Genomic DNA, 543,571 nt, shown 5'->3' with positions numbered 1-543,571 from the left:
CAAGTTGGGGCCAACCTCTTGGTTCCGACTCCCCCAGCGGTTTGGGCCCTTTTGTAGATAAGAAGGTGGGCACCGCCTCGGAGGCTCACTGAGACAGCAGGGAGGTGAGGTCTGTGTCTAGACACCAAAGGGAAGATTTTAATACAATCATTATGGACTAATCAGGAGAGCCAAGGCTTCACCTGTGACTGCCCTGACCCCGGCCACGTGTTTTCTGTTCACTCACTGAAGTTTATCTTCCTTCTGGACATGGTGGTGCATGCCTATCACCCCAGCGCTTGCAGAGCTGAGTGAGGCAGGAGGATTGTGATCACCAGAACTGGCTACCCAGAATGCACATGCTCTCTCTCTCTCTCTCTGTCTCTCTCTGTCTCTCTCTCTCTCTCTCTGTCTCTCTCTGTCTCTCTCTCTCTCTCTCTCTCTCTCTCACACACACACACACACACACACACACACACACACGGTGCTGGAGAGATGACTCAGCAGTTACCAGCACTGACTGCTCTTGCAGAAGACCCAGGTTGAAGTCCCAGCATCCACTTCTCACTTAGTGGCTCACAACTGTCTGCAACTCCAATTCCCGAAGTCCTAATGCCCTCCTGGAATAGTGCAGGCATTGCACACACTTGGTGCACAGACACACATGCAGGGAACACACCCATACACATAAAATAAAATAAATAAATCTGAAAAGGGCGCACGCCTTTGATCCCAGCACTCTGGAGGCAGAGGCAGGCGGATCTCCGTGAGTTCAAGGCCAGCCTGGTCCACAGAGCGAGTTTTAGGACAGTCAGAGCGACACAAAAAAGCCCTGCCATGAAAAACCAAAACTAACTGAGCAGAAAAGAATTGTTCTAAAATGTCGCTCTTGCCGGGCGGTGGTGGCGCACGCCTTTAATCCCAGCACTCGGGAGGCAGAGGCAGGCGGATCTCTGTGAGTTCGAGACCAACCTGGTCTACAAGAGCTAGTTCCAGGACAGGCTCCAAAGCCACAGAGAAACCCTGTCTCGAAAAACCAAAAAAATAAAATGTCGCTCTTCCTGAAATGGATGTAGCAAAAGCAGACTCTTATAAACACAGCTGAGTGATTCCACAGCCGCTGGACCTGGCTGAGGTTGGGTAGGGTGGAAGCCTCCCCCTCCCCCCTCCCCCCTCCCTGCTGGCAGGATGCTTTATGAAGTCTGGTTATCTCTGCCCTTTCAGCACAAACGCGAATCTGTGGCCCGGGTTCTGATAAAACTTTATTGGTAGCCAGGAGTATGCTCACCTGAGTGAGTCACTGTGTTCCATCCAGTGCGGAACTCAGCCCAAACAACACTGTGAATAGGGAGGTATGACGTGATATGTAGACCAGGCCGGCCTCGAGCTCACAGAGGTCCGCCTGTCTCTGCCTCCTGAGTTCGGGATTGAAGGTGTGCGCCACCTCTGCTGGGCCCCAGCTTGCTTTTTGGTCATGGCGTCTATCACAATAGGAACCCGAACTAGGACAGCAACACATTCTGCTTCATGCTGATGGTCAGCTTGGCTGGTGCGGAGTCACCTAGGAGACAAGCCAACCCCCAAGTGTAAGGACCGTGCCTGGGGGCGGGGTGTTGTGTAGATGAAGGTAAACTGAGGGTGAAGACCCCACAGACTGGGGGTGTCACTGGGTGGGATGTAGGCAGGCACCTCCGCTCCTGCCACCACCGAGGCTTTGCCCGGTGTCTGAAGAGTAACTAAGAATAACTAAGACGCTGGTCCACACTGAGTAGCTTCCGGCGGCATGAGCACCGTGTGGGCGCCGTAGACTCCGTATGGACGCTGCAGGCTCCATGTAGGCACAGTGGACTCCGTGTGGGCTTCACGTGGGCGCGTGTGGGCGCCACGAACTCCATGTGGGCACCGTGTGGGTACCATGGGAAAGCTGGATGCCGTGTGGGTGCCATAGGCGCTGTGGGCTCCGTGGGCCCTTACCTCTGAGCATGCTCGTTGTCCCCAGGACCTGGGGAGAGCGGGAAGAGCACCTTCATCAAGCAGATGCGCATCATCCATGGTGCTGGCTACTCAGAGGACGACCGCAGGGCCTTCCGGCCGCTCGTCTACCAGAACATCTTCGTCTCCATGCAGGCCATGATCGACGCCATGGACCGGCTACAGATCCCCTACAGCAGGCCTGACAGCAAGGTGAGCACAAAGACCCCGGGCTGTGGGACATTTTCAGAGGCAGATGAAAAGAATTTCCTGACCTGGCATCCCAGGAACGTCCAAAGAACAGTTTGGTCATGTCCACCTTGATGCCGAAATGAGTTTACTAAGGCAGTTGATTTATTTGTGTTTTTTTTTGTTTTGTTTTGATTTTTTTTTTTAGTATCTAGTTTTAATTATGTGTCTGTGCATATGAGTGTGGTTCTCGCAGAGGCCAGAAGAGGGCGCTGGCTTTCTGGGCTGGAGTTAGTTATGAACTGCTCAGAGAGGTGCTGGGAACCAACAACACGAAGCTGCAGTTCCACCCCTGAATCTGATCTATTTGTTGGCTGGTGTAGAATGGCTGGGCACTTTGTGGCTTCACAATGTGTCAGCGACACCCCCATTTTTATTGATTTTTTAAAAAATTTTTGTGCACCCGTGTGTGGGGTGGCCATATGTGTGTGCAGACATTGTGCAAGCCAGAGGGTGACCTCAGTGAGTCCTTCAGTTCCTCTCCACTTCTTTGATTTGGGAGGTAAGGGAGGAGGTGTTGAGACCGCTTCTCTTTGTACCCTTGGTAGCTCTGTAGACCAGGCTGGCCTTGAACTCACAGAGCTCCCCCTGCCTCTGCCTCCCGGGTGCTGGGATTAAAGGTGTGCGCCATTTCCCAGCTCGGTTCGGTTCCGTTGTTTTTAATGGGTATATGTACAGGCCCTGTTGGAGGTTGGAGGCACTGGGGTCACCAGCACACGCTGCCAGGCCTGGCTTCTTCCACAGATTCTGGGATGGATTTCAGGTCATGTTTGTGCTGGGTCAACTCTCCAGACTCTTAGGCCGTGATGACATCACTTTCAGGGCTCCCTCTCCATGGCATGCCGGGGCTCTGGGATCCCAGCTTCACCATGTAAATTCTGGGGGTACATGGTACACCTCACAGGCAGCTACAACCTTTCTGACAGGCCCTCGGGGAAAGAGCCATTTCTCACCATTCCTGCTCACCACCCAGGTTCGCCCACAAGCTCCCCAGCCCAATGACAGCCTCGTGACCATGACTTAAAATTTCCCCCACACACCGCCAGGTGGCAACGTGAACAACTCCCTCCCTGTCCTAAGGTGCCAAGGACAGGGGCACCCAGCGTGAGAGTTCACTTGGAAACAGTTTCCTGGGTCACCTTACAGAGCATACTGAGGAGTTAAAGGGATTGTGGGGGCCCTCCTTCAACAGGCCCAAGAAAGCCTTACCCAGCAGGGATAGGGCCCCTCTCCTAGGTCCTCAGCCCCTAGACTTCAGTCTCTTCTAAACTTGGTCACATCTAAGGCAGCGTTGCATACGCCAGGTGCCAGGGAGTGACTGGGGACTCAGGCGAGGGCTTGTGACCCTTTTCCCTCCACGGCGGGAGAAACAGTTCATAGGCCCAGCCCGGATGATCCCCTCACCCCCTCACCCCCATTCTCCCACCCTGGAAGGTGGGGACTTGGGCCCTGCAGAGGAGGCACATGGGACTTTCCTTCAGGGTCCCTCTACCCAACAGGAGAAAAAGGGCCTCGGGCCTTGTTCACACATCACAGACATGACATCGTGTCCACATGCACAGTGCAGGCAAATGCACGTATCTGCGTGTGAATCCGTGAGTGTGAACACAGGCTCAAGTGTGCAGTGTGCATTGTGAGGGTGTGAACAAGCCAGTGTCTGGGGGAGCGAACAGAGGCTTCTGGGGCTTGAGAAGGGACAGCAGGGCCCAGCGGAGGGGGCTGGTGGTGCCTGCCTGCCTATCCTGGGGACCCATGCTTTTCTCTGTGCCTCGGCACAATGGCGACAATTGCAGTGTCTCACTTCACAGGGGTCCTGCTGTCCTCTGACTCCCCTGGCCCATCTTGGGTCAGACTAATCCTTGGAGTAGCCCGGCGTGGGGCAGCAGAGCTCTGGGGTAGGCATTCCTGGAGGAGGGGCACTGGTGTAGGGACACGGAAGAACGGAAAGAACTTCAGTATTGCTGCCTCTCCTTGTGTGGGCCAGTGGACGAAGGGATGCGTCACCGGCACGAAGGTGGAAAAGTGGGAGAGGGGATATGTTTTATGGGTTTGGGGCCTACAGCTGTCACAGGCTGCCCGAACCTCTCACCTGTCCCTCCACAGCAGCACGCCAACCTGGTGATGACCCAGGACCCCTACAAAGTGACTACTTTTGGGAAGCCATACGCAGTGGCCATGCAGTACCTGTGGCGCGATGCGGGCATCCGCACCTGCTACGAGCGCAGGCGTGAATTCCACCTGCTGGACTCTGCAATGTAGTGAGTCTGGGGCCTGTGGGCGGAGGGGTTGTGGGGTCAGAGAACTGGGAGGGGCCGTAGAGGGTGTAGCTGCGCGGGAGGGGCCACGGGAGCGTGGCGTGGGGTGTGGTCGCGGAAGGGACAGGCCAGGGAGGGAAGGGATCGGCGAGGGGGTGCCCGGGCTTGGGGTAGAGTCTCAGGATGTGTAACCAGAGTGGGAAGGGGCCAGGGTGGGTGGGTCCACGGAGGGGAGAGATTAGAGAGGGGGTGAGTGGCAGCCGTCCGACTCCGCTCAGCACTCTGAACTTTCCAAGGAATGGCCAGCGCAGATGTCTGACCCCCAAGTAGGCTCCGTGTCCTCCCGGAGCCTTAGGGAGCATGTGACATCCAAGGTGTTAATGGAGGGAACCCCAGCTGAGGCTTTCAAGGGTCTCCTGCCCCAGCTGCGTCTTAGCGTCAGCTGCCTATGGCAAGGCTCCGTCTCACGGGTCTACCTCCACAGCTACCTGTCACGTCTGGAGCGCATCTCCGAGGACAGCTACATCCCGACCGCGCAGGACGTGCTGCGCAGTCGCATGCCCACCACAGGCATCAATGAATATTGCTTCTCTGTGCAGAAAACCAAGTTGCGGTGAGCACCCAGCAGAGGCCTGGCTTTGGGGGTGGGGCCTTGTGTGGGAGGAACAAAGAAGCTGGCGCCTTGAGGGATGAATGGATGGATAGATGGATGGGTGGATGGTGGATGGAGGGATGGGAGAATGGGTGAGTGGGTGGGTGGATGGGTGGATGGATGGGATGGTGGGTGGATGGATGGATGGATGGGATGGTGGATGGGATGGTGGCTGGCTGGCTGGCTGGCTGGATGGATGGATGGGAGGGTGGGTGGATGGATGGTGGGTGGATGGATGGTGGGTGGATGGATGGATGGGAGGGTGGGTGGATGGATGGGATGGTGGGTGGATGGGTGGATGGATGGATGGATGGATGGGAGGGTGGGTGGGTGGAGGGATGGATGGATGGATGGATGGATGGGAGGGTGGGTGGATGGAAGTTCTGTGATTGCTGAGGGATGATGCCCAGTTTAGCAAGACATGGGAACCAGAGCTAACTTGTGGTCTTTCTTTGAGGGATGATCCAGCTCTCTTAGTCTGGCATAAAAACTCACAAATGATCTGGTGGTTCCCAGTGACCTGGGGTGCAGTTTAGGGAACTGATATCAGAAGTTTGTTGCTATCTGTCTGTATGTCCCCAGTTGTGTGTCTGTCCGTGTCTCTGTGTGTGAGAATGCATATGTGCATGTGTATGAGTGTGTGTGTGTTTCTGTGAGAATGTGTGTACGTATGTGTCTGTGTGTGTTTAGAGACAGGTCCTCTCTGTATTTTCAGGCTAGTCTCAAGCTCAGACCTCCTTCTGTTCTGCCTCCTCAGTGCTGGGGTGTGCCACTTTTGAGGGACACTACTTATTCTGGAAAGGTGATTGTGGGTCTTTGAGACGTGTGACTGAAATTTCAGATTTGTAGATGAAGGAACCCTGTCAATTCTAAGTGCTGAGCCGCCTCCGTTTCCCCCTCTGTGCTCCCCTTTCTCTGAGGGCTCCTTTAGTGTCGTAGTATGTCTGCTATCTACACTCTGAGTAGTATCTACTGCTTGGGGAGGTGACAGTCAGATCCACATCAGTGACCCAGTTTCTGAGAAGCCACAGGAAGGGGTGACGGTCCCCGCTTCTGTTGTGGGTGTGCCCTCCTTGAGCTACCGAGGAGTCACCGCCATTCTGGAATCAGCAGAGGATATGGTGGCCCATTCTCCTGCTGCGAAAACCGAGTCTGAGGAGGTGTTACCAGAGCCACAGCCTTCGGCCGGCGCCTGTGCTACAAGCAGAGTCCAGGTTCACAGACAGACAGTGTCATTCCTTGAACCCACAACTCAAGATTCTTCTGTCTCACACATTGCTAGTACCGATAAATCACATTTTTAATTATGTGTGCATGTGGAGGCCAGCAGGAATTCTGCGCGTGAGTGCAGAATCGACAGAGGCCAAAAGGGGGTACCACAGACTCCAGTTGTGAGCTGCCACTGCCCTGCGGGTGATGGGAAACAAACCCAGGTCCTCTGCAGGGACAGCCAGTGTGCTAACCGCTGAGCCATCCCTCCTGCCGCCAAGTACCTGGTGTTGGTCCTTGTGTCATAGAGAACACGCAGGCCGATTCCAAGGAAGAACCTTCTGCAATTTCCGTGTGTGTGTGTGTGTGTGTGTGTGTGTGTGTGTGTGCACATGCGTGTGTGTGAGGCTAGAGGTCAGGGTCAGGTTTCTCCACTCATTCTCACCTTATCTTGGTAGACAGGGTCTCCCATAGAGCCTAAAGCTCAGCTTCTCATCCAGTCCCAGCATCCTCCTCTCTCAGCCTCCCTCCCCATTGGTGATTACAGATGCACGCTGGAAATCCAAAATCACACCCATTGCTTGCCTAACAAGTGCTTTAGCCATGGGGCTGACTCCCTAGGCCTGAGCTTTCTATTCTATCTATCTATATGGGGTGGACCTCATTCTGTAGTTCAGGCTGGCCTTAGACTCACTCTGTAGGCCACCCTCACACTTACAGCAATCCTCCTGCCTCAGCTTCATGAGCATAGTGTGACAGGCATACAGCAGGCCACACTGTCGTCTGTCCTGTGATCTGGTGAGCAGGGACTGGGACACACGACCTTTTGATAGTGGGGTCTCTTTGTTTCTCTTTAGCATCGTGGATGTTGGTGGCCAGAAGTCAGAACGTAAGAAATGGATCCACTGTTTTGAGAACGTCATAGCTCTCATCTACCTGGCCTCCTTGAGCGAGTATGACCAGTGCTTGGAGGAGAATGATCAGGAGGTGAGGGGAGCTGTCCTTACAGGCACGGTGTCTTTGGGGGTCAAGCCCCCCATTTGAGCGGGAAGCCCCACAGGAAGACTGAGCAGGAGTCCCTTAACCCCCCACCTTTTGTGCTGGTGCATTGTGGGTCCTGGTCCCCAAAGCTATCTCAGCACACACAGGTCTCTCAACCTCTGCTGACCCTGCCAGAAGTACCCACTGCCACACCTATGCAAGGATGGGCAGCTGTGGCCAGATGGCATTACACCCTAAGTCACATGAGGCGACATAACCTCTGTGGGTCACTGTAGACCCCAGTCCTGTTGCTGGATGTTCCCTGTGTGGCTTGACATGGAAACCATCTTCTGGGAGAATGGTTCAATGTCCCCCATTGTAAGGATGGCTTGATGTACCCCTCCCTCTGCCTTCCCCATCTCTCTCTCCTCTCTCTCTCTCTCTCTCTCTCTCTCTCTCTCTCTCGCTCGCATGCACATACACACACGCACGCACACACAGACTTTGCTCACACTCCTCCCAGTCCTCCCATCTCAGCCCCCTTAATGTTGAATTAATGGGCCTTGGCTTCTACAACAGCCACACAGGATACACCAAGGTCCTGTGGCCACTGTCATCAAGCAGAGCGGCTCAGGTGGCCTAAAATGCAGACATCCGGTTCTTATCTAGTTCTGGGAGAAGGGAGCATGAGATCATGGTGTGGAAAGGGCTGCCACCCTTCCAGACCCAGTTCCTCCCAGTGTCTGGTATCCTTGGCTCAGGAGCTCAGCTTCCTGTGTGCTTCCATTTTCAGACAGAGTTCCCTACGTGAGGACACCTGTCATTGAATTCAATGTCTCTCTGGTGACATGTGGCTTCTTCCCCTTGACCAGTCACACCCAAGAAGACCTTCTCGGGTGTTTTCACACGCTAGCGGCCCAATCAGATGTCACTTTGGGAAGGGTGCCCTCAACTCAGAATGTGAGGCAACAGGGTACTTAGGTCCAGCCCATTGCCCGGTGGGTGAGGGCGTCCTACTGGGGCCACTGCCTGCCTCTGTTCCCACAGAACCGCATGAAGGAGAGCCTGGCACTCTTCAGCACTATTCTAGAGCTGCCCTGGTTCAAGAGCACCTCGGTCATCCTCTTCCTCAATAAGACAGACATCCTGGAGGAGAAGATCCACACCTCGCACCTGGCCACATATTTTCCCAGCTTCCAGGGTGAGTTGTCCTAGAAGATGCTACACCCTTCACACACACCCCAAGCAGCTCTGCGGGGAGACCCAAGGCTGGGCCCTTATCCGGAGTCACAAGAAGTTTCAAAGAGAAAAGGGACACAGGTTCCCAGCTAAGCTGCTTCTGGTAGTTCTTGAGCTTCAGTTTCTCCCTCTGTGGAATGGAGAGTCAGGTGACCCTTAGCAGACGAATGACAGGGGCTCCTTTTGTTTGTTTGTTTTTGTTTTGTTTTTTGAAACAGGGTTTCTCTGTAGCTTTGGAGCCTGTACTGGAACTAGCTCTTGTAGACCAGGCTGGCCCCGTACTCACAGAGATCCGCCTGCCTCTGCCCCCCCCCCAGTGCTGGGATTAAAGGTGTGTACCACCACCACCTGGCAAATGAGAGGTTTTATAAAAATCTATTTCTAAGGTTGGCAGTGATGGCACATGCCCTTAATCCCAGCACTCAGGAGGCAGAGGCAGGCAGATCTTTGTGAGTTTGAGGCCAGCCTGGAAAACAAGAAAAAAAAAAAGAACTATTTGTTTTCATGCAGATGGGGACATGGTAGTCAGTGACTTCACCCCCTCACTGGGGATTAGGCGGGGCTCTGTCCTGACCACGCCCCAGTCCCTCACTGGGGATTCTAGGCGGGACTCCACCCTAACCACGCCCCAGTCCCTCACTGGGGATTCTAGGCGGGGCTCCACCCTGACCACACCCCTGTCCCTCACTGGGGATTCTAGGCAAGGGCTGTACTGCTGATCCCCACCTCTGTCCTGTGCTATGGTTTTCATGTGGTCCGTCAACCCTCTTTCAGTAATATCCAATATGTTTCTTATTTGTGTAATTTTTCTTTTTTCTTTTTCTTTTGTTTCCTGAGACAAGGTTTCTCTCTGTAACCCTGGCTCTCCTCGAATTCAGAGATCTCCCTGCCTCTGCCTCTGGAGTGCTGGGACTACAGGCGTGTGCCACCACCGTCTTCATTAGGATGCATATTAATCAGATATACATGACGCACGTAAACAGTATTGGAAACTCACCTTCTACCTAGCAAGGCATGCCCAAAGCTGCAGGGTGGGAACTAGTGCTGACTACCCTCCCTCGGACCGTCCTGGAGGGATGGGTGTTTGGAGAGTAGGGAACTTAGAGCTGGAAGGATCTGCTTTGTTGGGAGAAACTGCCCAAGCGTCTGCCTTACTCAAGATATTCGGGCCAGGAATTTGGCTTTCTTTCTCTCTTTCTCTTTGGAGACAGGGACTCACTGTGTAGCTCTGGCTGGCCTTCACCTCTATAGACCAGGCTGGTCTGTACCTCTGATGCCCACCTCTGCCTCCTGAGTGTTCACCACCCCACTCAGCCTAATGGTTAGAGATTTGGGAAGAGCTGAGCTAGGTAAATTTGTGTTCACTGCCTCATGGCTGGGATCAGAGAGCCCCCAAGGAGTCTTGGGCTGTGTGCACTGGGGAGTCAGCCTTCCCACCTCCACTCCCCTCCCCCTCACTGCCCACCTGATTCTGGGTGGCCAGATGTTTGCCCAGGGGGAGGCTGTCTTTCTTGATCAAGCCCCAGGGATATCTATGTCACGTCACAGTTGATTGGCCAAGCCTAGGTTCAAGAGAGGAAGCTGCTATACCTAACCCTAACTGTGGAGGACGGTAGGAGGCAGTTCCTGCTGTCTGGAGGCTCCCTAGCTTCCTGTTCCCAGGGCCCTATACCAACAGAAGTGAGTTCCCTGCCAGCTTAGGAGACACGGGAGCTGAAATTGGCAAGCATGGAACACCCACTCTGAATCGAGTGGGTCCAATGCCGAGCAGATAAGGTTCTGGGGACCCATTACCTCAACCCTCTCTCAGTCATGGTCCAGGGGGCATCCATGCTTGACACCAGGTCAAAGGTCACTCAAATCCAACCTCGGTGAACTGTTGGGCCAGGATTTGACCACTGGCTCTGTCACTCCCGCCATGCTGTCATATTCCTCAAGGTTGAGTGGCTGAGTGGGGGACAGACGTGAAATTCTGGTCACTCTCCAGCCCCTCCAGCCCCATCTTAACTGAGAAGTCCCAAGGCCGAGAGAGTCTGGAAGAACGCGGGTGATTTGAAGACTTTTCAGCATAGACCGTCTTAGTCACCTTTCTTTCTCCGTGAAGAGACACAATGACCATGGCAACTCTTATAAAGGAAGCTTTGTATCACTGGCTTGTTGACACTTCCGGAGCGTTTGTCCACGATCATGCCGGGAAACAGACAGGCATGATGCTGGAGCGGAAACCGAGAGCTTTACACCCCAATCTATAGGCAGCAGGTACAGAGTGAATGAGACTGAGGGGGCTTCTGAACTCTCAAAACCAGTGACACACCTTCTCCAACTTGGTCACGCCTCCTACAAATGGCCACGCCTCCTCCAATGAGGACACGCCTCCTCCAAGGACACACCTCCTCCAAGGAAGACACGCCTCCTACAACAAGGACACGCTTCCTCCAACAAAGGACAGTCTCATCCTCCTGGAACAGTTCACCAGCTGGGACCGGTCTCATTCACACACCACACACAGATTCCTGAAACCTATTCACCGCTGGCATTTCTCTGGGCTTTGCTTTCTGTGACAATTTTTTCAGTTATTTGCTTAGACTGAAATAGCCTGAGGATTTAGCTCGATGGCAGGGTGCTTGTCTAGCAAGTGGAAGACCCCAGCAGGGCAGTGGTGGTGCACACCTTTAAACCCGAGGCAGGAGGATCTCTGAGTTCAAGGCCAGCCTGGTCTGCAGAACGAGCTCCAGGATAACCAGGGCTACACAGAGAAACCCTGTTTGTCAGGGGGAAACAGAGCATGGAAAACTGAGCCTGGAGAGACAGTTTCCTGGCTCAGCAGGTTATGGGCGAGCGTGAGGGCCCGAGTTCAAATCCCCAGCAACATAAATAGCTAGGTGATGGGAGGACCCGGGGGCTCCCGGGGCAGAAGGCCAAGGTCAATAGGTGAGCGCCAAGTTCGGGGAGACCCTGTCTCAGAAAAGAGCTACCGTGGAGGCGGCCTTTTGCCTCCGTCCCCATGGCCACATACACAGAGCTCCACACACAGTCACACTCGGCATCTTACCTGGTTGCTGGGCTTCGACAGTCTTCCTCACAGAGCCATCTCCTCTGCCCTGCAAGCTGGATTCGAACCCACGCTGCTTTTACCCGGAGTCGTCCCCCACCCGCACCATGTGACCCCTGCATTTCCCAGAGACTGACTTTCAGGTCTCTGGACACTTGCCCAGCATGAGTGCAGGAGGCCCACCCCACCTTTGCCCTGCCTCAAGTCTCTTACAAATTACTCCTCATTCCCATTGGCTGGGATGGCAATGATGGCGCCTGTCCATCTTTGGCAGAGCTGGTCCGGCTTCCCCCACCCCCCAGAGGGGTCACAGGTTCATCCCCCCACCCCAGCAGCGTACAAACCCGGCCAGAGGCTGCTTGCCCATCATCCCAGCACTGGGAAGGTTCCAGCCAAGGCCACTGAGTGACCTAGAGGCCACCCTGAGGCCTCATTGAGGGTTGGGGCCAGCCTGGGCCATATAGGAGGTTCAGGACCAGCCTGGGCCACATGGGGGTTCCGGGCCAGCCTGGGCCACACACAGGAGATGAACAGACCCCACTCCTCTCCGCAGGTCCCCCGCGTGACGCAGAAGCCGCCAAGCGCTTCATCATGGACATGTACGCGCGCGTGTACGCGGGCTGCGCCGAGCCCCACGATGGTGGCAGAAAGGGGTCCCGTGCGCGCCGTCTCTTTGCACACTTCACCTGCGCCACGGACACGCAGAGCGTCCGCAGCGTGTTCAAGGACGTGCGGGACTCAGTGCTGGCCCGGTACCTGGACGAGATCAACCTACTGTGACCAGCCCTGGGCCTCAGTTTACCACCCGGGATGTCCCTCAGGGCGCGGTCGTGGTGGGGACAGGGCGCCCCCTGGCGGTCGCGCGGGAAACTGCGGGGCGAGGGCTCCCAGTGTCGCTGCTCCCCACTCGGGTACGGGCCCCAAACGTCTGCAGTTCCTTCCCTCGCCCTCCTTCTAGTTATTAAGGAAGGACAGGAGTCGGGCCGTTAACCCTAACACTCGGAAAGCGGAGGCAGGAGGATGTCTGCGAGTTCCAGGACCGCCAGGGCTACCTAGGAAAAATACCCTGTGTCAAAACCAAACAAGATTAGACAGAACCAGTCTGGGGGCCTGTGACTTCCCAGGGTCCCTGTCCACGTCCTCCCGTACGATCCTCGCCTTGGGGTAAGGGAGTGGGCGGGGGAAGAGCGGAAGTTCTGCTTGCTGTCTACCGACTTGTACTGAGGTAGGCACCAGCCAAAGACCGTTATCCACAGCTGTGAGAAGCCCTCCGTCCCCAAACCCCAGCTCACGACACTACTCAACGCCACCGCACTCCAGGACCTCTGACGAAAGGGGAAACTGGGGTCCGAGATGCCTCAGCTGGAGAAGACGCTTGCGGCCAAGTCTGACAACCGGAGTTAGGTCCCCGACCCCACTCGAAGGACACAGGGACGGAGGCGCAGAGCTGTCCCCCAGCCAAGCCGGCGTCCATGGTGGGGACACATCCACCCACACAAAGAAATAAATGTAATTAACAACAAAAGAGCGAGAAACGAGGAGTAGAGAAACACTGTCCCCAGCGGCCGCGGTCGGGAGGCTGAGGCAGGAGGACTGCAGCAGCTTTCTTATCCTTGGCATCCCCAAGGTCCCTTCCGTGAGCCAGGCAGGGGACATCGTACCCAGACAACTTCAAATCTGGGCCAGAGGCTGGGGGTGGGGGGCCAGGTAGATGGCTCTGTGGGTAAAGTGCTGAAGTGCGGAGACCACAGTTCAAATCCCCAGAATCCACCTAGGAGCCATGCACCGGGGAGCTGGGGACAGCGGGAGCTGGCAGCTCCGAATTCCGTGAGACACCCCGCCTCACGCAGGGTGGGGACGACCGAGGAAGGAGGAACCCAACCCCGGGTTACATCACCGCGATAGATGGGAATGTAGAACTGAGCCCCCTTCTCTGGCTCCCGACCACTGGGGTTACAGCTTGGCTGTTCTCGGGGGTCCTGGGATCCGGATGCGGGTCCCACGGAGACACATTACCGACTGAATTCTCTCTGCAGCTCCCCGGCGCACACCCGGTTACACAGCTGCATTGTACTCCACTCTGGGACACGGCGTGGCTTTACCTGGGCGCAGGGGTGGGGCCAGACACTGCTCTGCTTTGTGCACCTCGGAGAATTGCCTTCCACACAAGGGCCCAGAGCGCGGTCTCCAGGGCGAGTCCGGGACAAGAAGATGGCACCTACACAGCATGGACTCATCTTTGCGGGGCACCCCCAGAGCTGCCATGGGGAACACGGGTTTGCAAGCTTGGACTGCGTCGTAACATCAGAGGGATTGGTCAGCACTCTGCAGGGTGCTGTGCTCAGTCCTCCCGCGCACAGCACTTCAGGGCTGACTGACTTGAACTCACCGCCAAGAGGCCGGGTCAGAGGCGAGGCTGCCGCTTGGAACCGGGTCTCACCCAGGGCGAGCTTCAGCACGGTGGGGTGTGAGATTAGCCAGGTTCAAGGTCCGTCCTGGGATCAGGGCTGGGAGTTCGTGCGAAGAGGCCAGGCCATCGGGCAGGGTCTGGGCCTCACGTGGGTCACGGGTCAGAGGGAGAGCTGCACTCAGGTGGGATAGGGGCTCGGCGCAGGGAAGGGGCCCAGCCTGGGATCGGGCATAGGATCCTGGTCTGGCTCAGGGTTTGACCGAACCCCTATGATTGACACCCAGGCTAGGTCCCGCCCCTCCGCGGTCTTCCGCCCCGACCCTTTCCAAGGGGACCCTGGCTGCGGTGATCCTCCGGGACGCGGGGTGTTGAAAGTGGGGTCTCTGCCCCCTCACCGCCCTTCCCTTCCCGGGACCCCCAGGACACCGGAAAGCCCCCCCACTCCTTCTTCTCCCTCCCGCCCCGTCCCTCCCCGCCCGTTCCCGGACCCCCCCCCCCCCCCCCCGCTTCTCCCTCCAGCCTCAGGCCTGCGGGGCTGAGGGCTAATGACACCCACTGGCCGTGGTCGCGGATCACAGCCACCCCAGCCCCTGCGGGGACCCCGTTTCTCCATCCCTCCCCTGCACCCGATGCGGTCTCCCGATGATTTAAACAACCAGATACAGCACAGCCGCCGCCAGCGGCCTCAGTTTCCCCTCCTAGCTCGGCGCTGCGGGGAGTTACAGGTGTTCGCTAGCTAATTAGGCGCCTACTGTGTTTGGATGACATTTAATAAGCACTTGCTGTGTGTGGAAGGGTGACAAACGTTTTCTAAGTGTCCCTGCTACAGGCGACAAAATTTCATCAATTACCTAGTGGGTGTGGGTGACAATTTTTTCCCCCAATGGGTGACATATATGGGTGGCCCATATTCTTCATTATTATTACTGTTTATTTGTTTGGCTTTTTTTAAAGATTTATTTATTTATTTATACAGTATTCTGTTTGTAAGCCAGAAGCGGGCACCAGACCTCATTACAGATGGTTGTGAGCCACCATGTGGTTGCTGGGAATTGAACTCAGAACCTCTGGAAGAACAGCCTGTGCTCTTAACTGCTGAGCCATCTCTCCAGCCCTGGTTTTGTTTTTTCAAGACTGGTCTTGCTGTGTAGCCCTGGCTGTGCTGGAACTCACTCTGTAGACCAGGCTGGCCTGGAACTCACAGAGATCCCCTGCCTCTGCCTCCTGAGTGCTGGGATGCACATTTATTAAACACCTTCTGTGTATACACACCTGACACTGATTAGGCACCTGCTATGTAAGAGTTCACTAAACATTAAGTAAGCGCCAGAAAATCGTTCCGTGGACAAAGAGGCTTGTGGCCAAGCCGCAAGGACCAGAGTTCGGTTCTGGGACCCAGAGGGTGGAAGGAGAGAACCCTCTCCTGTAAACTGCCCTCTGACCTCAGCCACCTCTGCCTGTGATGTGGCACCTGCGCATCCTACATACCATAGAAAAAACCAAATAAATGTAAGAAAACTTTTTAGAAATTATGAAGCACCCTGTGGTGATAGCGCACGCCTTTAATCCCAGCACTCAGGAGGCAGAGGCAGACGGATCTCTGTGAGTTCAAGGCCAGCCTGGTCTACAGAGCGAGTTCCAGGACAGGCTCCAAAGCTACAGAGAAACCCTGTCTCGAAAAACCAAACTAAACAACGGTCTGAAGCCCCTGCTGGGCACGGTGACACTTAATGTGTTTTGGTGGCATTTCCCTGGCTGCACACAGTAACAAGGCTCAGGATGGGCCGTCTGTGTATGGCTGACATTTATTAAGCCCCTGCTGTATGCAAGCATGCTGGGAGCAGCCGGTTCTTGGGACTGGGAAGGTGCCAGGTGGTACCCATTGTCCCACAGTGACGATCTCTCCTGCACAGCCTCCCATCCTTGGGACAAGAGGGGACACTGGGCAGGGGTGGGGGTGCCAGAGGGCTCATCCCAGCCACCCTCAACCGTTGCTCAGGATGCCCCTCCCTGCCCTGGCCTCACCCCCACCCACCCGGGGGCACCTTAAGCATAACAGGAAATTTCAAACAACAGGAAACCCAGGCCAGGCTGCGACTCCACCCTGCCCGGGGCCTCTCTGTCAGTCTGTCCCCCGGGGAGGCCATGAACATCAGCACCTGGTCTTGTCACCGGCTGGCGGCCAGCGGTCACAGCCTCCTCATCGTCCTGCATTACAACCACAGTGGGCGGCTGGCCGGCCGCGGGGGACCCGAGGACGGTGGCGGGCTGGGGACGCTGCGGGGACCGTCGGTGGCGGCGGGCTGCCTGGTGGTGCTGGAGAACGCGGTGGTGCTGGCCGCCATCGCCACTCGCATGCGGTCTCGCTGCTGGGTGTACTACTGCCTGCTGAACATCACGCTGAGCGACCTGCTCACCGGCCTGGCCTACCTGGTCAACGTGCTGCTGTCGGGGACGCGCACCTTCCAGCTGTCCCCCGCGCACTGGTTCCTGCGGGAGGGCATCCTCTTCATGGCCCTGGCCGCGTCCACCTTCAGCTTGCTCTTCACGGCCGGCGAGCGCTTCGCCACCATGGTGCGGGTGGCCGAGAGCGGGGCCACCAAGACCAGCCGCGTGTACGGCTGCATCGGGCTGTGCTGGCTGCTGGCGGCCACGCTGGGCCTGCTGCCCCTCCTGGGCTGGAACTGCGTGTGTGCCTTCCCGCGCTGCTCCAGCCTGCTGCCCCTCTACTCCAAGGGCTACGTGCTCTTCTGCGTGGTGGTCTTCGCCCTCATCCTGGTGGCCATCCTGGGCCTCTACGGGGCCATCTTTAGGGTGGTCCGGGTCAACGGGAAGAAGTGCCCCCGGGCTCCGGCCCGCCGCAAGGCCCGCAGACTGCTCAACACGGTGCTGATGATCTTGGTGGCCTTCGTGGTGTGCTGGGGTCCCTTGTTCGGCTTGCTCCTGGCCGACATCTTCGGTTCCAACGTCTGGGCTCAGGAGTACCTGCGTGGCATGGATTGGATCCTCGCCCTGGCGGTGCTCAACTCCGCCATCAACCCCCTCATCTACTCCTTTCGCAGCCGCGAGGTGCAGCGCTCGGTGCTGGCCTTCCTCTGTTGTGGCTGTCTCTGGTTGGGCCTGCGGGGTCCTGGTGACTGCCTGACTCGGATCACCGAGGTCCAGTCCGGTGCGTCCACCACTGACAGTTCACTGAGGACCAGAGACAGTTTTCGGGCTTCCAGGTCACACAGCTTCAGGATGCGCGAGCCGCTGTCTAGCGTTTCCAGTGTCCGGAGCGTCTAGAGCATGGACGGGCCAGTTGCCAGGGCGAGCACAGCACAGGCCCTCCCGGGAGAGGTGAGAAGGGACTGGACACGATCCTGGCCTGATGATGACGGGGGAACATGCCAGCAGGTCCTGGGGTCTGTGCACGGAGCTGCCAGTGCTGAATGTTGGGCAGAGCAGAGTGGCTCGAGCCAGATCCAGTGGGTCTGGGCCTCAGTCTGGACTCACATTCACCAGGAGGTGAAGGGGACACACCATGTCCGAGTTCACCAACAGGACAGGTCACTGTGGCTCCTTCTTAGTCACACATGTGCGTGTTGGGGGAGGGTAGGGGTGGAAGGGGGAGGCTGCTGTAACGAGTCTCCTTGTCATTTCTAGTGGGCTTTGGGGGTGTGCTGAGATGGGGGGCCTGCCCCGTTTGGGGCCCCGGAGACCACCTGTCAATCATCTCTCTCCACAATGACTTCCCCATTGGGACAGGCTCCCGCCCCCATGGTCTCCCACCATCAGGTCAGTTTCTCTGTTGTTGTGGGAAGAACTGACCCGCCCACCCCGGGTCTGGGGCAATATCTTGACCTGGTCCAGTAACCCCGTGGCCTCACCCTTCCGTTTCTGAACTATGGTGATGTGTGTGACAGGGGACCGCGGACCCACTGTGCAAAAGCGCAGCCTCGAGCCACGCATGGCTGCCTGAGAGTTATTAAAATGAAGGAAACCTACACATTTGGTTTCTCAGCGTATTGTAACCGAGTCTCACCGGTGCTGACTCTAAGGACGACAGTGATTGTCACTCAGTTCGGGGCACACATCTGTTGACTTTTCCACACTTTTAACTCCAGTGGTTTGTGTCCTTGGTGCTTAGCATGGGGCTTGGTATACACTTGGCATCCATTTGTTGCAGAGCAATCACTCTCAGGGACAAGGCCAGCACATGTTCTTCTAAGGCCAGCGCTTACCAAGTGCCTACTGAAGACCTGACTCAAACTCAGCTCACGCCAGTTCCCACACTTAATTCTTCCCCGTGTCTGCTGGTGGGTGGGTAGCAGTGTTTGGTCATTTATTTCTTGTTTATTGTATTCCTAGAGGTGTGAGTGACAATTTTATTATTTTTTGACAAATAATTTTAATTCACACCTTAAATTACCCAAACCTTAAATTACCCTACCTTATGGGACTGGTCAAATCCCATAGCCTTATTTAGTACTCCAAAATTAAATTTGAATTTGCAATAGGAAAACCAAAACTTTTAGGTTCAATGTGTCCCAAATATGAATAGGAATAATAAAGACCTCCCCACCATCAGCTGGTTCCATTATTGTCATAGCTATCTTCCCAACGCCACTAAAGCCTGTGCCAATTTCCTGCCTTACCTAACCTTGCCACTTGCTACAAATTTTATTTATCTATTTATTTCTGTTTTGAGACAGGGTTTCTCTGTGTAGCTTTGGAGCCTGTCCTGGAACTTGCTTTGCAGACCAGGCTGGCCTCGAACTCACAGAGATCCATCTGTCCCTGCCTCCGGAGTGCTGGGATTAAAGGCGTGCGCCATCAATGCCCGGCACGAATATATAGAGAGACATCTTTTCATTCATTCACTTCAGAATGCAGACACCCACTGGATGTCTTGTGCTCTAGGAACTTACAAGACGAAGATCTGAGCACCCATTAAGTTTCACATCTGCTTTTTTTTTTGCTCATTTTAACTCCATCCCCTTTCACAGAGACTGAGCGACACCAGTTCCTATCATCCCACGTCCCAGGAGAACAAGGCACCAGCCGGGCACTTTCTCATGCCCCCCCCCCCTCCACTTCCTTCCGGGTCGCAAGGTCACGTCCTGCACTTTCGGTTGATCGTCCTTCTTGTTAACGACTCCAAACACACGGCTTAAGCAAGCTTTACTGAAAATGACTTTTAATAGCTTTTTAAACTCTCGGTGTTTTGCCACTTTGAGCTTATGAGTTCAGAAGTTATGTCCGCCATACCTTCGTCCGGGGCGCGCCACAGCGGGACTACAACTCCCAGAGTGCTCCGCGCTCAATGACTACTACTGCGCCCTAGAAGCCTTAGCACGAGTCTCAGTGTGCCTACAACTCCCAGGAATCCCCCGCGTGCGGGGGGTGGTGGTGGTGGTGGTGGTGGTGGTGGTGTCTATAGCTCACATGAAAGACTACATTTCCCGGCAGGCGGTGCGGCACTCAGAGCCGTCCACAGCGCTGCCCAAAGGACCCTTGGACAGCCGCGGGCTGTCTGTGGCTCTGCCCGAAGGACCTCAGCGGCCGCCCATGCCGAGTTGAGTCCGCGAATCCCTGGCCGCTTCCCGTCGCCATCAGCCACCGCCGCCGCTGCCTTTGCGGCCTGCCGCCTGCCGGAATGCTGGAGGAAGCGGGCGAGGTGCTGGAGAACGTGCTAAAGGCGTCGTGCCTGCCGCTCGGCTTCATCGTCTTTCTGCCCGCCGTGCTGCTGCTCGTGGCGCCGCCGCTGCCCGCCGCCGACGCCGCGCACGAGTTCACCGTGTACCGCATGCAGCAGTACGACCTGCAGGGCCAGCCGTACGGTGCGCGACCCCTGACCCCGTCCCCTGTCGTCGCCATCCCCCCCACTGCCTCACCGCTCCCCCGTCACCGCGATCTCCCCACTGTCATGCCGGGGATCCCCGACTGTTTCCCCGTCTCCCACTGTCATAGTGATCCCTTCCTGGCAACCCCACTCCTCCCTGTCCCTTCAGGCCCCTGCTGTCATACTGATTCCTGTCACCCGGATTCTCGCCTCTTCTTGATCTCCCGTCACCCTGATCCCTTCTCTGTCACTGGTTACCCCAGGCCTACTGTCCTGGGAGCCCCCGGGGCCTTGGTTCCTACAGCACCGCCCCTTGCCAGGGTTCCCCAGGTTCTCTGTCCTCACGCCTGTGTCTTGGGTCTCTCAAAGCCTCCCTTTTGCTGCCTGTGGTATCTGAACTTCTAGAACCCTCTGGTCTTTAGTTCGCCTTCCAGCCTTGATGCTTAGTGTGTCCCTGAGCGTCAAGGCCGGGTCCCCCTTGTGTGTGCCAGCCTGGGTCCATGCCTCTCTATGCGAACCCTATGGGCCCTTGTGCCAGGAATTACGTTATTTCTCTTTAAAGGAACGTTGCATTTTGGGAGGGGGTGTCATGTGGCTGCCCCTACTTGGGGATCCCGGAGTGGGTGGAGGCCAGTGCCTGTCCTGTGCCTTGCAAGGCTGAGAACAGTAGTGTTCTAAAACAATGACTTGCCTTCCAGGGCACCATAGGGTCAAGGTCAACAGGGCCAGAGTAGGTGGTTGGTCAGGTGTCCCAGGTGTTGAAGTTGCTTGTGACCTGACATTTTGTGAAGTGTCACCAGCAAAACTGTCTACAGTAGGGTACCTCTGAATGGCCACATGGAGCCAGTGGCTACCAAGCTGGGCAGCATAGCTCCTTGGCCTCTAGAGTCATTCCAGAGCATTCCAGGGTCCAGAGGGCAGTTCCTAGAGTACTTATGTCCATGCCCGGCTCACACACCCACAGCCTGCATCAGCCCCTTAGCTGAGCTGGAGTGTGAATGAACTTGTGTCCTCAGTGGACCGCACACCTAACGTGGCCGTCTTTCCTTGGCTGAATACGAACTGTGGGGCTCCTGCACCCTGTCTGCACCTCTGGGAGCCCACGATGAGACAACCAGCCAGAGCAGGTCTTGAGAAACCCTGCGTAAGTCCCTTGGGCTCCCCTCAGCTCCAAGCTGCTTTGCAGCCTCATTGACGCTCACCTTACCCAACTTCCCCTGGGTCTTTGTTGAGAAATAAATGACACTGGCATGAGGGAGGTTCATGGTAGGGCGTGACCAGACCACCATCCCTCCTTCTGTGGACTCTGGCCTCCTTGGGACCTGCCTTCTTGTCAGCGTGGGGTTGGGACAGGACTTCCGTGTCTTGTCTGCCTCCCTAGTGGCTCGGTGACCCTGAGTTACATCTCCACAAGCCTGGAGCCAACTAATGAAGCTTGGCCTCCCCTGCACTTGTGGATAAAGTTTTATTGACACTCGGTCACTGACACCACTGAGCTGACAAGCCAGCCATGGGGCATGACATGCCTGCCTTCCTGGCATCCCTGGGCCACCTAATGTCATTAGAGGGCTGAACTGCGGGGATGGGTCACGGGGGCCTGGCCGTCCTTCTGTGGGGAGCACGGCGGGTTTTGGGGTTCCTGGGGGCTGGTGCATGGGCAGCACTGCCCACTGGGGCTCCTTGTCACCAGTGCTGCCCGGCTGTAGCTCCTGGCCTTCTTGGGGACACTGTAGGGACCTCGAGGAAGAGCTGGCATCTGAACCACCCTCCGACCCGGAGCAGGTTAAAGAGGGAGAGGTGTTATTTCTCCCTGTAATAGGATCCCCATAGTTGTGCGAGATCCGGGGGGGAGCAGGGTGTCTGGGGTCCCTGGCCGGCTCTGCCTTCTCCCCGCCCCCATACTGTGCATTCCTGGACAGGGAGAGCAGGGCCCAGCTGGGCCAGAGCCTGTAGGTCCCACATGTCAACTTGTGAGCGCAAGTCCCCATCACCCCATGTTTCGGGTCAGTCACACGTGAACTGTCCTTGACCCGGCCAGTGCATCCCTTTGACACTTGGGCCTTGGTGTAATGTGGGTGTCGGTATCCAGGTGACCGCCCTAGATGCCCCACCAGGATCAAGTACCCTCTTCACTGAGCTGTGACCCATGACCTGTGTAGTCATTCACTGCCCCCTTCTGGCCATGTGCGTCCAGGGTGCCGCCTGCCGTCACCCTAGTGGGTAGCAGTTGAGCGTTTATGAAGCATCTGATTTGTATTACTCCACCCAATCGGGATGTAAGTGGGTCCCAGGACCTAGGGGGCTCTGGTTCCTGAGGGAGCTGCCCACTGACCTGAGGTCCATGGCCATTCGCCTCTGGCCTATGCAGTACAGACCCCTAAAGGCCCAGCTGGCCCTTCCCTGACTGGCAGGTGTCCCGTGTCTGTCTCCTAAGAGCCACACCCCACAGCCTGTGTGCTGGTTGTGGAGGCCCCACATGGTGTCCATGCACTGGGAGGCCTGCAGCTGTGACCCCGTGTCCCCCACAGGTACACGGAATGCAGTGCTCAACACGGAGGCACGCACAGTGGACGCAGACGTGCTGAGCCGCCGCTGTGTGCTTATGCGGCTTCTGGACTTTTCCTATGAGCACTACCAGAAGGCCTTGCGACAATCAGCGGGCGCTGTGGTCATCATCCTCCCCCGGGCCATGGCCGCTGTGCCCCAGGATGTTGTCCGGGTGAGCCTGTACCACTATCCCACGCTTGCTCCTCAGGTTGCATCTGGAGTGTGTCTTTGGGCCGCTTGCTTTGCCCTTCTGCATCTGAAGAAGGTTTCTTGTCCCTGAGGACACTCGGCTGTGTACTCTGCCATTAAGAACGGGCTGAGGTGGGGGAGCCACTCCAGGGATGGCCAGGTCTCCTGAGTGCATGTACTCCAGGGGTGGCCCTGTCTCCTGAGTGCATACACTCCAGGGGTGGCCCTGTCTCCTGAGTGCATACACTCCAGGGGTGGCCCTGTCTCCTGAGTGCATACACTCCAGGGGTGGCCCTGTCTCCTGAGTGCATGTACTCCAGGGGTGGCCCTGTCTCCTGAGTGCATACACTCCAGGGGTGGCCCTGTCTCCTGAGTGCATACACTCCAGGGGTGGCCCTGTCTCCTGAGTGCATACACTCCAGGGGTGGCCCTGTCTCCTGAGTGCATGTACTCCAGGGATGGTCCTGTCTCCTGAGTGCATGTACTCCAGGGATGGTCCTGTCTCCTGAGTGCATGTACTCCAGGGGTGGCCCTGTCTCCTGAGTGCATACACTCCAGGGGTGGCCCTGTCTCCTGAGTGCATGTACTCCAGGGGTGGCCCTGTCTCCTGAGTGCATACACTCCAGGGGTGGCCAGGTCTCCTGAGTGCATGTCCTCCAGGGGTGGCCCTGTCTCCTGAGTGCATGTACTCCAGGGGTGGCCAGGTCTCCTGAGTGCATACACTCCAGGGGTGGCCCTGTCTCCTGAGTGCATACACTCCAGGGGTGGTCCTGTCTCCTGAGTGCATGTCCTCCAGGGGTGGCCCTGTCTCCTGAGTGCATGTACTCCAGGGGTGGCCCTGTCTCCTGAGTGCATGTACTCCAGGGGTGGCCAGGTCTCCTGAGTGCATGTCCTCCCCACAGCAATTCATGGAGATTGAGCCCGAGATGCTGGCCATGGAGACCGTGGTCCCTGTGTATTTTGCCGTGGAGGATGAGGCCCTGCTGTCCATCTATGAGCAGACCCAGGCTGCCTCTGCCTCTCAGGGCTCTGCCTCCGCCGCTGAAGGTGAGCCAGGCTACCAGAGGGTGTGATGTGTCTCCGTGGCGGCTGGGGCTGTCTTGGGCCTCTGTGTTCGCAGTATCCACCCCAGCTGTGGGCCCAAGTGACTCGTCCCTTCTGTCCCCAGTGCTGCTGCACACGGCCACGGCCAACGGTTTCCAGATGGTGACCAGCGGAGCCCAGAGCCAGGCGGTGAGCGACTGGCTGATCACCAGCGTAGAGGTGAGTGCCCTGACTCTCAGGTCCAGGCATGCCTCTGCCTCTCCGGCACGCCAGGGGTGGTGGAGACCCAGGAACTCGCCCAGCACCACAGAAATCAGGCCTGGTAGCACCACCTGGGAGACTGAGGCATCCATGGCTGCATAGTGAGTTTGATGCTGGCCTGGTATACAGGAGACCCCTCTTTAATAAACGAACCCCCCTATTTAGAGTTCTGGGTTGGGGGCACAGAACTTGGGACGGTGGTGGGTCAGGCTGCAGGACAGACTGCGGGAGCATCTGCAGCGTCCCCACTGCTGCTGTCATGGGATGAGCAGGCTGTGAAGGCCTCAAGATTTGGGCAGGGACAGCCTCGCTGTACGCCCCCATCCTGGGCCAAATGGTTTGTGCTCTTGTCCATTAGTGAGTCAGCATGACCTGTGCCTGCCCTAAGGGAAAAGGCTCACAGCATACCAGGGTGACCCTTGGGAAGCACCCGGAACCATCGCTCCATCGTCTCTCCACAGGGACGGCTGACAGGGCTGGGAGGTGAGGACCTCCCCACCATTGTCATCGTGGCTCACTACGACGCCTTTGGCGTGGCCCCGGTAAGTACCTGGTGTGCAGTTCAAGAAGGGACAGAGACACCTCAGGCAAGCAAGGCAGGGGCTGCCAGCTGCTCCAGGCACCAACATGTTGGGTGATGCAGTGTGGGACTCCGAATGTCTGACCCATGGTGACCTCAGCAGCTGCATTTAATTGGGGCTCGCATACAGTTGTCCATCATGGCGGCCAGCAGGTGTGTCGCTGGAAGAGTAACTGAGCCTGGGCTGGGCTTTCGACACCTCACAGCCCACCCTCAGTGACACACTTCCTTCCCCAAGGACCACTCCTTGTTCCTCTCAAGTAGTGCCAAAGACATATGACCCTCTGGGGGCCGTTCTTATGCAAACCACCACACTGGGCTACAGTGCCACCAGGTCCCCAGCCTCCAAGGGCAGACTGGCCCCAGCGCCCCTGACTTCCCTTTGTTGGTCATGGGCTCTCTGAGAGCTCTGGCTGTCCTGAACTGAGAGATCCCCCTTCCCTAGCCTCCTGGGCTGCGGTTAAAGGGGTGGCCACCACATTCCTCCCCGTGGGTGTTCACGTCTCCCTTCTACCTGGTTGTGCTCCACATGAGGCTTGGCACCTCATGGACGGGCCTGGCCTGCAGGAGGCGTAACCAACAGGTCCTCTGCCCACAGTGGCTGTCGCTGGGCGCCGATTCGAACGGCAGTGGCGTCTCCGTGCTACTGGAGCTGGCTCGCCTCTTCTCACGCCTCTACACGCACAAGCGCACACATGCAGCGTGAGTGCCAGCTGTGGGGCGGTCCTCAGGTGACCCCATACATCCCACACCAGATGGGGTGGTCCTCAGGTGACCCCACTATCCACCCCACACCAGATGGGGCGGTCCTCAGGTGACCCCACTATCCATCCCACACCAGATGGGGCGGTCCTCAGGTGACCCCACTACATCCCACACCAGATGCTGCCGTTCCCAGAAGGGCTGGACCTGTCCAGGAATGACTGCAGCCAATCTCGGCTCTGTACCAGGATGTTCCTGGGTGGGGCTCTGTGGGAATCCATGCCCACACTGTGACAGCCACGTGTGTCCTGAGGTGCCACGCAGGGTTGGCTGCAGGGCTGGTCACGTGAGAGCCACTTTGACATTTGTGAGCTGGGCACACAGGGTGGCCCTGAGAGTGGCAGCCAGTGTGCCAGTTCTCAGTCTCCTCTGTCACAGGGCAGCTTCAGTCAATACATGGGGGTTGCCTTGTCCCTTCCTTACCGCCACGAGGCAGCTGTGTTTTTGCTCACCCCAGGCCCTCATGGCCTGCACCAGTCCTGACTGGTTTGACAGCCCTATGTGACAGTGGCCAGTCAGTAGTATGGGCCAGGAACAACCTGGGCTCAGTGACTGCCCTGTGTGTCATCACTGGGCAGCTTGGCTGTGGTTCCCAAGCAGGTGAGGGTGTGGGGCACCTGTGTGGCTCAGGGTCCTTCTAGTCAAGGTGGGCAGCTGGCCACTGGCATCTGGGAACGTGGGGGTCTGGGGATGGAGTGCTAGTCCAGGCTCCTTGACGTGAGTGTCCTCAGTGGCCTCCCTCTGTAACATTCGGGACACATATGACTCCTATTTGGGGATTCCCTGGGGTGGTGTAGGGTGTGTCACCTGGTGGTAGGTCTGGAGAGATCTGGGGTTTCCATGTGCCCAGTCAGGGACCTGTGGCCTGACCACGTCCCGTGACACCCGCACTCGCAGGTACAACCTCCTCTTCTTCGCATCAGGAGGAGGCAAGTTCAACTACCAGGGCACCAAGCGATGGCTGGAGGACAGCCTGGACCACACAGGTGAGTGGGGCCTGGGTGGGTGGGCCGCTGGGCAGGGCCCAGCGGGGCCGAGTCTGGGTTGGGGGGGCCTCACGCCCCTGACACATGCCTGTCCTGCAGACTCCAGCCTTCTGCAGGATAATGTAGCCTTCGTGCTCTGTCTGGACACTGTGGGCCGCGGCAGCCACCTGCGCCTGCATGTGTCTAAGCCACCTCGGGAGGGGACGCTACAGCATGCCTTCCTGCGTGAGCTGGAGACAGTGGCCACACACCAGTTCCCTGACGTCAGCTTCTCCATGGTGCATAAGAAGATCAACCTGGCGGACGACGTGCTGGCCTGGGAGCATGAGCGCTTTGCCATCCGCAGGCTGCCCGCCTTCACGCTGTCGCACCTGGAGAGCCACCGTGCGGGGCCACGCAGCAGCATCATGGATGTGCGGTGAGTGGGCGCCCGGGAGACAAGCCACTTTCCAGGTCTTTCCTGGTACCTTCCATGGGGCGCTCTTTGGTGGGACACCTAGAATCTTCCGTGGAAGGGAGGGATGGTGGCATCTTGTATAATGCCTTCTGTGGGGGCTAGATCCTAGGCTCTTCTCTGGGGCTTCCTTCTAGAACCTTCTGTAGGGGGCACCTTTTATCCCGTTCCAAGAAGAAAACTGGGTTGGGGCAAGAGTTGCTGCTCATGAGGGGGAAAAGAGCCATCTTCTGGAACTTTCCATGGGCTGGCCACAGCTGTGTGACCACGTGGAGCAGAGTGGGTGCTTGTCCAGGGCGAGGGTGGGGCTGGGAGTTAGGAGCGGTCTGGGAGGGCAGCAGCTGGTCACACACCTGGAGCCGCTCATGCTGGCTGATGGGTTGAAGGAAGGTCACTTGTCCACCCCCTCGCGAGCCTTGAGGTGACCATTCCCTGCAGGACGTCCTGGATCCTGCAGGTGCTGCACTGTCCCCACACCATGCCTCAGCTCTCCCACCACACTGGGCCGTGGCTGCCCTGTGGGGTGTCCATGGTCAGACACACTCCTTACATGGTCCCTGTGGCCAGCCACCCCAGAGCCCAGGCACCAGGGACAGCATGCCCTATCTGAAGAACCTATCCCTGTGTTCTCAAGGGCTCGGGTGGACTCCAAGACGCTAACGCGGAACACGCGGATCATTGCTGAGGCCCTGACACGGGTTATCTACAACCTAACGGAGAAGGTAGGCCGTCTGGTCCTGGCCCTGGCCTGGTGCACACAGCCCTTCTGGGCTGCCTCACCCTGTCCCTTCCCTCTGCAGGGGACTCCCCCGGACATGCCAGTGTTCACGGAGCAGATGGTAAAGTGTGGGCATGGGGTGGGACCCTGGGGACCACTGCTGTGACCCCTGCGTGACCCCAGCCTGCACCTGGCCCTCGCAGGTCCAGCAGGAGCAGCTGGACTCAGTGATGGACTGGCTCACCAACCAGCCGCGGGCCGCGCAGCTGCTGGACAAGGACGGGACGTTCCTGAGTACACTGGAGCACTTTCTGAGCCGCTACCTGAAGGACGTGCGGCAGCACCACGTGAAGGCTGACAAGCGGTGAGAGCAGACGCCGTCCCTGTGGCCTTACCTTGTCCTCAGCGAGGGGGACAGGCCAAGGGACAGCGTGGACACCAGGCCTGGGCTGCATCCTTCCCTAGAAAGACTTCCCAGGCAGGGAAGTTTCTAGTCCTTTTCTCAACTATTTAAAAAATATCTTTAAGCCAGGCGGTAGTGGCGCACACCTTTAACCCTAGCTTTCAGGAGGCAGAGGCAGGAGGATCTCTGTGAGTTTGAGGCCAGCCTGGGCTACAGAGTGAGTTCCAGGATAGCCAGGGCTACACAGTGAGACCCTGTCTCAAACAATAACAAAAAACACATGCAAAAATATTTTTTGCTTTCTGAATTGAGCTGTTGATATGTAGTCTGGGCAAGCCTCAAACCCGTCATACTCCTGCAGCAGCCTCCCATGGGGGCCTCTGAGATGGAGCCTCAGCCAGGGAGAAGCACTGAGTAGGGCTGTTTCTCGGCAGGGACCCCGAGTTTGTCTTCTACGATCAGCTTAAGCAGGTGATGAATGCCTACAGGTGAGTGGTGGGCTGGAGCAAAGGGACCGCAGTCTGTTGGGGTGACCATTCTGCATCCTTGACCCCACGGACTGTCCTTCAGGGTCAAACCAGCCATCTTTGACCTGCTGCTGGCTGTGTGCATCGGGGCATACCTTGGCATGGCATACACAGCTGTCCAGGTGAGCTGCTGTGCAGGGAACCTGGGGGGCAAGGTGGCTCTCTGGTGTCCCTGTCCCTAATGTGCTGTGTCCCCCACAGCACTTCCACGTGCTCTACAAGACTGTGCAGAGACTGCTGCTCAAAGCCAAGGCCCAGTGACGACAGCTGTGGACAGGCGGCCCAGGAGGGACCGGCCCATGCATGGGCACCCACGCAGCCAGACTGAACCGGAGTTCACTAGGATGCAGGGACTTCTCCCCGTCTCCTTGAACTTCCTTGGTGGAGAACCCCGCCCACCTGCAGATGAGCCCAATGGGACAGATGGCCCCCTGGGCCACATGCACTGAAGGGCCATACGCTTGGCTGGGTCCTAGCAGCCTGCTCCTCACCCCCTCCTGTGGCCCATCAGAGGTGCCCAGGACCAGGCCACCTCTCCTGGCGCTGACTAGCACCCGCCTATGGCTCCCTGTTGTTCCCAGCCTACCTTTCCCTCTGCCTGTTGCCACCTCAGCCACCCCTGGACCCACCTGGTTCTCCAGCTGGGCCTGAGCCACCCCGGTCCAGGTGCTGGGGACAGGACAGGAGACGGCCCCAGGTGGCAGCCTGCAGCCCTGAGGTCTCTCCACCTTCCCCCTTCCCCTTCAGTTTCCCTGCCTGTGATGAATTCTGGGGACCCAGCCCCTCTCACAGTGTGGGATGAAATAGCCAGGCCCAGCACACCCTAGGTGTCCCTGCCAACAGGAGGGAGAGAGGAGGAGTCAGCGCTGGCAGTCGACCTCAGGGACGCCATGGGCAGTCGATTCGATAGCAATATGACCCGGGAGATGTCAGGCCGGGAGGGGCAGCTGGGGCCAGCGCCTGGCATCCCTCCAGCACCTGTGGAGGCTTGGCCCACCCAGACCCTCTTCCTGGCAGCAGCAGTGGCCGCCACCCCGGTGGCATTCGTGTCATAGGGCAAGAGGGGCCAGCCTGCCACCCTGGCCCTCGGCACTCTCGCCCCGCCCCTCCCCCATGGACTGCTGGGGTCCAGCCCTCTTCACTCTCGTCCCAGTGGCTGGTTACGGGTCTGAGGCCGGTGCCACCCCTCACTGGCAAAGATACAAGGTGCATGTGCCACCTCCCTCTGCTCAGGCAGGGCTGGGCTGGCGGCCGGCCTGCAGTTGGTGGGTTAGAAAATAAAAGCCATATTGAAGGACCATGCCTGTGGGTGCCCCTGCCTTCAGGGACCTGAGTTCCCACTGGGCTCATGGGAGCATCAGCCCGCCCAGTGCCCTGCTGGCCACTGTAGCCCCTTCCTTCCCACCCTGACAACTGCTTCCTGGCACTGGGAAAGTTCTCAGAGGATGAGGACTGGGGACATGTCACATGGAGCAGGGGCTGTCACTGCAAATTCTGCCCATCACTCAAGTCCCTGTCTTGTAGTCAGTCAACAAACCCCAGCTCAGCTGCTGCTGTGAGGCTGGGGTCCTGTCCACTCAGCATGGAATGGACAGCTGCTCACATCTGGACGTTGAGGGAAACGGACCCAGGTTGGCTGCAGAGGCACAGACCAGCAGACTGCGGGGGTCTGGGTTCAGGCAGAGGGCATGGCTTGTGCCAAAGCCCTGGGGCTGGTGCGATGGGGCGGCTTAGCGCTGTGGTCCTGAGCCCAAGAGGGGAAGGGGACGCTATGACACCCTGACCACTGAATTGGGAGGCCCCTGGGGCTGAGCAGTTGTGAATCTGCACTGAGATCTGGCTTTCTGCCTCTGCAGGGTCATGGACTCCAGGGGCCTCCGCTTGCGAGTGTCCCTGGATGTGCATGTGTGCTTGCTGGGGGGTGACCGCCACAGGCCTCTTTCTCCTTCCCTGCGGGTCCTGGGGATGGAACTCAGGTTGTCGGGAATGGCAGCAAGCACCTTACCCACTGGGCCCTCTTGCCAGTCCTCCACCTTATCTTTTGTTTGCTTCCCTCCCCCCCGAGACAGGTCTCTCTGTGTCTTTGGAGCCTGTCCTGGAACTAGCTCTGTAGACTAGGTTGGGCTCAAACTCACACAGATCTGCCTGCCTCTGCCTCCCGAGTGCTGGGATTAAAGACGTGCGTCGCTGCCACCTGGCCCTCCACCTTATCTTTTGACTTGGCCTCTGACCCCTGAGCCAGGCCCTTGTTTTGGCCTCTACAACTCTGGGGTTCCATGTGCCTGCCATGTCAACTGTTTATGTGGGTGCTGGGGATCCAAACTCGGGTCATTGTGGCAGGCACCAGCTCCCCAACATCTGCTTCTGAGGAAGTGTGTCATTGCAGTCTCTGGCATCATGGCAATCCTCCTGCCTCAGCTTTCTAAGACAGGTCTGCACCACCACCTGTTTACTGCTGCTTTTAGATAGTGACAGTCTGGGCAAGGTGGGGGAAGTAGGATCAGTTCTGGGTCATCCTTGGCCACACAGTAAATTTGGGACCAGCCTGGGCTACATTAGACCTTGCTTCAAAAACTCAATAGCAAAGAGGTTGTCAGTCACTGCTGTTGTGGCATCCACAGATGCCTATACTGTGCCAGGCAGGTGGGTGCTGGTGATACCATCAGTTTCAACCAGGTTGGGACTGGTGACGTGGGTGCTGGTGTTTGTTCCTCCCCTGAGCCCTGGGAGGAGAAGCTCCTCCCATACCCTCAAGGCTCTGAGTCCATGTCCCTGCTGCTAGAGACTCTGTCCTCAGGGAACCCCTGCTGTCGTAATGGGTGAGGGGCTCCCAGGGCCAAGTGTATGTGGGTCATGTGCTCAGCACCCCAGAGAACGGGTCAGCCCTGGACCTAGGCAGCCGAGGCTGAGGTGAGTTCCAGAACAGCCCACACCTGAGCAGATACAAAGGCCAGGGCAAGGTGATGGGACCCCCCACACACACACCGTTTTTCTGATTGCCTGTCTCCCCTGGACCGGCAGCCACAGTCTCCCGCCACATAGCTATGGTGACATCACCTGTGGGGGATTGGGGTCCCCAAACACTTGCTATTTTAGGGCTGACATGGTGCTGGGCCGAGGGGAGCCGTGCCAGCTGGCCTGCCTCCTGCCGGCTCCTATCCATGTGTTTTGGGAACTGAGGTGGCTCAAGTTCGTTACTCCGGGGCTGATGCTGAGGCAGGTGGATGACAGCTGTGGGGCAGATGGTAGAACCCTCCCTCCTGCCCGGCAGCATCCCCAGCTCCCTGGAGGCCTGGTTCCCCAGCATCCCCAGCTCCCTGGAGGCCTGGTCCCCCCCCACACACACTTTGATACTATTTAACAGTTCTTGCAACTCAGAACTCCACAGTGACTCCTGGTATCCTTCTCTGGTCTCCATGGAAACAGCTCATCTGAGAACCAGCCTCCCCTACCTCTGAGAGGTGACCCATGACCCCAAGGCCTCGCCCCTCCAGCCCTGTCAAGTATGATGGTAGCGGTTCTCCATGACTGTGACGCCAAGTCCTCAAGGAGCCAGTCCCTTCTCCCGCTAGTGTCCATAGCAGATGAGGAAGTGGAGGCAAGACTGCCTGCACCGTGGGGATGACGAGTCGTGGGGGGCATCTGGGCTTCCAGAGCTACTGTGTGACCTTGCACAAGGGATCAACTGCTCTGAGCCTCCGTTCTGTTCTTTAAAACAAATTATAGGGGCTGGACAGACAGCTCAGTGGTTAGCGTGCCAGCTGCCCCTGCAGAGGACCCAGGTTCGGTTCCCAGCACCCACAACCACACACATGTGCACAGCCATGCAGGTGACTCTCCTGCACATAGGTAAATCCTTTAACAAAAACAAATTATAGCCAGGCGGTGGTGGCACACACCTTTAATCCCAGCACTGAGGAGGCGTATCTCTGTGAATTCGAGATCAGCCTGGGCTACAGAGTGAGTTCCAGGACAGCCAGGGCTACACAGAGAAACGCTGTCTTGTAGCACGAATAATAAAAACCTGGAGTCTGATATTGGGAAAACCAGAAAAGCAAAGCAGCCAAGCCATTAGAGAAGTCTTACGTCTACCAAGGCTGGGTGACCAGAAGCTAAGCAGACAGCCTCTCTCCTCCCATTTTGCCTTCCCTCTGGTGCTGGGATTAAAGGTGGGAGCCACCACCACCTGGATCTGTTTCTGCACTGATCTTCTGTAGCCCAGGGTGGCCTTGAACTCACAGAACTGTCTGCCTCTGTCTCCTAGATCCTGGGATTAAAGGTGTGTGTCACCATTGCCTGACCTCTAGTGGCTTTAGCTTTGCCTCTGGTCTTCAGGCAAGATTTATTTATCAAAATGCAAATAATATACCACTACACTGTCTCAAAATAAAAAAATTTAGAGGAATAAGACTTGTCTATTTAATTATTTTATTTATTTGAAACACTGTCTCACGTGGCCTAGGCTAGCCTTCAATTCTCTTTTTGGCCAAGGATAACCTTGAACCCCTAATCCTCTTGCCTCTATCTCCTCTGGAGAAAAACAAACCAAACTCATCAACACAGAGGATATTTTATTGCGATAGTTAAAATGAACACAAGGAAAATGTGCAATGGCTAAAATAGAACCCATTTGTTTTTGAGATAGGTCTCTAACATAGTCCAGCTGCCCTGGAACTCGCGCTGTAGCCTAGGCTGGCCTCGAACTCACAGAGATCCCCTTGCCTCTGCCTCCCGAGTGCTGGGATTAAAGGCAGGGCCACCACTGTTTGGCAACTATCATTTTAAGGATACACAGCATGGCACAGGCGTCTGTGGCGCTAGGAACGTCAATTTAAAATAAAAATATGAGCTGAACGGACATGGTGGTGCAGGCCTGTCATCCCAGGACTCAAGAACCGAGGCAAGGGAATTGCTTGCAAGGGCCAGCCTAAGCATCCACTTCTTTCCTGGAATGGCCTCTCTGCTTCTCTGCCCTCCTCCGCTGTCATCCCCTGTCCCTCTTCACTGGCTAGCTCTCATTATTCACCTGCTGTTTGCAGGGCCACCTTCCCCATCCGTGGCTGCTCGTCTTGTCTTGACAAGGCTCTTAACATGTAGCCCAGGCTAACCGGGAACGCCAGATCCTACTGCCTCAGTCTCGCCAGTATACCTGGCTGCGGGACTGATCTCATGGCTGTTGGTCACGGACACTTTAAGGATTTCAAGACCAGCGCGGGGAGACATGTCAGTCTTTCAAATGTGCAATTCCAGCCTGCAGCTCCCTCCCACCCTTCACCCTTCACTCCCTTTTACCCCCCCCCCTCCCCCCCCCCCCCCCGCACCTCCAAGACCTCTGGGCCTCAGTTTCCCTACAGCGGGCCCCGCCCGTCCCCTGCAGTTCTCGCGGCAGCCGCGGGGGGCGCTGTGGCGCAGCCGCGCGCAGGCGGGGCCGCTGACCGAGCGACGCCGCTGCACCGCAGCTCCTGCCCGAGCCTGGCCGGTGGGCGGCAGCGGGCCCGAGCGCCCCGGGGCGCGGCCCGACGGCATGAAGGACCTGGACGCCATCAAGCTCTTCGTGGGCCAGATCCCGCGCCACCTGCACGAACAGGACCTCAAGCCACTGTTCGAGCAGTTCGGCCGCATCTACGAGCTGACGGTGCTCAAGGATCCGCACACCGGCGTGCACAAAGGTGGGCACCCTCGCCCCGCACCTGCCCCTGCACCCCTGCACCCGTCCCTGTGCCCCTGCACTCTGCTTCCTGCATTTCTGAGGCCCTTTCTGTTTCCCTCTTTCTATACCTGCACCCCCCTCTTAGCCCCCTCACCCCTCCCAAGCACCTGAACCCTCTGGATCCCTCCCCCACACCTCTCCTTCTGTACCCCAGCATCCCATCACCCCTTTCTCTTCCCCTGCACTCTCCTCCGTCCTAGGGGTGCCGTTCGCGATCCAGCTGCCCCCTCCCGTCCTCCGCCCCCTCGCCCTCCCTCCTCCCCATTCCCTCCTCCTCCATCGCTCTCCGTCATCTCCCTCCATCTCCCTCCTCTCCCCGGGCATCTTCCTCTCTCTCCCCCTCTCCCTCCCATTTCCAGACACCCCCCCATCCAACCCTGTGCCAGAAGCTCCGTGGAACCCCCGCCTCCCGGTCCCCCACCCCTACCCAGTCGCTCTGGGTCTCTCTGGCCGGGACAGGAACTTCCCACTTCGGACCCGGATTCCTGCTCACAAAGCCGGGACAGCTCGGCAGCAGCCGGACACATGTCCAGAACCTCGGGCTGAGCGGTAACTAAAAAGACACGGGGGCGCGAGGAGGTTGAGGCTGCAGCCCAGGGGATGTAGGGACTCGGGCAGCTCTCCCTGGGTGGTGCCATCTTTCTGATCTGCGCCCACCCTGGGCTCAAGTGGAACCTGGTGGAATCAGAGCTAAGGCCGAGACAATGAACGTGAGGTCCGCTAGGCAGAGCCCAGATCCCGGGTGACGAGGACGCGCGTGGGTGGCGTCGCCGGCAGGTGGTTCAAGAACCTGGCTTCCACTCCCTTGGAGGCTTCTGGGAGGGGACAGGGTCGTCCCCACTCTGCTCTGTCCCAAGCCCCAGTGTCTGAAACTGGCGGCTTTGACCAGCTCTGAGGGCAGGTGTTGTGGGACCCAAGGTTAAGACCATGGTCTCCATCCTCAACTGGACGGGGCGGGGGGGGGGGGGGGGGGCGGGGAGGGGGAAGGAGCTTAGCTCCCGGATGGGCCTGTACCTACCTATGGAATGAATGACTGGACAAGTGGCTGCATGGACCAGCGACTGAGCGGAGAAGGAATAGTCCGGGGCTGCCAGCTGGGCCTGAGGCCGGTCTGCTTCCTGGGCAAGGAGGGAACCCCTCCACACCCCAGCGCTCTTCTCAACAACCTCATTGTGAGACTGGGGATTTAATTCCCATCAGTGACCCAGACCCCAGAGCTTAGGGTCTGATTTAAGTACTCATTTTTAGAAACTTCTGTTTGGAACCCAAAGGCTGCCTATGTGGCACCCCAATTAGGGCTTGGGGGACAGTGATGAAGTCTGGGTCTCGGGATAACACATGGGTGCTGGAGTAGGGGCCCCTCATCTTCGCTGGGAATTCCAGGCAGGAGACAGGGGGCAGCAAGGCCTGAGGACTGGAGTTATTTTCTTTCTGGGAGATGTGGGCATCTGGGAGTCTTGATATTTTGGGACATTGCTTGGGAGGTGGGAGTTTGGGTGGCAGAGGGTCCGAGGAGGGTTCAGTTGTCAGGGACTGGAGCACCGCTTACTAGGCCCCACCCAAGTGAGGAGGTGGGGATCCCACAGGTCAGGGTCTTCTATGTTTGAAGGCCAGGGACAGTGGCATACTCCTGTCAGCCAGAAACTTGGGATGCTCAGGCAGGAGGATCAGGAGTTCAAGATCATCCTCAGCTACATAGCAAGTTCAAGACAAGCCTGGATTACATGAGACCCTGACTCAAGAGAGGTGGATCTCTTTGCTCCTCTGCTGTATGACTGTCAGCCAGTGGCTGTCCCTTTCTGGGCTTCGGGATAATGGAGGCAGAATAAGTGGAACTGGGAATTCTTGCACACAGCCGAGAGCCTGGGACCTCCCCTAAATATTTCAATGGCTTTGTTTCTGGGTACACTTTCAAGATAGCCCACAACAGGAGGGGTGGGATTCCAGGGAGGACTAGGTCCCTAAATGCTGCAGAGAGTCCCAGAAGGAGCAGGAGGAGATGGAGAGGGGGAGATAGGGGCACATAGACCCCGTGACCCTCCCTGGAGGCATCCAGCATGGGAGGGCCTCCCTCAGCCAGGGTTCAAGGTAGAACCTGGGGTCCTTCTGCCCCCAACCTCCGAGAGAGGACAGGTCACCTTTGGGGTCTTTCTGGCCCTACTCGCCATATGCATTTTCATGTTAATGATGGCATTTGCCTTAGAGTGGAGCACTCTGGGGGATGCTGGGGGGAGGGGGCGGTTGGCCTGCTGTTACCATGGGAGCAGCAGTGGCTGTCGGTGGCAGGAGGAGGGGATGTGGATGTGACAAGCAGCCTTGGGGACACATGGTCTGGCACAGGTGTGGGAGGAGGCCTTGTCTCTAGGCCATAGCCAGGCGCTCTCTTGAGGCACTAGGACAGTTTCAAATGAGGCACCACCCAGCTGTGTGCCTCGGTTTCCCTTGCTGCCTAAGGTCTTGGAATCTCACATCTCAGAGGAAACCACTGGGAAAGGGTATAGGGTGGTGAGATTTTTAACAAACCCTGGGCGGAAGGCCTAGGCTCCTATGTTCAGGCTAGAGGTATTTGCCAATGGGGAAAAGTGTTCTTGAGGCAGAGGTCCAGAGGTGCAAGGCCCTGGGAAATCTCAGGAAGGAGATTACTGTGTGCTAGAGTGGTCAGGATTGCATCAGAGACAGGATGCAGGCTGGAGAGAAAGAACTGGCTTTGCTAGGGGAAAATGCATGACGGTGGATGGATGGGTGGGTGGGTGGATGGATGGATGGGAGGATGGATGGATGGATGGGAGGATGGATGGATGGGTGGGTGGATGGATATGTGGATGGATGGATGGATGGGAGGATGGATGGATGGGTGGGAGGATGGATGGATGGGAGGATGGATGGATGGATGGATGGATGGATGTGTGGATGGGAGGATGGATGGGTGGGTGGGTGGATAGATGTGTGGATGGATGGATGGGTGGGTGGATGGATGTGTGGATGGATGGATGGATGGATGGATGTGTAGATGGATGGATGGATGGGTGGATGGATGGATGGATGGATGGATGTGTAGATGGATGGATGGGAGGATGGATGGATGGGTGGATGGATGGATGTGTGGATGGATGGATGGGTGGATGGATGAATGTGTGGATGGATGGATGTGTAGATGAATGGATGGATGGATGGATGGATGGATGGATGGATGGGAGGATGGATGGTGTCTTCAGATCTCATGGAAATGTAATAATTATCACCCTACCTTCCCCTGGGGTCAAGTGAGATGCACTCTATATGAGGCTCATGCATATGCTGAAGAAGTGGCAGAGGTAGGATTCCGGAAGGTTCTGAGTGAAGGGTCCACTTGTTTGCTGAGGAATGATGTCCCAGGTTGACCACAGCCTCTGATCCGGTTCTGGCAAAGGAAGGAGCTTGTATTGGAGAGCAGAGGGAAGAGACAGGCAGGACTATGGCTGGAGGGTGGACTTGGGCCTTTACTCTGAGGAAGTTGGAGCAGTGGAGTACCTGTGCTTGCTGATTCGGGGGGGGGTGGTGATGAACTGGGGGCTGAGCTGGTGTTTCCGGACGTTGGTGGGGGCCACTCAGCTTCTCTTCTTGGTGACAGGGCAGGGCCAGGTGTCCTCACAGGACATTGTTCTTGCTGTGAAGGGAGTGTCAGCTGAGCACCTGAGATCCCAGTCCTCAGGAGACTGAGGCAGGAGGATCACCTTGAGGCTAGCCTTGGCTGCAGAGTTGACCAGGAGACTGTTTCCAAAGTAAGGTGGTTGGGAGAGATGGCTCCGCCACTCAGAGTGAACACCACTCACTTCAGGGACCTGAGTTCAGTTCCCAGCACCTTCAAGTTGCTCATAACCACTTTCATCAGTGCCTTGTGTGTATCCAGAGAGAAACCTCTGCCCGACACGGGTACACCACGGTCCCCATAGGTAAATAGATGATAAAAACATTTAATGTAGTCCTCTCCCACATCCTGGAATTTTCTGCACTCAGGAATCCTTCAGCTGTTCACCCCAATTCCCAGCTCAAAGGCAGACGTTTCTGCCTTGCTGCGTGGCTTGGGGAGGTTGCTGTGCCCTCTCTGAGTCTTGATTCACTTCATACAGCATACAGCAGTTTATGACTCAAGAGCGGTCGGGGCGGGGGGGGGGATTCTTTTGAGGCACTGACCACACCCAGATACAAGCACAGGGCAGCACCTCCATCCTTCATGGTATGGGGGGGGGGTATTTGTTAACCATCTAGAGAGAAGCCCTCCATGGCTCCCCAGGGCTCTGACTTCCGGGGCTTCTCTGCTTGTCCCCCAGACGCCCCCGGCTCCGGATGACTGTCTGTCCCTTCTACAGGGGCATTGTTCCTCACTCAGTCTCTGCCCAGTCGCTCAGGGTCTTGCCTCTTTCTAGTTAGCGGGGAAAGGACACCGACCTCTGTCCCCAAGGCGGACACGTGACCCAGCACTGAGTTCAGATGGGGGCTCAGTCTCGGAAATCAAGGAGACCACTCCTGAAGAACCACACTCACGACTGTCCTCCAGCCTCTGCGCATGCCCGTGGCCTTTAGCCGAGTGTGGCCCAAAGTGCCCAGGAACTTGCTAAAGACAGAGGGAAGACTTTTCTAAGTGGGGTGACAGCCCCGGTGTTGGGGTTCAGCCGGCAACATGCCAGGAACCCCACCCCCACTGGACCAGTGCGGCTCAAAGCTGGGGAAGGGATATGGGACCAGGCGGGGTGGGGGCATGGGGTCCCCGACGCACTTCAGCACCGCGGAGAGCGGCCCTCGGCTGCAGGGGCCATTCTTCCTCTGGCTGCTCCTCCCTCTCCCTCCCTCCCTCCCTCCCTCCCTCCCTCCCTCCCTCCTTCTCTTAGTCCTTTTGGGTTTCTGATGCAAGGCGAGTATGTGTGCACGCATGTGCAAGTCTCTCTATCTAGCCAAGGATAGCCCTGAACTCCCGGGTGCTGGGTCGATGGCAGCGAGTTCCAGGCTGCCGGGTGGACTTGTTACAGAGACCAGGCAGTGGTGGCGCATGCCTTTAGTCCCAGCACTTGGGAGGCAGAGGCAGGTGGATCTCTGTTAGAGGCCAGCCTGGTCTACAGAGCGAGTTCCAGGCTAGAGAGAGAAACTCTGTCTCAGAAAAAAAAAAAAAAACAAAGAAACAACAATAATAGTTGGTTAGACTAATACACACAGGTTCAGCCACTGTGATGTTCCCAGCTGGACTCCCTCCGTGAGTGCAGGGCCGGCCATGTGTCCCCATCTCCCACTGCCCTCCACCCAGCACCCCGTCTTTCTTCCTGTGTGTGAGTCTGTCAATGTCGGCGACCAAATAGATACCACAGTGCCCGCCACGCTCCTCGTGTGTCCCCCCCCTCTCTGGGGCAGGACACGCAGCTTCCCTTTTCATGGCTGTGTGTTATTTCTCCACGTGGATGAACATGCCCCATGTGTGAATCGTTCATCATCAATGGGGTGACATTTTCATGGTGGCTTTTGTCCAACCACATCTGATTTGTGTTTTCAACTTGTGGGGTGAGCTCTGTGTCCCGAACAAGATGGGCGGGTTAGAGGGGGCCACGTCATGGCTTCTGGCTTTGACCCAGAAAACTTGCCTGACCGCTGACCTCCAAAGCTCTGCCCACAACTCTCCTGAACCCAGAGAGCCGCAGGGGTCTTCCTGCCTCCACTTCTCCAGCTCTGAGGTTGCAAAAGCTCCCCAGTCTGAAGTTCTGATCCCCTAATACTTCAACTCCCCATCCTCTGCCCGGTCCTCAGCATCTGAGAATTCACTTCCTGTGTCTGATCTCTCCTGCTCTGAGCATCTCCTTTTGAGGAGTCCAGGCTGTCTGGTCTTTTGCTATTGGCTTGGTGGCACCAAGGCCACTGTGGGATGTTGAAGCCTCAGTACTGTTTATGCCTGAGTAATACTCCACGGTGTGGCTGGACCCTGATGGAAATTTCCACTACACTGGGTGTCCGGGCTGCCCCCACCCTGCCTTTGGGTCCATGGCGTTGGGTCTGTCTCCTCTCACACCCTATCTCTCCCGCCAGGTTGTGCCTTCCTCACCTACTGCGCCAGGGACTCCGCCATCAAAGCTCAGACTGCTTTGCACGAGCAGAAGACGCTGCCGGGGGTGAGTCTTCCATGGAGTGGAGGGGACACTCTCAGCCGTGGGGCCTAGCATCTATTGGGCACCTCTTGTATGCGGAGCTCTGTGTATCACAGGAGTGATGGTTGTGTGGGCACCACCAGGCCTGGTCAGAAGTGCACCTTACTGATGGGCACCCAGCACAAAGGCCCTGGGGGGGGGGTGGCTGCGCAGTAGGTGAAGATTCAGGAGACCCTTGTGACTGGAGCGAGCAGAGGGGTGGTGCAGAAAGAGGGAGGAAGGGAATGTGAGGGGAAGGGGTGGGCAGGGCTTTCTGGCCACAAAGGAGAGATGAGAGTCTCTCTTCCCCCACCAGAAACAGGAACGGTGGATTTGGTGTTTGCTGGGACTCTAATACCACACTTGGGGCTGGGGACTTTATGAAGCAGAGATCATTTAGCTCACAGTTCTGGGGTTCAAGGGCATGCACTGGCATTGGTGTGGCTCTGGAAAAGTGGTGGATGATGTTGCAATGGGCAGAGCATCTGCAACAGATGGAAGGTTAGGGCAAGGGCTGGTGCAGCCCCTCTTTCTGTGAGCACATGTGCATATTCATGCAGCTGCGAGTGTGTGTGCATGGGAGTGCATGTCTGCGAGTGTGTGTGCATGGGAGTGCATGTCTGCGAGTGCGTTGCATGGGAGTGCATGTCTGCGAGTGTGTGTGCATGGCAGTGTGTGTCTGTGAGTGCGTGTGCATAGGAGTGCATGTCTGCGAGTGCGTGTGCATGGCAGTGCATGTCTGCGAGTGCGTGTGCATGGGAGTGCATGTCTGCAAGTGCGTGTGCATGGGAGTGCATGTCTGCGAGTGTGTGTGCATGGCAGTGCATGTCTGCGAGTGTGTGTGCATGGCAGTGCATGTCTGCGAGTGTGTGTGCATGGCAGTGCATGTCTGCGAGTGTGTGTGCATGGGAGTGCATGTCTGCGAGTGCGGAGTGCGTGTGCATGGGAGTGCATGTCTGCGAGTGCGGAGTGCGTGTGCATGGGAGTGCATGTCTGCGAGTGCGTGTGCATGGCAGTGCATGTCTGCGAGTGCGTGTGCATGGGAGTGCATGTCTGCGAGTGAGTGTGCATGGGAGTGCATGTCTGCGAGTGCGGAGTGCGTGTGCATGGGAGTGCATGTCTGCGAGTGCGTGTGCATGGCAGTGCATGTCTGCGAGTGCGTGTGCATGGGAGTGCATGTCTGCGAGTGCGTGTGCATGGGAGTGCATGTCTGCGAGTGCGGAGTGCGTGTGCATGGGAGTGCATGTCTGCGAGTGCGTGTGCATGGGAGTGCATGTCTGCGAGTGCGTGTGCATGGCAGTGCATGTCTGTGAGTGCGTGTGTATGGCAGTGCATGTCTGCAAGGAAGTGTGCACATTTACCTAGAGCCACCCACCTGTTTTTAAGATACATCTAAGATACATCTTGGCAGTAAACAGGGATAGCCAGTGAGCCCCACGAGACCTCTTGTCTCTGCCTCCCTGGAGTTGGGACTCCCAGTGTGCACATCACACGTGGTTCTATACATGGGTGTGGAGGGAAGAATCAGTTCCTCCCGTGTGTACCTCAAAGGCTTTGAGACAGTCATAATGTTCTCAGGCCTAGACATCCCCTTTCACACAATTCCACCCATCCACCCACCCACCCATCCATCCACCCACCCATCCATCCACCCTCCCATCCATCCACCCATCCATCCACCCATCTATCCATCCACCCATCCATCCACCCTCCCATCCATCCACCCATCCATCCATCCACCCATCTATCCATCCACTCATCCATCCATCTTCCCATCCACCCACCCAGCCCTTTTCTTGGAGAGGAGACCATGGCTTCCTGGTGCCCAGCAGAGCTGAGCACACTGCCTCCCAGGCATGGGAATCCACCCCTGTTCAAAACTGACCATGTCTCATTTCTTCCTCGGCTCCTGTGGGGATTCAGTGGTCATCCCTGTCCCCACTCATCCCTGCAGGTGCTCCTGGCCTCTCTGCCTGGCTTTTCCTCTTCTTGTCAGTGTATCCATAGATCTTCCTGCCCCACACAGGGGACCAAGGCTGCCTTGAGTTTCTGAAACATGGTCACATTCACTGTGTGCTGTCAAGGTGTGGATGTGTTTCTGGTCCATGATGTCAGGTGGTGGCACTGTGCCTAGCTGGTGTGAGGGTCACAAGGCCGTGTGGCCATGAGGGGTTAAAGCGCTGTGAGCAGCAGACTGTTTAGGGGAGCAATGTCCTGGACAGATGCAGAGGGGCGCAGTGTCAAGATGGGGGGTGTCTGACTAAGAATGGAACCAGACGGGCTTCATTGATTGACCACTTAAGAGTGCACGTCACCCCAAGAGTGACTGTCCTCTCGGGGTGACTGCACACAACACATTTGGTGGTCACATTGGAGGACTCCTGGCATGTAAGGGGTGGAGCCCGGGGACTCAGCTCAGCACCTACAGATAACGACTCAGCTGTGCACTCACAGTACCCAGGGACAGACCCTGCTTAGAACAGGAAGAAAGAATGTTCTCGAAAAATGTTAACTTTTTAAAAATCTAGCCAGAGCCGGGCGGTGGTGGCGCACACCTTTAATCCCAGCACTCCGGAGGCAGAGGCAGGCGGATCTCTGTGAGTTCGAGGCCAGCCTGGTCTACAAGAGCTAGTTCCAGGACAGGAACCAAAAAGCTAAGGAGAAACCCTGTCTCGAAAATCCAAAAAAAAAAAAAAATCTAGCCAGGTGGTGGTTGTGCACACCTTTAATCCCAGCACTTGGGAGAAAGAGGCAGGTAGATCTCTGTGAGTTCACGCCCAACCTGGTCTACAGAGCTAGTTCCAGGACTGCCAGGGCTACACAAAGAAACCCTGTCTCGAAAAGCCAAAAAAGAAAACAAAAAACAAACAAAACAACCAAAGCTAATAAAGCTAGATATGTTTTATTGGAATTTTTTGAGGGAAACATTCAAAAATTAAAGGTAGAAATTCATTTTAATACTAGATTTTATTTTTACAAAACATTCCCCAAATCTGGCATGTTAGCATGAAGTAGATAGGGCACCAGGAGGGGTCCCACGTCTTTTCCTCCGACCTCACTCTTCACACACCGACTGTTGTGTTCTCATCAGTTTGTGCACAGTGATTGCTACATGTAGCCCAGGCTGGCCTGAGCTCGCAGACATCTGCCTGCCTCTGCCTTCCGAGTGCCTGGCTCCTGGTAGAAGTTCTCTCAGCTGCCCGTGGACCGTGCAGCCTGTGAATCGTGGCTGACACAGGGGAGTCATGTTCCGAATTGTTCTAAGCAGAGAGTTCCCATCTGTAGAATCTGATGTCAACGTAAGCTTCACATTTACGGGCCTTACAATGGAGGTAAAGTTTGCCATCCACAGTGCCCGTGGCTGTACTGCTTGGTTCTAGAACACGCCACGGCACGGTCTGGCACATCCTACTCCACAGACACAGCTGTGTGCCTATAAAACTACCAGAAATAGCACTCTGTGGCCAGATTGGGTGGCCCCGAGGATGGGGCTGGCAGCACCCTCAGGACCCTCACCTTCTGTGGGCCTCGCAAGGGGTGGCCTTCTGCCGCTGAAACTTGGAAGTTCTGAGCTAATGACATTTAATCTGAGAAATTGATGTGTGTGTCATGGCCACAGTGTGTGGGACAGTGAAGATGTGGAATATTCTAGTCTCGGAGCCAGCTGCCCTTACACTGCAGATCTGGAACATTCTGGAACTTGAGACCAGATGAGATGACATGCTTGGAAATTAAGGACCTAGAATGTTCTGGACTAGAAGCCAGCCACCTGTGAGATGCTGAGGACCTAGAACATTCTGGACAGGAGGCCAGCTGCCCATGGAATGCTGAGGACCTAGAATGTTCTGGACAGAAGGCCAGCTGCTCGTGGGATGTAAAGGACCTAAAACGTTCTAGACAGGAGGCCAGTCGCTGGTGGTACACTAGGAACATGGAATGTCCTGGACCAGATGGCAGCCACCTGTGGGACCCTGGGGACCTGGAACATTCTGAACCGGTCAGCTGCCCGTGAGATGCTGAGGACCTAGAACGTTCTAGATCTGAGTTCAGACGTCCCAGGGGGTGTTCTAGAGTGTTGTGGGACTGTAGATGTGTTCCCACTACTGCAAACCCACCCCCAAAGATGCGTGGAGGGACAGGCATGACCCTGAGCTGTCAGAGGGGGAGGATCCTGCCACACTGCATCAGAATACACCAAGCCTTGACATTCCAGGTCTGTCTTCATTGAGATCTGGAGTTGGTATCCAGCCACACACCTCCAGGCCTCAGTTTCCCCACATGCCACGTAGGCCCAGCAGACAGAAAGACCTGAGGATGCTCTGTAAAGGCCTCGCTTGGCAATCAGGGTTCTGGATGCTCTGCCTCCCACCCCCGCCAACGGTGTAGACAGGATTCTCCGAGAGTAGTCTCTTACCGGGGACCTGGGTCCTGGCCTAGAACCTTCATAAAAAGTCCCAGGATCAGGGAAAGACTTCTGCTTTGAAGAACCAGGCCAAGAATGAAGCAGGACACCGAGGGGGACCTGCTATGTTCACGCACGTGCGCGTGCACATTCGTGAATGACCCACCCACTAGGCGGGCGGCTCCCAGAACCCCCTTGCCTCCTTCTCCCCACTAAAGGCGTCTTCTCGCGCTTTTTCGCTTTTTCTCGTCGGTGTAGTATTCTACAGTGTGATTCATCCATCCAGTCTGGGGCTCAGGGTGCATGCTGTGGGCATCAATCTGACTGGCAAAGGGTGGCACGTTGGGGGACGAACCAGCATCCTCCGTGAGCCCTGGGGAAGGTGGCGGTTTTGAAGAAGGGCAGGAGAGGGAGAGGTCCCCTCTGGTGGAGGCCTTGAATGCCGCAGTGAGAGTCTGTAACTGCAGCCCGGATGCAAGGGCGCCATGACGGGGTTCAGGGTAGCTGAGGGCCTCGCTCCTGGTTCTGGAATCTTCCAGCTGCCGGAGAAACCTGCAGGGCCCCGGCTAGACAGGTTGAGATTGTCCGAAGGCTTCGGTTTCCCTTTCTTTAACACACATAGCTCAGAGATGAAATGGGTCCCGACAGAGAACCATGTCTCAACCACAGAACTCCTATGCTGCTTCAAAACCCACCAAAGATTTTCTTCCGCCGTGGTCGTGGGCAACTACTGGTGTTGTCTCACTCTGCGACACTAGTGAAGGTCCTCCCTGGGTTGCCCCAAATCGTACCCACAGGAGATGGTGTTGGGTAAATGTAAAGAGGAAGAGGGGCCGGGGAAGGGGCGGAGGTGGGAGCTGCAGAAGGTGCAGGGGGAGGGCGGCACCTGGGCGGGACAGATGGGGAAGGCAGGAGTGCTGGGAGACCCAGCTCCGACGCGCAGCGAAGGCACGTGGTGCGGGCAGGGACGGTGCTCCGTGGTCCTTTCTCCGTCACTGTGGGGTGGAGGGGGGACCCCGGGAGCGCTGGAGACTAAGGTCGGTGATGGGGTGGGGGCGACAGAGCCGGGCACACCCCCTTCCCTCCCCTCCCGTCCTCTCCCCTCCCCCCCCTCTCGTCTCTAAAAGATTATATTTAAATCTCTTTTGTGCGCCACGAGATCCGAACTCGGAGCCCCCCCCCCAAGAGGCGGTTTCCATGGCAGCGACAACTGCCGGCTTCCGCGGGCTGAATCAGCGTTGCCATGGCAACCCCATCTTCATCTGCCCAAGGTGCTAGGGAGGATGGCAGAGGGGGAGGGCTGGCGGGGGCGTGTGGGAGGGGCTGTGGGGGGCGGAGAGGCTAGATCTGGGGGACCCCTCCCCTGCTTGGTCCCCCCCCACACCCCTCCTGTGCGCCCTGACCCCAGAAGCGGAACTATCCGGTTCAGATCGCCTCCCCCCCACCCTGGGGTGGGGTGTGGTACCCAGGTGCAAAGGGGATGGGGTTGGGGGAAATCTGGCTCTTTTGGGGGACAGGGAGCAGAGCAGGTAGTGCGGGTGCCTGTGAGGGCCTTAGGGGAGGAGATGGGCTCCCAAAGTGGGGGCGAGAGGAGAATTCTGGAAGGGGAAGGGACCGGAGGAAGTCAGAAGCACGGGAGGGGAAGGGGTGTGGAGAGGGGTGGCAGGGAGGGGAGGGGAAGGGGAGGAGAGGAGTGGGGGAGGGGGGAGGAACGAGGTGGGTGGAGAAGGGGAGAGGTGAGGGGTAAGGAGGGGGAGGGGAGGAGAGGGATGGGGGAGGGGAGCTGTGCACTAGGAGGGCTAGGGCCTCTCATCATGGGGGTCCAGCACTGGAGGGAAGAGTGGGTGCAGGTGAGGACGTTCAGGGGAGGAGGCCAAGGTGGGGGTGCGGGGATCGCTGGGCTGGTCCGGAACTGTCAATCAGGTGGGCGCAAAGCGTAAAGGGGTAGCCTGATCTGACTCGGGTGGGGACCCCACTCCCTGCTCTTGTGCCTTCTTGGGCCCCTCCTCCCTTACCCCTAGAGTGGGGTGATGCTGAGCTCCCTGTGTCTGGAGAGAGAGCAGAGGCAGGAGGCAGCGAGGAGCCCTGAGGAGGGGGGATCACCGCTGGGACTTTTGAGTTGAGTTTTGACAGCTGAGTGCGAATGTCCCAGTCAGCTCACTAGTGCGAATGTCCCAGTCAGGAGGATGACTCCGTCAGGGGCAGGGGACCCATCCCATCAAGTGCCATTTTCTGGGGTGGGACGCCCAAGAGCCCAGAGCAGTGGGTCCAGGTATCACTTGGCTACTGAGCAGTAACAAACACTCCCAATCATTGTACTTGCTCGTGGTTCTCTGGGCTAGCAGAGGCAACTGAAATTCTTCAGAATGTGTCCTCCTGCGAGCCATCAGCAGCTAACCCAGGCTGGCTCTCTAGGACTCTGTGCAGAGAGGAACAAGCTCTCTAGCACCGAAGGTGGCAGCTGTGGCTTCACTTCCAGTATGTTCTGTACTGGAGGAAGTCACTCAGCCAAGTCCAGACTGACTTCTTGAAGACAGAAATCGCAATGCGAAATCTACACCCAGGGCTGGGGGAAATACTGTCATTTCCAAAGACAGTCCTGGTGGGGGGATAATTATCATTGGGTTTTGAAGGCTAGCTAAGAGTTTACCGGCACTGGGCTTGGTTGCTTGAGTGTGTGCCAAGACAAAGGGGAGCACCCGGCGCCTGCGCCCCACTCGGTCCTCTGCCACCCTGACTCTGTTTTCCCTCTCCACAGATGGCGCGGCCGATCCAGGTGAAGCCGGCGGACAGTGAGAGCCGTGGAGGTAGTAGTAACCTCCCCGTGGCCGTGGCCTCTGCAGCCTCAGGGTTGGGGCTCCGGCCTGCTCCGTCCGCTCCCCCGGAGTTCAGACACCCCACACCTTTCCTGTTCCCTCACGGGTGCCCGAGGGCTGCAGACTTAGGGCGTGGGGAGAGGTGTGGGCAAAGCTATTGGGACGCCCTGTGTACGTGGGAGCTCGGTAAAGCCCAGCATTGCCAGTCCTTGTCACTCTATCTGTCTTGGCTGTCAATCGGGACAGGTAGTAGACCCCTTCTCTCGCGATTCTGACTGTACCCCAGTCTCCCGTCTCTTCCTCCCTGACGCCCCCTCCCCTCGTCTCTACTTCCTCGCTCTCTCATCCCCGAGCGACGGGGAGCGACGGGCAGCAGGGCAGCCTGAGCAAAGGTCCTGGGGCAGCACGGGTCAGGGCTGAGGGGTCGCGGGCCTAGCGCGGGCTCAGCGGGGCCGTGGGCCGGGGCTCCGCCCACAGGGGACCGGAAGCTGTTCGTGGGCATGCTCAATAAGCAGCAGTCGGAGGAAGATGTGCTCAGGCTCTTTCAACCCTTCGGCGTCATCGACGAGTGCACAGTGCTGCGCGGACCGGATGGCAGCAGCAAAGGTGACTGGCAGGCGATGGGGCGGAGCCTCGGTGAGGGGAGGGGCTTGGAGGGTCCTGGGCGGGGCGGGGCTTCGGTGAGGACTCTCCCTTGCGTGGTGGGTGGAAGGGACCGCCTGAGGTGGGCATGGCCTGTGGGAAGGGGTGGAGTGGGTGGGGTGGGTCTGGAGAGGGATGGCAGGGGCCTGTGGGGAGGGCTGAGTGTGCACCGCAGATGGTCATTCTTGAGGATTTTCATATCCTAGTCCTGAAGTGGAGGGAGGAGAGGGGAGCCCAGCACAAGGTTGTCTTTAGGACCCTGTGTAGGAGCTTGGTACCGCCCACCTGCTTCCTGGTACCTGTCACTTGGTATTTTTAACTGTGGCTTGCAAAGAGTGGGGCTGGAGGGGGAGGCGGGGTCGCCGGCCCCATCCAAGTGTCCATTCAGTTGGGGCTGTTGTGTCCCTGCAGCTTGGTCCTCGGGACTACGGCCCAGGCCTCTCAGCTTCTCTCCCTGAGTGTCTCAAGTTCTGTCTGTCTTCCTGTGTCTGTCTGTCCGTCTGTATGACTGGCAGACTGATACCACCCTGGATCCATGGTGTATGACCCTGGCTGAGGTACATCTGCCTCGGTGGCCACCACATGACTCTGTGTGTTCGTCTGTCTGACCGGCTGCCAGGATCCACAGGTTCCAGTACACCCTCTGCATCCTGGAGGTCAGGGCTGGTGACCCTTCAAACACTTGTCTCATTCGTTCTAATGGGATCTTCTGGGGCCCAGCCTGCATCTGAAAGTGTGTGTGTGACTGCCTGGGTCTCAACACAGAACCTGGCAGCTGAGCTGACTTCCTACTCTCTGATCACATGGATGGACAGATGGACGACGGATGGATGGACGGATGGGTGGATGGATGGGTGGGTGGGTGGATGGATGGACGGACGGACGGATGGATGATGGATGGATGGGTGGATGGATGGGTGGGTGGGTGGATGGATGTACGGACGGATAGATGGATAGACGGATGGGTTGGTAGATGGATGGATGAATGGATGGGTTGGTGGATGGACGGGTGGACGGACGGACGGACGGACGGATGGATGGATGGGTGGGTGGGTGGATGGATGGACAGCAGACAGACTGACCCAGGTGGTTGGGAGGGTGGGGAATGCTAGGTGAAATATGAGTTAATAAGTGGGGGCAGATGACTGACATCCTGTTAGTCTGAATCCACTGCTGACATCGACATCTCTGTCCCCGAAAGATGACTGCGTGTCTTGTCTGTTGGGGCCTCTCAGCCCTCCCTAGGTCCGTGTGGACGGACTCCTGTCTACTGTCTTTCATGAGCGGCAACCAAGGACTCTGTCTCCCCTTGTTCCCCACCTTCTCACCCTTCAGTCCCTCACCTCCACCTCCCTCCCTCCCAGGCTGTGCCTTCGTGAAGTTTTCTTCCCACACAGAGGCGCAGGCGGCCATCCACGCCTTGCATGGCAGCCAGACCATGCCGGTGAGTGAGAACCGCCCTCGCTACCATAGCGGGTGGAGGAGATTGGGTGACCAGAGTGATGGGTGGTGGTGGTGTTACCCCCTCTCAGACTACTTCAGACAGGAGGGCAGAGGCTGTGCTCAAAGCTGGGCGAGCAGTGTCCCAGTGCATTGTGGGACAGCTGGACGACGTGTAGAGACCAAGGGCCTCATTCTAGGGCAGTGGGGACCCACAGTGGGCACCAAGGGAGGGAGGTTGCTAGGCTATTTGCATGGATTCTCTTAGGTCAGGTCCCCACTGGGTGGCTGGGGGCTGCTCTGAAGGAACTGTGTGGAGACAATGGGGGGTGCTGGAGACTCATTAGGCCAAGGGGAAGTGGGGGCCAGGTGTTCAAGGTCCCAGGTGTAGAACTACTCAGGTATGCCCCCAGGTTTTCACTATAGGTAAGCTGAGTCCCTGGCCTTACAGGAGCGGCTGTGTCCCTAACATGGTTGGGCAGGTTCAGGTCACCTCCAGGCTGACTCCCTCACAACCAGAGCCAAGGAACGGGTTGTCTGTCCAAGGGGATGTCTACAAGCCTGGCTAGGAGCATCTGGGTCCAGTCACCAAGAAAGACCCGGCTGGATACTGGTCCTGGACTAAACTCTGGATCCTGGCCCCCAGTTCTTCATATACTGATCCCTGAGCCCCCACTGAGCCCCAGTTCCTGACTTAGTTTAGGAACATGTGTGATCCATGCACTGTCAGCCTTCATGGCCCCTGGCGATGGGGAACCTCAGCTGATCCCAAGTGTGGGCCGCCCCAAACTCCTCCACTTTCCCTCTCTGACCGGATATAGTTATAGCTAGAACCCCCAACACACTGTGGTCCCATACGTGAACCCTGGACCTGCATGCTCCACCTCACTGTGGCTGTGTGGCTACCTCGCAGACCCCATGGCCACGTCACTGCACTGCCAGGCCCAGGATGAGAGCCCGACGCACATCTCGTGTGGTCCTGGCTCTTCTAGTTGTGGATCAAGTCATGGCTGGCACCTCCACTCTCATCCATGGGGTGCCCCCGTTCTACCGCAACACCGCACACTCTCCTTACAGGGAGCCTCCTCCAGCCTGGTGGTCAAGTTCGCCGACACGGACAAAGAGCGGACCCTGAGGCGCATGCAGCAGATGGTTGGCCAGCTGGGCATCCTGACTCCATCCCTCACCCTGCCCTTCAGCCCCTACAGTGCCTACGCCCAGGCTGTGAGTGATCCCCGCATGTGAGCACAGAGTCTGGGGCTCAGCCACACCCTATCACTCATTCCAACTGACCCGGGATCTGGTCCTGGGCGGGGCTGAGCCTCACACCCAGCAGGGTGAACTGAGCTGCAGTCCCAGGCTGAAAGCCTAGGTCTTGACACAGCCACCACCCTGACTGACCCCTAATCCCTGATGTACCCCTACTGTGGGCAGAAGGCTAATGTAATGTCTCCACTCAATTGGACCCAAATGGCTGGAGCCTAGATCCCACCATCCCTAAATCTGCTTTTGGTCCAGCTCTGGCTAAATCCTCAAGGCTGATCCCAGGCTGAGCCTCAAGGTCTACTTGCCTTGTTCCTGGGCAGATCTGACCTTAATCTGTATCTAGATATTGGAGTTCTGTTTCTAAGCAGAGTTCTTAGTCAAGGCCGAGCCAGGATCCTGTGCTGACCCAGGTCTCATACCTTAGACCGATTGGGATTCCAGGCTAAACCCTGATCCATAACTGAGCCTCAGTTTCTAACTTAGCCAGGAACCGAGACTGAGCCTTGATCCCAACCTCAGTCCTAATGCCTGGCTGATCCCTGATCCCAGAATGAACTTCGACCCAAGTATTAGCTTCCATTTCTGAGCCCCGAATCTCGGCCTTTTCCCCAGGCCGACTGCTAATGCTTACTGAACCCTCTCGCTGTGACCGGCTTTCCCCAAGCCCAGCTTGAGCCGTGCACCCAGCGGGGTCCTTCCCTACTCCTGAGCCGCGGTGGGGCCGGTCCCATTCACACCATCTCTTCCCCAGCTCATGCAGCAGCAGACCACAGTGCTGTCCACCTCCGGCAGCTACCTGAGCCCCGGCGTAGCCTTTCCTCCCTGCCATATCCAGCAGATTGGGGCCGTCAGCCTTAACGGTCTGCCTGCCACGCCCATCGCCCCCGCCTCCGGTGAGAACAGCTTCCCAGAGGCCTCGGGACAGGCGGGCAGCACCCCCACCCCGTATCTGACCCTCTCCCGCTCCTCAGGACTGCACTCGCCCCCACTGCTAGGCACTGCCGCTGTTCCTGGCCTGGTGGGACCCATTCCCAATGGCTTCCCAGGCGTCCTGCCCTTCCCTGGGAGCCACCCTGCCCTGGAGACCGTCTATGCCAATGGCCTCGTCCCCTACCCAGGTAACTCGCAGTGCCTGGAGTGGGCACAGCAACTGGGGGACACACCGAGGTCCCCACAACATGACGTTCGGGGCATCTAGACAGGTGAGGGAACAGGAAGAGGCCGAGAAGGAGGCTACATGAGAACCATGCACCAAGCCAGCTCTGGGTTCAAATTCCATTTCAGCAATCTAGCCAGTTTCCCTAACTGGAAAACGGGATAGCTGAAGTCCAGAGCTGGCCGGGGGAGGGGGTGCAAGGAGCATTTGGCTAGTATTAGGCTCCTGTCTCTCCTTGTTTGCTGAGATGTAGTCCAGGCTGGCTTTCAATTTCCCCGTGAAACCCAGGCTGCGCCTAGACTCCCTCTGAAGCTCAGGCTGGTCTCAAAGTCACTCCTTAACCCTGGCTGGTCTTAAACTAAGGGCAGTCCTCTTGCCTCCACCTCCCAAGTGCTGAGGTGACAACCGGGGCCGCTGCACCTGACTTAATTCTTTCTTCTGTAGTCAGCTAAGATTCTGGACATTGTAGAAATGGGGCAAGTTGGGCCTGGGCTGCAATGCTAATGACCCAAACTAGGAACTGGGTGCACTATGGGACCTTAGGGGTCCCCACAGGTTGAGGTGGTCTGGGCAGGGGATAGGGTATGGGGGATGACTCTCATGAGGGATTTTCCTTGGTGCTGAGGGGTGATGGGCACACAGATTCATCTGGTTTCTGTCATTTGCTCTCCGGGGGCCCTGGGCAAGCTCATATACACCTGTTTCCCTGGCTTGCTAGCCGAGGGTTAACACAGAAGGGAAGCGCAGTGGTTGTGCGTGTTGGGACTCAGTTCCTCCTCTGCCCCACAGCTCAGAGCCCCACTGTGGCAGAGACCCTACATCCTGCCTTCTCCGGAGTCCAGCAGTACACAGGTAGAGGCAGCCCCGCCCTGACCCTGTAGCAGACAGTCCTGGTCAAGCCTGTGCCAACTGTGACCACTCACCTCAGGGTCTCACGCCCTGCCCGAGGCCCTTGTCCTTCGCTCAGTCTTAAGTCTGGGTCCCTTAAGCCTGGTGCTCTCTCTGAGTCAGGGCCTGACCACCTCCCCAAAGCCAGGGCTGCACCTGGCTGTTCTCTGGATATAGCCCTGTCCCACCCAACTTTGTGAATCTGACCCCACCTCTTGAGACATAAGCCCACCCAGTGCCTCGCCCGTGAGCACCACCAACTAGGTTCTTCAGAGGTTTCCATCCCAGCCCTCTACTAAGTCATGGCCCTGTTCTCCATCATGACCCCCACCCCGTCTGTCTTCAGCTCTAGTCTCTACGGCCAGGGACCAGGACATGGGGGCGGAGCTAGGGCCTGAGGAGTGGGCTCAGGGCACAAGGAGGTGGAGGTGCAGGGCCCCAGCTGATGAGGAGCCAGGATGAAGGGCAGAGGCATAGCGCAGGGCAGGGACATAGAGCAAGGGACAGGGCCTACTGCTCAGCCATGGACTAGTCCCTCTAACTATGGCCTCATTCCTTGTTTTTTTTTGCTACTATGGTTCTGCCTATAGTTCTACCTTTGTTCGGCCATACCCCGGCCCTGGACCTCATGCAGTCTCTGCTCTGGCCCTGCCCTGCTTGTCCCAGTAAACACACACACTGACACTCCCCCCCCCCCGCCCCAGTTCTGGCTGTGCACTGGCCGGGTTCTGGCCCCAACCAGCCTTTCCCACATTCCTGCCTTGCCCCCCTCACCTCTAGCCCCACCCCATCCACGTTCTCACCCTTCAAGTCCAAATGCCATCCCTCAGTCATGCCTCCACTCCCACTATACACCCTCCCAACCCACTCCTCAGCCCCGGGTCCTGCTTCTTCAACCCCGCAATGCCCTCTGCCCTGGCCCCACCACTCAATGCAACCTCCACTCTCTGCCTGGACCCACCCTTTACTTCAGCCTCGCTCTCAACCCTGGCTCCGCCCCCTCACTAAGCCCCGCCCCCTAACCTGGATCCCTCACTTCAGCCCCGCCAACTACCCTGGCTTTGCCCCTCACTCAACCCCACCCGCTGCACTGGACCCCTTCACTTCAGCCCTGCCCACTACCCTGGCTCTGCCCCTCACTCAGCCCTACCCTCTGCCCAGGACCCTTCATTTAGCCCTGCCCTCTACCCTGGACCCTTCACTTCAGCCCCGCCCTCTGCCCTGGACCCCTCACTCAGCCCCGCCCTCTGCCCTGGACCCTTCATTCAGTCCCGCCCTCTACCCTGGACCCTTCACTTCGGCCACGCCCTCTACACTGGCTCCGCCCCTCCGTCAGCCCAGCCCTCTACCCTGGACCCCTCACTCAGCCCCGCCCACTACCCTGGCTCTGCCCCTCACTCAGCCCCGCCCTCTACCCTGGACCCTTCACTTCAGCCCCGCCCTCTGCCCTGGACCCCTCACTCAGCCCCGCCCTCTGCCCTGGACCTTTCACTCAGCCCCACCTCCTGTCCCCGGACCTCCTCACTCAGCCCCGCCCTCTGCCCTGGACCCTTCACTCAGCCCCGAGCCCGACCATCCCGAACCCCCTCACTCAGCCCCACCCTCTGCCCTGGACCCTTCACTCAGCCCCGCCCGCTGCCCTGGACCCCTCACTCAGCCCCGCCCCCTGCCCTGGACCCTTCACTCAGCCCCGCCCCCTGCCCTGGACCCTTCACTCAGCCCCACCCTCTGCCCTGGACTCCTCACTCAGCCCCGCCCCCTTTCCCGGACCCCCTCACTCAGCCCTGCCTCCTGCCTCTGCTCTCTGCAGCCATGTACCCCACCGCGGCCATTGCGCCAGTGGCGCACGGCGTCCCGCAGCCTCCGCACCTCCTGCAGCAGCAGCGTGAAGGTGAGGCGACCCCTGCCAGCCCCGCCCTCATCTGCACCGCTGACCTCGCCCCTCCATGGAACGGCGGCCCTTGCGGTTCCCATCCCCTATGGACAAGCGAGGAAACCCCATTTTTGGTGCGCGTTTGTGTGAGGAGGCATCTTGGGTAAACTGAGGCCTTCCCAGTGAAGCCAAGCCTATGGAGGGCATGCGGGAGGAAGCAGGAGTCCGGAGTCCATGGAGGTATCTTGGGTAAACTGAGGCCTTCCCAGTGAAGCACGGCCTGTGGAGGGCATGCGGGAGGAAGCAACAGTCCGGAGTCCCGCAACCTAGAGGCACTCTCATCGTCGTCTGGCTGGGCACTGTGGCCAGTGCCTCAGTTTCCCTATCTGCTGCTCTGCTCAGGTGTCCTGTCCCCGCCGGTGTAGGCCAGGAGGCATTAAGAAGCTCCTGGTGTCCCCTCCTTTACCCACTGCCTGTGGAGCAGGAGGGGCTGGGGAGAGGTGAAGCCTCAGGCCGGCCCTGTGGTGCATGTGCCCGAGAGGAAGGACCTGTCCTCAGCTGTGATGGGGCCTCACTCCCGGCATGGAGGAGCTGGGCTCGGAGCCTAGTTCTGGCCTTTGAGGGACAACCGATGTCCCTGGACTGTTCCACTGTGGGCCACATCTTGTCTCCCAGACACTGTGCGGCTAAAGCCACCAGGAGGATATTTTTATCTGACTGTTGGGAACTTCCTCCTTCAACTCCAGGCCAGGATGGCTCAGCAGGAAAAAAACGCTAGCCATCAAGACACTGAGTAGTTTGGTCCCCAGAGCCCACATGGTGGCGCCTCATGCAGGTTGTCTTCTGACCTCCACACAGGCACTGTGGCACACGCGCTACAGCTAAAATTAGACAGACAGACAGACAGACAACCTCTATACCTCCCAGCTACAGCTCTGGCTCCATCGTCTAAATGAATTTTTTTTCTCTCTCCACGTGTGTGTGCACACATGTGTGTGTTTGTGGGTGTGTTTGAGACTAGGTCTCACTGTCTAGCTCACACTAGACTCATAAACACAGCAATCCACCTGCCTCAGCCTCCCAAGTCTTGGGATGACTGACATGCATGTGCCACCATGTTGGCCTCCAGGCTTTGAAATGTTGTCAGGGGTGTCTTCGACAGGACAAGGCCCACAGGGTCACTGCTGAAGCCCCCGCAGCCTCCCCCATCGCCCCACCACCTGCCTCTGCTGACCTGGCCTGGAGGCGGAGGCTGCTGGGCATGACATGGAGTTTGGGGAGTCAGTCTGGGAGGGGTCAGGGTGGGGAAGGAGAAGGTATCTGGGTTTGGTCTGTAGTGAGCTCTGGCTGGGTGAATGGCATAAGGGATCAAGGCTCTTCGGGCTCAACCTCTGCTCCCCACCATTCTATCGGGGGGTCTCAAGAAGCCCCCCACTGCATCCACAGCCAGAGACAAGGACTGGACCCCAACCCAGGGGGGGTCCACCTCCTCTCCTTGGGGGCTTTATGTCTTTCTCTCCCCCACCTACAGGTCCCGAAGGCTGTAACCTGTTTATCTACCACCTCCCCCAGGAGTTTGGAGACATGGAGCTGACACAGATGTTCCTCCCCTTCGGCAATATCATCTCCTCCAAGGTGTTTATGGATCGGGCTACCAACCAGAGCAAGTGTTTCGGTGAGTGGACACGCCTGGAATCCCCAGTGAGGAGCTGGGGGGCGTGGTCAGGGCAGAGCCCCGCCTAGAATCCCCTGTGGGGGGCTGGGGGCGTGGTCAGGGTGGAGTTTTGCCTAGAATTCCCAGTGAGGGGCTGGGGGCATGGTCAGGGTACCGTGCCTGCCTGGCATGTATAAGATTCTAGGAAATTCCTCAGTACCACATCAGTGTTATAGGAAGAAAACAAGACTGTGGCCCCATATCACATGGGAAGTTTACTGGGCTGGATGGGGTGCAAGTGAGGTCCCCATCCCTAGGGACATACCCGATGCTGGGACCACTGCCCCTTACCAACTCCAGTCACTTTGTTCCTTCAGGATTCGTGAGCTTTGACCACCCGGCCAGCGCGCAGGCGGCCATCCAGGCCATGAACGGCTTTCAGATCGGTATGAAGAGGCTGAAGGTGCAGCTGAAGAGACCCAAAGACCCAGGACCCCCGTACTGACCATGCCCACAGCCCCTCCGCGCTGTGGGCCTGGCTCCAGGTGAGCCGCCATGGCGGCCCTGTGCCCTGCCCAGCCCTGGTATCATCTAATCGTCCTCCTATCCCAAGCTCACTCTCCCAATCCTGGGGGCGGGAGTGATGCACCAAGAGGCCACCTGGGGATAAAACCCTCCCCCATCACCTTGCGGCTTGGGTGGCCCAGAGGGTGGAGTTCGCAAGAGGAGGTGGAGAGGAAGCTAGGCGCTCCCACCAAGGGGGCTTCCCAGGGAAAGTTCACCCCAGAGGTGGGTTTGTGGGTCTGGGGTGCAGGGTGTGGTGGGGCTTCTAGCCAGTCCTCTGAAGCTGTTCCCCAGCCGAGAAGCCCTAAAACAGAGAGGAGCCATTCAACACACACCCAGGTCTGGGTCCCTAGGGCTTGACTTTGGAATGTTTGGCCCAGAACTGAAGCAGAGGAGATGGGGACCCCGTCACAGCCTTCCAGTCCCCCACCTCTGTCCCCACCAGCTCCCACAGCCCTGTCTTCTAATTTCATGTCCAGTGCGTTAACAAATCCCAGAGCGTATGCCACTCACCAACTCGCAAAACAAACAAAAAAGCCAGATCTACCCCAAACAAACAAAAACCCAAATTCCAGTTCCCATCAAAGCCACATTCTCTGGGACTGAACAAGTACGAGGCAGCATCACCTGTACATGGTCTCACGGAGGTGACAGCTCGGCCACCAGCAGCCGCCACCTGCATACCGCCCAGGAATACGTTCACTTCTTTCTTCTTTTCCTTTTCTTTCTTTCTTTCTTTCTTTCTTCCTTCCTTCCTGTCTGTCTTTCTTTCTTTCTTTCTTTCTTTCTTTCTTTCTTTCTTTCTTTCTTTCTTTCTCTAACCACCTCGCCCAGGGTCTGGTAGAGCTGAGCAGTCTTTAGTCCTTCAGTGTTTTTTGTTTGTTATCTGGGTTTTGGGGTTTTATTTATTTTATTTTGGTTTCAATTAGGAAACCTGTCAATCAGGAACAAATCCCCAGGACACCTGCCAGGTCTTCACTTTTCACCCAGTGTCCTGGGCTAAATGTCCCCAAACCGATGGTGACTGTCAGAAACTGTGGTTTTGGCGACACTGGGGTTTTCTTGCCAGGACAAAAGTGAAGTGGGGCAGGGTGTTCTGTACCCACTCCCCTCCCTTCCACCGTTCCCTAATGCCTCCCCACATCTTCCCTGGGTTGAGTGGTTCTGCTTCCAACTACCCCAGGACTTTTATGTAAATTACAGCCAAGTTTGGACACCAGCCCTCCCAGTGACTCCCCCTTCCCCATCTGTCTCCCTACATAGCCCCCCCAATTCCAAAGCCACCAAGAGCCACATGGGGCACAAAATGTTCCACGGCATGTCATGGGGGGGACAGGAGTCTGAGCCCGGGTCTGAGGGGTCCATACACTGCCAATCTCCACCCACCCCTGGACTCGGGAACACACACACACCCCCGTCCGACTCGGTGGCTTTCCAGGCCAGCTAGTACCCCCTTATCCAGAACCCCACTCCCTGTTCCCTGTTTTCGCGTGTGAGAGCACGGAGCATAGACTATGTATTTTTGGAGTATGAACCACAGGGGCCAAACGGCTCTGAGCCGGCCACGCATGGGACCAAGGACAGAAGAGGCTGGCCGGCTGGAGGCCGCCCCCCCCCCCCCGGACGCCAAACCAGGACCCTGCCAACACCATATACCTCCAGTTCTTGGGGTCCCCACGGCTGCTACCACCTCCCGCGTCTAGGGCTCCCCTCCACACACACCCTTCCCGCTTTCACAGCCTTACTTGGGTGACCAGGTGTCCTTAGCTTCCCACTGGGGAAGCCTCCTGCCCCCAGATTGCCTGCCAAGTGTCCCCTCCCACCGCCCCCAGGTGCCCCCCACTGGCCCCTATGTCTCCCCACTTTCCTCCTTTCTTCCCACTGCCTCCAGCTGTTCCTCCCATGTCCCCACTGCCCCCTGTGCCCCCGACCGCCCTTCAGGTGCCCCCCTCCCCCATCCTCCAATCACCAGCCTTGAACTGAAGGTCTCTACCGAGGTCGCCCCAAGTCGGTCGGTCGTCGCCACACAGCCCGCCAGACCTGGTTGCTGGCGCCGTGGACTCTACACTCTGATTTATTTTCTCTCATTTTTGCTGTGGTCCTTTTCAAGACCACAAGAAAGGGCGGGGGGGGGGGGGGGGGTGGAGACTCACTAATAATCCGCTTCTGTTTCCTAGCTGGGGGATTGGGAAGACTTTGGTGGGGAGCCCCCCTGTATATTACCCCCTGCCCACGCACGCACCCACTGCTAAGCACAGAATCCTTAGTTTGGACATCCCACCAGGGGGAGGGGAGTCCGGATCCCTTCCGACGTGTCCAAAGCAAAACAGAAGAGATTTTAAAAAAATGAGGTTAAAAAAATGCAAAAACAGATTTTTTTCAAAAGAAAAAAACCTTTTTGTTTCTACCAACATGTTTGTTGACTTAGCCAAAACAAAGGGGAAAAAAGTAAAAAAAAAAAAAAAAAAAATCCCTCCCCGATTCTGCCCACCTTGTTTCGCGTCCCCGGTTCTGAACATTCCCACAGTGAGACTGTGTTCCGTCCACGTGCGCGTGTGGCCCCAGGGTCACCCGCAGAGTGCGTGTGGCGTGCGCTGGCGTGCGCACCGTCATTCATGTTTACGAGCTGTAAATACATTTTTATACTCCACTCGAGAGACCCTATGTGATTTGTACGACGGCCTTTATTTCTGCTACAACGAATTTCGTGAAATCTCAACTTCAGACTGAATTTTGGAGACAGCAGAGAGAGGATGGGGGCGGTGGAAGGTGGAGAGGAAATGCGGGCTCTAGTCCCCCTGCCTTCTGTTTGTGTGCGAAGGAGCTAGGTCTCAACGTCAAATCACCTCTCTTCGGTCTGGAAAAGAAAAAAAAAAAAAGCTAAAAGTTTATTTAATAAAAGTTTTACTTGTTAGCAGCGATTCTCTCTCCCCGTGTTTTCCTGTGTGTGGCACATGGCAGAGCCATGTTCCTTGTCTGGTCCTGAGTAATAGCCCAGTGTATGAATAAAACACTCTTATGAGCTGCTTCATGCTGGCGCACACCCTTAACCCCAGCAGTCGGGAGGCAGAGGCAGTAGGATCTGTGAGTTTGAGGCCAGCCTGGTCTACAGAGTGAGTTCCTGGACAGCCAGGGCTACAGAAAAAACAAAAACAAAACAAAAAAAACCCTGTCTGGAACACACTCCCCCCCACCCCCAAAAAAAATAAAAAGTTTCTTCCCATTTATCTTCATCTGGGCATTTCTTCTGTCATTTGGAAATGTGGCTCAAACGTCTGTGAACATTCACCAGCAAGTTTCTTTGTGGAATTGTTTCAGGTGACCTGAGTGACCGAGAAGTAAAACTGGCCCTGCCCAGAATCCCCCAATGAGGGGCTGGGGGCGTGGTCAGGGTGAAGCCCCGCCTAGAATCCCCAGTGAGGGGCTGGGGGCGTGGCTTTGCTGGTCACTTCAGACAAGAGGGCTTTTGATGAACGTGCCCTGCGCTCACTCCACCTTCTCCTGAACACCCGGAGTTTGAATCCAGATAAGAACCCTTCTTGGCTGCGGAGCTTATGAGACTCAGTTTACCCCCTCTGAAGAAAGCAGATTGATGTGTCAACACTTCGAGCCTGCAGCAGAGGCAGCAGACAGCATATCTGAGCGATGGAGGGAGGATTTGCTGAGTGCCTGTTGTGTGCAGCACACTGGTCTGGGGCAATTTGTGGAGGTCGTGTGACAGCAAAGAATAACCATGCCCAAAGCTTTAGCGGGTTCCCTAACTTTTGCACAATCAACGCCACCTCCACCCCCTTCTCCAGCCCTTTTCTCCCAGGCGCCTTCTTCCCACCCGGAGGAGCAGCGACTGTGTCCAGGGTGGGCCTGTGCAGGCGGCACTCACCCTTCGCCCTTAGAAATAATGTCATCGGGCCAAAATAAACGTCCCTTGGGAGAGACGGAGGCCGGAGGCCGGTGGGATGCAGACCAGCCTGGGCAGCACCATGAAATCCGGTCTGAAGACAGAATAACAAAGTGGAAAAGACGAGGCTGAGTAAAAGAAAATAAGTAAATTTTAAGATAAATTTCAAGGTGAAATTAAATTTTGAAACAAAGCAAATTCATTTCAAAAGATAATTAACTAGCTTTTCAGATAAACGACCTACAAAATGCAGGCGACAACCCACACATAGAGTTAGGTCACCTGTGGCCATGGCTCTGCCTTCGCAGCTACGAATCCGCTATGACATCATCAGGGTTGTGTGGAGGTCAGAGGTCAGAGATGAATGTCCAGGTCTTTCTCGGTCGCCCCACACTCTTTTTTGTTTGTGTTTTTGTTTTTTGTTTTGTTTTGTTTTACAAGACGGTTTCTCTGTGGCTTATGAGGCAGTCCTGGAACTAGCTCTTGTAGACCAGGCTAGCCTCAAACTCACAGAGATCCACCTGCCTTTGCCTCTGCCTCCCAAGTGCTGGGATTAAAGGTGTGTGCCACCACAGCCCAGCCACTCTTGTTTTTTTGAGACAGCGTCTTCCTGAGCCTGCAGCTCATCAATTAGCCCAGGATGGCCCGCAAGCCCAAGTTCTCTTGTCTCTGCCTCCCACAGCCACTGGGGATTCGAACTCTGATCCTCATGCTTCACCGGAGCCACGCCTAACAAGTTCCTCCTGGTCTCTGCAGGGTCCCCCAGTCCCCCTATTACTGCCTCTGACCCTCAGTCTGGTCAGCCAGAGGGAGGTCAGGTGTCCCCCGACTCCACCCCCTCCTTCTACAGCTGGGGAAACTGAGGCCCAGATGTGAGAGGGCTGGTAGGCCTGGACTATGACGTCTCTCTCTTCCCTCCCCATAGCTCTACATCTGGGGTGACTATGGGGGAAGCTGACCACAAGATGCCAAGGCAAATTACAGCTGGGGGGGCGGGTGTGCAGCTGGGGGTCTGGGTTTCGACTGTGGGTGTGGGAGGCTGCACAGGGATGTGGCTGCAGAGGGACATTGCGACTGCGGGGGGGGGGGAGTGAGGCTGGGGGGATTGCGGGTGCGGAGGCTGAGGCTGGGGGCATTGCAGCTGCGGGGGGGGCTGAGGCTGGGGGATTGCGGGTGCGGGGGCTGAGGCTGGGGGCATTGCAGCTGCGGGGGGCTGAGGCTGGGGGACATTGCAGCTGCGGGGGGGCTGAGGCTGGGGGGGCATTGAGACTGAGGGGGCCTTGCAGCTGCAGGTTGGATTGCGGCTGCGGGGGAGGGCATTGTGGCTGCAGGAGGGGGCATTGCGGCTGGGGGGTGAGGCTGCAGGGGGCGTTGCAGCTGCAGGAGGGGGGCATTGTGGTTCAGGGGTGAGGCTTCAGGGGGTCATTGCGTCTGCAGGGGGTAAGGCTGCGTGGGGGAGATTGCGGCTGGGAGGGTCAGTGAGGCTCCAGGCGATGGTTTGGACTGGGTGTATGGGTTTTGGGGTGTGGTTGCAGGCGGGGTTGGGGTGATTCAGAGGGGTGAAGCGGCTGTGGGGGGTTGGGGGACTCCCGGCTCCTTCCTTAAGGTTGCCAGACCATGTGATATGGAGAAGCCTCTATGGTTACCAGCGGATTGTCCACTGTTAGCAAAGGCCTGCTCCATGACTCAGTCCAGAGGGCAGACGCTCATTCTGTGGCTGGTGCCATACGGGTGCCCGAAGATGTGGCACTTACCCCCTCTGAGACTCAGTTTCCTTTTCTGCAAAGTGGGGACAAAGAGGGGAAACGCGAAAAAAGAGCAGCTGCCGGACCGGAGCACAGCAGCTGTACACCCCGAGCTCCAGACTGAACTCTGGGCCTCCCCATCCTGTTAGGACCAGATGCCTCACGCGGAGAAGACCAGGCCTGGGGCGCTGAAGGATGCACCGGGGCCCTCGGGTGCTGAACAGAAGAAAGGAGAACCCGGACGAAGGACGAGCCCTGTGCCCAGCATGTCCCTGTTCCTCATCTACCCCTCACGGAAGAACAGAGACTAACTCGCCAGGGCCACTTCTCCCCTGCTGCCTTCCTGCCGCGCGCAGAGCCAAGCCATGCAGTCCTTTGAGCCACGGCAGAGCCCTTGTTCTCTGCCGTCGGGGACATCGTTGATGTTCCATACACACTGTGAGAATAAGCAACGAGACTGAGTCCACCGCCTCCGCAGCCATCTCTGCCGTGACTCTGGGAGGATGAAGAAAAATACAGAACACCAGAACATCGACGGCGCTTTTGGGGAGGAGGGCATTTTTATTTTTGAGACAAGCTTTTGATAGGTAGCCCAGGTTAGCCTCAAACTTACAGCAATTCTTCTGCCTCAGCCTCCTACATGCTGACGTGACAGGCCTATGCCACTACACACTGGGCTAGTTCCTACTCTCACCATTTAAACACAGGCATCCAGAGAGGCCAAGTCACCCACCCAAAGTCACACAGCCTGGGCACACCCCCCACCCCATTGCCTTCCCTCACCGATATCCCTGGACGTGGAGGAGCCCTTGGTGTTCTTGGTCCAAGTCCCCAGCCTGTTGAAGGCGGGAAGGCCCTGGGGCGCCCTGGCCCAGCTCAGCAAGGGCAGGCGGGGGCAGCGGTGGTGCTTCCGGGCGGGGGGGGGGGGGGGGGGGGGGGGCTAGGGAAGAGGGGGGGCTCATTCACAAATCCCAGGCTGCCGTGATGGCAGCCGCCTGCCTCTCGGGCTGTGGGTGGCCTCTGTCCCCGCCCTCCAGCTCGCCCTCCCTGGCCGTGTCCCCCCTCCCCTGTCTGTCTCCGACTCACTGGGCTCCTTGGGAGCCGAGCACCGGGACCTCCGGGGACATTGTGGCCCAGCATGGAGGTGCCGGGGCCCCCCGTGTCCGGGAAGCCGGGGGAGACGTCGGTGAAATGGCAGCTGTGCTACGACATGACGGCGAAGATGTGGTGGATGGTAAGTGCTGGGGGCCCGGACCCCTCTGCGCGCTCACAGTGGGGACACAGATAGGGGAAGGTGGCCGAAGCTGCTAGGCCTCACCTTGGGGCCCCGCGGGATCCCCAGGTTCCAAGGGGCTTGTGACCCGCCTGAGCCCCTTGGTCCAGGCGGGAAATGTACCCACTCAGGGCAACGATGTGGCGGGATTGTCTTTCTGTCGGGTGGATGTCGCCCTACACTAGGAAAACTTCTGGAAGCTTCTGGGAGGATCCAGGGATGGATTCAGCCATAAGAGAGGGCAGCCGCATGGCCTGGTTCGTCCAGCTGCCCAAGATCCACTAGGTTGACTGTCCCCTCGGTGGGCCTCGGCCATGTGGTTCACACACTGCTGTGACCTTGTGGTGTGTCCCACCCCATCTAGGCCACAGCTTTCTCAGCCAGGATGTGGTCTGTGGCCAGGACTTCTGGTGCACCTAGAATTCTGCGGGTCCTGGGGACAACTGGGCCTTAAGGTGGGAAGAAGGGCCTCATGGCCGGTACTGACCCCCCTCGTAGCTACTTTCGGGAGACAATGTACACAGTAGGCGCTCCTGATCCCACCGTGCTCGGTCAGCATTTATTGAGTGCCTACTGTGTCCTAGTCTTCTGGAGGCCTCAGCTCTCCAGTCCAGAACTCCAGCAGGGTCCGAGAATTAAATAAGGACGGGGAACAGATGGAAATACTTAGGGTAGAGGGAGGCAGGGGACTGGGGTGGCCCCACAGAGGGAAGTGGGGTGTTCTCAGGCCACAAACTAGGGGAAGCCCAGGCACTGAGCTGTCAAAGCCACACAGAGAGAGGGTTGGGGTCGGAGGGGGCAGCGTGCACAATGCAGTTGCGAGATCCGGAGATGGTAGAAGAAACCCAGTCCCAGCGTCCGAAAGAGACAAGGGGATCTCTGTGAAGGACAGCCTGGTCTATGCTGCAGCAAGTTCAGGATAGCCTAAGCTACACAGTGAGATCCTATGTCAAAATAAAAGAAAATAGGGGCTGAACAGTGGTGGCACATGCCTTTAATTCCAGCACTCAGGAAGCAGAGGCAGGTGGATCTCTGCGAGTTTGAGACCAGCCTGGTCTCCAGAGTGAGTTCCAGGGCAACCAGGGCTACATAGAAAACCCTGTCTCCAAAAAAAAATTTTTTTAAAAAGGTAAATAAAATAAAAATAAATAAAACCAGAAGCGGCTGGAGTGTGCGTGAGTGGCAAAGCATCTCCCCGTCATGTGTAAAGGCCCTGGAGCCACTGAAAAATAGAAAATAGAACCCAGCCAGAGGGGGAGGGGACTCAGGGCTGAGCCGGTCAGCATGCTGTGTGCGAGTCCTCTTGCAAGGAAGGATTGACCCGTGGGTCGCCGTCTACCACCCATACCTTACCTGTAAGGTGGAGCCTGTCTGTCCTGAAACTCTGTGATTGGCCCTCGGGTCCGCCTGTACCCGCCTGCCCGGCTGGGGTGGCTGTTGCACCTTTAACTGGAGCTCCTGGACTTAAACCTGGGTCTGCGAGCTGCAAGACAGTCACCTGACCGACCTAGAGTCTCTCCGCTTCACACATTGGCGACAGGAGACCTTGGCGGAGGCAGCCTGTCCAGTCCACCCTCTAACAGGGACCCTGCCTCAGTTTCCTTAGCCACTTGCGTAGGGGATGGGTGAGGGACTCGGTTTCCATGAAGGGCTCTCCACAGGGTGGGTCAGGAATTGTGTAACAGTCACGGAACCAAGCAGGAGGGTTTGTGGTTAGATTCCAGAAGGACTTCCCCTGGCCACCTTGATTGGCCACCGATTATGTGTTCTAAAGAGAGGCGCCCGGTCTGCCTGGCCTGGCTTGTTGGGGAGATCAGAGATCCAAAGTAACCAATGTTTTTGTCAACCTCAGATCCAGAGCGCTCTGAGAAAGGTGAGGATAGGAGCGCGCGTGATTAGGAAGAAGCGGACAGCGACGAAACAGAAGCCCAAGGGCGGGGGGACCCAGCGTGCAAAGGCCCTGGGGCAGGATAGAGCCAGGCATTGGGAATGAGCTGGGAGGAGGCCCCTGTGACTTCAGCCCTTGCTTGCATCCAGGGACCCAGACCGAGGAGGGGGTGGGGGGCAGAGGTCGAGGCCGGCTGCATTGCAGCCCACAGAGCAGAGGAGGACTGCACACAGGTGGCTGTCTGCTGCCTTCCGCTGCTGGTCTGCGCCACCCACCACCTCCTGCGCCACTATGCAGCGCAGGGTCCCTGGTCGCTGTCTCCCCAGCCTGCGCCCGCCAGGCCGCCGCCCACTCTGCCCACATCTGAGGCTCCGCGGAGCCGGACAGTCTGCTACAAACCACGGAATGTTCCCCAGAGCGCCCAACGGGATGTTGGGGGACAGAGGGAGGCGGGAGACCCAGTTGAGAGACAGAGCAGGGCCAAGTCAGGGCCACGGGGCAGCATCGGATCTGTTGACACCCACAGCCCCAGACACAGGAAACGGGGATGCTGTGAAACACTGAGAAAAACTCGGAAATGGAGCCGTGAGGGACTGTTCTCTGTCCACAAGGATGGAACAGGAGGCAGGGATTTGAACCCAAGCCTCTGAGGAAGGAAGGAGCTGAGAAACCACGGGGTAAAAACTAGTCAGACACAGTAGAGAAGATTTCTTGAGTGGGGTGGGTGGATGGGTGGGTGGGTGGATGGATGGATGGATGGATGGATGGATGGGTGGGTGGGTGGATGGATGGGTGGGTGGGTGGGTGGGTGGGTGGATGGATGGATGGATGGATGGGTGGATGGATGGATGGATGGGTGGATGGATGGGTGGGTGGATGGATGGGTGGGTGGATGGATGGATGGATGGATGGGAGGATGGATGGATGGATGGGAGGATGGATGGATGGATGGGTGGATGGATGGATGGGTGGATGGATGGGTGGATGGGTGGATGGATGGGTGGATGGATGGGTGGGTGGATGGATGGGTGGGTGGGTGGATGGGTGGGTGGGTGGGTGGATGGGTGGATGGGAGGATGGATGGATGGGTGGGTGGATGGATGGATGGATGGATGGGAGGATGGATGGATGGGTGGGTGGATGGGAGGATGGATGGGTGGGTGGGTGGATGGATGGATGGATGGGAGGATGGATGAGTGGACGGGTGGATCAGTGGACAGATGAATATGTGAGTGGTGGATCAATTTGTTGTTATTTCTTGTTGACTGATCTTTGTGCTCAGCTTCCCAGCTAAAGCATTTTTTCTATTTGCTGGTGTTTAGAATCCTATCACTCAGCCCCGCTGTGGAGGAGCATGCCTCTAATCCCAGGTCTCTCAGCAGGCAGATGCAGGTTGATCTGTATGAGGGAGAGGTATAGCCTGCTCTACAAAGAGAGTTCCAGGGGAGTCTGGGCTGCACAGAGAAACCTTGGGGGAAATTTTTTGTTTTGTTTTGTTTTTCAAGACAAGGTTTCTGTGTGACTTTGGAGCCTATCCTGAAACTAGCTCTTGTAGACCAGACTGGCCTTAAACACACAGAGATCTGCCACCGCCTGGCTTTTGGTGGTGGTGATTTTAAAAAAGGAATCAAAGAATAAGCTTGCACTGTCCTTGTCAATACACCTTCTGTCCCTGAAATTCAGTCCCAGACTCCACATGTGGAAGGGCAGAAGGGTGCCCAGGACAGCGACTGCTCACTCTCTGGTTCTTGCTCTGTGGATCATGTGGTTGGCTGCACTGAAGGCTCCACCTGCTGCCATGTCTGCTCCCCTCAGCTGCTCCTCCTCTCTCTATCGGCTATGGGCGCTCTCTGAGGTGATGCCCCCCACATTGGGCTCAGGACCCACCACAGCGAAATCAGTGGAAAATTAAATGCTGCCTGTGTGCTTGGGACTGGCTTCTAATGACCTGTTCCTGGGGATTGTTCCCAGCTGGTGCGGCCGGGGTTGGGGCTCCCCCCCCTGCCACCCAATTTGAGGGGCACTGGCAATCTTGCAGCTGCAGTAGAGGCTGCATGTGATATAGCCCCTGGCCTTGGCGGAGTTGGAGGCAGGGGGATGCTTCACAGGTTCTGGGGACGGACCCCCTTGGACCTCACCACCCCAGTTCTCGTGCTCTCCCTGTCTGTCACCTCCAAACCATGACATCTGCCCCCTGTCTGCAGGGTCTACACTAACTTACACATGTTCCTTTGCCCAGCCCGCGGCTGTGTGTCTCTGGGTAAATTGTGGTCCTATTCTGTGCCTGTATCCATGCATGGAGTCAGGTGCATGAACTGGGTTGTTGGGCGTCCGCTGCTTATGGGCCCTTTTCGTTCTGACCTTCCAAAAGAAACCTGCGGATTATTGAGGAACCCATATGTGTGTACTCGTGGACCTCAGTGGTCAAAGCGCCTGCTCGGTACCACATGATCATGGCAACACAGGCCAGCCTTGGCTATATAGTGAGTTCCAGGCCAGCCTGGGCTACGTGACACTGCCCGATTTGGGAGCCCCAACCCATCTCAAGCCGAGTACACTAAATGCCGCCAGAGATGCTCCATGGATGTTGTGTATATAAAAAAACCAGAAATCAAAGGTGTGGAGCCAGGCACAACTGAACCCAGCATCGGTGTGCACTTCCCAAAACTGAGAGATAACATCTCCTGCAGACTGATTTTTTTTTTTTTTTTTTTTTTGGTTTTTCGAGACAGGGTTTCTCTGTGGCTTTGGAGCCTGTCCTGGAACTAGCTCTGTAGACCAGGCTGGTCTCGAACTCACAGAGATCCGCCTGCCTCTGCCTCCCGAGTGCTGGGATTAAAGGCGTGCGCCACCATCGCCCGGCCCTGCAGACTGATTTTATGTTCGACTGGGGCATCCTGCACTGGACCCCAGCAGCTACATAAGAATTGGTGTGTCCTATCCGGGGTTGTGTAGAGCGCTGCCCACTCAAACCTGCGGCCATGGTGCAATGCCGGATGAGGACGCTAGAGGGCAGCGCAGGACCGGGAGCCGCCGTCCGCTACTGAGGACGCTCGGTGTTGGGGGGGGGGGGGGACCCGCAGGTGTCTGTAGGTGACGCAGGTGTCTACAAGTAACTGTACTTCACTGTAGGGGACGTCAGGTGGCTGTTTAACTCACGGGCATTTGAAAAGTGTTTGAGTGACTGTCCGGTTTGGAGCCAGTTGTCCTACATTGTTTTTTTAATGCATGGTTAACTTTTTGAAAAAATTTTATTATTATTATTATTTTATGTTCACTGGTGTGAGGGTCGAATACCCTGGAACTGGGGTTACAGACAGTTGTGAGCTGCCATGTGGGTGCTGGGAATTGAACTCAGGACCTCTGGAAGAGCAGCCAGTGCTCTTAACCGCTGAACCATCTCTCCAGCCCCTGGTTGACTTTTTTCTTCAGTTTTAAGCATGAATCCAGGGTCTCACTCAAGTTAGGCAGGTTCCGCCACTGACCACACTCCCAGCCCCTCACTGGGAGATTCTGGGCGGGGCTCTTCCCTGACCACGCCCCCAGCCCCTCTGCTGGGGGTGGAATTCTTTGTGGGGCTCTACCCTGAGTTATGCCTCCTGTCCTGAATCCTGGCTTTCTTTGCCCAGGCTGGTCTAGGATTCATTATCATCCTACCTTAACCTCCAAAATATCTGAAAGGATCGTCTCTTCTGTCCCCTGATACTCGTTTCTACGCTGGCTGTCACAAAGGCTTTTCTCGAAGGAGAACCTTAGCGCTGGGAGCTGGCTCTGCCGCTGACCCCACAGGAGGCTCGCCACCGTCTGTCAACCCAGTTCCAGGGGATGTGACATCTTACCATGTCGGGGAAACACGCACATCAGGAAGGATAACTGACCAAATCGTGCCCATGACAACCACACATTGGCTCTGGCAGAGCAGAGGACAAAATACTGAACGAGTGGGTGTGGCCATTTACCAATAAAACTTTATTAATAAGCTGGGTGTCCGTGATCTAGGGGTGGAATTCCATCTCCTCGGCGAACTCAGTGTATGGCTAGAAGCTCTCGTCGATGAGACTAGCCCCACCACGCCCACCCCCATGCTGTCACCACTCTTTGCCAATGGACACAGAGTCCATCTTGGCAGCAACAGGTAGACCCCTGCGGCTGAAGTTTGACACATGATTCTGCACAGATGAAGAATTCCTCATCCAAGCTGCTTAGTACAGTTTACTGGGTGGGGTGGTACTTACATGTCGTGTTTCCAACCCCAATACAAGCTTCTGGGTTGTTTGCTATTATTTAGTGCCAAGTGTATACACACATACAGTCATTTAGCTCCTACCTTACTCCTGGCTCTGAACTCATTACCCACACACCCAGGCTTTGCAAATCCATTTCCCAGGGACCAGGTCTTGGGTTGATTCAAGGTCCCAACAGGCCTCATGGCCGGCCCTGCTCGCTGCTGAGCCAGGTGAGACGGTTCCCAGGGCGTCGAGCCCCTGTGCCCAGCCTTCCGACCTGGAACCTGGCCAGCTGGACTCAGCCTTCTGTACAGATATCCCCCGCAGAGGATGGGGGAGGGCGGGGAGGAGGAGGGCAGCCCCCCTCCCAAACCCGTTGCAGAAACCCATCCCTAGCCGGGCGGTGGTGGCACACGCCTTTAATCCCAGCACTCGGGAGGCAGAGGCAGGCGGATCTCTGTGAGTTCGAGGCCAGCCTGGTCTAGAAGAGCTAGTTCCAGGACAGGAACCAAAAAGCTACAGAGAAACCCTGTCTCGAAAAGTCAAAAAAACAAAACAAAACAAAAACAAAAACAAAAACAAAATCCCTGCTGCTGTTTGTTCCGCTCTCAGGTAGTGGGGTCCGGACACTCTGGCCAGGCCTCCAGAGGACACAGAGCCCCGGACCACACCTCAGTGCCCTGGCCACTCCTTCTATGTCCCCTACAGTGACCCCCTCAGACCAGTCACATCTGAGCCTCAGTTTCCCCCCAGAGGAAGCATATTTAATAGCCTTGAGTCCAGTCTCTGCAGAGTGTTATTTAGTGCCAACTGCACTCCTGATGATCACCTATGTGCCTGGCACGCAGGTATTTAGGTGACTGGCATACCAGGATTGCCCAAACAAGGGTGCTGAAAACGCCGTACAGTAAGAATTCACTTAACCCCAGGACGTGTCAACCCCTGTCCCCACCCCTTGGTAGGACACCTGGGTGGAAGTGAGCCTCCGGCCTGCCATAACGCATGGCAACCCAGGTGCAGGTTCAACATGCTTGTCATTCGCCAACCAGAAGTAACAGCTGCCCCACAGTAGGACGGGCCGTGGTGGGGGGGCATGGGGACAGAAGTGAAGCCCTGGGACTGTTACACAGGAATCCAGGCGTTTCTGTACCCTGAGAACCCTGTGTGAGGCCTCAAGAGCCCCATCTCCCTCGTTCCAGGGCTTAAGAACCTGGAGAATGATGGTCACTGCTTCTGACACCTGTGCTTGGTCCCCCTTGACCCACGGGAAGCCAAGGCAGGGAGATCAGGAGTTCAAGGCCAGCCTGGGCCAATTAAAGGCACAAACCTTAAAAATAAAAGTGGACTGGGGGCGTGGTCAGGGTGGAGCCCCGCCTAGAATCCCCACTGAGGGCTGGGGGCGTGGTCAAGTCAGACTGGGTTTCTCAGAGGTGAGGGGTTACTTTTCCTGAGAGCAGAGCTGCATCTTGAGCCCGCCGTGGGGTGCCATCTGCCCCTCACCCCTCAGCCTGGTGCCCGGTGGTCCCCAGAGGTGGAGCATTAACGTCACCGTGTCTGTCCTTAGTTCCCTTAGGATCTTCAGCTTTTCCCTCTCTGGGAGCTGCCTCAGCCACAGCGCTGCTGCGAGTCTGAGTGCCAGCTTCCGCCCCTGGGGCAGCCCTCCAACTTCCTGCCGTGGCTGCTTACCTCAGTGCCAGCCCCTGCCCCGCCTGCGTCCTCCAGGACTATCGGATGTCAGGACAGTCCACACATGGGGATACTGAGGCACAGAGCGTGGCTTTCAGGTGGCAGAGCCACAGGGGCTGGGGCCAGGGGAGTGAAGGCCCCATGGCATCTGGCCGTCATGTCAGCACCTCCTGCCTCAGTTTCCCTATGCGGGGTGAGACGCCAGGCGGACGTGCCTGGAGCTGGCGAGGGGGGAACCCCGGAAGAGCGCTGGGCGAACCCCGGCGTGTGCGGGCAGCTCTGGGGCTGCAGGCGGCTCTGGTGCCTACGCCCAGGCGTGTGTGCCAGGCCCGCCGGGCAGCAAGGCCAGGAAGATGTGCTTGGCTCAGCTCAGCTGCCTCCTTCGCTGCAGAGAAACGTGAAGAGAAGAGGGTGCAATTCCTCTCCTGCTCCAGACACCCCCAAAGCTGGAAGTTCTACTAGCTGTCTAACTCGAGTCGTCGTCCCCCCACTTTCCAGGTGGTTTAGAAAATTCCAGAGGGAGGAGAGGTCTCACAAAGGAGGTCAGAGAGTCCTCGCCTCCTGGCCCACTCAGTTTCCCCGTGTGAGCCAGGGTGATTTGCTTGCTTCAAGCAGCCAGAGCGCTGGAGAACACCCGGCCTCAGTTTCCCTATCTGGAAAAGGGAAGCAGTGGTGCTGGCGAAGCCGGGCGCACTAGCTGACACCCCTCCTCAACCACAGGGCAGATTCGGCCCAGCTTCCGCTCAGGGAGGCTCAGAAGCAGTGATCCCCAGAGTCCACACCGTTAATCCTTGCGCAAGTGAGGGCAGCACCAGAAACAAAGATGAAGTCGGCGACGTCGGGGGCAGCTGCCAGCGCGACCAATCAGAGGCCGCGGAGCTGCACTCTGGCCAATTAGAAGCTAGGTCAGAAGGACCCCAGCCATTAGCCTCCCCCGAGGATCCGGGTCCCGCCCCCAGGTGACAGGCATGGGGAGGAGCTCGTTCGCAGAGCTAGCCTGAGGCCGGTTCCCTGCCAGACGCCCAGTTCGGATTCATTCACACTGAACTCTGCTTTTGAGTCGAAAAGGCTCACGTAGCCCAGACTCCAACTGTGTAGCCCGAGGATGACCCTCCAGCTGGGGTGATGGGGACCCCTCTACCCAGACCTGCGGGTCATCTGAGGCTGAGGGAGGCTGAGGACTGTGCTGGGGGACTGTAGCCGGTGATAGCTCATGCGCCCACCATTCACTCCTGAAACACGTGTGCCCACGCCTGCCTCCCCAGCCGCGAGGCTCACATACAAAGATCTGGAATTGAAGGTCAGCCTGGGCTACACAGTGCATAGGGCAGCCTGGGCTACACAGTGCATAAGGCAGCCTGGACTAAGTGATCAGAACTTGTCCCCCAAACCGAAAGTCAATAGAGAAGGTTCCGGGAATGCGGCTGCGGGGTGCTTGCAGTGCGTGCGCAGTTAGAAAAGTCCTTCAACCACTGAAGAGTTTGACCTCCCACCCTGTTGGTCTTCTCTTTTTGTAGTAAAGAGTTTGAAGGTCACAGGGTCTAGCCAAATTCGAACCCCTGGCCCAGCAGTTCTTTGCTGTGAGACTTTGGTGCCATTTGTCACCCTCTCTGTAAAGACAGAATCAACCTGAAACTTGGTCTTCAGCCCAGGCTGGCTTTGAACTTAAGCTAATCCTGCTGCCTCAGGCTTCCCAGTGCTGGGATGACAAGTGTGTGTCACGACCGGGGCATAGTTGAGGGACCCAGGAATCTCCTGCCTCAGACGTGAAAATATTTACTCTCTGGTTTTTGCACAACAACGACAGAAAGTTGACTGACCTCAGAACTAATGCGCCATCATGGAGAAGGCATCTCGGTGCCCAAATGAGTTGGTATTTGAAAGGCTCAGGCCTGTCATCCCAGTGCTCAGGAGGTGAAGACAGGAGGATTGGGAATTCAGGGTCATCCTTAGCTACCCATGGAGTTAAATGTGTGGTCTCATGGCTATCCTAGGCTACATGAGACCCTACCTTTAATAAATACATAAAGCCTGGTGGCGGTGGTGGCACACTCCTTTAATCCCAGCATTCAGGAGCAGAGACAAGCAGATCTCTGTGCATTCAAGGCCAGCCTGGTCTACAGAGCGAGTTCCAGGACAGCCAGGCTACACAGAGAGAGACCCTGTCTCACAAAAACAAATACACAAATAAAAATGAAATATCTAGAAAGGGCTTAACAGCAAAGAAGCGAATGCGCTCTGCGGACACAGTTACCCCACCGGCCCCGTATACAGAGGTGCAGACTGAGGCCCACGCCATCACCGGGGACAGCAGAGCACATTGCCCTCCACAGTGGGCGGCGCCGCCCCACGGTTGTACCCCGACTTGTTTGCACCCCGCTGCCCTCCGCTCCAGGCACCCCACCCTGTCTGTGCCTGCTGGGATTAAAGCTCTGTAGAATCTACTTTGGCCTAGGACTCACTCTGTAGCCAAGGCTGACCTTGAACTCCTGACCCTCTGGCTTTACTTGGCGTTGGGGGGGGGTGGATTGAGCCAGTGTTCTGCCCTCTCTGGGTGATTCTAGGCTGGGGGTGTGCCCCACCTGACCACGCCCCTTCTTACCCCCTCACTGGAGGGATTCTGGGCGGGGCTCCATCATGACCCCGCCCATGACCATGCCCTAGACCCTCACTGGGGGATTTTAGGCAGTGGCTTCTTCCTGACCACGCCCCCAACTTTGTTTTGATTCAAGCCTCTTCACCCTTCCGACCACGCACCCCGCTGCTGGTCTTGAGCTTGCCATCCTCCTGCCTCCAGCCTCATCCCTGCCTGGCTGCTCCTCCATGCCCGCTTCTCTGCTCTGGCTTCTGTCCAGAGATTGGGGATCAGACTGGGATTAGTCAAGAAGGATTAGAGGTGAAAAGAGAAGGGGGCGGCTCCTAGCCATCAGGTGGAGAAGTGCCCCGCCCTCCGTCCTCCCCACCAGACACCACCACCGAGCCCTAGAGATGGCAGTGCCGGTGGTGCGCTGCTGGCTTCTTTATGCTGTTCCACCTCAGGGAGGTGAACCACCCTCTCTGAGCCCCAGGGACTCCGCTGCACGGGAGAGCGGGCTTGGAGTGGGAAGTAGGTCGGGAGTAGCGGGAACCTCCCTGGGGAAGGGATGAGGGAAGGTAACGCGTGTCAAAAGCCCTGAGCAAGTGCAACTTCTAGGTCAGGCTTCTGCCCGCAACCCGGGGCCCGGGTGAGCGGCGGCGGCGGACGGCGGATGCTCGGGGAGGCGCTGCGGCGGGGCAAGGTACGCGGCACTCGGATCCCCGGGAGCGGGGGCCGCCTGGCCGGAGCTGAGCCTGCAGCCCTGGCACCTGTCACCACTCCCCTCCACAGCCCGGAGGCTCTGGTCGGTGTCGCCTGCACGCGTGTCCGCGACCGCGAGTGTGCACGAGCGCGCGCGCGCGCCCGCCCGCGGGAGGCGGACTGGCGGCTGGGGATGCAGGCGCAGACGCCGGAGCAGTGGCAGCCTCGGTCTGCAGCCGAGGACCGACCGGAGCCCCGGCTGTGGGGGGGAAAGGCGGCGGGGGGCGGGCCGGGGGAGGGTCCGCGGGCGGGGCGGGCGGCTCCCCACGCGCCTCCCCACGCACCTCCCCACGCGCCTCCCCGCCGGCCGTCGCCTCGCCGCACCGCGCCATGGTACGTCTCCGCCCCCGCTCCCACTCCGCGCGGGGGCTTTCCTGGGGCGCCGCGCGTGGGGTCGGGCGTGGGGGTGCTGCGGTTTCTGGGAAGAGGGAGAAGGACGGTCCGCGTCTTCCTCCCGCCCTCCCTCCCTCGGGGGCGGAGCCGGGGCCGGGCGCCCAGGGGCCCCCGAGCGCGGCGAGGGTCCCCGGTGCGGACGGCGGGGGTGCGCGAGCGGCTGTGCCGCGCGCCCCTCGCCCTCCCGTCCTCCCCCTGCCCGTCCCCACCCGCGTCCGGGGCTCTCGGCGGCGGCGCGCGCAGCTTAGCGGAAAATGGCCGCTGCCCCGGTCGCCCCGCCCACCGCCGCCGCCGCAACCCCGGCTCCGCGCTCGAGAGGCCGCCGCTCGGCGGGCGGCACGGGTGCGCGTGCGCGCGGGAGGAGGCTCCGGGGCGGTCAGGGCGCCGCAGCCGCGTCCTTGGCTGCTCGAGAGGGGAATCCCCGGGCGATTTTAGCGGCTCCTAGCATCTTCTAAATATAGATCCGCGCGGCCGAGGGCCGAGCCGGCAGTCGCCGCCCCCGGGGCTCGCACCGCGGTAGCAGACGGGCGGGCGCGCACACACGGAAAAGGCTCTCCTGGGGACCCCCAGCCCTGTCACCGCCCTGTCTGTCGTGGGAGCCTGGCACAGGCCTGGCTGGATGGCCCCTGAGCCGCTGCAGAGTGGTGTCCCCGGTAGTGACACCTCGGAGGGTGGGCAAAGAGAGAAGCACTCTGGGAACTTTAGTTCATTCTCGAAACTTTGTTTTGGGGAAAGCTCGGGGCGTGGTCACAATGGAGCCCCAAGACAGAATCCCCCAGCGAGGGGCGTGATCAGTGATGGAGCCCCGCCTAGAATCCCAATGAGGGGCGTGGTCAGGGTGGAGCCCCGCCTAGAATCCCCAGTGAGGGTCTGGGGGCGTGGCCACTGCAGAAGGCCAGAGGTTGGCCCTGGAAGAACCGGAATGCTACAGAAACATCCACAGGCATAGTCTGCTGCCCCTGGAGGGTCCCCACTCACCTCTCTCATCTGCTCAGAGCCCAGTTGTAGCCATTGTGCAAGTCACACAGTCGGTCCTTTATAAAGGATCCGGGCAGACATGTATTCTTTTAAAGTTGCCTGCCTTCCTGGCGGCTCTCAGGCGTCGGCAGCAGATCAGGAGGAGCTCAAGTGACCCTGTCTGAGAAAACCCAACACAGAAAGAAAGTGAAACTCCTCTTTGGTGTTCAGTTCTAAGGCCGATCTGCAGCTGTGGGTCTCAAACAGGGGGGCTGCCCTGGGACTTGTCACTGCCGCTTGGAGCGCTTGGAAGTCAGGGAGTCTGAAACACCCTGTCCCAAACGCCACAGGGCTGAGTTGGCGGCCTACCTGGGTGGCCCTTGGAGGCGTCTCCATAGAACAACCACCTTCCCCAGCTATTCCAGGTTGTCACCTGAGTAGGCTATGGAATGTTTGCCCCTGTTCAGTTGTTGGTGTTAAGGTTCTTTCATTTATTGCTTTTTTTTTCTTTTAATTTTTTGTATTTTCAGACAAGATCTCATTCTGTAGCTCTGGCTGAGCTGGAAATTCACTATGTAAACCAGTCTGGCCTTGAACTCACAGAGAACTGTCTGCTTCTGTCTCCTGAGTGAGGGGAATTAAAGGTGTGCGCCCCCACACCCACCCAGCTTGCTGTTAAGGTTCACATTGGTGGTCACCCCCTCTCAGTGCCTCTGTGTTAGGAACAACAACAAATGTATTTTTTTCTAAGATAACATCAGAATGTGTAGACCAGGCTAGCCTAGAACCCAAAGAGATCTGCCTGCCTCTACCACCTGAGTGTTGGGATTGAAGGTGTGTGCCACCACCGCCTGGCTTAATTTTTATATTTAGTTTTTATTTCTATTCATGTGTCTCTGTGTGCCACTTGGGCAGTAGAGACCAGAAGGGATGCAGGGTGTTCTAGAACCGGACTGACTTCCACGTGGGCCCTAGGAGAGCAGTGGTGCTCTTACTTCTAGGCTGTCTCTCTGGTCACCTCACGTTTTGTTTTTAACAAATGAGTCATGCACTACGATGACTACGGAGGTACAGTCTAGCGTCCACCTGAGCCGCTCGCCACGCCCTCGGCATACTGCCCCCTCACTGCAGGTGTCTCCACAGCCCAGGGCATTAGCCATCCTTGGGGCGGAGCCACACCCCCACACTGCATGTGTGTCGAACCTACTGTGTGCAGTCCTCCGTATGGGGAGATGCCCAGGATGAGCTCACTCAAGCCCAGGCTTTTACATCCATCCACTCTCTGTGGTGGGTTGACTGGTGTTTCTGGGTGCCCCTCATGTGTTGGCTGTTGTTGGGGTCACAGTGACCAGGTGACCCGCTCTGTCCCCGACATTCCTGGGAACTGCCACCCCAGCCAGTGGCTTCCTTCTTTGTGTCTCAGTTTCCTTGGTGTGACATTGATAAGGGCTCAAAGCCTCTTCTTAGGGTCCCCGCCGGTCTCCAGCCATGCTGAGCCTGCGCCTGCTGCATCCCTAGTCCTTGGGTCCTGGAAGAGAAATGGCTGAGAATGTCCCGGTCTTGTAAAAGCACTGTGGACACAGGGGCCTGGCTTGGCCAAATGTCTCCTTCAGAAAGGTGGCCTCTGGCTGGGCATCCCAGGAGGGTCAGCTACAGAGTGAGTTCAAGGCTAGCCTGGGCTACATGAGACTCTGTCTTGGAAGTAGTAATACTGGAGGAAAAATGTGAAATTGGAGTGGGACTTCCTTGTGCCTCAGTTTCCCCATATATGAAATGGGCAGCCTTAGCCAGGCGGTGGTGGTGCACACCTTTAATCCCAGTACTCAGGAGGCAGAGGCAGTCGGATCTCTGTGAGTTTGAGACCAGTCTGATCTACAAGAGCTAGTTCCAGGACAGGATCCAAAGAAATGCTGTTTACAGAGAAACCCTGTCTTGAAAAAGAAAAAAGAAATGGGCAACATAGACACCAAGCTAAGCTTGGGACCTGGCTGCTGGGAGCTCAGGTGGCCTAGGTTATGACACTTGCCCTTTAGCAAGCAATAGTTTCAGCGTCTAGCCTGGGGTCCTGCAGGGCATCTTCCCTGGGGACCCCCAACTACCTCCAGGCCACTTGCTAGCCGTTTAAGGGGAGACCCCCACCCTGCTCCCCTCTTCCCAACTGTCACTGGCTGGCTTGGGGATACAAGTGCAGTATGGGGCAGGGGGGCATAGGGGACATCTGGGGCACAGGTGGGGGTGTAGGGGGCATCTGGGGCACAGGTGGGGGTGTAGAGGGCAGCTGGGACACAGGTGGAGGTGTAGGGGGCATCTGGGGCACAGGTGGGGTATAGGGGGCAGCTGGGACACAGGTGGGGGGGTGTGTAGGGGGCATCTGGGGCACAGGTGGGGTGTGGGAGGCATCTGGGGCACAAGTGGGGTGTGGGAGGCATCTGGGGCACAGGTGGGGTTTGGGGGCAGCTGGGGCACAGGTGGGGTATGGGAGGCATCTGGGGCACAGGTGGGGGTGTAGGGGGCAGCTGGGGCACAGGTGGGGTATGGGAGGCATCTGGGGCACAGGTGGGGGTGTAGGGGGCAGCTGGGGCACAGGTGGGATGTGGGAGGCATCTGGGGCACAGGTGGGGTGTGGGAGGCATCTGGGGCACAGGTGGGGTGTAGGGGCAGCTGGGGCACAGGTGGGGTGTAGGGGCAGCTGGGGCACAGGTGGGGTGTAGGGGGCATCTGGGGCACAGGTGGGATGTAGGTGGCAGCTGGGGCACAGGTGGGGTGTAGGGGCAGCTGGGGCACAGGTGGGGTGTAGGGGCAGCTGGGGCACAGGTGGGATGTAGGGGGCAACTGGGGCACAGGTGGGGCGTGGGGGCATCTGGGGCATGGGTGGGGCATAGGGGGCATCTGGGGCACGAATGGGGCGTGGGGGGCATCTGGGGCACAGGTGGGGTGTAGGGGGCATGTGGGACACAGGTGGGGTGTAGGGGGCAGCTGGGGCACAGGTCAGGTGTGAGAGGCAGATGGAGTGCAGGGGGCATACGGGGGCACAGGTTGGTGGGGAGCCGGGATTCAACCCCATCTTGCCCTGAACCCGGTTGCTGTGTCCTTACAACCCGAGCGCAGATGCACAGATTTGGGGGGACCGGACTAGGGGGTCCGCAGGCTACAGTTTGTTTGTTTGCTGTCGGCGATTTCTTTGAAAGTTGGATGCGGGCGACTGAGAGGGAGCGGGGGCGGGCGGGAGGCGGCGCGGGGCGGAGAGGACGGCGGAGGGAGGAGCGGGAGGGGCGGCTGCAAAAATGACTCAGTAAGTTCGGCGGCCGCTCGGCCTCTGCGCCTCCGGTGCCAGCGCCCCGGGATGTATTCCTCCCCGCTCTGCCTGACCCAGGTACGCACCCCGCGCCCGCTCGGCCCCTGCCCGCACCCCGGCTCCTCCTGGAACCGCAATTTTGCAGACTGGAACCTCCCCTCCGCAGCGGGGGTGGGAAAAAAAAAGGCGCGCGCGTCTTCCTTACCCACCCCCTTCCAGGCCAGGATGTTCCTGGCATGGACCTGGGGTGCGGGCAGCTCTTGAGATAGGGGATCCCCTCCCCATTAAGCTTGGATGTGCACTTGAAACCTCGTATTCTGGACCCCCACTTTGATTTGAATTGCCTAACTGTTCTTGGGACTCTCCCATTCTTCCCCTCCTGGCTGGATGTGTGGGGGAGCTGGCGTCCTCCCCACAGCCCTCACCCTTTTGCCCCCAGGAAGCCTGGGGTCTTCTCCAGATGGAGAAACTAAGTGGGTATCTGCAGAAAGCCCCCTCCCACCCGTGGGACAGATCTTGGGGTTCCATGCTGTACCCATGGGTTCAGTGACTGTGCGGGAACGGGACCCCCGGCTGTTGTTCGCGGGTCCCCAGTTTCCCAGGTGGCCCCCCCAACTGGCCGTGGCCCCCTCCATTTCAGGCCCACGTGTGCGCGGGGGGGGGAGGGGCACACGAAGTTGGCGCGCAGGGGGGAGGGGCGGCCTTGCCAGTGTCCGTCGCGGGTCCCCCCTTCCCTGGCTCAGCCCCCCCAGGTCCGCATTGATTCTTGAATTATTGAGCCGAGCAGTCGCTACCAGGCGGCTGGCGGGAGGAGCAGAGGCCGGGGCTGGAGGAGGAGGAGGAGGTGGAGGCAGGGGACTGGCCCACACTGTGGGCTGCGGACTAGGTGACCAGGCCAGCACCTGCCCCACTGCTCCCCTCTGTCTGGGTTCCAGCATCTGAGGGGATGGGAGGAGGGGGCATATCCATCCTGCCAAAGACCCCTCCAAGGAGCCTCCTAACTGTCTCTGTCCCCTCTGGGATCCCAGGCCTTCTTCCTTTTCCAACTCTACAGCTCTCTTCTGATGTTTTTTTTTTTTTTTTTTCTGTATGACTCCAGCCTCGGTTTCCCCCGAGAGAGAGAGACAGACAGACAGACAGACATAGTGGTCTCCAAACTGTTAAGTATGATGCTGGAGGATTGTGATTGTCCAGTGTCCTGAGAAGTTTGTAGGGGACTCAGTTGTTTTTGCCAGGGAAGGCCCAGGTGGATGGTTTCAAGAACAAGTTCTCTGGGGTCCCCTGTTCCTGCCAGGTTCTACTTGGCAGGTAATAGAGTTCTTCAGTCCCCAGGGGAAGCCCCTGGACTGAGGGAACCCCAGCCTGCCCTATGTAGGGTTCCCTGGTGACCTTGGTTAAATGCCTGCCCCTCCGCAGACCTCAGCTTCTATTTCAAGCCAGATTTGGGGAGGGGGCACCCCTACAGCCTAGGGCAGGCATCACTTGGTTGCTGGCCAGACCGACAGTTGGGATGGGATTGCTGTGTGTCCCTGGGCAAACTCTGAGGTCTCTGTGTTGACCGTTGGGCTTGGTGGCTGAGAAGCCTGAGGTAGACGTGGCCGGCTGGAAGGCCGCCTGGGCACGTGGAATTCCCCATCCTGGCCTTCTGGAGTCCGGCCTGCGTCCAGGTTGCTGCTGGGAGCTGGGGGTGGGGGCAACCCCGGTGCTGGCTCCTGCCCAGGGAACTTGCTGTGTGGCCTTGGCCTCAGTTTCCCTTGTAGGAGGGTGTGGGTTGGACAGGGGTGGAGGGGCAGCCTAGGGTAGCAGGCGAGAGAGGAGAGGACAGAGGCAGAACAAGATGGAGGGCATCCCAGGCTGCTTTGGGTTTGGGGTCCCCCAGCCCTATGATCTTACTACTCTCCTGCCCTGGGGGAATACTGAGACTTCCTAGAGTCCCCTGAGCCCCAACTGTGGTCTCTCCCTCTCCACTCAAGCCCAGTCTGGGCAGGAGTCTCAGAAGAACCCCAGAAGCAATGCTGCAGTCCCCCGACACCCCCCCCCTCCCGGTCTCCGTGTCTGCCTTGACCTGTCTCTGCCTCTCTGTCTCTGTCTCTCCTCACCCAGCCCTCTGAATCGGCTAATTTTAAGCCAGGGTTCAGCCTGAAATAACTCCTTTCTGATCTAACCGGATCCTACCGGGATCCTGACCCGGGGCGGGGTTGGCCCTGATGTCAGCCCTGGTGCCAGGGCTACCAGGTGCCCGGGAGGATTCTGGGAGCCCCCGTGGGTCCCCTGTCCCGTCTGTCACTCTGGGCAGTGACTCAGGCCCCTTTTCACTTTTACTCTCTGGAGGAATCAGCCGTTACTTCCATGAATCCCAAGCTGAAGCGGCCTCCCCCTCCCAATCCCTCCCTCCTTCCCGCCCTCCCTCCCCACGTTAGTTATTCCGGGTTTGGGGCCAAATCCCTGTTGGCTGAGGTTGAGGATTCCCTGGGCCTGGGCTGAGGCCACCTCCCTCCTTCATTCATTCCCTCCTCATGGCTTCGCTCTCTCTGCTACCATCCTGGCAGTGGGGAAACTGAGGCAGCACACGGCACCTGACAATCAGGGTTCTGTTCCTGAGGGGGTTGGGGGCGTCAGAGAGGGTGAAAACCGGCCCGGTACAGCACGGTATGGGCTTGGTTCCAGTGTGTCCCCGAGTGGACTCCGGCGATAGCGCTGTCTCCGTCCCCGACGCCCCCTCCTCGCTGCAGAGAAGGTGCCTCTGCCTGGGCCGAGGCCTGTAAATCAGGGTGCTGGATTCTGGCGAGTCAGCGTTCTGGCCTCTCCCGCTGCAGCCGCTGCTCCCTCTCCGGCTCTTCCTGCCGCCCTGCACCAGACAGGGGAGCCTCCCGCTCCTTCCTGTCCCCTCCCGCAGAACTCCGTGCAGCCCCCCTCCTCCCGGGTACACAGGGACCCGCCGCCACCGGTCAGCTGATTTACCCCCACCCCCGTGTCCCCAGAAATGCGGGAATGGGAGCCCCTCACATCAGCCCAGAATCCCGGTGACATATGGCCTCAGTTTTTTTTTTTTGGAGGGGGTATTTCTTATGTACTACTAGGGCATGACACACAGTAGGAGCTCAATAAGTGCTATCAGACATAGGTGAAGGCATACAGTAGGCATTCTATAAATGTTCATTGCTTAGTAAATGGCTGTTAATGTGTCATCTCACACAGAACAGGGGAGACAGGATAGTGTCCCCCGCAGACAACCACACCCATTGTCCAGAGCTAGGTAAACAGTAAGCACCTAATAAATGCTGCTGCCCAGGCCTGTGGCTTGGCCGGTAGGCATTTCATAGCTTCCCTTCACCCTGTCAGTTAAGTGACACAGACTTGAGGTGGGTGAAGGCACACAGTGGTGACCCCCAAATTTTAGGGCACATGTGGAGGTCAGAGGTCACCCATAGGCAGAATTTGAACTCTGGTCCCGGTGCTTCCACACTGGCAACCCACACACACACACACACACATACACTTACAACTCAGTCTTAAGTCTGACCAGCCCCTGGCAGCTGCAGGGTTTGATAAGTTAGGGTGCCTGTGTGGGGTGAATTGGAAGAAGGCAGGTAATATAAGATTCACCAGGTATGGTGGCACGCACCTGTGACTTTGGTATTCAGGAGTCGGAGGCAGGGGGATTATCATGAGTTTGTGACCTCGGACCGAGTAGAGGATCCACAGGGAGCTGGGTGAGCGTGGGGACGGGGCATAGCCCTCCCTGTCTTCCCCAACTCCTCTGCCACCCACTGCTCCACGCAGGACCTCTGCACTGGCTGGCGGAGAGTAAGTGCAGGATGGGTCCCCTGGGGACCTGGTGAGAGCTTGCCACAGGCCCCACGCTCTGAGTGCGGACCAGGAATCTGGAGTGTGGGGGTAGACATGGCGGGATCTCAGCTGCGTGGTCACTTGTGTGAGGAGGACTGTGGGTTCAGATGGCCCTGGACCCCCCAATTCAGAGGGGAGGGTGGGAGTCACAGGACTGGCTCAGCAAGCAGCAGTGCAGGGGCCCGGTTGTGGGAGCGGTCTTGTCTGATACCCTCCTTGGCTGGGAACGAGGGTGGCCACATAGAAGCTTGAGAGAAAAGCTGCATGAAGGAGGGGGCCCTGGGGACAGGGCGTCTGGGCTGTGGAGGGCTCACTGGGCTCTTGTGCAGGTGTCCTGGCTTTGGCTGGTCTTGTGGGACAGAGAGCCTGGGCCTGCCGGGCCAGCAAGGACAGGGAACATGACCAGCAGGTCTGTGACCCAGTCACTGCTGTTTACCCTCCTACCTTGCTGACCAGCCGGGGCCACCAGTGACGGTGCTGTGGGTGCAGAAACAAATGGGACTCGGTGACAGGGGTGCTCAGGGTGGATTGGATCTGGGTCGCAAAGCCCCCACTGGCCCCCACAGTGCCGCCCAAGCCCCTCCACCCCCCTGAGGTCTGTGTGACCTGGTTCCTTCCTGTCTCTGATTTCACAGGTCAGTTACCATCCTGACCCACGAAGAGGCTCCATGAGCCTAGCCCAGTCCCCCATCTTCTCCCCAGACTCGCAGCCAGCATGGGGGAGGGCAGGAGCCCCCGAGGTCCAGGCCACAGCTGTTCAGTGACTCACACCTCAGAGGACATTGGCCTGGGGGACGGGGTGGCCCGGCCTGGCCTCCTCTGTCTCACCCGCTATTTTCAGAGGTTTGGTAATAGGTGGCACCTGGCATCCTGGCTCTGGGGTGCGGGGCAGATGCAGTCTTGGGGGGTGAGCCTGCTCAGTGAACTGGGGGGTCCAGAGGAGACCCCCTGATTCAGAACTATCATCAGAAGAAACAGACCAGCCCCCTGTGGCCTGTCTACTTGAGGCCGGTGGGGACCTCGGGCAGATCTTGGCAAGGTCTGAGCCTCAGTTTCTCCATCACACCACAGGTAGCGGAGCTCTGAGGGTGTACCCCTCCACGTGATTATGTGGCTCCTGTCCCAGATGTCGCCATCCCCCCAGCAGGGAGACAGAATTTTATTTTCCCTCACATCCCCTGTGACGCTGAGGGTCCTCTCAGTTTTTCCTGGTGGACACTGCGAGCCTCAGGATGACCCCTCCCATTCAGGGAAAGACACCCCGTGCTGCTCCCAGGATGGCAGAGGAAGTCTGAGGGCACCCCCCCCCACTGTCTCCATAGGGGACACACGTGGACCTGCGGCTCTCACATGGTTTGGGCACTAGTGTTGGCTTGGCCCTGCCCTGTGCAGCTGGGGACCCCTGTAGCTGGCATTTGGGGACGCTTTGTGTCAATAAAGCTTTATTGTAAGCCACCTGTGCTGTCGCATTTCCCTGGCACACATCAAGGCACTGGCCTCAATCTTAGACAGTCTTCCCAGAACCTCATCTTCCCATAGGGGACATGAATGTCCCCGGTGTCCCAGCTCCGTCGTTTACTGGGAGCTCTGGTTGCCTGTCTAGGGCTTCATCTCTAGACCCCCCCCCCTCCATCTGTGGTAGGACAGTCTGGGCCTGAGGTTCCCCACCTGGGCAGCGGGTCCATCCGGCCCTGGGCCTGTTTCCCCACCTGGGCAGTGGTTCCGAGTGTACCCGGCTTCAGTTATCCCGCCTTTCCGCAGGATGAGTTCCACCCGTTCATCGAGGCGCTGTTGCCGCACGTGCGCGCCTTCGCCTACACGTGGTTCAATCTGCAGGCGCGGAAGCGCAAGTACTTCAAGAAGCACGAGAAGCGCATGTCCAAGGACGAGGAGCGCGCGGTGAAGGACGAGCTCTTGGGCGAGAAGGCCGAGGTGAAGCAGAAGTGGGCATCCCGGCTGCTGGCCAAGCTGCGCAAGGACATCCGGCCCGAGTGCCGCGAAGACTTCGTGCTGGCTGTGACCGGCAAAAAGGCACCAGGTTGCGTGCTGTCCAACCCTGACCAGAAGGGCAAGATGCGGCGCATTGACTGCCTGCGCCAGGCTGACAAGGTGTGGCGCCTGGACCTGGTCATGGTCATCCTGTTCAAAGGCATCCCGCTGGAAAGCACGGACGGCGAGCGGCTGGTAAAGGCGGCCGCGTGCGCGCACCCGGTGCTGTGCGTGCAGCCACACCACATCGGCGTGGCCGTCAAGGAGCTGGACCTGTACCTGGCATACTTCGTGCGTGAGCGTGGTGAGTGTGGGGGGCACACGTGGGGCGTGGGGGCATGGGGGCGGGAGCCGGGTTTGGTCGTGAAGGGGACGTGGCCGTGACTGGGTGTAGCCTGGTCAAAGGCGTGGTCAGAGTCAGAGGAGCTGGACCACGGCCATGGTCAGGGGTGGGACCATGTTCAGGGTCATCATCAAGAGCTGGGCCGTGGTGAGGCCATGATCATTGTCAGGGACATCGTAATGTGGTGGTGATCGCAGTTAGGAGCTGAGCCATGGTGTGGCCAGTGTCATGGTCAGGTTCAGGATCATTGTCACAACAAGGTCATGTTTAGGGGCATGGTCAGGAGCTGGCCCGTGGTCACTGAGGGGTAGGTCCATGGGCTGGGGCAGGGTCTGTCAGGGCCGTCAAGGATCAGCAGCGTGGATGCCTGTCCTTCCTAGTGGAGCTCAACGAGCACAGCCCTGCTCAGACCTGGGGGAGGAGCAGCCAAGAGAGAGGGCTAGCCTCCACCCGATTGGGCCTTGGCACTTGTGGAATGTGGGGCTGTGACCATGGTGTCCACAGACCTGATTGGCCTGGATCTGAGCAATGCTGACCTGGAGGTGGGAAGGGGGCGGGGCCAGGCTATGGATCTGCTTTGAATAGGAGCTGGAAGTTAAGGACCCAGGCCAGGGGATGTGGCCCTACTTGTGGGCAAGCGCGTAGCCATGCCCCTTCTTACTTCAGACTGCTGCTGAATGGGAGGTGCCTTTCATGTGGGCGGGGCCGACAATGGCTCCACCCACTTCCGTCTTCTGCTGAATAGGAGTCCCAGGGAGCCAAGTCCGTGGGGTAGTCTGGCAGGACTCAGGCAGAGGCAGGGGGATGGCTGTGAGGTGGACAAAGGCCCGTGCTCCACCTGAGAGTCAGCCACGCGAGTCATCTGCGCACCAGGGTTCCAAGAACCCAGGCAGCACCCAGGCAGATTGCCCGGTGATAGCCCATCAGAGAGGACAGCCCTGGCCGGGTGGGTCACTGCTGGCTGGGTGGATCCACCTCTTCTCTGTACCTCAGTTTCCCCCACCAGTTGAGAAGTCCCCAATGTCACACAGAGTAGAGCCAGTCGGGCCTCTCCCAGCCCTGACCTTGAGTCTGGCTGCAGGTGACCTTAGCCTCTGGCCCAGTCCCTCCCCCACCTCCCGCCAGCCCCCAGCTGTGTGGACCAGTGGGTCAGAGGCTGTGGGTGACCACCGTGGGCAGGGGCAGGGTGTGGCCTGGAGGTCCTGGACTCAAGGGTATCCAAGTCCCCATTGTTACCCCTCACCCCCGCCCCGCCTCCTTGGAGCTGAGCTGATAAATTTTCAAAGGCACTTTCTGCTGTGTCAGCACCATTTTCCCTGCATCTCCCTCCCCCACCCGCCTCCTCTGCCCAGCGGCAGGCAAGGCCTCTAGGCCTCCCTGAGATGCCTTCCCACGGGTCACCCTGGTCAGCCACCTGCGTCCCTGGAGGCTGGGACAGCCAAGGTTGGCCAGTCCTATAGCTCCATTGCCAGTTGGCTGTGTGAATCCTGTCTGTACTTAATTTCTGTATCTATAAAAGAGGAAGCTCACACATAGACTCCAAGGGAGTTGCCAGGAATCCTTCAAAACAAAAAGCAAAACCTACCCAGATGAAGATGCAGCCATCCCAGACCAGGGAGGCCATCACTGCCTCAAGCCTCTGCCTTTGCCGGCTGTTCCCGTTTCCCAGAAAGCTTTTCCCTAGGCGAAAATCCTGAGTGAATTTAAAACCCTGACTCGAAAAAAAAAAAAAAAAAAAAAGCAACCCTGACTCGCAGCTCCACCTCCGTCCATCAGACATTTTCTGGAGGTCTTAGGTTGCTCTGTAGCTCAGCCAGGCCTCCTGCCCCGGTTCCCATCTCGGCCACGATGTCCGGCCAGGGAGGCAGAAGCCAGAGGGTCAAAAGAGAGACCAGCTCTATCCCAGACAGCCTAGCCTGAGCCACCAGCGCCCCTACCCCCAGCCCGGGCACCGAAAGTGGAGTCTCTGTGCCCATCTCTGAGGTCCCAGTGAGGTCCCTGAGAGACACCACCCTGAGCCCTGTCCCCCAGTTCCTCAGGTCGGTCCCAGCTCATCTGGCTTCTGAACCAGCAGTTGGGGAGTGAGGGATGGGGGAGGCTGCCCTTGTCCCCCTCCTGCCTCAGGGGTCCCCAGGATGGGGGTCTCTACCTGTGATGCTTAACATAGGGGTGGCAAGCTTGGATTGAGCTCTTGAGGGGCACAGGGTCAGTGTTAGGGGTTTGATGTGAGACCTCTGAACGGTGAGGGTGCAACAGTTTAAATTAGTGAGGGGCTGGCCCTGGGTTCTGTCCTCGGAACCCTGGAGGTCGGGTCTAGCCTCTGCTACGTACTAAGTTCAAGGCTGACCTTGTGTCGGAGGAAGAAGTGGGTTAGCAGTGGAGGAAGTGGAGAGAGCACACCAGGCTGGAGGGGTGCTCAGGGACTGCAAAGATTCTGGGGTCACAGGAGCCAGGGAGATAGAGGAGACTGGGGTGCCGGGGTGGAGGCCAGTGGCAGGCGAACGCAGCCCAGGCTCCCAGGCTTGGCCTGCTTTCGGGAAGGAGTCTGGGAAAGCTGGGCCGAAGGAGAGGCGGCTGCCAGCCCGCCGCCCTGCCCCCCCTGCAGCCCGCGAAACCCAAAGCGCGGGCGGGCACTGTGCCAGGGGGGGAGGGGTGCCAGGCCCGCCCAGGCCGGCAGCTGCCAACCCAGATGGTGCCCATGTGCTCGCCATGGCCGGACTCCCTTCCCGCCAACAGCCACAGGGACAGCGTGGTGGCCCCAACAGGACCCAGAGTGGGAGTGTGGTCTCCTTGGGTGCCAGGAGGTGGGGGCTGTGCTGCCAATGTTGGAATTAGGGCCTGGAAGGGCTCACCCCTTCCTCACTGGGGGATTCTAGGCTGGACTCCACCCTGACCACGGCCCCAGACCCTCACTGGGGATTCTGGGCGGGGCTCCACCCTGACCACGCCCCCAGCCCTTCTCTGGCCCAGTCTTTCCCATCTTTAGGGGAGGGGTCTTTGAAGCACAGATGGTGTCTTTCATGTCACTGGCTTTCTAAGAGACAGAGCTGCAACCCTAAAGAACACAAACTCCTGAGAAAAAATCAACGAACAGCCCATTCACATGTCCTGTGTTCCCCAGGGTAGAGACAGGTGGAGGTCTGAGGTCAGGGCCAGCCTGGGCTACAGAATGAGACATCTCTAAAATGCCCAGGCTGGGCTCACTCCATTCCGGATTCTTGAACCCCTATGTCCCCACTAGGAAGCAAGGTGGCCCAGGGGCTGTGAGGCCGCAGGTGTCTGGAGGGGAAGGGGAAGGGGGACGCCGCGGCCTAGTCATGGCCACTGATCCCAGCGGACTGCAGAGACAGATGGGCAGTCATGGTCGTCCATCCTCCCCTTGGTGGCGCTGCGCATCCCTGGGCAGGTGGCCGGACTGCATGCTGTGCAGCCCCGGGGAATCCTGAGGAGCATCTCTGGTCTCTGCCACTTCCTTGCTAAGAAAGGTGTCAAATACTATCGCGCCTGCGGCGCCGCCGCTCATACTGGCAGCGTCGGGCAGGCCACTCTGGGGCTCCGAGTCCTTGTCCCCTGCACCGTGCCCGCCGCAGTTGGCTGGGAGCGGATCAGGACACATCTCCGACCCCTACACAGCTGGCCGCAGCCATGCGTGGGGCTTTGAGGAGGATGGGCAGGACCCGTCTGTGGACATGGGGAGTCATGACAAGATGGGGAAACTGAGGCCCCGAAAACTCCATCTGGCCTCATTTGGGTTTTTGGGCAGGGTCGCATGTAGCCAGGCTGGACTCAAATGTGCCACTTGGCTGAGGATGGCTCAGATTCCTTGTCCCCTGCCTCAGCCATACAGAGGGAGGACCCCTAGACCAGCGCTGATGTCCCATCCTCTGGTGGGAGCCATACAGAACACTGCCCCCGCACGTTCTGGAACATCCCACACCGGGTTCTGGACCATCCCGAATGGGCTAAGCCGCAACTGCGGGTTTTGGCATGCGGAGGACCCACAGCCCCTCCAGCTTGGTGCTGATGGGCAGATCGGTGGCAGGACTTCCCACAAGGTCTACACCCTGAAGGCTGAGGCAGGAGTGTGGTCGTGAGCCCCTGTTGGAATTCGCTAAGCGCCGACTTGTCTACACTGCCACAGACAGGGCAGTTATCACACTTAATCCTCCTGAGGGCTGAGGCTGGGAACCGAGCCCAACAGGTAGGATTCGAACCCACAGCTCAGATTCCCAGGGAGTTCCCAGAAGCACCTCAGCCCCTCGGGCCTAAAAGCTGGTTCGGTGGTGGAAGTTTGGGATTGGGGGTCAGCAGTGAGGGTGCAGAGGCGGGGGTGCAGGGCTCAGCGTCTGACTCCAGGTGTCCATCTGTCCTCATGCCCAGTCTGCCCGCCAGGGCCCGCCCCCTGCTCTCCCTTCCCTTCCCTTCTCCTCCCCCCTCCTCCTCTCCCTCCCCCCCCCTTCCGAGCTGAATGGGCCCCTTGTTCCCGGCCACACCCTCCCCCGGGGTCACTCTGGGACAGACTCAAGCCGCAGACCGCCTTAAAGGGCCAGCGTCAAGATGGGCGCCCAGAGGCTCAGGGTGGCCAAGGCCCCACCCCAGACACGTGGGGGGTGGGGAGTGGGCGGAGCTCCAGATTCAGTGCAGTAATAGGACACCTGCTGCTTCCGGATGCTTTAGCTTGCGGGGTGCTTTAGGCCCCCTGTTTCACTTCCTCTGTGACTCAGTTTCCCCTCTAGAGAGCCAGAGGGCAGTCCGTCTATGGAATGTAGAAGAGGCCTAAAAGGTCACCACATGGCAAGGGTTGCATTTTTTGAGTACCTACTGTATACCAGGCCCTGCTGAGAGAGGTGCAGAGCACGGAGGGGGGGTCATGGTGCCCTGAGGAGGCGCCCAGGGGTGGCCGGTCAGGTCAGTGCTGTGCAGCCTCGGGCTACACGCATACCCTCTCTGGAAGTCAGTTTCAAGAGTAATGGGAACAGAAAGGGTCTCTTTCTGTGAACTAGTGGGGACTGGTCACTTCTGGGTGCTGCAGGGAGTGGGGGGTCCCCAGACTAGAGCCGATGGGAGGGGGTCCCCAGAAGAGAGCCGACGGGAGAGAGGGTTCGGCAGGTGGGAGCTGACAAGAGGGGGGTTCAGCAGGTGGGAGCCCTGGGAGAAATCAGGGACCTGAGATTGCAGCCCCTGCGGCAGCCGGGCTGCTGATGTGGCCCAGGTCTGCAGTGCAGACGCCCCGACTGGTCCCTGCCGGATGGAGCTGCCTGTTCCTTATGTAACTGGGTTATGCAAGGACAACGGCCCAATTACGTAAAGAGGCGGCCGTGGGGGAGGGGCTTAAAGGGGCCGTGTTCCGAGACTCCCGCCCCCAGCCCTCCTCCACATTGACGGCGGGCATTCCTCCCAGCCTCAGTTTCTCCATCTGTAAGTCGGCCAGGGCCTCGCCAGGCTGCCATTGGAGGGGCGGGGGACTCGGGCCAAGCCAGTCTGCCTCTGAAGCCCCTACTGTGTGCCGGGAACTGTCAGTCCATGAATGAGACGGGGTGGGGGTGAGGGTGCAGCTGAGTGGACAGGTCCCTGGGGCCGCAGCCTGGAGGAGCGCAGGACAAGGCGGACCCCAACTGAGGAGACACCTGTGGTGACCTCTGGTGTGAGCTCTGGCATTTGGGGGTCGCCACTGTCCCCCATAACCAACCTCATGTCTGTTGCACTCTAGGGACAGGATGAAGAAGGGAAACTTCACACCACGGCAGCATTTATCGCGCGGGTCCTGTATACGCAGAGCAGAGAGGAAGCCCCTGTGGAAGGAGCGGAGGGACCAAGGGGGTGCACAGCAGTTAAGGGCTCCAGGAAGGTGGCGAGAGGGCACAGGGGGAGGGACCCACCAATGGCTGCTGTTGGAGATGACTGGCTGGGGGTTCTCGGTGAGCCCCAGAGGACTCTGTCCTGCCTCCTTTTTCCTATCTGTCTGTACGTTAGCAGAGTGCATGTGAGCACCACAGGGGCCAGAATAGTTGATACCAACTTGGTGCTTAACAAGACAGGAAACAGAGGAAAAGGATTCACTCTCGAAGCCACGGTGCACCAGGCTGGATCATGGGGGCAGGATTTGAACCCCTTGTGTGGTCTCTGCAGAGAGTGGGCCACTGGCCTAGGGACCAGGAAGGTTCTGGCAAATGGGCGCCGGTGCTAAAGGGGTTACAGCAGCTCAGCATCTCTGACAGCTGGGGAAACTGAGGCCCAAGGAAAACCAGAGAGGATCTCCACAAAAGAGTCATTCAAAATTCCCCAGGTGTGGACCCCCCACCAGGCACCATAGCCCTTTGCCTGAGTTGTGGGACCCAGGACAAGCGAGCCTCCCATTCTGTGCATCTATGTTGCCCTGGACTGAAGAGCTGCCCCCACTCCCCCAGCCTCCCATAAGGGACTGGGGGCGTGGTCAGGGTGGAACCCCGCCCATAATTTCCAGTGATGGACTGGGGGCGTGGCTTAGCATCCATGCAGGTCCCAGCTATTATGTCCTGTCAGGGAAGGTGGGCTTGTCTGTCCCCACACCCATTTTCCTCCCCGTCACTGTAGGTTGCTGCCTCTGATGCCCCCAGCCTTCCTCAGGTTCCCTAGTCCTGGGAATGTTTATTCTGTGCCTGTTCTGTGTCCACTCACAAAGCAGCAGCCAGCACTGGCACTGCTGAGTGCCGACGGTGTGTGCTTCCTGTGCACTAGTGTGTTTAAACATGAGAGGTGACGTGTGTTTCTCCTCCATTGTGGGAAGCCATGACACAGACAGAAAGGGATCATCTCTCTCTTTTTTTTTTTCTGGTTTTTCGAGACAGGGTTTCTCTGTAGAAAAGGGATCATCTTGAGTCTATTTCTAGTTCAGAGACGCTGGAGCTGGCCTGGAGCCACACAGCACAGGATCTGTCTTCCCACCTCCTGGTCCAGGCTTCTGACCTGTGACCCTGTGGGGTGGTGGAGAGGGACCCTTGGAGTCCCCTGCGGTGGCTTTGGGTGTCCTCAGGGCTGTGGCCTGGCTCTGGCCCCTTGCAGCCACAGATGGATTCCTAGGACTGGCTAGGAAGGGGGGGGGGGGGGACCGGGAAAGCCAGGAATTCGCTGAGTGTAAACATGGGTTATTTTCAGCTCCTCCCGGCTGGCGGGTGACACTTTTGACTTTGGAGAGGACCAGGGTCTGTCTGGTATTTTTAACCTCAGATCTCACAGCCCAGGAGCCACCCGGGTGACAGGGCCACAGTGTGTCACTGCCAGACTGGGGGTGAGGCCCAGGCCATGACCACCTGGCCCCATTCCCACCACGACCACCTGCGCCTGACCCATCCCCACCAGGACCACCTGCACCTGCACCTGCCCCATCCCCACCACGACCACCTGCACCTGCCCCATCCCCACCATGACCACCTACACCTGACCCATCCCCACCACATCCACCTGACCCATCCCCCACCGCAACCACCTGCACCTGGTCCCACCCCCACCACGACCACCTGGCCCCACCACCATCCCCTACCCCATCCCCCACCATGGCCACCTGGTCCCATCCCCCACCATGGCCACTTGGCCCTGTGCCCCAACCTGGCACCTACAGTTTAACCCTGGAGGTTGCTGAGTCCACCATGCCCTGTACCAGGGTCCCTTTTCCTGGTCACCCTGACTTGGGGAGGGGTTGGCTCTGTGTCCCAGCCTCCACCAGATGGCCCTCCCCAGCCACAAAATGGCCGCCTAGGCCACAGAAGCATCTGGAAGCCCAGGGAAATGGCCGCCCAGTCGATGATGTCACCAGCATGTGCCTCCCGGGCCACATGCACCAGGTGACCGAGCCCGATGTCCCCTCGGGGTCCCTGGGCTCCATCACCAACCAGAGCAGCAGCCAGGGCAGCCCAGAGTGGCCCAGTGGGGTGGGGAGGACTCTCCGGAGGACTTGGCTGAGAGGACCTGTTGGCGCTGGCCCAGGCCGGCTGGAGCTGGAAAGAGTAGGCCAGCCTGGGAGGTCACCCCACCCGGTTGCTGCCTCCTCGTCCCCAGGGCTCCCCGCGTGTCTACAGTGGCCATCTGGTTGGTCCCCACTTTTATTTATGTAACGGTGGAGAGGCGGGAGTTTTAAGCACCATCCGCCCCTGTCCGCCCGCCTGTGGCAGGACCATGGAAGTCCACCTTCAGTCTAGCCTCTGGTCTTCCTGCTGTGACTCCTGCCGATTGGCCGGGAACCCGCTGGAACAAGGCTTGTGTTTATAGCAAGCGTCAGATGTGTGCAGAATGAACTGACACACATTCCTAGCCAGGCTCGCACAGAAACCAGCAGTGGGTGGGCCCCGAATCCCGGACAGAGCAAGTTGGAACAGAACCGGATATGTGTGGGAGGAGGAAGGGGATTTCCAGGCTTCCCGAGCCTGAACATGGCATGCTGGGAAAAGGGAGCACCAGAGAGAGGCTGCTGCCCTGTGAAGGTCCAGGGCAGGACGGAGCCTGTGCCACTCGGGGGGAGGAGCCCAGGGGCTGCAGGGAGGACTGACTCCTGCTCACGGCCGCCTAGTACTCCCTGCAGCTTGGCCTCGCTCCCAGACGGGAAAAACTCAGTGCAGGACTGAGTCCCTATTTTTACACCTCTAGGGACCTGTGCAGGAGCAGGGTGTGTGGTCATGTGACTATCCCTCCCCTGAGACCTTTAAAAAGGACAGTTGAGTTACAGCTGTGGGACATGACCTCCTGACATGCATGTTCGCAAAGGTCCATCTGTCCATCGCTGCCGACCATTCCCCTGTCCCTCTCCAGCGTTCCTGGAGACTGTAGGAGTTAGACCACAGGGAAACCATCCTGAGTCTCCTGTGTCCTTCCCACCCTGTCCCTGCTTCTGGGGCAGTGACTGCCCCATCACCCACAGTCTATGTACAAACTTGGGGGAGGTGACATCCAGGTCTGCAAAGGAGGACAGGTGGAACAGGAAGTGAAGTGAGGGGCCAGCAGGTGATGCTGCAAAACACACCTGCCAACCAGTGCAACTTTCCCTCTTGCACAGCATAACTATGGTTCTTTCTTACTGGGGTATGATTAGGGTGGAGCCCTACCTAGAATCCCCCAGTGAGGGGGCTGGGGGTGTGGTCAGGGTGGAGCCCCGCCTAGAATCCCCCAGTGAGAGGGTTGGGGGCGTGGTCAGGGTGGAGCCCCGCCTAGAATCCCCCAGTGAGGGGCTGTGGGCGTGGTCAGGGTGGAGCCCCGCCTAGAATCCCCAGTGAGGGGGTTGGGGGCGTGGTAGGGGTAGAGCACTTTCCCAGGATGCATCCCACTATGGTTCATCTCCAAAATTTTACAAGAGATGTTGCAGCTGGACCAGCCCATCTTGGGGATGACCCCTGACCTCCAGGCCCATACTGACTGAGATAACCTTGGGACTCAGAGCTTCCTTAGGAAGAATCCTCCCTCCCTCCCTTCCCATACCTGAGGCCACCTGAAAGCCTTGGAGCTGGGACCCTTCCCAAAAGCCTCCTGCCAGGCTGATCATGCTAATCCCTTCTGCCACAGGAAAAGGCCCAGCTCCTGACCTTCCACCCTCTTTACCCTCCCCCTCGGGCCTCAGTGGTCAGCTGAGCTCAGCACCTGGCAGGCCCCCAGTCTACCAGGGAGGGAATTATCTCTAGATAAAATGGAAAGAAAGTACAGGGGAGGAACTGGTAGCCAGGGCAACATGTGACACTGGAGGCCGCAAGACCACCTGTGTCCTCAGTTTCCCCATCTGTAACATGAGAGGCAGCCTGGAGCCCAGAGGCTGCACAGCACAGAGGTAGCAGAGCTAGGATCTGAACCCCCAGATCTCTCACACCTTGGCAGATGTCACTGCGATGTTGTATGGTCGGTACCGCTATGTGTGCTATGGTACTACGCCTGTAGATTGACACACAGAGGCAGAGACGCAGGTCATCCTTGAAACAAGAACACCCCCTTTAGTGTGTTCCAGGGTAGCCACTCCCCTGCCAAACCCACCAGAAACCACTCCCCTACCATCAGGAACTCCTGAGGGTCTCGTGCTCAGAGCAGCTGCAAGCGTAACAAGTCGTTTACAGAAAATTCAGGGTCTGGGTCCACAGCCCCCAACACAAGGTCACAAGCTGTCCTCTCTTCTCTTTGCAGATGCAGAACAGAGCAGCAGCCCCCGGACTGGAGTGGGCTCCGACCAGGAGGACAGCAAGCCCATCACCCTGGGTGAGTCCTTGGCAAGCTGAGGCAGGAGGATTATGGTTTCAAGGGTAGCCTGTGCTAAGTAATGAGTGTCTGTGCATAGTCAGCAGAGCTGGAGCCTAGAATTCCCCCAGTGAGGGGCTGGGGGCGTGGTCAGGGTAGAGCCCCGCCTAGAATCCCCAGGGAGGGGCTGGGGGCGGGGTCAGGGTAGAGCCCCTGCCTGGGTGAAAGGGGCAGTGCTGTCTCCCATGGGGCCTTTGCGGACCTCAACACCTCCTCGTGGACTGCCATCTTCCTCGTCTTTGGGCAGCACTTTGCCTACACCAGGGTCTTTGACTGCCATCACAGATTGTGCCTGGGAGTGGGGTGTGGAGGGGGAGCGCCGATGGTGGCAGCCTCCGTGAAGGGAGAGGAACAGGCCTGAGCTAGGCCTGCCACGGCTCGTGACCAGGTCCATGACCCGGAAGCTCCCCAGCCTCTTTCTGCCTCTTCCCTTCCAGCCAGAAGGAGGAGGAGGGTGGGGTCCCCGGAGGATCCCAGTCCTCGGGACTCCCCTGCCTCCGGACATGGACCCCGGTGGCCTCTGTACAAACAGGAAACTCCCGGGGGAGGAGCAGGAGGCTGCAGCCACCATGTGGGTCAGCAGGAAACGGTTGGGGGGGCCACTTCCCGGTGGACACCGCAGGGCCAGCCCTGAGCCACTGGTCACTGCTCAGTGAGCGTGACTGTGCTGCCCCCTGGGGGCCGGTCCCACTACTGCTCCACTCTGGGTTCTTCCTGCTGCAGGCATTGGCCGGGGATGTGGGTGTGTGTACTTGCTGTGGTTGATGTAGCCTTAGCCCGTACCTGCCCTCACCGCAGCGAAGCCCACCGTGTAGGTCCAGAACCTTCCGTCCGACCCAGCCTCAGTCCACAGGCTCCTCCCGCCCCCACCCTGTGTCGGTCAGGCAGTTCGTGACTGCACGCACGGTACTCTACCGTGGCTGCGTCAGAGTGTGCAAGCCAAGGTGGTGTAGACAGGGACCGGCAGGCAATATACTTGCCACCATCATGGGGATCCGAGTTCGAATCCCGAGTATCCATGTGACCGCCAAGCAGCTGTAACCCCAGCCCAGGAGTGGGGTGCGAGTAACTGGGTCACATGACCTTCAGGACTCAGACAGGGGCAGAAGCTTGTCACAGAGCGGCGTGGGCATCACCCTGGCTGCAGGTATGGAGGAAGGTGGCTGCTGACCTCTGACCCCTGTGTGTTCCAGACACCACGGACTTCCAGGAGAGCTTCGTCACATCTGGTGTGTTCAGCGTCACAGAGCTGATCCAGGTTTCCCGGAGTGAGTGTCTCCGTCCTGGGGCCGTCTCCACGGGAGGGGGGTCGCATGAGGAGCACGCCCCCCTGACCTCTCCTGTCCTCTCTAGCACCTGTAGTGACGGGAACCGGACCCAACTTCTCCCTGGGAGAGCTGCAGGGCCACCTGGCCTACGACCTGAACCCTGCTGGCGCTGGCATGAGGAGGACTCTCCCCAGCACATCCTCCAGTGGGTAGGTGCCAGGGTCGCTGCTGGCGCACCGGCGTCTCAGCCCCCTCCCCCCTGCAACAGGCCCACAGTTCTCAGCCCCCTTACCCTCTGCAGCAGAAGGCGCAAGGTTCTTACCCCCTACCCCCCTGCAGCAGGCTCAGGTTCTCAGCCCCTGCCCCCCCTGCAACAGCAGGCCCACGGTTCTCACCCCCCTGCAGCAGGCCCATAGTTCTCAGCCCCTGCCCCCCTGCAGCAGGCCCACAGTTCTAAGCCCCTGCCCCCCTGCAGCAGCAGGCGCACGGTTCTTACCCCCTTCCCCCTGCAGCAGCAGGCGCACGGTTCTCAGCCCTTACCCCCCTGCAGCAGGCGCACGGTTCTCAGCCCCTTCTCCCCCCTGCAGCAGCAGGCCCACGGTTCTCGGCCCCTGCCCCCCCCCCGCAGCAGCAGGCCCACGGTTCTCAGCCCCCTTTCCCCTGCAGCAGCAGGCCCACGGTTCTCAGCCCCCTTTCCCCTGCAGCAGCAGGCCCACGGTTCTCAGCCCCCTTTCCCTTGCAGCAGCAGGCCCACGGTTCTCACCCCCCTGCAGCAGGCCCACAGTTCTCAGCCCCTGCCCCCCCTGCAGCAGGCCCAGGTTCACTTGCAGTAACCGTTTGTACTATACACGTGGGCTCATCTTCAGAAGCCTAGTTCCAGTACCCTGTCACCCAGCCCTGGTAGGCCACAAAGGCTAGCCTGAAGCCTGACAAATTCTTCCAGAGATCTTGGGACATTGAGCTGATCACGTGGTGTGCCTCTGTTTTCTCCATCTGTAAACCGAGTCTTAGCCCTGGGTTTTAGTGCAAAGACTGGTGTCGCGTCCACCTCTGCCTCCCTCTGGGAGTCCCAACCAGTTGACTGGCTGTAGTTCCCTTGATGTTTCCTGATAACACCCCCTACAAACGGGAAGTTAGCCAGTCCCCATCTCCATGGTAACCAGCCTGCATCCTGCATCTCCTCCCCCCCCCCATCCTTGTTCGCTTAGGAGCAAGCGGCACAAGTCGGGCTCCATGGAGGAGGATGTGGACACGAGCCCCGGCGGCGACTACTACACCTCTCCCAGCTCGCCCACGAGTAGCAACCGCAACTGGACGGAGGACATGGAAGGAGGTGGGGCCTGGCTGTGTGGGTGCAGAAGCAGTTAGGACTACCAATCCCGGCGAGCTCTGCGCTCTCACCCGGGGCAGGAGCTAAGCTAAAAATGCAGGGCCTCTTGGGAGTTGTAGTACGACAGTATATTACTTTCACCTAGACTAGATTTCTAGCAGGAGCAATGCAAGTGCCCTGTATAAGAAAGAAAGCAGCCCGGGTTGTAGGGCCTTCTGGGAGGGAGTTGTGAGTTCCCGCCGCTCTTTGATTCCGGTGCCGGAATCACTGCCTCCCGGAAGTCCCTGCCGACTTCTTCCCCCTTGAAGGCTCTTGTAGAAGGATCGGAGTGAAACGACCCCGGTGTGCGCCGTGTGACCTCAGCCAGTCTCTGGTCTCTGATAGTGTCGGAGGTGCTGGCTTCCCAGAACTACCCCAGGCCAGGGTGTAGCTCGGGGAAACTGAGGCCGGTGGCGGGCGGGGGCTCTGGGGACCTGGCCTGGCGCTGGCAGGTCCTGCGGCTGGGGAAAGACATGCCATGCTAATCAGCTTAGTGGCCTTAATGAGCCGGTAATTGGGGACAGTCTAGACAGGAAGGGAGGTGAACCGATACCGTCCCGGGGGACCCTGGGTAAGATGTCTGACCTGGGCAGTTGGAGGGGACAGTGAGGGCGGGGCCCAAGCGAGCATGCTGCCCCTCCCGCGCTGGAAGATGCTGCGGGGCACTTTAGCCACGGTGCTAATTCTTGAGACTCTGACGTCATCCCCTCCAGCCTGCTTCTCCTGTGCTGCCTGTCCCCCACCACCACTCTGACAGGGTGGCAAGCCCAGGGTGGTGACAGCAGATGCAGACAGTAGCTGGTACCCCAGCACTTGGGAGGCAGGAGGATTGCTATGAATTGGAACAGGTTACAAGTACCTGACCTCTGTGGTCAGGACCAGGATCCCTAGGGAATAAGAAAAGCCTTCGAGGATAGAGGAGACCCTCCCCTAAAGATGCCTGTCAGGGCCTGTGTTCGTGGCTGTGTACTATCTCACGGTGCTCTCTCCTGAACCCCCACCCCCACCCACAGGCATCTCGTCACCGGTGAAGAAGACCGAGATGGACAAGTCTCCGTTCAATAGCCCGTCCCCCCAGGACTCCCCCCGGCTCTCCAGCTTCACGCAGCACCACAGGCCTGTCATTGCGGTGCACAGCGGTGAGTGTGGTACCTGGAAGCGCGACCGCCACTGGCAATGGCGACACAAGTTCTGCCGGCTTTCCAGCCTTTGGTCCTGTTACTGTAACCCTCCAGCCAGGAAGAAAAGATTAGTATGGTGTGGTGGAGATGGCCTGAACTGGGGAGGAGCAGGCTGTAGGGAGCACCTCTGTCACCTGTAGAACCACCCGGTAGGTCCTGGGTCAGCTGATGGTGGCCCTCCTGCTGCTCGGTCATATGTATAAAGTTTTATGGGCACCTGGTCCCAAGCAGCCTCTTCCTGTAACTCCAGCTGTTTGCCCACCACATTGATAAAGCCATCTGCGGGAAGACACACGCGTGACCATCCGCCTGGGGTCAGGATGGGGTGACCACCCTAGAGAGGGGACTCGTCCCTGTCACAGGAAAGGGGCCCTGACACCTCGCAGCATGAGGGGCCTGTGAGAGACCCAGACGCACAGTGTGGGCCCTGTGACAGGAAGTGTCTAGAACTCGGGGCTCCAGAGATAGGAAGTAGAATTATGGGGGTGTGGAAGGGGCAGGGCGGTTGTCATAGCATAATTCCAGGAAGAGAGTAAAGATTATCACTTGAGCACTTGGTTTTAAGGGTCTCACTGTGTAGCCCAGGCTGGCCTTGAACTCACAGCAGTCCTCTCTGCCTCAGTCTCCTGTGGTTCTGCGTGTGCCGCCCAGCACACTGCCTGCTGCACCCATGACCTGGTTTTCCTCTTTTTGCATCCTTTTTTACATTTTACTGCCTGGTTCTCTGTCGTAAACGATTTTAGGACATAGGCTCCACTCACCTGTCATGTGCTCTGCTGGGGACCACAGTGGTGCCCTTGAAAAGCTGAAGTTCAACCCAGACTGGGTCCCATTGACCCCATGACCACCCTACGCCTCTGTCCACAGGGATTGCACGGAGTCCCCACCCGTCCTCAGCCCTGCACTTTCCCGCGACATCCATCTTGCCACAGCCAGCCTCCACCTACTTCCCCCACACGGCCATCCGGTACCCACCACATCTCAACCCCCAGGACCCGCTCAAGGATCTGGTGTCCCTGGCCTGCGACCCGGCCACTCAGCAGCCTGGACCGGTGAGTGGCCGGTGTGGCCTCAGGGTTGGCATAAGCCCCCTCTACTGTAGTTGAAGGCACAGTGAAGCCTGGGGGAGGGGGGGCAGCAGCCATCACACCGTGCAGCCTGATGCATGCAGGCTACAGGGGAACCCCATTCCACGGGCTCGTAAAATCTAAGACCTAAGGGCATCAGCATTGGTTTGTGTGAAATACAAAACATGACAGAGATTCAGATCATTTGGGAGGCTGAGGCAGGAGGATTGCTTTAAGTCTGAGGCCCCTCTGGGCCATGCAGTGACAGAAAGAGCATGTGGGACTTGGGGTTCTCGGATTTGGGGAAAGATGGGTGCGAGGTGCTGCTGACTGAAAGGGTCTGTGGGTGCGGGTGTCCCAGGGGTACATCTGAGCAGGTGTACCCAGCATGTCCCAAATGCCAACTGACTTTAGGGCCTGCAGCCTCCCAGACCTGATGTTCCCAGCAGCCACAAGTCATCAGTCCCCACATTGGCTGTGGTGCAAAGGCACCTTTCCAAATAGCTCCCATTCTGCGTGACCTTGGGCAAATGTCTCTCCCTCTCTGTGCCTCAGTTTATATACCTCTAATAAGTCAATCTGTGGAAATCTCCCCAGTGAGGGGCTGGGGGCGTGGTCAGGGTGGAGCCCCGCCTAGAATCCCCAGTGAGGGGCTGGGGGCGTGGTCGGGGTAGGACCTCTGCTTGGTATACAGCAGGAACTTGGCAGTGGCGCTCTCCCCCCCCTCCCCCCCCCCCCCGGGACTTTATTGCCACTCTGCCTTTCCCACTTCCCCAGCTCCTCATCCTTTTCTGCCCCTGGTTGGTGTGATTCTTTCGTCCCTGGGCGCCGAGGTTTTGGCCCCAGATAAGATGTGGCGGAGACAGGTATGAGAAGCAGGGCATGGAGGCACAGGACTTTCATCCTGACCCAGAGGGCTGAGGCCAGAGGATGACTGTAGGTTCAAGTCTAGTCTGGGCTACAGAGAGATTCTGCCTCAGAAAAGAACACCACCAGCCAACTAGATGATAAATAGATCTGCACAGACACTCCACCCACCCTACACTCTCTACGAGGGGAATCAATAAATAAAGCGTCCTTAATAATTGATGGCGCCCTACGCGGGACACCGCCAGCCTGGCCGCGACTAGTCCTGAATTATGCACAACGGCCTTTGATTATTAATATTTCATTCGCTGCCCCAGCCCAAGGCTGATACCTCACCTTCCCAACCACATAGGAACCAGCCAGGATCCCCAGGACCCCAGGGTTACACCCTTGGGAGAACCATGAGGGCTCCGACTGGGTGCAAAGGGAAGGCTGTGTGACCCCCGGGCAGCAGACACCCTTTCTGGTCCCGGTGCCCTAGTGCTAACGGGCTCTGGTCTCTCTCCTCCCCACAGCCTGCTCTCCGCCCGGCACGTCCCCTGCAAACGGTCCCTTTGTGGGATTAGGACGGAGGGATCCTCTTGCGGGACAGGTAGGGGCCGAGAGGCCGGCTGGGGGGTGGGGGGCGGGGCAGAGGGGCCGGCCGGGGGGTCAGGGACAGTTGGCCTGCTGGCCATAGCCCCCAGGGACACCCAAGCCAGCCTCTCGCTCCTGACCCAGGCCTTGAGCCTACCCTGTGGGTGTGAGGTCTCCCTCCGCCCTGTCCACCTTCAGGGGCTTCGGGGCACATAGTTGGGGAACCCAAGGCTCAGAGAGGAGAGACAAACAGCCCAGGGTCACACAGCGCACTGCAGGTCGGGACATCCCCAGCTGCGCCCCTATCCCAGTTCTCCAAGCTAGAGAGTCCAGAGTGGGAGGCAGAGGCAGGAAGTTTAGGGTGCAAGAAGAGGCTCAGAGAGGGCAGGCAAGTTGTCTATGGTTGCACAGCGGTGTGAAGTCGTCTCCATCCACGTTGCTCTGCAGCTACCACGTTGCTCTGCAGCTGCCTTGGTACCCTCTCTAGCTGTGCAGCTCCCTACCGGTGGCCCAGGGAGCCCTGAATGTGACGGCAGGAGACTGGACAGCCCCAGCTGTGTCATTTGTTCCGAACCTGCCCCTTCCTCAGGCCTCAGCCATCTCCCTGCAGCTCCCAGAACTACCCCCACCATCTCTGGTAGCTCAATAGGTCTTCGGCCTGGCTACCTGGTCACAGGCCATGGCCTCTGTCTCACTCACTCCTCCATGGGTCCAGAATGCACTCTGACAGATTGATGGCTCCCTCTGCCTTCTCCTCTGGGTCAGGACAGGCAGGGCCAAGGTGGTTAGCCATTGCTGGCTGAAGACGGAGCACAGTGACCCAGGGACCAGGCCTGGCCCACAGAGGACGCGGCCACACTATGTGGGCTAGGCAAGGGCGAGCAGGCGTGGCAGAACGCAGGCCTCACCCCAGGCACACTAGCAAGCCACGGAAGGCTGTGAGGGGGCAGAACTTCCTGACAAGATTCGCACCCCCACCAGGGAAATCAGGAGGCTGCAGGGCTCTTCCCTCCCACCCACCCCTCGTCTAGGCCCCTGCCTCAGCTCTGGGCCTCAGCTCATTCGGCCCCGTCAGCACTTCCAGGCTGTCTACATTGTTATTCCTGGCTCAGCTTCCTTGGCAGCCTGGCTCCCTCCCTGCCCCCCCACCACATCTGCACACCAAGACCGTGGTCGGCCCCCCACCCCAGGCCCCTTCATATCTGAGCACACAAATAACTAAAGAGCTGAGGCTCTGGCTGCCTCCCACTGCCTCGGTCTCCCCCTCTGCCGGCTTGGCAGACTGGGGGTCCCTAGGGAGGTGGATGCGGAGGCCGTGGTCCAGCACCAGGCCAGGGTCACACCCCGGCCTGTCTGGTTGCCAACGGAAACCAGACATGAAGTAAGGGACACGAGCCTGAACTTGGCTCGGCCAGGCTGAGAGAGGCGCTGCCCCTCAGGCCGCCCCGCCCCCTGCAGGCAGCCCCTGGCCTGTGCTCTCAGGCCCCAGGCTGGGACACACACACACACACACACACACACACACACACACCTCACTGTAGTGACTGGGTGGACTTTGCCACAGGCTAGCCCTGATTTTTACGATAGTGCTCACTGATATCCCAGGGACCTTGGAGGGTACAGAAAGAAAAATCTGGAACCAGACCATTGCAAGATTGCTCTTGTCTACCCTCTGGGCCCACCCGGCAGCTTCATGGCTGCTGAGGCAGGGGCATGACTGCTGAAAAGCCAAGCCCAGTGTGGCACTAGGGAAACTGAGGCAGGAGGACCACCTCTCTACCCGAGACCACGGGGGTACACAGTGAGTTCTAGGCTAGCCTGGCCTAGTACTGCGTCACAGATGGAGCCACCCACACGTGCCCCTTTCGAAGGCTCCACAGTGGGGGTGTCGAATTAGCAAGGCAAACAGGAGTGTCTCGGCCACCCACGCACTTAATGCCATACGGAGTCTCTGACATCGCACGGTCCCTGCAGGAGACTTACTTATGTGAAGTCCCTGATAGCACGGGCATACTTACACCGAGTATCTGACGTCACTCCCTGACGATGTTGCTACCGTAGGATGTACTTATGCTGAGTCCTGTCGTCATGGGCAAACTTATACCGAGTCCCTGACCAACGGTTGTAGGGGCAGTCGGGTGGAGGTGGAGGCCATAGGCCAGCATCACACTTGGTATTATGGTCTGCATTCAGGGATGCGGAGTGCAGTGGGGGGTGGAAGGAGGCAGCCTGCTCCTGACACCCCGTTTCTCTCTCTCTCTCCCTCTCTCCGCGGACCACACAGTCCTGGTACCTGGGATAACGGAGTTGGCCCTCCCACGCCTCCACTGCCGGCGGAGTCCCGGAGGTGATGGCCCCCGCCTGCATTTTCAGTGGAAACTTAGAACGAGCGAGAAGCTCCCTGCCGACTCCCAGCGCGACAGAAAAGACAGACACACAGGAGGAGAAAAGGACTAAAGACAAACAGGAAAAAAAAGAAAGAATCTTCCCAACCAAGATGACAAAAGGTGGGAGCCGCGGGTCTCCGTGGTACCTGCTGCTGATGGACAGCCGCCGGCTGCCCTTCTGCACCCGAGGACCCTGCTATCACCCCCAGACCAGACGAGCCTGGCCTGGCACCCACGCCCAGCATCAACAGATGGACAGCGTGTCCAGGGTGGGCCGCCCAGCCAGGCCCCGTCTCCCCAGACCCCTGCCGCCAGCCACCAGCGCCAGCCTCGGGGACCTCCGCTGGTGGTCCCCACCGACGGTGTTTGCCAAAGACAGGGTGCTGGAGGCAGTGCTGGCAGAGGAGGTGGACGTGACCCCCGGCGCGGACAGCAGAGGCCTGGAGAGCACACGGAGCCGCCCAGCACTGGCCCTGCTGGGGACAGACGGTGCCACAGGTACTTTGGGACCCCCGGGAGGGTTCTGCGCCAGCCTCCGCCTCAGCCCTCTGGTCCCCTCTCCTTGCGGACCTCGTTTGGAAGGACACATCTCTATGCAATTTGTCCCCAGTCCCACCCCAGCATGAGAGGCCTCGCAGCTCCCCACCCCCTGGCCTCCTCCTCTCACACACGGGAAGTATCAGCACTTTGAGAAACAGAGGTGGGGGAGCAGGAACCCCCACGCCGAGGCCCCCGGAGGCGGGAGGTGCCACTAAGTGCCTAACCCCTCCGCCCACCCGCCGACCCCCTCATCCATCAGGGACACAGAATGGCCGGGGCACCCCCACCCTCGTCCCCGCCTACCCCAGCTCCTCATCGCCGCCTGTACCCTCCAAGCTAGAGAGATGGGACCCCAGGGGTAGAGCTGGGTGTCCCCAAACCCAGGCTGGGGCTGTGTGCTGTCCCTCTACACTTCTGCCAGTGCCTTACTTCCTGGAGACCCACCCTGGGGTGCCCCACTGCAGGGGATGCCCCCTTTGCACTTTGACCCCCTGATGACATGGGGCCCGGCACAGGGACCAAGAAGGCTGGTGGAAGTGCACTCGGACCCGCGTGGGAGGGCTGTGCGAGTGATGGGGAGACTGGGTGGCGGGTTCCCCATCTGCTATGCGGACTTCACTGACCTAACAAAAGAACACTAAAACGGGGCGCGAGGTCCGTGCCCCAGACCCCGCTCTGTAGCTCCCGTCCACACCCACCCGGGTCCCCATCTCTGGTGGACCGCCCTGGGAGGGGAGGTTGGGTTTTTTAGGGTCACTGAACCCACAAAGGCTCCTCTTCCCCAACCCCCCATCTTGGCCTCGTCATGCCTGTGTCCCTCCCCTCCCTACGGAGGCCGCAAGCCATCACCGCAGCGGAGCCCCAGGGCCAGGCCTCATCCACCCACTGCCCTCCCGGGCTCGGGGCGAGGCTACTTGAACGTACCAAGCCCCCCCAAGACATTTCCCCAACCTTTGAGGCCTCAAACCCCCACCCACCTGTCCGTCTGTCCTCAGGGACCCTCTAGCAGGGGGGACCATTGGGGACATCGCGGGGGTCACTGTCCAAATGTGGGGCTCGGGCCAGTGAGTGTGGGACAGGCTATACCTAGGGTGGACCTGGTCGGTCCCCTCTGACCCCCCCCCAAGCCAGCCAGCCGGGTCCCCCAGGGGTCAGGACAAAACCAACTATTTACGTAACTGCATGGTGCTTAAGGCCCCCCGCGAAACCCGAGAGTCCCCCGGGGCTGCTGCGTGCATGACAGCTCCACCCGGTCTGCCCCACCCGCCCGAGCCCCTCACCGCCTCTACTAAAAAAAGGAAAAAAAGGATACACAAAATATATATATATATATATATATATATATATATATATATATCCTTACCAAAAAAAAAAAAAAACATTATTTCCGAATTTGCACGAACTTTTTACCACAACATGTGCCTTGCTCTCCCGAGGACAAGTATTAACTTTTAAATAATATCCGCGCACACAGACGCATGCCCTGCACGCATAGTTACAAACAGACAAGCGATTACATGAAATAAAAAATAAAATCCAAAAGGGTGGTATTTCTATTTGTAAAAGAAATCAAAAGAAGAAAAACAATTTTATAAAAGAGGAAAAAAAAGGCTGGGCGTAGTGGCACACACCTGTGATCCCAGCTCTTGGAAAGCTGAGGCAGGAGGATAGCTGTGGGTGCCAGGTCCAGCCTGTGCCACAGAGTGAGATGCTGCCTCAAGAAAAAGAAAGGAAGGAGAAGGAACCAAAAAATACAAACAAACAAGAAAAACAATACTATTAAGGAAGTCACAATATTGGTCATGGTTTGCGACCCCGCCCCACCCCCCTCAGCCCTGCCCTTACCCTCACCCCGCGCATTGGGGGAAGGGACTCTCCCTGGTGCTCATTCCCTGCCACCCCACCCCTGAGGGGGCCCGGAGTCCCCTGCCCGGGGATGAGACTCTCAGGCCCTTCCCCACCAACCCTCCCACCCCAGGGATAATGGGGGGTGGAGTGGGGGTGGCGTCCCGTCTTCCAGCCAACCCACGAAGCTGAGTATATGCAATATCTGTCTGTCTGTCTTTGGGTCCAGCTCAGCTGTGGGACGTCCCAGCAGGGGCAGCGGGGACACAGCGGTCTCCGTCCTGCCACTGGGCAGGCCGTTGTCATGTCCGTGATTTCAGTTTTTCTTTCTCTTTTTCCTTTTTGGTTTTGTTGTTTGTGGTTACCTTTGGGTTTTTGATTGTTTTTCTGTCTTCTGTTTACTCTTAAACTTCACCAAAGCTGAGACAATAGCCAGGGGCTAGCAGGGCAAACAGGGGTCCCAGCTCTAAGCCATCCCCCTGCCTCCAACTCCCCACCAAGCAGCGGGAGACCCCAGCCCACCTCACCGCCCACCCTGGCCTGGGCAGGACCTGTCTGTCAGTTAACCCTGTGGCTGGCTTCTGGCTTTTAACTTTGTCCTTCCCCAGCCTGTGTCCTCCACCCCCAGAAAGTAGGAAATCCACGTGATGACCCCTAGGGAACCATCAACACGAGGGGCAGTGGGTGAGGCAGTGTGCCTGATAGCAGGTTGGGGGGTCTTCTCAGTACCCCCATTTCTCAGATCTCCAATTCCCACCCAGGTACCAGGCCCCTGCACCGGTCCTCAGATGGTGACTTTAGGTGGGAGAGAGTGTTAGGAATTTTGGCTTATTTTTCTGCATGTAAAACTAATACTTTCAAACCTGTCCCCTCCTCAGGCCACCAGCCCTTGTCATCCCCAAACCCAGCATCATGTACTGGTGAGGCCCCCACAGCGTACCACTTGGGGTCTAGCCTGTGACCCTAGAAGAGATCTGGGGTCCTGAGCCCTCAAGTCTTGAGCTTGATAATCAGGAATGTCCGTTGTGTTGGGAATGACACCAGGAGGGTGGGCTCCTCCCAGCTCCCCTCAAAGACAGTGCCAGGGTCACCTCACTCCCTTCCCCAGACAAGACACCCTAGGCCACCAGCAGATGTCCTGGCCAGTGGGGTCAGCCTTCCCCGCCGCCTGGCCTGGCTGCATACATAGACAAGCATTTAGTTAGGAGCTCCTCAGTCCCCTCCAGTGCTGAGCTGTTCCGATGGTTCCTTCTCCTCCTGGGCGCTGGCTGCCAGGTCCAGCCACTTATTCTCCCCACCAACTGTTTTGTTATCTTGAAACAGGAGGGTCTAGCCAGGTAGCCCAGGTTGGCCTCCAACTCATGGCAACCCTTCTGCCTCCATTTCCCAGTTGTTCTGACGACAGGTGTGCACCGCCATCCCTGATTCCCCGCCCCCGCCCAGGCCTCACATCCCACTGGTCAGTGACTGTCCTCTCCCTTCCGTCCATCTGTCCCTTCCTACAGGCACCTGTCCACCCATCACAGGGCTGAGGTGGGAGGACTCACAGCAAGTCCGGATCTTGTAGCCATGATACCAAACCGTCATCTCCCAATCAGTGCCTCATACGTCCAATGGTGCAGTGTTGGGGTCCTACCGTGCCTCCCCTCAGTCACCACTCCTGGAGAGGACTCAGCAGGTGTGCTGGGAGGGGAGGAAGGCACGTACCCCCAAGCCACCACCCCTCCCCAAGCACCCAGCCTTGCTACCCCAGCTTGGAGGACCCAATTGGATACCCCTAAAACCTCACAACCCATCCAACCTCAGATCCCAGCCATGTCTCCACAAAAAGAATTCCCTTTGAGTCTGAGGTCCCCAGTGTGAGCACCCCCGTGTCCCCCGCAGCGCCTGGACAAGCATTGGGTTTGAAGGATTAGACAGGGCGGAGTGCATGGCACGCACAGGTTGCGGCAGGGAGCATGGGGACGGTTTCTCTCTCTTCACTTTCTCTCTCCCCTGTCCCCTCACCTTGTTTTCTGGGTGGTAAGGCTGGCCATTTCATTCTCCTGCCGAGATCTTTTGGTTTTATTTTAAGATTTTTGTTTCCTTTCAACTGTTTTGTATTTTACTCCTGGGTTGTTGCATCTCCGACCTTCAGCTTTTCACAAATGCGCCTGCGCGGCCTGTGGCGCCCTCTCCGCCATCCTCCCCAAGCAAGTGGGGGTCTGGATGGGGAGCAGAGGGCACCCGGCCCAGCTTCCTCCATCACCCGTGCCCACAGCAGACTCCAGTCATAGCCTCATATATTACAAACTCATTTTGGTTTCTGGTTTTTTGTTTTGTTTTGTGGATGCGCCTAAGCACCATTGTCTGCCTGCTGTTCTGTTTCTCCCTATGCAAAAAAAGAAAAAAGAAAAAAAGAAAGAAAGAAAAAGAAAAAAGTGAAGGGGGTACATAAAAGATTCAATAAAAGCCAAAAAAATAAATAAAAGAAAGAAAAAATGTAAAAAAAAAAAATTAAACAAGCTTAAGCTTCAAGTGTTTCAAACTGTCTTGGGTCTTCCTTACTGTGTGTCCACAAGGGCTCTGGGCAGATCAGGAGGGGACGGGTTATCCCCTACACCCTATACACACGCTGTGCCTTCTGCCCACAGCACTGGACGGTGCTCACAAGGCCAGGCCCACTATGTAGCCTCTCCCCTCCCCCCTGCACCCCCCACTGCGGGACCTGCTCACCCAAACACTGGGAAGCAGGCTCCAGCTCTACCATAGCTCTGGACTCATCCACAAAAGCCTGAGGAACTGTGGTGGCTCAGGCCTGTCTAGAGGCAGGAGGATCAGGAATTCAAGGTCATATTTGACTTCATGGAGAATTATTATTATTATTATTATTATTATTATTATTTTGGTTTTTTGAGACAGGGTTTCTCTGTGGTTTTAGAGTCTGTCCTGGAACTAGCTCTTGTAGACCAGGCTGGTCTCGAACTCACAGAGATCCGCCTGCCTCTGCCTCCCAAGTGCTGGGATTAAAGGCATGCGCCACCACCGCCCAGCCTTCATGGAGAATTTGAGGCCAACCTGGGCTATATGAGGCCTCATCTCAAAGAACCCAATCTCTTTACCTAAAGCAAAGAGCTGGGGGTCCCCTGTGACCTCCTTGTTCCGTGGGAGGCTACAGGGAAAGTGTCCCAGGACTCTGTCTCCTGGTCACTGCTGAACAAGGGACTTCAGAGAGGTTGAGGCATCTTCCCAGGGCCACACAGCATAGCGGAGGAGTCCAGGTGAGTCTGAAAGCTTCACAAGAGCCTACGAGGTGCCTCCGCTGACAGACCACCTAGGCCCAGCTCCTTGGTGGCCCGGGACCCTGCACTGGGCTCTGGCCTCCTAAGCCTACACAAAGGGACCAGCAAGAACAGTAGGGTTTTTATTAAGTGAAGGGGCTGGAAGGAAGTATCCCCCCGAAAACACCTCCCCTGATGACATGAAGCAAAAGCCCCCTTGGAAAACTGTCCTCAGCAAGAACCAGATGACCATGGGAGAACAGTCCAGAGAAGAGAGACCCTGGCTGAGAAAGTGCGGGCCACAGGGCATCCCTCCCAAACACAAATTCCACTAGAGGGCTCAAGGCCTTCTGGGAGCTCTGCACAGGGGCTCAGGGGCTCAGGGCCATCGGAAAAGAGGAAGGGTACAGTGGGGCATAGCTGTGGCAGAGAATGGCTGAGGGCTGGAGAGCAGAGGTGAGGGAGAGGGCACAGGCTGACAGTGAGGGTGTGCACGGGGTTGGGTGACAGATGGACACCTGGCCGGCAGGGCTGGCTTCCTTGTTTGAAGACAGTTTTGAGATCCAGGCGATACTAGTCTGGATTCTCGTGGTGGCTGCGACTGTGGTTTGCAGGAGCTCCCGCAGGCTGCAGGAGACTTCACAAGACTGTTTTCTTGCTTCTCTCGTCATCTGAGGATTCCTTCTCCTCCAGCTCCAAGCCCTCGTTGCTGTGACCACCCTTCTTGTCCACCTGCTTTTTCTGCTTCTTCTTGTTTATTCTACTGTGGGGTTCAGGGACCACAATGAGAGCCTGTCACTGCTCATGGGATTAAAGGGTCAGACACAGTCTCTGGGGCTGCAGTGACCTCAGGGTTACTCACCAGGAAAGGAAACATGAACTCCGTGGAGAGAGATGGGTGATGGACAGATGGGTGAATGGATGGGTGGGTGGATGGATGGATGGATGGATGGGTAGGTGGATGGGTGGATGGATGTGTGGATGGATGAATGGATGGATGGGTGGATGGATGGGTGGATGGATGTGTGGATGGATGAATGAGTGGGTGGGTGGATGGGTGGATGGATGGATGAGTGGGTGGGTGGATGGATGGGTGGGTGGATGGATGGATGGATGGATGGATGGGTAGGTGGATGGGTGGGTGGATGGATGTGTGGATGGATGAATGGGTGGATGGATGGGTGGATGGGTGGATGGATGGATGGATAAGTGGGTGGGTGGATGGATGGGTGGATAGATGGATGGATGGATGAGTGGATGGATGGATGGATGAGTGGGTAGCTGGATGGGTGGGTGGATGGATGTGTGGATGGGTGGATGGATGGATGGATAAATGGGTGGATGGATGGATGATGAATGGGTGGATAGATGGGTGGATGGATGGATGGATGGATGGATGGATGATGGATGGGTGGATGGATGGGTGGATGGGTGGATGGATGGATGGGTGGATAGATGGATGGATGGATGAGTGGATGGATGGATGAGTGGGTAGCTGGATGGGTGGGTGGATGGATGTGTGGATGGATGAATGGGTGGATGGATGGGTGGATGGGTGGGTGGGTGGATGGATGGATGGGTGGATGGGTGGGTGGGTGGGTGGATGGATGTGTGGATGGATGAATGGGTGGATGGATGGGTGGATGGGTGGATGGATGGATGGATAAGTGGGTGGGTGGATGGATGGGTGGATAGATGGATGGATGGATGAGTGGATGGATGGATGGATGAGTGGGTAGCTGGATGGGTGGGTGGATGGATGTGTGGATGGGTGGATGGATGGATGGATAAATGGGTGGATGGATGGATGATGAATGGGTGGATAGATGGGTGGATGGATGGATGGATGGATGGATGGGTAGGTGGATGGGTGGGTGGATGGATGTGTGGATGGATGAATGGGTGGATGGATGGGTGGATGGGTGGATGGATGGATGGATAAGTGGGTGGGTGGATGGATGGGTGGATAGATGGATGGATGGATGAGTGGATGGATGGATGGATGAGTGGGTAGCTGGATGGGTGGGTGGATGGATGTGTGGATGGGTGGATGGATGGATGGATAAATGGGTGGATGGATGGATGATGAATGGGTGGATAGATGGGTGGATGGATGGATGGATGGATGATGGATGGGTGGATGGATGGGTGGATGGGTGGATGGATGGATGGGTGGATAGATGGATGGATGGATGAGTGGATGGATGGATGAGTGGGTAGCTGGATGGGTGGGTGGATGGATGTGTGGATGGATGAATGGGTGGATGGATGGGTGGATGGGTGGGTGGGTGGATGGATGGATGGGTGGATGGGTGGGTGGGTGGATGGATGGGTGGATGGATGGATGGATGAGTGGGTGGGTGGATGGATGTGTGGATGGGTGGATGGATGGATGGATGGATGGATGGGTGGATGGATGGGTGGATGGATGGATGGATGGATGATGAATGGGTGAATGGATGGGTGGATGGATGGGTGGATGGATGAATGGGTGGGTGGGTGGGTGGATGGATGGATGGATGGATGGGTGATTCAGTGCATGAGTTGATGTTTTGTTGGAAAGGTGTGTGTTTGGGTAGATGTTGGAGTGATGGACATTGTGTAGAAGAAATAGTGTTGTACAGTGGGCACGCAGCCATGTGCTTGGCACTGGTCTGGGCACAGGGCCCCTGTTAGCCTCTCACCCCTCCCTTCCCCCAGAAATCACTCAGTATTACAGAGCTCATCTGCCTGTTCCAGCTCTGTGCCCTACACCTCTTCCTCCCCTGCATCCAGAGCTTGCATAGGGATTCCTGTACAGGAGCCCGCTTGCTGGGCACTATTTCTGCCCCAGCTGACCTCCCAATACTGTCTGGCTAAGTGTGGTCACCCATAGGGTACCTTGGCTCCGTGTACTCATTCTCAGTGGACTCCATTCTGACTCTCACCTCTTCATCATCTGGCCTGCACACATAAAAAGACAGGTGTATGTGAAAGCTGTAGGCTGTTCCTTGCCTCCGCGTACCCTCCTGAAGTCATGAACTCCATAAACCAGGAGGGCTGAACAGAGCGTGGAAAGCAAGGCAACCTCCAGGCTGACCCGGGAGGGACCAAGAGGGTTCAGAGGCCACTGGAGGCGCTGGGTGGGTAGAGTTCAGTCCTCACCTGGGTTTAGAGCACCAGACACGGTTGACCAGCATGAGGACAAAGACTATGAACAGGAAGCCTACAACTGCGGTCAGGCCCACCAGCCAGGGTTTCAGGCGGCGCTCTGTGGCTGTGGAGAGGGGAAGGGGTCAACAAGAGAAAGGCGGGGTCTGTGAGAGTGGAGGGAGGGGCCTGTGGGAGAGGAGGGGCCTGTGGGAGAGGAGGGGTCTGTGGGAGAGGAGGGAGGAGTCTGTGGGAGTGGGATCAGTTAATGGAAGAATCAGTTCCCAGAGGACAGAGTTAAGAAAACTCAGGATGAGCCGGGCGATGGTGGCGCACGCCTTTAATCCCAGCACTCGGGAGGCAGAGGCAGGCGGATCTCTGTGAGTTCGAGACCAGCCTGGTCTACAGAGCTAGTTCCAGGACAGGCTCCAAAGCCTCAGAGAAACCCTGTCTCGAAAAACCAAAAAAAAAAAAAAAAAAAAAAAAAAAAAGAAAACTCAGGATGAGGTGGGACTCAGGAAGAATGGGCACCAACAGCTCTCAGGGGCCTTAGAGGCGGGGCTAGTGAGGAAGACAGGGCCCCGCAGGGAAAAGAGAGGGCTTCTGGAGGGTGGGGCTCTTAGAGAAACGACTGGGGCACCCTCATAGCTGCCCTGAGGGGCTCAGAGGCCCAGCTTGCAAAGTGCCATGGCCTCAGCTTGGGGCTCTCAGAGATGAGATACGAGTACTAGATAGAGCATGGGCCCTGGGGAACACCCTTCACACCTTCTCTTCTTCCTATGCCCTCTGTGTGCCTCAGTTTCTCCTAAGGGAGAACCCAGCCCCAACTCTAGTTCCCGATCACCTCCCAGGGTGTGCTCAGCTCCCCAATCCTACCCTGCTGGGCCTCGGCAGGTGCCAGGAGCAGTGCGGCCAGGAGGAGTAGCCTGCCCATGGTGTCCATGGCCAATGCTGAGAACAGGTCGGCGTCCAGCTGCGGGTGTGAACGACCAGAGGCCCGGGTGGGGTTAAGACAGGGCGGGTGAGGGCAGGGGAAGAAAGGGGCGGAGAACCTGCCACCTGTGGCCTGGCCTCCTGTGCCTGCCCAGCTGAGCCTCAGGCCCCCGAGGGCAGAGTCTGAGACTGGTTTAATATTAACCTGGACTGTCCCTTCTCTCCCCCCACCCCCGCCACCTCCCATCCTGCCCTGGAGACGGCAGCCCTGCGCCAGCCACGTGTGACAGGTCCCCAGCATCCCCTGACAGAGGTCAGGCCGCACCTACAAGCTCTCCCGCGCCCTCACAAGTGCATGAAGCTGGGTGTGGCAGTCAGGCTTGTGGCTGGAGCAGCCGGATCGCTAGCTCGGTCAGAACCAGGCGTCTAGGTCGATGTACCCGTGCTCCTCTCCTGCCCTCAACCTTGGGCCTCAAGCTGATCAGATAGTGAGCCCCACCTGGGCAAAGGGACACCCCACCCTGGAGCGGCACAGGGGCAGCCATAGCCTGGGCACGTGAAAAAAGATTCTAAAGAAACAGAGCTTGGGTGCCATATCTGTCACCCCATACACAGGAAGCCTGTGGCAGGAGGATGGCTAGCTCCAGGCCTAGCCTGGGCTCCAGAGCAGAAATTGTGCTGGGGCTGCATTCACTGGGCAAAGCATTCTCCCAGAATGCACTAGGCCTTGGGTTCCATTCCCAGTGCCCCAAAAGGCAGGAGAGGTGGAATAGGCATTCCAGCCCAGCACTCAGAGGTGGAGCCATGAGAATCAGAACTTTAAGGGTCACCCTCAGCTACATACCATCTGTGAGGGTCATCCTCAGCTACATACCATCTGTGAGGGTCACCCTCAGCTACATACCATCTGTGAGGGTCATCCTCAGCTCATACCATCTGTGAGGGTCATCCTCAGCTACATACCATCTGTGAGGGTCATCCTCAGCTACGTACCATCTGTGAGGGTCATCCTCAGCTACACACCATCATCTGTGAGGGTCATCCTCAGCTACGTACCATCTGTGAGGGTCATCCTCAGCTACACACCAAGTGTGAGGCCGACTTCACACCATCTGGAGAAAAAATGCTTTTTGTAACAGGGTTTCTCTGTGTAGCCCAGGCTGTCCTAGAACTTCCTCTGTAGACCAGGCTGGCCTCGAACTAATAAAGATCCACCTGCCTCTGCCTCTCGAGTCCTGGGATTAAGGATAGGTACCATGACCAGCTTGAAACATTTTTTAGGAAACTTCTAAACCAAAAGATTTAAAACTGTTGTGAGAGCATGTATACCCAGTGACAGACAGAATCAAGGATTGTTCAGATAAATACTGGGCACAGCCAGAAAAGACCTTCTTCACCCATCCAGGTGCTAAACTCCTCCTGTATGCCCGGCAGGCCTGGCAGGTGAGGTGGATATGCCTCCTTTTGCTCCGAAGGCCAGGCTGGCCTAGAACTCGCCATCCTCCCCCATTATCCTCCTGAGTGCTAAGGATGACAAGCCACTAACGCTGAACTCCTCTGTGCTGTGTGGCGAGCTCCTTGAGACGTCAGCCCGGACAGTTCTCAGTAACCTGCCTCAGTTTCCCGTCTGTGCCGGAGGGTGACATGGGAGTGTCTGGGACTGGACCGAGAGTGGGAGGTGGCGCTGCAGAGTTGGACACAATTTTATTTTTAAAGATTTATTTATTATGTATACAGTGTTCTGCCTTCAGACCAGAAAAGGGCACCAGATCTCATTACAGATGGTAGTGAGCCACCATGTGGTTGCTGGGAATTGAACTCAGGACCTCTGTAAGAAAAGCCAGTGCTCTTAACCACTGAGCCATCTCTCCAGCTCTTGGACACGCTTTTCTTCTTCTTCTTCTTCTTTTTTTTTAAAAAAAAAGATTTATGGGGGCTGGAGAGATGGCTCAGCGGTTAAGAGCATTGCCTGCTCTTCCAAAGGTCTTCCCAGCAACCACATGGTGGCTCACAACCATCTGTAATGGTGCCCTCTTCTGGCCTTCAGGCATACACACAGAAAGAATATTGCATAAATCAATAAATAAATAAATATTAAAAGAAAAGATTTATTTATCAACAGTCAGTGGTGGCACATGCCCTTAGTCCCAACACTTGGGAGGCAGAGGCGGATCTCTGTGAGTTCAAGTCCAACCTGGTCTACAGAGTGAGTTCCAGGATAGCCAGGACTACACAAAAAGAAACTCTGTTTGTTTTTTATACAAACAAAAAAGATTTTACTTATTATGTATACAGTGTTCTGCCTGCATGTATGCCTGTGGGCCAGAAGAGGGTGCTGGATCTCAATACAGATGGCTGTGAGCCATGATGTGGTTACTGGGAATTGAACTCAGGACCTCTGGGAGAAGCCAGTGCTCTTACCCTCTGAGCCATCTCTCCAGCCTTTGCCACACTTTTATTTTGTATCCAAATTCAGCCTCACTTTCTCCTCTTAGCAGACACTGCTGATGCAGAAGGAGTCTATGCCAGAATTATTCATAACAATTTAAAACTATCAGGGCGTGGGGCTGACCCAGCCTGTATGAAGAAGCCCTGGGCTCCATTTCCAGGAGCACAGAAACCAGGTGTGGTGACCTGTCATCTACCCCCCGCTCGGGAAGACCATGAGTTCAAGGTCATCCTCTGCTATATATCAAGTTCAAGGCTAGCTTGATCTACTGAAACCCTATCTCAAAGTCTTAATAAGGTGGGGTTTGTGTCTATAATCCCAGCACTCAAGCTGAGGCAGGGGGATTCTGAGCTTCAGGCCAGCCTGTGTCATACAACAGACACAGGTGGCCCAGCTGAGGTGGTGGGGGCTCAGGGAGCCTAAGAAAGGCCAGGCCGGCCAGCCTCGCAGGTGCTGTCCCTCCCGGTCAGTCCAGCCTCCAAAAGTCAGTTTGCACGGGCGGGTCCCGGAAAGCGATGGAGGGGCGGCGAGGAGCCCGGGTGGGGTCCTCCTCCCCGCGCCAGGTCAGGGCCAGCTGAAGGTCCAGCTCTTCCAGGTCTTCCGCGGCCAAGCTCGCCCGGAGCTCCCGTGGGCCTTCCTCCTGGTCTGGCTTAGGGCCAAAGGCCCAGTCTGCAGTGAGGAGACCAGCGAGGGCGTGGCTTGTCCCGCCCACCCTCCCGGGACGGCCCCGCCCCCCGGCCCAGTGCCGCCCACCCGGGCCCACCCAGACCCAGATCAGGCCCCGCCTCCTCTCTGGCCCGACCCACCCCCTGAACCAGCCCCGCCCCCTCCCTGGCCCCGCCCCATCCACTTCGGGCCCCCCCTATCAGTCCCGCCCACCCCAGGCTCAGCTCCGCCCCTCCCCCATGGCCCCGCCCCTTTCTGGCCCAGCTCCACCCCTCCCACTCTGGGCTCACCCCAGGCACAGCTCCGCTCCTCCCTGGCCCTGTCCCTCCCGGGCCCCGCCCCTTTCTGGCCCGGTCCTGCTCCCTCCCTGGCTTGACCCCGCCCCCTCCCACCCCGGCAGACCCACACCGGGCCTCGTTCCCACGCCATCTGCGACCCCGCCCAGGCTGGATTCGCGGAGGGTAGCCTGGCTCACCCGCCAAGTCATGAGCGAGGTCTTTGATGAGGTGGCCCACAATGGCGTAGGCCACGGCCACCACCAGGACGGCGGCCATCAGCAGGTACAGGGCGTAGCGAGGCAGGCGGATGGCGTCCAGCGGAGGCGGCCGGTACTCCTCGTACATGGCCGGGGCCGGGCTCCAGGCCCGTGCCTCACTCGCCGACCCCGCCATGGCTGGCGACACCCTCCACCGGAGCCCGACGCAGGCGATTAGGGGATGAGCTGTAAGGATTAGGACGGCTGCTATATCTGTGGGTCCCCTCCCTCGATGGCTGTCATGGCTGTGACGCCGATCCGCCCACGCGAGGACAGTGCAAAAGCCCGGGGCAGCCGTGGGGCAGAGGGACAGGGTCTCCCGGGGACCCTGGGTGGCAGCGGGCAGTGCACTCATGCGCGCCCTCTGGTGGCCACGGTGGGGAGGACAGATGTAGGGTAGGAGCCTAGGGGGTCAGCAAGTGACAGAGAGACCAGGGTTCAGATCCGAGTTCTGAAGAGTCGCTGCACATGCTGTGGCTGTCCCAGGCTCTGGTAACAGGCATTTCCCTGGGACGAGGGGTTGTTACCCCATGTGTCACCCTCCGGCTTCAAGGGGTGAGTCATCCCATAAAATCCCAGAAACTGGCTGTGAGGGACACAAGACGCTGGGTTTTGTGGTGTGTAGATGAGCTTCATGCCTCTCCACCCCCAGCGGAAGACTGGAGGAGAGGGACCTGTGAGGAGCACAGCCAGGGGTGTGCGGGGTGAGGAGGGGCCATGTGAGGGTGGTGCCCCCAGGAGGAGGGACATCTTGTAGACTTGGTCTCCAGGAGGCCGCCCGTGGGCAGGATGAATGGAGGCTTGAGGAGTCCAGGCTGAGTGACCAATGAGGTGGAGAACTAGCTGGCAGCCTCTGTGATGTGAGGACCGGAGTCAGGGCCACCATCTGTGATCCTGGCATCCAGGAGACTGGGGCAGGAGGAGGATTGCCATCAATTCCAGCTCACTGCCTCACTGCACTCCGACTCAAAACAAAAGTTGCACACGATAGCGTATGGCGGCCATCACAACACTGGGGGAAGCCGGGAGAATAGCGGCCACCCTGGACCACACGGGATGCAGATGGGAAAAGAACCCACAGAGTGGGCAGGGCTCAGCAGTTGCAGCACCAGCCGCTCTTGCAGAGCCACCATGTCTAAAGAACACACACAGGACGAGGGCTAGCCCAGGCTAAAGCGCTCATCCCACAATCGAGGACCACACTGCTGAGGCGGAAGTGTGACCGAGCATCGCTGACCCACACATCTGTCCGGAAGTGGCACAGCCTCAGTCTCCCTTGAACCCTGGCCACGCCCTCTTCCTGGGGAAGGGGACCCAAGGCAGGGGAGGGGAGGGGTCACCCCAGGGAACACGGAATTGTGGGGCCAGGATGGGAACCCATAGCACAGGCTCTTAGCTGTACCTCTGTCCCCAAAAGTCAGACATACAAACAAGGCCATGTGGCTCTCCCCACACCAAGAGCCACCATTTGTCAAAAATAACTTATTTTATTGTGCATCGTCCTGGAGTCGGCTTGTGCCCCTGATGGCCCAGACATGAGGCACCCATGCACTGCCCCTAACCCCGCGAAGTCAGAAGTATTCACCGACCTGAGACCCCACAACCTTCCCCGGCATCTCAAACCTGACCATTCCCTGGTATCCGGAAGCTCCCACACTGCAGTGCGCCCGTCTAGAGGAATAAAATTATAGCCAGACCGCTCCAGGAGGGAACACTGTGCACCAGCATCCAGAGAGGCAGCTGTGGAGGATGGGAATCAAGGCGGCACAGCTGACTGGCCCCCAAGTCTGGATAGTGGGCGCCGCTGGAAGAGTCCCACACGCAGGGCACGGCCCGCAGAACCCTGCACACTGCGGGATATCACACGACGGCAGAGTCCTGGGTAGTCCTAGGCGGTGCCGGGTGCTGTCAGGTTAGGGTGGCGGCCGCAGGCGCTCTAGCCCGTTGGCATACTGGAAGTCCAGGCCGCACTCATGCTCATACATGTCCAGCGCTACCTCGCAGCTTTCCCGCACCACACGCTCGGCATCGGTGATGTGCTCCCGCAGTGCGGCCAGGCAGGCGGGCCTGGCGATGGCACCCAGGGCCTCTGCGCATTCGTGTCGCACCATGGCGCTCTCGTTGGTCCGCGCCAGGGTGGCCGCCAGCTCGCCTACGGCTGCCTCGTGCTGTAGCTGGCCCAGCACGTAGCCCACCTCATGGCGGAAGAGAGCACTGCCGCAGCGCAGACCTGCATGTGAGCACAGGAAAACGGGTCAGAACAGCTGCCTGGGGTGCCAGGGCGGGGACCTGCATGACCAAATGGTCAGGACCACCCAGGGCAAGTGACCAGGTATTTTTCCAGGCTCCCGTCAGGGCTGCATCGTTACCAGGTCCAGCCTCACCTTCAGCCAGGGCCAAAGCCGCCTCCTCGCCACCCACATTGCGCAGGGCAAACATGGCGCGGTACCGCTCAAAGAGTGGCAGCGCCTCGTCCAGCAGGGCCTCCCGCAGCCGTCCGACATCCTGCTCGGCTGCAGGGGGTGCCGGGTCCACGGAGAGGTAGGGTCCTGCACTCCCGGCCTCCCCAGGGTGCTGCTGCAACCACTCCAAACGCCCGACAGCCAGCTGGCACGTCTCAGCCACCTGTGAGGGTGGCAGAGGTGGTGTGGGTCCCAAGGCTGGGTGCACTGGGCCCGACTGGCACATTCCCCTCTCCGAGACTCACACCAGGCAAATGGCTTCAGGCTGGAAGACCAAGGGGGCCAAGCAGGCCCAAGCTGTGTGCAGAGGCCCTGTAGAAGGCGGGGGACAGGCTCATGCACGGGAGCCCACAAGGAAGAACAAGGCCAGAGAGCAGAAGCGAGCCCGGCACCACAGGAGTAATGGGTAGACTGCGCTGCACAGCGCAGCCCTTGCACGCTGCAGTACACGAGGGAGGCTCTGGCATAAACACTGCATAGAGCCACCTTCAGGTCATGGTGGCCAGGGGCACAGACACAAAAAGACACACAGCGTGGGCTCCACGACAGCAACATACAGAGTGGGGATCCAGCGTAGAAAGCTGATTCGTGGGTGAAGGGAGGATGAGCATAAGTCAAATTCTCAAGGCTGGGGACCCAGAGCTGTGGGAGGGCTTAGGGCCGACCCTGCCCCCATCTCTACAGCATCCTTTCCCAGGAGGTTGCCCTGGCAACCAGGCATGGACTCCATAGCTGGCCTCACAGGCAGGGACCAATATCCTCACCTCAACCACTGGGTCCGTAGAATACTGCTTGAGGAGGTCTAGAACTTCCGGGTTACCGATCGCCCCCAGAGCTTCCCCTAAGGAGACAAGTCAGTCATGCAGGGTTTCCATGGTGTCCAGAGGCTGCACGTCAGCTTCCCAGTCGGCAAATCAGAATTCTTACCCCAGAGGTTGGCCCGCTCCGGCTACAGCAGCCCCAACCCAACAGAAGTCATTGGACTAGGAGCTACACAAGCCTTGGGCCAAGGGGACAGAGTGTGCTAAGATCCCGAGGCCAGGAACGGGGGCCTCCACCCTTCTGCTCACAGGCCACTGTAGCCCTCATCACCCTGGAGTCCTCACTGCAACCCTTCCTGCTAAGGCATGCCACGGGGTCGCGCCCTCACTCACTCACCCGCCTCGTGTCGCACCATGGGCTCCTGGCTCCTGTCGCTCAGCACGTCCACCAGCACTGGGATAGCGCGCGAGTCCTGCATCTGGCCCAGGCAGTAGGCCAGCTCGTGCTTCAGCAGGGCAGAGCTGTCCTCGAAGGCCCGGCTGATCCAGGCGATAGCGTGCGGGCCCCCGAGCCCCCGCAGCGTGAACAGGGCCCGGAAACGGGCCTGCAGAGGCTCCTTGGGGTCCACCAGGGTCTTCCCTATCGCCTCCACCTCCTGCTCCGTCACCATGGCGACGGCCTCCGGCAACCTGCCACAGAAAAGGGAGCGGGTGAAGCCCGTGCTGAGGTGCACACCTGCAGACCCAGTCCCGGGGATGCTGAGGCCGGGGATCTCCCCCAAACCTCCATATCCACCACTTCCCAAGGAAGAAGATAAGAGTCCTGGCGCTGTTCGGCCATCTCCGTCACAGGAGGTGGCCTCACGCAGAAGCCCGCTGGCTCGCACGGCTTCTCCCATGTCACAGGCTCCACACGATGCCCACAGGAGGAGGCACGGATGGAAGCCAGGCCCCGGGGACCTGGTCCCCCCATCTCCAGGGACTCAAACCCAGAACTGAGAACAGACCCCCTTCAGGACAGCTTGGATGGCAGATCTGGAAACTGGATCTCACGGCTGCCTGGCTGATCCTCCCACGACTTCACTTGAGACTCCTCCACAGTCGCCGAAGCCCGTGCGATACATTTCACACTTCACTCCTCCCCTCCGCGCCCCCTGCGCGGCCTGACAGGCGCAGAACCACACACCCGGCTCACAGACACTCTCTAAACATGGGTGAATTAACCCGGAAGCAGACATCTACAGCTATGAGAAGGGCGCTCTGCAAAGACCCTGGCGGATGCGTCCCAAACAGGACTGACAGGCTGTGTCCAGCTGGAAGGCCCTCCTGGGCTCTGATGTCATCCAGCTGCCCCCGGGTTTAATGAGGGAGGCATGGCTGCCCAGCAAGGACGCCCAGCACCTCACTGGAGACGCTGAAGCAGGGGGGATGGCCGGTCCCAGATCCTGCTTCCAAAAACGGGAGCTGCACGGGCCCGGCAGCACGAAGCCGCTGCTCACACCCCGCCACCCCGGACAGCCGGGCTGCCGCGGCGGGGAGGCCACCTTGGGTTACGGGAGGCCCCGTGTCGGGCGGCGAAGTGTCCCCCGGAGGCACTTCCGGCGCCCCTCACCGTGCTCTCGGCCACGGGGACTCGACGCTGACTCCGCACACGCAGGACGCATCGACGCAGATCGCGGTGACGGCGCCACGGACAAGGGGAGCGCTGGTCAGCAGCCGCGGCGAGCGCAGCCTAGCGTAGGCGCCGCCATCTCGGCGACCACGTGACCAGGCCAGGCGAAACCAGTGCTCAGAGCCGGAGGAGTGACTTCCGGTCTTCTTCCGACTCCTAGAGAAATCAAAATGGTTTGTTCTCAAAGCGCAACGGCGACCAATACCGACGGAGCATGCGCGAGGCTTCGGGGCGGGGCTCTACCGCCGGGGGCGTAGCCAGTGGTCTGGGGCCATAAGAAAAGGTGGGCGAAAGAGGGGTTAGCAAGCAGCTCGGCGGGTGAGGGCGCTTGCAGCCAAATCCGACGAGGAGAGTTCGATCTTGGGGGCCACAGGCTAGACTACGCGCCTCGTCATGTGACATGTGCATGAAATCGATGTTTAGAAATTTTGTTTTGTTTTGTTTTGTGAGACAGGGTTTCTCTGTAGCTTTGGAGCCTGTCCTGGAACTAGCTCTTGTAGACCAGGCTGGCCTCAGACTCACAGAGATCCACCTGCCTCTGCCTCCCAAGTGCTGCCGCCACCACCACCCTGCAATATTTAGAAATTTAAATACAGGGCTGGAGTGATGTCTCAGCAGTTAGAGACTGGCTGCTCTTGCAGAGGACGGAGGTTCCATTCCCAACACCACACAGTGGATCACAACTGTCTATAACTCTAGTTCCAGGGGATCTGACACCCTCACACCAGTGCATATAAAATAAATTTTTTTAAAAGATACATCATATGTGCGTGAAGATGCCATAAAGAAGTTCATTATTACATAGTTATGTAAATTTAATCTATGATAATGACGTCTTAAAAATAAGAGTAAAGTGAAGGCAAATTAAAATACACTATATATTGATCAAAATGCCCTCAGCTAGGCCGTTAATATATGGGCTTGTATGATATACTAAATAAATATGGAAAACGGAAGTGTGAGTACATATGATGAAGATACACAATGTATATTTATGGATGTGCCAAAAAAATTTAAAGTAAAATGAACACTGTACTGAGAATGAATCATTTCAAAACATTTCATAGCCAGACAATGGTGGTGCATGCTTTTGATTCCAGCACTCAGGAGGCAGAGGCAGGGGGATCTCTGTGAGTTCGAGGCCAGCCTGGTCTACAGGGTGAGTTCCAGGACAGCCAGAGCTACACAGAGAAATCCTGTCTCAAAACAAAGGAAAAATAAACAAAACAAAATAGAAAATAAGTGAAAGCCACCACCACTCTTCCACTGAGATTTTGAGTCATCTGTCAGTCCTCTGCGGGAAGGCAGGGCAGTGAGCCGCACTCCTGGCTCAGTCCAGCTGCACCATGTGATTTAATTTCCTCTCAAGACTATGTTTTTAGACCAGCCTTTGCTCTCAGCCTGGGGTTGGCCTGCTGAGCGCTGGGACCACTGAACATCAAAGTTGGCTCCCAGAGTGACATGGTGTGTGTAGAGACAGAGGCAGGAGAAGGGCCAGCCTGGTCTAATGGGTGAGCCCCAGGCTGAGTGAGAGACCCTGCGTTCAAACACGACAGAGAGCAATTGAGGACCACGCCTTAGGTTTCACGTGCACAGAGAAAAATAAACAACAAACATGGCTGCCGGTGATGACTGCGACACCCATGGACTGTTCGCCACGGGGCACAGCTCAACTCATGTTTACATGAAGCTTCTGGAAGGGCTGGGCTGAGCGGGGGGGGGGGGGGGGGGGGGGGGGGGGGGGGGGGGGGGGCTGCAGCAGGGCACAGGGTGGGGTGATGCCAGGTGTGATCTGGACCTCAGAACAGCAGAGGGGAAGCTGCGGGCGCAGGGGTGCAGGAAGCAGATATGGCTTCTGAAGGAGGCTGGTGCTCTGGTCACTGATTGGCATGCTGCCCAGGCTGCGCTGGGAGGAACTGATACCGGGAAAAGCTACACAGCGCCCAGCAGCCATGACTTCCCTTCTGCAGCTTCTCCACCCTGAGTCCAGCATCCCTGTGGCTGCAGGCCTGCCTTCCTCCCGAGGCGTTTTCTGCTTCACAGCTGTTGGTCAGCTAGCAGCCATTAGCTTGTGGCCTCAACACTCCTGTCTCTATAAAGAGTGGGTTTTTGCCAGGCGGTGGTGGCACAGTCTTTAACCCCAGCACTTATGAGGCAGAGGCAGGAAGATCTCTGAGTCTGAGGCCAGCATGGTCTACAGAGCTAGGGCCAGAATAGGTTCCAAACCAAAGCTGCACAGAGAAACCCTGTCTCAAAACATTAAAAAAAAAAAAAAAGTAAATTTTGTTTTTTGTTTTTTGTTTTGGATCCTCCTGCCTCAGTGTCCTGGCTGAGAGATCAGAAGCCTGTGTCACTGTCTGGTTTGGTGGGGGCACTGTTTTATTTATCTTGTTACATTTATGAGTGGAGCACAGATGTCCCTGTGGTCAGAGGACAACCTGAGGAGCTGGCCTCTTCTACCGTGCGTGCCAAGAATCAGGCTCCCCATGCACCTTTGTCTGCTGAGTCATCTCTGGGCCCTTGACAGGAATCTGAACTCCTGTCCTCATGCTGGCCTGGCAAACACGTTACCGCTGAGATATCTCCCACACCTCCTAATCTGAACTCCTGTCCTCATGCTGGCCGGGCAGACACATTACCGCTGAGATACTCCCACACCTCCTAATTTTGATTTTTTTCAACTTTATTTTTTGACAACAGAGCCAGGTGGAGACGGGGATGTGCCCCTCTGAACCCCAGGGAGGCTGTGAATTTACTGTCACCTGTCTTCCCACCCAGGCTCTAGGTGCCCAGACCCAGAGTGAGGTCCTATATGGTGCTCTGAGTGCCACTGTGTGGTGGCACCTTCTGTGCACCCCTAGGAGGTACTGGCTTCTGTTACCACATTTGGCTCTGTCTTGTCCAGACTCGGTGACCAGGCTTTTCTGATAGGGTCCTCGGTCCAGCGTACTGATTTAATCAATCTTAATTTAGGGAGCTGGAGTAATGAATGACCCAGTGGTTTAGAGCACTGACTGCTCTTCTAGAGGACCCGGGGTTCAATTCCCAGCACCCACAACTGTCTGTAAACTCCTAGATCTGACACTCACACACAGACACACATGCAGGCAAAACACCAATGCACATAAAACAAAAATAAATCATTTAATCTGGGTGGTGGTGGCGCACGCCTTTTATCCCAGCACTCGGGAGGCAGAGGCAGGCGGATCTCTGTGAGTTCAATGCCAGTCTGGTCTACAGAGTGAGTTCTAAGACAGCCAGGGCTACACAGAGAAACCCTGTCTGGAAAAACAAACAAGCAAAAATTATTTAATAACAATATTAATAATAAAATTTAGGGCTGGAGAGATAGCTCAGTGTTTAAGAGCACTGGTTGCTCTTCCAGAGAAACTGGGTTTGTTTCCCAGCATCCACGTGGAAGCTCGCAACTGTCTGTGATTTCAGGATCCAACACTTTCATACAGACACACGTACAGGCATAACACCAATGCACACAAAGATAAAAAATAAATTCAAAAAATAAGACAACAAAGGTATAGATTAGCAAACTTCAATACATCATAAAAATATTTTTCAACTATCTTGAAAAAACAAAATATGCTGGACAGTGGTGTCGCAGGCCTTTAATCCCAGCACTCGGGAGGCAAAGGCAGGCAGATTTCTGTGAGCTCGAGGCCAGCCTGGTCTACAGAGTGAGTTCCAGGACAGGCTACAAAGCTACAAAGAAACCCTTTCTTGAAAAAAAGAAAAAGAAATAGAAACCCCCCCCCCAAAAATGTATAGATTTTTTTTGTTTTGTTATTTTCTTTTAAAGAGTTCCTTATTTTGTGTGTATGTATGTGTCCACATGAGTTTATGTGCAACTCATGGCAGCAGAGACGGGACGGGGGCGTCAGGTCTCCAGAACTGGAATCATCACAGGCAGTTTGAAGCAAACCTGGTCCTCTGCAGGGGTAGCCAAGTGCGCTAAAACCACTGAGCCCCCCCTTTTTTTTGCAGCCCCCACCTTGAACTCCTGATCCTCCTGCCTCTTCTCCCCCAGCCCCGGGAGGACAGGCATGCTCCACCGTGCATTTTATTTTTTGGTGGGTTCTGTGCATAGGACCTCGTTCGTGTTGGCAAACACATCCACCGAGCTGTATTTCCGTTGTGGTTGTTATTTATTCCACATGTGAGATCTCTAAATGCTCCTGTGTGAGTTAGTGCCCTCCCGTGGGGTTCAGCTGATGAGGAGCCCATTCTCTTCTTCAGGCGCATCTGGGGACCAGTCTCAGCATCACAGGTGCGGCACCAGGCACCTTTACCGGCTCCTTCATCACTTGCTGACTTCCCACCTGATCTTCCAGCCCCTGGCACCACGAATCCACTTCCCAACTCTGGACATTTCCTGTCATGAAGCCCAAATTGTGTGGTCCTTTGTGTCTGGCCCTGCTGCTGGACAGTGTCCTTTGGGGTCCCTCTGTCTGAGAAGCTATCAGAGCTCTGTCGTTTTTCAGGGCCATGTGGTGTTCCACGGCATGAATGGGGCCTGAAGCTCCCCCCTCCGCGAGTGGACACTAGGTTGTGAATGAAAGGGGGCACCCATGTCTGCGGTAGGAGGCTGTGGGTGGGTGACTGCGCCTCTGCTGGCCTGGCCCTGTGGCTTGGCTGTTCGGTGTTCTGCTGCCAGCCCCTCTCCTATGTGGGCTGCGGATTTCACGACGTGCGCAGCAAGAATGACCCATCTTTTCCCAAAGCCTTGCAGCATGATTTGCCTTGTTTTGGAACAGGGGTGAGGCACCGGAATCTGAAACCGTGACCGCAGTGTGTGCCGAGCACCCCAAGCCTTTGCGCAAACCTTTCCCCCTTTGCCCACGGAACTCACCCCCCCCCCCAGCTCATCCTTTGCCATATATATATATATATATATATATATATATGTGTGTGTGTGTGTGTGTGTGTGTGTGTGTGTGTATATGTCTTTAGAAAATTTTCCTTTTTTTTTTTTGGTTTTTCGAGACAGGGTTTGTCTTGATCTCGCTGGCCCCTACCTATGTTTTTTTTTTTGAAGCGGGACCTTCTTTTTTTTTTTTTTTTGATTTTTCGAGACAGGGTTTCTCCGTAGCTTTTTGGTTCCTGTCCTGGAACTAGCTCTTGTAGACCAGGCTGGCCTCGAACTCACAGAGATCCGCCTGCTTCTGCCTCCCGAGTGCTGGGATTAAAGGCGTGCGCCACCATCACCACCACCACCACCACCACCGCCCGGCGTAGCGGGACCTTATTGAGCTTTGTTGCGAGCTGTCATCATTGTGGCTTCTGGGAGTACTCGTTTAAGGCGCATAATAAAATCCTTTAGAGGCCGGGGTGGGTGTTCTCACTTTCAGGTAATCCTAGCACTTCGGAAGCTGAGGCTGGTGGATTGTTTCCAGTTTGAGGCCAGCCTGGCCAGAGAGTGAAAACTCTCGAAAGATTAAAACAATACACAAATGCCTAGTGCGTGCACAGCAGCGTCCGCGCGCCGTCCGCGGAGAGAACCAAAGTTTCGGGGTGACGCGTCCCCACTTTTTCCTCAAACAGGAGCCACACCTTCCTCAGCGCCGAGTCATCCGCGTTGTTTTCCCCATTCCGCACCCGTCTCCAGTCTTCCTGGACCGCACTTCCGACCGCGGTTGCCCCGGGCAACGCGTGCCGCCCGGCTTCCTGTATTGATTTGAATCCTGAAGGACGTCCCAAACTCCCGAGCTGCCCCGCGCTGCAGCGCGCAGGCGTAGTTGTACGCGGTGGGCGCAGGCCCGGCACGGAGTGAGCGTGCCCAGGGGGCGTAGCTTCCAGACGCAGCGTGGTGGCGGTTCGGGGGGCGTGGCCCCGGAGGGGTGTTAGATGCTTGAAGGGGCGCGGTTTCAGCTGAGGGCGCAGGGCATTGGAGGGTGCGATGGGCGATGGGCGTGGCTATGGGCGTGGCTCCTCGGGAAAGCCCAGGTGGCTTTGGGAGAGGAGGCAGAGGGGGCGTGTCCCGGTGCGCCTGCGTGTGGGGGCGTGGCCTGGGCGCGGGGATGCGCTCGGCGGCGGGGCCGGTCGCGGGCGCGCGCGCGGCCTGCGGGACAGACGGAGGGAGGTAGCCGGGTTGCCGCTGAGTGCCGCCATATTAGCGACCGCGGAGGCCGGGGGATTCCCGTGAGCTGCGGCGGCGGGGCCTGGCGCAGCGGAGGGGCCTCGAGCGGGCGCGGCGTGTTCCTGGGCCCGGCAGGAACCGGCGGGAACCGACGGGAACCGGCCGGCGACGGGAGCGAGGCAGGTGAGGACACAGGTGACTGGGGGACCCGCCCCCCAGGCCGACCCCTTCCTTCTCCGGGGCTCCCCCACGTCGCAGCGACCTTCGCTTCTGGCCTCCACCCCGCCAGCTCGCCGCGTCTGTCAGAGCTCAGCATCCCCAGCCCCGCTCCGAGCCCTGCTCCCCCGGATGCAGGGCACCACCCGTGCTGCTTTCCCGCACCCCGGAATGCAAACGCACCCTGCTCCTAGGTCAGCCCCTGCGTCACCCCAGCCCCGAGTCGCCTGCACTCGGCGACCTCGCCTTGACCTCGCCCTGTCCATCATAGCCCTTCTTCCCCAGAGCCCGCCTCTGAGCCCGGCACTGTCCAAATCCAGAGCATTCCACATGTTGTTACTCTAGACCCTAGGTCAGTCCCGGTGTCACCCCAACCTCCACCTCCGTGCACTCGCAAACTCGGGTCACCCTCTTCCTGCTCCCAGATGAAGGCCTTCATCCCGGAGCCATCTGTCCTCGGTGACCTCGCCCTGCCCACTACAGCTCTCTTACCCTTTTGAGCTATATTACCCCAAATTTAGGGCATTGTCCTCCATGCTGCACACTCAGAACTCTACAGCTACAACCACTCCCCTGTACCCTGTTGACTCCCAAATCCAAATCCCCCTGCCCCAGACACTTCCTACACCCAAACTGAACTTCCAGATCTGAGTCAGTCTCGTAAATCCACAGTCAGAGCCCAGGAGTCTCAGGTACAGCCTTCTGCAGGTGAGGGGTCACCCAGTGGGAGACTTGACCCGAAGCGCGAGGCAGTCTGTGTGTCCCCAAGCCGACCACACGCCCTCTCAGGTCTGAACCTCCTCCCTGTGTCCCTCAGTCTTCTATCCCTGAATCAAAGCCACTGTCCCCTCAAATCACCTTTGCCCACCCATCTCCTGTCTAAGCCTGACGCCAGTCCCTGTAGAAGGTAATCTTTCCTTCCATGCTCCCCGTATTCACCCCCTAGTCCAGAGCAGGTGAGAAGCAGGTCTCCTACCCCGTTCATTCCCCTGGCTGCTGAACCCCAGTCCCAGCTCCTCCCAGCAGTCTGAATGAACATGGGTGCCCAGTGAGCAATCACCCAGGACAGACCACGCAGCTGGCTCTGAGCTCTGAGGTCAGGCATGGAGAGACGGGGGTTTGGTGGCTCCAGCTCTCGTGGGGCTGGAATGGCAGGTGTTAGAAATATTTTGTTTGTTTGGTTTGTTGGTTGGTTGCTTGAGACAGAATTTCTCTGTGTAGCCCTGGCTGTCCTGGAACTCACTCTGTAGACCAGGCTGGCCTCAGACTCAGAGACCTGTCTGCCTTTGTCTCCTGAGTGCTAGGATTAAAGGTGTGCGCCACCACACCCAGCAGGTGCTGTAAATATTAGTGGGGTTCCTCTAAGGATGTCTTCAGGGTGGGCTTGGTACTTGAGGAATTTAGCCCAATGTCTTGTGGATCATCAGGTCTTGTGGCTTGTATCAAGGGTGTATTCTCTTTGCCAATACTAGCGCTCTGCTTTCTCGTCCTAGAGGGTCGGGAGCTAGCTCTGCACTGCAGGAGTCCTGGCGTGTTTCATTTCCTGGCGCTGGACGTGGGCCCAGGGCCTTTGCACATGCTGTACAATAGCTCGCCTCAGCCACGCCCCAGCCCCTCACTCAGATTTTAGACAGAGGCTCCACCCTGACCACGGTGCCTACAGCCCCCAGCCTTTTTTTTTTAATTTTTGTTTATTTATTTATTATGTATACAATATTCTGTCTGTGTGTATGTCTGCAGGCCCGAAGAGGGCACCAGACCTCATTACAGATGGCTGTGAGCCACCATGTGGTTGCTGGGAATTGAACTCAGGACCTTTGGGAGAGCAGGAAATGCTCTTAACCACTGAGCCATCTCTCCAGCCCCCCAGCCTTTTTTTTAAAAAATGCGTGTATGGATTTTTTTTGTTTTTATTTTGATTTTATCTGTATGGATATTTTTCCTGTATGTATGTTTGGGTATATGTATATTTGTGCCTGACAGAGATCAGAAGAGGGTGTCAGATCCCCTGGAACTGGAGTTACAGACAATTGTGGGTGCTGGGAACTGAACCCAGGTGCTCTTAACCATCTCTCCAGCCCTAAACTGTGTTTAGTTTGTGTGTGTGTGTGTGTGTGTGTGCGTGCGTGCATGTGTATGTGTGCGTGTGTGCTTGTCTGTATGCATACCGTGTGCAGGCAGTGCTCATGGATGTCCAAGGGGGTGCCATATCCTAGTACTGGAGTTACGGGTACTCACGTGGGTGCTGGCAACTAAACCTGGACTCCTTGCATGTGGTCTTTACCATTGAGCCATCTCTGTAGCCCCATTTAAACATTTTTTTGGTGTGTACATGTGCATATGGTGTACATGTATGTTTGTGCAGGTACACACAAGCAGAAGAGGATGTCACGTGCCCCACCCTGTCACTGTCTCCCTTACAGCCTGGACAGCCAGTAAGCTTCAGCCATCCTCCTGCCTTGGTTGACATGCGTGTGTGGGCCTGGGGTCTGAGCTGGGTCCTCAGGCGTGCCACCCCCACAGCCATGCATTTTTGTTTTGAGACAGGATCTCAGTAGGTTGTCTCAGCTGGCCTGGTACTGGCTGGCCATCCTCCTGTCTCAGCTGCCACAATAGCTGGGACCAGGGGCTTGGAAGGACCTGGGCTGTCCTTAGAAGTCTGAAGAGCCCCGTGAGTGTGGGCGGGAGGACACAGGTCTTGGGAACCTGAGGCTGGAGGGTCGTGAGTTCGAGGTCTGTGTACAGTGGCCCTGAGGATGTAAGTTGGGGACACATGTCCAGCAGGAGGCCACACTAAAGCTGGGTGTCCAGAACCTCTGCTTCTTCCTTGTGGCGGGTTCCTTCCCCACAGCACAGACCCAGGACAGCATTCCCCTGCCTTGGCCTCCTACTTGGCACTTGCCCTTGCTTCCGTCCTGTTGGCTGTCAGGTGCAGCAGGTGGCCCCACCCCCAAGAGCTGTGAGCCATGTCTGCACCCCACATGTCTTCATGTGTCTGTGTATCTGTCTTTCTGTGTGTGCATCTCTGTGTATGTGTGTACTCATGTGTCTGTCTTTGTGTGTCTGTATCTCCGAATGTGTGCCTACATGTGTGTGTCTCTGTGTACTCGTGTGTCTATGTGTCTCTGTGTGTGTACTCGTGTGTCTGTGTGTGTGTACTCGTGTGTCTGTGTGTGTACTCATGTGTCTGTGTGTGTACTCGTGTGTCTGTGTATCTCTGTGTGTGTGTACTCGTGTGTCTGTGTATCTGTGTGTGTGTACTCGTGTGTCTGTGTGTCTGTGTGTGTACTCGTGTGTCTGTGTGTCTGTGTGTGTGTGTACTCGTGTGTCTGTGTGTGTGTACTCGTGTGTCTGTGTGTCTGTGTGTGTGTACTCATATGTCTGTGTATCTGTGTGTGTACTCGTGTGTCTGTGTGTCTGTGTGTGTACTCGTGTGTCTGTGTGTGTACTCGTGTGTCTGTGTATCTGTGTGTGTGTACTCGTGTGTCTGTGTATCTGTGTGTGTACTCGTGTGTCTGTGTATCTCTGTGTGTGTACTCGTGTGTCTGTGTGTCTGTGTGTGTACTCGTGTGTCTGTGTGTCTGTGTGTCTGTGTGTGTGTACTCGTGTGTCTGTGTGTGTATTCGTGTGTCTGTGTATCTGTGTGTGTACTCGTGTGTCTGTGTGTCTCTGTGTGTGTACTCGTGTGTCTGTGTATCTGTGTGTGTGTACTCGTGTGTCTGTGTGTCTGTGTGTCTGTGTGTGTACTCGTGTGTCTGTATCTCTGTGTGTGTGTACTCGTGTGTCTGTGTATCTCTGTGTGTGTGTACTCGTGTGTCTGTGCATCTGTGTGTGTGTACTCGTGTGTCTGTGTGTGTGTACTCGTGTGTCTGTGTATCTCTGTGTGTGTGTACTCATGTGTCTGTGTATCTCTGTGTGCCTACATGTGTGTGTCTGTGTGCATGTGTGTGTTAGGTGGATGTGCGTACGTGTGTGTGTCTGTAGGTCAGAGGGCACCATGCAGGGGTGAGTTCCTCTGTCCACCATGTGGTCCCATGCTGCAGCTTGGGTGTGCGGCTCTCCAGCCTTCTGCTGAGTGCTCTGGCCAGCCCCTTTCTGGAGTTTATTTTCACTGTAGTCTCTTGCTCAGGAGGCCTCACACATGCAGCAATCCTCCTGCCTCAGCCAGCCGAAGTACCAGGATGGCGGGTGTGCACCAGCATGTCTGACCCCAAAGAGGTTTGAGGATGAGCCAATGTCCCCGTCCCCATCGGGAATTCCCACTGTCTTCACCAGCCTTTGCTTTAAAAAAGTTTGTTGCTTTTGTTTTGTTTTTTAGGACAGGGTCTCTATGTAGTCCAGGCTGTCCTGGAACTCACTCTGTAGACCAGGCTGGCCTCGAGTGCTGGGGTTAAAGGCCACCACTGCCTGGCTTGAAAAGTTGGTTTTAATTATTTTTTTCCATTTTTTTTTAATCTGTTTATGCAGATAATAGCCTCACATTTTACATTTTATTAAAATAGATAGTTGTGGTGTGGCCATCGCCTGTATGTATTCTAGAGCTTTCCGTCACCCTAAAGTCCACCCCGTTCCCGAAAGGGATCACCCCAGCCTCTGACCCAAAGGTCTGTTCTGAAAGCTTCCTACCACAGCCTGTGTCATCTCTGCTGGGGATGGGGTGCACACGCTTTGACTGTCTGCTCCTCAGAACTGCCATTTTGTCCTCTCCTGTCCCTAGTGCAGCTGCGAGGAGGGCATGCACGGTGGCAGGGGGAGAGCTTGGTGCTGCGTTGCTTGTCCTGGGGAAGCAGCCCACCTTGCTAAGAGATCCTGTAACCCAGGGCCTCTGGAACTCTGTACTCCACCCCTAAGGTAGCCATGACAGGGAGAGCTGCAGGTGTGGGGTGGGTGGAGGCTGAAGTCAGCCTCAGCACTGCGGGCCTCCCTCCCATGAGGACCCTGGGCCCTTGGTCTGCAGAGCGTTCACACACAGGCAGCCACACCACACCGTCATATGGAGACCCACGCGTGGTACAGTGCAGGGGTCTCTCCCACAGGCTGGGTCAGCTCTGAAGGACAGTGATGGCACCCGGTCTGCCCAGCTGGCACAGGGAGGCTGAGAGTGACCCACTGCTGGATGAGCGAGTGGGCGGGGGTGAACGTGTACTGAAGGTCTTCTCACTCTGGGCCCATGCTGGGCGAGGCAGTTTGCTCAAACCCCAGGTGTCTAGGACAGCTGCAGTACCCCTGGGGTCCCAGACTGATGGGAGCTGTCACCTCCTGCTCTGCTTGTTTCTCCTGACTGGAAGGCCACTGTCTGGGCCCTGCCATGTGCCTGCTTCTGTCTGTCACACCGGCCACCGTTTACTGCTGACAGTTCTCAGACCCTTTGTGCCGTCCCAGGTCCGCAGGTGTTCCTCACACATGCACACAGGAAGAGCCCGTGCTCTCCCGTGCAGCCTTCTGAAAGGTTGCTGGGGGTAGGGTCTTCTGGAGGCTCGGCCAGAGCTGTGTCTCGGGGAATTTGTGGTAATACAGGGGATAGCAAAGTGGAGTGGGGACCCCATTCCTGGACAACAGGCCTGCTTGCTAGCCTGTGTCATTGGGAAGTCCCTGCCTCTGCCCTTAAAGGTATCTTGGGAGCACATGCTCGTCAGCATATGAGCTCTGTGGGACATCTGATCTGAGGGTCCCTGTGTCCAGTGCCCCTGGTGGGCACTGCTGCAGGAGCTGACCGCAGCTCTGCGCTCGGCCTGTCCCCATGTGTGTTTCCAGGGCAGGGGACAGTCCTGACCACATGGCTGCCACCAGTTGGGACAGAGGGAAGAGTGGGGCAAAGAGGCCTGGTGTTTTCCTGTGCCAGGGCCTTGGGTGCAGCTGGCTGCCAGCCTCCATCTCCGCCTGCTCTGTGCTGTGGTGCCTTGAGCAGCTCCTGTTGCCTTAACGGGGAGTGTGGAATGTTCCTGATTCCAGGAACATGCGTGTGTGTGTGTGTGTGTGTGTGTGTGTGTGTGTGTGTGTGTGTGTAATGGGGCTCAGCATCCTGCAGGGCCCAGCAAGCCCCCCTGGCCACAGTGCAGCATGGTGTGTCCCCACAACTTGACTGCAGGTGGGGGCTCTTCTTGGGATCCTTGACACACCAGCCATGAGGACCAGTTTTTCAGGATTTGTAGCCCCTAGAGGGTGTGACTTGCTGGCAATTAAGGGTCAGATGAGCTGCACTTCCGTCCTTGGGGGACCTTCCTGGTGACAGGAGCCCAAGGGCCTTCCTGTGCACAGTGCCAAGCAAGAGGACAAGTGTGCACCGAGGGTGGGCGACTGGTGACACCCTGGCTCTTGGTGGCATTGGCAGGGCCTGGCACAGGGCTCCATCACACCCGGCTCTGTTCACTTTTGTGTGCTCTTGGTCCCAGTAGTCACCAAACTGCAAGAAACCCCCCGCTCACAGCATCCTGGGATACAGCCAGGATCAGGCCCCTGGGGGAGACTGACTCTCAGCAGGAAGGCACAGGACCCAGAGCTCCCAAGAGTTAGCTGGGCCAGGCTGGGCTTGGGTGGAGTGGGCCAGGCTTGGAGCAGGACCCTGCCACCTGAGGGGAATTCATGAGCCTTAGGCCTAGGCCACGTGGCTGCTGGATCAAGTTTGTATGCAAGGACTGGGGCCACCTGGGCTTCTGAGGACCAGGGAGCAAGAGAAGGCCCAGCCTTTCTCTCAGAGAACCAGGCAAAGGGGTGGGTCTGCCCCACCAGGCCAGACAGCAGCCGAGCCAGCAGGCAGTCGGTGACAGTGCTTCATCTGCACTAGGCTCCCACTCCTGCACCCCTCAGCCCCATGCACCACCCCGTCCCACCCATGTCAGCCTCTCACCTACAGTGGTGAGGTGACACATTTGAAAGGCTTCCGAGCCTTTCCCTGCCCTCGCTTTGTGTCTTCCAGGCCTGGGTCACGTGAGTAGGCTGCCCTTCAGCATATATCTAACAATGGAGTTGAACTCCTGATCCTTCAAGCATCCTAGCCCCGGGAGCCAAGGCAAGAGGATTGTGTGCTCCAGACCAGCCTGTCTCCCATGCTGGGTGGCTAGAGCAGCGGGCGGCAGCCCGGTCTCGGGGTACCTCCTCAAAGTCGCTTTAGTGCCTTCCTGTTCATGACTGAGTAATGTTCCCGTGCGTGGATGGACCTGCAGCTGGGCAGGCTTCTGCCCATGGTTGTCTGTCTCAGGTCACACAGTCCCTTCAACTGTTTAAGGGACTAAGGCCTGAGAAAGTGCCAGGCTTCAGGACTGCTGGGAGTTGGTGCTGACTGAGGACCAAGCTTCGGTGTGGGAAATGGAAAGTTCTGGGGAAGGATGCAGAGCCAGTGTTTTGCTTCTGCCTTTTGTGTTTCTCTGTATTCCGTGTGTTTAACGTTGGGTGAAATGGGAGGCTCCGGGCTCAGGCCAGAGGGGCCCAGTGGTGGGGATGGTGTACGTGTACATGCATAAGTCATGCTATGGTGTCTAGGGCCTGGGGTAGGAGGTCATGGGAAAGTTGACAGCCCTGCAGCTCTGCACTGGGTACTGTTGACATGAACTTGTCCTCCAGGCTATAGGGACCTTTGCCTTTTTGTGTCTCCGCTATGAAGTATAAAATCCATATAGTGCATAGACCAAGGGCCTGGTCCTCTGTTAGCAAGCAATAGCCTCACAGCCTGAGGGCTCTGCCCTGGCTGACCACATCCCTCCCACCTCAGTTGTAAGCTGTCTGAGTGGACATCAAGGGTGATGGGTCATAGTTGCTCCAATTGCTGATGGAGGCTAGTGTCCCCAGTCCCCCCCACACTTGGCTTGACACTGGCCCCACCTCCCTATTAGCACTGGTCCCTCCAGGGACTGAGGCTCATCACACAGGCACACACTCAGGTACATCAGGGCCAGTCTGGGACTGCTGGAATGTCAGGACCAGGGTGGATCCTGCTTCCCAGGCTCGGGTGCAGTGTTCTTGACTCCTGGGATATACTCCTTAGGCATGGTGACACACATTTGAGGCAGGACATTAAGATTCAAGGTTATCCTTTGCTACGTAGAAGGTTGGGGGCAAGCCTGGGCTACATGAGATCTTGTGTCAAAAATAAGATTTACAGCAGTGTTGGTGCATACCTTTAACCCAGCATCGGGAGGCAGAGTTCGAGGCCAGCCTGGTCTACAAGAGCAAGTTTCCAAAGCTACAGAGAAACCCTGTCTCAAAAAACAACAAAAAACAAACCAAGGAAACAAACAGAGAAATCCAGTCTCATAATAATAATTGTAATAAAGAATTACGTAGCAGCCCAGTCTGTCTTCCCGCTTGTTGTGTTCCACGGGGCTCTTACCTTGTGTCTGCCCTGCAGGCTGCCCTCAGCTGCGGGCCCCGCCCCGCCCGCCTGCCCGCCCGCCATGGATCAGGACTATGAACGCAGGCTCCTGCGGCAGATCATCATCCAGAATGAGAACACAGTGCCATGTGTGAGTGATGGGCTGCACCCATCGAGCCCCCAGGGTGTCACCTGCAGACCCCGGCCAAGGGACCTTCTCTGGGGGTCGCCGCAGTTGAGCCCCCCACCTCTTTCCCAGGTCTCAGAGATGCGGAGAACCCTGACACCAGCCAACTCCCCAGTGTCCTCGCCCAGCAAGCATGGTGACCGCTTCATCCCCTCGCGCGCAGGGGCCAACTGGAGTGTGAACTTCCACAGGATCAATGTGAGGGCTAGACCTAGCAGAGAGCGGGCCAGTCACCCCGAGGTGGGCACAGCCCCCATTGCGGTGTTCCCTCACGGGCTGCTCTCCCATAGGAAAACGAGAAGTCCCCAAGCCAGAACCGGAAGGCCAAGGATGCCACCTCAGACAACGGCAAAGGTGACGGTCGGCCTCGCCCACTCGGCCATAGGCCCCGCCCACCCCTCCCGCCATAGGCCCCGCCCAGAGCACACCCAACAACCTTCCGCCCTGCCCCTGCAGACGGCCTGGCCTACTCCGCTCTGCTGAAGAACGAGCTGCTGGGCGCCGGCATTGAGAAGGTGCAGGACCCGCAGACGGAGGATCGGAGGCTGCAGCCATCCACGCCCGAGCACAAGGGCCTCTTCACGGTGAGCCAGCAGCAGCCAGGGCCCCGTGAGGGAGAGGGCTGGGGGGGGGGGGGGCTGCTCTGTCTGCCGCATCCAGCCCATTCTTTGTCGGCTTTGGGTGCTTGGGGGTTCCCAAGCCCCGAGGCCACAACAGCCACTCCGCACGGTGTCCCTGCCCCCAGTATTCCCTCAGCAGCAAGCGCTCGAGTCCTGACGATGGCAATGACGTGTCTCCATACTCCTTGTCCCCTGTTAGTAACAAGAGGTGAGCCAGGCCTGGGTCCCTGAGTGTCTGGGTGGTAAGAGGGACAAGGGTCTGGGACAGCAGCAAGCGGCCTCCTGCTGTCCCCGCAGTCAGAAGCTGCTGCGGTCGCCACGGAAGCCCACGCGCAAGATCTCCAAGATTCCTTTCAAGGTGCTGGATGCGCCCGAGCTTCAGGACGACTTCTACCTCAACCTGGTGGACTGGTCCTCCCTCAACGTGCTCAGTGTGGGGTTGGGCACCTGCGTGTACCTGTGGAGCGCGTGCACTAGCCAGGTGTGCACCAAGCACCCTCCATTTGGGTTTGACTGACCACAGGCGGTGCAGCCCACGGGAGGGGACAGAAGGGGGGAGTAGTGTGCACAGAGTGTGCCTATTCCTTCGATGCTCCCCCCTACACAAACACACACCCGCTTCTCCCTGAGGAGACGTGAGTGGTCCCCAGGGACCACTGTGGACGCTGGGACTCTGGTCTCCTTTGCTGGACTCTGGTGCCATCTCTGTGCATTCCACCCCATGGGCACTAGCTGGGGAACGCAGGTCTGAGGCCAGAGCATCTGTCCTCACTCTGACCTCCTGCCCACAGGTGACCCGGCTCTGTGACCTCTCTGTGGAAGGAGACTCAGTGACTTCTGTGGGCTGGTCTGAGCGGGTGAGTGAGGAAGGGGAGCCCCGCGGTCACCTGTTACCCCTAAAGGAGGAAGGGTGGAACCCACCTGACCCTTTGATCTTTGAGTAAGGCCACTGAGCTGGAGGCTTCTTCCCTGTGCACGAGCCTTGGCCATCTCTGAGACTGTGCTGCTGCTGCTCACTGCAGCCTGGGGTGCAGGGGTGGGCGGTGTCCCCCGCACAAGGCTGGCACAGTGGTGGCCGAACGGTGATGTTGCTAAGAAAGCCCCGCAGACAGTTTAAGCAAAGCAGTATGTCCAGGTAGCTGGGTGTGGTGGCTCCCAAGGCTGGAGGATTGCCCTGAGTGTGCGTTCTGCTAGTCTGGATCATAGAGTGAGCCTTGTTTTAAAACTCAGAACAAAAAATGGGCTACAGAGACCGTCCCGCCTCTCTGGGCACGAGATGGGTAAACTTCTTGTCCCCATATCCAGCTGATGGCCACCTGGCCACTCCTGTCCTCTAGGGAAACCTGGTTGCAGTGGGCACACACAAGGGCTTCGTGCAGATCTGGGATGCGGCCGCTGGCAAGAAGCTGTCGGTGCTGGAGGGCCACACTGCACGCGTTGGTGAGGACCTGGCCAGCCCAGCGGCACCCTTGGCCCCGGCCCTGCCCAGGCCCGGGCTGACCCGCTGTCACCCTGCAGGGGCGCTGGCCTGGAACGCAGACCAGCTGTCATCGGGTAGCCGTGACCGCATGATCCTGCAACGCGACATCCGCACACCACCCCTGCAGTCAGAGCGGCGGCTACAGGGCCACCGGCAGGAGGTGTGTGGCCTCAAGTGGTCCACAGATCACCAGCTGCTCGCCTCAGGGGGCAACGACAACAAGGTACGGCTGCTGTCACTCCTGCCCCGCCCCGGGAGGGCACGGCCCTGGGGTCATCTTAGAACATAGAGCTTATGACCCCAGACTTGGCCTGGGCAGGTGCCTGCCCTGGGTGTGTGTTTCTGGGTGGGCCCGTCACAGCCTCGGCCTGCCCGCAGCTGCTCGTGTGGAACCACTCAACCGTGAGCCCTGTGCAGCAGTACACAGAGCACCTGGCAGCCGTGAAGGCCATCGCTTGGTCCCCACACCAGCACGGACTGCTAGCATCTGGGGGTGGCACAGCTGACCGCTGCATCCGCTTCTGGAACACGCTGACAGGCCAGCCCCTGCAGTGCATTGACACTGGCTCACAAGTGTGCAACCTGGCCTGGTCCAAACATGCCAACGAGCTGGTGAGTGCCCACGTGGGCCCGTGGGAGGCAGGAAGCATGGGGGCTGAGACCCCGCCACCTGTGTGCAATGTAGACTGATGCTGGCCTTAGCCGGTCTAGACTCCATGCCCCCCTGAGGGAAGCCAAAGGCGCCCTCCAAGCCCTCTGCAGCCCTCACACCTGGTCTCTGTCCTAGGTGAGCACACATGGCTACTCACAGAACCAGATCCTCGTGTGGAAGTACCCGTCCCTTACACAGGTGGCTAAGCTCACTGGCCACTCTTATCGTGTCCTCTACTTGGTGAGTGTCGGCCATTGTTGCTGTCAGCCCCCTGGGGCCCCACGTGGTGGACTTGTCCCTGGCTGGCTGAGCACCGCCCCAGCCTTCCTGCTGTACGCTCCTAAACAGTGTCCCCCTACCCCGGGATGTGGGAAGTGGAGGATCCCCCCCCCCACCAGGCCTCGCACACCACGTGGCCTCTGTCCAACAAAAGTGCCAGTGTCCCGGCTGCCTGGTAGACCCAGCTTGGGAACCCAGGACTCAGACCCACCGCTGCAGAGACCTTTGTGTCCTGCACCCTCAACCCGGGGTGTGTCCCCTGGCACCTACCTGGCTTCTGCCTGGGTCTCAGAACCTGCCTGCTGCAGCTGAAAACAACCAGGTCCCTTTTGTCCCCTCTATAGGCCATGTCCCCTGACGGGGAGGCCATTGTCACTGGGGCCGGAGACGAGACACTGCGGTTCTGGAACGTTTTCAGCAAAACACGCTCTACAAAGGTAAGGAGGGTGCGTGGTGCCCTCACATGGTCACACCCCTTGGGTTCTCAGGGCACACGGTCACTCTTGTTCCCTGTTCTCAGGAATCCGTGTCTGTGCTCAACCTCTTCACCCGGATCCGATAGACCCGCAGGCGGGAAGTGCAGCCCCTTGGGGCAGAGATAGAGCAGCCAGCATGCATGGGCCCTGCTGTCCCTGCAGTCCCCAGGAGGCATCTGATGGGCGGGAGCTGGGCCGGAGACCCCAGAGTCTCATTAAATGCCTCGTTGTGAGCTGTGGAGCCAGTGTCTGGGACAGGGACACGGGGACCCTCATCCACCGGCTGCATCCCCTTCCTGCTGGCCGTCAGCGCTCTCAGATGGACACTTTTGACCTCCCTGTCACCATTGCCCGAGCCATATTGGACACAGCTGAGCAGGAGGCCCGAGACCCCATCAGAGCCCCAAACCCAGTGTCACCTGGACCTGTGGACCAGAGCTGATATGCCCCTCTGCAGCCACCCCAGCCAGAACGTCCTGGGAGGTGCCGGCGGGGCCTGCGCCTCTCGCCCTGACACCCTGATCGTGCTGCCACTCTGTCTGCGTGCGTCACCTCGCCCCTCCCCAGCCAGCTGCCTTGTCTGCCATGTCCACTTCCTCTTGGCCTTCTGGAAGCTTCTCAGGCCTCCCTGACCTCAGACCCCCATCTTTGCTGCTCCTCCCCAGTGTGGTGGCCGTGGTGTGTGCACGTGTATATATGTATTTGTGACGCCTTGGAGTCTGTTGTGTGTTTTGTTGCCTTGTTCTAACACTCAGGCCGGAGAAGCCACCTGGCATTAGGACACAGGTCACTGTGGGGTCTGCGCCTGAGGCTGGGAGTGAGGCAGACATTCTTAGCTGTGCTCCCCAGCAGGGGCTTCATCCCAAGGCAGCGGGGTGGCTCAGCCTGTAGGGAGTCACCAGAAACAATATAGCATGGGACCCTTGTTGCCGCCTGCCTGAACAGAACAGCCTTGTCCATCTGTCAGTCCCAGTACCACACTTGTCAGTGAGGCTGGGCTGGTCCCCAGTGGACAGACAGCTGTGAAGGGTGAGGTCCTATCTCTACCGAGAAGCTGCCACAAGCTGCCCCTGTGGTGGAGGAGGCTCAAAACTGCAAGCAAGCGGGTGTGGTCCAGGCCCCCATCCACACACTGGGGAAAAGCCTGCGAGGGTCCTGAGTGGCTAGGGGACTCCAACCCCAAGTGCCCAGAGGTGGCCTTCTGCAGCCTGGGCAGTGGCCAGTTTGCACAAAGTCCCTGGGGCAGGACAGGTCCAGCATGTTGCAGAGAGGGAGTTGATCTTTGTGCTGTGGGAATGACCCCAGATGGACCCTGGTGCCACCGGATACCGGTGCTACCCAAGGGCAGCAAGGTGGCCATCAAGTACTTTAAGTTGGTTGTGTTGTTTATTGCAGTAAAAACACAAAACATCCATTGTACTATCATAAAATGAGCTCTGTAACAATCACTGCTAATTCCGGGGCTGTCTCTGACCAAAGGTGCAAAGGCCCAACCACATCCATCACAAATTCACTTCCCTCTGTGGATCCCTGGGTCACAGACATTTACTGTCATGGAGCCCACACTTTGTCCCTCACTGAGTCCCGTGTCCTCGAGGTCCCTCCACACTGGCTGAGTGATGGTCTAGGCTGTGTCCCCACCACCCAGCCCTGAGCAGTGTCTTCCCTGTGGGGTCCAGGACAGAGACAGGTAAGGTGGGCAAGGGCAGACTGCCGAGCCCCTGGCACAGGGAGGACATGGTTGCTATTGTGGGGCAGGGAGAAAGTTAAGGAATGTTCAGGTATCCCCAGGTAGGGAGCTGGTGAGAGCCCAAAGCCACAAGTCTCACTTCAGTCCTGAAGGCTCCAGTCTCAGGAAGTAGGCTGAGGTCATGGGGACCATGGCTGCCCACTTCCCTGTTGCTGGGACACCTTTGTCCCTGTCAACAATGGCCCTAGGGCCTTATTGGTCTGCACCTCTGGGAACACAGGGGCAGACATGGAAAACCTGAGGCGGGAGGCTGCCCAGCCCTTTGTCCCCTCGGGCACCCTGGAACTCAACTTCCCTGCCCTTTTATACAGGTGGGTCCCTGCATTTGGTACCTCCCTTCACCCAAGCACCAGCTTGCGCCCCCCTCCCCTGTAACCTGCAGTCGAGTGGGCTGGGATACAGGTGTGCAGGGGATTGGGAGTTAGGCATGTGCACACCCACACTCCAAAGAAGGGAAGCCCCCCCCCCCCCGTTTCAGAGAAGTGGCAGCCCTAAGGGGCAGTATTGGCCTGTGCACGTGATGATAGGGAGATGGCCTCAGCTTTACCACGTGGCTGAAGATGACCTTGAACTTCTGACCCTCCTGCTGCCCTCCACAGGGCTGGAATATATCACCACACTATACATTTTTAAAGTTTGAGCCAGGATCTTTCTGTGTAACCCAAAGGCTTAGAAAGATCCCCCGCCTCACTCAGCATACTGAGCACAGGACGTGTCACCCAGCAAAAGTCCCATTTCACAGGCCTGTTTCACATCAACCTTTTGTGAGCTAAGTACAATCCCAGGGGGTCACCATGGAGCCACCCGAGTCCTGGTTTTGGTTTTGAAACTATAGAGGGTGTACCCTCTTCTCCGTTGCAAGTTCTAGGCCACCCGAGGCTTACCAGAGCACTCAACTCCGGGTACCATCTGAGAAATTTCCTGCCAAGCAGACCCCGGCTTGGTCCCCTTCTGCCCCCCGAAACTAGGCTCGTGCCTGTCATACAAGCACTTGAGAGGCTATGGCAGGAGCATTGCTGCATGGTCGGGAGATGTGCCTCAAACACAAGCAGGGCATCCTCGGCTATGAGACAATGACAGCTGGTGGGAAAGCGCACAGAGGAGACCCTGGACGGGTATGGGGTGACCCTCACCCCTTTGCAAAGGGGGCGGACACCCTTGCGACAGGGAGCAGCAAGGCAACTGCGCTCAGTGCCCATCCTCCCTCAGCAATGACTACCTGTCCCTGGAGGGCCCCCGTTGGGCACCGGCTGTCAAGCAAGCCGTGCGCTGGAAGTTCACGCCCATGGGACAGGACGCAGCCGGTCAGGTGTGGTTCACCGGCCTGACCAACTCGGACCCACGCGAGGCCTGGTACATGCTGCCTGCTGCGCTTGACAGACCGTACCGCGAGGCCCATGCGCACTGGCACGGCTGCTTTGAGAGTCGCCAGCGTGGCCTGCCGCCCGGTGAGTGTCGCGCCCCCAGCCGCGTAAGCCCGTGGGTCCCACGCTGACCCCGCCCTCGCCTTCCCGCAGCCTACACGCAGCGCCTGCGGGAGACGGCCTTCTGGGACCCTGTGCTGCCTGCGCAGTATCTCAGCCCAGGCACGCGCTGGGGGTGCATGCCGTGGAGGGACAGGCACATCCGCGGCAAGGAGTTTGGTGAGTGGCAGATGGGGACGGGAGGGAGGTGAGGCGGAGGTGCAAGCGGGTCACCCCAGCACTCCCGCGGCAGAGGCAGGAGGATCTCTGAGTTCTGGGGACAGCCTGGGCTACACGGTGTCAAGCTTTAAGAGACCCTGCATCAAAACTACAGGGAAAGAAAAAAAAGTGGCCGGGTGGTGGTGGTGCACGCCTTTAATCCCAGCACTGTGAGTTCGAGGGCAGCCTGGTCTACAAGAACTAGTCCCAGAACAGCTCCAAAGAAACCCTGTCTCGAGAAAAAAAAAAAAAAAAAAAAAACAGCGAAGACCCGGGCAGCAGGTGGGAGGGGGGCAGGGCGTGGCCAGCATGCAGAGGGTCCCCTGCCAGCCTCTGAGCCCAGTCCCGCTCCCCAGTGGTCAACAGGAACCAATTCGGGGTGGAGCCCTCGCGGTCCGACTATGTGCCCCACCTGTCGCCGCCACAGCGGCCGCGCTACACCTCGCAGGACTTCAGGCAACGGGACAGAGAGCGCCCCTGCCCGGCCACCGGCCAGCCGCCCCCGGCCTTCACGCCAGCGCTCTGATAAAGCCCTGCTGCCGACCAGTGCCTCGCGCGTCCGTGGGCCAGGCGACCGTCCCCACGCATGCACTCCGGGGTGTCAATCCTGCTTTATTCTCCTCGGGTCCCAGCGAGCCGAATGAGGGAGGCCCTGGCCTTCCCGTACCTGGTCCCTGTGCTGGTCCACGGTTGGGGCGGGACACCCACGGGTCCCCGGGGTTCAAGGAGCATGGCCGGGTATCCTTTCCCCACCCTTACACCGTGCCCTCTGACCCCCTGCAGGTGGGGGACCAGGGGGCCAGGGTGTCTGCCTGGTCCTTCGTCGTGTTGCCCTGGGGAGCCAGGTCAGGGCCGGTCTCCGAGGTCCCCTGAAAATGAGGAGCAGGGTGGCATTGGGGAGGGCGGGTTCCAGGTCGCACCTCCCCCAGCCCCGAGACCCCACCCAAGCCGCAGCAGCGATGGAGACTCACGGGTGCGGATGCGGATGGGCCAGATGAGGAGGCTGCAGAGAGCCAGAGCCGCGGCCACACCCACGCCGCCCGTCACAGTCACCATTACCCAGTGGTAGAAGCCAACGCAGGCCCAGCAGCAGAGCTCAGAGCTAGGGGGCAGACGTTGGGCTGAGGGCAGTGTCCCCTGCACCAGCCCTCCACGGAGCCCATCTCAAGTTCCAGAGGACCCTAGGCCTACACACACCCCACTAGACACAGAGTTCCCCTGCAGCCCACAGCCCTGCCTTGCCCCGCAGCTCCAGCGCGGGCTCGGTCCTGCCCCAGGGCCTTTGTGCCCTGTCTGACCCCACCTCCTGAGATGGCACCTTCCCACCCCCACGCTCAATCCCGTTTCCTACACGCCTGGCATTGTCCTGGGCCAGGACAGGTGGCTCTGTGTCCCCTGTAGCCTGGCCCTTAGCTGACAAGGAACTCAGAGAAACGGAAGCTGCTCCTGGGATCTGAGGACATGAACTCACGGGCAGGGGTGTAGGCTCTGCACAGCCATGACGGCCAGCCCGTTGGCTACCTTATCCGAAAAGCTCATAGCACCATACACGAAGGCTCCACTGTGCTGGGGGACACACAGATCGTTAGTCCCCAGGCCCAGGATCCAGACCACTGCCTCCCGAGGCTCCTCCCACCAGCCCTACCGTGTGTGGGCCGATGAGGTCAGCTGTCATGGCCAGCGAGGTGACCAGGATGGTGGCACAACCCGCACCCAGCAGCACAGCAGCCCCGTAAACGGCCACGCCCAGCTTATCTACCAGGGCCACCCAGGCTGCGAAGGCCAGGATCACCAGCAGCCCGGTGAAGTAGGTCATCTAGAGAGGAAGGAGGCGGGGCCTGTATCAGGCCCCCATGGCCGGGCATCCTGTGCCCGACACTCCCCCTCTGGGGTCCTCAGCCCAGTGAAACGCTCCACTCCCACGACAGGCATTGCTGGTCCACGCCAGGGCACCTATTACCAATCAACCTTCTGTTGTACAGCCAAGTCAGACACTATATCCAGGGTAGGCTGTCCAAGGGCTGCAGCCCACCAGGAAGGGCCAGAGAACCCCTGCCACCACCCCCCTCCAACCCCCCCTCTTCCCAGTCATCACTCACGTTCCTCCCTATGCGCCTGTTGACTGGCTTCATGAGGAAGGAGGAGAAGAAGCCACTCAAGTACATCACCAGAGGAATGGTGGCGATGAACTTCTGGGGAAGGAGAGGCGGCGCCGGTCCAGAGGGGTCTCCCGGGTGGGAGGGGCCTCCCCATCTCCTCCCCACGACCCCGCCTCACCTTGGGCAGGCTGAGAGAGTAGGTCAGGTACATAGCGATGTAGGTCTGGGAAAGGTTCACGATGAGCCGCGTGGTCATGTACAGCATGCCCACCTGTGGGCAGATGAGCAGGGGGACAAGCCCAGGGCTCAGTAGGAGACCCAGACAAGGATTTGGAGAGCAAGCTGACTCATTACAGCTGACTGCTCAGCAGGCAGGCCGGGAGAAACGACATCTGTGATTAGTAATGTCTGCCCTGGGTGGGGTACGGGAAATCGGGAACATATGCCCCGTATGTGGAATGGAAAACTGAATGATGTCTGCCCCAAGTATGAAACAGAACTCAGCTGGCCCCGAAAGATCAGTGAGGGAGTGATTAGTCTGTCCTGAGCACGGGACGGCAGCTGAATGGGCACCCCGGCTGTAGAAGATTGGTTCACAATGTCTACTCTAGATGAGACAGGTCGATTAGTAATGCCTGCCCTGGGTACAGACTGTGAGAGCCACTGGTATGTCAATCCTGGGTGGTGCCATGACACTGGGCACCCACAGTGTACCTGGTAGAAAGCTGGCTCCCGAAGCCAGTGTTTCCAGAGCAGGAGTGGCCGGGCCGTGGGGGCCACCAGGGGGCTGTGTTCATCAGGTTCTATCTCCCGAGGCCGGGGCCGGCGCCCCTCCTTGGTACCCAAGTGGAAGAGCAGCGAGAAGATGGCTCCCACGCCCACCACCAGCAGGGCCAGGTTCTAGAAAGAACAGCGGGACTCAGCTATGGCTTCCATAGGCTCGGGGACCCCAGGCCACCACACAGCCCCGACTTACCCGAAACACTGGCACATCCTGGACTCCCAGCTGGTCACCCACACTGATGTCCTGTTCACCATGGGCAGAGCCCTGCAGGTGCAGCAGCAGCCAGGCGGCACCGTAGACCATGATGTTGGCCACCACCGTGAAGGCATACCTGTGGGTGAGCGCCCGGCTCAGCATGAGCCCACAGAAACCACGTCTGTACACAGCAAGCGCTCAATAAATGCTTGCTGCCTATCAGAAATCCAGAATACTTACTTCCCGAGCTGGCAGAGCTCCCGATCCCACAGAGTCCCAGCCCTGCCGGTGTCCTTCCCTGAGGCACAGGCCACAGATCCACGGCAGAATAAAGGGCCAAAGGGTCCCGTGGAAACAATTAGTCCCTGGGCCAGTTGTGGTTCCTTTGAAGCAGTGTCCCTAGAGGGTCTGGTCTAATCAGGTGACCTTAGGACATCAGCCTTAGGCTACGACCTGGGGTCACAGACCACTCTGCCAGCATCAGAGAACCACCCAGCCAAAGCTTCTAATTCCACAGCCAGGCTAGAGCACACCCACCCTGCTAGCTACTCTGGAAACTGCAGTAGGCAGGAGGACCACAAAATTCAAGGTCAGCCAGGGCAATGGAATAAGAAACTGACTCAAATTTGTCTTTTTAAAAAATGGGCTGGCAGTGGTGAGGCACGCCTCAGGAGGCAGAGGCAGGTGGATCTCTGTGAGTTCGCGGCCAGCCTGGTCTCAGAAGAAAGAGTTAGGGCACCGTGTCCCTCTCTGCGGCTCACCACAGCTGGGGTTGACAGATAAAACTCCCCAGGGATACCTAGCTAGGTTACTGCCCCCAGCCCCGGGTACCTGAGGGCTGTGAGCTCCACCTTCTCGTGCTCACTGGTCACTAGCTCGGGGATGAGGCTCAGGTGGGCAATCTGCGTGGCAGCCCAGCCAAACTGGAAAATGACGATGAATGGTGCATAATAGAGCAGGGCAGCCCACTCGGGGGTGGCCTCCCCGCAGCCGAGGCACGGGCTGAAGATGAACGGGAAGGACAGCAGGACGCAGACGGTGCCTGTGATGGCAGAGGGGCAACATGGGGTGGTGAGGGGAGGCTACAGAGCAGGCCAACGTGGCAGGCCAGGAGTCTCCTTGAATGGCCTGTGGCTAAGGATGGGGAGAAAGGCCAAGAATGGGGTCACCCCCCACATCTACAACCTGCACTATGTTCTGCCCCCGAGGACCAGCTGGGCAGGGAGGAGTCTGGAGGTCGCTCCTGGGTACAGAGCAGAGCCTGCCCCTGTCCAGAACATACTGGGTGTTCCACCCTGCTCCATCTACTCAGAAAGATACTAATGAGTTTAAGATGCTCCTCATCCTACCACGTCCTCCCCACCCAACCCCTGCCCAAGCCCCCAGGATCCGTCCGTCCTGTCCCTGAGCCTTCCCACGGCTGCCCCATGTATCCCACCCTGCACTGTCTGCAGCCCCTGCCCCTGCCACACCCAGACCCAGGGACTCCTCTCCAACTAGATCACAGGCCCCCCGGGACTGGAGCAGGTACCCCCATGTCCCTTCTATGTCCTAGACATTCAGGTCAGCCTGAGGACTCTGAGCCCCAGGTGCATTCATAACAGAGGTTTCTCTTCAGTCCAAAGGGAGACATTATCACTCCACAGTCCAAGCTAGCCTTGAACTCCTGATCCTCCTGCCTCAGCTTCCAGAGTGCTGGGACCAGAGGCATGCGCCACCACCACCCCCTGGTTCCCTTCACACATTTTTAAGTGGATGAACTTGAATCAGAGGCCCTGTGAGACACACATCCCTCAGAAAGAACCCTGAGCCTCCTTCTTCTGCCTGGCAAACTGGGCTTCCAACTTCCCCTTTCTGCTCGGAGGTGACCTTAACAACACCCCCCCCCCCCCCCCGTGTCTTGGATTGAGAAATGAAACCAACCCTCAGGAGGGAACCAGGGCAGATTCCTAGGGGCTGCCCCAGGGGGCCGTGTGGCCTCTGGACTCTCTCCTGTGACCACACACACCCTGCACTATCTGGGGCCTGGTTAACCATTGCAGCCAGGGCTGGGCGGGTTGAATGCAGGTGGGCCTCAGTTAACCTAAGAGTTCTTGTTTGGTTCTGGGACCCAAAGTGGCGGGAGTTTCAGGTTTAATGAGCACATCTGCCAAGCATGGTGCTGCACCCTTCAATCCCAGCACTTGGGAGGCGGAGGCAGACCAATCTCTGAGCTCCAGGCCAGCCAGAGCTTCCTCAGCTATCCTGGCTTACAGAGTTCCAGGCCGGTCAGAGCTGCCTCAGCTATCCTGGCTTACAGAGTTCCAGGCTGTTCAGAGCTGCCTCCACTATCCTGGCTTACAGAGTTTCAGGCCGGTCAGAGCTGCCTCAGCTATCCTGGCCCAGGCGGCACAGAGAAGTTGTCAGTTTGCTCGGGTGCCCACCCGCCTCACCTGCTCGGGTGCTTCCCAGTCTGCCCTCCCCAAATCCAAGCCACCAGCCCATGCTCAGTCACAGGCTCAGGACCTTGGCACGGCTGGGCTGGCCTGGTGTCTCCAGGCAAATATGAGCCCTTCTGTGTGTTTCTTCTCTTTGTTGGAAACCGGGTCTCACTAAGTAGCTACACCCCTGCTTCAGAGGCCTACACCGGCTACTACCACCCTCCTCTGCTTATCCTGGAATCTTCTGAGGTCCAAAGCCTAGAACAATCCCGAGAAACTAGAAATTCCAGCCCTCAGGCTCAGAATCCAGTTTGGGGCCACTGCTCTGTCTTGCAAAAAATGTCACCAAGGGGCAGGGCTGGGTTCCACAACTACCACCCCAGGGGCAGGGCCAGGCCCTTCCAGAACAGCTGCCTGGAATTCCAAAAGGAGCAGCTACAATCCCAGGGCCATACTCCCCAATGTCCACACCAAACAACAACCAGAGGGGGACCCCAAGCTGGGCCACCCCAGACAGGATGTGAGGGATGAGAGGCAGGCAGTTGTAGGGTGGGGACATGAGGAGGAGGCTAGACCACTGGATGTCAGGGAAGGGAAGGACGTGTCCCAAGATGACAGACTGGGGGAAAGTGAGAAGCGAGACACGGGGTGGCAGGGTGTGGGGGGAGGGCAGACTGAGGATGACAGTTGGGTAGGGGGCGATGGTCCCAGGGTGACTGTCAGAGGGGGAAGGGCCATGCCACAGGATGGTAGTCAGTGGGGAGGATGGACACAAAGTGACAGAGTTGGGGGACAGTCCCGTGACAGAGGGTGGAGGACGGCCCGGGGTGACAGTCAGAGGGTGGAGGACGACCAGGGTGACAGTCAGAGGGTGGAGGACAGCCTGGGGAGACAGTCAGAGGGTGGAGGACAGCCTGGGGAGACAGTCAGAGGGTGGAGGACGGCCCGGGGAGACAGTCAGACATGGGGGACAGCCCGGGTTGACAGCAGTCAGACGTGGGGGACGGCTCGGGGTGACAGATGTGGGGGACAGCTCGGGGTGGCAGATGTGGGGGACAGCCCATGGAGACAGTGAGGGGGAGACAGCCCGGGAAGACAGTCAGAGGGTGGAAGACAGTCCCGGGGAGACAGCAGTCAGACGTGGGGGACAGCCCGGGGAGACAGTCAGAAGGTGGAGGACGGTACCTGGGCGGGAGTCTAGGCCGGGAGTTGGAGGACGGCTCACCTGCCAGGTGCCAGGCCTTGCGGGGTCCGCAGCGCGCGCAGGCGGCGCGGTCAGCCTCGTAGCCCACGAGCGGCGTGCAGAGCCCGTCGGCCGCCTGTCCGAGCAGCAGCAGCAGCCCGGCGCCCCGCGAGCTGTAGCCGCGCACGGAGTGCAGGAACAGCAGCAGGTAGGTGAACCACATGCCCGCGCACAGGTCGTTGAGGAAGTGGCCGACCGCGAAGCTCAGCCGCGCGGCGGGGGACAGCGTCCGCGGCGGCCCGGGGCCCGCGTCGCCCGGCGGAGGCGACATCGCGGTCGCAGGCCCCACCGCACAGCGGCCCCGGCTGCCGCGCCGCGCGCCTCTGCGGCCGCTCCCGGGAGCCGCCTCGACGGGGCGGAGCCTCGGAGCGACGGCCGCAATCTCCAATCAGAGCCGCGCGCCTCGGCCGGGCGACCAATCAGCAGGCAGGAGCGTGGCCTCGGGGCGGTGCACTCCCGCGGTCCTTAACGCCACCCGCTACGCGTCAGGCTTTCATCATCGCGGTTTGTTTCCTTTTTATTTTCTTCGTGTTTTCATTTATTTGACTAAAGGAATTCTTTTTTGTTTGTTTCTTTTTTTTTAAACGCAGGGTCTCCTGTAGCCCAGCCTGGCCTTGATATCCCTGTGTAGCAGAAGACATCTTTGAACATTCTCCAGAGTCACCAAATTTATCCTTTCAAACTGAAAACTCTGTTTTGAGAGGGTCTCATATAGCCCAGTTTAGCCTCAAACTCAGTGTGCAGCTGAGGATGGCCCTGAACTCCTGGTCCTCCGGCCTCCCGTCTTGGTCATGGGGGTTGCACCCACAAGTGGGCCTTTTTATTGTTTCTGCTTTGAGACGGGGCCACACTCGTCGCCCAGGCAGCTAGCCTGGAGTCCCTCAACAACCTAGGCTGGCCTCGCACTCTCAGTCCTCCAACCTCAGCCTCAGGAGCTGCTGGGATTTCAGGTCTGGCTCGGGGAGTAGAATCATGAGCCCTGTTGCCTGCCACCCAATCACGCCTTGGACCCCAGCCAGCTTGCTGCTGGAGGTTGGGGCTCCCTGCAAAAGGCTAGAATGAGACCACATCTGGGTGATCTCATAAACTTCCAGAGATACACAATGAGGCCCTTGGGAGACATATTAGTGCTAATTAATTATTAATTACAGAGAATAGTTGGGTAGAACAGCATAACACTGACTAGCCTTTAATGAGGCTGCAGGTGCCAGGCGCCCCACGTGGCAGATGCCCAGCTTTCACTCCTACTTACTGGGTGGTTCTGAGAAGCACTCTCAAAGAAAGGGGAAGCCAGGCCTCTGTGGTGAGTCAGAGGCACACACGCTTCCAGGCCCAGACCATGGGATGTAGTGGGACGAGCATTCTTGCACCTCCTCCACACGACATTTCATCCCCTTTTTTTATCCCCCCCTCCTCCCGCCCCCACTTTGGTACTGAGGCTGACCTTGACCTCTGAGTGCTGCCTGACCAGCAAGCTTCGTGCTGCTCAGAGGCTGGAACCTGGGCTTCGCCATAGCTCGGGCTGGCTGGAACCACAGCCCCGCTACCGTGACCATGTCTCAGTTACCACACAGAGCCTTCCTCCTGGGGCACTCAGAGACATACAGCCTGGTTGTGAATCCCTAAGTCCCAAATTGAACTGTCTCCCGTGAGCCCCTATGCTCCCAACAATAGATGTTAAAGTGATCAAGGTGTCGTGGCCACATCTTTAATCCCAGCACTTGGGAGGGAGAGGCAGGAGAATCTCTTGAGTTGATGCCAGTCTGGCCTAGGAGTGAGGTACAGAGAAATCCTGTCTCAAATAAATAAATATACAAAGACTTCATTCCAGAAGGCGGAGGATCTGGTACCGGGCCACACGACACCCAGGGGACGTCCCAGGCTCCTCTGGGGAGGTGACCTGGCCTGGGTTGGGCAGCAGATAACGGGCAGCTCCAAGCTCTTGGCCGGAGGGGACTAAAAGATAGGAGAGATAGGAGCCAGAGGGGTGGCTCAGGCCGGTCTCTCCCAGAGAACGTCAGCCTGGGGCTGACTGGTAATTCTCAGCACACTGGTGTGTCAGCTGTGGCTCCCAAACCTGGGCAGAGACACCTGGGATTGACCATACCAAGTGGCTGTTTTAAAGCTGGCTAATCACGCCTAGGGTTTATTTCTGTTCCTGTCCTTCTCAACAACCACCCCAGAGGCCTCTAGCTGCTGACTGGGTCTCCTGTGACCCAGGCTGGCCTTAAACTGCCCCCCACACCCCGTAGCCCAGGAACTGCTGGTCCTCCTGCCTCGACCCCTCCGAGTGCTGGGATAAAGGTGACGAGGGCCTTAGCCACTGCATCTCATAGCCACCACAGCTCATTTATCCAGTTGCTGGAGACAGAACGCAAGGCTTTCCTGCAAGCTGGGACAACGCTACCCACTGAGCTCCGACCCCAGTCTTGGGTTATTTTATTTTACGGACAGGGTCTCATGTAGCTCAGGCTGGCCTGTAATTCCCTCCATAGCCAACCTTAAACTCCTGCCCCGCTTGACCTTCCATCCACCATTGGTGTGAAAGGGCTGAATCAACGTGCTTAGCTTAGCTCCCAGAGGCTGCTGGCTGACTCTGCAGCAACATGGTGGACCTGGGCTTCTTACCCTTTTGAATTCAGCTCAGATTTTCCTCCCTGGTTGGAGAAGTCACCAGGAAAGTAGTCCAGGGGCAGGGTGAAGACTGAGTGTCAGTGATGGCACTGGGGAGCCGTGACAGGTTTGAGAGCAATGCCTTCTGGGTCAGACAGGATGAAAGCTGAACCCCCTAGGATGTGGGATCTTAGGATGTGGGATCTCTGGCCAGGAGAGACAATGGCAGATAAAGAACCCAACAGAGCACGGTGATCCTTCTGGAAGGGAAGGCATTTGTGCCCCAGGAGAGGCTTTGGAATTGGGCAAAGGTCAAAAAGACCAGTTAAGAGGAAGGAATCGTCATCGGGACCCTCAGGGTAGGACACGCCGGCTAGGAGTCCAAATAGGTCCTGACAGCCTTTGATGTCCCTTGAGCGTCTGGCAGCCCTGGACGCCAAGCCCACGCTCCCATCCGTCCATCCTCTGGGCATCGGATATCCTGGTGGCCAGAATCCAGCCTCGGGGTGCGGGGACAGCTTTGATGCAGCAGGGGCCAGACCTGCTGGGGGGGGGGGGATTTCCAAATCTCCATAATGTTCTGAGATCTGAGGGTGAAGGGGAAGGTCAGGTGTCAGGGCAAGCCAGGAGGCCTCAGTTTCCCTCACTGTTCAATAAGGAAGAGACGAACTCAGAGATCTGCCTACCCCTGTCTCCTGAGGGCTGGGATTGGTGACACTGTTCCAAGTTCTAAGAAGCCATTGTTTTGCTTGGTTTGATAACCTGGCAGGGATGGGACCCGGGCCCCGCAAGGCTAATGGGCTAATGCTCTACCACTGAGCTTTGTCCCCAGAAGGATGAGGCAGGGGGATTGCGAGTTCAATGGCAGACGGGGCTGATAGGTGTACTGTGTCACATAGGTGGTCCAAGAAAAAGGCTTGCTCCAGAATGTGATTTTAGGTTCCCTGGCAGCCGGGAGGAACGGAAGTTTTTGTACACAAAGGTAGTGTTTGGGGTACAATTTCCTCACACTCAAGCCCCTCCAATCTATTCTATATGTTTCCCTGAAGGAAATCATCACAACCACTCCACAACCTTGTGCCTGGATAGGCTTGTGTCCAGAGACAGATGGAAAACGTCAGCAAAAACAACTCATAGGAAACAGCCATAGTTCTCTACAATGGTTTCTTCAAAGTCTAGGAGTCTTCAAGGAACAGTAATTCATTCAACTGTTACCTCAGACAGTGAGAAACAATTGTAACATTTTTTTTAACATATTTATTATGTATACAGTATACAATATTCTGTCTGTATGTCTGCAGACCAGAAGAGGGCAGCAGACCTCATTACAGATGGTTGTGAGCCACCATGTGGTTGCCGGGAATTGAACTCAGGACCTTTGGAAGAGCAGGCAATGCTCTTAACCACTGAGCCATCTCTCCAGCCCCACAATTGTAACATTTTATGTTTACCAAAGATACAATGACTCTTCTAGATTCCCACTACACTGAGCCATTTAGTGAAACCCTTAATCAAGACGGTAAAAGAAGACCTGGGGCAGGGTCTAGTGGGGTACACCACAGAGGCAGGTGGGTCTGGATGAGATCCAGGAGAGCAAGGGCTGCACAGTGAGGCACTGTCTAAAACAGGGTTAAAAGCAACAACAACCAAAGTTGTCAGGGGCATGGCTCAGGGGTCAAAGAAAATCCCCTAGAATTCCCAGTGAGGGTCTAGGGGCGTGGCATAAGGGTAGAAAGCCTGACTAGTCTCAGCAAAGTACTGGGTTCCATTCCCACTAACAAAAATGAAAATTAAAAATGTAGAAGGGGGGGGCTGGAGAGATGGCTCAGTGGTTAAGAGCATTGCCTGCTCTTCCAAAGGTCCTGAGTTCAATTCCCGGCAACCACATGGTGGCTCACCACCATCTGTAATGAGATCTGGTGCCCTGTTCTGGCCTGCAGACATACACACAGACAGAATATTGTATACATAATAAATAAATTAAAAAAATGTAGAACGGGGTAGAGAGATGGCTCAGTGGTTAAGAGCACTGACTGCTCTTCCAGAGGACCCCGGTTAAATTCCCAGCACCCACATGGCAGCTCACAACTGTCTAAAGACCCAGTTGCAGGGGATCTGACCCTTCACACCAATGCACATAAAATAAAAAGTTAAATAAACCAAAAAATGTAGAAGAGCTATGCAGACACATCTGTTATTTGAGCATCAAGGAAGCAGGCTCACACACGCACTCCATCTGGGCAACTACTTCTGTCTGGAACTACACCCCCTTCACAAACAGCTTTCCCCACACCCACCGCTGATGTCCCCTTGCTTCACAGGGTGAGAAACACCATAACTCACACCTGAGTCTGCCTTATTTTTTATTTATTTTTAATTGTTATTTTTGAGAGGTTCTCACTATGTATGATTGGACTGGAACTCACAGATCCCCTGCCTCTGCCTCCAGAGTGCTGAGGTGGAAGGCTGCCACGCCCAGCTCTGAACGCTGAAAGCTCTGTGCAGGGCGATGGCCAGGCCAGCTCCTCCCTTGCTGATCCTGGCCCTGGTGTCCCCTGACCAGCAGAAGCCTTCCTCGGCTGGGCCCTGTGCTCTGTCCTCACTGCAGCCTGCCCTGTCTTCAAGCAATGCTTATTCCTGCTGTCACAGGAAGCCCAACCTTATCTACCCTGCTTCCCCCTGGGGAGGAGGGAGGCTCAGAATCCTCCAACTGGTGAGTTTGGGGGAATCACTTGCTCCTGCCATTAAGGCAGAAGTATAATCACATGCCTGCATATGTGCACATCTGTGTGGTCCCTTAGAAACATGCCGTAACCACCACGTGTCTAATGAGTCACTACATTGTGATTAGTCCAATGTTACACCATCACAGGGCTGTGCTTCAGTTTTCTTTTTTTTTTAAATATTTATTTATTTATTATGTATACAATATTCTGTCTGTGTGTATGCCTGCAGGCCAGAAGAGGGCACCAGACCTCATTACTGATGGTTGTGAGCCACCATGTGGTTGCTGGGAATTGAACTCAGGACTTTTGGAAGAACAGGCAATGCTCTTAACCTCTGAGCCATCTCTCCAGCCCCCTGTGCTTCAGTTTTCTGCAGGGTGGAAGGATGGAGCGCAAGAAGACCCCGTGCGTGGTGGAAACAGCTCCTCACTGGGGATTCTAGGCGGGGCTCCACCCTGACCACGCCCCCAGCCCCTCACAGGGGGGTTCTAGGCGGGGCTCCACCCTGACCACGCCCCAACCCATCACTGGAGGATCCTAGGCAGGGCTCCACCCTGACCATAACCCCAGCTCTCAGTGTGGATACCAGGTACCAAACTGGTAGAGCAGTGTGTACTTTATGCTTTTAAACCACTGAACAAGCAGGGCGGTTGTGGCACACGCCTTTAATCCCAGCACTCTGTGAGTCAGAGGCTAGCCTGGTCTACAGAGCGAGTTCCAGGACAGTCAGAGCTACACAGAGAAACCCTGTCTTGAGAGAGAGAGAGAAGAACATACTCTTTATACAGGAGGACTGGGGTGATGGTCTGTGTGTATTCCCTGACCTGAGGTCGCTGATTTTCTTTCCCATGGAGCCTGGATTTTACCCTCTGCACAAGAGGTACGTTGAACTACATCAGGGCGACCAGGCTGGGAGGCTCCTCACTGACTCCCTAGATCTGGGATAGAGGCTTGGTTGGGAGCATTTTCATAAAAACAGCATTTTGAAGGCTAGCCCTGGGCTGGTGAGACGACTCAGCTGGCAAAGGGTCTCGCGAAGAAAACTTGAATTTGATCTCCATTATTTGAATAGAAAAGACAGAAGACCACCATCACCACCTTCTTCTTCTTTGTTTTTCTTTCTTTCTTTTTTTTTTTTTTTTTTTTTTTGGTTTTTTCGAGACAGGGTTTCTCTGTAGCTTTGGAGCCTGTCCTGGAACTAGCTCTTATAGACCAGGCTGGCCTCGAACTCACAGAGATCCACCTGTCTCTGCCTCCGAGTGCTGGGATTAAAGGTGTACACCACCACTGCCCGGTGACAGAAGACATTCTACATCTCCTTTGCCAAGTGTGATTTTCACTCTGGTCTTCTGTAACTTCCACAGTTAAACAGAGACTGAAGAGATTTGGAGAGATGGCTCTGTGGTTGAGTTCCTGTTTCTCTTGCAGAGGACCTGGGTTCAATTCCCAGCACCCACTTGTCTACTAAACGACTATCTGTAAGTCCAGTCCCAGAGTCTGTTGATCGTCCTGGGTATGAGGCAAGCACATAAGACATAGACACGCATACAGTAAAATACTCATAAACATAAAATAATAAGTCACTCTTAAAACAAAACAGCAAAAGGGCCTGAAGTATGGCTCAGTGTTGTTTGTTTAATTTTTGTTTGATTTTTTTTGTTTTGTTTTTTGTTTTTTAAGACCAGTTTCCTCTGTGTAAAAGCCCTGGCTGTCCCTGAGATCACTCTGTAGACCAGACTGGCCTCGAACTCACAGAGATCCACCAGCCTCTGTCTCCTGAGTGCTGGGATTAAAAGCGTGTGCCAATACTGCCTGTGTTTTTTTTTAACTAATAATTTATTTAATTTTATTTTATATGCATTGACGCCTTGCCTGTGTGTATGTCTGTGTGAGGGTAGTTGTGAGTGGCCGTGAGTCCTGGGAAATGAACTCAGGACCTGTGCAAGAGAATTTAGTGCTCTTAACCACTGAGCCATTTCTCCAGCTTGCCTATCAGTTCGTTCATTCCTTCGTTCTCTCATTCACCGGTTCTCACGTTCCACCTTGTGAGTTCCGAACTCATTTCTTGCCCACTAGGTGGCAAGCTTCTCCAAGTGCTGTGGCATCTCATAAGCTCCCCCCTCTTTTTTTTATTTCAATGTGGTAAGAAAGAGTACCCTTTGTCCTACTGCAGGGGTTGCCTCTTTGGAACTTAACTCCTTCCTCATAAACCTAGTAAGAACGTCTCCTCTTAGTGAGGACTCCGATCCTCATTCGGGAACACCGGAGCTCCCGTGTCAGCATGGGGACTTCTGGCCCTTTAAGGAGCTCCGCCTCATAGCTAGCAGCCAATCGCCTCCGATTGGTCCCGAGCGCGTCCGAGCGCAGCCGAACTTGACGCACCCGCCCGCAACCTGCCCGACGCGCCTCCCACGCGGCTTCGTAGCTTTTCAGCCAATCACCGCAGGGCGCGCCGAGACTGATCTGCATGACCCCGCCTCTGTCAGCGTCCTTGGCCAATGGGCGCATTATGCTTGGCCTCATTAGCATATGGGCGGGGCGGCCGCGGACGCTTGGTTGGAGCGACGCCGCATCCCAGGTCCCGGGAAAGTTTTTTCGGAGGTGAAAAGAGCCGGGAAGTCGGGGCCTGTGCGGGGCGGGGGCTGGGGGACTCTGGGCGCGGCCTCCAGGACTCGATCTCTCAACAAAGGATCGCGGGCCGCCTGCCCGAGGACCTCCCGCCCCGGGATCCGCCTCCCCCCTCCCTCCCCCCCGGGCGCCCTGGGCACTGGCCTGGGGTTCTCATCAGGGTGGCGGGCAGGACCCCCTGACCTCTGCCCGCCTCCGTTCCAGGTCCCGCCCAGAGAGGCCATGTCCCACGGCCCCCGGCAGCCAGGCGGGGCCACCGCGTGAGTGCGCCTTCCCCAGCTTGTCCCCTCCCTGGGCACCCGGTCATGCCCTGTCCCATCCTTGGGTACCCCTAGGCATGGCGTGTTTTGACCCCAGGTACCCCCTAGACATGCCCTGTGTGCACCCCACGGGACCCCTGTCCACCCTCGGGTACTCCTGAACCTGGCATTCCCTGTCCCCACTCCATGTAACTCTAGAATTGTCCTATCCCCAACTCAGGGTACCCCAGACATGGCCTCTCTCAGCCCAAGTGCTGCTGGACATGCCCGGTCCCCACCCTCCTGAACCTGTCCCTGCCCCCTAGCTGCTTTTCTCCACTCCTGGGACCTCTGTCATGCCCTGTCAGTTTTCACAGATTTCCGACTCTAGGATCTCTGCTCCCCCAGAATTGCTAGGGTACCCTATGGTCTCCCTCACTACCTCATCTTGTTTCCAAGTTCCTGGACGGCCCCGAACCCACCCGTCCCCAGCTTGAAATCCTTGGGCTGTTCCCGAGGTCTGCTGTGACCCTCGGGTCCTCAAACGTTGGGTCCCCACTCCTCCCTTTTCCTGGGCTCACGTGGGCTCCCACACACTTCTGTGATCCCCAACCACAGGAGGTGGTATGAGGGGATACTTCCGGCATGGGGGATGACCCTGGTTTCCGTGTTCCCAAGGCCTGCGGGAGGCAAGACTCCGAGCCAGCACGGGGCCTTTGTAGTGGCTGTCAAACAGGAACGCAGCGAGGGTCCCCGTGCGGGAGAGAAGGGATCCCAGGAGGAGGAGGTGAGTCACAGGTTCACACCGTAGAGAAGCCTTCCACTGCCTAGCTAGAGGCCGCGCTCCAGCCTGCCTAGCTGGTCAGTGGCCTTGGCGCCACCCCTGGCAGGCTCAGTACCGGCCCAGGACCCCCTCTTTTGACTCTCTGGAGTTCTGACCCTTGACCTGAAGCCCAGTGCCTGAGCTAGACCCCGCCCACACGACCCAGGGCCACGCCCACATGCCCCAGGACCCCTCCCAAGTGCACAGCTCCCTTCTGCAGCCTGTGAAGAAGAGAGGCTGGCCCAAGGGCAAGAAGAGAAAGAAGATTCTTCCCAATGGGCCTAAGGCACCTGTCACGGGCTATGTTCGCTTTCTGAACGAGCGGCGGGAGCAGATTCGCACTCGCCACCCGGACCTGCCCTTTCCTGAGATCACCAAGATGCTGGGCGCCGAGTGGAGCAAGCTGCAGCCGGCAGAAAAGCAGGTGGGGAACGAAGGAGATGGGAGAGGCAGATAGGAGGGCCCCTGGGGTTCCCGGCCAGGAAGGCATGCCTCATGGGTGAGATCAGTGAGTGACCCTGCCTCAAAGAACAAGGTGGAGAGTGACCGACGGACTGAGGTCTGCACACGTGGGCACAGTACACATCCCACACAAATCACACTGCTATCACACCAGCCAGGGCCTGTAGGGCATGGGAGTTCAGGGGCAGAAAGGTGAACAGAAAATGCTGGGCATCAGTTAGACGTTGAGAATGTATATTCTCCAAGAGCTGGAGGGAAGGTGGGAGCTATTGGGGGGGCAGGGTCCTGGCCCTGGCTGCCTACCTTCCTCTCGGCTATTCCTAATCTGTGGTTGCTGCCCCCTCCCAGCGGTACCTGGATGAGGCGGAGAAGGAGAAACAGCAGTACTTGAAGGAGCTGTGGGCATACCAGCAGTCAGAGGCCTACAAGGTCTGCTCAGAGAAGATCCAAGAAAACAAAATAAAAAAAGGTGAGGGGCCCTGGGTCTGCGATGAGGTGCAGAGCGCAGATATTTAGTATCAAGACGGGGTCACCGGTGTCCTGAGGATGGGGACCCCCCACACCTCCACCCCCCCCCACCCGTAGCCCTGACTGACCACGCCCTCCCTCTCCACTAGAGGACTCTGGCTCTGGACTCATGAACACACTCCTGAATGGGCACAAGGTAAGGTGCTGGCCGAAAGTACGTGGGGGAGAAGGCGTGGATGTTTCAAGCTGGTCGGGGCCATGTTCAGAGGAGGAAGTGATCATGACCGTTTCTGGGTGTGCTCCAGTCAGAGGCAGGACTCCTGAGGGGCCACAGCAACCCTGGGATGGGGCATGACTCAGTGATGAAATCATGGTCCAGCATGCAGAGGACTCGTGGCTCACGCGCGCGCGCGCGCACACACATACTCACACACACACACGCATGACCATACACACACAGAGTCAATTGAAGTGTTTTCGTTTGAGAGAGGGCCTATGTATCCCAGGCTAGCCTGGAGCTCACTGTGAGGTGAAGGTGGCCTTGAATTCCGATCTTCCTGCCTCTTTCTCCAGTTTGGGGATGACAGGCATGGTGTGCATCCCAGAGCTCTGTGCTGGGCAAGTGCTCCGCCCACTCAGCTGCAGCCCTTCTCGCGCCTAACTGTTGCTGAGGTGGCCACGGCAGCGCACACCTAAGCTCCCGACACTTGGAGCTTGTGGTAGGAGGGGTGTGACAGGTTTGAACAGAGAAGGACCTTGTGTCAAAACACAAGCTCAGCCGTGGTGGCGCACGTCTTCAATCCCATCACTTGGGAGGCAGAGGCAGGAGGATCTCTGTGAGTGTGCAGCCAGCCTGGTCTACAAAGCGAGTTGCAAGACAGCCAGAGCTCAGAGAAAAACCCGGTCTCAAAAAACAAAACAAACAAAAAAGAACCACAAACATGAAGAGTAACGCCAATCACAGGAATAAATCTATGCACAGAGTGCTTGCTTGGCGTGTACGGAGCCCTGTTCAGCACGGTTGCCCCTGAGGAGGACTGGGGTTCAATTCCCAGCACCCACATGGACACTCACAGCCCCTGAAGTTCAGCTCTGCGGGAATCTGCTGTCCTCTTCTGGCCTCTGTGGGCATACACACAGACAAAACACACACACAAAACAGAAGTAGGCTGCACTGCCACCAAGAGTGGCCCAGGAGACCCCCCCTCCCGCCCCAGAGTCCCCATCAAACTCATTGCCATGTCCCAGGGTGTGGACTGCGATGGCTTTTCCACCTTCGACGTTCCCATCTTCACTGAAGAGTTTTTGGACCAAAACAAAGGTGAGGTTTGGCAAGTGCTGGTACCTTGGTTGGAGAGTAAGGGCTGGAGGGGGCTGGGGGTCAGAGGTGAGGCCAGGGATGGAGAGCGTGTCGCGCGCCCTCCGTGCTCTACCCAGCCCTGCCCTGGGCTCTGACTCCCTTCCCGCAGCACGTGAAGCGGAGTTGCGGCGCCTGCGGAAGATGAACGTGGCTTTCGAGGAGCAGAATGCGGTGCTGCAGCGCCACACGCAGAGCATGAGCAGCGCGCGCGAGCGTCTGGAGCAGGAGCTGGCGCTGGAGGAGCGGCGCACGCTGGCGCTGCAGCAGCAACTGCAGGCCGTGAGGCAGGCGCTCACCGCCAGCTTCGCCTCGCTGCCGGTGCCCGGTGCGCGGCCCCGCCCACAGTCCCGCCCACCGAGCCCGCCTTCCTACGCGCTCGACCCGCTCCGCCCTTTCCCAGCACAGGCCCCGCCCCTCGCTGACCCGCTGTCCCGCAGGCACCGGGGAGACGCCGACGCTCGGGACCCTGGACTTCTACATGGCGCGACTGCACGGAGCCATCGAGCGTGACCCCGCGCAGCACGAGAGGCTGATCGCGCGCGTCAAGGAGATCCTGGCGCGAGTGGCCAGGTGCGCGGGCGGGGCGGGGGCGGGGAGTGCACGGCTCTGCCTCTCGGTCTCCAACACCCCTTTCCGTCCTACAGCGAACACCTGTGACAGAGCCCTCCTGGACCGGGAGACGCCAGTCCCCACCCGCCGAGGAAGAAGCTGGGGGTCCCGATGGGGCCGCGCCCCGTGCTGCACCTTGGGGTCTCCAGAACCCCCTCAAATGAAGTGTTAATGCATCCCTTTAGCTTCGAATCCTAGACTCCCAGGTTGCAGAGCCCGGGCCCTCCCTGCCTTGCAGGGAGAGGAACGGAGGAGCCACAGCCGCTCGACTTGGACACACCCCGCCCCAGGTGCAGAGCTCGCCCCCAGGGCACTCACCGCAGGGCCGGGGGTCCCACTGCGCAGGCACTGGGCGACGTGTCACAACCAGGGGAGGCTGCAGTACAACCCCCACCCCAGTGTCTTCCATCACCCGATCCGGACTTTTAAATAAAAAGAAGTGGGATTTGCACTGAAGTTAATTTTTGCGGCTTGGGGGGAGTGGGCCTGGCCCTTCGCCTGATTCTCTCGCTACAGTGACCTCTGGTAGAGGGTCTCAGATCCTTTACTACCCTCTTATCAGGTGGGGAAACTGAGGCAGAGCTGGGCTGGGGTCTCCCATCGACCCGGCCCTCCTGAGGGTCCTTTAAGGGTTCGAGGGTAGAGTCGGGCTGGCCACTCAGTTCACCCCAGTTTCCAGACTAGGTCATCAGCAATTTTACTGTCTTAGGAAACAGCACACACACTTCCCCAGGTCCTCCAGCTGTCAGCTCTGTGTAGTTCCAGAAGTGCACCCATCACCCATGCCCCGTGCTTGGAGTCACGTGTCTGGCTCATTCACCGAGCACGATAGCACCGACCCGACGCTGCGGGCCATGCCCTCTTCACGGCTGAGTAATACACCAGTGTGCATGGTACAGTCCAGTGTGCTCCGGGACTGTCCAGTGTGCCCTGGGACTGTCCAGTGTGCCCGGGATGGTCCAGTGTGCCTCAGACGGTCCAGTGTGCCCCGGGACTATCCAGTGTGCACCGGACGGTCCAGTGTGCCCTGGGATGGTCCAGTGTGCCCCGAAACTGTCCAGTGTGCCCTGGGATGGTCCAGTGTGCCCTGGGTCAGTCCAGTGTGCTCAGGGACGGTCCAGCGTGCCCCAGAACTGTCCAGTGTGCCCCGGGACTGTCCAGTGTGCCCGGGATGGTCCAGTGTGCCCCGGGACAATCCAGTGTGCCCCGGGACGGTCCAGTGTGCCCGGAAATGTCCAGCGTGCCGCAGGCTGTCGTGCGTCACTCTGGCGAGGCCAGCCTGTGCCTGCGTCCTGTTTACACAGCAGTCGGGATGTCGCAGATAATTGTCTCGGATAACTCTGGCTCCTCCGTGAGAGAGTTCTGCCAGGGGGCTGCTCAATAATGAGAGAGTGAGACTATCTGTAAGAACGTGCACAATTCCACACGCCTGGTGCCGAGGAGCTGTCTCCCCTCCCCCACGTGTTCCAGCCCTCGCCCCAGAACCTCCAGGCATGACCGTATTAGGAATTAGGGTGATGGCGGGTGTAATTAACCCCAGGGAGGTCACGCTGGGGTAGAGCGGGCACTGTGCCAACAGAGTGTCTTTTCGAGAAAAGGAAAGTTGACACAGACCTAGGACTGTCAGCTGAGAAATGACAGAGGTAGAGACAGATCAATATGCCTGCAGCTGGGGCAGACGGAGTAGGGAACGCCTCTCAGAGCACGTGAGGAGGGGGAACACCCCCATTTAGAACTGAGGGAGGGAGCCGGGCATTGGTGGTGCATGCCTTTAATCCCAACACTCGGGAGGCAGAGGCAGGAGGATCTCTGTATTGGAAGCCAGCCTGGTACAGGATAGCCAGGGCTACACAGAGAAACCTTGTCCTAAAAAAGAAACAGACAAAAGCAAGTAAGTAGGCAAGCAAACAAAAAATCAACCTAACAAGCAAAAGAGCTGAGGGACAATTAATTAATTCTGAGTTTTGTGTTGTGTTAAGGCCTCATGTAGCCCAGGCTAGCCTGGAACTCACTGTGTAGCCAAGGGTGATGCGGAACTCCTCATCCTCCACCTCCACCTCCCCCGCTGGGCCGGTGTCTCTAGGCCTAGACACTTTCTCTGTCTCTCTCTGTGTGTCTCTCTGACTCTCTGAAACCAGCTCCTCTGTGGCACTCTGTAGAGGGAACTTAGGAGACCCGGGCATCTACTTCTGCCCCCTACTCCACTTCATCTGGCTCAGGTCTAGTCCACCACACACCTGCATCTCCATCCCAGCACTGGGGAGGCGAGGCAGGAGGATCAGGAGGAATTCCAGGCCAGCCTGCACTACCAGGAGACCCTATTTCAAAAGCAAAACTTTTTTTTAAAGGGGGGCGGGGAGATTCGGAGGTACGGGCAGCAGGTGGTCTTTGGCATAAACAGGTGAGCAAGAACTCATTGGAGGCTCTGGGGACTGAGCCCCAGAGGAGGTCGCTTGTGCAAGAGCCCTGGGGCAGGGAGAGGAGGGAGGCACGCGTGGCTTAGCAGAGAGGAGGGCGGTGGGCCTTGCGCGGAGCGGGGAGGGGGGCGAGGGGGGCGGGGCTCCCGGGACGCCTGGACTGCGCGTAGCGCCGGAGCCCGGGGCCTCCCCCTGTTGTTCGCGGGTCCCCAGGGAGCTGCGCGGCTGGTCCCGGCGCGGTTTCACCTTCCCGCGGGCGGCTCAAGTTCCCGGATCCGCTTACGCCCGGCTCGGCTGTCGCCGGCCCGGGGCGGGAGGCGCAGGACGCGGCGAACCCCGCGCGCCATGGACAGCGCTGCGCCCCGCGAGCCCGGGGCCACCGAGCCCCCCGCCCGCGCGCGCCCGCGCCTGGTGTTCCGCACGCAGCTGGCGCACGGCAGCCCCACGGGCAGGATCGAGGGCTTCACCAACGTCCGCGAGCTCTATGCCAAGATCGCCGAGGCCTTCGGCATTGCGCCCACCGAGGTGAGGTCGGACCCCAGGCCCCGCCCGGGACCCATCTGCACGCCTCGCGAAAAGCCGGACGAGACCGTGTGGGTGGGGTCCCCACATCCGCCGAGGACCCGACCCAGGCGTCAGGACGCCGGCGTGGCTGGTGGATGGGAAACAGCTCAGGGGGCAGAGTGCGCGAACGGCCAAATTCCGTCGCCCACACGGGATACAGGTGTAGTAGTGTAAGGGCTGTTACACAGTGCTGGGAAGGTGGAGGATTCGAGCTACGCAGTAAACTGGAAGGTCGGCCTGGGCTACACGAGACCCTTAAAACATCACTTTTAATTTCTTGAATTTAATTCTTCGTGTTACGTTTCTAGTTGTTGTTTCTTTTCTTCCTTTTTTCTTAATTTTTTTTTTCTGAGACCAGGGTCTCACCGTGTAAATCCGACTGTCCTGGAACTTGCTCTGTAGACCAGGCTGGCCTTGAACTCACAAAGGTCCTCCTGCCTCTGCTTCCCGATTACTGGGATTAGAGGCATGTGCCACCACTTAGTGTGTTTTTAGTTTATCGCATGTGGGGAACCAAAGCAGACAGCAGAGGTTGGGGAACAGCTTGTGGGGGCAGTTCACCCTTCCGCCATGTGGGCCTGACCAGCTGGCAGCTGTCTCGCCTGCCTGCTCCCGTCCCTTTGTTTGTTAAATTAGGATAAGATCTCACTTTGTAGCCCAGGCTGGCCTGGAACTTGCTCTGTAACCCAAGCTGGCTTCTAGCTTGCAGCAATCCCCTTGACTCAGCTCCCCAGCTTCTGTGGTTACATTGGTAAACCAGGATGCTTGAGGAAGTCTAAGACTCTCAGTCATCCTCCTGGCTCAGCCTCCTGAGTGCTGGGATGACAGACAGACACCATGCCCACAGTCAGGCCTGCCCCCTTGTTCACCGGTGAGCAGTGGGGGCCACAGCTGTGGCTCATGGGTGCTCTGGCCTCCAGGGGGCGCCCACAGAGCCCATCTACCCCAGAAGGGTGTGCACAGGGTGGTACCTCTGTGACTGATTGTGGTCCCTGTCCTGTCCGGACAGATCCTGTTCTGTACCCTCAATAGTCACAAAGTGGACATGCAGAAGTTGCTTGGGGGGCAGATCGGACTGGAAGACTTCATCTTTGCACACGTGCGTGGAGAGACCAAAGAGGTGGAGGTCACCAAAACAGAGGATGCTCTAGGACTGACCATCACGGACAATGGGGCCGGATACGCCTTCATCAAGGTGCCTGTGGGTGTGTGTGGTGACGTGGGTGGTCTGGGTCTAAGGAGACTCTGGGGACCCTGGGGAGGATGGCCCGGCGGCCCCAGGAGTGACCGATTCCCCACAGAGAATCAAGGAAGGCAGCATCATCAACAGGATCGAGGCAGTGTGCGTGGGAGACAGCATAGAGGCCATCAACGACCACTCCATTGTGGGCTGCCGGCACTACGAGGTGGCCAAAATGCTGCGGGAGCTGCCCAAGTCCCAGCCCTTCACCCTGCGCCTGGTGCAGCCCCGAAGAGCCTTTGGTGAGGACCACTGCGCCCCGGGGTTGCCCCAGGGCAGAGAGAGGCAGGAAACGGTTTTCTGAGACAACAGTCTCATAGCCCAGGCTACCCTCAACCCAGTATTTAGACAAGGATGTCCTAGAACTCCTCATCCCGGCCTGGTTTGCAATGGCTTCTTCGCGGTGTGCCAGGGATGCTCAGATGAGGAGAGGCGGTTGCTTCCAGAAGTTTTTCAAACTTGGCGATGCCAGCAGTGTTCTGGCTGTTTTCTCTGTAGTGTCCCAAGCCCTTCAGGGTGCTGAACTCACTCCTTGTCAGGAGCTCCGCAAGGTGGGAAGCCACAAACTTCCCCAAACACCACTCAGGGTCGCTTAGGGAAAGAGGGGATTGTGGGCGGGGCTCCATCCTGACCACGCCCCCAGCCCTTCAACAGACTTAAGGAGCCGGAGGCAGCCAGAGCAAGACCCTGTTTACAGAAAAGAACAAATATAAAACAGTCCGCACAAAACAGAACACTGTGTCTGCTTTGTCCCCGCAGACATGATTGGCCAGAGAAACAGGAGCAGCAAGTGTCCCGTGGAAGCCAAAGTGAGCAGCGGGAGGGAGACACTGCGCCTGCGCTCTGGGGGCGCTGCTACCGTGGAGGAAGCGGTGAGTTCAGGGTCCGCTAGGAGTCCCATAACTAATGGTGTAGTCACAATTAACACCCTCTCCGTGGAGCCCAGAGTGCGGATGGTAGCCCAGGGCTGTCGTCCCAGCACTCAGGAGGGTGAGGCAGGAGGATGATTCAGAGCGGGACCCAGGTCTCTTTCCCAGCTTGTGCAACGGGTACCGGGTACCGGTTGGAAGGCGGGGAAACAGGAATGAGTCCAGATCACAAGGTCCCAGGGGTGCCAACCGTCCCTGGCCAGAAATGCAGGAGGGACCGATTGACCTCCAACTTTTCCTTTTTTGCACTTGTGTGTAGAGGCCCAAGTTTAATATCTGTGCCTTCCTTTCTCCCCAACTTTTAATTATAAAATTGCATTCATTACTCTATTACAATCTGTCTGCATAGTGTGTGTGTGTGTGTGTGTGTGTGTGTGTGTGTACAAGCGTGCAGAGGTCAGTGGACACCTGGGGAGTCATTTCTCCCCTCCTCCTTTACGAGGATTTTAGGGGCTGAAGTCCAACTTTCTCTCGCACAGAGCGCCTAGACAATTATAATTCTGTGTATTAATTGTACTAGATAATGGGTGTCCTTGTGAGATGTTTCACGCGCGTGTCAAGCTTGTTTGAGGGCACCCATTATCCCCCTATCCCCTCATCGTGTCTCCCTCTCTCCCTCCCCCCAAGACCTCCTCCTCCACTCACCTCTTCTTTTTTTGGTTTTTTTGTTTTTGTTTTTTTCAAGACAAGGTTTCTCTGTATAGCCCGAGCTGAGCTGTCCTGGAACTAGCTGGGGCTCAAACTCACAGAGATCCTCTGCCTCTGTCTCCTAGAGTACTGGGGTTAAAGGCGTGCACCACCACGGCCCTGCCCACACACCTCTTTTTAATGTCACGTGATTTACTTCAGGGACTGAATAGCAACAGCTACACCACTGAAGAGTTGCTTACACAGTCTGCCTCCTTGGGGCGGGTCGCCCAGCCCCTCCCCTTTGCTGTCTATCCTCAATCCATCCGGAGGGCGTCACCCCTAGCCCACTCACCCATCAATCTTTAGGCGCGCGGGTCCGGCAGCCCTTTCCCCTAGCAACCACCGAAGGTTTATCAACCCTGGTCTTGCCCGTCTCTCACCCGGCCACTCACCTGTCCGCAGCCCAACGACTTGGAGGTGGCGGCGGCGCGCAGGGTGGATGACCTGCTGGAGAGCTATATGGGCATCCGGGACCCCGAGCTGGGTAAGCGGCGCGGGTAAGCGCGGGGTCCCCGGCGTGGGCTGGGGGCGGGAGTATGCGCCCGAGCTGACAGTAGGTTCCGTCGGTGCGTCTGTCTGTCCTGTCCCTCTGTCCATCCCATCCCTCTGTCCGTCCGTCCTTCCATCTGTCCGATCCCGCAGCAGCTGCAGTGGTGGAGACTGCCCGGAGCGCAGCGGGAGCCCAGGCCTTCGCACGAGGCCTGGACGCCGTTCTGGGCGAGTTCGCCTTCCCGGACGAGTTCGTAGTAGAGGTGTGGGCAGCCATCGGCGAGGCCCAGGACGCCTGTGGCTAGCATGTGCGGGGGTCCGAAGCCCTGGGCCCAGCCCCCTGCCGCAACGCCGCTCCAGGACCCAGGACAACCCTGATACCCAGGCTGGTTCTAGAACCCGGCCCAATTCTGGAACCCAGGCCCACCCCAAGACCCAACCTGGCTCTCGAACCAAACCCAGTTCTGTAACCCAGGTCAGGCCTGGGGCCCAGCCTAGTTCTAGCACCCAGGTCAGCTCTGAGGCCCAGCTGGAATTCCAGCCGATGTCTGGAGCCCAGTTCAGGCCTGAGGCCCAGTCCAGCTCTAGAACTAAAACTGAGGCCTGGTCCAGCTCTAGAATTGAGCACAGCTCTGTAACCCAGACCTACCCCGAGGTTCAGCCCACTTCTAGCAGCACCCAGGTCAGCTCTGAGACCCAGCCAGGCTGTAGAATCCAATCTAGTCCTGGGACACAGCCTGGTTCTAGAACCCACGGCAGTTCTGAGGCTCAGACCAGCTCCAGAACCAAGGGCAGCCCTGGGGCTGAGCCCTGTTCTAGAACCCACCCTGAATTTGAATTCAAGTCCAGCCCTAGAACCCAGGCTGACTCCGAGGCCAGACCTAGTTCCAGAGCCCAGGGCGGTTCTGAAGACCACACCAGCCCAGAGACCAAACCCAGACCTAGAACCCAGGGCAACTCCCAGGTCAAATTCTGTTCTGAAATCAAGGCTGCTTCTAGAATACAGACAGGCCCTGAGGGTGGGCCGGGTTCTAGAACTCAGGCCCACCCAGATAGGAATCCTGGCTCTAGAGCCCAGCTGGGCCTGGGGTCTAACCCTGATGCTGGAGCCCAGGTCCCCCGGCCAAGTCCTGCCCCACAGCCCCACTCCAGAACCCAGACAAGTGTTAAGACCCAGCTGGGCTCAGAGCTCCATCCCAACTCTGAATCCCAGCCCAGTTATGAAACAGTCGCCACCACCGCAGCCTGGCCCTTTCTTAACATTTGGAGTGACTCTGGAGGACCAGCTAGCTCGGGAGCCCAGGCAAGGTCCACCAAGCCGCTGGCTATTGGAACCCAAGCCAGCTCCACTAGCCAGCCATGTTCCCGACCGCTGCCCCAAGCAGGCAGCCAGAGCCGTGCTACAACAGAGTCCAGACTCAGACCCCAGCCCTGCTCCCCAGCCTTGCCCCCCAGCGCCTCCCCGCACCCTGCACCCCAGGCTGGCTCCAGTGGTGAGTCAGAGTCTGAGGATCAACCAGCAGGGGGAAGCCAGCCTGTTGTGACGGCCGGGCCCCACTCCCAAACGGCCTCCATCTCCCGTGGGAGGCCCGGCCCCAGGGTGCTGGGCACCCAGCCCTCCTCATCCAGAAGTCATGCCGGCTCCAGGGCATTGTCTAACTCAGGGACCCAGACAGACTTCCACGCCTGGCCCAGCTCTGGAGCCCACGTGGGTGTGGCCAGTCATGGAGGGTCTCAGCCTCAGCCACTGGCTGAGAAGGAGCCCAGCTCCAGAGCCCAGTCTAGTGCTGGGGGCAGATCCGGTGCAGGCTCCCAAAACCAGCATCTGAGGACAGCTGGGGCCAGCTGTGCCCCCCAGAGAGACGCAGGACAGAGGCTTGGCTCTGGAGCCCACTGGGTCTCTAGAACCCAATTCCCTCCTCAGGTTCCAGCGTGCGCTGGAGCCCAGGCAGGTGCCGCAGAGGCCTTGCGCCCCAGAACCCAGCCAGGCCCTAGCCCTGGCGGTTCTGGAAGCCGGCCCTGCTTCGGAGCCCATCTTCCCAGCTCTAAAGACAAACCCCGACCCCAGACCCCAGGCCTCGAGCCTAGAATACAGCCTGATCTCCCCGCCCAACCTCAGCCTCCAAGCCCACCACTCACAAGAGCCCCCACTCCTGCCCCAAGCAAGGTGGCTGGGCCTCAGCCTCAAGATGGAAGCCGGGTCACAGCCTGCCCTGGGTCACAAGCCCTCACCACTCCCCAGAAGCCAGCCCTTTCACCCAAGCCCCAGATGGGACCACAGAAGTCCTTGCGCCCCACCATATGCGTCCCTCCTAGCCCCTTCCCAGGGCCCCTCCCCCACCAGGGGTAGCCGGGCTGGAGTTGTCCCCTGGGCAAGATGGTGGAACCGAGGCTTGGGTTTCAGGAGCCTGGCTGCGAACCTTGAGTAAGAGGATCCTACCACAGAAGGGGGACGGGGAGGCTCCCTGGGGACCTTGGTAGTGAATAAAGCCTCGAATCCCCACAGCCCCATCTCAGTGAGTGGTTTGCATCGAGCTGCGGGGGAGTGGGGCGAGCAGGCAGCACGCTAAGCTGGGTGCCTGCTGCACGCCTCGGATGCGCACCACCGGGCCATTTAACCGTTTATTGAGCAAGTGCATTGGGTGGCCACGGGGGAGGGGGGGCTCCGGACCTGGCTGTGGGGACCCCAACGGATGCTTCCAACACCCAAGGTCGATGACCCTTGAGTCCAGACCAGAGGAACATGAAGCTTGGTGTCTAAGACCCAGGCTGTGGCAAGGTGGGGGGACGCCCCAACTCAGGCTCCGGGTCTCTCTCGTCCCCACATCCCCAGGTTGTCCTGGGAGGAGTCTGGGGATTCAGGGAGGACATCCCTAAGTTAGGGGCTCCCCTCTTTAGTCCACAGAGCACTCGGGCTCCTGGGATAGCCACGGGCCTGTGGTAGTCACCAAGGATCTGAAGTTTGGGTGATGCTGTCCTTCAGGGCCCACTGGGCGCGGCCTGGACTGGGGGAGGGTGCAAGGTCAGAGCCCGGATCCGTGAACTGAGCCGTGGGTGCAGGCGCCGAAGCACGGACCTACGAAACAGGATGTAGACCCAGGGGTCCAAGATCTGGTTCCACGTGGCCACGCGCAGGTAAATGAGTAGTTGGTGCTCCGTGGCCCGCAACAGCTGCCCAGAGGAGCTCATGACAGGCGGCGTCTGCAGCAAGGTCTGTACGATAAAGACCTGCAGGAGCAGAGAGGGCTGTGCTGTGTGACCTTGGGGGAGCGGGACAACCTCTCTGAGCTGCTGCTATAGGACCCAGGAAGGAGTACAGGCTTTTGGCTCATGTCCTAGCTGGACGGAGGCAGAGAAAGTAAACTTGGCTCAAAGCAGCAGGGCACCCAGCGCCAGGCTCCGACCTTTTATTCCCTCTCTGTGTAGTCCCGGAATTCACTCTGTAGACCAGGCTGGCCTCGAACTCACAGCCTGCCTCTGCCTCCCAAGTGCTGGAATTAAAGATGTGCACCACTATGTTTTAGTTTTAGACAGAGTCTGGTCAGTTGCTCAGGCTGGCCTGAGACTTAATCCTGAGTGCCTGGGCCACACGCCTGCTATTCAGGCCCAGAGGTGAATCTGCTTTGTGCTGGGGAAGCCTGTATACAGTCAGCACATCATAAATGTCTGCTGAAGGAATAACGCCAAAGAAATAAAATAAAACAAAAGGTCTTGTGCCCGTGTTATAGCGGGGCTCCTCCTACCAGCCGGACTCCATCGATACAGGAGTCCACGGGGCAGCCAGGAGACACACGTGATCCGGCCACGCTATCTAGAACGTGTTTTCCTCTTATTCACCCTTCAAAGTCCTACTCCGGAGTGCCCAAGCCCAGACACATCTTCCTGTGGCCGACCCTAGAGGCCTGGAGGGTGTGAACCCAGGCTGCTCTCTCCCCGCCCCGCCCGGCCCGGCCCGGGAACTCACCAGCAGGGGCATCCAGCACACGGTGGCCACTACCATGATGCCCACCAGCTGCACCATCATCTCCACCTCGCAGTCCCGCGGGCGCTGGCGCGCAGCCTCGCGGCCATGGTAGACGCGGCAGAGTGTGGCCACGCTCACGGTGTTGAGCAGGAAGGACAGCCCGACGGACAGGCCGCCGAGCAGCGCGAACAGCAGGCCGAAGGCCACGTCTTCGCGCCGCGCGCCCAGCGTCAGGAAGCACCAGGAGCCCGGCCACTGCACCGAGTAGCGGCCGAGCCCCAGCAGCGGCAGCAGCCCGAGCGCCAGCGCCGCCAGCCACACGAGCGCCACGGTGGCCCAGGCGCGACGCCCGGGGGCCGCAGGCCGCCAGAAGGGCCGCGTGATGCCCACGAAGCGTTCCGAGGCCATGGCGGCGCCCAGCAGCAGCGGGCACAGCCCGAAGAAGACCATGGCCACCCCCATGAAGTGGCAGAGGCGGCAGCCGGGGTCGGCCGCCTGCCAGGCGAAGAGCGCCGCGTGCTGCGCCACCACGATGGCGCCGGTGACCAGCAGCCCCAGGAAGTCGGTGAGGACCAGGCCGCACAGCAGCGTGAGGAAGGACGAGCGCGGCGCGGGCGCCCCGGCCAGCGCGCTCAGGGCCAGCAGGTTGGAGCCCAGGCCCAGCACGCAGAAGGACGCGGCGAACCAGGGCGACGCGATGAGGCGCCGCTCCTGCGCGGTGATGGTGGCGTTCATCGGCCTGAAGCACGGCCCGGGGAGGCTGCCGTTGGGCCACATGGCTCCCGAGCTGACCGGGGCGTCACCACCCCATCGGGCGACCTGGGGAGACGAGGTGGACGAGGTGGTGAGCGCCCCGGCCTCCTGCGTCCTAACGTCCTTCAGCAGCTCCGGGTTGGGGTGCAGAGCTGGACCTCAGTTTCCCCCTCCATCGCCCCGGCCCGGTTTGGTACCTGCCCCGAGGCCAGCTCACGGGAACGGCCCTAGCCATTCCTCCGCGTCCCTCACGTCACTTTTATAATAAGAAAGGAACCAGAAGCTTTCGTTCCATTTTGGGAACAAGAAAAAACCCAAGCTAACCGGAACACATCCCCGGGGACGATGGCAGGGCCACAGAACCGAGCCAGTCTGGACCTGGCGTCTGTTCCACAGCCTGGTCCCTCCCAGCGCAGGGAGCGTGCGAGGCAGGAGGATGGCTGTGAGTTTAATCTACACAGAGAGATAAAAACCAGACTGGAGACAGGTGGGCACTTGCCAATATCTAATAACAGCCTCAGGCCGACGAGCAGTCCGTGTGATCCTCCTGCCTCAGACTCCTGGTGTGAACCATATTTGGTCTTTTCCCTTAGTTCTGCTTTTTCGTGTTTAACATTGTTCATTCACATGTGGGGGTGTGCACGGGAGCCTGGAGGTCAGACGACAACTTGCGGTAAGCGACCGCCTCTCCTCACTGAGCCTTTGCCAGCCCTTGGTGCTCTCTTTTTCTTCTTCCCCTGAGGCCCCCTCCCTTCCCACTGAGTTCTTGGGTTTTGCTTTAATTTTTGAGACGGAGTTTCTCTGTAGCTCTGTCCTGTCTCTCTGGAGCCTAGTAGACCTGGCTGGCCTGGAACTCACAGAGATCCCCCTGCCTCTGCCTCCTGAGTGCTGGGATTAAAGGTGTGCCCCACTACCATCTAGCTGAGTTCTGGGGTTTTAACGGTTGGCCATTCAGGGTTCAGGAACCCCTGTTCTTTTTCTCGTGTCACTGCAGAGACTCAGTTTCCCCTCCTGTAAAGCCTGCTGATGCTGAGAACGATTATCTTTTATGTCCACTCCTGGTACACAGAAGGTGCTCAATTCATGCAGCCCAGAATGCTCCAGGCAGACAGGAGCAGTTCCCTGCCTCACTCCCATTTCATCCCCAGGCCACCGACTGAATGGGCCTTCCAGGGCCATCGAGGAGGGGAAACTGAGGCTGGTGCCGCCCTGGCTCTGAGACACTGTGCACCTGTTTGAGTTTCTGTGACCCCGGCACTCCACCCCCCACCCCTGCAAGGCAGGTCTACGTCAGTGGCTGCCGCCTCTTCTGTCCCTGTCTTTGGCCCAGCCTTAGCTCTGGGTCCCTCATGTTTGCTGTGGCCGGAGCAAGCCCCAGTGCTTCAGCCTGCTGAGTTCTGCACCGAGGATGGCGGTTTCCAGTCTCCCCTCTGCCTGGCGCTCCCTCCCCTGGGGTTCAGGTGATAATGGCAGGCTCAAGTTGCCCAGGCCAGACCTGATGCAGGGCCTGGCAGCCTCCCAGGCTGGCCAGCAGCTGGGGCTGTGTGTTCCCAGGGAGCTCTGCAGCCTTTCTGCGCCCTTCAGATTCCACAGAGGCAGGGAACTCCGGGCCTGGGAACTCACGGAGATCCTTGCCTCCAGCCCCACTGTGATGAGAAGCACAGGCCTCCCTCTGCCGCACCTGACCCCGTGTGCCGAGGATCCTCCTGTGGTTCTGAGTCCTGGGGTGTGGGGTGGGTGGCAGAGCCCAGTCAGGGCGGCTCTGTGTCTCCACTCGGGTCTGTGATGGAGCCTCGTCCTTGTCATGTGTGCACCCTGGGGCACTGCTCCCCGTTCCTTGAGGCCCAGGCATTGGTGGCTGGAACTCAGCCACCAGTGTGGAATGTGTTGTGTGGCTGGGTTCTAAGCGCCAGGCCCCTCCCCCTCCTCTCAGCCCATCCATCTCCCTCAAGCCTCTGCTCCGGCCTCAGAGCAGCCTGGGCCCTCCAAGTCTCCACCCCACGGCCACCGGGCACAGCCTCAGCGTCCCCCGTACAATGAATCCGTACCCCCTCTCCCCTCGTGACTTTCTGCTAACACCAGGATGGGCAGAGCTCCTGGGCCAAGCCTTGGTCCTTGCTGTGGCCAGAGGGGTCTCTGCCACCACCCCAGACACCTGGTGTGGTGCCCCCCACCCCCCACAGACCCTCAGGGCTCACCACGGGCTGTGTCTCTCCCTCCCACAGGGCTGCCTCCTGTTTGTGCCGAAGCCCAGGGTGCAGGTTTCATCTCTACTGAAGTGTGGTTCAGCGGAGGCTCGGCTTGGGCCTCAGTTTCCTGGTGTTCAGTGAACGGGTACCAGGAGATGAGGCCCAAGCTGAGCCCATGCGTGTCCACACGAGTGTGCACAGGCATACACACACGCTAAGTCACATGCCACAGTCCCCAGCTCCCACTGCCTGAGCATCTTGGACTGGCCTTGCCCAGACTCAGGGAACCAGGATGCCCATGGGTCGCCAAGGGAGCTACATCTGTGCACTGGACCACTGGAGCGAAGGCTGCACCCGGGATTCCCTCCAGGGAACTTGGAGACCCCAGGGGATGTGGTTCAGCAGAGAAGTCAATAGGTCTGGGCTCCTCACCTCGGCAGTCGGTGGTAGGTCTCATGGGGGGTGGACTCACCGCAGGGTCAGTACCAGGGTGTCGCGGTGGTGTCCCAGGAGCAGAGCAGGCAGTACCGCTGTGCTTTCCCAGGTCAGGCAGAGAGAGCAGGGAGCAAAGCCCCCTGGGGAAACCGAGTCACGGGCTGAAGACAGGTCCCGACAGGGGCCCTGGGGCTGTGGGCGGATGGTGTAGCTCTGGGGACCCCCAGGGGCACGAGGCTGGGGGGTTGTGACAGTAAGGCCGGCTCCCACCACGCCCTGTCTCCATCTGTCTTTCTGCCTGTCTGTCGCCAGCCCCGCCCCCTGCTCTGGCCTCGCCCCGCAGCCGGGTGCTTTGGCTAGGGTGGGAACTGGGCAGGGCACAAGGGTGCTGCGGACGGTCGGTTGTTGACAGGCCACTGACCCAGAGGCCCAGGCCCATGCGTGCGGGAAGAGCTGAGGGCAGGATGGGGCCGGTCCTGGCAAGACAGCAACCAGGCGTCTTCCAGGAGAGTAGGGAAGGGCCAAGGTCCGGCTGCTGGGGCCACAGGGCTGGAGAGGGGGTGGCGGGGGAGGGGTGCTGTGGGGGAGGCCAGATGTCAGGCTGCCGCCAGAGATGGAGCAGACTTAGGGACCCCTCCCCCCAGCCCATAAAGTTCTGCTGTGTAGTCTAGTGAGCCGGGCCCTGAAGGGACCGATTGCTGGGCCTGGGCCTGGGAGGCGACCTTGGGCCTCTTTGGCCTCAGTTTGGTGGGGACCAGGATGCCCGGCCTAGCCATGACCCCAACCCACCCAGTTCCACAGCCAGTCCAAGGTCAGCTGGGCTCTCAGCAGCCGGAAGCCCCTTCCCTGATGCCCTACCCCTCACCCTTCCGGTCTCACTCCTGGGGGCTCTCCCGGCCCATCCCATTATTCAGCCATGAACCCTAACTTGCCTCTTTCCTGGTCAGGGGCTGGCTCCAAGCCTCTTGTAGCTTCTTTCTGTCCTCTCCCAGCTGGACCTGTCTTTCTTATCCCAGATTTCTATGGTTAAGGGTTGCCAAGCCAAAGCCAATGTCCTTACCGTCCCCAAAGTTTGGCTAGGAATTAATGCTGTGGGAAAAGGGTTTAGGGACTATGTGAATATGTGTTCTTTTGGTCTGGGATACAAGGTGCTGGCAGGAATGTTTGGTGGGAGTGGAGCCTTATAGAGCTGTGGTGTGGGGCTATGCTCCCAATGGGGACAGGAATGGGGCAGGGGAGAGGGGTTATGGGACTGACGGGGAGGGCTGACGTCCTTTCTTCCTCTGGACACTCAGCTGTGTTTGTGTCACCTCCCCACAGTATGGAGGGCACAGCGCACAGCAGAGAGGAAGTGTGCGGAGGCCACACATGGCTCCTGGCACACAGGCACACTCAAGGCTCGCTGCAGCTGGGGGCTCAGGATGCACCCCCTGTGGCTGTGGCTTCCTCCGAGGCCGGGCCGGGCTGGGGGTGCCTATTCTTAGCTCTGGATGCAGTCAAAGGAAGGAAGAGGCTGGAGCAGGAGCTGGACACAGCTTCCGGGACACCAGGGCACCCGTGGGGTCAGTCTGATCCTTGCCAGGCCCGGTGCCCTCACGGATCCAGTGCCGTGGGCGGGACCTCCTGCCAAGTCTTCTACACGGCAGGGCACCCCAGGGTCCCCTTACCTCCCTGTCTCCAAAGGCCGGAACCCTGCTGGGGCTGTGCACACAAGAACCAGCAGACCAGAGATCATATGGTATAGGTAGCAGAAGGAACGGACCCCCTCTGGTCCACATAGAGAAACTGGACCCAGCATGCAGTGCACCATGCATGCATCCAAGTAACTCCTGAGCTCAGATGCCCTGGCCTGGCTCCCTGGAGGACCCGGAGCCCTGGCTGCCACAGGCTCCGTGGGGGCACTGAGTGTTATCATGAGGATGGCTGGTTTGGACAGGTCTGGGTCCTGCTACATTCTCAGGCCCCTGCCGGAGGCCCCTGGACCTGGGCTGGGCAATGCTTGGTAGCACATCTGGGATGCAGTAAGGCGTCCTTGGCCTCTACTGGATGCAAACCAGGACCTGGGGGCAGCACCAGCACCACGTTCCCAGAAGGGGTGGTCTTGGGCTCAGGTGGGCGGAACAGACTGAGAACTGACCCTCCCAGAGACACTTGGGTGTGGTGTCTACTCAATGGCCTCAGAGCTGTGATTCAGACACGAAGCCATTCTAGAATAAGCTTTTTATTAAACGTATCAAAACCACATGGGGTGCCACGAGTAGAACAAGTCCGTGGAAACAGAAACAAGACAGCCTTCCCACCTAAAGCAGTCCTGTCAGATAAACAGTCACAATCTGTTCCAGATGGGCTGGGATCTGGGGGGGCCAGGGCCGGCAGAATGGCAGGGACTGGCGCCAAGAAGATGCAGAGGAAGGCGTCCCTGTCACTGTCCCCTGGGAGGTGTCCGGGGCCGGCCCTGCCCCGCGGACGTCACCTGCGGTAGCGGTACCGCTTGAAGTGGAACCACAGCTGGAAGATGCCATTGGCGAACTGGCAGCGGAAGCCGTGGCGGTGCGAGTACTCCCACTCACGGCTGACAATCTTGAAGGCAATGTCTTCGTAGGGCGGCCCGGCGTGAAAGCGCAGGATGGCGAAGTCGCGGTTGTCCGCGCAGGCCTCCAGGAAGTACTCCGGAGTGGCACGCTTGCGGATGAGGTCGGGGTAGAAGATGTTAAACTTGTAGCCCTGCACAATCTTGGGCGGCGGGTTGTCGAAGTCGTAGTGCGTCTGGTTGTACTTGTTCCACTCGAAGCCCGTGTGCACGCGGTTGAAGAAGCGAGGCTTGCGCGGCCGGTACTTGTCCGCCCACAGGTAGGCGCGCCCACTCAGCGGCATCTCCACGCTGAACTGCGCCTCGTCCTGCCCCATGCCCTCCCGCGCACGCCTGAAGAAAATGTCCTCAGCGCTTTCACTCGCATCGCCTGTGGGGGGTGGAGGGGTTAGTCGCAGGGCTCTCGGCCCCCACCGGCCCCCTTCAGGCTGCCCCTCACCCGGCTGCCTCGCCCCACCTGTGGCCTGGAGCTGCTGGCGGGACAGCTGCAGGCGCTGCAGGTCCTCGTGCGGCTCCAGCACGTGCGCGTCCAGCGGCAGCTCGTGCGGTGTGAGCAGCCGTGGGCTGTAGCGGCCTGCGTCATAGTCTGCCAGACTCTGCTGGATCAGGTCCTCCTCCATCAGCACCGCCTCGCCATCCGCATCCACCTCCACCTCCGTGGCTGCTGGAGTTCCCTCGGCTTCTGCGGGGTCCGCTGAGGGTCCGGGGCTGGGAGCTGGCTCCTCAGCTTCAGGGCTGCATGGGGCAGTGGAGGAGGGGTGAGACCCAGATGTGATGTGGGGGGTAGGGCCCACACCCCGTCCCTGTCCCCCTCCTGCGGGCCCCTCCCTCACCTGTGGGTGGCCGTGGGCTCGGTCTTGAGGATGGGGAACAGCGGTTCGCTTTCCACCCCCTGCTCCTGCTTCAGCTTGAACAGCTTTTGCCGCAGAACATCCTGGTGGCGCTCACGGAGCCTGTGGGACAGGAGGGTGGTCACCGTCCCAGTCCCCAGGCAGGGCACATTCCCTGTGTGGCCCCAAGTCCAAGCCTCAGGACAACTGTTAGCCAAACTGTCAGGCAGGGGGCGCTGGGGAACCTGGCCTGCTCAGACTGGGGACATCTGGAATAAGCAAAGCAAGCCAGCAGCCACTGTGTTTAAACTATGGTGCCAGGCATGCCGGAACCATATACAGTTCTCAAGCCAGACAGGGGCAGACTGAGGGAGCAGGCGGGAGACAACGGACAGGACAGACGGCCCAGTTTCTCAAGACTCTCACGACTCTAGTGGAACTGGCCCTGGTCTGGTGGCTCTGAAGGGTGTTGAGGCCAGCAGGGACAGAGCCTCACCTGGCCCTGGCCATGTGTGCTCGCAGCTGCTGCAGCAGGCTCTCCCAGTAGCCCATGTCCAGGTTGGGGCCACCTGCGCGGATCTTGCCCTCGATGCCCTGGAAGATGACCTGCAGCTGGTTGTATGTCTTCCCCTTGAACACCGACTGCACATCGGAGCTGACTGAGGCATTGACCCCCTCCCGACGCTCACCTGCAGGACGGGGCTGTTCAGAGTGGGCCTGAGTTCCTCCTGCCCGACCTGCTGGGTGCTGCATTCCACCCCAGTCGGGGACTGGGATGATGGGCCTGCCACCCTCCTGAAGGTGGCCTGCCTGGGAGAGGGGCGGCTGGAAGCACAGCTTCCGGGAAGCAGTGTACCCTGTTTAGATCTCAGCCGCCCTGGGACAGCAGCAAGCACGGGCCCTAGCAGGGAGGTCTCGGAGCAGCTGGGAAGACGTCTCAGGCTGCTCACCTGGGCCCTTGCCCGAGGCCTCCAGCTTGCGGAGCTTGGCGATCTCATCTTCTGTGATGGTTGTCATGTCCCGCCAAAAGTCCACGTTCTTACCCTGCTCCAGCTCCATGTACACCTGTGGGGTGGGGCCGTGAGGGAGGAGCATCAGAGGAGGAGCAAGGCGCCATGAGGGTGGGGCAGCAGGGGTAGGCAGAGGCAGGCACAGCTGTAGAGGCAGGCAGGGGCAGCACCTGGATATCCTCCAGCAGGTCCTCCATGTCCGCCACCGTGAGGCCATTGAGGAAGGTGTAGGGCTCATGCATCTCCACAGCCAGGTCGTCGTCCTCTGCGCTGATGTATTTGGCCAGCAGGTCGATGGGCTTAGCTCGCCCATCTCGGATGCGGATCTTGGAACTGCAGGAGAGAATAGGGTAGCAGGGTCAGGGCCAGCAGCATGATGGAAGATGACCCTAGGGCATCCTCTTGGGACCTGGGAAGAGTTGATGCTGTGTTCCAGCCAAGCAGCCTCAGGCTAACAGGAGCACCAGGACGGTGGGACTGAGCTGGGTCCCCAACACAGTTAACCAGGTCTGTGCTCAGACTCCTCACGTGAGCCCTCGTGAGCCCCCTGGAGCCCACCCCCCACCACGGTCTTAACAGACTGCAGAGGGTCTGTCTCGGGAGTCCGCATGTCCCACCCCGCAGAGCCAGGGGAAAAGGGGCAGGGTCTGCAACAGAAGCCGGCGAGGGCGCACCGCAGCTTGGCCTGCCGCAGGTGGAAGCTGTCCTCCTGCTCCTCCCAGGTCTTGAAGTGCTCTGCCTCCTTCTCCCGCTGCAGCAGCTCCAGCTCCTGCTCCCGCATGGCTTTCTCGCGCTCGCGTTCCAGCCGCAGCTGCTTCACCTTCTGCAGCTCCAGCCGGTTGTCCTCCTGGATCCTCTTGTTGCGTTCCTTCAGCTCTTTCTCTTCCAGGTGGCTGATGCCCTTCTTCTCCAGAGCCTGTGGAAGCAGCCACACCCACTCAGTCCTCACGTCTACTGTGTTGGAGGGAGGACAGCAGAGTGCCCAGAGGTGGTCGTGGGTGCTCACAGGCTGGAATGGGCAGGGCCTCAGGACTGAGACCAAAGCTGCCCTGGATCCCCATGGTCCATGGTAGGAGGGCTCCTGGGGTCGGCCCTTCTCCCAGACACAGCCCCAGGAGCCCCACGTGTCACCTGAGAGTTGTGCCCTAACCTTGTGCTTGCCGACGCTTTCAAAGTGTATAAGGACGTCTGGTACCCTGCAGGGCATCCCCAGGGCTCAGAGACAGCAGCTGGCAGCACAGCTAAGCCTGCTTGGGTGCACGGCAGGCAACGACTTGGGAGCCAATGTACTGGGGGGCACGCTGTGGGGGCTAAGGCTCCAGGAGCCAGGCTGGAGGGAGAGCAGTGCAAAGGCCGTGGGCAGGAAGGGTCCCTCTCCGGACATCACAGCCCCTGGCTGCTGAGCCTGCAGCACCCACCTTGTTCCAGATGAAGGTGCCGAGCAGATTGTTGTCTCCAAAGGGGTTGTCGGTGTTGGTGTAGCCCATGTACTCCTCACCCCAGCCCATCTTCTCCCGCTTCTTGCGCTCCTTAGCTTCCTTCTTGGCTAATCTCCGTGCACGCTTCTCCTCTGGGGTCTCAAAGGCCTTGAGCAGCTCTTCCTGCTGCTTTCGTTCCTCACGCAGCCGCAGCCGTTCCTGCAGGCTCTGCTGCTGGCTCAGGGCCAGGGCAGCCGCCCCAGGGCTCCGAGAGCGCTTCCGAGATTCCAAGCTAGATGCCGATGACCCCGGGGACCGCGAGCCCCGTGCCCGCTCCTCACCCGAGTCAGATTGTGAGGACTGGTCCTGTGAGTGCCATCGGGGCGGACGAGGGCTCCGGCTTCGCCTCCTAGACCTCTGCCTCCGGTCTTCTTCCGAATCTGACCTACAGAGGACACAACAAGGTATACTCCACGCCAGCTGCAGCTGGGACACCACTGTTGGTGTTGAGGTCACAATGACACCTTGAGATACATGCCCTTGCAGTCTCCCAACCGGCAAATCACTCTGACCACACAAACCAGGCTGCCCTGCATGGTACAGCCGCACAAGTCTCACGGCACAGGCCACGGCACAGCCGCACAAGTCTCACGGCACAGCCGCACAAGTCTCACAGCACAGCCCACGGCACAGCCGCACAAGTCTCACGGCACAGCCGCACAAGTCTCACGGCACAGCCGCACAAGTCTCACGGCACAGCCGCACAAGTCTCACGGCACAGCCCACGGCACAGCCGCACAAGTCTCACGGCACAGCCCACGGCACAGCCGCACAAGTCTCACGGCACAGCCCACGGCACAGCCGCACAAGTCTCACGGCACAGCCGCACAAGTCTCACGGCACAGCCTACGGTACAGCCGCACAAGTCTCACGGCACAGCCCACGGCACAACCGCACAAGTCTCACGGCACAGCCGCACAAGTCTCACGGCATAGCCCACGGCACAGCCGCACAAGTCTCACGGCACAGCCCACGGCACAGCCGCACAAGTCTCACGGCACAGCCCACGGCACAGCCGCACAAGTCTCAGGCCTGGACAGAAAGCACTGCAGGAGAGCTGTAGGTTGATGGTGAAATAATGTATTCATTTTCTTTTTTAGGCTTTTCAGGTTTTTGTAGCTTTGGCTGACCTTGAACTCATGGAAGTAAAAGTTATGGAATTAAAAATGTGTGCCACTGGTTCTTAAGACAGCCAAGTATCAACCAGAGAGAATGGGGGGTTCAGAATGCTGGATCATGTGGGCAGAAGAAGCAGCATGAACAAAAGCTCTGGGGCATGGACAGCCATGGGAGCCAATGGGGTGGGGACAAGGGGGCTGACCACCTCCAAGGCTGGGCATTCAAGGTGTGTGTGGGATGGAGTACTTACGATGGTCCTATCAAATAAGAGAAAAGTGGAGGTTGTTTTATTTTAGGTACGTAATTTACATTGCTATGTCTAGGAGGGGCATCTCCCTCTACAGCACAAGCTGGCCGTCACCATCCAAAAACGCCCCAGTCTGTGCGGGGGGTTACTGGTGTGTACCATACCATCGAGTCCCACTGAGACGACAGGTCGAAGGAATGAGGCCCAGCGGATGGATTCTCTGACATCCCGGGAACCATGAAAGAGGAAAAAGCACCACCAGATAATATTTTGAGGACACGAGTTCGAATCCCCAGCACCCACAAGAGAAGTTGGATGTGGCTGTTTGTAACCCCAATGCTGTATGGGTAGTGTCCTGGTCAGTTTCTGTCAAATGTTATAAACTACAGCCATTTGAAGAAAAGTAACGCCAATTGAACAAAATAACTTAACTATGGAGAAACACAACACGGGGGGGGTGTGTGTGTCGAGACAGGGTTTTTCTGTAGCTTTGGTTCCTGTCCTGGAACTAGCACTGTAGACCAGGCTGGCCTCGAACTCACAGAGCCCCGCCTGCCTGCGTCTCCCGAGTGCCACCGCCGCCCCTCAGCCCCCGGGACGCTCACCTGCGCCCCCGGCTGCGCCGCCTGCGTGCGCGCCGCCTCTCGCGCTCCCGACGCCGCCGGCTGCTCCGTCCATGGCTCCCGCTGCGGCTCCGACTCCGGTGCCGACTCCGGCTCCGCCGCCTCCGACTCCTCCGCCCCGCGGACCGCGAGCGCGAGCGACTGTCGCGACCCATTTGGCGGTCCGCGTTGCGCACGCGCAGACGTAAACAACCAAGGGACTGCACGCCGGGGACTTTCCTTTGCCGCGGCGCGCTTGGAGCTGCCCAAAGTGCGCCCGTTCCCGGAGAGCGCCTTAATCCCTCTGCCCTGAATCTCAGAAACGCCACAACCCGGGTATCTCTTGACTTCTCAAGTTTGGCACGGATGAAGGACTCCGACAGGGTCGCTGTCAGGCCAAGCGGGGCGAATCTCCATTCAGGCGATGAGAGAGACTGACCCGAGGGGGTCCTCGCACCCTAGGGAGCCTGGGAAATCAGGGCTGGTGCACGGGGAAGCGGTTGCAGGGCGGAAGAGGAGTCCGAGTGGGCGGGGCCTGGGCGGAACGGCGAAGAGGTCATAGGAGAAAAGCGGACCGGGTGGGCGGGGCCTGGCGGGCTAGATTGACAGCCGTGGATCTGAGGGCGAGTGGGTACGGGCGGAAGTGGAGTCGCGTTAGGAGTCAGGAGCCTCGGTCGGCGGGGCCTAGGACGCGACACAGACGGACGTGGATCTCAGGGCGGGACCGCTGAATCCAGACTGCCCCGCCCCACCCGGAAGGAGAACGCGAAGGGCGGGCGTGGCTTACGTGGGCGGGACTTAGGGGGACTGGGTAGTCCTAAACCGTGACGTCCCGAAGCCCCGGAGCGCCACCGAAGCCTTCGATGTTCGAGCCCAGCCTGGGGACATGGTCAGGACGGGAGCCCCTGCCGACTCCTGGATGTTGCTCTGGGCCCTGCTCTGCTGGTCAGTGCATGCCGCGCGTGACCCCCCCTGACGTCAACAATCTCTTCCCATCCCAAAGACCCCGGCACACGCTGAAGTCATCGGAGGCGAGCTGTTTATACCCGATTTATTAGAGACCTCAACTTAAAAAGAGGGGCTATGGCAGGTGGGGCGGGAACCTGGGCTGCATACGGATGCTGGCTTCGGCCAGCAGCGGCTGCACTGGAGGGACAGGGCCCCGATTGGTGCCGGGGGACACCGTGCTTGGATTGTCACACACCAGACAGCAGGGGCTGAGGATCCGACACTCCCTCGCCCTGATGAATAAGACACACGAGGTTTGTAGTTTTCAGAATGGATTCAGCAATAAAAACAGGACCGGGGTGAGGGTGTGCGATGTGATTTTTAACCACCGGAGAAAGGAGGTGGGGGCGGGGGACGAAGGACTGCGGAGACAGTACCGTGCCAAGGGACCCCACGGGGAGGGCATATTGCACTGAGGTCCCTGTGGGGACAGGGACTTGCTGGGATGTCTGGGGGGGGGGGGCGGAGGGTACAGAGACGGACCGAGGACACCTCAGCCTTGGAGGTGCCGCTGGTCCTTACAGTACAGTTCACACGCCGTCCACGGTGGGGCGCTAGCGGCCGTTGGAGAGAACAGGATGGGGGTACAGGATGGGAGTCACAAATATTATTTACAGATTTTTTTTTTTTGAGAGGGTCTCATGTAGCCCACGCTGGCCTCCGACTGGATATATAGGCAAGGATGACCTTGAACTGCTCCTGTCTCCACCTCCCAGGGGCTGGAACCCAGAGCTCCTGCTGCTGCCTGAGCTCTGCCCACTCACCAGCAGCTCCACCTCTGATTTTTTTTTCTTTCTCTTTTGGTCTTTTCACTCTGTAGCCCAGCCTAGCTTGGAACTTGCCACAGTCCTCCTGCCTTAGCCTTCCAAGACTAGGAATGACAGACGTGACACAATGCTTTCCTGGAGTGGTCTGTGCAGGCTGGAAGTCAGTGGCTCACCACGTGGGTTTTCACTCGCCACTTGCGGGTCCCATCAGCAAGCAACGCAAGACCTGTGGAGGGGCTCTGAGACCTAACAAACACGGAACTGTGGCAGGCATCCCTGTCTGTCCCTCCTACTGTGGCCATCAACACTGCAGCAAGGGCCAAGTGGCTCCTCACCCCTCTACTAGCCTGCTGTGGTCCCTGGAAGCTAGCCAGGTCCTGACTCTACGTCCCTGCCGGTGCAACCCAGGGGCCCATGGGTCCGGGCTGTGTACTGGAGCTGCAGCCTGGCTGGCAGCTGGTCCCACTGGACTCCTACCAAACGTAGTGGGTGGAGCATCCATGAAGCAGGGGCAGGAGGTTCTGTACCCAGCATACTACTTCCCAGAAGTCCCATGTGGGTGGAGATGGGGGTGCAGTGGACATGGTTGGCTCTGGTTGTTGTCTTCAGCTAGGGTGAGCCCCACCTGCTCTTCCCAGGGCAGGGCTGCTCTGAAGGGGAATGCCCTGAGAGTCGAGGGGAACCACACCCCCAACTCAGGGCTTCATGGGGATGGGAGGCAGGCAGCGTGGCTGCCCCCAGTCAGCGCCAGGTGTGATTGTAACCGCAGGACATTCGTGCTTTGGGTCATCCTTCCTGTGGCAGTTTGAGAAGATGCAGAAAGTCCACAGGGCATGGCTCGTCCTGGTCTGCTCGGGTCCCAAACCTGAGGTGACGGAGGGGCTCTGCCAAGGCAGCAACAGTGGCCTCGTCCAGCTCAGGAGCACAGATCTGGGACAGCAGGCAGAGGCTCCCGGGCCTGTCCCTTCTGCAGGCCACCATGAGAGCCCTGGAGAGAGTGGTCGCTGGGGCAGGTCCCCAAAAGCAGGAGGCCATGTAGGGCCTGATCAGCCAAGGCCAGCGGCCTCTTCCTGGTTTCCTGTCTTCTGTCTCTCTCCTGGAAAATCGCTCCTGTGCTCCCTCTCCGTGCAAAAAAGGACCCAAAATAAATAGAAACTCGGGCACTCCGGATGTTGCCGCTCCAACAGGCACAGGTAGCGGCAGATGGTGGCCCAAGCTATCCTGGGATGGCATCTGTCGGTGGGGAGGGCAAGAACGAGGTTGGGCCAGGGCCTTCGGGGTGATGTCGCTGAACTCTGGGCCCCAGTTGGGGTCAAGCGCCTCCAAGAAGTGGCTGGGGTGGCAGAAGGACACTGGGCTCCAGACTGGGGACTGCATAGAAGTTACTGCAAAGACCAGAGGGGCAGGTGAGGGAGGGCGGGGCCAGCGGGAAACCCAGCCACCCACTAGGCGTCCAGGTGCAGCCTCAGGGCTGCAGGTGTGGGTGGCCCGGAGGTCGGGCCCGGTTTCCCTGGGCCACCTGGCTGGCACACACAGAGATGCCTGTGCCTAAAGCAGGTGGTGGGGGGAGAGGAGGAGTTGAAGCAAAAGGAGAAAGAACCGTGGCAAGTCAAAGGGAGGAGGGGCTGGGAGAGTCGGGGCCAGAGGAAGGGGGGGGGTCACCAGGAAGGGAGTAGCTGGTAGAGGGGCGGGAGTCGCCAGGGGAGGGGGAGGAGCTCCGGCCTTGTCCTCCCACCCTGCCTGGGGACTTACTGTGTCGCTCTCCCGGGAGGCGGGCCGCGTGCTATAGTGGAGCGGGGAGTACACCCAGCTCCTCTCGTCGGTGGGCTGTGCAGCGCGTGCAGGAGGGGTGCAGAAGAGCAGGGGGCGAGGAGCAGACAGGCAGAAGGAAGAGACAGAAAGTAAAAGAGGGGGATCCCAACCCTGGGGAGCAGCCGCAACCCCGGTTCCCTTTGTGAGGGGCACCTGCCCCCAACCCTTGGCCCTGGGGAAGCAGCGGTGGCAGCGGAAGCAGTTAGTGAAGCCGGGGTGCAGGAGGGACAGCGGGGTGCGGTGCAGGGGTCTCCTCCTCTCCATGTGTACCCCGATCTGTTCCATTGCCCTGGTCCCCTAGCCTGCTCTGGCCAGTCCCCTGGGCACTGAGACAGTACATGGCCCCTACAGCGGGCTCCCACAGGATCAGAACCCCAGAGAGCCAGCTTGAGCAGTCACCCCCGCAGCTGCAGGCTTCCCAGTGGCACAGACTAGGAGGAAGAGATCACAGGCCAGCGGCCCTGTCCAAAGCACAAAAGGGCCTCAGGGCAGCATGGCAGATGGATAAAAATCCTGGGGTGATCTCCCAGAGGCCAGGGCCAAGGCCAGCCCGGCAACCGCGGTCTACTTACTGTCTCTTCTGCAGACTGCAGCTTTGCACCCCACCTAGCCACCCCCGGCTGACTTCCCATCCCCACCTCTGATGCTGGAGTGACAGGCTGCGCCACATCCACGCTGTCCCTGCTAGGGCGGTGCTCACTGCTGATGTGGAGGTGACAGCCCTAGCTATGAGGTCCAGACGGCAGCCCAGTCACATGTACTGGGAGGTGACCTAGCAGTAAGTGTGGGGACTGTGGGGACATGGTCTCTCCTCCTGTGAAGTATGCTGCAGAGGGAATGGCAGCAGCGCCAGGATGGGAAGAGGTGTCCACACGCAGGACGCAGGTGGCTGGGGTCTTCCAGACCCTGCCTGCTGCTGCTGTGGGCTCTGATCACAGAGCACATCCGCTCAGGTCGGGACTCAGCTGACCTCCACTACGGCTGTGATTTCCCACAGTCATTTGAGGAGAGAAGGGGTGTGGGGTGCTGTGTTCTGGGAGCCCATCTCCGCGCGTGACGGTCTGTGGTCACTTACAGCGCCTGTGTGGCTCGGTGTCATGGCCCGCAGTTGGTGACGACGGGGAGAGAAAAGCCAGTATCTCCCGTGGGCGAACTGGCCACACAGTGGGCCGGGCGGGAGGAAGGAAGAGAGGAGAGGGCAGAGGATGAGGCGGGAACCAGGCAGGGGAGACAGGCGGGTGGCCGAGCAGGGCTGGTGGGCACAAGCAACTGAAGCAGACGTGTGGGCAGGCTGGAGGCTGGGGGACCCCATTAAGGCCGGAACCTAATTCAGGTCGCAGTCCTGGGTACTGCCAGGTCAAAACCAGCAATGCACGCACACCTTAGCCCAGCATGGGTGACCTCAGGCCTGACTGGGGCTCTCTAGGGCCTGGTGGGGGACGGGGGCCTCAATGGCGCAGCGTAGAGACAGTGGGTTAGTTGGGAAGCAGTGAGGGCCTCGGGTGGGTGTGAGGACAACCCCGGGCCCCAGGTGAGATGGCAGGACACTGTGATAGGCCAGCTCACCCAGGGGCTACTGAGGCTCTGACCTATTTACGGGCACAACCCTCTACCATTCTCCCCACGGTGGATGGGTCATGGAGGACCCCAGATCCCTGAGGCCTGGGCTGACCCAGCCTTGTCCATGAGGGGCCAAGTCCCAACTTGCACTGCAGCTACGGGGCCTGTCGCTCCCTGGGTCCCCAGGCCCTACTGCCACACAGAAACCACGGGGCCTGTCGCTCCCCAGGTCCCCAGGCCCTACCGTCACAAACAGAACTTGCCCCCAGAAGGACGTGGTATTCTTATGGGTCCCTGGCTTGCAGGAAACACAGGGCCTCAGTTTTTGCTCAGGTCTCCCCAGGGCCAAAAAGGGGCAATGCCCCTGTCACCCACAGCGCCGACACGAGACAGAAGCAGGTGTGACTGTCCACAGGGACCTTGGGGGCCCAAGGGGCTGGGAAGGCTTAGGGGAACTTACAAAATAGATGTCTGTGGAGGGTGCGTCCTCCTCATCCGAGGCCTGGCTGGCGGGCTCAGAGGCCTGGCTGGTGGCATCCACTTCCACAGTGGCTGCAGCCGACGCCCCAGACAGGGGAGCCTCCACTCTGGAGACACAGGGCAGAGGTGGGGTCCTGGGTGTCTCTGTGCACATCACACCCTCCCACCCTTAGCCGGATCGACTAACTCCCTCCCTCCCTCCAGATTAAGGGACCCTGGGTTGTGTGTGTATGTGTGTGGTCAGGAGAGCGGGTGCCGACCCGAAGCTCTCTGTGCTGTCCAGTTTCCACCAAGGCATAAGCAGTGTCATCCTTGAAGAGGGACCCAGGAATGAGAAAAATGCCCCCATCAGATTGTTCTGTATACAAGTCTGTGGGACATTTCCTTCATCTTTTAGTGATTTATATATTTGTTTTGAAACAGTCTCTCTTCAGAGCCCAGCTCTCCTGGAACTTGCTCTGTGGACCAGGCTGGCCTTGAACTCAGATCCTCCTGTGTCTAAAGGCATGCCTTACTATGCCCAGCCTATGGGGGTGTTTTCTTGATTGACTGATGTGGGAGGGTCCTGCCCACCGTGAGCCGGGTAACCCCAGCAAGGCTGCCTAAGAAAGCAGGCAGAGCCCTAGGAGGCGCCTCCATGAGCTCAGTCAGTCCCTGCCCCATTTCCCTCCCGGCAGAGTGTGGAGTGTGGCAGGAGATGAAACCTTCCTCCCCAAGCTGCTTGTGCTCACGGTGTTTATCCCAGCAGCAGAGCCTCGGCCTCCCCAATGTTGGGGTGACAGGTGCGCACACCCTTGGATCACTGGACCCGTGTCTAACAGCAGCAGGCCTGGGAAGGCGTCCTCCGTGGGGCAACAGTGACAGACACACACATCTTTAGATACCCCTGACCAGGGAAGGCACTCCCTCACCCTGCACCCTGCTCCTGGGGGACCACAATCCCCACGTCACACACTGGCTCCACCTGGACTGTTATCTTCTGTACGTCCTCCACGTGGGGCTCCTCCTGGGGCCTGCAGAGAAAAGCCCAGCCTCAGTTTCCTCCCCAACCCCAGAGCCGCCTGCAATTCCTGGTCCCTGGGGGTCCTAGTCTGGGGGCTATGGGGGAGCAGGAGCAGCTTGGATCCTGCTGTGGTCTGTGGGGGTGTCTGCAGCACAAGCAGGTGGCCAAGTGGCCAGCAGCCCACACGCTGGGGAGCTGGGTACTGCTGGGTGTCTGGACCTGAGATGCAGGAGGGTCGGAAGGTTCTGGAAGCCACCAGGCCTGCAGTATCTGGGGTGAAGCCTGGAGCTCAGTGCCAAGCTGATGCCTTTGAAGGTGGATGGGGACAGGGAGAGGGGGCTCACCGGCCATCCTGGCCCGAAGACTGTGTGCGCCGCCTGTGGGGAAGGAAGAGAGTGACTGGGACCCACGTCAGAGCTGCAGAGACCAGGCAGCCTCTCCTCAAGCTCCACCCACCTGTACCGGGGCTGCTCTGATGTCTCGGAAGGAGAGCGCTCTGGGATGGAGAGGGAAGTGGACGACAGGGTGGTGGCGATGGAGGCTGTGGTGGCTTCTTCAAAGGATGGTGGGGTGCAGGGCAGGAGGTCGGGCCGGCCTGGGGGGGAGCAAGTCCAAGCGATTGGGGTGCCGTCCCCCTCCCACTTGCTCAGCTTCAGGGGCTGGCCTTCTTCCTGCTCCTGCCTTTCGGATTCTCCATCCTAGCCCTGTCTGAAGCCCTTAGCCAAGACCACCTGATGCCTGCAAGTGCTCCGCACTGCTCCTCTGCCTCTCGCTACCCCCCAGGCCACCCCGGGCCTTTGCTCGTCTGTACTGCACTCCCGGGTTCCTTGATGCCCAGAGCATAGGCTGACAGATCACCTTCGTCTTCCAGTGTGGGGTAGCTGCGGGCCCCCCGCAGGTCATACTGCGCCTCTTCTCTCTCACTGGGGATCTGGCTAGCTGAGAAAGCCGCCGTGGGTCCCAGGGGTTTGACCGCCAGCAGGGCACCACGCCCTTTCTTGGATGGAGAGGACTTCAGGGCTGCAGGGCGAAAAGGGCAGGAGTTGGGTGCTGGGGTGGCCTTGGACCCCATGGCTTCCTGGAGGTGACTCTTCCCCTCACTGCTTGCCCCTCTGGATGGCCCCGCCTCATCAGGGCCCCTTAGACATCTTGTGCTGGGCTGTGATCTGGGGAAGTGCTGCCTCTCTGGGCCCAGTGGCCAGGAGCTCACTGGCTGACCCTGCACCGTCCCCAGCCCCAGCCAGGGACCCTCCCACAGGCCAGGCTCACATGAACTCTTCCGGAAGACTGTGCTGCTCATGAACTTGAAGAAGCGCTCGGCATAGAAGCTGGGCCGGTGGACGGAGACAGTGTCCTGGGGGGGGAAGGGGGGAGTCACTGGAGGACACAGCACCAGCCTTCTGCCTCAGCCCTTGAGTGTCACCATGACACTGCACCCCAACCTTAGCTCGCACTCTGGAAGCTTCCACTTGCCCCTATCTAGTGACCCCTCGCAGAGTTCCTCTCTCGGAGCCCGGATTCTAGGATTTAAGGGCAGCCTTGAACAAATGAGTAAGAATTCCTGAGGCAGGGCTGTGGCAATGAGGCCCCAGGAGCTTGTTACGTAAAGAAACCCTTCCCAGCACTCCTGTGGAGAGCAGGCCAGAGGCCAGCTCTGAGCTGTGGGGTCCTGTATGCCCCTGGGTGCAGTGACTGAGTGACCGGACAAATGTGGATGGCACTCACCCCATCGTGCACGAGGGCCTTCCAGGTGTGTTCTAACTTCTTGATGAACCTGGGGACAAACAGAAGGACTCAGGTCAGGCTGCTGCCTGAGGCAGGGCTGGGAGGGACCTGGCCAGGCTGAGCTGACAAGGGCTGGGTCCTGAGGAGGGCAGCCTGAAGGTTATAGGTTGAGCAGGCTGAGGTCAAGGGAGGGAGGATGAGGTGGGTGTGGCTACTCTTCCGGGCGTGGCCTTTACCTGTAGGACTGCAGGATGTCAATGATTCCAATGTGTAGTAACAGCCGTTCCCCACGCCCATTCACAGCCGGGATCCCGCCCATCCTGCAGAGAGGCTCAGGATCAGCCAAACATGGAAGACCGGGGTCCAGGCTGAGCAGACACAGCACACCTCCATGCGCGCAAGCACACTGCACCCAGGGCACAGCCGCTGCCTTGCACATCCTAAGCTGCTAATCACACCACAATGGCCACCACGCAGCCCCGTCCAGTTACTGATACCCCTTGATGCCACAGCAGCCCAAAGTCCCACAGCTGGAGATGAAGCCCCACCAGTCGGCTCACCTGGTCCCCGCGGAGCCCCACATAGACCCTACAAAAGCCGAGACGGTCTCAGGGTGGCGGCCTCGCAGGGCCTTTGCTCACCCTTCTCCCTCTACAGGTGACAGAGCCGCAGCCAACAGTCCTCATGCCAAGTCAGCATCACTGGGCCTCATCCCCAAGGCTGTGACTGGCAGCTCTCACCACACTAGAGACTTTGGACCCATAGTTGGGAACCTGAGGGGCGAGGCACCCTCCCTTTCAGGGCCCTGGGGTGGTAGATGAGAAGACAGGGACCTGAAGGTCTCCCGCTGGGTCACTACACAAAGGCCACTGTCCCTCTTTAGACAGTCTCACTATGCAGTCTTGGCTGGCCTGGATCTCTTAGATTCCCTGCCCAGCTCCACTGCCCCCTGGAGCCAGGGCCTGTAACTACACACACAGCCCGTCCGCTGTGGAGATTGCAGGCTGCATGGGTGTGCACAAGATACAGCCCCCACGAGAAAGGTGGACGGGGCCAGCTCTGGGCGCCCCAGGACCCACTTACGTGTCGTCTGTCTCGATGGCCTCCCCACGGGCTGCGCCACCCTGGATGGACTCCATGGCTGTGGAGTACAGGGCCTTCTGTGCCACCGGCCGCTTCTCATCTGCCGTGCTCCGGGCACCTTCGGCCTGGCGCTCCCGCTCCTGCTGGTCGATGTTGTGCACACCCAGCAGGAGGCTATAGTCCATGATCTTGAAGCTCTCTAGCACCTGGCGTCGGGGACATGGGTCAGGGGACTGGTGGCCCAGTTGCCAACCCAAACCCAGCGCAGACCCGCAGCACACTGGGCACAGGAGGGGCCGGGTCTGCCACTCTCGGACCTAGGGCTCAGTGCCCCTGGGGGGTGGGTCTCCCAGGACTGGAAGCCAGGCGCCTGGTCTGGTTCCTTCTGGGAGTCTGTAAGCTATGGGCAGTGAGAAGACACAGTGCTGACAGCCAGGGGGCCCTTCTAGTCTCTCAAGGACAGGAATTTAGAAACTCCATGCAGGCCTTGTTCAGCACGCGCCTTTAATCCCAGCAAACGTGAGACAGAGGCAGGGGGATCTCTGTGAGTTTTACATCCAGCTTTGTCTACAGAGAGAGTTTCAGAACAGCCTGGGCTACAGAGCGAGAGCCTGTCTCAAAAAAACCCCACGCTGGGCGGTGGTAGCGCAGGCCTTTAATCCCAGCACCCAGGAAGCAGAGGCAGGTCTACAGAGCGAGTTCTAGGACAGGCTCCAAAGCTACAGAGAAACCCTGTCTAGAAAAGATAAAACAAAATTGTTTTGCCTTATTTTTCAGAAAAGGGTTCATGTAGTCCATGCCGGACTCAAACTCGCTATGCAGCTCAGGCTGACCCATCTGGTTTCTGCGGCAGTGGGATAGACCAGGGCATCAGCATGCTGGGCAGAGGCCCTGCCCACTGAACCCTGCTAAGCTCTTGTCTCTTGGTGTGTGACGTTGGGGAAGGAGGCCCCAGTGCTAGCTAAGTGTCAACCACTGAGCTAATCTCAGCCCTGCCTTCATTTTTAAAAGAGGTTCTAGTTAACCTACCCAGGCATTTACTAATTCCCCAGCCTGAGTGATCGATCCTCCTGCCTCAGGCTGTTGTCCGTGCAGGGACACAGGAGTCACCAGAGAAAACTGGTTCCACTCTTGAGCCTAGCAGGGCAGCTCAGGGTGAGGAGGCCGTGTTTACCAGGCAGTCACGCTGCAGGGTCTTAACCAGGGCACCAAAGGTGTCAGCGTCCAGCAGCAGCCCCTCGGGCATGTCCTGCATGAAGTCCAGGTCCTTGTAAGTGGGCAGGCTCTTCTCCTTTTCCTTCTTGCTCGCCCTGCGCTTGTAAGTGGATCCCTTGAGGTCAAATTTGAGGTGCATCTTGACGACCCGGGGCAGCACATTGTTCATGACCACCACACGGATGTTCTTGCCACCTGACTGCACGCAGTACAGTCCGTAGAACTTGGGCAGCAACGTGCGCGGGTTCTGGTTGAGGTTCTGCAGGGCAAGGCGACAAGGAGCTAGCAAATGGCCGTGGACCCCCATGGTCAGATCTCAGAAGAGTGGGGCATGCCATGATTTCCCAACCATCCACCCCGATCACACCCCCACTCCTCTCTTCTAATGTTTCTGGTTTGTTTTTTGGTTTTTTTTGGGGGGGGGGTCAAGACAGGGTTTCATCAGGTGGTGCCCCACACGCCTTTCATCCCAGCACTCTGAAGGCAGAAGCAGGTGGATCTCTGTGAGTTCGAAACCAGCCTGGTCTACGGAGCGAGTTCTAGAACAGGCTCCAAAGCTACAGAGAAACCCTGTCTCGAAAAAGAAAAAAAAGGTAAAAGATAAAAGAAAAAGAAAAAATACAAGACAGGGTTTCTCTGTGTAGCCCAGGCTGACCCCAAACTCATAGCAATCCTCTTGCTTCTGCCTCCCGAGTGCTGGGATTAAAGATGTCCACCACCAACCGACCAGCTCTCATCTAGTTCTAATTTTTATATTTTTGTGCATGTGTATATATGCATGCTGTATATGTGCATGTGTAATACGCATGCTGTATATGTATGTGTGCTATATATATGTATATATATGCATGCTATATATGTGTGTATATGCATGCCGTATATGTGTATATATGCATGTTGTATATGTATATGTGCATTGTAATATGCATGCTGTATATGTATATTTGCATGCGTAATATGCATGGTGCATATGTATGTGTACATATATGTATATGCATGCGTATATATGCATGCTATATATGTATATGTGTAATATGCGTGCTGTATATGTATATGTGCATGTGTATATATGCATGCTGTATATGTATGTGTGCATGTGTATATATGCATGCTGTATATGTATACGTGCATGTGTATGTATATATGCATGCTGTATATGCATATGTGCATGTGTATGTATATATGCATGCTGTATATGCATATGTGCATGTGTATGTATATATGCATGCTGTGTATGTCTGGTGTCCACAGAGGCCAGAAGGGGGCATCAGATGCCTTGGACCTGGGGTACAGGCAGCTGTGAGAGCCAGCCATGTGTTTGAGAATTCAGACTGCTTCTCTGAAGAGCAGAGAAGTTAAGTGCTCTTAACCACTCCAGTACCCATTATCTTTGTTTGTTTATTTACTTTTGGTTTTTGTTTTTTTGAGACAAGGTTTCTCTGTAGCTTTGGAGCCTGTCCTAGAACATGCTCTGTAGACCAGGCTGGCCTCGAAGTCACAGATTCACCTGCCTCTGCCTCCTGAGTGCTGGGATTAAAGGTGTGGCCACCACCCAGCATTTGTTTATCTCTTTAAGAAAGGTCTCACTGTGTGGCCCTGGCCAGCCTGGACTCACTCGTACACTAGTCTGACATTCAGCTAAGAGATCCTGAGAGCTGGGACTGGAGGTGTGGGTGCCACATGCACACATTTTACTTTGAGACAGGTCCTCACCCGGCACTCTTCCTGCCTCAGCCCTGACTCCAGTTTGTGTACCCTCTCCTTGCCATTTCTGTCTGTGCACACGTGCATCTGACCGCATGCCACAGCACACACGTGGAGGTCAGAAACCACTTCTTTCCTTACACTGTGTTTTCCTGCATGCCGCTCAGTGTGGCAGGTGGGGACGGGGCCTCTCCCTTGAGCTGCCCTCAGCCCCTGCTCTGGTCTCTTTCAAGGTCAGAATTCCCAACCGTCCCATCACAGACACACAATGGCAGGCTCAAGCTCGGGACATCTGGGGTACCATCCAGTCTAAGAATGATGCTCCAGAACTGAGTTGCACTCCATGTTCGGCTACCCAAGGTGGTCATAGTCAGGCCCCTGACCTGGGCTGAGAATCTGGTGCACTCTGACTCAGTCCTGTCTGAGTTCCCGGGTGAGTGGAGCAGTGGGGAGCCAACCACTGCCAGTGGCCTTTTATGATGGGGTCTTCTCCTTCTCCCATGACTCATACCTCCCCGGGCTTGGGGCCTACAAGTCAGTTCTGGAAGGTGCCGCCCCGCCCACCCGCACGTACCATGTAGTAGCCGGGCAGCAGCTTCTGCAGGAACTCAGCCTCCTTGTGCATGACCGTCTTGATGATAAACTCGTCGTCGCTGGTAACGTAGAAGACGGAGCCGCTGGCACCGGGGTTGGAGAGTTCGATGAGTGGCTCATTGCACAGCGAGTACTGGGGGCAGAGGTGGGAGGCGTGAGCAGCTGAGGGCTGTCGCCTCAGTGGGCTACACGGTGTGTGATGGGTCTGGGCCTATTCCCGTTGGCACCTCACTCCCTCCTACCTATTCACCACCTGGAACCTCAGCGTGATAGCCACCTGTCTGTCCTTCCTCCACCCACTGCTGTGAGCCACCGATGTCCCCAGAGGCAGGGACACTCACACCTGGCTGTATTACTCTCCCACACTGTTGGCCCCTGAGTGTCACGGTGACTGAGTGGTCAGGACCCTGGGAACCCAGGTGCCCGTCCTATGTCTGTCCACTGTAAACCAGGCCAGGCTCACTTCCCACAGGGCCCCTCAACCAAGGCTTCTCAGGGCAATGAAGCCCAGCCGCTCTCTATAGATGACTCCGTAGCCTACTGGAGACTGTGCCCAACTCAACAGGAGCCAGCAAACAAGGATTGTGAAAGGGACCAGGGATGCACAGCCTTGAGGAGGCCCATGGGTGGCAGCGTCAAGGCAGACCCCATGGCTGAAGACTTGGTCCCCAGTATGCTCATGGGTGGTGGTAGAGCCTAGGAGGTATATCCTTAAAGGGGCCATGGGCACCCAGGGGAGCCATACACTCCAGGCCCTGGGAGGTGGCACGCAGCTGCTGTTCTCAGCACCAGCCCAGGACCAGTTTGTTACTTGGCGATGCTGACTGATACACTTACCAAATAATCGTCTGGCCGGATGCCAAAGAGTTCCCGGAAGTAACGAAAGGCAACAGGTGCATAGGTCTTGAAGCGGAAATCCTGGAAGTGGTGGGCAGGGGTGAGGTTGCTCCCTTCGCTGCGGAGGAGGACGCAGGGGGATGGCTGTGAGGGATGGTGGCTTTCTGCAGTGCCTCTCCCCATTAGTGCCACATGTGCACATGGAGGTCAGAGGTCAGCCCCCTTCACCTTATTTTCTGAGACACTGAGGTCACTGATTTGGCAGTGAAATCTCCGCCTCCCCTGAGCTAAATTATAGACATGTACCAGGACTGGCTGGAGTGGTTTTGCGGCACCAGAGGCCAGAGAGGCTTGCTTACATGGTGGCTGAGTGACCTGCAGCCCCTCCCTGTCTCACTGGAGCCCATGACAGTTCCCAGGGCAGAGATGGTCAGAGCAAGACAGCTAGCTATAGTCATGTGACTGATTCTGGCCAATGAGATGCAAGCAGAGCAGAGGTCACGTGCTCGTCCTTCTTGCCCGAGAGGGTGGCTGTGAGGCAGGAGCCAGGCAGCACGTCGGCAGCAGCGGGCATACCTGGGGAAGAAGATGCTCTCTACCACGTAGAAGTCCTGCATGAGCACGTCCCGCTCCGGCTTAGAGCTGAGGTTGCCCACTGTGTACCCGATCCCCAGCTGGATGGCACCCTTCAGGGTGGACGAGGTGGTCTGAGGGGAGAGTTGGTGGCATCAGAACCCTGAGGACTCTCTGTGCTCTGCAGCGAGATCCCGGCATCCATCCAGTCAACAGCCACCCTCTACGGCAAGGCCCCTACAGGCCATGCCACACAGAACAAAGGGCGCCATGACAGGAAGTGGATCCTTGGGATAGCTGCTTCTCATGGGCTTGGTGGGGTTTTCTTTGGGGTAAGGCAACACTCTAAACCTGGCAGCAGGGACGGCGCCGCATCTCTGGCAAACTCAAAGGAACTGACGTCTCACCGAACTGTGTGTAGCAACTGCTATGGTGGGGAGGCCACAGCGCCTGGTGACGTGCAGGGCCTGCCGGTCAGCCACAGTCCCTACCTCCCCGGCCACCCATGATGGCCCCCCAGCCACCTTCTTATATGTGGTCTCTCCAGATGCGTCCACGCCTCGATGACCCAGCTTCTTCCCATGCCCAGGGCCTGGCTGCCCCGTCACCGAGGGGGCCTGGGGAACAGGGAGAAAAAACAGGTTGGGAAGGTTGCCAGAAGGTCTAGGAAGCTCAGAAAAGGGCTTGGGAGGCAGAAGTCGCTGGTGCTGCGGGCTGAGGGGACAGAGGCTGCAGTTCTCCATATCTGACACCAGGGGGCGGACTGCTCCCAGACACTCAGATGGCCACACACCCCATCCACAGACACTGGAGCCTGGGGTCTACCCCCCATTGATTGATCTGTGGCTCTGGATGTCCCTGGGACCCTCCCTTATGAGAAGTTGGGGAAAAACGGTCCCCAGCTAGGGGACAAGGTCTTCCAATTCCTCACCATCAATTCAGGACTCAGGCCTGGAGGCAGGTGGTGCCCTAGACACCAGGCTCAGGCGGCCAAAGCCTCTCTCCCCACCAATCTATCCCTGATAGCACACTGGACAGTATCTGTGCCCAGTCTGAGGACACAGCAGATGCTCAGGCCTTTGCCTCCTTGGAGAGAAGGACAGGTGGACTCACCTCTGCAAGGACAGCCTTCTTCTGGGTCCCACCTGGAGAGGGAGAGCACAGTTAGAATTTGTCTTCCATGTTTACCTCAGCGTCCAAGCAAAGGCCAGGGTCCAGGCTGGCGTCAATTGCTTCTTCAATTGCTCTCCACCTTGGATTTTTGTTCTGAGACAGGGTTTCTCTGTGTAGCCCTGGCTGTCCTGGAACTCACTCTGTAGACCAGGCTGGTCTTGAACTCACAGAGATCGGCTTGCGTTTTGCCTCCTGAGAGCTGGGATTAAAGGCGCACCATGGCCGCACTGTGGCTCTTGAGACGGGGTCTATCACTGAGCCGCAGCCCCCACTGTCTTCATCTCCCAGTGCTGGTCGCAGGTGTGCTGCAGCACCCAGCTGCTCACCTGGGTGCCGGGGGTCACACCCACCAAGCTGGCCCTGGTTCACAAGGAATGTACATGTCCGTGCCCAAGGGTGACTTCCTCCCCACCCCAGGCTCACTGGGGTCCCTGGATCCAGACACAGACAAGGACCAGGTGACTGCCCACGTGGGTTTCACACCCAAGACTGTGTGGACTGCAGTGCTGGTGACACAGGGGCTGCAGACTCGGAGGCTGTGGGATCTCAGAGTGAGTGGAGGTCACAGGGTCATGGAACTCGCAGGAGGCCCTAGAAGCTGACCTGGTGCTTGCCCTGGCCTCTCTGCAGCAGAAAAGTCTGTGGTTTTGTGCCCCAGGAGCCTAGGGGAGTCAAGTGCTCACAGCAAGGAGCTGCTGGGTACAAGGAGGTGTGAATGGAGTCAATTGGTGATGACAGAGGTGGGGTGGGCAAGTGCCTCTGTGGGAGGTGGGCTTGGATGGGGGTGATTCCTAGAACCCAGCGTTACTGTGGGGTCCTGGGGAAGGAAGGAACTGTAAAAACAAGGGTACAGGTTCCATGTGCTCCAGGTGGACCTGGGACCCCTGATCCCAACCGTGACTGGGACTGGGGACTCTGGGCAGCTGCACATGGGTGACAATGGTAGCCATCCGACGGCTGAGCACCTGGAGCCAGCGAAGGTTCTAGAACAGCATTTGCCTTGATAGTGGAGCAATCTGTGGATGCATCTGGGGCCCAGAGAGGAGGGAGGAGAGGTGGGGCCGAAGGACTGGGGGGAGGACCAAGGCAGAATGTTCTAGGGCTTATAGGAGGTCCCTGGGGTTGAAAGCAAGAACTCAGCAGCTCCCAGGGCTGCAGGTGACATTCTGAGGCCCTGAGTCCCTCTCTGACCTCAATGGGCTCCTGCCTCGGTTTCCCTTCCTGCCTGAAACATGGTAGCCAAGCAGACCCTGTGACATGGTCTGGAGGGGTAGAGCATCACTCGCGGCCCTGACTCAGCGCAGACAACCTCTCCTCCCAGCCAATTATCTTCTGAGTAAGCAGCCCCGTTTTCCAGGAAATTATGTTTAAAAATAGTCAGGGAGGAGGGGAAGTGGGGTACCAGCTGGCTACGGGTGTGGTGCATGAGCCCTGACAGCCCACATCTGCCAGCAGCACCCAGGCAGGTGGAGCCACACAATGACCCCTCTCCCTTCAGGCCGGGGTCTGCTTTCCCAAGGTTGTGTGACCTCGGGTAAGTCTACAAACTCTCCGGGCAGGTTGGGAGCTGTCACCACCCGTCACAACCACTCACCCACGAAAGCACGCTGCCTGCCTGCCTGGGAATACCACCCGGCCACACCCGCTACTCTATCAGCCTCTATCCCTGCAGACACTCCACACCGGCCACCCTTTGCCTCACTAATGCTGCCCTGCTCTGAAGCCGCCATCTGCGTCCTCCTGCCTCAGCGCTCTTCCAGTCACCACTTGCTGACTGACAGCCAGACGGATGCCACACTGTGGGCCCTGAAACTGAGGCAGGGAACAGGTAAACCCCGACGACACCAACAGGGAAGAAACGCAGAGAGGCCTGCGGCACAGGAAGGAAGGGACTGCGCTAAACTGACAGGAAACAGAAACTGTGGCCAGGGAGATCCCAGATCCTCGCTGGCCTGGGACAGGAGAAGAGGAAGCACGGATTGGGGAGGGGTGTCCCAGCAAGTGCTTCCTGTCCACAAGTTTTCCTGTTCCGTCTTGCCCGGGCTTTTGCACGGCTGTGTCCCCTGAAGCTCCCTTTGCCAGATTCCTGCAAGGCCTGCCCCACGGGCACCCTGGACAACCCTCGTGTGCAACTGCTAAGGGCCTGGTGGCTGGGATGCCCACGCACACAGGCCTGCTCTAGCCCTGGGCAGAGCCGTATCAGAGAGAGGGTCTTGAAAAGCTGGCATGTGGTCCTGGAGGTCCTGGCAGCTCGGCTACCCAGGCACCACACACAAGAGTCGGCTTACGGCTTCTCCCGCTAACCGTGACCACAGGTGAGACCCACGGAAGAGCAGCAACCCTGGCTGAAGGCACAAGCAAGGTGCAGAGTCCCCGCATCCGGGCTGTGCTCTGCTGCCCAGCGTGACTCCCCCCACGGCAGTGTACCCTGTCGTCCTGCTCGTCTGCACACTGCAGGCCACACAGCCAAGCACAGGAACGAGCCCTGACACCGAGGACACAGGCTCAGAGAAACCCAGACACGAAAGTCACAGTGCGGTCTGTGTCTGTGGGCTGGGGGCTGCCTGCGGGACAGAGAGAGATGCTCTGGGAAATGTAGCTATACTGGCTGCACAACCAGTGACCCCGGACATCTCTCAGGTGGACACCGTTAAGTAAGTGATGCCTGCAGTCCACCAATGAGAGCTCAAGAAGCCCCAATCCGAGCACAGAAGAACCATGGCTGTGAGCACACCCCTCAGAGGACCTGCAGACTCCAGCTGCCAGAGCTCAGGCCTGGTCTCCGAGTGGCCGGGGTCACAGAGAGCCACCACTTTCCCTCAGCAGTTGCACACCTCGCCCCCACAACCCACCGCTGCAGTGTGTGAGGGGACAGGCCAGTGGCTCTCTGCAGGGCTGAGAGAGAAAGCTCGGTTCCTGAGAAACAGGTGCGGAACACATATGACCCCAGCCGTGCGCCTGGTCTGTACAAGGCTGAGCCACCCTGTGCGCACCTGATGCACTGGAGGGTTCAATGGTCTCTTTTCATGACAGCTGTTTTAAGGACTTCACAGATGTCAGAGCTACCCAGTCCCATACGAAGAACTGCCTGATCCAGCACCAATACCAGAAAAAGTCTACCGAGAGAGGGGCTAGGGACCATGCAGGTCAAAGAGACACCGCAGGGCACCCACGAGCCAGAACTGCAGAAATAGAAAATAAGGAAAGAGATGGAGGAGGAGGAGGAGGAGGAGGAGGAGGAGGAGGAGGAGGAGGTGAAGGAGATGGAGGAGATGGAGGAGGAGGAGATGGAGGAGATGGAGGAGGAGGAGGAGATGGAGAAGGTGAAGGAGATGGAGGAGATGGAGGAGGAGGAGATGGAGGAGATAGAGGAGGAGGAGATGGAGGAGATGGAGGAGGAGGAGATGGAGGAGGAGATGGAGGAGGAGGAGATGGAGGAGGAGGAGGAGATGGAGGAGGAGGAGATGGAGGAGATGGAGGAGGAGGAGATGGAGGAGGAGGAGATGGAGGAGGAGGAGATGGAGGAGGAGGAGGAGATGGAGGAGGAGGTGGAGGAGGAGATGGAGGAGGAGGAGATGGAGGAGGAGGAGATGGAGGAGGAGGAGATGGAGGAGGAGGAGATGGAGGAGGAGGAGGAGATGGAGGAGGAGATGGAGGAGGAGATGGAGGAGGAGGAGATGGAGGAGGAGGAGGAGATGGAGGAGGAGGTGGAGGAGGAGATGGAGGAGGAGGAGATGGAGGAGGAGGAGATGAGGAGGAGGAGATGGAGGAGGAGGAGGAGGAGATGGAGGAGGAGGAGATGGAGGAGGAGATGGAGGAGGAGGTGGAGGAGGAGATGGAGGAGGAGGAGATGGAGGAGATGGAGGAGGAGGTGGAGGAGGAGATGGAGGAGGAGGAGATGAGGAGGAGGAGATGGAGGAGGAGGAGGAGGAGATGGAGGAGGAGGAGATGGAGGAGGAGATGGAGGAGGAGGAGATGGAGGAGGAGGAGATGGAGGAGGAGGAGATGGAGGAGGAGGAGATGGAGGAGGAGGAGGAGATGGAGGAGGAGGTGGAGGAGGAGGAGGAGATGGAGGAGGAGGTGGAGGAGGAGATGGAGGAGGAGGAGGAGATGGAAGAGGAGGTGGAGGAGGAGATGGAGAAGGAGGAGGGATGGAAGAGGAGGAGGAAGAAGAAATGGAGATGGAGGAGGAGGAGGAGGAAAAATAGTCTTGGGCAAGGAAGTGACCAGAACTGGTGGTGATATCCATCTTTCAAGGACTCTGGAGGCTGAGGTGAGAGGACAGTGGTGAGCTGGATGTCACCGCACTGCTGAGCTGGTGTCCTAAGCTTGTCATCCCAGCACAGGGAGGTAGAGGCAGAAGGGCTATCCTTGGCTACATGGTGACCTTGTCTCAGGCAAGAAAAGCTGTGGTGTCTCCTGTGGACTACCACCTCTCCCTGGTGAGCCAGTCGCCACATTGCTTGTGCATCCTGCCACTTGCCGAGAAACTGGGTCATAGAAGCTGCTAAGGAACAGGGAGGGTCTAAGGTCACAAAGAAAGAGAATTTACCAAATCCTGGCGGAGCCACCACCCAGGCCCTAGTGCGATGGCGCTCCCACCCTCTACCGGTGAATCTTTACCCCACACTACAGGTGGCAGGACAACGCTGGACCACTGACAGCTCTGACAGGCATCCTGCCCCACACCCACCCAGGAGGCTGAGGCAGGGGGATGATGTGTCTCCTGTGGTATGTGGGCAAGGGGAGGGTCTTACTGTGTAGACCAGGCTGGTCTGGAACCCATAGACATGCCCCTGCCTCTGCCCCTTAGTGCTGGGGTGGGAGGCAGTGCAAGCCAGGCGAACACACTCTGCCTCACCTCAGATTTTACCTGAGGACTCAGGGAGGCTGGGAACCCTGGGTTAATGTTCTCAAGAAAGCAGGTCATGGTGGCAGTGGGAGCTGAGCTCTGGGGAGGCCTGGAGACCAGAATGCACCCTGGATCACGGGATGGGTGGAGGAGGGACAGGACAAGGGTCTGCTGCCTGGGAGGCCGCGGCTGCACAGTCCAAGTCTACTCATTCCCCAGGGGTTCTGAAGCTTTTGATAATCAGATCCCTCTCTGGGTGCCAGAGACTCCACACCAGGGCTTTCTGGTTCTGGCTTAGGAAGAACTCACATTTGAATGGGTCCTGTCCTGGGTGCCTGCCGTCTGCCATGTACTGTCCCCATCATTACCCCAAGCCTGGGTCTCTGCCACAGAATTTCTGCACGGCCAACTCCTCCATGTTGCCTGCCGCACTGCTCAGTTCTCAGGGACAACACGGCCAACAGACACCTTTCTTGGGCGGTCCCTTCTGTTTCAGTGACTTCAATCCTTTTCTCCTGTCACTGTCTGTCCTGCACATTCACCCTCTAAATGTCCCTGAAGGGTGAACCCCAGGCAGCAGGACTCTCAGGCACCTCCCAGCTGAGATTTTACTGGTTCATCTCAGGGACACTTGCAGGTGCTGGCACTTTTAAGGATTAAAACAAAACAAAACAACAAACAAACAAACCCTATGCAGAGGGGACTGGCCATGCCCAGAGGGGATACTACTCAGAGGCCAATGAGGGGCACAGCTCACCAGCATGCAAGACATCCTGAGCTCCCGGCTCCACAGAAGGCATGGTAGCCCCCACCTGCCATCCTGGCTCTCAGGAGGTTGAGACAGAGGATGGGGAGTTAAGGCCAGCCTGGGCTACACAATGAGACCCTGTCTAAAACACAGACTATGGGCTGGGAAGCAACGTGATCGTTAGGAGTACTAGCTGCTCTTCCAGAGAACCTGGGTTCAATTCCTAGCACCCACACGGCTAGCAACCACCTGTATCTTCAGTTCCAGGGGATCCGTGGCACCCTACACACAGGTGGCTACAAACCCACACAGACACGTGTGCACACACATAAACAAACAATGAAACAACCCACAATGAGATGCCTCCTCGTGCCCTCCAGTTTAGCTTCGTCAGGAAGCAGGCAATGAGGGCCAGCAAGAGGACACACTAGGTGAAGACGCTTGCCACCAAGCTGGACAGCCGCAGCTCAATCCCAGGACCACAGGGTAGAAAGAGAAAAAACGATTCCGGCAAGCTGACTTGTGGCCTCGACACCCGCAGGGCAGCACACATGATAGGTATACACACAATACTAAAAATTAAAACAACCACAAACATCAGTGAAGCTGGTCACAGGAAGCCACCTGCGGCGGGCAGGAGGGAGAAGCGGCCGTGAATGTAGGCAAGCCTGGCTTGTTCTCAGTTGGACAGTTTCTCAATGACTCAGCAGCCACCAGGGGAAGTAAAAAGCTTGGTCCACCCAGAACCCTGTGCACACACTCCCTACACGAGCACCCGAAACAGTCGGTGTCGGGGAAGCACCGGACAGTTGCCCACACAGGGAGCAGCACACCAGCAGGGCTGATCCCCAAATGGAATATTACTCAGCTGTGAACAGGAGCAAGGTTCTGACACCCCACAGGTGTGTGTTCCAGTATAGGCCAGTCTGAGACAGAGACTGGATTGTGGGTTTGGGGAGGTGAGGAGGAGGGGATGGGGTGATGGAAGGTTCTGGAAGGGTACAGAGATGGAGACTGCAAAATACTGCTATCAACACCACAAGGGCAGCAGGTAAAGACACACAATCCTGAGGACCTGCATTCACTCTCCTAAACCCACAGGGAAGAAGAGCGGCTCAGAGCCGACCTCGGACTGTAGCCACCTCGGGACGGCAGGACAGTGACAGTAGCTGCAGCCTGAGCTACTAATGGGGGAGTGCACCGACACCAGGAGGTGAGAGGCATGCTTGCAGGTGTTAGCCACACGGGGACACCCTGTGCAGCTGGGAGGCTGGGCGGGCCTGGGCTGCACTTCCTCTCAGCCCACCACCATCCTGGGAACAGAAAGAGGAAATCACGAGGCGGCTGCTGCAGGAGAGTTGGAGGCAGCCGCACACACCACAGGCCCTTAGGGGACCTGGGGACCATCAGGGCAGGGATGGGTGCAAGCCTGGGTGGGCACTGGGACCCCATGGCACCCATTCTCCAGGGTGACGGTCCCTACGGCCCTCCCACCACACTAGACAGCGGTGTGCCTCCCTGTGGGTCAGCTCTAGCAGTAAACAGGAAGCCAGGCCAGGCAGGGCGACAACCTACAGTAGTGGGAAGAGGCTCAGGCCCAGTGGTGGAGAGAGGAGAGAAGGCTATAGAGCCTGCCCTGAAGAATTAACTGTGTCAGGCAAGGCAACTACCATCAAAGTCCCAGGTGGGAGGCCGGGCTGTCCCACCAAGACACGTGGCCAGGTATCCCTACAGGCAGTGTCCTCCAAGGTAGCTGTGTCCCCCACGGTGTCCACCCACGCAGAAGCCCTGGCCATTTTTCTGCTCTGTGGCTGGGGCTCAGCGGGCAGAGCACTCTCCCAGCATGCACCAGGCCTAGGCTCCGTCCTCTGCATCATGTGAACCAGGTGTGGTGGCACACACCCGTTACCCCAGCACTGAGAGGGCAGAGGCAGCAGAATCAGAAGCTTAGATCATCCTCTGCTACATAGTGAGTTTGAGGCTAGCCTCGGTTATGTGAAACAAAAACAAAACACAAAGAGGGAACTGAGAATAGTGAGAGTTAAAACCTCAGGATGGGAAATTTCTGTCTGTGATGTCAAACTGGGAACAGACACACGGACACACTTGGCAACAGAAAAACTAAAATCTGCTGGAGGTCAGCGGCCACCAGAAGAGCAGTGGGATGCACACTGGCGTAGCAGATGTCAGAGAAGGATCCACAAGGTCCATCCCGAGAACTTCCTACACACCAACAAAAGATCACACGATTGGAAGCAGAAAAGATGCGGCTTCCAGAAAATCATAGGACCAAAGGCAGGCGCATCGGAGTGAGCAAGGAAAACCGGCCGTGAGGACAAGAGGGCCACCATGGCAGAAAACATCCAAACCAGCGGTCAGCACCATGAGGTGAACCACCCAGACTCCAGCACCCTCAGGAGGCCGGAGCCAAAGCTTGCTCAGTGCCCTGCTGCTGCAGGCTGGGGATTACGTGTGCCCCACATCCTCTCCCCCGCACCCTGACACAGATGGACACAGTGTTGGGAGTCAAGCCCCTGTCGGCCTGTCAGCCGTGAGGCCGCAGCTTTGTGGTGGCTCTGAGCTAATTCCAGGGCAGGTACAGGTGCCACTTGGCCCAGCAACAGAAGAGCAGGAACCCAACAACTGACTCCTGGTCCACTCAAGATCCGCCAGAGTCCTCGACCTCTCTCCATAGCCATGAGAACCCACCACACTCCTTCTCAAGGGACGCAGCCACTCAAGACCAATGCTGGTGTGGCCTCAATCGAGCCCAGGCTGCCAAATTCCAGGTCCCCAAACCTGCAGCAAATACATGTAACCACAGACAGTCGGGGCTCTGGGCCAGCTGGGTCACAAATCCTCTGAGACCCTGCCTCCCAGAGGGAGCAAGAGCTCCAAGTAAGCCCCAGCCATCGCAGGCCCTGGCGCTGCCCCTGGTCCTTACAGCCCCAGTGAACCGAACACAGTCAGAGCTCCTCAAGATAGGTCAGTACTGGGCCTGCAAGAGGAGCTTGCTGCCAAGCCTGAGGACCTGACGCCACCTCCAGGACCAACAAGAGCACTGACCGCTACAAGCACGTAGCCCAGGCTGACCCTCCCACCTCCAGCTCTCGAGTGTTGGGATGGTAGGTGTCTGACCGAGGAAGGGCCCCAGAGCCTCTCTCCATCGGACAGACTGAGGCAGCAGTCATCCGACTGCAGGATCTCAAGAGGACACTTAAGACAAGACCTGACTGAAGCTTCCGTCTCTAGGGTCAAGAGTTCTGATCCTCACATAGGCCACTGCCTCTTCCTGGTACGCATGGCCTGGCATGGGCTACCCCGGCACTCCTTGGCAGTCCCAGCGCACCTGTTGATGCCCCCTGTCCTGGTGCCATGCTGTGGGAGGGGCACTCAGGCTCCTGTGTGGCTGGAGCTGAGAGCGAGGGGCAGAGGGAGGGCCCTGAGCCAGCTCCTAACAGGCCTCCTTCTGGACCGGGAGAGCTGGGGGAAGCAAAATGCAGGACGGCGAAGCTGGACCAGGTGGAGGCAGAGGGTGGAGGAGACGTGGGCAGGCTCTCGGGTGATTTTAGAAGCAACGCTGACATAATTGGCTGCCCGTGTGGATGGAGGAGGAGGCAGTGGCAGGCTGGGAACGATGGGGTTTAGGAACAGGCTCACACTACAGCCCAGGCAGGTCACCAGCCTGGCCCAAGCCATGCCACACACCACAAACCGCATAGGGACCCCAGTAGTCACAGGAAGACATGACGCAGGCAGGTTTTGGGGCCAGGCCTCTGGAGCAGAGTCCTTAATGTAACTGGATTCTAACCAGCACGGAGATAGGTTAGCGTCCCATCAGATTGGTGGAAATTACCAGAGCAGATAGCAGGCCGGCTGGCCAGGCTTCCAGGAAGAACCAGCAGAGGCCTACTCCGCCCGCCCCCACCCCTCATGACTGACTGGACACCCCGCTATGTTCACACATTTAACAGACAGAAGGCCTCAGAACAGACCACAGTGGAGGGCTGGGGGGGGGGGGCAGGCATGCAGTTGGTGGTAAATAAATGCTAACACAACGTGCAACACTGACTCCTTTAAGATGGTCAGGGGTGCGGTGCTCCCCAATTTATAGCTGGGGGCACATGGAGGAGCTGGACTGGAGGATGGGACCCACACACGGCAGCTATGGGATTCTGTGTGGATGACTAACTTAACAGGACTCCAGTCAGGAAGGACTTCCAGGAGGAACAGCCCCTGGGGGTCTGGAGTCAGGCTTGTCCAGAGTTCAGTGGCAGATCCTCTGTCCCCAAGGCTCCATGACTGCCGTGGGACCTAGCACCTACAACTACCAGAGGCCAGATGTGGGCAGGGAGAAAGGGACCCTGGACAGCTCTTCCAGCGCAGCAAGGGACTGACTGCCAGGGCACCAGGAAACAGTGGAGAAAGAGGACAGGTGGCGAGAAACAGGCTCACTGCCACTGGGTTCCAGATGGCACAGAGGAAGGCGAAGGCGCTGAGAGCCTGGGGCTGGGGACCGCCGGCAGCCTGGCTCCGCCTCCCTCTCTGGTCTCTAACGAGGACAGTTCAGGAGACCTAACTGCACCAGTGAGCCATGGGATACTGCTGGAGGCATCGACGGTTCTGTGAGTCCAGAAAGTTCCTGTGCTCTCGATGGAGAAGGGAGAGCTATGTTCTCTCAGCTGTGCACATCCCTGCCTGCAGAGCGCACGCCCTGGGAGGCTGCTCACGACGCCGGCTACGCTAGCACGGCAGTCAGGGTCCAGGGAGAAGGGGTTGTCAGGACTTCGGCTCACGCAGCCAGGATGAAGAAATGACCTCAACATCATTCCAACGACAGGCGCCCCCGCCCCGTTCTAGAGAGAGGTAAACTGAGGCCCACAAATGGGTGACTGACTGGTGGTGTGTAGCAGGGAGGGACAAGAAGGTGACACCTGCATGACAGCCCAGCACGGTGGCCCCAGAAAGGGGTCGGGGTCGCATGGAGGACATTTTCGGTCTTCCAAGCCAGGCAGGGCCCACAGGTAGGGTCCTCTCCCTAGAACATCCCCCGCACTGTGGAGAAGCCACTCTCCACACACGCAAAGAGGCAGGTTTGGAGGGCTGTCTCCATCACCTGCAGCAAGACGATGTCCCCAAACGGGTCCTCTCTGCCTCCAAACCTGAGGACCCCTAGCCTCGCTACCGCAAGCATCTAAAATGGGCTCGCCCCCGCTACAGGCTGCCAGGATAAAGGGCCGCACCCACGCACTTCTACGAATCGACCGTGTCACCCAAGGACCCTAAAACCGGCCGTGCGCTGCGAACCCCGCATCCGCGGGTGGGGCGGTGCAGCCTCCCGGCCCAGCGATGCCTCCCCCCGCGCACTGAATGGGCGAGCGCGCTCCCCCCCGCGCCGCGTGTGCGACTGGAACAGCCCGGCGGGCCGTAGCGCAGCGCGGAGCCAGCGGGCGAGTCCACTGCGCCGCAGTGGGGGAGCGGGGCGAGCCCATCGCAGCGACGGGGGTTTGGATTTACCTGCCTCCGCCCCGCTCTCCGCAGACCAGGCCGCCTCCGCCGTCACGGCCCCTGCCTCGGCGCTCTCCGCCTCGTCCGGCACCTCCAGCTCCATGGCCGAGCGCTCCGGCGGCGGCGGCAGGCCCGAGGATGCACCCGAGCTCAGCCGCCGCCGCTGAACAACAAGCGCCGCCGGCACCACAGGGCGGAGGGAGGGGCGCCGCCGCGCGGGGGCGGGGTCTGGGCGGAGCCTGGCGGTGACGCAGACTGCTTAACCAATCACAAATCGGGACGAAGTTTAGGGCAGCGCCCACTCAAGGGAGTCGCGAGCGCCCTCAGGCGTCCGGAGCCGGAAGAACTCGTGTTCACGTGCAGTACGGGGGCGGAGGGAGGGACTTCGATAGGGGCGGGGCCTAACCAATCAGCGATCAGGGGCGGGGCTAAGGTGAATTACTACTCAGCAGCGCCTCCAAGCGTCCATAGAGGGAAGAACGGAGAAGCGAATATTAACAGGAGAACGCAGGGGAGGAAGCCTGCGAGGGGGCGGAGACAGGAGCGGGGCTTAGGGGTGGAACCTAGTGACAGGAGGCTCAGGAACGCCCCAGGCTGAAAGCAAATCTCTGAACCAGACACAAGGCCAGCCTGATTTACCGCAGCAGCAAGTTCTTGGTCAGCCAAGGCTACATAATGGTATCCTGAAATAATGTAATATTATTTATATTGATAATGTATGTTATAGTGTAAAGCGATAAAAAACAATAGCAGTAAAGAACACTTCCACTTATAAACAATAAATTTCTTTGAGGCAGAGACTCATATAACTCAGGCTGCTAGAATAATAACCCTGACTCTCCTGCCTCAGCTTCCCCGTGCTAAGGCAACAGGTGTGTCCACCCTTCCTGTCACTAAGACTGTTCCACCAGAAAGAGCGCAGGGATAGAACCGAGTTAGCCTGACTAATGCCAGTGCTTCCAAATGTCCTAGAGCCGCAGAATCGGCGTTTGCGGAGAGCTGGCTAGAAATCTGAATCTGAAGCCTTCCTGCCACAGAACTGCTCCCGGTAAAAGCTGAGAGTCTTGGGGAATCACAGGAAGGAATGAGGTCATGAGTACTCAAATCAAGTGGAAGCAAATTAAAAATAAACAAAACAACAACAACAAAATTTTCCACCTGCAATTGGAAAGTCACGAAGGGCCAAGAGACAGGATCTAGACATAGTTAAGTCAATACTGATATAAAGGATAATGATCTTGGGAGAGTTCAGGGGTGGAATCTCCCTAGAACCCTTCAGTGAGAGACTGGGGCGTGGTCAGAGTGGAGCCCGTCTAGAATCCCCCAGTGAGGGGCTGGGGGCGTGGTCGGGGTGGAGCCCCGCCTAGAATCCCCAGTGAGGGGCTGGGGGTGTGGTCAGGGTGGAGCCCCGCCTAGAATCCCCCCAGTGAGGGGCTGGAGGCGTGGTCGGGGTGGAGCCCTGCCTAGAATCCCCAGTGAGGGGCTGGGGGCGTGGTCAGGGTGGAGTCCCGCCTAGAATCCCCTAGTGAGGGACTGGGGGCGTGGTCAGGGTGGAGTCCCGCCTAGAATCCCCTAGTGAGGGGCTGGGGGCGTGGTCAGGGTGGAGTCCCGCCTAGAATCCCCAGTGAGGGGCTGGGGCGTGGTCAGGGTGGAGTCCCGCCTAGAATCCCCAGTGAGGGGCTGGGGCATGGTCGGGGTGGAGTCCCGCCTAGAATCCCCAGTGAGGGGCTGGGGCATGGTCGGGGTGGAGCCCCGCCTAGAGTCTCCAGGGTGTCAGCCTCTGCGATGAAAGGAAGTTTGGCAGCGGGTGGGTTGCACAAAGGGCACAGCCCCCACCCCCACCCCTTAGTGAGTGCGCGCAGTGTTTTCTGAGCGCCTACGCTGTGATCCCCGGGGTTGGTGCCGTGGGGTGCATTCCTAGGTAGGCCTCTGGGTGCTCAGGGGTTAAGGCCTGTCCTGCCACGTGAGAGTACCTTGCGACAGAGCCACACGCCCTCCCACCTGCGGGCGGCCTCCTGCACTCACCATTGCCCAGTGTCGCCGGCTCCACCCGACACTGGGATGCGCCCTCCCGCGCGTTCGCTGCGCTCTGCCAGGGCACCGCGGTGAGCAAACAGGTCATCCGGCCTGAGCAGCCAGCTTGGGTCTCCTCCCTGACACCCATGCCAGACGTGCATCCAGGACCCGGCTGCTACCACCCACCCTGCCCCCGCTCAGTCTTCCAGACGGGTAAGTCTCCAGCCAAGCTCACCCGGAGGGCCACATGCATGCAGGTGACCCTACCTCGGGCTCCCGGGACCCCCAAGTTGGCTCTGAGTGCTCCTCGGGGGAGCCGGAAGCCGCCATCCTGCGTGGGCATCTGACACAGCTTCCGAGGCTTTGCGCGGCTGCAGTTTCTGCCCTGGCACGGTGCCCGGGACGCTGCAGCCGAGCCTTCAAAGGGTCATTGTGAGCGCAGGTGCCGGGCAGGGAGGTGGGGACAGCGAGCTGGTCCCTGATCCCCTAGCCCGTGAGGGAAGTCTGGTGGACTAAGTCCGGGTTTTCCTGTAACTCTCCCAAGGGTCATCCCGAATTCCCAAGGCAGAGGGATGCCACCTGTCCCGGGTTACACAGTGTGGGGACCCGGACAGGACGGGGCTGGAATTGTTTGCTGAGGGGGATGGCAAATGCCTGACAGGGAACCAAGGGGGCGACAACAGGAATTGGTTGCTTCTGGGTCATTTGCCCCCAAACAAGGAAGGAATGAAGAATTCCTTCAGGAGGGTGTGTCCCGCCATCCGAGGTGACTTTATTCCGGACCAGGAAGGCTCAGGTGGCAGGGTGGGTCTGGCGCTGTAGTTTCAGCTGTCGACCACAGTGTTAGCCCAGCCTCAGTTTCTTATTCTGCACCACAGAGAAGCCAAGGCTACACTCACAGTTGCTGAGGCAGGCGGTCCCCATTCGCCACAAAGTGAACTGAGAGGCCCAGAGAGGGTCAGCCACTTCCCTGCAGATGCACAGTAGAGTAAGACTGTTCCCGAAGGAGACCTCGGAGCTGACCCCTCCATTCGGGCACTTCCGTGTGGCCCCGAGTCTGGGGAAAGTCCATGCAGGGAATTTGGGCTCCGTCCTTCCTCCTGGGCCTGGCCGGGTGCCAGGGAGGCAGTGTTTGCTCAGGGTAGAACCCAACACCCTTGGGCATGGCCAGGTCAGTGGGATACGCTGCTATGGAGACAGGCTGCCTAAGCAACGACGTGCGTTTATTGAGCGTTTACTGTATGCCGCCATGTATATCGGGAGCAAGGCTCAGAAATTCAGTTTTATCTTTTCAATTTTTTGGAGACAGGATCTCAGGTAGCCCAGGCTGGCGTCTGTCTCCTTAAGTAGCCAAGGGTAACCTTGAACTCCTGACCTCCCTCTGACACCCCTGGCTGCACACACGAGCCCCTGCCCAGAAGTTTATTACTGAAGTGGCTCTTGGAGCTACGAACCGATTGTGAGCTAGAGACACTGCCCGTCAGGCGCTCGCCCATGAGTCCCCCTTATTCCTCAGGGGCCTTGCGTCCAGCTGCACCCCTGAGCTGTTCCCACTATTCAGAATGAGATCTGAGCCGGGCGATGGTGGCGCACGCCTTTAATCCCAGCACTCGGGAGGCAGAGGCAGGCGGATCTCTGTGAGTTCGAGACCAGCCTGGTCTACAAGAGCTAGTTCCAGGACAGGCTCCAAAGCCACAGAGAAACCCTGTCTCGAAAAAAATAAGAATGAGATCTGGCAAACAGCAGGCACTCCATAAATGCACAAATGGCGCGGTGGTACAGACAGCTGCAGACTGAGGGACCCCCTCTCCCCCCAGTTCTACATGGTGAGCTCTGGGCCAGCCTGGTCTACGTGAGACTAGAAACAACAACACCCCTAATCGACAGGGAGCTGAGGAAGCCCGCAGACTGTTTGATGACTTGGGGGGGGGGGGCAGGGACCCCGTCTAGACCCGCGACGCCCAGTTCCACTCCTGGGCTCCGCGTGCCCCCTGCTGGCCGAAGCTGGAATTGCAGCCCCAAGTGCTAGGCTTTCTGAGAAGGGGAAACTGAGGCAAGGAATGAAGCGGCCGGGGTTCTTTCTGGAATCCCGCTTGCTCCAGGGTTGGTCTCCGGGTTCGCCCACCCCGGCGGCCCCCACGCCCCACCCCCCTATACAGCCAAACCCTGGCCAGAGACGCCAGAATCTGCCCTAAGTGACTCAGCTTCGTAAATGTTCCTCTAAACCTTGGAAACAGGTGCAACTATCATTCCCATTTCCAGAAGGGGAAACTGGGGCACAGACCCACAGTCCACCCTCCCACCCTGCCGTACAGGACGTGGTCTTTGGTTTTAGCTCGGAGACTTGTGGTCAGCTCCACCTTGACCGACACTGCGGTCGCGGCCTCGGTCCGGACGAGCCCTTTGACCTTGGGCTGGGCGGCTCCCCCGAACGCGGGGAAGCCGGGGAACCTGACAAGGGTCTCACTGTAGCCCAGGCTGGCCCGGGCTCACTCTGTCCTGAGGGGGCTGTGCAGTTCCCGGAGCCGCCCGTGGGCGAGGGAGATTCGAACTCAGGTCCTCGCGCTCTCACAGCATCCGCGCCGAGGGGGCGGGAGATCATCGCTGCCCCCGTCTCCGCAAACTCTTAACCGAGCTTCAGAGCCCCATCTGCCACGTCCCTGCCCGCCACACGCCGGCCTCGTCGCCCTCTGCATCCCGCCGACCCGGGTGCACCCCGAGCGCGATGTGTGACCGGCCCACGGGTGGGACACATCAGCCCGGGCCGGTCCGCTCAGCCCCGGCCGCCGGCTCAGCGGGGCTGTGTGGAAAGCCGGGACCGGATCGCGGGTGTAGGGACCGGAGTGGAGGGGCGGGTCCAGTGGGAGTGTCGGGGCGTGGCCCGGTGGGGGCGTACCGGAGGGGCGTGACCTGGTAGGGCTGAAGGGCGGTGCCCGGTGGGGCTGCGGGGCTGCTGGGGGCGGGGCGTGATCGGCGGAGGTGGGGCCTAATGGGGGCGTGCCGGGGTCTGGAGGGCTGCGGGGCGGGGCCGGGCGGGGCGGGACCTGGCGGGTCGACAGGGGAGGAAGACAGGTGCGGCGGGAGCGCGGCCCGGCTGGCCTGCGACCCTCCTGGCCCCCGGTCGGGGCGGACCTACGGTCTCCAGGCCCCTCCCTCTCCACAGAGGGGCGCTGGTTGTCGGGTTCCAGGCCCCCTGTTTGCACCATGGCGGTGAGATTCCAGGCGAGTAGTTCCGGAGCTCGGGGGAGGGAACGGGAGTGCGACCCAGGCTTTCCAAACCTTGTCTGCCTGCTTAACAGCTGGAGAAACTGAGGCCCAGAAGTGGGGCCTAGCCTGGGGCCGCGTAGGGCAATAAAGGTGTGACCCCGCCCTCGAGAGCCCCGAGTTCGAATCCCACCGCGACCGTGAGACCCGCTCGCACGTGATAGATAATCGGGCTTTGTTCTGTTCTTGGCCGCTGGCATTTATAGAGCACCGACTGTGTACAGACTTTCAGGAGCCTGGAGGGCGGGGTGATTGTAGCCGGCTCTGGGGACCCTGGGGGACTTTGCTCTTCAAGCACGGAGTCCTTCACTCCCCAGGAGGATAAACTGAGGCAGCAGCTGCTGGGTCACCTCACTGCTAGCTTTGTGTCCGCCTGGGAGGAATGACCCTCCACGGACCTGTTCCTAGCCCTGCCCCTCCTCCTGCCACCTGGCCCGCGGGGAGGGACAGCAGGGAGCCAGTGTCGTCGTCCTGGTCCCCCCACCCCCACCCCCCGCCGAGCGCGCCTGCAGGTGACAGGGGCGGGGCCGAGGGGCTGGGAGCAAGCGGTTTTAAACCGCCCTGCTCTGGTTTTCAAGCTCTGGTCCCTAGACCCCCAGCCCGGCCTGCCGCCCGCGCCCAGAGTCGGGGCATCCCCAGAGTAAACGGGATTAGATTGTGACACCCCAGACTCCAAAGGGAGGGTGTCAGATGTGCGTGTGGGAAGCAGAGGAAGAGACCGTGGCCACGGGGCTCTGAAGGCTGAAGAGGAGTTTGAGGAGGGCTGTAGCTGCTAGCAGGTCGCCTGGGCTTCCTGGTGGCTGGGTCCGGAACTCACACCTAAGCGAAAGGGCGAGAGCCTGCAGGGGACTGCGGAGAAATCCGTAGGAGTGCCAGGGACTGGCAGCCAGGCTCGGGCTAATCCTTGGGGAGCCCCTGAGGGTTTTCGACCCTCGGGGGACCGGTCCACACCAGCGGGGACAGGCTCGGCAGGTCTGGACAGGCCCGGCCACCTGCCTCCCCTCCCCCAGCAGCCCAGGCACCCTCAGGAGCCTTATCTTAAAGGAAAGCAAGAAATAAAAATTCCACAGCCGGGGACCTTTCCCAGCGCCTGAAGAAAGTCAGCCAGGGTTTGTGGTGCCTGTGGCACCCAGGAGCTGAGGCAGGAGGATGGCCATGAGTTTGGAGCTACCTAGGCAACGGAGCAAGAGTCCCACGCCCGCCCCGCCCCCCAAAAGCAAACTAAAGCCCAGGGATCAGAACTGGGGAGATGGGGGGGTTACACAGCTTCGCAGAGGGGGGTTACAGCTCAGCAGAGGGGGATCACAGCTCAGCAAGGGGGTCACACAGCTCCGCTGAGGGCGGGGTCACAGCTCAGCAGAGGGGGAGTCACACAGCTCAGCCCAGGGGGTCACACAGCTCAGTAAGGGGGGTCACACAGCTCAGTAGGGGGTCACACAGCTCAGCAGAGGGGGTCCACACAGCTCAGCGGGGGGTCACAGCTCAGCAGAGGGGGTCACACAACTCAGCAGAGGGTCACAGCTCCGCAGAGGGGGTGTGTAGGCAGGGCACGTTGGGTTCTGTGACAGTAAGATGCCGTCCTGAGGGTTTTAGCTGGGGGGGGGGGGGGGAGGAAGCGTACCCAGGGCCATCTCGCCCAGAAGCCCGGGAGCTGGATGGAGGCTGGTGTTTGGGGGCAGGCAGGACGCCCTTGTGGTTGCCGCCGAGGAAGGTGGTCTTCTCAGGCCCCATGAGCCTGTCCCTGTCTCCGTAGGTGGCAGACATGGAGAAACTGACCATCTGGGAACAGCACACGGCCACGCTGTACAAGGTGAGCTGCGGCCTGCCCCTGACGGAGGGGGAGCCCCTGGGCCCAGGAAGTAACGCCCTGTCGCCTGTGTCCCTCAGGACCCCCGCCGCGGCTTCGGCATCGCCATCTCTGGAGGCCACGACCCCGACAGCAGATCCGTGGTCGTGTCCGACGTTGTGCCCGGAGGCCCGGCCGTGGGCAGGCTCCAGTGAGAATCGGAACGCGATGGGGGCGGTGGGGGGCAGCATAAGGGCCAGAAACACCCCCCACCCCACCCCCGCACCTGCAGCTCCGTCCACAGGGCCTCCTGTCCCTAACACTTCCTGGTCCCAGAGGCAGGGCAGAGCCCCAGGGCAGGATGGCAGGGAACTGGAACAGAAAGATTGCAAACAGGGTTCCTGGAATCCCGTGGACAGAGCCATGGGTGATGGAGGGAGGGAGGAAAAGACACAGAATACACCGGAGGGCAGGACGGAAAAAGCAAAATATCTACTTAGAACCAGTCTGGGTACACCAAAGAATGGCCACGGGATGGGTGCAGCCCTGAGCTTCCTCACTTGGGCCACTCCCTCAGGACCGGGGACCACATCGTCATGGTGAATGGGGTCTCAGTGGAGAACGTCACCTCTGCCTTCGCCATCCAGATTCTGAAAACCTGCAACAAAACGGCCAACATTGTGAGTGGGCATAGGTTGGGGAAACTGAGTCCACACTCAATAAGCCAGGAGGTCCTGTGATACTGGCAGAAGCATATATAATTCCGTTAGCATGTTTTTCTGGGGGTGCTGGAAAGGAAATGGAACGCAGGATAGGGCATATTGAGTCTGTGCTCCGCCCTAACCACGCCCCCAGCCCCTCACTGGGGATTCTAGGCGGGGCTCCACCCTGACCACGCCCCCAGCCCCTCACTGGGGATTCTAGGCGGGGCTCCACCCTGACCATGCCCCCAGCCCCTCACTGGGGATTCTAGGCGGGGCTCCACCCTGACCACGCCCTCAGCCCCCTCACTGGAGGATTCTAGGCGGGGCTCCACCCTGACCACGCCCAAGCCCCTCACTGGAAGAATCTAGGCAGGCACAGCTCTTTTTTCTTTTTATTTTTCTCAGTCTCTTTTCCGAAATCTTTCCTTTTTTTTTTAGACTTATTTATTTTACATATGTGGATGTTTTGTCTGCCTGGACATCTCTCTGCCCACCAAAAGAGTACACACCATGAGACCACAGTTACAGACAGTTGTGAGCTGCCTTGTGGGTGCTGGGAACTGAACTCAGGTTCTATGAAAAAGCAGCCAGTGAGCTAACGGCTGAGCCCCCTCTCCAGTCCCTAATTTTTAAGTCTTGATCCCCCTGCCTTGGTCCCTTGTATAGTCGGAGTGGCCATCCTGGACTGATGGGAGAAGGACCTCCTCCTGTGTAGCTGGTGTGCTGGGGCAAGAGCCCACAGTTGTGCTCATATCGGGACCCCTCCCCCACAGAGTCACACGGGCCCAGTCAGATGACAGCTTTGGTGCTGAGCCCAGAGTGGGGCTGGATTCCCTAGGGTCCACTCTTCCTGCCTCTTCTGACGTCTCTCCTCCCTCCCACAGACAGTGAAGCGCCCTCGCAGGGTGCAGCTACCTGTCACCAAGGCCAGCACATCACCGAGCCACCAGCTCTCAGACCGGGAGGAAGTTGACCATGGCCAGGGCTATGAGGGCGACTCCTCCAGCGGTTCTGGCCGATCTTGGGGTGAGCGTTCTCGCCGAACCAAGGCAGGACGCCGTAGCCGCGTGGGTAGTCACCGGCACCAGAGCTCGGGTGGTAGATCCGAGCCCAACGGACTGGACCTGGTATCTGGCTACAAGCGCTTGCCGAAGCAGGATGTGCTCATGAGGCCACACAAGTCCGTGCTGGTGAAGAGAAGAAACAGCGAGGGTGAGGGGACTGGGTTGGACCCCAAAACAGAAAAAAAAATCCTCAGGCGCAGGGAACATGGTGGATGCTCCCCTACGCTCCCTCCACCTAGAATCCTCCAGTCAGGGGGTGTGGCCAGGGTGGACCCCGCCCACTTTAGAGGCTAAAGCAGGAAATTTTATTTTATTTTATTTTTGTTTTTTGAGACAGGGTTTCTCTGTAGCTTTGGAGCCTGTCCTGGAACCAGCTCTTGTAGACCAGGCTGGCCTCAAACTCAGAAAGATCCGCCTGCCTCTGCCTCCTGAGTGCCGGAATTAAAGGCATGCGCCACCACCGCCTGGCCAGGAAAATTTTTTTTAAGACTTATGTATTTATTATTATGTGTGCAGTGTTCTGCCTGCATGTGTTGCTGCAGCCAAAAGAGGGCATCAGATGGTTATGAGCTGCCATGTGGGTGCTGTGAATTGAACCCAGATCCTCTGGAAGAGCAGTGCTCTTAACCTCTGAGCCACCTCTCCAGCCCCTAAAACAGGAGGATTATATGTTTTTTTTTTTGTTTTTTTTTTTTTTAAACATTTTATTTATTTATTATGTATACAATATTCTGTCTGTGTGTATGTCTGCAGGCCAGAAGAGGGCACCAGACCTCATTACGGATGGTTGTGAGCCACCATGTGGTTGCTGGGAATTGAACTCAGAACCTTTGGAAGAGCAGGCAATGCTCTTAACCACTGAGCCATCTCTCCAGCCCCAGGAGGATTATATGTTACTTCAAAGTCAGGTTAAATGATCTTGGTCTCCTGGCTAAAGAGTTCCCTCTTCTCCCTTCCAGAGTTCGGAGTGAAGCTGGGTAGCCAGATCTTCATAAAACACATCACAGATTCTGGTCTCGCTGCCCGGAACCGCGGGCTGCAGGAAGGAGACCTTATCTTGCAGGTGAGGCCAGGATTATGCTTGAGGTGGGGAAACTGAGACCAAGGCGGGCAGTGCCGTGCTCCCAGCACCAGGAATTATTTCCAATCCTCCTGTTGTCTGTTTCGGGATCCCCTCACCAAGCCAAATGTTTCCAGTCCCCCCTCAATCCCATGCTGCTTCTCGACACTCGGGTTGTTTGTTTCTACCGACCCCTCTCAGATCAATGGGGTGTCCAGTGCGAATCTGTCCCTGAGCGACACACGGCAACTCATCGAGAAGTCAGAGGGGGAGCTGACGCTGCTGGTGCTAAGGGATAGCGGGCAGTTCCTAGTGAACATCCCTCCCGCAGTGAGTGACAGCGACAGCTCCCTTATGGAAGGTGAGGAGGGCAACTCCAAGCTTGGCTCCCGGAGACTCAGAGAGGGATGAGAACTGACCTCAAGCCTCGCAAGTCCACAGCGGCACAGCTGGCTCTTTAGGGCCTGCGTGGTTCCCAGTATGACATGAATGCCAAGATCAGGTGCGACCCTGGCTGACTCCCTGCCCCTCCTCTACAGACATCTCAGACCTGACCTCGGAACTGTCCCAGGCGCCCCCATCCCACATCCCTCCACCACCTCTGCAGAGTCAGCGGAGCCCCGAGGCCAGCCAGCCAAGCTCTTCGATGTGAGTGCAGGGTGGTGGCTGTGAGAGGCCAGACCCTTGCTCTGCCTAGTTGCAGGGGTGACCCTACGTCTAGGGGGGCCCATGCAGATGCACCCTGACTTACTGGGCTCTCGTTTCACCCAGGGAGAGCCCGCAGCCCCGGAGGCGGGAACGGTCAGTGGATTCAAGAGCCGTTGCTGAGCCAGGTGAGCACTCAAGGCTGCACTCTTCCTCACCTGCAGCAGTCATGCTAAAAGCCAGGCAGGGAGGGGAGACGAGGGACTGGGGACATGGTCAGGGGATCCCCCACCTAGAATCACCCCCCCCAGGAGCTGCGGGGCGGGGTCAGTGTTGTAGTTGGAGCGGCGGGGCTGTGTCCCCAGCACCCGGCCGCCCACATGGCTAGCTCTAGATTATGCCCTGAAATAATTACACGGAAACTGTATTCTTTTAAACACCGCTTGGCCCATTTCTATCTAGCCTCTTCTAGGCTAGCTCTCGCACCTGGACTAGCCCATTTCTAATAATCTGCTGTAGCCCACGAGCTGGCTTACCAGGAATGATCTTAACGTGGGTCTGCCTGGAGTGGGAGAGTCATGGCGACTCTCTGACTCAGCTTCTTTCTCCCAGCCTTCCATTCTGTTTACTCCACCCACCTAAGGGTGGGCCTATCAAATGGGCCTAGCAGTTTCTTTATTGCTTAACCAATGAAATCAACAGATTGATATATGACACTACCACATCAGTCAGGGTGGAACCCTGCCTAGAATCCCCAGTGATGGGCTGTGGGCGTGGTCAGGGTGGAGCCCCGCCTAGAATCCCCAGTGAGGGACTAGAGGCGTGGTCAGGGTGGAGCCCCACCTAGAATCTCCATTGAGAGGCTGGGGTCGTGGTCAGGGTGGAACCCCGCCTAGAATCCCCCAGTGATGGGCTGTGGGCGTGGTCAGGGTGGAGCCCCACCTAGAATTCCCAGTGAGGGGACTGGGGGCGTGGTCAGGGTGGAGCCCTGCCTAGAATCCTCCAATGAGGTGCTGGGGGTGGAGCCCATCTGGGTTGGGTCTTTGCTCTGTGCAGTATTTGCATTCTCTGAAAGAATGAAGGCTGCGGGTTTCTTGTAGAGTATCCTGGAGAAAGCCGCTATGACATTTACCGTGTCCCCAGCCAGCAGAGCCTGTCAGATCGTGGGTGAGTATATTAGATGAGCATGTGATTCCAGAGGTCCCACATCCTGCAGCTGTCCTCCCAGCCCATATAACCCTAACTCCCCGCTTGTGGAATGTCAGCACCCACTGCCACCATGGCCTGATCACCCTCCTCTCTGGTAGCTACAGCCCTGACACGCGTGTCGTGCACTTCCCCAAGGGTGCGAGCATCGGCCTGCGGCTGGCTGGTGGCAACGACGTGGGCATCTTTGTGTCCGGGGTGCAAGAAGGCAGCCCAGCCGATGGTCAAGGCATCCAGGAAGGGGACGAGATCTTACAGGTGACACGGGACAGCAGGCCCCGGGAATGTGGCCCTGGGTCCTCCTGGTAGCCCAGGCTGGCCTGCAACTTACTATCCCTGAATCGTTGGGATCACAGGCCTGCGCCCCATACCTGACTTTTTCCATGGGTGGCAGGGATTCGAATTCAAGTCTTCAAGCAATTCCCCGCTGAGCTCTCTCACTAACTCCAAGAGTTTTTACATGGTGGTGGGATGGGGCTGGACCCCTCGACACTGCCTGAGGCTTTCAGACTTGGCTGTGTGTACTAAGCCTGGCTCCTCCCTGGATCTGTATGACACTCAGCCATGGGTGAGATCCAGTCACAGAGACACTGGGGAGGCAGTGGCTCAGGTGCCAGCCCCACCACATCACCCGTATCCCTTTTCCGGCAGGTGAACGGCATGCCATTCCGGAACCTGACCCGGGAGGAAGCTGTGAACTTCCTGTTGGAGCTGCCGCCGGGGGAGGACATGGAGCTTGTGACGCAGAGCAAGCAGGACAGTGAGTGTCCCTGAGGTGTCCCCGCAGGCACCAGGACCCCACATGAAAATCCAGACACTAGCCAGGTGGTGGTGGCACACCACCCAACACTTGGGAGGCTTGAGCAGGCAGAACTCTTGAGTTGGAGTCCAGCCTGGTCTACAGTGTGAGTTCCAGGACAGCCAGGGCTACAGTGAAACCATGTCTCAAACAAACAAACAAAAAAAAGCCAGACTCTAAGCCCTGGACCAGCTATGGGGATGTGGAGACAGGAGTATCCCCGGGGTCACGGCCAGCCTGGCAGAGCTGGTGAGTCCAACATCAACCTCTGGCCGCCACCCACCACCATGATGGCACATACCTCTGATCCCAGCACTTGGGAAGCAGAGGCAGGCGAGTGGAGTCCAGCCTGGTCCACAGAGAGAGTTCCAGGACAGCCAGGGCTACACAGAGAAACCCAAGGGGGCTGGAGAGATGGCTCAGTGGTTAACAGCACCGGCTGCTTTTCTTAGAGGTCCTGAGTTCAGTTCCCGCCCAGAACCCACAGTGATCTGTAATGAGATCTGGGGTGCAGGCAGAACACTGCATACATAAGAAATACATGAATCTTAAGAGGAAAAAAAAGCCGGGTGGCGGTGGTGGCGCACGCCTTTAATCCCAGCACTTGGGAGGCAGAGGCAGGTGGATCTCTGTGAGTTCGAGGCCAGCCTGGTCTACAAGAGCTAGTTCCAGGACAGGTTCCAAAGCTACAGAGAAATCCTGTCTCAAAAAACCAAAAATAAACAAATAAATAAATAAAATAAAACAAAGACCCAAAGCTCCAGGCTCCGCAGGGACAGTGCACTGTGTCTGCCCAAGCGAGGTCCCCAGGGAGGGATGGGCCCTTGAGGAGTTCGAGAAGACACCCTCCCCCACCTCTGTCCTCAGTCTTCAAGAAGATGGTCCAGTCCCGCGTGGGTGACTCCTTCTACATCCGCACGCACTTCGAGCTGGAGCCGAGCCCACCTTACGGCCTGGGCTTCACTCGTGGTGACGTCTTCCACGTGGTGGACACTTTGTACCGTGGCTCAGGGTCTGGCTACGGTGGTCGTGGGGGCCTCTGGCTGGCTGCCCGCATGGGCAGAGATCTCCGAGAGCAAGAACGTGGAGTCATCCCCAATCAGAGCAGGTGGGAGGAGCTCCCCAGGCTGCCGCCTCAGTTTCCCCATTGCCTCGGGCTCCCTGGAGTGAGTCACAGTGGTGTGGGCGGGGGTGTGTGCTGCCGCCACTGTATACTGAGCACAGATATGGCCTTATTTATCCATTGATTTCTGAGTCAGAGTTCCTTCCCAGTATCCAACCCCTCCCGGGTACCAGCATCCAGAGGCCCCACATCCCTTGGCTTGTGGCCCCATCCTCTCTTCAGAATCAGCAGCGCAGCCTTTCCCGCCTTCCTCTAAGGACCCACCCCGGACGTCCCCAGTTCAGGGTCCTCAGCCTAACTCAGTCCTGCCTCTCTAGGCCGTGTTCTGTCCCTTATGTCCCCTGTGTTCCCCAGGGCAGAGCAGCTGGCCAGCTTGGAGGCTGCGCAACGGGCAGCGGGCGTTGGCCCAGGCGCCCCCTTGGCCTCCAACCCACGGGCCGAGTTCTGGCGGCTCCGGGGTCTCCGCCGAGGGACCAAGAAGACTACCCAGCGGAGCCGCGAGGACCTGTCAGTGCTGACCAAGCAGGGACACTACCCGCCCTACGAACGCGTGGTGCTGCGAGAAGGTGGGTGGTCGTGGGAGCAACCCTCCTCCCCAGGTCACAGGGCCTCGAAGCCATTGCCTGCCTTCCCCTCGGTTCTGTTGGGTAGCACAAACCGTGCACCCCGCCCCCCTCTGGAAGCTGAGGCAGAGAGATTTCTGTGAGTTCGAGACCAGACTGATCTACAGAGTGAGTTCCAGGACAGCCAGGGCTACGCAGAAAGACCTTGTGTCTAAATAAATTACTAAAAATCTTAATTAAAAAAAAAAAACTCAGGCATGTTTGACTCTCTCGGCCCAACTGTACTCAGTTGGCTGCGCAGCGGGAGAGGCAGGCAGATAGGTGGTATCTCAATAAAACTTTATTTATAAAATCAAACCAAGGGCCAGACACAGTGAGACTGTAGTTACTTGCCAGTCTGTTCCACATCTAGTAGTCCCAAGATCAGAAACAAAACAGAACTTCCTTTGTTTGCCCGCCTTGAACTTGCAGCAATCCTCCTGCCTCAGCTTCCCAGACTTCTGGCTTGAGTACCCTGACCCTGAACCTGACCTTGCTACTTTCTCCACTTCCCAGCCAGCTTTAAGCGCCCGGTGGTGATCCTGGGACCGGTGGCCGACATCGCCATGAAGAGGCTGACAGCAGAGATGCCCGACCAGTTCGAAATTGCAGGTAAAACATGGCATGAGGGCAGCCATGAAGGGGGTGTCTCACCCTCTCCCCCATTCGTGCCAGGGCCAGACAGCATCAATCGATGCCAGCTCCCACCCCTCCCACCTTCCCACCCCCATGCCCAGGCCAGACAGCATCGATCTCACGCCAACCACTGCACTCAATGCCAGGGCCAGACATTGTCAATTGATCTGGGCGCAGTCTGTTGGCCTCTGGGAACCGAGGCAAACACCGCCTTCTCATTTGCTGAAGAGTTGTTCAGTTTTTTTTCTTTATTTTTAAAATTCTGTTTCACTTTTAACTATGAGCATGTCAGTACATCATCCCACCTATGATCCCTGCTGCTTCAAGGCTGAGGCAAGAGGATAGCAGTTTTCAGGACAGCCTGGGCAACATAATGAAACTCTGTATTCAAATCATGTCTCCATCCCAGCATAAACTGGGCCTGTCATCAGGAGTCCAGGGTCAGCACTGACTACATAGCTAGAGGCCAGCTTGGGCTACATCAACTCCATTTTTTAAAATATTAAAAGGGGAAACCGAGGCCCGTGGGTGTGGCTCAGGAGTGAGCGTTTAGCAGGTGGGGTGGCTCTAGGGGGCCGGGAGTCTTAGAGGGCTCCTCACACAGAGAACCAGATAGGACAGATTTCAGGCTGCTCAGAGAGGAGGCCCCTGGAGGAGGCTGGGTGGCATTCAAAGGGCAAAGTCATCTGCAACCCCATTAGTCATCAGGAAATACAATCACTGGGATTGATGTGCGGAAGGACAGAAAGTCAGGCCCCAGACAAGTACAAGGTGGACTATTACTCAGCCAGGAAAAAGAAAGGAAGCCCCATGGGTGGTGGGGTGAGGTCCTCCTTCCCGGAGGCACAGGAAGTGGGAGGGTGGGAAAGGGGCTGGGGTTGGTGTGCAAACTGCGGTGGGGGACACAGTGGATGACATCAGCCTGGTCCCCTGCCTCCTCAGAAAGCGTGTCCCGGACTGACAACCCATCCAAGATCATCAAACTGGACACGGTGCGGGTGATCGCCGAGAGGGTAAGCACGGACATGGGGAACCTGAGGCCCCGCATGGGCACGGAGGGATCCCCTCTGGGGCAGCGGTGCGCTGCGGGCTCCTGCTGGACGCGGGTCTCAGGTCCACACCCCTGAGCCCGCTCTCTGGAGGCTGAGGACCCGAGTTCGAATACCCGGAGCCGTACACTTGTGGATCCGGGTTCCCAGCCACAGCGGATCTCTCACCTGTCCCTTACCCCGCCCGTGACCCAGGACAGGCACGCGCTCCTGGACGTCACCCCCTCAGCCATCGAGCGCCTCAACTACGTGCAATACTACCCCATCGTGATCTTCTGCGTCCCCGAAAGCCGCCCAGCCCTGAAGGCTCTGCGGGAGTGGCTGGCCCCAGCCTCCCGCCGCAGCAGCCGCCGCCTATATGCGCAGGCACAGAAGCTCCAGAAACACAGCGGGCACCTCTTCACAGGTGCAGGAGGGGTGGAGAGGGCAGTACGCGCAGGGGAGGGGGGAGCGTGTAGAGGAGGCGCCAGGGTGACGTCTGCCCTTGTCTTCGCAGCCACCGTCCCCCTGCACGGTACCAATGACTCCTGGTACCAGGAGATCAAGGCCGTGGTGCAGCAGCAGCAGACGCGGCCTATCTGGACTGCGGAAGACCAGGTGCGGGGTGCGGAGAAAGGAGGGCATAGCTGGGTGAACCTCATAAGTAACCAGGTTGTGGCTTCCTAGTACACAGTAACCAAGATTTTGCTTGAGCAAGCTTCTGCCCTTAGGGCTGGACTTTGGATCCGGGACTTTGTAGGATGCATAGAAGTTGTCCAGAGCTGAACCCCTGCAAAGGCACCCATCAGACGTCATGGCCGGGCATGGGGTAGTGGAGGCTGGCATTCAGGGTCACAGCATCCTGTTCCCCACAGCTGGACGGCTCATCCGAGGACCTTGATCTGCCGGGCCGCGGCCTGGATACCAGCTCCGGGGACCTCAGCTGTGACAGTCGGGCCAACAGCGACTACGAGGACACGGACGGCGCCTACACAGACGGCGAGGGCAGCGGGCCCCAGGACGCCGATGAGGAGCCCCTGGTCCCCGCTCTGGCCCGGTCTTCGGAGCCTGCATGGGTGGAAGACCAAGAGGGGCTGAGGGGTCACGGGGGGATCACTGCCGAGTTTGAGACGCAGGTGGGCACAGCCCAGCGCGGTGGGGGAGTGGGACCCTCCCTTGCGCCTGGTCACCCCCTAACCCCCTCTGCGCATGTCAGCGGGTCATGGCCTTTCTCTTCCCTCTAGGCTGGCAGTCGCCATCCCCAGGGCCAGTGGCGCGAGGACAGCATGCGGTAAGTGCCCTTGAGGGACGCAGAGCCACTCCGCACCCCACCCAGTCAGGACTTGAGGACAGAGTCCTCAGGGATAAAGGGATAAGGAAGGGCATTGGGGCTGTGGCTTCTCAGGATGTGTAGGAGTTTGCTTGCAAATTCCAGCCCACAGTTAAATATAGGGCCCTGCCTGGTGGGGTCGGTGGGACAAGGTCACGTTGTGCATCCCCACCTCCTCCTCACCACGCACCCTCACCCCCTCCCCACCGCCGCCCTGCACCCACTTCCGCCCCCAGGACCTACGAGCGCGAAGCTCTAAGGAGGAAGTTCACAAGAGCCCGGGATGTTGAGTCCTCCGATGATGACGCCTACGACTGGGGCCCAGCCACCGACCTGTGACCTGTGACCTGAGAGGTCACAAGCCCTGCCTCCTGCTCCCTGGAGCCTCAGTTTCCCTTGTAGGACCCAGAGCCTCTGACCAATTAATAAACCTTTAATTTTCTTTAACATTAGAAAGTAATATAAGGCTGAGGATTCTGGGGTCCCCGTGGGCCGACAGAAGTGGTGGCCGGAACGAAGGCACGCGTGGGCGGGGCGATCACAGGTACACCGGCTGTTCCTGCCCCGTGAGCAGCCGGTAGGTGGCAGCTGGCATCGTCTTGATGTGAATCTAAGGGTCAGGGGTGATGAGTTAGAGGTGAGGTCCGGGCGATGGCGCAGAGGTGAGGTGGGGGTGACAGGGTGAGGGGCAGGGGTGACAGGCTTTGAGGTCGAGTGATGTCCCCTCTCGCACCTCCCGCGCCTCGGTGAGCAGCTGGATGATGCGCGCATGGGGCATGGCCACCACACTCTGCCCGTTGACCTCGATAATGCGGTGTCCCACGCGGACACCCCCGCGCTCAGCCGCACCCCCACGCAGCAGACTGCAGATCTGGGGGGAGACACGGCGCTCAGGACCCGTCCCTGGGCTGTGGGCTAGCCTCCACCCCACACCCGGCCCGGAGGTCCCGGCCTCACGATGCCGTCCTCCACGCAGAAGCCCAGTTGCTCGCGCACATGGGGCCGCCGGATGACGGCCGTGGTGACCGGAGGGCAGTGGATGATACTCAGTGTCACTGACGAGTGTCGCCGCACCTCCTGAGGGACCCACCGTGCCGTTTAGGCCTCCGCAGGCCTCAGTCTACCCACCCGCTTATGCCCCGGGGGCGTGGGGCTGTGATCAGTGGCACCCCTGGGGCCCGGTCCCCGCGGAACAGCGACTCACACGCACGGCTGCCTGGCAGGCGGCCAGGGACAGCCCCACCAGGCTGGTCCCGTTGATGGCGGTGACACGGTCCCCGATGCTGAGAGCCCCGGAGCGCTCGGCAGGGCCCCCGTGAAGCAGGTTGGCGATGACAGCGGTGGGCAGCAGTGAGCCCCAGCCGGACTCAACCAGGGCGACGCCCAGGGCCTCTCCAGGCCTCTTCTGGATACAGACCTGGGGGCGGGGCCGCGTGGGCTAGCGAGGGCCCTTTGTAGGACAGGGGCGGGGCCAGGATTTGGGGGCGGGGTGGAGGGCTTGCCTGGGCGGGGCCCGAGCCCTTGCTCACCTCCCTGCAGTTCTGGCTGTTGCAGAAGTGGTCCAGGTCGCCATTGTGCGGGTGGCTGGCAGCATCCGAGGGCCGCGTGCCCACTTGGCTGGGGTCGATCCCATTCTCCTGCAGGAACTGGCTGTAGGCAATGCTGAAGGCCTGGCCGATGGCCTGGGCGATAAGCTGGGCCTGTTGGGAGGACAGAAAGCTCCTTCACACCCTACAAAGCCCCAGTTCCAAGGCCCACACCTTCAAGAAACCTCACAGTTTCTGAGTCAGGCTCAAGGAGGGGCCAGGGCTCGGCTGCTTACATCCTCCGAATGGAAGACATGGCACAGCATCTTGTAGAGACGCCGACTGCGGTCCTGGGGAGTGGTCCTCCTGGCCATCCGTCTCCGGGCCATCACGACCAGCACAGGCCCGATGTCTGCAATGTAGGAGATGGTCTGCAGGGCGTGGTCCATCAGGGCGTCCTGTGGACACGTGATGAATGGGCTGGGGACCTCTGGAGATTCCCGAGAGTCCACCACAGCCAAAGCCTGGCCCTCTGGGTACCTGTGAGTAGGCGGCCAGCACCTTGACCCTCTTGGTGGAGATAAAGATGTCCACCTCTGCCATCGGTTGGGTCTCACCTTCGGGGGCCTGTGTGGAGGGGGGTGGGACACAGGGATTGGTGGCCATCCAGGTCACCACGCCATGCAGCCCCAGCAACTCCACCCTGGCTCACCTTGACGCGGTCCACAGCCTCCTGCGCCTGTGCCATGCGCGTGCTGGGCGGCGGGCTGCGCTCCGACAGCAGCTGGGTGGAGCCCAGATATTTCGCAGTGAAGATAACACCGTCCACGAGCTCCTCGTGTCCACAGGGACCTGGAACTGTGGTGACAGCGAGGGGCACCTTCAGGCCCGTCCCGTCCCGGGGATTAGGATAGGCTAGACCCGCAGTGCTCCATCGCCTGTTCCAGAAGGATCCACAGGGCTCCAGCTCCAGTGTCGGCTAGCCAGCTGTGTACCTGCTGCTCCCAGAACTCCTGGAAAGCATCACCCTCAGCAGGACCTGGAGCTCACGGACCCCTCTTCTAGACTAATCTTCTGACCGGGCTGAAAGCCAATGGCCTCACTGTGGTGTCTCAAACCCCTAACATTCCAGAATTAGGCAGGGGCCAGCAAGGTGTCTCAGTGGGGTACAGGGCACTCTGCAGCCAAGCATGACCCTAAGGTCGACCCCTGGGACTCCACACGATGGCGGTGAGAACTGCCTCCCACATGCCATCCTCCAAGCCCCTTCTTTGTCATAGCAATAAATAAATGCAAAAAAGAAAAAAAGAAAGAGGATCAAGATCATTTCCATTTTCTTTTTTTCTTTTCTTTTTTTCTAGACAGGGTTTCTCTGTGGTTTTGGAGCCTGTCCTGGAACTAGCTCTTGTAGACCAGGCTGGCCTTGAACTCACAGAGAGCCACCTGCCTCTGCCTCCCCAGTGCTGGGATTAAAGGTGTGCACCACCACCACCTGGCTTCATGGCCATTTTCCATAGTGACCTACAATTCTCTCCAGACAGCCCAGAAAATCCACAGCATCTCAAAGCCCAGGTCCTTGACAGCCCTCAGGCAATTTCGCCCAGACCCTGTAAACTGCTACACCGTTGAGATCCGCGCTATTCTCTGCCCCTGGCAGCCAGAACACTCTTCCACCCTAGTCTTTCTCGGCTCCTGAGTGCCAGGATCCCTTTCCATCTGAGCTGCTATGCTGACAGACCCTTCCTCAATTCCAGACCACTTTGGTTTTTAACCTTTCTTTAGCCCTGGGCCTATGCAGCTCAGGCCAGTATGGAACCTGCCTTCCATCCCAGCTTCCTGTGTGCTGGAGTCAGGTGGGTGCCAGCATGCCCAGATGCTCATCTGAAACTTCTAGGTCACCCTGAAGCTGACGTAGAACCCTGTTCTTTCTGTGGCTTTAGAACGTTCAGGCCTATGCAAAACTGGGCAAAACCATCAGCTTGGACACTCCTGAGATAAATCATAGCATTAACCACAGTCCTAGAATCTTCTGTGATGCAGGACCACATGGACTCCTTGAGTGGGCAATGAGGATTCGAACCCAGATCCTCATGCTGGTGTGCCGTGTCCACTTAGATACCTCCCCAGATTCGAACCCAGGTCCTCATGCTGGCGTGTCGTGTCCACTTAGGTGTCTCCCAGCCCTCAAAAATTCGCACAAAACTATAAATGCCTTGCCAAATGGTGGTGGCGCACGCCTTCAATCCCAGCACTCGGGAGGCAGAGGCAGGCAGATCTCAGTGAGTTTGAGGCCAGCCTGTTCTACAAGAGCTAGTTCCAGGACAGGCTCCAAAGCTACAGAGAAACCCTGTCTCGAAAAATAAAAACAAAACAAACAAAAAAGCCCTGTAAATGTCATCTTTAGGTCCTAGGAGCACCCTCCCCCAGCAGTCTGGAGCTGGCCTTGTGGACAGTGGTTTCTAGGGTACTTTTCATCCTATATCTCATCTCTAGCCATCCTCTCTAACCCTGCATCCTCACGGCAAACATGTCAAGTTTGGAAGGCTGGTTGTGGGCTGTTCTAGAACATTCTGGTCCTGTGTAAGAAGGGTCACTTACCCTCTGAGACAGCAGGGCATGAGGCCAGGGTCTCAGGGCTCTGGAAGATAGAAGAGGAACAGGCCTGGGTCCCCGGGCTGCCCTGTAGGCCGAGGTCAGGATTCATGGGTCGGGGTGTTACCTGGGCACCCAGAGGTGGCTCTTGCTGTGTCACCAGGGGCACTGTCTCCAGCCAGGGCTCTGGGGAGCTGCTGGAACTCCTGCTGTCTGCTGGCTCTGCCGACACGCCCTCCATCCACCCCGGGGATCCTGGGTCCCCCTCTGGCTCTTCAGGCGGCTGCAGCAAACGGGGTGTGGTCGGTGGAGGATCTGGGGGTCCCGGTTGGGCAGGCAGAGATGTCTCACACCTCAGCAGACCCAGAAGGTCATCCCCGCCTGCGTCGGCAGACAAGAGCCCACCAGCGTCTGTGCTGTCCTGGGTGGCCAGGCCTTGGCCAGTGGCAATGTGCAGGGGACAAGGCTCTCCATCTGGGAACGGGCCACCCAAGTCACCAGGCAGAGCTTCCAGCTGCTGGACCAGCACCTGGACACCAGATGCATCCAGCTCCATCTCGCTCAGGGAGGCAGGTCCTCTGGGTCCCGAGGCCCACTGGGTACTGGAGGGGTGGTCCTCAGGGGGCACCTTGGGGCCTTTTGGCTCCTCCAAGTCCATGGCTGGGAGCCCTAGGGGGTCCTGGGGGTCTAGAAACTCCATGTCTGGAACCCAGGTTCAGGCTGGCTTCGTCACCAGGCTGAAGAACAATGGTGCTAGGTGAAATCTCTTAGGAAAGCCACGATCCAACAGGTGACAGCCTCGGTCCCCATGAGGCCTGCACAGGAAAGAAGTCCCCTTTTCACACAGGAGCCAACCAAGAACTCAGGCACTGACCCTCAGAACTCAGGCTGCAGCCCCCAGAACTCAGGCACTGACCCTCAGAACTCAGGCTGCAGTCCTCAGAACTCGGGCTGCAGTCCTCAGAACTCAGGCTGCAGCCCCCAGAACTCAGGCACTGACCCCAAGAACTCCGGCACTGACCCCCAGAACTCCGGCACTGACCCTCAGAACTCAGGCTCCGGTCCCCAGAACTCAAGCACTGACCCTCAGAACTCAGGCTGCGGTCCCCAGAACTCAGGCACTGACCCTCAGAACTCAGGCTGCAGCCCCCAGAACTCAGGCACTGACCCTCAGAACTCAGGCTGCAGCCCCCAGAACTCAGGCTGCGGCCCCCAGAACTCAGGCACTGACCCCAAGAACTCAGGCTCCGGTCCCCAGAACTCAAGCACTGACCCCCAGAACTCAAGCACTGACCCTCAAACTCAGGCACTGACCCTCAGAACTCGGGCACTGACCCCCCAGAACTCAGGCTGCGGCCCCCAGAACTCAGGCACTGACCCCTAAAACTCTGGATCCGGCCCCCAGAACTCAGGCACTGATCCCAGAACTCAGGCACTGATCCCCAGAACTCAGGCTGTGGCCCCCAGAACTCAGGCACTGAGCCCCAGAACTCAGGCACTTATCCCCAGAACTCAGGCACTGACCCCCAGAACTCAGGCACTGATCCCCAGAACTCAGGCTGCAGCCCCCAGAATTCAGGCTCCGGTCCCCAGAACTCAGGCACTGACCCTCAGAACTCAGGCACTGATCCCCAGAACTCCGGCACTGACCCCCAGAACTCAGACTTCAGTCCCCAGAACTCAAGCACTGACCCCCAGAACTCAAGCACTGACCCTCAAACTCAGGTACTGACCCTCAGAACTCAGGCACTGATCCCCAGAACTCAGGGTCCGGCCCTCAGAACTCAGGCTCCGGCCCCCAGAACTCAGGCTCCAGCCCTCAGAACTTAGGGTCCGGCCCCCAGAACTCAGGCACTGACCCTCAGAACTCAGGCACTGATCCCAGAACTCAGGCACTGATCCCCAGAACTCAGGCTGTGGCCCCCAGAACTCAGGCACTGACCCCCAGAACTCAGGCACTTATCCCCAAAACTCAGGCACTGACCCCCAGAACTCAGGCACTGATCCCCAGAACTCAGGCTGCAGCCCCCAGAATTCAGGCTCCGGTCCCCAGAACTCAGGCACTGACCCTCAGAACTCAGGCACTGATCCCCAGAACTCCGGCACTGACCCCCAGAACTCAGACTTCAGTCCCCAGAACTCAAGCACTGACCCCCAGAACTCAAGCACTGACCCTCAAACTCAGGTACTGACCCTCAGAACTCAGGCTCCAGCCCTCAGAACTTAGGGTCCGGCCCCCAGAACTCAGGCACTGAACCTCAGAGCTCAGACACTGACCATCAGAACTCAGGCACTGACCCCCCAGAACTCCGGCACTGACCATCAGAACTCAGGCTCCGGTCCCCAGAACTCAGGCACTGACCCCCAGAACTCAGGCACTGACCCTCAGATCTCAGGCTCCGGTCCTAAATCTCAGACACTGGCCTCGGGTCGCCCCGTCTGGTCCCGCGCGGGCGCAGTACCTGTGCCTCCGGCCCGGGATGACCAGGTTCGCCCGTCCTTGCTGGAGACTCAGCAGCTCTCTGGGATCCCAGCTTTGGATCCGGATCTTCAAGCTGTGCACCTCCCAGGAATATTGCGCACGCGCAGCCTCACGCTGCCTGTTGGGAAATGTAGTCCTTACATGCGATCTCGGCAGACAGACGCACAGTGGGGTTGTAGAGTTAATAATAGAGTAGCACGGGTTCAAATCCCAAGACTCCAGGCAAACTGGCTTTTTCTCTGAAATGGGGTTCCGCATCACTCCCAGGTGCAAACAACCGAGGTGGGACAGGGAAGAGACACGGCAGGGAACTAGAAAAGTGAACATGAAGATCTGGGGAGAGAAGAAAATTGTGGGCAGGAGTTGGTGAGGACCAACTTCCGGTTTGGGTCCCAGGAGTGACACATAACTTCGCAACCTAGATTCTAACTGACACTGGAGCTCACACCATGGTCCACAATAACAGTCCCTAAGCTTGACTGTAAGAGGGCAGCGGGTTAGGGTGTACTAATGAGTCTATTTCTTCTTGAGATATAGTCTCATGTAACCTAGCCTGACCTCAAACTCCTGATCCTCCTGCCTCTGTCAAGTACTGTCAGCCTGGAACAAAGGACTTCGACTGAGCCCTGGTCACCACCTCCACTTTCTTCTTTATTACAGGCCTGATTATGTAGCCCAGGCTGGTCTAGAATTCGCTATGTAGACCAGGCTGGCTTAGAACTCACAGGGATGCACCTGCTATGCCCAGATCATGGGGTCCCCCCAACACCAAGTAGAAGACCGAGTCCTGCGTGTAAAAGCACAGAGCCTTTACTCTTACACTAGTTTGCAACTCGGTTTCTCCATGTGTCCAGCGTATTGGAGTGACCTGAGAGCCCAGGGCTCAGTTAGAGTTGGGTTTTATAGTAGTAAAGGTGGGGGTGAGGGGTTTCTGAGGTTCAGAGCCTCTGACTGGATGACATTTGTCTAGGGGTGTCCTGGTGAAAAGCGATGGCTGTGTGCTGGCAGGAGAGCCTATCTACAGCGGTTGGAACATTGGGAATTCCTTCGGATGGTCTGTTTCTGGGTGGGGCCTGGGTGGTCTCAGTTTGTGGTCTGTATCGGAACCAGGGTAAACTACTGGAACTCAGGCCTCTATTGAGCTTGTCATGGCTGGGTCCCACACCCCCCCCCACTACCTCCCACATGCTGGAATTAAGGTGGCACACACCACACTTGGCCACCTTATGTCTAAGCCAAGGTGCCACATAGCCCAGGCTGACCTCAAACTTGATGCGGAGCAGAGAGCTACCCTGATCCTGATTCTCCTGTCTCTGTAATGGATTAAATAAAAAAGCTGCAGGTGTCCGAGTGGCTGCAGCAGGCAGCTGGCCATGAGACCATGCCGCAGGTCTCCGCAGGTGGCTGGTGCCAGGCAGGGAGACGCGGCGGCGGGTGAGAGACAGAGCCATGGACAGTGCAGAGTGAGTTCCATATTTATTTAGTGGACTATAAAGAAGAGGAGGAGAGCAGAGAGGCAGAGAGAAGCGAGAGAGAGAGAAGGGAGAGACATAGCTGCCTCTTCGAGAGGGAGACAGAAAAGGAAGAGGCTCAGGCTGCAAACAGGAAGATCTGCCTGCCTCAGCAGACAGGGGTGGAGGGGGAGGTGGGCGTGGCTTGTCTCTTAATGAGACAACAGATCATTACACCATCTCCCACGGCAACAGACTGGGTTTTGGTTTTGGGTTTTTTTTTTTGTTGTTGTTGTTTTGTTTTGTTTGTTTTTGTTTTTGGAGACAGGGTTTCTCAGTGTAACAGCCCTGGCTATCCGGGAACTCACTCTGTGGCCCAGGCTGGCCTCGAACTCACAGAGATCTGCCTGCCTCTGCCTCCTGAGCGCTGGGATTAGAGTGCACCACCACTGCCCGGCTTGTTCTTAAACTTTCAAAAATCCCACACAGACTACAAGCACAAACTTAATGTGACATTTTAAGTAGATGAGGCTCTAAAGACAAGAATTTCTTGAAATATTCTTTGAACGGGTGATAACTACATGAGTTCAAACTAGTCACTAGCCGCCCAATGCTACGACTACATTACCCAGAAGGCCGCGGGCGCCGCCGACGCCCTAAAGCGGCCCCGGAGCGTGACGTAGCCCGGAAGCATGCACGTGCAAGCCGGCAAGCATTATGGCGGCCACCCGTCTCCTCGGGGCTTCCCAGATGTGGGCCGGCTGTCGGCTCCGGGCTCTCCCGGTGCCCGGAGGACCTGGAACGCTCTCCGTCCGGGACTACGCCAAGAAGCCAGGTGAGGCGCCTCCGGAGGAACCAACGTGGGCACGGTGGGAGGCCAGGAGAGTACGTAGTGCGCAGGCGCGCTGCTGTGGGAGGCGGGGCTCCGGGAACTGCTATTGCGCAGGGCAGGGGGAGGCCAGAGGCGCCGACCGCTGCAGGGCGCCTGTAATACCAAACCCACCCGCAGAAATTGAGTTATTGCTGGTTTTTTTTTTAAGATTTATTTATTATGTTTACACCGTTCTGCCTGCACATCTACACACCAGAAGGGGCACCAGATTTCAATGTGTGAAAGCGCCTTCCGGGAAGCCCGCAGCCTGAGTTCGATCCTCAGAACCCACGTAAACGTGGAAGGAGATGGCCGACTGCACAAATGCGCTACTGTGCCCCCCACGCGTGATAATACTTAAAAATTACGTTTTGAGGCTGAACATGATGGCCAATACCTTTAATTCCCTCACTCAGGACGGAGAGGCAGAGGGGTTTCTGTGGGTTACAGGCATTCCAGGAAGACCACATCTCAATAGAATATATTTTTTTAAATATCTATTTATTATGCATACAATATTCTGTCTGTGTGTATGTCTGCAGGCCAGAAGAGGGCATCAGACCTCATTACAGATGGTTGTGAGCCACCATGTGGTTGCTGGGAATTGAACTCAGGACCTTTGAAAGAGCAGGCAATGCTCTTAACCACTGAGCCATCTCTCCAGCCCAATAGAATATATTTTTAAATGTTTTATTTTTCTGCCGGGAAGTGGTGGCGCACACTTTTAATCCCAGAACTCAGGAGACAGAGACAGGTGGATCTCTGTGAGTTTGAGGCCAACCTGGTCTACAGAGTGAGTTCCAGAACAGCCAGGGCTACCTAGAGAAACCCTGTCTTCAAAAACAAACAAACAAAAAACAACAACAAAAAACTTTTTTGATGTTCCAGGAGAGCTGTATAATGATATCTTGTCTCAAAATATAAATAAGTTTTGTTTGTTAGTTTGTTTTTGGCACAGGTAGTCATATGTGCCACGCTGGCGTAGAGCCGCTGAGCCATCTCGCTAGCCTTACTTTTTTATTTTTTCTGAGACAGGGTCTTATGGTCCCCCAGCCTCAGCTGAGACCTCTGGGCATCGGGTAATAGACACATACTGTCCTGTCCCCATCACTGAAAGGAAGAGGGGCTGAGTGATCAGGCCACACAGCCTCGGGCCAGGGGACTGGAGACCCTGTTATACCTGGGGGTGTCCGGAGTTGCCAAAGCCAGGAGGCCTCACAGAGGGAGGCATGGGGGCAGGGCTGGGCAGCCTAGAGTGACCTGAGCTCACTCTCTGCAGTCATGAAGGGCAGCAAAGGTGCCAAGGGCAGCGTGGCCACTGAGGCCCTGAAGGACCCTGAGGTGTGCACAGACCCCGCCCTGCTGACCACACACGCCATGGGGGTGAACATCTACAAGGAAGGCCAGGACGTGGCCCTGAAGCCAGACTCCGAGTACCCCGAGTGGTGAGTGTAGATGGCCACCTGGCCTGCAGGGGCACCCACCCACCCTGGTCCACCTTGGCTTCTGGATGCCAAGCCCTGGTACTCCCGCTTACAAATGGGGAGCTGGTGCACAGGACCGTGTGTCCCTGAGGGCAGAGGGGCAGGTGGGGGCTTTGTTTTCCTTGACAGAGATTTAAGGCTGTCTATTCCTGGCTGTCCAGACCCTGGTATCTCCTGGAGTGAGCTGGGGACCAGACCAGTTAGCTGCATGGGCCCGTGTGGTGGGGCCACTTTCCCAGGACACTGGGAGAGACAGGGACTGCGGGTGCAGCCTGGGCTATCAACCAGATTTTGAGTTTCCACACAGAGCCAGGGTCCAGTGGCTGGAAGGTGTGGTCTGTGCAGATCCCGGAGCAGGACACAGCCTGCTCTGGGGCAGTGGCAGGAGCCTGCGGCTGGAACTGAGGGGGACCAGGGCAAGAGCCAAAGCCCCAGCTCAACACCACCTACATCCCAGAACTGTGAGGTGGCCATGCAATCTTGACACTCTCCGCAGGCTCTTCCAGATGAACTTGGGTCCCCCCAAAAAGCTGGAGGAGCTGGAACCTGAGTCCCGTGAGTACTGGCGACTGCTGCGTAAACAGAACATCTGGCGTCACAACCGGCTAAGCAAGAACAAGAAGCTGTAGCTTGAGGATGGAGCATCTCACAGGAAGCTGCCCGGCCCAGGCCAGCGAGAGGGCTCAGCGGGGAGCAGTGCTCACTGCCCCACGTGAAGACCCGAGTTCAATCCCCAGAACTCACATGGTGGAAGGGACAGAACTGATTCCTGCAAATTCTCCCACCTCTGCTTGTGTGCTTGGCAGCGCAGGCCAAATGCACACAGACAGACAGACAGACACACAAACACACACACACACCAATAAACAGGTATGGAAACAAATGACTGACAAGTGTCTGTGGCAATGAGCTCTGTCTAGGACGCCTCAGCTCCAGACCTTGATGGGCAGGCGGGCTGGTCCAGGGCTGGGCTCCAGGCCTTCAGGCAAGGCTAAACCCAAGTGCGTCTACACCGAGGACTGTGACTCGGCCTGGTCTGGGGCCTCCGGGCGGAGAGGGGCGGCATAGGCCCCCTGCCCGGCCAGCTGAAGGGAGCTAGGCGCAGGGCTGAGTGCTGTTGCCTTCCTTCTGGGATGGGTCTTGTTTATCCATCGTCGGACCCCAGAGCTGAACCTGTCTTTGCCAACGTCATGTGGCCCAAGTTCCCCTCAGTTCCCAGGCAGCTCTCTGTCCAGCTGAGCTATGAACTACGAGAATGGGTGAGATTGTGTGCGGGGAAAGAGACACCAAGGTGACAGGGCCTGCTCCCCGGGACCAGTCGCGTGGTTCTGCTGTCCTCCTGTGCCTCACTGGAGGGGTGTGAGGCCCTGCCTATGCAGTAGGAGTCTATGGAGCCTTTCTTGGCAACAGCCATCTTACCCCAAACGCCTTGTGGCAAACTTAGAGTAGAGCCAGGCTGGTGCCCCTGATTTCCCCACCTGCCTCCTTCCTCCTCTCGGCAGCAGCCACATGGACTCCAGCACTCCTCCACTGGGGGCACAGCCTGGCTGTGCTCTCTGCCTGGAGCACCTGGACCTCCTCCTTCCCCTTGGTCAGTGTTTGCCATTCTGTTGGCATGGCAACACCAGCATGGGCCAGAGTGAGTTCCCCAGCTCTCCGTAGTTAAGAGGGAAATCTTGTGTCTTCTTGAGTGCTTGGTGTCAGCACAGCATGTGGTATGTGCACACCTGTGAACGGGCCAGCAGGGGGTGGGGTGGACTGGGGTGGGGAGGATGGCTTTGTGAATGGAGGAGCGGAAGAGTGGAGAGGCGGAGAGATGCAGGGTGGTCTGGAAGGTGGGGAGTGGATGGTTGTGTGAGCCATGGGCCTTGTTGGTAGTTGGGATGTGAAGGTAGACAGCGTCCTGTCTGCTACACTCTCAATGTTACTGACACAGCCTTTGACCCCCAGCTTGGCTCTACTTTGATGTCTGAAATTCCATGGAAGAAAACCACCTTGGCCTTGGATCCAGAAAGTCTGGGTCCCCTCTGCACCCTCTACCTTCTCTACGGGCAAGAGACTTGCTGTCCTGGTACCTGTCCCTTTTGTGACATGGACACCCCTCATTCACCCCACACCGTGAGATGGGATGTGATCTGAACGCCTCAACTTAGTGCTGCTACATGGGGCCTTTAGGCTCTCTTCTGTAGCACCTCCTGAGCCTGCAGTGACTCAGGCTCCCATCCCAGCAGATGCCCCTGGGGCCACTTAAGATAAGAGAGGATGAAGGAGGCAAGGCCCTGGGGGCTGATGACAAGCAGATCCCCAGCCCGCCTATTCCCCAGAGGCCTCACAGGCTGGCAGGGGCAAGGTAGAGTAGGCAAGGACTTGGGGCAACAGCACAGGCATCAATAATTGTGTGGACTCAGGACAGTGGGGGCAGGTGAGGCCTGCCACAGCCGAGTGCAGGGAGCCCGAGGGTGGGGGCAGACATGGGCTTCACAGAGACACAAATGTACCAATCCTTCCGATCACTCTTTATTGGGGGTTCAGGGACTTGGGAGCCTGCGCACTGGCCCATCCTGGTGCCGTGACCATGAACCTGTGTCCTTTTGCTCCCTGTTTCAGGGTCAGGGATCCTGGCTCCGTGGGGGAGCTGAACCCTCAACTTCCTGTCCTGCAATGGGAGCTGCGGTGCCCGCGCTGCGGAGCTCGCGGCCCAGCTTCTCTGCTATTTTGCGGAAGGGAGGTCTGCGTGCAGGCTCGGCCTCCCAGCAGCTGCCCATGAGGGTGTGCACAGAGGCTGGGCAGCCGTCGGGGGGCTCCATGCGGTAACCCTTCTCCACGGCCTCTGAGACCTCCTTCAGCGACTGCAGACACAGAGCGTGGAGCGTGGGTGGGAGGTCAGCAACATAGGATGCACAGGGCACCCCTTCCCAGGGCGCTGCTCACCATTTTGGGGTACGGAGCTCTTCCATACGAGAAAACTTCCCACAGCAGCACCCCAAAACTCCAGACGTCCGATTTGCTGGAAAACCGCTGTGGGGGCAGAGGTCAGGGTGAGCAGGAGCCCCGCGGCCTCTCTGGACATGCTCCTAGGTTACTCTCCCCTCCATGCTAACTAAGTCCATGCCAGAAGGGCTGCCCTGAGCCCTGGGCATTTCCCCTTGAAGCTCAGAGAGGTCGAGGGATGTGCATAGGGTCACAAAGCAGTCACAACATCAAGCTCCCTCTGAGGAACCCCAAAACCTCAGGGGTGGAACACTGCTCACCCCATTCTTGAGAGCCTCGGGTGCTGACCACTTGACTGGCAGCCGGCTGGAGTCCAGTCCCTTCCGCTCAGCCTTGGCTAGGCCAAAGTCACTGACTTTGGCCACCAGGTCCTCAGAGACCAGGATGTTGCGAGCAGCCAGGTCCCGGTGTACCAGCTTCTTGCCTTCCAGGTACTCCATGCCTTCAGCAACATGTCTAGGGACAGACAAGGCCCAGTCACCCTGCACTCAGGCCTCAGTTTCCCATTCGACTTCAGGACCTACCTTCCCAGAAGGAATGTCACTTACAGGGAAAACTGCAGGAGCTGAGATGTGCCCACGAGGGCGCGGCCCCGCGTGCGCAGGAAGTTCACCAGGTTGCCCTGTTTGGGGGGGAGGGACCTGGGGGTCTCCAGGCTGTTGGGCCACCCCACCCATCCACCCATCTGCCACCCCACACACCTTGCTCACGTGCTCCATGACAATGTACAAGCCGTGGTGCAGGATCACGCCTAGGAGCCGTACCAGGTTCCTGTGCTGCAGCTTTCTGGGGGCGCGGGGTGGGCGGGAGGTGGGGGTGGTGGGAAGTGAGTACAGACCGGCACCCCAACCCTGGGACCCAGCCCCACCCGGCCACTCACGTCATCACAGCTGTCTCATCCAGGAAGGCCTGGGCTGTGACGTCACACTTGATATTCTTCACGGCCACCTTCTGCCCCAGGTACTCACCCTGCAGGACGGCTGTGGGGGGGGGGGGGATAGAGCTCAGGACCCACCAGCAAGACAGACAGACCTGCTGACAGCCCTGCCTAGAATCCCCCAGTGAGAGCCTGGGGGCGTGGTCAGGGTGGAGCCCCGCCTAGAATCCCCAGTGATGGCCTGGGGGCGTGGCCTTGGTCCATTCCCAGTCCCCAAAAGAGAAATAATGCAAATACAATGGCTGTCTCATTATTCAGAATTCAAATTTCTGTTCCATGAAGAAGCCCACAGGTCCTGCCCATGTTTGCATAGTTTCCAGCCGCTCGGATGGACAAGGCATGGTGACGGCGCGTGTTCACTGTCCTCTGGTCTAAATCCTGGCTTTCTGAGCAGAGCTCCTAGGCGATGAGGGCGGGGCTGCGCCCAGCCACCTGTCCAGCCTGGGAGGTGCCGGCATTGCCTTCTGCGCCCCCTCCTCACCTCCGAACTCCCCTTCTCCAATCTGTGCTCCCAGAGTCAGGTGCTGCAGATCGAGTAGCCAGCCAGCTGCAGGGGCAGAGAGACCAGGTCAGAGCCACAGCCCGCTTGCGTCCAGTGAGCTGTGGAGTGCTAACACCCCCAGAGCTACGCATGTGCCCACCCAGCGGCTGCCCCAAGGCTGTATGGCGGACACCCCACCCCCGGTGCCAGTTACAATCCTGCAAGCCACAGTCAGTCCACAAGGTCATCAGGATTCAGTCCCACCGGGTTCCCCCGACTTCAGCTGTGGCTTCAGGACCTCCCTCAGGGATAGGGGCTGTGGCTGCCTGGGCCCCTCCAAAGTCTCTGGGGGGGACACGGGTTCTGGAATATTCCTGATCTTGTCTCTGACAGGCTTTTGCACTCTATACACACCCTACTTCTGAAAGGCCCCCTCCTTCCCCGCAAAGCTCTCCAGTCCCCAGCTCTGAAGAGTCTAGCAGGATAGACACCTCGCTCTGTCCTGAGTTTGTCTGGGACTCCAGGCCCCACAGAAAACATGTGACAGCCAGGCTTGGAAGACTAGGGTTTAACCAAGCCACAGCAGGGGCTTAAGGATGAGCGATTGAGGCTGAGAGGTGGGAGGCTGAGGTTGCGCCTGGGCTGGTGCATATGAGAAGATCTCTCCTGGGTGACTGCCATACCCTTTGCAAGCTCCTCCTCGGCTGACTTGGCACCCTGTTTCCTCTTGGGCTTCACCAGCTTGGTGCAGATGGCCCCCTTGTCCTTGGTGTAGTGCTGTGGGAAGTGGGAGCCATAAGCCTCGGTCTCCAGGGACCCCCTGCCCCTCACTCCTCCCACCACAGTCTCCACAGTGGGGTAGACAGAATTACCCACCCGTGCACCAGGCTAAGGTGACTGGTTTCCATGGCAATAGTGGGGGTGCAGAATGGGAGGTGAGGGGCGGTTGTTGTCCCCGTGAGGCTCCCTGGAGAAGTGACCCCAGTTCTAGGGACAGTGAGGCTCCTGGAGACCCCCCCACTCCATCTTGCCACCCCTCCTGCTCCAGCGGTTTCCCACAGGACACCTCCACCATGTCCATCAGGTTACAGAAACACACGGCCTCGTCGATGGTGAGGTGGCCGTCTCGATGCAGGACACGGTAGTGGATGACGTCTCGGCCAAAACTAACACACAGGACATAGTCTCCAGGGTGACGAGCCGACTCTCGCACGAGAAACAGCCCGTCCTCGGGGGGCTGCAGCTGCTGCACGGCTTCCTGACCCGAGATCTTACCGTGGAACCATCTGTGGGGACCCGCGGGGAGAGGATATAGTGTGGCACAGGGAGGCTGCGGCCCTGATGCCACCCACCCTACCAGGGCACCACTCACGGCATGAGGCTGAGCTTGGGGTCTGCAGAGAGGGCCTCCCGCTGGCGCAGAGCAGTGGCCGCCAGCAACCCCTCCTGCCCACTGCCGTGGTGCTTGGCGCGGTACCAGCCCTTCTCCTGCATCGGGAGGGAAGGAGCTCAGGGAGTCTGTCCTGGCACCCCTAAATGCACCCCAACTACTTTTCAGCGCCCCCTCACCTCACAGGCCTCCAAGATGGTCACCATGTCGCCCTTCCGAAAGGCCAGCTCACCAGGCTTGGGGCGTGAGTTCTCACACTTGGTCATACATTGAGTCCCAGGGGCCCAGCGCCTCTGGGGATGAGACAGAGGCCGGGGATGTCAGGGACAGAAGCTGTGAAAATTGGGAGGGACAGGGAGACCTGGGAGAAACTGAGAGCTGAAGACAGGACAAGGGAATGGCGAAGACACAGGCCAGTAGCCTAGCACTCAGGTGGCTGAGATAGGAGGATTCCAGACCAGTTAAAGGTCAGCCTGGGCTGCAGTGAGAACTTTTCTCAAAAAAACTAAAAAATAATTCTGAGAGTGGTGGCCCACACCTGTAGTTCCAGAACTTGGAAGGCAGAGGCAGGTGGATTTCTGAGTTTGAGGCCAGCCTGGCCTATATACTGAGTTCCAAGCCAGGCTCATCTGTATAGTGAGACCTGGTGTCAAAAAAGCAAAATAAAACAATAAGTAAGTAAGTAAATAGATAAATAAAAGCAAACTTGGAGTGGATAGAAGGGAAACTGAGTCAGAGAGAGAGAGAGAGAGAGAGAGAGAGAGAGAGAGAGAAGAGAGCAGAATCACAGTAACGTGTAGAGGCCTGAGTGGCCAGACTGGCCCAGTCCCTGGGGGAATGTCAGGGGTGGGAGCTTGCCTCCGGGCGCACGCCCTCCCCCAGGACAGTTGAGAATGGTCTGGTAACTCACGGTTGGCATCCTAGCTGCGACAGGCGAGGGGTGCCAGGCTCGGAGGAAGCGAGGGCTCACCTGTGGAGGAGTCAGTGTGATGTTTAGATGTCCCCAGGTTCATTTCCTTCCGCTGGGCCTGGCCGGGTGGAGGCAGCACCACGAGACAAAGAACCTCCTCGAGCAGCCCTCAGGTGGCTTAGGTAGTGACCCCTCTGCAGCCCAGGCTTTGGGAAGTTATCTTTACCCGAGGAAGGTCCTTAGACTCCCAGCCATCAAAGGCCAGCCAGGAGACCCCGGAGCCTTGCCCTGCCATTGCTCCGGAAGGGAAACTGAGGCCTAGCGGCAGGAGTGTAGGGATCTGATGACTCTGGTGGCAGCCAGGGTTGTGTGTGGGGAGGACGGTGCCAGGAGCTGGGCCCGCAGCTTCCTCTTTCCTGGGCTGTGGGCAGGGGCGGTGACTCAAGGTCATTCCTGGGAATCTGACCCTGGGTGGAGTCTGGGGAGGCCGGGCTCCTACGTGGCTCCTCAGGTCACCAGGGGTCACTAAGGAAGCATCTGGAAGGACCCACACGACCCCAGCGTGGATAGCGCAGAGCAGTGACTGCTGGGGTACCCAACTGGTGGCTGGTAGAGGCCAGGGCAGAAGGTTGAGGTGAGCTTCTGGCCTCGGGCTCAGTGGGTTTTGCAGGGCAGCTGCGCGCAAGCGGAGGCGCACGTGCATCTGGGCACAGGTGCCACCTTGCCATCGTGTGCGCGCGACATGGGTGCCTGCTAGACACGGGTGCCGGCTAGACGCGGGCACCTGTGCTTGTGTCTGCAGCACACATGGGCCCTGCAGTGACCACCAGGGCGCGCGCACTCAGAGACGCGCACGCCGCACCCAGAAAAAAAAAAATACCCAGCCCTGGCACCTGACGTCCCCGGGTCCAGGACCGTTTTGAGGGGCGTCCCCTCTCCACCCGCGCGCACGCGCTCACCTGCTCAGGGCGCAACCCCGGGAGGGTGCCCGCCAGCGGGTCGTGCGCCCCAAGGCTCAACTCGGAGCAACTTGCTCCGCTTCCTCATTTTGGGGCGAGGATGGAGGGGACCCGGCTCGGAGCCCCTGCGGGTCCTAGCGCCGGCCGTACTACGGGCCGCGCTACCGCCTCCTCCCGCTCCGCCTCCCGGGCGGGATGCTGGATGCCGGGTGCTTGGTGCCTGGTGTCCTCTGGGTCCCCGCTGAATCCCGGCCTTCCGTAGACCACCCCGGAAAGGCTAGGAGCAAGGGACGGCTCGCGCAGGCGCAAGTACAAGGAATTGGAAGGAGTTCCCCGTGTGGGGAGGTGATCAAGGCAAGCAGCTCACAGCACAACGACCTTCACGCTGCAGCCACGGCCCCACAGCGTGGACCTCCACTCCCCGCTGCGCTGTTAGCCTGGTGCGTGCACACACAAGTACGTTCAGAAAGGCCAGGCTCCTCCTGCCCTGGGGCTCTCGAATGTTTCCCCAGAACTCAGGAGGCAGAAGCAGGCCGATCTCTGTGAGTTCAAGGCCAGCCTGGGCTAGAGAACTACGTGAGACCTTGACTGGAAAAAAAAAAAAAACCCAAAGAACAAAAAACACCAAACAAACAAAAGCCGAATAAAATAAAATAAACCTATTTAACTAATTAAAGACAGCAGGGGTGGGTTGGGGGCGGCTCAGAAGTAGCGGACAAGTCTGGACAAACGTGCCCTCACGGATGGCTGTGAGACCACAGCCACAGGTCTCCAGCCAGGTGTGGGTGCCCACCTGGGAGTCACGGGCCAGGGAGGACCAGCGACTGCAAACCAACTTCTGCTCTTGGGTGACCCTCATTGCTGAAGATACCACACGTCTGAGTCACAGGAACTGACCCAGAGGCTTCCTTCCTACTGCCGTTGTCACGCAGCTCCCACGCTGCAGTAGATACCCACTGGTGCTGCCGTGGCCCGAGCTTATGCGGTAACCGGCTGCTTTCTGATCAGATCTGACCCATCCTGCACAGGTTCCATTCATGCGGTGCTGAGGCCTTACAGGCTGGAGCCAGAGGCTGGAGCACCCCCACAGCAGGAGGAGCTTGGCCTTTCTGAAAGTACCTGTATGTGTGTGCAAGCGCCAGGCTCACAGCGCAGCGGGGAGTGGAGGCCCAGGCTGAGGGGCCGTGGCTGCAGCATGGAGGTCGTAGTGCTGTGAGCTGCTGGCCTTGACCACCTCCCTGGTTGCTTTGCCAAATGGACTTTGTCCAGATGTTTTCTCTGGTACTTACAGCTGGCAAAGATGCAGAAGACAGGCCTGGGGCTGGTGGCACACTGTGGTCACAGGCCTGTCACCCCAGCACTGGGGAGGTAGAAGCAAGGGGGAAGGGAGTTAAAGTCAACCTCGGCTATGGAGTCAATCTGAGGCCAGGCTGGGCTACCTGGGACCTTGTTAAAAAAAAAAAAAAAAAAAAGGAAAGCTTATGAGCTTATGTGTTAAATGATAATAGTACTGTCCCTGTGGGTTAGGTGAGGCTGAGGCAGGAGGCCCCACCACCAGTGGCAGAGCTGGGTGGGGATCTGAGGTGTGGTTACCCTCTTACTGGGGGCCCCGTGGCAGTGATTCCAGGAATACTAAGGATCCATTTTCGTTGGTAAGCCGTCGCAGCTGCCTGAAATAGACGTGCTGAGCCACAGACGGAGCAGAGGAAACACCATGGCCAGGAAGCTCTTGCCCACACGTGGCACTTCTGACCGCAGCCCTAGCCTGTGAAGCCCTGGACACTTGACATGGGACCTGAATGTGTTTAAGCATGTTTTTCGTGTCGCAGGAGGCTGGGGCTGGGCTCACGGGCATAGAACTCGCCTGGTGTGCACGAAGCCCTGGTCTCTACACCAGGCGTGGTAGTATGCGCCTGTCATTCCAGTAATGGGTCAGGAGTTCAAGGTCAGCCTCAGCTACCTGGGATGACTACGTGAGTCTCTGTCTAAAGAACAGATAGAAAATGCCCTAACACTTCTCTTTAAGACACTTTCACTCATAGTCCAGGCTAGCCTAGAACTGGCCATGCTCCTGCCTCAGCATCCTGAGTCCTGGGATGACAGGTATGTGCCACCATGCCCAGCTCTCCAAATGGATTTTTATAAAGCCACTACCTTCAGAGGTGTCAAGAGCTGTCTGCTTCCCTTTGCAGGGAGTAGGCATTGTGTCCATCTTGTAGATGGAGAAACTGAGGCCCTGGCACTCACCGTCATCAGTCAAGGCACTGGGGACACTTAGGCATCTCAGTTGCCATGGAGATGGCTCCCTTGCAGCCTGCATCCCTGGCCAGATCCTGCTGCCCCAATTAACGTGCCTTTAAAATTAGCTCTACTTGGTGCTTCTCATGCTAGGGGACTCCCAGATTCAGGGAAGCACCAGGCTTCCTGCAGGGAAATGACCCTTGCTCTCTTTGGGGCCCAGCTGCTCTCACCCTCTACCATCCTTTTTAGTTTTTTTTTTTTTTATTTTATTTTATTTTTCGAGACAGGGTTTCTCGTAGCTTTTGGTTCCTGTCCTGGAACTAGCTCTTGTAGACCAGGCTGGCCTCGAACTCACAGAGATCCGCCTGCCTCTGCCTCCCGAGTGCTGGGATTAAAGGCATGCGCCACCACTGCCCGGCCCTTTTTAGTTTTTACGGCAGGGTTTCACTGTGTAGCCCAGGCTAGCTCAGGACTCCTGGTCATACTACACAAAACCCACAAGGACTGGCAATAGGAGCTGGCTTCCTGTCGTGTCGGCTGAAGAACAGAGATTAAAATAATATGCTCATAGGCCACCCACCCACACCGCATGTCCAAAAACCAGGACACGGAGCAGGAGTGAGAACCCAGAGGGCGAGGCTGTCCCATGCCTGCATATACTCTCCGTGACACACACCGTGAAGAGAGACTCCCAAGGGTTGGTTTCTGACTGCAGCCTCGCACACATGCACACACGCACACACGCACACACACACACGCACACATGCACACATGCACATGTGCACGCAGATACACTTTGTTGTTGTCTGAGACAGGGTCTCTCTGTAGCTTTGGAGCCTGTTCTGGAACTAGCTCCTGTAGACCAGGCTGACATCGAACTCACAGAGATCTGCCTGCCTCTGCCTCCCGAGTGCTGGGATTAAAGGCGTGTGCCGCCACCGCCCGGCAATATTCATTATCAAATTTTAACAAATGCCTGTGACATGAAAGTTACTTTTTCCCATCTCAGTTCCACATGCAACATGGCTCGCTCACTTCCACTGCCACTGGCATCATTGTGTCCAGAACTGTCTCCCCATCCCACACTAACTCCATGCCCTCCCCTGCCCAGGGCCCTCACTGAACCACTTCCTATCTCTGTGGGTCTGATGACACCAACCCTGTGTCACTGGGCATTATGTCCTCCAGGGCCACCTGCATTCGAGCAGGGTCAGAATGCCCTTCGTGGCTGTATAATATTCCAGCGAGTGGCTGGACTGTGCCGTGTGTGCCCATTCGTTCCTTAGAGAAGTCTTTGGTGTTTCCTTGGCCAGTGACAATCACGCAGCGTTTTATTTTCAAAACGTCAGTGAACATGGGACGGGCGAGGCCCGCGGGGGGCTGCGATCCCCTCCTGAAGAGCACCCGTCCTCCAGCTGGCTCTTACTTCGAGCCCTGGTGATCATCGCCCTTCCTGAGGTCAGCAGTGACCTCCTACAGGCAGCCATCTCCCCAACACCTCCTGCCTGGACCGCGGCCCGCCCACACGCACGCGTCACCCACCCACACTTACCTTGTCTCCTAGCAACGCTCCCCTGCATCCGCAGCCCGGGTCCAGCTCTCCCTCAATACCCTGGCGCTCGGTTTCCTGCCTTGTCTGGGGTCCAGCCTTGTGCCCCTGACCCTCGGCCGGCCTGCTGCAGGGTCCCCTGCCCCGCGGGGACAGGACCTGGGCGGGCCGGTCAGTTGCTGCGGCTCTTCGAGGCTTCAGGGAGCTGCACAGCCCAAACAGGACTCCATCTGGACTGAAATCACCAAATGCTGGATTTGTCGCGGAAGCGCCGTGGTTTGGGATTGCTAGGCGGGTCCGACTTAACTCTTTGCCACCTGGCGTGGACTCATCTGCCTTCCCAGGGAGACACGGGTGGGCTTGGCGGAGGGGCTCAGCGCGGAGCGGTGGGGCGCTGTGCTTTTCCAGCACTGAGCCTAGACCAAGGTCGCGGCCACCAGTCCCCTCCACTCATGAGCTCGCCCAGCTGTGAAGCACTGTCCCCCTGAGCCAGCCTCAGGCTGAGCGCCACCAGAAAGAGGCTTCCTGGTTTGGCTACCCATGTGTGCCTGGCCCAGCCAGAACCAGCCTGTACACTTTTCTGTCTGATAAGGACACTGCCCGCACTGTACCCTTATCAGGGCGGGGGAGGGTGGAGTGTAGAGGCGGAGGCTGGGAGGAAGTACGACTGGTCTCTGCACACTGGAGGGTTGCTCTCATGGAGGCTGAGCTTAGATTCGGGGTTCCACCGGGAGGAGGGCGCTCAGGGAGAAGAGGGAAACTGGAAGGGAGACTTTCCCAAGGCCTGGGGCCTTGCACTCCGCGGCACCTCCTCCAGGAAGCATTCTGCTCCTGACCAGGCCCTTGGGGGGGGGGGGGGGGACGGAGATCTGCCCACGCTCATGAGGCAGCCTGGTGTGGGGAGACTGAGGCCTGTGGGCACTTCCACCCCCACCCCAGAGTGAAGGACACGAAAGCCACAGGGCACACAGGCAGATCTGATTTATTACCCACCCCGGCCAAGTTCTGGATGATTCTACAGACTCCAGGCATTGTGCCTTTAAAAGCCACAGGCAGAATGGAGCAGGGTTGAAGCCTCGGGTAGTCCCAGGGGGCTCAGGGGTCCACAGGGTGACCTGGGCAGAGTGGGCCCTGTCTGCAAAGGCACTCAGTGACTGGGGCTGGGTTCCACTGTGGGGGCAGCGTCCCAGGGACCATAGGACTCGCCGCTGGGGTGGAGCTGGAGTCTGTGTGGAGGACAGGATTGGGTCTGGGGTCTGGGGAATCCCATTCTGTGCTCTCTGCTCCTCCACCCAATCCTGTGACTTCTAGAATCTTCCAGGCCACCCTTCCTGGCATTTCAAGGAAGTGATTCAGATCCCACCTACTTCATGTGACATCAAGGGAGTTTCAAATTGATTAGTATCAAGGAGTGGAAGTCACTGCTGCCTGGGGGTGGGGATGACAGAGCCACAGCACGGGGTCACCACAGGGGTCACTGCATGTGGACAAGCCTACAGACCCAGGAGGCCCGAGCAGGATCAGGCCTGTGGTGACGCTGGCTCAGGGCAGCCCTGCCGTGCCCTGCCGGCCCCGCTTTCTCTCCCCAGCGCCCTCCTGGGCCTGACTAGCCTCCCTCATCCTCTTCCGGGCCCGGGCCCCAAATCTGGTCCGCGGAGGTAACTGTTCCATGTGAAGGACCTTGTGTATCTGCCGGAAGGCCACGAGACGCAGGGCACGCTGTGGACAGCGGGGTCCTGTCAGGTCTGCCCTCTGCAGGGACCAGGGAGCAGGGCTGTTCTGTTCCTTGTTACAGTTTCTGGTGACAGGCATGAAGCCTGGGGAATGCCACCTCTGGCTGCTGGCACGGGCTGGCCTGGAGCCCTTGGGACCCCACCTTGAATTCCGTGCAAGACACCTGGCTCCTCTGAAAGTGGCAGTGTGTGGAACTGTGGGCATGTGTGGCTGAGGTATTTTCTTTGACACCAGGCCCAGGCTAACCTCAAACTTTCTATACAGCCAAGGATAGCCTTGAATTTCTGCTCCTCCTGCCTTCATACCCAGTGCCCGGGATGGAGCCTAGGGCTCCGTGTAGGACAGTAGAGCCCTCGACTTCTGTGGCCCAGGCCACTCAGTGCTGCCCTCTGGAGCTGTCTGTCACTCCCAGCCCCATTCCTGAGTCCAGACTGCAGGAGGAGGATGGGGACCCGTGTACCTGAGCACTGGCCGTCAGGTCTTCCCGCTGTTGTGGGGTCATGGGCTCCAGGGCATCCTGTGGGCCTTTCTCACAGGGGTCCTGCAGCCCCGGGCCATCTGAACCAGGGAGAAGGTGGACACCCTTGTGAGGGACTAGCGGGGTGACTTCACTTGTATCACTGTGTTTGCCTGCAGCTACCCATGGGCCACACTGGGCCAGGTATGCCTCAATAACATACAGCCTGGGCACATTGCATGGGTCCCCTATGGCCCCTTTGTCCCTGTGTGGGTAAGCACTCCCCAGCCTGTGTGACAGTCCACAGGTCAGGCCTGACCCTTGGCCCTCTTTTCCCACCCAGAATCACCCTTTGGGGCCCACTTTTGTCCCTTTGGAGGGCACTGTGGCCCTTCCTGCTCCTCCTGCCTCATCCCAAGTGCTGGGGTGGCAGCTGTCCACCAGGCCTGGACTGTGCAGTGCTGGGATGAGACCCAGGGGCTCCGGGGACACTAGATGAGCCGCAGCCCAGCCCCATGGTGTGGCGCCATGGTCACCGCAGAGTCCCTAAAGGATGCCGACATACCTCTGCCCCTGTGCTGCTATAGGCTATGGGCCACTCTTCTAGCGTGTGTAGATGACCTCTCTTCTTGTGTGTGGATGTGGATGGCCGCTGTATCTGCCGTCCTAGCCTAGCCTCCCACCCACGCCTGTCCTATCACTGACCTGTCAGGAGCGCACCTGTGGCCACGTACTCCAGGACCCGCCGCATGGCATCCCCTGGGCTCAAGGGCCGGGGTGCGCTGCTCAGAACCTTCTCCACCAGCAGCTCCATGGCCTGAAGGGGACACAGGGCCATGGTGTGGGGGATACGACGGGACACACTGTAGCTTGGAAGGGGGCAGGGTTGGTGAACAAGGCCATGCTGGAGTACATGTCTGTGAGGACATGAGCATTCTCGAGTTCCAGGGGTGCCCTGGCTCTTGCCCTGATGCTGACGGCTCTTGTGAAGCAAGTATATTCCCTGGGACACCTGCATTTGCAGGGTCTGGGCTTCACCCCCCATTTTGGCTTAAGGTGACAGTCAAACATGACAGTGACCCACTCTGGGTTAGTCGGGCGCTGAGAGGAGACCAGGCTGGACCCCCACTTGTGGTTCTTCACTGTCCCCTGCGGCCTTACCCAGGCGGGCAGGGCCCCCCATGGGGGCAGGCAGCGACACAGCTCCCGCAGAACTCTGATGACAATCACACACGGCTGCAGGCCACTGGCTCGAGCCTTGGGGAGAATACACACTGGTGGTCAGTGGGACTCTGAGACAAACTGTGGCTGGTGACTGTCCCCACCTCAGCCACCCCGGGTCCTGACCTGGAACCACTTGGCATGACGGAGGGCAGCCAGGGTCTCAAGGCACTGCTCCCTGTCCAGGACATCCTCTGGGTCAGGCAGAGAGTCTTGAAGTCCTAGAAGGGACAGGACACTGAGTCCCTGCCTCACAGGGTGGCCCTGTTCCTCTGCACTGCACACTGGGCTCCAGCTCCCAATGGAGGCCTCTCTGCTCAGCCTCCTGAGCACTGAGATAAAGGACTGACACCGTGCCCACACCTACAGCTGGGTCACTACTGTACACGCCGACACCGTGCCCACACCTACAGCTGGGTCACTACTGTACACGCCGACACCGTGCCCACACCTACAGCTGGGTCACTACTGTACATGACCGTATGCTGAAGTAGTGACAGCCTGCAAGTCTCAGGCCTGGGCCCGGCTGCATAGAGAGGCCCTGTCCCTAAACTCCATGGAGAGGTGCACTCAGCAGGAGAGGACCTTCCGAGCATGTGCTAAGGTCCAGAAGTTAGCTGTTAGCTCGACTGCCCCAGATTTGCTCCTACGTGACCCCGTGTGACCCTGAATGACCCGTGTGACCCCACGTGAACATGTGTGACCCAGAGCTAGTGAGGCCACTGGGGGTCCTACCCAGGGCAGGTTGTGTCTGCTGTGCCCTGGAGACCTAGGACAGGAAGTTGGGGGTGTACCTCGTTTTACGGAGGGGTCTTCGCGCATCAGAGGTGAGGTGGCGGACACAGTGACCTTCACCCCCGGCTCCACGCAGGCTGAGATAATGATGTTGGCGTTGCGGTCAGATGAGACCTCGTACTTGTCTTCTGCCACTATCTGGGGTAAACATGACAGGAGCCCTATGCACACAGAACGGTACTGCCCGTGTGCCCATCTGTCTACCTAGTGTGCCTGCTGCCAGGGCCAGCCCTGTGTTGGGAAAGCCTGGGCAACTTGAGACCCGCCAGGGAGGCTGAGGAGCCTCTGCAGTGAAGGGCACTGCTGCACATAGGACAGCAACTTAGTAGAAAAGCGGCTGGTGACGCATAATGGCAGAACGGGAAGGAAACACAGCCTTTCACAGGCAGTCACCCTGTGGGTGCACAGACGCAACTGTGTGTGTGCATGTGTAACGTGTGTGAACTTGTGTGTGCATGTGTGACTGTGTGAACATGTGTGCATGTGTGACGTGCGTGAACATGTGTGCGTGTGTAACGTGTGAACATGTGTGTCGTGTGTAATGTGTGTAAACATGCGTGTGCTTGTGTGACGTGTGAACATGTATGTGCATTGTGACGTGTGTGAACATGTGTGTGCTTGTGTAACGTGTGTGAACATGTGTGTGTGACTGTGAACATGTGTGCATGTGTAACGTGTGAACATGTGTGTGCATGTGTAACGTGTGAACATGTGTGTGCATGTGTAACGTGTGTGAACATGTGTGCATGTGTAACATGTGTGAACACGTGTGCTTGTGTGACGTGTGTGAACATGTGTGTGTTGTGTGACGTGTGTGAACATGCGTGCGTGTGTAACGTGTGTGAACATGTGTGTGTATGTGTGACGTATGTGAGCATGTGCACATGTGTGACGCATGTGAACATGTGTGAGTGTGTAACGTGTGTGAACATATGTGTGAGTGTGTAACGTGTGTGAACATGTGTAAGTGTGTAACATGTGTGAACATGTGTGCGTGTGTAACGTGTGTGAACATGTGTGAGTGTGTAACGTGTGTGAACATGTGTGAGTGTGTAACATGTGTGAACATGTGTGAGTGTGTAACGTGTGTGAACATGTGTGTGCGTGTGTTACGTGTGTGAACATGTGTGAGTGTGTGACGTGTGTGAACATGTGTGAGTGTGTAACGTGTGTGAACATGTGTGAGTGTGTAACGTGTGTGAACATGTGTGTGCATGTACATGCCAGTGCTGGGAATGGGGCCCAGAGCCTTGCACCTGCGAGTGCTCACCACTGAGCTACTGACCAAGCCCTGGGTAGAGCTTGTCATCCCCCTGCCTCAGCTGCTGGAATGACAGGTGTGTGGCTGATTCCTCTTTTGGGCGTGTCAGGGCCAGAGACTGACCTCAGAGTGTTTCTCAATTGTTTTTCCATCTTGTTTTGTTTGTTTGTTTGTTTGTTTTGGTTTTTCAAGACAGGGCTTCTCTGAGTAGTCCTGCCTTCCTGGAACCAGCTCTTGTAGACCAGGCTGGCCTCGAACTCACAGAGATCCGCCTGCCTCTGTCTCCCAAGTGCTGGGATTAAAGGTGTGCACCACCGCCAGACTTTTTACATGGCTTTTTACATGGGTTCTAGACACTGGAACTCAGATGTCAACACGTATGTGCGAGACGATGGCGTCACCCCAGCCCTGTGGGCCTCTCCGCCGTCTCTCCAGCCTTGCCCTTACCGACAGCTCTCTGGGCAGCTCTTGCTTGATCCTCTGCAGCAGGGAGTGCGTGGGCTTCTTGGAGCACAGCAGGGTCAGCTGCACACTGTGGTCCCCGCGCAAGACCAGGCCCTTGGCCAGGATGCCGACCCGAACCACACCCTTGAGCATCCGCGGTGGTGGAGGCGCCAGGGTGCTGAGGAGACAGAGAAGCAGCACACGTCAGCAGGAGAGATGGAAGGGTGCTGTACTCCTGAGCACCAGGAACCAGGCCTCTCTACAGCAGAGGCCTGATAGGAAATGAAACACACCTCCATCCCCAGTATTCATCCCTCAGTCCCATGCAAGCAATCCCATCACTGGAGAGGTCAGACATCTACCTCTCTATGATCTATCTGTGTGTCTATGATTCATTTATCTACCTCTCTATATCTCTATCTACATATCTACCTCTCTATGATCTATCTCTATCTACATATCTATCTATGATCTATCTACCTCTCTATGATCTCTATCTACATATCTATCTATCTATGATCTATCTACCTCTCTATGATCTCTCTCTATCTACATATCTATCTATCTATGATCTATCTATATCTTTCATGTATGTACCTACCTATCTATATCTGAAACAAGGGTTCACTGTGGAGGCTGACCTCACACTCACAGCAATCCTCCTGTCTCAGCTTCCTGAATGCTGGATTCACCAACCCCTACACATGGGGGGGTGGGAGGGATTTTCTCCACCAGAAGCCTTGGGAGACAACGGAGGTGGGACAGAGCTTTAACCCTGTGGCATCCATGGCCTCTGGCGTAGCACTAACCCATGCTGGCTGCTCTCCTCAGCCAGTGTGTCCGACACCAGTCTGAGGGCTCGTTCTGTGTGGGACACAGCTGTCTGGATGGCCTGCAGCTCCTCCTCGGTGGGGTAGATGGAGGCATGCTTGCTCATGACATGCCGATCGTCACTGCTCTCTGGCCGGCGCCCCGACTGTGGGGAGAACTACGCTCATCAAGGGTGGGGTGAGGACAAGACAGCCAGCCCTGGCAGGACTGCGGAGAGGGTGCAAAGCCAGGCAGGCTGCAGGGAGCCCTGGCAGGACTGCGGAGAGGGTGCAAGGCCAGGCAGGCTGCAGGGAGCCCTGGCAGGACTGCGGAGAGGGTGCAAGGCCAGGCAGGCTGCAGGGAGCCCTGGCAGGACTGCGGAGAGGGTGCAAGGCCAGGCAGGCTGCAGGGAGCCCTGGCAGGACTGCGGAGAGGGTGCAAAGCCAGGCAGGCTGCAGGGAGCCCTGGCAGGACTGCGGAGAGGGTGCAAGGCCAGGCAGGCTGCAGGGAGCCCTGGCAGGACTGCGGAGAGGGTGGAAGGGTCAGGCAGGCTGCAGGGAGCCCTGGCAGGACTGCGGAGAGGGTGCAAAGCCAGGCAGGCTGCAGGGAGCCCTGGCAGGACTGCGGAGAGGGTGGAAGGGTCAGGCAGGCTGCAGGGAGCCCTGGCAGGCGGGAGCTGGCTGTGGCCAGCATCTGAGCAGCTCCCACAAGGGAACACATGCCGGGGCTGAGGTCTGGGTGGGACAGCTCTTTTCTGGTGGCAATGTTCTTCCATTCACAGGCCAGAGGCCACACAGGGCCCGTCCCCAAGCAAGAGGCCAGACTCAGGTCCCTACTCAGCCTAAGGATGGACATTTGTGGAGAACAGGAGGAAGCCACAGTGTGGGAGAGACATGCCATGCTGAACCCACATACTGGGTAGTCTTCACTACCAGTCCTGAGGCTCCTGAGGCCTGGTGGGGACCGAGGAGGTTCTTACACGGCACATCAGCCCCCCTCACCTACCTGGCGCCGGGTGGTGGCCATTCCTGGCTTGGCAATGGGAGCTGGCAGGGCCCAGGCGGGTGACTTGGGTGACTGCTCTTCAATCTGGGGCTGGGAGAGCTCCTCAAGCTCCCTGTTCTGTCCTTCCTGCTGTCTATGGCCAGATGTGGGGGGACACAGGGCTGTGATCACCAGAGAACCCCACAAACGCACTCCAGCCCCAGGGCCCAGGTGACCACAGAGAAGGTCTAAAGAGCAGAGTAGGACGGATGCAGAGACGCCAGAGGTCGAGGACATCAGAGGTCGGGGGACATGGGGACGTCAGAGGTCAGGGACCATCAGAGGTCAGGGGACACGGGGACATCAGAGGTCAGGAAACATGGGGACATCAGAGGTTGGGGGACACGGGGACATCAAAGGTCAGGGAACATCAGAGGTCACGTGACATGGGGACATCAGAGGTCAGGGAACATCAGAGGTCACGGGACATGGGGACATCAGAGGTCAGGGAACATCAGAGGTCACGGGACATGGGGACATCAGAGGTCAGGGAACATCAGAGGTCACGGGACATGGGGACATCAGAGGTCAGGGGACATAGGAACATCAGAGGTCAGGGGCATCAGAGGTTGGGGGACATAGAGACATCAGAGGTCAGGGGGCATCAGAGGTTGAAGGACTGTGAGGTCAGAGGGGACATCATGGTCACCTTAGTTCAGAGCTCCAGCGCTGTGCATCCTCTAGTCTTGTCTGTGCCAGCTGCCGCTGCCACTGCAGCCTCTTGACCAGCACCCTCTGCATGGGGCCGCTGGGCCGGGCGGCCACCGCAAGTGTCGGGTCCACTTTCTTCTGCAAAGGCAAAGCCAGACAGATGATGCCACTAGAGGGGACGGACAGACTGAAGCAGGGGCCACCTCATGGGCATAGAGGGCCCCAACATACACCAGCTGCTTGTTCTCACAGAGCTGCCCCTCCCACAAGAGCAATGGAGGGAAGTGTGCTGTGGGGACAGCAGGTGACATGCAGGCCACAGCAGCCAAAACGGGTGCTTTGGGAAAGGTCCTGACAAGGTACTGGAGGTGTGGGCTACTCCTGCTCACTGAACAGTGGACCCAAGGAGCAGCGTGGGCTACTCCTGCTCACTCTGCACAGCCTACTGAGCACAGGTGGGGTCAGGAGCGCAGCTCCACAGGGAGCCACCAAGAGGCATGCTCCATCTGTCCAAGTTCAAGCCACTTGTGCTCACTGAGGGACTAGAAACACTGAACCCGTGAGGAGCTACAGCAGCTAAGCACAGGCTGGATCTCATTCAGCCCTGGCATTGAACATCTGCAGTCTCTTGCGTGGCCAAGGAGGAAGACTCCTGGTGAAGAAGAAAGCTATGGACCTGTCTGCCCACCCTCCTCCTGCACCCAATTCCTCTCCCACCGGGTGGTCCCGGCAGCCTCTAGTGCCCCTGCCGGACATACCCGGTACTGCAGCCGATGCCGCCGTCCGGTCAGGTGCATATCCCTGGCATTGCGGTCATTGAAGCTGCACTCGCAGAGCTTGCATCGGAAGCGGATCACCTTCCCCTCCTCGCTGCGCACCTAGGACAGAACACGGCTCAGCTGCCCACTGGCCAGCCCTAACGCCCTGGAGGATTCTGGGCACCAAGACACCCAGGACACTGGTCCTCCTGGTGGGGCTGGCCGGAGCCCAGGTTCTGCCCCTGGCCTGGTCCCCTCCTCCCCCAGCTCCACCCCGGGACAGAGCCCACATCCCATCACTTTCTTTGGTCTCCATGACTTCTGTCTAATGCTCTGTCTCAGCGGCAGGCCACCACAGCTGACTCCAGCGGCTGAGACAAAGTGCAAGGCACAGAAGGACCCTGCACACACCCACACAGGTGACATCTGGGCAGGCAGGTGCCACGGAGCCAGCTGGGAGTGGAAACGGCTCTGCACAGGGCAGAAGCTTGTGAAGAAACCGTCTTCCCTGGGTGTCTGCGCAGTGGCGGGCAAGGGCTGTCCTTGGGCTGACAGTTGGGGCCCAGGACCTCAGGGTGGAGGGAGCTGGTTGATTCTTGCAGGAAAGGCCAGGGTGTGGAAGCCAACTGAGGTGCAAAGTGCCACAGCCTGGCCTGCTGGGTGGCAGGGTCCTGGTGCCCCGCCAGGCTTTCCTGCCCCCGGCCCTCTTAGCATACCCTGAAGGAGGTGGACATGAAGAGGGGCTGGCGAGTCTCGGGCCCGTGGCCCTGCATGGAGCTCACTCACCTCCTCCACATACTCTGTGCCCACTGGCTCGATGTCCCCATAGGTCCCTGGAGCTTCCCCAGGCCCTCCCCTGGTGGCCTCTGCCTTGGGGTGTGGTGGTCTCCTTTCTCCGGGTCGGCTGTGTGCTGTCTGCAGTTCAGGTGGCCCTGCCAGAAACCAAGACCGGCTGCAACCCCAGGCTCTCCCCACCCCTTTCCCACAATGCCCCAGGAACCTGAAGCAGAGGAGCAGTAGCCCCTCCTTCCCTTGAAAGATCTCAGCAGCAACATGGAGCCGTGCAGCCACAGAAGGGCAGGTAGAATGTCCAGGCTACGTGGAAACAGCTCAGAGCAAGGAAGCGAGGTGCTCCGCAAGTGGCCACTGACTGCCTGCTGAGGGCAGGTCACCTCACGGAGCTCCCAAGGACGGTGGCTTCCTAGTCAAACTAAGTTTTCACAGAACTGGTGGTGCACACCCTGCTCATAAGTTTGAGGCAGGAGGATCACCAGTTTCAGGTCACCATGGGCCACACAGTGAGATCCTGTCTCAAAAACAAGAGATGGCCAGGGTGGCACCTGTCTTTAATCCCAGAAAACTGGGAGGCAGAGGCAGGAGGATCTGAATTCAAGGCTAGTCTGGGCTACAGAGTCAGAAAGAACTCTGACAGCCAGGAACCCTGGAAATCCTGTCAAAAAAAAAAAAAAAAGAAAAACAAACAAAAACACCCCCAAAATATCTAAAAGCTGGGGGCATAGTCAGGGTATAGCCCTACCTAGAATCCCCAGTGAGGGGCTGGGGGTGTGGTCATCTGCTCACATGCAGGGAACTGGAGAGACCTGTACCCTTGCGTGAGGCTGTTGATCCTTTGGCTGGTGCTGGCCGGCCTGAGGTGTGTGAGCTGTAACTGCTGTGAGCTTCCTGCTTGACTGAGGTTTCAGGGGTGCTGTCCGAGCCTCTGGTGTAGGTGACACTCTGAGGCGTGGGCTCAGAGGGAATGGGCTTCCCTAGCCTGGTGTGCAACTTGAAGACCTGCAATGGACCCCACAGCTCTCAGTCAGGAGTGATTTTGGAAAACAGGGCACTTCACACCGAATTGGCTACTGGAGGGAATGTGGGGGCCGCACCCTGGTTTCTATACTCTGTGGGAAACTCCACGCTAAAACACCTCCCGGAGCTACCTCCTGCCTGCGGGGTCCCATTTCTCAGCTGTGACACCTCTTTCTCTCGACCACCTGCGCTGGCTCCCACTGAATGTCGTCTATCTCCAATGCAGACAGCTCTCTAGCTCCCCAGCTGTAGCCTGTGAGTGTGTGCACAAATACGTGATTTGGGGGACCCCAGCTGAGACAAACACAAACACACTCATGCCCTGGGCTCAGTCAGACTCTAGCCACAGTGCCACTGCCTAAGGTCGCTACCTCCAGCCACGTCAGAGCAGACTCAGAGGCTCACAGTCGTCAGCCCCCCCCCCCGTGCCCTCCCCCCACACCTGCACGTGCTCAGAGCTCACAGCAGGCTTGGGAGGCTCATACCTTCTGGTGCCTGGCTCCTCTCATGTGAGCTGCATAGGCATCCGCCCCGGTGCAGGACACAGCACAGAGGCCACAGTGCAGGCTCTGGGCCCCTCGCGGACCTCCGCTGGGCTGTGTGCCTGTCCTCTGAGCTGCCTGCTTCTTCCTGTGCTTCTGTCCTTCCAGGTGATCCCGATAGGTCTGGAACAGAATGAGGTGGCCTGGGTGACTACACAGTCATCATCTGCAGGCTGCAGAGCTGGCTAGTGGGAGCTCAGAGGGACACAGGACCCCTGCTTCCTCCAACATTTGTGACCAAGAGAGGTATTAAATTACAAGAGTCAGGCGGTATTACCGTCTCCCTTCCCTGACCTAAACTCCAACCAGGTTCTTAAGAAAATATTCACCAAGGGTTCGGTGGTTTGTCTGGGAACAGGGGGCTGCCACCAAACAACACCTGGATTTCCAGGCTGGGGCTGAAGTTTGTGACAAAGGCCTGAGTTTCATCCCCAGGACCTCAGGAGCTAGATGTGGGGTTGCTGGCCTGTCCTCGCTCAAGGTAATCCTCAGCTCAGTTGTGAGTTCAAGGCCAGCCTGGGGTACACGGAACCCTCCTTAAAACAAAACAACTAAAAACAAACAAACAAAGAAAAAGATAGATGCTGGGTGAAGTCAGGGTGAGAGCAAAGCTCCAGGGGATCCGACCCCCCATCTGCCCCAATGGACAGGCACACGCAGGGCACAGACTCACGTGGAGAAAATAAACACAATTGAGAACACGAGCGCAGAGAAGCCCCTTCTGAGCTGACGCAGAGTGCGACACTGCACACGTGTGAGCCTTGATCTCACAGACGAGCAACCGCAACCGTACATCAGTGCCCACAGGGTCTGACAGCTCAGCCCGTGTGAGCAAAACGGGCTCGGGTCTTAGAATCATGAAAACCATGCGGCCCAGTGTGGCAGCGGGCGAGTGACAAGGGCCCCAGAAACACACAGCATGCCTGCACCATCGCTGACTCGGGGTAAAACTAAGAAGGTGCTGAGGCCGGAGGATGGCAGGCTCAGAACAGCCTCAGCCACCGGGAGATGGCCTCAGTGTGCTCTCTCCTCTCTCCATTGTGTGTGTGTGTGGGGGGGGGGGGGGGGTGCATGTGTGGTATGTTTGTGTAAATCTGTGTGTGGTGTGTGTGTCAAGACAATCGTTCTGTGGTCATCTCTCAGTGCTTTCTTTTTTATTTTATTTATTTACTTTGGTTATTTCAAGACAGGATTTCTCTGTGTAACAGTCCTGGCTGTCCTGGAACTCGCTCTGTAGCCCAGGCTGGACTCGAACTCAGAGATCCACCTGCCTCTGCCTCCTGAGCGCTGGGATTGAAGGTGTGCCCCACCGCCCGGCCCTGCCATTGTTTTTGGAGGGTGACACTAAGCTGCCCACTGCCAGTGCTGACCTGCGGCCCGGCGCAGCTGACCCTGCAGACCTCACAGTAGTGCACGGAGGGTGGCCGGGGGCCCGCCTTGGGCTTCGGCAGCCTGTCCAGGAATGGCAGTGCGTCGCTGGTAAAGCTGGGGTCCCAGGGCCCGAGGCCTGGGCCACCCCAAGGGTCCGAGCCCACAGGAGCCATTGGGGATGTCTGTTGCTTCTGCAGGACCCGCTGGGACTTCAGTGGGCGGTCTGAGCTGTGGGTGCTTGGGCCTAGGAGGGCAAGAGACAGTACACTCAGCCAGGCTTACCCAGAGCAGGGAGGGGACAGTCACAGGGGTCAGCCTGTGACCTCCCATTGCACCCAGCTGCAGCTCTGCCAGAACGCAAGGAAATTTTAAATTGAGACTGGAGCTGGCAAGATGGCTCAGTGGATAAAGGCTCTTGCGGCCAAGCCTGCTGACTTGTTCCGTCTAGAAGAGCACTCCCTCGGGAAGCTGTTCCTCTGCCCTCCACACATGCCGAGACACACGCGGTAACAAGTAAATGTCACAGACAAAAAGACACAAGACTGCTGGCCGGCTGGTGATGGTCACAACTTTAATCCCAGCACTCAGGGAGGCAGAGGTAGGCGGATCTCTCTGACTTCAGGGCCAGCCTGGTCTATCAAATGAGTTCCAGGACAGCCGGGGCTACAGGGCTACACAGATAAACCCTGCCTCAAAAAGCTAAGCACCAAAACAGAAAAAAGAAAAAAAACCCTAGGACTAGGGTCTAGCCAGAAGGAGCCCCGCTTGGTCTGGTCCGGCCCAGGCCTGTTGTGTGTCTGTGCTGAGTGCTGAGATGTGGCCCCTGTGATGGCCATGGCCATCCCTTCAGAGGATCCCGACACTCACCTGGTCGGCAGAGAGAGGCTGCAGCTGGCTGCTCTGCTGTGTCCTCGCAGTTCCTGGGCACCTTTGACTCTCGGTAGCTGTGACCACCCTGCTGGAGCGTTCCATGGGACAGGGACAGAGAAAAGGAAACAGCTCAGTGAGGTGGGTGGGACAGAGGGGGTGGTGGGAGTGGGACAGAGGGGGTAGTGGGGTGGGACACTGGGGGGCAGTGGGGCGGGACACTGGGGGGCAGTGGGGCGGGACACTGAGGGACAGTGGGGCAGGACACTGGGGGCAGTGGGATGGGACACTGAGACACAGGGGGGCAGTGGGGTGGGACACTGGGGGCAGTGGGGTGGGACACTAGGGTGCAGTGGGGTAGGACACTGGGGGGGGCAGTGGGATGGGACACTAGGGTGCAGTGGGGTGGGACACTGGGGGGCAGTGGGGTGGGACACTGGGGTAGGACACTGGGGGGTGCAGTGGGGTGGGACACTGGGGGGCAGTGGGGTGGGACACTAGGGTGCAGTGGGGTAGGACACTGGGGGGTGCAGTGGGGTGGGACACTGGGGGGCAGTGGGGTGGGACACTGGGGGGCAGTGGGGTGGGACACTGGGGGCAGTGGGGTGGGACACTGGGGGTAGTGGGGTGGGACACTGGGGAGTCTCTGTGGTGAGACATGGGAGGGGCAGTGCACAGGTGGCAGCTTTATGGTCTGGACCCTGGTCATGAAGTGTGTTTTTTTTTGTTTTTTTTTTTGGGTTTTTTCGAGACAAGGTTTCTCTGTGGTTTTGGAGCCTGTCCTGGAACTAGCTCTGTAGACCAGGCTGGTCTCGAACTCACAGAGATCCGCCTGCCTCTGCCTCCCGAGTGCTGGGATTACAGGCGTTTTCTTTATTTATTATGCACGTATGCCTGCAGGCCAGAAGAGGGCACCAGATCTCATTACAGATGGTTGTAAGCCACCATGTGGTTGCTGGGAATTGAACTCAGGACCTTTGGAAGAGCAGGCAGTGCTTTTAACCGCTGAGCCATCCATCTCTCCAGCCCCCATGAAGTGTGTTTTGATGAGACAAGCTCTCATAGTCCAGGCTGGCCTCGAACTCCCCACACAGCCAATGGTGACCTTGGATTTCCTTCTCCTCAGGAGCTGCCCCAGGCCTGGTTTACGTAGTACTGGGGATGTACCCAACAACCTCGTGTGTTGGGCGAGTATACTGCCCACAGACTACAGGTCAGTCATTTGTTTATTGATCTGTTGTGTGTAGCGTGCACATGAGCACACGGGGCACAGCACAGCACACACGGAGGTCAGAGGACAGTCTGCATGTAGCGTGCACATGAGCACGCGGGGCACAGCACAGCACACACGGAGGTCAGAGGACAGTCTGCATGTAGCGTGCACATGAGCACGCGGGGCACAGCACAGCACACACGGAGGTCAGGACAGTCTGCATGTAGCGTGCACATGAGCACACGGGGCACAGCACAGCACACACGGAGGTCAGAGGACAGTCTGCATGTAGCATGCACATGAGCACGCGGGGCACAGCACACACGGAGGTCAGGACAGTCTGCATGTAGCGTGCACATGAGCACGCGGGGCACAGCACAGCACACACGGAGGTCAGAGGACAGTCTGCATGTAGCGTGCACATGAGCACGCGGGGCACAGCACACACGGAGGTCAGAGGACAGTCTGAGGGGTCACTTCTCTCCATCTACCACGTGGGGCCCAAGGATCAAATTCCGACCATCAAATTTTTTTATTTATCTTTTTGAGATGGGTTTTTTTTATATTTATTTATTAAGTATACAATATTCTGTCTGCATATATGCCTGCAGGCCAGAAGAGGGCACCAGATCTCATTACAGATGGTTATGAGCCACCATGTGGTTGCTGGGAATTGAACTCAGGACCTTTGGAAGAGCAGGCAATGCTCTTAACCACTGAGCCATCTCTCCAGCCCCGAGATGGGTTTTTTGAATCTTTGGAGCATGTTCTGGACCTTGCTTTGTAGACCATGCTGGCCTTGGACTCACAGAGATTTGCCTGCCTCTGCTTCCCAAGTGCGCCACCACCATCCGCCCCGGTCCTCAAATTCAGTCACAGTGTCTTTCCCCTTCCCCGTGCCCAGCCAGCCAGTCCTACCATTTTATTTATTTAATTTTTTCAGGCAGGGTTTCTCTGTTTAGCCCTGGCTGTCCTGGAATTCACTCTGTAGACCAGGCTGCTCTCAAATTCACAGAAATCCACCTGCCTCTGTCTCCAGACCTGGACCCTAGTTTTGCTTTTTTTTTTTTTTTTTTTGAGGCAGTATCACCCAGCCCAGGATGGACCCAACTCCCTACACATATGGGCCTGTGTCAGCACAGTAGGTCTGAGACATTGTTTCAGTGGCACTGACACAGGACTGAGGAATCAGGAGGGAAGAGCCCTCACCACAGACGGCAGACCCTCCTGTGACAGGTACTGTCTCATCACAGACGGCAGACCCTCCTGTGACAGGTACGGTCTCATCACAGACAGCAGACCCTCCTGTGACAGGTACTGTCTCATCACAGGCGGCAGACCCTCCTGTGACAGGTACAGTCTCATCACAGGCGGCAGACCCTCCTGTGACAGGTACGGTCTCATCACAGGCGGCAGACCCTCCTGTGACAGGTATGGTCTCATCACAGGCGGCAGACCCTCCTGTGACAGGTACGGTCTCATCACAGGCGGCAGACCCTCCTGTGACAGGTATGGTCTCATCACAGGCGGCAGACCCTCCTGTGACAGGTAGGGTCTCATCACAGGCGGCAGACCCGCCTGTGACAGGTACGGCCTAGGCCGCACACCCAGGCTCCACAGACAGGGTTGTGCACGGTACTCGAGCCTGCGTCTCTGTGACCTATCGACTATGCTACCCTTCAGAGCCACCCAGGGCTAAGACAGCACCCAAAGGTCACCAAAACCTCCAAGACTACCAGGTACGCCAGAGTTGCACCGGTATGACAGACTTCCTCCCAAGGCCCCCATCTCAACCTTCCTGCTTATGTCCCTGTTAAAAGCTCATGAAACCCCAGTGCTGATTCAGGACCCCCTGGCCCAAAACTCTTCTCAGTGTGAAAGCCAGGAGCCCAGGTTGGTCTGAGTCAAGGCACTACAACTGTTGGCTACGTGAGTCAGGGATGAGAGACGGGGCAGGAGCTGTGATGGGGGAGGTGACACAGTGGCCCCAAGTCCTGGTACCCCCATAACTGCTGTCTGTTGGAGGGGATTCCCTCAGAGCCTTGCAGGCTCCTCCTGAGGCCACTGCCTGGCTGGGCCACAACTCTGTCCATCTCAGTGTCTCTAGAAGTCCCCTCCTTGGGAGGTGTCAGTGTGGTGGCTCCTGTCACCGCAGAGCAGGTCCTGTCCCTAGAAATGCTGATGTCAGGGACACCATGGATGTCCCATTCAACACACATTTCCTTGTGGTGTCAGAGCACCAGTCACTCACACAGAGGACCTGGGTTCAGTTCCCAGCACCCCCATGGCAGCTCATGACCACCTGTGACTCCAGCTCTAGGGGCTGACAGCCTCCTTTGGCCTCTGTGGGCGCTGCACACACGTGACGAAAGACACACATGCAGGAATTCACTCACACGTGTAAAAAATGAATTAAAATCTTGTTGCATGGTGGCGCTGCAGTACCTGGTGGGTAGACGCAGCCGCAGCCACAGGGATAGGACCTGGGGGCCGGCTGCTGGACGCGGAGTCCTGGTTGGCGTGCGGCTGGGTGGCAGGGGCCAGGGCCCGGCTGGTGGTGCTCTCTGTTCCAGGGGTAGATTTCATGGCATAGCTGGGCCCAGCAGCCGGGACAGGAAAAGCCGAGGATGGCTGGGTGCTGGAGCCACCAGAACACAAAAGGCAGAGGGGGTTAACTGGGTCTCCACGGCATACAACCCCCAAGCAGGTGCTTGGCCAGGCCAGCCCCTCACTCCTGTGGCCACAGACAACACTCACGTCCCCGGAGCTCACACTAACTGGACGGCCTGGCCAGCACGGGCACAGAGGTATGTACCGGCACACCGACATTGCAGATGAATGTTGGGAGTGAACGCGGGTCCTCACACTGTCCAGCAGGTGCTCTGACCAACTATGCTCTCATCTCCCCCGAATGGCTTCATAGCCGCAGTGACAGCCCAAGAAACCCAGGTGGGTGGAAGTTCTTGCAACCAGGCCTGGTGGTCAGGCCTGGCTATCCCTGCTATTCTGGAGGCAAAGGCTGGGGGCTGGGAATTCTAGGCTTGCCTGGACTATCGTGAGTTGTGTTTTTTTATTTTATTTTATTTTGTTTCGCTTGCATTACCACTGGTGTGGCTAGTGCCCGCAGAGGCCAGCAGAGGGCGCCAGGCTCTGTCACTGAAGGCAGAGATTGTGAACCACCCTCTGGTTCCTCTGCAAGTGCAGCCGCTGTATTCCAAACACCTCTCAGCCCCTCATCTTCCTTCCCCGGGTGCCTGTATTGCTGTCTACCCAGCGACCAACAGCACCGATGGCCACCAGGTACGGCTGTCCGTCCCAGGACGCCTTTCGGGGAGACTGTTAGTTCGCTCCACAGAGGAGGCTCACCTGAATGCTTCTACGTCCCCAGTGCTGGGAGGGTCTACTAGCCACGGAGCCCAAAGACTCCTTCGTGCTAATATGTGCTCTACCCACCAGGGGCCTCAAAGGATCGCGGCCCTGACACCAACATTCCTCAGTGTCACTGTGAGTTCCGAATCAGTAAAAACTGGGGTCACGGCTGAGGGTTCCCAGGCGCTTGTTCACTGGGCCCCCTGAGAAGTCAGAGGTTACCACCACAGTGAGAAAAAACTGGGCCTGGCTTAGAAGCTGCCAGAAGGGTGGCAGGTGACAATCAGCAGGCTGGGCCGCCTGGAGGGGCATGGCCCTGGGGACAGACAGGAGGGACATCTGCTTTCCTGGGCAGTTTCGTGTTAACCTGACACAGACTGTAGTCATCAGAGAGGAGGGAGCCTCAGCTGAGAAAATGAATGCCTCAAGATCAGGCTTCACACGAGCCTGGAGGACATTTTCTTAGTTGGTGCTCAATGTTGGAGGGTCCCACCCGCTGTGGGTGAAGCCTCCCTGGTGTGGTGCTCCTGGGTTCTACAGAAAGCAGGTTGAGGAAGCCATGTGGAGCAAGCCAGTGAGCAGCCCCCTCTGTGGCCTATGCTACAGTGAGGGCAGTGATGTGAAGCCCTAAGCTGAATTAAAAGGCCTTCCTTCCCAACCACGTTTGATCATTTCATCAAACTTAGTAACCTTGGCTAAGAGAGAAACTGGTGCCAGGTGCATGGGGTTGCTGAGACAGACCTGATTGGGTTCTGGGGAGGACTAGGGAGGCACGGAGTGCTCACCACCAGAGGACAGGGAGGCCCCTCGCACACATGGCACCAAGAGAGGCATAGCTGCTGGAGGCCTGTGAAGTTCAGAGGGGAGCAAAGACCCTGTGGGCCATTTGCAGTTCTGAGTTAAGAATCTGTGGTCAGCCATGACCACGCCTTTAATCCCAGCATTGGGGAGGCAGAGGCAGGCGGATCTCTGTGAGTTCGAGGCCAGCCTGGTCTACAAGAGCTAGTTCCAGGACAGTAGGCTCCAAAGCTACAGAGAAACCCTGTCTCAAAAAAACAAATAATAATACTAATAATAACAATAAATGTTCCTGGCCTGTTGGAGCTAAAGAATTAGCTGTGATTAGCAAGGAGCAGCACCACCAAGGTGAAATCGTCTGGGACAAGTGTCCTCAGAGCACAGAGAAGCTGTGTTCCAGAGGCGGCAAGGCTGTACCTCACACTGGCGCCATGAGAGGCCGGGAGAGGGCATTGGTGAAGGCGCATGCTCAGTGGCAATTGACCGAAGGTGCCATGCCAAAAAGCTGAGGCTTGGCCCCGTGAAGAGAGCCTCTGAGAGGCTGCAGCAGAGACTCCGGTGCGGTGGAGATGTCTGTACCATGGGATGAGCACCAGGAACAGCAGCGGTGGGGCGGAGTCCGCTGGAGCCTGGGCGGCAGGCTGTGTGCGCTGTAGAGGGCCGACTGGATGTGACCCAGGCCCGTGGAGGAGCCCAGAAGATGGTGAGTGGATCCCAGATATTTGGACATTGAATTATTTGCACTGTTGAATTATTTGCACTGTTGCAGTTTGGTTTTACCTTGTTCCAATGGTTACTGTGCTTAGTTCTCTCCTCTTGGAAAAAGAGCTTTTTTGATTTTACAGGATCCCACAGCTATGACTTTGAATTTTTAAAGTGATTTTGGAGTTTTACAGAGGCTTCGGATTTTATTATTATTGTGTTGTTTTTCAGAACAGGGTTTCTCTGTGTAGCTCTGGTTGTCCTGGAACTCCCTCTGTAGACCTGGTTGGCCTCAAACTCAGAGATCTGCCTACCTCTGTTTCTCAAGTGCTGGGATTAAAGGCATGCGGACCGCTACTGGCTCAGAGACTTCAGATTTTTTTTAAAAAGATTTATTTATTATGTATACAGTACTTCTGCCTGCATGTACACCTGCAGGCCAGGAGAGGGCTCCAGATCTCATTACAGACGGCTGTGAGCCACCATGTGGGTGCTGGGAATTGAACTCAGGACCTCCGGAAGAGCAGTCAGTGCTCTTAACCGCTGAGCCATCTCTCCAGACAAATCAAAGGACAGGGCAGAAGGTGCCGCCTGGCTGGTGCCCTGCACCCCATGGCACCCCATGCTCTGGGGTGCTCCCCATTGGAGTTGGGCTCCCCAAGTGGGAGGCGCTGCGCTGAGTGGAGGGTCTCTGGAGGCCAACTTTTCCTGAGCCGAGGGGCTCGGCCTTGTCCCCTCAGGGGCTGTGTCCAGGTGATGCAAACAGCTGACATTTGAGGAAAGGGGTAAAAATACAGCTAAGCGATGAACAGAAGAGTCAGGGCTCAGCTTTCGCTTTTTTCTAACACAAAACCAGACAGAACCAAAATAAAATTCCTTCTGACCTCTGCAGCTCAGAGGCCGGGCTTTTCTGGCTGCCATGTGCGTGGTGGTCTCAGTACCTGGCACCCAGCCGTGCAGCACTGTGGCAGGGATTTAGGTTTGGGCTGGGGGTGGGGTAGTTTAGCTTTGCTCTCCAGGCACCAAGAGGCCGAGGTATCTACAGCACCTCCTCCAGAGCATGCGCAAACCATTCCAGAGCCCTCTCCAGAGCACACACAAGCCAAGCCAAAGCCCCTTCCATGCTGAGCATCATCGCCCAAGGCCTGGGAGGCCTGCGTTAGTCTTCCTTCTCTTCTTTTCTCACCCAAATGTGGGGAACTCATCGCGGGCCTTCATAGGGCAATGAAGGGGTAGCTCCTGTTGCAGCAGTAATCCTCACAAGGGTTGTTCAGGGCCACAGTTAGTGAGCGTGGGGCAGTGCCACCCCTGGGCTGTGGTCCTGGGTTATACAGAAAGCGGGCTCAGGAAGCCAGGAGGAGCAAGCCAGTGAGCAGCATCCTCCATGGCCTCTGCATCAGCTCCTGCCTCCAGGTTCCTGCCCTGACTTCTTCAGTGATAAACAGTGGTGTGGACGTGTAAACCTGATGTGGGAGTGTGATATATCAATCTGTTGATTTCATTGGTTAAGTAATAAAGAAACTGCTTGGCTGGCCCTCATAGGTTAAAACATAGGTAGGCGGAGTAAACAGAACAGAATGCTGGGAGAAAGAAACTGAGTCAAGGAGTCGCCATGATTCTCCCACTCCAGAAAGACGCAGGTTAAGATCATTCCTGGTAAGCTAGCTCGTGGGCTACAGCAGATTATTAGAAATGGGCTGGTCCAGATGCAAGAGCTAGCCTAGAAGAGGCTAGATAGAAATGGGCCAAGCGGTGTTTAAAAGAATACAGTTTCCGTGTAATTATTTCGGGTAAAGCTAGCCGGGTGGTGGGACACAGCCCCGCGTGGGCGGCCGGGTGCCAGGGACGCAGCCCCGCTGCCCCTATTTCAACATAAACCGAAGAAACCCTTTCCTCCCCAGCTTGCTGCAGGTCTTGGGCCACAACAGAGGACCACTTGCAGGAGTCAGGCAATCTTTCAGCCTGAGTCCCAGGGACTGACCAGATTCCAGCTTCGGCAGCAAGTCCTTTTCCACACTGAGCCCCTCTCTCCAGCTCTTGGCCGTGGTGTGTCATCACACTAGAACCCTACCAAGATACCTGCTGATGGGGGAATGTGTCCCCAGCGGTCAACCCCCCACAACTCCCAACACTGAGAGACGAATTCTCCCCAAGCCGCTCAACCTGGCCTCATTGAGTTGTATCTCAGGCTAGCCTTGAACTCCAGACAGACTTCCCCCGACCTCAGTTTCTCTTCCCAGGAGCTGGGGCTGGAGGCCTGTGCCATCCGGCCCATACTTTTACTGAAGAACAGAGCCTCACTTCACCCTGCCTACCTGGGTCCCCCCCTTAGACACCAGAACCCCCAATCCATACCCACCTGAAGGGTTCCCCATCCATCAGGGACCAGAACTTCCCCCTTCATCCCCATCTGGAGGATGCCCCATCCATTAGACAGCAAAACCCCACACTCCATCCCCGTCAGAAGGGTCCCTATTTTTACACAGCAGAACCTCAGCCTCCATCCCGGTAGAGGGTCCCCCATCAATTAAACACCAGAAACCCCAGCTGCTTTTATCGGGCGCCAGAACCCCCATCCTCTCTCCGCTCGCTCGGAAGGTTCCCCAAGGTCTCAAGTCCTCTCTGAAGTCAGTCCCCTCCCCCAGCTGTCCTCCAGTCCCCACCCTCCAAGACCCAGGTCTGTCCTCACAGGGTCCCTGCCCCGCCCTCCCGCGGACCCCAGGGACCGTCGCCCCGCCCAGAGCCCGCCCGCTCCCCGTGACTCATGACCGCGTCCCGCAGGGTTGGGGCATCCTGCCGCACGCGGGGCTCGTTACCTGGACGACGGGCCGGCGCCCTGCGCGAGGCCGGAAAAGCCACTGGCCGCCATGTCCGCGTCCTCCCGGAGCCCGCGGGAGTGACGTCACGGCCGTGCCCCCGACGCACCGGGCCCCGCCCCTCGCGAACCTGCCATCCCTAACCTCTGAGCGCCTCCGTCTGGCCCCGCCCACGTGCCAAGCCCCGCCTCCAGGACCCTCCACCCCTGACTCCTGAGCGCCTCCGTCTGGCCCCGCCCACGTGCCAAGCCCCGCCTCCAGGACCCACCACCCCTGACCCCTGAGCGCCTCCGTCTGGCCCCGCCCACTAGCCAAGCCCCGCCTCCAGGACCCACCGCCCCTGACCCCAGAGCGCCTCCATCTGGCCCCGCCCGCCCATCCAAGCCCCGCCCTCCTGGGCCCGTCATCCCTGACCTCTGAGGGCCTTCTCTTGTCCCCCCTCACAAGCCCCCCCTGCTCAGCCTGCTTGCCCTGGTCCCCTGTGATGATGAGAGGACCCGCCATGCGCCCCGGGGACCTGACTCCAGATGTGGGCCTGCTGGCAAGCCGCTCACTTACTGGTCTACATCTCCAGCCCACGTCCGCAGAGAGGGCACACGGGTGGCACGTGACCACTCCCGTTCTGAGCGCCCGTGACTTCCAAACCCTACCTGAGGAGCCCCACGTCTTCCTAGAAGGCAGGGAGGCTAAGGCAATTTCTCTGGTTTACGTATTTTCTTCTTTTCCTGTTGTGCCCTTGATTTCTGCCCCCGGAAGTCGCCAAGCACGGCAGACGTACACACGGGGACTTGTTCTAGAAGGGTGCACACTGATTTATCCCTATTGAAAGAAACACAAAATGGAGCATTACTCAGCCCAGAAGAAAGAGGGAAACCTGGAGACACGCTCCAAAGGGGATGGGTGGCCCTTGAGAACAGCACGTCAGCACCCTGAGCCAATCCCAGAAGGATACACAGCCAGCGAATCCGCCCTCACATGTCAGTTACAGAAAGTCGGAAATCCGAGAGCGCGGGCAAAGGGGCTGTGGTAGGAGGAACTTAACATTCTCATAGGATGCAGGGAAGAGCCTCGGAGGTCTATGAGGGTCATGGAGGATAAAAGAAGTACAACAGATTGACGGGGTGGGGGTCTTAAACCCCAAGCATGTATTCTCTCATACTTTTGGGGACCAAAGTCTGGGCAGGATCGGCTCTTTATAGACTCAGGGAGGATCCGTCCCTGTGGCTCTTTACCTTCTGGAAACTATTGACAGTTCTCATGAAACCATCATCAGTTTAGCCTCCATCTTCCCAGGATCTCTGCCTCTCACTGGGGATTCCAGGCGGGGCTGCACCCTGACCACGCCCCCAGTCCTCTTTACATTTTAGTGGGGCGGGCTGTGTGCCGATGCGCGTGCGGAAAACAGCCGCTGACGTCACGCGTCTTCCCCAATGGTTCTCCCCAGGCTCCTTCTGCAAGTACACAGTTACGCTGGCATCCTGGCCCCTGCTATTTCTCCTCACGCTTGCAGAGCAAGCGCTTTACCCACTGAGCCATCCCCACGAACCCCTCTTCTCACTTCTGAGATGGGGTCTCGCTCAGGCTGACCTTAGCCTCACTCTGTAGTCCTGCCTGACCTCGAGCTGCAATCCCCTGCCTCAGCGCACTCAGCAGTTGAGTCCAGGATGCAAACTCTAGTCTTCCCTCAGCAACTAGAATTCCTCTGGAAACCTGCAGGGGGCGCAGCTCCCGCGGCAACACAGACCCACACCATCTAAAACAACCAGCTAGGTCCGCGGCACCCCAAAACCCAGCTTCATCCTGGCTTATCCCTGAAGGGGAATCTGAAAACCTCCATTTCTATGCCCTCAAAGATGGTTTCAAGGGCGCCTCCCCCAGCCCCCGCAACCAAAGAACCCCGCAGGCTCCCCGCCCCCACCCCCGTAAGGAAGGAACCAGGCCACGGCTGTTTGTTCATTTATTTATTTTCTCTCTTGTTGTGATTTTGCATAAGTGCGACGCACCATTTCCGAGGATTTTTTTTTTTTTTTTTTGCACCTGCTCAGGACATGGCTGGGAGATATGCTTTTCCCTCAGCCAATCGGGAGAGGAGGATGCGAGCAGGGGGGTTGGAACTGTCTATCAGGCCTGGGCCCGCCCCCTGCACACAAAAGCAGCTTCCTTCACTATCTGGGGGCAGGCAGAGCTTCTGTCATCCGGGAAGGGGGAGAGCCAAAGCCGCGCAGGCCCTGGGCTGCGATGGCGGGGGACACGGAGACCGTAGGGGGGAAGGGGTGCTGCTACTGACCCGGGCACCCCCTTCTCCAGCGGGGTCGGGGAGCTGGGGTGCCGCTGGCCACGTCGCCCTGGGTGACCTTCCTTGGATGTGGACCTGCCCCTGAGCATCCTTCCGCCAGGCCCCAGCCTGGGTACCACCCGCGAGATGCCTGCCTGCATCCGCACCCAACCCGCCTTTGTGTCTCAGTGAGGGCGCGGGGCCGCCGCCGAGGTGAGTGGGCCTTTAGCACTCTGGCAGTGTAAACTGTCTTTTTCCCCCCTGCTCGCACCCCAGCTGGGGGAAAGGTTTATCCGGGAGACGCTGGCGGCTCCCGGAATGGCTGCTGCGATGGGGCGAACAGCCGGGGCTTGATCCTAGGTGGAGAATGAAGAGCCCCAAGGATTAAAACCCCAGCTCCGAACCGGAGCATCCTGGGGGCGGTAAACCTCCCATGCGGTGTCGGGTGTTTTCTATTTATAACCCTGACTGCGGGGATAGAGACATCAAAATTGCATATACATTGAAAAGGACAGATTTTTAGCAGTAGCTATACGGCCAGGGAAGGACCTGCACTGTCTTTCTGGAGTTGCCAGGGATTTCTGGTCCTCCGCTGTCGCCAGCGCCCAGGAGACCCACCACACCCTGTGTTTGGAAGTGTGTAGAAGGGGTCCTTCCCCTTTCCACCCAGCTTGGCTTGGCAAGAGGGACCGGTGTCCCTCTCTGCACAGACACAATGGACTGGACTCAGCTGCGCTGGGAGAGGCCTGGAACACACAGGGGGAGTCGTGTTTTCTCCCGCACTATGTGTGTCGCTCCTCCATGAATGGGTGATGACATTCCAGTAGGCCCGCCTCCCCTCGGCTCACACCTGCAGGCCCACCGCGGGCTGGGCTGCGGGAGACACACCCCGGTCAGCAGCTGCAGATGGCCTGGTGGTCACTGACAGCTGGGACCGGCAAGTGGCCCTTGTCTCCGGATCAGGGAACAGATTAGAGATGGCCTCCCGTGACCGGACCCTGGAATCTTGTTGTTAAGATTAAAAAAAAGAGGGGGACCATGATTTCACAGATGTGGCCCTGTGGGTGCCGAAGTTTGGTATGGGGGGCGTCCTTAAGTTGTGTGTGGGGGGTGTGTATCGCAACACTGGCCTCTAACACAAAGCGCGTCCATCCATCAGACAGTCTGGGGAGTCCACACAGCACCCGGATGGAGCGCAGGATGGTAACTGCTGGCCAAGCTTGATTCCCGGCACTGGCAGAAAAGCCTAGTGCGGTGGCATCTGGGAACCCGGAGCTGTTGCCATGCCGACTATGCTCCCTGGAACTCCGCATACTGTGCACACACCCCACACACAGGCAGAACAAGTGACCAAAGTTGGGCAAGGTGGCACACACCTTAAACCCCAGCTCTTGGAGGCTGAGGTGGAACTACGTGCGTTCCAGGAGAGCCAGGGTTATCCAGACAGAGCCTTACCTCTTCGCACATACGCATGCACGCACGCACGTGCGCGCCTGTAATCACAGCCTGACCCCAGACATACAGGCAAGCAAAACACACACACACACACACACACACACACAATAAAGTTGGAGGACAAAAAAGTAATCCCATACCTGCGGAGGCAGAGATTGGGGTCCCGGGCTCTGTGCTAAGCTTCAAGTATAGAGAATGACCTCTGATCTCTATTGGCATATACATACCTGCGAATACATAAACAACTGGTTTTTATGGAGTGAGGGAACCAGGGGTGATAGACTCGGAGGACACCCCGAGAGGCCATGACTTCTTCAACCCATTTGCAGATGAAGTATGGCGGTCAGGACACACGCTGAACCCCTGGTTGTCTCTTCCACTTTGTGGGTCCTTCCGGCTTGGTGGAAGCTGCCCTTTCAGCAGCCCAGGACTGGAAGTGGGGTGGACTGGAGCAGGTAGAAGCAAGTGAGAGAGCAGTCCTCTCTGGAAGTGACTATCACAACGCGGATCGTTAGTCCTGATACGCATTCGTACAAAAACGCCTGCACTTTTCTTTCTTTCTCTCTCTCTCTCTCTCTCTCTCTCTCTCTCTCTCTTTCTTTCTTTTTCCACCACAGTTGAGATGTGAGGAAAAGGAAGGAGATTGGGTCAGCTTGGTTCCAGGGCTGCTCTAGAGAAGGTGGGCTTGAGAGATCTCAGCGGAGGGGGTCTGTGTCTGGGGCTCAACTCCTTACCTGAGTTAATGCGCAGGCCCGGGCGTCCTAAGCCCCTTGTGTGTCCTCCTGCCGTGGAATGGCTCGGTCATACAGGCAGACCGGTGTCATAGGTGGTGTCTGTAGCCATTGCTGTCTAGATTACTCTGTCTTTTTTTCCTCAGATCCTCTTCTGAGGTCAGCCAAGCTTCCAGCCACCCTCTCTTTCCAGCTCCCATGGGGACCACGGAAGCCACGCTGAGGATGGAAAACGTGGATGTGAGGGATGAATGGCAGGACGAGGATCTGCCCAGGTGAGGGCGCTAGCGTCCCCGTTATTGGGACTCACGACTCCCGGCGCTTCCACAGATGCTGGTGGTGGCAGAGCCTTCTGGAACCTCTTCCTTCAAGACTCCCAGACAGTGAATTCCTGTAGCCAGGCTGGGAGTGATAACCTGGCCTCGCAGCTGCAGCCCAGCTCCCACAGAGGATTCTGGACAATGAGTTCTGGTCAACCTGGGGTGCAGAACAAGACCCTGTATCAAAAGGAAAATGAGGGACGAGGTCAGGGTGGAGCCCCACCTAGAATTCCCACTGAGGGGCTGGGGGCGTGGTCAGGGTGGAGCCCCGCCTAGAATTCCCAGTGAGGTCTGGGGGCGTGGCTCTTCTGAAAGGTATCTTTCTATATTCCTGAACCATCCTTTTCAAGGGAGAGTTGAGTAGAGGCATCACTGTCTTGATCTGATGGCATTTTATTTTTCTTCTTTTCTCTCAACCCCCTTGACTGAACCTGCCATCTGCATTCCTCCTGCTGCGTGGTTCCTGGGGTTTCCACAGACCTCTTCCTGAAGACACAGGGGTGGGGCTGCTGGACGGCGCCGCGGAAGACTCCTCCTGTAAGCTTACAGAGTGCACAGAAATGCGAGTTTGTTTTCAGGGTGCAGATGGTTGTCCGAGGTTGCATGCAGGGTGGGGCGTCTAGCAGGGGGCTGTCGTGCGAGGCTCAAAGGGGTAAGAGAACACCCACATGAAGACTGTGCGGGTCTTACTGTGTGTCCTTTAGCCAGTTTCCCGATGTCTCTGTGCCTCTAAACCCGAAGAACTAACAAGCTGGTTGGCTGAAACTGGGGGATGGCTCAGTAGGTAGCGCACTTGCCGTTCTGCTCTAAGGACCTGAGTTCAGATCCCAGAACCTTAGGGTGGGGGAGGATATCAGACATGGTGGAGTCGTTTGCAACTTTAATACTGCAAAGGAGGATGCCTGGTACTCTCTGCTCCCTGGGCTGCCTTCATCAGTGATCGTCAGGGTCAGGGAACGAGGTGGAGGGGGACTGAGGAAACACTTGAGGGCGCTGCTCTTTGTACTTGCACATGCCGTACACAAACCTTTTCACTTAGAAAAATACGTATTTAAATTTGTGTCTGGATATGTCAGGAGTCCAAGAGGCAGGGGGATTGCCGGAAGTTCCAGGAAAGCCTCAGTTGTGGAGACAGACCTTATGATTAGGCCAAGTTGTAGGGATGACGGGCTCCTGGGGCCAAGGAAGAATTCTCCAGCAGACACTTGTCAGCATTGACCGCCAAGGTCCTTGGTGTGGCCTGCTTGTAGAAGCAGACCTAATTGTGTGCCCATGTCATGGTGACATGCCCCCGTGTGCGCCTTCCTTCAGATCTCCCCTCCTCAGTGCTGTGTAGTTCTTGGACTGGAATTCAGAATTTTTTTTATTATTTTTTTATTTTTTATTTTTTGGATTTTCGAGACAGGGTTTCTCCGTAGCTTTTGGTTCCTGTCCTGGAACTAGCTCTTGTAGAGCAGGCTGGCCTCGAACTCACAGAGATCCGCCTGCCTCTGCCTCCCAAGTGCTGGGATTAAAGGCGTGCGCCACCACCACCCGGCTTTTCTTTTCTTTTTTTTTTTTTAAGTCTCTGTGTCTTTATTTGGGAACTGATTGCCAGCCCAAAGAAAATGCCAACTACAGGTCTCCATGTTCCAAGGACCCCGTGCTGGCCCCTCCAGAGGTCACTGTACTGCACAGGTTCGTGCCAGCAGCATCACCTTAGGCCTCAAACGCTTGGCTGAGGACCAAATCTCCCCTTTGGTGCTCGGATAGATTATAACGTTTGGGGTTCTAAGATGGACGGGATGGGGTGTGGTGTTCCCTGCATGGTGAAGGAGCCTCGGCTGGAGTTTGAGTCGCCCACTGTGTCCTCAAAGTAACTGTTTAGCTGAGCATGATGGGAGTCTTAGAGAGTAGGATTGCCATGCCTTGAGGCCAACTAGAGCACAGGATGAGTTCAGTATGCAAGGACAATTAGCAAGACCCTGGTGAATTAAATGTAAAACAGAGCTGGGGGCGTGGTCAGGGTGGAGCCCCCCCCACCTAGAATCCCCCAGTGAGGGGCTGGGGGCGTGGTCAGGGAGGAGCCCCACCTAGAATCCCTCAGTGAGAGGCCATTGGAATGCCTCAGTATTAAATTCTGAATTCCAAGAATTCTGAATTCTTTTTTTAAAGATTTATTTATTTATTATGTATACAACATTCCTGCAATGTATGTTTGTATGCCAGAAGAGGGCACCAGATCTCATTATAGATGGTTGTGAGCCACCATGTGGTTGCTGGGAATTGAACTCAGGACCTCTGGAAGAGCAATCAGTGCTCTTAACCTCTGAGCCATCTCTCCAGCCCTCAAGGACTAGAATTTTATATTACATTTTTAAATGAGCTGCATACATACAATACCTTAGAAACATATATTCAGTGTAACGAAAATAACCTTAAATTTGCATCAACATACAAAAATCCACTCAATTGTAAAATATTTGAGATGAATAGTTGCCTTTTTAAATTATTTTTTTATTGATATTTATTGAGCTCTACATTTTTCTCTGCTCCCATCGCTGCCTCTCCCCTGCCTCCTTCAACCCTCCCCCAAGGTCCCAATGCTCCCAATTTACTCAGGAGATCTTGTCTTTCTCTACTTTCTACTTCCAATGTAGATTAGATCTATGTAAGTCTCTCTTAGTGTCCTCATTGTTGTCTAAGTTCTCTGGGATTGTGGTTTGTAGGCTGGCTTTCTTTGCTTTATGTTTAAAAACCAGCTATGAATGAGTACATGTGATAATTGTCTTTCTGTGTCTGGGTTACCTCACTCAAAATAATCTTTTCTAGCTCCATCCATTTTCCTGCAAAATTCAAGCTGTCATTATTTTTTTCTGCTGTGTAGTACTCCATTTTGTAAATGTACCACATTTTCCTTATCTATTCTTCCATCGAGGGACATTTAGGTTGTTTCCAGGTTCTGGCTATGACAAACAGAGCTGCTATGAACATAGTAGAGCACATGTCCTTGTGGCACGATTGAGCATCCTTTGGATATATACCCAAAAGTGGTATTGCTGGGTCTTTTTTATTTATTTATTTATTATGTATACAACATTCTGTCTCCATGTATGACTGCACGCCAGAGGAGGGCACCAGATCTCAGTACAGATGGTTGTCAGCCACCATGTGGTTGCTGGGAATCGAACTCAGGACCTCTGGAAGAGCAGCCAGTGCTCTTAACCACTGAGCCATCGCTCCAGCCCCCTATTACTGGGTCTTGAGGAAGGATATTTCCTCATTTTCTGAGAAATCAGCACACTGACATCCAAAGGGGTTGTACCAGCTTGCATTCCCACCAGCAATGCAGAAGTGTTCTCTTTTCCCCACAACCTCTCCAGCATAAGTTGTCATCAGCGTTTTTGATCTTGGCGATTCTTACAGGTGTAAGATGGAATCTCAGAGTTGTTTTGATTTGCATTTCTCTGATGAATAAGGATGTTGAACATCTCCTTAAGTGTCTTTCAGCCATTTTAGATTCCTCTATTGACAGTTTTCTGTTTAGGTCTGTACTCCATTTCTTTTTATTGGATTATGTGATGGTTTGGTGTCCAATTTCTTGAGTTCTTTGTATATTTTGGAGATCAGACCTCTGTCTGATGTGGGGTTAGTGAAGATCTTTTCCCATTCTGTAGGCTGTCGTTTTGTCTTGTTGACGGTGCCCTTTGCTTTACAGAAGTTTTCAGTTTCAGGAGGTCCCATTTATTAATTGTTCCTCTTAGTGTCTGTGTTGCTGGGATTATATTTAGGAAGTGGTCTCCAGTGCCAATGCGTTCAAGTGTATTTCCCACTTCCTCTTCTATAAGGTTCAGTGTAGCTGGCTTTATGTTGAGGTCTTTGATCCATTTGGACTTGAGTTTTATGCATGGTGATAGATATGGGTCTATTTTCATTTTTCTACATGTTGATATCCAGTTATGCCAGCATCACTTGTTAAATATGATTTCTTTTTTCCATTTGATATTTTTTGCTTCTTTTTTTAAGATTTATTTATTTATTATGTATACAACATTCTGCCTCGATGTATGCCCGCATGCCAAAGGAGGGCGCTGGATCTCAGTACAGATGGTTGTGAGCCACCATGTGGTTGCTGGGAATTGAACTCAGGACCTCTGGAAGAGCAATCAGTGCCCTTAACCTCTGAGCCATCTCTCCAGCCCCTTGCTTCTTTATTAAAGATCAGCTATTTGAAGATGTGTGGATTGATATCCGGGTCTTCTATTCAGTTCCATTGGTCCTCCTGTCTGTTCTTATGCCAATACCAGGCTGTTTTCAGTACTATAGTTCTATAGTAGAGTTTGCAGTCAGAAATTGTGATGCCTCCAGAAGTTTTTTTTTAAATATTTTTTATGGTTTATTTAACTTTATTTTATGTGCATTGGTGTGAAGGTGTCAGATCCCTTGCAACTGGATCTTTAGACAGTTGTGAGTTGCCATGTGGGTACTGGGAATTTAACCCAGGTCCTCTGAAAGAGCAGTCAGTGCTCTTAACCACTGAGCCATCTCTCCAGCCCCCAGAAGTTCTTTTATTACACAGGATTGTTTTTGCTATCCTGGGTTTTTTTTTTTTTTTTTTTTTTTTTTTTTTTTGCTTTTCCAAAGGAAGTTGAGTACCGTTCTTTCGATGTCTTTGAAGACTTTTTCTGGGATTTTGATGGACATTGCGTTGAATCTGCAGATTGCTTTCAGTAAGATTGTCGTTATTTTTTTAATATTTATTTATTTATTATGTATACAATGTTCTGTCTCTATGCATGCCTGCAGGCCAGGAGAAGGCACCAGACCTCATTACAGATGGTTGTGAGCCACCATGTGGTTGCTGGGAATTGAACTCAGGACCTTTGGAAGAGCAGGCAATGCTCTTAACCACTGAGCCATCTCTCCAGCCTAAGATTGTCATTCTTACTATATTAATTCTTCCTACCCAAGAGCATGAGGGGTCTTTCCACTTTCTGGTGTCTTCTTCAATTTCTTTCTTCAAAGATTTAAAGTTCTTGTCATACAAGTCATCCCCTTGTTTGGTTAGAGTTACTCTGAGATATTTTATGCTATTTGTGACTATTGTGAAGGGTGTTGATTCTCTGATTTCTTCCCCAGTCTTTTTATCATCTGTGTACAGGAGGGCTACTGATTTTTTTTTAGTTAATCTTGTATCCTGCTACATTGCTAAAAGTGTTTATGAGTTGTAGAAGTTCCTTGGTAGAATTTTTGGGATCACTTATGTAAACTATCATATCATCAGCAAACAGTGAGAGTTTGACTTCTTCTTTTTCCATTTGTATCCCCTTAATCTCCCTTTGGTGTCCTATTGTTCTAGCTAGGACCTCAAGAACTATATTGAATAGGTATGGAGAGAGTGGACAACCTTGTCTTGTTCCTTATTTCAGAAGAATCACTGGGAGTTTCTTTCCATTTAGTTTGATGTTGTTTGTTGGCTTGCTGTATATTGCCTTAATTATGTTTAGGTATGTTCCTTTATCCCTGCTCTCTCCATGGCCTTTATCATGAAGGGATGCTGTATTTTGTCAAGTGCTTTTTCATCATCTAATGAGATGATCATGTGGTTTTTATTTTTCAGCTCATTTCTGTGGTGGATTACGTTGACAGATTTTCATCTGTTGAACCATCCCTGCTTCTGTGGGATGAAGCTGACTTGGTCATGGTGGATGATGGTTCTGATGTGTTCTTGGATTAGATTTGCCAGTATTTTATTTAGTATTTTTACACCAATGTTCATGAGTGAGATTGGTCTGTAATTCTCTTTCTTAGTATTGTCTTTCTGTGGTTTGGGTATCAGGGTAATTGTAGCCTCATAAAGAGTGTTTAGCATTGTTCCTTCTGTTTCTATTGTGTGGAATAATTTGAGGAGTATTGGTATTAGTTCTTCTTTAAAAGTCTTATAGAATTCTGAGCTGAAACCATCTGGTCCTGGGCTTTTTTTTTTGGTTGGGAGACTTTTTGATGAATTTTTCTATCTATTTCTTCAGCAGTTATACGTCTGTTTAATTTGCTTATCTGGTCTTGATTTAATTTTGGTAAGTGATATTTATCCAAAAATTGTCCATATTTTTAAGTTTTCCAATTTTGTGGAGTATAGGTTCTCAAAATATGACCTGATGATCCTCTGTATTTCCTCCGTGTCGTTGTTATGTCCCCCTTTTCATTTCTGATATTGTTAATTTGGATATTCTCTCTCTGCCTTTTGGTTAGTTTGGATAAAGGTTTGTCTATTTTGTTGATTTTCTTGAAGACCCAACTCTTTGTCTCGTTGACTCTTTGTACTGTTTTCTTTGTTTCTATTTTGTTGATTTCAGCTCTCAATTTGATTATTTTTCTGCCATCTAATTCTCTTATGTGAGTTTGCTTCTTTTTGTTCTAAAGTTTTCAAATGGTCTGTTAATTCACTAGTGTGGGATTTTCCAACTTCTTTATGTAGGCATTTAGTGCTATGAGCTTTCCTCTTAACACTGCTTTCATTGTGTCCCATAAATTTGGGTATGTTGTGTGGTCATTTTTATTGAATTTTAGGAAATCTTTAGTTTCCCCCTTTATTTCTTCCTTGACCCATTGACGATTCTGGTGAGCATTGTTTAATTTCCATGTGTTTGTGCATTTCTGGAATTAATATTGCTGTTGACTTCTAGTTTTAAACCATGGTGATCTGATAAGGTACATTGGGTTATTCCAATTTTTTTTTTATTTGTTGAGGTTTGCTTTGTTACCGAGTATGTGGTCAATTTTTGAGAAGGTTCCATGAGGTGCTGAGAAGAACGTTATATTCTTTTTTGTTTGGATGGAATATTCTATAGATGTCTGTTAAGTCCATTGGAGTCATAACATCTGTTAGTTCTCTTATTTCTCTGTTCATTTTTTGTCTGACTGACCTGTCCAGTGGTGAGAGGGGAGTGTTGAAGTCTCCCACTATTAGTGTGTAGGGTTTAATGTATGATTTAAGTTTTAGAAGTGTTTCTTTGACATATGAGGGTGCCCTTGTATTTGGGGCATAGATGTTCAGTATTGAAATTTCCCCTTGATGGATTTTTCCTGTGACTAATATGAAATGACCTTCTTTGTCTCTTTTGACTAATTTAACTTGAAGTCTATTTTGTTAGATATTAGGATAGCTACACCTGTTCGTTTCTTAGGTCCATTTGATTGGTATATTTTTTTCCCAACTTTTTACTCTGAGTTGATGTCTGTCTTTAAGGTTGAGATGCGTTTCTTGTATGCAGAAGAGGGATGGATTCTGTTTTTGTATACAATCTGTTAGCCTGTGCCTTTTTATGGGTGAGTTGAGTCCATTTACATTAAGGGATGTTGATGACCAGTGATTGCTGTCTCCTGTTAATTTAGTTTTCATCGTTGGTGATGTTAATTTGTGCATTTTTTCTTCTTCGGGATTTGCTGTTATGAGATCATCAATTGTCTTTGTTTTCGTTGCTGTAGCCATCTTCCTTGGTTTGGACTTTTTCTTCTAGTATTTTGTGTAGGGCTGGGTTCGTGGCTAGGTATTGGTGAAATCTAGATTTGTCATGGAATATCTTGTTTTGTCCTTCTATGGTGATCGACAGTTTTGCTGGGTATAGTAATCTGGGCTGGCATTCGTGGTCTCTTAATGTCTGCACAATGCTTGACCATGACTTTCTGGCTTTCATTGTCTCCACTGAGAAGGCAGGTGTAATTCTGATAGGTCTGCTTTATATGTTACTTGGCCTTTTTCCTTTGCAGCTCTTAATATTCTTTCTTTACTCTGTATGTTTAGTGTTTTGATTATTATGTGGCGAGAGGACTTTTTTTTGGATCCAGTCTATTTGATGTTCTGTAAGCTTCTTGTATCTTCATAGGCGTATCTTTCTTTAAGTAGGGGAAGTTCTCTTCTATGATTTTGTTAAATAAATTTTCTGTGCCTTTGAGTTGAACTTCTCCTTATTCTATACCTATTATTCTAAGATTTGGCCTTTTCTTTTTCTTTTTTTTTTTTTTTGATTTTTCAAGACAGGGTTTCTCTGTGGCTTTGGAGCCTGTCCTGGAACTAGCTCTGTAGACCAGGCTGGTCTCGAACTCACAGAGATCGGCCTGCCTCTGCCTCCCGAGTGCTAGGATTAAAGGCGTGCGCCACCACCACCCGGCCAAGATTTGGCCTTTTCAAGGTGTCCCATATTTCATGGATATTTTGGGTTAACCTTTTGTTAGATTTAATGTTTTCTTGAACTGATGAGTCTATTTCCTCTATTGTATCTTCAGCGCTTGAGATTCTCTCTTCCATTTCTTGTATTCTGTTGTTCATGCTTGCGTTTGTGATTTCAGATCTTTTTTCTCATGATTTCTGTTTCTATAATTCCTTTTTTTTTTTAAATATTTATTTATTATGTATACAATATTCTGTTTGCGTGTATGTCTCCAGGCCAGAAGAGGGCACCAGACCTCATTACAGATGGTTGTGAGCCATCATGTGGTTGCTGGGAATTGAACTCAGGACCTTTGGAAGAGCAAGCAATGCTCTTAACCACTGAGCCATTTCTCCAGCCCCTGTTTCTATAATTCCTGTGGCTTGTGTTTTCTTTATTGTTTCTATCTCAGTTTTCAAGTCCTGAATAGTTTCTTTTATATGTTTCACTTTTTTCTTGGTTTTCTTTAAGTGATTTGTTGATATCTTCCAAATTTTTTGTTTGTTTTTTCCTCATTTCTTTCAGGTAATTTCTCATTTCATCTTTAAGAATTTCAAACATTCTCTTGAGTTTATTTTTTAGATCATTTTCTTCTGGTTCATCCATATTTGGTTGTTCAGGTCTTGTTGTTGTAGGGCCTTTAGGTTTTATTGGTATTGTGTTGCTACACAAAGTGGTGTAGTGTGTGATGTTACCTTTTCTACTCATCTTTTCCTTTAATAGGTGTGGTTGGGGCTGTCTGAGATTCTGTTGAATGATCTTCTAGATGCCAGTGAATCCAAAGCTCCGATGGTTGTTCCTCATGGTACAGTCAGTGTCACAGTTCTAGTTACCCCATTGGCTATTCCTGTTCCTGGGGGAGGTAGCTCAGTGCTTTGCTCTGATCCCTTGGAGTTTGCTGTCTCAGGCCTACTTTGGCCTAGGCTGCTGGCTTTGATCTGTTTCTGTAAATCTTGATCTGAATCTCCTACTGCAGAAGTCCCTGGCTTGGAGTTGGACCTGTTGTGGTGGAGATTGCAGACTCTGAGTCAGGTTGCTGGCTCAATCCTGATCCACCAGTGTCCCAGGACTGGGTTTGCTCCTGATTTCTGTTCCTGGTGGAGCTTCTTCTCTCTGTGTCCTAGGTAGCTGGTTCAGTCCCACTCTGGTTCTGGTGAGGTTGCAGACTCTGAGTCAGGTCTTGGCTCAATCCTGGTCTCCCAGGACTGGATTTGCTCCTGGCTTCTGCTCCTGGTGGAGCTTGTTTCCTCAGGCCCTCTCTGTCCTATGAGTCTCACTCAGTTCCATTCCCGTGGAATTTGTTGCCCAAGGTGGAGTTCCTTGCCTCAGGGCAACTTTGGCCTAGGTTACTGGCTTTGACCTGTATCTGTAAATCCTGGTCTGGATTCCCTCCTGCAGAAGTCCCTGGGTTGGAGTTGGACCAGGAAAGGTTTCTGGTTCCGGTGTGTGCCTCTATGGTTCCAGGCTCCGGTGCGCCCCAACCCACCTAGGACCTGCTTACTTCCTCAGAGGTCTCAGACTCGTGCTTGGACCCGCAGGGGTTCCAGGTTCCTGCCTATTCCCTTTAATGTCCCAGACCAATGCGGGAACCCACAGAGGTCCTGGCTCAGGCCTACTCTCTTTGAGATCCCAGACTTGTGCCTGGCCCAGCTGAGATCTCTGGTTCCTGCCTATTCCCTCGGAGGACCCAGGTTCACTCACGCCCAGGCTGACAGAGGTCCTGGCTCCAGCCTAGTTCCTGGGAAATCCTAGACTCTCGTCCAGACCCCCCGGGATGTTGGTTTAGGTCTAAGCCCTTGAAGGTCCCTGATTCACGGCTGGACCCTCAGCAGTCTCTGGCTCTGGCTTACTCACTCAGCAGTTACTTCCTTGTATCTGTTCCAGTGGAGATCATTGACTCTGGATCTGGTCGCTGGCTCAATCCTGATCTGCCGCGTGTCCCAGGACCAGGTTCGCTCCTGGTTTCTGCTCCTGATGGAGCTTATTCTCTTTCCATCTTTTTAACCTCTCTATTTTTTTGTTTGCTTGTTTGTTTTTTGAGACAGGGTGTCATGAAGCCCAGGCTAGCTCAAATTTATTATGTAGCTGAAGATGACCCAGAATTCCTGATCCTCCTACCTTCACATCCCAAGTACTGGGTGACAGGCATGCTTTCGAGGGCCTTCTACGTGTTTCTTTATAGAATAAAACCTTTTTCCCCATGTGTGTTGGGGCAAATACCATTCTTTGAGACATGGTCGCACTGTGCAGGTAGAGCAGGTTGGCCTGCAGCTCACAGACACTCTGCTTTACTGGGATTAAAGGTGTGCACCACGATGCCTGGCCTGCTCTCTCTCTCTCTCTCTCTCTCTCTCTCTCTCTCTCTCTCTCTCACACACACACACACACACACACACACACACACAATGCTATTTAACGTTAAGGCTTGACAATGACACCCTTCACCTCACATACCATCCCTTGGTCCCTTTGTGCTGTTGGTCATGAACGTCACCTCCACATGTGACCCTGGGCCACGATTTCGATGCTGCCCTGTGGGAAGAGTCGGTAGCCGGAGGCTCCACCCTCTTCTGGGAGGGAGGCAAAGGGTTGCAGCCCTGGATTCGCAGGGTGGCCCCTCAGCGACAGTAATCACCTACACCCTGAGGTGGGGGGGGGGGGAGATGTGTACTCACTTCCGCTGCCACAGTCACGTGACACCTAAAAACAAACCTCTTCCTGAGTGGGTGGCACCGATGGTGGCTAGTTTAGAATTTTCTTGGAAAGTTTACTTTTATTTCCAACTCCCAAAGAGGCAGCTCTGACTGACTCTGCAGAGACTAGGTAGCTAAAGGGAAAGAGACAAGAGAGGAGCCCTAATGAGTCTTAAATAGTTTTCCTTGGTACCAGGAACAGAACAGAGGGCCATTTCAATGAGGAGGAGGGAGCTGCACCTGACCACGTCCCCAGCCCCTCACTGGGGATTCTGGGCGGGGCTCCACCCTGACCACGCCCCCAGCCCCTCACTGGGGATTCTAGGCGGGCCACACCCTCAAGGTGTGTATTGTGGGTTGTTGGGTGTCACACGTGGATTTGGAAGAACAGCTTATGGCAGTCAGTTCTCTGTGTCCACCAAGAGGTCTCTGAGAATAAAGCCACCAGGCGGGGTCATCTGATTGTTGAAAAAGTTTTTCAGTCCTACATTGAGAAATCTGTCAAGGCCAAGCTGCCTCTGTCTCAGTGTGTCGGTGGGATAACAGGCTTGTATGAAGACCTCCGGGAGCATGGGTCCACGCAGTGACTGTAGATGAGGGCTTCCCTAGAGCGCTATGGTTGGCCCTTCACTGAGCACAGACTCTGGGGCCAGGCCCCCTGTCCTTAAGCTGCCCACTTCAGACATTCAGGAGCTGTCCTAGTGTGCTTTCTGTGCCTGTGCAAACATGGTGACCAGAACTTCCATGTCACAGTTCACCACGAGGGACATTGGGGCAGGAACCTGGAGGCGGGAGCTGAAGCAGAGGCCGTGGAGAGGTGCTGCTTCCTGGGTGCTCCCCTGGCTTCACAGCCTGCTCGCTCCTTTTCAAGTTCAGCAGTTTGCCTCCCCTCCCTCCTCTCCTCCCAGTCTTCCCCGCCCCCATCCACTCCTCATCTCTTTCCAGGCAGAAAAGAGCAGGCCTCCCAGGGATATCAGTAGTAAAGCAAGTTACGTGTTAAGGCTGGTGGAGGGAGCCCAGTATGAGGAGTAGGGTCCCCAAAGCCAGAAAAAGAGTCAGGAGATAGCCTGGGCTACGGAGAGCCTGTCTGGACGGGTGGGGTGCGAGCAATCTTTCACACTGTGGGTCCCCGCAGCTCCTCCCTCCACCCTAAACTTGGGCGGAGCACATCGGAAGAGAAAGACCCTGGTGGCCCCAGAGATCAACATCTCCCTGGACCAGAGCGAGGGCTCCCTGCTGTCCGACGACTTCCTGGACACGCCAGATGACTTGGACATCAACGTGGACGACATCGAGACACCGGATGAGACCGACTCACTGGAGTTCCTCGGAAATGGCAATGAGCTTGAGTGGGAAGGTAACGGTGGGGTCCCCGCCCTGTCCCCCTGCGGCTTCTCCAGCCACCTCCTTGCCAGCCCCCGCCCCCATTACAGCTCTGGGAGACGGCGTTGGCCCTAGGACCCACAATGTCTGGTCCCACAGACCTGTGATTTGTCACAGGATTCTCACAGCCCAGCGAGGTTCAGAGGGACGCTACCTATGAGCTTGCGAGGGTGGGGTGGGCAGAGGGAACTAGACGTCCACAGGAGGATCTAGAATAGGCATGCGCGAAGCCCACGTAAACCAGGAGTGATTTGCACATGTCAGGACTGTCCCTCCCTGGCCTCTTCCAGGCTCCGCAAGGGCCACACACATCCCCAGACATCAGTCAGCGAGTGACCCACGTACAGGGACAGAATCTTTGTGCTCAGCTCCCTGCAGAGCCCAGGAGGAGGAATGAGCTGGGTTCAAGCAGTTCTAACAGGTAGCTAGGGAGGGTCATGCGCTGGGAGGCCATTTTAATCTTATTTATCATTATTATTTATTTGCTTTTTCTTGGAGACACACATTATATAATCCCCAGGCTGGCCTCAGAAAAACTCACAAGATCCACCGGCCTCTGAGTGGCAGTATTAAAAGCATGCAGCATCACACTTGATTAAAAAAAAAATTTAAAAAAAAGGAAGGAAAAGGAAGGAAGAGAAACAGCAGGTTTGGAATGGGTCAGTGGGGTGGTCAGCGGTTAGCTCAGGTGCAATCACGGAGGGCTTCCGGCAGGAGATGGCGGTGTAGCCAGAGCGAAGCAGGCAGGTAGTTACCACTTTTCTCGTGGCTGCGACAAACCTTACACGCAAACAACTAGGGGAGAAAAAACTAGGGTTTATTCTGACCATCGTGGCGGGGAGGCCTCAGCTCCCGGGATGGGACAGCGCCACCTTCAGGGCGGTTATCCCAAGCTAGGTCACCTCAGGTGTTCCCAGAGCTCCAAGGATTCACAGATTAACCCTCGTGGGGGGAGGGCTGGATCCACGCTGGATTCACACTGGATTCACGCCCCCCACTGCAGACGACACCCCAGTGGCCACTGCCAAGAACATGCCCGGAGACAGCGCGGACCTGTTTGGGGACAGCGCTGCGGACGATGGCAGCGCAGCCAACGGTCGCTTGTGGCGGACTGTCATCATCGGGGAGCAGGAGCATCGCATCGACCTGCACATGATCCGGCCGTACATGAAGGTGGTCACCCACGGAGGTGTGTGCACCCCGCGACCTCGCCCCCACAAGGTCACCGTGGACAGCGGTTCTCCTAATTGGGGGGGGGGGGGGCCTGTCCAGCTGGAGTGCGCAGGAGCTGGCACACTGGGCATCATCCCCCCCACCTGGAAACGCTGCTCAGGGAGGAAACGTGCTCTAGCCTGGGCTACCGTGACACTCACAGGATGCCTCCTTCCCAGGGTACTACGGGGAAGGCCTCAACGCCATCATCGTCTTCGCAGCCTGTTTCCTCCCAGACAGCAGCTCCCCCGACTATCACTACATCATGGAGAATCTCTTCCTGTAAGTCAGCAGCTCCCACTGGGGAGGCAGAGGTGGCGGAGCTCTATGACTTCAAGGCTAGCCTGGTCTACAAAGCAAGACCGCATTTCCCCAAACCCACGCAACAAGGAGGATGGGGGCCCTTGGAGCTCAAAGAGAAGAGTTTGGGTTCTCTGCTGTCTTGGGGGGCGGCGCTGGCGATGGAGGCAGGGGCCCTGGGTGGCGTCTGAGGCCCAGGTCCCTTCCAGACTGTTCGGGAGCGCACCAGTGGGCACGCCCACGCCTGCTGGGGTGTGGCTGGCCCGGCCTGGCAGGGCTGCAGGAAGGCCCCACGCGGGCCCCACTCTCGGTGCCTCACATGGGAACCCCGTCCCCCCACCGCAGGTACGTCATCAGCAGCCTGGAACTGCTCGTCGCTGAAGACTACATGATCGTGTATCTAAACGGCGCCACGCCCCGGAGGAGGATGCCCGGCATCGGCTGGCTGAAGAAGTGTTACCACATGATTGACAGGAGGTGAGAGGAGAAGGAGGGCTCCGAGGGAGGAAGTCAGGGAGGGTCCTGCCAGATTCTGCTGACGACTGAGGAGGAGTCTAGGGACCCCTGCAGAGGGAGGCACCGTGCTGCGTGTCCTTCCGTGTCTGATCCAAGCCTCAGAGCATTGAGTCCTCAAGGGCCATCCTCTCTAGAAGTGTCAGAAAAAAGGGCCTTTTCTTGTGCACGGCTGAGTAATAGTCCAGCCTGTGATCAAACTGTATTGTTTCTGTCTGTCCGTCTGTGAGTAAACGCTGGGCTGTCTCTCTCTTTTGGGTTTTATGAATAGCTTCAGACAGATTTTTGAAACCTACAAGCACTTCCTAGAATTCATGACTGTGGGGTGTGTGTGTGTGTGTGTGTGTGTGTGCGCGCGCGCGCGCGCGCGCGCGCGCGCGAAGGGCCACACTGCTGCCTGGTGTTGATGAGTCCCAGGGCCTCCAAATTCACGCACTGTGAGGGTGCAGTCAGCTAGAGGACTTGGGATGGCAGGCTGCGGAGGGATGGTGGGTAAGCGGTCCATCTTGTCCCCGGGGGCTCCCTGCGCCCCAAGCCTGTGACAGTGTCGTCCTCGCCTCCCCACACAGACTGAGGAAGAATCTGAAGTCTCTGATCATTGTGCACCCGTCATGGTTCATCCGCACCGTGCTGGCTATCTCCCGGCCCTTCATCAGGTGGGACTCCGCCTGACGCTGTGCCCTGTGTGTGTTCTGCGGGTCGGTCGGTGCGATTCCACTAACCACATGGTTTGGGGCCCCAAGACTCACTGATCCAGCCAAATGCAGCGATCCTCCTGTCTCAGCCTCCCCAGCACCACTCCTGGTGTTTTATGCACATGCTGTGGATTTGAACTCATGTCCTGATACTTGCACAATAGAGCCTTCTGCTCTGGCCCTGTGTCTCCCTGTGTAGCATGGGTCAGTGCTGAAATGGCAATCCTCAGGCCTCAGCCCCATGAGTGCCGGAATGACAGGCGTCACCAGGCTCGGAGGAGAATTCTACTTTTTATTTTTAAGAATACGCTTGGAGGGCTGGCGAGACGACTCTATTAGTAGAGGAGCTTGCTGCCAGACCCTGACAGCCTGAGTTCAATCCCCGCGACCAACTGTGGGATGGAGGGAGCCGACGCCCTCGGGGTGTCCACTTGTTTCACTCGCGCATGCGCAGTAACGAAACGTGACAAAATGATTCTTAAAAGGATACATCTGAGGTGTTCGTTGTTCATCACAGTCGTGCTGAGGCAGGAGGGTTCCAGGCCAGCATGGACGACTTGGCGGGTTGGGCAGGGCCCGGCCCAGCTCTGCCTGGTGACCCCTTGTCTGCCCTCCTGTGTCCGCCAGTGTCAAGTTCATCAGTAAGATCCAGTACGTGCACAGCCTGGAGGAGCTGGAGCGACTCATCCCCATGGAGCACGTGCAGCTGCCCGAGTGTGTCCTGCAGTGAGTGTCCCTCGGGGTCCCTACGCAGGCAGTGTGCCACCAACGCTGCTTCCGGCCGCGAAACACCCCCCAGCGGCTTCCTTTCCATTGCTGCTTACACTGGGGGGCTGGAGAGACAGCTCAGCGGTTAGCGCACCGGCTGCCCCTGCAGAGGGCCCAGTGGGCTCCCAGCATCCACAAGGGGCTCACAACCCCTGTGTGACTCCAGTTCTGGGTACTGCACGCGCGCGGGAACCCGATGCCCCCTTTCCGGCCCCCGCGGGTACTGCACACACTCACAGGCGCTCTCTCATTGAACCGTATCACAGCTCAGCGTGAAGCTCAGTCCGCAATCCCTGGCACCCGCCCTCCCCTTCAGCTCCGTGGCCCTGGCAGCTGTGTCCGAGTCTGACTCCCTGCTTGTGTTTTTCTTTCCCTCAGGTACGAAGAACAGAGACTCAGAGCCAAGAGAGAGAGGTCAGTGCGGCACAGCTCCTGAGGTATCTGAGGGGTGGTTTGGTGGCTTTGGCTTGGTGAGAGCAACCGATGTCCCCACCGGCTTGGCTCGCCCTTCAGTGGAAAAACTGATGCGGGCAAGTGCGAGGACCTGAATTCAAATCCCCAGTACCCATGTAACCTGCCGGGCCTGTGGTTCCCATTTGTAATCACTGGGGAGATGGAGATGGGACCCTGGGGCTCGCAGGCCAGCAGCCTACCTGAATCAGTGAACCCTGGGCTCAGTGAGAAACCCCATTTAAAAACATGACGTGGATTGGGCCAGCAAGATGGCTTGGCGAGTAAAAGGGCTTACTCCCAGACCTGACAACTGGGATTCAGTACCCAGGACGACTGACATGACCTCCTCACATACGCAGAGGTCCACACGACCTCATACACACCCAGAGACCTGCCTTTCAGATAAGGCCTCTGGAGACAGCCATGGATTCACACCCCACCTTGATCATCCATCAGATGTTATTTATCTGTCTGTGTTGGGTGTGTGTGTGCGCGCGCGCGTGCGTGCGTGCGTGCAAACCACAGCACACATGTGGAGGTCACTTGAGGGGAGCCAGGGTCCCATTCCATCAAATGGGATCAAACTCGGGTTGCCAGACTCGGCGGCACGCACCTTTACCTACCGAGACAGCTCACCAGCCCCTGCCCCCTAATTTAGTTTGAGGACCTTACTCAGCACAGAGAACCAAAGGGGTGACCTTTGGTGACCATGCCCAGGGGCTCGGCCACACGACGGCCCAAGCTCAGGATGAGGCTCCTGTAAGTTTCTCTCTGTTGTCTCTTTCTACCATCTTGTCCGTCTTTAAAAGTCAGCGAGTAAAACTCTGCCCCTCACCTATCCCAGCCTGCAGCTGGGCACAGCAGAGCCCGGTCACAGGGCTGTGCCCTCCCCGCAGCCTCTCAGAACCTTCTATATTCCAGAGACGCTCCACCCCCATCTCACATTAACTCCCTGTCCATATGTTCTCGGTGCCGCTCCCACCCCTGAAACCCCGGTCTGTGTGGCTCTTGGGACCTCCTGGGAGTGGGTCCTGCCATGCCAGTCCTCCCAAATGTCCCGTTAAAACTGCTGTGCTCTGAGTTCCCGCGCCATCCATGTTGGTGTAGTATCAGAGCTATAATCCTTTTCGTGACCGGGTAACAGTCCAGGGATCTCATGGGAAAGACCCCACAGCAGTGGGTGGAGCCCAGTGGTTCCCCGCCTAGTCCCCCCCAGACTCTGGTGGCCGCTTCCTTAGTGCAGAGACCCACTGTTTTTCTTCCTTGGGACAAGGTATTTGGCGGCCCAGGCTGGCCTCGGATCCAATGCCTCAGTGTCCCCAGTGCTGGGATGGGAGGCACGAGCCAGCAAGCTGGGCTCTGTGTATCTCTTTCTCCTCCCACCACCCAGACCTTCCAAGCATGAACCTGGGACCATAGCTCAGACGGTAGAGCACTGGCCTCACGGGGGCCATCCCCAGTGCCACATATCCAGCCTGCCTGCAATCAGCATGAGGAGACAGGAGGATCCGGAGTCATCCTCAGCTACGTAGGGAGTTACAGGCTAGCCTGGGCTATATGACACCCTATTTTCAAGAGGGGGGGACAGGAGCCCTTGTGTTACGACTCACACTTGTCCTATCCTGGGCCACCAGCTCCCTCCAACACACCAGAAACAAAATGCTAACATCAGTCCATACTTGAGGGGCTAGTGGGATCCCAGAGTCCCTGCCTCAGCCCCAGCCGCCTCCCATCCTTGTCACCTGGTTCTGTCTATCACAGCGCACGACCACCAATACAACCAGAGTTCCTCGTTCCCAGATCCGAAGAAAAACCAGAGACGGTGGAAGAAGAGGACAGGTAAAAGCTCAAAGGGATGGCGGGCCACGGCAGGGAAGAAGATGGGCGTAGTTAGCACCTTCCCAAGCTAGGTTACACCCGGGCAGCTGCTCCAGCTCCTCTAGTCCCCTCATTTTTGTCTGTTTGGCCTGTCCCTTTAGCGGCAGGTGCAGGCTGACACCTGTTTTCTGTTAGAAAAACGCAGCGGGGTGGCCGCCTTCCTGTGGAGATTTCCAGCCATGAGCAATAAATGGGAATCGCCTAGGGTCTCGAACAGGCAACTAACACCCTCTCCTCCCCATCACAGGTCAGCAGAAGTGACAGAAGACCAGGAAGTGAGGTGGGTGTAGCACGGGGTGTCAGCGGGTTTCCTTGGAATGTTTCGAGAGCAGTTCAGTCTGGGTGAACATTTGTATGCTTGGCCCAGCAGGTGGCATGAGAGACAGGTGTGCATCTGTTTCCTGATTGTGGGACATGGTGGTCATGGCCAGAGAGCACCCACACACTGCCAGGCTCAGATGAAACTCAGAGAAAGGAGGGATGGATGGGTGGGTGGATGGGTGGGTGGATGGGTGGCTGGGTGGGTGGATGTGTAGGAGTCCACAGATCTTTATTGCTGTTGCCCTGGGAGGAGAGTCATCTTCTGATCTGCATTAGGAATATTGGTGGCAGCCATTGCTTTTTGCTCCGAGCTCTCCTAGCCAGATAGCTGACTCTGAGTTTTCCTGTGGAAGCTCACCTCCGCCTCAGACACTGACCCCACCTTGCTTGTCCTGTACTCTCCAGCATGTCCTGATTTAACTGGAACCTGGAGATGGACAGAGAAGATTCCAGACACCACATAACCTCCGTCAGAGGCCTGAGGGCCCCAGACTTCATCCTGCCTCATCCTGTGTCCATCGTTAGAGGATATCCGGCTCCTTCGTCCCCCTCTTCGCCCCCTGGTGTCTTCCGCTGCTTGAGTCCACCTCACGGTTTTCATTGAGATGTGTGCCACCTTCTGGAACGAACTGGGTCCTTGGCCTCTACCCTTCCATACTCTGAGCTTGTGATTGGCAGAGCTGGACATGAACGGCGTCGCCCTGTTCCTCTGAGACTCCGGCTCTTCCTCCAGACCTCCACAGCCCCACCTGAGATGGCACAAGCGTGCGTTTTCACAGACCCACGAGAGACCATTGCTCAGCTCTCACCTGTCCCTAGCTGGAGCCTTGGATTCCTGGTGGCTCCAGCTGGGGCTGCGTCTGCTTCTCTGTGGAATGAGACCCACTGTCCCCTCTCCCTGTCACCCCAAGCAGGGCTGTGACTGCTTACCTGACATCCTCACTGACACCCCCATTCTGCCATTTGACGTCTTCAAGGCCCTTCAAGCCCATTGCACACATGCTGGTCCACCTGGTGGTCCCCAAACCCTCTTCCCCACAATCTGAAACATTTTCTAGCCCTTTAAAGTAGCTGTGAATCCTGGAGACTTTAACTCACACCTCCTTCTCAGAGAAGTTGTGTCCACCTTTCTGTCCCCTGCTCGGGCCAGTCTTAGGTCTGTGTCACCAAGCAGGAGAAGAGTACATAAAAAAAAAAATGAAGATACAGGGTTGTGGGTGCTAGTGGATCTGGGGGATCCCCTAGGGAAATATGTCCCAGTGGGCGGGGCACTGAGGCCACCTGACCTTAACGCACTTTCCGAAGAGCAGATTTACCTCGATGATGGTGTCCGGACGCCATGGGAGTGTAAGAAGCAAGCCTCCTGTCTCCAGGGGCACTAAGACCGGGTGACATTTATGAGGAGAGGTCCCCTGAAGACTTGGTGGCACACATCTTTAACCCCAGGATCTCAGTGAGTTCCTGGACAGCCTGGTCTACAGAGGGGTACCCGTCCACCAACCACTGGTCCTTGCCTTCTCCAAAGCTGGGTTCCATCCATCCCACCGTGAGGTGTTTGGCCTCTGTGACATGCCTCTGCCTCTCACTCTTGAATCTCTGGTGGCTGCAGGAGAGTAGCTTCCACCTGGAGAGTCACAATCTCCGACCAACAGCACCCAAGGATCTGAGTTCTGCTGGGGACGCACCACACGTCTGGGCCTCAGAGGGACCTGATAGAGTTGTGCAGGGCACTGGGTTTGGTTTGGTTTTGAGACAGGATCAGTGTGGCCTCCAACTCCCGATCCTCCTGCCTCAGTTGCCTGAGAGCAGGCCTGGCAGGTGTGTACCCTCAAGTTGTATCTATCCAACATCAGATAGAAGAGGGGAACCCAGATGGCGCCCCAGATCGATACCCATGGATGGCCTCTCTTGGCTGTTGGAAACAGAATCCTACAGGCTTTTCCTACCCGGTGGCTTCTGGTGACAACCGACGCCTATGGCATGAGGACAACTGTGGCAGGGCCGGATGGACGAACATAAACCTCCCAGCCCTCAAGGGTGTGAAGTCCTTCCCCCAACCCTGGGAAACTAATGGAGGCTGAGCCACGGCAGCCCACCACCCCCACCGCCACGGCAGCCCACCACCCCCGCTGCCACAGCAACCCACACCCCCCGCCATGGCAGCCCACCACCCTCGCCGCCACGGCAGCCCACCACCCCCGCCGCCACGGCAGCCCACCACCCCTGCCGCCACGGCAGCCCACCATCCCCGCCGCCACGGCAGCCTACACCCGCCGCCACGGCAGCCCACCACCCCCGCCGTCACGGCAGCCCACGCCCGCCACGGCAGCCCACACCCCCCGCCACGGCAGCCCACCCCCCTACCCCCCACCCCCCACCTCCCCACCCCCCACCCCCTGCCACGGCAGCCCACACCCACACCCCGCCTCCACGGCAGCCACCACCCCTTTGAGATCAACAGCGCCCACCGACCCAGGGAAGCAGGACCCAGAACCACAGCCACAGAGGACCCCAAAACAGGAGAAAGACCCTGCGTTGCTTAATACCCCCAGTCCACACAGGGCCACCACTTCAGGTAGCCAGGGGACAGTCTGAGGCGAAAGGAAAAGGCCCAGCGGCTCCTGGTGAAGGGCCGCTGAATTTCTCTACAGAGATGCCCCGGGATCCATTGAAGACTTGCCCAAAAGAGTGCCCACCTTCCACCAGCGAGTTGTGTAGATATAAACATGGAGACGGTGGGGACAGTCGCTGTGATGACTGGCAAGCTGGGGGGGGGATTTTTATGTGAAATAAATTATAATACAGAGGGAGAATTGGTCCCTCTGTGCTCCCAGGTGTGGGTGGTGAGGGGTGTGGGCACAACCTCCCGTCATTGTGACCAGTGGCCAAGCAGAGACGGGGGAGACCATTGCTCTCCCTTTGCTCCAGAAGAATGGGGGCTGGCGAACTTCCAAGGACCTCGGCTCCATAGCCTGGCATACAGAATGGCAGGAGACCAAAGACACTTGGGCACGGCCATGTTGAGTGTCACCAACACATGATGGGGTCATGGTGACCTATGCCTGACGTCCCTGCCTTCAGGAGGCTGCTGAGGCAGGAGGATTACAGAGAATTCCAGACCAGCCTGGGGTATGGATGGAGACTTGACCAGTGTGCAGTCACCTGGATGTGTCGGGTCCTTCCAGGCCCTAGAGAGGGCGGGATGAAGGCTGGGTGGGCCTTCCATTGCATGCAGACTCACATGGCACCCATTGGCCCCCTAACCTGTTCGTTCAGTCAGTCCCGGGCCGTCATTCCCGCCCCGCGGCTCCGGGTCCAGCCACCGTATCTTTCTGTCTCAGTCACAAGGCAGGCACAGTGGTAGTACCTGGAACTCAGTGCTGGGGAGGCAGAAAAGGGAGGGTCCCTGGGGGTCATTGACTAAATAGCCCAGCTCAGTGAGACCCCCCCCCACCTCAGAAAGAACTGGTTAGTGCACCTGCTGCTCCCAAGGCCACCTGTGTCTCCAGCTCCAGGGGACCTGACACCCCTTCTGGCCTCCTGAGTACCAAGCATGCCTGTGGTACACAGACAGACAACATACATACACACAAAAATAAAATAAATAGGCCAAGTAGTGGTGGTGCACACCTTTCATGCCAGCACTCGGGAAACAGAGGCCCCAGCCATAGGAAGACCCCAGAAGATGCCTGGCATAGACCCCCTGCCTCCGTACATGGCTGCACACAAAGAATGGGGTGTGCACAAAACCCCACCTTGGCTCCCCCGAGCCTGATCTCAGTGACTCTGGTCACATGTGTTCACAATGACAGGGTCACATGAAAAGGCCACCAGAGCAAGGCAGTCATGTGAGTCTAGACCCATGTTAGCCACAACACTTTTGGATTTCCTGGCAGGGCCTCGCTGGGGCTGGCGGTGGGCAGGGGTTGGGGGAGGGAGGGAGACAGAGGCAGAAGGAGCAGGCTCTTTTTTTGGCCCCATAAGAGCCAGTCTCAATGTCGGGGTCAAGCCAGGGAACACAAACTTAGGCCGATATTTTTAGGGATAGAAAGGTGTGACCGGGTCGGATGGGGAGGAGGGGGGAGAGAAGGGAGGGAGGAGGGGAGGCAGACACAGGGGCATAGGATGGAAGTTGGCTGCTGTTCCTCTGCTCTCTGGCTCCTGACTAATTTAGGCAAAAGGCTACCCTACCGAAGCTATTTGCAGCCTGCGAAACAGGTGCTCCCCCCACACCCCCAGCTTGGGGTACTTCCTCCCCTGGGGCTGCCTCCAGGCTGCCCAAACCTATAAAGGCTTAGGGCTTTGTCAATGAGGCCGGGACTCCCCCAAGCAGCATTCTGCAGGTCAGGACCAGGTCTCGACCAGTCCCCAGCATGAAGGTCATCGTGGGCATTGGAGGGTGAGCCCTGGGGGCCTGGCGTGTGACCTGTACTGGGAGGGGGAAAGCCCTGAGGCCCTGGGAAGGCGGCCACCGCTGCCCACGGTCTGAGTGCTTGGGGAGGGTTGGCTTGAGGGGTGTGGGGGGCTTTGTGATCACAGAGGGCACAGGGGCTGTACCTCCGTAGATTGTTTTAAAAAGTCCCGGGAAGAGATGGGGAGACCTGCTGGAAATCTGGGGACCAGCCCTGTGAGGATGGGGGCAGATGCCTGGACAAGGCAAGATGAACACCCCGGGTTTGTTTTATTTTATTCTGAGGCAAGACGGTAGATCTAGGGCCTCAGGCTTACAAAGCAAGCCCTCAGCACTGGCTACCGCCCAGCCCTCTTTTTACTTTTAATATTGAGATGGAGTTCCACATAGTCACACTTTGTGGCTCAGACTAGCCCAGAACTGAAGATCCTCCTGTCTTAGCCCTTAGCTGGGTGTGCCTCCATGCCTGGTTAAGATAGACCTTCTTGTGAGGGACCCCACGACCCCACCACATGGGGGCCATCAGAACCATGACTGCAAACAACCATGTCTCCAGAATGGTTGAGGATGACCTGAGTCCCCACCTCAGTCACCCTAAGAGGCAGGATGCCATGACCTACTCCCCTGCTGTCCCTAAGGCGGGGCTCTGCCCTGACCACGCCCCCAGGCCCTCACTGGGGATTCTGGGTGGGGCTCCACCCTGACCACGCCCCCAACCCTTCACTGGGGGGATTCTGGGCGGGGCTCCACCCTGACCACGCCCCCAGCCCCCTCACTGGGAGGTTTTGGACGGGGCTTCACGCTGACCACAGGAGCTTGATTCCCCCCTCATGTTCTCACACACACAGACACACGCACACTGACAACACAGACGCGCACACACTCGCACAACGCAGACACACGTGCACGCACACATGCTCACATACATGCACACCATCCTACTAGGCAGGAGCAGCACAGTGGGAGAGCCTGCTCAGGTCACGGGGCCCTGGCGTCACCCCTCGACCTCACGCATGCACCCTTGCAGCATGACCAACGGCGGGAAGAGCACCTTGACCAACCGCCTCCACAAAGCGCTACCCAACTGCTGCGTGATCCACCAGGATGACTTCTTCAAGGTGGCTGCCCTGCGCAGGGGTGGTGGGCTGGAGAGGACACAAGGCAGGGCGTTCCCATTGACCTGCACATCCCCAAAAGGATCAATCCCCTGTGCTGGGGAACCCTACTAGGCTAACGGGGGTGACTTCACTGTGGCATGCTGGGTTTTCTTGTTTGTTTTTAGCTCGTGACCCTTTATGCCTTTGCTTTCCCTTCTGTGCAATGGGCTCAGAAGGAAGGAGTGACAGGCGATAGGCAGGGAGAGTCTCCAACTCAACCTCCACCCGCTCAGGACCCCAAGCTCCTCCAGGCTCATGGCATGGCAGTCCCAGAAGCCCCCAGAGGGGTGACTAAGGCTGGGTAGGTGCAGGTCTAAGCCCGGACTTGGGGTCCTGTCTTTCAGCCCCAGGACCAAATAGCGGTTGGGGAGGACGGCTTCAAACAGTGGGACGGTAAGTGCCATATTCGCCTCCCCCCGCCCCGTCTGTGGCCCCCACCCCGTCTGTCCCCACTGCGCCCTGTGGTGCTGCCCTGTGCCTTGTCTGTCATCCCCTGCCTCTTCTGTCCCCCGCCCCGTCCCGTCTGTGTCCCTCTGCTCCATCTGTCGCCCCTGCCCCGCCTGTCCCCCCTCTGCTCCATCTGTCCCCCACTGTCCCGTCTGTCGTCCCCCCTGCCCCGTCTGTTTCCCCCGCCCATCTGTCTCCCCCGCCCCGTCTGTCCCCCCTCTGCCCCGTCTGTCCCCCCCCCCCGCCCCCTCTGTCCCTGTTCCGCATCCCGGTCTGAACCCCGTCATCTTCCCACTAGTGCTCGAGTCCCTGGACATGGAGGCCATGCTCAGCACAGTGCGCGCCTGGGTGAAGGACCCACTCAAGTTCGCGCGCGCTCACGGCGTCAGCCTCCAGCCCAGCGCCTCGGACACCCACATTCTCCTCCTGGACGGCTTCCTACTGTACAGCTACAAGTAAGCCTGCTGTCGCCAGAGAACCCAGAGAACCTTCGAGGGCTCGGGTCCCCAGGCTGAGCCGCCCTGCTGTGTGACCTTGGGCCCTGAGCACCTCTCTGTCAGTTTGGACCGTGGAAGTAGGGCGGGTCTGAACACTGGGAGACGTGCGGGTGCTGCAGGGGTGTCAGTTGACCTGTGACCTCCCCGACCAGGCCCCTGGTGGACATGTACAGCCATCGCTACTTCCTGACTGTCCCGTATGAGGAATGCAAGCGGAGGAGGAGGTGGGTTGCAGGGACAGGGGATGTCCTTGGGGCACCGTCCCGGGAGCCCACCCCACCCTTTCCCACGCATCTCAGGCTCAGCTCAGTGGTGGGAAGGTGTGGAAGTCGGGGTCCCCCAGCCACAGCCTTGGTCTAGGGGTGTGATTCCTCCACCCAAGGTCTGTGGAGCAGCGCCCTGCCCTGACAGTCCCGCTGCCTCTTTCTCTCGCTCCAGTAACCGTAGTTACATGGTCCCTGATCCCCCTGGCCTCTTTGATGGTCACGTGTGGCCCATGTACCAGAAGTATAAACGGGAGATGGAGCAGGACGGAGTGGAAGTGGGTAAGCCTGGGAGTCGCCCGAGTCTCACCCCCAGTCTCCCTGGGATCCGAAGAGTGCACAGCCCAGCCCCACCTGCGGCCCAGCCCTGACACAGGTCTTTTCCGGTTCCAGTCTACTTAGATGGCACGAAGTCCCGTGAGGAACTCTTCAGGCAGGTTCTGGAGGACGTTCAAAACAGGCTGCTGAACCGGTCCTAGCAACTGTGGACATCATCTGGTGTGAGGCGCAGACTGGGCTGGGCGCTGTGATGTTCCCCTCAGGGGACCTGTACACAGGAGGGGGTGTCCCCCCACACTGAGAGGCGGCAGCAACTCACCATTAAACTGAACTGTGTTTTTTAACCTCTGGTGCCTTGTGGTCTCTATGAATAGATGAACCCACCCTCCCTCCAGCGCTATGTTGTTGACGCCAAGAGCACTGGACACTGTCAGCCTCCACCTGTCTGTAACCTTGCTAACATGCCTCATTTTCCCCAAAGGAGACATTTTTTATGAACTTGAAGAGGGAAATTATCACCCCTAATCTAGACAGGCACAGAGAAGTCACACAGCAAGGTTAGGTATGTTCAGCCAAGACTGAAGGTTGAGAGTCTAGAGTTCTTGAGGGAGTCCTGAGACCTTCAGTCTCCCATCCGAGCCTCCCTCCAAAGCCAATTCTCACTTTGTAAGATTATCCAGAATCTCCCACGGTAGCCCCAAAGCACACACCTACTGGGTCTGGGACCTAGCATGTCTCCTCTCTCACACAATCAGACACCTCCTGAGCCATGGTGGCAGCCTGAGGGTGACGTTTTATTATTTGTGTGCACTTCATGAAAGGGAAAACTGAGGCTCAGAGCATCCTGCTGATGCTGGGATGTGAATATGTGGGGAGGGGGCCGCAGAGTCCATTAATTGGCCTGAGTGCGACACCTCATGGTCATCTGTGGTATTGCAATGATAGCATCCCAATTACATATAGGAAATAATGTGACAGTGGATGGATGAGTGGATGGGTGGGTGGATGGATGGGTGGGTGGATGGGTGGGTGGATGGGTGGGTGGATGGGTGGGTGGATGGATGGGTGGATGGGTGGATGGATGGGTGGATGGGTGGGTGGATGGGTGGGTGGGTGGATGGGTGGGTGGGTGGGTGGATGGGTGGGTGGATGGATGGATGGATGGATGGATGGATGGGTGGATGGATGGATGGGTGGATGGGTGGACGGATGGACGGGTGGACGGGTGGACGGATGGATGGATGGATGGATGGATGGATGGATGGATGGGTGGGTGGGTGGATGGATGGATGGGTGGGTGGGTGGGTGGATGGATGGATGGGTTGACGGGTGGATGAATGGATGGATGGGTGGGTGGGTGCTCTATTAAACAGCAACTCTGAGGTCTCTGACTACATGAAACTCTGTCTGATAATAAAATAATATAAATGCAATAAAATAAATTGTGAATTCAAATTTCTTTTCCTGTGAATTCCAATTTCTTTTTCTTTTGGGGGGGGTTGAAAGGGGGTTTCTCTGTGTAAACCTGGCTATCCTGGAACTCCCTTTGTAGATGAGGCTAGCCTCTAACAGAGATCCGCCTGCCTCTGCCTCCTAAATGCTGGGATTAAAGGTGTGTGCCAAAACTGCCTGGCTTTTGAATTCCATTTTTTTTTTTTTTGGTTTTTTGAGACAGGGTTTCTCTGTAGCTTTGGAGCCTGTCCTGGAACTAGCTCTTGTAGAGCAGGCTGGTCTCGAACTCACAGAGATCCGCCTGCCTCTGCCTCCCAAGTGCTGGGATTAAAGGCGTGCGCCACCACCGCCCAGCTGAATTCCATTTTCTAACACTTAAATTTTACAGACTTCAAACTTAAGGGTGTTTTATTTTGTTGTGCTTTGGAATGAGGCGCCTGTCGCTCGGTTGGTCTTGAACCCTCATCCTGCCCCCACATACCTTTCCCTTACCCTGGTTCACCCTACCCAGTGTCTGTGAGACTCTGTGGCAGGCGTAGGTTGGCCTTACACCTGCCTGGAATACTGAAGACATCTATCATCTCCCCCTCTGCAGAGGTCACATGACCGACAAGGGGCAGGATGCGCCATAGGGCCGCAGCTTCAGGGACAGGAGGACAGTGAAGTTCCCGTGACCTGCAGGACTGGACCGGCTTGTGGCACTTGCCAACCCCTGGCCTTTGTCCCAGGCACGCTCTGTGATCAGGCTCATCTGGTCACTGTCCCCAAAATAATTCAGCCTGAGACAGGGACAAGGCAGAGGTGGCTTCAGGGCAGCCCCACAAACAGCCTGGACATGATTCATGGAATAAAGAATGAACTAGAGAGTTGGAGCAGTGGCTCATGGTTAGCACACGGCCACCCTGCAGAGGACCCAGGTTCAATCTCCAGCACCCACACAGCAGCTCACAACTATCTACAGCTCCAGCTCCAGGGGACCAGACGCCCCCTTCTGGTCTCTGTGGGGACTGCACACACGTGGTGCACAGACAAAAATGCAGGCAAAACATCCATATCCATGAGAAAAACCAAAATAAACACACACACACACAGCACATGTATACACATGCAAACACAAATGTAGCAAGAATGTTTTTAAATGCTGAGAGCAGCTTGCTCAGTCTCCCTAGAACATTCCTCATTTATAGGGACCAACCACCTTGTCCTCAGCACACTGGGGGGGGGGGCTGTGTTTTAAGATTGGTTTATCGCATGTCCCATATCTGCAGAGCTCAGAGAGGGAGAGCTGCTTGCTTGGGATCACACAGCAGTCAGAATTTGAACCCAGGTCTGTGGTCTTCCCTTGCCGGGCAAGCAGGACCTCGATGTGCACTCCTGCTCTGCTTGGAAAAGCTCCTCACGGCCTTCCCAGAGCGACAGAGGGTGCCAGGGACATCCACCTACATCAGCCTTGTCCTAGCAGAGTTAGCCAGCCCAGGGCCGTCAGTGGTATCCTACCACCCACTCAGACACAAGCTCCCTGCAAACACCCCAGACGTCATCAGTTTAACTGGGGATGGGACAGTCTGGAACAGACACAGGTCACCCCAATATTGTAGCTCAGAGGAACAGAGTGTTGCTTTTCCATAGTCAAGGATGCTGCGGCTCAGGGGAGGCGGAGACCCTTGTCCAAGGTCTGTTACAGAAAGGTGGCTCAGGATGGGCACTTTGGCACAAGTCTATCATCCTAGCATTCGCTCAGAGGCTGAGGCAGGAGCTCAAGCCTTGGCTACACAGTGAGTTGGAGGCTAGCCTGGGCTACATAAACCCTTATCTCAAAAAAGAAAAAAAATCTCAGGTTGGTGGCTGTGTTCTCCTGAGGGTCCCAGGTGATGTCTGGAGACACATGTCACTCTAGGGGAGCTCCAGGCACAGAGCGGGTGGGGTCAGGGACACTGCTCAGCACACTCCAGAGTCCAGGATATCCCACACAGAGCACCCAACCAGACATTCCCACACAATGAGCCCAAGGCTCCTCGGTCTCCAGTAAGAGTCACTGCTGACACAGACGCTCACCAGCCCCGGAGTCAGGAGTCAGCTAAGTCATCCCCAGGTACCAAGGAGCTTGGCATATATAAGGTCCCCTGCCTGGAGTCCCCATCTCCACCTGCCATCTGGTCTACCGGGAGCCACTGTGTCTATCTTTACTCGACTTCCCAGCTCAGAGAGCCCAAGTGCCTTGCCCAACCACCCAGTCCTAGGACTGTCACCCCGCCCAACCCACACACCCCAAGTCCGAATAACCATCATAGGGGCTGAGGTGACAGTTTGGTCAGGACCTGGAGGTGGGTGTCAACGCAGCCACCTGTCTCTGACATCCGTTCACACTCAGCAGAGATCTCAGTCAGCATTATACCCCTGAGCCCCACCTGGGCCAAAGGGCACCGCACTCCAGACGTAAGATCCCCAAGGGCCAGAGAAGGGGGGCAGCCCCAGAGCTGAGTGGAGAACCAGCCAAGGCCAGAGGGGAGGGGCCGACAGAAGAGACAGAAGCTACCAACTGCAGATGTCCCCCCTGGCTCCCCAGATCCAATGGGCCAACTCTAGAGACTGCAAGCAATCTCAGACATGAAGATCGCATCTCCTCGCTTCCCCAGCCAGCAGGTCTGAAGCAAGGTGGACAGAGGTGGAATTTGGGGACACATCTATACTTGTGGACAGCCGCAAAATGCCTTTAGCCAGGAGACAGAAGCAGGCGGATCTCTGCGAGTTCGAGGCCAGCCTGGTCTACTGAGTGAGTTCCAGGACAGCCAGGGCTACACAGAGAGACCCTGTCTCAAGAAAAAACAAACCAAAATCAAGGTGACTTTAGACTACAGAAGGTCAGGGGCTGCGGACCCAGGGAGAGCTGGGGTTGGGGACAGAGGGTGTCCCCTCTTTGGTCCCTCAGCTGTTCACCACCCACACCAAGACACACATGCATTGTTGGGGTCACTTGGGTGGGACGGGAGTGCCCCTGGCTCTCCACCCTGTTGCATGTCACCTTTCCTTTCCGCCCACTGTCCCAGAAGCTCCTGGGGACCATCAGGGTCTGTGTTTCACTCATCCTTCACTTTAACACAATTCTTTCTTTTACTTTTTGGGGTCACCATGGCCGCATGAAGCCTCGGTGAGGGCCAAGGACCCCGGGGAGGTGGTTGGGTACTTACTTTTAAGATCTCAGGGGTTGAAGGAGCCGCCGGAGGCTTGCAGGCTTGGCTTTATAGCCTCGCCGCGGGCTCCTCGCCAGGTTATTAAAAGCGAGGCAGTGTCTTGCCCAAGTATGGTCAAGAACTGAGAACCATGAACTTGGCCAGGCCACATCTGCTCTGAGCACCTGATCCGGGCTGTGACGGGTGGGGGTGGGGGTGGCACATACCAGTGTCCTCTGACCTACATGAGGCTAAAGCCGTGGGGGGGGGGACAAACCACAAATAGAACTATCTGTGGTGACATTAGCCTGTCATCCAGGCACTTCGGATCTGGGGTACACAGTGCAAGGACAGCCTGGGCTATGTAGAGTTCCAAGGGTACAGTGAGACACTGTCTCAAAGACATAAAATCCAGTCAATTAACTAGAGACTCAATCCTTGGGACCGCTGCTACCGAGGCCCCCACAAACTTGAGGAGTCTGATTACCATCTTGGGAAGCACAGGGACTCACTGGAGGCTGCACGGGTTTGTTGGGAGTGGGCTGGGCTAGATGGGAACCGGAGGCAGTAGCCAGGGCGCCTCCCTTGGACCAGACGGACCTATAGCAGGCACATGTCGTCAGCGGTACCCAGACCACAAGCCCACCCTAAGGAGATGAAGCCTGGATACCGGAACAGGAGCTGCATACCAATGGCTGGCACACCCCCTTTCCCCAATTCCAAGCTGAGCCTCTTTGTTCTAGAATATTCCATGTCTGCCCGAAGCTCAGCACAGTCTTCTCTGAACTTAGCTAATTTTAATGGAGAGACTGATCTCCTCAAATAAGGCTCAGTCCTGCGTCCTGAGGGTGAGCACATCTTCATATTTGGGGTAAAACCAGGGCTTATCAGGAAAGCCTGTGAAGGGGCCTATGGCGACAGCTTTAATCTTAATTTTTTTTAAGATTTATTTATGTATTATGTATACAGTGTTCTGCCTGCACATCCGAGGAGGGCACCAGTTCTCATTACAGATGGCTGTGAGCCACCATGTGGTTGCTGGGAATTGAACTCAGGACCTTTGGAAGAGCAGCCAGTGCTCTTAACCTCTAAGCCATCTCTCCAGCCCAGCTTTTATCTTTATTAACTTTTGATTTTGCGAGAGTTTCTCTCTGTGGAGCCCTGCAGTCCTGAAATGCAGTATGTAGACGAGGCTGGCCTCGAACTCACAAAGACCAAGCTCCCTTTGCCTCCCCAGGTCTGTGCCATCACACCTGGCTTTTTAAACATTCAGAAAGCGTTATTTATGAGTTTGTGTCTGTGCACAAGTGCGCACCCTGTGCCCGTAGAGCACATCGGATCCCCGAATTTGCAACTACAGGAGGTTGCGCGTGGCTGTGGGGTATGGAGCTCGGACCCGGATCCTCTAACCCGGCAGCCAGCACCTTGAGTAGACTAGGGCGGCCGTTGCCGCTAATCTCCACCACCGTGGACCACATCTGTAAGGCTTTGCCCGGACCGCAGGGGCTCACGGTCAAACCAGGCCGCGGGTGGGGTCTGAGCGCGCTGGAGATGCACAGCCTGTTCCGCTCACGCCTGCGGTTCTGCACAGAGCTAGACTAGAGGTGGGACTGGAAGGGCCATGCGCCTTCACTACACAGACGGTAACCCAGGTCTCCAGGGACACCAGGCAGGACACTGGGTCAGCTCACAGCTCAGGGACTTAACTGCTCTGGGGCAGGATGTTGTAAACTCTGGGATGACAGGTGCATAACGTTTGATCTCTCCCGTGGTGAGGCCTTTTGTGCCTCTTACTTGCTGTCTGACACTCCAGGGGACCTGCTGTTTTTAGTTCAACTTCACTAGTCAACTGTGGGTGATGCCACCCACGGCGTGTCGCGTGGCACAGAGCATGATCTCCAGGGTGGAGACCCTCCGTGGTCGTGGGGGGGTGGTGGAGACCACACACCGTGTGGGCTACTCGCTCCTACCCTCCCCGCGGAGCGTGAAACACAACGCGGCAGTACATGGAAAGTAACTTTATTCCGGGGTTGCGCGGGGGTCCGGGGTCCGGGGTGCGGTGCGGGGCTCCGCGGCCGCAGCTTAGCGCACGCCGCACTCGGCCTGCAGTCGCTCCTGCTCCAGCGCGCGCACCAGATCGCGCACAAACTGCACCTCGGCAGCCACCTGCGCGGCCAGCGCGTCGTAGCGGTTCTCCAGGCGACCCAGGCGGCGCTTCAGGCCCCCAGCACCCAGCAGCGCCGCCCGCGCCTCCTCCTGCGCGCGCGTGCGCAAGGCCTCGGTGCGTCCTAGCTCTGTGCGCAGGCGCCGCAGGTCGCGACCTAGCCCCGCGCTCCCGTCCCGGCAGCGCGCCTCCCGCTGCTCGGCGGCAGCGCGCAGCGCGCACACGCGCTCCCGGCACTGGCGCCGACCCCGCTGCAGCTCGCGCAGCCCCTGCTCCGCCGCCGCCACGTCCTCCAGCACGCGTGAGAAGCGCTCGAAGCTGGCGTAGCTCGTGTTGCGCGGCATGCTCGAGTGCGACTTGAGGCTGTATTCGCGCAGGCGCGCCGCACGCAGCCGCCGCCGCTCCGGCTTCCGGGCGCCGTCCTCGCGCCTTCGCACCTGCGGGGAGCGAGCTTAAGGCAAGGGGACCACGGCCGCCCGCCAGCCCACCCGTTCCCGGGGTCTCGAGACCCCACCTTGATCCAGGAGTGCTCGAGGCTCTGCGCGATTGTCATCCTCCTCCTGCAGGATGGGGCGGGTTAGTGTTTGTGGGACCCCACCTTCAGCCTGGCATGTGACCCGTCAGGGCGACACGGGGTCATTGCTGACAGTACCCCGTATCGCGGGACGCAACCCTGATTCCCAGTCATCCACCCTTGCCCCACCCCATCCACCTAGGAACATGGAGGAGCCAAACAGGCTGCAACCCTGTTGTCCCCAAACCAGGCTGGCTGTACTCTGCTAGGCCCCTGCGGCTTTATGAAGAGCCATGGACACTGATGCCCTGGAGTCCGCAGGGTGTAGTAGAGGCTGGTGAACAGGGCAGGTAACAAGGGAGTAAACCTGCCACCTAGTACCCTGGAGGGGGAGGCGAGATGATGAATTCAAGGCCAGCCTGGACTACAGCAGACCCTGCCTCAAAATTACAGCAAAAGTCCCCAAACCAAAACCCAGGTGTGGCCAGCCATTGAGAGGCCGCCACCGTGCTCTGCCTACTTGGGGTCTTTGACCAGCAGCTTGCGGATGAAGTCCTTGGCCAGCTCGCTGGTGCTGCTGAAGTACTCCTCATCGAAGTCGTAGTTCACCGCCGAGATGTTTGTCAGGGTCTCCTGCTTGGTCTCCCCCAGGAACGGGGACGCGCCACTCAGACTGCAAGGGGACAGGGCGGAGGGAGAGTCAGCTGATAGGAGCTGACACCCCACCCTCTCCACTCGTTAGTCTGTCACCTTGACGCAGCTAGCGCTATCTGGGAATGGGGACCTCAACTGAGAGACTGTGTTTGTGGGCGGGGGTTCACCGTTGATGAAGGACTAGGCCACAGTGAGCAATGCCAACCCTGCGCAGGTGGTCCCTATAAACCAGCAGGGTGCGCAAGCCACAGGAGCAAGCCGATAAGCTCCACGGTTCCTGTGCGACTGACTGGTCACTGTGAGAGCAAACCCCTTCCTCTCCAAGGTGCGTTTGTCACAGCAGTAGAAACCAAACTGGAATATCTCCTGACCCCAACAATCCAGCACACTAGTGCTATGGAGAAGCAAGAGAAACATCTCCAAGGAAAGGACAGGACAGACCTTAAAACAGGGTAATTAACACTCAGTGAGGGGGCTGTGGGCGTAGTCAGGACAGGGCCCACCCAGAATCCCCAGTGAGGGGGCTGTGGGCGGGGCCGGGGGTACATCCACGGTCAGAGTGAGCCGCTCCTTCCCCGGCTATCTCCCAGGGTCCTTAAAACAGGTCCCAGCCCAGACCCTGTCCCCTAGCAGGTGCAGCCTGAGGCTCGTCCCAGCACTCACAGGATGTAGGTGATGACGCCGATGCTCCTGTAGGGGGCAGAAAAGATGGGTCAACATGACCATAGCCGCACCCTACGCCTAGGACACAGCCCCCAAATCTCAAGGACCAAGGGTTCTAGAGTGTGGTCAGTGTCAATCACAGGGTCGCCTGAGAACCTGGACCAATGCCAGGACAGCAGGTCCACAGAACCTCTGAATCGATGTGACCCAGCATCTACCTGACCGGCTCTGGCTGCAGTGGGTCACTATCCTGTCAGCTGGGAGACCCTCGGGGGCAACCTGTGAGGGTGCAGACCCCACACACCAAGGTCAGCCCAGGAGGCTCATCTCTTCCGTGCAGCCGTCCAGTGCCCACACCCTCACTAGGCTGTCTCGGGCCTGTACTGGGTACAGCTAGGGGAGGAGGGAGCACAGCAGGGGAGGGCGGAGCAGGACCTCACCCCCCCCACTCACCACATGTCAGCCTCCAAGCCCAGTGGTTCGTAGTTGACAATTTCGGGGGCTGTGGAAGACAGGGTCGCAGAGGCAGGTCAGGCTGTGATGTGCAGGGGCCCGCCCCACCCAGCGGTGTCCGCGCCTGCCCCTCACCCACGAACTCGGGAGTGCCGAAGATGTTCTTGAACTCGCTGCCGGCCTCTATCCTGTGCGCGATGCCAAAGTCGATGAGTTTGATGCGCGGGCTGGCCGCGTGCTTGTCCAGCAGCATGATGTTCTCGGGCTGCATGAGGGCAGGGGGTGATGTGACCCCTGGGGACACCCCCCAGCCCCACCTCCCAGCGCCCACGCACGCGTGCTACCTTCAGGTCAAAGTGCGCAATGCGCTTGGAGTGCAAGTAGTGGACTCCGTCCAGGATCTGCTTGAGGAACTGCGTGGCCTCGTCCTCCGTCAGCGACTCCTTCTCGGCCAGGAAGTCGAAGAGCTCGCCGCCAGACACCAGCTCCAGGATGAGCACCACGTCCGTCTTGTTCTCGAACACATCGTGCAGCGTGATGATGTTGGGGTGGCGGATCTCGCGCAGGATGCTCACCTCGCGCTCGATCTCCTCCCGGCTCACACCGCGCCGGCTGGACGGCAGGCGACGCTTCTTGATGAACTTGGCCGCGTACTCCATGCCCGTGCCCTTCTGCTGGCACTTGCGCACGATGGCAAACTGGCCGCTGCGTGGGAAGGGACAGCTGAGCACCGCAGACCGAGCCACAGTGCACTGTCCTCGGGGCTCCCACAGCAGCAGGTCTGCCCAAAGAGCCAGGACATGGGGCTGGGGGAGGGGGACAGCTCAGGGGAGACAGTGAGGCCAGGGAGCGTCAGGGATCCGAGAAAAGTCAGGTGGGGTTAACCCCAGTGCTGAAGGAGAGAGGAGGGTCCCTGGCCAGGGAATCCAAGCCGCCTCAGTGAGCTCCGGGTTCATTCAGTGAGCCACTCTGTCTCAAAAAACCAGGTGACATAAAAGTGGGATTCCTCAGACAGACATGGAGACCACGGCTTTAACCCCAGCACTCAGGAGGCAGAAGCAGGCAGATCTGTCTGTCTTGTGAATTCCATGAGAGCCTGATTTACAGTAGTGAAATTTGTAGCAACCCAGGAAGATACAGAATGTCAACCTCTGGTCTCCACACACATTCTAAATACTCTGTGTATCAATCAAGCCAGATGTGGAGGCACCCATCAGCCAGCACTCAAGATGCTGGGGGGGGGGGGTCTCAACTTAAAGCCCAGCCCCTCCAAGACGGAAGCCTCTAGGACAGGAAGCCCACACCTCATCGGTTTCAGGAAGTCCCTGAAGTCAATCAAATGCACCAATCCCCGCCCCTCCCGATTTATGTAAGTATAAGGACTCTGACTCAGACCAGCTGGGCTGCCTGGGGGCAGCTCACCCTGGGAGATCGCTGCCCACTCAGGGAAGGGGGTTGTCCACTGGCTGTACAGTGCATTCCAAACTCCCAGCGCTGACAGGAACACAGCTGTCTGTTTCTGCTGTCGGTAACCCTGTACTGGCTGGATTTTGTTGACTACACAACCCTAGACCTAACGTGGAGGAGGGGCCTTGCTGTGGGATTCTATCAATGTTTATGTTGTGGAATATTGCTGTAACTAGGCAAAGATTGTTACAGACGCATTTGCTTTGCCTGCCTAAGGCACCTGATTGGTCTAATATAGAGCTGACTGGCCAATAGCGAGGGAGTAGAGGGACAGGTGGGGCTGGCGGGCAGAGAGTAAGGAGGAGGGATCCAGCCTCTAGAGAATGAAGAGAAAGGAGAGATAACGGGAAAGAGGGAGACACCTGGGGCCAGTCGGCTAACCACCAGCCAGACAGGGAGGAGGATATCCAGAATGAAAGGTAAAAAACCTGGAGGCAAAACACAGATGAAGAGAAACGGGTTAAATTATAAGAGCGAGCAGGAAACGGGCCTCAGCTCATCCCAAGCATTCATAACTAATATTTAGTCTTTGCATCATGATTTGGGAGCTGGTTGGAGGCCCAAGAGAAAGCCTGCTCCAGGGCCTCCCGAGAAAAGGCATGTCTGTGGGACATTTTCTCAACGATGGCTGATGTGGAAGGGACCGACCTGCCATACTTCCTTCCATCCCTGGACTGGTGGTTCCAGGTTCGAGAAGGAAGCAGGCTGAGTCAGCCATGTGAAGCATACCCTCCGTGGCCTCTGTATGAGTGGCTGCCTCCAGGGTCCTGGCCTGACTTCCCTCAGGATGGGGCTGCCCCAAGAGCTGAGCAGAAGTCTGTCCTCCCAAAGCTGCTTTCGGTGTTTCGTCACAGCAGAGACCACAACCAAGACAGCCCCGAAACCCACGTTCCTGCAAGTGACCCCAACAAAGCTCACTGGGTCCCCAATTTGTCTTTGGTGCTGTCCGTACTCGGGTCTGTCACTGGTTCCGGCTGCGCTGAGGGGCCATCTGTCACCCTCCCCAGCAAAGACACCACAAAACAGTGAGTGCCCAACAGGGACCAACAACCAAAGATGAGCTCGGGAAGGCACAGCACGCTTGGGCAATGGCACGCAACGGAGGCTGGGTGGGGGTGGGATGTGCCAGGGGACAAATGTGACCTTTCCATATGGGGTACAGGTCAGTGTGCCTTCCTGCAGGGTCAGCGGACCCTACAGTGGTTGGGGACAGTGAACATCCATGGATGTTGATTGCCTGTTAAGTAGCATGGAGTGGTTCATCAGCCTAGTGAGTGGGGTCCGGTGAGCATGGGGGTGCCCTGCACAGAGGGACGCACGAATGTCGCCGTCTGTGGGGAGTCACATAGGTTTCAGGCTGAGGTGGCAGAAGCGGCTGTCTGAGAGGATGGGATGATGATGCCACTGCTGTTCCTTACAGTTGGGGGGACCCTCAGAAGATCTGGATAGTGTGTATGTCGGGGGTGGAATAGCAGAAAAATTAAAGATTTTTTTTTTTTAGTAAGAAAATGTGATTGCTTTTCTTTTTTTTTTTAATATTTATTTATTATGTATACAATATTCTGTTTGCGTGTATGTCTCCAGGCCAGAAGAGGGCACCAGACCCCATTACAGATGGTTGTGAGCCACCATGTGGTTGCTGGGAATTGAACTCAGGACCTTTGGAAGAGCAGGCAATGCTCTTAACCACTGAGCCATCTCTCCAGCCCCAAAATTAAAGATTTTAAAAGTGACATTTGGCCAGGCAGTGGTGGCACCCATCTTTAATCCCAGCACTCGGGAGGCAGAAGCAGGCAGGTCTATGAGTTTGAGGCCAGCCTGGTCTAGAGCGAGTTCTAGGACAGGCTCCAAAGCTACACAGAGAAACCCTGTCTTGAAAAGCCAAAATAAAGTGACATTTGATGCCCAGTTCACCAGGCCATGAGATGTTGTTCATTCAAGAGCTGAGGAAAATGTCTATGTATCAGGGGTCTCAGGACCTGGACAGAGCTTCAGTGCCTTTGGTGGGTCCCTTGGTAGGGCAGGACCCCTGTGATGTCAGAGAGCCTTTATCTTAGACTAGCATGTGAACTACGGAAACTGACACGCTGCTCAGTGGATTCACACTGGGCCAGGGTCCTCAGGAAAATCAGCAGACGGAGACAAAATGCAGCACGTCTGAGCCTGTGCAGGGTCAGGGGCCAGTACTTCAGTGTGGTAAGAAATGGGTACGGGGGTGGGGGGGGGGCCTGGAGAGATGGCTCAGAGGTTAAGAGCATTGCCTGCTCTTCCAAAGGTCCTGAGTTCAATTCCCAGCAACCACATGGTGGCTCACAACCATCTGTAATGGGGTCTGGTGCCCTCTTCTGACAGCAGGCATACACACAGACAGAATGTTGTATACATAATAAATAAATATTTTTTTAAAAGAAATGGGTACAGGTAATTGCTAGAGCACCCCACCCCAGGGACAGGAAGGGGGTTTCAAGGCTGGGACTCCCCTAAATGGGTGGCCGGGGCGCTTGCAGGGTGACTATATGGTGGGTTGACTGGTCTACGAATGCTGGTATTGGGGCTCTGGAGTGTTTTAGAAGTTTCAGTTCTGGGGGGCTCAGATACATAGCAGGGGTGAAAGGGAGCAAGCCTGCCCAGCTGGAGGCTGGGGTAGGGGTGGGCACACACCCCAGGAGGTGGCTGCAGGCGTGGCCTGAGCCCCAGAGCTGCTATGAAGGGCAATGTCCTCACTGTCCTGCCATCACCTGATGCTCTTCCCACCTTGTGCTGTGGGACTCTGCTGTCCTTGGTGAACAGGTGGCTGTGACCTACAGGTGACGCAAAGCCAGCACTTACGTATTCTACACACATAGACACCCACGCATGTGTGAGTGCCATTAAAGAATGGCATTCAAGCTGGGATCTTTAATCTCAGCTCTCAGGAGGCAGAAGCAGGCGGATCTCTGTGAGTTCGAGGCCAGCCTGGTCTACAGAGTGAGTTCTAGGACAGCCAGGGCTACACAGAGAAACCCTGTCTGGAAAACCAAAATAAAAATAAGCAAATAAAAAGGCTGTTGGGCTGCAGAGATGCTCAGTGGTTAGTGCACCTTCCTGCAGAGGACCCAGGTTCAGTTCCCAGTGTGCACACTGGTCTCACAACTGCCTGTGACTCTAGTTCTCAGGACCCAACGCCCCCTTCTGGCCTCCACAGGTACTGCACACAGATACTCGCTGAGGATGTCATATGCCAAGGTGAAGACTGAGTCTAAAGTGTCCCCTTCCTGTGGCTGAGCCGTGGTGGCCCACACGAGCTGCAAAGGTGGTTGGAGAGAATTGCACCCTGAATTCTTCCAATGATGAGCAGGGTGTCAGCCGGTCGAAGGCAGAGCCTACGGCTAGGACCATTCTTTTTGGTGGCTGCTCAGGTGCTCACTGAGACTCACTAGTCGGGCTCTGGGGACGGAAGGACAGGTCCACAGCTGGGTTCGAGTCCTCTCAGGACCCAGAGACCATGAGGGGGGCTGGGCTCCCCAGGATTAAAACCATCTAAGGGGGATGCCCAACAGCGATCCCAGGGCGCTCCACCCTGTAGAGGCCCCTCAGACAGGAAGTCCTCCCTTCCTGGGAACACGGGCAGAAGGGGCTAAGAGGCTCTGTCAGGCCAGCCACCTGGAAAGGCCGCTCTCCAGCCTGCAGCTATGTGGGTTGTCACCCATGCTGGGGTGGCCTCGGTGAGACAGCTGTCTTTTAGCCATTTCTACTCCTGTAAGTGACCCCAGTGAAACTCATGGCTCACCACACCAGACTTTGGTGGTGTCCAGGGTTTCTGCCATTGGCTCCCTATCTGGGGCGAATTGACACTTCTCCTCTGCCCAGGAATAGAACCACCACCTAAGCTACGACTCCTTGTCTCAACAACAGCCAAATCTTACTATGTAGCACAGGCTGGCCTTAAACTCAGTGATAGCCAGGCAGTGGTGGCGCAAATCCCAGCACTCGGGAGGCAGAGGCAGGCGGATCTCTGTGAGTCTGAGGCCAGCCTGGTCTACAGAGCGAGTTCCAGGATAGGCTCTAAAGCTAAAGAGAAACCCTGTCTCAAAAAACCCAAACAAACTCAGTGATGGCCCCCTGGCCTCAGCCTCCTGAGAGCTGGGGGAGGGGGGGACTGCCACAACTCCCACTTTCTTTGATAACTGTCTTTGGAGATGGGAGATGCTGCCCTGCCTTGTTCTCACAGCTGGGACAGACTTCCTGCAGGCTTCCCCAGGACCTGCAAACAGGAGACAGGAGGATGGTGAGTCTGAAGCTAGCCTGGGCTACATGAGACCCTGTCTCAAACAACATGGAGCCGGTGCGGTGGCTCAGGAGCAACCAGACCTCTATTTCTAAACCTGCAGGGGGAGGGAGCACGGTCCTGACCCCCGCATGCACACAAATAAGCATAGTTTAATAAGCCAGGTGTGGCAGTGCACACGTTTTTAATCCCATCACTCAGGAGGCAGAGGTAGGCGGATCTCTGTGAGTTCTCAGCCAGCCTCGTCTACAGAGGGAGTTCCAGGACAGCCAGGCTACACAGACAGACCCTGTCTCAAAACGACAAAAGCATGGGCCTGCTCTGAGAGCCTGCATCCTGAGGAGAGGACGGGCAGCACACAGCCAGCAGGGGCAAGGGAAGAGCCCAGACCGTGTATCCACACCCACTGCACAAACAGTGTATCCACACCCGCGGCACACACCGTGTACCCACACCCGCGGCACGGACCGTGTACCCACACCCGCGGCACGAACCGTGTACCCACACCCGCGGCACGGACTGTGTACCCACATCCACGGCACACACCGTGTATCCACACCCACGGCACAAACACCAACATGTTGTCCCCTGATGGAGTTGAGGCAAGGAGTCACAGGACTTGTGTCCTAACGGCTCACTCGCCAGGTCCCCAACACCATGGTGACTCCAGCAGCTCATTCCTGGGGTATGAGGAATCACAGAGAAGCCCCGGGGACACTGACATACACCACAGATGAGGCCTTCTCCAGCAGGTGCGCCATGGCCTCCATCACCCCTGCTTCATAGCCGAGAACGGTGTTCAACCACGCCCACACAGGGCAACACGAGACTGGACCCTCCTTGCTGCAGGACACAGCCTGGCACCTGTGTGACCGTCCCTCGCTTGCTTCCAGTCATAGGACTCAACAGCTGAAACCCCACGAGATCACCAAGAACTCTCAGCTGCAGCACAGAAGGACTGAGGCCACCTCGTCACTCTGCCTGGGAAAAGCATCCACACATCAAGGCTACTCGGATGGATGCAGATGGCAGGGCTAAGGCAAGGAAGGGAGGAGCCACGGCTGAGGCACTGGAGCCCCTCGGGCTGTTCTTAGCTCCCGCCTGCTCTACACTAGAGCTTCCGAGGCTGTACAGCGGCACCTGGTAGCCGTCCTCAGCCACTGTGTGTGCCGGTCCTGTGGACCGTACCCTGTCACCAGAAATACAGGGATGGGCGTTTCCTGGCATTGTTTCGGATCACAAAATACAAATCTTTCTCCCAGGCACGTAGCAACAGTCAAGTTCGGAGTTCAATCCCTGGATCGCACATGAAAAGCCAGGCGTGGTGGCACGTGCCCAGAACACTGGTGCAGAGAACTAGGGCTTCTTGCTCTGCCAGTGAGACGGTGTTTACAAACAAGGTGCAGAGACCTATGGAGACTACAGCGGCCACCAGCACCTGCTGCTCTCACCAAGTGTCTGGGCTTGAACCCCAGCACCCACAGCTCACAACTGGGTGACGCCAGGCCTGGGGAAACAGCACCACCTTCTGGTCTCTGTGGGAACTACATACACACGGGGCATGGAAAATGAAAATAAATCAGAAAAATGGTGGGGAGTGGACAGGAGACACGAACTCAGCCTCCACCCTTACACATCACACCTGGGACCACGTGACGGAGCGCCAAGGCCTGCGAGCTGCCCTCTGCCCTCCACATTCACGCTGCACACACAATCAACATCTCTCAAAATCAAAAAACCAAAATGCAGAGACGCAGGCAGGGGTGACTGTACAGGGCTGCCAGGCTGGAGTCGCAGATGGTTGTGAGCCGTGGTGTGGGTGCTGGGGACCGAAACCCAGCCCTCTGCCACAGCAGCTGGTACAGCGCGCTGACCACTGAACCATCCCTCCGCCCGGTCACTCTGGGTCTCACTGAGCCTGAGATGGCTCTACACCCCCAGCTCTGGGCTCACAGAGTTCAGGGTCCCCACAGATTCAGGACTCTCCCCAGCAGTCAGGAAGGCTACATTATTTACATTCCGTCCGGATGACATCATCAGGAGAGCCCTGAGCTTCCCAGGCCAGAATTTGCCAAATAAGGTAGGGGGCCTCTTAGAAAGATGGGCCTGGTGGGCAGGCCATGGTGGTCAGGGCCCAGTGGGCAGAGCGGGAAGGGGAGGGGGCTGGGTGTGGGAGCGGTGCCCACCAGTGCCTACTGGGAGGGGGGAATCTGGCTTTCTCAAGAACACCAAGAAAAGCTGAGGGGACTCAAGGCTAAAGACAGGGAGACCTGAGTCTACAGACAGCACATGCCATGTGGGTGACACCTGTCACCAGCAGGTTCAGTACCCAGGTCTGTGAACATGACCTGAGCTCAGTCCCTGAGGCCCACATGTACATCTGTGGTATACACACAAACATGCACACCATAGCAATTACGAGGCCAGTCTGGGGTACGTGAGACCTTGCCTCAAACAATCAACCAAGGCCAGGTGTGGGGCCCAATGCCTTTAGTCCCGGTTTTCAGAGAGGGGGAGGGGTTCTCTGTGAGAAAACGCTCCAGACCAGCCGAGACTACACAGTGAAAAGTGTCTCAAGAGGAAAAACTGAGTGCAGAAGAATCAAACAGCCAAGAAGGCTCGGGCGCCACCCTGCCTCAGGGCAGCAGCTGGAAGAACACACACCACGTCCCTACAGCTCACTCACAGAGGGAACCAGAGGAAGGCGACTCAGGCCCATGGCCATCTGGGAATCTGAGTGGTCACACAAAGGACAGGGAGAGAGAGCACACACCAGCAACGCCACTCACCTGCCCAGCTCCTCTCCCATCTCATAGTGGTCCTCAACATCTTCCTGCCTAAATGTGGACATGGCGGCCTGCCTTCTGGAGGACTCCTGGGACAGGGGGCTGGGAAGACACAGGGGAGAGTACTCTTCATCCGGGAACTTGGGGAGGCCCATCACCCCCTGGCACAAATGACACCCCCTCGTCACTGCTCCCAGGTTTACTGTGGCCATCTAAAGCTCCTACCCACTGGGGAGGGGAAGGCTGGAGGACTAGAATTCCAGGGCATCCTCAAATACTCGGGGAGCCGGAAGCCAGGATGGGCTACATAAGACCATCTGTGTGCGCGCGTGCGCAGGGAACTAGCGCGACGGCTCAGCTGGTGACAGTGGGCGCTGCTCTTACCGAGTACCTGCGCTCGGTTCCCAGTGCCTGACCAGTTGACTGACCACTACGCCAGGTGACTTAACGCCCTCTTCTGGTCACCTCAGGTACCTGCACTCTAGCGCACCACTAAGAAACAGGCATAGATAAAAGTAAAAGCAAAAAAAAAAAGACATTTCAAACATGGACACGCAGAGCGCTGGAGTGCAAGTGTTCTCTACTCTCAATACTCTCTCGCAGCCTCCGGCTCCTGGGGTCCCTCGCGAGCTTCCTAACCTGTCAATCATGCCCACCTGCACCCCGGAACTCAGGGGCGTCGCCGGAGCGCTAACGCATGCGCAGTCCTAGCGGCCCAGGCCCCGCGGCTGGAGCGTCCCGAGACCCCTCGCGTGTCCCCCTCCCCTGGCTACCGCCCTCGCCGCGTGTCCTTTGGATCCCCGACACGCTGCCCTGGCCTGTCCATACCATCCACAGTCCGCGAGTCCCCGCCCGGCGCCAGCGTAGCCCCCGCGACCTCCTCCTGCGGAAGTCCCGGGGAAGCATGTACGCATGCGCCAACCGCGTCACCACATAACCCCGCTACGATCGGAAGTCAGCGCTAATTGGTCCGTGTCCCAGCCAGGAGAACCGAGTGCTGCTCATTGGCCAGCATCACCAACTACACGCGGAAGCCAGCACCCATTGGCGACGCAGAAGCCTGCTGGGCAGGAAGACGGCACTCATTGGCCGGCGGGCTTGTGCTGCCGTCATCCGCACGCCGAGCAAATTGCTTGACTGAGTCTTCCGCCTCCGACCCGATTGGACAAACCCTACGTCGACGAGGAAACCAACTTCCTGAGGACACGCTTAAGCGTGCGTCCTGCAAGTTATAGCCCAGGACGTGCTGGGCCGTCCTAGAGTCAAAGCCTGAGCAACAAAGAGCTCAGTCGAATGGAACAAAGTTTCTGTCTCAGGGCCACTGTAGTGTGCTCTGGAAGTCCCGCCAGCACAGCATGGAGGAGTGCAGGGAGATCAACCACAGCTGAGTTTATTACTCCAAAGTGTCACAGTCATGGTCCCCAGGAGGCTGCCCACCTCCCATGAGCAACGCCTCCCACTCCGCTCTGGGGAACTGCACTTGGGCCATAGATGGACCCCACAAACCTCTGAATGTGTTTATTTATAGACTTTTGACATCCGAGCATTTCTGAGAATGACAGCGTGGTGTCCCGCCCACCCCATGGCCCGCCAGTCCAGCCTGCAGAGGGGACTTTGCTGCCTTGGAATTCCAAAATAAATAGAATCCACGTGTTAGCGCGCAGCTATGGCAGATTGCCCCACAATCTCCGGAGCGGCACTATGGGACAGTCTCAAGGTGTCTTCTGATGGGCGGGCACTGTGCAGTGTCCGGCAGTGCCGAGCTTCTACAGTTTGTCCAGGAAGTTGTCCAGCGCCGGGATGCCCTCCTTCAGGCCTTTGCGCTTGCGGGTCTCGGCTACTACTTGGCAGGGGCGGCTGCTGTTGTCAAAGGGGTCCCCAGGCAGGATCTGCCAGTGGTCGAACACACACTGGGGGAAGGCCTGGCCACCCGTGTTGGATCGCAGATCGGCTGTGAAACCTGCACCAAGAGGCAAAACACTCAGCAAGGAGCCTAGCCCCAGGTCTGGGCCTCCCCATCTCCCTGTGCCCAGTGATTCTTTGGTCTTCTGTCAGATGTGCCTGCCTGTGACACAGGCATCTTGTTTTGGTTCCACTAATATGCAAACCAGCAACCTCAGGGAGCAGAGGCCTGGGACACCACAGGAGAGCCAGGGAAGGTACTCACCAAAGGACTCATTGACAGGCAAGTAGGCCTTGACCACAAACATGGGGGTGCCAGCCACCTGGGACTCCTCAAACACATGACCACGCTTCCTGTTCAGGACACCATAGATGCCACCCACAACCTGCTCAGGACACTGAGGGAAAGAGAGAAGCAGTGAGAATCAGAGTGCACAGGAGGATGGGCAGGCGCCACACAGACAGGTAAGTTTACCTGGATCTCCACAAGATAGATAGGCTCCATGAGGCGGGGCTGTGCGGTCAACACACTGGCATAGAGGCAGCGCCGAGCTGTGGGGATGATCTGTCCACCACCTCGGTGGATGGCATCAGCGTGCAGAGTCACATCATGAACATCGAATCGCACACCACGCATGTTCTCCTCACAGAGAGCGCCCTAACAAAAGAAAGCTGGCTAGTCACACCCCAATAATTCAGAAGCCAAGCTCCCCTCAGGCAGTACGCGCAGGCCCCACGCTCACCTCCTTAGTGGCCCACTGGAACCCAGCCACCACGCTGTCCTTGATCTCATTCAGATACTGCACACCTTTGGTGATGTCCGTCAGGATGTTGGGGCCAGTGCCGTCAGGCCCGAAGCACCAGATCTTGCGGGCTTCGGCAACATCCCACTCATACTTCTCAGCCAGGTAGCGTGCCCGAGCCTTGAGCTCCTGGCGAGCAGAGACTTCCCCCTTGTCGATGTCCTCAGCCAGGCCATCAGGGAAGGGCCGGGCCTTCATGTACAGCCGGTTGTGCTTGTTGGGGGACTTGGACAGGCACAAAACATTCGACTCCTCGCTCACTGTCTCCCGGTATGAGACAACAGGGTCTGATTTCTGCAGAAGGGAACACCCATTACTGCTAGAAACACCTGCAGGCAGCAGTAGCTCGGCTACAAGGGCCCTGTTCCTGGCAGGATCCTGAGGAGGTACCCACCTTGATGGGGATGCAGGCATGGTCTTCTTCCAAGTCCTTGAGGCAGATCTCCAGGTGCAGCTCCCCTGCTCCGGCAATGATGTGCTCCCCAGACTCCTCAATGATGCACTATGGGAACAGAGTCAGCTGGCACCGCCCTCTTCTCCCAGGGCTCCCTCCTAGACCTCACCACAGCACACCAGCACCAGAGCCTGAGGCACACCTGCACCATGGGGTCGGACTTGGCGAGTCGCTTCAGCCCCTCCACCAGCTTGGGCAGGTCAGCAGGGTTCTTGGCCTCCACGGCCACTCTGACGACAGGGCTGACACTGAACTTCATCACACGCATGTTGTGTGCCTGCTCGAAGGTGGTGATTGTCCCAGTCTTCACCAGGAACTGGTCCACACCGACCAGCCCCACAATGTTCCCACAGGGCACGTCCTCGATGGGCTCCACATAGCGCCCCATCATCAGGATGGTTCTAGAGGGAGGGATGGAGGTCAACAGGGCCATGAGGGAAACAGTCAGGGCGCAAGTACAGACAGGCGCGGGACAGTGCTCACCTCTGGATGGGCTTTAAGTACAGGTCCTCCTTCTTCCCAGGTGTGTAGTTGGGGCCCATGATGCGGACCTTGAGTCCCGTTGACACCACCCCAGAGAACACTCTACCAAAGGCATAGAAGCGGCCTTTGTCGGAAGTTGGCACCATCTTGGAGATGTACATCATGAGAGGGCCCTTGGGGTCGCAGCTTTTAATGCCTGGAGAGAGGACATCAGGTCACCCTTTGCGGAGGCTGTGGAGCGCAGGAGCTGGGTAGGGATGGACTGTGACACCTACCCATGGCGGCCTCATCATCAGGGGGCCCCTCGTAGAGCAGCTCACAGCGGTACTTCTGCGCGGTGACAGGGGACGGCAGGTGGATGGTGATCATCTGCAGCAGCGCGTCCCCTGCAGGCAGCCAGCGCCGCATCACAGCTTTGAGCAGCGGCTTGCCCTCCTTGTCCTTGTCCTCGCTGTCCAGTTTGATGTCCAGCTTCTCAATCAGCTTGGCCGTCTCCTCCTTTCTGAAGTTCATGATGGCATCGAACACCTGTCAGAGACGGATGTGGGCTTGGGATGGGAACAGGAGTGCTGCTTCCCATGGCGAGGGTACTCTGAGCAACTGCTGCCAACAGGCCAGAGCCACCTTCACCCACCTTGAAGATTGGGTCCAGGATGAGCTGGCAAAAGGTGCGAGGCAGCTTCTTCCCATCAGGGCTGTTTGCCGACTTGCTAAATTTGCCATTGGCTGGATCAAAATACCTTGAAGAGGAACAGGTCATGTTACAGCTCAACGCACAGAGCCTTGAGAGGTGCAGGATGTGCACAGGACTTACACTTACCTGTCTCCCCACAGTTTCTTCATCATATCCTCCACTTTCTTGGCCCGTTCGGCTGGCCCCAGTTGGCCCTCACCCTTGGCTGCAAATTTGGCTACATACATCTCTGCGAACTGCTTCAAAGTGAAAGCCCAGCCATGCAGGCCAGAGCCGAAACCCACGGTGCCCAGCACGGGGTCGATCTAAGGGAGAAGAGCAGCACTGATCAACACTGAGCCAGGAACAGTCCTCAGAAGCCACCCCTGCCAAAGCAAGCACTGGCTCAGACACAGAGTTTCTTCAACAGACATCAGGTCAAAGTGAAGAATTTCAGTCATCATGTCCAAGGCCAAGGACTCCAGAGAGCATGGCTGCTGACCCAGCCCCACCCCCTCCACGAGGTGGGCTCCGCACCATGATATTGCCCATGGGCCCACTCTCGCCCTCGCCGTAGGTGGAGATGATGACATTGACATTCTCCACGATGCGCTGGAAGGTCTGGTACAGCTCCTCAGGCTCCAACTGCAGCTCAAGCAGAGCACGGTCCATCTTGTTCATCATCAGCACAGGCTTGATGCGCTCGGCAATGGCCTGCCGCAGCACCGTCTCCGTCTGCACGCAGACGCCTGAGAGGGAAGCGGGGTTTTCAGTAGACACATGTAAGTGTGAGCCCATGAAGGCTAGCAACCGTGTCAGACCCCAGGAAGAGCACACCTCACTGCCTCTGACCCTGAGGTCGCGTCCCTGCAGCTAGACACAGGGAGCTGAACTACCTGTGTCTTCCAAGAGCGCCCTGGGCTCATCCTTCCAGTCCCTGTGTGGTCCTGACTGGCCTGAACTCGCCCGATCCTCCTCTCCAGTATAAGGGCGGCCCCAGTAACCCCCCCCCAAGTTTCCCTTGTATGTCCAGCATGCACCGCCTACCAGACACACAGTCCACCACCACCAGGGCTCCATCGGTGACACGCAGGGCAGCTGTCACCTCCGAGGAGAAGTCGACGTGGCCTGGGGAGTCGATGAGGTTGATGAGGAAGCCGGAGCCGTCCTTGCTCTGCTTGATGAAGTTCAGGTCGTTCTCAGACAGTTCATAGAAGAGGGAGATGGCGCTGCGGGGGAGGCGGGGGAGTCAGCCCAGCAGAGTCCCTGTGGCCACCCCTTTCTCCTGGTGCAAAGGGCGGAGACAGCGGCAGCCCCCGACCCCCACCCCAGAAGCCGGCTTACGTGGACTTGATGGTGATACAACGCTCCTGCTCGTCCTTGCGGGTGTCAGTGAAGCGGGTCTCCCCAGCTCGCGCAGAAGCAATGATGCCGGCCTTGCACACCAGGGAGTCTGTCAGCGTAGACTTGCCGTGGTCCACGTGGGCGATGACAGACATGTTCCGGATGTTGGCTTTCTTGTCCATGATGGCACGGATCTGGTCTACCGTGAAGTTCACCTGCGGCGGGGGGAGGGGCAGCGGCCCGGGCTCTGAGCGCTCGGCCTGGCAGGCAGCAGCAGGTCGATAGCCTCATGGCCGTGGACTCTCAGGGCGCACGCAGGCGCGGAGCCTCGGTTGTCGTTCCCAAGGGACAGTCCACGGCGTGACTCACGGCTGCAAGGCCAGCCCTGTCATGGCGGACCCCACCGTAGGCAGCTGGCTGTGGGCGCGAGCCCTGCCACTCCGGCACCCCGAGCCCGCGGCTGCCTCTCCCGTGACGCTCGGGTGACAGGCAGGGCGCTGGAGAGCGGGGCCGCCGTGGGGACCTCCCACTCGGCTGTCAGCGCCGGGGACGCGCGCCCTCCTCCCCCGGCTCCAGCGTCCCCGCCCCGGGACGCGGCCACGTTAATCGGGGGAGGACCGCGGCAGGGCGAGCAGGGGCCGCGCAGACATGGCGCCGGGCGCCCGTCCGTCCGCCTCCCGCCGCGGCCGCCATGTCTCCTGCCCGGCCGTCCCGGGGACCCGCCACGGCCGCCCCCCCGCCGCCGCGAGCGCCCGACTCCGGCCGCGAGCCCCGCCGAGCCGCGGTCACTCACCATGGTTGCGGATGGCGCCGGATTCTCACGAGCAGAACAGAAGAACGAACTACGCCGGCGATGGCGGCGGCTGCGGCGGAAGAGACCGCTGACGTCAACGCCCGGGCCTTTATAGGGCGACGCCGGTTGGGCCGGTCACGTGACGGCGCGCGCGCGTCGCGGCCGTGCACGCCGGGGCGGGGCCATGGCAGGCCCCGCACACGCGCGGAATCCGCGTCTGGGGATTTAACCCTCGCCGCGCCGCGGAGGCGGCTGCGGAGGTGGCGGGGCGTGTCCAGATCGGTCGCCTGACCCTGCTCGACCGTCGCCGCCCTTGGGTGTTAAAGCTCCGCTGCCTCAGAACGCAATCACCTCCGCGATGATCCGGAAAAGGCCTTGGAGAACAATTAAAGAGGACTTTGAAATTCGGACCTGGCCAGTGGGTTGGGTCAAAGTCCCGTTTCCTGGGTTTGAGGTTGTTGTGTAATGTGATGACTCCGGAGAAAGCTGGAGAAAGCTAGCCTTCTGGCTACATAATCATTTCTGTAAACTTCGCCTGTATTTTTTTATTTCACCTTTTTGTTTTGGAAACATAGTCTCACTATGTAACCCATGCTGGCCCCAAATCAAGGCGATCTGCTTGTCTCTGCTGTCCCACCCCCGGGATTAAAGTCCTGTGCCAGCACACCACCAGGGCGACACCTTTTTTTTTTTTTTTTTTTAAACCAGGATATCAGGTAGATCCTCTCTACTCAATAGACTGTGGAAGTTGTCCTTGAATTTCTAATTCTCCTAGGACCAGGAATACACACACACACACACACACCCGCACACACACACACGCAAAATAGAGCCGGGAACGATAGCACACAGACAGCTGTCATCCCAACACTTAGAAGGCGCAGGCGGAGGCAGGGGCATCAGGACTTCAAGATCACCCCTGGTACGTAGTCAATTCCGTGGCCATCCTGGACTACATAAGACGACGCCTTAAAACCAATACAAACAAGACCCGGTGTTTCTTGAAATTTCGTCTCTTCTAATTTTTATTTCTCTAATTTTTATTTCTTTAATTTTTTTATTGAGACGAGATTCAGTCGATAGCAGCCCTAGAGGCTCCGCCGCACCCGCACTCCGCCGGTCCCGCGCGGCCAGCAGGAGGCGCTGCAGGACCGCGCAGCGCGGCTGTCCCGGCCTGACCCTGGGCACGCAGCCTCCTGCACACAATAGGCTCTCATCGCTTCCCGCGTCCGTGCAGACCAACTCCCCTCTGGAAGCCTCAAGCTCCCCGGTTAAACGAAGGGGACATATGTAACCCTCCTAGGCTGCCAGGGAGGGAGAGGAAAGAGAGGTGTCCCAACCTAGAACAAATAAATAAAGCAATACGGTTTTCGAATCTTGGCTCTAAAATAACTCGGCACTCGCCTCCGCCGCCATGGTCTCTCAATGACAATGACAATTGACTGGCAAGCCTGCAAGAGGAACGCTTAAAGTCCATATGCCCTCTGGTCACGATCTTGGGGGAAATTGCACCCTGATATTTTTTTCCCCAATACCGAGTGTCAGAGGCCTTGACGGTCCTATCTCTGGAGCGTGGGGTCTTTGCAAGGCAAGATGCAAATGTTCTCATTCAAAGAAGAGATTCGAGGGTGGGGCTGGGCCCGGGTGTAGTGCACTCTCTTGGCACTGGAGCAAAGCTGGGATCCACAGTACGTGAGTTCAAGGCCAGCCTTGGTTAGGCTGAACCTTCGTTTGAAAAACAAAACAAAAGAGGTGATTGGGGGCCATACTTGGAGAGACTGTCCTGTCCTCAAAAAGTTTTCTTTTTTTAACTTTTTTAAAAATTTATTATTTATTATGTATGCAGTCTTCTGCCTATATTCTGCCTGCAGACCAGAAGAGGGCGCCAGGTCTCATTACAGATGGTTGTGAGGCACCATGTGGTTGTTAGAAATTGAACTCAGGACCTCTGGAAGAGCAGTCAGCAGCGCTCTTAACCGCTGAGCCATCTCTCCAGCGCCCCCCCCCCCACTGCAAAGTTTTCTAAGGTGAAGCAGAGGACTGTACAAATTTCCAGACAACTTTGGCTTCGCAGCAATATGTAGTCTCAAAACTAAATGGTGAGATCGGTGAGGGAAAGCACTTGTCACCCGCTGATGACCTAAGACCATGGTGGAAAGAGAAAGACCTTCCACGAAGTTCTCTGACCCATGCGTAAATTGCTGCACGACATCATACAGCCTGAATAATAAATAACAAAGTGATCAGGCTAGGCTGGGCTCCATGAGAACAGGGTGCACATGTCCGAGTCCTGGGTTCCATTTCAAACAACCACAGAAACCAGGCATGCCAGCACCCAGAGACGCAAAAGGTGGGGTCAGAAGGTCAAAGTCAGCCTGGGCTATTAGAGACCCTGGCTCAAAAGACTAAGTGATTTTAGTGTTTTTTTGTTTTTTGGGGTTTTTTGGGTTTTTTGTTTTGTTTTGTTGTTGTTGGGGTTTTTTTTGTTGTTGGTTTTGTTTTTTTTGTTTGTTTGTTTTTTGTTTTTTTTTTTTTTTTGAGATAGGGTTTCTCTGTAGCTTTGGAACCTGTCCTGGAATTAGTAGACAGAAATACTCATGCCCGGAGTGCTGGGATCAAAGGTGTGCGCCACTACCATCTGGTTAAAATAGAATTGATTTGAAAGCAAAACTCTGAGACAGAGTCTCACCATGTAGCGCAGACTGGCCTGGAACAACAGAAACTAAGTAAATAGATTTCATTTAGGAGTTAAAATTGAGACAGGGTTTCTCTGTAGCTTTGGAGCCTGTCCCGGAGATCCGCTGCCTCTGCCTCCCGAGTGCTAGGATTAAAGGCTTGCACCACCACCTCCCAGCATTGTTGGCATATTCTAAGAAGCTATGAGGGGAGAGAATAGGGCAACGTTCAGGGCTGAGAAACGAGTGGGGCGCATGGACAGGCTACTGCAGGGATGGGGCCAGATGCACAGAATCCAAGATACGCAAAGCCTGCAGCTAGACGGCCACGGTCGCGAGCGGACGTGGGGTCATCAGTTCAGGCGGAAGCGGAATGGGGTCTCGGAGAACGACGCAGAGAGGTACCACTGCGCGTGCGCGCCCACAGCAAGGGGCGCAACAGCGGCCCCTGGTGACCATGCGTCGCAACTGCATGAATCTCGGATCTGATTTCCAGTGTGTAGAGAAATCTATACACGGAGAAAAATCAGATTAATAATTTGTTTTTTCGAGACAAGGTTTCTCTGTGTAACTGTCCTGGCTGTCCAGGAACTAGTGTGGGACTCAGCCATGGCAAGCTTAATAGGAAACAGTGGGAGCCAACCACGGCCTGAGTCTCAGTAGTTCATCCTGAGGTAAAACCTGAGGGCAGGAAGGACCAAACTGAGGTTACCTGAGCACCACCCAAGAGCAGACCCAAAGAAAAACGCCTAACGTTTCAATCGCTGTAGTTAGGACCACCTGCCAGCACACATTCACCAGGACACCCCTAGACAAATGTCAGCCAATCAGAGGTCCTGAACCTCAGAAACCCCTCACCCCTACCTTTACTCCTATAAAAAACCTTACCCTAACTGAGCTCGGGGCTCTCTGTTTATTCCAATACGTTGAACGTGCAGAGAGACCGAGTTTGCAAACTTGCATAAAATAAAGGCTCTTTGCTTTTACATACAAGACTCTGTCTCCTTGGGTTTTTTTTTTTGGGGGGGGGGGTCTTTGTGGATCTTAGCTCTTGAAGAGCAGGCTGACTCAAAGAGGTCACCTGTCTCTACCTCCCAAGTGCTGGGATTAAAGGCGTGCACCACCACTGCAGGGCTCAGAGTCAGGATTTGGTTAACTGCGGTGTGAGTTTAAATTCTGGTTCCGCTTTAATGTGTTATGAGACCTTGGGTGAGTTAATGGATGTCTCCGGTCCTTAGGCTGAATAATAACCTAATTTATGTGGTACTTGTAAGACTAAAGAAATAAAAAGTTGGGGGTTGGAGAGATGGCCCAGCGGTTAAAAACACTGACTGTTCTTCCAGAGATTCTGAGTTCAATTCCCAGCAACCACATGGTGGCTCACAACCATCTATAATGAGATCTGGTGCCCTCTTCTGGGGCGTAGGTACACATGCAGAACACTGTATATAACAAATAAATAAAACTTTTAAAAAAAGAAAATAAAAAAAAATGGAACTCAGAAGGCACAGGGGCAGCCTAGCATGCCCCAAGCGGGCGTCACCAACATCACACGACTGATTGTACGTCTGTCACTTCAGAAAGAGGAAAGCCTGGGATCCGGAGTTCACAACAAAACAAAACAGCAAACTGGTGAAATCCTTGTCATACAAGCATAAAAATCTGTGCTCAAAGCCGGGAGGTGGTGGCGCATGCCTTTAATCCCAGCACTCGGGAGGCAGAGGCAGGTGGATCTCCGGGAGTTCGAGACAGGCCTGGTCTACAAGAGTTAGTTCTAGGACAGGCTACAAAGCTGTCTCCGAAAACCAGAAAACAAACAAACAAAAAACTGTGTTCAATTCCAAGTTCCTGTGTAAAAAGTTAGGCATGATGGCACATGCCCTCGCTGGATCTAGAGTTCTTCTAGGAGGCTAGCCTGCCAGCGAGTATCAGGAATCCTCCTGTCCCGGCCTGAAAAAAAAGAAAAAAGAAAAAGGAAAAGGAAAGAAGATAAAAGATCAAGAAAGCAGTTGGGCGGTGGTGGCACACGCCTTTAATCCCAGCACTCGGGAGGCAGAGGCAGGCGGAACTCTGTGAGGTCGAGGCCAGAGTCTGGTCTACAGAGGGAGTTCCAGGACAGGCTCCAAAGCTACAGAGAAACCCTGTCTCAAAAAAACCAAAAAAACCAAAAAAAAAAAAAAAAAAAAAAGATAAAAGATCAAGAAAGCCATCCGATGTCCACCTCTGACCTGTACACACACAAATGTCTGCACACAAACATGTACAAGCATATACACACAACAAAGAAAAAAATGGAAAGTAATTAAAATAGCTGAAATGAAGAAGAATTAAGGTTCATCTGGAGACGGGGGAAATGGCTCAATGGGTAGGAGGGCCGATATTACAGAAGATCCTCGTTGGATTCCCAGCACCCATATCGGAAGGCTCAGGGGGTCCGACGCCCTCTTCTGGACTCCTGAGGCACGGCACTCGTGTGTATACACAGTTTAAAACTAATACAAGAAAACCGGGTGTGGTGACCACGCCTTTAATCCCAACCCTCGGGAGGCAGAAGCGGGCGGATCTCTGTTCCAAAGCTACCCAGGGAAACAACCAGCGGTACACAGAGAAACCCTGTCTCTAAAACAGAAAAATACTTAATGTAGGAAAAATCTCTTCCTAGCTGTCTTTTAAGCTGCCTGGAGAATAGTCTCCTTTCTCAAGGTCCAGTATTTGGTACACCACCCCAGCCTGGGTCGAAGAGGAAGGAGGAAAAGATAAAAGATGCATCACCTCCGCTATTGGCCGAATTCTAGTCATGTGACCACAGCTAGCTGCTGGATCCTGGGAAATGTAGTCCACTCTGGAAAGGCTACTTAAAAGGGAAACTGAAGTGTTGGACTTCGTTGAGGTTAGTAAGCCAGGAGACATTTCAGTGGGGAATGAGTTTACTGCACACGCAGACGGAAATAAGTTTGAATCCCTAAATTATGCAAAGAACCAGGTGTGGTGGCTAGCCTGTCATCGCCGTACACCACAAGGAAAACTGAGATAGCGATCCCTGAAGCTCCGTGGCCGCAAACCTAGCTCAGTCACTGAGCGGCAGGTTCAGTGAGAAAAATCTGTCCAGAAAACAAAGTGGAGGGGCTGGAGAGATGGCTCAGCGGTTAAGAACACTGACTGTTCTTCCAGAGGTCCTGAGTTCAATTCCCAGCAACCACATGGTGGCTCACAACCATCTGTAATGAGATCTGGTGCCCTCTTCTGGGGTCCAGGTATGCACACAGGCAGAACACTGTATACATAATTAATAAATAAATCTAAAAAAAAAAAAAGAAAACAAAGTGGAGTGTGGCTGAGGTGGTGCACGCCATTAATCCCAGCACTAGGGAGGCAGAGACTAGGCAGATCTCTGTGAGTTCGAGCCCAGCCTAGTCTACAAGAGCTAGTTCCAGGACAGGCTCCAAAGCTACAGAGAAACCCTGTCTCAAAAAAAACAAAAGCAAAAGAAAATATGAGATAAAAACAAAGTGGAACTAGGGGATGATGTCCACACCCTCAATTTCACATGATGTAAAGCCAAAAGTAGACAGAACTCCGAGTTCCAGGCCAGCCAGGGCTACTCAGAGAGACAGTGTCTAAAAGAAAAAAAAAAGTGGAACCACTCCACCACCAATTTTTGAGAGAGTCACTGTGGCCAGCAGCTTGCCTGCTGTTTCTACAAGGTCCCTCCTGTCTCTCTCACCTAACTATATGAGACCATGTTTCCATCACTTGCTGGATAAAACACAGTGACCACCTAGAATAAAAGACAGTGGGCTTCCTGCCCCTGTGTGCTTGCTCTTTGGTGTGGTCAGGCACAGTCTTCTACAGACAGAATTGCCTTGTGAACCCACCTGTGTTTTCTTTTTTTCTTTTTTTGGTTTTTCGAGACAGGGTTTCTCTGTGGTTTTGGAGCCTGTCCTGGAACTAGCTCTTGTAGACCAGGCTGGCCTCGAACTCACAGAAATCCGCCTGCCTCTGCCTCCCGAGTGCTGGGATTAAAGGCGTGCGCCACCACCGCCCGGCCCACCTGTGTTTTCTTAAGGTTCTTTCTGCTTCGTTTTTTTTCCCTCCCAAGTGCTGGGACTAAAATTCCTATGCAAAACCTGGAATATATGTTTTTTTAAATATTTATTTGTTTATTTATTTATTTATTATGTATACAATATTCTGTGTGTATGTCTGCAGGCCAGAAGAGGGCACCAGACCTTATTCCAGATGGTTGTAAGCCACCATGTGGTTGCTGGGAACTGAACTCAGGACCTTTGGAAGAGCAGGCAATGATCTTAACCACTGAGCCATCTCTCCAGCCCTGGAATATTTGTTTTAATATAATTTACAGCACATATTTCTATGTGACACCTCTCGGAGTATATGTTTTAGTGTAATTTACAGTACATATTTGCAACAATGGTGAGACTCAAAGCCAAACATTTCTGGACAGTGGTGGCACACACTATTTTCCCTTCAAGACTGGGTTTCTCTGTGTATCCTGGCTGTCCTAGAACTCGGTAGACCAGGCTGACCTGCTGAGTGCTGGGATTAAAGGTGGATGCCACCACCGCCCTTTGATTTTGGTTCACAACTTTAATCCAAGCACTCTGGAGGCAAAGGCAGGCAGATCTCTAATCTGAAGGTCTGGTCTACACAAGGTAACTGTGAAAAAGCTAGATAGCTGTGGTTCACACCAGCATCCTGACACTCTGGAGGCTGAGGCAGGGGAGACTGCCTCAGGGAGTAAGGATGCTGTGAGCAGGTGTACAGGCTCAGTTCCTGTCATCCCAGCACTTGGAGAATTAGAAACTCAGGCTTACATAGGAAATTTCCAGGCCAGTCCCGGTTTCAAAACACGACAGTTTTTTTTTACCCTAAGCTAAGGAGCCAAGGGGGCTTTTGAAACTGAGATGAGAAGTTAGAGTTGGTACAGGGCTCTGGAAGTTTTTAAATCGAGCTAAGACAAAAGGAGGGGTGGTGTGGTCCAATCTGAATGCCATCGTGCATGTGAAGGGCAGGGAAAACAGTTTTGACACAGGTCTTTCTTTATTGCCCCGATGGCCTCAAACTCCCAGTCTTCCTGCCTCGGCCTCCCAGTGGCTGGGAATATTATTTATATTCCCAATTTTATATTACTTATTGTTTGGTCAAAAGCATCACCCCAGCTTCCTAACACTCCTTAATACAACAAGTCTGGATTGTTTGCCTGGGGACTTTGCCCCAGCTCCTGGCATAAGACCCCTCTCCAGGGAGGGTCAAAACCACTCCCACGGCTATTTAAACTGCCCCCCCAGAATGAACAGGTAGTCTCCGCTTTCCTCCCTTCCCCTCCCCTTGCTTTCCTGGGACCACCCCGGAGCATTGCATTAAACATGGGCATCTTTTATTCGGTTTCATTTGGTCTGATTGCAATTATTTGCGTGGGCGGAGAGGTCCGTCTTAAGAAATCCCTAACAGCTATATTGGCAGCTTTTGGGGGATCTGCGTCTGTGTGCTTTGGAGGAGGCCAGCCAAGTGCACGCGGAGCCCGGATGTGCAGGACCGGCTGAGCACACCACGCCAGTACCACAGGCCAAGCAAGCCCTGCACCTGCCAGCAGCCGCTCGCGGGAACAGCGACACCTGCCCGACCGTGTCCTGTTCACCCCAACTCTTCCTCCAAAGCACCAGCACAAGCGAGAGTCACCCAACGCACCGTGAGGGGAAGAACCGACGCCTTTAAGGAGCGCCCTCGGAGGCGAGCGAGCCCCGCTCCCCGTGAAACGGCGCGGGGCGGGGCGGAGCTGGAGTGGGCGTGGCCGCAGCGCCAGTAAGGAGAACCGGGAGGGGGCGGGACTTCTGTGAATTGGGTGGCCAAGGAGGGACCTGAGAAATGGCTCACCCCGGAAGGGGCGCTTACTCTCAAGCATGACTACCAGGGGTTCGATCCTCGGGACCCATGTGGGACCCATGATTAAAGGAAGTAATTCCAGCAAAATGTCCGCCGACATCCACGTGGCAGGCGTGGAAGGCGCGCACCCACACCCCCGCGAACTCGTCTCCAAACCTGACCGAACCCATACGGTGGAAGATGAAAAACCATCTCGTAAATGTTGTCTTTTGACGCCCACAAACATATGTGCGTCTCCCCGAACATATGCTCTCTAAAGAAAAGAGACCGTGGGACTGGAAAGATGGCTCAGAGGTTAAGAGCACTGACTGCTCTTCTGGAGGTCCTGAGTTCAATTCCCAACAACCACATGGTGGCTCACAACCATCTGTAATGAGATCTGGTGCCCTCTTCTGGCCTGCAGGCATGGAGGCTGAACACTGTGTACATAATAAACGAATAAATCTTTACAAAAAAAAAAAGATCGCATGGCCAACAAAAATAGGAGGCAACTGGAGCTTTTTTAGGGTTTTGGTTTTTCAAGACAGGGTCTCTAACGTGTCACAGCCCTAGCTGTCCTGGAACTAGCTCTTGTAGATCACGTTGGCCTTGAACTCCCAGAGATCCGCCTGCCTCTGCCTCCTGTGTGCTGGGTGGTGGGATTAAAGGCGTGCGCCACCACCGCCCTGCATTTTTTTTTTTTTTTTGTTTGAGACAGGGTATCTCAACTATGGAGCCAGTCCTGGAACTCACTCTGTAAACTGTAAATCAGCCTGGCCTGGAGCTCAAGGAGATCCACCTGCCTCTGCCTCCCGAGAGAGCTAGGATTGAAGGCCTGCGCCGCCACCACCTGGTTCGGGAGGGCTTCTAAACCCTTCAGAAGCCAGACTAATGGGGCGTGGTGGGGGACACCTTTAATCCCAACACTCTGGAGGCGGAGGAGAGTGGTCTACACAACAAATTCCAGAAAAGGCGGGGTGCACGGAGTCAGCTTGAAAACGAGGCAGGGGGCCCCAGCATGAAAAGGTGGGGCCAGCGAGAAGGCACGAGGCAGGAAGGCTGTTGCCCCCAAGCCTTAGGATCTCTACCTGGGACCTACAGGGTGGAAGGAGAGAACCTACTTTCCTGAACTGCTCTGACTTCCACTCATGTACACACCAAATGAATAAGTATTTGTAATTTCTTAACCGAAGCCAGAGAAAAGGCAGATTGCACTGCGCGAGCGCGAGGAAAATGAGGCGGAGGTAGGGCTAATTTCTCCTTTAAGAAGTTAGACTCCACCCCTAGTGGGCGTGACCAAAGCCAGCGCCTTAAAAAAATAAGCACAGGGGCGGGTGGGGGCGATTGGTCAGATCCTCGGGCGGTGGCGCTCGGGCGCGCTTGCGCAGCACGCAGCTCCCGCCTCTCGGCGGGGGCTGGGGGGGAGGAGCCAGATACCGCTTTTATTGGCTCTCGCTCAAGACCCGCCCTCCGGTCGAGGGCCGTCACGTGACGCGACGGCTGGGGCCTCCCGGCGCGGGGGACGCTAGTGGCCAAGATGGCGGCGGAGCTGGTGGAGGCCAAAGTGAGTGAGCGGCGGCGGCGCGGGCTGGGGCCGGCGGGTGGCGCGGTGCGGACGGCGCCTCGCAGCCAGCCGGGAGGGCGAGCTGAGGGGTGTGGGAGTGCGGGTCGACCGGGGCGCGACCGGGACGCGGGCTGAGGCTGCGGGCGGGGGGCGGGGAGACCGGGGGCGGGGTCGCCAGCACCGTTTTCGGAGTGTCGCCGTCGACTCCTGTCACTCCATTTCTGATCGGAGCTGGAAGTCCCTACAATGTGGGGACGCAGCTTCCCCGGTGCAGGCACTGTCCCTTCCTTTGGGACAGCCCCACTGGGACAGGCCTGGAGGGTCCCCTGTGGTCTCCCAAGCCTAAGGAATGCAGAGAGTGACTTTTCCATCCCGTCTCCAAGGCAACGAGGAGGACTCAGGTCCGGGTCCCCGCGTCTCTCCTCGCCTACGGGACAGCATGGGGAAGGTCTGCAGGGAGTGCCACAAGTCCTCTGATTTTCGGGGTCCCCATTGGCACCTCCCCCTAGTGAATAAGTAAGACTCCAGACTCAGTCCAGCTATGAGTTCCGGGGTTCATTTTAGAGTCTCCGAGTCGCCGAGAACCACCCCTCCGTCCCTTACACACTGGCTGTCCCCTGTCCTCCTGGGAAGGTCCCCAGCCCCCTCTGTTGCCTTCGGGGGTCCAGTCAGCAGTGGGGTACCACATTCTCCAGTAATCCTTACACTGTACTCCACCTTTTTGTTTTTTTTGTTTTTGTTTTTGTTTTTTTCGAGACAGTGTTTCTCTGTGGTTTTGGAGCCTGTCCTGGAACTAGCTCATGTAGACCAGGCTGGTCTCGAACTCACAGAGATCCGCCTGCCTCCGCCTCCCGAGTGCTGGGATTAAAGGCGTGCGCCACCATCGCCCGGCCTGTACTCCACCTTTAATCTCGACATCCTGGCGAATCATCTTACGGGGTTTTGGGCTCCCTGACAGCCCACCCGACCCACCACCCCCTTTTTTCCTGTGTTGCTCCCCAGATTGATCCCTGAACTGAGTCCAAGGGAGGACTGCTTAGGCCTTTTCCCCCCCATTTCTGCTTTGAGGTGCCAGGGCTCTGTCCCTCCACCGGGTGAGTCCCCATTAAACCTCCCTGAGGCGTGGCTCAGCATCGCCACCTTCCAGTGCTGTCCTGTCTCCCAGCACACTCGTCCCTCCTGAGTTCCTGTTGGACCTCAGCCTCCCTCAGGCATCTTCCCACCTATAAAGTCACAACTTGTACCCCTTCTTTCCTGATTCTCCTGTTACATGGCTCTTCCCTGTCCCACTTGGACCTTTTGGGGTATTCTAGAGATTCCAATTAAAAAAATGTATCCCTCTCCTCCCTCCCCCCGTTCATTCACCCAGAATGTACACCATATTCATAGTCAGAGTTTTGGGATACTCAAGATGGGAACATGTGAACTGTGAAGGTCCCAGGCACAGTCTTACTGCTTAAAGCCCCCTTTGTAGCATCCTGGAGCATTCCGGGGAGGCCAAGCCTCTTTGCCCACCTCATTCCTCAGTGGCAGGGGTGTGGTCCCTCTCTACTGGACCCTCTGGACCTCCAGCCCCACCTTAGTTGAACTTGACCCTCTTTTTTGAAGCTCTGTGATGGTCCAGGGGGACCCCATCACAGCCCTTCAGAGAACATTGAGTGTAATGGAGACTCCTCCATCTATCTGTCACAGTGGGCTGGAGATTCTGTCCTTTGCGGTCCACTGGGGCTTATCGGAGGCGATGGTGGCATTTGAGGATGACTGGACCATTCAGCAGGCCCCGTGGCAGGCTTGTAGGCTGCCTTCATCCTTTGTCAGGGGTCTTGGCTTTCCGAAGAGCCTGGTCTAGTGACTGTTGCCTCTCATTGAGCCCCAAGTGGAAAGCTTTAGACACCATGGAGCTGACACTGTTTATAAACCCAGCCCTGGTAGCCATGCCCGGGCGGGAAGTGCACTCTGGGCGATGGATGGAGACATCTTGCTGTGTCCTGTCCTAGTGCCATGCTGTCCCTAGCAGGCTGCTGGGGCATAGCAGCTGCTGGGAAACCCGACCCAGACCATATGGCAACAACCTGGGTGCTGGGATGTTTGCCATCCGTCATGGGTGACGGGACTCCCCCTGGCTCTGGCACCCCTCTCCTCAGTCTTTAGGGCTTGGACTTGTTCTAGTACAAACATGCTAACTACATGCTGTGTGTGCTGCGTGGCCCTGCATGAGGTAGGAAGTCAAGGCTCCTTTGAGGGTGCCCAAGGGCCACATACCCTGGAGTCCCTGGAGAGTCAGGGCTCCCCGGCAAGAGGTCTAAAGCCTGGTAGCCACTGGCCAAACTCCATCCCAGCCCGTTGTACCAAGAGGCCTCACATCATGCTGTCATAGTTGGCAACCCAAGTCCCAGGTGCTCTGGGAGCCTCCTGGGACACTGCTCTTGCTCCCAAGGGCCATGTACCCCAAGTGATCAGGTGGGTACCAAATGTGATGGATTCCTGAGACTAGGACCTCTGGGCTGGTCAGGTGTGCTTTCTGTGTCTTGCAGGCTTCTTTGGGGCTCATGGCCTGAGTTAGCTGCCTGTGTCCCCTCCAGCCACTTGGACCATCAGCCAGTCCCATGGAAGTCCCTCTCTATCTCCAATTTTCATTGAATTCAATCCAGCTGCAGAACTTAACACAGGAGGCCCAGGGCCTGGCTGGGCTGTCCCTCAGGGAGCCTTGGTCCTTCCACCTGGGGGGTCTGCCATGCCCTCATGTCAGCTATTGTGAATGCAGGCCCCACCCGAGGGACCCCCATACATCTGTCCCTGGGCCTTTCTGTCATCTAATACTGTGTCATCAGCTTGGTCACTGACCTGTGCAGCTGCTTGGTTTCGGGCACCAGTTGTTCTCATGTAGGCCCATCCTGCTCCTAGGCACCCTGGGTGATGCCCGGGGAACTGGCATGGTTGGGTGGAGACCAGGTACAGGGTCCAGGACACCTCACTGTAAGACCGGTACCAGTCCACAGTGCCCTGGGGGCCTTGCCCAAGACTAGCAAATCCTACCTAGTCTGGGTAGCACACATGGGAAGGGGTTTAAGAGGCCTCCCCAGGGTTCAGTCCTGACACCTCTGCCCAGGAGTGCTGTCTTAGGACACAGCCATGCCCCTGCCGTAGCCAAGGCAGGCAGTCCTTCTGTTTCATGTACACGTCACACTAGAAGAGGAGGCTGTGAGGGACGGGAAGGGGTTCTGGTGGCTGGCGCCCAGCCATGTTAGAGGGCAACCACTGAGAGCCGCTGTGGTCACCCTTCCACAGAACATGGTGATGAGCTTCCGAGTGTCGGACCTACAGATGCTTCTGGGCTTTGTGGGCCGCAGCAAGAGTGGGTTGAAGCATGAGCTGGTGACCAGGGCCTTGCAGCTGGTGCAGTTCGACTGCAGCCCCGAGCTCTTCAAGAAGATCAAAGAGCTATATGAGACACGCTACGCCAAGAAGAACGTGGATCCCAGCCCACAGGCGCCACGGCCCCTGGACCCCCTGGCTCTGCACTCCATGCCCAGGACTCCCCTGTCAGGGCCCACCGTGGACTACCCCGTGTTGTACGGGAAGTACTTGAATGGACTGGGACGCCTGCCCACCAAGGCCCTTAAGCCTGAAGTGCGCCTGGTGAAGTTGCCCTTCTTCAACATGCTGGACGAGTTGCTGAAGCCCACCGAGCTGGGTGAGTGGTGGGTATCGGCTGGGGGATCCCCACAGTAGGCTCAGCCACTGGGCCACGTGCCATAGGAAGGCATGGCAGGTCACACTGGTCATCTCAGCATTTAGGGGCTGAGGCAGTATTATTGTGAGTTCTGGGCTACAGGGCGAAACTGTTTTTAAAAAACAGCAATGACTGAGGACGTAGGTACCGTAGTGAGCAGAGCATTCACTGGCCTGCTGACCAGCACCGAGGCCTGGCAGCGTGTACCTCTCCTCCCAGCTCGACAAGGGGAGTGCCGTGAGTCTGAGGTTAGCCTTGGCAAATATATTCCAATTTTTAAAAAAGAAAAAAAAAAAGCTGGGCATGGTGGCAAACTCAAGTTATCACAGCACTTGGGGGGAGATGCAGAAGATCAGCAGTTCAAGGTCACTCTCGACCAGCTGCTCGACCAGTTTGAGACCCTGTCTCAAGAAAAGCAGATGTAAGTGGAGCTAGCTGTGTTCCAAGCTGTCAGGTTAGGTTGTCAGGTGGCCTCGACCATCAGACCACCGTCTGTGGGGCACAGATGGCCCTGGGAGGCCCACATCTAGGTCTCTCCCGCCTAGAGCCCAGAGGTGGTCCCAGCACTTGGCAGACTCACCCTCACATCCCTGTGGCCTGTTCTCCACTGAGTGATCCCTTCCTGCTGTCGCAAGACCGTTCGTTCCCCTTGTCCTGGGACTTGGTGGGGAGTTCTGTTTAATTGGGACTGCTGCAAGCACCTGAGGAATGGTGGCACTTGGCCTGTCTGAGGGCTGCTTCTGTGACCTGAGGCCCCACCCCCTGGCTCGAGGCTCCACCCCTAGCCTGAGACTCCACCCTCCATGGCACTGAAGCTGGCTTATGGCAGAGCCTTCTGGCCCTGCCACCTTCTTGCCATGCTTCAAGTACTGCAATCTTGCCTTCTCCAAGGTTTCCACAGCCCTTGGCAGCTAGGGGCCAAGCTGCTGGTTATCATCTTGAGGATGACCCAAGTGCCAGGGAATTGGTCCCCCTGCCTGCCAGCCTGCATGGAGGGCTTCCTTCCTGCAGAGCAAGCCAGCCGTCACTCTGTCCCACAATGCAATGCTGTGCCCTGAGCCCCCAGGGACCCTGGTCACCTGATCTCCGGGAGAGCATGCTCCCCTGTCTACCCCAGCAGCTTGAACAAAGAGGACTAGTCCGCCTCACCTGCCTTCCCACCAGGGCACCCCCTTCCCTGGGTCCCACACCCTGAGGGGCTCCTGGATCAGGAGCTCTGATCCTGGGCCTAAGACCATGATCCCTCAAGCTCTAAATCCCGTTATTTCACAGGCCTGCCCTGCCCTGACCTGGGCCCTCCAAGCACAAGCCAGTTCATGGTGGTCAGCCCCTTGCCCAGGCCAGAATGAGCCCCATGCTCCTTCAGGATTCCCCGGAAAAGCTGCCTGCTCATCCTGCATCGGGCAGACAGAGCCCGTAAATCACCTGAGCACGCAGAGTGGGAGGGAGGAGGGCCACAGGCCAGCTGCAGACCAGGGCGCACTAACAACCTGTTTAAAGAGGGCTGCTAACCAGAGAGGGCAAGGGGCTCATACGCGTACACACAGCAACCTGAGTTCCTGCCCCCCCCCCCCCCCCCCTGCACCCTTGTCTGCTGTTTCCCCACTCCTGGGCCAGGCAGGCCCAGGGCAGCAGAAGTGAGGACAGCGCAGGACTGGATGGGGAGGGTTGTGTCTCCTCTCCCCCACCCCAGGGCTGTGCAGCTGGAGGGTATCCTGGGCATCTGTGGTCGGAAGTGTAGAGATAGTGCCTGGACCTGAGGAGGTGGCCAGGGCCGGTGACCTGTGACCCTCAGGTCCCTAGGATGTCAGCTTCTTCCGCCCTACCCCTTTCCCCTTGCTGCCCACATGGATCCATGTTCCCTGGCTACCATGCTGTCTTTCTTGGTTTGTTGATGCGGTTTTTGAGACAGGGCTAACAGTGTAGCCCAGACTGGCCTGGAGCCTATGATGCTCTAGGTCCGAGGTTCTCAACCCTCCTCATGCTGCGACCTTTAACACGGTTGCTCACGTTGTGTGACCCCAACCGTGAAGTTACTTTGTTGCTACTTCATAAGTGTAATTTTGCTACTGTTATAAATTGTAATGTAGATCGGTGATTTCCAGTGGGGTTTTTGTTTTTGTGACCCGTGTGAAAGGGTCAAAATAACCCCCCAGAGAGGTCACACCCCACAGGTTGAGAACCACTGCACTAGCCTGAGGCCTTGCAGTGCTAGGATCAGAGCCACCCGGTAGCGCTTGCTGACTGGGAAGGCCTGTCAGATTCCTTCTGCCCCAGGGTCTTTGCAGGACTGTGGCTCCTCACCCCCCAGCCTTTGGTTGCTGTCTCTGTCCTCAAGGTCACAACCCACTGCCTGCCCTGTCCTTTTGGTATTTTAGAGACAAGGTTTCTCTACAGAGAGACAGGCTTTAGAGCCTGTCCTAGAGCTAGTTCTTAAAGACCAGGCTGGCTCGAACTCACAGAGATCCGCCTGTCTCTGCCTCCTGAGTGCTGGGATTAAAGGTATGTACCACCACTGCCCTGAATGCCCTGCCCTGCCCTGCCCTGTCCTTATGACATCTCCTCCACTGTGGTTCCCTTCCAACACGGCCTTTGTCTGTCTTCATCTTTTGCATGATTTTTTGTGTGTGTGCTGTGTTTTGAGGCAGGGTCTTAGGTAGCCCAAGGTGGCCTTGAACCTCTGACCCGCCTGCTTCTACCTCCCTAGCCTGGGCTGACAGGGATGTGCCATTGCACCTGGCGTGACCCTTGCTCTCTGATACCCAATTCGGGTCGCTGATTTGAAGCAGGTCAGCAGCACAGTGGAGCTGACTGGTACCCTGTCGGCAGAGCTAGTCTCCATGCTGCCCCAACTCTGCGTGCAGGCTGGGGTGCAGCTGGGGGACACTCAAGCCCGCAGTGCTGCCCTGTTAGGGTTGCCTGAGCTGGTGACGCGGTGTTGCTTTCTCGTAGTGCTGAGGTACCCAAAAGTTCTAGGTCGCCTTGGGTCCCCACTGGTCCACTTTCCAGTCCTGGAGTACGCAAGGCTAAGAGGGGCGTTGTGTTCCACGACCCTGAGTGCTCTGTCCTGGTCCCCACCTGTCCCTGTTGACCCTTCATGATCCCTTGGTATTCGCCCACCTCAGGCATGGTGGGGGTGGCAACTGTGGGTTCCTTAGCTTCTGTGCTTGGGCCGTCCATGTGTAGTGTGTGTCGTGTCTGGTGCGGACCTCTACCCGCGCCCATGCTACAGTGGGCCAGAGAGAAAGGGAAAGTAGTTGATGGGGGGGCAGATGGAGCAAGGTTGCTGTGTGTGCCTGCTTGCCAGGTTGGCCTTGAGCTCCTCCCAACAAGTCCTTGCCTTTTACTCAGGTTCTCAGGAGGATGGCAGGTTCAAGGCCAGCCAGGTCATAAAGTGAGACCCTCTCTTGGGGGAGACTGGGGTGGGGGTGGGACAACGAGGTACAGAGGCCTTAAGGCAAGGGTGTGCCTGGTTTGTAAGGCCACCAAGGAGGAGTTCCCAGCTGGTGCTGCTGAGGAGACCTTGCCCTCAGTGTCTCAGACCTGATGGGGCTACAGCTGTAGGGCCTGGCTGATGGATGAGGGGACCAACAGCCATGGCAGAGGTCCTGGCCTGAGGAACAGCATAGGGTGGGTCATGCCTCAGCTGACTGCTAGGGTGTGGGACCCACCCCAGCAGTGTACTCACCCAGCAGCCTGTGTCCTATGCCACAGAAGCTACCCAGCCTCCCTTAGGGCGATTGTTCCAGCTCGTCCTTCAGGACCTATAGGTTTGCTCAGCAGCGGCCGCCCACCACCCAAGCACCCATGGGCTCTCTCCACGATCCTGGTTGGGCAGGTGTGATTCCCCTCACTGGAGTAACTCCACCTCCCAGCCCTGAACCTGCCTACACTCACTGCGACTGGTCCCACAGCGTCTAGTTGAGAAGGTCCCAGGCCAGTCCAACCCAGTGTCAGCATTCCTTGTAAACAGGGTGTCACAGGAACTTGGCTTCTGGGGGCTTCACCTGCTAGCAGTGCTTGTGGCTAGACAGGGAACGCCATCTGGTGGGGCACTGGTTGATCTCGCAGTGTTGGGTGGAACTTGGGGCCTGCTCCCAGCAGCCAGCTGCCCTTGGACCCAAGATGCTTCTGCTCAAGCCTACTGCTTACTAGGGTAGCTGGCTCTGAACTCCCTCCTCCTGCCCCTCTCAGAGGCCTGTTGTGGATGCACTGCAGGACACTGCTGAGTCACATGTCCACATGGTCAGAGCCCTCTGCTGGGGAAGGAACTGGGGCACACTAGGCCAGCAGTCTCTCCTGGAGCCACAGTGGCCTCAAGTGCTACCCTTCTGCCTTTGGGGCACCCTCTTCTAAAGGGACCCAGAGTGGGAGGGGCCAGAATGTGTCCCCTGAGTCCCAGGCAGAGAGGGTTGGCCTCTTGCCCTGTGGCTGGGGAGCTGTAGCCAGGCAGCCTGACCCATATGCATTCAGTCCCACAGAACGCAGAGAAGCTGCAGGAGAGCCCATGCATCTTTGCGCTGACGCCGCGGCAGGTGGAGATGATCCGCAACTCCAGGTGCGTCCACCACGAGCAGCTCCCTTGTCATGTGCCCTCCTGTGCTGGGCCATGTGGGCCCCGCAGGCTCACGAGCACCCATCACTCCATGCCAGGAGAGCCCAGCTACATTCATCTAGATGTCACCAGGGTTCCCTGGGAAAGATGGGTATGAATAAACTTTCTGAGGATGTGGCCAGGACAAGCACAGCCAAGCTGTGTTTACGGTTGTGACCGTCCCTACGCCATTTGGCAGAACAGAGGTCAGGCTGGGGTATGGCCAGGTCCTCTGCCCGCCTCCTTCCTCACCCCTACGATGGACACAGATTCTTCCTGGCATGGGCCAGGAATGCTCTGTCCTGTTGCCTATTGCTCACCTGGTGATGATGGGGAGGGCTCCAGGGTGGTCTGTACTGCCCACTGACTCCTGCCTTGTGCCCTGCCCACAGAGAGCTGCAGCCTGGAGTGAAAGCCGTGCAGGTGGTGCTGAGGTACGCAAGCAGTGCCCTGGCCCTCGCCTCTCCTGTGGCCATCACTCTGCACACACAGCCTCATCCTGTCCACCCCTGTACCTCTACCATCTGTTATTGTTGGGACCTCTGCTGCTTGTCTTCACAGCCCCCTGTGTCCCCTGTCTCTCCAGGATCTGCTACTCTGACACCAGCTGCCCACAGGAGGATCAGTACCCACCAAACATTGCTGTCAAGGTTAACCACAGCTACTGCTCAGTGCCGGTGAGCCAGCTGACAGCAGCCAGGGCGCGGGGTGACATGGACGCAGGGTAAGGACGGGACCTGGTGGGGTAGAGCACATCTCTGTTCACAGGGCTACTACCCCTCCAACAAGCCTGGTGTGGAACCCAAGAGACCCTGTCGACCCATCAACCTCACCCACCTCATGTATCTGTCCTCGGCCACCAACCGCATCACTGTCACCTGGGGCAACTACGGCAAGGTGAGCCCCCTGTGCCCGAGCCCCACTGCCCTATGTGCACCCTGTCCATCCCACATTGACCCCATCCACCCTGCGTTCAGCACCCTGATGCTGCAGCCGCTCTGTCCACAGAGCTACTCCGTAGCCTTGTACCTGGTGCGGCAGCTGACCTCCTCAGACCTGCTGCAGAGGTTGAAGACGATCGGTGTGAAGCATCCAGAACTCTGCAAGGCGCTGGGTGAGCAGCTGGGGCCCCAGGGCCTGGCTGTGCCCGGTGGGACCTGCTCTGTTCCAGGGTGTGCAGCACCCGTGGTGTGTGCAAGGGTGGCTGAGGGACTGGGGGCAAAGACACAGTGTCAACCTGCGCTCGGGGTTCTGGATCTGGATGTGGGGGTTTCAGGGTCCAGTCTGTGAGCTCAGGCCTCCTGACTTAGACAGTTGGAGAGCAAGGGCAGCTGGGCAATCTGGGAGGCAGGTGACACCAGAGATCCAGGCCAGGGCACTTGTGGTGGTGCTTGGTTTGTGGAGACAGGGTTTCTCTGTGGAGCCCTGGCTGTCCAGGAACCAGCACTGTAGCTCAGGCTGTACTCGAACTCACAGAGATCCTCCTGCCTCTGCCTCCCGAGGCGTGGGGCCACTGTCACCCGGCTGTGACAAGGGGTTTTCGGATGAGACAGTGTGGTTGTGAAAGACAGAGTTTCTGCTGCGGCAGCCCACAGCGCCCACCCACAGCGCCCACCCACACTTGACTGATGGGGCCTCAGGGGCCCTAAATGTCGCCGGTGGCCATTTCTCTGCAGGACAGGTCCAAGCCACCTCGGAGGCATCCAGGCCCATTGTCACCCTTTCTAGCTGGGGTTGACCGTGCTGGGCCAAGATTCCTGACCAGGAAGGACGTGGGCCAGGCCCCCTGGGGGTGGCTTATACCTGGAGAGTTGAAGGCAAGCTTTGCAGATCAAGCCAGGGTGGGACAGCATTCACAGGTGTGCTGTCTGTGCCTGGGCTGAGCCTGCTCAGTGTCCCTGGAGCTGCATGGACTGGGTTAAAGGGTCCCCATGCTGCCCACAGCTGAGTCCTCCAGGTTGTGTGGCATTAGCAGGTTGTGCTGCCTGGGACTTTGCAGAAACACCCTGCAGGTCTTGGGAGCCCACGGGGTCCCTGTGTGGAGTGAGCAGGGTTTGTGGGCTGGTGCTCCAGAACTGGTGGCAGAAACATAAGGCTCAGGGAGATATGGAGGCCAACCTGGCCTCCCTGAGTTCCTACAGTTTCCTTCAGCTGTGGAGAGACCCCGCCCCCTGACTTCTGTCCCCTCTGTCCCCTCACAGTCAAAGAGAAGCTTCGCCTGGACCCCGACAGTGAGATCGCCACTACTGGAGTGCGAGTGTCCCTCATCTGCCCAGTGAGTCCCCGGCTGTCCCCACCACGCGGGTGGTCGGCCTCCTGTGGGCCGGTGTCCTCACAGCCCTGGCCTTTCCCTGACAGCTGGTGAAGATGCGGCTGTCGGTTCCCTGCCGCGCAGAGACCTGTGCACACCTGCAGTGCTTCGATGCAGTCTTCTACCTGCAGATGAACGAGAAGAAGCCCACGTGGATGTGCCCTGTGTGTGACAAGCCCGCCGCCTACGACCAGCTGATCATAGACGGGTGAGTCTGACGGGCTCTGCGCGCTGGAGACTCCAGCGGGACAATGGGGCCTGTGGCCTGGCTTGTAGGACTTGTTGGAGCCTTTGCTATGGAGGTGGTCGTTGTATCTTAGTTTCGCTCTGCCTGGAGTCCCTTGTGCCTGTGGTCTTGTGACCTCAGTCTTTGCAAATGGCCACCTGCAGTCCTGACTGCCTTGCAGGACTCTGCCCCACAGCAGAAAGGGAGGGGTCGTGCTTCCCCTTGGGACAGACAGCTCAGCTCTCCACTCCAGACACTGCGTCTGCTGTCTGTGGTACCTGGGGCTCCTGCCAGGCGCCACCTGCAGCTCTGTATCCCCAGAGCCACCACAGGCAGCCTCTTGCCTGGGACCCTAGGTGCTTTCTGCCTGTCCTTGGGCTTGGCTGGGAGACTTCAGTGTGTCCCTAGCAGACCCTGGGGAGTCCCAGGTCAACATTTAACCTGCCATGCTCCCAGGAAGGAAACTGAGGCTGCTCCCAACCCAACTCCTTCAGCAGGCGCTGGGCTTTGCCAGGGTCCTGGCTGGATGGGCCACTTGCTTCCCTGCCGAACTCTAGCATTGGGTGGAGTGAGTGCCACCCTGGGACTGCGCATGCGGGCTGTATTCAATTGCCTTCTGTTCTTGCCCAGCTGTGCTCTTCCGCCCAGGCTGTCCCTAGCCCAGGGCTCGAGGCAGACTCAGCAGGTGCCTCTGCCCTTGCACCCCAGTGGAGAGGGGCTGTCTGGAGGAAGGCTCAGGTTGGTAGCCAACAGCCCTGGGCCGTGGGAAATTAGCAGATCGCAGGCCCCCAGAGGATGTGTAGTTCTTCCGGCTCGGGCAGTGGAGTTTGCCCAGACCCAACCCCGTCCACTCTGCTGCCCCCAAGGCTGCTGTCGAAGATCCTGAGTGAATGCGAGGATGCGGATGAGATCGAGTTCCTGGCCGAAGGCTCCTGGCGCCCAATCCGTGCCGAGAAGGAGCCGAGCTGCAGCCCACAGGGACCTATCCTGGTACTTGGTGAGTGCCTGCACACCGCCCCTGAAGTGTGCCAGCCAGCCTGGCCAGCAGCTGAGCACTGTCCCTGTCCCCGCAGGCACCTCGGACGCCAACGGGCTCCCGCAGGCCTCCAGCAGCCCCGGCGTGGGAGGCAGCATGAGCAGCGCACTGGGCGGTGCGGGCAGCGGGGCAGGGGCGGCAGGCGGCCCAGAGAACGGGAAGCCTGGCGCCGATGTGGTCGACCTCACACTGGACAGCTCGTCTTCCTCGGAGGACGACGAGGACGATGATGAGGATGACGAGGATGACGATGAGGGCCCCCGGCCGAAGCGCCGCTGCCCATTCCAGAAGGGTCTCGTGCCCGCCTGCTGACGCGCCGGCCTCCCCTGCCCACCCCTCCCTGGCTCCCGTATCTCTGGACTCTCCTCTTGGGGGGATTTAAAAAAAAAAACAAAAAAAACAGTAAAGTGACAAAAATGAGAAAAGTACAAAACGAGAAAAAACAAGAGCAAACCAACACCACACAGGCCGGCAGCCACGGGCCTCCCGGAGCAGGCCCCACGGGGCACAGGAGGGATCTCGGACACTGGACAGGCAACGGCCGCGCTTGGCTGTTCTGCTTTTCCTGCATTGAGGCCGAGCCTGGAGCGCTGGCCTGGCCGCGAGCGTCTTTAGTTGAGAAGCCATGGTGGGGCGGCGGGCCGGGGACAGCAGCCACAATGTGCAATAACGTGGTGTCGCGGACCCGCGTGGCGTGGGGGGGTGTCGTTTTCTAGCCAGCTACCTCGGTAACTCCAATTCATTCAGGTTCACTTCCCCACGGGGCAGCCCTGCCGCGGGCTCGGGCTCCTCAGCTGCCTCCCTGCCCGCGGGAGGCTCGCTCTTCCACCGCCTGTCGCCCTCCCCACCCGACTCTGTCAGGAAGCAATACCGGGTTTGGTCCGGAGCGGGCGGCCTGGCGGTGTCACCGCATGAACTCGCCGGGAGGTCGGGGGCCCTGGCCAGCCGCGAGGCACTCTTTTCTAATATTTGTATTCTAATTTAATTGTTTTTTAAAAATGCAAATAAAATTAAAAAAAAAAAAACAAGAGTAGCCAGTCCTGGCCATCTGTGGGTTTTGTTTTATTTCTTTGTAACCTGCCTGTCCTCCCCTGAGCTAAGGGCTGGAGGGGGCTTGTTAGATGATGTCACCAGGAGGCCCCTCAGGTTAAGTATGGGCGGGTCTCTGGGTGTGTAGAAACACACACTGGAGTATTACTCGACCCTGAACAGGAGCAAGGTAGTGAAGGCGTAGTGCTCAGTGAGACCCACCCATGTGCTGTGACCGCTCAAGTGGAGGAGACTGGTGGACCATGCAAGCAAGCCTTAGATAGTATGATCTAACAGAAAACCTCAGCACGATAGAGCCAATCCTACACGTGAGCATGTGTGAGCATTGCACCCTCTAGGCCCAGAAGCCTGTCCCGCTCAGGTCAGGCCTGGGAACACTGGCCAGGAGAGCATGGTTCCCATCTGGGAATGGACGGCCTGGAGCCGTCCAGCAGACAGCCCCGCGGGGCAAGCGGCAGCCACTCGGTGGGCACACGTCCAGGCAGACTTAGTGGGTTCCCGACACACGGGACCCAAGTGCACGCCACCCATCCATGGCTCCACTGCCCTGGATACAGCCCGTGGGAGGACTCCATGCCTACCCCATCCCCTTTCCCTAGTGACAGGGCCCCAGTTCCCACTTCCTCCTGGGGACAGGAAGTTGTCCACAGCCAGCTGAGGTTTCCGGCCCCCTAGGCCCGATAAGGTCACTGGAGACCAGCTGGGGACAGCAACTTGGGGGCTTCCTATTGTCCAGGCACAGGCCACCAGGGCCTGAAACACCCAGGATTTTGAGGTCACCAACCCAGGTGACCCATCTTTGCCTGGAAAAACCTAACACCCACCCTGGGACCCCCTGGGTCCCTCTGTCAGGCCCCACCCTCAGGGCATGTGAAACTGGGCAGATACTGGGTGTCTCCCAGACACTCCCCCACCCCCACCCCCCCCCAAAAAAAAACCAAGACAGAACACAAAGACCAGGCAAGGAGACGTCGTAACAGGCTGCATTTAGTGGTTGGGTTTTTCTTTTATGTACAAGAAAATGAGTTCTATTTTTTTCGGATTTTTTTCATAATCTTTTGTTTGTATGTTTTTTATTACTTTTAAATTTTGTCCCCCCACCCCCAAAAAGTGCATTTTTTTAAATCAATTGATTTGTTTTCTTTCTGCCTCCCCCACTTTACTTTATAAAGATTCTTACATCCAGTCAGTGGAATGTCTGTTCTGTGCTCCGGACCCTACACACCAGGCCTGGGCCCTAAAAATCCAAGGCACCTCATTCTGGACCTGGGGCGGGGCACCCCTGGCCCTCTGTCTCCTGAACCCCGTGCCCCCCAAGGTAAGTCAATATTTAGTGCGAGCTAGTTCTGAGATAATCATTCCTGGGGTGAGGAGCTCCCCAAGACCCCTGACCCGTCCGGTGCCAGCCACCCCGAACTCCGGGAAGGCTGTTTCCTCAGCTTAAATAACTTTTTAAAATAAAACTGCAAATATAAATATCTTTCTTTCTCAAAAAATAGGATTTTGCTCTCTTTTTTATTTTTTTGTCGGTTTTTGTCTTTTTTTATTTTTTTTCTATTTTTCCTTTCAGCCTGTGTCCCCATTTACAATCCCGATTCGCACTGTGGACACCCAGGAGTCCCTGACAGCCGGCCTGATGCCCACCTGTGCTGCCTCAGCAGGAGCGTCCCCCGGCCGCCCACCCAGAGAACCCATGGGAGCACCCGAGGAAGGTTAACTGTGCTCAGACAGGGTGACAGCGTGGTGGCCGCTGGAGGGAGGGGTCCTCCTGAGTGACCACCCCAGGGCACCCGCTTTGGTTCCGCCCACTCGAGCCCAGCGTGGCAGGGCCATGGCTGGGCCAGGTCTGTCATTTACATTCATTGGTTTCTATATATATATAGATATATATAGATTTTTTTTCAGTTTTATTATTTTTTGCCTTTTTATTTTATTTATTTTTTCTTAATCTTGAAAGGCCAGTGGGGTAGGAAGGCAAAGAGCAGCAACTACTCAGCAGGCGTGGCCTATGCTCAGGTCACAGGCTGGGGACAGCTGAAGGCCAGTCCCCTCCCCAGTCCTGGGGTCCCCGGAACCCCCCTGGCTGGGCCCTCTCTCTCTCTCTCACTCAAACACACGAAAATTCACCATAATGGAAGTAACAAGTTTGTTATCTTTTTTCCGATTTTTTTTTCTTTTTGTCGTTGGTACCAGGCATTTGAAAAGAAAAAAAAGAAGAAAAAAAAAAGAGCACACACACAAAAATAAACCCCCAAACAACCAAACAAAAACCTCTCTCTCTACAGCACCCTCCGCTCAAACCTCTAGTGAATTCCACAATTCTCTTTGGCAACTTTTATCACGGCCTTAATTTAAATAAAAATTTGTAAAAATCGATCCACATTCTATATACAGTGTGTGATTGCAATATGGGGAGCAGGGGGCGGGCCTTGGGGTTGTCCCGGCGATGGGCCCATGCGGTGGCTGCGGCCTCCCCAGGACGGGCTGGCGGTTAAGGCAAGGTGGGTGTGGGTGGGCAGAAGCTGAGCGCAGAGCTGGGGGCAAGGGTTTAGTGCAATTCCCAAGGGGGTTTGCGTTGTCGCTGGCGGGCTATGGGGCACCCCCCACCACAGTCCCCAAGGGCTCCACCCACCCCAAGTCTGGTGGCCACTGGCCAGGATGACATGTGATTAAGGTTGGTTTTATTGCGAGGGTGGAGCAGTGGGGGCTGCTGGACCCTGCTTGGCCACAGCCCGGTTCCCGGGACAGCTCTCGATGGGAGTGGGGTGCAAGGGAGGCCAGCACCACCCCGCCCCTGGGCCTGCTCCTTCTGCTGGCCCCAAGGGGGGATCCTGAGACATTTGGGGAGGAGGCTCGCGGGATGGGAGGGGATGAAAAGGAAAACCTCTCTGTTAGAGACTGGAAGTGGCCTTCTTATCGAGCTTCCCTTTAGAGCCAAAGAACAAGACATTTGTCAATAGACACACGGGGCATCTCCACCCATGCCGGCACCCGGCAGCATCGTCCCCAACCCCGGCCCCTGTCCGTGGCCTGTGGCTCGGTCACACCGGGCCTTTGGGGGGGAGCCAGAGTTTGGGGGCGTGGGGGGTCAGGTGCCGGCCCCTGGGTTACAGTCAGTGCCTTTGAGTAAAAAGGGGGTGCCTAGGAGGTACTACCACACGGGAAGGGGGGCCGGGCAGGAGTCGTGGGGTCTGGCTGGCCAGGGACCAGCCCTCTCTCCCTCTCTGGGACATCCCTGAGCTGGGAAGCAAATTGGCGAGCCGAAGGGGACAGCGGCCCTGGCTCCCAGGCCTGTGGTCTCCAACAGAGACAAGAGAAAATCAACTGGGCTGGGGAAAGGGGGCCTGGCAGACTCGGGGACCCTGGGTCCCTTCCCGCGGCGTCCTGGCCTCCCCGCCCTGAGCCTCGGGAACACACGTGGATTCTGCCGGAGCAATGGGTTGGGTTTCTTTATTTTATACAAAAATAAATTGACTTAGTTACTTTCCACTGCTTGCTCGCTCTCTCTCTCTCTCTCTCTCTCTCTCCAATTTTTCATAGAAGCTGGGCGCAACTTGTAAACATTTTCTTAAGAATGAAAAGTACCCGTTCAGTTACAAAGTGCCAAGATCCCCACGTGGCTGTCGCCGCTTTAGCTGATTTTTTTTTTAAGTTTTTGTTTTCCCTTCGTATTTAGTAAAATCTTGGGGTTTTATTGCTGTTTTGTGACATTAAGCTGTGGCCTCTCTTGCCCCCTCCCCTGTCCCTGCCTGAGTCCCTGGGGTTCCCTCTGATCTTGGCTACATCCCCCCAAAACTGCTGCCTGCTCCTCTGAGGAAAAGAATATTTTATATATATCTCTCTATATATATCTCTATATAAACTGTCTTTAAGGAGGAAAAGGGGAAATAGATCTAAAAAGTGCTTTAAAAAGTGGGGCGTAGGGTGAAGACGAATTTTCAATCTCTGAACATGGGGCGGGGTCAGGCTAGCGGAGACAGGAGGGTCGGGGGGTCGCCCTGAGCAGTGGCCCCGAGGACCCCGCCAGGTGTAAGTGCTGTGAAAGAAGGTGGCGGGACCCCAGCGGCCCCCCAAATCCCAGCTCCGGCCACCCAGGCTTGGGAATAAATAGACTTGTATGTCAGTGGTGGCCAGGGTAGGGGTGTGCAGAGGTGCGAGGCCACAGGCGGGACGGGAGCAGGGAGGCCGAGGGGACACCCCCCTCTTTAGTAAGTGCCCTGAGGAAGGAGGGTGGGGAGCCGGGGACCATTTTAACGTCCACTCACAGTGGACAGAAAGCATTTAAGGTCTGTCTGAGACCCCTAAAACCAACCAGCAAGGAGCCGGGCGCCTGTCCTGGGGGTCCCCATCACCCTCACCTTAGCCAGGAGCAGGCAGGGAGGCCCCCGGAGTGGGACCCCACACGGACAGGGGCGAGGGGCACGGGAGTGGGTGCGGCCACGTCCTAAGAATCTGTGAAAGGCAGGCGTGCCCACAACGGCCATGGATATATACACGCACACAGGTCCGCGCGTGGATGGATGGAGGGCGTCTGGACAGACAGCTGTGGTGCTAGGGTGGGTGTGTTTTTTCTCTCTTCTCTCTTAAGTTTGTTTTGGTTTTGGTTTGTTTTGAATACGAGTCAGGTTGCAAAGTTACCCTCTGCAGTGGCCACAGCAGGGCCACCTGCACCATCGCTGCCGCTGCCTGCTACATTCAGGCGGCCCGAACCTTCAGGGCTGGCCTCGTCCTCGTCCTCATCCTCGTCCTTAAAGTGCTTCTCCTGGCCATTGCGCGGGGTGTCGGGGAGCCCGGGGGGCGCGGCGGCCCCAGTGGGGACATCAGGGGGCACACCCCGCACGCGGGGCTTGCGGCCGCGGCGCGAGGGGACCCCGTTGCAGCCGTCTTTCTTGAGGTGTCTGTGCAGGTGGTCGGAGCGCACGAAGGTCTTGCAGCAGCTGTCGCACTGGTAGGGCCGCAGCCCTGTGTGCACCCGCATGTGGTTCTTCAGGTCGTAGTTGTGTGCGAAAGCCGCGCCGCACTGCTGGCACAGGTACGGCTTCTCGCCTGTGTGCTTCCGCATGTGCACCTTCAGCTTGTCCTGCCTGCGGGCGAGCGGGTGGGGGCACGGTCAGCAGGCATCCGAAGACCCCAGCCCACCCAAAGCCCGTACACTAAGGGACACTGTTGTGCAACCCCAGGAAAATGCTAAGCTCAATCAAGTCACCTTCCCTTTCCTGAGGCGGGCAAGCGCAGGTGTGCCCCTTCATACAACAGTACTGATTTACTCGGCACCTGCTGAATGTCAGGCCCTGAAAATGCCACCTGGAAAAGGGGCCCAGGGCTATGGGTGCTCTGGCCCAGAAAGACTTTTATGCCGGCCGGGAGGTGGCGGCCTTTAATCCCAGCACTAGAGGGCAGAAGCAGGTGGCTCTGTGTGAATTTGAGCTATCCTGGGCTACAGTCAGTTCTGTACAGCCTGGTCTACACCTTGAGAGACCCTCTCTCTAAGGAAAGTACTACATCTCAAAAACATGCATGGAAGGACAGCAGCACCCCAGGCCACCCTCTGGGGCCTCCTAGACCCTCACAGTGACCCTGCACCACAGCTCCCCACACCCCAAGGCCTCACACGCATCTTGGCTGGCTTCCCTTCTGTGCCCCTGTACCTGAGACACAGCCCAGTGCTGGGACAACTGGCAGGACCACAGTCCCGCAGAGCCCCGGGGGTGCACTCACTGAGATGGTGACTTTCTCCCAGCCCTCACTTGCTGACTGGTGTGACAGTTCTTAGTTCTGTCTGTCCTGTTCTGAGGCATGGACTCCCCGCATAATCTTCCAGCAACCCAGATGGCATCTTTGATCACAAGGGGCAATAACCCCTGTTCAGGCCCTATGGCCCCTCTGCCTTTGCCAAACCCTGGGCACCTGGCTCCTGCTTGGGCTACATCTCTGGCACAGCCCAGGCTGCCACCCCTGCGCCCTCCATGGCTCCCTACTGCTAGAAGGACAAAGCCACCGGTCCTCTGCACCAGACCCTTGCCTCTGCCTCAGCTGTACCAAGAGAACATGCATGAGGTGAACCCCACCCCACCCTCTGTACTTCCCTCCCAAGATCTGCATCAACTATTGGGGGTTTCTTCGGCAGTCCCCCTGCACAGGCCCCACCCAACCAGCACACCAGTGTTTAACGATTTTCTAGATGTGTAAGGGAGAGTTCCCTAGAAGGCTCAGAGGGGGAACTGGATGGCCTGGGGTTGCACAGCAGGACAGGGGCCACACAGAAGCAGGGAGGGGGTGGGAGGCAGCCCCAGTTTCATCACCCCAAGCCCCGGCCTGGGTAATTATAGCCCCGGCTGCCACAGGCCTGGCTTACTCAATGCTCACTGTGAGTCACAGGGGCCCCTGGGCTCCAGGCCTGGAGGGGGCGGTTGGGGGTGGGGGCGGGGAAGGCCCCAGAGAAGGGGTGAGCATGCAGGCCACGGGAGAAAAGGCCTCACTAGGCACCCCTCCCTGGGCCTCAGTTTCTCTGTGGGGAAGAGCCAGCCCCAAGCCTGGGTGGAGCCAGGTGCACACCTGGTGAGAAGGGAGAGTGCTGGGTGGCAGCTGGCAGGCCAGGAACTCCACCATGCTGGTCCCTGCAGAGCCTAGTCCAAAGGAGGGGCCCATGGTCCCCCAGGCCACTCCCCGGGGGCGGAGATTCCCCATCGCTAGTCTCACCCACTAAAGCAACCGCCTCTGTGGTGCTCTTTGTCCCCACCTGGCACTCCTGGGCACCGGAGCCCTGCTGCACCCTCCTCCCCTGCCCTCTGAGGAGGGGGCCAGGGTTCTGGGGAGGGGGCCGGGTGGGGCCAGGAAGTTAGGACAATGGCTTCTTTCTTCAGGCCTCGTAGGCGTGGCTGGGGGAAGCCCAGGGCAGGGGGTAACAGCTGAGTCACTGGGCCTGGCTGCACCCCTGCCTGCCGCACACAGGTCTAGTCTGCCCTGGGTCCACACAGCTCAGGAACTACCTCTGGACTGCTCAAATGCAATCACAAATAGCCCCAGACTGCCCTTGAACTCTCCGCAACTCCTTCCCAGTTCTTTCCACACCTTAAGGCTCAGACCCAGAGACTCCAGCTAACAGCAGGCCCCAGGGCCTTTGCATAGCTGGCCCCGGCTTGAGAGCCTCCCCTGCTCAACTGGCTGGTGGCCTGGTGGGACTCTGGCCCATCTGGGCACAACAGCATTCCTGCACCTGGAAGGCATCTAACAAAGGCTGGCTGGGGAGCCCAGTGCGGTGGCGCACTTTCTGCCCAGCACTGCTGCGGCAGAGCAAAGAGGGTCTCTGCCAGTTCCTGGCCCGCCTAATCTGCATGGGGAGCCCAGGTCTCAAAAAGAGGAAACCGAAACAGGCCAGGCGGTGGTGGCACACACCTTTAATCCCAGCACTTGGGAGGCAGAGGCAGGCGGGTCTCTGAGTTCGAGGCCAGCCTGGTCTACAGAGTGAGTTCCAGGACAGGCTCCAAAGCTACAGAGAAACCCTGTCTTGAAAAATAAAAACAAAAACAAAAAAATCAGAGAAAACATCGTGGAGGCTGATGGATCCCAGTGAACAAACAGACATGGGCGATGCAGGGAGGCCCTGAGAGTCGAGCCCCGCCCCCCCACGTCCTACCCTGCCTGCTCACCTGGTGAAGCGAACTTTGCAGATGTTGCATTCGTAGGGCTTCTCACCCGTGTGCGTGCGGATGTGGCGGGGCAGCTTGCCTGCACCCTGGATCACCTTCTCGCAGATGGGACACTTCTGGAAGGCCTTGGCCCGGATCTTCTTCTCGCCCTTCTGTGACCAGGCCGGGTACACGTCGCCATCATGAGCGCCGCTGAAGTACTTCAGGTAGTAGTCCATGACACCCTTGTCGTCTGCGCGGGACTCCTCATCACTGTCCCCTCGGCCCACCGACGACATCATCTGCTGTAGCAGCGTGCTGGCCGCCAGCCCATCCACATCGGCCGCGTCGCCATCCTCGCCCTCGGCTGCGCCCGACAGGAAGCCTGGGGAGTCGCCAGGCTCGGGGGCCGCCTCAGACAACGATGCTGCCTCCTCCTCTCCAGCGCGGCCATAGTGGCCGTTCTGTGTGGCGGCTGGCGGGGCGGTGGGTGGCGGGAAGAGTCCCCCGGCCGGGGCGTCCTCGTCCCGCTCAGGCCACAGCCCTGGGGTGCTGTCGCCCTCGTCCCCCTCGCCTGGGGGTGGCCGCTCGGCGGGGGGCCCTGGGCCGTAGAAGTCCAAGCCATTGCAGTCGCCCGCAGCCACGGCGGCAACGGCGGCAGCCACAGCGTCCTTAGTGGCATCGAGGTCGTCTTCAGGGGCGCCAAAGCCGGGCCACGGGAAGGCGGCGGGGGGCAGGCTGTTCATGGGGTTGCTGCGGAAGAACTCCAGGTACTCCTTGGCGCGCAGCAGGTTGCGCTGGTCCGTGGGGCCCGCCCCGTCGGGCTGGCCTGCGTCTCCCACATCGTCGGCCGCCAGTATCTGGCGCTCCAGCAGGTCTGCGCACACGTGGCTCACGGCCGGGATCTCCAGCAACCGGGCGGCGCTCAGGATGTCGCCCACGTTGGCCGTGCTGACCGTGAGCGTGGCGGTGTAGGCGAAGTCCATGAGCGCCGTCAGAGCCTCGGCGCTCACGAAGTCGATCTCGTACACGTTCTGCTGGTCCACGACGGCGCCCGACGTGAACAACTTCTTGAAGTACTGGCTGCAGGCGGCCAGCACCGAGCGGTGCGTGGGGAACTCGCGGCCCTCCACCAGGATCACCACGTCACACAGCAACCCCTGTGTCCGCTGCTCATTCAGGCCGCTCAGGATGTCGCTGCTGTGGTCCGGGAACGGGATCCCAATGGGGCCGTCCACGCCGCCAGCCATCTTCCCCTCCGACACCTGCAGGGAGAGGGAAAGGCGGCTATCAGCCGAGGGGACCCCCAGGTAGAGGAAGGTGTCACCAGAGAATGGCTGGACTCCCTGTGCCTGCAGACCAGACCTGAGTCCTGTAGAGGGAGGCCACCCATCCACGACCCCACAGTGAAGTCAGGCCAGTGAGTAACAGGGGAAACCAAACTGCCAACCAGGCCACGCCCCCACACAGGACAGGGCCTCCTGTCTTGGTTGTTCCCCAGGATGGCACTCAACACATGCCAGGCCTCAGTCTCCCCATCTGACAAATGGGCAACCACTCCTGGAGGACCCTGGCAGAGGGGTATCAGGCTGTCCCACCCGTCCCCATCCCTCCTCATCTCTGCCCCCCCCCCAGCTGTGACTCATCTGCCCACAGCCTTGTGCAACCCTCTGGCGCTGTCCCCACCCCTCCGCCCTCTCCAGGGAGCCAGGCTGCCCTTCGCCACCCAACAAGGCCCACATTCCTCCAGATCCTCCTGCCTGCCATTGTAGGGCCAAGGGCCAATGCAGGCCGTCCTTAGAAGGGACAGGGCCCAAGCTGCACCCTCTTCAGCTTCCTGAGGCCTCTGGGCCCCTCCTGTCCCATGCCTGGCCTGGTGCTCACCCAGAGGTTCAAGAGGGAGGCACCGTCCATGGTGGGTCTCCCCTCACAGGAGTGCCTGGTGACACAGACTCCTTTGTGCCCCTCGGCCACCGCCCACCCTCTCTTCCCGCCCCACCAGCTAGCTGCTTGAGCAGAACCCCACACACACACCCTGGACAGGGGAGGGACGACTCAGATGTGATTGTAGGGACTAGGGGGCCAGAGGGGGTGACCAAGGCACAACCCTGGGAAGCTTTGAGGAGCCCCCATTGGTGGTTTCCACCCCCTCCCACCACCTGCTGTCTGGCCCTGGGCCTTGGGGAGAATGTGGGCAGACAAGACAAGCCTGTCCCCTCCAGCCACAGCCAGCCACGGAGAGGGAGGGGGCACGTGACCCCAAAGATGTCCCCCAGCCAGGGTGACCCAGGTCCCTTGAGAGATGGCTCAAAAGTGTCCCTGCAGGGGCCCCCAGGGCCTGAAAAAGTCCAAATGAGTCAGCCTAGCTGCTGCCCTGGGCACGGCCACCCTGGCTTCCCACCAGGCGCTGCGCTCCAGGGCCAGGGGCTGCCGAGCCCTATTTTAAGTGCGAAGGCGCCCAGGCTCCAGCCTCTGGGTCGTGGCTGGGCCAGGCCTGGAGACACGGGGCCACAGAAGCCAGCCCCGTATCACATCCACCCCCCACAAAGGTGACAGGGTGCCCAGGGCCCCAGCAGACACCTGCCTCGCCACGCCCTGGGCCTCTGGAGGCCTCAGGTGAGGAGCAGGCCCTGAGAACAGCCATAGCTCCTGGGGCACACAGGGCGCCAAGAACCTCCGCTGGGCTCCATTAAAGCACACCGGTCAACCATGAAGGAACTGAGGCTGCCCAGCTCCAGGCCTATGTCCCTCCTCAGGGAGACCTTCCCAACGATAACTGGGGTCCCCACACAAGAGTTCCTGCCTGTGCCTGCCTCTGTGGGATTTCTGGGGCTCTTCAGTGCTGAGTCGGCGGCCAGGCAAGGGGCAGGCCCTGGCAGGCCCCTTCTGGGTTAGAGAGGTGGGGCACCCTCTCCTGAGGCCAACCTTACAATAGGGTCAAGCAAAAGGTCAGATGAACCAAAGACCCAGGCCCACACCCTGCTCCACCCACCTGGAAGGCTGACACACCCAGTATCAGGGGACAGCTGCTGGTCCCACCTCTCCTCTAACCTAGGACTACCAGCTGCCCTTTCCAGCCAAGGCCTCACAGTACCTGCGAGGGCCCCAGGGGCTGAAGAAGGGTACTCAGGACCAAGGGTCTGGAAGTGGGAGAGGGGTGGAAGCCTAGGGCTGGGGTCTTTCCAAGGTCACACAGGTGAAGGCTAGGACTGGCCTCCAGGTCCTCAAGAAGAAAGAGGGGGCTTCTGGGAAGGGGCCGGGCGGAAAACTTGCCACCCACCACCTTATTCACATTCCTGGGGCAGGGCCCAGGCGGCAGATGAGGTTGCCAGGGTTCCTACGTGAGCTCCTGCAGGAGGCCACGCCCCTCTGGGCCTCAGTTTCCTTGGGGACTCTGGCCTGAGGTCGCACACCGCACCCCTGCTCAGGTGCGCCCATCAACCCCTTGGGGCTCTGGGGCTTTTCACCCTGGCCTTCACTAGGCCCAGAAAGGGTGGGCAGCCACCCCAAGGTCACACAGCAAGCCTGGCAGCAGGTACAGCCCGCCAGGCCCCTGCCCCGCGGCCCCCGCCCCCTCCCCAGCCTGTGTTTGCAAGGGTTGGTCCCTACGGATCACACAGCCCTGTGACCTGATGCCAATGCCCGCCTGGCCTGGTCTAATTGGACAGGAATTCATTGGGGGCGCAGGGGTGGCCTCCCCAACCCGACTAAAGAGCAGCAGAGGGCCAGGCAGGATTCACTCAGGCCCCGCCATTTACTGTGCATTTATTGCCATAATGGGGAGGGGCTTCCTGCCCGGGGGCCTTAAAGGGCCAGAGGCAGGAAGGCAGCGGCCCAGTGGGAAGTGTGTGAGTGTGGGGGCGGGGACAGGCAGGCCTGTGGGGAGCCCAGCTCCAGGGTGGGGCCCAGGCCCACCCTGTTCCCACGCTCCGAGTGCCACTCATCCAGGAAAGCCAGAAGTGAGGCCTAGTTCCAAGTGGAAACGAAGACCTTCCCCGCCATGGAGGAGTGAGGCTCCTGCTGCTGGGGGCAACCAAGTCAGACCGAAAGGATCCTGAACGGAAAGGACCCTGAACGGACAGAACTGAGCTTAGCTGCACCTGTTATCCAGGATGCCCTCAGAAAGCAAGGCTGAGGGGGCCTGGCAAGACTCTCCTGCCACCTGTAGCCACCTGCAAATGCTCCCCAGAAGGTCCCTGGCTGGCCCAGGGGCCTGCAGAATCCGCCACCTCCCTCCCCAGACTCATACTGGCTCAAGGTGGGCCCGGCTTATTTCCTGTCAAACCAGAAAGGTGTGGGTGGGGAGGGCCACTGAGTGGCCCAACCCCAGCCTGCTGAGGGGACAGATGGAGGGGCCGGGCCTCAGGCCACACTCCAGATCCCACAGAGTGGACACGAAAGGAGGCTGGACCCTGAGACAGTGCTGGAGGAGGGCTGACCACCCTCATCCCACCTAAGGACAGGGGACACTGCTGGGAGGGGGTCTGGAACCGGGGCCCCTCCCTCAACACACGGGGGACTAGATCAGAGAGGGGAGGCCAGGGCCCAGGGCCACAGAGCCAGCTGGAATTTGAACCTGGCTGGTCTTGCCTAACTCGTTCTTCCCAGGGCGCCTCTCCCCTCCCCCGACACAGCCCCCAGGGAGCTCAGGGCACAGGGGCGCTGCCCTCACACGAGCTATGGGGCAACATCACCCTGGGGGGCTGGCAGGACAGGGGTCCCTCTGCCAGTTCAGGACGGCAGAGCCGCTCCCACCCATCAGTCCCTCCAAACCTGTTCAGGTTGGCGGCAGGAAGTAGGGATGAGGACACAGTCAGGGAAACTGAGGCAGAGGGGGAATTTGGCCCCTCGTGGTGGGCTGCAGACCCTGCCTCAGCTTGCTCTCCTGGCTCGCTACAGGGCCTGTGATGGGGGAAGGCCAGGGTGGCTCAGGTGGCAAAGACCCTGGGGTGCCCCGAGCAGACCCCGGGGAAACCCAACCCAAGAGGACACACAGACACGGGTTAAGGATCTGAGACAAGAGTTGTGGGCCCTCCCCGCGTCAGGCCCTGGGGACCAGGGGTGCAACTGTGGCACTGTAAACCTGGAACCCAGATGTACACTGCCCACCGTGTGCCCAGTCCCCAGGGTGGCAGATGCATGGGACCAGGGGACAGACTAGGGTTCCAGCTGTGTGACCTTGGAGTCTCACTGTCCCTCTCTGGGCTCAATGTCATTGTGGGCAGGATCCCTAGGCATGACAGGTGTTAGTTAAGGCATCCAGTCCCAGACACCAGCCTCCCAATCTTTTGGAAAAGAGTCCCCTGGAACACTAGGGGACTTTTGGGAAGACCCCTACACTCAGGGGGAGACCACCTGGGACATGACCTTGAGTCTATCCCCTGTGCCTCCCAGTCCCTCTGTCCCTCTGGCCTCGAAGACCCCCGCTTACCAGAACCCTCCTCACTCCAAGCCTGGGTTTCCTTCTATGTGACAAGGACTGAGTTACAGGTCACACAGCCTCAAGGAAAAGAACAGAATGCACCCAAAAGCCACCAAGGACGAGGCACTCCTGCCCAGAAACCGTCCCCACACCAGGCCACACAGGACTCTGCCTCTCTGGCCTCAGTGTCCCCAAACGCCTGAGACCCTAGGTGTATAGCTCCCCTTCCTGAACCGGGAGCTGCCTGGCCTCGGCCAATTTCAACTAAATAATAAATACCCCCACCCCCAAAGTGACCGGCAAATTAAAATTTCAGTGTCCCGGTTGGATCCTGTTTCCTGCCTGTCTTCCAGCCCAGGCTGCCCCCTCCCTCCCTCCCCCAGGCCGTCTCCACAGCGATGCCTGCCGGTAAACAGAGCCCCGAGCCCAGCCCCGGAGAGGTGCCAGGGCCTAGCTGGGGGAGCCACTGGAGGCCCTCCGGGAAAGGTGTGGGGTGGGGAGGTGACCCTGGGATGAGCAGACGTCCCCAGGCTGAGAGAACCCTCTTGCAACCCAGGGCCTAGCCTGAGCCAAGGGAGGGAGGGAAGGCCTGGGGACCTCTCCCACCTCAGTCCTGCCAATTGCAAGTAATCAGCTTGGTGCCTGGGGGGGGGGGGGGCTCCCCCCTCCTCAGCGTGGGAGCGGCCACTCAGGGTGACGCCCTGGGCCCGGGCTTGGGGGAAGGTGGGGGGGTTGGCTTGCTGACATCGGAGGCCGGAGACACCCTCGCCGGGGGAAGCAGCTGTGGCAAGGGGGGGGGGGAGACACAGGGTTTCCGCCAAGTCTGTCACCCATGGGTGCTGGGCTTAGTGATTCACGGGTGCTGAGCTAAGTAGGTCTGCTTGGAAAGGGAGGGAAAGGAGAGGAGGGAACCAGGGAAGCCATCTGTCTCTCTCTCTCACTTCCGCCACTAAAGAAGCACCCTTGGGTGCCAGGCCCAGGTGGGGACGGCGGCGGGGGCGCACGTGGTGGCGATGGCGACGGGGAGGAGGAGGAGGAAGGGAAGAAGGAAGGGACGGGACGGCGGCCCCGAGGCCGCGCGGCTCCTACCTCCTTTCCGGGCGGCGCGAGGGCCCCGGCGACCGTGACGATGGCTGCGGCGGGCTGGCGGCTCCGAGCCCCGGCGGGCGACGCTGAGCCCGGCCCCGCGCCACCCTCCGCCGCCGCCCGGCCAATCCCCACCCGGGCTGGGGGGAGGGCGATGCAAATTACCCCGGATCTGGGTCCGCCCGTCACCTCCCCCGCGCCCGGCCCGGCCCGCGCCAGGCCGCGCATCCCCGGCCTCGCCTGAAGCCCCGAGGCCCCGACACCACACCCTCCCCCTGGGAGGGAACGTCTCGTCTTGCGGAGGAACCTTTCTCCTCGTCCCGGAGCGTCCGGAACTAAACGGAAACGGGAAAAAAAATAAAATAGCGAAACAAAGGGGGGGGGCCTAGGGACGGTTACACAACAGGAGGGGAGGGGCGGCAGCCGGAAGCCGGGACCGCCACCGGCCCCCGGCGAGGGAGCCACGGAAGCTCCGCCCCTCCCACAAGACCCCGCCCCTCGACGCGGGGTCCACCCTCATACTGCGCCGCGCCGGACGGCTTCTCCCTTCCATTGGCCCTCTGGTCCGCCGCTCACCGCCCCTCCTCTGCAACGCCCCTCCCTGACCGGTGGCATCGCGAAGCATTCTGGGACTTGTAGTCCAAACTCCCTGACCACCTTACGAGACGCCAAGCCCTGAAGGTAAGAGAAAGAACTACAGCGCCCAGGAGAACCGAGAGAGGCCGCGCCCGCCCCCCGGACACCCCACCCCTTCCCCCCGCCTCTCGCTCTTTTTTTTTCTTTCTGCAAAGCCCCCCTCCCTGTTTTTTCAGCCCCCTCCCCCCTCCCCCATGGAGCTCCATCCTGCGTCCAACTCCAACGTCTGCGCGCAGTCCCGGATAGCTCCCCCCCCCCCCGCCCCGCCTGCCCACGACCACTCGGAAAGGGGAACGGCGCGCGCCCCGGGCCCTACTGCAAACTTAGCACGCGACGCGCCCCTCTGCCCCCACCTCCGCCCGCGGTGCGGCCCGGCTCCCCTCCCCCGCGCCCCGCGCGCCCGGAGCCCCGAGGCTGGGCAGCCCGAGTCGGGAGGAGGGGAGCGAGCGCAGGCTCGTGCCCTTCGCCCCGGAGGGACCCGGGCGGAGCCCCCCCTCACTAGCCTCCAGCTGTAACCGGGCACCCCCTGGTTTCTAGAACCCCGGAGCTGCGGAGGCACCCCAGATTCCTCATCCAGCCCGTCTCCGCTCTCTTCGGGCGTTCCGGGTGCGCACTGCGCCCCCGGCCGCGTCCCCACCCTGCAAGGAAATTTAAAAATATATATATATAGAAAGAAAGAAACAAAAACAAGACCCACCTCTCCGAGAGGGCTCCCCTTCAGCCGGGCGGCTTACCTCGCGGGGACCCGGGCCCGGAGGACGCGCGATCGGGGCTGCCCGCGGCGCGGACCTCGCTCGGGCGGGCGGCGGCGTCACTGCCCCTACAGTAGCCGTACAGTACGCAAAGCCCCGTATGATGCTCGCGACTCCCTTCCTGGTTTGTCCGAGGGCAAGAGGGGTCCTCCCTCGTCTTAAAGGTGCCGCAGCGCCGGCACCCCCACGCCCAGCCCGCCCCCCCGGCCGCCGCGGCCAGAACAGGCTCTGCAGGTCGGCTCTTGCCACGTCCCGCGGGGCTGCGCCGCGAGAGCAGATCCGGCTGCGATTAAGGATTTGGGGGTGCCGGGCGGGCGGGGGGCGCAGCCCCGACCCATCGGCCCCTCCCCTGGCAAGCCCGTGACCTCTCCGCCCCGTGCGCGGCGCCGTGCCAGCCTGCTGGCTTATCTACGGCCCGGAGCACCCCGGGGTGCTGGGGGCGGGCAAGAGGGGCCCCTCGGGTGTAAGGGGTGGGGGCCGCAGATAAACAGCCCCAGCCTGTGCGCGCTGGGTGGGGTGCAGGGGGCGCGAGCTGTGCCCCCGACGCCCGGGGCAGGGTGGGGCGGGTTGGCAGCGGGGGCGGGAGCGCGGTGCGCACCCGGAGGACCCACTGCTGGAGCGTGGGGGGCGCGCTGGACCCGGGAGCTGAGGGGAAGGCGAGGAAGTGACGGTCCTCCACCGCCACACCTCTCTCCTGGGCTACCAGGGTGATGGCACGATTTCTCATCGCCCTCCCCTGGGCCTCAGTTTCCCCAAGTGTTGCAAGGGACTGGAGGGAGGGGTTGTTGCAAAGACGGCGAAGTTGCCTCGGAGCTCTGGCTTTCCGTACCTTCACCCTGAGCCTCAGTTTACCCAAGAAGTCCAAGCGGCCCAGGAGGGGAAGAAGGAGGGTATTTGCTAGCGTGCATCTGAGCTCCGGGTCCCCCAGCCCCCACCTTAAACCTCAGTTTACCCAAACTGCGACGAAGCCAGTGGAGGGGGAGCTGTTTGCAAGTATGGCTAAGTTGTTTCAGAGAGTCGGGGCTCCATCTACCCCCATCTGGGCCTCAGTTTACCCAAAGCCGTGCCAGGGACCCCCCACCCAGGGTTAGGCTTGCAGGGCCCCGAGGTGGCAGCTCAGCTCGGGGGGGGGGGGGTCCCCTCCCTCACCGTTGCAGCCAGCCAGCAAACCTGCCGCCCCGCGATTACATAAAACAGTCGCCTCCACCCGGCTGTGCCAGGGGCGTAGCGCGGGGAAGGGGTTGGCGAGGGGCGGGGAAGGACGGTTGTTTTCCAGGCCTTGTAATTTTCCCCGCAGCCGGCTGGCTGGTCTGTCTGAGGTGGGGCGTGGACCCGGACCCTCGCAGGAGCGTCGCGCAATCCCGGAGCAGGACCGAGGTGGGGAGTCGGGAAGCGCGGATCCAACCCAGCTTTATTTCTTGTTTTCCTTTTTCACCCCCGTGTCTTTTTCTCTCCCATTTCCTCTCCGGTCGTGGGAGAGGTCCGGAGAGGGAGGGGAAGGGAGAGGAGGGGACAAGCGACATCCTGGTTCACCAGGCCTGCTGGGTTTGGGCTCCACCACGCTACCCGACAACCCGGCTGTGGGTCCGCAGCTCGCGGGAGGGGGCGGAGTAAGAGCGTACTCCAGGCCTCAGTTTCCCCTTCTGTGCCCCTTCTGATGGACCGCATGGGATGTCAGCCTCCAAATATTTGGGTCCTTACTTTAGGATATTTTTCATTCATTGGTATTACTGTTATCAATATTTTTTACAGATTGTCCTAATATGTTTATTTTGTTTTTTATATCAAAGCATCGACCCCTCCCCCGTCTCCAACACATCTTTAAAAGTACAGTTCACCTGGATCTATGGGAGACAGGTAGAGGCAGGTGGATCTCTGTGAGTTCTAGGCCAGCCTCGTCTACAGAATGAGTTTCAGGACAGCCGGGACTACGTAGTGACACTCTGCCTCAAAAATATAAATAAAAATGCCTTTCAACACCCAAGCAGTCTGGATTCGCGTTTTATATTAATAAATTGCCTTCTAAGGGGAAACCCAGGAGGTCCCCCACAGGGGAAGTGGTAGCCCCGCGCCAGGCAGTGACACCAGCCAAGAAGGTGGGCAGCCACGTGAGCCCGACGGGGGTGGGGTGGGGACCCGGAACCTTGGCCTTGGAACCCTTCCTTAAGCACCGGGGTGCCACGCCCTCCTGGATCTGCCGGGGCCACAGGGGGCGGGGTTACCCGTGTCTCCCGGAATTCACTGAGGGCACTTTCCACGCCCACGGCTGAAGCTCCTCCCACCTGCCTCGATTTCCCCAGAGACTGGTGCAGCTCCAGCGGTCACCTCAGGCTGGACCCTCCCTAGGGGCCTGGACAGACCAGCATCACCTGCAGAGCACCTTGGACCATATCTCCCCAGTTTTCTAATAAGTCAGAAAGGGGTCCAGGCCGGGTGGGAGGATGGGGGCGGGGTGAGTCAGGAGAGAACTGGAGGAGAAGGCTAGAAAGGGCTGGCCTGGGCAGCTTTCACGACCTCGCAGCAACCAATGACCGATGAAGCTTGGATTTTAATTCTGAGGAAGAGACAGGAGGATTCTAAGAGTCCTGAGGCTAGCCTGGTCAACATAGCCAGTCCTAGGTCACGCAGGACTACTTGTGGGGATCTTCTCTAAAAGGGAAAAAGTAAATAAATTAAAATCGAATCTAGGGCCGGGTAGTGGTACACGCCTTTAATTCCAGCACTTGGGACAGACAGGTGGAGCTCTTTTGAGTCTGGTCCAGAACATGAGGGCTACAGAAAAACCCTGTCTCAGGGGGAAAAAATCTAATCTAAATCTAAATCTAATCTAATTTACTGCTGTGGGTGAGGTGACACAGACCTGTGAGCCCTGCAGGTCAGAGGCCTGGAGAACCAGGAATTAGTTCAAGGTCACCCTCAACTACTTACAAATTTGACCCCACCAGGGCTCCTCGGGTCCCCAGCTCAAAAATAAACAAATTGCCAGGTGACAGCAGGGCAACCTTAATTGGAGCCCTCTGGGGGCAGAGGCCAGCCTGGTCTACAGAATGAGTTCCAGCACAGCCAGGGCTACACAGGGAAACCCTGTCTCGATAAAACAACAACAAAATAATAATTATAAGGCAGCAAAACGTTAATGCAATTAAAATATAAATCAGAGTGAGGAGATGTGCTAGGGTCTGTGGGACATTTTACCCCTTAATTTATTTTTATTGATTTTTTATTGAGCTCTCCTCCCTGCCTCTCCCCTCCCCTTCAGCCCTCTTGCAATTTACTCAGGAGATCTCATCTTTCTCTGCTTCCCGTGGATGAGGACAATGTGGCGCATTTACACAATGGAGTACTGCCCTTAGTCAGTGATTAAGTCTGCGGCACTGTTGACAGAGCATAGGTCCTGGAACATGCAATGCAAATTCGCGACTTTTTTATTTTTATTTTATGATTTATTTAACTTTAAGTGAATTGGTGTAAAATAGTTACAGACAAGTGTGAGCTACCGTGTGGGTTCTGGGACCTGGAAGAACAGCCAGTGCTCTAACCGCTGAGCCATCTCTCCAGCCCCAAAGTATTGAATTTGGGGGATTTCTTTTAATTTTTAATTTTTTTAATTTTTTTTTTTTTTTTTTTTTGGTTTTTCAAGACAGGGTTTCTCTGTGGCTTTGGAACCTGTCCTGGAACTAGCTCTTGTAGACCAGGCTGGTCTCGAACTCACAGAGATCGGCCTGCCTCTGCCTCCCGAGTGCTGGGATTAAAGGCATGCGCCACCACTGCCCGGCGGGGCATTTCTTTAATTTTTTTTCTGAGACAGGGTTTCTCTGTGTAGCCCTGGCTGTTGCTGTCCTGGAACTAACTCTGTAGACCAGGCTGGCCTCGAACTCACAGAGATCTGCCTGCCTCTGCCTCCCGAGTGCTGGGATTAAAGGCGTGCGCCACCACCGCCCGGCCTGGATTTTTTTTTTTTAAAGACAGGATCTTATGTAGCCCAGGCTGGCCTGGGACTCACCACGTAGCAGAGGATAACCTTTAACTTCTGACTCTTGTACTGGAACGTCAGGCAAGCACTCTGCCCACTGTCTTGGCCCCAAGAAAATATTTTCCTTTCTTACTTATTTTTTTTTTTTATTTGAGTCAGGGTCTCACTACATGGACCTCATTTTCCTGGAGCTCACTTTGTTGAGCAGGCAGATCTTGTACCCAAACAAACAAAAGGCCGGTATGGTGGCAAGTGCCTGTCATCCCAGTACTGGGGAGGTGGAGGCAGGAGGTCATCCTTAGCTACTTGTGAGTTTGAGCCAGCCTGAGCTACAGGAGGGCTGTGTTTAACTCTGGTGGCTCCCCACACGCTTAGGCAAATGGCCTCTCTTCCTTCTCTACACTGGGGTGGGGCCTGCGTGGCCACTATCCTAGAGAACCTCAGCCAGGCCTGGGGACGTGGGCGACTGGGAACTCCCAGCAAGATGTGTGGAGGCCAGGGGGACCTTGCTGGGCACCTTGCAGGACCCAAGATGTGTCAGAGCCTATGTCCTGGACCGGAGTCCACAGTGCAGAGTAGAAGCTGGCTGGAGTCTAACTTCAGTCCTGCATGCTGCTGTAGTTGTCTTTCTAATAGTTCCTTCCCTAATGGGGTCTTTAGCTGCTCTCCCTCTCCTGCGGCCTCACTGGAAGGCAGACCTGAATTCTCTTATCTGGGGTGACCGGTGGAGACCCAAATGAGTTGAGATCGGTTGCCTTGTACCCCGATTATGCAGCAGTCAGAAGCCACCCTGGGACTGCCCGGCGGGTGATGCAGGAGAGGACGACGTGGCGGCAGGGGCAGTTGTCCCCACCGGTTCCTTAAAAAAAAAAAAAAAAAATCACCGCAGTTTAGGCAGCGCCCCCACTCGCAGTGGCCTGCCACGTGGGCCGGCGTCTGTGGTGCTGTCCCCTCCCGCGGGCTGCAGGGCCTGGGCTCCTGGGCTCTGGTTTCATTTCGCTGCCGCGGTTTCAGTTTCAAGCTGTGGAGAGAGAAGGACCCGGAGGGACAGAGCCGGGACAGCAGGTGCAGAGCGCTCGCCCGTGCCCCCGGCCCACCCGGTGGCACTCAGCTCGCCAGCCAAGCTCGCCCCCACCCCACACACAGCCTTCTGCGCCAAGGTTAAGGGGTCAAGGTCAAACTCTCCCCAAGTGGCGCTGACCAGAGAGACTAGTCACCTGAGGCCCAGGGTCGTCCCGTAAGCGGGCGGGGTGCTGGGGAACCCACCCAGTGACTTATCTAGGAAGTGTGGCCGCCTCCCCCCCCCCACGCGAAAGTCCCTTTCCCACCCAGTGGGAGGGGCGGGGCAACGTCCCGAGCAGAGCAGAACAGGATGTGGGTCACTAAAGTGTCCCAGCCTGGGACACCGTCCGTCGGTCCAGAGTCCACCGGGACCTGACGCAGCTCATTACTGTCCCCAGCAGCCTGCGGTGCAGAAAGGCCAGGCTTCTAGAAAGACCTTGACTCAAAACACACACAGACACACAGATGACACTCACACACACAGTCATACAGCTACAGACACTTACACACTGACACACACATTCACACACACAGACACACACAAGTCACACAGCTACAGACACACAGACACATACACACACTCCTCACACACAGTCACACAGCTACAGACACACACAGAAACACAGACACACACACTCCTCACACACAGACACACAGCTACAAACACACAGAAACACACTCACATGCACAGAGTCTCACACACACACACACACACACTCAGCACCTGTGTCCCAGACCGGGTGTTTGTTCACTCGGGAGCCCACCCCGCCCCACCCCCATGTCCTTTCCTGCAGGTGGGGACTGGGCCTGGCCTGCCTACCTGTTCCCTGGCCTTGGGGACAGACACACCCTTGGGTAAGCCTGGCGGGCAGCCAGGGACAACACGCCCACGTACCTGAGTGCCCTAGCGCCCCCGTGGGGCTTGATCGCGCCTAGACAGGTGCTGTGTCAGGTGAAGGTGTGACAGGCCACCTGGGGGACGACACTGCCTGTGCAGTGTGAGGTCAAGCGGGTAGGCGGAGCTTTGCTGAAAGGCTCCGCGGAGTGAGCAGAGCTCACTATTTACTCTCTAAACACTCAGAACTCCATCAACACATTTTCACACGTCCTCAGGGTGGCACAATGATTCCAGAACATTCTGTCTCCCTCAATGGAAGCCTCGATTCCCCACCCCGAGCATAGACAGGCAAGAAGACCTGAGTTCGAATCCCTGGCACCCACAGAGAAAGTTGAGGAATGACAGCCCCTGCCTTTGTTCCCAGGGAGGCGGAAACAGGATTCTTGGGACTCACTGGTCGGCCTGGACAGATCAGTGTCAAGTTCAGGTTGGAGGGTGAGGAGGAGGAGCTCTGCCAGTCAGCTCACTTGGTCCCTGACTGGGACCGGAGCATAAGCTCTTGAAGTCTCAAGATGGGGCCTCTGTGAGTTCCAAGTCAGCCTGGGCTACATAGTAAGATCCTGTCTCCAAAACTCTATCCATCGATAAAAATACACACAAATGCACACATATTCACACACACATCCATACGGAAGAACTGAGCTTGTAAGAATTCAGCTCAGTATTTGTCACGTGCAAAGGTGGTCCGTCTCCTGTAAGTTAAATAACCAAATAAATAGGAACACAAAAACTATAGAAAACTGTCCAGTGCAGGAGACAGGGCCCCTGACAAACCCTCCTAGCTGGGCTGGCTCAGGGGGACCCCAGCAAAAGTGAGGACAGACAGGGGCTGCCTCTGGGGCTCACTGAGACATAGGAGGAAGAGTGACGGGGTGAAAAGGGGGGAGGCTGGGTCTACACCACGCTGGGGCTTCCTCCTGCACTTCCGGCTCTTTCTTGTGGGCTGTGGATCTGAGACAACACACCTCCCTTGAAGTTCCAAGCATGAGACACGGGGCTGCCCGCTCACTCTCTGCAGCCTTCTCTTCCAGGAGAGCCCAGCTCCCATGAAACTGAGGCCCTAAGAGCCTGCTTCCCTGCATGGCGGGTCACAGGGCCCCATGCGGAACAACAGAACAAGCAAAGGCTGAGGTCTGGGACACAGTAAGGGGGCATCCCAAGGAGAAGCAGGGAATGGGTATCAAAGAGCTGAGTCCCCAAGAGGCCACTGAGATGACTAAGCAGCTGAAGGTGCTGTAAACAGGCATGAAGACCCGAGCTTGACATGGTAAGGGGATTCCCAAGAGTCGTCCTGCAATAAATACATAGACAGACAGACAGATAAAATGATAATAACCAGCTGTTAGGACACTTGTGACTCTTGCAAAGGACCCAAATTTGGTTCCCAGCATCTACATCAGAGGCTCACAACCACCTGTAATTCTAGCTCCTGGGATCTGATGCCCTCTTCTGGGCACTGCAGATGTGCACAAACACACATAACTGAAAACAAAAGACCTCCAAAAAAAAAAAAAAACCCAAAAGTTTCCCCAAGGTCTGAGGAAGTCTGTGGGCATAGGTCAGCTGCCAGGGGACCACCCCACCCTGGGCCCCAAGGTCTGAGGGAGTCTGTGGGAGGGACGTGGGCCCAGGTCTGCTGCCCAGGGACCACCCAACTCCAGGCCAGAGTCTTTGCAAGAAAATTCTGTTGTCCTTGATTCAGAGGAAACATATTCTGTGGCTGTGACTTGTAGACTTGCCATTAGTCATGTTCAGGGTCCACACACGGATGACAGACATGTGGTACCATGCTGCTATTACTTTTTCTTTTATTGAGGCAGGGTTTCCTCTGTGTAGCCCTGGTTGTCCTGGAACTCACTCTGTAGACCAGGCTGGATTCAAACTCACAGAGATTCACATGCCTCCAGAGTGCTGGGATTGAAGATGTGCGCCATCACTGCCCGGCTCTGCAATTATCTCGATTTGTTTGTGTGTGTGCACAGAAGCTGCCTGGCTGGTGAGCAGAGGGGTCCTTCTGCTTCAGTCCCCATGGTGCTGGGTTTCAGGAGTGCACTGCCGTGCCTGGTTTTCTGAGGGTTTGCGAGTCCACGACTTCACATGGACTTCACAGACCAGGTCAACTCACCAATCCCTATTTTATTTTCTGAAACAGGGGCACTCTCCATAGCACAGCCTGGCCTAGAATTCAGGACAATTGTACCTAGTCTACCAAATCCTGAATTATAGGCCAGTATCAACAGCCATCTAGGAGGCTTTCTCTTGGCACTGGAATGCCCACCACAGGGGCAGGACCAGCACCACAGCCAACTTTTTTTTTTTGGACAGGGTTTCTCTGTGTAGCCCTGGCTGTCCTGGAACTTGTTCTGTAGACCAGGCTGGCCTTGAACTCACAGAAATCCGCCTGCCTCTACCTCCTAAGTGCTGGGATTAATGGTACACATCAAAACACGGACCCCCTCCCCCCCAGGCCAGGTAAGGTCTCATGTAGCCAAGGTTAGCTTCCAGGTCAGTGTGCTCCACTCTTTAAGGACAGGGAAACTGAGGCAGGCAAAGTGCCAGGTTTTCCTCAGGTTCCTGAACTGTGAGGCCTCAGCTTGATATTCAACCCCCTTCCCCTTACACCTCTACCTGCCCAGTGAACCAGAGCCACTGTGTAGGCACAGCTACGTTGCAGGTGACAGCGCTGGGCATTGCGTGAGACAGGCTCCTCCCTCACCTGCCTATTGTTCTGAGAGACCCACCGCTGGCCCTACAGACCCCTCCTTTCCCCGGAAGCCAGTAGAAACCAGAGCCCCACTGTCACCCCTCTCTGGAGTCATGGTAACACAAGCATGGCTTGCACTTGTGCCCAGAGCCACTTGGCCTGTGGATGCAGGTGCCTGAGAGGTGACTAGCCTGCTCTGGGAAGACAGGGAAAAGGGAGCCAGCAGTAGCCTGTCTTCTGGAAAGCTGCTGATGCCCACAACTCGGTTCTGGTGGTGGTGGCAGCTGCTGTCCACCTTCCAGAAGGTTCCAAGATGCTTCTCCTTGTGTACCTACACCGTATTGGGTATCAGAGTCTGGACATAGAGACTTGGGAGCACTGGCCAAGGAATACCACTGCTCTGAGATACTAAGAAACATCCCTGGTACTCCCAGGCAAGAACTGTTCTGCATATATCCCACGTCCCTAGCTGTGGTGGAGGGCCCCAGGGATGTCAGCTGTCACACTGAACTACCTGGTGATCACTTACAGCTGGGGGTGGAGTGGGGTGACAACACAAATTGCATGACCCCTTCTTGGCTTCCTGTCACATAGTTGAGGCTAACCTCTGAGCTCACCACGTATGTAAACCAGGGCATAGAACCCAATCCCCCAGCCTCTGCATCCCAACGGCTGGGAAGACAGGCGAACGCCACTGCTGCAGCTGGTTCTTGGTCTCGTTATTGCCCGCGACTGTCTCACTCTGTAGGCTGGTCTCAAACTTGTAAAATTCCTCCTGCCTCAGTTTTCCTAGTGCTGAGAGCCACCCCATCCAGCAGACCCCAGGTCTATTTCCTGGGCACCGCACCTGGCTGGGTAGCCCTGGGTGACCACCTGCCTCTGCATCCAAACACAGGATGGCTGGATGCTGAGCACCCAGGACCCTCCAAACACCTAGTGTTCAGGTCCACATGGCCACGCCTGACTTAGCTGTGCACTTGGGATCCGAACTCAGGTCCCTAGGCCTGCCTGCACAATTATGGACCCCAAGTCCAGTCAAGGCTAAGGCAGTGGATGGGGATAGTGCAGCGAGTGAGACATGGGGACAACCAGCCAGTGGTGTCCTGAGGCAGCAGGCCGGGTGTCGGCCAAGGCAGGTGGATGTGCTGAGTGGCTTGTGTCACTGCTCTCTGTGGAGGGCTGGGCACAGGACAGTAGAGGAAAGGCTGGTTCATACAGTACATTCCAGGAGACACATTTTAAATAAAACGGTCCAGCAGCAGTCACACAGACTACTGGTGGTGCAGGTGCTCCTGACCAAATGCTTCAGAGTGCTGCTAGGGACTCGGGGTCTACCCTCAGCACTGAGGAGGTGGGGGCAGTATGAGTCACAAGTTAGTCTAGGCTACCCCTGTCTCAAAAAAGATTAATTGCCAGGGTGTAGTGCACACCTTTAATTTGGCACCAGGGAAGGCAGGCAGATCTCTGAGTTCAAGGTCAGCCTGGTCTATGTAATGACTTTCAAGACAGCCGGGCTATGTGGAGTCTCTGCATCAAAAGCAAAATAAAAAAATCAAAATTGCACACAGGAGAGACACGTGGAGAAGAAAGGCTGCTAGCTATGGCTCATGCCTACCTCTGCACTATTCAGGAGGCTGAGGCAGGGGAAACTCCATCTCTAGGCTAGCCTAGGCTATAGAGACCTTGTGTCTCCAACACAAAGGCAGGCTTGGGAGGCAGATCTCTCTGGGCTCAAGGCCAGCACAGTCTACAGAGCAAGTTCCAAGAGAACCAGGACTATACCGAGAAATCCTGTCTGGAAAAACAAACAAGAAAACACAAACCTGTAAGAGCCCAATTCCTGGTGTGCTCTCACTACGGAACCCAGGCTAGCCTAGAACGTGCCATCCTCCTGCCTTAGCCTTCCCACAAGATTCACAGCAGTGAGGTGGAGGGATGTCCCATCCCCCTTTGTACTGTATACTCCCTGTTTCTTGGCCCCTCTCGGGGTGTCCCATTCCTAGCAATTGGGGGCTCTGCAGCTGAGCTGGGCAGGACCACAGCAGTGTTGGTGGAAGACAGAACCCGCTTCAGGACTTTTGTGGATCCCAAGTTCCAGCACTTCTACAGTGCCGGCTCTGGGTCTAAGTCCACGTCAGCACGTGTGACCTCTGCACGTGGAAGGCGTGCTCAGCCGCAGCTGTGGGAACTAGAAGAGGCCTCTCCACTTTTCTCACAGCCCACTGGGGCTGAGTTTGACTCTGCTTGGTGGGTGGGCAGGGGTGACAGGGCCGCCAAGACTGGCTGGGGTCTCTGCCCAAGCGCAGCAGGGCACTTTCTGTGCACGGCGCTCCAACAGCTCAGCACAGGGCACAGAAGGCAACCCTGCTCCCATACCCTTTCTGGGAAGGAGGCCCCGCCTGCCTTCTCCCACCCCATGAGCGAGCGAGCGCAGAGAGCGAGCAATGGGCCAAGAGCACAGGGGCAGCTTTCTCTCTCCATTTGTTTGGTTTTCAGACGCAGGAAGCAGGTCCCCTGCACAACACACAGCTTCACTGTCCCCAGAGGCGGCCACCGTGCTGACAGGGACAAGGGCACAGAGGCTGCTGGGCAATGGCAGTCACACTGCGGTGCGCGTGGGTGTGCTGGGCTGCTTCAGCCGCAGGGTTCGGCACAGCCAGCCTGCGAAGTCCACCTCCTCCCCCTCCGAGCGCTTGATGAAGGCATGGTTCTGAAAGAGAGGAGGTGCCAGTCAGGGCCCGGACCCCAGCCCTGTTCAGGTGGGTGTCCCTGGCCTGTACAGTGGCTCATCTCCAAGGCTGGCTGAGGGTGTGCTGGGGCAGGATGGCCACGCCCTTCACGCGGTAGTTTGGGTGAGATAGGACATAGAAGCACACAGCCTGGTCACAGGGGGCAAGGCCACCCTACTGCTCCATCTTGGATATCTATCTCTCTCTCTCTCTCTCTCTCTCTCTCTCTCTCTCTCTCCAGAGTCAAACATGGTCCACGTTAACTACATGTCTATGTAGTCAAAGACGACCTTCAAATTCTGATCCTAGAGCCTAAACTCCCTGAGTGCCAGAAAGGTGTGTGCATGAGCTGAGTTCCCTAGGCTGGCATGGCAGGCATGCGCCACCACACCCAGCTATGAGGCCTGCGTCCATCTCTGGAGTGGGCAGGGGTGCACACACCCATAACCAGCACCGTTTTCTTTCTCAGGAGCCTAAGAAATAGACAGATGGAGCTTAACTCAGATTAGGCCTGTCCAGTGGGGGTGCTGAGGTCTGTCCTAAGTCCCACCCTGGGGGAGGGGCCTTCCAGGGCGTAGGCCTAGAGACACAGACAGACAATTCACGTACAGACAATGCCAGCCTCAGGGCCATCAGACCCCAGGCTTCAGGCACCTCCACTCACCATCAGCATCTTCAGATCCGCCCTCTCCGCTGGGTTCTTAATGAGGCTAGCACGGGGATAAGATACGAAAGTCACTCAGCAGACTACGCTTAGGCGTTCTAAGGGGTGGGTGTGGGTGGGTGGGGGTCTGCCCACCAGTAGCCCCTGATTTTCATTTTTCTTTTTCAAGACGGTTCTCGGTTCTCTAGGTAACAACCTAGCTGTCCTGGAACTAGCTCTGTAGACCAGGCTGTCCTCAAACTCCCAGAGATCCACCTGCCTCTGCCTCCGAGTGCTGGGATTAAAGGCGTGCGCCACCACTGCCCGGCTATAGCTAAGTTAGCTAAGTTTTTAATGAACTAGCGAAGGCAAAGGGCTGGCAACTCTACTGCCCAGCACACAAGCAGCTGGCCACTGTGCTTGGGAAATACCTCACCACAACTGACCATACTTCAATGGTTGGGGATCAAACGGCTTGGCTGACCCCCCAGATATCCACTGGGTGAGAGCTGTGTCTATGCCCCCAGGTGTGGGGACATGTGTCCCTGACAGCACAGTGGACTGCGGCTGCCTCACCACCCCTGGGCCCACCTCACCATTTGTTCACAAACTCCTGGAAGTCCGAGCTGAACACACCGCTGGGCAGTTTGGGAGGCGGCTGTGGAGGAAGGGAAGGGTCACTGGGGTCTGCAGGGATGCTGGCCACTCCCTCACTGTGCTGGGTTCCTGTAGTTCAGCTTCTCAACACTATCAAGTAGGCGGGCAGGGACACCCTGTGCAAAGGCTGAGTCCTTCCTGTGAAGGGTGGCTCCAGGACTTCCTGGGAGAAGTGCTGGCTGAACTGGAGTCAAAGCCAGGAACAGTGGCCATCCTGTCACAAGCCACATCCCCACCCAGGCTCAGACACAGCAGGCAAGCAGGGTCCAAAGCTCATGTCTGCCAGTGTTCCTAGACCTTGTCCTTTCTAGAGACCTGCTTGGAGTTTTTGTTCCATTATCCGCTGTTTATGCTTCTGAGTTAGGGTCTCGTATTGTAGCCAAGATTTACCTGGAAGTCACTATGTGACTAAACTCAATGTCCCTGCCTTAGTCTGGTTAGAAGCTAGCCTGCCTTAGGAGCTCTCTGAGCCCAAATATGAGGGAGGGCAGCAACTTCCCAGAGGAGGAGGAGGGAACACGGAGGAGCTAATCCAGCCCCTCACCCTCACTGGGGGATTCTAGGCAGGAGCTCTTCCATGGCCTCCACCCTCTTTCTATGGAGATGGCCACAGCAGTGCCAACAGCAGGGCGACAGTTCCCTCCCATCCACAGCTGACTCCCCGAGCAAAGTGCCCGAAGCCCAGGAGCACACACCTCATTCACGATGTAGTCCAGCAATTCAAAGATGGCCATGGCAGGTCGGCTGTCCATCCCATGACCTACTTGGCAGGACAAAGAACAGATAACTGGGGGTGGGAGACAAAACTTAAAGGGTGGCCCTGTCTGGCCTCACCCCTGCACTTGTACAGGCTGGGGATGCTTCCAGTCCCTCAGTCGCAGCCCCGGCTTCTGCAGGCCTGGCAGGTGGGGGAGGGTCTGGTGACCAAGCAAGGACACTGATGTGACCTTACAGAGCAGCTGCTGAGGACCTGGAACAGGAGGCTGGCGGGTGGTGACCCTTGCCCAAGGCCCTGGTGGCCAGCAGCTGAACTGCGTTGTTTGCCCATCCTGTCATAGGGTGCTGCTTTGGGACTTAGGCAGGGAAGGTGCTGGCCAGGGAGCTGGCCTGTTGTCACCACCCCAGCTCACCAGGGGACTGGGACCCCTGGTACCATCAAGAAGGGGTTAGCTGAGGAGCATGGCCTGCAATCCAGGGTAAGGGTAAACAGCCAGCGAGCACAGGGTGGGGAGGGGCTCATTAAGGGCACAAGAATCACACACCGCCCACCAAGCAGGTCCAGCCATATGTGGGGACCTCCCAAACATTGTGCTTAGTAAGACCATGGCACCGAAAAGGTCCAAAGGTGACTGGGGCCGGGAGACAGCACACATAAGAGTATGACCTCCTTTAGGAGTGGTCGCATGTTCTAGAACCAGCTAGAGGGAGCAGGGGCAGCAGGGCCTTCAGGAAGACAGGCTCAGTGCCTGTCCTGTTTCAGCAGTCACAAAGACACGCACACCCGAGAAGTTGCTATTCCAGCACCCAGTGCTCTGCAGAGGCTCCATCCCCACACTAGGACTCTGTCCCTGACCCTCAGTGGCCAAGGTGGCCACTCAAAGGGCTGGACTGAATCCCCAGGACTCCTGGCAACTGGTCTGCCCTTCCTGTGCCAGTGGAGGCCCCAGCACCGGGATGGCACTGGGTTGAGGGGCAGGCTGCAGGCAATGGCTGGCTCCTTTTGCACCCCAGCCCCCATTTACACAGTTTCACGAGGAAATGCTGGGAAACCTAGCAGCTGGCCAAGGCCTGACTCAGAGTGGAGTTCCGGGCCTTTCAGCTGGCAACAACAGGTGTGGCTGCCCTGGGCAGCTGACGAGGCGCTTGCTGCCTGCAGCTCTGTCCCCAGGAAGCCGAGGAGTCTGAGGACTGCGACTACAGCCTGCCCTGGCCAAGGGACAGGAGAGCAGCAGCTGGTCCCCTACCCGTCCCTCCCCAGCTAGCTGCCCTGTCCCATACCGCTGATGGGGCGTCCGGGCGGCCTGGGCCGCGGTGAGACACTATGGGGCTCTCCATCTGCGCCATCGACCACAGGCCGACCAAAGCTGGCCTCTAATTCCTTGGCATCAGGTGGGGGAATGGGGTACCTTCCGATGGCCAGCTCCACCAGCGACAGTCCCATGCTCCAGATGTCTGACTGCACAGAGTAATGCGTGCCCTGCAGCCGCTCTGGCTGTCGGAGGAGACAGGGACAGAGCTGGGGTTGGCAAAACCAGACAGGGGCCATGCACACAACCACATATGGACCCCGGTGAGGATGTGCAGGGGGGCCAGGACACTCACAGACATGTAGGAGCGCGTCCCCACAAATGAGTTGGCCATGGAGTCAATCAGCTGGCCGCTCACCCCGAAGTCGCACAACTTGATCTCGCCTCGAGAGTTCACCAGAATGTTGGAGGGCTTCACGTCTAGAGAGAGTACCGGGGTGAGGCTGTGCCCAGGCCCTGCCCACACAAGCCTGGACCTACTCACCTCTGTGCCCAGGCCCTGCCCACACAAGCCTGGACCCACTCACCTCTGTGCATGATCTGGTGCTTCTCGCGCAGGTATGCCAGGCCCCGGAGCACCTGCAGGGAAGACAGCATGGTGACCCACCAGTTGGGTCAGACCTGGGTAGCTTCTGTGCCAATGGCACCAGCTCTGGGCTGTGATAAACCTCCCAAGCCATGGCAGGTGGGTGACACATTAAGGCCCCAAGCCCCTCATAGCCATCCTTGGCAAGCACATGGTCACTGTCTGTATTTGAAAGTCCAGGGTGGAGGGTAGCCTCAAACTCACTGCAATCCTCCTGCCTTGGCCCTTCAACTGTTGAGATGACAGGTGTGTGGTACCAGGCCTGGAATTTTTTCTGTAACCCTAGCTGACCTGGAACTCGCTACATAGATCAGGCTGCCCCTGGCTTCTGAACGCTAGGTGGGTGCATGCCACCACACTCAGCTCGGTGTAGTCATGGAGGGGAGAGCAGAGGACCCCAAGTGGATTAGGACATGACCTGCTTAGTCTCTCAGGGAGAGGCTGCTGTCGGAGCAACAGCAGCTGGAGAACTCACCGCAATGCTGACCTTCCCCAAGATGTCCTCAGGGATCCGCTTGGCCTCCTTCAGAACCTGATCCAGCGAGCCACCATCCTGCATGCAGAGACAGCAGCTGAGGAACCTGCCTTGTCAAGAAACCCAACCACCAGCAGCCTGCACTCTCCGCAGGCGCTTAAGCAGGCATATGATATGGGAGGCTGCAGAACCCCGAACCTCTGTCAAGAGCCAGCTCCTCACACCAGGACAGCGAGGGAAAATGGTGGGCAGGATGGGACAGGCCTGGCTCACAGTCATCTGCCCTGGCTGGTTCTCAGACCCAGGACATGGCCCTGACTCTAGCTGGGCCGGGACACTGGGCAGTCACTGCCAGGTTGTCACACCTACGTGCATTTCCAAATTGACACAGGAAAACAGGACGTCAGAAAATGAAGTTAAAACGGGCCCCTTCCTGTGCTCCCGAGCCCCGTGTATATTCCCCTGCCTCCCCAGTGCTCAGTGGGACACACAAGGCAGACGCAGAAGACCTGGCCATCTCTGAAGCTGCTGAACGACAGGTAGACTATCACCAGGTGGACCTGTGCGACTGGGTCTTGGGTCACTGGAGCCCTATGCTCTGTCGCTATGAACTGGGAGATTGGAGGTGACGCTGGCTGGACACCGGAAAGAACAGGCCGCTGCCGACTGAGGGGGCCAAGGCTTCTGTTAGCCCACCCTGGGCCCTGCAGGGTGTTGTTGAGGCCTGTCCCTGACTCGACACCTGAGCTCCCCTAGCGTGACAGTTACACACATCCCCAGGCATGGCTCAAAGTCCCTGGGAGTGAGTTTAGATGATCACAGCCTGATCATAGTGTCCCAGAGCAAGACAGGGAACTGCAGATGCCGCCTGCTGGTCCCTGCACGTGCCCAGTGCTCTAGAGACTGCCACCATCAGAGTGTTGCAGAATATCTACTAACGAAGCAAGCATGTGTTACATGTGTCTATGTTGTATTTGTTTAATTATGGAAAGACATGCTGCTGTTTCACCTTGCCTGCCTAAGGCACCTGACTGGTCTAATAAAAAGCTGAATGGCCAATAGTGAGGAAGAAGTATAGGAGGGAGTTTCAGGCAGAGAGACTGAATAAGAGGAGGAATTTAGGTTTGGGGGGAGGGGGGACCACCAGGGGCCACTCAGCCAGCCACAGAATAGTACATACAGAAAGGAAGAAAGGTAAAAAGCCCCACTGCAAATCGTAGATAAAAGAAACAGGTTAAATTGAGTTAAAAGAATTAGTGGGACAAGCCTAAGCTAAGGCTGAGCATTCATAACTGGTAAGTCTCTGTGTCTTTATTTAGGAGCTGACGGACTGCCCAAGGAAAATGCCAACTACATCAGAGAGAATCACATTTTCCTTCGAGGGACTCAAACACAGATAAGTCAGGCTGAGGGCTGAGTCCTGGAACCTTAGCTTTCCCTGACATGGTGTTCCTTCAGGGCCTTCCATCCCTCTGCAGCTGCCACGCACACCGCAAGGACAGTTTCAACTCTCCAGCGGGCTTCAAGCAGGTGTGCGGCAATAATGACACGCACAGCTTCTTGTCTACAGTAACAGCTGGGTCTGCAGTGTGGTGGTGGTGGGGGGCAGGACCTCTGAGAGGTGGCCCTCGTAGGAAGTGGTCTTGGATTGGGCACAGCAGGACCCAGCTTCTCCCTTCCCTTCTCCTTGGTATCTAGGTGTGGGGCGAGCAGCTCTGCCCACAGGAGCCTTCTCTCAAACTGGGGCTGGACAAGCTCTCTGTGTACACAAGCTGCGGGTGGAGACCAGAGGTCCTGTCAGCCCAGGGCCAGGCCTCAGTACATAGACACAGCTAGGGCCGGGTGTTGTGCCCTTCCCAAGGTCTTGTGAATATGAGCCACCATAACATGGGAGTTACAGAGCTGCATCAGAGGCCACAGCTGCATGCTCCTGTGAGTGACAGGTTCTCAGGGTACATGCGTGCACACCCCTAATACCAAGTGAGGACAGCCTACCTCAGGGGCCACAGCAGCCACCAATCCTTGCAAGGGAATCTCAGAGGTCTGGTACCTGGCTCAGCAGGGACTGGGCAGGATTCTCACTGCCCCCAACCCTCCATCCCGCCCAAGCCTGAAGACCCAGACTGTAACAGTCTAGAGAGCTGAGGGCCACTTACCTAAGTGTGTTCTCACCAGCCCAGAGAGTACAAACACCTACTGGAGCAGGAACCCACTTCCCACGGGCTTAGTGTGGGGACCACACCCTACAGACTGCCCAGGATCTCAAGAGCATGAATGACACAGCACACACACTGCCTGGCAGGTGGGGACAGAGCCTCACCATGTGCTCCATGCAGATGCTGATCTCGCCGTCGCTGTAGAAGGCCCCGTAGAAGCCCACGATGTAGGGCGAGTTGCACTCGTGCAGCACCTGCAGCTCCCGGATGATCTGGTTGCGGACAGCTGGCTTGATCTCCAGGTGGATCAGCTGCAAGGAGGAAGGGCAGCTGCTCAGAGGAGGGAGGGGTGTTCTGGCCACCAAGCCCCCACAGACCCAATCCCGGGCATGTGCCTGTGAGAGGGAGGACATCGCCTACACGGGCTCTCAGTGAGTGGGTAAGACTAGGTCCCCAGATGGATGACGGGCACACAGCACGCTTGTCCACACACTGGGACATTATTCACCATGAGTAGGAGGCAGCTGACACTCAATGAAATGTCTAAAATAGGTGTCTTTCAGTAAAATTGGCTTAAAATGAAGATTCAAAAAAGGGAAAGTAGGGCTGGAGAGGTGGCTCAGTGGTTAAGAGCACTGGCTGCTCTTCCAGAGGACCTGAGTTCAATTCCCAGCAACCACATGGTGGCTCACAACCATCAGTAATGAGACCTGGTGCCCTCTTCTGGCCCGCAGGCATATAAATAAATAAATAATTCTTTAAAAAGAGGGGGGGAAGTAGAGCTAGGCGGTCATGATGCACATACCTTTAATCCCAGCACTTGGGAGGCAGAGGCAGGAGGATCATTATGAGTTTGAGGCCAGCCTGGCTACAGCGTGAGTTCCAGGAACAGACAGAATTGTTACACAGAGAAACCCGGTCTCAGGAAAACCAAAAACCAACAAATCAAACAAACAAACAAAACAAAAAAAACAAAAGGGGGGAAGTCACTGTTGTATTCTTGTGGGGGAAAATGTACCATGCTCACGTGAATCACATGTGAGCCAAGCTACCCCATGCACCAGGCAATAGCAGCACCCTATCTTCCTGCTCAGAGGCCAGGTCCACTCGCCCTCCCACCCTCCCAGGAGTCCAGAGCGCTGTGAGAGCAGCCAGAGTGCACAGGCCTGGACCCTGGCGCTCAGGGCAAGCAGCCATGGCCAGGCACATCAGCCACAAGGAGATACCCAAGTCTCTAAATCTGCCAGGGGAGGCCAGGTGTCACCACCAGAAGCTGATGTGGCTTATCAGGAAACACACGTGGAGCCTGTAAGGTCCACAGGGCACCCCAGGGCCCATGGGGCAGCATCAGGAAAAACGAGGCACTCCCCTGCTCCACAGAAGGCCAAGGGCACGTGGATGGCCCAGAGACAAAGGAAGTCTCTGCATGGGCAAGGCAGGGGTCAGAGGTTGGGGAGAGATGGGCTGAGGTAGAAATGCCCGCTGTGGACCAGCACAGAAACCGCAATCAGGGTGGTGGGGCAAACTGGGGAGGTCTTTTCGCAGGGGACAAAGAGACATCTAGGGATGAGCTGGGCGGTGGTGGCGCTTGCCTTTAATCCCAGCACTTGGGAGGCAGAGGCAGGTGGATCTCTGTGAGTTCGAGACCAGCCTGGTCTACAAGAGCTAATTCCAGGACAGGCTCCAAAACCACAGAGAAACCCTGTCTCAAAAAACCAAAAAAAAAAAAAAAAAAAAAAAAAAAAAGGAGGGGGGCACTGGAGCTTGAGGGAGCCAGCTGAGCTTAGGACAGGTGAGGGTGACTCTGGTGGCCATAGCCATTGCGGAGATGCCTAGGAAGTACCCCCATGACCTTGTGGTCCCTGTAGGTCCTGCAAAGATCTGTTAACTAAGGCTGACCCCAACAAGGGTGCCCAGCACCACCCCGCCAGTCATCCCAGCAGGCCAAAGGAATGCTTCGTGATGCTCCCTCCTCCCCAGGGTCACGCAGTGAGAGCATCCCAGCACACACCCACACACCGAAAAGACTCTGATTCAGGGGCCCCTGTATCTGGGGACTTGGGCAGAGCCTGCTGTCCCACAGCCTATTTCAACAGAAGCCAACAAGACAGTCACTCTGGGGTTCAAAACAGAGACGGCTCAGTGGTTAAGAGTACTTCCTGCTCTTGCATGGGTCCTGAGGTGCTTCTGGCACCCATGCAGCCACTCACAGCCACATGGAACTCTACCTGCAGAGGACTGCAGAGGAGCCAGTGCCCTCTTCTCGCCTCTGGGCACCCACAGACACACTTTTCCATGTTTATTATCTTTTGAAAAGTTAAAACCATGCCGTCCCTTCAATTCCAGCACTCGGGAGGCAGAGGCAGGTGGATCTCTGAGTTTGGGGCCAGCCTGGTCTACAGAGCAAGTTTTTTTTTTTTTTTGGTTTTTTGAGACAGGGTTTCTCTGTGGCTTTGGAGCCTGTCCTGGCACTAGCTCTTGTAGACCAGGCTGGTCTCGAACTCACAGAGATCCGCAGAGCAAGTTTTAAAATAACCAACCACAGCTACATAGCAAGATACTGTCTCAAAAGGACAAAACAAAACAAGAAAGATCTTTCCTCGAAGCCACGTCACTACAGAAGCAGGCACAACACGTGGAAAGTGTTCTACACACAAAGGACGAGCAGCCCTCATGAGAACCACAAACATTTCAGAACCCCAAATGCTCAAGCAGGCCTAGAAGAGTAGCCCAGGCTGGCTCTGCCTCCCACGCTTCACCGACTTGGCTCACCCCACAACCATGGTAAGCCCAAGCTGTCTGCCTCAGTCCCAGGAACTCCAGTGGTGGGCCTGCATCTCCTGGTGCTCACATGACCAGGACCTGTGGGGGTCCAGGTCCGCTCTGAGAACCTTGGGAGAGCTAGAAGTGAATGCAGAGCAGAGACCCAGGGTGCAGCAGACCTTCCGAGTCGGGTACGGCCGCAGATGAGGGAGGCTCTCAGTTGTCAGGTGCCTGTGTGACATCAGAGGTGCACTGACAGGAACAAGGGCGGCACAGTCAGTTCCCACAGGAACACCAGCCTGAAGAGAAGCAGGTGCAGGTGTTACCACCGTCTCGTCCACTCATGTCCAGCTCCCAATGGCAGCCGCTGCCAAGTAGGTGAGCCAGGACTGGGGCTACTTCCCGGCACGGAGGGGTTGCTCAGCAATGACAGTGATGACTAGGAGGTAAGGATGCCATCTTGTTGTGCAGCTTGAACACAGTCCTGGGCACTCAGATCACTGCTGCCCCAGAAGCTTCCCAGGGGACCTGGATCTGTGTGGAAACACCTGAACTGCCTCTGGTACGAGCCTGACTGTCTCTGTGTGTCCCCTGCTGGCAGTGGGGACAGCCCTTAAGTAGGGCCATCCTCCTCCACTAGGGAGATGAGATGAAAGGGTTCCTGTGATTAGAAGCAGAGTCAGCAAGATGGGCGGAGCCTACAGTGCAATAGATTCAGGAGGCTCCCACCTTTGACAAATGTCTTGACAGCCGGTGCAGAGCTTGGACCACGGAATATGGATGTTTCCAAGAGCATGGAACCCTAATGCAGTCTCATTGTGCCATAGGCCTAACATCAGCTTCCGGTAATCACACACCAGCTCTGCACATCTGCCCTTGTCAGGGAGCAGCTGGCACTGAGATGTGGCCTCTGCGTTACACAAGCTTTGGGCAGAAAAGTCACTTGTCATGAAGAAGCTGCTTCCAACCCAGGTGTGTTACAGCGCCACTTGAGTTCCACTGACCCTGCCTGGCCCAAGCCACAAGGGGACTGGGACTGTAGGTCAAGGATGTCACTGGAGGTGGGACTAGTCACAGAAAGCCAAAGTGGAGAGTGCAGACATATTGGGTCTTCTGTATGGTCCATCACAGCAGATAATCACAAGTGGCAGAGAAGGGTATGTTGGCCAAGGGGCAGTGTGGACAACTCTCAAAGTGGCTCCAGACAGAGGTGACCTGCATCCAGATGTCAGGGACCTTTTGGGTCCCCACAAGGACTTGGGCCACCTCTTCAGGGTCCCCTGCTGCCCTCTGAGTGCCACAGCGGTTCTCTGTGTGAAGCAGGAGGAGGTTCCAGGGTGCAGCAGTGCATACTGGTCAAGAGACCCCGGGCAGGGAAGATGCGGTTTCCCCAGCAACTCACCACTGGCTGTATCCTTATCTCACCTTTCCACACCTCACGGGCCTCCTGGCAGGCAGGCCAGTTCCTCTTCAGCTGGCTGGAATCCTGCAGCCGAAGCCCTGGGGCCCAGCAGGCTCTTGAACCAGCCTCCTCGTGCTGGAATGGCACTCTGTGAGGCAGAGGCTGTGTGCTTTCAAAACAAAGAAAAGCAGGCGACCAAAAGGTGACAGGGTGGGCCTCATCCAATCAACAGGAGGTGGGAAGCAGGGACACCACTCCAAAGTGTCCTTCAGGGTTCCTCTGAGGCTGTAACATAGAGGCCGACCCTGCGTCACAGGCACTTGCTCATTCTCTGCAGTCAGAGTCTGTCTGGTGTCTGGAGGCCTGGGTTAACCCCCCTGCTCCAGAGGCCCCAGCGCTCCTGCTGTGCGCATGTGCAGGCCCCAGCGCTGCTCCTCTGCAGACCAGAGTGCTGGACTGGCTCAGTCTCATGCAGGGTCTTATGCAGCCAGGTTGGCCCAGCACGCCACACGCAGATGAGGAGGACATTGTACTCTTGCTTGTTGCTGTTTCATGTGCACTGGTGCCTGACTGCATGTGTGGTACTGTGCAGGTGTCAGATCCCTGCAACCACGGCCACGAGCCACCATATGGGTGCTGGGAACTGAACCCAGGTCCAGTTGCCCCACTGGGCCAAGGCTACCACACTGACACACGAACTCCACATGAGGCCGTTTTCTAGCCAGCGGTCAGTAGTTCACAGTCCAGTCCTGGCGATGGTTTGTCTTGGGTGAGGAAGAGCCTGGGTGGCGTGGGAAGTCCTGCTACAACACCTGGGGTCTGGAGCATGCTAGGCCAGCACTCCCCAATACTCCACACCCTCAGCTCTAGAGTGTGGAAGGGGCGAGCAATCTGTGAGTTCCAGGTTAACATAGCAAGTTCTAAGACAGCCAGGGATACACAGTGAGACCCTGCCCTACCATCACAAGACTGACGAGAAGCTGAAGAATGCATGAGCACCCACCCTGAGCTCCTCACCTTTCTGGCCATGATGAGGCCTGATGGCCTGTGCTGGGCCTTAGTGACCACGCCGCCATTGCCAGCACCCAGCTCTGAGATCCTCTCAAAGTCGTCGTCCTTGAGTTCGCCAACCTTGGCCTTCTGGGTCAGGAAGGCCTCCAGCCGCTTCCTCTGCTGCTCATCCAGGTCCAGCTCTTCCAGCTTCTTCTGCAGGTCCACCAGGTTCGCCCTGCAGAGCCCCAGGAGTAGAGGGTAAGCCAAATACCCAAAACCCATGCTTGCACTCCGTGTGGGAAAGGGACACAGGTTATCAAACATGGAGGCTGAATCCCCAGATATGGAGGCGTCGTGATAAGCTGCTCCAGAGAACCCACGACACTTCCAGACCACATCAGGTCTTTGCTGAGGGAATCTCAAGTAGCTTTGCAGCCAAGGACCAGGCTAAGAGGCAGGAGACTAAGGTGACAGCAGTCATGCCTGTGATTTAATTTTGTGTGTGATTATGCTATCAAAACCTGAGGCCTCCCACACTAGGCATGACCTCTGCGAGCCCCTCTGGGGGATTCTAGGCAGGGACTCTTTTAGGATGGGTCTACAAGTTACCCAGACTGCCTCTGAACTTGCCTGAAGTTGGCTTGAACTAGCGATCTGCCTGCCTCAGCCTCACGGGCTCCGCTTTTACAGTTGAGAGAACTTCGTTCCCACCACTTGTCTCCACCCATGGGGAAGTGGTACCCTCAAACAAGCCAACACCCCACCCTGTTCTCCCACACACAGTGAGCGCCCTAGTATGGTGCACCCAGCCCTGGGAATCCTCAGCACCACCAGGATGTCACTGCGGGCTCGGGTCTCAAGGCTCTTCCCCCACCTCATGTCCTTACTATGACTTCAGGACTGGAAAGCTCCACACCCTTTCCCAGAACTCCAGCACCCCAGGCCATCCAAGACCCTCTACCCTACTTCTCAGGTAACGCCACGGTCCCCACTCTGCGTACTGTGGGGAGGCCTTCCGTCACGCCAATATTCCCACAGAGGGAGGGCCTCACCTCAGCTCTCCTTACAGAGGATCCCCTGGTCTGGTACCCTGTCCTAGGACACACCCCTCTCACCCCAGGAAGCCCAGCCTTCCCCTTCTCCCCCCAGGAAACCCTTATACCCAACCTTCTTTGATGATCCTCTTTCTGGACCCCTCATCCCACCCCACCACAGTGAGTCACTTACCCCTGCCTACCTCTCAGGGCACCGCCCACTTCCCACTAGGTCACCATGGCCCCTGCAAGCCAGGACCTCCTGCCTCCTGGGACTTCAGCCAGACACTGCAGGCTCCACTCTCTTCATGTGACTGAGCTAGCCAGCCCTTTCCTCTGTCACACTCTAACCACACCCAACTCGCACCTGGAAAGCCTCGCTCTCCCGGACCCTCCAGGTGTCACATCCCTTCCCCCTTCTTGGGTCTCCAACTGCCCCGCCTCCTCTTATGCTCCTCTCCATCCCCCCCTTTCGTGGCCCCAACACACTCACACATGCCTTTCTCTCGTGCTCACCCGCCCCCTCAGTTTCCCAACAGAGGTGTACACGAAGAGCCACCCTGTCAGACACTGCCCCTTGTCCCCATCTCCAGACCCCTTGGTTACTTTGGACCCTTTCTTCTTAAGTCTGGGTGCTTACGGCCACGCCCACCCATCGCAGGTCCCGCCCCTCTAAGCTCACAGGCCACAGGGCTCTCACCTTAGGCCCCGCCCCTCACCTCTCCGGCCCCGCCCCCACGGGGCTTTGTTCTGGTCCTCAGAGGCCACGCCCCTCTCCCCTCCGTCCACTGCACTTTCCCCTCAGACCACAGCCCCAGCCTCTGGCCCCGCCCCCTTCCATCTGAGGCCACGCCCACTCACTCGGAGGCGCCCTCGCTGGTGGGGGAAGGGCCCTCCGCGATGGCGGGGTTGATGGTGAGCGCCGGTAGGACCGGCTTCCTCCGGGCCAGCATCAGGGCTCCGCGGCCGGCGGCGGCGCCTCAGCCGGGGCCCATAGGGGGCGGCGCGACGCGAGCCAGGGGCTGCGGCCTAGGCAGGCGGGCGGCGGAGGGCGGCCGAGCTCGAGGAGCCGAGGTGAGCGGACCGCCGCCGAGGCCGAGCGAAGCTGACGCTGCACCGCAGCCGGGAGGCCGAGGAGTAGGGGGCGTCCACGAGATTGCCGGCCGGGTTCTCGCGAGATCGTCCCCCGCGAGGCTCCGCCCTCAATTAAGGTGCATGCGCGCTGTTGCGCCCCTGCTCTTGCAGGAGAAAGGGCGGGCGCTGGGCTACGTCTGAGCACGTGTGATCGGCCGGCTCCCACGCGCGGCAGCGCACGCGTCGCAGGGGCGGGGCAGGATTAGGAGCGCTGACGGACGGGCTGCACCAGAACTGGGCTCCAGGGTGTGGGTGTAGGGAGTGCCCAGCAGTAACATTCCAGACCTCGTGTGAGCAATATCAATCAAGTCAGGCTTGTCTGGTTTTAGTGTTTTTCCTAGGCTAGGCTTGGCTTCCCGGTCACTGTGTAGTTGAAGCTGGCTTTTCAACCTCTGATCCTCCTGCCTCATCCTCCCGAGTGTCCGGATGGTAGGCCTGAGCCATCTTGCTTGGCTCTGTGGTGTGTGGGCGTCGTGGGCGTCGTGTCCGATGGGCAAGAGTGCTGCCCACTAAACCGTACTTCCTGTTTGTTTTTTATTTCAAGATAGGGTCTCAGTACCTCACACTGTCCTGGAAGTTACTGTGTTGTCCGGGCTTCGCTCCCACCCCCACCAATCTTCTGGCCTCAGCATCTAGTATGTTTCCACTGTTGTGCAACCATCCACGGAGGGAGGAGGAGAGAGGGAGAGTCCGTCGTGTGACAGTGCTCACGTGGAGGGGGGAAAGAGAGAGGAGGCTGGCGGAAGCCCTTTCTGAGGGGACTTTGCTGATGACTGTCAGGACCCACAGCAGGTCAGTCCAACACAATGCCTGAAGGCTAACACCCCAGACCTTCCCCATCGCCTCACCAGAAGCTCCTGTTGGGCTAAAACATGAACTCCACTTTCCTTCCCAGTCCCTGGCAGCCAACCATTCCAATTTTCGTCTGAATCGGACGACGGCCTGTGATTAGGGTCACTTTCTGTCTGATTCATTTCACAGAGACCAGAGGATAGAATAATACACCATCGCAGTGGACGTCCTGCTGGGGGCTTGTTCATTTGTCTCAGGTCATGCTCTGGTGCTTGGGAGTGAACAAATGCCTCATTGAGCCCCTGCTCTTGCCTCTTCTGAGCAGCCACATGGAAATCAGGGTTGCAGGTTTGCTTCTGTTTGTTGGTTTAGGTATTGTTATGACTTGGCACAAAGACATGTGTCACACAGCCTTCTCTGAAGCTCCACCATGCCATGCAGACACACTACCTCCCAGCCGCATCCCCAGCTCCATGCACTTTCATGTTTTTGAGAATCAATTCAAGACTTTTTTGTTTTTCTTGGGTTTTCAAGACAGGGTTTGTCTATGTAGCCCAGGCTGTCCTGGAACTTCCTCGGTAGGCCAGGGTGGCCTTGAATTTACAGAGATCCGCCAGTCTCTGCCTCCCGAGACCTGGGATTAAAGGTGTCTGCGGCCACTGCCCGGCCACCATGCCATTGTTAAACCAAAGGCTCCAGGCGTGGTGACACACAGGCCTGGGAAGATCTCAGTGAGCTCCATGCTGGACGGGAAGGGCTATGCAGTCAGGCTGCATCTAAATAGATAAAGAAGTAAACCCAACAGAGCTCAGTCACAGACTATAGAGAAGTCACCTGTCCCCCAACCCTCAGGAGGCTGAGGAAGAAGGGGCTAGCCTGGGGTACATACTGAGACTGTCTCAGAAATCAATCAAGGGTTGGGGTCCAGCCCAGCAACGGAACCTAGACGAGCGCTCAGCCCATGAGACCCCACCCCACCCCAACACACTCAGTTATTGTTTTATAAGTTTGTAAAGTCGTTCACAGGCCCAGGTGCTGCTTAGGAAAGTACTGTGCTCAGAGTGACGTCGCCACAGGTGCCCCGCGGGAAGTCCTCCTCCAGCAGCTCCACCTGGAGCAGGTCTGGGACCTGGTTCCTGTTTCCCTCTGTCTTGGGGAGCAAACTCGGGTCCTCTACCTGCTGAGCCCTCCTGCTGACCCGCAGGCTCATCTCCAGCTGCCTCCTCCCTGGTAGGCGAACACAGGTGCACTTCCAGGCTGGGATCGCAGGCTGCGCGACAGGAACGCAACGCGTGTCTTCCCGCAGCTCCAGCTGAACTTCAGCTCCATGGACTCTGTTATTGACTGTGATGGACTGTAATAAATGCAGCCTCTGGAAGGTGTAATTTTAGGAACTTTTATGGCAGCACACACCCATGGAGCCATTCCGCCCCAAGCTGGATGTGTCTTGTCTCTTGGCTGTTCCACTTCTGCCCATGATGGGCAGTGGTGCAATGGTCAGGGATTATCACTGCACTTGCACTAAGGAAGGACCCTGAAGGGCAGAAGCAGGAACTTAACAAGTTCAAAGGCCTCTAGGTTACAAAGAGCATATAAAGACAGACACTGTCACAGCAAAGAGCGGTCAGGTGTGGTGGCCCATGCCTTAAGTCCCAGCACTTAGGAGGTAGGGGCTGACAGAGCTCCAAGAATTCAAGGCCAGCCTGCTCTACCGTAGTCAGTTGCAGACCAGCTGGGGCTACGTTGTGCCCTATGCCAAAACAACAAAAGTATACCTGGCGGCCGGGGCGTGGTCAGGGAAGTCCCACCTAGAATCCCCAGTGAGGGGGATAGGGGCGTGGTCAGTGTGGAGCCCCGCCCAGAATCCTCCCAGAGAGGAGGCTGGGGGCGTGGTCAGGATGGAGCCCCACCTAGAAACCCCCAGTGAGGGGCTGGGGCGTGGTCAGGGTGGAAACCCTCCCACCCACCCCCACCCCCACCCCCAGCTTAGAATCCCCTTTGGGGCTGGGGGCGTGCTCAGGGGTGGAGCTCTAGAAAACCCTGGGCTTAATGTCTGGTACTAAATAATAATAACAAAAACTGAACTGCTGTTATGCCTTTGAAGATCACTGGTCCTTGCTGTGGACCTCTGGCCAGGCTCCTGTTAACCGAGTTTTGTGGCTCTGACTAGTCTAAGGGAGAACGGGATGTCAGAGGTGTGTCTGCCTCTCTCCAGCTCAGTGGACATGGTGGATGTGGGAATGGTGTGTGCACTGGACACTCCTGTCTCCAGTGGCTGTGTGCTGACCCTCCCCCGTTTTCTAGCCCTTCAGCCCTTCGCAGGTTTATGACTGAGGGCGCAGGGCGTCTCACACCTCGCTGTTGCCTGCCTTACCTCTGATCTTTCCCAGCCCGTATCTGACTTATCACTAGCCCCAATAACATCCTCCGGGCACCTTGTTCCAGACACTCCGAGGAATAACTGTGTAATGGCTTTCCTGATAGTGCTAACTCAAGGTGACCCTTGTCTTGCTGAGCTGAAGTGGAACATGGAATGACTCACCTGTGTGGTGGCTGAGGTTGCTGGAAAACCGTCTTCTCCAGTCTGGACACTCAAGGACCCTGCTGGGCAGTGATTAACGCCCCAGCTAAATCCATTCCTGAACATAAACAGAAGATACAAGGTTTCACGGTTTGCTTGTGTTGTTTTACTTTGAGGCAGGATGTCTCTGTGCAGCCTGTCTTTCCTGAAACTCACAGAGCTGCCTGCTCCTGCCTCCAGAGTGATGGGATTAAAGGTGTGCACCATCACCGCCACTTTCTTACTTGTAGACATATGGGTGAGCATGCGTACACCAGAGAGTGTGGGGGGGGGGTTGGAGGGCCCTGTGAGGATCTCCCACACTGGTCTTCCGGCCCCATTCGTATTGAATGAAAATGACTCGACACAGTTCACCATTTGGGAGAAGATGCTCAGAAGGCAGCAAGGCTGAGGAGAAGGTGTGTGCACCTGTCCAGCTGCAGGCCAGCCTAGGCAATATTCAGAAACCTAGCTCCAAATGGGACAGATATAGGACATGGGGCCCAGTGGGCAGAGCTCACCCAGCACACAAGAACCTAGGTTCTAACCCAGCACTCCATGAGCCAGGTACAGTAGTGACAAGTGCCCCTCAGCACCCTGGAGGTAGACATGGGAGGATCAGAATTTTAAGGTCCTCCTCGTTATCTAATGAGCGGATAGCCTGAGCTACAGGAGACACTGGTATAAACAAACAGCAAGGAGTCGAACCCAGTGGCTCACAATTCTGAAAGAGGATCTCTGTGAGTTCCAGGTTAGCCAGGACAATGTAGAAAGACATTTCTCTTTTAGACATAAAGAAAAAAAAAAACATGCGGGGCGGTGGTAGCGCGTGCCTTTAATCCCAGCACTTGGGAGGCAGAGGTAGGTGGATCTCTGTGAGTTTGAAGCCATCCTGGTCTACAAGAGCTAGTTCCAGGACAGGCTCCAAAGCTACAGAGAAACCCTGTCTCAAAAAAAATTAAAAAAAGAAAGAAAGGAAAAAAAGCAGCCTACAATTCACAATCCCAGAGAACCTAGACAACAACAAGGACCCTAAGAGAAACATACATGGATCTAATGTACATGGGAAGTAGAAAAAGACAAGATCTCCTGAGTAAATTGGAAGCATGGGGACCATGGGAGAGGGTAGGAGGGGAGTGGAGAAGAAAGGAGGGGAGTGGAGAAAAACGTATAGCTCAATAAAAACATTTTTAAAAAGAAAAGTATCATTTCTCAAAAATAAGTAAATAAACAAGAAACGAAAAAAGAAAGGAAATACACATTTAGTGAAGCTTGATGGGCCTCAGGGAGACAGCGCTCAGTGGCAGGACGAAGCGCAGGATGCAGGCTCCACTCCAAGGAGGTCCCTAAGGTCTTCAGAACTACGACACAGGGATGTCCAGTTCTGGAGCCTGGGATGCAGTTGCAGAAGAGGAACACAGCTTCCGTATGGCAAGGTGGAGAATCCTGGAACGGTGTGGTGATAATAGCTGTACAGACATGGGGATTGTGCCTTGGTACACCAGGCTGGCCTCAAACTCACAGAGATCCCCCTGCCTCTGCCTCCCAAGTGCTGGGATTAAAGGTGTGCACCACCACAGCCCAACTTATTTTGTTTTTCTCGTTTTTTTAAAATATTTATTTATTATGTATACAATATTTAATCTGTGTGTGTTTGCAGACCAGAAGAGGACAGCAGACCTCGTTACAGATGGTTGTGAGCCACCATGTGGTTGCCGGGAATTGAACTCATGACCTTTGGAAGAGCAGGCAATGCTCTTAACCACTGAGCCATCTCTCCAGCCCTTATTTTGTTTTTCAAGACAGAGTTTCTCTGTGTACTCCTGACTGTCCTGGAACTCGCTCTGTAGACCAGGCTGGCTTTGGACTCACAGAGATCCGCCTGCCTCTGCCTCCCGAGTGCTGGGATTAAAGGTGTGCGCCACCATTGCCCAGCTGGATTGTGACATTCATTGTCTATTTTTAAGTAGTTCTGATGGTCCTGGGGCAGGACTCGGTGGCAGAGGGCTTGACTAGCATACGCAAGGCCCTCGCTTGCTTCTCGGTGCTGAAAGAAATAAGTTAATCAGATGCAAAGGGCTACTGGAGGGTGAGAGTGGAACTGTGGGCACACGCACTGCACACGCATCTGTGTAAGGACTGAATTCCACACCCAGGAACCACCTCACGACACGAAAGAGACCGTGGTTGTCAATAAATGTTGAATGCCCTAAAATAATTGCTTGAAAAAAATAGAACCTGCCAGGCAGTGGTGGCGCATGCCTTAATTAATCCCAGCACTCAGGAGGCAGAGGTAGGCGGATCTCTGTGAGTTCAAGACCAGCCTGGTCTACAAGAGCTAGTTCCAGGACAGGCTCCAAAGCCACAGAGAAACCCTGTCTTGAAAAACCAAAAAAAAAAAAAAAAGGAAAGAAAACAAATAGAACCTAGGGTTGGCTCTGAGGACAAAGACACTGACCCTCAACTCAAGGGCCTGAGTACAGTCCCTGGCACACACAGGGAGAAATGAGCCCTGGGAGTTATTGTCCAGCCTCCATAGGAACAGTGTGGCACACACGTGTGAACACATACACACGCACAGCAGCGCACACACATACTGCACACACACGCACACACACATACCACACACCACACACACACATATGCAAACTCCCGCCTTTACAGCTCGGGCATCAATCCAGCATAGGGGAGGCTAAGGCTCGTGATCTGGATCCAGCGTGGGTCACACGGGCAAGCCATCTCCACAAAATGGCAGCAAACAGTGTAGTGGTTGGCACTGATCATCAATTTCATGGAATCTAGAGTTAACACGGAGACAAGCCTCTGGGCCTGTATGCAAGAGATTGTCTTCGGTAAGTAAGTAGGCGGGGGGCAGTGTCTCCTGTAGCTCAGGCCACCATGACAGACTGTTTCCTGTCACCATCATGGACTGTGTGTCCTGTGCCCAGTCCCACAGCCGACTGTGTCCTGTGCCCAGTCCCACGGCGGACTGTGTCCTGTGCCCAGTCCCACGGCGGACTGTGTCCTGTGCCCAGTCCCCACGGTGGACTGTGTCCTGTGTCCAGTCCCACGGGGGACTGTGTACTATGTCCTTTGTCCGGTCACCACGATGAACTGGATCCTTGCACTAAGTCAGAATTAACACTTCTATTAAAAAAAACGTTTTTTTTGCTAGGCGGTGGTGGCACAGGTCTCTAATCACAGCATTTGAGAAACAGAGGCAGGTGGATCTCTGTGAGTTCGAGGCCAGCCTGATCTACACGGTGAGTTCCAGCACAGCCAGGGCTATGCTATATAAAGATACCCTGTCTCGATAGTAATAATAAATAATAACAGAAATAATAAATTTTTTTATTTTTTGGTTTTTTCGAGACAGGGTTTCTCTGTGGCTTTGGAGCCTGTCCTGGAACTAGCTCTGTAGACCAGGCTGGTCTCGAACTCACAGAGATCCGCCTGCCTCTGCCTCCTGAGTGCTGGGATTAAAGGCGTGCGCCACCATCGCCTGGCTAGAAATAATAATTTTTTTTTTTTTTGGTTTTTCGAGACAGGGTTTCTCTGTGGCTTTGTAGCCTGTCCTGGAACTAGCTCTTGTAGACCAGGCTGGTCTCGAACTCACAGAGATCCGCCTGCCTCTGCCTCCCGAGTGCTGGGATTAAAGGCGTGCACCTAGAAATAATAATTTTTAAAATTAAAACTTGAACGCCATCCGCTCACTTTCAGGTGTTGATGGGAGGGGAGGGTAAGCGCCGAGAAACACAGATGGTTTTTCAGAGGAGGGGGTCGTCAAGGATGGGGCTAGCTGTCACGCACTGCAACTGTTTGTTAGAAGCATGTCCTGGAACCTCAAGCAGGGATGACTAACCATGATGGAATAACCTGCCTGGTGAGGGGACTTCAAGGCAGGAGAACATTCTGGCGGTGGCATGGTTGCTGCCCTCTGTACCATGTTTAGATTTTCAGTGAGGAAGAGCCGAAAAGGGCACAGTTTGGGGAGGAATTCTATGTGAGGCACATTCAAAGCTTCAGATGCTGCGGAGGACAGGACTGAAATGAAACCTGACATTATGCCGCAGGACAGCGGGAAGGCGTCCCGAGGGTCGGACCCCCTCGGCAAAGGCTCCAGTTTGTGAAAACCCAGAAGCTGAATGACTCATTCCTTTCAAACTGTCCCTGTCCCTTCCCCGCCAAAACACAAGCTCCTCAGGAGCCCAGGACCAGCACACAGACGGGCTGAGGCTGTGGCCCCAGGTGACCAGATGCCTTCCTGACATGCCTTTGCCCTCCGCAGCCTCTCCCACTTGGTACCAGTTCTGCGACATTTCTTTTTTTTTTTTTTCTTAGTTTTTATTCATAATCATAAACTTAACTCTGCAATCCAGCTAGACTTGAAGGGGAATGAGGAAAATATGGAACCCAAAGAACTTCAGTGAGAGCAGAGATTACAGGGTACTGCGAGCAGATGGGGCTGGGGTGCTCTCCTGAGCTACAGAAGGAATGGTCTGGTGGGTAAGAAGCCCGCAAGTCAAAAGAATTAGAGTTGTCCACAGTCGGAAATGGTGATCTTCTTGCTGGTCTTGCCATTCCTGGACCCAAAACGCTCCATGGCTTCCACAATGTTCATGCCTTCTTTCACCTTCCCAAAGACCACATGTTTGCCATCCAGCCACTCAGTCTTGGTGGTGCAGATAAAAAACTGGGAACCGTTTGTGTTTGGTCCAGCATTTGCCATGGACAAGATGCCAGGACCTGTATGCTTCAGGATGAAGTTCTCATCCTCAAATTTTTCTCCGTAGATGGATCTGCCGCCAGTGCCATTATGGCGTGTGAAGTCACCACCCTGGCACATGAATCCTGGAATAATCCTGTGAAAGGAAGAACCCTTATATCCAAATCCTTTCTCTCCAGTGCTCAGAGCACGAAAGTTTTCTGCTGTCTTTGGAACTTTGTCTGCAAACAGCTCGAAGGAGACGCGGCCCAAGGGCTCGCCATCGGCCGCGATGTCGAAGAACACGGTGGGGTTGACCATGGCTGCAGCAAGCGGTGAAAGGGGACAGCAGCGTCTGCAAAGCCCTGCGACATTTCTTGAAAGGATCATGGTGTCCTGCTGCACGGTTATCAAGAGCTACTGAGGCCAAGGAAGGTGTGGCAGGCTGAAGTCCACAAATGGAGTCCGGAGAGTCCACTCTGTGAAGGAGGGTGTGGGTGAGGCCTAGGTTACAGTGGGGACCCAGGCTGCCATGGTTGGGTTTCCACAACTGTGATAGAACACGGACCAAAAACAACTTGGGAGAAGGGGTTTATTTCGTCTAAGGGAGTCAGGACAGAAACTCAAGTGGGGCAGGAACCTGGAGGCAGGAGTGAACACAAAGGCAATGGAGGATGCTGCTCACTGGCTTGCTTGTCATGGCTTGTTCAGAACCCAGGACCGCCAGCCCAGGAGTGGTCCTGCCCAAAATGAGCGGGACCCTCGTGTCAATCATCAATCAAGACCCACAGACTTTCCCATAGATCTGTGGCAAATCATCCCGAGAGGCTCCCTCCTTCCCAGCTGACTCTAGCTTGTGTCAAGTTGACAAAATGCCCCGCGCTACGGTGACGCCAGACTGTGCGTCTGCTGGGGTAAGCAGCAGACAAGCGGCAAGGAGAAACCACGTGGGCTGCATGGGAAGAGAGGGGCAGGGCTCCCCAGGACCCGAGGAGCCCAGATGATTCTATCGTGAGTCACAGAGGCAGGACGCGGAGCTGCAGGATTTGGGGTTTGCCCTGCTGGTCTTGCTTTGGTTGGCTAATTCTTTGCTGTGTTCTGATTTGTCATCAAATCAGGAGGATGTTCACTCTGTGCACTGTTTTTACCTCACAGGGAGTTGCAGTTAGGAAATTGCATTCAACTTCAGGAGACGCTTTGTACTTTTGAGTTGTGTTGAGACACTTACAGACCATGAAAACTCTCTCTTTTCCAGAAAGGGTTACTCCGTGTAGCCCTGGTTGTCCCGGAACTCACTCTGTAGACCAGACTGGCCTCAAACTTAGAGATCCTCCTGCCTCTGCCTCCCGAGTGCTGGCTGGCGATGGGGATTTTGAAGCGGGACTGAATGCATTTTGTATGATGAGATGGCCACAGGCTGCTGGTGGTGTTTAATCCCCGCACTAGGGACGCAGAGGCAGGAGGATCTCTTTGAGTCTGAGGTCAGCCTGGTCTATAAAGTGAGACCCTGTCTGAAAGGAAAAGCAAAAACCCATTTTGTTTGAGTTGATAAGGGGTGGAGCCAGGCAATGTGAGGGCCCCATCCTGTGGGCTGGGGTGGGCTGGGGTCCTGAACTGGATAAAGATGAGAGAGGGAGGGGTCTGATGTGAACGTGTTCCTGCCCTGAGAAACTACATGCTCGCAAATGGACACATGCGTTATAGGATGTCAGCCCTGAGGGTTGCTGCTCGCTCACTGGCCCTCGCTCAGGCTTCAGACCTGCCTCCCTCTGAGACAGAGGACACACGAGGACAGTGACAGGGTCTCACTTAGTGCATCGCGAGAGCTGTGTGTCGACCAGGGTGGTCGGGGCTTGCAGAAATTCCCTTGCTAGCCGGGTGGTGGTGGCGCACGCCTTTAATCCCAGCACTCGGGAGGCAGAGGCAGGCGGATCTCTGGGAGTTCGAGGCCAGCCTGTTCTACAAGAGCTAGTTCCGGGACAGGCACCAAAGCTACAGAGAAACCCTGTCTCGAAAAACCAAAAAAAAAAAAAAAAAAAAAAAAAAAGAAAGAAAGAAAGAAAGAAATTCCCTTGCTTCTGACTCCCCAGGAAAGACTTGGCCACCACACCTGGCAATGGAGTCTTATACAGACCAGGCTAGCCTGCAACTCCCTACATGGCCAAGCCTGACCTTGAACTCAGGATCCTCTTGAGTGCTGGAATGACAGGCATGTGCCACCAAGCCTGTTTCATGTGGGCACACTCACATAGGCTTCATTGCCCAGCACACACAGACACAGGTACAGTTCCGGTCCCTAGGACCAGTCCTTAGGTGAAACCCATGTCCCACTCAGTTTACTCAGTGGAGAAGGGGCATGTCTCTGTACCGTCTGGAAGAGCCAGTCAGCAAACATTTGCGTCATGTTCACCTTGGGACAGCAGGGGTTGTTCCTAAGGCATTCGGCTCCCCACCAATCAATCATGTCACACGATGCAAAGGCCCAGCTCTGTCTTGGGTCAGTGCACCCTGAGATTGGCCAGCTCAGAAGGAACAATGGGGGCAGGGAACAGAACATGCAAAGACTGCCTGCTTGCGACTAGCCCTGAAGGTTGTGCCGTGCGTCTGTCCAGTTGTCCTGAACCACAGACAGGAAGCACTTGTCTGTTTCCTGGCTCATGCTTGTGTCCGTCTGAACCAACAGGTACCGGGAGAGGAGGAGGGGAGCCAGGCTGGATGTGGTGAACTGTGGGTGATGGCTGCTCTGCTGTGAGTTACTTCTTCAATACGAGGCCTGGGGAGAGGGCTTTGTGGGTGAGCACTTGCCACACAAGCCTGAAGACCTGAGTTCAAACCCTGGCAGGCCCATAAAGTCCATGTGGAGTGTGCACAATCCCAGCAGTCCTAGTGGAGACAGGGGGCCGGCTGGTGAGCAGAACGGCTTCAAACACTGTGGTATGTGGGCAGTACACACTCACACACACTCACACACGTGTGTACACACGCACACTCACACACTCACGCTCACACACACGCTCACACGCTCACGCTCACGCTCACACACACTCACACGCTCACGCTCACATGCGCACATACACACACTCACATACTCGCACTCACACGCTCACGCTCACATGCGCACATACACACACGCTCACACGCTCACACTCACATGCGCACATACACACACACACACGATTCTCTGAAAAATGACTTAACTAGTTGGGCATCATCTTATTTTTTTTAAATATTTATTTACTTATTATGTATACAATATTCAGTTTGTGTGTATGCCTGCAGGCCAGAAGAGGGCACCAGACCTCATTACAGATGGTTGTGAGCCACCATGTGGTTGCTGGGAATTGAACTCAGGATCTTTGGAAGAGCAGGCAGTGCTCTTAACCGCTGAGCCATCTCTCCAGCCCGTTGGGCATCATCTTTCCAATTACATTTTATTTTATTTTATTTGGTGACATGATCCTGCTCTTTCTGTAACCCAGACTGACCTCAAATTCACAGAAATCACTGTCTTCCGAGTACTGAGACTAAAGGTATGCACTAACACCACCAGTTAAAATATTTACCTTTTGTTTGTTTGTTTGTTTGTTTGAGACAGGGTTTCTCTGTAGCTTTGGAGCCTGTCCTGGAACTAGCTCTTATAGACCAGGCTGGCCTCAAACTCACAGAGATCCTCCTGCCTCTGCCTCCCGAGAGCTGGGATTAAAGGTGTGCGCTACCACTGCCTGGTGCCTTCATTGTTTTGTGTGTGTGTGTGTGTGTTTGCGCGTGGGAACAGAACTCTGATCCTTTGCAGACACAGTGTAAGCCACTGAGCTGTCCCATCGCTCCAAATTGTAAAGATGTCTAGATAATAACTCAGACCACCCAACTGGTTACAGAATATTAACAAGGAGGGGTAAGTCTGTCCACGTCCAGGGTTGACATGATTTTTGGAACTTTTGAAGTGGCAAGTGTGAAGACCTGGGTGGCCAGGGCAAGTGTGAGGACCTGGGTGGCCAGGGCGAGTGTGAGGACCTAAGTGGCCAGGGCGAGTGGGGTTCCCATTTTGCCTCTAAGCTTCCCCACCGTTAGGTGTGATTCAGGCCTTAATCCTGTTACTTGGGAGGCAAATGCAGGTGGATGTCTATAAGTTTAAGTTTCAGGAGAGCCAGCGATACATAGGGAAACCTAGTGTCAAAAACAAACAAAAGAGGGGGCTGAAGGGATGGCTCAGTAGTTGAGAGCTCTTCCAGAGGACCCAGGTTCAGTTCCTAGCACCCTCATGGTGGCTCACAACCAACTGCAGCTCCAGAGGAATCAGTGCCCTCTGTGGAGACCAGGTGCACATATGGTGCACAGACACACATGCAGGGAAAACACTCACACAGATAAAATAAAATAAATAAAGTTTAAAACATAAAAGAGGGGCTAGAGAGATGGCTCAGAGCTTAAGAGCACTGGCTGCTCTTCCACGGGTCCTGAGTTCAATTCCCAGCAACCACGTTGTGGCTCACAACCATCTGTAATTGATCGGGTTCTCTCTTCTGGCCTGCAGACAGAATACTGTATATGTAATAAATAGATAAATTTAAAAAAAATAAAAGAAAGAAGGGGAGGCAGTGGCGCACACCTTTAATCCCAGCACTCGGGAGGCAGAGGCAAGTGGATCTCTGTGAGTTCGAGGCCAGCCTGGTCTACAAAGCAAGTTCCAGGACAGGCTCCAAAGCTATAGAGAAACCCTATCTTGAAAAAAACAAAAGCAAAACAAAAAAGAGGAAAAAAAGTCAGCCTCATCTACACAGTGAATTCAGAACAGATAACACAACCTGAGTCTTGTCTCCAACCAGGTTAACTAAACAACAAAGCAATCAGATAATCAATTGATGAAAACCCCCAGCAAGCACACTAGATGCGTTGGCCTCTAGGGGGCGCCACCATTTGGCAGGCAGGACCAATCTGGGCCTGTGTGACCTGGACGGTTCTGGTTCCTGAGGGTTAGGTAATCTTCTTATACTTTTTTTTTTTTTTTTTTTTTTTTTTTTTAGGTAGGGCCTCACTATGTAGTCAGGTTGACAGGTTGTCCAATATTAAGGTTGGAACCACCACACTAAGCTTAGCTCATTTTATGTATTTACTTTTACTTTAAATTCGTTTTCTGAGTCAGGGCTTCTCATAGCCCAAGCTAGACTCCAGATACCTGTCTCACGAAGTCCTCCACTTCCTGAGTGCTCTAACTGCAGGCCTGAACCACCTCACTACCAGTGCCTGGCTTTGTTATTTGTTGCTTATATTTAGATACAGGGTGTCACTTTGTAACCCTGACTGACCTTGAACTAACAGCAATCCTCCTGTCTCCACCTCCTGAGTGCTCAGAAGACAGGCATGTGCCTGCACATCCCTGACAGATTCTCAATGGAAAGTCAGGTCAGGGGTGTGGCACATTGGTAGGGCTCTTAGGTACCTTGGACGAGGTCCTGGGCTCTAAACTGAGCACCAATGAACCCGGGAGCGAGGGCACAGTGCTTAGAGCACTCACGGAGGATCCAGACTGTCTATAACTCCAGCTCCTGGGGACCTGATGCCTCTTACTGGCCCCTGCAGGGACTCTGAACGCACACGGTGAGCAGACATAAATCTAAAAAGTGTGTGTTGTTCTTTTTTTTTTTTTTTTTTTGAGACAGGGTTTCTCTGTGGTTTTGGAGCCTGTCCTGGAACTAGCTCTGTAGATCAGGCTGGCATCGAACTCACAGAGATCCGCCTGCCTCTGCCTCCCGAGAACTGGGATTAAAGACGTGTGCCACCACTGCCTAGCAAAATGAGGTCCTTCTAAAGTGGTGTAGAACTCAATCTCACTTAGCAGGTGTCTGTCACCCCAGCACTTGGAAGGCTGAGGCAGGAGGAGTGAGTCCCTGTTACAAACAAACATAAGTGTGCCCTGTCTGTAAGCCGCCAGGCGACCCCCTGGTGGCCCCACGCCCCTGCGGCACCAGGGCCCAGCTGCACCTGAGAGTCAGCATCTGGTCCCTGCGGCCCCCTTTGCCTGGCATCGGGGTTCACTGTAGCCTTCTCACCCCTCAGCCATGAAGCAATCGCTGACCAGAGGACAGCTAGGTGCCGCGGGGCTGGAGCAGAGCCAGCAGGGTGTGGATTGGGAGGTGGACCTGAGGCTCCCCCTGTGCAGCGCTGACCTGGGTAGAAGCTGGCCACCCCCTTCATCTTCTCAGCTGGGAGGAGTGAGAGTCTCCCCGTCATGGGACTGACCCTGAAGGACCCCTCTACAATCCTGTAGTCCTTGGCACCAGACCCTTGGTCACCTGCCCACCCTGTCCTCTCCAGCACTTTGTCCCCAACTCACCCATTCCAACCCCACGGGTCTCTGAGGTTATCCTCGCGCCTCGGGGCCTTCGCACAGGCTCCTCCTGGATCTAGACACTCCTCCACCCACCTGGCTCATGCATGTGACAGCCACAGGGCCAGGCCTCCCACCGTCATCCCTCAAACCCCTGATCCCTGTGCCTCCACCTCCTGAGTGCTGGGACGCTGGCTCTACCATGAATCTTTTGGGGGTATCTGTGTCATCTACAGGCATGGGAAATGGGGAACAATTTCTTAGTTAAGTCTTCTGTGTCCCCAGAAGTGGCCCGTGGGTCAGAGGAATGACTTAGCTGGTAAAGTGCTTGTAGAATAAAATTAAGAGCCAGAGCTCCTGCAGAGTGGGGGGGGGGGGGGGCGCGACACGCCTTCCTGGAGCCATGAAGCCTGATAGAGTTACCCAAGAGAGAGCAGAGTCCCCTGTGGCCACTCAGCCACACCCCTGTCACTATCACAAGGGGGTTACTCACACCCAGCAGTGTTCCAAGGAGGGAACCTGGAGGGGAAGGAGAAGGGGCAGGGGGGTCTTGGTGGCCTGGACTCTCCATCCTCCCCAGCAGCGGACCTGGGTGTGGCCTGGCCCGGCAGCAGGGGCCAGGGTGAGTCAGGCCCACTGTCCCTCGTACAGTGCAGTCTGTCCTGACACACCCAGCACCCGGCAGGACCGAGGAGGGACGGAGACAGCCCCGAGAGTCACCGTCACGAGACGGCGGCTGTGAGTTTCTGACAGACACACCTTCTCATAAAGTAGCCAGCAAAGGACAAACCTAGTTAATTACAAATTAATTAATTACTGGCTTTAACTTTTGCAGAACTAGGCACGGAGCTCTGTGTCTGGGTAGGATGGGGAAGAGCTCAGCCACGCCCCCAGCCCCTCAGTGGGGAATTCTGGGGAGGGGTATGCTCTGGAGCTACACTATGCCCCAGGCTCTCTTTTTGCTTTAATTTTTTTAGTAGTTAATTAGTTGTTTTTCTTTTTCTTTTTTTGAGACAGGGTTTCTCAGTGTAGCGCTGGCTGTCCTGGATCCGCCTGCCTCTGCCTCCTGAGTGCTGGGATTAAAGGCGAGTCCCAAGCATGCCAGGCTCTCCTGCATTTAAAATCTTCCTGTCTCTTCCTCTGGAGGAGCTGGGAACATCGACCTCATCCTCTGGCAGAAGCAGTGTGGCAAGAACCCATCAAACAGACGACTAAATGTCATTCACTGGAGATCTCACTTTCTGGCCAAACCAAACCCAAGGAGACAAACACACAGGCCCCTGGGGACTGTGAGAAAATCAAGTCCAAGGAGTCTGTGGTCGTGCCATCCAGAAGGTCTGTGTGCTCTGCGGTACATCCTGGCTCCTGCAGGGCACAGAGCACGTCCCTGGCCTCCGCTCACTTGAGGTTCCTGCCAAGTAGACACCAGAAAGTCCATTTCTCCTGGTGCTGCCCTTGGCATCTCATCAACTCCATGGTTCCAACAACTTCCTGCTAGATTCAGTCCATGCTAAACTCCTTGGTGACCCTCAAAGTCCTGCATGTCCTTTCCAGCCCTTTCCTTCCTCCTCTCCTCCCTCCGCTAATTCTGGTTCTGCCACCCTCTCTTTCCAGGCCTCAACTCAAGTGTCCCTCCCCAGAGAATTCTCCTGGACCTCTTCATTCAAGCTGTGCCTGGGGGTTCAGTCTTCTGCTTTATGCCTTTCTGGAGCAGTTAGCGGTCGCCTGTGTGTTTTCTGGAGCAGTTAGCGGTGGCCTATGTGTTTTCCAGAGAAGTTAGCGGTCGCATATGTGTTTTCTGGAGCAGTTAGTGGTCACTTGTGTGTTTTCTGGAGCAGTTAGCGGTCGCCTGTGTGTTTACCCATTGCTTAGTTTATTTATTTATTTTTTTGGTTTTTCAAGACAGGGTTTCTCTGTAGCTTTGGAGCCTGTCCTGGAACTCCCTTTGTAGACCAGGCTGGCCTCGAACTCACAGAGATCTGCCTGCCTCTGCCTTCCGAGTGCTGGGATTAAAGGCATGCGCCATCACTGCCTGGCTACCCATTGCTTAGTACTCACGCCCCCATCCCAGATTGTTATCTCGAGGGCAGGTTCTTGCCCTCCTCTTCCCTCTCCTCCCAGTCCACCATCCCCCCTTCGCAGGAGGGTCCTCAGCTTGCACCTCTATCCTGCCCCAGGGCCTTTGCACAGATGATCTCTTCAGCAGCAAGCACCTTTCAGCCACTCTCCCCTCAGCTAACTCAGTCTGCCATTCAGGACTCCGGGGTCCCTTGCTTCTTACTATGAGTCCTTTGGTTTCTTGGTGGCATTTGTCTCTCGGGCTCAGCAAGTCCATAACAGGGCTGTCACTCATCTCTCTTCCCATCTCAGTCCGGGCCCTCGCGGACTGGATTGGTCATGCCTAAACCAGCTGCTAGTACACAGGAGGTGTTCAGTGAGCAAGCATGGATTGAGCATCAACTGTATACCGACCGACCCTTCTCTGGACACCAGCAGCTAGCAACGACCTATAGAGTTTATCCTGGCCACCTATGGCGCCTGCTGTGGTGGGAGCCGGGGCAGGGTGGGGTGGGGGCTGCAGCTCAAGGGAGACAGAAAATGAAAGGGAAGCAGGAAGCAGATGGATGTCGCAGACAGGACTTCCTTCGAAGGCTGTGAAGGCGTTGGTGGAGAGTTTGCCAGTCCTACAGAAGCCAGGTGTGGCGACCCACACACCTGTCAGCCCAGGAGGTGGGGGGCAGAAGGATCAGAAGTTCAAGGTCATCCTTAGCTGCAGAATAACTGGGAGCCCAGGTTGGTCAAGGAAGCAACGTGACAGAGTTGCTCACGCGACAGGGCAGGCGGCCCCGTAGGAGCAAAGGCCCTGCCGCCCGGAAAGTGCAGTCTGTATAAATGTTTGTTGGCTAAATACATGCAGGCCAGGTGATTCCCACAGGAACTGATTATCCATGTGGGACAGTGGAGGACGCGCAGCAGGTGAGGAGCTGTCACCATTCTTGAGGGGACAGAATCCCAGCCCAAGTGGTGGCTGTAATGTTGTCTTCTGTCGCAGGGGCAGGCACGACCCACCGAGAACCCTGGGTTTTGCTGCGGACCCAGCACCGGGTGAGGCCAGACAGACGCAGTGGCTGTAAGTAGGGGAGAGGTCACGCAGACCCGCCGTCCCAGACTTTGTTCTTTGCTCCCTGGAAAAGCACAAAACAGAATGATAATGGCCGTCCCGCCCTCTCCCGCCGCCGCTCGCCACTGGCCCGAGGTCCTGTCTGTCACCCCCGGCGCCCAGTCGCAGCGAGGGTTGGGCCGGGAGCGGCGGGTCCGGTATTTCAGCATCCTTTGGGGGTGGAGACGTGGCAAAAGGAGCAGGAGGCGGCGACAGGGACCCGGGAAGGGGCTGCCACAGGTCGGGACATGGATGGAGACATAGCGACGGGAAAGGTGAGGGGCCATGGGGGAATGAGCTGAGGAGGGTCCCAGGCTGATAGGGTCCCCTCACACCGGCCGGAGGACGGCTGGAGAGGGGTGCAGTGGGACCCCTCAGTCTCCCAGGGAATTCAGGACAGGTTTGATCCAGGCTCCAACCTCCAGAAGTTTTTACATCTATATTAACAATTTTAAATTATAGTAGAATGTGGGCCGCTTCACACTAGCCATACGAGTCCCAAGATTTCATATGTTTGCTTGGTTTTTGTTTTGAGTCTTGCTAGTGGTAGCCCAGGCTGGCCTGGATCCTCCTGCCATTCTCCTGCCTCAGCTTCCTGAGAACTCAGATCATAGCCTCCTCCTACCGTGGCTGTTTAAAGGCTCCAGGCTATCCCGACATAACTCTGTCAGCCCTTGGGGCAGACTTGCAGATGAAGACCGCTCAGGGGCCGGGAGCCCAGAAGGAGGTGGGATACTGTGTGTGAAGGATGCAGTGTGACCTGCCCCCTCTCTCTCCTCATTCAGATGGCGTCCCCTGCCTGTGGCATGGGTCCTCTGGACAGTCTGGAACTCCTAGACCTCTTGTTTGACCAGCAGGATGGTATTCTAAGAAATGTAGAGCTGGCTGAGGCCTGGAACCACACCAGGGAGGAGCAAGTGAGGGTCCCCTTGGTAACACTTCCAGCTACAGTGCGGGGCTAGCGGGGGGCACTGGGCAGCCCACAGCTTCTTATTCAACCTTTAATGTGTGGTTAGAAGTTCCTTCTAATGGGGGTCAGGGTGGAGGCTCAGAGAGGGCATGGAGTGCACCCTGAGTCACACAGCCAACTTTGAACTGAGTTCAGATTCAAACCCAGGACTCAGAGGCGTCTTTCCCTGTTTGTCACCTCTCTGCTGTTGCATCTCGGATGCTCAGAGAGAAAGGATGGCAGTACCCCTAAGGCACAGGGAGAGTCAGGGCTTTGTCCAGACTCACACAGCGCTCTGAATAAGCATGTGTCTCTCAATCCACTTCCCTTCTATAAGGTTCTACCACATTCTGACTCTGATGACTTCCTAAATTCCATCCTGGGACCTGGAGACTCTGACCCCAGCTCCCCCATATGGTCTCCTGCTGAGAGTGACAGTGGACTGTCTGAGGATCTACCCTCGGATCCCCAGGACACCCCTCCTCGTAGCAGCCCCGGAGCAGCTAACTCTGCAGCCAGGTGTCATCCGAGCGGGCACAGCAAGGGGCCCTGCTCCTCCTACCTGCCTGGCGCCCCATGTCCCGCACCTGCCAGGACTCAGGCCCTGGAGTCCTCGGTGGCTATTGACCTGGGTGAGTATGGAACAGAGAAACACCTCTGGGGTGGGGGACACCACGGGACCATTTCACAGATGAGGGTGTCACCAGCCTCAGTCCAGTGCCACGATCTCCCATGGGTGACTCAGACACCAGGCAGCCAGGGTGGAGGCCAGAGAGTGGCCTGGATCTTGGTTTGTCCAAGTGTGGCTAACACGGCAGGGTGCTTGGTGAAAGCACGGGAGAGTCCAGAGCCCCTGGCAGAGGCGAGGGTTCTGCCCTGAAGGACAGCTTATCAGAGGCCACCCCTACAGATCAATGATTGACTTCCAGACATCGATCAGCACCCCTAGCCAGCAAGAGGACGCGGGGCTGCAACTGGCTAGGCTCTACCCTCTGACCACGGCCCAGCCCTTCACTGGGAGATACTAGGCAGGGTTCTACTCCTCCCCTCCCCCCCCCCCCTCCAGACAGGGTTTCTCTGTAGCTTTGGAGCCTGTCCTAGAACTAGCTCTGTAGACCAGACTGGCCTCAAACTCATAGAGATCTGCCTGCCTCTTCCTCCTGAGGATTAAAGGCATGCGCCACCACCGCCTGGCTCGGGGTTCTACCTTGATCACATCTCCAAGCTCTGTATCTGAAGATTTGCAAGGTGCTCATTTCTCCCATTAAGTCTTTGTTCCTGATAAAGTCTAGGTTCAGAGAGGTGAAGCTCCTTTCCTAGGGTCACACAGCTCTGCTCTGTCTGATCAGAAGCCAGAGTTTACTGCCACAATATTTGTGGTGTTCAATAGCATGCCTATGGCGTGTAGGCCATCAAGAGGGACAGGCCAGATATGACATGGACCTTGTCCCAGTCCTGTACCCCTGAGTGGAAGCCACTCCTTGTTGTACTGGCTGTAAGTCCCCTACAATACCCTGTGTCTCTGTGACGCCATGACCCAGATCCATACACTGAGTTTGTGTTGTGTCTTATACCAGAGGGAAACTGATCATGTACCCTCCCCTTCAGGCTCTGGGCATGGTGGCACACACCTCTAATCTCAGCACTTGGGAGCAAGGCAGAGGCAGGCGGATCTCTGTGAGTTCGAGGTCAGCCTGGTCCACAAGAGCTAGTTCCTGGACAGCCAGGGCTACACAGAGAGACCCTGTTTTAATACGGAAAGAAAGGCTTTTTCAGGCTGCCATCCAGGACTTGCTGGGGGCTGGGCACCGAGACTGAGGGCCTGATGTCCTCTCTGTCCCTCCCCTTCTGGTAGACATGTGGAGCACAGACGCACTGTACCCAGAGGAGCAGTCCGGTTCGCCTTCCAGATTCAACCTCACAGTGAAGGAACTGCTGCTCTCCGGCGGCGGGGACTTGGTAGGCGCCCTCACCCCCGCCCCGTTGCCTCAGGTCACCCTCCTGTCTGCCTCGTACAGCCTGGGACCTGGCAGAGAGGACCTGGGCGTACCTTGCTCCCAGACAGTCCTGCAATGTCCTGTCTGCTCTCCCGGGCTGGTATACTCTCCAATAAAGGGAGAGGGGGTGGGGAAGCTACGGTGAGTTCAGGAGCCTGGAAACAGGGTTAGGAGAGAAACTATTGGAAGCAATGACAACATTCATTTACTGGTGATGAAGCAGGATCGCTGCACCTGCCAATCAATCGATCCTTCCCAGCTCTGGGCTCCACCCCCAACCCTGGGCCTCCCTCAACCCTGGGCTCTACCTCCAGCCCTGAGCCCCACCTCCAGCCCTGAGCCCCACCCCCAGCCCTGAGCCCCACCCCCAGCCCTGAGTCCCACTCCCAGCCCTGAGCCCCACCTCCAGCCCTGAGCCCCACCTCCAGCCCTGAGCCCCACCCCCAGCCCTGAGCCCCACCCCCAGCCCTGAGCCACACTCCTAGCCCTGAGCCCCACCCCCAGCCCTGAGCCCCACTCCCAGCCCTGAGCCCCGCCTCCAGCCTTGAGCCCCACCCCCAGCCCTGAGCCCCACCTTCAGACCTGAGCCCCACCCCAGACCTGAGCCCCACTCCCAGCCCTGAGCCCCACTCCCAAGCCCTGAGCCCCACCTCCAGCCCTGAGCCCCACCCCCAGCCCTGAGCCCCACCCCCAGCCCTGAGCCCCACCCCAGACCTGAGCCCCACTCCCAGCCCTGAGTCCGACCCCCATCCTTGAGCACCACTCCCAGCCCTGAGCCACACCCCTCTTTTTATTTTGGGGGACAGGGTCTTGCTCACTTTCCCTGCCAGGTGACAGTTCAGGGTCTGTACATCTCTAATGGACATCCCCTCGTTTCCACAGCAACAGCATTCCTTGGCTTCCTCCCAGCTGCTGGGATCTGGGAGTGGGCACAGCCAGGAGCTGGTACTGACAGAGGACGAGAAGAAGCTGCTGGCTAAAGAGGGGGTGACCCTTCCCACCCAGCTGCCTCTCACCAAGGTTTGTGGGCTGTGTCTACGCCTCACCCTATAGTTGGGGCTGTTCTCAAACTCTTATCCCTCTGCCTCCGCCTCATGAGTGCTGACAGGGGTGCACTACCATGCCTGGGGTATGTGACCCTGTAGATGGAACCATTATGTAGCCCTGATTGGTCTGGAACTCACTCTGTAGACCAGGCTGGCCTCAAACTCACAGAGATCCGCCTACCTTCCATTTACACTGACGGTAAAGCGTTGTTCCCAAGCATTGCCACCAGGTGGCGATGTGGCCTGAGCCAGCGTCAAGATGGTGAGCCCACATTTTCTCAGTGGGGTCTCCACTGTGCGCGCAGCCAGGAAAGCATCAGAGCTCTGGAATACTCTAGGGATGAAGCAAGAATGCAAGGGGAGGGGAGGGTTGCTCGTGCAGCTCCATGCAGCTCTCCTAGCATGCACGAGGCCCTGGGCGCCATCCGCAGTACCACAGAAACCAGGCAGGGTGCCCCAGGCCTATCACCCCAGCACTTGGGAGGGGGAGGCAGGAGCATGAGAAGTTCAATGTCACGTGGGTTAGAGGCTAGCCTGGGCTACACGAGCCCCTGTCTCATGCAAACAAACAGATCACTGGTTGGGGATGGGGTTAGGCTGACAGGACACCCCTCCCCATTCACTCTGCAGTATGAGGAGAGAGTGTTGAAGAAAATCCGCAGAAAGATCCGGAATAAACAATCAGCTCAGGAAAGCAGGAAGAAGAAGAAGGAATACATCGATGGTCTGGAGAACCGGTAAGGTGGGCACCACGGCCACACAAGCCTAAGGGAAACTGAGGCAGAGATAGTCCAAGTTTTTACAGCTTAACAAAATTGGGGTTGGTGTCCCACTTAGGAACAAATATCAGGAGTCCAAGGATGGCTAGGGAGGGCCTGAGCAGTGACTGATTGGTTTGTGGGCGTGGACACAGGCACACCACCATACACCTGTGGAGGTCGGCTCTCTGCTTCTCGCATGGGGGTCTGTGGGAGTCACACTTGGGTCAGGCGACTTTGCTGTCTGCATGCACTGAGGGGTGGGAATGATAGCAGTCAGAGGAATTGACTGACAGGAGTCAGAGGGTATGAATGACAGGGGCTGGGTATGAATGACAGGGGCTGGAGGGGTGGGGTAGGGGAAATGGCGCTGATGAAGGAGGGGGCTGTGTGTGTGGGGTCAGGGCACTCTGTCTTTGCCTGAGTGTCATGAGGCCTAGAAAACATGAGACAGAGGATGTTAGGATGTTAGGATGTTAGGTAGGAGGCGGGGCACGGTGGTGGGATGGGCTTGGGTAGGAAATGGGGCACTGCAGCCTGGTGTGGGGGCTCATGCCCACCATGCCAGCACTCGAGAAACCGAGGCAGGGGATTCTTTGGGGCTCACTGGCTAGCCAGCCTAGCTGAGCAGGTGAGGCCGGTGAGATGGTTCACCGTGTACAGGTGCTTGCAGCTTCCTCATGAGCCCCAAGTTTGATTTCCAGCACCTGGAGGCTCACAGCCACTGGGACACCATGCTGCTTTTGCTATGAGCACCTGCACCGCTGGCTAACACATATTTTAAAACAAAAATAAAGCCGAGAGAGCCAGGTGGTTGTCGCACACACTTTTAATCCATCCCAGCACTCAGGAGGCAGAGGCAGGCGGATCTCTGAGTTCAAGGGCAGCCTGGTCTACACAGAGAAACCATGTCTCTTATTTTAAAAAAAATCAAAAACAAAACAGAACAACAACAACAAAACCCATGGAGCCACTCCGAGTCCCTTCCAGGCTCCACAGGCACACACACACCAGAGGACACACAAGTAACAAACATGTTACAGCGGCATTGTGGCTGAGCTCTCAGTGTCACCAGGTCCCTGTGTGTAAAGTGGGAAGTGTCTGTGAGGCTGGTGTTTGACAGGCATGGTCTCAGTGTCACTAGGTCCTTGTCTTTCCAGGATGTCAGCGTGTACCGCCCAGAACCAGGAGCTGCAGAGGAAGGTCCTGCATCTAGAAAAGCAGAATCTGTGAGTGTGCTGAGAGCGGGAGGGTCCTACGCTTTGCCCACGGAGGAGCTCCAGGGACAAAACCCCATAGCGGTTGCAGGAGATCAGGAATGAGACCTCTGTTTGCCAAGGAGGGGATTTGTGTTGGGGCTGTGACAGGTGTGTAAGAGTTGGCTAGAAGCCAGGTGGTGGCGCACACCTTAGTCCCAGCACTCAGGAGGCAGAGGCAGATGGATCTCTCTGAGTTTAAGGCCAGTCTGTTCTACAAGAGTGAATTCCAGGACAGCCAGGGCTACACAGAGAAACCCTGTCTGGAAAAGGAAAAGCAAAAACAAAGAAAGAAAGAGTTGTTTAGAGAGGAATTGGCATATACAAAGTCCTGTGGGGTGAGCAAGAACAAACCAGCTCAGACCTGTCTGTGGAAACAATGTCCTTGGTGCAGGGGGCAAAGCGTGGAGAAAGACCCTGAGGCCGGACGGAGTCTACAGTGTGGCAGGATAGAGGAACGCAGGGCAAAGCGGCAGGAGGGAGGCAGGGAGGGTGTCTTAGCAAGGGTGGACTTAGTGCACCGAGGAGGCTGAGGGGTTTCAGAAAGGGCCAAGGAGCAAGGAGGCCTGCAGGGCTCACCTTGAATGTCATCTCCCTGCAAGGTCTCTTCTGGAGCAGCTGAAACACCTACAGGCTCTCGTGGTCCAGTCGACCAGCAAGTCCGCCCATGCAGGCACCTGCATAGCAGTGAGTCCCATCTGCGGGCGCTCATGGGGTCCCCAAGACTGGGGTTGTGGTAGTGCTTGGCCTTAGTCGAATGGGTAGTGGGGGAGGTGAGTGTCTTTAATAGTAGAACCTTGGAGCCTGGCATGGTGGGACAGGCTAGTTGTCATAAACCTCAGGAAGCAGAGACAGGGGGATTGCTGTGAGTTACAGGTCAGCCTAGGCTACAAAGCAAGGCGCTGCCTCAATAAACCCACTGCCGTCTAAATAAAAAGTCACATCCAAGCCGGGCAGTGGTGGCGCATGCCTTTAATCCCAGCACTAGGGAGGCAGAGGCAGGCGGATCTCTGGGAGTTTGAGGCCAGCCTGGTCTACAAGAGCTAGTTCCGGGACAGGCACCAAAGCTACAGAGAAACCCTGTCTCGAAAAACCAAAAAAAAAAAAAAAAAAAGTCACATCCACTCTCTGCTAGTGGAACCTCAGTTTCCCTGCCTGTGAGCTCAGGTGTGCTCACAGGGGAGGGGGAAGGATGGGGTGACCCCGCCCCATGTCTGGCAGGTCCTTCTGCTGTCCTTCGTCCTGATCATCCTCCCCTCCATCAGCCCTTTCGACTCCAACAAGGCCGACAGCCCTGGAGACTTTGTGCCAGTGCGAGGTAGGTGGTCCCCGCCCCCTGGCCCCAGGGTGAGGGCGGGGCTCAGTGGGCAGAGTGCTGGCTTGGCATAGGAGCCCCTGGCTCCCATCCTTAGCACCGTAGAAATCAGATGATGGTACAGGCCTGTCATCAGAGAGGTAGAGGCAGGGGATCAGTTCTGGGTTATTCTAGGCTACCCAGGACAGCCTGGGCTACATGAGACCCCTGACAAAAATGCCAACAAATAAATACACATGCACCAAAACCAAATCCTGTCAGGGGACCTGCTGCTTCCCGGGTCCACAAGGGAAGAACAAAGTCATGCAAAGCTGGCCTCAGGCCCACACAGGGGTGCTGTGGTACTCCCCAAATTTACAGTGCACACAATGGAAATGAATGTGACAAACCCAGGGGACACAGTCCCCATTGCATCCTGCCCACTTGGGGCAGGGGAGGCCCCCGAAGCTGGGGTCAGGGAATGAAGACCGGGACTCTGCCTCCGTGTTCTCCTCCCAACTCCGCAATCCTCTCCAGTGTTTTCCAGAACCCTTCACAATCACGCTGCATCCCGCGTGGCTCCCGACAGCGCCCCAGGCTCCGAGGGCCCAGGACCCTGGCCAGACGTTGGCACACCCCACAAAGGCTCTCCTTCTAGCAGCCTTGGTGCAGACTGGGGGAATTTCCTGGAAATACCAATGCTGAGCAACTCAACAGAAGAGCTAGACAACTCTACCCTGGTGCTGGTCAATGCCACGGAGGACCTGGGCGCGGCCACCCTGCTGGACTGGGTCGCTTTGGAATCTCTGCTCAGCCCAGGCCGGGTAGGGCTGGAGATGCCAGGGGTGGAGATGTGGCTGTCCTGGGTACCAAGATGGCTCAGGGTTCCTCTGGTGCGGGGTCCCCTGGAGGTGCTGTGACCGGCAGTAGCAGGCCCAGACTCACAGGTGGACTGACAGCGCCTCCTCCATATCCCCCGCATATCTCATCAGAGTGGGGCTGCCAGGTCCAAGCAGAGACCCTCGTGCAGGGCAAGAACTAGATGCCTTTACTCATACTGACCCTGACAGGCACTCACACCTGAGCCATGACTCCTCAACCCATGAAGCCTTCCCTGTCCCCTGATCACTGGGGACCTGGGCTCCCCAACACCAGCATGCGAACTTTACAGTGGACCCAGCACACAGACATCCACCTCCCTTTTTTCTTGTAGGGACAGGGTCTTAATCTGCGGACCAGGCTGGTCTCAAACTCAAAGATTCTCCTGCCTCTGCCTCCTGGGTGCCGAGTTAAAGCCATGAGCCACCACCACCCAAACACCCCCTTTTCTAAGACTGTTGTGACCATCAATAAAGTATTTTGACAATATAGAGGCTGTGGCTCGGTGGGCACACACCTGTCGTCCCGAGACTCAGGAGGCACCACCAGGTGTCTGGTCTGCAGAGTGAGACCACACTTCCAAAAAAAAAAAAAAGGAGTTTGAGATCATCTTTGGGTCTGCAGGGACTTTGAGGCTAGCCTGGGCTACACTAGACCCTGTCTACACACACAGTATTGTGAGAGAATAAGTGGTATAGTGTATGTTAATTCAGAGGCTGGGGCTCTGGCAGGCAGCCTAACATGGGGTTTGACCGGCCTCCTAGACCTAGGTGAGTTCAGCACCTTGGAGAGCGACAGGGAGGCCGGCAGAGCCTCGGCCCATCTCCCGGGGCCCACCTCACCCTGGATCTCGGTTGCCCATTCTGCCGTGTTTACAGTGAGGAAGCTGGAGCATGCAATGAGCCAGCCCAGCGTTAGAATAAATGAGGCATTTGGTGCTGTGGACTGTCTAACAGCCAGGGATGTGGCGGTCACTGAAAAGACAGCACTCAGGGGCAGGAGGATCACTGTGAGTTCAAGGCCAGCGTGGGTAGCGCCTGAGGTGTCTGGACCGGCCAGCCTTATGGAAGGGCAGGCGTCAGACAAAGCCCGAGATCCTCAGTCAAGGGAGTAAGGAAAAGGGGTCTGGACAGGGACAGGGGCCTGCACTAGCCCACACATGGATGCACACAACACACATGTGTGGCCCTGCCTGGTTGGAACTCAGAGCTACCCGCCCGCCCCCCCTCCCCCCCCCCCCCCCGCTCAATGCTGGGGTGAAACATGTAGCCCCTGCATCCCATGTACTTTTCCTTTTGGGGTACATCTGTTGAGTTCACTCAGGGCTCCAGCTCGCTGTCTGCGATACTTCATCCCCTTGGACATGCCCCACGATCTGCATCTAACCCTATCTGAAAGTTGCAGCCATCCCTTCTTTCAGTCTTTATGTGCCATGGGGGTGAGGAGAGCTGCAGGAAGAGGAGAGCTGAGCCTGTCTGCAAGCTTGGTGAGTGCTCTAACCAGTGAGCAACTTGTCCAGCTCTCCTTCCCCACCCCCTGCGTGGAGGCGTGTGAAAACAGCACCCTTGGAGGCCAGGAGAGGGTTATGGGTGGTCATGAGCCATCGTGTGGGTGCTGGAAATCTAACCGGGGTACCCTGCAAGAGCAGCCAGTGTTCTAACGAGGACATCCCGCACAGCCGTTCACGCAGTGCTGGGGATTAACTCAGGCCAGCAGGCCTGTGTGTGTGTGAGCCACCGGCTGTGTCTCTGTCTGAAGAGGGTGGCTCCGTGTCTTCATGTGACTAATATGGCATCTTGTGTGAACTGAGGATTGGGGTTTTAATCTCACTGGCTCCCTTTTGCCATGGCTAGTAGCTTTCCAGTTGTGTGTTACACGAGGTCCTGTCTTTCTTTAAATGCAGATTTAATGGTGGCTAGAGGTTGCAATACTGCATACAGCCAGCAGGTGGCAGAGCCCTCTCTGTCTTCACCCCACCTGCCCTAGAAAGGTCCAGCTGGTTATTGAGAACAGACACAATGACCCTGAGTGACACACTGAGCAGGTGACCCTGGCACTGTCCCTTAACACCCTCAAATAGCTGGACTGTAATGTGACCCAAGAATGTCACAGTTGAGTTCTGGGATGTGGCAGGCGAAGCCTGTGGGCAGAGCAGCGGAGGGAGGAGCAGGCAGGGGCCCTGTGTGAAGTTTAATGGCTGCACCAGAGAACCATGTCCAACACCACGTACCGGAGAGGGGCTAGTGCAAGAAGGAGGCCACAGGGCAGCCTGAGGCCAGGCCCTGAGGACAGGGGGACCTTGAGCTGCTGAGGCCGCCCTGCCTGGGCTAGGCTAAGGCACAGGGCAGCGGGCTGGTTTGCGGTCAGCAGGCAGGCGGCTCGCTGCCTTCCACCTGCAGGCCCTTGCTCAGGAGAAAGGCATCCTGCTTAGGGTCACGGCCTAGGAACCGCTTCAGCATGGTGCTGGCATCCTCAGAGCCCCCCGGCCTCAGGATGTTGGTCCGGTAATCCATGCCAACCTGGGGGCAAAGGAGATTAGGGTCAGAGGGGGTGGGGCTGGCACTGGGGTTCCCTATGCCAAGGGGAAGCTCTGTAGGCTGAGGCTCAGTGGCTGAGCGCATGTGCAGAGGCAGACCCCAGGGGTTGCCTAGCTAGGAGCCGCATGCAGTCGGGACCATCCTTGGCTCCCACCACAGGTAGCCAAGGGCAGTGCACTGAGACTCACCTTGGGGCTCAGGACGCCCTCTTGTTTGAAGCGCGTGTGGAACATGTCCATGGAATACACCTCACTCCACAGATAGCCATAGTACTGTGCGTCGTAGCCGCCAGCCAGGTGGCCAAAGGTGGCTGGCATGTTGGTCCCTGGACAGACACAGTGAGGTGCAGGCTGTAGTGTCCACCCCCGGGGAAGGACAGACTGGGCGGGGACAGTGTGGGGCCTCTGGTGACGTGTCCCAGATGCTCTGAGGTTGTGCAGCCCCTGGGGTGACGCCCGTGGCAGGTGCTGGGTTGTGAGCATGGGTTAAGGCCTCAGGTGCAGTCAGGCAGCCCCCTACAGTTACCTGGTGTGGCTGGCACCCCGAGGATCTCCTGGCAGAGCCTGGCATACTCCTCAGCCGGGTCGGCGTCTGTCTGTGTGTGCAGGGCTTGGTCCACCTTGGCGAGGACAATCTGCCGCAGGTTGAAGAGGCCCGCGTTGGCCTGGCGGGACCTGATGAGCTTCTCGAGCAGCTCCTGGGGAGCCGTGCTGCCCGTCCGGTAGTGCTGAGACATGCGCATCAGCGGCTCCTTCTCCCACACCCAGTTCTCCAGCATCTGCGATGGTGCCTCCACGAAGTCACGCTCCACATGGGTCCCACTGAACATGGCGAACTCCGCCTACACAGGGCACAAGCAGGAAAGGCCTCAGCTCCTGGGCAGTCCCAGCAGCTGCCAGCTCCACAGGCTCCTGCACACCAGACGCCACCAGCCGCTGAGGCCAGAGACTGTGTGCCGCTCATGTCTTTGGGTCCCTAGGCCTCACGCTAAGGCTCACGAGGTCCCGGCTCCACCCATGCCTCCAGTCCTTGCAGACGAACACAAGAGTTCACTGTTGGGAGAGGCTGGGCTGCACAGTACTCCCAAAGCCATCTTAGATATGTGGGTGGACGGCAGCATGGTGAGGGCGCGGGACTACTGCAGGCCACCATCACACCAGACAGGGCGGGAGGGAGAGGTGGGCCAGTGACGGTGTAGCGGGTAAGGGAGCAACTGTCCTCTGTCTGCATACGCAAGGCATGGCCCATGCATGCACACAGCCCCCTGCCCCACAAAAGCAGCAAATGTAAACTCAACTTACACAGAGTAGAAGGCCAAAGGCCAGCCCGTGCCAAGAGGGGTGAATGTGCCTGTCCATGGCACTGGCCCAGCCTCGCACTGAGCTTCAGGCGCCCCACGTTGCTCACCTGGGAGCAGAGCTGGTGCATGACATGGCCGAACTCATGGAAGTACGTCTCCACTTCGTCGTGCTGCAGCAGGGAAGGCGTGTCAGGGGTCGGCTTGGTGAAGTTGGCCACCATGGCCGCGATGGCCAGCTGCCGGCTACCATCCTGCCGTAGGCAGCCGGGCTGTAGGCCGAAGCAGGCCGCGTGGCCGTACTTCCCTTCCCTGATGATAAGGTGAGGTCAGGACAGAGACAAGAGACACCCAGACAGCCAGAGCTGGTATCCGGGGCACTTTCCACAGCCAGAGCTCCACGCCGCCCTGGGTCCCTCCTCCTTTACCCCCTTGCAGACAGTAGAGCAACAGTGACCTGGGTGCCATGTGGGACCCGAGCGCACCTGGGGTACAGGTCGAGGTAGAACTTGCCAATCTCCTCTCTAGAGGCAGCGTCGCGCACGGAGTAGAGCCGCACGTCTTCGTGCCAGGCGGTGGCCCCCTCCTCCAGCGTGAAGGTCAGTCCCAGCAGCTCCTGGTAGATGGCCAGCAGCCCACGCGTGACCACTTGCATAGGGAAGTACTCCTTCAGTAGGTTCTGGTCCACGCGGTAGTGTGTCTCCTCCACCTGGTTCATGTAATAGCGCATGTCCCACGCGTGGATGCGCCCATCGAACGGCAGCCCCCGCTTGGTGCACTCTGCCTCCTTCAGCTCCAGGATCACCGCGCGCTCCTGCTCGCCCAGCGGCTTCAGCTTCTGCGCCAGCTCATCTGCAGAGGCACCAAGGTCACCCAGAGCCCAGGAGCCACGAGAGTGCAAGTGTGTGTGTACGGGACGGGAATCCATGGCCAGGGCAGGACGAGCACTACCTAGGAAGGTGGCTACTGTTTGGCTGGTCTTGGCCATATTCATCTCCAGGACGTAGTCAGCATGTGTACGGAACCCCAGGAGGCTGGACTTCTGTGCCCGCAAGGACACCAGCTCCTTTAGGATGGCGCAATTCTCCTGCAGGGACACAGACAGCAGGTGGATCCACCTCTGCACCATCCAGACAGGACCACGGGTACAGAGAGAGGCGCCACAAACCTAATCACACAGAAAGCGGACCTGCCACAGAGATGGCACAACAGACAGCGGGGACTGTGCCTGGGGAGGACGGACTGCCCGGGAGGGTGGATAGCAGGCCTGCTGGAGGCAGCACCAGCCACATACGAGAGCCCTCGGGGTTCAGGGGTGAGGAGCCCCGAGGACGAGGGTAAAAGTCCCTCTCCAATCCACGGCCCACAGTTCATGGACAGTGCGTCTGCCGTCCACAGAAGTCAGGTGCCCACCTCAAACTGTAGCCACAGGAGGTGAGGCACCCAGGCTGCAGTCACCCTAAAGCCCATGGAAGTGACAAGTTACCTCCATTCCCTGCTCTGTCCCCTCACCTGCTCAAGAGCTAAGTGCAGACTGCCCACACCCACACCAGGGCTACCAGGTGTCCTCGTGACAGTGAGCGCCCAAGCACAGGGCCCCTTGGCAGCTGCAGAGGGACAGCCTGCAGCAGGGTGCCTGGGGGGCTGTGAGTGCTGCAGCACAGCTGCAGCTGCAGCCCCACCTCCTTGCAGCGGCAGTTGAAGGCCTCCTCCACCAGGCGCCGTGTCTCAGGCACATGGCACTTCTTCAGCAGCGGGAAGTAATGCGGGTACTTGAGAGTGACCTTCAGCTTGCCATCCTCCGTCTTTTCCAGAGAGTTCAGGAAGTCCTCGGGAAGGCCGCCTGTGAATGCAGTGAGGATACTCAACCCTGACCCCGTGTGGGTACAGCTGAAGAGTGGTGGGGAACACTGGGCCACCGTCTCAGGCATGTAAAATGCCGGGGAGGTTCCTGAGGACCTCAACACCAAAGACGATGGGGGCACCAGAGAGGCAGGGGCATCACAGCCGCAGGGCGAAAGCCCAGAGACCACATGAAGGTGCTAATCCACCAAGGTTCCAGGCCTGGGCAGAGATTCACCATCCCTTATCCTGAGCTGAAACCCATGCTGTGTGGCGGGGGCCTGTGGGGTCCAGGGGAACCGCTAACAGTGCCAGGCTAGGAGGGCCCCAGCTGCCGCCCAGCTCAGGGCTCCTGCTGTGGACAGGATCTGGGCCAGCAGAACCCAGTTCTCACCTCCCAAGGATGTCCCCAGTGTCCTTGGCAGCTGTGAGGACATCCTCCCCCACAGCATACTCACCCAGCTCCTCGCGTGTGAAGGGCAGGAAGGTGGTGTCCTCATTCAGGTTCTTGTTGAAGTCGATGCTCAGCAGGCTCAGCTTCTTCTTGATCTCCTTGATCTTCTGCAGAGAGCAGTGAGGGGGACGCTGGCCTCCATTGGACCTCCAGGCCATCCCCACATGGCAATGGGGGGAAGGGGCATCAGCCTTGCCAGACCTCCAGGCCACCCCTCCTACAACCACCAAGCAAAGGACAGGAGGCGTTGCCACGCCTCTCCCACACCCCAGGCCTCTGAGCTGTCAGCCTGCAGCCTGAGTTCTGGCCGAGCAGACGGGGCTATATCTATGTCTGCTAGAGCCAGGTCTAGGGTGGGAATCAGCTCAGGGACATGCTGTCAAATGGATAGGGACAACAATCAAGGCTGCAGGCTGTGACTGTTCCCTGCTGTCAGCAAAAGGGCAGTAGGGCTCCAGAAACCCCAGCACAGCTTACTCAACAGGGACTACCCGGACAGGTGTCGGGGACCACGTGTGGCCTACGTGGGGTCTGGATGTAAGCCACGAGACACTCCAGGCCCAGCCGAGCAGATGGGCAGGCAGCTGCCACGCACCGTGCACAGACAGACATGCTTCCCTAGGCTCAGGCCCCAGAGGATGGGGACAATGCGGGCCTTGACTGAGTGCATTTGGGAGAGCAACCCACCTCCTGCGTGTCCTGAGGTAAGTGGAGCCCGTTCCTCCGTCCCAGCTTGATCAGCCGCTCCAGGTAGCGAGCTGCCTCTGGCCGCAGGGAATCCTTGGAGACTTTCTCCTGGAAGAGCCCATCAGAAGCTCACGTCAAACCCTGGGCAACAGCCCAGGAAACACAGCGCTTGCTTCCAGCCTCCACGGGCAGAGCACATGTGAGCACCCACACAGACAGGAAAACATACACGCAATCAGAAACCCAAACATCTTAAAATGAATAAAAAACCCCCCCATGATCTGATCACAAGACAGCCGGTTCCGAGGGCAAAGGAGGAGATCGCGGTCAAGCCAGAGTTCAGTCCCTGGGACACAGACGGTGGGAGAGAAGAATGCTTCCAGAGGCTTCCCATCCCCGGGAAAGAGCCAGGCTCTCAGAGACAGAGAGGGAGGACCCTAGTTCCCAGTCAGCACAGACTACAGAGAGCACCCCTCTACCAACACAACGGAACCCCAATATCAACCACAGGCTGCCTCAGGTGTGGCCATGGTGCTCCTGGGTGTACAAAGGTACCAATCTGTGCAGTGGACACAGGCTAATGAGGTTGGCGGGAACCCGAGCCAGCACCTTCTTTTTCTTCTTTTGGTGGTGGGATGTAACCTTGGAGGACAGGCACTTCACTCACAACCGCGCCCCAGCCTCCCTCTGGAGGACTCTAGGAGGGTCCGCCCTGACCACGCCCCTAGCCCCTCATTGGGGGTTCTAGGCAGGTTTTCCCACTGTGGACAGGATCTCGGGAAGGCTTTGAACTCAGTCTCTGCCCACTGAGTGCTGGGGTGAGAAGGATGTGCCATGACAGCGTGTTGTATCCCATGTGGCATGGCTACCCTGGAGCGCGTGCTTCCCCAGCCTGCCAAGTGCTGCAGTGACAGCCCGGGGTCACACACACCGGGCCCTGCCTCACATTTACAGCTGTGTGATTGTTACAAGTCCTTCACCAACAGCCTCGACCACAGCAAAGGCCTCAGCACGCCGGGACTCGTGTGCACAGGCTGCTGTGGGCAGTGGCAAGTCGTACACCAGTGAAGAGCCAGCAGCCCCCCACACACCTGCAGCCACACGACCCTCTGGTACACGTCCTGCCTCATGCTCATCTCCACATCGAACTCCGAGAGCCTCTTGTCGGCCTCTGTGCTGGCTGTGCGGATGTCCTTGGACGGGGACACGTGCTGGGGGAAGTCCAGAATGTTCCTCTGTACTGAGAGTGAGATATGGGGACACGATGAGAGGCCAGCCAGGCTGAGGCACTAGAGACAAAGGGAGTGCAGTTACCCGCAGCCTCAGGACAATGGTTCCATGGCTGACCCACTCACAGGGCTGGTGCTTCTGCCTGCCATCCCAGTACCATAGAGCTGAGGCAGGAACATGCCTGAATCTGGAGCCAGTGTGGGGTCACACACGCTTGCCCTGTGACACAGTCCCCTGCCCAGGCGTGAAGCCAAGAGGAATAAGAGCACAGGTCTATCAGGTCTTGTGCATGCGCCACTGCAGGACCCACAACAGCCAAAGGGAGGGAAACCCTGCAACCATGCAACCCCGCTCGCATGCCGGAGTGAGCCTGACACTCACAGGGCACTGGGACTCCACAACAAGAAACATCCCAAGACAAGCGGATGTGTGGATGTGTGTGCGGGACGGGAAAGAGACAGCATTCTGGCAAAAGGATAGAGGGTCATTCCAGGCGGTGATGGCCCTGTATGCTTAGGTCATACAGAGTCCTAGTTTACAGTGATTGACACTAGCCAGTGCAGGAAGGGACCTGGTCCCTTGAGTACTTTAGCTGCCCATAAACTAAGTGACTGGAGCCCTGGCACATGCGCAGGGGTGGGAAGGGTCTGGAGGACCAAGAGGCCTAAGAGGGGAGGACAAAGGACACGACCTCCACGCAGAGTTCATGGGACAGCCCAGACACACTTGTTTCTCTCTTTGTTCTTGAACAAGGTCTTGCTACAGCCCAGGTGAGGCCTGAACTTGTGGTATTCCTCCTGCCTCAGCATGCCGAGAGCCACCACACTGGGCGGAGGGAAGACGTGCAGAACAGGCCAGCAGGGATATCGAAGAGCGCCTGGTACAGCAACGCCAGACCAAGGGAAGGGGTGCCAAGGGGCACCACTGCGTGAGATTCCCACCTGACCAGAGGAAGACACGGCTTGATGCATGAGGGGAAACTGAGGCTAGGGTCACCAGCGCAGGTGAGGGAGAGGAAGCCAGCTGCATCTAAGGGGTAGGTAAGGCCAGAGCCAGCTGGGGGAGCCACAGGAAGCTGGTGGCAGGCCCATCTGGACCACACCTGGATGTAGGAGGAAGAGCCCTGCTGGATCTGAGGCAGAGGCCTCCGTGGCCTGAACATGCCTTTCCTGCCCATTTCCACATGGGGGGACCGGGACACGGTGGCCCTCAGATCCTGGGTCAGCTGCCATGTTAGGTGGCAACAGAACACCGAGCATCATGTTAGAGACAAAGAGTAGAGGCGGGGTGCCACGTGGAGACATGAAAAGGGGTGCTGTGAGCAGCCCAAATCTGCACCGATGGCGAGGGATCAGCTCTGAGGAGCCTCTGTTGTCTGAGACGTGAAAACCTCCATGTGGACGACCATAAACCCCCAGCATCAGGAATGCTGCCTAGTAACAGAAAACAAAAGCAGACGCCCCACTGAGAATGTGCAGGTTTGCTCTAGGACACACTGAGGCAGGAGGATAACCAGGACTTAGAACAGTCTGGGAGGCACAGAAAAGTCAACTCAAAATAAAACAAGGGCCAGTGAGCTAGGAAAGTGAATAATGTGTCTGTCACCAGGTCCGACAGACTGGGCAAGATCCAGACCACAAGAAGAGGAGTGGATGAATACAAGCCGTGCTACACACACATACACACACACACACACACACACGAGCACGGACACAGCTGTGCTACACACACGCACACACGCACAAACACAGCTGTGCTCCACACACACACGGGAGCACGGACACAGCTGTGCTCCACACACACACACACACACGGGAGCACGGACACAGCTGTGCTCCACACACACACACACACACACACGGGAGCACGGACACAGCTGTGCTCCACACACACGCACAGACACACACACAGGAGCACGGACACAGTTCACAGCTGTGCTCCACACACACACACGAGCACAGACACAGCTGTGCTACACACACACACACACACACACACAGGAGCACGGACACAGCTGTGCTCCATACACACACACAGGAGCACGGATACAGTTCACAGCTGTGCTACACACACACACACACACACATACACACACAGGAGCATGGACACAGCTGTGCTACACACACACACACGAGCATGGACACAGCTGTGCTCCACACACACGCACACACACAGGAGCACGGACACAGTTCACAGCTGTGCTACACACACACACACACACACAGGAGCACGAACACAGTTCACAGCTGTGCTCCACACACACACACACACACACAGGAGCACGGACACAGCTGTGCTACACACACACACACACAGACACACACACGAGCACGGACACAGCTGTGCTCCACACACACGCACAGACACACACACAGGAGCACGGACACAGTTCACAGCTGTGCTACACACACACACACACACACACACAAGCACGGACACAGCTGTGCTCCACACACACACACACACACACACATAGGAGCACGAACACAGCTGTGTTACACACACACACACACACGAGCACGGACACAGCTGTGCTACACACACGCACACACGCACAGACACAGCTGTGCTCCACACACACACGGGAGCACGGACACAGCTGTGCTCCACACACACACACACACACGGGAGCACGGACACAGCTGTGCTCCACACACACACACACACACACGGGAGCACGGACACAGCTGTGCTCCACACACACGCACAGACACACACACAGGAGCACGGACACAGTTCACAGCTGTGCTCCACACACACACACGAGCACGGACACAGCTGTGCTACACACACACACACACACACACACACAGGAGCACGGACACAGCTGTGCTCCATACACACACACAGGAGCACGGATACAGTTCACAGCTGTGCTCCACACACACACACACACACACACACACAGGAGCATGGACACAGCTGTGCTACACACACACACACGAGCATGGACACAGCTGTGCTCCACACACACGCACACACACAGGAGCACGGACACAGTTCACAGCTGTGCTACACACACACACACACACACAGGAGCACGAACACAGTTCACAGCTGTGCTCCACACACACACACACACACACAGGAGCACGGACACAGCTGTGCTACACACACACACACACAGACACACACACGAGCACGGACACAGCTGTGCTCCACACACACGCACAGACACACACACAGGAGCACGGACACAGTTCACAGCTGTGCTACACACACACACACACACACACACACAAGCACGGACACAGCTGTGCTCCACACACACACACACACACATAGGAGCACGAACACAGCTGTGTTACACACACACACACACACACACACACACGAGCACGGACACAGCTGTGCTCCACACACACGCACAGACACACACACAGGAGCACGGACACAGTTCACAGCTGTGCTCCACACACACACACACACACACACACATACACATGAGCATGGACACAGCTGTGCTCCACACACACGCACAGACACACACACAGGAGCACGGACACAGTTCACAGCTGTGCTACACACACACACACACACACACACAGGAGCACGAACACAGTTCACAGCTGTGCTCCACACACACACACACACACACACACAGGAGCACGGACACAGCTGTGCTACACACACACGCACAGACACACACACAGGAGCACGGACACAGTTCACAGCTGTGCTCCACACACACACACACACACACACACACACACACACACAGAAGCACGGACACAGCTGTGCTACACACACACACACACACACACACAGGAGCACGAACACAGCTGTGCTCCACACACACGCACAGAAACACACACAGGAGCACGGACACAGTTGTGCTCCACACACACACACACACACACACACAGGAGCATGGACACAGCTGTGCTCCACACACACACACACACACAAGCACGACACAGCTGTGCTCCACACACACACACACACACACACACACACACACACACGAGCACGGACACAGCTGTGCTACACACACACACACACACACGAGCACGGACACAGCTGTGCTCCACACACACACACACACACACGGACACACCTGTGCTACACACACACACACGAGCACGGACACAGCTGTGCTCCACACACACACACACACACACGGACACAGCTGTGCTACACACACACGCACAGACACACACAGGAGCACGGACACAGTTCACAGCTGTGCTATACACACACACACGAGCACAGACACAGCTGTGCTTGCACACACACGAGCACGGACACACACTATTCATCCAAGCTTGCAGGGGCTGAGGCAGGAGGACCGCAAATTTGAGGCCACACTGGCTACATTGTAAGATGCTGTCTCAGGAAAGGAAACAAAGAAACAAGCAGGCGACTCAGCAGTCAGTGCAGCGGCTGCCCCTGCAGAGAACCCAGATTTGATTCCCAGCATCCACATGGTGGCTCACAACTGTCTGTGACTCTAGCTCCAGGGGACCCATGCCCCCCTCTGACCTCAGTGGGTACCACTTGTGCACGCGCGCGCACACAGAGGCAATATCCATACACAAAAAATAAAAATATTTTTGTTGTGTATTTTTTTCTGCTTCTGTTTATTAGACAGAGTCTTTCTATGTAGACCAGACTGTTGCAGGTTTACTAGGTAGACCAGGCTAGCCTCAAACTCAGAGATTCACCTGAGTCTGACTCCTAAGTGCTGGGATTAAAGGGTGTGTGCCACAAAGCCCAGACTAAAAATAAACAAATCTTTAGAAGAAAGAAAACAAACTTAGACGAGGCCTGCTGGGCAGCTCAGGCAGGACTTGACATCTGAGCTGGCTCCGTCCGCCCACGCTGCAGGGAGGCTGGCCCACCTGTCTACCTGTCACACCCACCTCGGCAGGCCACCCCACTGCCTCCCACTCGTCACCGAGCTCACCCGTGTAGGTCACCTCCACATCAGCCAGGGCCTTCAGTGTGCTCTCGTAGGACACCTCCTCGAAGTCCTGGGCACCCACACGGTCATACACACACTTGGTTTGCTCAATGAGCTCCTTGGTCAGGGCCTGAATCTGCTGTGCATTCAGGTCCCAGCGTAGATAATTCACCTTGGAGCACGGGGACGCCGCATCCACGACGTCCCTCGCACAGGCTGCAGGAAAGAGAAGAGTGGGACGACTGGTCAGCAGGGTCATAAGCAAGAGGCCCAGGGGCTTGTGGGAAGCACTGAGTCTCTAGCCAGAAGAGCTAGCCCACCATCCTCCTCCCAGGACCTGCAGGGAGCATGTGCAGACCAAGGACAGAACCCTAGTCCAAACCTTCATGTGTGGAGGGATATTGTATGCAGGGGCTTCACCCTGGCCACGCTCCCAGCCCCTCACTGGGGATTCTAGGTGGGGCTCTACCCTGACCATGCCCCCAGCCCCTCACTGGGGATTCTAGGCGGGGCTCCACCCTGACCACGCCCCCAGCCTCTCACTGGGACTCTAGGTAGGGGTTCTACTGCTAAGGCAAATGTTGTCCTGGAAATGTAAGCACACAGGTTCTGGCCAGCTGCACCCTCTCAAGGTCTGGAGAGGTCAGCCCTGAGGGGTCCTGTTCTCCACAGGATGGTTGCACCACACTGTCATCTAGCAGCCTGTCATTCTGGATTAGGTGTGGCCCTCTACACCCCCCCCCCAGTGTTGCCAAGATATAATTAAGGCCATTCCTGCCCACATCAGGCCTCACCAACAAACGAAGGTGTGGAAGTGGGGCTGGCAGGCGGCACTGGGATGACCAGAAGGGGAAGGGCTCAATGGCAGGTGCTGTGGCCTGAACAGGGCAGTGGACACCAGCTGCTGCCAGCACCCACTGACCCGACAGCCCCAACATTTGTTCAATCGTGACGTGAGGCAATTGGGCAGGGCCATAGCGCTCTGTGTCCTGTGATAATTCATCTATAATTCAGGGCCATGTAAAACAAAGATGGGCTGGCTCTCAGGAGATGGGGTGGGAAGGCACGAGCAAGGAGCCGGCCCACCAGAACAGTGTTTTCACAAAGGTAGACCGCGTTCCTGTTCTCAGCGCTCAAGAGGCTGAGGCAGGACGGTTCAATGTTTGAGGCTCAAAGAGAGACCATAGCACAGCCAAGTTTCTCACAAATAACGACAGAATTAGGGACAGGAGCTACAGTGGGTTAGAGCACTTGCCTGGTGTGCAGTGAGGCAGGAGGACAAAGAGTTTGGGGTCATCCACGGCTACATATCAAGTATGAGGTCAGCCTGGGGTACAAAGACCCTGTCTCAAAATCCAAAACCATGGATGGGTATAGGGGTGCACACCTTTAACCCCAGCTACACAGAGAAACACTGTCTCTTTTTCCTCCCCCCCCCCCAAGACAGGGTTTCTCTGTAGCACTGGAGTCTGTTTTGGAATTTGCTCTGTAGACCAGACTGGGCTCAAATTCACAGCTATCCACCTGTCTCCGCCTCCCAAGCGCCGGGATTCAAAGCGTGTGCCACCATAGTGAGAAACACTGCCTCAAAAGCAAAAATAAATATGGTGGGCAGCTACTGAGGAAAATACTGATATCAACCCCTCCTCCACACGCCTAGGCGCAAGCACACAGAAGCAAAGGGCTTTAGGAGTGGGGGCGGGGCCAGCTGTGAGAACCGAGAGAGTCCTAAAATTCTGGAGAAGCTAGGATTTCAACATCTTTCTGTAAACATCTGGATTACTGCCTCCATTTCAGGTCACCTTCTAGCTGAGGCAAGAGTAACTCTATTCCTGTTACCACGATCACAACTGGGGGACTATGTGCAGATACGAGAAAACGCAAAGGAGCTGCCACACACCCGGGGCCACAAGTCACACAGTGCCGTTTCCCACTGCTGCTAGGCAGGAAACCCAGGACGTGGCACTCACGGCTGACAGCATCACCAGCCCTCCGGACTGTTTAAGATAGGATCTTGCCAAGTTGCCCCGGCTAGTCTTGCAATCTACACCGGCTGGACCAGTCCGTTTTCTGGATTAAGCAAATCCAGGGGACACCCAGATGGAAGCAGCTGAAGGCACTTGTGGCCAACCCTGAGGACCCCAGACTCACGAGGTGGAAAGAGAACACCGACTCACCACACGAACAGACTAAATAATGCTTTTTTTTTTTTAATCAAACTTTTTGCGCTGTCTACACCTGTCACTGGAATCCCTGCCCCCATCCTGGCCTGGCGGCTCCTCCTCAGAGCCTAGGAGAGAAAGATGAGTCTCCCGATGGGCCTGCACGCACCCTCGTGCCCTGCGCTAAGAGGCTTGGGTAGGAGAGGAGCTCAGAGGTGAAGGGTGCGTGCGTGCCGCTCTTCGGAGGACCCGAGTTCGGGTCCCAGCACCACTGAAAGGGCCACTCCGTGGGTGCCGCACACACGTGCACGTACCCACACATAGACACATAATCACACATAATAAATCCTTAAAAGAAAAAGGACCTAATTGGAGGAGGTCCCCTGACATCGCTAGATGCTAGACGGCCCACGGCCCTGGCACCCGGGTTCCCAAGCCACCGTCTCCACGCAGCCCTCCAGAAAGCACGGCAGCTCCCCCTCACTCTAGTTAGAGCGGCAGGGAGCGAGCACGAGGAAAGTTGTTTTAATCTTTTTAAATCCTGTCTGCCAGGCGAATGAAGTCACGAGAAGTGGGGTCATTCATTTTGCAGATGAGGGGGTCGGGGACCCCACGGGCTCTACCCGCGGGGGGAGGTGTGCGGACCCAGGATCGGGACGAGGGGGGGGCCGGTACCTGCGGGGGGCTTCATGGCGGCGTGCTGCGCGCGCACGGCCCTGCTCCGGTGCTCAGCTCGGACGCCCGGTCTCCTCGGAAGCTCCTGGCCTGTGCCAGCCGCCTCGCCGCCGCTCCCGCACTGAGGCGCCCGCCGCCCGCGCGCTCGGGGCACGCTGGGAAAGCGCCTGAACGCGGGCGTCGGGAGCGCGCATGCGCGCGGCTCTGCGCACGAACATCACCACTGAGGCCGTGATTGGCTGTCAAAGGCTGGTTGGGCGGGGCCGCAAAGCTGCCGGGATGCTGTTTCTATGGAAACCTAACACCGCCCTCTTCTGTTCGGATGTGGCCCGGTGCAGACCCTGTGCATTTGCCCTTGCCCTGTTCATTTTAGTTCTTTCCGTTCTTCGGTTCGTGCAGCCCAGGCTAGCCTCACACTCACCACGTAGCCGTGGATGACCTTGAACTCCAGATCCTTCTGCTTTTTATTTTCCTGAGCTGAGTGTGATGGCACACACACGCAGTTCTAGTGCTAGCTAAGTAGAAGCGGGCCAAACTGCAACCTGAAGGGGTAGCCTGAGCTACATATCCTGTCTGGAAAAAAAACAATAAAACTTAAATGAATCATCTCTAGCAATACACAGTGTCTTTTCGCAGTGCTGTGATAAAGCAGGGGCTGGGGAGCTGGCTTGGGGGTAAGAGCAGTGACATCGAGAGGACTTTAGATCCCAGAACCCACAGAGCTCACAGTTCCAGGGGACATGATGTTCTCTCTGGCTTCTGCAGGCACTGCGTGCGCGTGGAACACATGCACACAATCATAAATACATCCTTTAAACAGCAGCTTAGAGGCGGAGGCAGGCAGATCTCTCTGAGTTCAAGGCCAGGCTGGTCTACAGAGCGAGTTCTAGGACAGCCAGGGCTACACAGAGAGACTCTGTCTTGGAAAACCTAAATAAATAAATAAATAAATAAATAAATAAATAAACAAATAAATAAATAAATACACAAACACAGCTTAAGGGAGTCCATTTTTAGCTTCCAGCTCACGGCACAGCTTCCCTGGGGAAATCAAGGGCACGGGAGCCCGAAGCACGTGCACGCCTAGAAATGGCAAGGCCTGCGAGCTTTTGATCTGCGAGCTTTCTCCATTTTGCACAGTTCAGGATTCCCACCCAGGGAACGGACTGCTCAGAGTCCTCCTCAATGGCGTAATGAATCTAATCCTCCCAGGAGGACACAGGAGCCATCTCCCTAGGGATTCGAGATCCAATCAGCTTGATAGGTCACACTGATCGTCATGCTTACCTACAGAAAATACCAGCCTGGGGCGTGGTGGGTGGATCTGCAGGCCCCAGCACCCACAAAGGGCAACAGGAGGGGGGTTATATAGGGGAACCCTGGAGGAAATGCCGAGGTTAGACCAGAAGAATCTGCAGGATCTGGCTTTAAGCCAGAGATTTTTCTCTTAATTGTATCATTTTATGTGTTTGGTGTTGTGCCTGGGTATGTCTGTGCACCGCATGCATGCCCTTGCAGAACAGAACTGTTACAGACAGGTGTGAGCTGCCGTGTGGGTGCTGGGAATTGAACCCAGGACCTCTGGAAGAACAGTCAGTGCTCTCAGCCTCTGAACCATCTCTCCTGAGAGATTTTTTACTCAATATGCAAAATAGAGAGCAACCTCAACCTCGGGCTGCCATGAGCATGTTAAACATGCTTCAACACACACATACACACACAACCCACGGACCAACGCGGGACCTGCTGGTGGGGGGAGCAGGAAGGGTGTCAAAAGCAGCAAAAGGACTTGTGGGAGTCAGTCCTCTGCCATCAGCATGTGGTTTTGGGAACGGATCTAGGGTCTGTGGGGTCGGTGGCAAGTGTTTTTTGTTTTGTTTTGTTTTTTCAGAGTGAAGTTGGATATTTATTTAGTGGGTTATGGAGGGGTAAGGGAGAAGAGTAGAAGAACAGAGAGGCAGAGAGAGAGAAAGAGAGAGAGAGAGAGAGAGAGAAAGAGGGAGAGAGAAAGAGAGAGAGAGAGAGAGAAAGAGAAAGAGGGAGAAAGAGAGAGAGAGAGAGAGAGAAGAGAGAGGAGGGGAGAGAGAAGGGAGAGACAGAAGCTGCCTCTTCGAGAGGGAGACAGAAAAGGAAGGAACTCAGGCTGCAAGCAGGAAAGAAGAGTGGCAAGTGTTTTACCGTCCCAGTTAAGACCCCTTGGCAGCCCTGGTGTGACTGTGTGTATGCATGTTCACGTGCATTTGTGGATCTGGTGTTTTGTCTGCCACACCACCTACATGCAGTACTCACAGCAGTCAGAAGAGGGCGTCTGGAACTGGGGTGAACAAATGGCTGTGAGCTGCCTTCTGGGTGCTGTGACTTGAACAGAGGTCCTTTGGAAGAATAGCCAGTGTGCTTAACCACTGAACCATCTCTCCAGTCCTGCCCTGCTGGTTTTTTTCTTTATTTGTTCGTTTGTCTTTGGTTTTGGGCTTTTTGTTTGTTTGTTTTGTTGTCTTTGAGACAGGGTCTCAATAGCCCAGGCTGACCTGGAATTTGCTATGAGGATAGCCTTTAACTCCTTACCCTCCTGCCTCCATCCCCAGAGTGTTCATGGCAGGCATGCACTTATGCATCTGGTTTTTATACTCCTGGGAATGAAACCCAGTGCTTCATGCACATGCTTGCCCAGGGCTCTATCCACTGCCCCCTAGTCAGCAACTTCAACACTGGGAAGGTCTCATCATAATTTTATCTGTGTGTGTGTGTGTGTGTGCATGTGTGTTTGTGTGCATGTGTGTGTGCATTTGTGTATGTGTGCGAGTGTGTATGTGTGCATGTGTGTATGTGTATATGTGTGTATGAGTGTGTATGTGCATGCGTGCACGTGTGTATGTGCGTATATGTGTGAATGTTTGTGTATGTGTGTATATGCATGTGTATGTGTTTATGTATGTGTGTGAGTGTGTAAGTGCATGTGTGCATGTGTGTATATACGTATGTGTGTATGTGTTTATGTATATGTGTATGTGTGCATGTGCATATGTGTGAACGTGTGTGTGAGTGTGTATATGCATATGTGTGTATGTGCATATGTGTGTATGTGTTTATATATGTGTGTATGTGGCATTTGACACATCATTTCATTCAGTAGCCCTGGCTTAATGATCATCCTGCCTCAGTTTTCCCCAGTGTACATATGGGCCACAATTTGGGACTTCTTTTCCCCCATAGCTTGAGAATTTTCGTCCTAGATTGTATTCTCAGATTCTGTTCCCTGTGTCTTGGGTGTTTAGTTTATTTTTTTTCCTTTCAGATTTTTCCATTTGTTAGCGGTGAAGAGTCAGAGATGCCATCGCCACACCGTCCCGCTCTGCAGCCCCAGGACATGGCTACAGATCACACAGAGATTTATGAATTGGACGTGGGAAGAATCTGGGAATGGCTAGTTCGTGGAGCAGAGCTGGGTGTGACGAGGTAATATGATACACACCATCGTGGGGTGGATATGACACCATCCACATCACATCCAGTGTGCAGAAAGAGACAGCTGCAGGCTGACCCCCCACGCTCTTCCCTTTTAGTGCTCACATCACCCCCACCTAGGGAATGTTGTCACCCATAGTGCCAGCCCCCAGATTATGAGACAGGGACTTATTATTCGTTACGGAGTCTCGGTCTCATCTCAGGTCTGTCTCACCAGCTCTCAGTCTTACTTTAACCTATTTCTCTTCATCTATTTTTGCCTCAGGCCATTTTGCCTTTCATTCTGTATGTCGTGCTCCATGCCTGGCTGGCCCCAAGCGTTTCCCTCTTTTTTTTTTTAAGATTATTTATTTATTATGTATACAGCATTCTGTCTGCATGGATGTCTGCACACCAGAAGAGGGCACCAGATCTCATTACAGATGGTTGTGAGCCACTATGTAGTTCCTGGGAATTGAACTTAGGACCTTTGGAAGAGCAGCCAGTGCTCTTCCATCTCTCCAGCCCCCCCCGTTTCCCTCTCTTTCTTCCTCCTCTTGTTCTCTCTCGCTTCAGCTTCCTCCTCCTAATTCTCTCTGCCCCCTAGCCCCACATGTCCCTCCACTGCCCAGCTATTGGCTGTTCAGCTTTTCGTTAGACCAGTCAGCTGCCCTAGGCAGGCAGCACATCTCTACATAATTTAAAAAATGCAACACATCTTTAAAAAGATGCGGTGTAAACGGATGTACCACATTGTTGCCCACAAAGTAATATTCCACAACACACGGTGGGTTGGGTCTTCTCAGACCTCTTAGTTTTAATTAAGACAGTTCTCTACAGACAGACCCACAAGCCCTCATGATCTACACAATCCATGTAGCCTCTTGCTAAGCAATTCTAAGTTGTCTCAAGTTGACAGTGAAAACTAATCTGATGGGGGAAAGCAGAAGCCACAGGGCTGCACAGGGGTTTAGGTAAGTTTGTATACTTTCCCTGTAATTCCAGTTTCTGGTAGGAAAAAAACCTTAAACAGTTGGTAAGTGCCAGGGAAGTCTCTGCCAAAGACAGCTTCAGCTTTTCCTCCCTTTTCTCAATTCTGTAGTAGGAGCAGTGGGCTATGTTTCTGGCGCCCAGCTGCCCGCACGGCTAGTTTATGCTCCGAAATAATTACACGGAAACTGTATTCTTTTAAACACTGCTTGGCCCATTAGTTTTAGCCTCTTACTGGCTAACTCTCACATCTTGTTTTAACCCATTTCTAATAATGTCTGTAGCACCACGAGGTGGCTTACCAGGGAAGATCTTAACCTGCGTCTGTGTCGGGTGGGAGAATCATGGTGACTGTCTGATTCGGCTTTCTTTCTCCCAGAATTCTGTTCTGTCTACTCCACCCACCTAAGGGCTGGCCTATCAAAGGCCAAGCAGTTTCTTTATTAATTAACCAATGAAAGCAACAGATGGATGACACTCCCACATCACAATTCCTTAAAGATACCTGGTTTTTCTATCCTGTCTACCACACATGTCTGCAGGACCCACAGGAAAATGACTGCTGAACTTGCCAAAACAAGATGGGACAGTTCTTCAGGGCTCCTACTTCATGGAAGAGTCTGCCAGACATTCTGTAGGACATAGAAGAAATGGACTGACAAACCAAAAAAAAAAAAAGATAAATTAGATATGAAACTTTAGACTCACAAAGATAGGATAAATGATAGAGTATTTTCTTTAATTTTGCCAAATAAAAATATACTAAATATTATAATTGTAATTCATGCTTGATAGCTGTTTTACTATATGTAATTGTACCATGTTAAAGTTAATACCTTCCTTTTTGATTAGAGAGAACAATGGAAAGGGGGAAAATGATGTAGGATAACCTTTTGTATGGTGTGAATATACATACATATATATATATATATATATATGTGTGTGTGGTTTTTTTGTTTTTTTTTCGAGACAGGGTTTCTGTGTGGTTTTGGAGCCTGTCCTGGAACTAGCTCTTGTAGACCAGGCTGGTCTTGAACTCACAGAGATCCGCCTGCCTCTGCCTCCCGAGTGCTGGGATTAAAGGCGTGAGCCACCACCGCCCGGCCTATATATATGTTTTTTGAGACAGGGCTTCTCTGTGGCTTTGGAGCCTGTCCTGGAACTAGCTCTTGTAGACCAGGCTGGTCTCGAACTCACAGAGATCTGCCTGCCTCTGCCTCCTGAGTACTAGGATTAAAAGCGTGCACCACTACCACCCGGCTGCTGTGAATATTTTTAATAATAAAGAAGCTGCTTTGAAAAAAAGAAAAAAAAAAGAAAAAGCTACTTTGGACTACAGCAGGGCAGAAAATACCTAGGAGGGAAAGTGGAACTAAATATAGGGAGAATGACTGCAAAGTCAGGGAGATGCCAGCAGCCACCAGGGAAGCAAGATGTGAGGTAACAAGCCACATGCCTCATGGTAAAATAAAGAATAATAGAAGCCGGGCGGTGGTGGCGCACGCCTTTAATCCCAGCACTCGGGAGGCAGAGGCAGGCGGATCTCTGTGAGTTCGAGACCAGCCTGGTCTACAAGAGCTAGTTCCAGGACAGGCTCCAAAACCACAGAGAAACCCTGTCTCGAAAAACCAAAAAAAAAAAAAAAAAAAAAAAAGAATAATAGAAAAGGGTTACTTAAGTTGTAAGAGCTAGTTATTAATAAGCCTGAGCTAATAGAGCTAATAGACCAAATGGTTTATAACTATTATTAAGCCTCAAAGTTATTCAGGAACTGGCAGACAGGAGAGAAACTTCCAGAACACTCAGTTTGGTAATTATAACCACACTATATTGAGAGTGGCGTGTGTGTATATAGGGGGAATGGCAGAAGTCTGACATCTCAGTATTTGGAGGCTGATGCAGGGGGATTGCCATATGTTTTCATTTTCCAAGACAGGATTTCTCTGTTTAGATCAAGCTGTCCTGGAACTCAGAGATCTGCCTTCCTGTCTCCTGCATGCTGGGATTAAAGACGTGATCGTCGTTATCGCCCACAGAGACTGTGATGGTGTGAGGCTAGCTTAAGCACACAGTGAAAATAAAATAGAGGAGATAGCTCAAGAGTTAAGAGTATGGGGGGCTGGAGAGATGGCTCAGAGGTTAAGAGTACTGGCTGCTCTTCCAGAGGTCCTGAGTTCAATTCCCGGCAACCACATGGTGGTTCACAACCATCTGTAATGAGATCTGGCGCCCTGCTCTGGCGTGCGGGCATACATCGAGGCAGAATGTTGTATAAATAATAAATAAATAAAAATTAAAAAAAAGAGTTAAGAGTATGTATAGCAAGCTAGGCGTCGTGGTGCACTCGTTTAATCCCTGAACTTGGAAGACAGAGGCAGGCAGGATCTCAGAGTTTAATGAGACTCTGTCTTGAAAACACTAATAAATAAATAAATAAATAAAAGTGTATGCAGCTCTTCCAGAGGATCCGAGCAGCTCACAGCTCCCGCTTCGGTTTCAGTGCAGAGACACTGCACTTCCATGCACACGCCCAACCAAAGGCATACACATCTGGGTCAGGGCTTCACCCGAGCCTCTGGCATCCACACAGCCAAGGAGTCTACAATGTTTGGGTGGAAAGTTCCATTACAAGTCCCGCCCCCAGTTGCCTCAGTCCAGACTCCACCTCCAAGGAAGCCTGCTAAACAGTGGCCCCTCCTCCGAGATGCTCAAGACCACCCCGGGTATTTAAAGTGCACCAGAGAATGAACAGGTGGTCTCCGCGGGCTTCCTTCAAATCTCCTTCCCTGGCTGGGCTGGAAGGACACCCTGAGTGCTGTCATCCAGTAAACCTGGGCCTTTTCTAATTCGGTTTGATTTGGTCTGATTTGGATTAATGTGTCGGTGGAGAGGTTTATTGGGACATAAAACTTTTCAATACATAAAATTAAAAGTTAAACGCAAATCTTTAAAAAGGGACCATGTATAAAATAAGAGTGGCCAAGGGGGCTGGAGAGAAGGTTCAGCGGTTAAGAGCACCGGCTGCTCTTCCAGAGGTCCTGAGTTCAATTCCCAGCACCCACATGGTGGCTCTGGACCATCTACAACGGGATCTGATGCCCTCTTCTGACACGCAGGTGTACATGCGGAGTACTCATACATAAAATTAAATAAAGTTTTTTTTTTTTTTTTGGTTTTTCGAGACAGGGTTTCTCCGTAGCTTTTGGTTCCTGTCCTGGAACTAGCTCTTGTAGACCAGGCTTAAATAAAGTTTAAAAAAATTAAAAAATATATATATATAGCGGCCAAAATAGATTGGTCAGTGGCTAAGCGCACAGAAAACGGGTTGTGCCTGTGTGCCAGCACTTCCGAGGAGGTTCAGTTAAAGACTGTCATTTAAATAAAAAAACCAACTGTTGGCGCACTCGGGGGGCAGAGGCAGGCGGATCTGCGGGGTCCACAGAGCGAGTTCCTGGATACGCTCCAAAGCTGCAGACAAAACATCCTAGCGGCTCCGGGTAGCGGAGATTCAGAGCCGCGACGCGGGGCGCCGCGCCACGTGACCGGTCCAGACCACGTGTCCGCCTCGGTCTGTCAGACTGACTTCCGGCCTTCGTTACGCCTCCGAGGTCAGATTTTCCAACAACCCGGTTGTGCCCGCCTCCGTGTGACATCACTTCCGTCTCGCACCCCAGCCGGCACTCAGGCGCACGCGCAGAACGCGATCGCGGAGCAATGGGTTCCTCCTGCGCAGGCGTCATGGGCCTGAGGGCGGGGCCTGGCCGCGCCACGGTGCGCAGGCGCAGCCGACGGTGGGTCGGGGCTTCGGTCGACTGAGAGGTGAGTCGGGGGTCTCCGCCGCGCCCCGGGGCCGTGGGGGTCCGTGTCTCGGGATGCGCAGCGCTCGGGAGATCCTAAGACAAAGGGGGTTCGGGCTTCGAACTTCTGCGCCCCGCCGGTCACGTGAGCGGGCGGCAGTGGAGAAACTGAGTCAGGCGGCGTCCACCGTAGCTCTTTCTCAGGAAGAGGCCGGCGTTTAGGTGTGGGGGCCACCTCAGCATCCTCGGGGTTCCCTCGGGGCCAGGATGTCATCCCAGCTTCGCCGCTCGCCACGCTGGTGACCTTGCTCAGCCTCAGTTTCCCCTCGTAGACAGCGGACGCCGTCACTGCTGTTGGCGCTCGCCGAGGTGGGTGAGGGTGGGGGGCGTGCCTGCCGGGCTTGCGCGCTCTGAGCTGCGGTAAGGCAGTGCTGCTGCCACACTTGCCTTCGCGTCAGCGCTGTGGAGGCTGAGGCAGGAGGATCGGCGTGAGTTCCTGCCAGCCAGGACTATATACTTTCACTCAAAGACACGGAAACGACAACCAAAAACCGTCGCGCTGAAGACTAGTACAGCTGCTTGCTCCAAAACCTGTGATCCGGTATTGCATTTGAGGGAGTGAGGCAGTTGGATCACTGCGAGTTCAGGTCCAGCCTGGGCTACCTAGAGACTTTCAGGGCCCAGCCTGGACTACGCAAGAAGTTATGTGGACCACAATGTGAGACCAGCTCAGTTTGTTGGGCGTGTTTATGTATCCCTGGCTGTCCTCGACCTCAGTGAGTGGACAAGGCTGGCCTCGGATTCCCACCTCTGCCCGGGATTAAAGTGTACCGCCACACCCGGCATCATAATTCATTTTGAAAAGGATGTTAACGTAGCCAGTAGTTTAGGTGTAAACAGGGTTTGCTGGCTGTCTTCCCAGCTTGTGGGAGGCTGAGGCAGGGGGATGGGAGTGATACTCAAAGCCAGCTTGGGCTATGTAGTGAGTTCCTCCTCTCTCAGAAACCAGACGGGGCAGCCCACACCTTTGCCTTTATTCCCAGTATTCGGGAGGCAGAGGCAGGTGGATCTCTGAGTCTGAGGCCAGGCTGGGCTACACTGAGAGACTGTGCCTTGGAAAACCATTCCAAACCAAACAAGAAAATGAAATGGCAGCAGCAACAGCGAAACCAAAACAAGTCCCTGAAATGGTTGTAAATGTCCTTGTCTGTCACTTGCAGGGGCCTGCCGACCCATTGGCCTTCACGGGTCCCCATCGGGTAATCCGCTTTGCTCAGTTCCTGTCTGTGGTTATTTGTTTGAGCGATCTTTCCTCTCCCTGGCCACTCTTGTCCCCAAGAACCCTCGGCAGTGTCTGGGGACTCTTGTGATTGCTGCTACCGCAGGGTCTGACCTCTGCACTGAGGAGAGGTCAGGCACCTTGTACAGATGAACGATGCTCCTGCTGGGCTGGGGAAACAGCTCTGTGAGTGATGTGCTCTGAGTTCGAGTCCCTACACCCCCATGTAAAAAGCCACAAGTGATGATAATCTTGTCCTCTTGGTCCAGGAGGCCAGAGACGGGCAGATTCCCTGGGCCCTCTTGCCTGTCTTTCAGTCCTGTGTTCCAGGCTAGCCTTGAATTCACAGAGATCCTCCTGCCTCTGTCTCCCAAGTGCTGGGATTAAAGGTGAGCACCATCACCGCCCAGTTAGACGCTGTTTCTAAAGAACGAGGTGGTAGCTGGAGGAATTACACGCTAGGTTGATGGTGTATGAACACATGCTCACACACATGCATGCATGAGCATGCTAATGATGAAGCATGCCTATGATTCCAGCTCTCAGGAGGCAGACACTGGAGGATTGCCTTAAATTTGAGGCCAGCCTGGCTACATAGTTAGCGCTAGTGTTAAAACCCTAGTCCGGTTTCTCCTCACCACTGAGGCCTCTGCGCAGATTACGTGGGTCCCAAGATTGTGTGTGCACTCAGTTTTGCAAGGTAAAGGATTTCCCACTGGACTCTGTATCCTGGACCGGCTCCATTAGCTGAGCTGTGTTCAAGCCCTTCTTGTAGTTCTGTTTTGAAACGGGGTTTCCCTCACCCCAGGCGCCTCACCAGACCCGAGAAGTTGCCACACTGACCTTTGGCTTGTGGACTTGTTGGGGCAGGGAGGACTTTAGCCCAGGCTAGCTTTCTATTCTGGCAGTGTCCTGCAGCCTGCTATATGCTGGGTGACAGACAGCTTGAGTTGAGGCCTGGCTGGAGTTGGAGGACAAGCCTTGCCTGTCCAGAGTGTTCCCAGGGATCCTGTCGTGCACACTGTGCGTGTAAGTTAGCTCGTGAAAGTTCTGACCCTGCCAAGGTCTTTTTTTTTTAAATATTTATTTATTTATTATGTATACAATATTCTGTCTGTGTGTATGCCATTACAGATGGTTGTGAGCCACCATGTGGTTGCCAGGAATTGAACTCAGGACCTTTGGAAGAGCAGGCAATGCTCTTAACCTCTGAGCCATCTTTCCAGCCCCCCCTTTTTTTTTTTTTTTTTTTTTTGGCTTTTCAAGACAGGGTTTCTCTGTGGTTTTGGAGCCTGTCCTGGAACTAGCTCTTGTAGACCAGGCTGGTCTCGAACTCACAGAGATCCGCCTGCCTCTGCCTCCCAAGTGCTGGGATAAAAGGCGTGCGCCACCACCGCCCGGCCCTGCCAATGTCTTGAGCCAAGCATTTATCATGGTGCTTCCCACTCACATCACAAACCCGCCACCCTGCCAGAGTCCTGCTCTGTGTTTCTTGGTCCTCATGTGGGAGTCAGCTCTACATTTTCATATTTTTATATTTGAAACAGGAGTTCAGATAGCCCAGGCTGCCCTCAGACTGTGTAGGAGAATGTCCTGATCCTGGTCTTCCTGCCTCCACCTCCCAAGTGCTGGGGGGATGGGAGTGTGCCACATGCTCTACTCTGTTTATTGTTTTTCATTGTTTTAAAGATTGGTTTTTAATTGTGTACACATTTGTGTGTGCACATGCATGCAGTGCCCATGGAGGCCAGAAGAGGGCATCAGATCATCCGTAGCTGGGGTTCAGGCCCTTGTGAGTGGCTTATCTGGGTGCTGAGAACTGACCTTCCGTAACACTGCTCCTATGCAGTGTTGTCCCTGCCACCTGCATTGTTCTTTGAGGATGGAGCCCAGCTGGCTTTGAACTTATAGCAGCCTCCTGCAATCTTGCGCATGCTGGGATCACAACCCTGGCTCTGTTATGTTTCTTTTTCTTTTTTAAAAGCTTTATTTATTATGTATACAACATTTTGCCTCCATGTATGCCTGCACACCAGAAGGGGTCACCAGATCTCATTACAGATGGTTGTGAGCCACCATGGGGTTGCTGGGAATTGGAGTCAGGACCTCTGGAAGAGCAGCCAGTGCTCTTAACCTCTGAGCCATCTCTCCAGCCCCTCTGTTAGGTTTCTATAAGAAAACCAATAGCCGTAGAAGGGGGACTGGATTGCATGGCTTGGAGATAGGCCCTCCCTCTCAGGTTGCCACCTTGTGTGGATGGCACCTGGAGCTTCGGCCCAGAAGACAACTGACAACTGTCCAGAGTGCTCTGGGGTGCACAGCCCAAGATGAGGTCCGAGGCTACCTCAGGTTTGGGGTGGGGGTAGAACTTGTAGGTGCAGACCTATGGGGCAGGGGCTGCCCTTGAGTTTTGGGAAGTTTGGGATGCACAGCAGCTGTGCTCGCAGGGCCTGCCTGACGCCTAGACAGTGCTCGTGTGCTACGACGTCTGCTTGCTTTGCAGGTGAGCACGGCTGTGCTTCTCGGAGCTGCTGTGGGTAGTGAGGTTGGGCAGGGCCTGTGTAGGGCTCAGAGGTGACACCCTTCATTTTGTCCTGGACAGGAGCGTAGGTAAGGGGGGGACACTAGTGAGCTCTGCTATGCTGGGTGTGGGTTTAGTTCATTTGAGACGGTCTTACTGGCTGGTCTGGAACTTGCCGTATGGATGAGGCTAACTGCAAGGCTTTGCCATCTTCTTTCCTTGAAGCAGGGTACCCCGACCGTGGGGTTAGCTTGGTGGCCAGCAAGACCCAGCCATCCTCCTGTCTCCACTCATGCCCAGGCACCAGGTAACCCACACATATGACCACAACCAGCCATTAGGTGGGTGCCGGGGATCTGAACTCAGGTCCTTCCACTTGTTCAGCCACCTACTCAGCCACCCTAGGTTTGGGTTTGGTTCTGAGATGAAGGGGTGAGCGGGCACAGCGATGTGCACGGGTGTGTTGGTCCTGGGCGAGCTGGGTCTGGTGCTGCACATTCATAGTGTTGTTGCTGTTGGGGAGAGTGGTGTGGAGATGGCACTTAGAGCACCCTAGGACTACTTCCTGGATGGTGGGCAGCTATACTCAACGTTCACTGTTCCAGAGAAATGGGCCTTTGAGAGCCTTGTCCTCCAGCCAGAACCCCCCAACCTTCCACGCCTGGGACGTCCCGCAGAGGAAGGCCAATGGCTGTGGGGAGGGAATTAGTGGTCTAAAGCAACCTTGACTCTGAGCTGGGTGGGGTGGGGGCTTGTTTGTCAGGACTGGTGCTGAGTGACAAGAATATTCAACATTCCAGGCAGCCATCATTGAGGGACTAAGGCAGACACTGCTGCTCCTCTTGGTGACAGGTCCATGTTGTCACAGAGCTGTCTTCTAATCCAGTCATCCTGTACTATGGAGACACCTGTTCTTTGTGGGGCCATCCTGGTCTCCACCCACTCCACTCCAGGAGGTCACCCTGGAGCAGGCAGGCTTATGCAGAGGCCACATGCCACGTCTTCCTCAGTGACTTCTGCAACCCTGCCAGTGGACTCCAGAGATCCCCGTCCCACCCCAGCCCTGCAGTACAGTGCGTTACCATGCTCAGCTTTTCACATGGACGTTGGGAATTTGAACTCGGGTCCTCACGTTTGCAGAGCAGCAGACACTGCACTCATGGTGCCATCTCCCAGCTGTAGTTTACAATTCTGGGCACGTGTGGGCGCTGTGGAGGAGACAGCTCAGGAGTCCGGCCTCTCTTTCCTCCGTGTGGGCCCAGAGATGGAACTTAGTTTACCAGCTTGGTGACAAACTCCGCTACTAAGCCAGTTTGCTGACCCCTGGTCCTGTTTTATTCATTTGTTTGTTTTGTGTTTGTATTTCTTGTTTTTTTTTAAAGGCAGACTTTCCCTGGGTAGCCTGGCTGTCCTGGAACTCGCTCTGTAGGCCAGGCTGGCCTTGAACTCTCTCTGCCTCCCGAGTCTGGGGTTAAAAGCTTGCTTCACCCCTTCACTTAACTATTGAGTCAGAGTCTCTCGACAGAGCCCAGGCCAGCATGGAATGTGCTGTCCTCAGACCTCAGCTCCAGAGTGCTAGGATGGGAAGTGGCTTTCCTGTGCCTGACAGGCAGGCATGGAGTGGGTGTGTGGATTCCAGGCTCCCCTTGGGACAAGCCAGAGGTCCTGCTCGGCCTTAGCTTTCTGCTATGCGCAGCCTACCGCTGTCATTTGGTTCCTGGTTTGTGTCCCTAGTGGCCCATTTGTCCTTAGAGTCAGAGCCTAAGCCTATGTCTGAGCCGGCTGTGTTAAACACAGCGACCTCTCTCCCCTGGTGCTGGTAAGAGGAGAAAGGGTCCTTTTCAGGTGAGGGGACGTCCCAGAGCCTGGATGGCTTCTTCTGAGTCGGGGCGACTATTGCCACCTCTGTCTTCACACATCTTCATCATGTTCGTGTTTTGTGACTAGGGCTCCAGGCTTTGTATATGCTAGGCAAGAGCTTGGAGCTGAGCAGAACCCCTGCGGAGTTTAAAGGTGTGTGTGTCCCCATCCATCCCTCCAGCAGAGGGGATCAGATCATCTCCCCAGCCCCCATATTTATTTAGTTATCTTGAAACAGAGACTCCTTGTTGGCTATGGCTGGCCTCTGCCTCCTCAGTGCTGGGAATAATAGCATGAGCCATGACTTTCAATCCCTGACCTCTGGTCTACTCAGACTGACCTTGAACACGTCATTCTCCTGCCTCAGCCACAGGGGTACCAGGATCACAGGCTTGTGATCTCTGCCCTAAATCTTTCCCTGAATCAGGACCCACTTTGGCCTCACTTTAACCTGGTCACCTCTACAAAGACCCTGTCTTCAAAGGCAGTCAGTCATACTTGGGCTCCTCTGTGTAGAGGTGAAGGGGAAAGTGTATCTGCTTGTGGGTTCTGTGGCTTGGGTGCCAGCCTGGGAGCAGGCCCCCCACCATGCTGTTTTCACGTCTCAGTCTTCAATCCAGATTGACCCTGCCCCTTTCAGATCATGGTCTGAGGCTGCCTTCTAGAATGTTCATGGCAAAGTGCCAATCACTGTGGTGTAGCCAGCATGTGTGTCCTCAGGCCGGGGTGTCTGTGTCCAGCAGGCATGTGTGGAGTGCCTGGCCAGTGGCCAGCACCCACCACTGCTAAGAGCACCCCCTGTGTCGGGTGTCAGGATGAAGGTCATGGCAGAAGGGACCAGTGTATGCTGGGGAAGGGAAGGTTGGCCAGCCCTGCCCTTGTGGTCGTAGTGAGTGGAGAAGAGAGATGGCATAGAAAGTCCATGGGTGCCAGTCAGGCATGGCCAGCAGTGGCTTCTCAGGCAGGAGCTGCCCAGCCTGTTGAGACGGGCAGGCACAGGGCTCCTAGGCACAAGGGACACCTTGTGAGCCTGCAGAGGGATGTGTCCTACACTGCCTCCTCCATTCCAGGATCTGGGTCCTCCCTTCTTACGCACCACCAGGCCTGCTGGTGCCACTTTCAGTGACACAGGAGGAAACTGAGGCTCGGGATACTGAGCTGGTCCCTGGGGGTCTCACAGTGCTATCAGTCTGGGTCTGTGTAGAGGGATCGTGACATTGGGACAAGTGTGGGCCCTGCTCTGGCCGAGGACTGTCCTGGTAGTGCAGTGGCTGTGAGGTTTCTGTCTACCCCACTTGACAGATGCAGGAACCAGCTCATTGGCTTTGAGAGTCACATGGCCTTTCCATTACTTGCAGGGCTATCATGTGATCACACGCCAAGTGCCAGACTCTAGCCAGCTTCTGTCCTGGACAGAACTTTGATGAACTTTGATGGCAGAGCCTCATGCCCCAGCTATCTTCCTTCCTGCCCTCCTCACCTCTGGGCTGCTGTTGCCCTGGTCTCTCTGCTTGTAGCCCTGTCATGTGGTGTCTGCTGTGGTGCCACACCCTCTTTGAGGGTTTCTGTCAGTGCTACCAGTGCTCGGGGCTCCCTACAGAGACGTGACCTCAATACCCTACCCCAGGGGACTGAGCTCATTACTGCCTCCAAAGATTCCCTGGGCTGAAGTAGCCCCAAGGTGGTCAGGAATGCCCCATCCCGTGGTCCCTCTGGTGTTCAGAGATGTCCTGGTGTCACTGTGCAGTGTCACCATGTGTCTTGGGGACTGGGACGGGTAAGCTGAAGCACCTGCCAAGCTCTGGGTGTGTATGGGTGGTCAAGGAACTAGACACCTCACCCTGGGTCCCAGAAAACAGCTGTGCTCACCTGACCCCAGGAGGGGCTGTGAAAAGAGTGCTCAGAGATGACACTTGCCCTGGGCTTGCTCTCCATCCATCCCCAGCACTGTATCCTGTGAGACAGTTGTTTCTGTGTGGCAGATAGGTCTGTGGCTCCATGCCATGGTGTCACCAACTGTGACTAGGACTGGCTGGTGATCTCGAGCAGCTCTGGTAGTGGTCGGCTGCCAGGTCTCCACCACCAGTCCCACATCCTACACTTTGACTGTCCCCACAGGTCTGAGCAGGCAGCGTCACCTCAATAGCCTCAAGATGGACAACAGGAAGCGCCTGGCGTATGCCATCATCCAGTTCCTGCATGGCCAGCTGCGGCATGGCGGGCTCTCGCCTGATGCCCAGGAGAGCCTAGAGGGTAGGTGTGGCTGATGCCCTGCCAGCCTCTGTCCAGAGCCACAATACCCCCACCTGTCAACCACAGAAGCGGGAGGTAGCCAGCAAGCATACACGGCCTGGGCATCTGTTCCCTTCCATGGCTCATGAGGGGAGTGGCAGGTGCCCAGCACCCCACTGGTGCCCAGGGTTCCCTTTGCTGTTCCTTGTGACTGTGCCCTAATCATCTCCCTGCTGGCAGCCAAGGTTCAGCCCCTAGTATGGCTGTCCTTACTGTGCCTCCCAGATGCCAGCATCCAGCATCCTTCCCTCTGCTTCCCCGGTACCATATGTCTTGTAGAGGACAGTGGTTCCGGGCAGTTTCCGTGGCTGCTGGGCTCCTGTGTGGACCTCCTCGCCTTCCTCATTGTGTGGCACTGTTCCTGGGGAGATGTGACCAATGTTTGTCCACTTGAGACAGGGAGTGATAAGCCAAATACAGACACCACCATAGCCCAGCTTGTAAGCCAGTGAGGTCACTTACAGAAGAGAAATGACTCAGACAGCTGTGTCACCAGAGCTCACCCCAGCATGAGTGACAGCTCCCCAGTTGTGGTCCGGAGTGTCCTTTCCTGAGGAGCCCAGCCTGCTGCACCGGTCTGCTCCACAGCAGGGGTCCCACCCTGGGGAGACACGCACTGTTCCCAGAGGGCCTGCCGGGGATGGTCAGGCCAAGCCTTAGCACTGGGACCCCACAGAGGACGTGAGGTCTCCCACCTCAGGCCTCCGTGTGTGCCTCCTGCTGTCAGGCGAGCATGTCTGAGGCCGACTGAAGGTTACTGAGAAGATAGGTATAGGTGGTTGGGGTTTTTGGATACATGTTTGAAGACATGTGAGTGCTGGGCAGGGGCTCAGTGGGTAGAACATGCAACCTAGCTTGTCTGAAGTCCCGGGTTCAAACCAGGTGTGCTGGTGCACATCTGTTACCAGAACTCGGTGTGGGGCTGGAAGCGAGAGGGCAGCCTGAACTAACTACCTGTAGGCCCCGGCCCATGCCTGGTAGCCCTACACTCCAGGGGCCAGCTCATCTACCCTCCCATACAGTTGCCATCCAGTGTCTGGAGACAGCCTTTGGGGTGACAATGGAGGACAGTGACCTAGCTCTCCCCCAGACCCTGCCAGAGATATTTGAAGCAGCTGCTGCCAGCAAGGTGAGCCCGGGCTTCCCCTGATGGCAGTGTGTGGGCATTTGGTACTTTACCCAGGTCAAGGGCAGGTTTAGTTAGACACAGTGGGATTGTTTTCCCCCTAGCAGGAGATGCCACAGAACCCGAGGGACCCTGACAGGACACCACCCTCTGAGGAGGACTCCGCTGAGGCAGAGCGCCTCAAAACTGAAGGTAAGAGAGACAGATATGTCATGGGAGCCTCTGCAAGGTGCCGGAGGGAGCGGTCAGTGGGAGGGGCAGGGGCACGGGCATGTTAAAAGTGCCTGTGTGGGCTGGAGGGACGGTGCAGCATTCAGGTTCGCACTGTCCTTGCAGGGGCCTAGGTCAGTTCTCAGTGCCTTTGTCAAGCAGCTAGCTCGTGCTGGCTCTGTGCGCAGCTCTGGGGATCCATTAGCCTCTGTGGGCACTGCACCCGCATGCCCTTACACACAAATAATTCGGAATAAAATATGTATTTATCCTGGCATTCAAGAGGCATATCATCTTTGAATTCAAAATTAGCTCAGTCCCCATGGTGCGTTCCAGGCCAGCCAGGATTCCATTGCAAAACTCTCAAAAACAAAACTTAAGTTTTTTGTTTTTTGTTGTTTTTTTTTTTTTTTTTTCAAGACAAGGTTTCTCTGTAGCTTTGGTGCCTGTCCTGGAACTAGCTCTTGTAGACCAGGCTGGCCTCGAACTCCCAGAAATCCACCTGCCTCTGCCTCCCGAGTGCAAAACTTAAGTTTTTTTAAAGATTTTTTTTATTATGTATACATATACAATGTTCTGCCTGCATATCTGCCTGCAGGCTAGGAGGGGGCACCATATTTCATTATATGATGGCTGTGAGCCACCATGTGGTTGCTGGGAATTGAACTCAGGACCTCTGGAAGAACAGCCTGTGCTCTGACTGCTGAGCCATCTCTCCAGCCCTTTTTAATGTATTATAATAATAAAATGGGCGGTATGGAGCATGCCTTTACTCCCAGCACTCAGGAAGTGGTGTGGGGGGGGGGATAAAACTTAATGATCTGCGTGAACCATGGCTTTGAGGAAAAGCTCAGGTAGACCACAGGCCCTATAGGCAACCATCTGTGGCTCCTAGGAGGTGACTGGCCCTACCTGTCTTTGGTTCTGTGTGAGATGCACTTGGCTGGAACACGAGCCTGTGCAGGCTGCATTCTTGTCAAGTGGGCCTGCCATGTACCCAGCACTGCCTCTGTCTGGAGCAGTGGGCAGAGCCTCCGCCCAGCTTGTGTGAAGCAGGCTTCTACCCCCAGCACCGCATTTCCCAGGCATGGTGCCACACCTCTCGTTCCAGCACTGGGGTAGAGGAAGGAGGGCCAGGAGTTGCCTATGTTGTAAGTTTGAGGCCAGCCTGGGATACGTGACCCTTTATCTGAAAAGAAGTCCCAGTGTCACCTGGGCGTCGGCTCTCCCTTTTGGAATATTAGCCCAGAGGAGCTAGGGGTTGATGGCAGCATGGGCTAGCCTGTGGCAGTGTGGGTCAGCCTGCAGCAGCAAGGGCCAGCCTATGTTCCTCTCTCGCTCCGCAGGTAACGAGCAGATGAAGCTGGAGAACTTTGAGGCAGCCGTGCACCTCTATGGCAAAGCCATTGATCTCAACCCTTCCAATGCCGTCTACTTCTGTAACAGGTGCTGGTCTGGCCAGGGGCATGGTTGCAGCTGTGGGGGACCTGGGAGGTGTGGACTGTGCTGAACTATGGCTCCGAGTGAAGAGCGAGGGTCAGGTGTTCTCCCAGGGTGTGGGAAGAGTCCGCACTGGTGTCTTTTGAGATGGTATGATTCTCACCTAGGACCCTGAGCTGGGTAAGCGCAGCCCTGCACCAGACAGCTGGAGACTCAGATAGCCCACCCTATTATTTATTGTCCTTTTTATTTTGGCTTTTCATTATGTGGTGCAGAGTCACACATAGCCGTGTGTCCCTGTCAAGGTCTGTGGTAGGCTCTGGAGCCTCTGTGGCCCCAGTGGAGTGGGGTATCATGCCCACCCACCTTCCTGCCACAGACCAGCACCTAGAGAGGCCTCTGTCCTCTGTGAGGAGGGCCAGAGTGTCTGCTTACTGACCCCTCTCTCCAGAGCTGCAGCCTACAGCAAGCTGGGGAACTACGTGGGGGCCGTGCAGGACTGCGAACGTGCTATCGGCATCGACCCAGGCTACAGCAAAGCCTATGGCCGCATGGGGTAAGTGCAGCTGGTGCTGCGGTGTGTGCCACAGGGTCAGGACCACGTTCCTCGAGCAGCTGCAGCACGGGGAGACTGGATACCTGTGCCGTGTGCTCATTGCCAAGGCAGGTGCCTGGGAGCACCTGTCCTTGTGTGCGGTGCAGCCAGGCAGGCCTTCCTGCAGTGAACAACATGTATGTCGCCATCCCTCTTTTTGTTTTTCTTTTTTCTTTTTAAAGATTGATTTATTTTATTTATTGTGTATACAGGGTTCTGTCCACATATCTGCCTGCAGGCCAGAAGAGGGCACCAGATCTCATTCAGATGGTTGTGAGCCACCATGTGGTTGCTGGGAATACAATTCAGGACCTCTGGAAGAGCAGTCAGTGCTCTTACCCTCCGAACCATCTCTCCAGCACTCACCGCCCCTCCCTCTTTTTAATATCAATTTATTTTATTTTATTTTATTTTTTTTTGAGACAGAGTTTCTCTGTTCTCTGTATAGCCTTGGCTGTCCTGAAATCTGCTCTGTAGACCAGACTGGCCTCAAGCTCTTAGATATCCTCCTGCCTCTTCCTAGTGCTGGGATTAAATGTGTGCCATCACTGACCCATCCCTTTGTTCTTTTGGGAGACCAGCCTCAGGCTCTCCAGGTATCCTCAGTAGCATTCTTAGATGTAGGCTAGGGCTTTTTAGAGCCTGTCCTGGAACTCACTCTGTAGACCAGGCTGGCCTCGAACTCACAGAGATCCGCCTACCCCAGCCTCCTGAGTGCTGGACATGTGTCACCTCAGTCTCCCCAGATGAGGAGTACCCTCCGTGGAGCCCTGGTGCCACGGAGACAGGAAAGGGTTGGTGCTGAGTCTCCTTGGCCTGCTGAGCTCTCCTGACCTGCTTGTCTCCAGCCTTGCTCTCTCCAGCCTGAACAAACATGCCGAGGCCGTGGCTTACTATAAGAAGGCCCTGGAGCTGGACCCTGAGAATGACACATACAAGTCCAACCTCAAGATCGCGGAGCTGAAGCTGCGGGAGGCGCCGAGTCCCGTGAGCCTATTCTACAAGAGGGGGTGATGGGAGGCCATGCTGGAGCCCCTGCTCTGGGAGGGCTTTCAGGAACATGGGGCAGAGTAGGCCCCGGGGCCATGTAGGTTATAGAGGAGCTGAGGACATGGAGCAGGACCCTCTGTGTGGTCTGTGTGATGGTGACAGGTCTGAAGGTCACAGACAAGGTGGTGGGGTGCAGGCTGTGCAGGGGTTCACAGTGACAGGCAGGCTTGTTGGGGGCTCCTGGCAGGACCCTCCCTGAATGGTGTAGAGCCTCCGAGACCCTGAGGGCTGCGGCCAGTCGTCTTTTCCCCAGAGTGGCTAGGCTGGCTCCAGACACCACTAACTGATGCTTCTCCTTCAGACGGGAGGCGTGGGCAGCCTGGACATTGCCGGTCTGCTGAACAACCCGCACTTCATCACCATGGTAGGTACACAGCTCAGCCTCCACAGACCAGACCAGGGTTCCCGCCCCAAGCCTACCCCTGTGAGGAGGCTGTGGTGCGCTGTGTCTGCACTGTGGGCACTGCAGCCTCAGCCAGCAGGGATTGTTTGCAGTTCTTGCTGAACATGTCACTTCTGGGGTGTCTGGCTCTGTGGGCATGCCGTTTGGAGAAGGGGCTGGGCCTTGCTGCCGTGCCCCCCCCCCCCGCCAGCCATGTGTGGTCTCCGGGCAAACATGGCTGTTTGGGGTTGAGCATGGTTTTCACCTTGGAAGGCTCTTCGTACCTGGGCATGGTGTGTAGGCCTGAGAGCCAAGCACTGGGATGCTGGGACAGGGAGTTCCAGACCCGCTTGTTATGCAGTGACCGGTGTCAAGTCAGAAATCTGTTGGGACTGTCTGTCCTCTGGGGCCACTGTGGCCCCGGCTTGGCCTCCTCCTGATGTGTCTGTCTTTTTCCTCTTCAGGCTTCCAGCTTAATGAACAGTCCCCAGCTGCAGCAGCTGTAAGTGACACTGCCCCTCTGTCCTTCCCTGCTTGGAGCACATGTGTGCGTGACCCAGTGAGGCCAGAAGGGGTCAGATCCCTTGGAACTGGAGTTGGAGTTGGTTGTGAGCTGCCGTGTAGGTGCTGGGAGCAGAACCCAGGACTTTGATGGGAGCAGCCAGTGTTCTAACTGTGAATCATTTCTCCATCCTCTGTTACAATTTTTTTTTAATATGAGAAAGCCAGAGTTGTTGCTTTTGTTTGTTAGTTTGTATTTGTATAAGAGAAATCCAAAGTCTACTTTAGTATTTATGTTTTGAGACAGGGTCCCACTGTGTAGCTCCAGCTAGGCTGGAGCCCTTGGTGTAACCCAAAACAGCCGTGACCTCTGTGCTGAATTAAATGCAGCCTTGCTGTCCTAGAGTTCACGTGTCATCAGGTTGTCACACAGCTGCTGCACTGCTGTCTGCTTAGCCCTTCAGTCCCCCTGGTCCCGTTCTCTCCCCATCTCAGCACCCACAGGTTGACCTCTCGACCCTGTGGGCCAGTTGTGGGCATTTATTTCCCATTATGGCGTTGTGTCTGGGCCTCTGTGTCCGACTCTTAAATGACATAGATCCCTTGGGTCCCCTGGCGCTATGGTGTGGGTCAGAACCTCCTGTTGAGAGCTGTCAGAAGCCATTTGTCCTGACTGCTGTCTGCCATGCAGCTGTGCGTGTAGTGCTGCTGGCTCATTCTCTATAGGGTGTCCGAGGTCTCCTCCAATTCCTGCCAGCTCCCCACATTGTCAGTCATGGCAAACACATGTGGACTCAGCTTACAGCCCGAGAGGAGGGGGCACAACTGTGGGAAGGGCCTGCTCACCCGACGAGTTGTCTGTGGGTCCTGGGACAGAGGCAGGGCTGCACAGGCTATGTGCTTAGTCCTTTCTCCTGCAGGATGTCAGGCATGATCTCCGGCGGCCATAACCCCTTGGGCACCCCGGGCAGCAGTTCATCGCAGAGTGACTTGGCCAGCCTCATCCAGGCGTGAGTGCTGCTGTGGGTCTAGGAGGGGTAGGGAGAGGCTGCGCGGGTGGGAGGGGCAGGCCAGAGAGGGGGCTGTAGGAAGCAGCAGCACAGTTGGTCTCCTGGGCGTCCACAGGGGCCAGCAATTTGCACAGCAGATGCAGCAGCAGAACCCAGAGTTTGTGGAGCAGATCCGGAGCCAGGTGGTGCGCAGCCGGACACCCAGCGCCAGCCACGAGGAGCAGCAGGAGTGACGGTAAAGCCAGTGGTGCTACCTGTGCCGACGGTCGAGCTGTCCTGTCCCTGCTTGTCAGTACCTATAAGAAGTTCCCCATTTGCTGTCTACATGAGAATTAGTGTCTGTGTCCAGAGCTAACCTCGGGTGTTGGTCTTCAGACCTCAGCCTTTGGGGTGTCACTGGCCTGGAGTTTTGTCAGGTTCTCCAGGCTCCCTGTATCTCCAGTTCCCGCGTCACACTGCTGGGTTTGCTGGCTCGTTCCATGCTGCTTGATTATTTATTTGCGTGGCTCTGGAGACTGAACTCAGGTCCTCAGGTGTGAGAGAAGTGAGCACTTCACAGGCTGAGCCGTCCCCCAGCCCTCATGTTTAGTTTTGTATTTTGGTTTTTGGTCTCAAGTTGCCAAAGCTGTCCCCAAACTAGAGACCAAGCAACAGGTGTCTGCCACCACATTCAACTGCTGGTAGTTTCCCTGAAGCCATACTGCACCCGGGTGTCCCCGTCTGGCCTCCTTTGCTGGACCCCTAGTCTGGTCCTGGCTTTCACTGCCCTGGCTTCTGTCCACAGCTCATCTGTGTGGTGATCCCATCGCTCCTCGGCCTCCTGGTGTTTTAGCATTTCCTCCGTCAGGCTGCCCAAGAGAGAGAGACTGGACCTGCATGTTAAGACGGACTCGCCCCCTGTGTTTCTCTTCATTCCCAATCCCCCACTTCCGTTTTTTGTATTCTTTCCGCCCCCATCCCTTCCCGGAAGAGTCAACTGGACAGCCACACACCAGCACCCTCTCCTTCAGCACCGAGGGAAGCTGCTGGGGGTGCAGGGCAGCACGGGAGCCACGGGTGTGTTCTGGGCCCTTGGGTCCCAAGCCATACCCTGCCTGGTTTAAAGGGACTTGAATGGTTGACTCTCAGCCCCCTGGGAAGCGTCCACTGCCAGCCCCAGCCAGGTGCCAGCGTTCTGTGCCCACACTTGGGTTGCAGGTCCCAACAGGTGCCCCTGCCTGACTTATCTCAGTGGCCTGTGCCACACAGGCGAGATCTGTGACTTTTGCCCCACTTGTGGACTGTCCATGTCTCTCCTCTTCATAGCCATCAGCAGTCCTGCTCCATCCTCAGCCCGGATAGAAGACATGGGCATCCTGCCCCGTCTGTGCCCTCCTGTCCTCTATCTCATGGGAATTCAGTGTCTCGGGTTGGTGGGCAGTCTGGGGGTGTTGGCCCCGTGCCATGTGATGAGCCCTGAAACAGCCACCAGAACCATTTTTGTTCAGGGGCAGTCTGTACAGTGAGTGAGGCCATGTAGCTGTCCCCACCCCCCGCTCTCAGCTCCAGGAGCGGGAGGCAAGATCACAGGACAGCTGAACCAGCAGTAGTGTCAGCTGTGTGTGTTGTAGGTAGCCAGTAGGAAGAAGATGGGCCCTGTGGCCAGTGCCGTCCACTTGCAGGCCGCAGCAGTGCCCACCTGGGCACAGAACTCCTGGGTAATAAAGAGACAAGGGTGATACTTGGCCTTCCGTGTCAGCCTGAATCCCATGGACCTGACAACTAACACACCACAGCCTGGAGGGTCAGTCTGTCCCCCTGATAACACACCACAGCCTGGAGGGTCAGTCTGTCCACCTGGCACACAGGAGACATGGCAAGGCCCCTCAGATACTGTACACATGGGAAACGGTTGGTTAGAGTTGGATGCAGGCTACTGGTAGGTCCGTGGGGGTGGGGCCTGCACCCATGGGAAATGGGGTTCCTGCCCTCGGACCTGAAGACCCAGCCTTGGCAGCCAGCTACCCTGTCCCTTCCCTGCTATCAGCTTCACAGGCAACAGGAAACCAAGCCCTGTCAGGGAGGCAGGTGGAGGCCGGCACCCAGCAAGCTCTTGGCTATGGAGGCACAGGCCTTTAGGACCAATCTCTGTGTGTTTCTGAGTGACTGCAGAGAATGGCCTTAGCCTGTTCTGTAGTCTTCAGGGTGAGTAACCCCAGGGCCTGACTGTATGGTCCCCAGTGTTGGTGATCATCTGCCTTGGAGGCCATGCTTTTGGGGTGCAGTGCTTAGTATTGGAGAGAGACTTGCAGGTGACGACAGACACCTACTTCTACCTGTCTGCATGTTACCAAGACAGCCGTTCTCGTGTTGTCAGAGCCAGCAACTGTGAGAACTTCATGGTGGCGATCCCGGCACTCGGGAGGCAGAGGTCTCTGAGAGTTGGAGACCAGCCTCATCTACAGAGCGAGTTCCAGGACAGCCAGGGTCACACAAAAACCCTGAGTAGGAAATTTCAAAAAAGGGTGGGGGGTTCTTTGGTGTGTCCATGCCACAACATGCATGTGATGTCAGTCAGGTGTCTCCTATCATGTGGCACTCAGTGATGGAACTAGACTCTTCAAATTCGGGGGTATGTGCCCTTACCAGGCCAGCCATCATGGCTGGCCCATCTTTAAGGACACTGATTCACCTATATAAAGATCCTCATTTTTGATGGGGGGGGGGAGTGGAGTAGAATATGCTCAGAAACAAGCTGTGTGCCCTTGGGTGAAGGTCATGGCACCGCTTTTAATCCCAGCACTCAGGAGGCAGAGGCAGGTTTGGAGCCAGCCTGGGCTACAGAGTGAGTTCCAGGACAGCCAGGGATAATAAACAAACGCTGTTTCAGAAAAAGTGTGTAGCCAGGAAGCAGCCATGCCATTCTATTTAGCATCTTGTCTCTTGGAAGAATGGTACACAGAATTTCAAGATCACACCCTGGCTCAGCCTTGCCTTATGGAAAACGTGACTCGATGTCCTTGGGTGGTTTCTTCACTATGTGCACGCTCTCCATTATAGCCCATGGCACCCTTGAAGTCAGCAACCCACAAGAGGGCTAAATAATGGGGTAGGGACTCTCAAGCCTGTTATCCTGGCCCTTGAGAAGGCAGGAGAATCAGTTCAAGGCCAGCTATAGCTAGGTAGTAAGGCGTGGGTAGTATGGGTTTGCACAGCCATAGCTTCTGCTTGTACTTTGTGCCTGTGCTGACATGATGACACTTTGGGGCTCAAGTCGTGTGTGTGGACACATGACTACTTGACACTGAGTGTCCTTTCCTGGCCTAGAGTTGGTGTGGTCCAGGGACACTGCAGGGCCCAGACACCCCACAGAGAATAACTTGAGCCTGTGCTAACCTGGCCCATCCCTAGCATGTTATACACCAGCGCTGGGTTTGGTTTGGTTATTTTGAGACAGGATTTCTCTATGTAGACCAGGCTGGCATAAAACAGATCTGCCTCCCAAGTGCTGGGAATAAAGGCGTGTACCATCACTGCTCAGCAATGTTTTTGGCTTTCAATGTCAGGGCAGGAAATGGTTCAGTGCTTAAGCGCATTGGCTGTTCTAGAGGACCAACGTTCTGTTCCTAGCACCCACTCAGCGGCTCACAACTGTAACTCCAGTTCCAGAGGATGTGATGTCCCATTCTGGCCTCCTACAGCACTGCACATGGTGCATAGACACACATGCCGGCAAAAAGTAATAAACTGAGTCCCAGCCCAGGGGACGCAGAGGCAGGAGGATCTCTGAGTTCAAGGACAGCCTGGTCTACAGAGTGAATTACAGGGAAGCCAGGGCTACACACAGAGAGAAAAGGGAAAATGACCAGAGGTTGTGTAGATTTCCCTGTGTCTCCTTCCTGCAGGCAAAATTTATTTTTAAAAGTTTGACAAAATTTGTTTTCAGAATTTAAGATCAAACTAGAGAGGTCGGCACCGTTCCAATCGTGGCCAGCAAGGGGAGCCCCACGCTGCTGTCTCTAGCCCCCAAGGCTTGCAGCATCAGGCCCTCAGCCTGGAAACAACCCTGGTGTGAGTCCTGACCAGCCCCGATGTGAGCCTTGTAGGTTCTCCTTGCAGGAACAGGATGAAATGTCCCTGAGTCTCAGCTGGGGCCAGCACTCTGGTGTGGGCCATTCATTCACAAAGTGGGTAGACAGAGCCCTTCCCCGAGGAACTGGGGCTGCAGATGGAGCTGCAAGGAGCTCCCAAACTCCACTGGGTTAGACCTATTCTCAGGGGTGTCTGATTCCTGCTTCTTCTGTTCCATTCAAGATCCAAACCACAGAACCAGTTTCACTCCTGCCATCCCAACACTAGGAAGACTAACGGCAGAGGGGTCAGAAGTTCAGGGCCAGAGTGGACTATAGAGCTAGGCCCTGTCTCAAGAATTCAGACAAGAAAGGCCAATGGTCTGCACGCTTGCTGGTGGCTAGGAGGGGCCTCCCTCCCTCCCATTGCTATGTAAGTTTGGGGATCACAACAAAAAAACCATTCCTGTAACCTTCACTACAGCCAGGTGGTGGTGGTGCACGCCTTTAATCCCAGCTCTTGGGAGGCAGAGACAGGTGGATCATTGAGTTTGAGGCCAGCCTGGTGTATAAGAGCTAGTTCCAGGACAGGCTTCAAAGCTACAGACAAACCCTGTCTCGGGAAAACCAAACAAACAAAAAACAAAACCCTTCACCGCAAACTTCCCTGGTGCTTGTTACAGTTCACCTCCTACAGACCCACCATGAACTGCTTTCCTTCAGCCAACGCTGCCTTTCCCTGGGATATTTTAGAGCTGTGGTCCTAGCACATTCTTTTGCATCCTTTGGGCTCTCTTAACATGATGTCATCGCACACAGTTTAGTCATTTTGATTGCTGCGTGGTTCTGCACTGTATGGACAAACCACGACATTTCTATCCGCTCATCAATGTTCGGGGTTGGAGTTTGTGGAGTCCCAGATGTGTGAGCCTATTTCCATCTTGAGCAGAGGTCAGAGAGCTGGAACTTCTATTCCTTCAAGGTTATTGTCTGTTTCTCAGAGGTCCCACTTAGATTTGGAGGGAGAGGTTATTGTCGATAGGGTTGGCTAATATCCAGACCTTGTATTTCAGGGATAGAAAGTCCAAGGATCCACTAAGTTCCTATTCTTTAGAGAGATGACATAGGGAGTGGTTTGCCTGCAGGATGTTTTGGTCTAGGGTGTGAGTGTGACTTGCCCTCTGGTAGCAACAGAGTGTTTATCTAAGAAGGTAGCCCAAAACCTTCAATTGGTCTGTTCATTTCCTTTTATTATGTATGCTAATGCATGTTTCTTTTCATCTACTCCTACTTTTTGGTGTCAGGGATATTTTAAGCAATTGGAAATTAAACGCAGGCGATTTCAGTACTCACTGTAACTCCCTCCTAATACTATCCTATGCTTCTGTTTTATTATTTTTACTTGCGTCTTTGTATCCTTTACAACTCTTCTGAACCCAGTGCCCCTGCCCTGGTAAGTGGTATTTTTCTCGAATCTCGTCTCTGACAGAAGTTTGGGAACTTTGTAATATATGTCATTTTTTTTATAAAATTTGCTTATTTATTTTTATGGTTTTATTTAATTTTTTTATTTTATGTGCATTGGTGTGAAGGTGTCAGATCCCCTGGAACTGAAGTTACAGACAGTTGTGAGCTGCCATGTGGATGCTGGGAATTGAACCCGGGTCCTCTGGAAGAGCAGTCAGTGCTCTTAACCTCTGAGCCATCTCTCCAGCCCTATATGTCATTTTTTGTTTGTTTCTTTTATATGTTTTCTTAGTTTGGGTTTCTGTTGCTGTGAAGAGGCACCGTGACCACGGCAACTTCTTTTTTGTTGTTGTTGTTTTGTTCTTGAGACAGATTTCTCTGAGTAGCCATGGCCTACTTTGTAGACCAGGCTGGCCTGAACTTGGAGATCTACCTATTTTCCCCGAAAGTTGGGATAAAAGGTGTGTGCTACTCTGCCTGATTTATCCCAACTCTCATTTAAAAATTTATTATTTTTAGGATGTGCATGTGTGCACCATCGGTGTGCAGGTGTCTGTGTGACATGGTGCCTGTGTAAAGGTCAGAGGTCAATCTTTTTTTTAAAGATGTATTTATTATGTATCCAGTGTTCTGCCAGCTTGTGTGTCTGGAAGGCAGAAAAGGACACCAGATCCCAGTACAGATGGTTGTCAGCCACGTTGTGATTGCTGGAAATTGATCTCAGGACCTCTGGAAGGACAGTCAGTGCTCTTAACCTCTGAGCCATTTCTCCAGCCCCCAGAGGTTAATCTTATAGAGTCAGTTCTACCTTTGGGTCCAGGGATAACACTCAGCGCATCATTCTTTTTTAATATTTATTATGTTTACAATATTCTGTCTGTGTGTATTTCTTCAGGCCAGAAGAGGGTACCAGATCTCATTACAGATGGTTGTGAGCCACCATGTGGTTGCTGGGAATTGAACTCAGGACCTTTGGAAGAGCAGGCAATGCTCTTAACCTCTGAGCCATCTCTCCAGCCCTCAGGTCATCATTCTTGTGAGCCAAGATCCTTTGACCCACTGAAGATTTCAGTGCCCCCATCTCTCTGCCCTGTAGCCATCACGTGGCCTTGCCAGATCTTAACCATAGAAAGTAAAAGGCCGACCTTGAAATCCTCACCCCCCCCCCACTTTCCAGGTTGCTGAATCTTTTTAAAAAGTAAGGTGATCAGTTCAGAGAATCTGTTGTAGTGACAAGAAGTTGAACTCAAATTATTATTAATGATGCTGTCAACCTTATTTGCTTAAACGTCATTGTGTGAGTGACTCCGGCTCTAACGAGGAGATGCCCAGCGGCGAGGGTGTGCCGCAGGCCCCATCTGACGCATCTGTTAGCCATGGAGGAGGGAAGTTCTTCGTGTGATGGCAGGTAAGGTTCTTTAGAGAGGGTTTTGTCTGGAAACATCCCGACTCTCCAACAACAGCTAAGCAGATCTAATTGATCCAGTCAATGGAATAACACTCAGCAATTAAAAAAGAAACCAGGACTAGACACATGGCTTGGCAGTTAAGCGTACTAGCGGCTCCTGTGGAGGACACATGTTTGGTGTGCTGTGCACGGGGATCAGCTCTTCTGACCTTGGTCACCAGAGACACACACGGCGCATAGATATACTTGTGGATAAAGCACTCATACACATAAAATCAAACCAAATCGCTGTGTAGTGGTGGCACACAACTCTGATCACTGGAAGAAGAGGCAGGAGTATCTCTGAGCTTGAGACATGCCTGCCTACCGAGTGAGTTCTAGGAAAACCAGGACTACACAGAGAAACCCTGTCTTGAACAAAAAAAAAAAAAAGGAAAAAAAGAGAAAAAAGTAATAAAGCATAAGGGTAGTGCCCATGTTGTTGGCATCTATAGTCTGTTCAGGTGCGCCACGGCATTTTAGGAGACAGTTCCTGGGCTGCAGGTGTGTGAGAGGGAGTACCTTGTCATTAACTGTGGTTGTTACGGAGCATAGTAGATCTCTTGAGCTTGGATTTATGCCTGCTGTCAACAGATATTTGGTGGACTCACGTATCTTCTTAAGTCATCATGAGGGGCTTCAAGAAAGTTTCATTATCTGTAGGAAATCGCTATCAATCACAGGCATTCAGCACCATGCACCCCTGGACAGCTCCCGGAAGCCGCTCTTTCCGGAACTATATGTCCACTTTCCTGTTTCCTGTCGGAAGCATTTGATAGTTGCATTCATAGCTGGGAGGTGGACTGCTTTCCGGAGCCGGTAGGCGTTGCAGAACGATTGGCAGCAGGGAGGACCAATAGAATCAGGGGACTGTCGAATGGCGCTGACAGCGTCCAATAGACGCTGGCGTGGGCGGGGCGTGGGCAGCGGCTTGCAGACCCGGGGGTCTCGGCTGGTCCGCTGCGGCGGGGTCCGGACGGCGCGGCGGTTGGCGGCAGGCGGCACCGGCCGGAGGCTCTGGGGCCTGGCGGAGGTACGAGGGGCTCGGGGCGGGGCCGAGGGGCCGCGCTCCCGAGCGCGGCTGCGCGGGGCACACAGTAGGCGCTCAATAAGTGCTCAACGAGAGAAGGAGCTCGTCGGCCCCCACCCCGCCCCGTCGGCCCCAGGGAGCGGCTGCCCGAGCAATTCTCAGCCCGCACGGCCTCTGGGCCATCCACACACAGCAGGCATTTGTTGGGTGCCTGTTGTATACGCTAGGCCTTATGTTCACCGTGGGAAGGTCTATTTGTTTTCGGTTTTTTAAAAGTTTACTTAATTATATCATTCATTTTTAATATTTTAAAATCGAAGTTAATTTTAGCCTTACCTTATTTCATCTTACTTTACTTAATTTTATTTCGTTATTTTCTTTAAAAGAAATTCGTTTCAAATTATTTTGTATATGGGTGTGTGCCTGTCTGTATGTACATCACATGTGGGCAGTGGCCAGAAAAGGGGTCGGATCCCCTGGGGCTGGGTGGAATGCAGGCATTCTTAACTGCTAAGCCATCTCTCCAGCTCCTATTTTATTATTTTTTCATTTAATTATTTTTCTTTTGGAGACAGGGTCTTCCTACGTAGCCCAGGCTGCCCTGGAACTTAACTCCCTACCTAGAGCAGGCTGACCTTAAACTCAGAGATCAGCCTGCCTCTGCCTCCAAAGTGCTGGGATTAAAGGCGTGTGCATATTTGTTGTGGAGAGTGGTGTGTGCAAAGTCAGGACAACGTGCAGGATCAATTCTCTCTCTTCCTCGCGTCTCTCAGGGTCTTCTCGGGTCCTTAGACTTGGTGTGGCACCTTTATTTACACTTTGAGCTTTGTTTCATTATTTTATCTCATTTTTAACTGAATTTATGGTTTATTATTTTATTTTGAATTAGGGTCTTGCTGAGTTTTCCAGGCTGATCTCAAACTTGGTGGTTATTCTCTCACCTCATTGTCCCTTGTGCTGAGATTTGTACATGTCCTGGATCTCACGCTGTAGACCTGGCTGACTTTGAACTCAGAGATCCGCCTGTCTCTGCCTCCCATGTGCTGGGATTAAAGGTGTGCACTGCCCCGGCTGGCCCAGCACAGTTTGTAATTGGTCGTTTTGTGAGAGTGCGCATGTATATAGTCCAGACATCCGTGTCGGTGTCTTCATTGATCTTTCTTCACTTATAAACAATGGGTGTTCTCTGTATTCGTGTCTGTGCATCCCATATGTGACCAGAAGGGGGCGTCGGTTTCCCAGAGCTGTGGGTGCAGCCGGTGCCCTAACTTTGACATCCGTCCCAGCCTCTGTTTGCACACTGGGGCAGGGTCTCACACTTGAGTCCAGAACTCCTGACTGGGTCAATGTGTGTTCACCACGTCCTGGCCATCAAGGTACCGGACAACTCCAAGTATATAGTTCCTTCTGGTGCTGTAGGAAGGGGGCGGGGCTGGACAGGCCCTGGGAAGGCCCTGACTGCAGGGGAGAGCTGGGGACTGCGGTCAGCAGCCAGGACAACGGTGTTGATGTTTTGTGAGACAGGATCTACAGAATCACATAGGAACAGCCTACGCTTTGGCCACCACATCCGCTCAGCCACCTGTCACCTCACGCCTGCTCTGCACCAGGCCTTGAGGTGGGTACCAGGGGTCCAGTCGGGAGCGTGGCTTAGGTGTCTAGAGGAGGCTGTTCCAACTTCCAGAATATAGGGAGTGGTCTGTGCAGAGGCCCTGGGGCTGGTACAGGCCTGTCGTTCAAGACAGGCAAGCTGGTGTGAGGTGAGCTGAGGCCTAACCTCCTGGTAACAGACTGAGTCCCTTGTCAGGGCAGCAGTACCCCAGAGAGTGCCCTGAGAGTGTCCTGACACCGATGGGAGCATTCTGTACCTGTGCACAGCACAGAAGCCACTCGGCCAAGGTGGTTACTAGGCACATGGCAGCAGGGGCCAGATGCTAAATAGTATTGAGTTTCATGTTTCCTGCGTGAGTGTGTGCGTGTGTGCACATGTGAGTGTGAATTGTGTGAGTGTGCATGTGTGTCTGCATGTGTGTGCGCATGTGTTGTCCTCAGCCCCTCGCCATCTTGGTTTTGGAGGCAGGGTCTCAGGAACCGCCTGTGAGTCGAGCATGGCTGACCGGTTAGTGACTCCCATGGCTAACGTGGCTGCCATTGTCCTCACAGCTGCCGGGCAGAGCCATGAACCCCCAGCCCTGCGGCTGGGGCCGGTAGCCCCTGAAGCTCTGGTGTGTGACTCCATGTGTGGTTTGGCCCTGCGGTGACCGGTGTGACCCTGGTGGCCACCATGACTAAGCTCCTGGTGGCGAAGCTCCTCTGCATGGTGGGCATGTTCTTCTTCATGCTGCTGGGCTCGCTGTTGCCCGTGAAGGTCATTGAGGCCGACTTCGAAAAGGCACACCGCTCGAAAAAGGTCCTTTCTCTGTGTAACACCTTCGGGGGTGGTGTCTTCCTGGCCACGTGTTTCAACGCCCTGCTGCCTGCAGTGAGAGACAAGGTGAGACCCTGCAGGTGGGCTGGACGGAGGGCTAGTGGGGGCTCCCTGCTGGGCACATGTGAAGGATTGTCTCACAGAAGGGCCTGGGTAGGCGTGGCCTTCCAGCAGCTGCCTCACCATCAGCGACTTGGGGGACTCAGTCCTGCAGCCTGGGCTGTCTCTTTCAAGGCCACAGTGAGCTCAGGAAGTCCTGGGCTGGGGTGTTCTCCTCCGGGGCATGGGGGAGCTTGGCTCTTTCTGCGAAGTCCTAGCCCGTCAGGGCCAGCTTCTGCCTTCTGAACCACAAGCTATCGTGGCCACTTTCTTTGTCAGTGAGTGTGTGGCTGCGGTGACCTGGCCTCGCCCAGCCCTCAGGTACCTTCCCCTCCTCCAGGCCTGAACTTGTGCAGTGGCCTTGCTAGTCCCTGTCCACTGACACCTCACCGCATTAGGGGTAGGCCCCACGCATCCTTTGGCTCAAGCAGAGTTCACAGATGCTGCCTCTCGTGGCCGGATCCATTGCTGGGAGGGAAGAGGGCGCCCTGTCCCATGGCTGCAGCAGCCCAGGAGGGCGGAGGGCAGCTTTGCATGTGTGTTCCGAGTGAGTAGTTGAGTATTTATTGTGTGTGTGCCAGTGCGTGTGGATGCCAGAGGCTTTCTGGAGTCAGTGGGTCCCACGGATTTGAACTCAGAATGTCAGACTTGGCTGCAAGTACCATCACCCTTGGGCCGTCTCGCCATCTCCCCCCCCCCCTTTTTTTTTTCTAAAAACGCTTTGTTTTTGGCGGTGCTGGTGTCAGAACCTGAGCGAGGAAATGCTCAGGTACACTTGGGCCCCCAGGGTTTCAGCCTTGGTGTGACCTGGGCTGTGTCTTTTGTTGCCTGCCACCACACCAGCTCTGTGTGGCACACACGAGTGACTCCTTCAGGCCAGGTCTCCACGCAGCCCAGGCTGCCCTTGAGCGCCTCCCGAGGGGTCCCCTGCCTGGAATGGGAGGCCTGCAGCTGACTCAGCCCTGTTCCCGCAGCTGCGGCAGGTGCTGAGCCTGGGCCACATCAGCACGGACTACCCGCTGGCCGAGACACTCATGATGGTGGGCTTTTTCCTCACCGTGTTTGTGGAGCAGCTGGTGCTGACCTTCCGCCGGGAGCGGCCGCCTTTCATCGACCTGGAGACCTTCAACGCAGGCTCGGACGCCGGGAGCGACTCGGAGTATGAGAGCCCGTTTGTGGGTGTGGGCAGCCGCAGCCGCGGGCTTTTCCCCGAGCCCACAGCGCACACACATGGTGCAGGGCTGCGGCTGCGGGAGCTAGGACGCCCCGGCCCACTGCGGCTGCTCAGCTTGGTATTCGCGCTGTCGGCACACTCGGTGTTCGAGGGCCTGGCGCTGGGGCTGCAGGAGGAGGGTGAGCGTGTGATCAGCCTGTTTGTGGGTGTGGCTGTCCACGAGACGCTGGTGGCCGTGGCCCTGGGCATCAGCATGGCCCGCAGTGCAGTGCCGCTGAGGGACGCAGCCAAGCTGGCAGTGACCGTGAGCGCCATGATCCCCGTTGGCATCGGGCTGGGCCTGGGCATCGAGAGCGCCCGCAGCGTGGGCAGCAGTGTGGCCTCGGCGCTGCTGCAGGGCCTGGCCGGTGGCACCTTCCTGTTCGTCACCTTCCTGGAAATCCTGGCCAAGGAGCTGGAGGAGAGGAGCGAGCAGCTGCTCAAGGTGCTGTTCCTCGTGCTGGGCTATGCCGTCCTGGCCGGCATGGTCTTCCTCAAGTGGTGACGGCACTCGCCTGCCTGTCACCTGCTGCCCACCCGAGCTGTGGGTTTCCACAGGACACACAGGTCACGTCCTGCGCCAGCCGCACTCCAGGGCCACGACCCACACGGGGCTTCCCGCACTCCACCCACTGATAATGCTTTCAAAAGAAGTCTTAAAGTTCTTTACCAAAGCCTTGTGGCCATGTCACCTCATGTCCCCGTCACTCCACCTGTCCCTGCCAACACTGCTGAGCCACCAGGGATGGAGCATGGGGAGCCGCTGCACCCTCCACCCCATGTTCCCAACATGTTCTGTGTAGCCCAGGCCCTGCCCGCCATTGTCACCCGAGTTTTTCCAGTTGCTCCAGCATGCCGTGTGACAGGTGCATCAAATGAGCAAGGATCTCCTTCCCAGGGGACAGCCCAGCACTGGCCAGCCCTCAGGAACCCACTCTTGCTCCCAGAGTGGATGGGGGCCGCGACTCCAGGGCCAAGCGTATGGTCTCCTGGGAGGGAGTGGGACGTGGAGAGTGACTTGGTGGTCATGTCTGAGTTACATCCTCACCACTGGGGTCTCCAGAAGACACAAGGGGAGACTCCCAGGATGCAGGCAGGAACTCAGCTCCTAGCAACCATGGTGCCTGTCGCCATGGCAACACTAGCATCCTGGGACAACCTGAGTGAGAACTCTTCCTCTGGGGACTTAAGGCTACCCCTTTTCATGACCTTGGCTCTGTCCACCAGGCACCACCTCAACATTGTCCCCTTGGTGGCTGGATGTCAGACTCCTACCTAGTGCCCCATCACCATGGCAAGGTGACCCCCTGCCTGGGTCCTACTCAGAAGATATGAGGTACAAAGAACAGGGCCTTGGGGACAACCGGGCCTTAGGCAGTGGCCCCAGAGCCCCAGGGCCTGGGCCACCTCAGTGTTGTAATAAGCCAGGGTTCACATGGCACTTCCAGACATCAGGGCGTGCGGGACCTGGTGCCTCCAGGGAGGGACCAACTGTTGATACCATGAAGTCTAACCCCGTCTCTGCAGGTGTGGGGACACGCCCACAGTGCCACCTGGCACTCCCCTAGTGCTTTTCTTCAGCCCTCCACATAACACCCATAGGACATCTAAGTGTTCCACATCTTCCCTTGAGCCCAGGTGAGCCCCATGGAGCCACTGTGCCAGCGCAGGTGACAAAAGACCATACCCGAGTAGGACGTGCCTGATCCCTGTCTGACCATCCCAGCAGGAAGACTGTACCCCCTATGGCTGCATTAAGTGGGACCCTTTCCCCAGCACCAACTACTCTGCCCCTGGGAACACCAGCAAGCCTGTGTGCCTGTCACCATGGACCTGGTCCCCTCCCCATCAATCCTCTGAGTCTCTGAGAGTCATCCCAAGCACCAGCTCCCTGGCAACTGTGGGAGCTTCTGCCTCCCCTACAGACCTTTGGGTCCAGGTAGCAGCATCCTTAGAGGGGTGGGGATCCCAGGCCCAGGAGACACCCGCCATCACTCCTCAGGCCTGCCTGGCCACGTGTGTAGTGGGCCTGGGAACTCACGAGACCCTCGGTATTCCCGTGCTGTGGACTAGGACTCGAGCAGGTCACGGTCGGGAGCTTATGTCAGTGAAACCAGTCACATCTCATATTGGAGTGCAAAGAAGCAGGGTGAGCATCCTGCCTGGCACCACAGTGACCCCTCCCCGAGGTGGTCCCTCTGACTGCGCAGGTATAACTGGAGAGGTGGTACCGCCCATGGCCACCCACACACACCGCCTCCTGTGGGGACACAGCAGGGAGAAAGCGGGATGTGAGGAGAGGGTGGGGAGGGCGGCCCAACTTCACTGCTGATCTGTAATAACATGTCAGCCTCTCAGGGCTTGTTTGTGTTCCACTAACAGAAGTTATTAGTGCAGCAGGCGAGATCAGCAGGCAGCTCCTGGCGCCCTGCCTCTCTTGCTGCTGCAGGGGGCCAGGACGGCCATTGCCTGCATCCCACCCGCCCAAGGGAGCACCTCAGTCTGGGTTCCCCCATGGGGGCTGGGGCCTTCTGGGTGTCGGCAGACTCCACTTGCCCTTACCCAGGAGCTCCCTGATCTGGGACAAACACGTGTCCCAGATGTCTCCCTGAGTCTTCCAGGGGAGGGGGGTCACACATGTAAGTCGTCCCCATGACCCCGTGTACTTAGGAAGCTGCCATTCAGCTGAGAGGAATGAAATGAACACGTCAGTATCATCAGGTACTGTCCCCACAGAAGGGAGAAAAGTCAAGGGACAAGGCTGATAAAGAACTCAGTGGGCAAGGGGGGAGTTGTCACCAAGCCTGAGACAGAACTGACTCCTGCCAATTGGCCTGCTCCTACAGGTGCTCAGTGGCACCTGTGCAGGCACAGGTGTGTGCTCCCCCCATGTAAAAAAAAATGAGTTTTTTTTTGATTTTGGGGGGTTTTACTTTGTTTTTGTTTTGAGACAGGGTCTCTCTTTGTAGCCCTGCCTGTCCTGGAACTCGCGCTGTAGCCCAGGCTGACCTCGAACTCACAGAGATCCGCCTGCCACCCAGCTAAGAAAATTGTTTTTAAACCGGGCATAATATCCATGACTAATCCCAGCATTCCAGAGGCAGAGGCTGGTGGATATCTGTGAGTTCCAGGCCAGCCTAATCTACAAAGTGAGCACTGTCTCAAAAAATACACTTAGCGGGGCTGGAGCGATGGCTCAGTGGTTAGAACACTGGCTCCTCTTCCAGAGGACCCGGGGTTCAATTCCCAGCACCCACATGGCAGTTCCAGAGAATTTAACACCTTCACACAGATATACATACAGGCAAAACACCAAGGCACATAAAATAGAAAGAAAAAAGAAAAAAATAAAATAAGGATTTGAACTATTTTTGGTCTATATTGTTTTTGTGAGTGGATGTTTTGCATCCATGTTGTCTTTGCACAACGTGTGTCTCTAGTCCCCAAGGAGACCAGGAGATGACATCATCCGTCTCCACAGAGTCCAGGCTGGTCGGGGCAGCACGTCTAGCTGCTGTCTCAAACAGACAAAATACTGGGCTCCAAAATGCCAGTCCATGTATTTTGGGATTTTCTTTGTGTGGCTGGTGTGTGTGTGTCTGTGCAGTGCCTGCAGAGGTCTGAAGGTAGCGTCAGGAGTAACAGATGGTTGTGAGGCACCATGTCCTCTGAGAGGGGCCAGCACTAACCGCTGAGCTACCCACTACCCTCCCCCTCCTTGATGTTTCAGACTGCGTCAGCACAGTGGGGCTCGCAGTTGCAATGCCTCAGCCTCCCTGGTGCTGCCCTGGCAGGGTCGAACCATGCTGCTAGATAGATTTGGGTTCTGAGGATCTTTTTCAGGTCCTGTTGGTAAACACTTCATGACTTCATGGTTGAGCAATCTCCCCAGGCCCTTTCTGCAGCCCCTTCTGCTGGTGGGAGCAGAGCAGGACTTGGTAGGCAGACTAGAACTCCAGACTGCGGTGTGGGCTGCCTAGCCTCTAGGGCTCCTGAGCTCCTGTGCCCAGATACCTGCCCTACACAGCTCTGCAAGGTGGGGCAGAGTGCAATACCCCAAGCCCCAGCCAGCCACAGAGCCCTGCTGTGGGAGGAGGCAGGAACCGAGCCTGTCTCCAGTGGCTCCTGATCCCAGAGCCTGGCCTGGCGTCTATAAATAGCATCAGTATGTGGACAGGCACCTCCGTGTGAGTCAGCCTGGGCTGATACTTGAAGGAGCCAGGGAGCTGGCCAGAGCTGGGCTGAGCGCTCACTGTTGGTCTCTTAGGGAAGCCAGGTGGCCAGGAGCCCAGTCAGAGGAAGCTTGACTGCTCTCCCCAAGCCTCCCCCTCCTCCATGCCCAGCGCCTGAGAAAGGGGGCCACTCTGTGGGTTTGTTCCCAGCTACTGAGTGGTGATGGCAGGAGTTGCTAGGGGTGCTTCTGTGGGACAGAGGTTTTACTTTCCATCTCTGGACTCAGGGTAGGAGGAATGGAGACACCGTCTGAGGGTCCCCGCAGTGCAAGGGTAGGAGGGAGGTGAATTCTTAGCTCTAGGCAGCCCAGGTTGAGGCACTTACAGGAAAAGGAGAACTGGACCATGAGATCCTTGAACACACACACCAAATTGGACTATGACCCAGGAAGAAGGAGCCACTTAGAATTGAGGAGAGGGCCAGGTGGTGGCGGCACACACCTTTAACCCCAGCACCCAGGAGGCAGAGGCAGGAGGATCTCTGTGAATTTGAGGCCAGCCTGGGCTACAGAACAGTTCCTGGACAGTCAGAGCAGCATAAAGAGATCCTCTCTGGGGCTGGAGAGATGGCTCAGAGGTTAAGAGCACTGCCTGCTCTTCCAAAGGTCCTGAGTTCAATTCCCAGCAACCATATGGTGGCTCACAACCATCTGTATGGGGTCTGGTGCCCTCTTCTGGCCTGCAGGCATACACACAGACAGATCCTTGTATACATAAGGAATAAATAAATATTTAAAAAAAAAAAAAAGAGATCCTCTCTGAAAACAAAACACCAACAAAAGAACTGAGGAGAGGGGAAGCAGGAGGTGGGCGGGGATGGGGGAAACACAGCAGAGGGCTGAGTGGAGCCCCAGGGCACACGGTTTCCATCCCAGTAAGGAGGACCAGCCTAATCTACGGAGCAAGACCATGTCACAAACAAAACATTTTCTTTTCTTTCTTTCTCTCTTTTCTTTTCTTTCTTTCTTTCTTTTTTTTTTTGACAGGTTTTCTCTAAATGTACCCCTGGCTGTCCTGGAACTCGCTTTGTGGACCAGGCTGTCCTCAAACTCACAGAGATCCACTTGCCTCTTCCTCCAGAGTGCTAGGATTAAAGGCTACCCCCACTAGGTTTTAAAATAAAATTTAAATTACATTTTATTTATCAGTTTTTCTGTGTGTGTGCTGAGGTCAGAGAACAATTTGGGACTGGCTCTCTCCACCCACCAAGTGAGTCCCAGAGATCCAGCTCCGGCTATCAGGCTTAGCAGCAAGCCCCTTTCTCAGCCGAGCCTTCTTGCTGGTCCAACAAAGTAAAGTTCTGCTCCGTTTTCCTGCGATGTGGGCGTGGAGCCAGGGCCTCAGCATGTTGGGCGAATGCTCTACCCTGAACTACATACCAGAAGAACAATGGGGTTTTATCTTTTTTCTTTTCTTCTTTGTTTGTTTGAGGCAGTCTCTGTAGTTGAGTCTGATTCTGGACTCCTGGTTCTCCTGCTGTCTCCAGTGCTGGTCGACAGGCCCGCACCACACTGCCTGTGCCTGCAGTGCTGGGAATGGACCCCAGGGCTGCTGGGCAAGCAGAGCCTCTACCCTGTGAACGACAACCCCAATGACAGGTTTCTTTGTGCTGTTTTGCCTTTTAGTCTCTCTGACTCTCCTTTGCTTCCATCCCCCGCCCCCAGCCTCCCCCCCCACGCCCCTGCCCCAGGAGTCTTCTACTCTGTAGCCCGGACTGTCTTTAAACTCACAACTGTCCCCCTGCTTTCACCTCCCCAGTCTGACTGACATCTTATTCCATCACCCTCTGCGTCTTGCTGATCCGACCTGGACCATGCACCGCCCCCCACCCCCATCCTCAGCGCCTCGCTGATCCGACCTGGACCATGCACCCCCCATCCTCAGTTCTCCCTTTTGCAGTTTGGGTGACCCCCAAACACCGTCCATCGTGGCTCCAGGACCGCACATGGCGGGTCCTGTCACCCACCCGTGTCCCTTGGGGTGCAGGTAGCCACGTGGATCGGGTGGGTGTGGATGTCCGGATGCCCAGCGCTCGGCTTGCCCCCCGGCGGCTGATGGACACCCAGGGCGGGCTTGGCGGTGACCTTGGGCTGCAAGGGCCCGGGCCCGGGTCCTGGCGGGCGGGGCGGGCGGGGCGGGCGGGGCGGAGCGCGGCTGGGGCGGGGACATCGGGACTGCGGCGGCGCGGACAGCAGCGCAGACGGGGACCACAGCGGCCCAGGTAGGCGGCAGGGCGGCCGCGGCCACCGAGGGTGGGGAGGGGTCCCCAGGCCACCATGATCCCTTTGTTCCGGCCCACCCTCCCAGGCCACCGCGCCAGGTCCTGCGTGTCCCCGGTCGTCCTGTAGCCACCATGGACAGCTCCCGGTCGCCCCACCCCTGCCTGGCCACGCAGAGCATCGCCCTGTACCCCTGAGGGCCTTGTCCCCTCATCCAAGCCCTCTGTGATCTGCCCGCTGAGGCCCAGGTCCCTCACCGCCACCCATAGAGCCCTGTGCCCTCGCGACCAAGCGCCTCTCAGGACTCCTTCTCTCTGGTCAGTCCCCTCCTGACTCCCAGGGAGCACCCCTTTCCTTTGAGTCCCTAAAACTGCCGTTTTCCATCATGGCCCCTCCTCAGTCTGCAGCCCCTAGGTTAGTCACCCCCATTAGTCAGCAACCCCGCCCCCAGACCCTCCCCTGACCAAGGCTTCTTGCACCTGAGGTGGCTTCAGGGTACCAGGGCGCTGTGCTGCTGTCCTGTGGACAGGAGAAGGGGTTTTGGCCAGGCTGGCCCAGGCCTGGGGTGACTCAGACAGAGTGGCCAAGCTCCTCAGAGCCCCCCAGGGCACAGCAGCTGAGCCAGGCCCAGCTTTGAGTCCCTCTGAGACATGCCACCCCCCAGCTCACATGACCGTGAGCAAAAGCCCTCTCCCCTGTCCCCAAAGGAGCAAGATCCCCCATCCCCAAAGGAGCAAGACCTGGATTGTGCAGGACCCTCCTAGTCGGGGAACTGAGACCTCAGGACCTCTCTGGTGGCCATCCCTGCCTGGCACTGGGCCACCAGGAAGGGATGCACTTGGGTGGTGCAGATCCCACCTGCATTTGCCACCTTGGATGCCCTCAGGCCAGTGAGGATGGCGTCACTTAGTGCACTGCTCTAGTTAGCCATGAGAGAAATGTGAAGTTAGCTGGACTCAGGGCTGCCCAGGCCGGCCCCTCCCAGCTCCTCCTGGGCCAAGAAGTGCCTTGGGTAGAGTCTGGGTACAGTTTGAGTTCGTCTCCAGCTTGAGAAGATTTCGGGATGTGTCACCAGGGTTCTGTCCTGGCATCCAGTGCCTTTGGTGGCCCTGAATGTCCTCTCAGACCCCACGGAGGACCTGGTCACTGTGACTGTGGAGATTTGTCAGGGACTGGGCCCCAGGCACTGTCCTCAGCCATATCTCTGTGAGCTATCCGAGGTCGGGCTCCCAGCTCACAGGAGGGAAACTGAATTCCAAGGACATTGTCACTTTCCTGTGTCACACTCCTAGGGTCTGACTCTAGTGCTGTCCTTGGGACTTTCCCGGCACGTACACACTGAGGAAGAGAAAAAGGGGTCTTGATGAGGTCAGTCATCACGGGAACAGGCCTTCTGCATGCTGCCCTCCACATTCTTCCTCACCTCCAGACTTCAGAAGTGTCCACGCTGTGCTCTGAGGAAAGACAGGAGAGAAACCCCAAGGAATCCCTGGCTAGGAGTCACGTTCAGCACACAGCGGCCTGAGCAGGGCCCAAGGCACAGGCCTAGGGAACAGGGAGTCCCGGGAGTCCCGCTCGGCCTGGGCTGGGAGTCCCCATGTCCCAGAAGTTGCTTCCAGGGACTCGGGGTCAGGATTTACACATCTGATTCCTGGATGTCAGTGAGAGCCACTTATGAGGCAGAGAAGCCCTTTCCCGGGGCCAGTCCCCAGGGCCAGGCCGGAAGCCCGTCTTCAGGACATCCAGAGCTGAGGTCCTCACTGTGCTGTTGGGCTTCTTGTTGGTGGAGATGGCAGTTTTCTGGTTCTGATGTTTGTTTGCTTTTGTTGTTTGTTTTTGGTTTTTCGAGATAGGGCTTCTCTGTGTAACAGTCCTGGCTGTCCTGGAACTCGCTCTGTAAACCAGGCTGGACTCCAACTCAGAGATCCACCAGCCTCTGCCTCCCGAGTGCCAGGCAGTAGTGGTGCACACCTTTAATCTCAGCACTCTGTCTAAAAGTGTATGCCACCACAGTGACGTTGTTCTTAGACAGAGTCTCACTCTGTAGTCGAGAGAGTGGTCCAGATTTTACTATCCCCCTGCCTCAGTCTCTCCAGCTCTGGTCTCATCACAGCTGATTTTCACAACGGGATTCTTTTCCTTCATTGTTCTCCTGTATATGTGTGCAGTACCTGCAGAAGCCAGAAGAGAGCGTCGGGCCACAGAGGGTTGTGAACTGCCATGTGGGTGTTGGGAACTGAACTTGGGTTCTCTGCAAGATCAGCCAGTACTTTAACCTTCAAATTACCTCTCTAGCACCCCACCTTGAGTTTTTTTTGAGACAGGGTCTGTTACATGTAAGGATGGGGCAGGAAGAAGACGAGGCTGAGATTCTGAGTCGTTTGCACTGGTGTGGAGCAGGAAGCCAGGCCTGAAGTGGGACCCTGAGCCTGTGCTGAGTGTGAGCGTTTCCTGGTCTCATCAGCACTGTATCCAAACTCAGAGTCCCCTTGGGACCTCTGGGCCTTGGAGCTGAGGGGTTGGCAGCAAGTTCCCCTGCAGAGTCAGCAGGGGCATCCGGGAGAGCCATCTGGGAGACACTTGGGTGGGATGCAGGAGGGACCAACACCTCCGCGTCCTGACAGCTGGGACAGAGGGCTATCCTGGGCCCAGGTGGCTTCCCACGTCTCACTGTCCCTTCTCCAACAGGGTCGGTCTGGGGTTCTAGCAGCCGGCCCTGTGCACCCAGCCGGCTTCGGAGAAGATGCCGGAACAGAGCAACGACTACCGCGTGGTTGTGTTTGGTGCAGGCGGGGTGGGCAAGAGCTCGCTGGTGCTCCGCTTTGTGAAGGGGACGTTCCGTGACACCTACATCCCTACCATAGAGGACACGTACCGACAGGTGATCAGCTGTGACAAGAGCGTGTGCACACTGCAGATTACGGACACAACCGGCAGCCACCAGTTCCCTGCCATGCAGCGGCTGTCCATCTCCAAGGGCCATGCCTTCATCCTGGTGTTCTCGGTGACCAGCAAGCAATCGCTGGACGAGCTGAGCCCCATCTACAAGCTGATCGTGCAGATCAAGGGCAGCGTGGAGGACATCCCCATTATGCTGGTGGGGAACAAGTGCGACGAGACGCAGCGGGAGGTGCACACCCGCGAGGCGCAGGCCGTGGCACAGGAGTGGAAGTGCGCCTTCATGGAGACCTCGGCCAAGATGAACTACAACGTGAAGGAGCTGTTCCAGGAGCTGCTGACGCTCGAGACACGCCGCAGCGTCAGCCTCAGCGTGGACGGCAAGCGCTCCAGCAAGCAGAAGAGGGCTGACCGCATCAAGGGCAAGTGTGCGCTCATGTGAGCCGGCCAAAACCGGCTAGGGCCTCCAGGGCTCCTGCTCCCCTCCCCCTCCCTCTTTCCCTCCCTCCCTCCCTTTCTCCTCCTTCCCTCCTTCTCTTGCTCCTTCTCTCTACTCCCCTTCTTCCCTCCCTCTCCCTCCTCCCCTCTCCTTCTGCTCCTCCTCTCCCTCTTCCTACTCCTCCCCTCCTTCTTCCTACTTCTCCCTGCCCTCCTTCCTTCTCCCCTGTCCTCCACCTCCTCCCTCCTTCTTCCCTCCCTTCCCTCCCATTCCATTCCTCCTCTTCTTCCTTCGTGGCTTCCTCCATCTCTCTTCCCACACTACCAGCCCACAGTAGGGTTGAGCTCCACCCCAGTCCCTTCACACCTCCATCCGCTATCAACCCTTGCTGACACCTCCCTCTTTCTCTCTGTCCACGCCCCCCCTGTTCTATCTGTACCCCACATTCCAGCAAGGACCAGAGAGGCTGCCTTGCCTCTTAGTCTCTGTCCCTTTCCAGGGGCGTTCCTAGTCACACCCACACCCTGTCCCCCACATTCTATCACTGTGACCTCTTACTCACATCTTATTTCCTTCACCTGGTCCTGTCTGTTCCCTGTGACCCCGGACCTGAACCCTTCCCTGGGTCCAGAACACATCCAGTAATCTCCTGCAGCACACCAGGGTGGATGGGCCCACGGGCTGGGCCTCAGGCCACCAGGCAATAAACAGAGCCTGCAGCAATGCCCTGCCAACCCCAAGCGCCACCCCTGGAGCAGCAGACACCCACAGCACAAGCCCAGGACTGTCCTCAGCAGAGGCACAAGGGGACCAGAGCCTGGAGCGTGGGATGGCTGCCTGGAGGCTACCCATCTGGACACTGGCCTTCTACGGCGACAGTAGTGCCTCAACGGTGACCCCAAGTTGGGGTTTGGGGTGCTGAGGAAGGGTGCCCAGCTGAGAGCCCATTGGTGAAGCCCCCATGTGGGGCGGTGGGACTAGTTCCTGCTGCCTCAGGGCCCTGACAGACCCTGAGCGCCTTTGCTGGTTGTTCGTACCCAGAGACCGTTCCCCGCGTGTGCCCTGAGTCCCGGAGCCTCTGTGGTATCTGCGAGACTGTCCAGGACACTTGAGTGGCACTGGCTCCTGGGCCTGTGTCCCACCCAAATGAGGGTGACTGTAGAATCCTATGTTCATGTGACTTTGTGTGTGTGTGACAGGTGTGTGTTTGTCTTGGGATAGAGTGTTTCTGGGCCATTCTGTGCCCTTAGCGAGAGCAAGTGTGGATGGTGGCCGGGAAAGTGGCCTGTGTGTGGCTGTGGAGGGTACCTAGACATCGTGGTCTTCTTGTATGGACTGTGTGTGGCTGTGGAGGGTACCTAGACATCGTGGTCTTCCTGTATGGACTGTGTGTTCAGGAGTGGGAAGCAATGGATTTGACAACCTGTCTGTTTGGCTGTCTGAGGAGCACCAGGTCCTGTTCCAGGCTGTGGCAAGCTGGCCTGTGGCTCAGTCAGCTAGTGTTGTGGAACAAGAGTCAGAGATGCTGGCACTGGGCCTCAGTGCATGTGATCTTTACCTCTCGGGGACAGCAGGCCAGGCTGGGGCTGGGGCAAGCTGGGTCCTCTGTTGTGTGTGTGTGTGTGAGAGAGAGACAGAGAGAGACAGAGGGCCAGAGAGGCAGAAAGACAGCTGCAGCTGGATGCCAAGGGGGGTCCAGACCTCAGTGGGGTCTCTGTCTCCTGCACACAGGGCGAATCACAGCCTGAAGCCTGAGTCTGAGTGTAGCTGAGCCCTGATCTCCAGCCAGGCCACGGCCCCCACAGCCGCCGCCTGTTCCCTAGCCCCGGGAGCGGCTCCTGGCTGGACAGGGGGTCACAGCCCTTTCTCAGGGACACACCCTGATAGCACAATCTCTGGGCCACCCCAAGCCTCTCCTGGCTGGCCTTGCCCATCCTGGGAATACCAGGCTGGGTGGCAGGGGAGGCGGGAGCCCGCCCTGGCTGCCGGCCAACCTGCCCAGGCTTCTCTGGTGCTGGGGACCCCGCCAGGCCTCGCTTGCTGTGACCCACCCCTGCCCCCGCATGTGGGAGCCCCGCCCCGCGTGGGGTCTGTGTACCGTTCGCTGTAGACCTTGTCTTCCGCAATAAACATGTGGATCCTGCCTCCCCTGTTGCTGTGGCTTCTGCGCACCACTGGGGAGGGCTGGTGACAGGGGGAGATGGAGGAGATGGGGGGTTGTAATGGATGGGGCACCCAAGACCACAAAGAAGCTTACTGGGTCAGTGAGAGCACCCACCTTTCCTGCCCAGTCTCTGCCCAGGGCAGACTGGGACAGCTCGTGGGCTCACTGTGTAGTTGGCACCACTGTATACCAGCTGGAGCCACTGAGTGTGGTTACTCCCACAATCCCTCCCTCTGATCCCAGAGGCCACATAGGGAGGCTAAGAATGGTGACTGCTCCTGCCAAGGAGCCAAGGTCAACTCCAAGCAGCCCTTTAACAAATCGGGCTTCCTGAAACCCAGCCAAGGGAGCCTAGAAGAAAGAATCTGCTTTCAGTCTAGGACAGAAATCACAAGGTTCTGTCTCCAACATTTGGGGAGGGGGGGAAGACCCTGCCTCAAACAAATAGGCAGAAAGTGAAAGGGGAGGTCACTGACACCCCCTCACCGGCCTCTGCCATGTGCACACATCAGCACACATGCACACACATGTGCACAAACACACATACACACACATGTGTAAACATAGCAGCACATAGAAATAAAACCCTCAAACAGCACAACAAAAACAGGAACAAAAGAAAAAGGGCAGGACAGAGCCTAGAATCCCCAGTGAGGGGCTGGGGGCATGGTCAGGGTGGAGCCCCACCCAGATAGTATGATGCCATAGATGCCATGCTCAGAACTGGAATAAAAGAATGTATTCCTCTTTCATATGCTTTGTCAAATATGGCTGTACCTCATTAGGTTGCTCACTGTTCTGGCATTCATGAAGCCCTGGGTGCCATCTTTAGTTCCGAAAAACTGGGCATGATGTGGTGTTCACAGGTGCATGCACACAGACACACACACACACACAGAGGCATGCACATGGACGCACACACGTGAATGCTGGAGGTGGAGCAGACCAGTCCCTCCAGCTTTGCAGTGAATCAGAGGGCGGCCTGGGTGGTGGTGCACACCTTTAACCCCAGCACTCAGGAGGCAGAGGCAGGCAGATCTCTGAGTTCCAGCCTGGGCTATAGAGCAAGTTCCAGGACAGGCTCCAGAGCTATAGAGAAACCCTGTCTCGAAAAATAAAAACAAAACAACAAAAACAAAAACACACAAGAAAACAAAAAACCTATAGTTTATGTTAGTACGGGCTTGGAACTCACAGTGATCCTGCTCCCCCAGCTTCCTGACCACTAGGAGACAGTGAGCATCATCATAGCATCCATGGTGATTTGTTTGAACATTTATCACGTGTGTGCACATGTGTGTGCTGGTCAGACACGGAAGTCCGTGTTCTCCTTCCAACACGTGGGCCGTGGGCCCTGGAGCTTGAACTCAGGCCTCAGACTTTGCCATCCGTCCATGCACTGAGTGTCTTGCCAGTCCTGGTGTAATATTTTGGTTTGGCTTTTTGAGAGGTTTAACGTTTTGTTGTTGGTTTTCTTTTTGTTTTTTCAGACAGGGTTTCTCTGTGTAGCCCTGGCTGTGCTGGAACTCTCTCTGTAGACCAGGCTGGCCTCAAACTCGGAGATCTGCCTGCCTCTGCCTCCCGAGTGCTGGGGTTAGAGGAGTGTGCCACCACCGCCCAGACGAAGGTTTTTAAAGATGACAGAATCATAGAAACGGGCTGACGTGGTGGCAGCCACACCTTTAATCCCAGCACTCGGAGGAAGACGGAGGGGTGGGTTATGCCACTGTCAGTCTGTGAGTTTGAGGCCAGCCTGATCTACTACGTAATGAGACACTTAAAAAAAATAACATAAAATGGGGCTGGAGAGGTGGTTAAGAGCCCTGGCTGCTTTTCTAGACGACTGGGGCTCCATTCCCAGCACCCAGGCTCAAGGGATCCCATGCTCTTTTCTGACCTCTGTGGGCCTTCTACAACATGGTATACACAGAGACAGACAGACAGACAGACACACACACACACACACACACACACACTCATATATGTACACAGAGGCAAGACATCAGCACATTATGGAAAAAATAAAAACAAAATAAAGTAAATCATGGAGATGGAAGAGTGGTGGAGTTCCACCCCAGGAGAGTGGGTGTGTCCACGGCAATAGCTGTTAGGGCTCCCTCTGGTGGCAGCTTGGCGCAGTCCTGCCTTCTGGGTCTACTTAAAAGTGCATGCAAAAAATGTGTTAATTTTTTGAGAAATACATTTTAGAAAATTTATGTGTGTGTGCAGGCGCGTACGTGCACGACTATGTACGCTTGCTCCAGCATGTGTGTGGAAGTCAGACAACTTGTGACAGTTGGTTCTTCCCGTCCACTCTATGAGCCGTGGGAATTGAACGGGGTCCTCAGGCTTGGTGGGACATGCTTTTCCGGTTTAGTGCTTTTATTTATTTGTTTATTCATTTATTTACTTTTAACTTATGAATATGTATGCCTGCGTGAGGACGTAGGATCCCCTGGAACTGGAGTTATAGACACTTGTGAGCTGTCTGTCATGTGGGTCAGGGAAATGAACCCGAGTCCATCTGGAAGAGCAGCCAGAGCTCGCAATCTCTAAGCAATCTCTCGAGCATTAGTTAGTTTTTGAAACAGGGTCTCCTGCAGCCTGTTTCAATGACCTCAAACCTGGGGCAGTCCTCATTCCTCATTCTCCTAGGTGTTGGAACATTAGGTGAGTGACATCAAGCCCAGCTCTGCATCTAAACCACATCACTTGGTGGGCCACAAACAGGTGACTTCTACAGTGGTTCCTGTTGAGGGTCTGGGAACAGCTTGGGTGGGCGTGCCAGTTCGGAAGGGAAGAACGCAACAGGAAGGTCCTGGGTTTCTCTGCACAACCCGAGCCTGTCTGTGTGTGACCGCTCGGTTGCTTCAGGGATGCCCAGCGGGCAGACTGGCAGCTGGTAATCACAGAACGTCAGTCCAGAGAAATCTGAGGTCACCCACCAAGAGGCCCCTGATCGGCCCCTGATCGGCCTTTCCCTAAGGGACATCCCAGACATTTCTACAGTTCCAGGGGAGTTCGGGGACAAAGCAGACCCGCGTTCGGTCTGGGGCATGATTCCCTGGTTCCACCGCAGCACACAGGAGGTTTGCAGTCAGTCTTGGCTCCACAGAGAGTTCAAGGCCAGCCTGGGCAGTTTAGTGCTTTCTCAAAATAAAAAAGAGGGGCAGGGAGGTTGTGGTGCACACCTTTAATCCAGCACTCGGGAGGCAGAGGCACATGGATCCCGGTGTGTTCGAGGACGGCCTCATCTACAGAGGAAGTGACAGGACAGTCAGGGTTATGTAGAGAAACCCTGGCCGGGGGTGGGGGGGTGGGGGTTGGGGGTGAGGGAGGATGAGGGAGGTTGGCTGAGGCCATGACCCAAGCTCAATACTACAAAAAATAAAAAAAAATTCAACTAATATAGAGAGAAAAATAGAGATAATACAGAATTATACAAGCAAATGAAAAATTGTTACTAGCGCCATCATAACCTGGGACCCAGCTCGAATTCGAACTCGAGCCTCGAAAACCACAGGCCGGCGTGCCTCCTGCCCCTGGCTCTCCCACTTGGGTTCCGTACACACACGGGTGTTTTTCTAAAGCAGGTGCGAAAGCGGTGGGCAGCGGGGGTGGATACTACCACAATACGTGATACTCATGCGTGAAAACGTCATAATGAAACCCATTATGCTGCACAATGAATACACACCAGTAAAATAAGCGCAAAAAAAGCCAAACCCAAACCAAAACACAGGCCTGACGTCACGCAGCCCCTCTTCTGAGAGGCCCCTCCCAATGCACCATTCTTGCCAATCTTAGGCAGCGTAACCCCGCCCTCAAGTTCACGAATGGCTTCTGGATGTGCCACTCCTGGATATGCCTCGCCCACTCACACCCGAAGCCCTGCCCCACTCCCCAAGGCTAAGCCTACCAGGCTGTCGGCCCAAAGCTCCGCCTCCGGCCCCAGCCTCCGCCGTCCTGGCTTCGGATTGGTCTGGATGTTACAGAGGCGCCGCCCTTATCGCGGACGCCCCGCCCCGTGGAAGAGCCCTCTCCAGGCCCCGCGGTGCATTTGGCTGAGAGACGGCTGAGACACCTGCTGGAGACAGGTGAGCTGGGCGTGCTGAGGAGAATCGGGGTGCATAGAAGAGTGGGTTGCATCGGAGAGGACGGGGCAGTGCAGCCAGGGAGGAGTGAGGTGCAGCCAGGGACGATTGGAGCGCGGCCGTGAAAGAGTGGGGTGCAGTTAGAGGAATGGGGTGCATTTAGGGGGGAATAGGATGAAGTCAGGCAAGAGTGGGGTGTATTCAGATGATAGGAGGCATGCGATGAGTGACAGAAGGGTGGGGTACAGTCAGGGGAGTGGGGTACATTATGAAGGAGCCGGGGAGGAGTGAGCAGCAGTCGGGGACGAATGGGGTACAGTTGGGGACGAGTTTGTGCGGTAGGGGAGGAATGGGGTCCAGTCAAAAAGGAATGGGGCGCTACCTGTTTGCTGTCTAATTGCACATGGGACCAGCACCTTGGCCGCAAGGACCTTTCTTCCTCTCAGGGACAGAGAGGTCCACAGGCTTAGATATTGGGGTGCACGAAGCTCCAATGGCTGTTTCAGAAACTTCCTGTGGGAGTTTTAGGGGCAATGATGTTAAAGCGTGTGGGTGGTACACCTCTGCTGCTGGCGGATGTGGGGCTGTTGGCGGCTGGGGGTGCAGTAATGGCTGAACTGGGGCTGTGGGGTCTGAGAGCCTGCGACTGTTGCTCCAGGCCCTGTCCTCTCAGTGGCTTTGGGACTCTGGTCCTGATGTTCCCACGGTCCTCCCAAAGGAGTGCAGTAGCAGCTAGCCTTGGGCAGGCTCCCTGCAGTGTCCAACCAGAGATTCATGGGCTGAGTGCACCCTGGTGCATCAAGAAGGCTGTGAGGGCCAAGGTGAATGTGAGGTCAGGTTGTCACCGAAAGACAAAAAGGAATGGCCCTTGACCCCGCCACGCCACCTTGGTTTGAGGCCAGCCTGGGCTACATAGTGCGTTCCAGGACAGGCAGTGCTTCGCAGTGAGACTGTCTCTGAATAACAACAGTTCACTGACAGCTGGGTGTGAAATTACCTTCTAGCCTGGATGACTGCTGAGGGGACATTGGGTCATATTCAGGGTTCTGTGTGGCCACCTCAAATCAGTGAGGCCTTGACATGCAGTGGGTGGAGGCCTGAGATTCTACACAGCACTTTGAGAGCCCAGAGCATCCCCTCGAGAATGAAGGGCCGGAGGCCATGCACAAAGCATAGGAAACAGCTCGCTAGCTGAGAGCTACCCAGTCAGGTGAAGGTGTGTGGATCGGGACAGCGCTTCCCAGATTCCCCCAAGGTGCTCTGCAGTGCTGGGACTCAGGCGATACCATATGATATGATTCCCAGCCACCCATACCGTGGCTCTTCCAGGTGACTTGCTTTGTTTTGCTTTTAAGACAAAGTCTTCGGTAGCCCAGGCTTTCTCCAAGTCCATACTGAGCTCAGGGGGACCTTGACTCCTGATCCTCCTCTTTCTTGATTACAGGCATAGGTCTGTGTAGCCCCCACCTTTTTTCCCCCCTTCTGAAACAGGGTCTTACTATGTAGCACAGCTGGCCTGGAACTCACAGAGATCCCCCTGCCTCTGCCTCCTGAGCGCTGGGCTTAAAGGAGTGGCCACAACACCCAGTTCCCTGTAACTTTAAGTTGGTGGGTAACTGTAACTGAGCCTGCATTGCAGGCACAGAGGTCTACCCAAACTTCTGTTTCGCGCCCTAAAGAGTGTGGCGCATTTCTCGAGCATGGGGTCCTGGAGTGCGGAGCCACAGCCCAGGGGACTGATACCCGTGTACACAGTGCAGAATCGATTCTCTCTGCACACTGAGTAGTAACAGAAAAAGTTGCCCCTGCCAAGTCATTGCCCCAGGGTTTCTCTTTGTGTTCAGAAATAGTGACTGTTTGCCGGGCGATGGAGGCGCACACCTTTAATCCCAGCACTCGGGAGGCAGAGGCAGGCCGATCTCTGTGAGTTCGAGACCAGCCTGGTCTACAGAGCTAGTTCCAGGACAGGCTCCAAAGCCACAGAGAAACCCTGTCTCGAAAAACTAAAAAAAAAAAAAAAAAAAAAGAAAAGAAAGAAAAGAAAGAAATAGTGACTGTTTGAAATGACATTCACTGGGTTGGGGACGTGGCCCAGGCATGCACTGGGCCTTGGATGCTGCTCCATTTGAAAACCACACATGATCCCAGAATCAAGCAACTCTCTGTGGGTGACATAGTGAGGCACTGCCTCCGTCGGGGTCGAAGGAGACCTTGGAACTACCACAACCACCTCACATCCACCGGGTTGTTAAGCCTGTGAAAGACCGGTCCTTTCCTTGGTTCCTCACCGTCACGCGGTCCGACAGGTCATCACTTGTTTTTCTTCCGTGGAATGTTCGTCCCACGCTGGCTTTCATTAATGGTTGACCCCTGCAATGCCAGGGTCTAGTGGCTTTTGGGGCTTCCCGGACTGAGGCCTGGCTTCTGTTCTCGCATCCTGTCACCGTCCACACCTGTAAGTGTGAAGGCAGAAGCCACGTGACAGAATGGTAGACACCTTAACTGCTTTGTGGACGGGCCCCCGCTCTCCCTGCTCCTGGGAGACCCGTCCTGTCTTCCTTATCTCCATCTGTGGGGAGCAGGGGAGAGGCTTCTAAAATGGTTACCAGTGTCTTCCTGAGGCTCTGAAAAGTAGATGATCTGATCGCTTCTCCTATTTTAAATGCAGGTCTGATCTGCATATTTTAAAATTCACCATTTGAAGCATAATAATTCAGATTTTCCTGAGCATCTCTGCACAGCCATGATCTGTGCATGACAGTCTGGTACTGTGTCCTCACCCCAGGTTGGTGTCTCCTCCCCTGAGCCGTCACTCTGCCCCTCCCAGCCCCTGGCACCTAAGACACCTTCTTCCTGGATGCTCCTGGAGCTCTATGTCCTTAGGGAAGCTTTCAGAGCCCGGCACTGTTCGCAGCCGTGTGGTATTCTGCCTGCCGTGTGGGTGGACCACACTGCTTCTCCAGGTCACCAGGACAGTTTCTGTCTTTCGTTGTGACCTGTGACATGGAGTGATGGTCCTGTCATAGGTGACTTACTGAACTGAACTTGGACTGTTCATTGTTTTTTCTTTCTGAGGGTGAGAGTGTAAATTGTCTGCTTCCTGTCCTGATCTTTTTCATCTCAAAGCTACAACACTCAGAGCTGTGTCCCCTTGGTGGGGGCCATTGAGACCTGCTTTCTTTGATTCTTCATTACCAGGTCAACAGCTAGAGGTGGGTGTCAGGGTCTCACCCTCACCCCAGCTCCACCCACCCCCAAAGCCCTGTCACTCCGAGAACATTCCTTTCTCAGTCCAACAAGGGCGCTTTGTCCTTGTTGGCCTGTGCTGAACCTCAGAACCCATGCCAGGTCCCAAAGTCACGTGATCTGAGGAGCGTGTGTCTGTGACTGTGTATGTGTGTGGTGATGTGTGGTGTGTCTGTATGTGTGTATGTGTGTGTGTGGTGGTGTGGTGTGTGTGTGTGTCTGTGACTCTGTATGTGCATGTGTTTGTGGTGTGTGGCATGTGTGTTGTGTGTATGTGTGTTGTGTGTGTGTTGTGTGTATGTGTGTTGTGTGTGTGGTGTGTGTATGTATTTATGTGTGTCTGTGACTGTGTTTGTGTGTGGTAGTATGTGGTGTGTGTGTGCGGTGTGTGGTAATGTGTGGTGTGGTGTATGGTGTATGTGTGTGTGGTGTGGTGTGTGTGTATGATTCTGTGTGTGTGGTTGTGTGGTAGTGTGTGGTGTGTGTATGTGTGTGTTGTATGTGTGTGTGTGGTGTGTGTGTGGTGTGTGTGTGTCTGTGACTCTGTATGTGTGTGTGTTTGTGGTGTGTGTGGTGTGTGTATGTGTGTGTGGTGTGTGTGGTGTGGTGTGTGTGTATGATTCTGTGTGTGTGGTTGTGTGGTAGTGTGTGGTGTGTGTATGTGTGTTTTGTATGTGTGTGTGTCTGTGACTCTGTATGTGTGTGTGTCTGTGACTCTGATGTGTGTGTGTGTTTGTGGTGTGTGTGGTGTGTGGTTGCATGTGGCCTGGGGTGGTGGATAGAGGTGGGAGGCAGGACTCTGCATTTGGAGACTTGGTACTCTCAGGCCTAGGGACACACTAGGTTTGTGGGACTGAGCTGCCTGTCATTCCAGCACTTGGGAGGCAGAGGCAGGTCTGAGCTCCACGGTGAGATCTTGCCTGAAAACCCAAAGCCGAGGGCTGGAACATGCTCAGCTGCGAGACCACTGCACAGCGTGAGGACAAGATCAGATCTAAAGAGCCTTCGTCAACAGCCGGCATGGCCGCACAGACGTCCAGGCCCCTGCTGCTTGCAGGCCTCCATGTGAGCTCTGGAGCTCGTGGCTCAAGGAAATAAGGCAGAGGGATCGGAGACAATGCCTGCATCCTCCTCCAGCTCCATCTGTGTGCACACACCACATACACATGTGCACTAACAACCCAAACCAAAGTCCAACCCCCACTTCAGACAGGGTTTTTCTGTGTAGCCCTGGCTGTCCTGGAACTCACTCTGCACACCAGGCTGGCCTGGAACTCAGAGATCCGCCTGCCTCTGCCTCCCAAGTCTTGGGATTAAAGGCGAGCACCATCCTCTTCAGATTAAAAAAAAATTTTTTTTTTGACCCAACAAAGTCATTGCTGCAGGGCAGGACTGGGTCTGGGTATCAGGGCCCAGGCAGAGTTGGGTTGGAGCACTACTTGTCCAGGTCAAGATGTGGCCATAGCCTCCTGGTTTTCCAGGTTCTTCTGTGTCACTCAGAGTGGTTGGGTGTGTGACTAGCATCCTGAGTTAGGGTGCTTTGGGGGGGCTGTCCTAGGGGTATCCCTGGACTCCACCCACTCCATGCCATGAGCTCCTCTGGTTGGCTCCCCACAGTTGAGAATCTTCTGGATTTAAGATGGCCCCCAGATCAAACTCAGCTTTCAGTGAGACCAGACTAGACCAACAGGGTCGGGACCCCTCTATGTGGAGAGCTGGGTTTGGAAACAGGGCTTAGGACTCTGGCTGCATCACACACCCAGCAGGCAGAAAGCTCTGGGATCTGTCCACAGCACCATAGAAACCAGATGAGGTGACTCACCGGGAGGCAGAGGCAGGGGGATCAGAAGTTCAAAACCAGCTTTGGCTACATAGTGATGTTTGGGTGGAAATGCCACCCAGGCCCCAGAGCTCCTATACCTAAAGAGTCTGGAATGTTTGGGTTAAGGCTTTACTCCAGCCCCTGGCATCCATATACCCAGAGAGTCTGGAATCTTTGGATGGAAAGTTTTATCCCAAGCCCCGTCCCCAGGGAGTTGCCTCAGTCCAGACTCCACCTCTAAGAAAGCCTGCCAAATGGTGACCCCTCCCCAAAGGTGCTCAAGACCACTTCCACAGGGCATTTACACGTGGTTTTCCGGTTTCACTTCCAGGCCACCTAGGAGCGCTGGCCTCTGTTAAACCCGGGCTTTTTCTAATTTAGTTTGATTTGGTCTGATTTGGATTATTGCATCATCAGAGAGGTTTACTGGGCTACAAAAGCTTTTCAACTGAGTCACAGACAGCCTGGGCTATGTGAAACCCTATCTCAGGAAAAAAATATTTATTTAGCTTGACACTGTTTAACTGTAGTACAGGCTGGCCCAGGTTAGCTTGACTCTGTTTAACTGTAGTGCAGGCTGGCCCGGAAGCCTCACCTCCCAGGCCTGCACTCCCACATCCCATACAAGGCAGCGATTTGGGCACTTATGTGAGCATTTCCCAAACTGAATCCATTTCCTTCCCACACATCTCAGATCCCCCTCCCCGCCCCCCGCAGCCGCACACACCAGGTGGCTATAGGGTCATCCCTGTCCCCCTGCCCCCCACCTGATAATAGTCCATTGTATGAGGAACCCAGGCTGTGTGGGTTCACTCAACTGTTTGGGTGGTTGCTATCTTCAAGCTGTTTTGGAAGACAACCCCCCACTCCTACCCCAGACCATCTATTCAGGAATTTTATTGTTTTGTTTTTCTAAAGATGAGTGTTTTTATCCTTCTTGGCCTGAGAACACCCCAGGAAGCACCCAAAGGGGCCATTAACCTCTGTCAAACTCACAGATGTCTCAGATGGTCTTCTGGGCCTCGGGGAGTTCCTCTGTATGTCAGAGGCTCTTTCTAAACTCTGGGCTTCGGGATCTCTGTCGACCCAGTTCTCACCCTTCGACGTGGTTGGCCTTCGTGCCCCGTGCCCGACTCCTGTGGGACCAGCCAGCCTCGCTGCTCTGGGACTCTGCGTGGGCAGGGCAGGTCCTGGGGGCTGTGGGTAAGGGCACCTGCCTGGCAGTGTGTTCAAATCCCCAGCAAACCTGTAAAGGCCATGTCTGTGACCCTGGGTGAGGCTGTATCTCCCCTTCGCTGGGGCTCCATGTCCAGTCAGCCTGGAGAAGAGGAAGGCGCCAGGCCCAGTGAGAGGCCCAGCCCACTGAATGCTCAGCTCCTCGAGACGAAAAGTCCAACCAGATAACTTGGGGGTCATCAAAAGGAGGCTGACCCAGAGAAGTGAAAACAGATCTGAGATCAGTGAATGCCATGCTCCGAGGAAGTGGAGCCCATGGGGCCAAGATATAAAGGAAGTCAAATAGAAGATGGGTTTCATGGCGCATGCCTTTAATCCCTGCACTCGGGGGGCAGAGGCAGGCGGATCTCTGAGTTTGAGGCCCACCTGGTCTACGGAACTAGGACAACCAGGGCTACATGGAGAAGCCCTGTCTGAAAAAGAAAAGAAGAAGAAGCCGGGCGGTGGTGGCGCACGCCTTTAATCCCAGCACTCGGGAGGCAGAGGCAGGCGGATCTCTGTGAGTTCGAGACCAGCCTGGTTTACAAGAGCTAGTTCCAGGACAGGCTCCAAAACCACAGAGAAACCCTGTCTCGAAAAACCAAAAAAAAAAAAAAAAAAAAAAAAAAAAAAAAAAAAAAAAAGAAAAGAAGAAGAAGAGGAGGAGAAAAATGAATACTGTGGAATCTTCTAGAACTTTCTGGAATGTTCTGGAATCCAATGGACATTTTCTGGAGTCTTTCAGAAATTCTGGGACCGTGACAGAGTGAAACTGTGCCCTTGTCTTAAATTAATATTATTATTGTATATAGAATATGTTAATCTTTGTTTTTGATTGATATAAATAAATATTAAAATGGCTATTAAATTTTTATTCTACTTCATGAAGAAAAATCTTTATTTTTCATCCCCACTGCCATCTCAGACATGGACAAACCAATGACAGGATTAAGGGAGCTGCAGGCAGAGGCTGTGCTGGCACACTCAGGAGCTGGGCTTCTGTAGAGACTGGCGGCCCTCCAGGGAGGTTGCTGGTTCTGGGCCGGGAGGTGGCCTTGTGAGACTGAAGGCTCCTGACCAGATAAATGCCTGGTGCTCATCTTGGGCTCTGCAGCATGCTAGTGGTGTCCCCGGCCTTCACCCACCCATGCCAGGAGCTCCCCAGAGGGACCATTTCTGTCCTCAGATGTCCCCCAGTATCTCAGGGACAGGCTCACTGTTGACCCTGGAAGGAAGACCTGCATGCCATGCACACGCCTGGGCTTGGACTCAGGCCTGGAATGCCCCCCACGGTAACGTGGCCTCTGCCAGGGATCCCAGCAGTGTGTTTAGAGGTGTAATTAAGTGGCCGTGTTTTCTCTGGGGTGGTGACACAGATCTGTCCCTCCCTTCAGAGCTGACAGTAATTCAAAAGTGAGAGACTTAGGGGTCCTTGGGGACCGAGGAGTTGCGTGTGAGATCTGTGTCTTAGCATGTCTCCCTCGGGTTGCCCAGAACCCCACTATGCAGGATCAGCACCCGCACCAGCTAGTGCTCTGCAGGCTGGTCAGAAGGGGCTGAGCTGGGGTGCACGGGATCTACTGGGGGACAGGGGAGGCAGGAATGGAGGAACTGTGTGCGTTGCGATGTGTGGAGGCTGGGGGCGTGGTCAGGGTGGAGCACGGGTCTAGCCTGTGTCAGGATGTTCAGATTGTGGCTGCTATGATTTATTTGTGGTTTGCAGGCTTTTTCTTGTGTCTGGCCTCTGCCTCCTTCCCAGTCTGCCTATCCTGTCTTACACAGATTCCTGTCAGTCTCTTTAAGACTCTCCTAATTACCTCTTCAGCATGTGAAGACTCCTTTCCATCCTCTGAGGTATCTCTCAAAATATTCCCGATAGTTAAATTAACCCAGTGTTTGCACCCTGGGCTGTGTGAACATTGTTCCAAGTCATTCTTTATGACTGGACTTGGTGGCACAGACCAGTTAGCCCAGCACTTGGGTTTGGAGGCAGAAGGATCAGAAGTTCAAGCTCGTTCTCAGCCAGTTTGAGCCAGCCTGGGCTACACGAGACCAGCCTCTGCTATCCACTTGGGCCCGGTCCCTTGCTAGTGTTCCCGCGCGCGTCTCAGCAGTTGCACACAGCCAGGATTGCAAAGCCGGAGCCCTCAGCTTTGAACGGAGGATGCCGAGCTAAATCGGGCACGTTGTGTTCCAGGAGGATGTGTTGTTTCCGTTGTGTTTTGAGGGAGGGGACGGTGTGTTTCCTCCTGTGACTCTGTCTCAGAATGGTTCATTGAGGACTGTGTAGACGGGATCGCAGCTGCGCACAGCCTGACACAGTCTCTACAGCACTTTCCGTGTGTGGCAGCCCCCCCCCCCCAATGTGTAAAATTCTAGCTTTTTAAACAGTCTATTCTCAACCCAAGCAGACAGGGATGTGTTAGAACACTTCTGTTTTGAAGGCGCGTCACAGTATGTATAACAGCATCTTGTCATTTCCTAACCAACAAAATTCTCAAAATGGCTCAGTTTTCAAGCCTGTCCCCAAAGAGTGAGCATACTGAGGAGGCAGGACACGCAAGCTGTTCTTTGTTTATTCTGGGTACCACTCAGGGTTGGCTTCTCAGGAGTGAGAGTGTATCAGTCAGCCAACACTGTGTAACAAGCAGCACCAGGTCCTACATTTAAACCATCTGTTTCTTATTGTGCTATGCTTTCCTGGGATAGGACTCCAGATGTGGTTTAGCAGATGCGTTTGGGGCTCTCTGGGGTTGCTGGGTAGGTGTTGGGCTGGGGTGATGTCTGCTCCTCTAGGGAGGGACTCGTACAGGCTGTACCTGAGACCCAAAACTTCCCTTGCAAGACACAGGTCTGAAATCTCTTTGGAAGACAAGGATTTAGAGCTGCTGCCAGCTCTTCTTGCTCAGATTCACCCACTGACACCAGGCTGATTTTCCACATTGCCAGGCTGTACAATTGAGCCATTTTGTGTGACTAGTGTCCTCTTGTGCTTTAAGAAATGACACATGCCGGGTGGTGGTGGCGCACACCTTTAATCCCAGCACTCGGGAGGCAGAGGCAGGCAGATCTCTGTGAGTTCGAGACCAGCCTGGTCTACAAGAGCTAGTTCCAGGACAGGCTCCAAAACCACAGAGAAACCCTGTCTCGAAAAAACCAAAAAAAAAAAAAAAAAAGAAAGAAAGAAATGACACATGATGCTATTTTACTGTGAAAGAGTTGTCAAGATGCCTATTTAGAGGGAAGTTCACCAAGTCAATTCCACAGATTTTTCTTTTTCTTTTTTTTCTTTTCTCTTTTACTTTTTTTTTTTTAAGACAGGATTTTATTCTGTGTAGCTTTGGAACCTGTCCTGGAACTTGCATTGTAGACCAGGCTGGCTTCGAACTCACAGAGATCCGCCTGCCTCTGCCTTCTGAGTGCTGGGGTAAAAGTATGTGCCACCCCATCGGCTCTACTGGGTTTTTTTTGGGGGAACATAGGAGGTTGAGATAGGGTCTCTTGTAGCTCAGGCTGGCCTTGAGCTTGTGATCCTCCTACTCAGCCTCCTGAGTGCTGGGACGTCGTGTGTGTTGTCACGTGTCTTACCTCCAACTCTCTGTGTTCTGGAAGAAAATGGGGGAAGAGCTGGCGTATCTTCAGGTAGGACGAGAAGCAACAGCCATTTGGAAGTTGTCTTTTGACCACGCGTTTCCTTTTTTTATGCCAGTTCCCAGCTGTGTGGCTTTGATGAACTTCTTAAAGTCTCTGAGCCTCAAATGTCCCACTAGAGAAACATGCTTTGATGACAGCTGTGTGCCACCTTGCCCCATGCAGGGGGTGAAATTCCAAGCTCTGCACATGCCAAGGGGGGCTCTACCCGCCAAGCCCCAGCTCCAACCCTTCTTTAATAACATACACACATCTTTTATTTTTGTGTACCGATATTTGCTTATGTGTATGTCTATGCACCACGTTGGGTGCAGTACCTGCATAGGTCAGTAGTGGGCGTTGGATCCCTGGGAACTACAGATACAGATGGTTGTGGGTGCTGGGAATCGAACCTGGCTCGTCTGTTAGCCGGTGTGCTATCCACTGAGCTAACCTTCTGCTCTGCTTGGGGCTGACCTTAAGTTTATGGCCTGAGATCAGGTCATTCTGTCCCTGCCATCTGCAGCCTTTTTTAGACCTCCAGAGAAGGGTGTTGGATGCTGAGGCTGCGGTCACTGTGCAGGCATCAGGCTGGCTGAACGCAAAGGGCAGGCGCGGGAAGGGCGGGCGCACGAAGGGCAGGTGCGTGGGCACACACAGCAGCAGGTGTTTCCTGCTGCTCAAGGCTTTGAGCCCACAGCATCTGGGATGAGGCAAGAGGGTAGCCAGCCCTTCCTTATGCCAGACCTCAAGGCGACCCTCAGCATTGCATCCTGTGTCTCCACGCGTGGGTGACTTGGTAACATAATACAGAACTTGAAATCTCAGAAGGAGACAGGCTCAGGTTGTCATGAATGGGGGAGGGGTGATGTCATTGGCCTGGGCTCCGTGGGGGCTGGGAACTCAGCTCAGCACCCTGCAGATCCCAGCACTCCCCACCCAGAACAACCAGGAAGAGTGTTCGCACTGCCAAGGTGAAGGTGACTGGAGATGAGAGAGCCTTTTGTGCTGGGAAAGTCGGGAAAGGCGGCCACGGGGAACCAGGGCCACCAGCTCAGCAGGTTCAGCTGACCTTACAGAGTGAGGCACAGCGGGCCCAGAGCTGGTGACAGCTCATCCAGTCTCCAGGACTGTGGAGGACAGGGACCCACAGCGGGTCTACTTGTCTGAGAACAGGGTCACGTAGCCCAGGCTGGCCTCAAGCTCACCGTGGAGCCCATGCTGAGTGCCAGGGTGACAGCAAGTGCCCTCACACCTGACTTATGTGCAGGGGAGAGAATCTGGCTTTGCGTGTAATGGGTGAGCCCGGCACCCACTGAGCCTCAGCCCCTTCAATAAAACAATATGCGGACAGTTTGCAGTCCCTCCGGGGCTTTGAGCTCGTGAGGGAGGGCCGTGCTGTGCACTCAGCGTCATGGAGCCAAGAGGTCCCTGTTGTGTCTGCTCAGCTCCCCTAGACAGTGGTGAAGGAACAAGGTGGGTGCGCCTCTCAGTGGACTTGTTGACAGGAGCAAACTGAGGCCACATTTCACCTGTGGCTTTGATCTGACTCCTTTAAATCTGCACGACTGAATCCAGTGACCCCAAGCATTTTGTTTGTTTTTAACACCAGGCACTGAACCCCGTGCACACCAGGCACTGAACCCCGTGCACACCAGGCACTGAACCCCGTGCACACCAGGCACTGAACCCCGTGCACACCAGGCACTGAACCCCGTGCACACCAAGCAAGCACTCTACCATTGACTGGGTTTGGGGGTGCACACTTCAGGAGGATGAGGTCAGAGGATCTCTGTGAGTTTGAGGACAACCTGGTCTATGTTGTGAGTTCTATGCCAGCCTGGGCTACATAGACCCTGTCCCCAAAATTGAAATTTAGTCATCAGGCTTGGCAGCGGCGCCTTTACCTGCTGAGCCAACTCACTGGCCCTCTTCCACATTTTATTTTGAGACAAAGGCTGGCTGGCCTTGGACTCCCTCTGTGGCTCAGGCTGGCCTTGGGCTGGTCTTGCTCTTGTTCCTTAGCCAGGCTTATTCATTGCTGGTTGTTTTGTTATTGTTGTTTTGTTTTTCTTAAACAGGGTCTCACTGTGCTTGCCCAAGCTGACTTCAAACTCAGAGCAATCCTTCTGCCTCAGCCCCACCCAAACAGACTATAGGCTTGTACTGCCAGCACTCCATTCTTTCAATCATTCTGATTCACTCTGGTTTTCTAGAACTTTCCACCCATAAAGCTGTTGTTGTCTTCCAGTCCAGCCCCAGCTCCACCCTCCACAAGGCTCACGGGTGGCTCACGGGTGAGGGCACCCTGCTGCCACATCCACCCTTGACGTTCTGAAAGCTTCTTGCAGCACAGCCCCCTACATGGGGGACCATCTCTCCCACCTGTCCCCTCCCTGAGCCGATCCCTCTCTAATTTGCATATTCTGTTTTTAGCATTTTTTTCTGGATTTTACATAATCGTGTCATTAGGAGGCTGTCATGGGAACCAAACGCTCCCTTTTCAAAGTACCTTCTGGAGCTAATTGCATGTCTACTAGCTCCATTTCTTTTTAAAATGAATTTTACATGTTGGGATATATTGACTGAACAAGCTACTTTAGGAGGCCGGAACAGAGGAGTCCCCGCGTGCCCCCAAATGATGTCCGCATGACTTAGGTCTTAGGGTGACCCCTTGTTCCTCCCACAGTGAAGCAAGGCTGAGCTCCTGGAGTTGGGATCTCTTAGTCTCCCCCAAGACGCTCCCTGTTAGAGTCCTACTCCAAGGTCAGGCCAGCTTTGTTGTGACTTCATACCCTGAGGACAGTTCTTCAGGCTTTGTTTAGATTCACTGGGGCCTGTTAAGGAGTCTTGGGTGGAGGTCTGAGAATATCCGCTCATTGTGAGCAGCCCAATATTTTCCGTTACCCTTCTCTACCTAGGGCTCAGTGTTGGAGCTCCACCTAGAATCCCCAGTGAGGGGCTGGGGGCGTGGTCAGGGTGGAACCCTGCCTAGAATTCCCCAGTGAGGGGCTGGGGTTTAGCTCTGCTGTGAGTGGGGAAGCCATTGGTTCAACCCTAGGTCTACAAAGGAAACAGGCTGTGGATGGGCACACAGAGCTTACAGCGGCCCTGAAGATAAGCCAGGCACTGAACTCTGGTCTGCGGTCCATATTTGCAATCAGGACCTCTGCAAGGTGACTCTGTGGACTCCCGTGCATCTCTTTGGACATAGGTGCTCTTTACATATTTTTTAAACTTCCATTCCTGCATCGTATGTGCACGTGCCTTGATGTGTGCAAAGATCCGAGGACAACTTGTGGCGCTCAGTCTTCTTCCACCACCGCGTGGGTCCCAAGGCTTGGCGGTGAGCGCCCTCACTCTCTGAGCCATCTCGCGGCCACGGCTCTTTAGGTTTGAGTGGAAATTAGCTTGTGCAGGTTTCTATTCTTGACCAAAGTGGACCATCCTGCTGTCCACACTGTCTCCACACACCAGTCCCCATCAGTGGTGGGTGACACTGTCAGGTGACTCTGTCCCTCTGGATACTGGGCCATGGCACACCAGGGGAGTTCCTGGCATGGAGTTAGTGGAAACCAACGACTTTCTGAGAATCTGTAGGGTTCAGGGCGTTCCCCCAACCCACAGTGTACCCAGTGCCTAGGGGACCCCATCCTGACCATGAACGAGATCCAGTTGCCTTCCAGCTGATCCTGAAGTGGGCAGGGAGCCTCCACCTGGGTGATGCTGGCCTTAGCTGGGCATGGTGGCGCATGCTCATCCCTGCAGAACTGGGAGTTGAGGCAGAAGGATTTCCAGGAGTTTGAAGTCAGCCTAGACTATAGTGTTGAGACGTTCAACCCAAAGTATAAAAGACCTTGAGCGGTTGGTTCTGAGTCCTGAACTCAGCTGTCCTTTGGCCCTGTCCATTCAGAGCTGTGACAGAGCCAGCTCCGGTCCAGTCACCTCACACCCTGGTCCCTGCCTGCTTTGTGCTCTCTTGCCTGTGCCCTGCACCCCATGCAGAGGAAGCCGTCACCCTCTGCTCCCTTCCTTGGCAATCAGTGTTCCTGGGTGACATATTTAGATGGTTGCTATGGTGATGAGGTTGACAGCTTCATGTGGCACAAAAGACGGCCCCGCTTTGCTATATCGAGCCTGCAGAAGACCGGGTGCCTGTGCCACGTGCCCCTGTCAGCGTAGGAAGGGAAGGGGGCTCAGACAGCCCGTCCCACCCACTTGCTCCCCACGGAGGAGCGGCGACCCGCTGGAGGAGGTATGACTGTCACCTTGAAAGATGTGTAGGGAGGAACAGGGGTCACTTAGGGGTGACTGGGTCCTCCAGGGGACACTGGGCTATGCCTGGGGACATGTGTGGCTACCCCAACTCAGAGTGTCCTTGGCATGTGGCGGGTGGAGGCCAGAGATTCTGTCGCATATAATCAGGACCCAGGGTACACGCTGAAAACGGTGCACGGTGTCCCCAGGCTGTGGGAAGCTGGGTCCTCTCCTTGCTCTGCCCATGGCTGTGACAAGCACCTGACACAGACGGCTACGGAAGGAAGGGTTTGTCCTGCACGGTTAGCACCCTCCATCGTGGCCATACCGAGTCCGCAGTCAGGAAGCAGAGAGAGGCAATCGCTGGGCTCCGCCCACGATCCCAGCCCACGAGATGGCATTGCCGCTCGTGCAGGGACACTCGGCTATACCATGTCAAGGTGACAGTGACAACGCCAAGGTCACACTGAGACAGGAGGGTAACTGTGAGCTCGAGGCCAGCCTGGACTGCACCTTGGGATCATGGGACCCCTTCTTCTGGGCCTCCCTGAGAAAAAGTAAGGCAGCCTGGTCCAAGGGTGCATCGGGATGGATTTTGTTTGCTGTTCTGGGCTGGCCTCAAACTCACGGAGATCTGTCTGCCTCTGCCTCCCGAGTGCTGGGGTTAAAGGCGAGCGCCACCACTGCCCGTTCCTGTCTTTCAGAGACCTTGACCCAAAGGGTATCACAGCCATTGGTGAGAGAGATGAAATTTGGAGCCATGGCTGTTGGGGCTTAAAGAAATCAGCTAAAAACTTAATGTCAAAAAAAATTCCTTTTTAAAACCAGCTCTGACTGGGACTGGGGGATTCGGCGCTAAAACTGTGGAACTGGGGTTCGATTCCCGGCATCCCCATGGTGTTTGTGACATCATCTCTGGGTTCTGGTGATCCCTTCTGGACTCTGAGGGCGCTGCGTGCACTTGGTCAGTGTGTGCATGTGCGCGCCTATGTGCATGGGCGTGCATCTGCATGTGCACGAGTGTGCGCATGTGTGTAAGAGGTTTCCTCGTGTGCCCCTCGGTGGCCCGTAGAGTGGATGACAGGGATCATCACGACACTGCTTTCTGAGTGGTCACAGAAACCAGAGCTGCAGCGTCCTCTCCTTCCCACACCGAGTGATCTCTGGAACAAGAGTGGCTCTTGCGAGCTCCGGGCGTTGAGTGGGTGTGGCTGAGGTCTTGTGTAGCATCCTCCCTGTGGCCCCGTGTCTCACCCTGGGGGACCCTCTGTGGTCTGGCCCGGAGCGTGGAAGGACTGGGGTCTGTCTCAGTGATGGCCGGGGTGTCCTGCCCCAACCAGCCCCTTTTCCCTGTGGACTCTCTCTGCCCTTGCGTGACAAAGATGGGAAGTGGTCACAGGGTCCTTGTCGGTCCCGGGTCATCCGTTGGCCGTTGGGGTCCTGGAGTCACTGTGACTAGACTGAGTCAGGACGACCTCGGGGACCCACAGAGCTGTCTGGGGACGCGGGACAGAGTGGACGCTGCTCAACTCCCTCAGGGAACCAGCTCGAGACCCCTAAGAGGACCCTAAGTTATTATTGAAAATTCGGGACTTGCTCCTTCACCATGAGCCCCAGGCGTGTGTCTCTGCCCCCCCCCCCCTGCCCCCGCTTTCCGGTTTCTGGGGCCAGCTGCTCTCCCTCTGCACTCAGCATGCGCCTCAGCTCCTCCAACGACTTAGTGTCCAGCTTGGGTGTGAGCACGTGTGCAACTCTCAGTTGCCTGGGTTCGTGTGAAGTGGCTGGGGTCGTCCCCGTGGATGGACGTGTTGCTCCAGCCGGGGCTCGGTGCAAACAGGATTCTAGCCGCTTCCTGCAGCGGCGCTGCCACCTGCAGGCGGCAGCCAGGATTGCAGCTGCATTTGCAAAACCAAAAACCTCAGAAAGGTACTTGGGTAGAGCGCTCTCCCAGCATGCACCAGGCCCGGGGCACCGCATAAGCCAGCTGAGGCTACATAGTGAGTGAGGACAGCCTGGGCTCAAGAGACCCCGTCTCAAGAGGGAGAAAGATAATATTTTAGGGCTGGAGATAAGAGCACTGACTGCTCTTCCAGAGGTCCTGAGTTCAATTCCCAGTGCCCACATGGTGGCTCACAGTCATCTGTAATGAGTTTGGTGTCCTCTTCTGGCCTGCAGGCATACATGTAGACAGAATACTGTCTACATAACAAATAAATCTAAAAAAAGATAATATTTTAAAAAGGGTTTATAGCCTAGCATGTGATCTCAAGCACTGAACTAGCAGAGGCAGGAGGATTGTGAGTTTGAAGTCAAATATATAGTGAAATCTTGAATCAAATAACATAATATAAAATAAAGTAAGGGCGGGCTAGAGGGCTCAGCAGATAAAGGAGCTTGCTGTCAAGCCTGAGGTTATGAGTTCGAGCCCTAGAACCCACAAGATGGAGACACACACACACACACACACACACACACACTGAATAAGTCTTTGGGGGGTTAAGGTTGGGAAATAGCACAGAAGTGCCCTTCTTTCCCCATGAATCATGCTGGTCAAGTCCAGCATTTATTAAGCTCCCACTGTATACAAACGCTTTCTAGAAATGCCCTGGTGTGACCCTCAGGAGAGGCGCACGGGGACCTGGGAGGTTGGCCACCACCCTCTGATGGGCAGTCCCCTGCCTCCATTCTGCAGACGACTGTCTCTGACCCGTCCATGCCCACCCGCCACTTCCCTTTCAAATGCGCAGTAGGTGAATTATGAACTCAGCCTCATTCTTTCGGTAAATTGCTGTTCCCATCCGGCCCGCGCAGGCCGAACCCCCGACCTGACACCCGCGGTGCCAAATTAACGCCCAGTGTTTCTCTTCCAGGGAGCGAAGGCTTCTGGTTGGAACCTCGGTGCTGGGACGGTGGACTCGGTACAGGTAGGTGCTGTGCTCGGTGCCTTGTTCGGCTTTGAAGCCTGGGTGGGAGTGAGGAGTCCTGCGGGACAGGATCCGCAAGGACGGGGAAGGGTGCCATGGTGCTGTGGGGTGACCTCGGCCCCAGACAGCCATGTTCTCTCCACCCCAGAGTTTGCCAGACGCTTTGGTGCTGCACCCCGTTTCAAGCACCCCATTTCTCACATCCCATTTCCTGTACCCCATTTCCCATGCTTACGTTTCCTGCACCCCTGTTTTCCTACCCCCTTTCCCAGCCTTTGTTTTGTCTCCCGTACCCCTTTCCCATACTGTTTCCTGCACCCCAATATCCCGCACCTCTCTCTCCACCCCTGTTTCTCTCACGCCTGTCTTCTGCATCCTGTCCCGCACCCCGTTTTTTACACCCCATTTCCCACACCCCTATATTCTGCACCCTATCCCGCACCCCGTTTCCTACACCCCCTTTCCCACAAACCCGTTTCCACACACCTGTTTCCTGCACCCTATCCCGCACCCCATTTCTCACACCCCGTTTCCCGCTGCCATTTCCTCATCTCCAGGGTCATGGTTTTGGGGGTTGACTTTGCTTTCTGCACCTGTTCCGTACCATGCCGGCACCCCGCTCCGCCCGGTTAGCTCCCGGTCCTGAGGCTGGGGTGCGCTGTCGGGAAAGGGGGTCTCCGGACGTGGCCATGGTTTGAGACAGGGTCTCATTATAGAGCACGGGCGCCACCTTCCGGCCTCCGCAGGTACTGCACATACGGGGTATAATCCCGTGCCTGTACCTCTTCCTAATTTAGGGGTACATTAGAAGACAGCGCTGTATTGACCGTGTGACTCATACCATTTGAAATGTAACCGCATGTGCCTGTCCCCTGACACCGGGAAGGAGGAGGCTGGAGGGAACATGGTCAGCCTCAGCCATGTAGTGAATTTGAGGCCAGCCTGGACTACCTTTCTCTCTAAAATTAAAATAAGATAAAATTTAAAAAGTAAGTCCGGCATGACACCTATAATCCCAGCACTCGGGAGGCAGAGGCAGGCGGATCTCGGTGAGTTCGAGGCCAGCCTGGTCTACAAAGCGAGTTCTAGGTCAGCCAAAGATACACAGAAGGACACAGAGAAACCCTGTCTCAACAAACAAAGATTAAAAAGATGCATTTATGTTGTCAAGGACCCTATGTGATATCAGGGAACGCTCGTGGCGGCCATAACTGGGGAAACCCTGGCATGGAGCGGCCAGAGGTTGCTGGGGGTACCCAGGGCTGTGTGCCCCACAGAGAAGCCTCAGCCCTGTCAGTCACGCCGGGGTCCTGAGGGTGGGGATACAATACTGACTTGAGTCTTTCTCTCATGAGCCCCTTGAAGAGTGGGGTGCTCCCTAACTTCCGACTTTTTCTTTCCTTTTTTTTTTTTTTGATTTTTCGAGACAGGGTTTCTCAGTGGCTTTGGAGCCTGTCCTGGAACTAGCTCTGTAGACCAGGCTGGTCTTGAACACACAGAGATCCGCCTGCCTCTGCCTCCCGAGTGCTGGGATTAATCCTTTTTTTTTTTAAAGTAACTTTATTTTTATTTTATGTGCACTGGTGTTTTGCTGTCTGTGTGAGGGCCGCTGGGCCCCCAGAAATGGAGTCACAGGTGGTTGTGAACCCCATGTGGGTGCTGGCAATTGAACCTAGGTCTTTTGCAGGAGCAGATGGTGCTCTAACCACTGAGTGTCCCTCCAGTCCAGTATGGACCCTTCTAAAAATAATTACATGTATTTATATTTGCACATGTGTGTGGGTGGGTGCGTGCATGTGTGTGCTCACATGTGGAGGACAGCGGACAATTTGAAGGAGCCGGGTCTCTTTCTTTCCACGGTCGGGAATTGAACTTGGTTCCTCAGACTCGGAGGCCATCCATCTCCTGAGACATTTTGTACTTTTTCCGGATTGGTAGCAGCGCCTGCCATTACCACACATGACCACCAGGGGTCAGCAGAGGCCCGTGAGGTTCTGCACCAGGGGACTCTCGGGGAGCTTGGATAAGAGAAGGTGGGAGGTTCAGCTGTTGGCCATGCTGGGTGACAATCATCCCCTTGGAAGAAGTGATGCCTGAGAAAATTAGGCCACCCAAAGTACAGAGGGTGGAGGCGAGATTGAGGGCCGGGGTGATTAACAGGGCTGCAGGGTATCAGGGAAGCCAGTCTCCATAAAATCAATCTCCGGTCTTGACGCTCTGAGGATCCACATACAGCAAGAGCCCCGGGCGGCCCCAGCACAAGGGTTTTCTCTTCACGGTTCCTTCTTTCTTGCAGTCTGGGAGCATTTCTGCTGGGAATGTGCGGGCGGGGGGCGGGAAGGACGGGCACGTGACAGGGGCTGCCCTGGCGCAGGTGGCTCAGACTCTGGCTCTTGCACACACACACACACACACACACACACACACACACACACAAGTCTGGGTTGACTGCCCTCTGGGTTTGTTCCCGGCCTGTTGGAATTGTGGTATTATCAGGTCTCTGTGGACAGACCATCCTGCTCGGCCCACAAGGTCCCAGCAGCCCCCCAGAACACCAGACACACCCGTGTGTTGTTGTGGGGCTTCACCCGGAGACTTGCCAGATGCGCTCCTGCTGTGCCCAGGGTGCCTAGAACCTTCTCCTTGCCCAGTATGTAGCTGAGGATGCAGGAAACTTCTCACAGCCTCAGCTTCCAGGATGTGTTACCATTATCCTACCCCCGCCCTCCAGGGCATCCTGGGTGACACACTGGGGTGCTCCTGGCATTGTTGGCCGAGACTGTGGAAGCTGCTGTGCCCCGTAGAGCCAAGGGCACCCCACAGGGAACAGCCCTGAACAGTGTCCCCAGCACCCGGCGCGCTATGCTGCTTAAACCTCTCCTGCTGGGGTAGGTCCTGTCACCAGGTTTCCATGTGGGTAGAGTCCCAGGACCTCAGTGGGGACAGGTGGCTGGGTGACACTGTCTCCTGGGGTCCCTGAAGCAGGGCATCTCCACTGAGAACGATCTTCCCCTAAGATACCGCTGGCCTCTCAGGTCAGTTATTGAATGGCTAATGAAGACCCTGACCAAGAACGACCTGGCCCCAGATGGGGTCTCATGTAGCCAAGGCTAGCTTCAGATACCCCTAATATAGCTAATAATGACACCGGGCTCCTGATTCTCTGGTCTGCACCTCCTACGTGCTACATGACAGGTGTGTGCTACCTACCACACGCTAGAAATAGAGCCCAGGGCTTCCCGAATGCCGGGCAGCTGAGCTATAGGACTCTGCTAACAGAGTTGCAGGCACCCTACCCACTATGCTACATCCTCATCCCAGGATCATCCCTTTTAGTCTCTGCGGTGTCCTTTGGTCCCCGCCAAGCCCTAATGAGCAGCTCTCTCTTCAAAAGCCAGTCCACCCAGAAAGAGCTAGAGCCTTCCGTTGCCGCGAGTGTTGTTGTTAGGCAACCGCTTTTAGCATCCGCTTCCCCCAGAGTGGTGCTGATGCAGGGATAGGTCATTCCCGGGTTTGCTGGGCCTCAGCCTCCACGGACTCAATGCACGTGGGGTGACAGTCACGTATGTATGTGGCAGGGGTGGTGGGGACGTGGGGCAGCTGTCAGAGGCTGGACACTGCCCACAGCGGTGGGTCCGGATTTAAGGTCACCTTTATGTGTGTGGGAGAAAGGGTGTAGAGAGCCCATGGTGGCCAGAATGGGGTGCCAGGTTTCCTGGTACTGTAGTCACAGTTGGTCGTGAACGTGAGTGCTGGATCGGTCCCCAGCCCGTCCGGGTGGACCCATGACATGAGGGTGCTGTGTTGAGCGCTGTAGCCTTGCAGAGGACCCAAGTCTGACTCCCGTGCTCTGCCCTCTGAACTCAGACCCCAGCCCCTTCCTTCCCTTTTAAATACTCATCTTTGTGCATGAAGGATCTCTCCACTTGGAGTGCCAACGTGCATGCGTGCGTGTGTGTCTGCGTGCACAGAGGGGTGTGTGTGCGTGCATGCTGTGTGTGTGCACAGAGGGGTGTGTGTGTGTGTGTGTGTATGCGTGCCGTGTGTGTGCGTGCACGTGTGTGTGCACAGAGGGGTGTGTGCGCGCATGTGTGTGTGCGTGTGTGTGCATGCGTGCCGTGTGTGTGCATGTGTGTGTGTGCATGCACGTGTGTGTGTGTGTGCATTTAAATGTTTTTAATTAAAATATAATTACATTGCCAGGAGGCGGTGGTGGCGCAGCCTTTAACCCCAGCACTCGTGAGGCAGAGACAGACGGGTCTCTGTGAGTTCGAGGCCAGTCTGGTCTACAGAGCGAATTCCAGGACAGCCAGAGGGGCCGATCTCATTTGACACACAGGAGGACATTGTCTCCTTGCCGTAGTTGTTAGCTGTCTGTGACTCTTTGTGTAGAATGGACCCGTGAAATCTGCCCACACATTAACATTTGTTCCAGTCTTGGCTGTGCAGCCATTTCTAGGAGAAATGCCTTTCACTGAACACCAGGACTCCTTCTGAGGCCTGGCCACCCACCCTTTCTCCACATTGTCCCCAGGGAAGCAACTGAGCACAGATGGTCCAGCCTGCAGCCTAAGTGACGCCTCCTGCATCCTAGCCCAGGCTAGAGTGTTTGTGCGTGTGTGTATTCGTGTGTGCGCGTGTGTGTATGAGCGTGTGCGTGTATTCGTGTGTGTACGAGTGTGTGCGTGCATGCGTGTGTATGAGTGTGTGTGTATGCGTGCGTGTATGCGTGTGTGTATGAGTGTGTGTGTGACCGTGGTGGGTGGGGGCTGTGCGCGTGTGTGTACGAGTGTGTGCTTGTATGCGTGTGTGTACGAGTATGTGTGTGTATGAGTGTGTATGAGTGTGTGTGTATGAGTGTGTGTGTATGAGTGTGTATGAGTGTGTGTATGAGTGTGTGTGTATGAGTGTGTGCGTGTATGAGTGTGTGTATGAGTGTGTGTGTATGAGTGTGTGTGTATGAGTGTGTGTGTATGAGTGTGTGTATGAGTGTGTGTATGAGTGTGTGTGTATGAGTGTGTGTGTATGAGTGTGTGCGTGTATGCATGTGTATGAGTGTGTGTATGAGTGTGTGTGTATGAGTGTGTATGAGTGTGTGCGTGTATGCGTGTGTACGAGTGTGGGTGTCTGTGTGTGAATGTGTGTGTTGTGTGAGTGTGGTGGGGGCTGTGCGCGTGTGTGTACGAGTGTGTCTGTACAGCTATCCACTCCATTGCTCTGCTTGGTTCCGGTGAGCCAGAGTCTCCCACAGCTGGAGTGGTGCTGGTTAAAGGGACCTGCACTGAGCTGCCGACTCTTACACCAGGTTACCCTGAGGTAGGAATTAGTGGCCAGGCTGGGGATGGTCCTCACTAAGTATAAAACACTGACTGCCACTGGAACCTGTGATCCCAGCCCTCACTGGGGAGGTGGAGGCAGGAGAATGCCTGGGACCCCTGGCCAGACAGTCTAGCTTAACCGATGAACTCAGAATTCCCTGAGACCATCTCAAGCAAGATGCAGAGTGAGGGAGGTCGCAGACGAGGTGGAGAGAGGCTGGGGTCGACTTCACGTGGCCTGCTGGCCAGGACCTAGGGACAGTATGGACAGCATGCCTGTCATGCCAGAGGACAGTAATGATCTCATGTGGCCTCAGGCTGAGTCAGCTGGGAGCCTCCTGGGATGCCACACCCTGTCCCTGTCCCCAGCACCCTGACACATTGTGCTAAATCAGCTGTGCAGGGCATAGGTGACAGCAGCAGCAGCAGCAGCAGGACAGAGAATGGTGTGGGGGTGGCCTGGGTGGGGAACACAGGGGGGCCATGAAGCCAGGGAAACTGACCACCTTGCTCAGAGGTGGGAAGAATGGCAGCGTGGGCCACCCCTAGGGACTCCTAGGGTCCCTTGTACCACAGCGCCCATTCTGGGGCAAGAATGGCTCCTCACAGTCACTGTGGTCAGGATGTCCTCACCCTCCGCAGCTCCATGCTAGGCGCCCCTCCAGTGTGGCAGTCATGTGTCCCCAGACGTCCCACAGGACCCCCGGTAGGCGGAGTCACCCCGTCAGACACCAGAAATTCAAGATGATCTTCTTGGAGGAAGTGACAGTTAACATCCTGGTCCCATGGTGACAAAAATCCCAGAAGTCCAACCTTCCTGACTGAGAAACCAGGAAACCGAGGCTCGGAGAGGGTGGGTGCCACGGCCGCCAGAGGACGTGTTTAGCGCTGGGTCAGGGGACAGTGCTGGAGCTGATGGCATACACCCCAGAATGACACACTAATGTCTTGGTCCTCATGCCAGCCTGGGCTCTGTATGGGAAGGTGGAGGTAGTGTCCCCACAAGCAGCTTCCCCCATCTTCCTCACCTCGAACTCGGCACCCACTCTCCACCAGTCCTCCCTCTTCACCACAAGGGGGCTCCCCATAACTGCAGCAGGCTGGGTTCATAGACGACTATCTGTAGCACTTAGCAGGTAGGAGACTTTCTGGAGACTGGGAACCAAACACGCCCACCTCAGCCTCCACAATGGGTACATCCTTTCACTTTGACCCCACAGGAGTCTGCTGGATAATGTGGGGGGAGTGAGGGGTGTGGGGGTACGGGGGATGTGGGGACGAGTGTGGGGTACTGAATCAGCAGCCAGGGTCCATTTGTCTCTCTTTTTAAAAGGTTGTTTATCTATTTATTTGTACTGTATTTTATGTGCATTGGTATTTTGCCTGCTGGGGAGGCAGAGGCAGGTGGATCTCTGAGTTCAAGGCCAACTGGTCTACAGAGTGAGTTCCCGGACAGCCAGGACTACACAGAGAAACCCTGCTCTGAAAAATTAAACCAAACCACCGTCATGTACACAGAACACGTAGTTTCCCATGTTAACCATGTCTCGCTTGGCAGCCCCCGGCTCGCTTGTCCTTACGTCTGTCCCCACTGTCACCCGACAGCCAAGCTCTGTCCCATGTCACACACTGCATCTTCTCCCACCCCACCATGCAGCTTCCTGTCCCCGAATCTGACAATTCCAGTGACACCTCGGGAGCAGATCCCAGGGTACATGGCTCTGTGTCCGGCTTGTGCCACCGTGCGCTCGGGGCCTCTCCATAAACAGTTGTCACCGTGGCTTTTCCTTGTGACCGTGACGTGACCAGTGGGATCTGTTGGTGCATACTTGGCTCTGCTTTCTGTCTTCTAGGAACCACATTGCTATAGATAGGAGTCCCTGCCTCTGGGACAGTAGATTGCTCGGCACTTTTTTCTGGTCTTGATACCTACTTCCCTCTCCAGGCCCTCAACCGGTGGCTGAGACTCAGAACACAATGGTGCCCAAGCTTCCGCTCACCCCTACCCCCACCCCGCTAGCCACACAGTTGTGGGAAGACTGGAGAAGGTCACACTTCAGTAGCTGCACCTGGGGTGTGAAGCCTCAGGGGCTTGTGTGACCAGGGAACTGTCAGCTCCTCAGAGCCACCAGCCTGGCTGTGGGCTCCCTTCCCAGAATCTACCATGGGGGGCTTTTCCCAAATATGTGCTCAGTTCTTGGTGGGTGTCCCCACCCTGCTCCCACCAGACAGGGTTTCTCTGTGTAGCCCTGGCTGTCTGGGAACTCTCTCTGTAGACCAGGCTGACCTCTAACGCACAGAGATCCGCCTGCCTCTGCCTTTTGAATGCGGGGTGTGAAGGAATGAATGACCATGGCCCTTGCACGACCATTGCCCAGCTTTTCTCCCGTGGCTTGTAGATGATGCTAAATTCCAGGTCCTTCTGCCTCTGCTTCCCCGCTGCTGGGATGGGGATGGCCGGTGAGAGACAGTGTTTGGTTTACGCTGGGGCCCTGTGCTTGCTGGGGGAGCCCCGGCTCTCTGTCCCTGGAGCATCAGCCACAGCCAGACCCTGTGTCTTCTTCAGGCCGTGGTCCAGCCCTGCTAAGGACGAATCCTCTGAGAGTTAGCTTTCTGATGCTAGAATTAAAGGTCAATAAAATGAGTAAGAAAACGAAAGGCAGTCTCCAGGCACGAGGCCTACAGAACTTTGCCCCAGCTCGGCTCGGCTCGTTTCTGTGTCTGGTGCACCTGCCCCCCGCCCCCGTGGACATCACAGCTGGGAGCTAGGACACCTGCGGCTGTGAGAACCACTCAATCCACCAGATCAACAGGATGTGAAAAATGACAATTGAGAGCTGTGGCCTGCACTCGGTGGGCAGAGGGTGCCCTCCTGGTATGGGGAGCCCTGGGTTCCACCCCAGCACGGCAGAAACCAGGGCAGCTCAGGGTCATCCTCCGCTGCACGAGGAGTTCAAATCCAGCCTGGGCCACATGAAACCCTGTCTCAGAGGAAAACCATATGGACAGATGTCACCATGGCAGGCAACCTTCTCAGTCTGTGTGGCAGCCTCTGGGACCCTAGTGCTGAGCAAAGGCCCAGGCTCCCCACCGCAGCAGCCGGCTGTGCACAAAGCAGACTTCCTTGTTGAAACCTGGCAACCTTCCTGTTCCTGTAGCTTTGGGTAACCCAGGCCTGACTGCCGGTTTCTCCCCCTTCCTTCATTGCAGTGGGTAGAGAGATCCCTTATTCTGCTGGAGGCCTTGGTTCCGTCCCCAGAGCCATCTAAACCATGTCTTAGAGCACATGCCTGTCATCCCAGCATGGGGAGGCTGGGAGCAGGAGGATCAGGGGTTCATTGGACGATTAACCCCAACTATACGAGACCCTATCGCAGAAAAGCACAGACAGGCAGACAGGCCTTGGCTTGCAGGACCATTGTTTCTGAGATCTCAGAAGGGTCAGATGTGGTCTGACCAATCCCACGCAGTGAAGCCACGGCTGGTTGGTCTTTGTAAGCAGTGTGAGGTGAATGGGGCCATAGATTCTCTTAGGGTGAAAGGGACCCCCAGCCAATGGGAGGTCATTTGGGGTAATTCACTTCTTGAAGGACTGTGGGTGACATATGGGGACACGTGGCTGTCACACTTGGGGAGCTCAGCACGGAGTGGGTCCAGCACCCTGCAGAACCCAGGATGCCCCACAGAGAATGACCAGGCCCACTGTCCACAGTGCCAAGAGAAAGGTCAGCCTGGTTATAGGGCAGAGATGTTCTTATTCTTGTTACTCTGTGTGCAGTGATGCACACACTCGTTTGCATGTGCAGAGGTGAGCAGGACACAGGAGTCCTGCTCCCTCACCCTCCAGCCCAGGCTGTCCTGGAACTCACTCTGTAGATCAGGTTGGCTTACAGAGATCCGCCTGCCTCTGCCTCCCGAGTGCTGGGATTAAAGGCGTGCGCCACCACCACCTGGCAAGCCGGGGTCTCTCATTGAGAGCCTCTGTGCCCACAGCGCTAGGATTACAGGTGCCACAGTCTGCTTTTGTTTCTTGTGTGGAGTGTGGTGCAGGCTCCCATGAATACAATGCCACACCTGTAGAGATCGTTGGCCAAGTCCAAGGAGCCACGCTTCACCTACCCTGTGGGTCCCAAGAGTGGAGCCTGGGTTCTTGTGTTGGTGGCAAGCACCTTTAGCAGCTGAGCCGTGTCTCCAGTCCCACCTCTGGATTCTGGCTGGGTGCAGTGCTCAGCAAGCACTCATTCCCCAAACCACCTTTTCTCGTTTGTCTTTCTTTGAGACAGGGTCTCGCGTAGCACAGGCTATCCTCCTGTAGCACAGGCTACCTCAGCATACTGAAGGCTGACCTTGAGTCCTGATCCTCCTGCCCCCACCCGGGGTGATGGGTGTGCAAGGCAGGACTGGTTTATACAATGATGCTGGGCCTGGAACTCTGGGCCTCTTGCATGCTGGACAAGCTGGAGCTCTACAAACTGATCGAGGGACCCATATTGTTTTTATGTTTCATCATTAAATTATGAAATACATGGAGTTTTTCTCCTTCAAGGATACTCTCTGGTGGGCTCCACACAGGCTGAGAGCCTCTCAAATTGTGATCAGCATGAAGCCCGTATGTGGCCACCAGGGGGCAGCACATGCCGCCACCGGCCCCGCTCCCGCCAGGTCCCTGCAGCCCGCAGTCTAGACGCTGGCTGGGCGGAATTCCTCTGCCCTGAAGTCAGCCGGCCCTGTCATCCGTCCCAGCCTGCTGTCTGGTTGGCCAGGGCCTTGGGTCCCGCCATGTATGGGCTCAGGAGGGTTGGGGAGCATTCCGGGAGACTTCAGGACGGGTGCCCGCCTTCTGCTCGTCTCTGGAGGGGGATGTGGCCGGGTTGACCTGCTGGCTCCCTCACTAGCTACAGGGCTGGGGACAGGCTTTGCGTTTCTGTCCTGACTTCAGAAGCAGGTATTTGTGGGCACCCTGACCGGCCAGAAACCGAGCCTGGGAGTCACATCCCACAGCCACCTTGGGCCCTGAGCCATGCAAAAGGGAAGGAAAAAGAAGATAGTGCTTGGTTTGGGAGGTGCTGGGATGCAGCCTCATAGTGACTGCGGCCAATTGTGTGCTCCCAACCCCAACGCTGTGAAATCAGAAAAAATGAAAGAAAGGAAAACGTTGACCTTTTTTCTGGTTTTTCGAGACAGGGTTTCTCTGTAGCTTTGGAGCCTGTCCTGGAACTAGCTCTTGTAGACCAGGCTGGCCTTGAACTCCCAGATATACACCTGCTTCTGCGGGGATTAAAGGCATTCGCTATCACTGCCCAGCACGTTGATTTTTCTTTTCTGGTCCTGGAGGTGAGGAAAGATCTTGCATTAGGACCGTCCCTCCCCCTCCCCCTCCGCCAACTGGTGGGGGGGGGATTCTAGGCGGGGTTCCACCTGACCACGCCCCCAGCCCTCTTTGTCTCTGAGACAAAGTATTACTTTGTAGCACAGTGGGAACTTGGGCCCCCCCCCCCCACCTCCAATGCCCTTGGGTGCAGTAAACTAAGGACCTGGGAATCAGAGCGTTCATGTAAGAGGGACATCAGGCTGTAGCACCTGAGTCAGGGTGTTCTTTGTGTCCTCCTGTCCTCCCATCTGTGAACTGTCCCTGTGCAGGAGGCAGAGGCAGACAGCCCAGGCTGTGGCCCTCGGCCAGATGGGGCAAAGGGCCAAGCTCACTGGTGCCAGCCTAAGGAATCTGTCCCTGAAGACTTGTGGGAACCCCACAGGGTCAAAAATTCCTCAAGAGGGCTCTGCTAAGTTTCAGGGAGCCCAGGGGTCTCCCTACCTCTCTTCCCTTCCTAGTCATGTCGAGGGGGAGCCAGGCCTGCAGGTACACACTTGTGGCTGGAACACTAGAGACAAGGAGGCAGGAGGACCTTAGCTCAGGATTGGTCTTAGCTACGTGGGGACCTGAAGGCCAGCCTGGGCTATGTAGAACCGTGACATCATCATCATCACCATCATCAAACAGCAGACTCCAATAAGATTCGTCTCCCTCTGTGGTCCTCTTAGCCTGGCTTTGGAAGGGCCAGGGTCCTGGGAGGCTCACCCACCGGGTCATACCCAGACCATCAACTGCATGGTGGGGGAAGCCGTTCACAGATGCTGCTTGCACCCCATGGTTTTACTGAGCCATGAGCAGGAGGCTCTGATAACAACACAGCCACCGTGAAGTTAGAGACACAGTGCTGGGGCAAGGAACATTTTTTTTTGGGGGGGGGGGATATGATGGAATGTTCTGGGACCAGAGCTTGCACAATGTAGGGAATGTACTTAAATACCACTGGTTTGTGCGCTTCAAATGGTTCAGTTTGAACTCTGCAATCTAAAGCCCAAACCGAAACAACAACAACAAAAAAACTTGTGTTTGGGGTTGGCCCGGGCCAGGCCTCCTGACCTGGTGGCTGAGTCGCCAGAGGGACTCTGAGTTCTGACCCTCCCTGGGGCGACAGCGCCCAGCCCTGCAGGTGTGGCCCGGAGCCAGCGTCCACCAGCCCAAGAGCGTGGGGACGGCTTCAAAGTCCTCGCTGGTGCACCTGGTCCGCCACACGTGAGCCAGCTGTCGCTGGATTAATGCACCTGCGTCACCCAAGGGGCGAGTCACAGGTCGCGCCGGGGCTGTGAGGTACAGGCAGGCGCAGCCGCATCCCGGGTGCGTGTGCATCGGGAAACTGCTATGGCTTCAGATGCTGGGTCCTGGGGGAAGACGAACCTCGCGCGGGTTGGGGGACGGGGGAGGGCCGGGAGTCACCTGGTCCAGCTGGGGGCTGAATGAAATTTGCTGAGTCACTGGGGACTCCGGGTTTTTCCGGCTCAGGCTCCACCTCCGTGCACCCGAGGAACGAATTTGCCCTTTGCCAGGTGCTTGTCACGCACGGGTGGCAACAGAAAGGCTCCCCCACCGCCCCCTCCACCTCACAGCCACTGCTGCAGCTCCTGGAGCCCAGCCGGCCTGCCCACTCCCTTCCCGCTTGTGGGTGACATTTGAAAGGAAGAAGTGAGCTCTGAAAGCGATCCGGGGATTCCCCGCGCACCCCAAGGCTGCCTTGACTTTCCTGGTGACTCTCCGGCTCACCTGAGCTCAGTTCTCAGCACCCACGTCCGGGGTTGGGGGTGCAGAACCGCCTGGGACCCTTGGTGTCTCTGGAGGTGTCACACTCATGTGCACAAAGACACACAGGCTTATTTCTGCAGTTTCTAAAAAGCACCCTAAATTACACCATTATTTCTTTAGTGTGTGCGCGGAAGTCAGAGAGCAGCCCAGGAACCAGTTCCCCCTCCCACGATGTGGGTCTCTTCCTTAGGGTTGTCAGGCTCAGCCACAGTGGCCCTGGCCCCCTCAGCCACCTCACCGGTCTGGTCCCAGAACCAGCGTTTTAAATTCAGGTTTGGGGGCTGGGGATCTAACGGACCCAGTATTGCAGGGCTTGATTTCCATGAAGCCACCTCCCCAACTCGTAGATTTGTGTTTCTAGGGCAGGGTCTGGTGTATACCCCAATATGGGCCATACTTGCTGCAATTCCCTGCCTCAGCGTCTTAAGTTCTAGGAAGGCAGGGAGGGGGAGCACTCTGCTCACCTTCTAGAACTTCCTCATGCCTAAAACGTTTGTAACACACCCTTGAAAGATTCATGGCCGTGCAACCCTGGCAGGTAGGTCCTCTGGTAGGGGGTCTGTTGGGGTTCCTCCAGCAGGGTCACACTCCAAAGACCCCAGAGTCAAAAGAATGGGCCCCCTCCCATGTCTCTGCAGCCACCTTCAGGGCGAATTGGAGCCACATGGTAAGTTCCAAGCTAGTCACCCTGCGTAGCCCTGGGAGTTCCTGTCCTGGAACTGGCTCTGTAGACCAGGCTGGCCTCAAACTCACAGAGATCCTCCTGCCTCTGCCTCTCGAGTGCTGGGATGGATGGCTGGCTCACCAGGTCCCACTTCGGGCAGCTTTATCGAGACAGTTCATGTGCTCTTACATCACTGTTGTCTGTTTTCAAATAGTCCAACACCCCAAAGTAAGGCCCGCCCCACAGTCTGTCACCCACTGCCAGCCCCAGCTCTCTGAAATCCACTTCCTGTCTCTGCTTTCCCCGGTGCACAAGATTTCCTGTCGTGGAGCCCACGTGGTGTGACTCTTGTGTCTGATTAAGACCCTCCATGCTGTGGTAGGAGCTGGATGGCATTTTTAATGGCCAAGACAGATGTGCTGTCATGCCCAGTGTGGTGTCCCCATACTAAGCATGGGCTTCACCACAAGGGGGCGGAGCAGGGGTGGAACCGGGGCGGAGCTGAGGCCTGAGCCTTTTGAGAAGATGCATGAATGTGGGACCCCAGGGTTGGTGGCCATCACTACACCTAAACAACCAGACAACCAGATTCCCTCCTCCCCCCCAAAAAAGTCAAAAGGCCATGCCACGGGGTAGCCATGAAAGAGAAACCACTTCCCCGGGAAGGTGATACATTTTGCCACGCATCGCGTGGACAACAGACCTGGGCTAAACACGGAAAACTCAGATGGCTGCTGGTGCCTTACCCAGGCCACCGCGTGGGCTGGTCACCCTAAACTTACGTTCCCACAGGAATGTTGTGTTCCCAAGGAGGGCCACGTCATCAGAGGGCCAAGGTTAACAGAGAAAAAAGAAATACAGTCCCTGACTTGAGAAAGTTCCAGAGGGCCGGAGTCCAGCCGCGGCCACCCTGGGCTCTGGCCCCTTTTCCCAGCACAGGGGACAGGCCCTTTGACTGCCAGGCCAGGACCCTTGCAAACTGCCCAGATGTACCTGTGCCCTCCAGGGAGACCGGGTTGTTTTGATCTCTATGTGACGTTGTAATCTGATGTCCTTTCTTCCTTCTCAAGGGACCTGATTAGTATGCAAAAGATTGTCGCAGTGAAGGCAGGCCAGACACACACCCAGAGCCACCTCCCAGTGACCCAGTGGGGCCCAGCCTGCCATCTTGCCTCTTGCATTGTTGACTGTAACTCTGTACCACGGATTTTCGCTTCCAAGAGGCCTTTAGCTGTCAGTCATCGGCTGTCCTGTCTGCTGTCCCCATCGCCCGATTACACCAGCTGGAACGATCAGAACAGCCCTAACAGAAGTGGTGAAGGCTGGGTTCCTTAGGTCACCAGACAACCACAAGCACCTGTGGAGTCCTCGCTGGCTCTGTGGCCTCTGCCTGGCAGGAATCTGTTACAGATTCCCTGGGCCGGCGGTGGGGGCTGGGGCTGGTGATGGAACCCCGGGCCACAGCTACCTATCTGGGCCTCTGGGTTTGGATATCCTGGCAAGCCGTGGCATTCTAGGCCTCTGTTGGCAGGGCCTTGGAGCGCCTGTCACACCTACTGTGGTGTGAACACCGCTCGGTCTCACCCAGCCCCAGGTCTTCACAGCTCTCCTTGACTTGCCTTCTGCACCCAGTGAAGGGTCAAGTCTTCCTTTCTCTTTTTCTTTTCTAAGTTTTTGTTAGGGTTTGGTGACAGGGTGTTACTCCAGTCCTCTGTGTGTGCGTGTGTGTGCACAGCACGGGCGGTTTGGTAGCCCATCCTATTCCACTGAGCTAGGGTCTCCATGACCCCGGAGCTCAGGGCAGCAAGTCACAGCCATCCTCCTGTCTCCTCCCACAGTGTGTGGGGGTGTCAAGCATATACAGCCAGACAGCTTTGTGTAGCCACTGGGGATTTGACCTCAGGTCCTCGTGTTTGAACAACAGTGCACTGACCCCTGAGCCATTTCTCTAGCTCTTGGTCCTTCTTGACTCCAACCTAGGGGCCAAGCCAGTCACCACAGAGGAGACCACCTCATTAGGGTTTCACACGAAGTTTGGGGGTTCTGTATTTGGAGGCTGTATGCCCACGGTGTACATAGTTGTGGTATGGGGAGGCCCATGCTGTCCTCGTGTGACATTTGCTTGGCTGCAGACTTTGACACCCAGGATGCAGAGACACGCCTGGGCTTTAATTGTTCCTGTACATCCTTTGCTGACGATCGGTAACTTAGTCGGTAACTTAGGGGAGGAGACTCTGAGCATGCGTGGGCTCCAGCACTGAACTTTCTCTCCTGCTGACTGTTAATGATTTCCTAACTTCAGTTTCCTCCGGAAGTCTCCGCTGGCCGTCTGCTGCAAGGAAGAATATCTCCTGTCTTTCATTCATGCTCAGATATGTAGATATTTGCATAACATTTATGCTCTGATTGTCTTCAGTGTGTCCAGGGGTTATTCTTGTGTTGACTTAGGTTTCTGTCCTGCCTGGTTTCCGCAATCATTAAGTTCCAAAGAATCACACAGAGGTCTACATTAATTATAAACTGATTGGCCTAGTAGCTCAGGCTTCTTACTAACTCTTATAACGTACATTAGCCCATAATTCTTGTCTGTGTTAGCCACGTGGCTTGGTACCTTTTTCGGCTAGGCAGTCACATCTTGCTTCCTCTGTGACTGAGTGACGACTGCAGACTGAATCTTTACTCTTCCCAGAATTCTCAGGTCTTCTCCTTCCTTCCTCAGCCTCTTAGGCTTGGAATTTACAAAACAAACTAAACAAAGCTCCCCTGCAGGAGGAATGGCAGAATAATTAGACCTTTATTAGGAAGGGAAACCCTTAAGAGAATTATACTTCAATATTCAAGTCTCCTTTCCTACAAGGAAGATACTGATAAACAGCCTCGGCCACTCAAGAGACTCCCAGAATTCTCATTGCCCCGCCCTTACTCTTGCCTTGTTGCCCCGCCTCTACTTCCTGCCTGGCTACTGACCAATCAGTGTTTATTTAAAATACAAGAAGGTACAGACCATTGTCCTACAGCAGTCCGACCTTGTGGATTTTTTTTTGCTGTGATGAGGATGGACTTACAACCTCTCATATCCTAAGAAAGAGTACCACCCTGGCCACGCCCCCAGCCCTTCACTAGGGATTCTAGGCGGGGCTCCACCCTGGCCACGCCCCCAGCCCCTCACTGGTGATTCTAGGTGGGGCTCCACCCTGACCACCCCCTCAACACTCCCAGGCCCTCACTGAGGATTCTAGGTGGGGCTCCACCCCTGACCACAGCCCAGTATTGTCATTTTTATGAGCTCTGTTACTGTCTGGCAGTCTCCTGTGCCAGCCCTGGAGGAGTTCTACAGACACTTAGTTATTGACAGGCTTCAGTCCCGTGCACTATGAAGTGTCTACATGGATGGACATACACACATGCATGTCATTTTTTTAAAATATTTATTTGTTTGTTTATTTATTTATTATGTATACTATATTCTGTCTGCATGTATGCCTACAGGCCAGAAGATGGCACCAGATCTCATTACAGATGGTTGTGAGCCACCATGTGGTTGCTGGGAATTGAACTCAGGACCTTTGGAAGACGAGGCAATGCTCTTAACCACTGAGCCATCTCTCCAGCCCCCCATGCATGTCATTTTTCACAGTAAAGCCAACATCTCTGGCTGCAGCATCTCCTGTGTCAACCCTGTGTCTTAGATATTCCCACATAGACAGACAGGCCTGAGGTGGTATGTCACTGGGTGTGCTGTGTTTTCATGGATGAAGATAATTTTTATTTGATTTATGTTTTTGTTTTTCAAGGCAGAGTTTGTCTGTGTAGCCCCAGCTGTCCTGGAACTCGCTCTGCAGACCAGGCTGGCCTCAAACTCAGAGTTCCTTCTGTGTCTGCCTCCTGAGTGCAGGGATTTAAGGTGTGCACCATCACTTGGGTGTTTGGTTTCTTCTTGAGACAGGGCTTCACTAAGTAGCCCAGCTGAGGTTTGAAGTTGATCCTTTGCTTCAGCCTCTTTGCTGGGATCACAGACTGGGTCCACTGCTGGGCTGGTTATGACTAAACCTGAGGTGCCCAGAGGGTGCTGGGCAACAGCCGTGTGGAGGTCCTTCCGTTCACGAACTTCCTTTCTCACTGCCTGTTGCAAGTGTGGAAAGGGACCAGTGACCATCTAAGAGTATATGTTTGTGTGCTTGTGTGTGAGGGGCGTGTGTTTGTGTGTGTGTATGTGATTATGCATGTGTGTATGAGGTCTGTGTTTTGTGTGAAGGTGGCACTCAGAAGACAAGCTGTGTGGGAGACGGAGCTCTTTATTCTGTGGGTCCACAGTTAAGCTCAGGGAGCCAGGCTTGGCAGCAAACCCCTTCATCCACTGAGCCCTCTTGCCTGCACTATCCTGTATCAGGATGGTCACTCAGACTGTCAGCCCAGCAGAAGTGACCCTGCCAGGTGACTACTAGGAAAACACACCTGGGATATGGAGCTCCACAGTGGCTGCCATTTGGGGAGCAAGGGCAGCTGGGCTTGAGTTCAAGTCTCCTGACTGATTGGCCACCTAGGACTGCTGAGTGTCCCCAACACTTGCCACCTGGGCCCTGGGAGTCCTCTCTGTGTTTAGAAAAGATCATGAAGAGGGTGGGGATGGGGGGGACCGCAGAGGCCAAGTGAAGCTGTGACGACGCATGGTGTGTGTGCATGGCATATGTGTGTGTTCATGGTGTGTGTGCATGGCATATGTGTGTGTTCATGGTGTGTGTGCATGGCATATGTGTGTGTTTATGGTGTGTGTGCATGGCATGTGTGTTCGTGGTGTGTGTGCATGGCATGTGTGTGTTCATGGTGTGTGTGCATGGCATATGTGTGTGTTTATGGTGTGTGTGCATGGCATATGTGTGTGTTTATGGTGTGTGTGCATGGCATATGTGTGTGTTTATGGTGTGTGTGCATGGCATATGTGTGTGTTCATGGTGTGTGTGCATGGCATGTGTGTGTGTTTATGGTGTGTGTGCATGGCATGTGTGTGTGTTTATGGTGTGTGTGCATGGCATGTGTGTGTGTGTTTATGGTGTGTGTGCATGGCATGTGTGTGTGTTTATGGTGTGTGTGCATGGCATGTGTGTTCGTGGTGTGTGTGCATGGCATGTGTGTGTGTTCGTAGTATGTGTGCATGATATGCATGTGTGTTCGTGGTGTGTGTGCATGGCATGTGTGTGTGTTCGTAGTGTGTGTGCATGATATGCGTGTGTGTTCGTGGTGTGTGTGCATGGCATATGTGTGTGTTCGTGGTGTGTGTGCATGATATGCATGTGTGTTCGTGGTGTGTGTGCATGATATGCATGTGTGTTCGTGGTGTCTATGCATGGCATGTGCATATACGTGTGAGTGGTATGTGCATGGTATATTAGTGTGTGTGTACATGGTGTGTGCATGCCTGCACATGCTGGTGTTAAAATGCACATACTCCCATCTGACGCTTACCCATCAGAGCTGTTCCAAGTCCATTCTGATGGTCAGGGTAAGGGTCCCACCCACTGCATACTTCAGTTAAAGCAAGCCTCACAGCAGCCAGCCTCCAGGAAGGGGTCCCAGCGCTAATGACTAGTGGGCAATGATGTTTCAAAACAACAAGGGCCTCTGCCTGGGCCTGAGTGTGAATCCTGCAGGTGCCTGGCTGGAGCCAGGGCTTAGGGAGCAGCTGAAGCTCGCAGCGGGGCGCCAGACGGCAGAGGAGAGATTTGCGTTCTTGGGATGTTGTTTCCTTAACAGTGGCAGCCACTCACAGCCGTTTCCTGACTTCTGGCAGACGAGCCACAGACGGAAGGGGACACTGGCTCGGTCCTGGAGCTTTTCCGTACGTGGGAGTCAGTCCAGGGCGTGAATGCTCCCACCCCGCCTGTACGTAAACGGTGGTAACTCAGAACGCCCCTACCTAGCTGCCTGACCCAACCCTTTCATGTGCATTTGAGGACGGTGGAGCTTCTGGCGTGGATGGGGCTGCTCAGTGCTCTGCAGGGCCCAGAACACCCCGCAGAGAAGGACCCGACTAATGTCCCCAGGGCGCCTGGACCGGTGTGTAGGAGCTGATTTCACACACCTGTGGTGGGAACCGGGCATGCCCGGTAGAGAGGGTCTGTGTAGCTCTGTTGACTTTAGGCTGCCGTGTTCTGTGTCCCGATTCACCCAGACTGCAGGTCCCCTCAGACAGTACACACCTGCAACACCAGCATTTTGGAGGAAGTGATAAGAGGACTGCAAGTTCAATGTCAGCCCAGACACTTTAGCGAGTCCCTGTTTCAAAATTAAAAATTAAAGGTGTGGTGGCGCACCCCTTTAATCCCTGTGCTTGTGCTCGGCATGCTGAGGCAGGAGGATGTCTGTGAGTTTGAAGTTACCCTGGTCTACACGGCAAGATCATAACAGCAAGAGCAACAGAATGGGACTCTTTTTCAAAAAATGGTTGGTTTGAGTGCAGGGTCAGGGTGAAGCCCCGGCTAGAATCCCCAGTGAGGGGCTGGGGGCGCGGTCAGGGTGGAGCCCCGGCTAGAATCCCCAGTGAGGGGCTGGGGGCGCAGTCAGGGATAGATTTTGTGAGCCGGACAGGCTCTGGCTTCCACCTATCACTGGTTAGTAAAAACCTCCCTGCTGACCTGTCCTGAGGTTTCTCACCTGTGAGATGACACCAAAGCTTTCAGGTTTTTCTACTCTTTGGGCCTTGGTTACTTTGCCGAATATGTGAATTATATCCGCGCTGTGAAAATGTGTGGGGACAACAGGTGTCCTGGGGCTTTGCATGAGGCCCGGTCCCGTCCTCCTTGGGTTGTGGCACCCCGCGTGGACCCTCAGCCGTGGGCCTGGGTCAGGTGGTGGCCTAGGCTGTAACTGCCTAGGCAGCCCTGGGGCCCATCGCTGGAGCCTGTGGGCGGGACTCTGTCCGGCAGTCCCTCTGCAGCGAGAGCACGTATGCGGGAGCACGTATGTGTGACAGACAGACATGAGCAACTGCGTGTCGCTGCGTGTGCACACGGCAGTTCGTTTTCCAGAAGCCTTCCAGATGCATCCTAGAGGCCAAACGAACATAAATCAGAGACGCTGTCGCTGCCTGTAGCCTGACAGCCTGCAGTCGGCTGTTGTCCTACTTCAGCAAGATCGAGCGATTTTGCACAGAGGCTCAGGCACCCCACCCCCACCCCACCCCCTTATCAGAAGAGGGTACTGGGCTGAGGTGAACCCGGAGGGCCTGCAGGGCCGTGAACCACACAGCTTCACATCCATGACACAGACAGAAGGGAAACCGGCTGTCTCAGTGAGTAACCACAGGACTCCTAGGATGCCCAGTTCCACCCTGAAGTGTACCCTCTCCAGGGCAGGGAGAGACGCTTGCACACGTGCGTTCACAGCGGTGTGATCCATGAACTGAAAGGCTGAAACAACATGTCTGAGGGTGGGATATTGCTCAGCCGTGTAAAGGGAGGGACGTTCTGACGCCTGCTCCTGCGTGGATGGCCCTTGAGGGGACAGGCAAGGTGGGAGCCACACCTGTCACCTGGTTTCCCGGATTCAGGGGCAGGAGGATCAGGAGTTCAGGGTCATCCTCAGCTACATGGTGAATTCCAGGCCAGCCTGGGCTACAGGAGACCCTGTCTCAAAAGCCAAAGTTAATTTTTCTGAACTGAGCATCCCACACTTAGGAGGTTGGTGCAGAAAGGTTGCTATGATTTTGAGGCCAGCCCATCTGTCTATGAGAGTTGAATCTTTTTATTGATGTTTATTTCACTGTTTGTGAATGGAAGCACTCTTTGGTCTAAGGTAGCTTGGACTTACTCTGTAGCCCAGGCTGTTCTCCAGCTCCTGGTAATCCCCTTGCCTCGGCTTCCCAGTGCTCGGATATCAGGTGTATGCCACCACACCTAGCTTAGTTGAGTCTGCTCATGAAGATGAGGCCTGTTTGGGGGTTATGGAATGTTCTGGGGTTAGTCAAAAGTTGTTCAGTTCTGCCAAGGTGCTTTGTATGGCAGCTGGGGAGGCAGGCATGAACGGCAAGTAGTTCCATATCGATGAAGCTGCCTTCTTTTATTACATGGCCCCATTTCTGAGGCTCCATGGGCAGAGGCCCTAGGCTCCATCCCTAGCACCACACAAACTAGGCATGGGCGTGGCACCTGTGACCCAGCACTCCTGAGGTGGAGACAGGAGGACATCCTCAGCCTCACAGTGTGTTTCGGATCAGCCTGGGCTACACGACATGAGGGAGTGCGGCCACTCTGGGTTCTGTGAATCCGGTGCCCAGCCCCGAAAGTCCTTCTGAGAAGACAGAGAATACGGTCTGGGGGATTACCCAGGGCTCCCCGAGCTGCCCAGACCGAGGCTGTGACTGATGGGAAGAAAAGGAGAAGCGGGGACTCTCTGTTTTCAGATCCTTCCAGGAGGCAACAGAGTGACATTTTGGAGTCTGGGCTCTTGACTGAGAGGGTAGCAAGCGGGAGGCACCCTGGAAATGTCACCCAGGGCACATGTGAGCCCCGCCCCCACCCACTGCAAGCCAGGAGCTTTCCCAGGGCAGTGTCCACAAGCACTCACACAAATCACACTAGACACACGAGTGCATACTCACACTCACACACATCTACTCACATGTGCATATACGTGTATACACAGACACATGTACTCACATGCACACACACAGACACATGTACTCAGGTGTGCACACACAGACACATGTACTCACATGTGCACACACGCAGACACATGTACTCAGGTGTGCACACACAGACACATGTACTCACATGTGCACACACAGACACATGTACTCACGTGTGCACACACAGACACATGTACTCACGTGTGCACACACAGACACATGTACTCACACGTGCATACATACACAGACACATGTACTCACGTGTGCACACACAGACACATGTACTCACGTGTGCACACACAGACACATGTACTCACATGTGCATACATACACAGACACATGTACTACGTGTGCACACACAGACACATGTACTCACATGCGCACACACAGACACATGTACTCACGTGTGCATGCACAGACACATGTACTCATGTGTGCATACACAGACACACGTACTCACATGTGCAGACACACGCACACACACATGCGAGCTCACACATACATGCATGTCCCCAGGTTTTACCCAGGCTGCTTAGGGCCACAGCACTAGTGGGCTGTTTGCCCCCACCCGGTTAGGCAGAGTGGGTCAGCACAACAGAGTTTTGGTGGTGAAGAAGCCGGAGGCCCCAGGGCCCTGGAATCTTCCCGTCCATTGTTTGAGGAGGAGCAAGGAACCTGGCACCGTGGTGCCCGGCTGACACTCGGGCCATGGGGGAGGGGAGGCTCTTAGATCCCAGCCCAGCTTGGGCTCTGCATGAGACCCGGGGTGGTCTGCTGTGACCAGTCTGCCCTGGCAAAGGGTCTTTCTGCCCAGCATTTCCCCGGTATCTGCTGCCTTCCCCGTAGTCACCTCCTAAGCCCTGTGTTTGTTAGGTCAGCTGCCTGGAAGCTTGCGTGAGGTAACTCTCACTTCCTCTTCCGTACTTGCTGGCTTTTCTACAGTAGGATAGCTTTATTCTGAAGCCCAGGCTCGTTTCAAACTCACGGCCATCCTCCTGCCTCAGCTTCTGAAGTGCTGGAATGGCAGGCGGGAGCCCCATGCAGGACACTGCTTACTTTCCTGAACAATCACCACAGGAGCGGAGATGAGGCAACTTTGCCACAGTTGGGGCGAACTCTGTGTCTCTTGTGAGTGGTTGTAACGCCTGGCTCGGTTTTCCTTTTCACACTGTCCCGAGTGTGTGATTAGCACATTAAACTGTGTCAGAGGTCTGTGTGAGCAGGAGACAGCGTCGTGGACATAGGGTTCTGAGCTATCTGAGATTCCAAGGAATCGAGGGTCTTGGGATGCTTCTGGGGACTAAGGGGATCTACTACACCAGTGGGGATTATAACATTAACATCCTGGTGCATTGGAGCTGCAGGAGATGGGCAGTGTATGCACACATGTGTGCAGATGCACACATCTGGAGCTCGGAGAATGTCGACCCCGCCCCCCTGACACCCTGAGTCAGGGTACCTCACTGAATCTGAACCTGGCCTGGCCTCCTGCGAGGCAGTCATGCCTGCTGTGTGGGGCCTCTCTGGTCTGCGTGCTTCATGCACTTACTGAACCATCACCCCAGCCCAGGAACTGCACGTCTTCCATGCTGGTGACTGGGACGCAGATTTGTGCACCTTTAAAATGTGCAGGTGCCAGTGGAGAGGCGGTGGCACACGCCTTTAATTCCACCACTTGGGTGGGGGGCAGAGGCAGGCGGATCTCTGTGAGTTCGAGGCCAGCCTGGTCTACAAGAGCTAGTTCCAGGACAGGCTCTACAAGACAGCCAGGGCTACACCAGAAAATAAAATTATATATATCATGGTGATGTAAGATTCGGTGCTCAGAGCTGGGCAGTGGTGGCGCGTGCCTTTAATCCCAGCACTCGGGAGGCAGAGGCAGGTAGATCTCTGTGAGTTCGAGGCCAGCCTGGTCTAGAAGAGCTAGTTCCAGGACAGGAACCAAAACCAAAAAGCTACAGAGAAACCCTGTCTTGAAAATAAAAAATAAAAAGAAATAAAAAAAAATTCGGTGCTCAGGAGGTGGGAGCAGGAGCTCAACAGTTTAGGGTTGCTCTTAGCACCCTGCCGAAGACCTGGGGGTGTGGGATGAAAAGCTGCCTCTAAAGTATGGTAGCCAATGTCCCAGAGACTCAGCAGCAAGTGCCGGATTCTGTGGGATTTCGGATACCTAAGCGATGTCCGAAGATACACATGTAGCTGTCCCAACTGTGGAAACTGTGACGGAGTGAATGGAAGTTGGGAAAACCAGTCAACACCCTGAGGGGCCCAGCATGTTCCAGGGAGATGCATCTAGGCCTCAGGCCTCCTCCAAAGTCAGGCTGCTAGCTCCAGTCTCCCACTGTGAGTGGAAAACCCCAGCTGGTTTGTGGGAACATCTAATGTGTTTGAAGGAAGAGGGGCTAGGGTGGCTGGCAGGGACCACAAGGGCACAGCCTCTGGGCACGTGAGCCACTGGCCCAACCTGGACAGGAAGTCAGGCCTGGGTTGACCTCATGGGGACAGCCCACTGCAGAAGGAGCATTGAGGGTAGGGATGGACCCACTGGCTACGAACTACCCAGTCTCACCAAGTACCCTAGCTTACATCGTCATGAAAGTTGCCAGTTGAGGCCTGAGAAGGGGGGACAGGACCTAATTCCCTTGGTGTCTGTCCCCTCTCTATTCACCCAGCTGCTCAGGAGATGGGGGCAGGAGGGTTCTGGGCTGCAGAGAGGGTTCAAAGCCAGCCCAGGGACCTGAGCTCGGTCACCCAGGTAACACAGAGCTGAGGATGTGGGCACAGCAGAACCCTTAGAACTTGCTGGCTACTCAACCTAACCCACTGTTTGAATGGACAAGGGGCCGGCCGGCAAGGAGTGACCCAGGGATGTTCTCTGGGATCTGTGTGCATGTGCCAGCTGGGACCGCAGAGCAAGACCGTTTCTAAACAAGAAATGAGGAGCCAGCTGGAGAGGTGGCCAGTAGTATGGGCCCCTGGTACCCTGGCAAAGGAGCTGGGTTTGAGTCCCAGCACCCACAGAGCGGCTCACAACTGCCTGTAGCTCCTTCTGGCCTCCACAGGCACCCACATACCCTTGACATACTGAGATACCAAACATACATCTTTTTTTTCTCCCAAGTCAGGGTTCCTCTGTGCATCCCTGACTATTCTGGAACCCACTCTGTAGACCAGGCTGACCTCGAACTCACAGAGATTCACCTGCCTCTGCCTCCCGAGCGCTGGGATTACAGGCGTGCGCCACCACCGCCTGGCTATTCATACATTTTAAGGAAATAACTTAAAAAAGAAAAAGTAAATGGGGCGTGGGGATATGATCAGGAGTGAGGAGTTTTTCCACGCTGGTTTGCTGTCTCTGGGTTCCATTCCTAATACTGTGTGTGTGTGTGTGTGTGTGTGTGTGTGTGTGTGTGTGTGTGTCCTAGCCCCTTGCCAGACAGCTGGCCCACAGTCTGCCCTCCCGCTAATGCCGTCTCGTGCCCCGTTTCCCTTCCTCTTGGCCCAGCCTGCTCTGGCATCAGATTCCTGCTCTCCAGCCCCCAGTCACCTGTCAGCAGTCTGTCCCCAGTCACAGGGCTTAACCTAACGTCTGGTTCTCCACCCTCCCGGCACGTGGCTCACATCAAAGAAACCGAAGCTGGAACATAGCAACCCTCCCAAATGTTCCATGTAATCACCCGGACTTTTGTTTTCCTTCATCTGGTGCATGCACCTCTGTGCACTTTGACCTTGCCTAGGGGGCTGCATGCCCTGACATGGAATAATACAAATTGGAAGATAAAATGAGAGTTTTAGCAGTGTCCCCATCTACGGGAGGAAGCCACTTCTCTTTAATCTCACTAATTTATTTGAGTGCCTTATTTTCTTTGCTCATGTGGTCTAGGTTGGGCTGGACCTCATGACCTCACCCAGCTGCTCTGCAGGGCCAGCGACTCTGAACCCCCAAACTGGAGACAGAGGTGGGGTTTTGAGTCTTGTCTGTGACTGGTAATATTTCCACCAAAACTTTCTTTAAAAAACAGCATTGGAGGCAGAGGTGGCACACGCCTTTAACCCCAGCACTTGGGAGGCAGAGGCAGGCGGATCTCTGTGCGTTCAAAGCCAGCCTGGTCTACAGAGTGAGTTCCAAGACAGCCAGGGCTCATAGGATAACTGTCTCATTCAGTCATTTGTATGTTTTTAATAACTGGTGCCATGTCTTTTAGGCTGTCTAACTTACTTGTATACTGTTATACCGATCTCCCTCCACCCCCAGACAGGATTTCTCTGTGTACCCCTGGTTGTCCTGGAACTTGCTCTATAGATCAGGCTGGCCTCGAGCTCCCAGAGATACACCTGCCTCTGCCTCCCAAACTGCTGGGATTAAAGGTATGCGCCACCACTGCCCAGCTATACCAATCTTTTTCGAAAAATTATTTCATGTATATTTTGTCTGCGCATCTGTCTGTGCATCAAGTGTGTGCAGTGCCCTCAGAGGCCATAAAGGGGCGTCAGGTCGCCGGAACTGGAGTCACAGAGGGTTGTGAACCCCATGTGGGTTCAGGGAACCGGTGCATTAACCGCTGAGCGTCTCTCCAGCCCTGTCCATTCTAAAGAACGTTTGCTGTGTATGTGTGAGTGTGTTGGGGAGGTGTGCATGGGCGGGTTCAGCTGTACCAGTGAAGTCCATGTTTTCTGAGGCAGGGCCACTGAGTCAGGAACTCAGACCAGGGAACTCCAGGGACCCTCCTGTCTCTGAGCCCCAGCTCCAGCCACAGGCGTGCCCCACTGTGCTTGTGTGGCACTGGGGTTCGAACTCACGGCTGCTCACACGCACAGCAAGCATTTTACCCCGCTGAGCTCCTTGCGCCTCTGTCTCTCTATTTATTGTAGTATTAAGTTCTGAACCCAGGGTCTTGCTTGTGCTGGACAAGGCCTCGCTGGGCCACAGCTTATGAGTCTGTGAGGGGCCCGGGAGGGACTTCCATGTGCAGAGCGGGAGCAGCCACTGGAGTTCCAGCTTATAGAACGTGCTGGGCATGGGGAGCCCTGTAAACACCCAAACAGAGAGCACGCAAGCCTGGGAATGCATGTCACCTCCCGCAGCAGGGGCTGCAAGCTGAACCGGGGACTGCCCTGAATCACAGAGTCCTCCTCAAGGGGACACACAGGGGCTGGAGGCAGAGAGACTCAGAGACTCTGTGCTGATGGCTCTGATGAGAGCAGAAGGGGCCACAAGCCCTCTAGTCAGTGCACCAGGCAGGAACCACTGTCACCCGGGGAAGCTGCGCCAGGCTCTTGTCCCCAGCACCGAAACTACAGTGCAGTTGTATAAGAGTGGTAGTCAAGAGGACTGAGAGAGATTTCAAAGGGACGTGTAGGAGTCCGTCAAGCCCCCAGGACAGCCCTGTTGTTTCTCCAAGACGACCTCCCTCCCTTCCGCTCAGGAGCTACAGGCCCATGAGACAAGCGCCGCACTGTGCCCTGGCACGGGTCCAGGGTGACAGCATTTCCTCAGTGCCGGGAAACACAGAGTGGTTAACAGGAGCCACCGGGCTCTGTGTCCTGCCCCAGCCCTCATTCCCAAGCTTACAAACACTCACATGATCAGGACCCTCCGCGCGCGCGCGCACACACACACAGAGCCGAGGGGATCAAAGGCCGCCCCCCGCCACTCCCCCAAGGCCAGATGGGTACACAGTGGTCCTTTCTCTCCTGCTCCTGTCTCCGAGGTGGCAGACCCATCCGTGACTGGGTCAGCCTTGGTCATCACCAGTCATTCTGGGGCTCTGTGCTGGCAGTGGGGACCTGCCTGGCCAATCTGCTTCTGCCTCTTGTGGACATTTTACTCATGCCTATTCTTTCTAAAAATAGCCACACAGGGACCCATTTAGTGTGCGAACAAAGCGATCACGGCTACAGCGGGTCACAAGATGCTGTTTTTCATCTGGGTCACTGGTTTCCTTTGGAAATACATCCCCCGAGTGTCCTCACATGGCCAACCCGCCCTGCTTCCATGTGACCAAGTGACCCCGAGAAGCTGCAGATTCCCCCCCCCCCCCCCCCCGGACAGCTCGCCAGGGAGCCCCAACACGTGCTTTCCCGTGGGTGACATTCAGGTGCCTGCCCCTGTCCCTGGTCTGTGTTGTGTCTTAGTCCTCTCTCATGTCTGGTGCAATGTGAGAGCTTCTGGGAATGGGAAAGTGGTGAGGGTTCCATCGCTGCACAGAGGAGCTGTCTGCCAGGGCTCTGTCTCTGTCGGCTACTCTACGGGACTTGCTCCAGGAGGTCCCTGACTGTCAGCCACGGGTCCCCAGAGTTCCCCCGAGGGCCATGGTCACCCCCTGTGGGAGCCCCTAGGTCTGGGCCAGGAGAAGCCACTTCCCCTCCTGCCTGAAGGAGCCGTGCTGACAGTTGCAAAACTAAATTAGAAAAACATTCTAGCTTCACTTGGGTGAAGAGGGGAGACATTACAGCTGCCGCAGAAAGCAGTTTGGCAATTTCTGGAAAAGAAAAGAAACAAAACAAGCAAGTCTATCACATGACCCAGAACCTTGAAATCATCTCTAGGTGCCCCAATCCTGGATTCTTTGTGCAAGAGGCAGGCAGTCATTGCCAAGGTCCTGCTGTATATAGTTGGTATGCAATTGTATGAAGACGCTTGTGTATACAGTGGTGTGCAGTCGAGGCTGAGGCCTGTGTATACAGTGGTGTGCAGTCGTGGCTGAGGCCTGTGTATACAGTGGTGAGCAGTCAATGCTGAGGCCTGTGTATACAGTGGTGTGCAGTCGAGGCTGAGGCCTGTGTATACAGTGGTGTGCAGTCAATGCTGAGGCCTGTGTATACAGTGGTGTGCAGTCGTTTCTGAGGCCTGTGTATACAGTGGTGTGCAGTCAATGCTGAGGCCTGTGTATACAGTGGTGTGCAGTCAATGCTGAGGCCTGTGTATACAGTGGTGTGCAGTCGAGGCTGAGGCCTGTGTATACAGTGGTTGTGCAGTCGTGGCTGAGGCCTGTGTATACAGTGGTGTGCAGTCAATGCTGAGGCCTGTGTATACAGTGGTGTGCAGTCGTGGCTGAGGCCTGTGTATACAGTGGTGTGCAGTCGAGGCTGAGGCCTGTGTATACAGTGGTGTGCAGTCGTGGCTGAGGCCTGTGTATACAGTGGTGTGCAGTCGTGGCTGAGGCCTGTGTATACAGTGGTGTGCAGTCGTGGCTGAGGCCTGTGTATACAGTGGTGTGCAGTCGTGGCTGAGGCCTGTGTATACAGTGGTGTGCAGTCGTGGCTGAGGCCTGTGTATACACTGGTGCCCCATGGGCCGCACGGGTGCAGGGACTGGAGCTCAGCTCTCTGCCAGTTTGTTTGTCTCCTGATCCGGGCTCTGAACCTCACGTGCTGGGAGTGGACAGAGGTCTGTGCTGCCTCCTGGCCACATGCTCGCTGTTTTGTTATGTTTTATGTCTGTTTTCCACTTATTACCTAACTTTTTTTTTTTTTTTTTTTGGCAGGCAGGACGAGAAAACGGGGAGGGAAAATTAGCCATATTCCTGGATGTTGACAGGAGACAGAAGCGAGACAGGAGCAAGAGCCTGCCACCTGGTATAGGAGGCTGAGAAGGAGCAGAATTCCGGGCCAGACTGGGCAGTTCAGGGAAGGCTTGATCAAAGCAGAAAGTAAAAGGAAGACGGGGCGTGGTCAGGGTGCGACCCCGCCCAGAATCCCCAGGGAGGGTCTGGGAGCGCGGCCCCTTTTTAGAATCCGCTCAGCTGGTTGTTCCGAGGTCCCCCCAGTCTAATCCAAATGTTTTCTTTTTTAAAGATTTATTTATTTATGTGTACAGTGGTCTGCCTGCATATGTGCCTGGCTGCCCGAAGGCCCTGCCAGATCTCATAGAATGTTGTGAGCCCCCGTGTGGGTGCTGGGAATTGAACTCAGGACCTCTGGAAGGGTAGCCAGTGCTCTTAACCTCTGAGCCATCTTTTCCATCTCTAATTTTTCTTTTTAAATTAGATAGAATCCAGTTTTTTTTTTTATAAGCGGGGTCTCATGTAGCCCAGGCTAGCCTCTAAATTGGTCACCAGGCTTGACTTCTGTGCTGCAGGGTGCAATTGGGTCCCAGCTCCATTCTTCTCACCCTCACATGTGGGTGGGGGTAGCACTGGGCACCTGGAAGCCCCTGGGACCACACCAGCCCAGGGCTGTGATCTTAAAGAATCCCTTAGTCCCTTCTGGGATCCTTTTCTGGAAAGTGACCGGCACAGACTCAGAGCCAGAGCCAGTTCCCTTCTGCGGCGAGGGAGGCCGCCTTTTTCGGCTTCTTCCCCCACCTGGCAGGTCCCCCCCCCTCCCCCCGCATTCCCCACATTCCCGTCTCCTGACTCAGGAGTCTGAGCGGCCGGGGCTTTCTCAGCAGGAGAAGACGGGAGGGGCGCCCGTGCTTTCCCGGCCCAGGGCAGTGGCCGAGTCCCAACTATGAGAGCTATGCCTGGCATCCACAGGTTCCCCGGCATTTTTGGGTCTGAATGTCATTGTTTCCTAAGGTAGATGGCGGGGTGAGGGGTGGGGGGAGGTGGAGAAGAAACTGTCGTGGCCTCTGGAGTCTGAAGTGGAGCCGCACTGGCCTGGACAGGCGGTCCAGCAGTTAGTGCAGTAGAGTCTTAGCCTCGCCGTCCCAGGTCAGGAGGCTCAGGAGGCAGAGGCAGAGGCGGTCAGGTTGCGGTGAGTTTCAGCCAGCCAGGACCACATAGGACATTACTCGGGTTCACTCAGCTTCTTGATTTAATTCTCATTTCGTTTTTCTTAATTTTTTAAACTTTATTTTGTGTTTATTTTTGGTCGTTTTTCTTTTGAGTCTTGGTCTCAACTGATGACCCCAGGCCGGCCCCAGCGTTGGAGCGACAGATAGGCAGAGTTGCTTGTGGCTGGGGCTGACTGTCATACTGAAGCCCTGGGGTCCATGTCAGCAGGGCCATTTTCAGCTTTAGCCGGCGTGAAGCGTGCCTGGGTTACCTGAGACCTGGAAAGAGAGGGAAGAAAACTGAGATGCCTCCGTGGAGAAGGAGCTTGCTGCCACGCCTGGCGACCAGAGTCCAGTCAGGACCCACGTGAGCAGAGAGAACGGACTAGGGAGTCTGAGCTAGGTCCTTTGAGCTCACACACGTGCACACAGAAAAATAAATACACGTGAAGACATCTAAGAATTATTTCTTGTGTATACAGTGTTCTGCCTATGTACACCTGCCCTCCAGAAGAGGGCGCCAGATCTCATCACAGATGGTTGTGAGCCACCATGTGGTTGCTGAGAATTGAACTCAGGTCCTCTGGAAGAGCAGCCAGTGCTCTTAACCTCTGAGCCATCTCACCAACCCTGACTTTTATATTTTAATTTGCTTAAAAGTCAAGCATGGGGCTGGAGAGATGGCTCAGAGGTTAAGAGCATTGCCTGCTCTTCCAAAGGTCCTGAGTTCAATTCCCAGCAACCACATGGTGGCTCACAACCATCTGTAATGACATCTGGTGCCCTCAGAATATTGTATACATAATAAATAAATAAATATTAAAAAGTCAAGCATGGTGGACACACCTGTCCCCTCAGCCTCAGGAGGAATGTCACCATGGGCTCAAGGCTGGCCCAGGCTCCAGACTGAGGCAGTCTCTACAAATGCACACAGGCAAACCGGCCTCGCAAGCCAACAGTGCATGCAAAGGAATCCAAGCTGCTTGGGAAGCCGAGGCCAAAAGATTACTTCAGCACAGAAATTTTCACCACTCTAGAATATTCCCTCAGTATATTTATTATTATTATTATTATTATTATTATTATTATTATTAATTTGATCCAGGGTCTCATGTAGCCCAGGTTTGCCTCAAACTCCTTATGTTCCTTATGTAGACAAGGATGACCTTGAACTTCAGATCCTTCTGCTCCTGTCTGTCCCCATGTCCCATGCTGGAGATGGATCAGGGCTTTGTGCACACTGGGTGAGCTCTTCCACCAGCTAAGCTACGAGCACTATGCTGGCTGAGCCCCCATCCTCATACCCTGGCCGGAAGCTTTTTATCATATTACCCCCCCCCCCCCCGTCTAGCAAATCCCAGCACACGTTTCCATTCTCTGTCCCCAAATAGTGACCTCATTATCTGACTATGGTTGTGCAAGGTGACAGTCTCCAGGTATTTCCCTCCAAAGTCCATATGCCTCAGAAAGAGGTCACAGCTGTGGGGCTCCTGTCTTAGAGGTGCAGGAGGACAAACAGGGACCTGTCGCCCCATCTCAGAACAACTCTTCTCTGGGTAGAGAAGGTGAGACTCGAATCCAGGGCATGGGGAAGAGGGGGAACCTCCGTCTTCCCAGAGCTGCAGCAGGGCCGGGTCCCTGGCGGTGACCTCATCACGCTTTGGGACTCTGCCTCAGAGATATGCTTCTGGGCTTCTGGGGAAGAAGATTGTATTGATCCATATGCAGTCAGTAGGTTCACAGAAAGAACATGTAGCCCAGGCTGGCCCTGAATGCTAATCCTCCTGCCTCCACCTCCCTACAGGTATAGGCACTGCTGTGGCTTCAGTTATATAGGTGAGCTCATTTGACAACTGAGTTCTGATCACTCTCTGGCACTCCCCTCCCCCAGCTACAGGCCCCTGCCCAGCGGGCTGCACCTGGGCCCTGAATTTTACAGGTACCCCTGGAGGGCACGTGGAGGTGATGCCTGCATCCCCCACGGCCTCTGGACAGGAGGGGAGGAGCCCTAGGCTGTAATGGTTTCTCAACAGAGTGCAGCACACCAGCCTCGCCACATTCGCAGGTCGCCCTGGTCCTGGCCGCCTCTGCCCATGCTGTGTGTGTGTTTGACTCTTGACCTGGATCTGGACGCAGTGGCCACAGCTGCTCAGCGTCCCTGGTCCCCTCCCCCTCCACAGATCTCCTGGCTCCCCTTGATGTTCAGAGGTCGTCATGTTCTTTCTCTTACTATTTATGTCTGTGGGGACCAAGTCTCATGTAGCACAGGCTAGCCTTAAACTGTCTATTTAGCTGAGGGTAGTCTTGAACTCTTGACCCTTTGCTAGGTGTGCTCCACTATGGCCAGTCTCTGTGGTGCTCTGATGGGACCCAGGGCCTCCTGCGTGCTGGACGAGCACCCCTACCAGCTGAGCCACAAGCACTGTGCTGACAGGGTCGGTCCCCTTGGTGTTGATGAAACTAAACTTGAGTATCGGCAGCATTGATCCCGGAGTTCTGGGAGCTGTGGTGTCGCCAGAGTTCCCGTGTTTTCATTTTACCTACAGACCTGCTGGGGTCACAGGGTTCTCCTGATAAGAGAGACCTCGCTCCAGGGGACAAATGCCGTGTCACCAGGGCGCAAGGCCCTGGAGCCAGGTCAGGGCGCTCTGCACCAGCAGGACCCATGCCCCGGCTGTCCTGTTGACCCTCCCCAAGCACACCGAGGCCCTGACGCCCTCTGCCACTTGCCTGGGCCGCCCGTGAGCCTGTCACCAGTGGGGAATGCAGCTCAGGGCGTGGTCAGGTTCCACTGTTTTGCTCTGTCCAGGCCGTGTGCTCTCTGAGAATGCCTGTGAGTCTGTAACTGAAAGCAAAATATCACAGCAAGCACATGCTATTGTCCTAACTGCAGAGCTGAGGCAGGGGCATTGGGGCATCCCCGGCTACACGGCCGCGTTGGGGGCAGTGACAGCCCGGTGAGGCCTGTTCCCAAAACAAATACACAAAACAGGCGCTGGAGATGATGTGCGCATGCGCGCATGAGTGCACGGCAGCCTGCGTGGGGAGCCCAGGCAGCTTCAGGAAATCTGCCCTCACCGTCTGCCCTGTGGGTCCGAGGGCTTGGCGCCAGCACCCTTACCCACGAGTCATCTCTACCCCGTGCCTTCTGTCTTTGGTGGAGTATTACTCACCCATGAGAAAGAACGAAGGGCCCAAGTAGGTGAATCGTGCTGATGTCACGCGGGAGAAAGGCCAGGCCATTTACAATGTGAGATTCCCGTCCTAGGACTTTCGACCCCAGCTACCATACACAGTGAGGAAGTCGGTGACAGGAACGGCCTGTGTCCTGGTGGTGGTTACATGGCCGTATGTACTTTTAAAGCTTCTGTCTATTAGGGTTCACTGTGAACCCCAAAGGGTTTCAGTGTGTGTGTAGGACCCTTAACAGAAGCCATGTCATTAAATGAAATCCTTAAGAAGGCTCACTGTCGCAAGGTGGGGCGCACGCCTTTAATCCCTGCACTCAAGCGGTGGGGTAAGGCGGGGTATGTATCTATGATGTATGCATGTATCTATGATGTATGCATGTATGTATCTATGATGTATGTATGTATCTATGATGTATGTATGTATGTATGTATGTATCTATGATGTATGTATTATGGGTTTTGAGGCACGGTCTCGCTGTGCACCCGTGACTGTCCTAGAACTAGCCATGTAGACCAGGTTGGCCTCTGGATCTAGTGTTGGGGTGAAAGGTGTGCGTCTCCACACCTGGGCCTCTTCTTTGATCTTTGAGTTTCTGTGTGTCTGTCAGTGCGGGCTGAGGGACTCTTGTCTCCCCCTCTGCCTCTGATGGCCCCGTCTTGCCCAGCTGTCTGTTAGTCTTGCGCCTTTGGAATCTCAGTTGAACAGGGGGGCTGGGGTCGGATGGGTTATATGAGGCTAGGGACGTGACAGCCACACAGAACCATCCCGGGAGCCCAGGCACCCTAGACCTCAACTTCTGGGACCTCTTTTCCTCTCCTCCCAGCACCATGTAGGCCACCTCCAAGGGCCTCAGCAGGGTCAGTGACCAGGGACACAGGGTCTCTTGTAGTCCATGGACCCAAAAAGAGAGTAACTTGGCCCCTTGGGCTCCAGGTAACACCAGGGACATATGTGGCTGTCATGTGGGGAGCTCCTGACCGGGAGCCGGCAGAGGCCAAGTGTCGTGAACAGTTTCCACGAGCCTCTGTCTCCTCCGAGCTTGGTTGCCATGCCCCAGCACACCCAAGGTGTAATTATATCTCACCCACAAGGAGAGCTAAAACCTAACCCTGCCTTCCCGGCCTTTGAATCCGGTTCTGGAAGCTCTCCCAAGGCTGTTCTGAAAGGCCATCATCCCAAGTCACCCCAAGTGATGTCCCGAATTCTCGAGGGCCACCAGGAGCCCGGTGCTGCAGTCACCGAGGCCACAGCCAGGAGCTCTGCGGGCTTCTGTCCACCCCCGGGGCTGCCACGTGCCAAGCCTTGTGGCCAGCTGCCTGTAAAGAACGAGCCCAGCTGACTCAGCAGCCTGCATGTTTGGCTGTTGTTGGCTTACTGTTGTGTGTGTGGGGGGCGGGGGGCATGACTGGGCGGTGAGTCAGGGACTGACTGGTGACACATGCTTCTGCCAGGACAACAGGGGACAGCCTGCAGAGGTGCAGCGGACAGCTGTGTACCAGGATAAGCATGGAGCACAAAACATGTCCAGATGTGTTTGTGGGTAAACGCAGTCATGTACATACCGAGGTACACAGATGTGTCCAGATGTGTTTGTGGATAAACGCAGTCATGTACATACTGAGATACACAGAAGGGTGTGTGTGTGTGTGTGCGCGTGCGCGCGTGTGAGCAGTATCAGCCGAGAATCCCCCAGAGAGGGGCTAGTGGCGGGGCTCCTGAGTGGAGCCCTGACTGAGCATGCACAAAGCCAAGCAAGCACACAAGCCCATGCCGTCCATGCACCAGCCTCCAGAGATCCCCGTGCACACACAGCACACACTTGAAGACTGGGCACACTGATCTCCACACACACCCTCACTCAAACACATTCTTACATGTATGTGCACACACGTGTGCTGAGCCGGACTGCCCCCAACTTCTACTCCCCAGCCCTCTGCTCCCCAGCTTCCCAAGAAAACACACAGCTAGGCCTGCCCTTCTTCTCTGAGAAATCTCAGGTTGGAGTCCACGTGGTTTCTGTGTCCTGCCTTGAAAGTCCTGAGGAGCGATTTCTCTGCAGCCACAGGAGTGGTGCTGGATATGTGCCCACACCCAGGCAGGGCCAGAGATGATGATGATGATTAATTGAAATCAGATTAAAAACATTGTTAAACTGCATGTAGTAGCCTGTCAACTCAGCATAAGAAACTGAGGCAGGAGAATGGCCAAGAGTTCAGGTCAGCATATATGGAGACTCTATCTCAGAACAAAACAAACAAAAATTACTGCCTGTTCATGTCTAGCTGTAACAAAAAAACCCATAAATCAATTCCATTGACATTTGATAAAACTATCGGCAAGGTCTGACAACAGGGCTCAGCTGGGAAAGGTGATTGCAGCCAAGACTGACAACGTGTGTTCAATCCCAGAGAAACCACACGCTGTCTCCTACCTCAGTGTGGATACTCTAACACATGCGAAAGAACTCACACATACAAACAGGTGTGCGGTGTGCATACACAGATATTTTTTTTTTTTTTTTTTAGTTTTTCGAGACAGGGTTTCACTGTGGTTTTGGAGCCTGTCCTGGAACTAGCTCTTGTAGACCAGGCTGGCCTCGAACTCACAGAGATCCGCCTGCCTCTGCCTCCCAAGTGCTGGGATTAAAGGCGTGCGCCACTACCGCCCGGCTTATACACAGATATTTTTAAACAATAAAAAGTTAGGGGCCTTAACCAGGCCGTGGTGGCGCACACCTTTAATCCCAGCACTCGGGAGGCAGAGGAAGGCGGATCTCTGTGAGTTCAAGGCCAGCTCGGGACAGTCTTCAGCTGAATTATCATCAGCCCCAGCCTGGGCCATGCCGGTCACACCTCAGGACCCGTTCAAGTGAATGAACGACTATGTGAGAGGCTGGAGTCACCAGACCCGGATTCTATCCCCTACCATGTGGGGCATGGGCCAGTGACTGCTGGCTTCTACCATACCACTGGCAGGGATGGACTGTCCTCTGAAGGGTCGGCGGGGTCGCGGGGTCTGATCAGCAGGTTCACACCCATCCCTCCTTGCTTTCAGCTCTCTGGACAGTGGGGTCCAGGCTGATGGCTGATGATGTCAGGGACTAACAACGTTGCCCAGGCCCGGAAGCTGGTGGAGCAGCTGCGCATTGAAGCCGGGATTGAGCGCATCAAGGTGAGCGGGCCGGGGCGGAGGGAGACCTGGAGTGGCTCCTCTGCGTGGGTTCTGGCTGTGTGAACTTGGGACACTCACAGGGCTCTCTGAAGCGCTCAGCAGAAGGAGACAGCCGTTGCATGTGGCTGAGAAACGCCAAGTGCTCCATTGGCTGTGGCTCGGCTTCCCGCGGGCGCTTTTTCTTACCGGTGGCCCTCTTCTCCACAGTGCTGTCTTTCTCTTTGGTGACCATGATGAGAGCAGGAGCCACAGACAACTATTCATGGTTTTTGTTTTGTTTTGCTTTGTTTTAGTTTTGATTTTTCGAGACAGGGTTTCTCTGTGTAGCCCTCATTCGGGAACTCGTTCTGAGATCTGCCTGCCTCTGCCTCCCAAGTGCTGGGATTAAAGGCATGTGCCACCACTGCCCAGCTCAGATTTTCATTTCTTGCAATAAGACTGGTTTGTGTACTTTAAAAGGACTGGGGTGTGGTCAGGGTGGAACCCCGTCTAGAATCCCCCAGTGAGGGGCTGGGGCGTGGTCTGAGGACTTCAGGCTTTCCTAGCAAGAGTTCGCCTGATGCTCCATGCCCAGCACCATCAAACCTTAGTGTTTGACTAATCAACATGGTCCCATACAAATTCATTCAGATCTTCATTCACTGGGCCCCAGTTTCAGTCGGGGATGATCTGAGCACGTTCCTGGAGATATGTAGTCTCAAATGGGCTTGATCCCACGTGACCCCAGCTCTCTGGCCAGGCTGGGCCGAGGACACCTCAGAGGAGGCCCGTGGGCCCCAGCTGAAGGTCTCTGGCAGACCTGGGTAGTCAAAGCATTCCTTGGGGCGGGGCACAGAACAAGGTCCTTGTTGAAGCAGTTTTGTGTCTAAGCTGGTGCCAACCCCCAGCCCGAGCGGAGAGCGCTCTGTGATTCATCAGGGCCTTTTTGAAGTCGGGAAGAGCACCCCCCCCACCCCCCACCCCACCCCCACCCCCCGGCAGCCAGTCCAGTCTGCGGGTGGCATGGGGTGTTATTAGCCTGGTCACCCTCGCAGGCACTCTGGGCTTCTGCACCTCTTGCGAAGTCACCATCAGAATCATAGAGGCCTGGGAGGACTCTGGAAGGGGACCTGAGTGCCCTGCTCCCAAACCAGCTTTTTCAAGGTCTCTCAGGCTATTCTTGGAATCACAGAGGATGAATTTCCAAGTAGGAGTCTACGTCCGAATGTTCAAGGGCAGCAGCCCACAGGCTCTGAGAGGCGATTGTCCCTGTCCCCAGGGCCCAGCAGCTTGGCCGAGCCAGGTTCCCAGTGTCTCCAACACACCCAGGTAACTGGGGTTTCAACTAAGCGGCCTGGAAGATGGCTGTGGTAGTGAACGCCTGTCACTCCAGACTCAGAGGAGCTCCAGGCCAACCCGGGCAACAAAGTGAGACCCCATCTCTGTAACAAAAGACCTGTGGGTGACTTAGCATAGGGTGTTTAGCTGAGTTGGCAGGGTGCAGCAGACAATGGTGGTGCAAGACTGTGGTCATCCTCAGCTACAGGCGCGGCCAGAGAGCAAGGGGCGTGGCCAGAGCGCAGTGGGCGTGGCCAGCGAGTGACAGCAGCCAACTTTCTGAGGAGGATGTCACAGGTGAGCTGATGCCTGGGCTGCAGCTGAGGGGTCAGTGAGACCCCGGAAAGCTGTGACAGAGGGACCCCAGGGGCCAGCTGGGGTGTGAGGCATCAGACTGACCTGGTCAGATGACAGGCAAGGCTTTTCCTAGGCACCTATCTTGAGTGGATCTAATGCGGAAGGAATCCAGGCACTGCTTGCTTAAATGCTAGCAACTTGTGCTGGAGAGCATTCAAAGTCCCATTCCTCTCTTTGCTTCTTTTGCATGTGGGGGATGGAACCCAGAGGTTCACAGGAACTAGAACATTGGACCTCTAAGCCACCCCCCCAGCCCCTCACGGGGGGGGGGAGAATTCTAGGCGGGGCTCCACCCTGACCACGCCCCTAGCCCCCCTCACTGGGGATTCTGGGCGTGAGTCCATCCTGACCACGCCCCCAGCCCCTCACTGGGCGGGTTCTAGGCAGGAGCTCCACCCTGACCATGCCCTCACTCCCGTTCAGTAGTATCTTTTTATTTTATTTTTGTTTTTTTTCGAGACAGGGTTTCTCTGTGTAGCTTTGGAATCAGTCCTGGAACTCTCTGTAGACCAGGTTGGGCCTTCCAAATGTTAGGGTTAAAGGCGTGCGCCACCACTGCCCAGCCTGTGAGTGGTATCTTACTCAAAGCCTGTTTCAGGAGGCATCGTTTTCCCCATCTCCATCCCCTAGCGACCATGTAGCCACTTCCTGTCTCTGGATCATGGAGTCCACACTACGTGACCTTCTGAGTCTGATTCTATCACCAAGCACAATGTCCTCAAGTCCTCCGTGATGCAGCCCGCTTCAGTCAGTGCGGTGGGTGCGGAGGGCGGCTCTCCTGTCTGACCTCCCTTTTCTCCTGTGCCACACAGGTCTCCAAAGCCTCGTCAGAACTGATGAATTACTGCGAGCAGCATGCCAGGAGCGACCCCTTGCTGGTCGGCGTGCCAGCCTCTGAGAACCCGTTCAAAGACAAAAAACCCTGCATAATTCTCTAGTTCTCTCTCTCTCTCTCTCTTTCTCTCTCTTTCTCTCTGCCCTTCCTGCCCTCCCACGTATTGTCCAGTTTTTACTGTGAGAAAAATATCTGAGTTTCTCACACTTTGATTTCTGAAGAAACGGAAACTAACTGAAGTAGGTCCTCCTGAGTAAGGTGGGCTTTGCGACCCCACCGTGGGCCTCTGCGCGCCCAGATGTTACCGCCCCCACCCCCTCGTGTCAAGCACCGCTGGGAACCTGAGTGATGGGACTGTGTTATAAAACTCCCCTTAGCTGGCGCTGGGGATATGGCTCAGCGCGTGAGATGCATGTCTTACCAGCATGAGGACCTGAGTTCTGATCCCACACACAAAGCCCAAGTGCAGGGGGGCATGCCTGCGCCCCAGCCCTGAGGGACAGAAGGAAGGTTCCCTAGGGCGCTGAACTCCAGTGAGGGACCCTGCCTCAGAACCAGAGAAATATAGCCAGCATCCACAAGGCACCCTGTGCTGCCCGGTGTCCCTCCTGAGTGTGGTCCTGTCATATCCGCGGTGATGTCCTTTCTCTGGGGACCCAGCCCCTTTCAGAAACAGACTTCTAGGCCCCCACACAGAGCAAGCTATTGCTGGTATGACTGAGTGGGTGATTTGTTTTTTCTTAAGCCTGAGACCCATGTGGTCACTGGCAGCTCCTTTACCAAGGCCCTGTGAGGGCAGAAACGCAGGGTTAATTCTTTTGAAGTGATTGAGAAAGAGTCACAGAGATGGGGTCCTGCATCCCACATAGGGGTGGTGACTGTGACTCCGGATCCCCCTTCCCTCTCCTTGGATCAAATCACTTTCCAACTGGCTGGAATAGGAGACCCTCAGTGTGAGGACTGTGGACCACTGAAAGATCCTAGGCGGGGCTCCACCCTGACCACGCCCCCAGCCCCTCACGGGGGAGGGGGTTTCCAGGCGGGGCTCCACCCTGACCACGCCCCCTGTCCCTCACTAGGGATTTTAGGCAGGGCTCCGTCCTGACCACGCCCCCAGCCCCTCACTGGGGATTCTGGGCGGGGCTCTACCCGACCACGCCCCTAGTGAATCACTGGGGATCCAAGGCGGGGCTCCGTCTTGACCACGCCCCCAGCCCCCTCACTGGGGGATTTTAGGCAAGATCTCCACTTTCTATTTTGTGAGAATAGTCTGTCATCCAGGCTGGCCCGGAACTGGAGCTCTTCCTGCCTCTGCCTCCAGAGTACATGTATGACTGGCCTCTGCTTCCTTGCCTGGCATAGAGTTGGATTCGAAGAGACCTGGCCTGTATAGGTAGCAGTGACAGCAGCAGGTTGCAGGAGGAAAAGGCTTGGCTGTGCCAACCCTCCCTTGCAGGCATCGTCAGCATCAGGATGGCCATGGATTCAGGAGTGTCCCGCGGTCTCAGGCCCTCGCGGGAAAACCAGTGCAGGCGCAGACAGCAGAAATGAAACCAGTCCAGTTCTGTCCTGTGGCCCTGGTGAAAATCAGCTTCTAAGAACCTGAACCAGGCTGGTCCCTGGACAGTTGCCCTAATTGCCCGTGGGGAAAGTAAATGAGTCTAACTCAACCCACCTTACCTTCCAGCCCCTCCGGGCACAACCTACCTCCTAGGTAAGGTGGCACAGCCCCCAACTCATTCTGATGGGGCAAGGGAAAGACATTTGTGGTGAGAATAAGGGGAGACGTTGCGGGTGCTAAAAGGGGACCCCGTCCCCCCTCCCTGGGCTGGCTCCCAGAGGACACAGACTGAAGATCAGCCCCCTCCTGTGCATCAACTCCTCATTACTGGTCAAGGAAGATAGGAGCTTTGGGAAGACTCTGACTCCCTAAACCTGTGTTGGGATCAGAAAAGCCACTGTGTCTCCCCAAAACTATAGCCATCTTGCATTAGAGTGTGAACCAGAGCCCCGGGGTGTATGTACCCAGCCTCGCTGGCAAGGAGAGAGAAAAGTGGGAACACTCAGCTGGTGTGCCAGAACCTCGCTCGGGCTTCCATCCCCAGCTTGCTGAAGCCAGGCATGGGCACGCGGTAGAGGCAGATGCAGGAGGGACCACTCATTCTTTGCTACATAATGGACTCGAGGCTAGCCTGGGCTACATGAGACCATGTCTCAAAGAGAGGAAATTCAGTTCACTGGTCCATTATGCCCGCACCCCAGCCTCCCTCAGGCCTCAGGCGAGGCTGCTAGCAGCAGATGCCACGGCCAGTCCATGTGTGGTCACAGCAAGTTTTCCTTCCTCCACTCTGGGAAGAAAAGCTCAAATTATCATCTATGCCCGAATAAACCTCTCACTGCAGGCCAAGGGCAAAGTGACCTCTCACTTCCTGGGGAAAGGTGGACCTTGGGCCCCACAATAGTCTCCATGTCCCGTCTTAACCACCAGACCCCTGCCTCAGCTTGGAGAAGCCTGGACACAAGGGAGCCATCAGGAGCTGGGCTGTGGTGGCGCAGGCCTTTACCCTAGCATGCAGGAGGCAGAGGCAGGGGGATCTCTGTGAGTTCGAGGCCAGCCTGGTCTACAGAGCGAGTTCCAGGTCACCCAGGGCTATAGACACGGTCTAGGAAAAGGCAATGACACAAACAGTGAGATCTGCTTTAGCTTGAGCGCCCGAGGAGGGACTTCCAACCCAAGCAGAAGCTGCCAAACCGTCCCTTGTCCTGAGCAGAAGCCATGGGCATCCTCTCCGAGTGTCTGGGACACAATGGCCAGATAGGACATCACACAGCATTTCCCGTTTCCTGCGCCCCACTCCAGACCCGGCTCCCACCCCACTTTCTACCTGCATTGTGACATTGGTTGGTTTTCATTTCTGATTTTACGAAACTCTGTTGTGCCACACACGCGGGCCACGGCAGTGTGATTGCTGCGGAATAAAAGCCCCGTCTTCTCTACTCTGACTCTGGACTCTGTTTCTCTCCCCGGCCAGGATAACCAGGTGATGGGAGGGACAGCGGCCAACCATCCACATCCCCTTCCTTCAGGGATGAGCTTCAGCCCTGGCGGATCACAGATCTGAACATGGAAGTGTTTCATTGTTAGACAAGGGCCTTATGTAGCCCTGGCCAGCCCCGAACTTATTTTAGAGTAAAGGCTAGCCTTGAGCTCTGAGCCTGGATGACAGGTATGGTTGCCCTGCCTGCTTCATGCAGCTCTGCAGGTGGAAGCCAGGGCTTGCTTTTTTGCTTATGCTGGGTGAGTGCCCCACCCACTGAGCTTCTCCCAGCCTTTCGGTTTTATTCTGAGACTGGCATACTGTATACCTGCTTAGAGTTGCCCAGTAAAGGGCTCAGAACTTGGCTTTGTGAAAGAAAACTCACATCATACGTGCAAAGGCCCTGGGTTACATCCCAGCACCGTAAAAACAAACAAATAAATAAATGCCCTTTTATCCCTAAGCAGTTGTGGGGTCAGAGGTTCACCACGGGCATCTCTTACCTACACTTCAGGCCTGCAGTGCAGTTCCAGGGGATACCACCATCTACTCCATCACAGCATCTAGAGCGCCTGTGTCCCTTCATCCCTTGGCTTGCAGGATCATCCTCCTCCAGAGGCAGCAGGGCACGGTCTCCAGTCTTTCACCCACCTGCCTCCCTCCGAAGACCTGATGGATAACACAGTATGATCCCCTGCTCAGGGTCCTCAGCTTAATCCATTTGCAAAGTTTCTCTGCTCTGGTAGAAGACATGTTGCAGGCCTAGAAGGGCAAATGAGGAGGTCTTTGGGGCTGGCTCCCAGGGAAGCCTAGCACGAGGCAGACAGTTATCTGCTGTTGCTCACATTCAGCCTTGTGACCCGAGGTTCACAGG

General features: G+C 56.6%; 36 protein-coding genes and 1 non-coding gene across 82 annotated transcripts in view; 19 read left to right on the top strand and 18 right to left on the bottom strand.

The window, feature by feature from the left end:
• Positions 1 to 13,081, top strand: part of Gna15 (G protein subunit alpha 15) — a 19,701-nt gene extending 6,620 nt beyond the window's left edge. The window contains exons 2-7 of the mRNA XM_041669663.1: positions 1,979 to 2,163; positions 4,303 to 4,457; positions 4,939 to 5,067; positions 7,173 to 7,302; positions 8,344 to 8,497; positions 12,141 to 13,081. Coding sequence (XP_041525597.1) covers positions 1,979 to 2,163; positions 4,303 to 4,457; positions 4,939 to 5,067; positions 7,173 to 7,302; positions 8,344 to 8,497; positions 12,141 to 12,367 — 980 coding nt within the window. The 3' untranslated portion in view covers positions 12,368 to 13,081. The remainder of the gene's footprint in view (positions 1 to 1,978; positions 2,164 to 4,302; positions 4,458 to 4,938; positions 5,068 to 7,172; positions 7,303 to 8,343; positions 8,498 to 12,140) is intronic.
• Positions 13,082 to 15,819: 2,738 nt separating this feature from the next.
• S1pr4 (sphingosine-1-phosphate receptor 4) lies at positions 15,820 to 17,582 on the top strand. The gene has a single exon (XM_041669768.1). The coding sequence runs from the start codon at positions 16,143 to 16,145 to the stop codon at positions 17,280 to 17,282; it is 1,140 nt and encodes a 379-aa protein (XP_041525702.1). The 5' UTR covers positions 15,820 to 16,142; the 3' UTR covers positions 17,283 to 17,582.
• Positions 17,583 to 19,528: 1,946 nt separating this feature from the next.
• Positions 19,529 to 29,592, top strand: Ncln (nicalin). The gene is made up of 14 exons (XM_041669719.1): positions 19,529 to 19,819; positions 22,350 to 22,540; positions 23,460 to 23,604; positions 23,726 to 23,820; positions 24,324 to 24,404; positions 25,041 to 25,144; positions 26,102 to 26,190; positions 26,290 to 26,608; positions 27,279 to 27,366; positions 27,445 to 27,483; positions 27,566 to 27,726; positions 28,200 to 28,253; positions 28,336 to 28,414; positions 28,494 to 29,592. The coding sequence occupies exons 1-14, from the start codon at positions 19,636 to 19,638 to the stop codon at positions 28,551 to 28,553; spliced, it is 1,689 nt and encodes a 562-aa protein (XP_041525653.1). The 5' UTR covers positions 19,529 to 19,635; the 3' UTR covers positions 28,554 to 29,592.
• A 4,113-nt stretch (positions 29,593 to 33,705) lies between these two features.
• On the top strand, positions 33,706 to 59,770 carry Celf5 (CUGBP Elav-like family member 5). 12 transcript variants are annotated; one of them, XM_041669628.1, is made up of 12 exons: positions 33,706 to 33,961; positions 40,051 to 40,133; positions 47,309 to 47,357; positions 47,844 to 47,972; positions 49,373 to 49,452; positions 50,526 to 50,672; positions 51,466 to 51,607; positions 51,686 to 51,832; positions 52,660 to 52,722; positions 54,569 to 54,649; positions 56,163 to 56,306; positions 56,663 to 59,770. In XM_041669628.1, the coding sequence occupies exons 1-12, from the start codon at positions 33,817 to 33,819 to the stop codon at positions 56,788 to 56,790; spliced, it is 1,338 nt and encodes a 445-aa protein (XP_041525562.1). In that variant the 5' UTR covers positions 33,706 to 33,816; the 3' UTR covers positions 56,791 to 59,770. The 12 variants fall into 12 exon arrangements, with proteins under 12 accessions (XP_041525562.1, XP_041525564.1, XP_041525573.1 ...); XM_041669630.1 differs by having other exon boundaries at positions 47,309 to 47,360; positions 51,710 to 51,832; XM_041669635.1 differs by having other exon boundaries at positions 33,707 to 33,961; positions 56,204 to 56,306.
• Positions 59,771 to 75,035: 15,265 nt separating this feature from the next.
• Positions 75,036 to 109,584, top strand: Nfic (nuclear factor I C). 3 transcript variants are annotated; one of them, XM_041668773.1, is made up of 10 exons: positions 75,036 to 75,235; positions 85,158 to 85,689; positions 95,863 to 95,934; positions 97,167 to 97,241; positions 97,327 to 97,450; positions 98,450 to 98,574; positions 99,624 to 99,749; positions 100,659 to 100,843; positions 102,241 to 102,317; positions 104,586 to 109,584. In XM_041668773.1, exons 1-9 carry the CDS (start codon positions 75,233 to 75,235, stop codon positions 102,289 to 102,291), a joined length of 1,293 nt encoding a protein of 430 aa, XP_041524707.1. In that variant the 5' UTR covers positions 75,036 to 75,232; the 3' UTR covers positions 102,292 to 102,317; positions 104,586 to 109,584. The 3 variants fall into 3 exon arrangements, with proteins under 3 accessions (XP_041524707.1, XP_041524706.1, XP_041524708.1); XM_041668772.1 differs by lacking the exon at positions 75,036 to 75,235 and adding an exon at positions 79,525 to 79,625; XM_041668774.1 differs by lacking the exons at positions 75,036 to 75,235; positions 102,241 to 102,317 and adding an exon at positions 79,525 to 79,625.
• An 879-nt stretch (positions 109,585 to 110,463) lies between these two features.
• Smim24 (small integral membrane protein 24) lies at positions 110,464 to 114,462 on the bottom strand. 2 transcript variants are annotated; one of them, XM_041669750.1, is made up of 4 exons: positions 114,339 to 114,462; positions 113,478 to 113,589; positions 113,214 to 113,276; positions 110,464 to 111,096 (listed from the first exon to the last, which is right to left on the bottom strand). In XM_041669750.1, exons 1-4 carry the CDS (start codon positions 114,403 to 114,405, stop codon positions 110,973 to 110,975), a joined length of 366 nt encoding a protein of 121 aa, XP_041525684.1. In that variant the 5' UTR covers positions 114,406 to 114,462; the 3' UTR covers positions 110,464 to 110,972. The 2 variants fall into 2 exon arrangements, with proteins under 2 accessions (XP_041525684.1, XP_041525685.1); XM_041669751.1 differs by having other exon boundaries at positions 110,464 to 111,093.
• A 2,265-nt stretch (positions 114,463 to 116,727) lies between these two features.
• On the bottom strand, positions 116,728 to 119,386 carry LOC121459781. Of its 2 annotated transcripts, none has more exons than XM_041669781.1 (2): positions 117,986 to 119,386; positions 116,728 to 117,513 (listed from the first exon to the last, which is right to left on the bottom strand). In XM_041669781.1, the coding sequence occupies exons 1-2, from the start codon at positions 118,398 to 118,400 to the stop codon at positions 117,311 to 117,313; spliced, it is 618 nt and encodes a 205-aa protein (XP_041525715.1). In that variant the 5' UTR covers positions 118,401 to 119,386; the 3' UTR covers positions 116,728 to 117,310. The 2 variants fall into 2 exon arrangements, with proteins under 2 accessions (XP_041525715.1, XP_041525716.1); XM_041669782.1 differs by having other exon boundaries at positions 116,728 to 117,489.
• A 159-nt stretch (positions 119,387 to 119,545) lies between these two features.
• On the bottom strand, positions 119,546 to 123,011 carry Dohh (deoxyhypusine hydroxylase). Of its 3 annotated transcripts, none has more exons than XM_041669778.1 (5): positions 122,072 to 122,244; positions 121,666 to 121,958; positions 121,272 to 121,348; positions 120,430 to 120,670; positions 119,546 to 120,275 (listed from the first exon to the last, which is right to left on the bottom strand). In XM_041669778.1, the coding sequence occupies exons 1-5, from the start codon at positions 122,239 to 122,241 to the stop codon at positions 119,959 to 119,961; spliced, it is 1,098 nt and encodes a 365-aa protein (XP_041525712.1). In that variant the 5' UTR covers positions 122,242 to 122,244; the 3' UTR covers positions 119,546 to 119,958. The 3 variants fall into 3 exon arrangements, with proteins under 3 accessions (XP_041525712.1, XP_041525713.1, XP_041525714.1); XM_041669779.1 differs by lacking the exon at positions 122,072 to 122,244 and adding an exon at positions 122,881 to 123,011 and having other exon boundaries at positions 119,547 to 120,275; XM_041669780.1 differs by lacking the exon at positions 122,072 to 122,244 and adding an exon at positions 122,276 to 122,559 and having other exon boundaries at positions 119,547 to 120,275.
• Positions 123,012 to 128,947: 5,936 nt separating this feature from the next.
• On the top strand, positions 128,948 to 141,960 carry Fzr1 (fizzy and cell division cycle 20 related 1). The gene is made up of 14 exons (XM_041669014.1): positions 128,948 to 129,214; positions 137,592 to 137,706; positions 137,815 to 137,940; positions 138,033 to 138,096; positions 138,199 to 138,326; positions 138,488 to 138,570; positions 138,660 to 138,843; positions 139,154 to 139,219; positions 139,700 to 139,802; positions 139,881 to 140,065; positions 140,221 to 140,454; positions 140,630 to 140,734; positions 141,118 to 141,210; positions 141,294 to 141,960. Exons 2-14 carry the CDS (start codon positions 137,638 to 137,640, stop codon positions 141,333 to 141,335), a joined length of 1,482 nt encoding a protein of 493 aa, XP_041524948.1. The 5' UTR covers positions 128,948 to 129,214; positions 137,592 to 137,637; the 3' UTR covers positions 141,336 to 141,960.
• A 669-nt stretch (positions 141,961 to 142,629) lies between these two features.
• Mfsd12 (major facilitator superfamily domain containing 12) lies at positions 142,630 to 151,761 on the bottom strand. Of its 2 annotated transcripts, XM_041669015.1 has the most exons (10): positions 151,405 to 151,761; positions 148,591 to 148,801; positions 147,757 to 147,895; positions 147,495 to 147,680; positions 146,959 to 147,051; positions 146,781 to 146,873; positions 146,327 to 146,497; positions 146,153 to 146,247; positions 145,653 to 145,783; positions 142,630 to 145,550 (listed from the first exon to the last, which is right to left on the bottom strand). In XM_041669015.1, exons 1-10 carry the CDS (start codon positions 151,691 to 151,693, stop codon positions 145,528 to 145,530), a joined length of 1,431 nt encoding a protein of 476 aa, XP_041524949.1. In that variant the 5' UTR covers positions 151,694 to 151,761; the 3' UTR covers positions 142,630 to 145,527. The 2 variants fall into 2 exon arrangements, with proteins under 2 accessions (XP_041524949.1, XP_041524950.1); XM_041669016.1 differs by lacking the exon at positions 145,653 to 145,783.
• On the top strand, positions 143,228 to 145,235 carry CUNH19orf71 (chromosome unknown C19orf71 homolog). The gene is made up of 4 exons (XM_041669017.1): positions 143,228 to 143,310; positions 144,209 to 144,447; positions 144,517 to 144,642; positions 145,038 to 145,235. The coding sequence occupies exons 1-4, from the start codon at positions 143,228 to 143,230 to the stop codon at positions 145,205 to 145,207; spliced, it is 618 nt and encodes a 205-aa protein (XP_041524951.1). The 3' UTR covers positions 145,208 to 145,235.
• Positions 151,762 to 159,299: 7,538 nt separating the features above from the next.
• Positions 159,300 to 163,793, top strand: Hmg20b (high mobility group 20B). Its single transcript, XM_041669897.1, has 10 exons — positions 159,300 to 159,362; positions 159,594 to 159,649; positions 160,307 to 160,415; positions 160,672 to 160,875; positions 161,262 to 161,382; positions 161,531 to 161,577; positions 162,630 to 162,702; positions 162,851 to 163,066; positions 163,179 to 163,311; positions 163,386 to 163,793. The coding sequence occupies exons 2-10, from the start codon at positions 159,612 to 159,614 to the stop codon at positions 163,396 to 163,398; spliced, it is 954 nt and encodes a 317-aa protein (XP_041525831.1). The 5' UTR covers positions 159,300 to 159,362; positions 159,594 to 159,611; the 3' UTR covers positions 163,399 to 163,793.
• A 2,182-nt stretch (positions 163,794 to 165,975) lies between these two features.
• Gipc3 (GIPC PDZ domain containing family member 3) lies at positions 165,976 to 169,992 on the top strand. 3 transcript variants are annotated; one of them, XM_041669900.1, is made up of 6 exons: positions 165,976 to 166,292; positions 167,341 to 167,526; positions 167,633 to 167,813; positions 168,331 to 168,443; positions 169,593 to 169,674; positions 169,833 to 169,992. In XM_041669900.1, the coding sequence occupies exons 1-6, from the start codon at positions 166,113 to 166,115 to the stop codon at positions 169,982 to 169,984; spliced, it is 894 nt and encodes a 297-aa protein (XP_041525834.1). In that variant the 5' UTR covers positions 165,976 to 166,112; the 3' UTR covers positions 169,985 to 169,992. The 3 variants fall into 3 exon arrangements, with proteins under 3 accessions (XP_041525834.1, XP_041525833.1, XP_041525832.1); XM_041669899.1 differs by having other exon boundaries at positions 167,341 to 167,532; positions 169,836 to 169,992; XM_041669898.1 differs by having other exon boundaries at positions 167,341 to 167,532.
• Positions 169,993 to 172,303: 2,311 nt separating this feature from the next.
• Tbxa2r (thromboxane A2 receptor) lies at positions 172,304 to 177,396 on the bottom strand. Of its 4 annotated transcripts, none has more exons than XM_041669533.1 (3): positions 177,018 to 177,396; positions 173,644 to 174,462; positions 172,304 to 172,925 (listed from the first exon to the last, which is right to left on the bottom strand). In XM_041669533.1, exons 2-3 carry the CDS (start codon positions 174,418 to 174,420, stop codon positions 172,659 to 172,661), a joined length of 1,044 nt encoding a protein of 347 aa, XP_041525467.1. In that variant the 5' UTR covers positions 174,421 to 174,462; positions 177,018 to 177,396; the 3' UTR covers positions 172,304 to 172,658. The 4 variants fall into 4 exon arrangements, with proteins under 4 accessions (XP_041525467.1, XP_041525468.1, XP_041525470.1 ...); XM_041669534.1 differs by having other exon boundaries at positions 177,058 to 177,396; XM_041669536.1 differs by having other exon boundaries at positions 172,304 to 172,907; positions 177,018 to 177,391.
• Positions 177,397 to 179,231: 1,835 nt separating this feature from the next.
• Cactin (cactin, spliceosome C complex subunit) lies at positions 179,232 to 185,107 on the bottom strand. Its single transcript, XM_041669225.1, has 9 exons — positions 184,900 to 185,107; positions 182,869 to 183,313; positions 182,125 to 182,366; positions 181,621 to 181,783; positions 181,391 to 181,505; positions 180,937 to 181,129; positions 180,444 to 180,563; positions 180,068 to 180,345; positions 179,232 to 179,980 (listed from the first exon to the last, which is right to left on the bottom strand). The coding sequence occupies exons 1-9, from the start codon at positions 185,070 to 185,072 to the stop codon at positions 179,490 to 179,492; spliced, it is 2,220 nt and encodes a 739-aa protein (XP_041525159.1). The 5' UTR covers positions 185,073 to 185,107; the 3' UTR covers positions 179,232 to 179,489.
• Positions 185,108 to 185,933: 826 nt separating this feature from the next.
• Pip5k1c (phosphatidylinositol-4-phosphate 5-kinase type 1 gamma) lies at positions 185,934 to 211,737 on the bottom strand. 3 transcript variants are annotated; one of them, XM_041669052.1, is made up of 19 exons: positions 211,548 to 211,737; positions 200,371 to 200,402; positions 199,782 to 199,874; positions 199,261 to 199,391; positions 198,685 to 198,802; positions 197,828 to 197,980; positions 195,509 to 195,808; positions 194,335 to 194,540; positions 193,488 to 193,571; positions 193,252 to 193,300; positions 192,796 to 192,880; positions 192,385 to 192,546; positions 191,983 to 192,121; positions 191,871 to 191,903; positions 191,435 to 191,536; positions 190,504 to 190,630; positions 189,559 to 189,636; positions 188,424 to 188,498; positions 185,934 to 188,056 (listed from the first exon to the last, which is right to left on the bottom strand). In XM_041669052.1, the coding sequence occupies exons 1-19, from the start codon at positions 211,639 to 211,641 to the stop codon at positions 188,054 to 188,056; spliced, it is 2,064 nt and encodes a 687-aa protein (XP_041524986.1). In that variant the 5' UTR covers positions 211,642 to 211,737; the 3' UTR covers positions 185,934 to 188,053. The 3 variants fall into 3 exon arrangements, with proteins under 3 accessions (XP_041524986.1, XP_041524987.1, XP_041524988.1); XM_041669053.1 differs by lacking the exon at positions 189,559 to 189,636 and having other exon boundaries at positions 211,548 to 211,735; XM_041669054.1 differs by lacking the exons at positions 188,424 to 188,498; positions 189,559 to 189,636 and having other exon boundaries at positions 211,548 to 211,736.
• A 1,734-nt stretch (positions 211,738 to 213,471) lies between these two features.
• Positions 213,472 to 229,253, top strand: Tjp3 (tight junction protein 3). The gene is made up of 21 exons (XM_041669060.1): positions 213,472 to 213,767; positions 218,572 to 218,628; positions 218,706 to 218,815; positions 219,182 to 219,284; positions 220,193 to 220,520; positions 221,332 to 221,435; positions 221,634 to 221,793; positions 221,972 to 222,080; positions 222,204 to 222,265; positions 223,178 to 223,244; positions 223,385 to 223,541; positions 223,935 to 224,043; positions 224,950 to 225,190; positions 225,560 to 225,771; positions 226,324 to 226,419; positions 227,386 to 227,456; positions 227,688 to 227,898; positions 227,989 to 228,089; positions 228,347 to 228,607; positions 228,716 to 228,762; positions 229,038 to 229,253. The coding sequence occupies exons 2-21, from the start codon at positions 218,581 to 218,583 to the stop codon at positions 229,138 to 229,140; spliced, it is 2,700 nt and encodes an 899-aa protein (XP_041524994.1). The 5' UTR covers positions 213,472 to 213,767; positions 218,572 to 218,580; the 3' UTR covers positions 229,141 to 229,253.
• Apba3 (amyloid beta precursor protein binding family A member 3) lies at positions 229,217 to 235,493 on the bottom strand. 3 transcript variants are annotated; one of them, XM_041669064.1, is made up of 11 exons: positions 235,382 to 235,493; positions 233,047 to 233,734; positions 232,926 to 232,965; positions 231,040 to 231,185; positions 230,868 to 230,954; positions 230,624 to 230,785; positions 230,331 to 230,501; positions 230,006 to 230,218; positions 229,759 to 229,878; positions 229,535 to 229,672; positions 229,217 to 229,411 (listed from the first exon to the last, which is right to left on the bottom strand). In XM_041669064.1, the coding sequence occupies exons 2-11, from the start codon at positions 233,617 to 233,619 to the stop codon at positions 229,340 to 229,342; spliced, it is 1,722 nt and encodes a 573-aa protein (XP_041524998.1). In that variant the 5' UTR covers positions 233,620 to 233,734; positions 235,382 to 235,493; the 3' UTR covers positions 229,217 to 229,339. The 3 variants fall into 3 exon arrangements, with proteins under 3 accessions (XP_041524998.1, XP_041524996.1, XP_041524997.1); XM_041669062.1 differs by having other exon boundaries at positions 232,926 to 233,734; XM_041669063.1 differs by having other exon boundaries at positions 232,926 to 233,734; positions 235,303 to 235,454.
• A 2,035-nt stretch (positions 235,494 to 237,528) lies between these two features.
• On the top strand, positions 237,529 to 240,093 carry Mrpl54 (mitochondrial ribosomal protein L54). Its single transcript, XM_041669674.1, has 3 exons — positions 237,529 to 237,687; positions 239,003 to 239,168; positions 239,704 to 240,093. The coding sequence occupies exons 1-3, from the start codon at positions 237,570 to 237,572 to the stop codon at positions 239,834 to 239,836; spliced, it is 417 nt and encodes a 138-aa protein (XP_041525608.1). The 5' UTR covers positions 237,529 to 237,569; the 3' UTR covers positions 239,837 to 240,093.
• A 1,615-nt stretch (positions 240,094 to 241,708) lies between these two features.
• On the bottom strand, positions 241,709 to 247,178 carry Matk (megakaryocyte-associated tyrosine kinase). 3 transcript variants are annotated; one of them, XM_041669070.1, is made up of 13 exons: positions 246,876 to 247,178; positions 245,917 to 245,976; positions 245,186 to 245,299; positions 244,989 to 245,104; positions 244,683 to 244,902; positions 244,300 to 244,393; positions 243,617 to 243,682; positions 243,079 to 243,178; positions 242,900 to 242,984; positions 242,747 to 242,820; positions 242,459 to 242,654; positions 242,139 to 242,225; positions 241,709 to 242,056 (listed from the first exon to the last, which is right to left on the bottom strand). In XM_041669070.1, exons 2-13 carry the CDS (start codon positions 245,923 to 245,925, stop codon positions 241,817 to 241,819), a joined length of 1,401 nt encoding a protein of 466 aa, XP_041525004.1. In that variant the 5' UTR covers positions 245,926 to 245,976; positions 246,876 to 247,178; the 3' UTR covers positions 241,709 to 241,816. The 3 variants fall into 3 exon arrangements, with proteins under 3 accessions (XP_041525004.1, XP_041525006.1, XP_041525005.1); XM_041669072.1 differs by lacking the exon at positions 246,876 to 247,178 and adding an exon at positions 246,143 to 246,797; XM_041669071.1 differs by lacking the exons at positions 245,917 to 245,976; positions 246,876 to 247,178 and adding an exon at positions 245,977 to 246,791.
• Positions 247,179 to 247,443: 265 nt separating this feature from the next.
• Positions 247,444 to 273,468, bottom strand: Zfr2 (zinc finger RNA binding protein 2). 4 transcript variants are annotated; one of them, XR_005975965.1, is made up of 19 exons: positions 273,331 to 273,468; positions 268,091 to 268,283; positions 264,433 to 264,523; positions 263,565 to 263,809; positions 262,138 to 262,317; positions 261,448 to 261,634; positions 260,627 to 260,772; positions 259,841 to 259,960; positions 259,081 to 259,220; positions 258,393 to 258,525; positions 257,387 to 257,553; positions 256,581 to 256,755; positions 254,872 to 255,010; positions 254,204 to 254,298; positions 254,018 to 254,113; positions 253,562 to 253,673; positions 252,860 to 252,957; positions 250,669 to 250,900; positions 247,444 to 248,235 (listed from the first exon to the last, which is right to left on the bottom strand). XR_005975965.1 is itself a non-coding variant. In XM_041669067.1 (18 exons), exons 1-18 carry the CDS (start codon positions 273,381 to 273,383, stop codon positions 252,208 to 252,210), a joined length of 2,580 nt encoding a protein of 859 aa, XP_041525001.1. In that variant the 5' UTR covers positions 273,384 to 273,468; the 3' UTR covers positions 251,749 to 252,207. The 4 variants fall into 4 exon arrangements, 3 of the variants coding, with proteins under 3 accessions (XP_041525001.1, XP_041525002.1, XP_041525003.1); XM_041669067.1 differs by lacking the exons at positions 247,444 to 248,235; positions 250,669 to 250,900 and adding an exon at positions 251,749 to 252,417; XM_041669068.1 differs by lacking the exons at positions 247,444 to 248,235; positions 250,669 to 250,900 and adding an exon at positions 251,749 to 252,384.
• Positions 273,469 to 275,490: 2,022 nt separating this feature from the next.
• On the top strand, positions 275,491 to 298,821 carry Atcay (ATCAY kinesin light chain interacting caytaxin). Of its 3 annotated transcripts, none has more exons than XM_041669434.1 (13): positions 275,491 to 275,818; positions 277,985 to 278,066; positions 278,590 to 278,648; positions 290,129 to 290,350; positions 291,380 to 291,565; positions 291,768 to 291,870; positions 292,234 to 292,365; positions 292,971 to 293,057; positions 293,724 to 293,822; positions 294,243 to 294,278; positions 296,079 to 296,156; positions 296,443 to 296,475; positions 296,922 to 298,820. In XM_041669434.1, the coding sequence occupies exons 2-13, from the start codon at positions 277,990 to 277,992 to the stop codon at positions 296,929 to 296,931; spliced, it is 1,122 nt and encodes a 373-aa protein (XP_041525368.1). In that variant the 5' UTR covers positions 275,491 to 275,818; positions 277,985 to 277,989; the 3' UTR covers positions 296,932 to 298,820. The 3 variants fall into 3 exon arrangements, with proteins under 3 accessions (XP_041525368.1, XP_041525367.1, XP_041525369.1); XM_041669433.1 differs by having other exon boundaries at positions 277,938 to 278,066; positions 296,922 to 298,819; XM_041669435.1 differs by lacking the exon at positions 275,491 to 275,818 and adding an exon at positions 279,676 to 279,788 and having other exon boundaries at positions 278,050 to 278,066; positions 296,922 to 298,821.
• A 2,016-nt stretch (positions 298,822 to 300,837) lies between these two features.
• Nmrk2 (nicotinamide riboside kinase 2) lies at positions 300,838 to 303,857 on the top strand. Its single transcript, XM_041669800.1, has 7 exons — positions 300,838 to 300,915; positions 301,955 to 302,045; positions 302,429 to 302,477; positions 302,830 to 302,986; positions 303,181 to 303,252; positions 303,467 to 303,573; positions 303,685 to 303,857. Exons 1-7 carry the CDS (start codon positions 300,890 to 300,892, stop codon positions 303,768 to 303,770), a joined length of 588 nt encoding a protein of 195 aa, XP_041525734.1. The 5' UTR covers positions 300,838 to 300,889; the 3' UTR covers positions 303,771 to 303,857.
• Positions 303,858 to 310,195: 6,338 nt separating this feature from the next.
• Positions 310,196 to 322,138, bottom strand: Dapk3 (death associated protein kinase 3). Of its 4 annotated transcripts, none has more exons than XM_041669642.1 (9): positions 321,989 to 322,138; positions 321,164 to 321,262; positions 312,985 to 313,345; positions 312,776 to 312,905; positions 312,641 to 312,689; positions 312,188 to 312,214; positions 311,391 to 311,543; positions 310,871 to 310,916; positions 310,196 to 310,793 (listed from the first exon to the last, which is right to left on the bottom strand). In XM_041669642.1, the coding sequence occupies exons 1-9, from the start codon at positions 322,072 to 322,074 to the stop codon at positions 310,275 to 310,277; spliced, it is 1,470 nt and encodes a 489-aa protein (XP_041525576.1). In that variant the 5' UTR covers positions 322,075 to 322,138; the 3' UTR covers positions 310,196 to 310,274. The 4 variants fall into 4 exon arrangements, with proteins under 4 accessions (XP_041525576.1, XP_041525578.1, XP_041525577.1 ...); XM_041669644.1 differs by lacking the exon at positions 321,989 to 322,138 and adding an exon at positions 321,545 to 321,748; XM_041669643.1 differs by lacking the exon at positions 321,164 to 321,262 and having other exon boundaries at positions 321,989 to 322,089.
• A 396-nt stretch (positions 322,139 to 322,534) lies between these two features.
• Positions 322,535 to 327,755, bottom strand: Eef2 (eukaryotic translation elongation factor 2). The gene is made up of 14 exons (XM_041669322.1): positions 327,613 to 327,755; positions 326,820 to 327,034; positions 326,523 to 326,704; positions 326,013 to 326,224; positions 325,623 to 325,801; positions 325,437 to 325,542; positions 325,078 to 325,330; positions 324,803 to 324,998; positions 324,462 to 324,720; positions 324,260 to 324,367; positions 323,806 to 324,159; positions 323,538 to 323,720; positions 323,328 to 323,460; positions 322,535 to 323,120 (listed from the first exon to the last, which is right to left on the bottom strand). The coding sequence occupies exons 1-14, from the start codon at positions 327,613 to 327,615 to the stop codon at positions 322,927 to 322,929; spliced, it is 2,577 nt and encodes an 858-aa protein (XP_041525256.1). The 5' UTR covers positions 327,616 to 327,755; the 3' UTR covers positions 322,535 to 322,926.
• On the bottom strand, positions 325,880 to 325,943 carry LOC121459958. The gene has a single exon (XR_005976019.1). It is a non-coding gene; the product is annotated as a small nucleolar RNA SNORD37 (small nucleolar RNA).
• A 9,908-nt stretch (positions 327,756 to 337,663) lies between the features above and the next one.
• On the top strand, positions 337,664 to 350,644 carry Pias4 (protein inhibitor of activated STAT 4). The gene is made up of 11 exons (XM_041669681.1): positions 337,664 to 337,734; positions 341,023 to 341,428; positions 345,941 to 346,025; positions 346,454 to 346,495; positions 346,648 to 346,738; positions 346,830 to 346,958; positions 347,070 to 347,175; positions 348,263 to 348,336; positions 348,420 to 348,580; positions 349,465 to 349,595; positions 349,672 to 350,644. The coding sequence occupies exons 1-11, from the start codon at positions 337,708 to 337,710 to the stop codon at positions 349,944 to 349,946; spliced, it is 1,527 nt and encodes a 508-aa protein (XP_041525615.1). The 5' UTR covers positions 337,664 to 337,707; the 3' UTR covers positions 349,947 to 350,644.
• Positions 350,645 to 351,655: 1,011 nt separating this feature from the next.
• On the bottom strand, positions 351,656 to 367,425 carry Zbtb7a (zinc finger and BTB domain containing 7A). 4 transcript variants are annotated; one of them, XM_041669680.1, is made up of 3 exons: positions 367,358 to 367,425; positions 358,334 to 359,577; positions 351,656 to 355,768 (listed from the first exon to the last, which is right to left on the bottom strand). In XM_041669680.1, exons 2-3 carry the CDS (start codon positions 359,560 to 359,562, stop codon positions 355,306 to 355,308), a joined length of 1,692 nt encoding a protein of 563 aa, XP_041525614.1. In that variant the 5' UTR covers positions 359,563 to 359,577; positions 367,358 to 367,425; the 3' UTR covers positions 351,656 to 355,305. The 4 variants fall into 4 exon arrangements, with proteins under 4 accessions (XP_041525614.1, XP_041525613.1, XP_041525612.1 ...); XM_041669679.1 differs by lacking the exon at positions 367,358 to 367,425 and adding an exon at positions 366,191 to 366,597; XM_041669678.1 differs by lacking the exon at positions 367,358 to 367,425 and adding an exon at positions 366,154 to 366,596.
• A 9,884-nt stretch (positions 367,426 to 377,309) lies between these two features.
• On the bottom strand, positions 377,310 to 391,452 carry Map2k2 (mitogen-activated protein kinase kinase 2). The gene is made up of 11 exons (XM_041669093.1): positions 391,172 to 391,452; positions 389,301 to 389,511; positions 384,283 to 384,429; positions 381,963 to 382,040; positions 381,429 to 381,480; positions 381,197 to 381,321; positions 380,873 to 381,086; positions 379,570 to 379,634; positions 378,814 to 378,875; positions 378,239 to 378,284; positions 377,310 to 377,555 (listed from the first exon to the last, which is right to left on the bottom strand). Exons 1-11 carry the CDS (start codon positions 391,261 to 391,263, stop codon positions 377,445 to 377,447), a joined length of 1,203 nt encoding a protein of 400 aa, XP_041525027.1. The 5' UTR covers positions 391,264 to 391,452; the 3' UTR covers positions 377,310 to 377,444.
• Positions 391,453 to 399,282: 7,830 nt separating this feature from the next.
• On the bottom strand, positions 399,283 to 399,856 carry LOC121459486 (peptidyl-prolyl cis-trans isomerase A). Its single transcript, XM_041669315.1, has one exon. The coding sequence runs from the start codon at positions 399,820 to 399,822 to the stop codon at positions 399,328 to 399,330; it is 495 nt and encodes a 164-aa protein (XP_041525249.1). The 5' UTR covers positions 399,823 to 399,856; the 3' UTR covers positions 399,283 to 399,327.
• An 8,822-nt stretch (positions 399,857 to 408,678) lies between these two features.
• On the top strand, positions 408,679 to 417,655 carry Creb3l3 (cAMP responsive element binding protein 3 like 3). 2 transcript variants are annotated; one of them, XM_041670012.1, is made up of 11 exons: positions 408,679 to 408,805; positions 408,882 to 408,959; positions 409,775 to 409,906; positions 410,276 to 410,570; positions 411,794 to 411,897; positions 412,818 to 412,955; positions 413,612 to 413,718; positions 414,900 to 414,968; positions 415,598 to 415,682; positions 416,217 to 416,313; positions 416,827 to 417,655. In XM_041670012.1, the coding sequence occupies exons 3-11, from the start codon at positions 409,775 to 409,777 to the stop codon at positions 417,207 to 417,209; spliced, it is 1,410 nt and encodes a 469-aa protein (XP_041525946.1). In that variant the 5' UTR covers positions 408,679 to 408,805; positions 408,882 to 408,959; the 3' UTR covers positions 417,210 to 417,655. The 2 variants fall into 2 exon arrangements, with proteins under 2 accessions (XP_041525946.1, XP_041525945.1); XM_041670011.1 differs by lacking the exons at positions 408,679 to 408,805; positions 408,882 to 408,959 and adding an exon at positions 409,171 to 409,264.
• A 1,411-nt stretch (positions 417,656 to 419,066) lies between these two features.
• Positions 419,067 to 433,117, bottom strand: Thop1 (thimet oligopeptidase 1). Its single transcript, XM_041670016.1, has 12 exons — positions 432,956 to 433,117; positions 430,122 to 430,334; positions 425,077 to 425,225; positions 423,986 to 424,093; positions 423,303 to 423,405; positions 422,685 to 422,845; positions 421,954 to 422,089; positions 421,488 to 421,854; positions 421,113 to 421,314; positions 420,231 to 420,546; positions 419,894 to 420,030; positions 419,067 to 419,687 (listed from the first exon to the last, which is right to left on the bottom strand). The coding sequence occupies exons 1-12, from the start codon at positions 432,969 to 432,971 to the stop codon at positions 419,532 to 419,534; spliced, it is 2,064 nt and encodes a 687-aa protein (XP_041525950.1). The 5' UTR covers positions 432,972 to 433,117; the 3' UTR covers positions 419,067 to 419,531.
• An 8,027-nt stretch (positions 433,118 to 441,144) lies between these two features.
• Positions 441,145 to 457,176, top strand: Sgta (small glutamine rich tetratricopeptide repeat co-chaperone alpha). Of its 2 annotated transcripts, none has more exons than XM_041669134.1 (12): positions 441,145 to 441,208; positions 448,965 to 449,099; positions 450,161 to 450,267; positions 450,372 to 450,456; positions 451,821 to 451,920; positions 452,366 to 452,470; positions 453,358 to 453,496; positions 453,861 to 453,923; positions 454,406 to 454,443; positions 455,363 to 455,452; positions 455,568 to 455,687; positions 456,237 to 457,176. In XM_041669134.1, exons 2-11 carry the CDS (start codon positions 449,000 to 449,002, stop codon positions 455,683 to 455,685), a joined length of 945 nt encoding a protein of 314 aa, XP_041525068.1. In that variant the 5' UTR covers positions 441,145 to 441,208; positions 448,965 to 448,999; the 3' UTR covers positions 455,686 to 455,687; positions 456,237 to 457,176. The 2 variants fall into 2 exon arrangements, with proteins under 2 accessions (XP_041525068.1, XP_041525067.1); XM_041669133.1 differs by having other exon boundaries at positions 450,369 to 450,456.
• Positions 457,177 to 462,354: 5,178 nt separating this feature from the next.
• Positions 462,355 to 470,391, top strand: Slc39a3 (solute carrier family 39 member 3). Of its 3 annotated transcripts, XM_041669539.1 has the most exons (5): positions 462,357 to 463,448; positions 464,667 to 464,821; positions 464,970 to 465,063; positions 465,609 to 465,939; positions 466,947 to 470,391. In XM_041669539.1, exons 4-5 carry the CDS (start codon positions 465,730 to 465,732, stop codon positions 467,688 to 467,690), a joined length of 954 nt encoding a protein of 317 aa, XP_041525473.1. In that variant the 5' UTR covers positions 462,357 to 463,448; positions 464,667 to 464,821; positions 464,970 to 465,063; positions 465,609 to 465,729; the 3' UTR covers positions 467,691 to 470,391. The 3 variants fall into 3 exon arrangements, with proteins under 3 accessions (XP_041525474.1, XP_041525473.1, XP_041525471.1); XM_041669537.1 differs by lacking the exon at positions 464,667 to 464,821; XM_041669540.1 differs by lacking the exons at positions 464,667 to 464,821; positions 464,970 to 465,063 and having other exon boundaries at positions 462,355 to 463,448.
• Positions 470,392 to 472,522: 2,131 nt separating this feature from the next.
• Positions 472,523 to 474,019, bottom strand: LOC121459608 (vasodilator-stimulated phosphoprotein-like). Its single transcript, XM_041669498.1, has 2 exons — positions 473,384 to 474,019; positions 472,523 to 472,990 (listed from the first exon to the last, which is right to left on the bottom strand). Exons 1-2 carry the CDS (start codon positions 473,693 to 473,695, stop codon positions 472,661 to 472,663), a joined length of 642 nt encoding a protein of 213 aa, XP_041525432.1. The 5' UTR covers positions 473,696 to 474,019; the 3' UTR covers positions 472,523 to 472,660.
• On the top strand, positions 473,555 to 477,135 carry Diras1 (DIRAS family GTPase 1). The gene is made up of 2 exons (XM_041669499.1): positions 473,555 to 473,638; positions 476,325 to 477,135. Exon 2 carries the CDS (start codon positions 476,380 to 476,382, stop codon positions 476,974 to 476,976), a length of 597 nt encoding a protein of 198 aa, XP_041525433.1. The 5' UTR covers positions 473,555 to 473,638; positions 476,325 to 476,379; the 3' UTR covers positions 476,977 to 477,135.
• A 6,031-nt stretch (positions 477,136 to 483,166) lies between these two features.
• Gng7 (G protein subunit gamma 7) lies at positions 483,167 to 542,656 on the top strand. 2 transcript variants are annotated; one of them, XM_041669798.1, is made up of 4 exons: positions 483,167 to 483,234; positions 500,272 to 500,325; positions 537,034 to 537,150; positions 539,637 to 542,656. In XM_041669798.1, exons 3-4 carry the CDS (start codon positions 537,067 to 537,069, stop codon positions 539,760 to 539,762), a joined length of 210 nt encoding a protein of 69 aa, XP_041525732.1. In that variant the 5' UTR covers positions 483,167 to 483,234; positions 500,272 to 500,325; positions 537,034 to 537,066; the 3' UTR covers positions 539,763 to 542,656. The 2 variants fall into 2 exon arrangements, with proteins under 2 accessions (XP_041525732.1, XP_041525733.1); XM_041669799.1 differs by lacking the exon at positions 483,167 to 483,234 and adding an exon at positions 497,264 to 497,399.
• Positions 542,657 to 543,571: the final 915 nt, after the last annotated feature.

This window comes from Microtus oregoni, unplaced genomic scaffold (genome assembly GCF_018167655.1).
Source record: "Microtus oregoni isolate MIOR12 unplaced genomic scaffold, Mior012 000019F_ref0000042, whole genome shotgun sequence".
Lineage (NCBI taxonomy): Eukaryota > Metazoa > Chordata > Mammalia > Rodentia > Cricetidae > Microtus > Microtus oregoni.
The sequence above is the reverse complement of the archived record's forward strand: the minus strand, read 5'-3'. Positions and strand labels throughout refer to the sequence as shown.

Excerpts from the sequence above, each read along its gene's own strand:
- Tjp3 (XM_041669060.1), top strand. The coding sequence starts at position 218,581 with ATGGAGAAACTGACCATCTGGGAACAGCACACGGCCACGCTGTACAAG. Across the intron at positions 219,285-220,192 it reads GCAACAAAACGGCCAACATT|ACAGTGAAGCGCCCTCGCAG; the intron begins GTGAGTGGGCAT and ends TCCCTCCCACAG. Across the intron at positions 228,608-228,715 it reads CTGCCGAGTTTGAGACGCAG|GCTGGCAGTCGCCATCCCCA; the intron begins GTGGGCACAGCC and ends TCTTCCCTCTAG.
- Mrpl54 (XM_041669674.1), top strand. The coding sequence starts at position 237,570 with ATGGCGGCCACCCGTCTCCTCGGGGCTTCCCAGATGTGGGCCGGCTGT. Across the intron at positions 237,688-239,002 it reads GGACTACGCCAAGAAGCCAG|TCATGAAGGGCAGCAAAGGT; the intron begins GTGAGGCGCCTC and ends CACTCTCTGCAG. Across the intron at positions 239,169-239,703 it reads GACTCCGAGTACCCCGAGTG|GCTCTTCCAGATGAACTTGG; the intron begins GTGAGTGTAGAT and ends CACTCTCCGCAG.
- Apba3 (XM_041669062.1), bottom strand. The coding sequence starts at position 233,619 with ATGGAGTTTCTAGACCCCCAGGACCCCCTAGGGCTCCCAGCCATGGAC. Across the intron at positions 230,786-230,867 it reads TGCTGGCCGCCTACTCACAG|GACGCCCTGATGGACCACGC; the intron begins GTACCCAGAGGG and ends ACGTGTCCACAG. Across the intron at positions 230,502-230,623 it reads ATGTCTTCCATTCGGAGGAT|GCCCAGCTTATCGCCCAGGC; the intron begins GTAAGCAGCCGA and ends TCCTCCCAACAG.
- Hmg20b (XM_041669897.1), top strand. The coding sequence starts at position 159,612 with ATGTCCCACGGCCCCCGGCAGCCAGGCGGGGCCACCGC. Across the intron at positions 160,416-160,671 it reads AGGGATCCCAGGAGGAGGAG|CCTGTGAAGAAGAGAGGCTG; the intron begins GTGAGTCACAGG and ends TCCCTTCTGCAG. Across the intron at positions 162,703-162,850 it reads GTTTTTGGACCAAAACAAAG|CACGTGAAGCGGAGTTGCGG; the intron begins GTGAGGTTTGGC and ends CCCTTCCCGCAG.
- Zfr2 (XM_041669067.1), bottom strand. The coding sequence starts at position 273,383 with ATGGCGGCCAGTGGCTTTTCCGGCCTCGCGCAGGGCGCCGGCCCGTCG. Across the intron at positions 261,635-262,137 it reads GAGGAGCCAGGCACCAGAAG|GTCTTCAAGTTGCACACCAG; the intron begins GTATGAGCCTCC and ends GGTCCATTGCAG. Across the intron at positions 253,674-254,017 it reads GGGGGGCCCTGCCCGCCTGG|GCCATGGAGCTGCTGGTGGA; the intron begins GTAAGGCCGCAG and ends TGTCCCCTTCAG.
- Sgta (XM_041669133.1), top strand. The coding sequence starts at position 449,000 with ATGGACAACAGGAAGCGCCTGGCGTATGCCATCATCCAGTTCCTGCAT. Across the intron at positions 450,268-450,368 it reads AAGCAGCTGCTGCCAGCAAG|CAGGAGATGCCACAGAACCC; the intron begins GTGAGCCCGGGC and ends TTTTCCCCCTAG. Across the intron at positions 451,921-452,365 it reads GCCGTCTACTTCTGTAACAG|AGCTGCAGCCTACAGCAAGC; the intron begins GTGCTGGTCTGG and ends CCCTCTCTCCAG.
- LOC121459781 (XM_041669781.1), bottom strand. The coding sequence starts at position 118,400 with ATGAGTGCACTGCCCGCTGCCACCCAGGGTCCCCGGGAGACCCTGTCC. Across the intron at positions 117,514-117,985 it reads CCTCGCTCATGACTTGGCGG|ACTGGGCCTTTGGCCCTAAG; the intron begins GTGAGCCAGGCT and ends TCCTCACTGCAG.
- Creb3l3 (XM_041670011.1), top strand. The coding sequence starts at position 409,238 with ATGGATGGAGACATAGCGACGGGAAAG. Across the intron at positions 412,956-413,611 it reads CCCAGCTGCCTCTCACCAAG|TATGAGGAGAGAGTGTTGAA; the intron begins GTTTGTGGGCTG and ends TTCACTCTGCAG. Across the intron at positions 415,683-416,216 it reads ATGCAGGCACCTGCATAGCA|GTCCTTCTGCTGTCCTTCGT; the intron begins GTGAGTCCCATC and ends CATGTCTGGCAG.
- Pip5k1c (XM_041669052.1), bottom strand. The coding sequence starts at position 211,641 with ATGGAGCTGGAGGTGCCGGACGAGGCGGAGAGCGCCGAGGCAGGGGCC. Across the intron at positions 199,392-199,781 it reads GAGAGACCACATATAAGAAG|ACCACCTCGTCCACCCTGAA; the intron begins GTGGCTGGGGGG and ends CTCTCCCCTCAG. Across the intron at positions 195,809-197,827 it reads TGCTGCCCGGCTACTACATG|AACCTCAACCAGAACCCGCG; the intron begins GTACGTGCGGGT and ends CTTGCCCTGCAG.
- Zbtb7a (XM_041669676.1), bottom strand. The coding sequence starts at position 365,048 with ATGCGCGGCCTGGCGCGGGCCGGGCCGGGCGCGGGGGAGGTGACGGGC. Across the intron at positions 359,578-364,823 it reads TCGCGCCGCCCGGAAAGGAG|GTGTCGGAGGGGAAGATGGC; the intron begins GTAGGAGCCGCG and ends CTCTCCCTGCAG. Across the intron at positions 355,769-358,333 it reads TGCAAAGTTCGCTTCACCAG|GCAGGACAAGCTGAAGGTGC; the intron begins GTGAGCAGGCAG and ends GCTCGCCCGCAG.
- Dapk3 (XM_041669642.1), bottom strand. The coding sequence starts at position 322,074 with ATGCGTACATGCTTCCCCGGGACTTCCGCAGGAGGAGGTCGCGGGGGC. Across the intron at positions 310,917-311,390 it reads CTGCTGGTCAAAGACCCCAA|GAGGAGGATGACAATCGCGC; the intron begins GTAGGCAGAGCA and ends CCCATCCTGCAG. Across the intron at positions 310,794-310,870 it reads TCGAGCACTCCTGGATCAAG|GTGCGAAGGCGCGAGGACGG; the intron begins GTGGGGTCTCGA and ends CGCTCCCCGCAG.
- Tbxa2r (XM_041669533.1), bottom strand. The coding sequence starts at position 174,420 with ATGTGGCCCAACGGCAGCCTCCCCGGGCCGTGCTTCAGGCCGATGAAC. Across the intron at positions 172,926-173,643 it reads TGTGCTGGATGCCCCTGCTG|CCCTCTCTGCTCCTGCAGGT; the intron begins GTGAGTTCCCGG and ends CACACAGCACAG.
- Map2k2 (XM_041669093.1), bottom strand. The coding sequence starts at position 391,263 with ATGCTGGCCCGGAGGAAGCCGGTCCTACCGGCGCTCACCATCAACCCC. Across the intron at positions 381,481-381,962 it reads TGGGGAAGGTCAGCATTGCG|GTGCTCCGGGGCCTGGCATA; the intron begins GTGAGTTCTCCA and ends TCTTCCCTGCAG. Across the intron at positions 381,322-381,428 it reads GCACCAGATCATGCACAGAG|ACGTGAAGCCCTCCAACATT; the intron begins GTGAGTGGGTCC and ends TACTCTCTCTAG.
- S1pr4 (XM_041669768.1), top strand. The coding sequence starts at position 16,143 with ATGAACATCAGCACCTGGTCTTGTCACCGGCTGGCGGCCAGCGGTCAC.
- CUNH19orf71 (XM_041669017.1), top strand. The coding sequence starts at position 143,228 with ATGGAAAACCTGAGGCGGGAGGCTGCCCAGCCCTTTGTCCCCTCGGGC. Across the intron at positions 143,311-144,208 it reads TTCCCTGCCCTTTTATACAG|CAATGACTACCTGTCCCTGG; the intron begins GTGGGTCCCTGC and ends ATCCTCCCTCAG. Across the intron at positions 144,448-144,516 it reads CCAGCGTGGCCTGCCGCCCG|CCTACACGCAGCGCCTGCGG; the intron begins GTGAGTGTCGCG and ends GCCTTCCCGCAG.
- Nfic (XM_041668772.1), top strand. The coding sequence starts at position 79,596 with ATGTATTCCTCCCCGCTCTGCCTGACCCAG. Across the intron at positions 95,935-97,166 it reads CAGCAAGCCCATCACCCTGG|ACACCACGGACTTCCAGGAG; the intron begins GTGAGTCCTTGG and ends TGTGTGTTCCAG. Across the intron at positions 97,242-97,326 it reads GCTGATCCAGGTTTCCCGGA|CACCTGTAGTGACGGGAACC; the intron begins GTGAGTGTCTCC and ends TGTCCTCTCTAG.
- LOC121459608 (XM_041669498.1), bottom strand. The coding sequence starts at position 473,695 with ATGGTGGCCTGGGGACCCCTCCCCACCCTCGGTGGCCGCGGCCGCCCT. Across the intron at positions 472,991-473,383 it reads CTGCACCCCAAGGGACACGG|GGTAGAGGCTCTGCTTGCCC; the intron begins GTGGGTGACAGG and ends TGTCGTTCACAG.
- Celf5 (XM_041669627.1), top strand. The coding sequence starts at position 33,817 with ATGAAGGACCTGGACGCCATCAAGCTCTTCGTGGGCCAGATCCCGCGC. Across the intron at positions 47,361-47,843 it reads CAGTGAGAGCCGTGGAGGTA|GGGACCGGAAGCTGTTCGTG; the intron begins GTAGTAACCTCC and ends CTCCGCCCACAG. Across the intron at positions 50,673-51,465 it reads ACAGTGCCTACGCCCAGGCT|CTCATGCAGCAGCAGACCAC; the intron begins GTGAGTGATCCC and ends TCTCTTCCCCAG.
- Gng7 (XM_041669798.1), top strand. The coding sequence starts at position 537,067 with ATGATGTCAGGGACTAACAACGTTGCCCAGGCCCGGAAGCTGGTGGAG. Across the intron at positions 537,151-539,636 it reads CCGGGATTGAGCGCATCAAG|GTCTCCAAAGCCTCGTCAGA; the intron begins GTGAGCGGGCCG and ends TGTGCCACACAG.
- Eef2 (XM_041669322.1), bottom strand. Across the intron at positions 326,705-326,819 it reads TGTATCACCATCAAGTCCAC|CGCCATCTCCCTCTTCTATG; the intron begins GTAAGCCGGCTT and ends CCTCCCCCGCAG. Across the intron at positions 324,160-324,259 it reads ATGCCTGCATCCCCATCAAG|AAATCAGACCCTGTTGTCTC; the intron begins GTGGGTACCTCC and ends TCCCTTCTGCAG.
- Matk (XM_041669072.1), bottom strand. The coding sequence starts at position 246,619 with ATGCACGTGCGCCTCCGCTTGCGCGCAGCTGCCCTGCAAAACCCACTG. Across the intron at positions 245,105-245,185 it reads CCATCTTGGAGGCCTGTGAG|GAGAAGGGCTGGTACCGCGC; the intron begins GTGAGGGGGCGC and ends CTCCCGATGCAG. Across the intron at positions 242,655-242,746 it reads CAGCTCCTGCAGTTTTCCCT|ACATGTTGCTGAAGGCATGG; the intron begins GTAAGTGACATT and ends GTCTGTCCCTAG.
- Smim24 (XM_041669750.1), bottom strand. The coding sequence starts at position 114,405 with ATGGACACCATGGGCAGGCTACTCCTCCTGGCCGCACTGCTCCTGGCA. Across the intron at positions 113,590-114,338 it reads ACCTGCCGAGGCCCAGCAGG|CCACAGAGCGCCGCCTGAAA; the intron begins GTAGGATTGGGG and ends CCCTCTCCACAG. Across the intron at positions 111,097-113,213 it reads AATGAGTACACGGAGCCAAG|TAGAATAAACAAGAAGAAGC; the intron begins GTACCCTATGGG and ends TGAACCCCACAG.
- Nmrk2 (XM_041669800.1), top strand. The coding sequence starts at position 300,890 with ATGAAGGTCATCGTGGGCATTGGAGG. Across the intron at positions 302,478-302,829 it reads CGGCTTCAAACAGTGGGACG|TGCTCGAGTCCCTGGACATG; the intron begins GTAAGTGCCATA and ends TCTTCCCACTAG. Across the intron at positions 303,574-303,684 it reads GCAGGACGGAGTGGAAGTGG|TCTACTTAGATGGCACGAAG; the intron begins GTAAGCCTGGGA and ends TTCCGGTTCCAG.
- Ncln (XM_041669719.1), top strand. The coding sequence starts at position 19,636 with ATGCTGGAGGAAGCGGGCGAGGTGCTGGAGAACGTGCTAAAGGCGTCG. Across the intron at positions 23,605-23,725 it reads CTCTGCCTCCGCCGCTGAAG|TGCTGCTGCACACGGCCACG; the intron begins GTGAGCCAGGCT and ends TTCTGTCCCCAG. Across the intron at positions 25,145-26,101 it reads CACAAGCGCACACATGCAGC|GTACAACCTCCTCTTCTTCG; the intron begins GTGAGTGCCAGC and ends CCGCACTCGCAG.
- Mfsd12 (XM_041669015.1), bottom strand. The coding sequence starts at position 151,693 with ATGTCGCCTCCGCCGGGCGACGCGGGCCCCGGGCCGCCGCGGACGCTG. Across the intron at positions 147,896-148,590 it reads GTGGAGCTCACAGCCCTCAG|GTATGCCTTCACGGTGGTGG; the intron begins GTACCCGGGGCT and ends GCTCACCCACAG. Across the intron at positions 147,681-147,756 it reads AGGATGTGCCAGTGTTTCGG|AACCTGGCCCTGCTGGTGGT; the intron begins GTAAGTCGGGGC and ends TGTTCTTTCTAG.
- Thop1 (XM_041670016.1), bottom strand. Across the intron at positions 422,846-423,302 it reads CTTCACACGCGAGGAGCTGG|GCGGCCTTCCCGAGGACTTC; the intron begins GTGAGTATGCTG and ends CTGCATTCACAG. Across the intron at positions 420,031-420,230 it reads CGGGGTGCCAGCCACACCAG|GGACCAACATGCCAGCCACC; the intron begins GTAACTGTAGGG and ends GTGTCTGTCCAG.
- Slc39a3 (XM_041669540.1), top strand. The coding sequence starts at position 465,730 with ATGACTAAGCTCCTGGTGGCGAAGCTCCTCTGCATGGTGGGCATGTTC. Across the intron at positions 465,940-466,946 it reads TGCCTGCAGTGAGAGACAAG|CTGCGGCAGGTGCTGAGCCT; the intron begins GTGAGACCCTGC and ends CTGTTCCCGCAG.
- Diras1 (XM_041669499.1), top strand. The coding sequence starts at position 476,380 with ATGCCGGAACAGAGCAACGACTACCGCGTGGTTGTGTTTGGTGCAGGC.
- Gipc3 (XM_041669898.1), top strand. The coding sequence starts at position 166,113 with ATGGACAGCGCTGCGCCCCGCGAGCCCGGGGCCACCGAGCCCCCCGCC. Across the intron at positions 167,533-167,632 it reads ACGCCTTCATCAAGGTGCCT|AGAATCAAGGAAGGCAGCAT; the intron begins GTGGGTGTGTGT and ends GATTCCCCACAG. Across the intron at positions 167,814-168,330 it reads GCAGCCCCGAAGAGCCTTTG|ACATGATTGGCCAGAGAAAC; the intron begins GTGAGGACCACT and ends TTGTCCCCGCAG.
- Atcay (XM_041669434.1), top strand. The coding sequence starts at position 277,990 with ATGGGGACCACGGAAGCCACGCTGAGGATGGAAAACGTGGATGTGAGG. Across the intron at positions 278,067-278,589 it reads CAGGACGAGGATCTGCCCAG|ACCTCTTCCTGAAGACACAG; the intron begins GTGAGGGCGCTA and ends GGGTTTCCACAG. Across the intron at positions 291,566-291,767 it reads GAAGGTGGTCACCCACGGAG|GGTACTACGGGGAAGGCCTC; the intron begins GTGTGTGCACCC and ends CCTCCTTCCCAG.
- Dohh (XM_041669778.1), bottom strand. The coding sequence starts at position 122,241 with ATGGGGGGACCAGGTCCCCGGGGCCTGGCTTCCATCCGTGCCTCCTCC. Across the intron at positions 121,959-122,071 it reads GACTCTTATCTTCTTCCTTG|GTTGCCGGAGGCCGTCGCCA; the intron begins GGAAGTGGTGGA and ends TTTCTGTGGCAG. Across the intron at positions 120,671-121,271 it reads CTACGGACCCAGTGGTTGAG|GTGGCTGAGACGTGCCAGCT; the intron begins GTGAGGATATTG and ends CCACCCTCACAG.
- Pias4 (XM_041669681.1), top strand. The coding sequence starts at position 337,708 with ATGGCGGCGGAGCTGGTGGAGGCCAAA. Across the intron at positions 347,176-348,262 it reads AGAACTCTGCAAGGCGCTGG|TCAAAGAGAAGCTTCGCCTG; the intron begins GTGAGCAGCTGG and ends GTCCCCTCACAG. Across the intron at positions 349,596-349,671 it reads GGGACCTATCCTGGTACTTG|GCACCTCGGACGCCAACGGG; the intron begins GTGAGTGCCTGC and ends CTGTCCCCGCAG.
- Cactin (XM_041669225.1), bottom strand. The coding sequence starts at position 185,072 with ATGGGTCGCGACAGTCGCTCGCGCTCGCGGTCCGCGGGGCGGAGGAGT. Across the intron at positions 183,314-184,899 it reads CGGCGCAGCCGGGGGCGCAG|GTCAGATTCGGAAGAAGACC; the intron begins GTGAGCGTCCCG and ends TGTCCTCTGTAG. Across the intron at positions 182,367-182,868 it reads GCACCTTCATCTGGAACAAG|GCTCTGGAGAAGAAGGGCAT; the intron begins GTGGGTGCTGCA and ends CTGCTTCCACAG.
- Fzr1 (XM_041669014.1), top strand. The coding sequence starts at position 137,638 with ATGGATCAGGACTATGAACGCAGGCTCCTGCGGCAGATCATCATCCAG. Across the intron at positions 138,097-138,198 it reads CACCTCAGACAACGGCAAAG|ACGGCCTGGCCTACTCCGCT; the intron begins GTGACGGTCGGC and ends CTGCCCCTGCAG. Across the intron at positions 139,803-139,880 it reads GGGCCACACTGCACGCGTTG|GGGCGCTGGCCTGGAACGCA; the intron begins GTGAGGACCTGG and ends GTCACCCTGCAG.
- LOC121459486 (XM_041669315.1), bottom strand. The coding sequence starts at position 399,822 with ATGGTCAACCCCACCGTGTTCTTCGACATCGCGGCCGATGGCGAGCCC.